The 435,854-nt window shown below is 55.1% G+C and overlaps 3 protein-coding genes across 6 annotated transcripts; 2 read left to right on the top strand and 1 right to left on the bottom strand.

Moving 5' to 3' along the window:
• Positions 1-16,102: 16,102 nt before the first annotated feature.
• NAV1 (neuron navigator 1) lies at positions 16,103-314,759 on the bottom strand. Of its 2 annotated transcripts, XM_084611036.1 has the most exons (32): positions 314,585-314,759; positions 225,474-226,291; positions 222,107-222,210; positions 200,582-201,331; positions 119,787-119,889; positions 111,112-111,477; positions 52,276-52,414; positions 51,257-51,557; positions 49,234-49,927; positions 47,926-48,369; positions 47,459-47,500; positions 46,523-46,671; positions 45,324-45,494; positions 44,208-44,260; positions 43,894-43,917; positions 43,703-43,780; positions 42,204-42,287; positions 41,377-41,488; positions 39,960-40,081; positions 34,251-34,447; positions 33,539-33,704; positions 32,960-33,134; positions 32,376-32,467; positions 32,150-32,245; positions 31,320-31,479; positions 30,614-30,849; positions 29,409-29,563; positions 28,437-28,508; positions 27,677-27,873; positions 26,057-26,175; positions 25,473-25,670; positions 16,103-24,417 (listed from the first exon to the last, which is right to left on the bottom strand). In XM_084611036.1, the coding sequence occupies exons 2-32, from the start codon at positions 226,271-226,273 to the stop codon at positions 24,322-24,324; spliced, it is 6,495 nt and encodes a 2,164-aa protein (XP_084467162.1). In that variant the 5' UTR covers positions 226,274-226,291; positions 314,585-314,759; the 3' UTR covers positions 16,103-24,321. The 2 variants fall into 2 exon arrangements, with proteins under 2 accessions (XP_084467162.1, XP_084467163.1); XM_084611037.1 differs by lacking the exon at positions 200,582-201,331 and having other exon boundaries at positions 46,523-46,674; positions 314,585-314,755.
• Positions 314,760-327,645: 12,886 nt separating this feature from the next.
• Positions 327,646-350,368, top strand: RNPEP (arginyl aminopeptidase). 2 transcript variants are annotated; one of them, XM_084611035.1, is made up of 11 exons: positions 327,646-328,084; positions 331,759-331,899; positions 335,403-335,554; positions 338,165-338,281; positions 338,441-338,676; positions 340,378-340,491; positions 341,914-342,026; positions 345,984-346,092; positions 347,573-347,797; positions 348,965-349,107; positions 350,003-350,368. In XM_084611035.1, the coding sequence occupies exons 1-11, from the start codon at positions 327,713-327,715 to the stop codon at positions 350,165-350,167; spliced, it is 1,887 nt and encodes a 628-aa protein (XP_084467161.1). In that variant the 5' UTR covers positions 327,646-327,712; the 3' UTR covers positions 350,168-350,368. The 2 variants fall into 2 exon arrangements, with proteins under 2 accessions (XP_084467161.1, XP_084467160.1); XM_084611034.1 differs by lacking the exon at positions 331,759-331,899 and adding an exon at positions 331,948-332,088 and having other exon boundaries at positions 327,649-328,084.
• Positions 350,369-360,689: 10,321 nt separating this feature from the next.
• ELF3 (E74 like ETS transcription factor 3) lies at positions 360,690-367,869 on the top strand. 2 transcript variants are annotated; one of them, XM_084610925.1, is made up of 9 exons: positions 360,690-360,786; positions 361,996-362,145; positions 363,013-363,234; positions 363,590-363,682; positions 363,792-363,917; positions 364,256-364,348; positions 365,282-365,398; positions 366,146-366,341; positions 366,626-367,869. In XM_084610925.1, the coding sequence occupies exons 2-9, from the start codon at positions 362,004-362,006 to the stop codon at positions 366,735-366,737; spliced, it is 1,101 nt and encodes a 366-aa protein (XP_084467051.1). In that variant the 5' UTR covers positions 360,690-360,786; positions 361,996-362,003; the 3' UTR covers positions 366,738-367,869. The 2 variants fall into 2 exon arrangements, with proteins under 2 accessions (XP_084467051.1, XP_084467050.1); XM_084610924.1 differs by lacking the exon at positions 360,690-360,786 and adding an exon at positions 360,801-360,928.
• The last annotated feature ends 67,985 nt before the right edge of the window (positions 367,870-435,854 follow it).

Raw genomic sequence — 435,854 nt, 5'->3', positions numbered from 1 at the left:
CTGCCATGTAGCGTCAGCTCGAGCCCCAGCTCTACACGGCCCTGCTGGAATTTAAGTGAGTGCACTAGGAATCTCCATCCTCTTTTGAAATCTGGCCCCAGGCACTCAGCCATAACAGGGATCAGGGCCATAGAAGCACCAAGATGGATGGAGAGCCAAGGGAAGAGAGCGAATCTCCTTTTCACAGTACATTCTCAGCTGTGTGCCCTAATAAACACAGGCGTCTTTGAAATGTTAATTGAATTAATATATTTTGTAGTGACTTGTTACAAGCCGCTTGGCCTTCAGGTTTTTTAACGCCGATTAAATGAGCGGCTCAGCCAGGTTCTGCAGTCCCATTTATTGTTTTATGAGCTAATGGGGTTGTCAAAGGATTGCAGTAAAAAGAGCCACTGTTATAAATACAGAACAATGGAGTGTTTTACAGCTGTGTTCAATTACAATGAGCAGGCAGCCCCTCTCCCCAGAGGCCTCTTTCACCCCAGACTCCAGGCAGGTTTGTAATGGCTCGGGCGTTCTGGACCTAGAAAACTCACCACATCCCTGGGAAAACAAGCATGATCTTTCCTGGGCTGAATGACTGCAGTGCTAAGGAGCCGGTAATGTCTCTTCACCAGGGTGCAATGGGGAGATCACAGATTAACCCTTACGAGCTCACTCCATTAGCTGCACTCGGCTGGAAGGCAGGGCCCCGCTGCAATGGCATTGCGTCCCTCTCTCTTGGAGCCAGGGCACAGGGGACTCGGTCCCTCGTCTCCTCCAACCAAGTACCCTCTCTGAGGTGGCTAATACAGGCATGGCCACTAGCTTCCCCCACCCCCCAAGTGGTGTCCAGTTCTCAAAGCACCAGGGTGAAAGGGGCTCCCTGACCCCGCTCCCCACCCAGGGCTGGATAGAAGGGGGGGACCAGCACCCATGGGGGCAGCACCCAAGAAACAGCCACTGCAGTTTGATCTCTGGGTTATCTGAGTGCATGGCACAGAGACACCCCCCCCGGTCCAGCGCCTAGGATCCAGGTCATAGCTCCCATTGGTGCAGAGTGGCTTGCATCTCTGGGAGAGATTAACAGGGGTTCCCAGCCCCATTGCTATAGGCCCAGCTCAGCCCACATATTGCCATCTCTCCTCCTCCCCCTACACTAGCAGTGAGTTTGGCTCCTGTCTGGCCAGAGCTATGCAGCTGTTTAGCAATCCCCTCCCCAATGCACCCGGCCCCAGCAGGCTCCCATGACCGGGGGTCTCCAAACACTGGTGCAGAGGACGCAGGTTTCCTCAGAACAGGCACATGTAAAGCACACCTGTCTCAGATCCATGCGCACTTTGATATAGAGGAGGCAAGCGAAGCTGGTACCGCACTGCAAGAACCCATAGAAAAGGGACATAGCGACACAGAGACACCCCCCCCCCACGCCATTGGCTTTCCCTAGTGATGAATTCAGCCCTTAATGAGGCTTAAATTACTGCAGTCTCGGGGTAGCCTGAGCTGTGGAAGAGACCCAGCGCCGCCCAGCTACCAGTGAACAGGGAGTTCGGATGAACTCCAGCTACAAAACCCCGGCCAGCACCTACATTAGGGCTGAGCCATCTGGGGTCAGGGAGCGACAGCCTGTTCTAGACAGAGTCTGAGGGGTTGATTAATTTCCCTCTAGGCCCTGCCCTTGCAGACAGCCAGGGTGGAGGTCTGCCCCTGCTGTAATGAAATGGGTGCCGTCCCATTATTGAAATTGAAACACAGATTCATTACTCCCTTGGCGGCTGCTGCTGCAACGGAGCCAAGGGACTTTTCCACCGCCCAACTGAGGGTCCTTCAGCTCAAGCCAACGGCGAGCGATAAACAACCCTGATCTAGCCACCAGGCAAAGGGAGACAGGGCTGGTTTTTTTCCCCGTGCAGCCTGGAGTGAAAGGACCTAGCTGAGAGAGACAGTGATTGGGCCTTTTCTGTCCCCAGTCTTCCACTGCCCTGCGCTTTGGAGCTGTACCTAGCTCTGCAGCAGACTCAGCTTCCCCAAGGAGGAAGTCAGAGAACTGGCTTTGTCTTTGGGTGAGACGACAATCTGCTTGTGTTCATGCCACGATCACAAGGAAAGGGGTGATAACCTTGTATAGCAGCTCCCAATATCCCTCCAGCGCTTTCATCCAGACACTACATTCAGCTGAGCCTCTTGACTTCTGTTACTTCCAAGTGATACAGTGCGCTGTTAAACATGTCCTGTTCCTCCCCAGAGGCAGCTGCATTTCAGCGGTTCCCCCCGGTGCTTGTCCATGACCTTGTCAAGTGTTTTGGCAACCTGCTGACTGAACAGTGCTCTGTGATCGAGGATGAGCTGATATTGTAACTGACTGCTCAGGGAGTCTCTGCGGGTGTAGATATATCAGGAATTCCTTTCCATGATGGCACAGTCCGGACCCACCTGCAAGCCTCTTCCTTTTTGATCTGGTCACAGGTTCCGTCTGCCTTGCTCGGGGACTCTAACACAAACACAGGGAGCTGCTCTTTCTGCATGTGACCCGCCATGGGCCTGAGCCCTCTCCCATTCGAATCCGTGGAAAGTCTCGGCTGAACTGGATCAGAGCCCAAGTCCTTCAGAAGACTTACCACCTGGCAATGCCACTGTCTTGGTTAAATCCTACCATGCTAAGGCAGTTCTCATTGCCCAGACACTTGCTTAAATTAATCTTCCTACTGCCAAGCATGGACATTTTCCAGCAAATCCCTTAGGGCCAACTGGACCATGGACAGATTGGGAATGAATTTTGCCAACTGACTGGATCACCCCGGATCTGGTCTCCATTGTGGAGTGGCCATTCCAGCCGCTGTTTCAATCATACCTGACTCAGCAGTTACATCATCTCTGCTCAGCCCTGTGAAGAGGACATGCCCGAAGCCCTGAGCTCTCCAGTGTTAGGGGCGGGGTGGGCTGGTTCCTTTTTCAGCTGGTGCAGGCTCTGTTCCACCCTGTGCTCGGATGAGAGCGAGTCAAGGCTCATCAAAGTAACCCTTAACTTAGGGGAAAGATCACAGGGCTGGGAGCCAGGAGTTGGAGTTGAAAGCCCAGCTCTTCCGTTCACTGCTGCTTTTATGTCTGTGCATGGCACAGCCCTTATTACTGAGCCAGACCTCAGACCCCCAGACTCGGCAGCAGGGCAGTATCTGCTTTGTCTCCAGTTTTACAGATACGTTAATGTAGGGGTTACATACAGTCACTTCAGGGCGAGTATGGAACAGTCCCAGTCTCATCCTCTCAGACAGAGGGCCTCTGGGGACTAACCCACTATGGGCTTGGCTAACCTGGCTGTAACAGGCTATTCTTGCTCCTAGAACCCAAATCAGCAAAACCTACCGCTGTCTAGCAAACCTTGTGTCCCCCCACTGGCGAAGCACCCATCACAGACTGCTCTAGTGGCTAGCACAGAGAGGGCCTAGCAGCTGCTCTTGAGCCCCAGGAGCAGAGCTCTGTGCTGGAGACAGGAGGGACCAGCGTTCAAATCCTGTTGCTGACCCCTGCTAATGGCACGATATAAAACAAAACCGCCATGCTCCACATTGCTCACACAGATTGCTTGTCACACACTGGCAGGTTTGACCATTAAGGGTATGGCAAGGCCTAAGCACCACCTGAGGCTTCAAAATAAGACTTAAATATTGCCTCGTTCTTGTGCCGCATGGGAGTGAATGTTCCCCGCTGTGTCCCTTTCAGAGAGTTTCTTGGAGACGAACTTTTGACTTGTGTCTAGAGGCAACCTTGCAAAGGCAAAGCAAATGGGCTTTGTGGCCTGATCTGTTTCTTTAGGATGAATCACAAAGGACTGGGTGGGTGGTTTTGTTATTTTTACTATAGAAATTCAGGCCTGGCCGATCCAGTTTTTTGGGGAAGACTCTGCGGCTGCCTGGAGAACTGCTAAAACGATGACATCCCAGTGAAAGCTGCCAGACTGAAATAGGAGGGGATTTCTATTAAAATATTTTAAAGCTCTTGGTTTGTTGTTAACTCTCATTTAACTCAAATGTCTAATAAACACATGGGGGAAAAATCCTCTTTTGCTAAACATTCACCATTCTTGGTCAGTGGCACAGAACAGTCTAGTTTCCTGAGGGCTGTAATACTTTGGTCTCATGTTGGTTGCTAGGTGATCTTTGATATGTAGGAGGTCAGACTAGCTGATCAGGTGGTGGTCCCTTCTGACCTTAAATTCTATGACTAAGCCCTATGGTCCCAAGGGGCACCCACTGCACTGAGGTCTTCTGAAAACTCTGCACTTCATGTCTGTAATTTCCAGTCCAGGCTGATGTTCCTGCACTGCTTTGATCGGATAAGTCCAGCTCCAGCATAGATGAACCTTAGTCAGGTGCCTAAACGGGAGCTGAGGTCTTTACAAAATCTGCCTTTTAGGGGTCTGAGTGGGAGTTTAGCAGGGCCTAGACCTGGTGCTGGGGGCCCATTGCACAGAAGTCAATTTTTACCACATTAGCAATGTCACCAGCACCAACCATTAAAAACAAAACAAACAAAAACCACATACACACCACACCATGAGTCAGACATCTCCAAAGCATGAGATCAGCTTTTAAGACTCTCAGGATTTAAAAATCATCCCTGTTGGTTTCTGTTTTTGTTTTTTGCATTCTGCTTTCTGAGCCTTTGGGTCACATTTTACAGCTTTTGTCTGCAATCCCTAAGGCTGGACATTTGCTTTTCTGTTAAAATGCAAGCTGAGCTTTTGACTCAGTCACCTGACTCCAGGAGCTGGGACTTTAGGAAAAAACACCAAGTACATTGAGATTCCCTAGTTGGCAACACTATAGCAGAGGTTGGGCTTCGGATACTAAGGCATTACGAGGCAGCTGCAGCAGAGCACGAGTGGTCTTGCACAAGTCCCCTTTAATAGGCTGGATGTGCTTTAGGATCAGTAAAAAGAAAAGGAGTACTTGTGGCAATTTAGAGACTAACCAATTTATTTGAGCATGAGCTTTCGTGAGCTACAGCTCACTTCATCGGATGCATACCATGGAAACTGCAGAAGACATTATATACACACAGAGACCATGAAACAATACCTCCTCCCACCCCACTCTCCTGCTGGCAATAGCTTATCTAAAGTGATCATCAAGTTGGGCCATTTCCAGCACAAATCCAGGTTTTCTCACCCTCCGCGCCCCCCCCCCCCCACAAACTCACTCTACTGCTGCTAATAGCCCATCCAAAGTGACCACTCTCTTCACAATGTGTATGATAATCAAGGTGGGCCATTTCCTGCACAAATCCAGGTTCTCTCACCCCCTCACCCCCCTCCAAAAACCACACACACAAACTCACTCTCCTGCTGGTAATAGCTTATCCAAAGTGACCACTCTCCCTACAATGTGCATGATAATCAAGGTGGGCCATTTCCAGCACAAATCCAGGTTTTCTCACCCCCCCACCCCCATACACACACAAACTCACTCTCCTGCTGTAATGGCCCATCCAAAGTGACAACTCTCTTCACAATAAGAAAAGGAGGACTTGTGGCACCTTAGAGACTAACCAATTTATTTGAGCATGAGCTTTCGTGAGCTACAGCTCACTTCATCGGATGCATGCCGTGGAAACTGCAGCAGACTTTATTTATACACAGAGAATATGAAAAAATACCTCCTCCCACCCCACTGTCCTGCTGGTAATAGCTTATCTAAAGTGATCATCAGGTGGGCCATTTCCAGCACAAATCCAGGTTTTCTCACCCTCCACCCCCCCACACAAATTCACTCTCCTGCTGGTGATAGCCCATCCAAAGTGACAACTCTTTACACAATGTGCATGATAATAAAGTTGGGCCATTTCCTGCACAAATCCAGGTTCTCTCACCCCCTCACCCCCCTCCCAAAAACCACACACACAAACTCACTATCCTGCTGGTAATAGCTCATCCAAAGTGACCATTCTCCCTACAATGTGCATAATTAAGGTGGGCCATTTCCAGCACAAATCCAGGTTTTCTCACATCCCCCCCACCCCCATACACACACAAACTTACTCTCCTGCTGGTAATAGCTCATCCAAACTGACCACTCTCCAAGTTTAAATCCAAGTTAAACCAGAACATCTGGGGGGGGGGTAGGAAAAAACAAGAGGAAATAGGCTACCTTGCATAATGACTTAGCCACTCCCAGTCTCTATTTAAGCCTAAATTAATAGTATCCAATTTGCAAATGAATTCCAATTCAGCAGTTTCTCGCTGGAGTCTGGATTTGAAGTTTTTTTGTTTTAAGATAGCGACCTTCATGTCTGTGATTGCGTGACCAGAGAGATTGAAGTGTTCTCCGACTGGTTTATGAATGTTATAATTCTTGACATCTGATTTGTGTCCATTTATTCTTTTACGTAGAGACTGTCCAGTTTGACCAATGTACATGGCAGAGGGGCATTGCTGGCACATGATGGCATATATCACATTGGTGGATGTGCAGGTATACGAGCCTCTGATAGTGTGGCTGATGTTATTAGGCCCTGTGATGGTGTCCCCTGAATAGATATGTGGGCACAATTGGCAACGGGCTTTGTTGCAAGGATAAGTTCCTGGGTTAGTGGTTCTGTTGTGTGGTATGTGGTTGTTGGTGAGTATTTGCTTCAGGTTGCGGGGCTGTCTGTAGGCAAGGACTGGCCTGTCTCCCAAGATTTGTGAGAGTGTTGGGTCATCCTTCAGGATAGGTTGTAGATCCTTAATAATGCGTTGGAGGGGTTTTAGTTGGGGGCTGAAGGTGACGGCTAGTGGCGTTCTGTTATTTTCTTTGTTAGGCCTGTCCTGTAGTAGGTAACTTCTGGGAACTCTTCTGGCTCTATCAATCTGTTTCTTTACTTCAGCAGGTGGGTATTGTAGTTGTAAGAAAGCTTGACAGAGATCTTGTAGGTGTTTGTCTCTGTCTGAGGGGTTGGAGCAAATGCGGTTGTATCGCAGAGCTTGGCTGTAGACGATGGATCGTGTGGTGTGGTCAGGGTGAAAGCTGGAGGCATGCAGGTAGGAATAGCGGTCAGTAGGTTTCCGGTATTTAAAAACTTCAAATCCAGACTCCAGCGAGAAACTGCTGAATTGGAATTCATTTGCAAATTGGATACTATTAATTTAGGCTTAAATAGAGACTGGGAGTGGCTAAGTCATTATGCAAGGTAGCCTATTTCCTCTTGTTTTTTCCTACCCCCCCCCCAGATGTTCTGGTTTAACTTGGATTTAAACTTGGAGAGTGGTCAGTTTGGATGAGCTATTACCAGCAGGAGAGTGAGTTTGTGTGTGTGGTTTTTGGGAGGGGGGTGAGGGGGTGAGAGAACCTGGATTTGTGCAGGAAATGGCCCAACTTTATTATCATGCACATTGTGTAAAGAGTTGTCACTTTGGATGGGCTATTACCAGCAGGAGAGTGAATTTGTGTGGGGGGGTGGAGGGTGAGAAAACCTGGATTTGTGCTGGAAATGGCCCACCTGATGATCACTTTAGATAAGCTATTACCAGCAGGACAGTGGGGTGGGAGGAGGTATTTTTTCATATTCTCTGTGTATAAATAAAGTCTGCTGCAGTTTCCACGGCATGCATCGGATGAAGTGAGCTGTAGCTCACGAAAGCTCATGCTCAAATAAATTGGTTAGTCTCTAAGGTGCCACAAGGCCTCCTTTTCTTTTTGCGAATACAGACTAACACGGCTGTTACTCTGAAACCTCTCTTCACAATGTGCATGATAATCAAGGTGGGCCATTTCCTGCACAAATCCAGGTTCTCTCACCCCCTCACCCCCCCCCCCAAAAACCACACACACACACACACACACACACACACGGTCTCCTTCTAGACTAGCTCAACCACAAGCTGTGGGCTGAATGCAGGAACTGCTGGGGGTGGCGGGCGGGTGGGTGTTCTTAGGCCAGTGCCTAAGGATCCCTTCTGGCCTTCAGCCTCTAGCAATCTATAAATGTTCGTTTCACGTCACCAAGCCTGAGAGTCCGGACGGGGAAGAAATGACCAAGGAGGACTTAAGATGTGACATTAAAGCAAGGACACTTGACTGCAAGGGCAGGACATTTCCTAACTTCGCAGCACTGGGACATGCTGTCGTTTGAACAGCACTTTCCATCCCTTGCAAAGAATCGTTGGGAAGGTTGAAACAGGGGGGCTTAGAAGCTGGACGGTTTCCAAATGCGCGTGGCTAGGGAGCCATCTGCTGGCGGAAAGTTGCAGCGTGTCCTGACGAGCCCAGACTTGGGGCACTGGGTGTGGAGTTCAAAGGTGGGACCGTCGAAAGCTTGTCTCTGTCACCAACAGAAGTTGGTCCAATAAAGGATAAAGACACCCACCCGCATACACTGTCCTGGGCACAAGGGGATCAGCTGGAGATGCTGTGGGGACCCATGGGGGGAGGGATAGCTCAGTGGTTTGAGCATTGGCCTGCTAAACCCAGGGTTGTGAGTTCAATCCTTGAGGGGGCCATTTGGGATCAGGGCAAAAATTGGGGATTGGTCCTGCTCTGAGCAGGGGGTTGGACTAGATGGCCTCCTGAGGTCCCTTCCAACCCTGGTATTCTATGTCTCAGGTTTTCTGGCAATGTCATTTCCAGGTTTGAGACTGGGGTATGGCTGATTCCTACGAGCAGGCCTGCGTGGCAGAGGGGGGTTCATGGCAATGCAGCCCTTTGGATGGGGAGCAGGGGAAGTAGCAGACACTTGGCTGAAGACAGCTGACCAGCAGGGAGGAGGGCAAGGTGAAAGTGACATGGAAAAAATGCCCACCAAATTTCCTGTGGCCCGTAAAGATCATCCTGGACTTGCCTTGGAGCAAAGCCCCGAGGAGTCTCCATAGTAGTGGCACACAACAGATGCAGCCAGAGCGTGGTGGTGCCAGGAAAGGATTAGCGAGTAACTCCCTTACCTGGGCAAAGCCAACAGCATTGGTCACCCTGGGAAGGGGTGGGAGGAGGTGCCTAGGCTGGCAAATAAATGTGCCTATCGTGTGAGCACTGAGGAGCTGACTCTGCACTGGAGCACGCCAAGGGGCTGGCAACAGCAGGCTGTCTTCAGCTAACGCCCCCCTGTTGGCAGTTGCTCCGGCCCTGCGGTGATCTGCTTCTTCTGGTGACTCGGCCCTCCAGCCAGGTCACCCCTCCAGACACACAGCCCAGTGCATAGCAGCCCAGCATCCTCACAAGACCACTTCGACCCCAGCTCTGGGTTCAGTGGTCCTCACCCCCTTCTCTCTGGGCGTTAAGTCATCCTTACCCCCTTACATCAGGGCTTCACGCCACCTTCCCAGGGGCTGGAAGAGGAACCCAAGCCTACCCTCTGCACTGGGTTCCAGTCGAGGGACCCTGGGACGAGCACCCACGGTCTGCTACAACAGACACCTCCTCACTCCTCCTCTAGCCTTCCTGCAGTCCTTTCCCCAGCCCCTTCCTGGGCCCTTTGTAACAACCTGCACCTCCTAGGGCTTCTCCTGTGCATCAGGGCAGCCACAGCAGCTCGCTCCAATCCTGCATCTCCCAAGTATTTCCCCTCCCTGCCACGTTCAGGCTTCCTCTTTGTCCTGCAGGAGCTTTCTTGTTCTCCACAGGTCTCCCCACTCTCGCCCACCCCAGGAGGGGCTGCGGAGTTCTTCTCTCTCTCCCTGCAGACCACCGAACATCAGTCCAGCCCCTAGGCTTTCTTGTCACTGTCTCTTTGGCTTCGCTGCCTGACTGTCTGCAGCTTCCCCCTGGCTCAGGACTGCTCACCTCTGGCCCCAGACACCCCCAGCCTCCCTCCTAGATCAGGACTGGGGCTCTGGCTCCAGGCCTCCTGCTGCCTTTGGCCCAAGAGCAGAAACTCCCAGCTGCCTCTACCCCTCTCTCTCTCTCTCCTAGGTCACTTCCCTGGCCTCCTTCTCACTGCCCTGTGCCCTTCCTTTCTGAAGACCCAGCTCCTCCCCAGCTGGGGTTGGTCACCAGTTGTGCCCAGCACCCCCTTCAGGTGCCACCCAGTGGCCTAATTGGGCTATTAACTCCTGGTTAACCAGTGCAGGGTTTACACATGGGGCTGGATTAGCTCTCCTGATTTCAGGGGCTGGTTGGGAAGTGAAGGAAGAAGGCACAGTGGAGACTTTTCGTTCTTTCTGGGGCCAGAGGGACTGGATCCGTCTGGGGAGAGGCACTAAGGGAAGGGGCTTTCCCCCTCCAGGCTGCTGGTTTGCATACAGGCTGGGTCAGTAGCCCCTGAACGCTGCCCCTGTGTCAGGAGGTGAGTCAGTGGCCAAGGGGAAATGTGGGGCCGTTAATACACTGCGGGTTCCCAACGCACAGAGGGCTGTGCCGCAGTGCAGCCCGGGCACGGCATCTGGCAGGGAGCAGCAATGCCCACAGGGGCTGAATGCGACTGGCGTTTGCGGATCTTGGTGGGAAAGTTCCCAGCGTGCAGCTGCGGACGGGAGTGTGTACGGCCATGCGTGACTGTGTGTCTGTGGGTGGATGAGTGCGTGTGACTTGGGTGGAGCTGGCGCTGGGAGGGCAGGAAGGCGCCACTGGGAGGGCAGGAAGGCGGCACTGGCTGGCCTGTAGGAAGTAGTGGAACAAGCTCCTCCACCCACACACACTCTGCCCTCCCTCAGCGATAGCCCTGACCCATGTGCCCACGGCTAGGGGTGACCCAGGTGTTTGGCAGCCATGCCTGGGCACTGCCCCAAACGTTGCCCGTTGTGACACCGGCCTGCTATGAAATGTGCTCAGAGCCACCAGCTCTGTTCCCCAGAGGTCAGTGTGTAGCTGTCCTGTGGCAACACCATCCATGGCAACAACCATCACCATCAGCCCTCTGAGCCACCCAAAGACCTTCCCCGCGGAGCTGGTCCTGGGACGGCCTGGAGCACTGGGGCAGAGGAGTGCCCAGGAAAGCTGGACCCCCCCGCCCCTTCCCACGGCCAGTCAGCCCTGCCCGACCTCCCCCTGGCTCTGGGCTCGGCTGGCCACCTGGCCTGGGCAGCTTGTCACTGCTCCTGGAAACGCCCGGTCAGATCTCCGGGGGCAGGCGACAAAGAGCCGGGGCAGAGCGCGCTCCCCAGAGAATGGAGCGGGACTGATGGGGAGAGAGAAGTGCCCCTACGCGGCTCTCTTGGCAGAGCGCTCGCTCACGGCGCAGGCAGACAATGGGGCACGTCAGGCTGGTGCCAGCTCATGGTAGATCTAGGCCTGCTCCCCAGCACATCCACATGCTGGATTCCTGCTCCCCATCACATCCACATGCTGGGGGAGGACAAGGGTGCTGCTGCCATTCAAAGCCTGGATTCCTTCCCCCCCGGGCAGTCAGTCTTCAGAGCTTGGCACTCAGCCACTGTGCCCTCTAGCTCGGGGCCGGGCCATCACTCATGCAAGCAGGGGTGAAATCTGAGTCACTTGGACTGCAGCAGTCTCAGCGTCTGGCCAACGCCCGACGGTGCCAGTGGGACTGGAGCAGCTTGGCACGGCCGTGCAAGAAACTTTGCAGCCGCTGGAGTTGGGCGAGAACTGAAGCATTAGCTCGGATCACCTGAGGGGCTGTGTGACGAGCTGGCTGCCTGGGACAGTGCCCGGCGCCAGAGAGCTGGATAGCCATAGGGCAGCAAGGCAGGATTGCACCTCCAGGGGTCCATCCGCTCGGGGCAGGAGGATGGGAAAGCTGGGAGGGCGGGTGCCCGGTGTAGTGGCACAAACTGCTCCCTGGCAGAAGTTCCTATCTACGTTGTACTGATAGGGGCTGGGTCTGCGGGACACCAGGGCAGAAACAGGGGGGTCTGCGGGACATGGGGACTGGGCTGTGGGACACTGGGGTAGGGACAGGGGGGTCTGTGGGACCCTGGGGTAGGGTCTGAGGGGTCTGCGGGACACCAGGGTCGGGGCCAAGGTCTGTGGAATACTGGGATGGGACTGCGGGGGCTGCGGGACACCAAGGTGGGGGATGGGGTCTTCAGGACACGGGGATAGGGTCTGTGGTCTGTGGGAGACTGGGATGGGGGCCGGGGTCTGCGGGACACTGGGACAGGGGCAGGGGGGGTCTGCAGGATACTGGGATGGGGCAGAGGGGATCTGTGGGACACCGGGACAGGGGCCAGGATCTGCGGGGCACCGGGACAGGGGCAGGGGGGCATCTGCTGGACACCAGGATGGCAGCCTGGGGGTCTGTGGGACACCAGGATGTGGGTCCAGGTATCTGCGGGACACCAAGATAGGGGCCAGAATCTGTGGGACACCAGGATGGGGTCTGGGGTCTGTGGGACACTGGGATGGGGGGCCAGGGTCTGCAGGATAACGGGGTAGGGGGTCTTCAGGACACCAGGATGGGGGGGTCTGTGAGACACTAGGACGGGGGGGTCTGCGGGACACTGGGGTGAGGGCCGGCTCTGCGTGATGATGGGTCCTTGGGCTCCCTGAGCTCAGCAAGTGCCTGGAGAGTCCCTGTATCTTTGCACCTGGCTCACTAGGCTCTGTGCCTGGGGACACGGAGGCCCCAGCCCCGAGTCACTGCTGGGTGTCCAGCCCTGGGTGTCCCTTAGAGAGCAGGGACCCCCCGGGGAAAGCATGCCTCGCCCCAGCACATTGCTCCGGGGGCTGATCCTGTGGGAGGCGGGGGACCCTGTTCGCTCCTCCCCCACCAGTGGCATGGTAGCAGCTGCACCGTGGCCCGCCGAGAGCTGTGCCGGTAGGGCCTGGCGTGGGGTTTGCTAGGAGAACGTGGAGGCAGCTGGCAGAGGGACAAGGGAGCAGAAGGCGGAGCAGAGACAAGCGGGTCCGGCTGAGAGCACTTTGCAGTCGTGTACCAGTGTCTGGCTGCTGCAGTGGGGGCCGGGGAGCCAGCTGAGTGGATACACAGGCAGCCGCAAGACGCAAACCACCCCTGGGTGTAGACGCAGAGTGAAGCCCTGTCCCTCCAGGGGCAGCTGTGTTCTGCATGGGCTGTGAGCTGCGGCTTTTAGCACCTGCGTCCCTCGGGGAAGGCTGTAGGGGGTGCTGCCTCTCCAAGTCCCTCCCCGGGGCATGGGGGAGCTCGGCCCCGCAGATGCTGGTCTGAGCAGCTGTCGCTTGTATGGTCACAGCCCCAGTTCCCGCAGTAGCTGCACCGCTCACAATCTTTACCCCACTTACCCTCACATACGCCTGGGAGGCAAGGCCATGCTGTTAGCCCCATTGCACAGAGCGGGGACACTGAGGCACAGAGAGGCTAAATGACTTGCCCAAGGTCACGCAGGGAGTCTGACAGAGCAGGGACTTGCACTTGGCTCTCCCAAGTCAGTGCCCTAACCAGGGGGCCCAGCTTCCCCTTTCCCTCCGTCCCTGCTAGGCTGTGGGAGCTCTAGAGGTAGGTGCTTGAGCGGAGTGGGGGAGAACGCCCAGTGCCTGCCCCTGCCAGCGTGTGACGCCAGCCAGGGGCGTGTGGGCGTGGGAGGGGTGCGTGACACAGGAGTTCAGTTGCGTGTTGCACCATAATTGAGCTGTTTGCTTGGGCTCTAACTGGGGATCCTGCCTGCAGGACTGCGTCCTCACAGGGTCTATGAGATAAACCAGGTCTTTACCAAAGGGCACGGGAGAGACAACTGCCATCCTGTGCAGCCGAATCACCCCTCCAGCCTGCATCTGGGCGGGGTGTGCCCCACCACAGGCCTCTCCCGCTCACCCAGCTGGCCTGCAGCAGCTCCCCGTCGGGGCGTGGCACGCACTGAGGGTGGGGCTCGCCGCTGTTTGCAGGTGGCCTGGGTTGCCAACACTGATGAAACTACCATGCCGGGCGGGGACTGCTTGTGATCATGGGACCGGCCACAGGCAGTTCAGGGACTGGACTCACACTTCCAACTGCAGTGTAGACGCACCCTGAGTGTGCCTCTGCTGAACGTGGGGCAGGGCTGCTGCAGGGGGGATATAATTAGTGGGGGTTGGTCCTGCTTTGAGCAGGGGGTTGGACTAGATGACCTCCTGAGGACCCTTCCAACCCTGATCTTCCATGATTCTATGATAACACTCAGATTCTGCTCACCTGGGAGCACTTTTCACTTTTGTTGTCCTGGCTCAACTGGAGTTTGAGGAACTCCATTCCTGCTTCCTACTTTCCCCTGCCGTTTTCATTGGCTACAATGGTAAGTCCCATCGGTCTGCCACCATCTCTGTGGGCGCTTGATCTTGGCACGTTTCCTCTCTCCCCGTGCAGCAAAGGAGCAGAGATTGATTTCTGTACGAATCCAAAATATATTGCCTGACAAGATGAATACTGACTGGTGAGAAACCAAAGTCAGCGTGTAGCTCGGGGTGAGATCTCCACAGTCACTGACAGCAGGACAGAGCTGGCTGGGTTAGTTACCTAATGAATAGGCCAGTAATTTGCTCCTTCCTGGAGGGCTGTTGGTGGTGGTGTTTGGCCTGCTCGGCCAGAGAGCACGAACACACCCAGCGGGGCTGGAAACCCTGTCTCCCAACCCCCTTGGAAACCGAGATTCCCAATGGGAGGGCTGCAAATGACCATGCATGATGAGACTCCTGTGTGGCACACCAAGAGGCGCGTGGAGGCAGCTGAGCTCTCCCTGGTTAACACCATCCCGGGCTGCATTCTCACTGAGCTCTGAGCTTGGAAGCAATAGAATCCGACCGACTGTTCAGCCAGATCACGTGCAAAAGTTCCTGGGTACGTGGGGTTTCACAGGGCTGTTTACCTGCCTCTGGGACAGGGGGGCCGGCACTATGAATGTTTGCAAGGGGCTTTGAGGGCCTCAGAGGAAAGGGTACCTAGATACAGGCAGCTCTACATGAGCGCGATCAATGGTGGCATCCCAGTCATTAAGCAAGGGTGGGCCAAGTTGATCATATGGGCTCTTGGGCTTACCCAACATCATTTTGGAAGAGCCCGTAAGGCATGTGTCACATGACTGGACGAACAGCTGCAGAATTGAACCAAAAGCAATTACCAGTGTCTGCCTCCAGAGTGCCCCTGGCAGCACCCTGCAGCACCAAGCGCAGGAATGAGCCATGACCACGCATCATCATGTAGGCCACAGATCACGGCTCTCCTGTCTCGCTGGTAGGATTCAAACCCAGGACACGGGGGGTGGAACGCATGGGGAATCTCCCTTAGCCTGAGCAGTGCTGGGGCTTATAACTCTGGTGGCTGCCTTTAGCCACGGGGGGGCAACCTAGCCCCCAAAAGAGCAGTCAGCTGGTCACGTAGCTCTACTTCCATTCACATACACACCCTCCTCTGGTGGAAAAATACACCAATGGACACAAACAGGAGTGGAAATGGCGAATATTAAAAAATAGGCTGTCAGGGGATATTGCCAAGCGTGGCCTTTATCCCTACAGCAGTGCTGCTAGCTTCAACCTGCGGCCCAGGGAACGCTTGGTGAGCCCACAATGACAAATGGGTTGAGAACCACTGATCTAATCTGACCTCCTGCATAACACAGGCTGGAGAGTGGCCCCACAATCGTTCCCAGAGCAGATCTTTTAGACAAACGTCCCATCTTGATTTAAAAATTGTCAGTGGTACACAATCCACCACAACCCTTGGCAAATTGTTCCAGGGCTTAATTACTCCGTTACAAAAATGACACCTTATTTCCAGTCTGAATTTGTCTAGTTTTAACCTCCAGCCATTGGATCATGTTAGACCTTCCTCTGCTAGACTGAAGAGCCCATGATTGAACATTTGTTCACCCTGTAGATATAGCCTGTAATCAAGTCACCCCTTAACCTTTGTTTGTTTACTAAATCAATTCAATCTATCACTCTCAGGCAGGTTTTCCAATTATTCCCAGGGCTCTTCTCTGACCCCTCTCCAATTTGTCAACCTCCTTCTTGAATTGTGGGCACCAGAACTGGGCACAGGATCCCAGCAGCGGTCGCACCAGTGCCAAACACAGAGATAAAATAACCTCCCTGCTCCGACTCGAGATTCCTGTTTATGCCTCCCAGCTTGATGAACAGCTCTCATTCTATGCAGTACAGGGCAGTGCTCGCTGGCCTAATTCCCTTCCCCATTACAATAGGACAGTAATTACCGAGGGAGTCAGAATCCACCTTCTAGATCAAGGGGTGGGGTGGGGCGGGGCTTAGAAGCAGGGCGCCCGGGATAAATAGGACCAAGAGACAGACAGTACAGGAGATAAATTTATTGAACTTCCAAGGTGTTAGACAGATGACCCCAGAGGAGACATGCCCTTTGGTGTGACCGGCTGGGGCAGCAAGAGATGAGTTGGTGGCAGGTTGTATTTTGCTCTATGTCTTTATTATTATTATTATTTTAAAAGCCTATTTCTGGCTTTGTCTTCTTCTTCTTCAAATTTTTAAACTTAAGTAAAAACGATTCATCTTGGAAACAGTCCAGCTCGTGTTGGTGTCCCATGATTGTTTCCGCAGCTATGTACAATGTCTGACTTGCGGTTTTTTGTCATGTCTACATCAGGTATAAAATGGAGCAAGTCTACAAAGAATCTCTTCAAGAAGGAAAGGGGAAAGCAAAGAAAGACAGGAGAGAGAGAGAGAGCAGTAGAAATTTGGACCAAAATCTTAAGAGAAATTTAAAAAGTGCTATAAAACCCCCTCCGCACGAATACCATGCAGTTCAGAAACACAGAACCTCAGCAATTACACAGCTCATCTAAAACAGGAATTCATCCATTTCAGGGTTTTTTTTTTTAATTCAATAAAAAAAAGGTTTGTTTGTTTTTAATAGAAAAAAGCTAACCTCGTAAGGTTTAGGCCACCCGTCAGCAGTCGCTAATGGGCCAAGGAGACACAAGACTTTGGAGGAATCCTAAATTCAGCCCTGGATGTAGTGCAGCCCAGGCTCGGGCTCATAGCGGGGAGAGCAGAAGGAAAGGTTAATCAATGTCTTTGGCAGGGGAGGTGGGGAAGGGAGGTCAGGTTGGCCAATGGTTGGATGAATTAGTGCAATTGTCAGCTTTCCCAACAGCCTCACTCCGGCCTTCCGCAGGCATCAATGCCCTGGGTATCAATGCCCGGAGGAACCAGCCACCCTCTCCCTTTGGCTTCCTCATGGACTGATGGGTGGAATTCCCACAATCTCCCCCCCTCATATTGTTTTTTGCAAAGCAGGGGCTGAAGTTAGGACAGCGTCAAAGGCTGGCCCCACATTCCCACCGCTCTGTCCCCTGCAGGCTAAAGGAGGCAGCCAGCACTGACCCCCTCTCTGCAGGGCTGGAGCATCATGCCCTGGGGTGTGTTTGCTCTCCCGGGTGTCCTCTCTCCCCTGCTGCGCCCATATGCAGGGCCAGATCCTCAGCTGGTGTAAATGAGCAGCGCTCCACTGAAGTCCACGTCTGCTGACCTGCACCGGCTGAGGAGCTGGCCAGTAAAATGTAATTAGCACTTTGGCATCTCCAACCTGGCATTGCTCCTTGCTGAGGCTAGTCTTATATACCATAGCCCTGCGGGCCCAGTTCCCCTCTCACCCACCCCATTGTATTTCAGGAGTAACCCCGCTGGGCCCAATTCCCCTCTCGCTCACTCTGGTGTAAATCAGGAGTAATGCCATTAAAATCAACCCCCTCTCCTCCCGGTAAAAGTGAGGACTTGAGCCTGTTTCTTTAAAATCCTCCCTTGAGAGGGTCAGCTCGGGCCTTCGGGCCTTGCCCAGCAGGCGTGAGTGGACAGCACGCCATTGCTCTCACTACATTGAGCGCTGAGCTCCCTTGATTATGGGGTGCCTGGCAGGGGTGGGGGGAAGGCAGGGGAGCCTAACTTGAATTTGGAATGGAAACCATAGCTTGCGGGGGGGCAGGGGCAGAGGAAACAGTTGGTTCCAACTCTGGGTGGGTCTTTATTCCACCCACAACCCTCTGCCTGTCCCTAGCACCTGGCTACTTCCTAGCGATGGCCTGGAAAGCTCCATGGTGGATGAACAAGGGCTGCTCCTAGGGACGGAGCTGGACTACGGGCAACAGCCAAGAGTCTCTGGGAGTGAGGCACCCAGATGCAGTTGAAGGGGAGCTGGGGTCTCATACCCTTAGGCTCCTTTTAAACACCCACCCGTAGCCTGTCAGAAATGGACCTCTCTCCCCACGAGCTCTCAGCATCAGGCCCCTGAAGCCCTCCTGTCCCCTGTGTTGCCCCCTCTAGCACCGCTGTTCCTGCAGCCCATGCAAGGGGGCAGGTGGGGGGCAGTCCCAGTCTGATGGGGCAGGGCTCGTGTCCCCCCGCCCCGGCCTTGCTACTGCCCTATAGCGATTGCTGGGCAGGTGTCTCATACAATCAGAAACATGAGTTGGCACAGCACAGTTAGTCACACATAGTACAAAAAGGGACAGACAGGCGGGGCCGGGCCCCGTCCAACTCACTCGGGGCCTCCGGGTACAGTGCTATTTACAGCGTGTCCTTATCCTACAGAGTGAACAGAAAAGGCAAACGAGAGAAAACCCCAGTGTTGAGTCCAGCGTGCGGCAGGTAAATCACTGTGCAAAGCACCCGGCTCATACGGACACAGAGCGGACAGACAAGGACCAGGGCTTATCCCGTAGAGACGCATTGGCAGAGAAGCTGCCCGTGCCATGCAGCTGCTGCTTGGTGGCTTGGCTGGTTTAATACGCTACCTCTTGGCTCTTCCTTCCTCGCCAGGAATGGGAGCATGCCACCTGCTGGCTGGCACAAAGCTGGATGCCAGCGCTAGGTGCCAAGGGTTGATTCAAACCCTACAGAATGCGGCTAGGTCCCTGCCACCCAACTGGGCCATACCCAACCCAGCGCTGGTGCACTGACAGGGACGCCTGGCCACGGTGAGGAGGGTGAAATACTGCGTGTGGTTGGGCAAGAAATTAAGGGCTAGGGCCCCGATCCTCAAAAGGGATTCAAGTGCCTCATGCCCACTGAAATGAAATGGGGACGAGGTGCCTACGCACCTGGGAGAGTCTTGGCCTAGGCAAGTGTCCCCCCAAGAGTGACAGCTGCTGAGCGCCTTCAAACCCAGGTCTCCAAAACAGAAGCCACAAAGAGTGTAAAATATCAGGGGGGAGCCGTGTTAGTCTGTACCCACAAAAACAAGGAGGAGTCCGGTGGCACCTTAAAGACTGACAGATTTATTTGAGCAGAAGCTTTCATGGGTAAAAACCATGCATCTGAAGAAGTGGGGTTTTTACCCAGGGAAGCTTATGCTCAAATAAATCTGTTAGTCTTTAAGGTGCCACCAGACTCCTCGTTGAAAGAGTGTAAAAGAAACCTCTGGGGGGGGGGGGGTCACTGGATTCCAGGGGGGATTTAATTACCCAGCCACCTGTGCTGCCAAACACCGGAAAGCACGCCGGGTCAGAGGGGCATCTACGTCCCGACACGGGGCAGCCTGGGCCCAGAATACGGCACCTCCCTGTGAGACAGGGCCCAGCTGCCCAGTGCAGCTCCTCCAGCGCTGAATCCAAACGTGTGTGGTTGGGGGGGGGGGTTGATCTTGGGTTCTGCATTAGGCAGAAAGATGCCAACAATTTTTCTTCAACCATGGCCCAGAAACCAACGGGAGTCAGGCACCGAAATACCTTTGACGCTCTTGACCTCGGTCTTGCTGAGAGTTTATACAAGTGCCACAAGCCCCAGCCCCGAATGGCTCTCTGGCTGCTCCTAGAACGTCGGTGTTAATAGCAAAGCAAGGGGATTGAGAGAAGAGCAACCCCGGTGAGAATGCAGCGGGAGAGATGAACAGCAGGGGAAGAATGAAGAGAACCCAGTCTTAATAGCTTTGTTAAGTGGTGGCGAAGACCCAGCGAGGCCCTTCCAATTGCCTGAGACGCCTGGAAAGGCGCCGAGCCCACGGAAGAGGGGGAATCATGTGGGTTGGGACTGTGGGAGCTTTGAGCAACAGCAAATTTCTCAGCAGCAAGAGGGATCAGTGTGGAACGGTCGCCCTGGGGCAGAGGTGGCTAGGCCATGGCTTGAGTCTTTTAAGATCACGGAACAAAACTCTGGAGCACAGGGCCTGCGGGACAGACTAGATGAGACACCCCAGGCCTTTCCCCATCTCTGTCCACACTGATTCTACCACCATGGTTAAGAGCCACGGACATCATCTGTGCCCGTGTCGCTTCACCCCTGCCACTGGACCCTTGGCTGGCGCAAAGTGCCGTAGCAATGCTCCAATGCGGCTGGACCGATTTCCATCGGTCGAGGGGCTGGCCCCTAACATCAGGGGACCCGGGTGAGGTAAAGCTCATAGCCAAGAGTACCAAAAACCAGCGCCCAAGACAATCACCAGGGGGATTGTGCACATTAAACCAGCCAATGGAACCTTCTGCTCCAGCCAAACCTATCCCTTCAGCCCCCAGAGTTCCCACATATTGGGTTACATTGACAGGGTGTACGTGTCCACGATCACAAACACAGGGAGTGAAGCAAGCACCTTAGATTTGCACACAACACTGCTGCAAATCCCTGGCAGCACCGGTCCAAGGGTCTGCCCTTGGGAGGGTCACAGATTTCAACAGGAACGCCCCCCGCGCCTACACACATGGCGTCTGGTGGGGGGCGGGGAATTGCACCAGCCCAGATTTTCCTTAGATTGAAAGGCCTCTTGGGTTGGTTTTAAGCCCCTGGAGAGCATTAGGGACAGAGAGATTCTGTGCACAGGCCTGGGCCATACCCAGCGGGCGCCGTGTGCCAGACTGCCCAAGCCCTGCACCCGGAGATAGCATGCGACTGAGAAAGGCAGGTCGGGTGTTGTTTTGTGTCGTCTCCGAGCAAAAGCAAACCGGAAAGATAGTAGCACCTGCCTCCTGCCAGAGACACCCTTTGGGAAGGCAGGGCAGTAGGGCCAGAGCCCTTTTCAGAACCGTGGACACAGTTGCATCTGCCCCTCCAGGCCGAAGGCACGGCAGCTGATTGCACTCTGCCTGTGACACGTTACTGCGCGCGGCCAACCGCCAGCAGCACCGAAGTTCGCCCTTGCTCCCCGCTGCGGGGCTGCCCATTGAGCCAGGAACCCACTGCCCTGCCCTCCCCACCAAGATGCCAGGCTGCTGCATCTGGCCAGATCCACAGGGGCTCCAGTAACCACCAGCACTAGGCACTGGTTTCCCTACTCCACACCTCCACCCTCCATCACCCCATCAGGGTGAATTCAACACAACAGGCTGCAGGATGGGGAGAGCGGAGCGACTGCTCTCCTCCACTTGTGCATTGTTCACCAGCGCGAACCCATAGCCACCTCCCCAGCACAGGCCACAATCTGCATGGGACAGCGTAGGCAGCTGGGCAGGGCTGGCCCATGGGATTAGACCTGTCAAGAGACAAGGCTGGTGCAGCAGCTCTGGCTGTGGGTGGCACCAGGTGGACCGCGATAGGGCCAGGAGTTTGCCTAGAGGATGTATTTGTAGGTCATGTCCACGGTCACATAGGGACGGGGTGGATTTTCTGTCACTTGGAGCCTTGAAATCGTGACTGGGTGTCTTTCTACATGATCTGCTTGATCCCAACCATGAGCTTTGGCCAGCAGCAGGAATCCCTGGGTGAGGGTCTCTGGACCCCCAGAAGCGTAAGCAGGGTCCTGGGCTCCAACAGTCTCCTGGAGGCTGAGACCTGATCCAGAACTGCCTGGTTACGGACACTCACGAGACCCGGCTCACGGCTAGCAACGACGTCAAACCCGAGCACAGTGGGCAGAGGCCAAGGATGCATCTCTGTTAGCAGCAGGCACCCCCCCAAGTCATGGAGCCAGACAGGGATCGATCTAGCCCAGCCCATGGGGAGCTGGGGTGAGAGCTAGCCAGAGCCCAGCACTCCACAGCAGGGAGTGCGGTGGGGCTAGGACCGAGCTCCCAGTTCAGCTTTCCTCCCTGCTCGCCGGGGAGCAGTGCAGGCCTTGGCAGTCCCTAAACGTCCATCAGTGGAACATTTAGGCAGGACAGGAGCACCGCAGGCACCAGCAGAGAAGTGGGGTTAAACATGCCCACCCTCCCTTCCCCTGGTCACACACATTGACTCAGTTTGGCGCTCCTGGGCTGGGGCCCAGTCACGTACCCAATGCTTTGGCCAACACGTGCCCTTGCCTCATACACTCCAGGCTGCTCTGTCCGCCCCCGCACCAGAGATAATAAGGCAGCATTGCAGCACCATGGTTGCCCCCCCTTCCACAGCCACCTCTTCTGGCTGTGCAGTTGCATATTTCTTTTGCAGGTCTTGGCTCAGATCTTCACAGCTTGCAGGGACAGCAGCGCAGATTCAGTCCGCAGCACGAGGCGGGGCAGCTTCCCAGATGGGGGCTTCTGCTCCCTGTGTGGTTCTGGGCGAGGGAAGGGACATGCCTTCGCCTGCGGCTCAGCTTGAGTGGCTCAGGCTGAATTCCAAGCAAGCCCACAGGCCGCTTGCCGGAGACTCAACCCGAGGTGCTAGTCTGTCTCGATTGCTAGGAAACAGCACCCGCTGGGCTAAGGTTATCCCTCGGGCCAGGAGTTACTGGGCTCCTGGGCTGAGTATATGAATGGCCCTGGGGGCGTAGTTACATAGAGGATGTGTCTGCACATCAGCAAGTCCCAGGGTCACCTAGGGCCAGGGTACGTTCTCCAGACCTTGGAGCCTTTAAATCAAGACTGGGTGTCTCCTTCTAAGCCATCACACACAAGCTGAGAGCTGGATGCAACAAGTGGTGGGGGGGGGGAAGAGGGAGTCCTCTAGCCTGTGCTAGGTAAGTGCTGAGCAGAGATGAGAACGGTTCCCTCTGGCCTGAATGGCTAGAGATGCTATCTCGGGCTATTTCATGGCCTTCTGATGTCCAGAAAGCTATTGATGACAGATGCGGGATGATGCCGAGACGAGAGACCCCTGCAATGCACTGCACCACCAGCGGTACTGAACCCACCCCATGGATGAGCCTAAGCCAACGCTCCCAGCCTGTCCTGGAGCCTGAGGGAAACAAGGAAGGGCTTTCCAAGGGTGTTGGCTGGGGGAGTCGAAGGGGGCTCTTTCACTCGTTCCTCCACTGCCCTGCATGGAGGAGGGAGGCCCATCTGCTGCCTGCCCCTTGTCTAGATGTCTCCTAAGGGCTACTGAGATCTCTGTGCTGGACATGGAGACGTGAAGTGAGATCTCTGCCTGCGCGAACCACACATGGAGACATGGCACAGGCAGGGCCTCCTCTGCCAGCCCCCTCGCCTCAGTATCCCGTCACCCTCTACCCTAGCCAGGCGAGAACGGTCATGGGGGACTGACGCTACCAGCTCTGCTGGCTTGGTGGGAGATTGTCACCATCTCTGGCTACTGCCTCGCACTTGAGTCGCCAGGGGCTGCAGCAACCCTGTCCCTCAGCTCCCCCTGCCAGGGTCTGGCTCCCAGCTACGGGCATCTTGTGCTTATAGAAGATGGGTGTCACAAAGTGGGGGGTGAGGAGAGGAACCCCCCCAGCCAGTTGTGCTTCTTTGTGAGCATCGTGCTGCCGACTGAAGCCACGCTGAGCCTGCCAGGAGCTGCGAGGGGGGAATCAGTTACTGGAGAGCATCCAGTCAGCACCAGGTTCATCACCGAGAAGAAACCGACAGCTACAAAAATAAATGAGTCAAACGGAAATGAAAACAAGGAATCGACTCAACGCAAGGCTGCCCGCTCCTCCTCGGGCCGCAGCAATGGGGAGAAAAGAACCAGACCCAAAGAGGAACAAAGGAAGAGCTGAACTCTGTCCAAATCAAATAGGAGGGTGGGGGGGGGCGGGGGGAAAGAATATAACCAAAGCAGGGTTTATTGGGAAGTCCTGGTTTAAATGACGGTCATGCAGATTAAATAAGGGATGTACAAAGACAGAGCTGAGAGTCCACCTCCTTCTCCCAGGCCTTCGCTTGCACTGGAGTTTGTGGGGCGGCTGGCGCGGGAGACAGCGAAACCCGGTGCCCGGCAAGTCCCTGGCAGCACGACTCAGACACTTCCATCAGGGATTTGTTCTTCTCTTTGCCCCACAGATTGTTTCGTTAAAAAAAAAAAATCCTCTTGTTCTGGGGCTGCATGCTCCTCCCTGCCCCCGAGCTGCACCCTGGGAGGGGTTCCGCGGGGTCCCCGCCCCACGCAGGGGCCTGCCCGTGGGTGCCGGGGACTCTGCATTGGCTGCATTTGGCCCCCAGCCCCCAGGAGTTTGCGACAGAGACAGAAAAACCAAGAAGAGAAACCAGGATTCTCCTACCGCCAGTCAGGCTGGGAGGCGGGTGCCTTGCGCTCTCTCGTGGGCCGAGCCCCGCTGCCCCCATGCCCCAAGGGGACGTGCCAGAGCCCCGCGTCCCCGCCGCTTTCCAGCCCTGGCCGCGCACTCCCAGGAGACCAAACAAAAAGCAAAACCAGTTGGCGGGGATGCTGGCAGCCGAGGGCGGCGAGCTCCCCTCTCCGGTGCGGTGCGGCCTCACGGCGTCGGCTGCAGGTTGGGATCCACCAGGGTCTCTCGGTCTGGAGACTCTATGTAGTTGGCTGCTTCCTGGAGCTTCAGCAACATGGCCATCTGCGCAGGAAGCAAGGGCACTGAGAGCAGCTCAGCCAGGCGCGTCCGCAGCGGGGCACAGCCAGAGCCCCCCACACCTGACCCACAGTTCCCCTCGCCCTTGACTGTCAGCCAGTCCAGTCCAGCTCTGCGGATGGCCCGCCAATCCTGCCCCATGGCTACTCCACTTCTGCCCCAGCTCTCCCAGAGGCCCCCCATTCCTGACCTGCAGAGTCCCCACTCCACGTTCCCATCCTTCAGCTGGAGCTCTGTGTGACCCAGGGACCTCTCGGTGCCAACCGGCACAGGGCTACACAGATGTTCATAGGGATCCCCTGGGTCAAGTTGACACATATTAGTTCACCAAAGGGTGGCAACGTGAAATCACTACTGAGAGCCAGTAGTCTGCTGCTCCTCGTAAGCGTTGCAAAATATGAGTAAGGCGAAGACCGAAGAAGTTACGTGTCTACACTGAAAATTACGGTCGGAAGGTAAGGCCGGTCAGCCCAGGAGTGGTGCTAGGCGGGTGGGTTCTTTCCTGGCAGGGGGTAACAGACGCTTCTCTCTTGGTCTGATGGTGTGTGTATTGCAGGGCTTACGAGGGATGCCTGTTTGCAGACCACGCCAGATACCAGCCTGCTTCTACTGGGCCCCCCCATCTGCCATGCGTTTCGGCTTGTTCCCCGCAGCACCCGTTTTACGGAGCGGCCCTGCTATCAATAGCGTGCTCAATGGAATCTGTCTCTGGGACTGAGACACCCCTTGGGGTGGGGGTGGTGGCCCTCTGTGACAGTATACAGACAGTCACCTGGGGAGGATGCCCATCCTCCCCCACCAACCCTCCCCATTGTAACCCGCTTCCCCTCCAGGACCCTCTACCCAGCCATTACTACACACTGCCCTGCCCCCGCTGCCTCTGTGACCTCCCCACCCAGACACACACTGCCCTGCCCCCGTGACCCCCCACCCCAACACACACTGCCCTGCCCCCGCTGCCTCTGTGACCCCCCCCCGTATCTTGTGGGCTCTGATCCCCCACATGCCTGCTTGCACCCCCTACTGGAAGCGGCCCATACCAGGGGGTCGGAGTCCATGGAGCTGGGCGTGGTGTCTTTGACAGTCCGCTCCTCTGGGGGGGAGGCTGTGGTGTGGGGCCCCACGCTGGGTGGGGGCAGGTGGTACAGCTTCGATTGGTCCTGCTGTGCTGACGGCCAGGGCAGGGTGTCCCGGACCCACTCCACGGGGTCTTCCCAGGCTGCCTTCTGGCCATGGACCTGAAAGGGGGGACAGAGACTGGGTGAAGGAACAGTGGGGAAGGGGTGCAAGACTCAATGCTCACTGCAACGTGGGCCCTACTCCCGCACGGAGGCCGTTGCGGCTCAGTCCCACTGACAGAGAGTGGGGCTCAGGACAGGGAAGGCCTGGAAGGTCAGGGTTAGCGCAGGCAGAGACTGGGCAACCTTCTAACACCCAGCTCCGCTGGTGACCCTCAATCCCGCCCCGCAGCTGCCCAGTCCTCCTCATCTCCTGCCAGCTCTGTTGTGGGTCATTCTCCTGGCTGTGGGGCAGGGCAGCTCAGGGCCATTCCTCTGATTGGATGCCCCGCATGAGGGTGGGGGTGTTAGAGCCCTGGGTCAGTTCAGAGATTTCGGCGGGGTACCTTGATCCCGTCCTTCGCCCCCTCCTGCAGGTAGGGGATGATGGAGTTATTCCACAGGTCGATGAACCAGGTCCGGAAATCCTCAATCCCGATGGGACAGGACAGGAAGAAGCAGGGGCCTGCAGGAGGGGAGGGGACAAGGAGAGGCCAGTGAGCCGAGCAGACACAAGCCCCCGCATCCGCCTTGGCCTCTAGGACCTGCCGTGCACCTCCCCAGCCTTGGCTACCAGGTCACGGCTCCTCCCAGCCTGCACAAGCACAAGGGAACCATGATCCCAAAAGGTGCCTCAACCCTGCCCCCTAGTCGGTTCTCAACCCGGAACACCTGTCCCCTCCCCAGAGGAGGCCGCGCTCCCAACAAGGACTTGGACCGTGATCCCAGCCCAGCTGTGATGGAAAACACAATGTTGGCACCTGGGCAGAGGTTGCTTCTGACCCTCGCCTGGAGCTGAGCGCCCCGGCCAAGTGGCCAATTTGTCCCCTGCAAAGGCTGCAGTGGATGTAACCACCCCAAGCTGTTTGCCACAGCTATCTCTGGGGCGGGAGCCATGGGGGACGGAGCAGGACGGCGGCACTGGGAATGCTCTCTGGTACTGCTGGGCAGCGGCTCCCTCAAAACATCCCCCCGGAATCTGGATCTTACACCCTAAGGGCTTTACAAACCAGACAGACGTGCACTGAAATGCAGCCACCTCTGGGATGGCACACTGGTGGAGGAGAGGCTATTAGGGACGCGGGGCCGGGGACCAGACCCCCCTCTGCAGGAAGCACCCTGGCAGGTTGGCTGTATAACAGAGTGAAAGCTCCTGAGTGGAGCTGGGGGAAACAGGGCAAAAATAACCCCCCCCACCCCCGCCCGCCAAGAGTGGCTGGATTGTGCCGGGATCGAAAGGGAGCTGCTTTCCCAGAGCTTGTGGAGTTTTTTTTAATCCAGATGTTTATCAAAATCCTGATTGAAAAATGGCCCTTGGGACCTTCGGTCACCCCAGACACTTGGTTTCAGTTGATGGTAATTTTAATACTGGGTTTTGGTGACAATCTCGATGGAAAATTCCATACGAAACGTCACCGGCCAAGAAAAGGTCAAAAATTAAACACTTTTGCCAAAAATGTTTGTTTTGGGGAGGAAAAGGCAACTTCCAAGGGAAAACCAGCCTGGAAGTTCAAAAAAAACAGGTGTCTCCACTACCTTAGCACTCAGACTAGCTGGACTCCAAAGCCCTACCCACCTCACTGGGGGGGGGGAGGGGGACGGACGGACCTACGGACCTCCTGCCTTCTGACTCCGCCGTGTGACTCTCAGAAGTCCTGCCTTCTGAAGGCGGGACTTCCTGCTGTGCTGCGGGACCCTGGCCAACGACTCGGGCGAGTGCAGGGGGCTGGCTTTGGCTCGTTTTCGGGTCAGTGGTGGGTTTGCCAAAGACTCAGTAGGCAGCCAATGGAAGCTGATCGTTGCCTAGAAGGGGCAAAGCGTTTAGCTCTGCCCGCTCCTGCAGGCTCCCCCCCCCGCGGGAAGGCCAGTGGCAGAGAAACTGCCAGCTGGGGGAGCTGCAGAGCCAGTCCCTGGGCTGCTCCACGGCCTGTCTCCGCCCCGGCCCTGCTGGCTCCCACCCCACTCACCGATGAGGAAGTCCGAGGTGCTGTGCTTCTCCAGGAAGGTGTGCAGGTGGTACCAGAGCTTGGGCACCCAGTCCAGGACCCGCAGCAGCTCCACCCTGTTGGCGTTGATGTCGCTGTCCGACTCGAGCAGCTTTCGGCGCAGGTAGCGGACCAAGAAGCCGTTGGCCGGCTCCACGTTGTTCGAGAAAGTCAGCAGCCTGGGGGACAGGGAGGGCTCGGCGCTGCACGTCTGGACAGAACCATCACCCCCACTGCCACCTTGCCCCCCACGCTCCCCGGGGCCCCGGCCACCATACCCCTGGTATCAGCTCCAGCGTCCCCAGTGCACTGTACCCCCAAGCAGCAGCCCCAGGGCCCCCTGCACCCCTCAGGGCGCTGTACCCCCTGGAGCCCTGTCATGTGCTACAACCCCAGCAGTGCCCACCCGAAAGGCTCCGGAAAGGCTGCCTCCCAACGCACGCCTCGCAGGCTCTCCAGAGCCTCCCACTGGGGTTGCTGGGGAGATCGGTTTCCCTGGCCAGCAGGAGCAGGACCAGGCCTGGGCCACATCCCCAACAGGTCATGGCTCCCCCCCCAGGGTGGGACCCCCTTGATCCCAGGCTGGGCAGGCACAGAAGCAGCATCCTCAGGTGATGGAGGGGTCAGGCCCAGGGCCCTGCTCAGCCTGGGCCTCCAGGACAGACAGCGGAGGAGGGACCAGCTGCCATGCAGGCACCCACAGGGTGGCTCTGCCCCCCACAGGCCCTGAGGTCCCCGGTACCTGAAGCTGAGGTGCAGGCCATGGTTCGGGCTCATCTTCACGGGCTGGTTAGTCGTCCCGATGATGTAGGGGCTGGGGAGAGACAGACAGACAGGGCCCCATGAAACTCTGCACAGCTGCCCCCTGCTTTGGGGTTAATGTCACCATCCACTGGGGCTGGCATGGGGGAGAGGAAGGGGCAGCAATCCCACTGTCTCCCCCTTCAGGCAGGAGGAGAGATTGGCCTGCTGCCCCCCATCTTGTGGGAGAGAGGCCCAGAAAACAGTTCCCAGCCTCCTCCCTACCACCCAGGAGACCCCCCCAGGGGACTCTGGTGGGATGCTGGCCCTGGGCTTGTCCTCTGGCCAGGGCAGGAGGCTCCCCAGCTCAGATCCTTCTGGGCTGCGCTCTCAGGATTATAGCTGGGGGCTCTGGGAGTGCCATGCCCTTTGCTAGGGGAGCTACTTGGGCCTCACTGCTGTCCCCCAGGCTTCTGCGGAGAGAGGGAGAGGGGCCAGGCCAAGGGGACCCACAGCTGGTGCACCTGGGAGGGCGCAGGGAGCCCCCCCCGGCCCAGCCCATGTCATGGGGCAGCCGGCCTAATGTACGGGGTGGAGTCCAAGGGGGTGGGGCTGGCCAGAGACCAAGGGAAGCGCCAAGGGGGGTCTGCAACCATGGAGCATAAGTGTCGTCCCCCAACGATGGGCAGGCTGGGATCCCGATGCTCCATTCCCCCCCGATGTCCCCAGTGAGAGCAGGGCTGGGTTTTCACCACAGAGCGAGGGGTGTGGGGGTTAGGGAGTGGGGCTGGGGGGCCCAGGGGCTGTTGATCCCCAGGGAGCTGGAGTCGAACAGCCCCATCCCTGCCGGAGCAGTGCCAGGTGCTGGGCACAGGGCGCTACCCGGGGGCGCAGCAGGGTCCGAGGCTTGGATGCCATTGGTGGGCACCAAGCAGGGGGCGGGGCCTGCATGCAGGGGGCGGGGCTGCCTTACCATTTGTGGTATTTGCAGGTGAGCGCGCCATTGACAAGCTCGCTGATGGAGCAGGCCTCGCTGAGGTCATCGAGGAGGATGACCAATGGCACGTCCCCGATGCCGGTCTCCCGGTCGATCTGATTGGCCAGGTTGGAGAGGTACAGCTGTAGGTCCTGGAATGGAACGGCGGCACTGAACCACCCCCCACAGCAGAGAGCGAGGGGTTTCAGCAGCACGAGGTGTCAACAGAGCAGTGTGCGGGGAGCCCAGGGCGGGGACAGTGGGGGGCTCCGGGTTGGGATTGAGGGGCACCGGCAGGGCTGCGGGGGATCCCGGGGCTGGGACAGCAAAGGGCTGTGGGTCGGGACTGTGGGGCACCGGAAGAACTTGGGGGGGATCCCGGGGCGGGGACGGCAAAGGGCTGTGGGTCGGGACTGGGGGGCACTGGCCGAGCTGGGGGGGATCCCGGGGCGGGGACGGCAGGGGGCTGCAGGTCGGGACTGGGGGGGGGGCACCGGCCGAGCTGGGGGGGATCCCGGGGCGGGGACGGCAGGGGGCTGCGGGTCGGGACTGGGGGGGGGGCACCGGCCGAGCTGGGGGGGATCCCGGGGCGGGGACGGCAGGGGGCTGCGGGTCGGGACTGGGGGGCACCGGCCGAGCTGGGGGGGATCCCGGAGCAGGAACGGCAGGGGGCTGCGGGTCGGGACTGGGGGGCACCGGCCGAGCTGGGGGGGATCCCGGAGCAGGAACGGCAGGGGGCTGCGGGTCGGGACTGGGGGGCACCGGCCGAGCTGGGGGGGATCCCGGGGCGGGGACGGCAGGGGGCTGCGGGTCGGGACTGGGGGGCACCGGCCGAGCTGGGGGGGGGGATCCCGGGGCTGGGACGGCAGGGGGCTGCGGGTCGGGACTGGGGGGCACCGGCCGAGCTGGGGGGGATCCCGGGGCTGGGACGGTAGGGGACTGTGGGTTGGGACTGGGGGGCAGCCCAGGGCTGGGACAGCAAAGGGCTGTGGATCGGGACTGGGGGGCACCGGCCGAGCTGGGGGGCGGATCCCAGGGCTGGGACGGCAGGGGGCTGCGTGTCGGGACTGGGGGGCACCGGCCGAGCTGGGGGGGGGATGGGATCCCGGGGCGGGGACGGCAGTGTCTGGAGCTCCCAGGCTCTCCTGGGGTTAGTGAGGAGGGGGATCCGGGTCCCAGCCAGCCCTCACGGAGCCCTTCACCTTGCACGACTGCTGGTGCATGTTGAAGGTGTTCACGATGCCCTCGGTGGCCTCCCGGCCCGAGCGCTCCACCAGGTACTCGGCCAGCCGGTTGGTCAGGTAGGTCTTGCCCGTGCCGCTGGGCCCCGAGAGGATGAGGCGGCGGTGTTTGAGCAGGAGGCCGATGTAGTGCTGCATCATGGGCTTGGGGATGAGGGTCTCGAACACCAGGCTGTCCACACACTTCTCCTTCAGGCCTGTCGGGGGGCAGGGGGCGTTAGAGCGACCCCTCGCGCTGGGGCCCACCCCCAGCTCCACCTGAGCTGGACTCTGCCCCCCAAGAACCGGGGAGGAGGGGGCTGCCTGAGTGAGACTCCAGGGCCCCCTCCCCTTCAGGGCACAGCCTGCAGGGCCCCCTTCCCCTGGCAGATCCCCTAGCTGCCTCCCGTCCACGCTGGAAGCAGCCCTGATGTGGGCCAGGCCAGCCCTCCTCCACCCGGCTTCTTGTGCCCGACCCACGGTAGTGGCAGGGCCTGCTACTGGGGGAAGGCGGTGGGGGAGGAGATGGGGCCCAGTGCCCCAGCCCAGTGCCCTCCTCCCTTCCCCAGATCCTTAGCCGTGGCCCCTGAAGCTGAGGGGGTGGGAAGCACTGGAGAAACTGTGCCCCACAGGGCTAACGCCAGACCCTGTCTCGAGGGGGTGCCAGCTCTCCCGGCCCAGTACTGGCCTTTGAGCACCACGGCGATGCTGGTCACGCCCCTCCGGCAGGGGGGCAGCTCCGGGGGTTCCGTGTCCAGGACCCTCTTCACGTGGCTGATGCTGTAGCCGTGGACAGACTCGGTGCTCAGCCCCAGCGTGGAGGCGGGGTCCATCTTGGCGACGTAGTCCTGGGCAGAGAGGGGAAGTGCTGGTGCTTAGCTTCCCTGGCTCCTGGCTGGTGCCCGTCAATCCTGACCCGCCGCCCCCTGCCATCCCAGCCCTGCGCTCCTCCCCAGCCCAGCCAGACATGCTTCCTCCCGCTGGTGCCCCCCCGCAGCACTAGGAGACCGCACCAGACCAGCGGGAGACTCCCCGTCGGGCCCTGGACAGGTCCCACCAAGGGGAATGAGGCGCAGGGCTGCTGGTGGGCCTGTGCTGGCCTCATGCAGCTCTCGCAATAAGCTGGGTGCCACTGGCCAGGGCTTAGCTAGGAGACACGGAGGAGCCGGGGCACCAGCAGGGCCAGGGAGGGCGCCTTGCAACATCGGCTGAGAATGCCACTCGAGAGCGAGGTCCATGCTGACTGGACGGGCAGAACCGTCCCTTCTGGGCCGGACATCTTGGAATCCCCATGGGAGGTGATGCATGCAAAGGGCCAACACCTGCCGAGATTGGCTCCCCTTCTCCCTGCTTCCACCCATCCAGCGTGGGCATTTAAAGGCCCCTTAGCCAAGTGTCTCCCCTCTTTTCTGGCTAAGAGCAGCGAGAGCAGAGCCGTGCCCCGCTCCGAAGCAGGGCAGGGCTCAAAGCCCAGTTCCCTAGCACCCCAGATCCCTGGGAGTTTGTTAGCATCTGTACCTTGAACACCTGGCAGACGGCTTCATCCAGCGTCTTCCAATCCACCTTCCCGCTCACCTTGCTGCAGCCCAGGAAGAATTCCTGCTGCTTTAAATCCTGAAAGCCGAAGGCAAAGGCATGAGCATGGCTGGAACGTCCCACCTGGCACGCCCTGCTGCGAGCCGTCCACGTGCCCCAACTGGGTTGTGTGCTCGCCCTGGCCCGGCTGCGCCCCCAGGGTCCTTACCCCTTTGATGATGTGCTGGGGCGGCATGCGCACTACTATCCGCAGCGTCACCTCGTCCTTCTGGGCCCCCACGGCGTCCATCGGCGACAGGTCTGGGGAGGGAGCAGCAGAGTCAGCCCCGCTCGCTGCTGGAAGCCACACTCCCCAGCAGGCGACAGTCATCCCCTGACAGCCCTCGTGACTGACGCAGCTCCTGCAAGCCAGGGCCTGACCCATAGCCTGCTACGGCTCCCAGTGTCTGCAACGAGGAGGGCTCAGGCCCCTTGCCCCAGCTCCCTGGCGCCCAGCAGCAGGCTGGGGTGGACCCTTGGATCTGGCACCAAGGGCAGGAGGTTCCCAGCTCCTTTGGAGCTGCCAGGGATCAGGATTTCCCTGCATATCTGGCCTGCACCTGCCCCTGCATCCACTGTGTGGCTCCTCCAGGCTCTGTGGGGCCCAGGCTGACCCCAGCCTGCAGCAGAGCCCGTGGTAGAGAGGCAGCCAGACCCCTGCCCAGGAGCGGGTTGCTGCTCTGTCCTGTGGTCAGCGGTGCACACTCGCTGCACAGAGGTCCCATCCCTGATGCATCCCGCTCTCCCTGGTACCTGTATCTGCCAAGCCGGGGCTGAAGGACTGAGCGAGGGCAAGGCCCAGTGAGCGCCGTGGGGACGAGGAGGCAGACGTGCTCCTGATGTGCCCGGGGATGGAGCCCGGCACTGACGAAGGCCCTGGGACCACCTTGAGCCGATCGTTCTCGGCCTTCAAGAGATCCACCTCCAGCTGTGGAGAAGGCAGGGGTTACAGAGCAGAGCCCATGGCCACGGACCCAGATCAGGAACCCTCCAGCTCCCTGAGCACTCCCAGCACAAGGAAAACAGACCCTCTGGTCCGGCAGAGCTCTCAGCCCACCCCCTCTCCCGTGCCGTGGAGCCACTGACCCCCAATGCCACGAGACCTGGGGTGCTACTGGACAGAGTGCAGCCCCACCATCATCAAAGGCTACGGGCTGGACCATGTGCTCAAAGCGCACGCCCCCAGAGGAGAGCAGGGGTGGTGTTTGGCCCCACCAGGGAGAGGGCTGGAAATGGCTGGGAGAGGCAGGCCAGGGGAGTGGCCCAGGGTCGGTGAGCCAGGCCCACTCTGCGGTGGGTCCGTGGCTCCCCACGCAAGGACGGGGCCCTCACCTGCATGTTGTGCATGGTCTCACGGAGCTGGTCCAGCTGGTGGGCTGAGTTCAGAGCCTCCAGCCGGATGTCGGTCAGTTTCATCTCCTTCTCCCACAGCTCGGAGCGCAGTTCCGACACCTCCTTCTTCTCCGGCTCTTCCTCCTCCTCGTTGGCCTGGAAGAGCCTGCGCCGGGAAAAAGACACCCATAGGGTGGCCGGTCACAACGTGCTCTGCTAGGGGGTGCTGAAGCGAGGTGTGACCCCGAGTTCCACCCAGAGGCCACCGTCGGGTCTGAGCAATGCTTTCAGAGGAGGCTGAGCAGCAGCCAGATGGGAGGTGGGGGGGGGGGTCACAGGGCCCAGCCGATGCCCCAGTGCCTTCCTGTGCCCACGCGGCGGCAGGACCAGCGAGGGCTAGGGACGCAAACATGCCAGCCAAGCTGCCTCGTCCACCCCCATCCACAGCGATCTCGCCAGAGCAGCCGTGCTGAGGACAATGAATGCACCAGGCCAGGGGTCCATGCTGGGTGCGAGACATGCTGCACCCAGGAAGGGAGAAGGGGCTGGGTGCCCCACACCGTGGCCTGGGGCCTGAGCAGCTGGCACGGGAATCCAAGTCTATGGGCCAGGCTCCCAGCTGGAATCCATGCAGTGTCACTGGGTCACACCAGCGGGGGATCTGGCCCCGTGCATGGCCCCGGGCCAGCTGCAGGGCAAGGGCTGCCCTTACTCAGTGGCGTCGATGCCCACGGAGGAGGAGTTGGAGGACTTGATGGAAGGCGAGGCAGTCTCAGTGGAGCCGTGCTGCAGCTTGGGAGAGGACGGGGCTGAGGAGTCGGGGGTGGCGATTTCCTCGATGTCCGAGTAGGAGGAGGCCGACTTGGGGCCCTTCTTGATGCTGAAGGCCTTGTTGAACGAGCTCCGGAGCTGCAGAAGACAAGGAGGATGTCCAGAAAAGGTTAAACCACAGATCACCCCAGCCGTGACACCAGACACTTCCCCCGCTGGCTCCAGCCATCTCCCATCCTGACCCCAGCTCTGGCCAGCAGGCGACAAACTCCAGGGTCGCTCGGCAGGGAGAGCTTTATCTTGGGTTCCTCCCGGGAGATTCCATCTCCCCCAGCCCTTCCGCTGCTGCACTGGCCCCGCAGGGGCACCCCACAGGAGGGTGGGCGGATCTTCCATGATCACGAATGCACGCGCCCTGTGTGTCCCCCCCTCCCTGCTTGCGAGAGCAGCATCCTGTCAGAGGAGCCGGCCCTGGGGGAGACCGACCGGGATGTTTGGTGCATCCCCTTGCCTGGGTAGAAGGAAAGAGCTGGTCGACCTTGCACATCACCCAGCCCCAGCCAGGGGTCAGAGCCTCTTACATCCTGCCTGTGGCTACTCAGCCATCCACAGGGGAGAGGGATACTACCAAAAAAAAGGGGCCAATTGTGAACATCGGTGTCCCTCCAGACCGAAGTGGGGATGCCATGGGGTCCCTGCATGCCTGAGTGCCCCTACCCTCCGACCTCCATCCCTGTTGCTGTTCATACCCCTGCCCCCACTTGCTGCCCAATGCTTAGGGCCCAGATCCTCAAATCCCAGACCCACTAAAATCAGTGGGAGTTAGCAGCCTGAACAGCTGTGATGATCTGGGTCTAGGTGCCCCATGCCCCTCCGTGGGGCTGTTGGCAGAGGGCAGTGTGGGACGAAGCCGTAACCCTGGGGGCTTCAGCACAGTCGGAGGGACCCAGCTGCGTAAGTTCCAGGCCTATCGGCATTCCGCTGGGCCCTGGGTCAGCCCAGCCCTCCTGGGAAGGAGAAACGGCCTCCCTGAATGAGCCCTCCAGTGCTGACGGAGGACAGCCAGGAACCCCCACCCCCATGGGCAGGTCCCACCGTGCCCGCAGCTATCAGACACGCTTCCCCTTTCCGGAATGCAGAGGTGCACCTGAGCAAGCAGCCGCAGAGGCAAGCGTGGGCGCGCTCCGAGCCTGGCTGAGCCAGCATGGCCGTGCCCAGTGCTGAGGCACGTCCGCGTTACGCTCCAGGGACAAAATCCCACAGGGCCATGGGCGGGTCCCATCACCGCCCCCTGGCGGCACACACAGAATATGTCCCCCGTGGGGCGGCTCCCGGGCATCCACACACAACCCCTTGGCACCCCAGGCCAGCGTGACAGCGGCAGGGCCACTCATGCCATGCCAGCTCCACTCCAGCAGGAGGCACCCTGGGGCACATCCAGCCCTGCCAGGACTCTGCAGGGCTCAGAGGAGTCTGACCAGGGAAGACCTTGGCCTGCTGCCGTCCATCCCTTGCTTGAAACAACCCTGAAAGGGGACTGCAATATGAGGGAGCCGTGTGATCCAAGACCACTTCAGGGGCCCCCTCCCTGCTTTGCCAGGGGAGCATGGGATAGTGGGGAGAGCGGCAGCTTGAGTGACAGCACTCGGGGTTTCTCTTTCCAGCTGTGGGGGGCTGGTTCCACCCTTCAGCCCTACCGGAGGGCACAACGGGACTGTTACCACGCCGGCTGCTCTGTCTGGGTCTGGACTGGCTCAGCTCAAAGCAGCTGTAACTGGCTGCCCTGCGCGGGACTCCTGGGACGGGAACTGCCAACACCCAGGGGTGCAGAAGGCAGAGATCAGCCTCGGGTCTCTGATGCGGGGTACCCAATCCCAGTGTTCTCTGGGAAACTCATTACCGCCGCTCCCAGCCAATCACCATGCCTGATTCTACGGCCGCAGAAGAGGATTGGCTGGCGAGGGATTCTATTCGAATGGGGTGGCATCGGGTGAACACTCGACCGCACGCCGCTAGGGGACAGCCTTTCAGAGGAACACCCCGTTCTAGTGGACGTGGGACATCCCATTCCCCTAAAGCCCAGCTTGGCGGTGCCACGAAAGGCAGCGGGCGTGAGGCGGGGAGAGCACAGTCCCTGTCTCTGGGGGCTTGAGTCTGTTCTGTCAAGCCAGGCAAGGCTGGTGGGAAGCTCCAGCATGGGGGAAAGCATCACAGATGCCAAATCACGGGGCTAGCGCGTGGTGGCCGGGGGCCCATGTGGTGCTACAGAACATCTCTGTGGCTCTGATCACGGGGGAGCCTGGCTCAGGAGGGAAAAGGCCAAGCCCACACAGCCCTGGGCTCTGGTGTCCAATGCCGCCATTCTGCAAGGCTCATGCCCGCCCCACTGAACTCAACGGAGCTGCTCCTGCCAGTGCAAGGAACCCAACCCAAGGACTTGGAATCCAGCCCCAAAAGGCTCACCGGACTCTGAGGACTCGGAGAGGGGATGCTGCTCGTGCCCAGCCCTGCTTGAGCCTCCCCAGCAAGGAGGACGACGGGGTTGCTAACACATGACGGGCCCGGCGGCCCAGACTCCTGCTTAATCCGCATCCCAGATGGAGCATGCAGCATGCATACACGCACACACCGGGGGCACAGAACAGAGACACCGACTGAAAGGACGGCTCAGGGGGCCAGACGCTGTGATGGGCGGAGGGGACTCTGAAATGGGGGTGTCGCCGGCCTCATTCGCGGTCCCACACCAACCCTGGATCTCTCAAGGAGGCTGCTCCCCTTTAGCGCTTTCACAACGACTGCAGGATACCAACCAGCCCCTGTGGATTGCCGGGTGCGTCACCAGATGGCATGTCACAGGGCTGGCAATCAGTGCATTGCTCTTTCATTACCCTGGCCTTGCAGCATGCCTGACAGACCCGTACGGACCAGACCTTCCTGGGAAGTTAAGGCCCTGTTCTGCTCCCAATGGAGCCAATGCACAGCTCGGTTCAAAGGGGGCAGGACTGGGTCTTGGGGATGGGCATCAGCCTGTCAGCCAGTGGACTAGGCCTGGTGGGCAGAGAGGGCTGGACAATGTGGTCGGGAAGGAGGGCTCCTTACTGAAAATGCTGCATTTTCAGTGGGGAAAAAAACCAAAAAACCCCCAAACCATCAGAAGTCCGGAACCGAAATATTTTGATTCTGAACTGCTGCCAGGGTGCTACATGGGAGATGCAGTTCAGTTGCCTCGTGCTCCCGTCCTCCTTCATGGGCTAGGATCCCCAGTCAGACTACAACTCCCATGATGCACCGTCTCGTCGCTTGGCCAGGACAGGCTGTGCCTTATGGCAACCCAGTGCATCATGGGAGATGTAGTTCGATGGGGGGAGGGGGGCAATGTTCCTGAAATTCAGTTCCTGAAATACAATGGGGTCCTTCCCAGGATTGGGGGGTTGGCCTTTGCAAACAGATTTTCATATTAAAATATATCTGGTCACGTTGTGTATTTCAGAGGGGAAGGAGGGCGACCCAACTCCCTCCAAGGATGGACACCGCCCTCTCTGGAGCCAGTCAGCCCATTGAGAGGGACTGGGGTGCCTTGAGGGGCCCTGTTTTACCTTAGGGCCTGAGCCTGCAACCTCCATAAATCTGTGCCTATGGGGCTGAAGGACATTCGGCCACCATCTACTCCAAACACGTGGCAATGCCGGGCACCATCACCAGAGAGGGGCAGTGACCTGCCCACAGCCCCACGTGGTGGGTGGCCGAGTCAGATTAGACCCACATCTCCGGACTCTCAAATTCTCCCCCTCCTAGCACCAGAGGATGCGGCCCTTGGAATTGAGTAAACGAAGGAGCTTGGAGAACTTTGCCCTCTCGTCCCATTTGGTTTCAGCAGATTCGGGATGGGAGTGGGGATGCCGGCGACCCAGGAACAAGGCTGAGGAAGGGGTCTCAACCGGCTTGGCTGAAAACACTGATGAGAACTTTGGGTGAGAGAAACTTCTTTAGCCAGGAGGGTCAGTTTAGCCTCTAGAAAGCATCTGATGATTTTGTTTTCAACTTAACCTTCTTTCCAGCATCCTCACTCCTCATGACTTGACTCTCTAGTCTCTGACGATAAACATATTCTCGTGTTTGCTATAAATATATCTTAGCTGGGGTGCTATGCAGAGGGCTGATCCTCTGATATGTGCAGTTCCTTCAGGAACAGCGGGCTGGATAATTTGGTGAGTGCTCAATGCATCCGGGGCTGGACACGCAGGGAATGCGCCGAGGGCTCGGGACTGGCCTCTACCTGTTGCTACCAGCACAGACCGAGCGAGGCCCGCAGAGGCCTGGAAGGCAGGGCAGAGGCATCATCACAGCCCTGGGGTGTTCCCAGTCTGGCCAACGGCAGCAGAAGGATCCCATGAGCGCCCACCCAGCCTGCTGTCGCAGCCCCAAAAGGTTCAGAAAGTTCAGGCTCTGGGGCTCTCTAGGTATTCGCTCCTCACCCGGAGGAGGAGGTCCAAAGCACGGCCTGTCTGATCAGCAGTGACTAGCCAGCTGGGGTACCCAGCTCCATAGGTTTTTAGGTTCTGATTAATCAGTCTGACCTCCTGCACCGCCCAGGCCAGAGATCCTGGCCCAGCCACTGCTGCCCTGAGCCCCAGGCCTTGTGGCTGAGACAGAGCATTGCTCCAAAGACCCACTAAGGCGTTTCCGGTACCAAAACTCAAGGGCACCCAACAGCCCGAGCCCCCTCTGACAATTCAGACCCAGGAGCCCAACTTCCCTTGGCCAGAGCTTAATGGGGAGATGGGGGCCGAGGAGCTAGCTTCAAAGCTAAAACAAGCCCGTAAGCCAGCAACGCTCGGCAAGCCCGGTGGATGGACCATGCTCCACGGGTGGTCAGCGCCAGTGGAATGGATGGAATGGTTAGTTTCATGAGTGCTGTCCCACTGGAAATGAGCGATCGCCCTGGACGGGGGGCAAAACACGGGGAACCAGGGGGGTGGGAAAAGGTGTCAGACTTACCTCGTACACCTGGAAAAAAAGGGTTGGGGTCAGCATTGGGGGAGAGAAAACAAAACAAAGCAAGACTTAATCACACACTCAGCTCAGAGCCCTGCCTGTACCGAGCTGCTGGAGTCAGTGCACAGCTAGGGAGCCCTGGAGACCTGGGCAGCCTCCCCTAGCTTGCTGCAGCCGGCCCGTCCCCTCTACCTGAGCTGGGACCTGGAAAGAAGGGGTGACTGACCCCCATGGGGAATCCTGGCATGGGAGGGCGACTGGGCTGGTCCCTGCTCTGTCCAACTGCACCGCTCCAGGCTGCATTGCGGGAGCCAGCAGTTCCAGTGTGGGATATGGGGGGAGGGAGATCAGTCTGGAATGGTGCACACGTACTGGAACTGGGCTGGGGAACTTTCCCGGGTGGGCTGAAAACCCTGCCCAGCCAGCGACTCAGCCCTCAGTCCCAGAGTTGGCAAAGCACTTCCGAGAGGAAGTCCCAGCCTGCGGCGTCCCCCTAAGGCAGACAGCAGCATGCTAATCCGGGGCACCAAGGGTCCAGCCCCATGCCACCGGGATGCCTTGTGTGCTAAGAACACAACGTGGAGAGCCCGTTCCTGGGGCAGATCCTTCCACAATTTCCCCCCACGCCTCCTCCCCGCCAGCTCCCCTGACCTACCCAGCTCTTCTTCTTCTTCTTCTTGGCATCAGCATCCTTGCTGCTGCCAATGCTGGAGTGGCTGGTGATGCTGTTGAGGCTGGAGATGCTGTCAGAGGAGTTCTGCCTCTTGATGCGCAGCTCTGGGGTCCCAGGGAGGGAAGACAGAGAGAGAGGCTGAGAATCTACGTGTTGGCAAAGAGCCCTCCCCACTGGGGCCAGTCTCACACCCCATCTATACTGCTCTGCTCCCCTGGCTCAGCCAGCATCTTCCCCACCCCGGGCTTAGCCCCAGCTCCTGCGCCCTGCAGCGGCTTCCCTGGATTTCTCTGCACTTCGCTTCTTGCCCGTCCAGCACCATGGGGATCCTTATCTTCCCTTATGGGATGAGTGTGCTGTCTTCAAGAAATCTGTTCTTATGGGAGCTTTGAGACATTTTGCCACCATCTAATAATGGTTCTTTGTCCTCCTAGAGCACCCTGCTAATTTGGCAGGCAAGAGGGAAGGATCAGAACCCCCTGGTGGCAAATAAGGGCAGTACACAACTCTCAGCGATTGGTTCAGGCTCTCTCCAGACTCAGGCAGACATTTCTGCATCAGTTACATTTGGAGCAGGCTTTCAAAGCACCAGAAAATCTAGAAACAAGTGTGTGGAATGAAAGCGGGGATTCCCACAGTCCTGCAGCAAAGGGGCTGGGTTCTCCCGTAAATTCTGTGACGGGGCTCTGTGCAGGGTGGGTTTGCACAGACTGTAAGAATTAGACACAGATTTTCAAATGCTCTGCACCCAGAACCAGAGTGAGATTTCCAAAGGTGTTTCGGTGCCAAGAGCTTGAGACCTCTGAGGATCTGCGCCCCAGTGCCCTGTGATCGGCTGGTTGTAATTAACAAGCCGCGCTTACTACAACAGCGGGGGGCATACACAGCGGCAGCTTGCTCCCATTGGGATGTGCTGACAGACCACGCTGGGTTCTCTCTCATCACCGGCCAATGTTATTCTGTTTCAATGAGATTCCAGACTCTCTCTTCTACCTGGACTTCAAAGAGACGCTCATACATATTGCATCAAATACACAAGGACCAGGCGAGAGTGACACGGATCAGACACGTGCCACGGGCTCCCAATGGCTGCTGAGAGACGGGAGACACTGATGCAGGATGGTCTTTGCTGGGCGTTACAGGGGGTGGGGTGGTAGAGCAGACACCCCATCTCTCCTGGGGGAGAACGCAAGACATTGCACTTGGGGGCGTTTTAAACCTCCCAGCTTCTTGTGAATGAGCAGAATCCCATTGTCCCCCTTTCCTCCCCGTCCTGACGAGGATCTGGATCCCCTGCCTTGGTGAGGACATGACCGGGGGGGTCTAGATCACAGGCCTGGCGCTGGCCGCACAGCAGCAAGAAGCAGGGGTGGCAGCATTGCCACGGTGCCTGGCTCACCTTTGGGCGTGACGTCAGTCCCATTCAGAGCTCCTTGGATCACGGCTTGAGCCTCCGAGTTCTTCTTCTTCAAGAAGTCGATGGTCTCCCGCAGGTCCAGCAGCTCCGTGTCCTGGCAGAAGCACAGGGAAGATACCCTGTAGTCCCTGGTTGGGTGGAGATGCTCGGGACATCGCTAACCCATGCCCACAGCAAGCACCTCTCCCCCCAGCCAGGACACATGCCAGCTGCTTGCTCAGGGTGCTGGGCACAGCGGGCTACCAGCCTCCAGGGCTAATAGCCAGAGTCCTCCAGGGAAGCCCAAGAGAAAAGGAGGGTCTGGGCCGGAGGCTGGGTGGCTGGTCCCAGCCACTCCAGGGCAGCCCACTGCACCAGCCGGCACAGACCCTGGACGCAGGAGAAGCTCAGGCCCAGCAGGGATGAGCATGGGCGCTACGTGTGGGGGTAGGTGCAATCTCCAGTCAGCCCCCTGGGGGACAGCTGCCCCAGGGATCAGCCCGAGGCACGGCTAACCCCCTGCAAGGACGTGGCAGGCTCTGCTCCTTCTCTGGGAAGAGGCTTCCCCATCGCCCAGCGGGCTGGCTGGGGCCCTCTCCTGGACGGAGGTGCCGGCCTGCCCATGGGTTGGGCACCCCTTCGCAGATGAAGCCCTGAGGGGACTCACAGGGAGCTGACAGTGCCAAGTTCTATCCCCCAGGCCCTGCAGCTTCGCTGAGCCCAGTGGCAGCCAACAGGAGACCCCGGGGGATCGGGGGGCGGGGAGGGGAGACCTGCTCCCTGGCACAGAGACCCCGGTGCCCCACCAGCTCTCCCTGTGCAGCACCCACCTTCTCTTCCGCGGTCTCTGCCAGCTGGCGCAGACGGGACGTCATGTTCACCAGGCTCTGCTCGAAGGCCGCCACCAGGTTAGCCTGAAAGGCAGTGGGAGAGGGCGTCACGCTCAGCCAGGGAAGTCCCCAGCCGGCCCCTCTGCTCGGACCACTGGCCGCTGCGTGGTGAGCGCCCTGGGTTGGGGAGGTAAGTGTGCGGCATCCCCCCCATCACCTCCCAGCATCACTGTTCCCTCTAAGCTGTGTGCGTCCACCGATCCTAAACCCCACGCACACAGATCCTAAACCCCGCGCACACAAAAATTTACACAGAAGAAATTTTTTGGGCACGCGGCCTGTCAAAAATTAGAGGGAACATTGCCCAGCACGCTGCTCTATTGCCTGTCCTGTCCCGGAGGGACCCAGGCTCACGAGCCCCACAGCCCTGTCCGTACTATTGCCATGGTCTCTCGGAACAACGGCGGAGAAGAGCCCTGATCTCTCGCCCCCTGGGGAAGAGACTCTCTCCCAAGGAAGGGGGGGTGGGAGCCAGGGGGAAGGTGCCGGAGGTGGGGATGGACACCTGGAGTCTAGGGTGTGGAGGGATGGTGCCTGAGCGAAGGGGGCCTGGGATAGGAGCAGGTGGATAGGTGTGGCCCTTGCGGGAGGGTTCCCCCAGGGCTGAGAGTGCCTGGGAGGGTTCACAGTTCGGTGCTCGCTCCGGGTCTTGCCGCTCCGACCCCTCTGGTCCTGGGGCCAATCGTGCCGAGACCACAGACCAGAGCAGCCACGCTCATGCCACGCCACAGGGCGTGTGCAGTCTCTCCCACTGGGACGCAGCAGGCCATCTCCCAGGGCCACGCCTCCCCCGCGCAGCGGCAGGCTTGCCCGGCGTGCCAGGGGCCCTGCGCACCGTGGGGACGCTGCGTGGCTCCGGGGTGGCACTCCTGCCCTGCAGAGAGCAGCCATGTGGGGGGGATGATCTCAGTGGGGAGGTGACCCCACCCCACAACGTAGATCTGGGAGTGCTGTCAAAACGGGCATCTTCCTGCAAACGGCCAGTTGAGGGTGCCAGGCACAGGGGATGCACTGGCCCCAGCCACCCGAGGACACTCCACTGCCAGCCGCTCCTCTGACCCATCACCCATCATCTACTCTGACCAGCTCCTGTCCCAGGGAGAGCTGCACAGGCTGGAGTGCCTCTGCTGGGCACTGGCCTCTGCATCTCTGCCCTGCCCGCCCTTCGATGCCAGCTCTGCCCCTCGTGTCCGCCACGCGGTGAGCCTTCCCCTCCTTGCTCCTGGCAGGGTCAGAAATGTCCCCATCTGCTCGCCGGAGCAGGGTGCGTCCAATCCCCGCCTTGTCCCCAGTGTGATGGTCCCACGTGCCCCATCACTCCTCCCCCCATCTTTAAGGGATTTCCACAGTTGCGCGTTATAGAGGGTCGAGAGACCTCTGATGATGCCCCCCACTCCGGACAAGCACTAGGCCTGGCCCGGAGCTGCGGCTGGACTCACATTGGCTGACAGCTGAGACGTCAGGGTCGCCACCTTCTCCTGGGACGACTCCAGCTCCCGGCGCAGCTTGCGGATTTGCTGGAGGGGAGAGAAGGCAAAGTGGGAAGGGTCAGGGAGGAGTGGGCCGCTCCCCCCCTCGGGGGCTGGGAGCGAGCCGTCAGGGCGGGTGGAGAAGTGGGGTCTCACCGTACCTCGGATTGCATCCTCTCCTCCGCCTGGCAGAGCACAGCGCAGCAGGAAGGAGAGACAGAGAGGCCAGCGTTAGGACAGAGGGGGGAAGTGAGGCGCAGACAGGCAGAGACTTGGGGGGCAGAGCCATGCATAGAACTGAACCCCACCCGCAGCCACCGTGGGGCTCCTCCCACAAAGCCATCCAGACAGCAGCTGGCTGCAGCCACCCCCGCAAGGCCCCATCGGCGTGGCCGGCCCGTGGCCCCCCGCCCCCGGACATGCAGGGAACGGGAGCGCCCCGGCGCGGGCGGGGGACCGCGGGGGCAGCTCTTACCGAGGAGTAGGTGGAGGAAGCGCTGGAGGCCAGGGACAGCACCGATCCATGAACTGCAACAGAACAAACACGTCTGAGTCACGGAGCCCTCCACCGCGCCCTGGCTCAGAGCGCGGGAGTTCAGGGGGCGAGTGCCGGCTTTCCCAGAGGGGTCTGCGGGGCGCCACAGCAGGGGATCAGTGGGGAGGCAGGGGCAGGAGAGGTACTGCAGAGGGACAGGTTACAGGCAGGGGCCACATTCAGCTGGGCAGCCTGCCCTGGCAAGCCTGCCCTTGCCATGCGGCACCACCCAGCCAAGGAGCTCACGTTGCTGTGGGGACGCCATTGAGCAGAGCCTGACCACGCCCAGGCCCCTCCTCATCCCTCTGAAGAGCCGGGTCAGCATCACCATCCCCATTATACAGATGGGGAAACTGAGGCACCAGGGTGGGGAAATGGGGGCCTTGCCCCAGGTAACACGGTGAGGCACAGCCAGGAATAGTCCGACTCCCAGCCCTGCGCCTTGCCCATGGTGGCTCAGTCTCCCTCCAGGCCCAGCTGCAACCCCAGCTGCCCAAATCCTCCTTTCCTGGCCCTAAAGCCAACCCATCCCCAGCACCCACTAGGCTGCCAAACCTGTCACAACGTGCCAGGTGGGCACCTGGAGCCCCCGTGTCCATCCGCTCATCTACCCTCAGGGACTTGTGGGCCCAGAGCCAGGTTCCCAGCCCAGCTTTGCACGTGCAGCCCCTGACACCTCCAGGGGCACCTCTGAGGTCAACCCCCCTATCTCCCAATAGGACTGTGCAGGTTCCTTCCCCCAGAGGAGCCACGGAGCCAGCACTCTGGGGCAGGGAGCAGACAGAGCCATGGGCCCTGCCACTGCTCTCACGCTCCATAGGGAAGCTGGTTTGACCCTTCCTGCTGCCCTGGGACTGACGGGATTCCCCACTTGCTCGCCAGCAGGATTAACCCTCTCTTGTCCCCCACAGTAGCAGTGCTCCGGATTGTGAGCACTGCCGCCGCCATCTACGGGTACCAAAAGGGATGCCCGGGGCAGGGGACCACGGAGCCATGCTATCCCCGGGTAACAGGGAGGAAGAGCCCGTCGCTCCGGCCGGAGCACGAGTGTCTCACCGTCATCCGCGGGGTCCCGGAAGGAGCCCGAGCGGATCATGCCCTTGGGTCTGTCTGCCAGGGAGAGGGTGCTGCCCATCTGGGAGGTGCTGTAGAGCTCGAAGGCGGAGTCGTGGGTGGGGATGCTGTTGGAACGGGTGATCCGCGGAGTGGTGGCAGCGGTGGGACTCACTGCATGGAGAAGGCAGGGGAGGGAGAAGAGAAGAGGCGGGCTCAGAAACGCATCTGGCCCAGAGGAGCGGAGCAGCAGGGAGTGTGGGGTGAGGAGGGGCCGGAGCCCTGAGGAGCCAGGGACGCGGGAGGGTGGGGGAGGACGCCACACAAGGTCACGCTCGGGGCCAGAGCCTTAGCTCAGGCAGGAAGGGGGGACACGAGCGAAGCCAGTACGCTAGGCTGAGGAATACCTGCTTGGGGCTGGCCCACGCGCTCTCCCAGGTGGTGCATCCTGGGAACAGCGTGTTCATGCCCAAAGCCGGTGTCAATCAGGAGTAATCCCATTGGGCCCCGATATCCCGCTCACTCACTTCGGTGTCAATCAGGAGTAACCCCACTGGGCCCCAATCCCTCCCCGCACTCACTCCAGTGTAAAACAGGAGTAATGCTGGGCCGGCTGACTCGCTTCGGTTTCAAACAGGAGTAACCCCACTGGGCCTGAACCTTCACGTTGGTGTAAATCAGGAAAATCCCACTGAAGCCAGTTCCTCTGGCACAAGCGAGAGAAGTGGGCCCCACACCTGTGAGGGACTCTCCTACCCGACAGTTTGCCTCCCACTCACTTTCACTGGGGGCGCTTTCAAGGGGAGCCCCCCACTTGCCCTCCCCGCCCCAGCTGGGCTATGTCAGAGCACGGCCCTTTGTGCAGCGGCTGCCCAGAGAGGAAGCAGAGGGCAGGCGCCAGAGGCCACCGGCTTAGCAGAGTCCTTGCCTGTCCTGGGGCTGGGCAGAGGGCCTGGGGGTGTGTTAGGCACTTTGTGGGGCTTCTCTGCCTCTGGTTTCTATGGGCAAGGCCCTCTGGACAAGCCAGCTCCGCCCTCTGCAGCACACAGGCCTTGCTGTGATCCTCGTGTGTGGCACAAACACCAGGGCCAGCTCCTCAGCGGCCGTAAACTGGCAGAGCTCCAGGGACGCTGCTCTCGATGGCGCTGCGCTGATTTACACCCGCCGGGGATTTGGCCCCGACCCAGCCACGGGAAACTGACCGATGTTCGTGAGCGGGCTTTTCCCGGCCAAGGACACGGAGAGGGCGGGAGGCGAGGGCAGCTCCGATGGGTCGTCCGACTCCGGGAGCCCTCCGATCGTGTGGGAGTGGCGCCTCTCCTTGGTCTCCTCTTGGGATTGGAGCTGGTACCTGCTGGGGCCGAGGGAGAGATCAGCGAGGCGACGCTGCCGTGGGTCCCACCGGCCCATTTTCCCCGCCAGGGTCGAGTGGCCAAAGGGCTTTGGAATGGCCACGGCTCTCACCAAAGAGCTCAGAGTAAAGCCGTGTGGTGACCCAGCCCGGACCCTGTCACTGGATCCCCCGGGCAGATCCTTGCGCCCACTGGGACGCTGTGGGGGCAGTTCTAGGGGCTCAGTCCTCCTCTCGCTCCGCACGGATCTAACAAACCCAATGGCGAGGGGGAAGGCTTGGCCTCTCTCTGGAGTATCAGGCGTACCAAGGAGGTGCAGGGCTGGGCTCAGTTCTCTGGCCAAGATGTCCCCCTCAGCCCTGAGGCATTTCCCGCTGCCCGGGACAGCACAGGGGAGGCCGAGACACCAGCCGCAGCACTGGGAAGCCAGGCTAGGGGGCGTGGGCTCGACACGACAGCAGGATCTCTGGCATCCATGAAGGGCTGGTCTCCCGCTGCTCCGGGGTGATATTTTGCCCTTGCTCTGAGTGACCTGCAGTGCCCTGGGCAGCAAAGCTGTGCTTTTGGTGCAAGAGGGAGAGGGGCAGGGAGGATGGCCCAGAGTTTAGAGCACTAGCCTAGCAAACCCAGGGTCAGTTCCTTGCTCTGCCACAGTGACCTTGGGCAAGTCCCTTAGCCTCTCGGAGCCTCAGGACCCAGCACTAATGGAGGGCTAGTACCTCACTCCCTGTGGCTGAGAGGCCCCTGAGTGACCGTGAGGGGGCCACACAGGCGTTGAGATTTTACCTCAGCCCCTTCTTGGGCAGTGTGTTCCGGTCGCGGTTGGTGCTGGGGAGGAAGAGAAACACGAGTCATGGTCGGCTCCATGGGCTGAGAGAGGGAGGGCAGTTGCCAGGGCCAGGCTAGGGGCAATGCCCAGCTGGGGGCCATGCCAGTTTGGTGGTGGGTGCAGTCTGCTGGCTTCACTGGGAGCGGGTATAGAAGGGGTGGGTGGGACCGGAGCCAGCGTTTCCAGGGTGCAGAGGGGATTCCGGCCCGATGCTTGTGCCTCACAAAGCTGTCCATCCCTAGAGCTGCCAGGTGCCCCAAGGGGCGAGGCAGCCCTCCCCAGGGGACCATGGTGGGAGTTGGGGTTCTGTGCCCCCCAGAGCATAGCAGGGAGGCTCTGGAACCCCCCTACCCCGATAGCCGAGCCCTAGCACATCTGGGAGGTGGCCCTCCTCCTGCCCACCCTCCCCGTCCTCCGGCGGCACCTGTCCAGATGTGCAGCTCTGGGGCTGCCGGTCCAGCCCTGCTCACTGGTCTCCTCCTCTGTGCTGATGGGAGGGGTGGCAGCAGGGGCAGGGGTGGTGGTGCTGCCCCCGGAAAAGGCACTGGGCAGGCTGATTGGCATCTGCAGAGACTCCATGCTGCGGTGCAGGCCCGAGAGCTTGGGGTACATCCTGCCCTCCTTGGGGACACTGAAGCCGCTCATGAGCTCCAGGCCCTGGGAGAAGCTGGCCGAGTTGATGTTGAGGATGGGGGCAGGGCTGGGGGCGAAGCAAGGCGTGAGGTGCCCGGCCGCCTGGTGCCCGTCCTGCCGCTTGCTGGCGTGGGGCTGGGGCAGGTCACTGGAGGACGGCAGGTCCAGGCTGTTGGAGTTGACCTTGTCCAAGTTGGCCAGGGAAGGGGGCTTCACGTAGCTCTTGGCGGGCGCTCTGTGGGAACACAGTACCGGGTTGCAGACGGGCAGCGGAGACGCCGGGCCTGAGGCTGAGCCCAGATGGGGGAGGAAGCTCACCTAGCAGCCTGAGAGCGTGGCGGGGCCCGGCCCGGTTCGGCACGGGAGAGCGGGACGGGGCCTGGCCCGGCGGGGCTCACACCCTGCACTCGCCGAGTACGGGGCCCAGCCTTACTGCTGAGGCCTGACCCACTTTTGGGGAGAGGGTTTAAAAACAAAAGGCACCTGTACAATCTGTTGGCGCCCCTAATTCTGGCCATTTCTCTAGTTTCACACGCCACCCACCCCGCACCACCTTGGCTCTCTGCCTGACCGAGGTCTACATCCAGATGCCATGGTGACAGGCAACCATACAAAACCCCAAGGCTGATCGACAGCCACACCACGATGCCTCATGACACCACAATGCCTCATGGGAGCTGTAGTTCGACTGCCTCATATTCCCATTCTCCTTGATTTGCCAGACTCCCTAGTTGGACTACATATCCCATGATGCACCCCAGTCTCAGCTCTTGGAAAGGGAAGACGACATGCATCCTGAGAGACCCTAGCTGTGATGCATTATGGGAGATGAAGTCCAGCTGAGGAGCCCAGCCCATACGGAAGAATGGGGACAGGAGGTAACTGAACCACAACTTCCAAGAGACACTGTGGCAAATACTGAAATATTTGGGGTTTCAGGTGTTTGATTTCCTAGCTGAAAACCCAATTTTCCATCAAAAGCCAGTTTGGATGGAAAATGTCTGACCAGCCCTCATGGCAAGCCTGCGGGAGGAGCCCTGGCTCAGGCTGGCTGCCTATGGCAGTGGGGCTGATGCTGGGAGGTTTCCCTGGCTCCTACCTGAGCGGCGTTGGGGGCAGCTCGGCCCCTTTGGAGGCAGGCGGGTGGTTGGCTTGGGCCTTGGGGGTGCTTTCAGGAGAGCCGATGCTCTTCAGCGAGACGCACTCGGAGTCCAGGGCCACGGCCTTGGCTTTGGCTTTCTCCTTCTCACGGTCCGTCTGGTTCACCGGGGCCGGCGTGCTCCGGCTCGTGCCGATCTTGGAGGGCTCCTTGAGCCGTGACACCGAGATGCTCCCTTGCTTGGTGCTTAGGAGGCTGGGGTCGATGCTGCTGCTCACGGGCCGGTTCCCGCCACGCCCGCCCGTCACGCTCATGGAGCTGGATTTGGCCGGCCGCGGCAGGCTCCGGTACTGGATGTTGGAGCGAGCCCCAGGGGCCAGAAAGCCAGGCTCCCCGGCATTGGAGACATCCAGGCTGGTTTTCCTCCCATTGACAGGCTTGACGGGGATGCCGGAGCTCTTCTGGATCTTGCCGAGCGTGGCCGAGCCACCCGCCTGCATCACCGTAGCTGTGCCGGTGGCAGGAGGTGGCTTCTTGTATCCAAAGGAGCCGGAGGTAGAGGGCCGGGCGAGCCCTGAGGGAGGCTTCTTGGCATCCCCAATCCGATCCCGGCCAGCATCGGAGGAAGAGCGCTGCAGGCCCGCGTTCTTCACAGACAGCTTGCTCTTGTCAGTGGCTTTAGCTTCAGGTTTGCCTGGGGGAGCGGAGCGAGATGGAGAAGGTCACAAGCAATACAGAAGCGTACCCCAGCCCCCTGGCCCTCCTGGGATTGGACTCCTCTGGCACAACATAGGCTCCTGTGGCTAAGAAACTTCACCCCATCCAGGGAGCTTCTGTTCTGCAAACAGCCTTGCTTTCACCTACCTTGAAAGAGCCAGTTCCCAAGAAGCAGGTGTGATGAGAGTAATTTAACAAGCCCTGGTTCTTACATAGCACTTCTCAGCCATAGATGCCAAAGCGTTTTACCAAGGAGGCCAGGATCATCATCCCTACTGGGCAGATGGGGAAACTGAGGCACAGAGGGGGCAGTGACTCACCCAGCGACACAGTCAGGAATAGAACCCAGATCTCCTGAGTCTCGGTCCAGTGCCCTCTCCACTAGGCCACACTGGAGCAGGGAACCAAGCCTTTCAACATGGAAATCTGTGCATGGTTTCCATGCAAAAAATCAGCCTCATTTCAAGGCTGAACCGAACCGAACGTGAAGGGCACCAACTTCCCCACGGTAGGGGGCACGACCACCGGATCATGTCAAAGATTGACACTCAACTTTTGCACAAGAGCTGGCACGTGCCCTGCTCTGTTCTGTAGTACTTGCCGACTGGAGGGACAGCTGCCAAGCCTGGGATGGGCCGAGCCCCCGGGACGGGGAATACACTGCGGGGAGCAGTCCAGCATGGGCCCCTGGGATGATGGGACTGACAGGCTCTTGGATGCCTGCTGTCACAGCAGGCTGTGATGTGACACCTGCAGGGAAAGCACCTCTCGGGCCCCTGGGGAATCAGAGTGATGATGCCAGCGGGGTGGGTCTGGCACCAAAGGCAGCACGAGTCGGAGGTCACCAGCTGCCCACACTGCCCAGTGTTGGGGCAGCTGCAGGCCCATGGCCTGGGCGAGGCCTCGGTGAATTGTACCCACCATACGCTCTCCCCCAGGGAGGGGTGTGCGACCCCTGTAAGGCCCCCTAGAGCGTTCCCCAGGAGGACGCAGTAGTCCCCTCTCATAGCCTCCCTGGGGAGATTCCCAGCCGATCCCTAGGATGAATCCCGAGCATGCAGCCGCTTCAGCCAGCCATGGGGATCGAACCCCTGCCTGGGAGCTAAGGGAGCAGCTGGCTGGCGTGATCCCTGCGCCTGCCACTCGGGGGAGCCCTGAATCCACAGACCGGGCCTGTCCGCGGCACATGGCACTCCTGAGGCTGGCCTGCCCCATAGCCTGGAGGGGCTGCACACCCATTGGCCGAAGCCCCAGAAGGCGTGGGAAGGTGGGAGCACCCGACGCCCTCCCCCTGCTGCAGTCTCACCTGCCACTTTGAGGGTGCTCTGGGCTGTGTGGGTGATGGGCGAGGTCACTGCCACCGGTGGCATCTTGCCCTTCTTCAGGGGCCCCGGTGGGCCCAGGCTGACGGGCTTCTTCAGCTCCCCCGCCTTGGCGGGGGCCTCGTCGCAGCTCTCGGCCCGCTCCCGCCGCCACTTGGAGGCGCCGTGCTCCATCTTGAGGCTGCCGCTGTCGTAGTCCAGCTTCTTTGGGCCCTTCTCCTCCGCCTCGCTGTACCAGCTCAGCCCGCTCTCGGCCAGCGAGCGCTTCTCCGAGTCCGTGCGCAGCTGTGCGGGGCGGGGACAGAGGGGTGAGGGGGGCCGCTCCCAGCCAAGCCCACCCGCTGCCCGCCCAGGAGACGCCGCCCCTTGGGGAGGAGAATGTAGGGGCCTTCCCCTCTAGATCACAGGCCTCTCACCCTTGAGGACGGTCCAAGGGGCTGGGGTCCTGGTTCTCTTCCCAGCTCCACCACTGACCCACTGCGCACCACTGCCCCATTCAGTGCCTCAGTTTCCCTCTCTGCAGAGTGCCCGAGGCCATGCAGGGTCAGTACCGGAGCCAGGAAGAGACCCAAGATCCTGACTCACACCCCAGTGCCATCGCCATAAAGGCTCATTCTGCTTTGGCACCAGGGCTGGAGGCTAACTCTTTAGATGCGGCATTACTGTTGCGGAAACGGGACAGCCCCACACTCTGATGGCCTAGACTCCTCTATAACCCAGAGCAGGCTCTGGGGCCAGCCCCTCTGCGGGCAGGTTGGGGCAGCCTGGCTGAAGTCTATGGAGCTATGCTGACTGGTCTGGCTCTGATGGGCAGAGACACTGTCCTTGCCCGTCGCTGCCCCACGTGTGGTGAGATGGCGGGCCGCAGTCGCGTTCTCAGCCACCAGGCGCCCACGTCACCGGTGCATCCCTCTCCCACCGGCGCTCTCACTGGAACACGGGCCGCCCCTCTCCAGGTCTGCCCTCCCCACCCCTTTCACTCCCCGTAGCAGTCAGCACGTACCGCTATAGCCGAGTTCCGCCGGGAAGCCGTGGGGCTGGACGGGAGGGAGTTGAGGGAGGAGCTGGCGTTGAACTCTTCCGAGCTGAGGTTGTCAGAGGCATCGCTGAGGCCACTGCTGATGGAGCTGCTCTCATCCCAGCTGGAGCAGGAGAGAGAGAGAGTTCCCTCCACTGAGCTGTGTGTCACCGGGGGAGAGCAGGGCTGCAGCTCCTACCCCCAGGGCTCCCAGAGAAAGAACAGCCAGCCCCCCTGCCCCTATCCAAAGGGCTTTCCGTGCCAGCATCACCCACCACAGCACCCACGGGAACCCCAGATCCAAACAGCCCCGAAGCCGCGGGAGCTCACAACCAGGATCCAGGTTTTGCAGCTCAGGCCCATCCCTCATACCAAGGAGCGGGGAGGAAGTTCGGAGAAGAGCAAACAAATTCGATGGAAGCTGCCTGGCCGGCGGATTCCCCAGGAGGGGAAGCATTACTCCGCAAGCCTCAGGAAGAGCAGCCAGTAACACATCCTCCCACATGGGTTATGGCTGCGGGGGGCTGGAGAGCTGCTCTTTCCCATACGGGCTGTGGGCCGGGATTTGGAGAAGAACAGGAGGGGGTGGGATGTTCTTCCAAAGGCTTCATCTCCACTATTGTGACATGCTTTAACCCAGCTGGAGCGCCCACAGGGACTGGGTGGGTAGCAGGGCCCGGCTGGCTACAGCCCAGTTTGAAGCATGCTTAAGCCCAGTTTTTAAAATCATCCATGAGATCATGGGACACAAAGACCTGGGGCTCGGGCCAGCAGCGGTGACACAGCAGGGGGCTGTGCGAGTCACGTCTGATCAGTCCCGTGCAGGAGGGGCCGAACTAGGTTATAACCTGTTACCCAAGCCGGCCTGTCACCCAAACATGGTTTGATCCGATTCAAACATGATCTCGCATCGTGGTCCAAACCACCGGCGAGCCTTCCCAGAGGGAGGGCACCATGCCAATCCCTCCTAGCCACAGGGCCAGCCCCACCGTGGGAGCTAGCCGTGAGCCAGTGTGAGCTCTGGTGTGTTCACAAGGGACCTGATCCTGCCCCCGTTCGAGTCACTGGCAAGACGTTCACTGACTTCAGTGCGAGAACAGGCTGGGGGTGGGGGGTGCTCCTCAGTCCCCTTGAGGGCACCAGCAGGACAGCACAAGGCACATCCACCAGCATGGACGGGGCAGGAGGCAGACAGCTGCTCATCCAGCCCCTAAGAAGCACACTTCACGCAGCCTGTGAAGAAAGCACAGGATGGGTGTGTGTAGGGGTAGTCCAGGGCTGGAGGCTAACTAGTCCTAGCGATCGGTTTGCTTGTGCCTGGTGTTCCTAGGATCCTCCAGAGCCTGAGTGTCCTGCAGGACTGTCAGGGCAGAGACTGGGTCCTTGTTGTGTCCAGATTGTACAAGCACCAATGATCCCACTTGGAGCAGTGCTCCGGGGCCCCAGACACATTAACACAGCCCAGAGCAGAGCAGAGCAACCAGCTCTCCAGCGGCCCAAGGATTAATACGGATCCTATTGTCTCTTTGACCTAACTAACCCTATATGGCGCTGACCACTCCACTGGGGCTCAGGGGTGGGTGGGGTGTGGCCGAGGGTAGACGTGACCCTTTTATCTTTGTCAGGGACTGAAGATGGGCTGGACGCAAAACCCCGCATTCCCAAGCCCCACAGGGCCCAAATGCTTCAAACCGCTCCCCACTGTGGGGCCTGAGCTCACTTCTAGCAGCCACTGATCCAGATAGATTAGTAGACACGGAGCTGCTCGATCTAGAGTCACCCCGCTGACACCAGGTAGCTAAGAGACACTGCACCTTGAAGCAGGTCACCCAACACAGGTTTGTCTTTAACCACCGCCCACAGGGAAGGATACAACATGGACACCACTGGGATTTCTAGAGCAGTTTTTACATTTCAAACTGACTCCGGCCCCCTGCCCCAGCACCCCTGTCTGGTGGACTCTAATTCAGCCCCACCTCCCTCTGCTCATGGGTGGAGGGGATTCACTTTACAGAGGGGACAGATTCCTGGTTCCAGTAGTGATTCTGGTTCAACTTCAGCACCCCAGCACGTGTGAGGTGCTCCCTGGGCCAGTTTGCAGAGCCCTGAAATCACCTATCACAGCGCCACCCTTCCCACAATGGCAGGGACCCCACAATAACCCAGCCCCACTGCTAGGAGCCAGCCAGGACCCCAAAGCTGGGCATGCCACAAGAGGGACTCCATATCTACAAGTTATCTGTGCCCACCATCACACAGTAGTTAGGAAAAGGACCCAGGAGTTCTGGTGCCCAGCCCATCAGACCATGCTCTCTCCCTCCAACGGCCGAAGGGAGAACACTGGATCGAATCATTCCCAGAGAGCCCAGCACTCGTCTGTGGCCGAGTCTCCCGCTCCAGGGTGGAATCCCACATTCCCTCTGCAGCCGAGCAGAGCCGTGCTGGAGCAGGAGCTGAGGACGGAAGGGAGGGCGAGGCTGCTCTGACCCAAGACTGATACAGATGCGATGGTTAGTTTTTAGAGACTGGCTGGAACCACCTGCTCTCCCCCTAGATCCTGCCCGGCCTGGCTTTGGGGACCTTTGGGACCAGATCCAGAGTCAAGGTTGGCAAGCGGCTCCCAGCTCCGTAACAAGCTGAACCAAACTCCCGGGTCCGAATACTCCCGGCTCTGGGCTATTCAAATCCAGGGCCCGCTCGGCAGGGGGTGGCACAAGCCCATCTCTGTGGATGTTGGCGCCTGCCTGAGCTGGGTGAAGGAGGGGATAAGTGCGATCCAGGCCCACAACCGCCCTGAAATGGCCCTGCTGACTCATCCCTCACCGGGGAGCCCCCCCATGCACACAGTCACCGACCCTGCATCCCCTTCCGGGAGCAGACCTTTCCCCAGCTGGGACTGGCATGTTCCCCCGGATCAGCCCGACAGTGATCGCCCCCTAGTGGCTGCACCCTGCTGCTTGCATTCCCAACACGCCATGGGGTACCTTGGTGTACACACCGCACTGGGCGCTCCCTCCACCCTTGGCTCTGCCAGCCAGCCTCAGCAAAGCCCGGGCCCGATCCTGCAGCCAGCGGTCCCAGGGAGTTCCCCAGCCCTGCTCACCCCAGAAAGGGCTAGCCGCATGGGGTCTGCAAGGGCAGGATCCCCGGGGACAGTCCACCCCGGGCTGGTCTCCTCCGCTCACACAGGTGTTGAGCTCATGGGCGGTGGATGGAGCCCCACTTCGGGGAGGCTAGCCCCAAGCTCCACCCCTTCCGCCCATGCCCATCACCTACTGAGGGGCTGGAAGTAGGGGGGCTGCCACACCCCCGGCCTGAACTGGATTCCACCGTACCCAGGGTTTACAGTTTGGTTCAATGGCTCTCAGCACTCCCACTGTACAAATGGATCCAGCACTCCTGACCACCTACACCCTGGTCTCCCCCGTCCTCACTCCCAGCCGAATGGTCTTTTCTCCCATGCTCCCCCAGCTCAGTCCCAGTCCCCACCCCAGGACCCTTAAGACAGGCTGCACATCCGATTTGAGAGCAGGCATTTGTGGTCTCTCCCACACACCTCTTTTCCACCCACTGGAGTTTTACTAATTTTAACATCAGCAAGAAACCCTCCCCTCCCCGCTCCCAACAGAGAGAGGAAGAGGCTTTGTCATGGAGCTCAGGGGGGCCAGGATGAATGCACACGCATCCGGGGAATACACACACACACACGGAACGTACAAACACACCATGCATCCATGCAGGGAACGCGCACACACACAACACATGCTGGTGCATCCACCCAGCGGGAAATCCCCCTTCCCAGCCAGCCAGCCCCACTATACCAAAAATCCCCCACTGAAGTCACCGGCTGGAGCTCGAGGGCTGGGGCATGGGCACCTTCCGCACGGCTCCTGTGGCACGGAGGATTCGGGCACACAGAGGTGTGGTTGAGGCTATCAGTGTCCCAAGGAGAGCAGAGATCTTGGGTGAGCGGCCCCAAGTAGACTAGGGTCATTGGAGACAGATGCCCCCCCGGCCCCTCATCCTCTTACCGCCGGGCTGTCCAATGCTCCTCCTCCCGGCTGGCGCCTATGCAAACATGGGCCTCCAGCCCTCTCTGTCCTGCCGGGCCGGGGCAGCAACAGTGGGAAGGCAGGTCTGTGGTTCACGGGTACCCCGACAGCAAGACACTGTCCCGACCCGGCTGCTGGGCCCCTGCCCGGCAGAACTCCCTCTGGAGCAATGGGCTGCTTGCCGGGGTAGCTGGGAAGGAGGCAGCAGGCCCCGGGGGGATAGGGGCCGATCTTGCAGACAGTGCCCCCACGCAGGCTCAGCAGACCGTGTGGAAAAGCCCATCTCCCAGGCTGTCAATCAGCCCTCAGCTGGAGTGAGGAAGGGCTGCTCCGGACTGCGGTGGCAGCTGCCATTTCTCCCAAAGGCCCATCCAGCTCATGACGGGGGGGAGCCGTATGCCCGCAGGGCTTCCCCGCCACAGAGGGGCCCAGATGAGCATGGCCTCCTTTCAGGTCAGTGGCTGAGTAGGTCAGCAAGGCCCCCGCAGGCCGGTCGAAGGAGTCTAGCTGTGGACAACGGAAAGGGCAAGCATTGGCGATGGGACGTGGGGGAGGCCCCTGTGCCCCAGCTCCGGCCCCGCAGCACTGGGGTGCATCTGGATACAAACAGGACAATGCATCGGAGATGCCTGTTCACAGCCAGCTTGGGCCACAGGGAGCATTGTGCTCAGTCTAGGCCTCCTGTGGACATCAGCCCACATTACATAGCCCCATGCTGCCGACCCTGACCCGTTATCCCAGCCTGGGGCTCCCCCCCTTGATCCTGACCTGCAGCCTCCTGCTATGCCTGCTCCTGGTCTGCTGGACCAAACACCTTTGGGGATCTAGACCTCAGAGAGGGGAGGGGGAACAGGGAGCTTGCCCGAGGGTGGAGGGGTCTGTGCCTCCCAGAGGTTGGGCCGCAATGCAGAGGGGCTGAAGGGAGGAGGGCGCTAATCATCAGGATGCTACAGGCCCTTTGGCTCTTGGTTGTCGGCTCAGTTCCAGCCTAGGTCAGTGATCAAGTAAAGCCTTTCCTGTGACTTGTCAGCACAATGGTCTGTGTGCCGCGAGTTGGTGGGTTCTCAGCCCAGCTACTAGGGAACCCCACCGCTCCATTGCAACCCTCACCATGCCGTGTTGGCAGCTAGGCCAGAGCGGCTGAGGACTTGGGTTTGCCCGTGGTCCAGGACCACCCCCTGTGGGTCTGCGTGGAGGTGCTGCGGCCAGGGCTGCCAGTGCCGCGGCTGTGCTTTGCAAACCTAGATAAACAGAGGACTCCAGGCACCACGGGGGTCCATGTGGCTGCACTGACTGTGGGGGGGCTGGAACCCTGCACCCGGAGAACCTTGTTAGGAGGGAGCTCGGGGGAGATGGTACAAGGGCTCAGTCGAGCTGGGAACGCCCATCTGCACATGCCCAAAGGGGAATGGGGTGGAATCCCAGGGGCAGGGACACCCGAAGGAGGGCACAGAGAGCTGAGCCAGCTCCCATGAGAGGGCCTGGGGACGCAATGCTGCATGGGCCAAGGGGACCAGAAGGGGCCATTTCTAGTTTCTATAACGGAAGGACACTGCAGGGATGGACACGGAGCATTCAGCCTCCTGCTGAGGGACTGCTGCCTGCACCTTGGCAAAGGCTAATTACCCCACAGCCCATGCCCCTTGTGGGGCAGGGCTGAGCAGGCGGTCAGCTGGCCAGCAGCGAGATTCCTTTGTTCTCCCACACGGAGCAACTCGCTGTCAGCGGTCCCCCCTCCCCAAGGACCAGGTAATGCCCCAGCGTCTGGTGCTTTCACAGCCCCTCCGGCATGCTGGGCTGCTAGGCTCTGCAGCCGGGGTTTCCCGGGTCATGCAGAAGGAGGGGAGGTGGTTTCACTTCTCCAGCAGCTGGCTCCTTAATTAGTTAATGCCTCCAGCAGGCCCTGAAAGGCTCTGTGAGGTGCTAGAGAGGGGTGGGGTGTCCTTGTGAGCCTTCCCACAGCCGGGGGTGGGCAGCGGGAGACCCCGCCGCACTGATGGCAGAACATGCCCCAGCCAGCCCTGGAGATGCCAGCAGCAGGAGCAGTCCTGGCCCATTCGGGGGGCAGGGATAGTTCAGTGGTTTGAGCACTGGCCTGCTAAACCCAGGGTTGTGAGTTCAATCCCTGAGGGGGCCATTTAGGGATTGGCCCTTCTTTGAGCAGGGGGTTGGACTAGATACCTCCTGAGGTTGCTTCCAACCCTGAGATTCTAGATTCTGTTCCCTGGGCTGCAGATGGGTACAGCACTCCTTCCCATGATCCTGGCACCTTCCCCAGGAACATCTGGCTGAGGGCACTTAAAGCCAGGCACCAAAATCCATGCATAGGCATGTGACTGCAAGGGGCCAGCCCATCACTGCCCCATGGCCCATCAGAGCCAGGGTGACTCTGCCCCTCCATAAACCAGCCCCCCTTTATGCAGACACTGACCACTGGGTTAGCTATCTGGGTATTTCTCTGCCCCCCCCCTTACCACAGTATCTAAGCACCTCACAACCTTTACCGTATTAACCCCTGTGAAGCTGGGCAGTGCAGTTATCCCTATTGTACAGATGGGAAACTGAGGCACACAGAGGCTAAGTCACTTGCCCAAGGGAACCAGTTGACCCCAGGGCTCCTGAGTCCCAGTCCAGTGCCTCTAACAACTAGCCCACTCCTTCCGACCCATACAGCACCTGAGGATCTCAAAGCACTTTACAAAGCCCCCATCTCACTGTCAGGGAAACCGAGCCATCAAAAAGGGAAAAGTCTTGCTCAGTCTCTCACATTAAGTCAGCGACAGGGCCAGGAACAGATTTCAGCTCTCTTAGGTCCCGGCGCGACACCGCCCCACCGCATGCCTGTCTATGCAATCTTCACGCACACGAGGCGGGCCTGCTGGGACGCCCTGGGCAGCTAGTCCCTCTGGCAGTGAGCAGCACCGAACCCATGCCAGCCACGCAGGGCCACCTGCTTTAGCGCACAGAGCAGCACCCCCAATTTGCTGTAATCAGATTGCAGCAGAGGCAGGTCTGCATGCAAAAGGCAATTAAGGGAGCATGAGCCTGTATGTGAGTAAACACCTAGGTGATTAGGCTTGGGCACCAGCCAGAGCCACAACACACACCCCCTTGAAGGATGGGTAACCATGTTGTAAGGACAGATCCAGAGCCCTGATATTAAACCTCCTGCTGCAGGCCTTAAGCCAATCCCTAGCTATTAGGGATAAGACCTACCCGGGGATAGGTTGTTCCACCTCTGCCCGCTGGGCAGTTCTTACCCCTGCCTCTGAAGCAGCTGGTACTGGCCGCTGTCAGAGACAGGAGACTGGGTACCGGATTCCAGCTCCGATCCAGCCGCGCCCATGTTCCAAGGATTTGTTTCCTCATTTCTGTGGCATCCCTTGCCTTGGCAACAGGGCCCCTCTGTGACAGGGATCACAACATAAAAGCACCAGGGGACCTTGGATGACCTCAAGCAAATCTTCACCCAAAGCCGGCCCTGAATCGGGAAGGCCGCTCGCTAATCTCTCTGTGCTGTAACTACTGACTCACAGAACCAACCACTTCTCCCTGGGAAAGTTATACCCTGTGTGGAAGCTCCTCCTTCCCCTGACCCGGGGCAGCTCCTGTGGTCTCTGGCTCCCACTTCCCCACTGAGCCTCTTTGCACTTTCCAGCACGGGATCCAAACACTAAACCCGAAACTGAGCTTGTTCCTTGTTTGACAAGGAAAGAAACCACCCGGCTCGCTCGCCCAGAGCTAACGCGAAGCCCCAAGAGTAAAGTCCCGGTGAAGTCTCCGGGCTTCTCACAGCCTTGCGCTAGGAAACTTCACCGCCCTGATCCAGCAGCAGGAACTTGCTCTCTTTGGGATGGCACCCCCACCTCCCACGACCTCCAGCAGCGCCCTGTGAGTGAGGCAGCCTCTAATGCACTGGGGGTGTGAGTACTCAGAGCCCCCCTGCCCCACCCACAGTGATGACCTCTTGCTCCATTAAGGTGACAGTGTAAAGGGGGCTGTGGTTTGGTCATGGTTGGGGTGGGGCCTGTGAGCTCTTTAGGGCAGAGATGGTCTCTTGGTTCTGTGTCTGTACAGCATCGAGCACAATGTGGTCCGGGGCCACGCCGGGGGCTCCTGGGCGCTACGCCTAATACAGAATAATAAGCTGCCAGCCTGAATCCAGGGCAGCAATCAGGCCTGAAAATGGTTCCATTTTGCCATGTTTGGCGGCTCCTGCCAGATGACTGAATCGGTGACGTGCACACGCTTCCTACAGGAGCCAGGGTCCACCTCCCCAAAACCACCCCACGGCAGAAAGCGCAGGAGTGACCGGCCCTCTAGGTGGATGCCCCCATGCAGGGATGAGAACGCTAGAGCTCGGCTGCTGTAGCAAAACACGCTTTGGGGTGGTTATGCCCCCGGGGCAGCCCCCCGTGCTAGTGTAAAACTAGGGTCTGGTGCACCAGTGCAGTGAATCCAGTGCAACCACACCCACGTAACTGCGCCGGGACTGATTGCTCCCGTCTAAAGGCAGCTTCACTGGCCGCATGGGGAAGAGCTTGTGCCAGAGTCGACCTGCAGAGTCCAGAGCAGAGGGGTGACCCTGGTGCTTCCTTCAAAGCTCCTAGAGCTGGGCCGAACATTTTGGACGGAAACGTTTTCCCACCAGAAATGCTCTTTTGTCTAAATCAAAGCGGTTTGCGGGACTTTGATGAAACCAGTACCAGAAAAATGTCAAAGAGAATCACCTTGAATGCAGCATTTCAATTCATGTAGACTTTGCTAGGCTAGTAAAATATTACCTTGAATATTCCCTTATGTTTGCATACAGAATTTATATTTCATATTCTATTATCATGTTTTGACTTTATCAAAAAAACCCAAAAAACCCAGTTTTGCCTTGCCGGAAAGATACACTTCAGCGTTATCCGAATGAAACTGTTCGGTGTTCCCAAGCTGAAATATTCCAGAATTTCTATCTCACTGGGAATTTCCACTTCTTGAGATTGGAATGAAAACCAACGTTGAAACATCGGAATATTCATGGAACGGAAATTTTATCTTCCATCCAGCTCTACAAATTAGCATTCTTGCATCCAGCAGTGAATATTCCAAGCTCCGCTCTACTTTGATATTATTTGACACCATCATTCATACTCCCTTTGCTCTGTTTTCTTTTCCCGAACAAGGAGGAAAGGGGGAAGGATTTTTTTCCCTTTAAAACTGAAGGTGGAAGGATACTATCCAGGAGGTGATGCACACGAGACCTGGAAACATCCCCAAGGCACTGCTGCGTTATCCCTACACAGCAGGTGGGGGATTGTGTTTGTACAGCTCCTAACACAATGGGATCCCTGTGCTGAGCAAGGTCTGGAGGCACAACATTATCATCAACAAAAGGCCTATAAGGGAGACAGGGACAGTCGTTTATGGGATCCTTAAGTTCAGTCCATAATTTTAAGCCCCAAATGCTGTTCGGGTTCAAGTGGCACAGGTTCTAGCCCTGACGCCTCTCTGTGAGCTCTGGACCCCCCCGGACTGATCTTATTCTGAATGGACGGAAAAGGTTTACCCAGCCCCTTACCGGGACAGGGAGGATCTGCCACTGAAGGATCTTGACTGTACAAGGTCCTCAAGCCAAATCAAAGCCCCCCCTCTCCTGAGGCAACACCTCATGCCTCCTGCAGTCAAGCAAGGCACAGACGCACGATGCCCTTTGTAAGGGGAGCCGAAGAGCAGCTCTCATACCTACATGCCCCAGGCCAGAACTGGTGTCAGGCAGGGAATATGCATCCTCAGCCACCTTATACCATGACCGCCGCTTTGCAACAAGCCTGTGGCCCCTAGTTCCTTCCAGTGGTCAGTACAGTGCAGGTCACAGCCATGGGTAACACTGTGGCAAGAACGTAGCTCCTCCCGCTCCCAAAGCCCAGGCCCTGTCACTTGACCTACAGGAGAATCTCCTTTAGCTGTTAGCAGCATGGGGCCTATGACACACAGTGCAGCAGTTCAGATCCCATCCAGTAGAGGGCATCAATACTCACATTAACCCACTCAATAACCTCATCTGCACGCCTATCAGGCTATGCTGTTATGTTGTCGGCTCTGCCAAGCTAAGCAGCGCTCAGCTGTGTCAGTCTTGGATGGGGGCCCTGAACGGACTAGGCAATTCAGAGGCAGGCACTCTCCCACCTGCGTCAGTAGGGGGCACAGTGGGGCTGCTAGAGAGACACTTGAGGCCCCATTTAGGGTCCCTAAAGACTCCTGCAGAAATGGCAGTAATGACCCCATTAGCACAGGGGCGGGGGGGGGGGAGGAGGGGTATGTACAAGGCACCTGGAGGACAAAGGGGTGCTACTTGCATGTTAAGCATGATCACTAGGGTCCAGATTACTAAAGAGTTAAGCTCCTGACTCCCATTAAAATCAACGTCAGTCCGGCAGCTAAGCCCCTTTGAGAATCTGGGTGCAGATAACTCAAGCGCGCCCCCCACTGTGGAGCATGCTGTTGCAACAGGGGGTGAGCAATCCATTGTGGGGGGAGCAGAGCTCACCTCTGCACTGCTCTGACAGGCAAGCACTGTCCTGCGAAGGGAATGGCTCGGCTCTGGAGCAATCGCACCCCGGCCGGGCGCATTCGACCCATAACAGACTAGCTCCTGCCGAATGCCAGGTTCAGTGGCTGGAGGGCTCTTCAAGGTCGTTCGGGCTGCAAGGCGAGGCCAGCGCTGGGCGGAGAGTCACCATCTCCTGCTCCGATCCATCATATACAGACCACCCCCCCAGCCCCGCGCCCTGTCTCCGCCGGCGGATGAAAAGAGGGACTGTCAAAGCAGCCAGCTCCGCTGTGGCTCCTGGAACACTGCACTGTTTGTATCTGCCCTGACAACTGCTGGAGCACATGGAGAGGGAAGAGCACCAACACCGACAATTGGCTCCCAGCCCAGCCACTCCCTTCTCTGCTTGGTGGGAGGAACGAGACAGATGGATGGGGTGAGAGGGGAAAGGGGCGAGAGACAAGGAGCGCAGTGTCACCCGGGTGAGAACCAAGCCAGACGGGCGTAAAGAGGCAGAGGGGGGCTGGAGAGATTTGCAAGCTACCCTGGGAGGTGCGGAGAGCCCCCCCTCCCGCCCCGTTTCCGCTGCAGAACCGGAGATATTCAGCAATCTGCATGATCGGGCCCTTTAAAGCCCATCCACGCTGGTGGAACGTGAACGGGCACATGCTCGCAGTGTGCAATATTCCCCTCTAGGGGCTGGGGCCCCAAAGGATAACAGCCTACTACACTCAACAGGGAACAGAGTTACTCCTGTGCCTTGAGTGGCAGAGGTGGTGCCAAGGGTCACACTGTGCTGCTGAGCCAGCCGGGGGGCCACCCCAGAGCCAACTCGGAGCACACCCACTCCCCCAACGGGCAGGAGAGCACGGTGTGTTTGAACAGCGCACCCTCCGTCCCCAGCACAGCCATCCCTAAAGGGCACTCACCCAGGCTGGCATGAGTGCAGCGTAGCTTGTCTGCCCTTCCTTACACAACGGCAGCGAGCAAAGTCCAGCAGCAGCCGTTCTCGAGGGCTGGTTTATGAGGAGTCTCCCAGCCCTGCCCCGTTCTCCGCCCCAGGGAAGGGCTGGGGAGCGGACACCCGACGCCTAGCGGTTAGAGGGCAGCAAATGCATGGGGCCCCTGGGGAGCTCTTGGCAAACCCTCTGGGAATGGCATCTGCCCCCCAGTCTGTCAACCCTCCGCCATCCATGCTGGGCACAGCTTCCCAGCCCTTCCCTGCTTTGGGTCATGCCCTGCTCTGTTCTGTGCAGGCCTGCCAACTGGGAGTCTGCCCCAGCCCTCTGCCTGCCTTGGGCTCAGCTCTCCAGCCAGGACCCAGCTGCTGTGGGCTGCCTTTCTTGCAAGCCAACCCTGCACGGGTGTAGCCAGTGGGGCTAATGGAACAGAACTGATTGGCCCAAGGCTTCTGCTCCCTCCCCCTCCACATTAACAGTCCAGGGCGCAGCGCCCCCAGTTGGCCAACAAGCCCTGCAGTAATGAGCCGGAAGGGGGAAAATACCCTAACTAAGGAAAGTGGCAGACATGACTCCAATGCAGCTTCTCTGGTCGGGTTATTGAGAACAGCTAAACGAGTCTGCTTCCAGCGACAGCCTTCGCCACCGCAGTAGGGAAAAGCAGGTGGCATGTGCTGGAGTCACACAGGGCAGATGCCCCCGCGTATCCTGCTGGCAGGGTATTGACTCGTAGCACTGATACAGGCTTTCAGCCACAGACATCAGAGCCGTTCCCAAGGGAAGCCAACATCTCACGCGGAAGTCAGCATCATGGTACAGATGGGGAAACTGAGGCACATGGGAATGACTTGCCCAAAGCTGGTCAATGGCACAGCTGGGAATAGAACCCAGGTCTCCTGATCCAGTGGCCCTGAGCTCCCTCCTCCCCCGGTTGGCATACCGCCCTGATTGCAGTGAGGCACGCAGCTGCATCCCTGCCCCCCCGCTAGTCAGGTGACCAGGGGCCACAGGCACATATGGTTCAAGTGCATTTGGAGGTTTGCAGTTTCCCCGGCGCTGCCTGTCTCCTCCTGCTTCAAGACAAGGGCTGGGGGCAGTCGACATCCTCAGTGCCTCCCTGGCATACCAGGCCCATGAGTGGATGCATGCCCATGCCCCTCCTCCATCTGGGGCAGCCTGCTGTACGGAGGTCCCTTGGCACTGGGAGGAGGGATACAGCTGTGACCCAGATGTTACTGTGTGGTCAGTTGGCCTGGGCTCAGCCCAGATGCCAGGCTGCCCAGTGCAGACACCCTGTGGAATATCAAGGAAGGCGACAAGGATTTAGGGCACTCCGAGGGGTCTAACTAGTGTGGCTGGGATGCAACAGAGAAAGGGAAGCCATAGGCTGCCTAGCAGTCTGAGCTCTCCAGGACTATGGGATACTTTCCTGGTGGGAGCCCCATTGCTGGGGGCACTTCAGCCTAGATGGGTGAGACACTGGAGAACACAGGAGAGGAAATAAGCTTGCATTAGTGGCAGATGGCTTAGAGCTGTTCGGGAAGGCAGCATGGCCTAGTGGCTAGAACCCCAGACTGTAATTCAGGAAACATAGGTTCTATTCCTGGCTCTGCTGGAGACCTTGGGCAAGTCTCTGTACCTCAGTTTCCCCCTCTGTGAAGCGGGGATGATGATACTGATTGGCTTTGGGATGAACAGCACTAGATATCAGGATCACCCCATGGCGGCAGAAGCCGAGTACCTAGTGACCCCAGGTCTGTCCCACCACCCTGCCTTTATGCCCTATGGACAGAATACGCTCTCCGTTCCTGGTCAGCTCTGTCCCTTGATCAGACTCCGAACGCTCCCTCGGGGGCTGGTCTCAAATCCAAGGGGAGGCACCAAATGCCCTGCATTAGCTGCTCTTCCGTGCTGGCATCGTAACACGACCGTGTCCGAGACACGACGCAGCTCAGCGGGGGTTCAGGCCCTGTGCCTCTAGCGTTAACTTCCCGATTCAGCCCCCTTTAGCCCAGGCAACCCTCCATCCCTTTCGGGGCTGCTGCAGCAGCGAGGAGAGGTGACACCCTCGTGTCTTCCTCCGGCAGCTGGAAACACGGGACGTGTCGGCCACGAGAGCACGGCAGTAGCTTTGCTGGCCCCAGGCCATCAATAGCTGTGGCTGGGTTTAAACTCTGGCTAAACCTTCGTTTTGATGCCCCAAACACGGCAGCGTTGTTTTAAGCCCCTAGCAGCAAGTGCTGCGCTGAGCCCCTGGCAATGCAGATGATGTTCCGCGGGGATGCGGGGGAGCCAGCGGTAGGGATGGGAAGGGAGAGATCTGGACCATGTGTGCAGGACAGACATTCCTCTTGGATTTAATATTCCTCCCCCAAACACACAAACTTCCCTGCTCCCATCCTTCCCCTCGACCTCAGAGCAACTCCAGTGAGGGAAGGCCGCTGTCTGCCTCATCACGTGACTGTGGTTTGGAACGGCTCAGCGTGAGCGGGGCTGCTGTGCTCAGCCAGCCGGCGGCAGGGGAACAAGCTGAACCCTATGGAAAGAAGAATTTGCGGCAGAGGAGACAGGCTGCATTGCTGAGCCGTGAGTTTGCTGGGAATTAATTGGTGGGGGCAGGGGCAGATTGGTTGAGAAACAACGAAGGCTGGTGGGGGCTGGGGAGCGGACACCCGACGCCTAGCGGTTAGAGGGCAGCAAATGCATGGGGCCCCTGGGGAGCTCTCGGCAAACCCTCTGGGAATGGCATCTGACCCCAGGGAGCAGGGCTGCGCTGGGACATGGGGTCACCATCCTTAAGTGCCTCTGGCACGCGGAGGACGGGTTGCCACGGTATTTGGTGGGTGAAAGTCCTCAGGGTCATATTAATCCTGGGGGAAGCAGTGGGGCATAAGAGGGGTCCCTTCTGCACGGTGGGGAACCGTCACCCCGGGCACGCCTTAGTCAGCATAGCCCGGGCAGGGCGCAGTGATGTTAGATACTCTCAAAGGCAATGAGGGAAGCTTTCTGGATGGCTGAACCTTTCCCATACAGACTCCTAGTTCAGCGGGGGTAGGAGCCGTAGCAGGAAATCCAATCTCACCCTGCAGGCTCGGCCAGCAGGAGCCAGCCAGGTGGCACAACAGCCCATTTGCTGGCATTTATGGAAACGGAAATGGCACAGTCGCTTCGCTGCGATTGGTGGGTGCCTCCCTGTCCTCAAGCAGTCCCATGAAAAGTCGACCACCAGCCCCAGCTCTCATCCAGCCTTCTTCATCACCACCTGTCATGTCTTGATCCTCACACACCCCTGGGAGGCAGGGATAGGGCTACTAGCCTCATTGGGCAGATGGGAAACTGAGGCACAGAGCAATTAAGTGACTCTCCCAAGGTCACACAGGAAGGCTGCAGAGCAGGGAATTCAACGCAGGTCTCCTAAGTCATAGGGTAGGGCCCTAACCACCAGACCATCCTCCTGAGCCCTGAAACTATCACAAATCTGAGCCATATGATTTGTGGAAAGAGTGTTCCTTGATATTTATTATTCTCAGCAGACCTGGGTCCTATTCCCAGCTCTGCCACTGGCCTGCTGGGGATTTTGTCATCATTCCCCCTCCCTGTGCCTCAGTTTCCCCATCTGTAAAATGGGGATATTGATTCTGACCTCCTTTGCGGAGCACTCTGAGAACTACTGATGAAAGTGCTAAGTAAGAGCTAGGGGTTATTATACTCCACCTAGTTACAAACTGTCAGCCACCCAGACAGGAAACAGAAATGATCCCAGTGTGACTGAGGGGGCCAGTCTGACAACAATAAGGAGGACGATTCTAAACCCTTGGTGAAGAACCCACAGAAATTTGCCGCAACTATTCAGCCTAATCTTTGACAAACAGAATTGGCAGAAAATCCAGTGAATTCACAACTGCTCCCCTGCCCAGAAGTGAAAACAGCTTCATAATGAATACGGAGCAGCTCCTCCTCCTGCACAACGCCTTCCTATTTCTAAAGGAAACAACAAATATTTGACGTGCCTAGACGTGTATGCACAGCACCTATCACAATGGGGCTCAAGTCTACAACTGGGGCTCCTTGATGCTACCACAATACACCTAATGGATAACGTACAGCGCCCATCGCAAAGGGGTCTTGGTCCAGGACAAACCTGGATAAATGGTCTCCTTTGAAAATCCACAAGCAATCGATATGTTATCAAGATCTGGTTTGAGGAGCACGTGCCAGCATTCAAACCGGTGTGTTACGACCACCGCAGGCAGAGCTCAGTTCTCCTGCCTGAGGTAAAGGAGAATTTCCATTTGCAATGCAATCTTCTGCACTGACTTAAAAGTAACCTGCAAAAGGGGGTGATGGGGAACAGGTCTGTCCCCGTTTCACTTCTTTATGGTTGCTCAGAAATTCAGGGCTTGTCTACCCTGGAAGGCTCTCTGCTGACTGATGTGAATGGGAGTGATATACAGAGAGATGAACGCATTGGTGGGCGCCTCCCTGTCCTCAAGCAGTCCCATGAAAAGTCGACCACCAGCCCCAGCTCTCATCCAGCCCTCTTCATCACCACCTGTCATGTCTTGATCCTCACACACCCCTGGGAGGCAGGGGTAGGGCTACTAGCCTCATTGGGCAGATGGGAAACTGAGGCACAGAGCAATTAAGTGACTCTCCACGCATTCTCTGCAGGATAGGAGTCCGATGGCCAGTCCAGCACACAGGGCGTGGGTTGGCTTCCTAGTAATCTACCAGTCTCTGACTCATTCCAACAGGAGAGTGGCATGGGCAGGTCAGGTGCATCCAAACAGCCACTTCCCGGGTAGCGAAACGTCCCCTGAGCAGGCAGTGTTAAAACAACTCCGCAGACTCCCCCCCGGGCCTGTGCGTGAGGGAGAGACCAGGCCCGGCCGTCAGACAGTAGGACTTGTGCTCAGCTCCTCTAGCTCCCATCCGATCACCATCAGCAAGCCCAAGAGGAGGTCGTTCCGACAGAGGACATGCATGTCATTGAGTGCAGACTCCCTGTCACTGGAGCTCCCAGCAATGGCCAGCCCAGCCGCACAGGCCGCTTGGAGATACGTCCTGGCACACACCATCAGCCTGTGGAACTCCCTGCAATCGGATCTCCATCAGCTCTCGAAATGGACTATAGTCATACACCTTCGTCTGCAGCAACGGGGCTGAGTGGACGTGAACCCCCCTTCCCATTCCCATTGATAGGATAAGAAAAATCTCAGCCTAAGAGCCCACGGGACGAGTCCTGCCCCGGCCCCCAAGTCAAAGAGCTGCACAGGCCATAGGCAGAGGGAGACCCCAGGCCTTTGCGATCGGGGGGTGAGAGGCTAGACGCTGTGCGAACTGGCAGGGGGAGCTGCTGCTGCTCTGGCCCTTACATACTAACTAGGGGCCCAACCTGGCATAGTGCCTGGCACCCATGTACCCCAGTGAAAGCTTCTCTAGCACCTCGCAGAAGGCACCAGGGTGGAGGCAACCAGGATCTGGAGGTGGGGGTGGCATCTAATGGTCAGAGCAGGGCACTCGGCTCAGCCCCTTCCCTGGTACTGTGAGCCTGTGGTTGCCTTCGCCATCGGGCAGGAGCAGTCCCTCCTCCCAGACCAGGAAGCCCTTAGCTAGAAGGTGCTCAAGAGTCGCAGGGCATTAGACCACCACCCACAGCGCCCAGCACATGGTACCTCTCGAGCCCGGGGTCTACTCCAGGGCAGAGCCGGATTATCATCCACGACCAAGGGACTGTCCTGAGGGCACAGTGAGTGGGTTAGGTCCTGGATGAGGCCCTCACGGTTCTGGGCGCTGCACAGACCCAGAACAGAACCCAGGTCTCCTAAGCCTGGGTGCAGTGACCCAGCCATGGGACCATCCCGTCGCTCACCTGAACAGCAGCTTAGCTCCCCCCCGCAACAACCCAGCCCACAGCCCAAGTCCCGCAGCACCCCAGTGGCTCCTGCTCCGTTTCCCATCCAAATTCCCGGAGACTCCCGGGTTCTATTCCTGGCATTGCCACGTACTCATCACTTTGGGCAAGTCACATCCCCCCTCTGTACCTCAGTTTCCCTCCCACCTTAAATAGGGGGATGAGAATAACAATGCCCCCCCCGATCTCTTCTGTCAGAGCAGTGTCTGAGGTGCTGGGTGCTCTGGGTACCCAGCACATCCCAGGATTGCTCCTATACTGCAGGCGTCAGACCGGCCTGGGAGCAGAGGCAGGCTCTCCTCCCAGGGGTCAGACCCTCAGGGGTTGGCTGGCAGCACACAGCCACTGCCATGCTCCCTGCCGAGCCGCAGGCCTCCTCTGCCCACCTGTCCGATCCGCGTTGCCTCACCTGTGCATGGGTTCCTGTCTCCCAACGCACGCCCCCTTCTCTGCTGAGGCCGTCAGCCTGACACGTCCCCTCTTCACACCCGCACCTGTGCCAACCCCCAGCACCGGGTCCTGCCGTCTCTCAAAGTATGCCATGGCCATACATGCCTGCAGACCCTGCCCCCGGCTGCAGTCCACCTCCCCCCACGGCATGACAATGTCAGACTGAGATGGGGGGGTGGGATGAAAGCGCCTCGCCTGGCTCCCAGCATGGCTCTCCAGGCAGGGACCGTGCCGATGTCTGTGTCTCATGCAGCACCAAGCACGTGACGGCTACTCAGGAAATCCAGGCGGGCACACCGGCCTGGCAGCTCCTGGGGGTTCTCCTTCCCCTGCCCCCACCCACAGTGCTCTGGCGGGGGAGTGCCATCCGGTGGTACAAGAATGAGACAGCTTTCAGGTGCGGACTAGAACAACCCCACCCTGTCAGACTCCCCTTAGCAGGATGGCGGGTGGCCAAGTTACCAAACCTCCCGACGGGGCTGAGGCGGAGCGAGCATCCACGCCCCAGCTGCGCGCCTTTTGGCTCCTTCCCCGCATGCCCACATCTGTCTCTGCTAGGGAAGACTAGACATAGCAGATCAGGATGGGCAGGTTGCTTGGAGGCAAACAGTAGAACCCGGTGCAGCGAGCAGGCCCAGGGCGAGGAAAAGAGAAGGGGTGCAGGCAGATCAGGACTGAGGGGAACTGGCAGAGCTGTGCGTGTGGGGAGCCCAGGGCTAGGATAGCAGGGGGACTGCGGGTAAGTACCGGGAGAGCACAGGTGAACGGTGGCGGTTGTTCCGAGGAGATTCCCATGTGTGCTGCAGGCCAGGGTCTGCGTGCACCGTCAGGGCACTGGGAAGGAACCTGCCCAGCTAGCCCGGCTCTCACAGGAGTATCAGACATCGAACTTCACCCAATTAAAGGGAAAACCCAGGGCTTCAAGACAGGGACGGCCAACTGCAGACCTCATCCTGCCTGTCCAGAGGGTTACCCCCGCACGGTCTAACGAGGAGCCATTCAGCTACGCTGCAGCCGCTGCCTCCGACTTGTTGAGACTGTAATTGCCGTCGGACGTGGGCCAAGCAAAGCAGCTCTGGAGAGGGGAGAACAGGAAGACTGCGCTGCCAGAGGGCTGCACGCACACAGCCCCCAGCCGGAGTGAACTGACAAGGTCACAGACCCCCAAGTAGCTGAGTCACCCCAGCTGGGGGTCTCTGGGCACGTGCTTGGGGCAGGAGCAGCCCGACTCTCAGCATAGGGCGGGTATGGAGTTAAATCAGAACCCAGCGCAGGATCTTTGTCTTCTACTAACTCACGTTCCCAAGGAGCCATGAGGCTGACCCACGTGTAGCTCCATCCAGAAACAGTTTGGCGCCACTTAACCTCACACCTCAAGAGTGTCCTTATCCCCACGTCACAGTGGGGGAAACTGAGGCACGGGGAAGGGCTCTGACATAGCCCAGGGAGTCTGTGGCAGAGCAGAGACGGCAGGCTGGGAGCGCCAGTCTGCAGCAGGGACATTCAGCAAGGCTGGCCATTGCAGGTGTCAACATTCCTGTGTGAGAGAGGGTGCTGCGTAGTGGGTAGAGCAGGGCCCCTCCATGGCCAGGAGGCCAGGGCTCTGTTCCTAGCTCTGGTCAAGTCACTCGGTTTTTATGGGCCTCAGTCTTCCTCTGCTGTAAAAGGGGGATAGCAACATGAGCCTCCCCCATGGGACGGTCTGATGGTGGGGGTCAGACAAGGGACCCATTGTTATTTGTTATTATTAGACACACAAAACCCTATCCTGTTTCCGGGAGCAACACAACTAGTGGCTAGTCTATATATGTGTCTACTACTAGCTAGAGGAGTTACTCCTTCAACTCAAGGGCTAGAAGCTTGTGCTGTTAGTGCTGAAAAACCTGGGTTCAAACCTCTCTGGTGACCTTTGGGGGTGCAACACAAGGTTCCCTGAGACCACATCCTTGTCCTACTGAAGTAAGCGGGAACGCTGCTCGTGGCTCCAATGGGACCAGGCACTGGCCATCAGGGAGGTGGCTAGGAAGAGGGACATGGGCCAACTGCTTGTCTCTAGGTCTTGGCTGGTGAAGGGAACTCCAGCCCCAAGGACCCAGCTAGGTCGGAGGCTGAGAGCTCTTTGGCCTGAGTACAGAATGATGAGCTGCTTGAGCTGTAGTCGACCACACCTGGATCTGCCCATGGCTCTGTCGACCACACTACCAGCAATTTCAAATGCAGCCCTCCTGCCATTAGCCTCGCTGTCCAGTAAAAGGGGTCAGGAGCACTGGAGAGAGAGCTCAGAACCGGAGTGCTGGCTCCTAGCCGGGGAGGGCAGAGCAGGGGGTCTGTCTGTTAGACTTACCCCAATCCTGATGATGTAGGACAATTCCTTCACTGCCAAAGAGCAATCCCACCTGCTCCTAGTGTCCAAGGAAGCACGCCTCTGGGGAGAGGAACTTAACCTCCCTGCCTTCCAGAAACAGAGCTACAGCCCTGGGGGAACCCGGGCCTGCAGAGCTAACCAGGACCCCTTGCTCAAACCGAACCCTTGGAGGCTGGGAAGGAGAATTCCCCTGTGTGCATGGGCGGCCACTTCCCCATCCAGGTGCCCACTTCCTCCCTTCAGAGGCTGCCTCAAAGGGCAAATATTTAACCACCTGCCAGGTCAGGCTGCAGAGAAGTGTTTCATGTTACGCTGCCCCTCAGCGGGGGTGGGGGTTGCTGCAGTTCGCAGTGGGAATCCCTGCTGCCAGGAGGCGGGCTCCAAGGCCAGTGACCTCCAGATGTGAGAGGCACCATTCGCAGGCCATTAGCACTTGGTTCAAAGCCCCTCCCCATCTCCTGGAGAATTAGCTGGGATCAGCACTCTCACTTCCTTAGCCCCTTGTCGAGAGGCTCAGTGCAGGGCCTGCTGCACCCTCGGCAAGGGGGCGCGGGGAGGCAGAAAGGACCCCTCTGAGCAGTGCAAGGGCCCAGTGACTGCTGGGTGGGAGCTGGTGATTGGCAGGAAGTTAGTGGCCAGCTGGTTAAAGGATACAGGTGTGCAGTCAGGGCTGTCAAGTGCCCCCCTGCTCCCTGCACAGCACAGGTTAGCACCTGCGTCCGCTGCGGACTCCTGCAGGATCTGGGGTTTGGATTTTAGGTACGGGCACACCCACAGATTGGGAAGCGGGTGGGAGGTGGGCGAGGCATGTGGCAGGCTCACCGCCTGCGGGCCCAGAACAAACCTGCCCAGGGAGCCGGTCCAGCTCCGCTCAGGGCAGTCTCACACAGAGGGAGCGTGCAGGGACTGGGCCTGGGTATGATCTCCTGCGGCCACCGCTGCCAGGCGCGAGCCTTCACCCCACCACAAACCACTGGTCCCTGACTGACATCCCAAGCCAAAACAGGCCAGTGCCTGGCTTCTGACCCAGGCTCTAGCCTCGAGCTGCCAGCCCCGGGTTCTCACCACGGCACCGAACTGCCAGCCCCAGGTTCTAATCCCAGCAGAGGGGTGTGGTGCCCATTAATTTCCACTTGGGAAGCACTGGGTGACGCTCTCTGGCAAGGAGGCAAAGTCTAACTCCTGAATTCAAACTAGTCTAGACAAAGCCCTGCAGGGCTCGATTCTGCCCCAGCCCTGGAGGGACGGATTAGGTGGGACCTCGGGGCCATGTGATTCAGCCCAACCCTCCCAGCCCCCTTCGCAGGCAGGGGCCGGAAGCAGACTGCCAGGGCTTTTCGGGGTGCAGGGTTTGGTGGCCTGTCAATTGCAGCTTTGTTTGCAAAGCCACGCGGATCCCGGGCAACCGCCGCTGAGCCCGGCCCGGCCCCCTGCCCCGGAGACGGATCAGGGAGCGACCCCTCAGCAAGATCGGATTGCCAGGTCGCCGGAAAGCTCTCCCGGGAGCGATTCGGAGCAATTCCCTGCCCAGTGCACCCGGCTCCTTCTCTCCCCCTAGTGCCTCTCCATTGGCAGTTTAAAACCCGCAGCTCTCACACCCTCTCTGCAGGGGCTTTCCCAACCTCCCCGCCCGGCCCAGCTGGCTGGGGCAGCTCTGCCTGCAGAACATGCATGCAGCAACGCAGCTCGCCCCCCCCCCCGGTTTGCAACGCCGGGCTGCCTGCATTCGCGCTGCTCGCTCGCCGCACGCCAGGGGCTCTGCCTGCCCGTTCAAATCCGCCCCCCGCCAGCACCTTTGCCGTGCAAGTTGCTGAGCTCTTGCATTTCGCAGGAAGCACGGGGAAGAAAGCACCGCTTACGTGCCGGACCCAAACACGCTCCCAGGGAAGGGAAGCATCGAGCCCGCTGCATAAAACAGGCAGAGAGGCTGCCTAGACCCCGGAGTCCACGGCTGCAATGATGGGGGGGCGGGGGCGTGCAATGATGGGTGCGTGCATCTCTGCAGATTTTGCAAAGAAAATATTTGCAACTTCCTCCCCGGTGAGGGTTTTTTTTTTTTGCTTGTTTCCCGACACGCCTGGTTTCAAACGAGGCCAAAACCACCGGGTGAATATTTCCGCCCGGCTGAATATAAAATTAATTCATCAGAAAGGAAGAAAAACTTGGGGAAATGCGGCCGTTTCCCCACAAAACGGGACGCGCCCCCAGGGGCCACTGCCCGGCTTCCAGCTCAGCAACGAGCCACGGTTTCAACCAGAATAGTGAACAGGGCCATGGGGGGGGGGCACCAACCCCGCCTGCCGAGCACAGCTGCAAACACCTCGCATGCCCCCCCCAGCGCCGCGACCCCCGGAGCGCACACATGGGGGGGCTGTCATAGTAACCCCCCCCGCCCTGCTAGAGCTCAGCCCGACGCTGCCACCCCCCGTCCCTTGTCACCCCGCACGACCCCGAATTGGCGGACGGGCCCCCCCCCTCCTCCTGCAGTGGCCGGGCGCAGCGGGATGCGCAGGGGGCGCGGAGCCCCGCAGCCCCAGCCCGGCTCCCCCGTTACCTGCTGGCCAAATGCCCCGTCCTGAGCGCCCGGCCCGAGCCCTGCAGCGGGACATGCAGCATCGCCGCCCCTGCCCGGCGCCGCAGCGAGCCCGCCTGGGAGCCGGCGCCCCGCGCCTCGCTCGGGCTCCCGGGGAGCAGCCCCATCCATGCAGCCAGCCAGCCAGGGCCAGGCCCCTGCCCGCGGTCCCTCCTCCTTCCCCCGCCGGCCCCCCTCGCTCTCCGCGGCTGGCTCCTTAAAGCCGCAGCGCCCCTTTCCCGCCCCGGAGCGGCCCCTTTCACACCCGGCGCCGGTACGGCAGACAAAGGGCCGCCGCCGAGGCAAAGCCCCCGCCGCGGCACCGGGCACCCGGCCGGCGGCTCCCACCGCGAGCAGCCCGCGGGAGCCCGGGCTGCACCCTGGCTGAAGAGTCTCCTGCCTTGGGGCGCAGGGCACCCAAGGAAAGAGCCGGAACGCCTCGGGGGGCCCGCGCCGGGAAAGTCGGGAATGTCCCGGGGCAGCTGGTCTCTGGGTGCCCGGGGAGCCAGGGGGCTTTGTTCTTCGCTCGGCCTTTCCTTAGCTGGCTGCAGCACAATCCAGCACCCCCCCACACACACCCCCGCGCGGCCGGGTTGCGGGCACAGGGGTGGCGGGGATCGCCCTGGGGGTACCCCTGTCACCCTGCCGCCCCCCTCCCACAGACTGGATTCTGCAAGAACGCTCCCGGCTTTAAATCACGCCAAACGCCTCCATTGCCGACGCCCGGGCTGGCCGACTCAGAAAGGAGGGCTCAACACCCATGAAATCCCCCAGCTCCGTGGAGTGCTATCGTTTGTACCCCGCGTCTGACCCACTGGCAGGCTGCTGCGGCTCTGCCATCCTGCCCCCCGGCCAGGTCTGCCTTCCTCACTATTCAAGGGTGGAATAGCTCCCTGGTTTGAGCCTTGGCCTGCTGAACCCAGGGTTGGGAGTTCAATCTTTGAGGGGGCCATTTAGGGATCTGGGGCAAAAATTGGGGAGTGGGGCTACTTTGAGCAGGGGGTTGGACTAGATGACCTCCTGAGGTCCCTTCCAATCCTGATATTCTATGATTCTATGAATGGCCAGGCTCGGATCATTGCCTCTCTACCTAGGTACTGATCTGCCCCTTATTACCACAGTATGGGAGCACCCCCCCACATCCTTATTGCATTGATCCTCCCGCACCTCTGCGAGGCAGAGCAGTGCTAGGATCCCCACTTAAGTCAATGGGGAACCAAGGCACAGAGAGGTTAAGCAACCAGAGGTGCATGGCAGATCAGAGGATTGAACCCAGGCCTCCCACAGCCTAGGCTAGTACCCAACTGGCTGGGTCTCCACCTTTCCCTTGGCACTGTGTCTCGCTGCATAATGTGGCCACGAGCCGGATGCATGCAGCCTGGCAGGTGGAATCCTTCCCTTGCCTCCAGGGAGCCAGTTTGGAGGGTGACATGGTCCTGAAAGGGTTAAATCCAGCCAGCCTCCCACTTCTGATAACGCTAACGCTCCCGTCTTCAACGCCTTCGCAGCGCCCCCCAAAGCGTTTGCACCTCCGACAAACAGTGCCCAGAGCAGCCCACTGCTCACTCTGACCCAGGCCAGCCAGGACTGTCTGAAAATCTCTGAAAATCATTGATACAGTGCCTATAGCCGCACAGTCGGAGGTCCCATGTACACAAGGATTTGGGGCCATGCACTGGATCTGTGTCCTCAAAGCTAGGCTACCACCTTGGGATGCTCAGGGCTTTGAACTGGTCCCAGTGAGGTCACCGTTACACTACAACTTCTGAAAGCGCTGTAAACAAGTCTCCCTGACCCGGCCAGGGCTGTAGCCTAGACAGGGCCTAAGGGAGACAGACACAAGGGGAGACATGTCAGGGAACCATAAGCAAGGAGGAATCCTTGGTGTGAAGAAGGAGAGATGGACAGAGGATGTCTGCTATCCTGGGTCTGTGAAGATAAAAACCCATGTGGACCACCAGTGTGTACAATATTGTTGCCATTGAATTATATCAGAAACTGGGGCCTCCCAGGCCTCTGCTCCCTGGGGAGAGCCATTTGTGAGCACGGGGGCGCAGGGAGTTAGGCATCTGAAGGGCCCGCCAGCCCCTTCCATAGCCCCCACTGCTGAACTGCACTGACTGGAGCCCCCCTCCAGAAGATGCCCCAGGAAGCATGTTTCAAATAAGCCCCCTTTTGACAACCCCCCACTGCCCAACTGCCCCCAACCCTGTATCTCCAAAGTGGGGCGCACAGGTGATGGTGGGAGGGCGTACACAGCTCCTGTTCACACCAATGGGAACAGCTGTGTGGAGATTTGTGAGTGTGTGTAGTGGGGGGACTTGGATGTACTTTCCTCCTCCCAACTGGAAGGGATCCCAGGTGCTTCCCGGCCTGGGGAGAGGCAGAGAGCTGGGGGCAGATTCTGGACCTGGGATGGGACAGTGGGGGTAGCTACTGCCCTTGGCTCCAGTGGCTCTGCCTGGCCTTACAGAGGCCCAATCCAGCTCCTATTAACAGTGGCGAATTAGCCACTGGGCCAGTGGGATCCTGGCCAATTGGGGCCCCGGAAAAATGGGCACCCCGACCCTCTCCGCCTGCCTGGAGTTGGGGTGCTGGGGCTTGCCCTGCTCTGCCCGCCTACCCAGTGCTGCTGCTGGGGAGCGGAGGACACCTCTGTGCCCCAACCCAGCTCCCCGGCAGGAGCGCTGGGGGTGGGGGGACTGCAGGCAGAAGGGGTGGAGAAGGGCCCCCACTTGCTCTGGCCCAGGGCCCCACAAACCCCTAATCCGCCTCTGCCTATTAACATCCATGAAAAGGCTCCCACTGAGCGGGATCATGCCCTTATGGAGCAGAAAGGCACCCTTGATCTCCAGGCTGTGTCCTTTGCAGGGGTGTGCACGCTCATCTGTTGCCTGGGGGAGGTGTTTATGGGGGAGGTTGAGCTCGCAGCAGGGTGGAGGGGGTTAATTGCAGCACTAGCAGAGACGTTGCTGCGAGCCCTGCAGAACTGGTCCCTCTGGGCTAGGAAATAAGTAATTCCTTCCTCCGTTTTCCTCTGCCTAAGCAGCGGCTCTCTGCTCCTTGGTAAATGGGTCTCTGCTTTGTTTATTCCTGGGCCTGGTGAAGCAGTAAAGTAAGAAGGGCCAGGCCAGGGCTCCTGCTGTCAGCTCAGAGAGGCAGCGTGTTCTTATTTGCCAGCAGCATGCTAGTGCATCAAGCATGCAGGTATGTGCAGTCTCAAGTGGGTCAGGGGCTCAGCCCAGGAACCCACTCTAGTGAATGAATTCAGACACCTTTTGACACAGATTTGCCCAAAGGGAAGTGCAATTTCCTTTATGTGATGTGGCCCTGCTATCCCTCCGAGGGGCGGCTGGCCATGCGGAAAGGATGCAGCTCCTGAAAATTCTCCACACAGTGGCACACGAAGTGTTAAGGCAGCTCTTAATCATAATCCCTAGCTCATCCCAGTAGATCTCAAAGCACTTTACAAAGAAGGGCAGGATCACCATCCCCATTTTACAGATGGGGGCACGGGGTCGAGAAGTGACTTGCCCAGGGTCACCAAGCAGGCCAATGGCAGAGCTGGGAATAGGACCTGTTGCCTGGGTCCCAGTGCAGTGCTGTGTCCACTAGGCCACACTGTCTTCTCTAAATGAAGGAGGTCATAGAGGTGGGAAAAAAAACACCAGGTCCCATCCAGGCAACTCCCTTGAAGCGCAGGCAGGATGGTCTATTTCCCAGGGCTTTATCCATCAGTCTCTTAATTCTAATGGCCTCCTACAGCACCTTTCATGCCAAAGGGTCACCCAAATCTCTCATGCATTTAATTCTCCCCAAGAGCTAGTACTTAGGGAAGAAAGAATCACATAGCAGTTGTTACACAGGGCAGCAGCCCAGAATTCCTTTTCCCCCCTAGTAAAATGCAGCCATCTCTGGGGAGGAAGGTGGAAGCCATTTCATAGCACACAATAACGTGGCGTTACAATGATTCAAATGATGGGGCTTCTGCCATTTCCCACGGGAGGCTTCTCCACCGCTTGACCCTGTTCAAGGACATTCCCCCCCGGTATGCAGCCTATCTCCAGACGTTTCACTGTATGCAACAACCACCAGATCAGTGAACTATATGGCTGTTTACAGCATGCACCACCCAGCCACTATATATGCCAGACACGCAAGGCCTGGAGCCAGTCAAGCACAGACTTCCCAGAGATTACTCTGTACAAGGGCTGCATCCCTTCACATTCTCCCGGAGCTGTGTCTCTCTCCCTGCCATAACATATGGCTCCTCCACCACCACCTCCCCTCCCACCGGCAGGCTGCCCCATTCCCCCCCTCACCCCCCACAACGGCTAGCACATGAGGGGCAGAGCTAAAATGACAACGTAGGCTGTCAGAACCTTAGAGACAGTCTCAGAGCCAGGAGTTCGACATGGGGCATTGGCAGGCCCGGATCTGCTGGGACCAGGTGCCCCGTTAGCAGCCCACAGGGCTCGCAGAGTTCTCCAGCAGTTTCTAATGTGATGGGCGGCTGGGTGTCAAGGAGACCCGGACACCCACCTACCCTGGACTGTCACTCACTCACGTGCCTGACATGGTGATGAGAACTGATTGCTGCCTCCGAAAACCGAACAGCTGGTCTCAATGGGTACATCTACATGGCAAAAGAAAGATCTGAGTCTCAGAGCCTTCCTCGCCGGGTTTCCGAGCCTGGGCTCTAGCCCTAATGTCTACACTGCTATTTTTAGCCCAGCAGAGCAAACCCCGGGGCCTGAGTCAGTTGACCGAGGCTCTGACATGTGGTACTGCGGGTTTTTTCTTTTGCTGTGTAGACAAACTCAGTGACTCCCCAGAGCTGAATTTCTGAATCGGCCTTGTGCTCATTTAGAGTGGCACTATTTTAATTTCACACCACTTTCAAAGCCAGGTCAGTTAAACTGGGGCACACGCCTGTGTAGATGCTCTTAGTTCTGTTGTTATTGATTTGGCGTGGCAGGTCCTCAGATACCATGGTGACTGGCTGTAATTTTCCCACCCCTGCCTTAGTCCTTGACCTGTCTTTGCCGCAGTTTCCCCATGTGTAACACAGGAGGCTTTGTTAGTCCAACACAACCCAGTGCATTGATTTGTATAATTTATATGATGATAACAGTCCAGCTGAGATCAGGGCCCCACTGTGCAGGTACTGCACAAACAGAGACAGCCAGCCCCTGCCCCAAACAGCTTACAGGCTAAACAGACCAGAGGAGACTAAGGCATAGAGAAAGGAAGTGACGTGTTGAAGGTCCCACAGGAGGCGAGTAACAAGAGCTGGTCCTGGCATGCAGGACTCCTGGGTCCCAGGCCTGTCTCCTGGACTGCACTGCCTCTCCCCATGCTAAGAAACCCCCTCATTGTTAGCGGCACGAGGATAAGGAAGGAGAATGGGAGCCCCTGGCCTGGCAGCTCCTTTGCCAAAGTTCGGAGCAATGGCAGTCCTGAGGTGGGAGGGGTGAGCCAATGCAGCTTGTGCCAAAGGACTCCCGAGCCACGGTGCAGTTATTCATTCTGCCCACATGCCACTCTGCTCCAGTGTGAGGAGCTGAGCCCATTGTCTGCCTTGTAAATCAGCCAGCTCCATCGATCTTGCTCCTTCCAAAGTCTGGGCCTGCTGCGATCTCCTCCGGCATGTGGGGGAGTTGCAGGGAAATCAGAAAATGAGCCGTGATCTGCTGACAGCAGCCCCCATCCAAAGGCTGTCCGTTACTCCTAGGGGTACTGCTAATGGTGTGCCATGCATCCCCTCCCGCACAAGGAGCTGCCACTCCTCTGGATCTCAGCTGGGGGCGTTGGTGAGGCTGGCATGGGAGCCCCCAGGGACACCCCTCTGCTATATTTGGAGTCGCAGGGAAAAGAGGATTGGATTCTAGAGAAAGGAAGGCGGCTCAGTCTCTGGCCTGCACTGCAGCTTCGCGAGAAGAGAGCACCGCAGCTCAGAGGCTTGCAGCTTCCAGCCTGGCTGATTCTGCTGCAGGACCTGGGCTGATGCACCTCTGCTCTTCGGAAAGAGAATCTGCGAGCGAGAGCAGGGTCTAGACATCAAGATTCACACCAGCGCAACTGGGAACAGAATCCAGGCCCTTTGGTTCCAACACACACACTCCCCCGAACAGATCCTGCATTGGAACAACCTCCGCGTTCCAGGCCGCCTGAATGCAGCTCCCTGAGAAGCCTAGACAGGCCATAGTGGGCACTGCAGTGCACTGGGGGCAGAAACCCTCCTCCCCTTGGGTCCTTCTCCCTGTAACCTCAGTTGCAATCAAGGCAGAGGCAGGACAAATCTCTGGGCTAGAAACATGGGCTGGCAAGGGTGTGTGCACCCCATCTGCCCCTGAGACCTGGGATTTTTCTGGGCAGAACCATGCCCCTTCCCCCAGGATCTGGCACAGAGATAGGAGCCTGAACTGGCTGGGGGGCCGGAAGCCAGGGTGGATTTCCAAAGCCTCCTTGCTGCCAGGCAAGTATGTGACAGCTGGGGCACATGGCATGTGCTGTCGGGGACACCTGTTCAGCATGGACCTGAGATGAAGAGCCTTTGCGGAGAACTCTGCCTGACACTCATATTGTGTGTGTGTTTGTGCCTTTATAGAGATACACACACAAACACGCCTTGAAATGCTGAGCCTGCTGGAATGCAGCCAATGCTACACAAACATCTCACGCAGCCCAGAGCACTATCAAAAATGGCAAATCGGGGAATGCCCCACATGCCGAGGATCGTTGTGCATCGGGCAGTGCAGACCCCTCCGCAGCCCTCACAGGTGCAACGGCCTCAGACTGGACCACATGGCCCCTATGACTGGTACAGGAAGATGAGCCCCCCTCCCTGTCTAGAGTCTCTGTCTGTCTCTGAAAAGCATCAAACCCCGCCCCCAATTAAAGGAGCCCTCACACACTCTGGAGTGTCTCAAACCGGACACCCAAACATCTGAGCTGCCAAAATCAGAAACTTCCAAAGCGTCTCAAGTCATTAAGGACACAGGCAAAGAAAGACGTGTGTTTGCAAGGCAGGGAATTTCCAAGAGCACACGTCCCAGTGCGAGTCAGCGGGCCTCGCACTTCAAAATACCTTCAGTGCTTTTGAAAAGCTGCCCGAGTAGAGTAGCCCCTAGAAAGCCCATTGTGCTAGGGGCTGGCCAGACATATAGCGAGAGACAATCCCTGTAGACAGACAAGGGGAAACTGAGGTACAGAGTGGGGAAGTGGCTTGCCCAAGGTCCCACATCAGGTCAGTGGCAGAGCTAGAATTAGAACTGGGGTCTCCTGACTCCCACTCCAATCACCCATCCGCTGGGTACCACGGCCTCTTGGCACAGTCCTTGAGTGGTCCAGTTCTTCTCCATGTGGTGCGCAGGGTCCCCACGTGGCAGCGGCACCCAGGGGTTCAATGCTCCCTGCAGCAAACACACGGCTTGAGGTGGGCTCGGGGACTCAGGAAGCGAAAGGGTTAATAAAGTCTTGTTTGCATTCAAAAATCCTGCCAGGCGGGGAAGGGGCTGGAGAGATGTACGGAGGGGAGGGGGGGAGCAGGCTTGCTCTGTGCCTGCCTGTTACTGGTTAGGGGGGCTGTGGCCTGAGGGAAGGGCGGGGGGGGGTCATTAGTCCCTGTCTCTGGCCATTGGCTGAGAGGGAGCCAACCAGATTCAAACCCCCAGCTCAGCTGGCCAAGTGGAATTGTTAGTGCTTTGGGGAAGGAGGGGTGATCACTGATGCTCCCCAGGGAGGGGATTTGGCTCTTTCTGTCCTAGCTCCATTGCAAACTGCTGTGAAATCCCCAAGCAGCCCCCAGGGCAGTGGGGGGAGGTGCAGAAATTCCTCTGCTCTGGGTTGGTGCCTTTTTGGAAACATGGCGGGGCTGATCCTAAAGCTCTGATTCCGGCAGGCTCTGTGCAGCGCTATCCTAGAAAACGTAGCAGATCCAGATCCACCCCGGACCGAACAGCAACACCAGAATTGAACTCAGATCCGCCTGCTCCCAAACCACTGACAAATCGAGGAGAATCTCCGTTAGCTGGTGCGTGTATTGGGTGTCTGACACATGGCTGAGCAGCTCGCACTCCATCCCCTAGCTGCATTATCCACCCCCCCCCCCTCCCATTTCCTTGCAGTACCACAACGATGGGCTAATCCTGAACAGGACTAGTCAGGAATTTTCTGAACAAATATGTTGATTTGTCAAAACCAAAACTGTCTGCAAAACATTGCTGGGTTTGATGAGACACCCAACTTGCAAAATATTTGGCTGAAAAAGTTTTGATATTGTCAAAATGCCCCACTTTGATGTTTTCAAACTGAAAAGTTTCACAGGTTTTGAGTGAAACTTTTGGTTTTTGTTTGGAAATGTTGGTAAATTTTCTTTACAAAGAGGTAAAAAAAGGTCAATATCAAAATGAACCATTTTGAAATTACCCAAATGAAATGTTTCCGTGGACCCAAACCAATCTTTCCCCTCTGGATTTTTGTTTCACGAAATTTTCTGAGATTTCGATTTTTCAGCCCAATTTGGGCTGGGAAATTTTTTTGAAATGTCAAATACCCTCATAGGATGGGGAAACCGTCTGCTGCCCAGCCCTGATGCTAAGTGTCGAGGCAGATTTCTTAGTGTATTGTTGGCACTGCTCTCTGAGTGTAGTGGGCCCTGACCCAGTCTGGCCTGCTATATAAACCTTAGCACAACCTTGTGTGGGCCAAACAGATTCTACATATTTTAATAAGATTGAAAGTCCCCTGTGCTGATTTATATTTTCAGTTCAGCTTGTTTCGTAGGTATTGAGATAGGTGGTTTCTATGTACAGTACTGTCTGTTTATACCCTTGTGTAAACTAAAATGATGCAAACGTGACAACAAAATGCTAATGAATTGGCTGTTAGTATAATGTATTGAAGCAGGCTGCGGGCCTTATGAAATGCTCAGGTGGGCTGTGTACGGCCCGGGGGCCATAGGTTGGGCATCCCTGTGTTAGGACATAGCAGCTGTTGTCCTTGCCTGCCACAAAGCTCCTCCCCCGGGGAGATGTTTTGATGGGTGGGTCCCACTGGGACACAGAGCTGGAACTGGGCCATGGCATAGGCGCTGACTCCATGGGTGCTCCAGGGCTGGAGCACCCATGGTGAAAAATTAGTGGGTGCTCTGCACCTACTGGCAGCCAAGCTCCCTTCCCCTACCCCACCTCCTCCTCCTCTTCCCCTTCCCCTGAGCGTGCTGCGTCCCCACTCCTCTGCCTACCTCCCAGTGCTTCCCACCCTGCCGTTGCCAAACAGCTGTTTGGCAGCATTAGCATGCTCCAGGAGGGAGGGGGAGGAGTGGAAACATAGCGCGCTCAGAGGAGGAGGCGGGGAAGAGGTGGAGCTGGGGCGGGAATTTGGGGAAGGAGTTGGAATAGGGGCAGGGCAGGGGTGAAAAGAGGTGGTGCAGGGGCGGGGACAGAACGGGGGGTCGAGTACCCACAGGGAAGAGGGGAAGTTGATGCCTATGGGCCATGGTACTGGATAGCATCGCAGCCAGGCATGAGCAAAGGGGTCCTTCATCACTGTCCCCACTGTGTATGTTCCTGTGCCCCACAGGGAACATCAGGATATCAGTTCTCCTGCAATCGGTGATGAAACTGGGAGTGGCCGGAGAACAGCACGACTACCCCACTCATGGCACTCAGGAGAGGATCTCTCCTCCACCTCGCCCCCCGGCGGGGATCTGTCCCCAGGAGTGAGGAGGATTGTGCACTCGCACACAAGCCCTGCACGTCTCGTCCCTTGGCAATCCCTGCAAAGAGGGGGGCAGGCACCTGCTGGGGAGGCTTAGCTCCACCTCCTCACCCTGCCACGGGAGGAGCGGACAAGTTGCCCACTGGCTAAGTGTCTCCCTCTAGTGGCTGCCCCTAGCGAGTTCATGCACCTTCTGCCGGGGGCGATGCATTACTCCCTTAGCCCACGGGAGAAAGGCCGGGACTGAATGTCTCAGCTCAGTGAGGTCACTGGTGGCCCGTGGAGAGGCGTCCTGGTCCTGTCCCAGGCCAGCAGGCCTTCCAGGACCCCTGTTTTTAGGGTTGACGGGGGAGATCATTTGTGCCACTCGCCAGGGAATTCTGCTCCTCTCCCCGATGTGACTGCACCAGGCTCTGAAGGCCCTGCTTGGGAAGCAAAGAGCGGAAAGGAAAACTTCCTGGGGGCAGCAGCTCCTGCCCGGGACAGGACCCCGGCAGCTGTGCGTGGTGCGTCTCTCAGCCACCTGGGCTCGTTCCTCTCTTCCCATTTACTTGCACTTAACTGGGTAGCAAAACAGTGTCATAAATCAATATTTGTGTTGGGGGGGTGGAGCTCTGGGAAAGGGGGAGAGAGTCTGGTTGTCAGAGCTCATGAACCTGCCACTTTGTTTCCGCCCAGCCCTCAAAGCCAATTAGAGAATCGTTCTGGGGACGAGCTCTGCCAGAACCCCAGGTTTCCTTCCGTGGGAAGGAGGAAAAACAAACACACCCGCGTTCTCCAGCCCCAGCCCCAACGAGGGCCTGATCCCACGGCTAGGGCTGGCCTTTTTCCCCCATCAGCCGCTCGTTAGAGGTCTTTGTTAACGGCATCACATCCGCAACGCAACCTCAAACGCTCAGCAGCCGGCGCTGCCCTCCCAGCTCTGAGACAGCCAGTCCCTCTCGCGTGGAGAAGAGCTGGACTCCCCGCTCGGGCTGCTGTGGTTTGTCCTGTGTCCACCAAAGAACAGTGGCAGGCCCTGCCGTGTGCCAGGGACAGAATGCTTTGTTTCCCTGACTGTGGCCTAGGTCTGGGGCTAAGCACCACAGAGCAGCCAGTCCCAGCTGTCCTGTGCGTCAGCCCCTGTGACACAAGCTAAGCTCTCGGCATGCCTGTTGTCTTTGCGTGGTGCTTAGCTGTTCCTGGATCTCATGCAGCGACCCTGGCCATGCCTGCTTCTCCCATGGCGGCCTTGGCCCCTTCTGCCCCACTGCCGCCTACAGCAAAATGCCTGCTTATCGGCAAGTCTATCATCATCTCCTCCAGAGCCACTTCTGCTACCAGGCCTGCACGTGAGTAAGGGTAGGAGGGAACGGCATGCAGGGACTGTCACCTTGCAGGGTGAGCTCTGTGGGGCAGAGACTCTGCAGAGGGCCCAGCACAATAATACCACCCAGCTCCTAGACAGCACTCTTTCTCAGGAGATCGCAAAGTGCTTCACAAAGGAGGCCAGTCCCACTATCCCCACTTTATAGATGGGGAAACTGAGGCAAAAAGTGGTGACATGATTGTCCCAGCAGGCTAGTGGTAAATCTGGGAATAGAACCCAGGCCTCCTGAATCCCTGTCCAGCACTCTGTCTGTTAGGCCACCTTAGTCTGAGGAAGCCTCCAGGCCCTGCCACAGTTGCCATTATCACTGCTGTCATAACTCTAACACATGGTCTCTGAGTCAGGCCTGGCCATGCCCCAGTGGGATCTCCAGTCCCAGACCTCAGCTCTCATCCCTGCCCTGCCTGGGCCCCTATCCCTGCCCCAGCTGGTGTCAACCTCACTAGCTCTCTCGCCCCAACATCCCAGACCCCAGGCCTACTTGAGGGAATCCTCTGTTCCATCCCCACTGGATCCCACATGCCACCTGGATCCTAGATCCCAACCAGCTGCTAGCGCTGACAGGGTGCTGCTGGATCCCACCCCCAGCCTGTGGGCTCACGACTGTTCCCACAGAGACGCTGGCCGGTGGTTATGTGTAGCCCACCACCTTGGAGCGTATCATCCCTGTCTTTCCAGAGAGGACATGCAGGCCTGGTCAACACCGCCCTGGGGATCTGCCTTCCCCTGCTCCAGAGCAAAATCCCCACTCTCCTAGGAGCACTCCTGTCCCAGGAAGCTGCTCCAGCCTGCGCTAGCCTGTCTCTCAGTGCTGAGCAGTCCAAACTCACACGGCATCTGGGAAGGCAGCATCTTCTCCCTTCCCCCTGCCCCGCTCCAGCTCCCCGCTGAGGACTGCAGTAATAGCGGGGTCTGATTTCCATGGGGAGAGCTCTGGCGGAGAGGGGAGGCCCAGACGATCCCGGTGCTTACCCACTTGTGGCAATGACGTCAGCGGCAAATCTGAACCATGTGCCCTGGCTGTAATGCCACACAGAACTGCTGAGGTCAGCGGAGAGCCAGCACCCAGGAGAGCAGGAGCCTGGGTATCCTGCAGAGCCACGCCGCCCGGGGCCCATCCCCCATTGAGTGTAGCGATGCCCTCTCCAGCCAGGGATCTCAATGTGCTTTGCAAACCGTAACCAATCAACCCTCCCAGCACACTGCTACGACTCCCATCTGCAGACAGGGAAACTAAGGCACACGAGGGGAGGTGTCCAGCCCAAGGTCACACAACAAATTAGCAGCAGATCCAGGACTAGAATCCACCTTTCTCTCCTCTGCTCTTCCCAGGAACCCTTGCTTCCTCCACTCTCACCCTAGGCCTGCTGGCTCTCTGCATTGGGTGTGCATTGCCAGCGTCCGGAGTCTTTCTAGCAGCATGTGTGCTTTCATCCCAGTGCCGCAGCAGCATTGCCCCATGATGCCTCCTTAGCTCAGAGGGACAGTGCAGTGAGGGTCCTGTCCCGGGAGCACCGTTTGCAGAGCCCAGCCAAGGCCCACTCCCCACAAAGCTCAGGGCTGAGCAGCTCCAGGGGTTTAGCTTGTTCAGTTATAAGAAGGGGCTGGTTGTGAAATCCAGATCTCCCCACTTTCCCCGCTGTCTGGAGCAAAGCTTTTGTCTCAGACTCCTCTCTGCACACAGTGGTCTGGCTCTGCACTGTTACTGTCACAATGACACTTCCCACCCACAGAACTCAAAGCACGTTAGACGGGGAAACCGAGGCACAGAGACTTGCATCGTGTCATCCAGAGGCAAAGCGAGGACCAGGCTCCAGGACTCCTGACTCCCACTCCAGTGGTCTGTCCACTTGATTAAGCTGCCTCCCCTCTAGCAGGCCCCGGACTGAAAGCACAGACCTTTACGAATCAGACAAGCCAGCTGTTGTGCTCTGGGACAGAGCTTTCAAGGCAGGGGGACAGATCGTGTTATGGGAGAGGGGGGCTGTCCCTGGACTGTTCCCCATTAGGTGGAAGACTCCCAGAGGAGGATCTCAGGGCTGCGATTTTCCATCTGCACATCAAAGTGCTCCAGCAGCCCTGGAGGGGGGCTCTCCTGATTCGCCGAGCAGCTGGGCGTCAAAACCAGCGGGGCGGGCTTCCCAAATCACTTCCAGCCTTCACACTGCCATGAAATGCTAGCCCAGGCCTCCCCGCTGCCCGCTCCCTCCCCTCAGCCATGCCCGCTGTTTATATTGGAAGAGGCTGCCTGACAAAGCCACTTCTAGGAACTCTAGGACATAAGCGGGGTCCAAACCTCTGGCTCCTCCGCCGAGAGCGAGCTGACAATGCCGGCATTTAGCAAAGTGCGGCACGCGCCATCCGGGCGCTGCCTGCTGCCAGGGCAGTGTAGCCAGGACCGACTCTACCTCACACACACAAGGACTCCCTGGAAACCAGGCTCTGCTAGGAGCCAGGGGCCCGACGCTGTCCCCAGGGAAGGGGCTCTGTGTTCCCAGAGGGCAGGTGGCCAGCTGCTCCCCGCAGTGGATGGATCTAGCACCCATCCCCCTTTAGACACTCACTGATGTCGGGGAGCCAGGACATGCTTTTTGGGCTCAGGACAATCTCCAGCTGGACCAACCTCCATGCAGGAAGTAGATGCTACATAGGTGTCCCATCCCGCGTGCCTGAGTGTGCTGGCCTGCAACACCCCCTGCTGCTTAACCACCAGAGCGTGCGCTGGCTTAGTGCCTTCGGACAGATGTCCAGGGCTGGACAGACAGAACGGCCACATTCCTCTCACTACAGACCGCAGGGAGGGGCTGGGGGCCCGCAGCAAAGAGCTCATACAGGAGCCTCATGCACCCTCCTGTGGACATCCGCACTATGCCACTCCCACACCTCCCCGCTACGCAACCCGCACACACCCACACACAACACTCCCACAGTCACCCACGTCCTCCAGGTGCCCAGACACCCAGCTGACCACGGGACACCCGCAGAGCAACTGCAGCCCTTCCACACACATCCTGACACACACACCTCTTCGCACGCACAGACACGCAGCCCCTGAGCCCCACATCGGCTCCTTGTGCCCTATATTTAGCAGCTGTCCATGGGGCAGAGGGATCCCTCCCACGTGATCTTTGATTTCCCCCTCCGTGGTGAGGCCGGGATCCGGTAACCTGAGAGCCACTCCTTGACCCCTCACTCCGTGAAGGCGTCAAATCCTGGGCAGGGCGACGGGTGCCGGTGACACGGCTGGTGAGCTGAGCTGCTCCCAGCTTCCTTTGCTGCGACCCAGACAGATTGCTCCGCGTGGGAGGTGGGGGGGAAGGGGCCAGCTGGCCCTGGGCCAGTGCAGCTGGCCACAGCTGTTCTCTCAGGGCCCAAGTCACAGAAAGAAGAGTATGTTTTGCCTTGGGAACCAGGGAGGGGCTGGACCAATGCCTCAAGCTAGCTGCTGCCCTTCATGCAGAGCTGCATGCTCAGAAGAGGGGCCTATTTACCCTGGGGTCACACAGCAGGGACAGTAACCTGCCTATCCAAGTCCTCCTCTTCCCCTCGCTTACCCTGGGGTCACACCATTGTCTGGAAGCAGGATTACTGCTGAATTACACCAGGGTGAGTGAGGGGGAAGACAGCACATGCCGTGTGACGAGGGGCCTGGAGGTTCCTACAACAATCACAATTATTATCAGCGATCCTATGCACTTATCCAGCACCTTTCACTGGAGGATCTCAAAGCACTTTCCCAAAGCCGGTATTTCTGCTGCTGGTTTATAGATGGGGAAACTGAGGCCCAGGGTGGCTAGCGACCAAGGTCACCTGGTGAGTCAACGGCAGAGCAGAGAATAAAGTCCAGCTCTCCGGACTCCCAATCACCTGCTGTGACCTCTAGGCTGCACGCCCCAAGAGCACACATTTTATCTGGAGCTCTCTGTTCTGCGGGATGGATGTGCAGTGCACACGAAAGGAGTGAGGAATATGCACTGAAGCAGGGGGCACAAAGAATTAAATACCCCCCTTAGAGGGGCAGTTCCTCCTGCACTGATCTGCCCCATCCCTGCTCTCTGCATCCTACGTTGCCCCACTCCTCCCCCAGCCCACGGAGTCACAGCACGGACTGTGAAGTGCTGGGACAGCTGGGATGCAGAGGGACTAGGGCTCCCAGGAATCCCTGCTGCTCAGGACAGCGTGGTAAATATTTATACAATAGCAAACCATCCCTGGACGTCCTTCCCCCCACGAGCGGCAGCCTGCACAGCTGCCTGCGAGACATGGCCAGCACACCAACACACACACATCTCCACAGACAAACGCACAGGCGCACACAGAGACAGACAGACGCATGTGCAGGGCCACAGCTCGCTGGCCAAGTGCTCTCTCCCCCAGGGCCCTCTCAGCTTCAGAGGAGTGAGCCAGATGCTGCCGTGGTGGCAATGACTTCATGGGCTCTTCCGGTGGGAGCCTCCGTGTGTGGACTCAGCCCTTTCAGGGCCTGAGGCTGGAGATGGCGCCCGGCCAGCCAGTGTCAGACTCGGGGGGGAATCAGCAGGAGAGCAGACAGCAGCTCCAGCACCAGTCCTGCCCCAGACAGGATGATGCTGGGGAAAGGCAGCGAGGACTCCCACCTCCTGCAGCTCACAGAGCAGCTCAGCCAAACAGCTGCTCTGACCTCCAGGCTGTGTTATGCTACAACAAGGCTGCTGAGAATAGCAAGCCAGGCTAGCTGTGGGCGGGCTGCTGGGCACCGTGCCTGCCCCAACCCAGAGCTCAACGGGGGGCCCCGTGTTAAAGGAGCACTACTTCCTTCCGAGCCTCACTCCCATAATCACCACACTGAATGGCGGGGAGGGGGGGCATCACCACCACAAACCCTCACATGGGAGCAACAAAAAAAGTGTCTCTGCCTACAAGTCACCCTGATCCCTGCAGGAGCTTCCAAATCCCAGCCCAGCCTGACTGGAAGGTTTTCATGTCTTTGAACTATACGCAATCACAAACCTTGTTAGGACTGATAGGTGCACTATGCACCCTTCTTTCAGGCTAGATGGTGGGAGCAATTAAATATCCCTTTATGTAGTGATAGCTGGACACAATAGAAGCCACTGCCCAAGGTAATGGTCATATGACAAGGCCTGGTCAACAGTTAAGCCATGTGGGCTGAGTGGTTCCCCAGGCACTGATTGCAAACACAGGGGCTGGGGGATTGTTTGGCAAACCATGGGTGTTAGAAGGATAAAGCCACAGCAAGAGAAGCAGTGGTGAACATGGCCCACACAGACAGGCTTGGAAATGGTGAGCAAGGAAACCGCCTGCTGCAAATTATTCCTACTGTGTACAGCAGGACGGGACTCTGTGTGCATTCTTTACAAATAAACAGGAATGGCTCCAAAGAATATCCCTGACTCATATAATCAATTTCTCCTCCTAATGGAAACAACCCAGCAAGGCCTCCAATATTGACTAACTGCTCCAGCCAAACAGGCAATAATATCACCCCACCCTCTCTAAATACGTGCCTCCCCAAATCCCTGCCCTGTGTGTGGATCCCCCCAAATAACTCCACCCCTGAGTTCTCTTCCTAAATACTATCTCACCGTGCTGCATCCCAGGGCATCATCACCCCTTAATCCCCTTCCCGCCCCGCACAGTAACATTTCTGGGGGAGTCATCCAGCCTCAGCCAATCTGAAGCCACCAGATTGTACCTAGAATCCCCACACCTCCTCCCCAGTCCTCACTCTCCCAAGGCCTCCTAGAGTCTCAAGCCACCCTGCTGGGTGCCAGCTATCAGGAGCAGACAATGCCCAGGGGCACCGTGTCTCTGCTGTGGTTGGCATCACTCCTTCCATGTGCCCCAGGGTGAGCGCTTGCTGGGCTGAGGCCGCATGGGGCTCTCTGCATTACCGATGCCACCAGTGGGGAATAATCCCCCGCACAGGAATGATCCCTGGTTCCCAGCTCAAGCAGCAGCCAAGGGGCAGCCTTTGGTGCCCACAGCTCCTTTGCAACACAGAGGCGTGACCCATGGAGACTACAAGGCCCAGCATGCAATGCTGTGTCTGACCTCCCACGACCTCGGCTGAGAGCACGGGATGCTGGGGACTGTAGTCTCCATGGGCTGCACCTTCCTATTGAACAAGAGGGCTCCGTTTCATGCCAGGGACAGTGCGGCGGCCCATGGCCTGGTGGTACACTGCTGGCGACTGCCTCCTGCCCTGGCTATTGGGCTAGAAGGGTTGCGGAGGGTGTGTGGGCGGTAATCTTTATGTCCCGGATTCCTTTCCTTTTAATGGTGAATCAGACAAATGGGGGCCCAGGAGGACACCCCAGATCAGCGCTGGGCTTCGCATAGCAATACCGTGACTCCCACCCCACCCATGTCCCCACACATGAGACTGCTTAACTTGTGTCGCAGATGAGCCCAGCTCAGCACCAAGAGTCTCATGACTAAAGCTGCTCTAGCCCATCCTTTTATCCTGGCCTTTGTGCCACAACTCTGGAAAGCCGCCCTCCCCACCGCTGCGCCTGGCTGGTGTGTACCCTTCCCCTCCTCCCGCCACGACGTGCGTGCACGCAGACCCCCCCCCCCGGTGTATCCCAGTCTGCTGGTGACTCATAAAGCCAGCAAGCACGGCCTCATAAACCACAATGAGGGAGGACGCAGTTATCGTGATACTCGCCAGCCTGACGGAATTAGCTGTGAGGCTCGGCAGGCATCTGCATTAACACGCTGTCTTCTGCAAACCTGCCGAAGCTAAGCCAACTGCGGGCACTGCTCCTCCCGTTTTACCCAGCACAGAGAGCATAAATGACTCAGCCACAGTCACATAGTGAGGCACCGACAGAGCCAGCAAGAGAGCCCAGGCGTCCTGAGTGTGGGGCCCGAGCAGGGTCGTGACCTGCCAAGGTCACCCAGAAAGTCAGCAGCAGAGTTTGAAATTGAACCCAAGTCTCAAAAAACCCCAGCCTGACGCCTTTCCCACTCGACCCCATCGCCTTCCCAAGCCAGGTGCGGACCCCTGGTGATTCCACAGTTGCGAGCCCAGCCCCTGGAGCACTGCCATGTGAGCAGCAGCTTTATGGAACAGCGAGGCCAGACACTGAAGCATTTCTAACGAGGGTGGGGGATAGGCTTAGGGGACAGATCGGTCCCTCTCTGCCCTGGTCCGTCCCCAGTAGTTTAGGCCTTCAGGAAAGGCAAAGACAAAGAGAATAACAAGGCTGCCCCAAATGGAAAACCCCGACCCCTCTCAGTGTCTGCCAAGAAGCCAAGAAAGGAAGTGCTCCTGGGCACCCCATGGGCCCTACCTCCATCCTCTGAGAAATACCTTGCACTAGGCCTCGTAGCGAGGAGCCTGCACCAATGGCTGGCAGCACGGGGGGAGGGGCAGGAGGGGGGCACCTGGGCTCCTTTCAGGCTGACGGATACCCTGCAGCAGGGCGTGAGTCTCCCCTCCTAGTGCCAGCGGCACTGGGGGCCCCTCTATACAGTCTGACCTGGAGGATGGGGCTTGTCATGAATTTCTGGGGATGAGCTATGCTGGGTGCAGAGCATATGCCAGCTTCATCAGGCAGGATGTAAGCTAGCTGGGTTTACAACAGATGGGCGGGGAGTTTCTCTGTGCCACCATCTACCACCTCTACTGAGGGACTGGAGGGAAACCCACCCCTCTGAGCGATGAAGTTATACCAATGCTATGTCGACAGGACAGCTTCTCCCGTCGACACAGCTCCCGCCTCTCGGGGAGGGGGAGTATCTACGCTCTCTCGTTGGTGCAGACAGAAGCACTGCGGCTGCAGCAGTGAAAGCATAGACAAGCCCATAGCCTCTCCGCTAGTCCATTCAGCAGGGGCCAGGGCAGGATCTAGCTCTGGCCAGTCTAGCTTTCAATGCCTGAAGAATGAGGCTTCTGCCCCCCTCCCCTTGCGCTTGTACCTTGTGTGATGTCACACTCCATATGCTTTATGGAAATATGCTGATGAATATGACATAATTGGAATATGCTTTCTGCTCAATACCCTTTCTAGGGTGTCATTAGAAAGCTTGTAATCTACTAAGTGTGTTCATTCTATTTCTGTAGCTGGAGTTAGGAGAGTATGATATAAACTTGTATCACTGATGTAAACATATTAAGTGGAGGCCATTAAGGGTGCTCCAGAAACAATCAGTTGTAAATGGCTATAGTTACTTGGAAGCCTGCCTGTGTACCTGTGGGCCAGCCTATGGGGAATGGAGATCAGGGGTCTTACAGTGACATATGATCATGTCACCTGATAATGAAATCCATTTTAAATCTGGTACTTTTCCATTTAGAAGGAGGGATGGGGATCCAGAGAAACAAAAGATTCCCGCCTTGTGCCAAAGCTATAAAAGGGGGTGGAGCAGGACAAAAGAGGTAGCCAGTCATGAGAAAACCTCTGCTTACCACCTGAGATGTCTGTTGGAACTAACAAGGACTGTACCAGGGGAAAGGATTGGGCCCAGACTAGGAAGGAGTCTAGTCTGTGAAAGAAACTTATTGGAACATCTCTGAGGGTGAGATATTAATCAGTTTCTTAATGTATTAGGCTTAGACTTGCATGTTTTTGCTTTATTTTGCTTGGTGACTTACTTTGTTCTGTCTGTTATTACTTGAAATCACTTAAATCCTCTTTTTATACTTAATAAAATCATTTTTGTTTATTAATAAACACAGAGTAAATGATTACTCTGGAGGAGCAAACAGTTGCGCATATCTCTCTATCAGTGTTATAAAGGGCGGACAATTTACGAATTTACCCTGTATAAGCTTTATATAGCGTAAAATGGATTTATTTGGGGTTCAGGCTCCCAGAAAGGCTGAACACTGGGCTCTGGAAAAGTCCCTGTTAACTGAGAAGCCCCTGAGCTGAGTGAATCTCAGTTTCAGTGAACTGCAGAGCGTCATGGCCCAACCTCTGGGTCTGTGTTGGAGCTGACTGGGGTGTCTAACTCAGCAAGACAGGAGTGGAGGGGCGCCTGTTCTGCCAGGAGGGTTGTTCTCAGTGGTATCCCAGCTCATCGAGTGACAGTCTCGAGAGGAGTCTCTGTGATCGAACCTGTCACACCTTGTTCAATGTATAAAGAAGCCATGTATGGCTAATGATCATCCGTTTTTTCCAGGTCTAGCCTGCAGGTCTCTATGGCTGACCAGAAAGCTGGGAGGGGCGTGGCATTAGAATTCCCAAGAAAGTGAATCTGAGGGGGGAAGGGAAACTATTTTCATTCCAACTCTTCATTTGCTGTGTGCTCCCATTAATGCCTGTTTAACCCTCCTTGGGAGAAAAGCAAGCCATGCAGAACTCTGCCCCAGGGGACAAAGTAGCGCTGCAAAAATCTTGACATCAGTTAGGCAGCTGGTGTGCCGGAAGATGCCAGGATCAAGCCCTAGGATGCCACCAGCAAGAGCTGTGGCTTTGCATCCAGGTTACAGCAAATTGTCCACCGTATTCTTCCTATGAGAGAATGGGGAATCTCCCCGTGGATCCGACCAGCTGCGTGAGTCCCGAGCCCTGGCTTCTGCTACTCTGGAGGGAGGGGGGTGAGCATCTGCAGCACAAGACTCGCACCAATAGCAAGCGCAGGTTTGAATCCCACCAGACCAAACCCAACCCTTCCTCCTGCAGGGACGGGAACAATCAGATTGGCTAGGAGCCAGTCACTGTGCAGGGATCAAGGTCCTGCTGCTTGTGTGACACTAACTCGCTACCCTTTGCCCCCGGAAGCCATGGCCTTGGGGTGCACCCCGAGGCCCAGCATGCCTTTTGGGGGTGCCTGAGTGCCCACACTTTGGCTCTCAGTCAAGCTGCCAGCGGCCCTCCCTATCCTCCCCTTCCCCCCCAGCTGGAACACTTGGTAGTGCAGCTGCTCACGGTTGAATGGACGGCATGACGATATTGGCGAGGGCGGCTCAGGCGGCTCGGGCAGCTCGGGCAGGCACCGAGACACCCCGCATGAATTTTAAGGCATCAGAGCAGCCAGTTCATGTGGAAGCAGCCGGTCTCGCCTGGGATCGGCTTGACGTGGAACAGGGTGATTGTGCTACACCTACGATTATGGAGCTCATGCAACGAGCCAGAGAGACACCCGCCCCTGCCAGAACCCACTGCCTCCCCCACGCGCGGCCCTTGCAGCTCCTAGCCAAGGGGAACCAACCAGGGATTTGTTCTGATCTGTTAGGTTCAGGGTTCAGGCAGCCTCCGCATGGCTCCTACAGGCCCCTTGGGTTGCCCTAGGAATAGCGACAGGCTCCGGAGCTGGGGCTATCTTTTCATGGCGTGTGTACGGCACAACCCGGCCTGAGCCTTCTAGGTGCTGCTGCAATAAAAACCAACGCACTCATGGTTCCTTTCATCCGGGAATCTCAGAGCACTTTACGAGCTCGCAGCTTCCCTGGGAAGCAGTTACAAGGACTGTGTGTGCACTGCTATGGGATTGTGTGTGCACCACACTGGGTACACTACAGTTGAACCGCGGCAAACGCTTGTCTGACAACAGGGAGGTGGCAGTCAGGAAGCTGGTCACCTCCGGAAAGATCAGTGATGGGGAGGTTTGGCAGAACGTCAGTGAATCGAACCGCACAGGCAGCTGCTGCCTCCTGATTGGCTGCAGCTGATTCCTCTGAAAAGGCACATTCACTTCTAATGAGCCAATCCGATGGTGCATGCAAATCTCTGCTCCCTGACTGGCTCCGAGATTAACGACAGCTCTTTTCCCAGCCATCTACGTTCACTTCTCCTTTGGAATGTCATTGTCAGAGGGAAGAAGTGTCACCAACCAGAAAGCCACAGTCATCATGGAGCGACTTCTCCGACGTACCCGTCCTGACTCCACGCCGCCAGCTACAGCTTTCAGGTTTCAACTAACATGATTTATGCGCCTGAAATATCCATACTTTGACTTAGCGTTCACCTCAACGGAAACCAATATCTGCTCCCTGCTTGTGTTTAGATGGGGAAACGAGAGGCCAGCAAGACTAAGAGCAATGTTTTAAAAACGGCAGGGTCTCACATTGGCCACCCAGAACCCGAGGGACCCACAATCAGCAGCCGCTGTGGAACTGTACCTGAAAGTGACTAGCCCAACCCCTCCAAGCGAGCCAGTGGCAGAGGTGGGCATAGAACCCAGGAGTCCTGGTGGCTGGTCCCTGAGTTCAACCTTTCGAACACACTCCCCCTACAGCTATGGCTCTGCCCCAAAACTGTGCACAAGGACACCAGCGTCTGTCCCTCTCTGCCACTGGGGAATGCTATGATGGAGACACATCCCCCATCCCTGGCTCAGAGGGTGGATTGTAGGTGAGTTTAACACCTGGGGGAGCAGATGTGGGCTCTTGTCCAGGGGAGGGGTAGGCTGGGAGGGCAGAAGGGGTATGGAACTGGATGTTGCAGTTAGACGGGTCAGGTCCAGGGCTGGGCGCTGTGAGTGGGTTTGAGGAGGAAGCTCCGGAAGATTTGGGCCAATGGGGAATTGCAGCAGTTGGGCCTTGCTCAGAAATGGGGGTCGGTTCTTCCCCATGGAAATTCTTGGAAACCACAAGTTATGCTTGGGTGTGATGCGGTGCATTCCCAGAGCAAAGGGCTGCACAGAAGCCAAGGACGAAAGGCACCAAGGAGCAGAGAGGGGGTGACCCCCACCAAAGGCAGGGAAATCTCCCCTCCTACTCGAACACTGAACCCCTCAGTGGCAGCACAGTTCAAGGCTACCCGAATTCACAGGCTGTCACCACATCAGCAAATCCACGGCACGTTTGGCAACGGAAACGAAAGCCCATTGCTGACTGGCAAGTTCCTGGAACATCCTTAGCGCACTTGCCACGGAATGGGCCCCGTCTGGCCATGTTGCCATGGAAATGTGCCTGTACCCTCACCCCCCGCCCCGCCCCACACAAGCATCTGTTACACAATCGCAGCTGCTCCTTGCCATGCAGGCAGATGGAACAGCGCGGCCGGGGCCTCGCTCCCAGATTTCCCCAGTATGGCAGGTACATGCCTGCAGGGCTAGCAGGAGAAGGAGACATGGGCCTGGGTTTCTAGTGTCACAAAGCCCCAGCTGGATTCAGAGCTTACAGAAACAGCAGGTGCTAGAATCTAGCGGGGTTGGGGGTGTTGAATCCATGGGTCTGGGCTTGACCAGCCTCTGGAAGCCAGAATGTTGCAGCTGGACCTGACCAGGACAAAGGCTGTCCCTGTCCAGCTGGCTGCTTGGCAGTGCATTACAGAGCCATCAGATGCGTCCAGCCTCCCACAGCCAGGCCTCTGGCCAGAGCCCAGCAGAGCGCGGAGACACTATCTTTTCCATTCCCAGCACCTTCTGCTGTGCCACCACCTGCCGGCGCTGGCCTGGTGAGACAGGCGCTGTCCAGTCGCCCTCTCCACCAGGGGCGCAGCAAGAAAAGCAAAAATGCTCTGTTAGTGTCAGAAAAGGAAAAGGGGGTCACCTCAGGGGAGAGCTGGCAGCTGATCTCTGCAGGGCTTCAGTCCCTCATCATCATGCAGCCCCCAGAACCAACGTGTGGGCAGCCCGGCAAATCCTGCCCAGGGTCCCCTCCCGTACGGACCCGCCCCGCCCAATGGCAGGTGAATACAGAGCTGGGGGGATGGGATCTCCCTGATGCCATGTGACCATGAGGGGACCCTTAGGGAATAACTAGCTGCTGTGGAGAAAGAGAGACCTGTTATAAAAGTCCCCAAGGGGCGCCTCTGTCTCCGGGCCCATTCAGTTGCAAATGCACAGGTAATTGCTGTCTGTAAGTCATCCCTGGGCTGGGGGCTATTGATGGCAGCGCAGGGCCCGCGCACAGGATGCTTGGTCCTGGCACCTGCCTCAGCCAAGTAGCCTGGCTGCAGGACACGCAGAAACCCCAGCGCCGCTGCCCATGTGGGGACAGTCCAGTCCAGCCACAGCTTTCCACTCTGCGGAGCTGGGCATGGCTGGGACTGACGATGCAGCTGGGAGCTGTGCCTTCCGCCGGGAGAGTGGCGCCTATGAATCCAGATCACTCCTCCCTGGGCAGAGGAGTCAGCACAAAGTCTAGGCACCATGGCTCCAGCCTATGCAGCACTTAAGTTTTGCTTCGGCCCAGCTTAAGTGGGGCACAGGCCTTAGACAGGCCCCTTCACAAAGGGCTGTGTCTGCCCAGGTGTTCCCTGCACAAGCAGCAGCCGTCCCTGCAGAGGCAGGCCTGGGAGCGAGGATGAGTATGTCCTGGGCAGGAGGAAGAAGTGGTTTGGACCAGAGCCATCCAGCTGGGGCAAATCAAGTGGGGAGTTTGGGGGGCAGGGAGCTGAACCAGCACAGCTAAGGAGATCGGGGGCAGGGGGAATGGGGTGAACCCCTTTGAGCTCACCTGGTACCAGTGCAGGCCAAGAAACACCTCAGGACCCCTGATTTAATGGCACCCCAGTGCCTGGCCGCTGCCTGGCAGACTTGTCTCTCAGGTGTGCAGGGGATGGGTGCGGGCAGGGGCAGGGCCTGAGGAAGAACGGCTGCTGAGAGTGAGCTGTCTTTGGGAAGTGGACACACACAGTTTCGTGGCCCATCAGTTCTGCGGTGGTGCAGTTCGTGGCGACATGCAGCCAGGTCGTTACTGATTCCTGGCTCCGTAAAAAATCAAGACCACAAGGGACGCCGCACAGTCTGCTTTGCAAATGCCATCTGAAATGTACGAGGCTCCCGGGAGAGCTGAATTCCCCACCCCTGCACACACACACACGCTCACTCACCCACACGGAGACACACGGAGTGCAGGCACACAGAGCAACGCAATCACATCTGCACAGTCGCCTGAGGCCACCCTCCCACCCTCAGTCTCCTGAGGTTTAAACTGCAGCAGGCAGCGATCACTCCCGTCTCCTGCGGCCAGCGCCACTCTCCAGGTGCGGGGCAGAGGTTAATTAACCCAGCGAGTGCTGAGCCTTACAATGATCAGTGGGATTGGGGGCACCTTTCCAAGGCCTCAGCGAGGGATGCCAGCGGAGGCGGGAGAATTAAGGGTTAATCTGAGAGCCCCTGACTCTGCACTAGTATCTGCACTGTGTGGTGACCTACTGCCCTACAAAATCTCGCTTTGGCATCACATCCATTTCCAAAGGGATGTCTCCCTGCAACATATTAGCAGTTCAGTCTCAAGGTGGCTAATGGCCCCATTTCAAGTACTCTGCTGCTGCCTGGTGCATTAATGCCAATGGGAGACATGGGGCACAGCTGGGGCAGACACAGCATCTTACTGATTCTAGGTCACAGTCAGCTGGGGAGATATTAAAGGCAGGATCCTGAACTGGACTGGGGGCCTGGAGTGCTCCAGGACGGTACAGCACCAGCAGGGCAGCTCCCCCCATCTCCCGCCCACCAACATGCCAGAGCTGGAAGGATCAGCTGGAGGGGTGAGAGAGAAGTTTGGCTTCCATGGCCCTGTGCCCACCCTGCAGGCTTCGATGACAAGGTCTGTGGGGCAGGGAGGGCGTCTCTTCCATCTTCTGTACAGCACCCTGCACGCGCCCATCCCCGGCCTCTCTGCTGAGGTGCCAGCAAAGGCTCTGCTCGTGATGGCAGGTTTCCATCAATCCCCCAGGATCTGGACTGGGTTCATGCACCCATGTCACCGAGGCCGGGCATCACAGGAAACGACTGCCAGTCACTACCAGCCTGGGCTGCATTGGGAGCAGTCACCTTGGGCATGAACGTAGGACCGTCTCCACTCTGGCTCTCATATGCCCCAGAGAGACGCCACTGTCATACCTAGACGACCAGCAGGTCCTCCAGGTCTCTGGCCTGAGCATGCAGTACTGCTGACCCGAATTATACTGCACCTGGCCTGTCTGAACCCTGAGCTTCTACTGCTGCTAATGGCACAGCCCCGTGGTCACAGATCTGACCTGCTCAAAGTTCAGTTCAGCACTCACCTGTTTGGATGCTCCTCCGAGCCTCTCATGGAACGAGGCTCCAGATCTGGCAATGGGATCCTGCAGATCTGGGATTCCTGCAAGGAAACCCTTCAGCACCTCTGCTCCCGATTCCATCCAGAGCCAGGGAGGAGAGAGCCCTGGGAACCTAGGGTCACTAGGCTGAACCCAGGAAGCTCGAGGTTCCACCACTGAGTGGGAGCGCTCACCGACCTGCTCCGGGGCTGGGTGGGGAAAGGGGAAGGGAAGCACGGCTAGCTCATGGACCCTGGGTTTCTGCACCCGAAGCAAAGCAGCTGATCCGCAGGGCCGGATTGTCAGTGGCAAAGAGAAGAATCTCGACGCACGGGGCAGAGCATGCTCCCCCCAACACAGCTCGTGTCACTCAGACTGGGTCCCTGGAGAGAGCGATGTCCCAGTACAGGAGAGGGGTCGTTTGCCTCAGACTATTTATGGACCCAGTGAGGGGCCTGTGGTTAAAAGGTACGGCTGTATCAGGAAGAACTGCTAGAGAGTCATGGTTTAATCTGCAAACTGGCTTTGTCATTGCCTGGCTCTGTTTTAGCACTGATTGTTTTGGAGGATGGGGGCGGGGTTATTCAATAGCTGAGCAGCACACACGTTTCACAGGACCAGATAATCACCATATGAGAACAGCCCCCTAGCGCTTTTCGTTGCTAGATCTTCAAGTGCTTTACAAAGGTGACGGGGAAACTGAGGCACAGAGCAGTGAAGTGACTCACCCAAGGCGATGCAGTGGGTCAGTGGCAGTGCCTGGTGAGGAACTTGGGTCACCCGATTCATTGTCCCAGGCCTTGTCCACTGGACTTCTCTGCCTCCCAGCTACGTAGTTCTGAGCTGGACCCTGCCTCTGGTGTTCGCAAACGCTATTGACAGAACCCCAAGAAGGCTCGGATGCCGGGGATTTGGGTGGGATGGTTAGACTCCCTCCTGGCTTCAGTGAAAGGAGCGAGTTGCATCAGAACACAGCACTGCAGCGAGACATGGACCGTCAAGCCAATGCTGAGAGCAAAGCCCTCCCCATCTCGCCAGAGCGCTCTCTAAGGCAGCATGCAGTTACCCAGGTCTGCCGGGCCCTAGGCCCCAAACCGTCCGATTCCAGCAGTACAGGGGGTCTCAGAGCCTCAGCAAGGCTGGGCTTAAGGCGGCTTTCTCCCGACAGCTGGGCACTTGAAAGGAGAAGGAGAAAATTAATCCCATCTGTGTGCGGAGCTTTAAACAAAGGAGGGAAACCCACGGGTGAGCAAAGCAGCAAAGCAAAGCAGTGCAAGGTAGCAGGAAGTGACCCTGGGCATGGGAACCACAATGAGCAGGGGCAGCTTTTCTCACTCGGTGCAAAGGCAGCTGTAAAGGTGCTGTCTGTTGGATGCACCTATCCGCTCGGTCTATCTAAGCAGCTTACGGGACTGTCCATGCTCCCACTGACGGCTCAGCATCAAGCTGCTATGAGGTGTCACCTACACAGAGGGCTTGGGCTTGGCTCCTCTCTGCACATTGGCTTCCAGCCAGCCAGCCCCATGAATCTCTGCACACCAAGATTGCAAGGAGTGAGTCCCTCCCCTTCGGTGTTACCTGACTCCGTGCGCAGCCCTGCGCTAACTGGGCTTCTGCATCTGTCACATCATGGCATTTGAGCTTGTGTTTCCACATGACGATCTGAGACAAAACAAAGCCAGATCTCACGGCATCCACCATCCAGGAGCAAAGGTGCCACAAAGAGACCAGAGCTCCTCCTATTTTGGCCTCACAAATGGCTCCATGAGCCATGAAACTAGCCCGTAGGAAGCACCACAATACCAGGGCCAGATTCATAACTAGGGCAGACATAAAATGATGTGGCCCCATCACCAAAGGGCTTACAACCTAGTACGGACCGGAGGGCGGCCATATGGATCAGCAGGGAAGAAAGAGAGATTGTTACTATTACTTACAGTTTTCAGTACTTATTCAAACATTCAAGAATTAACAGGTCAAATGGAGTTACTCCTGATTTACACAGGGGTGAGTGAGGGGGGAATTGGCCACAGAAATTACTCCTGATTTACACGGGGACGAGTGAGGGGGGAATCGGGCACAGGAGTTACTCCTGATTTACACGGGGACAAGTGGGGGGGAATCGGGCACAGGAGTTACTCCTGATTTACACGGGGACGAGTGAGGGGGGAATCGGGCACAGGAGTTACTCCTGATTTACACGGGGACGAGTGAGGGGGGAATCGGGCACAGGAGTTACTCCTGATTTACACGGGGCGAGTGAGGGGGGAATCGGGCACAGGAGTTACTCCTGATTTACACGGGGACGAGTGAGGGGGGAATCGGGCACAGGAGTTACTCCTGATTTACACGGGGACGAGTGAGGGGGGAATCGGGCACAGGAGTTACTCCTGATTTACACGGGGACGAGTGAGGGGGGAATCGGGCACAGGAGTTACTCCTGATTTACACGGGGACGAGTGAGGGGGGAATCGGGCACAGGAGTTACTCCTGATTTACACGGGGACGAGTGAGGGGGGAATCGGGCACAGGAGTTACTCCTGATTTACACGGGGACGAGTGAGGGGGGAATCGGGCACAGGAGTTACTCCTGATTTACACGGGGACGAGTGAGGGGGGAATCGGGCACAGGAGTTACTCCTGATTTACACGGGGACGAGTGAGGGGGGAATCGGGCACAGGAGTTACTCCTGATTTACACGGGGACGAGTGAGGGGGGAATCGGGCACAGGAGTTACTCCTGATTTACACGGGGACGAGTGAGGGGGGAATCGGGCACAGGAGTTACTCCTGATTTACACGGGGACGAGTGAGGGGGGAATCGGGCACAGGAGTTACTCCTGATTTACACGGGGACGAGTGAGGGGGGAATCGGGCACAGGAGTTACTCCTGATTTACACGGGGACGAGTGAGGGGGGAATCGGGCACAGGAGTTACTCCTGATTTACACGGGGACGAGTGAGGGGGGAATCGGGCACAGGAGTTACTCCTGATTTACACGGGGACGAGTGAGGGGGGAATCGGGCACAGGAGTTACTCCTGATTTACACGGGGACGAGTGAGGGGGGAATCGGGCACAGGAGTTACTCCTGATTTACACGGGGACGAGTGAGGGGGGAATCGGGCACAGGAGTTACTCCTGATTTACACGGGGACGAGTGAGGGGGGAATCGGGCACAGGAGTTACTCCTGATTTACACGGGGACGAGTGAGGGGGGAATCGGGCACAGGAGTTACTCCTGATTTACACGGGGACGAGTGAGGGGGGAATCGGGCACAGGAGTTACTCCTGATTTACACGGGGACGAGTGAGGGGGGAATCGGGCACAGGAGTTACTCCTGATTTACACGGGGACGAGTGAGGGGGGAATCGGGCACAGGAGTTACTCCTGATTTACACGGGGACGAGTGAGGGGGGAATCGGGCACAGGAGTTACTCCTGATTTACACGGGGACGAGTGAGGGGGGAATCGGGCACAGGAGTTACTCCTGATTTATGCCAGACCCCACCCCCCACATAATGAAGATGTTGGGGTGCTGATACAGCCCCCTAAATGTGTCCTATATTTAGCTGGATTCACCTGCACAGGGAACCAATTATGTTTCATTCCGCAGGCAGGAGTGTGGGGGGCAATCCTTGAGCCAATCACTAGGGCGGTAATTAGAACCCTGCCAATAGGGACACGTGCCACTTTAACAGAGCTCTCTGCAAACCCATGTGCTTTGCCTTTCACTCGGCCCCAGGGCCAATAATAAACTGGCAGCTGCTGCCGGGGCTTCATGCCTGCGCACAGAGCACTGAACGGCACTGGAAGCAGCTGCCCGGATTACCGTCCGTCATTCCCCCGTGGCGGGACTGGGGCTCCAGGTAGTGAGCAGCCGCAGAACTGGTACCGCAGGAGAGCTCCCCTCTCAGTGCCCCATGCCTGATCCACGTCCCCCAGCTATGTTGAAAGGTGCCAAAGGCGGCCACAATGCGAGTGGGGTGGGGGATTTTGATCCAAAGACCAGCACTGACCTTGGGTACTAACCAGGCTTTTTTTAGGCTCAATGGGAGCAATGAAGCCTAAAGGCAGATGCAGACAACGTGGGAGACCGCCCAAAGCAACAGGCCACGTGGCAGTCACAGCTAATCCATGTGGGCTGAGGGGTTTCCCTGCTTGCAAATGCAGGAGCTGGGAAGTTGCGGGCTGTGTGTGTTGGAGGCAGAGAGCCAGGAGAAGGAGCTGTGAGCCTGATCTTGAGAGGAAGAGTCAAGCATAGAGAGGGAGCTTCCTGGGCACAGAGCTCGCTGGAGGGGCAGGCGTGGGGATTTCTGAGCGATGAACCTGCCTGCTGCTCCTAGTTTCTGCGGCGTTCAGAGGGACGTGCCTGTGTGCACATTCTTTGTAAATAAATCAGATCCCACCAACAACCGACCTGAGTCGCAGCATCGAGTTCTCCTCTTGACAGAAACAACCCTGCAAGACCCTGGATATGGCTGCCACTCGGGCCAAAGGGGCAACATCCATCTCTAGGGCAGATCAAGGAGGTCAGTTGCTCTGGCCCATTTTCAGCCTTTACCCACAGTAAAGAAGGTCACTTAGTACCCTATGATGTGTTCACATGGCCACAACCTGTACAGAGACCCACCACCGCTGCATCGCCAAAGGCCACTGAGCAGCCACCTGTAGGCAGTAATGCATCATCATCACCACTCCAGATAGGATCTGAACCCGTGACCTAGAACTAAAAGCCAGTAACCCCCATGCCCGTAGCCAGCCAGCCTTTGCTACCAGCCTTAAGCCCTACATCATCACACTTTCCAAAGTCATCACACTTTCCAAAAAAGAAGCTCAGGGCCCCAACTCTTCCGGCTCCTATCGTCCCAAGAGCAGAAGCCCCGTTGCTGAGCGCAGAGGGAACTGGCAGGCTTTGTCTCAGGAAGACTCCCCTGGATGTTGATGGGCTGTAGGTCAGATCCCAAACTGGCTCTGTCTCTCCCAGGGCAGCCTCAGAGCTCTGCCCGGCTTCTGCTCTAGGCTCCTACCGAACCTCCCAAAGGGCGCAGCAGCAAACTATCCTTGATCAGCATACCAAGCCCACTCCACATCCATACAGTACGGACACTATGGGCTCTAAGGGTCTGTCAACACTGCAGTTAAGACACCCACGGCTGGCCCAGGCCAGCTGATTCAGGCTCAGGGGCTCAGGCTAAGCTACTGTTTAATTGTGGTGCAGACATTCCAGCTTGGGATGCAGCCTGAGCTCTGGGACCCACCCATCTCGCAGGGTCCTAGAACCCAGGCTCCAGCCTGAGTGTCTACAACACAATTAAACAGCCCCTTAGCCCGAGCCCCTTAGCCCAAGTCAGCTGGCAGAGGCCAGCTGTGGTTTTTTAATGGCAGTGTAGACATGCCCTAAAGGGGGAATGCAGAGACCCAATCCCCATTACTTGTCTCTGGGAGCAGTCACTTTCCCGGATCCAAGGTGACCTGCGCTAAGTCGGCATATGTGGCTATCACAGCCGCCCCCCTCTCCTCAACCCACCCCCTCACAGCTGCCTTTGTTGCTCACCCACATTGGCCAAAAAGAAAGGGACTGAGTGTGTTAAGGGACACGGCTCCTTGAACAGATTTGGGATCAGGGGAAACAGACAGGGTTACAGGACTCATCATGTGTCAGAGGGTCCCCAAGACACCCACCAGAGCTGCGGGCTCTCACCGCACACCACAAGCAGCTGGCACGACTAGGAGCTCTAAGCAGTGTAGTAGGCCAAATACCGCCCCATTCTCTGGGACAAATCAAATACCAGGATTATTTATTTTCTCATGCGTTGAAACAGGAAACCTCCAATGTGTTGAAATTCTGGCCTTGAGTCAGAGGTGGGGGCAGGGAAGAGACGGGGACTGGTTTTTTGTTCAACACACAACCCCCCAGGCAGTATCTCAAGAGCTCCATGGGATCAGCATGGGGAGGGCTGTGTTTCAAAAGAAAACAACACATGCTTTAAATCCAAAAAGTCCCACCCATCTGTCCCCTTCTAACAGTCACTTTCACAGCCTTACTTGGCATCAGAAACCTCTCCCGGGCAAGAGTGGAAGAGAACTCAAATGGGCTGGGGAGACTGGACACAGCTCTTTGCAGGGATTGGCTGGCTGATGACTCCCGCTAGCCTCAGGGTCTGATCCTGCCAGGTGCTGAGCAGCCTTACCTTCTAGTGGGGGACCCGCAAGAGGCGGAGTGCTGCTGTGGGGTGCTGAATGACCCAGCACCCTCTGGGGACTGAACGAGCTCTCCAATACAGATTTCCCCCCTGCTCCTGTGCATCAGGGACTTGGATCCATCTGCCCCTTCACTTGAACGCCCACTGATGGTAACAGCCAGGAGGTTTGGCAGAGTCACTGGACTCAGGGCTCGTTGGTTACACATCTGCAGCCCAGAGCTGTGAAATTAACAAGGACTTGTACAGAGCTCTCCATGCCGCATGGGTATTTTTAGGACCAAGGTGATGCCCCATCCCTTGAAGGATGTTTGGGCTATTTTTTCCCCCTCTTTATACTTCCAGGGATAAATGGAAAACTCATGACATTGTATCTCTCCCTATAAGTTTCCATTTCTGATATGCAGCGAGGAACAGACAAGGCCAAATGCTCTTCTTCCCCAGCCAGAGCTGGGCTGTATCAAATGAGATCCCCTCCATGTCCACTGACATCAATGGTGAATGGACAGAGCTGAGCACAACCCAGGATCGGGGCCCCCATCTCTGCCCACATGGAGCATGTGTAAGGGCCAGCTGGGCTGCATGCGGGAAGGACGCCAGGGAGGTGTTGTTTCTGGGCATCCTGCCTTGGAGGGTTGGTCAGGAATTGTTGGTTGACCCCCTTCCCGGCTGCTTTTATCCACTGCTGGGGTCCCAGCAGACCTAGGGTGAGCTGTCTTGGAGCCGTGCTCTCCTTCGTCTCCCTGGGATGGCTCAGCAAACATTCCAGCAGCACAGGGGCAGTCAGCTGGGGTTTTTCCTCTGGGGGTAGGGGGTATCGTCTCTAACTAGGGATCACACACACATGGCCATCAACCAAAGGTAGGCGGCACAAAGAACATCCCAGCCTGGGGTTAACCCAGTCCTGTCACCCTGGCTATGGAGACTGACCTTCCCTAAGATGCTTTCTCCCATCCAGTCCATTTGTAGCCTTTCCCTGATGTGGGGGTGGGGGTGGGGAAGAGAAGTTGAGCTGAGTTTAACCCCATGTGCACCAGGGACCAGTTAGTACCCTCTCCCACCGATCCCAGGTTGGTACTCAAGAAAAATCTGAAGAGCCCCAAAAGCATCTTTGCTGGTTCTAGCCCTATCAGGTCCTGAGACGTTAAAATCACATCCTTCTGATTACAGTCATGCTTTTCCCTCTCCCCCACCAACGGCCCTTCTGGTTAGGCAGCTGATCTCTCCCAAACCACTAAAGGATCATATTCTCAATGGGTGTAAATCAACACAGAACTACTGAAGTCAATGGGGCTACACTGTTTTACACCAGCTGAGGATCTGGCCCTTTGCAGAAGTGCACGGCAGATGCTCTTGCACGTTAATTTCTCACCCTAGTTGCTGTGGAAGGAGAAACCACTAAAGCCAGATCGCAGACCAAGTGGCAAATACAGCCAGATGATCACTGGAACATGAAGCCCCAGATCCTCATTATCTTCATTAATGATCTGGAGGATCGTGTGGATTGCACCCTCAGCAAGTTTGCAGATGACACTAAACTGGGAGGAGAGGTAGATATGCTGGAGGGTAGGGATAGGATACAGAGGGACCTAGACAAATTAGAGGATTGGGCCAAAAGAAATCTGATGAGTTCAACAAGGACAAGTGCAGAGTCCTGCACTTAGGACGGAAGAATCCCATGCACCGCTACAGACTAGGGGCCGAATGGCTGGGCAGCAGTTCTGCAGAAAAGGACCTAGGGGTTACAGTGGACGAGAAGCTGGATATGAGTCAACAGTGTGCCCTTGTTGCCAAGAAGGCCAATGGCATTTTGGGCTGTATAAGTAGGGGCATTGCCAGCAGATCGAGGGACGTGATCGTTCCCCTCTATTCGACATTGGTGAGGCCTCATCTGGAGTACTGTGTCCAGTTTTGGGCCCCACTCTACAAGAAGGATGTGGAAAAATTGGAAAGAGTCCAGTGGAGGATGACAAAAATGATTAGGGGGCTGGGACACATGACTTATGAAGAGAGGCTGAGGGAACTGGGATTGTTTAGTCTGCGGAAGAGAAGAATGAGGGAGGATTTGATAGCTGCTTTCAACTACCTGAAAGGGGGTTCCAAAGAGGATGGATCTAGACTGTTCTCAGTTGTAGCTGATGACAGAACGAGGAGTAATGGTCTCAGGTTGCAGTGGGGGAGGTTTAGGTTGGATATTAGGAAAAACTTTTTCACTAGGAGGGTGGTGAAGCACTGCAATGCGTTACCTAGGGAGGTGGTGGAATCTCCTTCCTTTGAGGTTTTTAAGGCCTGGCTTGACAAAGCCCTGGCTGGGATGATTTAGTTGGGGATTGGTCCTGCTTTGAGCAGGGGGTTGTACTAGATGACCTCCTGAGGTCCCTTCCAACCCTGATATTCTATGATTCTCTGATTCTCTGATCCGAGGAGCTGAGCGAGGAGTGAATGGCTCACATTGTGGAACAGCTCAGAAGCCCACCAGCTTCCTCGTGGTTATTCAGCACTCCTTCCCAGCCCCCTGGAACACTGCACCTGAGCACTGTCATGTGGTCCCCCAGGAGCCATCCGCAGAGCAGCTGGGAGGTGCTTCCCAGCAGGGGCCAAGAATGACACATGCTAGCCCTGCTTGAGTTAGTACGCTACAAACAGAGGTGCGGCACGGGCAATGGCCACCCAACCCTGCTGGAACGTACTCCGGAGACTAGCCTGATCTGCTGTGGCCACGCTGCCCCTTGTGCTTTGAGCACAGCATGTGCGTCTACCTGAGCTGGGACGCTCCCTCCCAGCTGCAGTGCAGACAAACCCTCGGCCTAGCAGGGCTGTTTCGGCACCAGGCCTGGCTCTCAACCCAGCGTCATTGCCATTAACTTTGCTGATCCCCAAATGCTGCTTACATCAGATAAAAGATACTTCCAGAGCTGCCCCAGGCAGCCTGTAATCCTCTCAAACACGCCCCCATGCCCGGGACAAGAGCACCGTACAGGATGCTGGCCCGCTGGCCTGGCACAAGGTGCACCATCCCTGCAGGCCACCTGATCCCAATTTCACCCGCCACCAAGCAGAGAACCCACCAGAAACATAGTGGGTGGGGGAAGGACACTGCAATGTATCTAATTATCCATCCACCCCCTGACATGCTTCTATCCATCCGTCCCTCTAAGCACCCCTTTATCTATCCATCCATCCATCCACCCTCCATGCATCTATCCATCCATCCCTCTGTGCACCCATCTATCTATCCAGCCATCCACCCCCATCCATCTATCCATCCATCCCTCTATGCACCCATCTATCGATCCATCCATCCATCCCCATCCATCTATCCATCCATCCCTCTATGCACCCATCTATTGATCCATCCATCCACCCCCATCCATCTATCCATCCATCCCTATATGCACCCATCTATCGATCCATCCATCCACGCCCATCCATCTATCCATCCATCCCTATATGCACCCATCTATCGATCCATCCATCCATCTGCTCTTTCTGTCTCTCTCTCTCTGCATCTCGTAGACTCAGATTCCAAGGCTGAAGGGACCATTGTGATCATCTAGTCTGATCTCCTGTATAATGCAGGGCAGAGAACTTCCCCACAATAATCCCTAGAGCAGGTCATTTAGAGAAGAATCCAATCTTTGGATCCCCCACAGTCCTTGTTAGTTGTTCCAGTGTCAATGACTCTCACGGGCAAAAACGTACACCTCATTTCCAGTCGGAATCTGTCTAGGGCCAGCAGCGGCACTCACCCCGTGGTGATGTCGTCGTCCTCCGTCAGGGTCTTCCCCATCAGGTCACTGTCGCTCATGTACCCAGACTTCAGATCCACGTCGTCGGCATCCAGGGACTCGACGAGCTCCAGCCGGGAGATGTGGCTCAGCTTGCTGGGGCTGCGCATAGGCATGGTGTGGGAATAGTGCGCACGCTCGCCGTGCATGTACCAGCTGGGGGTGCCTTCCGACCGGCAACTCCCACCCACCGAGGGAGCGTCCCCGGCCTGCAGCCGGGGGCTGGATTGCCCGTAGCGCCAGGACAGCGGGGAGGAGCGGTTGGACAGGCTGGACACGCTCCTGGGGTTGGCTTCATCGCTGTCGTAGCAGGTCATCTCCAAAGAGCTGCAAGGAAGGAGCAGAGAGCAAAGCTTTAGGGACGAGCGTGCCCTGGGGCAGCGAGCGCAAAGCAAGCAGCCCTGGTCCTAGGGGAGAGGTGGAGTCCTGGGCTCCATCCTGCTATCGGACCTGCAGGTGCTCAGCACCTCTGGAAATTAGGGCATGTTCTTAGCCACCCAGCTTTGACACTTCGGGTTCAAGGATGGGGTGGAACCAGGATGGGAACCCAGGAGTCCACAGTGCTAGGCCACTGTCTTAACCGCAATCCTCTCCTTCTTCCCAGCTGCCCCCGATCCCTATTCTCATGATCTCAGCTGCCCCTATGCTCCCCTCATTTATGTCCCTTCCGGCTCCAAATGGCTCTGCACTGCTCCTGGGCCCTTCCCAAGTCTCCCAGGTCCCAGGCTGGCACCAAGCCACCAGGCCATCCTCCCTCTCTGAGCCTAATGGTACCGAGGAGTTGAGTTCTGCAGTGGCCTTGCCTCTAGCCCTCCAGCGTGGCAGGAAAGCAATGGCAGCCGTGGAAGTAGCAAGAGATCCTGGAAAGCGCATAAATGGCTCCAAGATTAATCTAGGGGACGGCGTCCCGTTCCCTCCTTGTGCCTTGATTTGACAGGCAGCAGAGACAGGCGCGGGCTCCCCACTCCAGTGAGGGCCCCCTTTCGTTTTGATTCCATAAAGCGGGTATTGGATGCTAAATACAAAGTGATGATTAAAAACAAATCGACAGTGGATTAACAGCTCTGGAGAACCGCCCAGAAGAGCTGGTTCCAATCATTTGGTTGACGCACAAGCGTTGTCCTATTAAATCTAAATTAAGTGGATGTTTTGGAGCCTGTAAACTGAGGGACAAAGCTGCCAACATCTTGCTTCGCGCAAGCTGCTGCACCATGCTGGAAGGGACTTGCAGGGGCTCTCTGGGTGCAAGCACCGGGAAATGCATTTCCCCATAAAGATTTCAATGAGGCCTGGATAGTATTGCGTCCCCTGCTGACAGACGCACCTAGAGTATGGCAGGCCCCAGAGCAGAGAGTCTGCAAACTCACTTCCATCTGCCTGTAATGGGGAGGAACTTCACACAGACAACTCGGCTGCCATAAATGCTCCCCCCACCCCAACACTGGGATCCTGCCCCTGGCTGTGAATCAGCCACTCTAGCCAGATGGGGAGCAGGTTCTGAATCCATAGAAAGCAACTGATCTCTGGAATCTAGCAGAGACAAGAGCCAGGGGGAGTGCCATGGGGACTGAGGGGCACCGGCAGAGCTGAGTAAGAGGAGTCCAGGGCTTGGATAGCAGAGGGAGTTGTACGGCTAGATGGAGGCGCATGGGCCTCTGAGAGCTGTGGCATGAAGCAGCAGAGGAAGCCCTAGGCTGGAAAAGCAGAGGGGGCCGGGGGTGCAAGTCAGGATTGAAGGGCATCAGCAGAGCGCTGGGGTGGGGGCAGCCCAAGGCTGGAAGAGCAGTGCGGGGAGCAGGTCAGATTGAGGGGCATCAGCAGAGTGGTGGGTGGAGGAAGCTCGCACAGCCCCTGCCATGCACTCAAACCAGCCTTTTACTTCCTTATTTTTGTATCAGCCAAATTCCCCAGCCCCTCCAATCTGTACCGCACTGCACACACACTGCACTTCCTTCTGCTACCCAGAGCCCGCCTCCTTCAGACCGGGGAGTCTCCACGGAGATGCCTCCAGAGGCTCGGGACGCCTGCAGGCGTGGTAGGCAGCGGATGGAGAGACTTCGCTGACTCGGCCCTGGCTAAACCAGGGATTGTCCCCATGGTCTGTTTCGCTGGCCCATCAGGCAGCGCAAGGCCATGACCAAAGGGAAACTGGCCTGAAATCCAAGGGCATTTGCAAAGGCACAGAGCAGACACAACCTCGCCCATTGCCCTGCCCTGCTGGGATGTAGGGGGACGGGGAGTCCCGTCCCTGCAGTTACTCAGTGCTTAGCTGCTTCAGCTGAGAAGCTGAGTGAGTCAAGTCCGAGCTGCATGGTGGGGTGATGGCCGCTTTGGGACATAATCCCATCGCGCCACCAGAGCAGAAGAGGCCAGGGTGCGAGGGGGGGAGAACTGCTGGCTAAGTTGCAGGAGTTGGCACTCCCCTGTGGGGTTTTGGGGGAACCCCCAAACCTTAGCTGCAGACCCAGGCAGCGAGCAAAGGGCTTTCACCACAACTCCTCGGTGCGCATCCACATTCCCCACTGATGGGTGCGCAACCGGGAGCGGACTCAGCGATCCCAGGGCATGGGGCACCCATGGAGAAGCAGGGTTGGGAGCAGCCGCGTTGGAGGCTGGGAGAGGCGCTAGACATTGATCGGCGACGGAAGAAAAGCCTAGGAGCCCTGCCCCAAACCTTGCACCAACGTTTTCCACAGTCTGCGGTACGGCTGGCAATTTGCACACTTGTCTCCTGCAGTGTGGCTCACGCGCACGGCGCTCTTAGCTCATGATCTCAGAGTGCCCAGCCCACATGCAGGGCGCTCGGCAAACACTCATGTGCAGGCCGTTCTCTCACACGGCGTCTGTTGCACTCAGTGTGCAGGTTTGACTCCCTGTGCACTGATCTTGTTGTGCCCATTCTGGCCGGTGCACGAGCCTTGTTCCAGCAGGAGGCTCTCAGGGCTAACACGGACCTTGTTCCCTTGACTCGTGCCTGCGTTCTCCGCTTGGGCCCTTGGCCACTGGCTCAGATTTCCCGCACATCCAGCGCGCCTGGCTCGTATTGCCTGTGTGTTCTGGTCCTGGCCCCCGATGGCGATTTCAGTGCACTTGGCTCTTGTGATGGACTCTTGCACCCTGGTGATTTTCAAATGCTCAGCTCCTGCACCGTGGTGTGTGTGCGTTTGCGGGTCCGGCTTGCTCACGGACAACGGTATACTCTGCTCGTGCACATGGCTCACAGTTTCTGTGCAGTTGGCACGTGCCCCCCTGGCTTGTGCTGGGGGTCCCCAGTGCAGGCACGTTGCATTCTTCGAGGGCTTGGCTAGTGTACACCTGTCTCCTCTTCTCTGTGCAGACCCCTGGATGTGTTCTAGTCTGGGCCCGACTGGCTGGTGTTTCCGGAGCTCTCAGCTCCCGTGCATCTGGCTTGTGATGGCTGCATGCTTGGCCTGTGCTTGCTGCATAGAAATGCAGGGCTGGAAGGGTTCTCAAGAGTTCATCTAGTCCATTCCCCTGTGCTGAGGCAGGGTTAAGTATCTTAGACCATCCCTGACAGGTGTTTGTCTAACCTGTTAGCAAAAACTTCCAACGAGGGGAATTCCGTAACCTCTCAAGGTAACCCGTTCCTGAGCTTAGCCACCCGTAGACAGGTTTCCCTAACATCTAACCTGAATCTCTCTTGCTGCAAACTCAGACAATTCCTTTCGCCCAACCTCGGTGGACAGGGAGAACAACTGATCACCGTCCTCTTTATAACATTATTTAGCTATCTGAAGACTTCTCAGGTCCCGTCTCAGCCTTCTCTTCTCTAGATTAAACGTGCCCAATTCTTTCAATCTTTCCTTGCAGGTCAGATTTTCTAAACCTCTGATCGTTTTTGTCCATATGTGGCAAAACGTTTTTGTCCATTCAGTGGCTGGGCCCCCCTTTGGCCTCTCTCCATATGTCCACATCTTTCTCAGGGTGTGGTACCCACAGCTGGACACAGTTCTCCATCTGAGGCCCAACCACTGCTGCGCAATCCCTGCCTCTTGCTCACAGTCAGCTCATGGTTTCTGCAGGTTTGGCTCCTGACCCTCAGCTCCTGCTTTCGGGGCTGCTGTTTTTTCTGGGCTCGCCTCAGGGGCTGGTGCAAGAGCAGGGCAAGAGTTCTCTGTCTGCTCCCCTTGTGCGGCCTTGGTGCTCAGCCCGTGAGCTCCGCAGCTCGTGCACAGATGGCTCCTTTCAGGTAGGTCTAGCTCACCCCACTCCGGGCACCAGTGTCTCTGTGCACACGGTGCCCAAGGGAATAAAGGTGCACGGAGCTGGGCCAGGCTCCTGCTTGCAGGAAGCGGTTGCTAGTGAGCTGCCAGCTAAACATTAAGCAAAGCAGATGGGTTGGAGCCCTGCCCTCCTCCCCTTCTGCCCTGACTCATCTCGGGTGGAGCTCAGCAGGCAGCTCTCCCTCTCCCCAGTGCCCTCACAGTGATCCAGCGTGAGGCTCTGGTTACGCAAGATGGGAAGGCACAGCCACCGGATAGCAGGAGAACGGAGGGGTGGAGCCTTCCCTCCGACTCCTCACCCCGAGCACCCATAGACAGAGGCCTGGCGTTCCCAGGGATGGGTGCGATGGTTGATTGATTTGTTTTGATTCATGGACAAATGAAGAAAAGAGTCTCTCCAGGGCTCTAACACCTCTCCGTGGCATTGCCCTCCGGTTGGCACAGCAGCTGGAAAATGGAAGGGTTTGCCAGCTTGCTCTGTCTTCAGCTCCCCGAGGTGGAGATAGGGGCCACCCTCACCGTACATCTCCCCGCCCCTCCCGCCGGGGCAGGGAGGGTCCCACGGCCCTGACAGGTCTCAGCTCAGATAGTGACACCATGCTGTGCAGAGATCTGACAGTGGGCACCTGGCTGGGAGCAGTCGCTCACGTCCCAGGCCTCCAGGCAGCCGCAGAAGGGATCTGGCCAGGAGCCTCCCTGTCTCTCAGCCCTGTCCCCGGCTCCTTGCTCGCTGCAATCCAGCTGGCTGCCTTGACCCCTCTCATTCCCATCACTGGCCTCTCTGCCGTTATCACTTGGCCGCTGATTCCATGGACTCAGCAGGGAGCTAACCCTGCCCGCGCTCCCTCCCGCCGGCCACCCCTCGCCAGGGCACGGCCTTTTCCTGCTCCGGTAGCTCAGTCTCATCACCTCCAAGTGAGACTCCCCCCCCGAGCCCAGATCCCTGGAGAAGCTGCTGTCTCTGCATTAGCTCATCTGGGCTACAGAGCCAGGGAGGGGAAAAAACTTACTCAAGTCGGACAGGGCTGCCAGCTCCAAGCTCCGAGGGAAAGGAGTGTGACAAGGCAGCTCCCCCGGAGCTGTGCTGCAATAGGGCCGGAGCTCTGCCCTAGGGGCCAACTAGCCCAGCCCTCCCGGCTACAGGCCATGCTGGCTAACGGAGCCCCCCAACCCAGCAGGAGCTGAGCCTGCAGCCATTGTTTGGAGCAAGGGGGGCCCAGGCCTTCGTGGGATTGGGCCCAGCATTTCTCAGCAAAGGCCCATGCCCCAATCCCAGCTAGCCAGTGGCAGGAGCTTGGAGGGAACCTGGGGGCGGGGAGATGTGCCTGGCCACTCAGGGGAGAGCTCAGGGTATCATGTTTATTATGAGGGGCATGGTTCTGGGTGACCCAGGAAACTCCATCCCTACCCCTATGTTAGCAACTGGTCCAAGAAAGATCCCATTGGAGCGGAAATGATGCCCCCCCTTGTACAGCCAAGTGCTGCCACACGTAGCCAGCACGGCTCCCTCCTGCCGGCTGTGAATGGGTCGGAAGGGGAGCTGGGTTGGAGCCAGGGGCCCAGTTTCAGCCCAAGCTGCTGCTGCGCAGGGCCTAGGGAAGGCAGCCCTATGGGGCACGATGCAGGCAGGCCAGGCCATGCATCTCCAGGACGGGGCCCTGGTGCCTAGCACTCAGGGGATGGGTGCGGTCGGCCTCTGATCCATGAGGAGTCTCCTTCCTTCAGCACCAGGACAGCGTGCTGGGTTGGCACAGGGAAAGCCCTGTGCATCTCTGGATGGGAGGCAGGAGCTGAGGACCTGGGGGAATCAGCCCTGCCCGCTGGGTGGTGTTGGGCAGCGGGATGGCACGTTCCCGTGTCTCGCTAGGGGACCTCCCCCCGCCTCCTGGGGGGGCTGCGGGGCTCTCTGAAGGCTCCCGACTTTCTGACTGACTCACTGCATTACCCGGGACAAGTCACTGCCCTGCTCTGTGCCTCAGTTTCCCCCCTGTAAAAGGGGGTAATAATGATATGGAGCCAGCCATGGCAGAATGCTTTGAGACCCTCCATTGAGAGGCACAGCTTGGCCTTTGCTCTGTGGTGTGGGAAAGGGGATGCAGAGAGCTGCCCTGGTCAGAGGTGGATTCCACCCAGGACCTTCTGCACCAAACGGTTGTTGTAGTTGCTGGGGGCAGCCCCTAGGGGGAGCGGTGACCACGGGACTCCTCACCAAAGCACTTCAATCTCCCACAGCCCTTCTGCTTTCCCTGCTGCTTGTGCTGCCCCCTCCTGGCCACCGCAGGGGCGGCGGGGCTAGTGAGAGCTGTTCGCTGGGCTCCCCGATGAAACACCCTGTTGGCTGAGCCCCTGTTCCCGTGGGAGCCGGAGCGGGGGGAGGGAGGCTTCAAATGGACACAGACCCCTGGGGGTTCCCCTGCTGCCATAACCCCCGAGGTAGCTGAGCTCACCCCTGCTGCTCTGTACTTAACAGCTGGAGTCAAACTAGCTTCCCTGTGTCTCTCTCCTTCTCCACCTGGCCCGACGCCACCCTCTAGTGGCTGCAGCCCCCATTGCAGGCCGAAATGGGTCGTTTCCCGTGCCCGGCTCTGGAGGAATTTGAAGCATATCCTTTCCCTGCTCACTTCTCTCCTCCAAGCCAGATGGGGATTTGGTGGTGTCCTTAAGGAATCATGAGCCCAGTCAAACTTGTGTCTCCAGCACCCTGCCCGGGCGAGCCTGGGGAAACCCGTGATTTGGCTCGGGCAAGCAGCTCTGCTTCCACGGTTGGGGAAACACATGGGCTTGCCGTGCCACGGCCTGCAGATTCCATCAGCAACTCATTCCAGTATCCTGGTATCAGCACTGCCCTCAGCTACAGTGCTACTGCACAGGAGAAGGTCTCAACACAGAGGGGGCTGGACTCCCATTTGGGCTGCTGCTGTAAAAATATGAATGTAGAGGCAGTGTGTCCTAGGAGTTAGAGCACAGGGCTAAGACTCAGCAGACTTGAGTTCTAGTCCCTATTATGTGATCTTGGGCAAGTCATGGCCCCCTCCCACTAGGTCTGTGTAAACCATAAGCTCTTCAGCGCTAGGGCAATCTCTTAAAACTCTTCCATATTGAAATTTGCACAGATTTAACATACACTTTTTCAAGTCTAGTTATCCCCCTTCATCTCAGCCCCTGTCAACATGACAGGGAGAAGCCATGTTGTCAATTTACAGCAAGAGTTAAACTGGCACAAGCCGCCGGGGGATGCACTGATTCTAAAACAAGCTGCTCTCAAACTGGTACAGATTAAATCAGCTGGGAACAGGTTTAAATGACGCTGAAATAAGTGACCCTTATCCCCAAAGAAGAGGGTTCACGCAGGGTTTTTTTAAACTGGTTTGATCGATTTAACTCAACTAATTGAATTAAACTGCTGCATGCCTGTGTGCAGCCAGGGTCTCCAAGCATCTCCATGACGTTTGCACCAGGACTAAGGGCTTGTCTACATTTAAAACGCTGCACCACTGTAATGCGTCAGTGAAGACACTGCCTACTCTGATGAGGGGGGAGTTCTCCCATCGGCGTAGGTACATCACGTCCACAAGGGGCAGTGGGAGGCTGAAGGGAGAATTCTCCTGCCGACCGAGCGTAGGGTTGGGTCAGTTTAACTGCACTGCTCAGAGGCGTGGATTTTTCACACCCCTGAGTGATAATTATACTGACCAAATTTTCTAGTGTTGACTAGGCCTAAATTGACTACATTGCTCAAAAGAGCAGCGGAGACATCCCTGCTCACACTGGAGCTCGGGCTCAGAGACCCAGCCCTCTCGGCAGCATTCGCTGCCAGAGTGGGAACACCAACACGGCTATTTCTGGCCCCGGAGAACTAGCCCTGCAAGCCTGAGTCAGTTGACCCAGGCTCTGAGACTCGTGGCCGCAGGGCTTTTGGGCCCGGCAGATGTACCCTCTGTGGCTGTTGCAGCCCCTGGCACAATGGGTCCTTGATCTCAGCTGGTGCCTCGGAGTGCCACTGAAATACACCTGCTAACGAGGCGTGACTCAGTGTGAGTGGTGCCCCAGAGAGACTAGCTGGAGGGATCAGCGAGTGGGGCAGTGAGACTCATCCCTGAGTCAGAGGCTGGCAGCTCTCCGCACTGGGACAGAGGCCTCAGTGACACAGGGGGGCAGTCAGAGTCTTTCCCCGGGGGCGGGGGAACAGCCCCCCCCCCGGGCTGGAGATACTACCGCAGGACGGAGCACAGCCACGTCACTAGCCCCCTGCCCCGCCGGGGTGCCCACCCCCAAGAAAGGGCTCGGCTTTGGGGATCAGACCCAGCAAGGAGCCAGGCTGGAGGAGGAGAGGGAAGGGAGGGGTCAGGTGAGAGAGAGGGGGAGGGGCTACAGTGGGCATCATGGCCTCACCTGTGAGACACCTGGGAGCCTCTCAGGCTGGACATGGTCTCCTCCAGATTCTGCCGAAGGTCCAGCACGTTCTGCACTGTCCTCTTCCTCTGGGACTCGGGGTCTGTAGTGACATGGAGAGCAAAGGCTTTTATAGCCATGGCTGTAGGGAGAGGAGGGCGACACGTGCCCCCTCCATAGCCCCACCCACCCACACACCCCACTCCTGTTCCAGGTGTCCCCACGACGCTCCCCGTGCCATGTGCCCCCTCCCCACTCAGCTGCCCACGTGTCCCTTCCCAGCCCTCCCCACCACCTGTGCGAGCTCCACTCTGCTGCTTTGGCATCACAGAGCCACTGGCCCCCTGCCTGCCACATTCTGTGACAGCTGGAGCCCTCGGCGAGCTATGAGCACAGCCCATCTTCCAGCCAGGCCTGGGTCACCGGACCCGCACCTCGGGGTGGAGGTACCGCACCCTGCCCAGGTCTTGCCAAGGTCCCCAAGGCTGCTTTAGCAGGGAAAGCTTACCTGCCTCTGCCCAAGGCCAGCGCTCAGGAGAGGGAGTGTCTGCCTCCCGGCTCCACCCGGCTTTGCTCCGAGATGGGCCGCAGGGAGAGCACAGGACCAGAACTTCCTAGATTCCAAGGCCAGAAGGGATCGACCACTGGGACACTGCCCAGCACAGGCCAGAGAACTGCCCACAACTTAATCCCTAGAGCAGATCTGAGAAAAGACCTCCCATCTGCATTTAAAAATGGCCAGAGATGGGAGAATCCGCCATGACTCCTGGTCAATTGTTCCAGCGGTGAATTACCCTCCCTGTTAAAATGTGACCCTTCTTTCCAGGCTGAATTTGTCTAGCTTCAGCCTCAAGCCATTGGATTCCATTAGAGCCATCTCTGCTAGACAGAAAAGTCCATTATCAAATTTGTTCCCCACAGAGGATACTCGCAGACAGTAATTAAGTCACCCCTCAACCTTCTCTGTGTTAAGCTAACTAGACTCAAAGAGCTCAGTCTCTCACTCTAAGGCAGGTTTTCTAATCCTTTAATCATTCCCCAGGCTCTTCTCTGACCCCTCTCCAATTTATCAACCTCCTCCTTGAATTGTGAGCACCAGAGCTGGACACAGGATCCCAGCAGCGGTCACACCACTGCCAAATACAGAGATGAAAACGCCTCTCTGCTCCTGTCTATGCAGCCAAGGATTGCATTAGCAAGCAGCACAAATCTCAATTGCATTCTAAAGTCAGTCCCAGCAGAGCCACCCTGTGATGATGTGACTCAGCAGGGAGGGGGGAGTGTTGACCTGGGAATGTGCCCTGGGGATGGGAGACCTGAGAGCCTGTCACCTGAGCCAGGAGGGGGAGGGGGAGGTGACACCTCTGCCCAGGAATGTGAACAGAGGCTGCAGCAGGGAACCTGCTGGGTGGGTTTAGTTTTCAGTTTGGGGCTGGGTGGAGGAACACAGGGAACCCCAGGGCTGGGGTCTAAGCTCCCTGCTCCCCCAGAAGGACGTGATTGAGGGGTCCTGGTTGTACCCACAAGCTCTGTTGTGGACTGTGTTCCTGTTGTCCAATAAACCTTCTGTTTTACTGGCTGGCTGAGAGTCTCAGTGGATCCCAGGAAGAGGGGTGCAGGGCCTGGACTCCCCCACACTCCGTGACAAATTGCATTCTAAAGTCAGTCCCAGCAGAGCCACCTCCCCAGCCAGGCACTGGCAGCTTCTGACCCCAGCCCCACGGGTGTAGCAGCCCCCCTCCCCAGCCAGCCAGCACCGGAGGGGAGCTCTGCAGGGCAGGCGCTTTCCACAAGCCCAGCTCACCCTCCTACTCTGCTTTGGCTGAAGCCTTTGCATCATTAGTACTTAGTGTCAGCACTACAGCCCGCCCAGGGAGCAGGGGGAGTGGAGGGAACAGGCACATGGGCTTAAGGAACAAACAGGAGCCAGCAAGGAAATGATGGGGCAGGCTGCCAGCCAACTGAAGGCAGAACGAGTGGCAACAGCTGGCATGCTCCTTCCAAGGGATCTGAGCTGCTGCCCCAGGAACTAGAGCCTGCCATCACCTGCAGGAATCCTGAGCAAACTGGGCTCCGCCTGCAGCCTGCATACCCAGGGGAGGGGGGCTACCTGGCTGGGTCTCCCTGGGATTGCAAGGCTGGCAATGTCCCTTTGGATGACACATTGCCTCCAGGGAAATGCCTCAGCAGGCCTGCAAACCTACCCTGGCAGCCTGCTGCAGCGGGGTGTGACATCCCTAGACCATTGCCCCGAGCCTGGAGGAAAGGGAGCTCTTAGTGCTCAAGCCACAATCCAGGGCCCATCTCAGTCAGCAGCCCGCTGCTATGTAGATATCTATTTGTGCAGTAGATCAGTAGACAGACAGATGAACTGTACATGTTCATTTTGGAGGACAGATGGGCAAACAGATCCGTATACTAACATCTAGGAGCGTGGGTGGAGAGACAGACAGACAGATCTGTACACTACCCTCTAGGAAAGACTGTCATTATGTTAGGGTTGGATGGCTGGATTACCATCAAGAAGGATAGTTAGACAGATGGATTATGTAGATTAGGAACAAATGGTTTGCACATGGCCTGGTTACAATCAGATTTGTCCTCTCTCCAAATATAGCTACTACACTGTTCCACCTGGTAGTGTAGACAAGACCCTGCTCGTTACCGACAGATAGGTTTGGAAAAAACACAAGAACCTCTCCTGCAGCCCGAACCTTCACCCCTTATTGGAATCAAATCCAAAGGTCCATTTGCCCTGGGGGACTATGATACTGTGAGTCTGGCGGGACATTTGCACTGGCCACGGGACAGCACCTTCTCAGGAGATTCCTGAGCCCCATGGGCAGGCCAAAGTAGGGAGAGGTTGTAAGGGGCACTCCCGCCCCTTTTGGGGCACTGCAGGGCCATGCTGTGCTTTACTCCCAGACCAGAGTACTTAGGCCAAGACTTCCCCCTCGTGGGGCTCAGATTAACTCTTGTACAGAACACAGATTCCCCAGCCCCTCGAGCCCACCCCTCTTCGGCAAGACTTGGTGCTAGGCCAGGCAGGCCTCCTCCCCTCACTTCAGGAGTTACCCTGTGCGGCCCCTGCTCCCGCCTGACACAAGGGCGACTGGGATTGCGGGCCCTGCGCGGCCCCTGCTCCCGCCTGACACGACGGCGACTGGGATCGTGGGCCCCGCGCGGCCCCTGCTCCCGCCTGACACGACGGTGCCTGGGATCGCGGGCCCCGCGCGGCCCCTGCTCCCGCCTGACACGAGGGCGACTGGGATCGCGGGCCCCGCGCGGCCCCTGCTCCCGCCTGACACGAGGGCGACTGGGATCGCGGGCCCCGCGCGGCCCCTGCTCCCGCCTGACACGACGGCGACTGAGATCGCGGGCCACGCGCGGCCCCTGCTCCCGCCTGACACGAGGGCGACTGAGATCGCGGGCCCCGCGCGGCCCCTGCTCCCGCCTGACACGAGGGCGACTGGGATCGCGGGCCCCGCGCGGCCCCTGCTCCCGCCTGACACGACGGCGACTGAGATCGCGGGCCCCGCGCGGCCCCTGCTCCCGCCTGACACGAGGGCGACTGAGATCGCGGGCCCCACGCGGCCCCTGCTCCCGCCCTGACACGACGGCGACTGGGATCGCGGGCCCTGCGCGGCCCCTGCTCCCTCCTGACACGAGGGCAACTGGGATCGCGGGCCCCGCGCGGCCCCTGCTCCCGCCTGACATGACGGTGCCTGGGATCGCGGGCCCCACGCGGCCCCTGCTCCCTCCTGACACGAGGGCGACTGGGATCGCGGGCCCCGCGCGGCCCCTGCTCCTGCCTGACACGAGGGCGACTGGGATCGCGGGCCCCGCGCGGCCCCTGCTCCCGCCTGACACGAGGGCGACTGAGATCGCGGGCCCCGCGCGGCCCCTGCTCCCGCCTGACACAAGGGCGACTGGGATCGCGGGCCCCGCGCGGCCCCTGCTCCCGCCTGACACGAGGGCGACTGAGATCGCGGGCCCCGCGCGGCCCCTGCTCTCGCCCTGACACGACGGCGACTGGGATCGCGGGCCCCGCGCGGCCCCTGCTCCCACGTGACACGACGGCGACTGGGATTGCGGGCCCTGCTTGGCCCCTGCTCCCGCCCTGACACGACGGCGACTGGGATCGCGGGCCCTGCGCGGCCCCTGCTCCCGTGTTGGTGAGAGTCATGCAGCATCTTATTGGCTGCCTTTCCTCCCCGCCCGCTGAGCCAGATTCTTAGCTCCCCTGGATTGCCCCACGTCGGCTTGGAGGAGTGTGCTGCCGGATTGAGTGCGGGAGCGGTGCATGTTTCACGCTGGCTGGGTCAAGCAGGGTTTAACCGAGTATAAAAATGGCCATTTGATTGCCACTGTCTGCCTGGACGAATGACTTCACTGCCCGATCGATGGCACCATTGATTTCCAGATGGCGGAGCCCCAGCATGCCAGGGGCTTGGTGCGGGCTGTGAAGCCAGAGAGGTGAAGCTGGGCAGAAGGGAGGGGATCCGTGGGTCCTGTCCTTATGTTGGAACAGGGCGTTATATTCACGATCTACGACCTCACCTTGCAGGGTTGCTGCTGTTCCTGTTCAGCAAAGCCATGGTCCTACGGGGAAGCTCTCTGGCCCTGCGCTTAACCCCACCAGAAAGCAGCATGGCCAGGGGCCCCCTGTAACCCCCCTGTCAATCATTATATACCGTTGCCCTTCCACCCGCCAAGGTGATCCGGGTAAGTGCACTGGAGTCTTGCCAAAGCTCCCAGCCCTCCCAGATCCCAAGAGACCGGCCCTTAGAGTCACTGCTCTGATTCCTGGCTTGTGCCTCACAACAGAGCTCCGGTACGAAACTGTAGAAAAACCTGAGTGTCTCTGGATTAAGTTTAGAAGTGTGAGCAACAAGAGTGATGTAGTGGTGGGAGTCTGCTATAGACCACCGGACCAGGGGGATGAGGTAGATGAGGCTTTCTTCCGGCAGCTCACGGAAGCTACTAGATCGCATGCCCTGATTCTCATGGGTGACTTTAATTTTCCTGATATCTGCTGGGAGAGCAATACAGCGGTGCATAGACAATCCAGGAAGTTTTTGGAAAGCGTAGGGGACAATTTCCTGGCGCAAGTGCTAGAGGAGCCAACTGTGGGGGCGCTTTTCTTGACCTCCTGCTCACAAACCGGGTAGAATTAGTGGGGGAAGCAAAAGTGGATGGGAATCTGGGAGGCAGTGACCATGAGTTGGTTGAGTTCAGGATCCTGACGCAGGGAAGAAAGGTAAGCAGCAGGATACGGACCCTGGACTTCAGGAAAGCAGACTTCGACTCCCTCAGGGAACGGATGGCCAGGATCCCCTGGGGGACTAACATGAAGGGGAAAGGAGTCCAGGAGAGCTGGCTGTATTTCAAGGAATCCCTGTTGAGGTTACAGGGACAAACCATCCCGATGAGTCGAAAGAATAGTAAATATGGCAGGCAACCAGCTTGGCTTAATGGTGAAATCCTAGCGGATCTTAAACATAAAAAAGAAGCTTACAAGAAGTGGAAGGTTGGACATATGACCAGGGAAGAGTATAAAAATATTGCTCGGGCATGTAGGAATGATATCAGGAGGGCCAAATCACAACTGGAGCTGCAGCTAGCAAGAGATGTCAAGAGTAACAAGAAGGGTTTCTTCAGGTATGTTGGCAACAAGAAGAAAGCCAAGGAAAGTGTGGGCCCCTTACTGAATGAGGGAGGCAACCTAGTGACAGAGGATGTGGAAAAAGCTAATGTACTCAATGATTTTTTTGCCTCCGTCTTCACGAACAAGGTCAGCTCCCAGACTGCTGCGCTGGGCATCACAAAATGGGGAAGAGATGGCCAGCCCTCTGTGGAGATAGAGGTGGTTAGGGACTATTTAGAAAAGCTGGACATGCACAAGTCCATGGGGCCGGAAGAGTTGCATCTGAGAGTGCTGAAGGAATTGGCGGCTGTGATTGCAGAGCCATTGGCCATTATCTTTGAAAACTCGTGGCGAACCGGGGAAGTCCCGGATGACTGGAAAAAGGCTAATGTAGTGCCAATCTTTAAAAAAGGGAAGAAGGAGGATCCTGGGAACTACAGGCCAGTCAGCCTCATCTCAGTCCCTGGAAAAATCATGGAGCAGGTCCTCAAAGAATCAATCCTGAAGCACTTGCATGAGAGGAAAGTGATCAGGAACAGCCAGCATGGATTCACCAAGGGAAGGTCATGCCTGACTAATCTAATCGCCTTTTATGATGAGATTACTGGTTCTGTGGATGAAGGGAAAGCAGTGGATGTATTGTTTCTTGACTTTAGCAAAGCTTTTGACACGGTCTCCCACAGTATTCTTGTCAGCAAGTTAAGGAAGTATGGGCTGGATGAATGCACTATAAGGTGGGTAGAAAGCTGGCTAGATTGTCGGGCTCAACGGGTAGTGATCAATGGCTCCATGTCTAGTTGGCAGCCGGTGTCAAGTGGAGTGCCCCAGGGGTCGGTCCTGGGGCCGGTTTTGTTCAATATCTTCATAAATGATCTGGAGGATGGTGTAGATTGCACTCTCAGCAAATTTGCGGATGATACTAAACTGGGAGGAGTGGTACATACGCTGGAGGGGAGGGATAGGATAAAGAAGGACCTAGACAAATTGGAGGATTGGGCCAAAAGAAATCTGATGAGGTTCAATAAGGATAAGTGCAGGGTCCTGCACTTAGGACGGAAGAATCCAATGCACCGCTACAGACTAGGGGCCGAATGGCTAGGCAGCAGTTCTGCGGAAAAGGACCTAGGGGTGACAGTGGATGAGAAGCTGGATAAGAGCCAGCAGTGTGCCCTTGTTGCCAAGAAGGCCGATGGCATTTTGGGATGTATAAGTAGGGGCATAGCGAGCAGATCGAGGGACGTGATCGTTCCCCTCTATTCGACATTGGTGAGGCCTCATCTGGAGTACTGTGTCCAGTTTTGGGCCCCACACTACAAGAAGGATGTGGATAAATTGGAGAGAGTCCAGCGAAGGGCAACAAAAATGATTAGGGGTCTAGAACACATGACTTATGAGGAAAGGCTGAGGGAGCTGGGATTGTTTAGTCTGCAGAAGAGAAGAATGAGGGGGGATTTGATAGCTGCTTTCAACTACCTGAAAGGGGGTTCCAAAGAGGATGGCTCTAGACTGTTCTCAATGGTAGCAGATGACAGAACGAGGAGTAATGGTCTCAAGTTGCAGTGGGGGAGGTTTAGATTGGATATTAGGAAAAGCTTTTTCACTATGAGGGTGGTGAAACACTGGAATGCGTTACCTAGGGAGGTGGTAGAATCTCCTTCCTTAGAGGTTTTTAAGGTCAGGCTTGACAAAGCCCTGGCTGGGATGATTTAACTGGGAATTGGTCCTGCTTCGAGCAGGGGGTTGGACTAGATGACCTTCTGGGGTCCCTTCCAACCCTGATATTCTATGATTCTATGAACACATACACGCCAATTCTGAGCTGACTTGAACTGCTGCTATCTGGAGCTCAGCTACCGCTAATCACTCCTGCGCTATACCGCCAGGCAGCCTGCAATCCCAGCAGCTTTCATGTGTAACCGTTTCCCTGTCACCACTCCTGGGGTCTAGCAGTGGGGCTGCTCGGGGATTCAGTAGGGAAAGTCTGGCTCTACAGACCACTGGGATTTTCCATCCCCTGCACGGGGCTGACTTGCTACCAGGCCTTTCTTCCTCCTCGCCCCAGGAAGATTCCCACACCTCCTCCCCTATCTCGCACCCTAGGTGCGGCTGTAGCCTCTGGCTAGGACGTGTTATGTATGTGGCTGTTACAGGCCAAGTGCAGAGATTGAGGCTCGATAGGTTGCCAGTTCAAAACCCGCTGTGTCGGCCAAGGTGGGGCTGTTGGAAATTTACCAGGACGAGCTCCAGAAGAGGTTGCTGGTCTGATTCGGAGAGAGGGCGAGTGTGTGAGGGAATGGGATGCCAGGGCAGATGGGGGGATGCAGTCAATGCCGACCCTTTTCTGGGGGGAAACAGGCAGAAACAACCCAGAAAATGACTTCTGTCCCCTCCGGGCAGAAGGGACTAAGGAGGGGAAGGTGTCAGTGACACCAGCTTAGCCACCTATGGGCAGGTACAGGCCAAAGCCCCCCACAGATCAGGGAGCAGGGTGTGGCTGGGGAACCCCTTCACCTGGTGCTGGGCATTTGGGTATAACTCACCCCAGGCTGGCCTCAGCATCAGCAGACCATACGAGTGGCTTGAAGACCCTCTGGCTTTGCACTGAGCACAGGCTGGCCGGAGCGGAAGGTCGGGTGTCTCCATCTCTGAATGAGGATCATCCTCTGCAGGCCGAATCCTGCCCCCTTCCCCTTGGCTCAGTCCGAGTCCGTGCCAAGCCGGATCCAATTCAGCAGGGCTCCTGTGCTGGCTCTGGGCAGAGACCCGCAGGGATGTGTGGAAAGCCTGGGGAGCAGGTGCTTGGCACAGTGGGAGGTGGGACCTGCATTAAGTCTCCCCCTTAAAGCAATCACAAGGCAGACCCTCTCCCCCATGCCAGCTGTTAACGGCCGTGACGCCAGTGATTTGATCCACAATTTCCAGCCCTTTCAGTCGGGGCTGGTTTTTTTCTCATTCAAAAGTACTGACAATTTAGTTGACAGGCAGGTCGGTGGTGGTGGTGGGGGGGGGCGATAATTATGGCTTCTTTTAATGTAATGTGGCAACCAATACTTTTGCAATTGCCATGGTAACGCAGAGAAGCTACATGTAAACAACAGCTAAGTACCCAGCATGCAACGGAACATCTGCATTGGGAGGCGGAGGTGGGGGGAGGGCTTGCCCACTCTGTATAAATAATACAGGGAGTATTGTGCTTTGTCAGGAGGCGACATGAGCGATAGCAAAACATACACACACTGTTATACACGTGTATTACACGCACCCCCATACGAAACACAGGCAGGGTAATATACACACAGTAACACTCTCCCACACAAAATCATCCAGCCAGCCAACCAAGGATCTCTTAGCCACAGCATCGCAGTGGGAACTCATGTTCATTTGCTTCCTGCCATGACCCCAGAACCCTTTTCCGACTCACTGCTTCCCCCACCTTACATGGGTGACCTATAGTCTTGGTTCCTAGACGCATGACCCTGGATTTGGCTATCTGAAAATACACATTGCTCAGGTGAGCCTAGTTCACTGGGCAGCACTGAACTGTCCTTACCACTGTTTACCATGTCATGCCACTTCTACCCCTGTTCAAAGACATGTTTAATCCACCGAGTCGCTGTCTGAGGTCAAGACACCCAGTTCCCTTGAGGAACCTTGATATCACCTCCAGGTTGCGTATTAGCTGGCAAGACCAAGCTTCAAATGTAGCCAGTGCCTATCTTGTGATGGATCCAACAGTCCAGCCCCCTGGTTTTGATCGTTCACACCACCAGATGTGTTGCTAATGGCCACACTTCATTTTGGCTGCTATGTAGGGCACATACTGGCAGGGTGCATCCATTGGCGAGGGCTGTCTGGCTCCTTCATGGACTTGCAGAATGCCCTTCCCTCCACTCCGGCGTGGGTAAGACACTTAGATGAACACACTTGACTTGACCATCTATATAAATGCAATCACAACATATATATTGCGACAGGGTCAGGCCAGATGGCTATAGGAGAGTAATAGAAGGCAGATATATTAGCCCCAGGTTAAGTAGGTCCCTTTTCCCTGGATAAGGTAACAGGGAAGGTTCCAGAACAATCAGGAATTTTCTGGAAATAATTAAGGCAAACAGGCTGATTAGAACACCTGCAGCCAATCAAGAAGCTGCTAGAATCAATTAAGCCAGACTAATCAGGGCACCTGGGTTTTTAAAGGAGCTCACAAAAGTTTGTGGTGTGTGTGCGAGGAGCTGGGAGCAAGAGGCGCAAGAAGCTGAGAGTGAGAAGGTGTACTACTGGAAGACTGAGAAGTACAAGCATTATCAGACATCAGGAGGAAGGTTCTGTGGTAAGAATAAAGAAGGTGTTGGGAGAAGGCCATGGGGAAGTAGCCCAGGGAGTTGTAGCTGTCACGCAGCTGTTACAGGAGCCAGGAGTGGGGTTGGGAGAGCTGACACCTTTGCCTGGGAAACTGGACAAAGGCTAGAGGAGGAGCTGGGGGAAGGGGGAGAGAGCCCCCACCGTGTCCTTGAGCAAAAAGTTGCTACCCTGAGAGCAGAACTACACGGCCATCGAGAAGGAATGCCTGGCCATGGTGTGGGCCATTAAGAACCTAGAGCCATATCTCTTCGGGCGACACTTCACCGTGTACACCGACCACTCTCCCCTGACCTGGCTACACCAGATGAAAGGAGCCAATGCCAAGCTCCAGAGGTGAAAGGACTTGCCAGCATGATAGCGGATGTGTTGTCCCAGAGAGGGGGACCTGAACTTCCCCAGGTCACTGGTCACAGTGACCCCACTCAGTTCAGTCTCAAAGAGGGGAGTCAGGGCCCTGCACTCCTCTTCCTGGGATTAACCGTGATTCTCAGCCAGCAAGTAAAACAGAAGGTTTATTGGACAACAGGAACACAGTCCCAAACAGAGCTTGTAGGTACAACCAGGACCCCTCAGTCAAGTCCTTCTTGGGGGCAGCTTAGACCCCAGCCTTGGGGTTCCCTGCATTTCACCACCCCACTCTAAACTGAAACCAAAAACCCCTCCAGCAGGCTCTCCCCCTTCCCCCAGCTCCTCCTCTAGCCTTTGTCCAGTTTCCCAGGCAAAGGTGTCAGCTCTCCCAACCCCCCTCCTGGCTCATGTTACAGCCTCAGGTATCTTCCTTCAGGGGAAGTCTCCCATCCCCAATGCCCACAGTCCCAGTGAACCTCCCCAGCAACACTCCCAGGTCAAATCTGCCCCACTCCCTGCTGCGTCACATCTCTCCCACTTCGAGACTGTGACCAGTGACCTGGGGAAGTTCAGGTCCCCCTCTCCAGGACAACGCATCTGCTATCATGTTGGCACTTCCCTTCACATGGACCACGTCCAGGTCGTAATCCTGCAGGAGCAGGCTCCACCTCAGGAGCTTGGCATTGGCTCCTTTCATCTTTCAAAGGACCAGGGGAGAGCGGTCGGTGTACACGGTGAAGTGTCGCCCGAAGAGATATGGCTCTAGTTTCTTAAGGGCCCACACCATGGCCAGGCATTCCTTCTCAATGGCCACGTAATTCTGCTCTCGGGGTAGCAACTTCTTGCTCAAGTACACGATGGGGTGTCTCTCCCCCTTTTCATCCTCCTGCATTAACACCGCGCCCAACCCCGTGTTTGAGGCATTGGTGAACACCATAAAGTGCTTGTCAAAGTCCGGGTTTGCCAGAACCGGTCCCCTGACCAGAGCCTCTTTCAGCGCACAGAGAGTCCTTTGGCACTCCTTGGTCCAGACCACCTTGTCTGGTTTCCCCTTCTTGCATAGCTCAGTGATGGGGCTGGCTATGGCGCTAAAGTGGGGCACAAACCTTTGACAGTATCCCGCCATCCCAATAAAGGCTTGGACCTGCTTTTTGGTTTGGGGGTGAGGGCCAGTCTCTAATCACCTCCACCTTAGCTGGTTCTGGCTTTAGGCAGCTGCTCCCCACCCGGTGGCCCAGGTAAGATATTTCAGCCGTCCCCACCTTGCACTTCTCCACTTTTATAGTCAGCCCAGCTCCCTGGAGTCGGTCCAGCACTTGTCTAACCTGGGACACGTGGTCCTCCCAGGTCTGGCTAAAGACACAGATGTCATCAATATACGCCACGGCAAAACTCTCCATCCCCCTCAGTAGCTGATCCACCAGGCGCTGGAAGGTGGCTGGCGCTCCCTTGAGGCTGAACGGCAGGGTCAGGAACTCATAGAGCCCCAGAGGGGTGATAAAGGCCGATTTCAGCCGGTCATCTGCATCCAGTGGCACTTGCCAGTAGCCCTTTGTAAGATCCATAGTGGTAAGGTAACGAGCTCCTCCCAGCTTGTCTAGGAGCTCAACAGGCCTGGGCATGGAGTAGGCATCAGATACAGTGATGGCTCTGGGCTTCCGATAGTCTACACAGAACCAGATCGACCTGTCCTTTTTGGGGATCAGCACCACTGGCGAGGCCCAAGGGCTGGCAGATGGCTGGATCACCCCCAAAGCCAGCATGTCCCAGACCTCTCTTTCCAGATCGTGAGCCGTTTTCCCTGTGACTCGGAAGGGAGAAAATCACATGGGGGGTGTGTGTGTGCAATTCTGTCTGCATCCGGTGGACAGTCAGATTGGTGAGTCCAGGTGGAAAACAGCTGTTGGTATAAATGCAGCACCCCTCTGATCTCAGCTTGCTGGGCAGGGGTTAGCCGATCCGAGATAGGAATTGTTTCCAGGGGGAGCCAGACCCAGTCTTAGGAAATATATTTACCAAAGGGTTGACTCCCTGCTCCTCCCAATGTCCACACACGGCCAACACCACAGTCCCCCTGTCGGTGGTGTGCCCGGTGCGACAGGTCCACCACATAGTTTACCTCATTTAATTGCTTGACGACCTTAGAAGGGCCCTCCCAGGCGGCCTGTAGTTTGTTCTTTCTCACGGGGATGAGAACCATCACCTGATCTCCGGTGGCGTAGGCACGGGCCCGCACCGTGCAGTCATACCAGACCTTCTGGTTCCTCTGGGCTCTGGCCAGATTCTCCCTGGCCAGGCCCATGAGTTCAGCAAGTCTCTCCCGGAAGGTGAGGACATACTCCACCACTGATTCTCCATTGGGAGCGGCCTTCCCCTCCCATTCGTCTCTCATCAAGTCCAGGGGCCCCCTTACCCTCCTTCCATATAACCGTTCGAAAGGCGAGAACCCGGTAGATTCCTGGGGCACCTCCCTGTACGCGAACAGCAGGTGAGGTAAGTACTTGTCCTAATCCTGCGGGTGCTGGTTCATAAAGGTTTTCAGCATCACCTTGAGCGTCCCATTGAACCTCTCCACCAGCCCGTTGGACTGGGGGTGATATGCTGAGGCCCAGCTGTGCTTGGCCCCACATTTCTCCCACAAGCACCGGAGCAGGGCCGACAGGGAAGGGCAGACCCTTGGTCTGCCAAGACTTCCTTGGGGAACCCCACTCGGCTGAAAATGGTCAGCAGCGCACCTGCCACAGTGTCTGCTTGAAGATAAGGGCACTGCCTCGGGGTAGCGGGTGGCGAAATCTACCCTCACCAGAATGCATTTCTTCCCCGTCCGGGTTGCCTTGCTGAGAGGTCCTATTATGTCCATAGCCACCTTCTGGAAAGGCTCCTCTATGATGGGCAAAGGCCTCAAAGCCGCTTTCGCCTTGTCCCGGGCCTTCCCCACCCTCTGACAGGGGTCACAGGATCGGCAATACTGCCGGACCGTGGTAAAGACCCCGGGCCAGTAAAAGTTCTGTAGCAACCTCTGCCGGGTGCGCCAGATTCCCTGGTGTCCTGAGAGGGGGATGTCATGGGCCAGGTACAGTAGCTTGCGGCGGTACTTCTGGGGGACGACCAGCTGCCTCCTGATCCTCCATGACTCCATTTCTCCCGGATGTCAAGAATTATAACATTCATAAACCAGTCAGAGAACACTTCAATCTCTCTGGTCACGCAATCACAGACATGAAGGTCGCTATCTTAAAACAAAAAAACTTCAAATCCAGACTCCAGCGAGAAACTGCTGAATTGGAATTCATTTGCAAATTGGATACCATTAATTTAGGCTTAAATAGAGACTGGGAGTGGCTAAGTCATTATGCAAGGTAGCCTATTTCCCCTTGTTTTTTCCTCCCCCCTTCTCCCCCCCCAGATGTTCTGATTTAACTTGGATTTAAACTTGGAGAGTGGTCAGTTTGGATGAGCTATTACCAGCAGGAGAGTGAGTTTGTGTGTGTATGGGGGTGGGGGGGTGAGAAAACCTGGATTTGTGCTGGACATGGCCCACCTTGATTACCATGCACATTGTAGGGAGAGTGGTCACTTTGGATGAGCTATTACCAGCAGGAGAGTGAGTTTGTGTGTGTGGTTTTTGGGAGGGGGTGAGAGAACCTGGATTTGTGCAGGAAATGGCCCAACTTGATTATCATGCATATTGTGTAGAGAGTGGTCACTTTGGATGGGCTATCACCAGCAGGAGAGTGAATTTGTGTGGGGGGGTGGAGGGTGAGAAAACCTGGATTTGTGCTGGAAATGGCCCAACCTGATGATCACTTTAGATAAGCTATTACCAGCAGGACAGTGGGGTGGGAGGAGGTATTGTTTCATATTCTCTGTGTGTATATAAAGTCTGCTGGAGTTTCCACGGTATGCATCCGATGAAGTGAGCTGTAGCTCACGAAAGCTCATGCTCAAATAAATTGGTTAGTCTCTAAGGTGCCACAAGTACTCCTTTTCATTCTTGGTATAGTAATCCCTTCTCCCACAGGAACCTCTCCTGGCAGCCTCTACCCATGGTCCATAACTCACTGAGGTTGGCCAGGTCCCTAAGCTTCCACAAGGAGGGATCTCTCTGTAATTTGGCCTGGAACTCAGCAGCTGGGGAAGGAATGATACCTGAGGCTGTAACATGAGTCAGGAGCGGGGTTGGGAGAGCTGACACCTTTGCCTAGGAAACTGGACAATGGTGTCAGCTCTCCCAACCCCCCTCCTGGCTCACGTTACAGCCTCAGGTATCTTCCTTCAGGGGAAGTCTCTCATCCCCAATGCCGAGGAGGGTCCCAGTGAACCTTCCCTGCAACACTCCCAGGTCAAATCCACCCCACTCCCTGCTGCGTCACACAGGCTGGATGCTAGGCTACAACTTGACCTGCTAGAATGGAGCGAAATGTGCTTTGTCTAGGTATTTTCCACTGAATGCATCCGATGAAGTGGGCTGTAGCTCACGAAAGCTTATGCTCAAATAAATTTGTTAGGCTTTAAGGTGCCACAAGTCCTCCTGTTCTTTTTGCGAATACAGACTGACACGGCTGCTCCTCTGAAATTTGTCTAGACTGGTATTCAAGGAGTGACGTTAACAGGTCTTAGCTGACGTGTGTTGACAGCCCAGTGTAGACAAGGCAGTGTGCCTTCAATATGTGTTAATCTGGTCAAATTAAAACCTAGTCTAGAAAACGCTTACAATTGAGCTAATGATTCTGCACAAGCCCTGAGTATCCCATTCCTAGTTCTCTGAGCCTCCCAGCTTTTTAAACAAACACCCTTTGATAACGAGGAACACGCCCAGGGAAGAACAATTCAAAGGTAAAGGATTCATTGGCACGGGTTGGGTATCAATGTCTGTGCATCTATTACATACCTGCCAGCCTTCCATAAATACAGTTTAATAATTAACTGGTAATTAAACCCCAGGCAATAACTGTCTTACTAAATCTTAATGACAACCCATGCATATTTAAGGACCTTAATCAAAAGTGTTGCCAAGCAGAGAGGGGTCTAATCCATGGTAGCCCCAGAGATCCTTTCAAGAGGGAAGAGGACGGGGTCATCATTTAGAACCTGGGTTGGCTCAATGGGATAATCTCGGTTCAAAAAAAACCCTGCTCATAATCTGTAGCAGGGCAGAGGGTTGAAACTGGAATTGTGGTCAGATGCTCAGTCCCTTGGCACCAGGGACGCTGCTGTTTGCATTTCCCTAGGTTTGGAGATTGCAATGAGATGTGTCAGTTTCTCTTCCAGCAGCTCAGTGCCCCAGGCTGCAGGGCAGAGCTTAAAACTATTTTATATTCCTAGGAGGCGCTGTTACGTCCCTTGACACCTCCCTTCCTTTTCCCCCAAACAAACCCGACATTTAGTCCTAAACGAAAGTGTCAGTGTCCATCTATCGGTCTGTCTGGTGCGTCTCACTACGGCTCAGGACTGAGATGGGTTGAAAAAGGGATGAGGAGGGGACTGGAATAGCAGAGGGGCTGTGGCTTGGGGCGAAGGGGCATTGGCAGTGCGATGGGGAGGTGCTCACAGCTGGGATAGTAGGGGGCTGCGAGCTGGGTGTCACCATAACTGCCTGCTGGGTGGAGTAACAGGGGCCTGCGGGTGGGGACTGAGGGGCACCAGCAGATCTGTGGGGAAGCAGCTTGTATTGCACTGACTGCACTTGGCCTGACTCATGGAGAAAAGCGGTTCCCAAGGTGAAAGGACGGGAGGTCCCTGAAGCCAAAACCAGTCCCTTGGGCTGGTGGATTGGCTGGTAAAGCGACTAGCCCCAGCCCTGAGTTTTGCACCTCCCCCAGCCAGTTCCCCTCCCTTCCCCCAGCCCTCTCCCACCCCCCAGCACAGACAAACCTGCCTTTCTTCCACCTCCACCATTGCTAGATCCAGCCACAAGATGGTGCTGACAGACCTCGGCCAGCAAAAAGGCAGCCACCAATCCGGCACGGGCGTAGCTGCAGCACTGAGCAGCTGCCCGTCCAAGCACGGGGTATCTCGCAGGCATTGGACCCAGCCTGGAGGCTCAGGAACCAGGCGGGGACCTGGTTAGGTTAGTGTTTCACTGGGGGCACTGGGGAGCACCTGCTGCAGCCCCCACATCCAACTCAGCTGACCCCTCCCCTGGGCCTGCAAATCTGTTCTACATTCAAGTTCCCTGCACATTGAAGATCCTGCATCTCACTCTACTCTGCACCCTCCCTGTTTCCTCTTGTCCTTCCCCACCTTCCAGCACCCACGGCCCCTTTGCTCTGACCAGCTGAGCCAGGTACACTGCCCACAGCTCTGTGCAGCCATTAGCCACCTGCCCCTCCAGCTACAGGCCTGGGCTTTGGGGTCTGAGTCCCTCAGCACAGATCACCCTGGGTTACACTGCTCTATGCATCCCACCTGAGCTGCACCTGCCCAGGACCAAGGAAGTCTGCTCTCCGCTCTCCAGCCCGGCCACGCAGCCGGGAATCCGTGCCTCAAAGGGTTCCTCCAACAAGGTTATGACACGAGAAGACATTCGCCTCTCGCCCTGTGGGAAGATGCTGCCAGGGGCTCGGCTGGCCCAAAGGGCTAGAGATTTATTCGAGTCTGAGCAAAGAGAGCCAAGAGCAGCCTCTACCCTCCCTGGTCCCATCTCCTGCTCCGGCACAGCCCGACCGGGAGCCCCAGAAACTCGGCGCTGTGCCGGAGGCTGCATGGAGCTGCACAGGTGCTCCCCCGTTAGGAGGGGCAGCACACTCCCTGCTCTGCAACCAGCCACATCTGCCAGCCAGGGTGGAAGGAGGTGAGGCCAAACCCTGCCGCTCCCTTTCCTTGCCCCTCTGGAGTAGTGACATGAACAGGGATTGGGACACAGCAGCCCCTGGCTGGCAGAAGGTTCTTTGCAGCCCCTCCAATGGACTTGAACAAAGCCAGTCCCAGTCTGGCCCATGGCTCCAGGAACCTTGTGGGAGCCAACCCCTCACCCCCGATTTTTACTGATTGAGCCCTAACCCCAGTGCAGGCGCAGGTGAACCTGCCAGGCTCTCCCCCATGCGAGCGGGGGTGATGCTATGAGTGTCTGTGGGACCCCCTGTGCTGAGGCCAGGTCTGCAAAGAGCCACACGCCCCTGCCTAGATACTTATAAGTGGCAATGGGCACTGGCCACCGCGGCCTGGTGCCAGATTGATGGAAGGTGTTTGGATGGGAGCCAGCCCAGGGCCCCTACTCGACACACCCTGGTGTGGCTTGCACCAAGCGGATCGGTCTCCCCAGGAGGCTTGTGGGGAGCTGGAGGCTGTTTTGGGGTGAGCAATGCTGCCCCCTGCTAGGCATTCGCTCGGTGGTGGGGATTTACGTGCGCACCAGGATCCAGTTGTTAGGAATCATGGCCGGCAGCGGAGCCAGTCACTGGGCAATGTAATGAGCACTGCAGGTCAGTAGCAGGCTGGCTCTAAAGCCCAGCAGCAGCAGCAGGTTGGGGGAGGGGTAGTTCAGTGGTTTGAGCCTTGGCCTGCTAAACCCAGGGTTGTGAGTTCAATCCTTGAGGGGGCCATTTAGGGATCGGGGGCAAAAATTGGGGATGGGTCCTGCTTTGAGCAGGGGGTGGGACTAGATGACCTCCTGAGGTCCCTTCCACCCCTGATATTCTATGATTCAGGGTGGTGGCTGCTCAAAGCATTTGCTCACAGCTGTGAAAGCTCCTGTACCTGCTGGTTCCCAGCCCCGCTCCTGCCTTGCCTGGCTCCAGATACCCTGGCCCTGACCCACGGATCTGATTTCTGCCTTCAGCTTTGACTCTCAGCTCTGATTCCTGGCTACAGACTCCTGCTCTATACGCTGGGCACCACTGCCCGGATCCCTGATGCCGACCCTACAATTCCACTGTTGCCAGCTCCTGTGATTTGATCGCACATCTTCTATATTTGATGTAAAGCTCCCAGCTCCAGGAGTCACGTGAATACACCAGACTCACTTTAAAATGGCCAGTTTCTGCCTCTCTTGGCTGCGGGGAAAAGCGTAAACCCGTGACCGTTAAAGATTCAGTCGCCAGGAGGTGAGGACGAAGAGTCCACAGCTAGGATTGTTTTTACATCTCAGGAGCGTTAAGCCAGTCTCAAGATTTTCTGGGGATCTGACTCGTGATCTCTTGACTGCTTGAGCCAGGTACCCACTGACCACGTCTCTGCGGCTGCTCCTGCAGCGTGTGGCGGCAGCGAGAGGAAAGAGGACCCTGATCCTGCAAGGGGCCAGGTACATGCAGCTCATCTGGTGCTTAGGGGCAGCTCAGCCCCTGGTGGCATCAGCGCTGCCTGCCACAAGCTGCCCTTCTCCTGGCCCGTCCTGGGGCCCGACCCCACAGCAGCTCCAGAGCCTTGCGACCAGATGTTGCCCCTTTGGGAGCCCGAATGCCCAGTGGCAGCGGCTTGTCTCTGCCTTGGGACCCGGATCGCAGCAGCCTGGCTCCGCGCACCTGCCACCTCGATGGTATTTGGCTCCCAAACGCGGCTCGCTCCAGCTCATGACCCAGATTCTTCCCCCCCACCATGGTTTATTTAAAGATGTTTCCATTAGGGACAATGCCCTGGCACTTCCCGTTGACACCTCCTGGGTTGCCACAGCAACCTCACTTACAGATGAGAGCAGTGGGGGGCTGGGGGGGGGTCAGCTGTGCTGTGCAGCTGTGCAGCTTCCCAGCCGCTGGCAGGTCCCACGGCAGGATCCCGAACACCTCAGTGACTAGCAGAGGCTGGCTGGCTCTGTCCGCACAAACCTGACCCCGGAGCTAATGAGGGGCTCCCTGGCACTTAGGTAAGAAATGAGGACGACTGATCCAGAGAAACGTGAATTTGGGCAGTTCAGTGCTTAAGACTCTCACGGCTCTGCTGGAACAAGCCGGCACATTTCACCCAGGCTGCTTCTAAGCAGCTTTGCCAGTGCCCTTCAGCCACAGAGCCACAGGGGCCATCAGGGCCTTCTAGTCTGACCCCTGCCCGGATGCAGGATTTCCTCAGCTCCAGCCCTTTGGCCCCTACTAGCTCGGTGTGTGCCCACCAACTCGGTGACGCCGCGCCTGGGTCCGTCTTTACCGGCTCTGCCGATGGAACGCTCCTCGCGACTCTAGTCTCTGGTGCTGCCCCTCAGTCCTGACCAGCTGTCCTGCTGCTATCCCAGTCTTGGGCTCCTGCACATGCATACCCCCCGTCTGCTGTCGCCCCTCAATCACCCAGCCGGTATCCCGCCGCTGGGCCACACACACTCAGCTCTGCCCATGCCTGTCAGCCCTGATCGCTCTCAGCCCAGCTGGACCTGGAACTGCCCCCCCACAATGTGTAGTAATGGAAGGACATGGACACCGGAGGCTAGGCAGGGAGAGCTGCGAGCCTTGTTTGACATGGTACAAGCCCTTCTCCAAGGTGGGTGGCACACACTGGACTGTCCCTTTGAAAGTGCAGTGGGAACAGAGCCCCTCCACAGCGGGAAGATCTTGTGGAGCATATATCATCAGCAGGGTTCAAACTCAGGCCCTGCAGCTCAGACCTTTACTGCTAAGCTAAGGGAGTCACTCAGTGAGCAGGTGGCAGTAGTAGGCTTTTATCCTCTGTGGGCATGGTTTCACTGCAGAGTTAACCCAGGCTCTTACCTGGGTGTTGCCCCTAATATCCCTCCCGTCCACACACAAAACTCTGGTTTCAGAGTAACAGCCGTGTTAGTCTGTATTTGCAAAAAGAAAAGGAGGACTTGTGGCACCTTAGAGACTAACCAATTTATTTGAGCATGAGCTTTTGTGAGCTACAGCTCACTTCATCGGATGCATACTGTGGAAACTGCAGAAGACATTATATACACAGAGACCATGAAACAATACCTCCTCCCACCCCACTTTCCTGCTGGTAATAGCCCATTCAAAGTGACCACTCTCCTTACAATGTGTATGAAAATCAAGGTGGGCCATTTCCAGCACAAATCCAGGTTTTCTCACCCACCCCACCCCCCACACACAAACTCACTCTCCTGCTGGTAACAGCTCATCCAAATTGACCACTCTCCTTACAATGTGTATGAAAATCAAGGTGGGCCATTTCCAGCACAAATCCAGGTTTTCTCACCCCCCCCCCACACACAAACTCACTCTCCTGCTGATAATAGCTCATCCAAATTGACCACTCTCCTTACAATGTGTATAATAATCAAGGTGGGCCATTTCCAGCATAAATCCAAGTTTAACCAGAATGTCGGGGGGGGGGGGGGGGGGAACAAGGGGAAATAGGCTACCTTGCATAATGACTTAGCCACTCCCAGTCTCTATTTAAGCCTAAATTAATAGTATCCAATTTGCAAATGAATTCCAATTCAGCAGTTTCTCGCTGGAGTCTGGATTTGAAGTTTTTTTGTTTTAAGATAGCGACCTTCATGTCTATAATTGCGTGACCAGAGAGATTGAAGTGTTCTCCGACTGGTTTATGAATGTTATAATTCTTGACATCTGATTTGTGTCCATTTATTCTTTTACGTAGAGACTGTCCAGTTTGGCCAATGTACATGGCAGAGGGGCATTGCTGGCACATGATGGCATATATCACATTGGTGGATGTGTGCAGGTGAACGAGCCTCTGATAGTGTGACTGATGTTATTAGGCCCTGTGATGGTGTCCCCTGAATAGATATGTGGGCACAGTTGGCAACGGGCTTTGTTGCAAGGATAAGTTCCTGGGTTAGTGGTTCTGTTGTGTGGTATGTGGTTGTTGGTGAGTATTTGCTTCAGGTTGTGGGGCTGTCTGTAGGCAAGGACTGGCCTGTCTCCCAAGATTTGTGAGAGTGTTGGGTCATCCTTCAGGATAGGTTGTAGATCCTTAATAATGCGTTGGAGGGGTTTTAGTTGAGGGCTGAAGGTGACGCCTAGTGGCGTTCTGGTATTTTCTTTGTTAGGCCTGTCCTGTAGTAGGTGACTTCTGGGAACTCTTCTGGCTCTATCGATCTGTTTCTTCACTTCTGCAGGTGGGTATTGTAATTGTAAGAATGCTTGATAGAGATCTTGTAGGTGTTTGTCTCTGTCTGAGGGGTTGGAGCAAATGCGGCTGTATCGCAGAGCAGGGAGTGGCTAAGTCATTATGCAAGGTAGCCTATTTCCCCTTGTTTTTTCCTACCCCCCCCCCAGGCCTTCTGGTTAAACTTGGATTTATGCTGGAAATGGCCCACCTTGATTATCATACACATTGTAAGGAGAGTGGTCACTTTGGATAAGCTATTAGCAGCAGGAGAGTGAGTTTGTGTGTGTGGTTTTTGGAAAAAAGGGGGGGGGGTGAGAAAACCTGGATTTGTGCTGGACATGGCCCACCTTGATTACCATGCACATTGTAAAGAGAGTGGTCACTTTGGATGGGCTATTACCAGCAGGAGAGTGAGTTTGTGTGTGTGTGTGTGGGGGGGGGGGGGGCGGAGGGTGAGAAAACCTGGATTTGTGCTGGAAATGGCCCAACTTGATTATCATACACATTGTAAGGAGAGTGATCACTTTAGATAAGCTATCACCAGCAGGAGAGTGGGGTGGGAGGAGGTATTGTTTCATGGTCTCTGTGTATATAATGTCTTCTGCAGTTTCCACGGTATGCATCCGATGAAGTGAGCTGTAGCTCACGAAAGCTCATGCTCAAATAAATTGGTTGGTCTCTAAGGTGCCACAAGTACACAAAACTCTGGCCTGGGTATGGTGGTGCTTTCAAAGCAGGCCAGCTGGCCTGCCTGGGGGGTGGGTGGGCTAGAGCCAGGGTACTACTTTCACTGCGGCTGGAGACCCACCCACTCTGTAGGGAAGATGCAAGCGAAATCCCTCGAACACTGACAGTCCTCCCTCCTGTGCCTTCCCACAGTTCCCTCTGCCTGTCCTTCTGGGCACACAAGTTCTCCCACAATTCCCTGAATCACTGAGCGACTCAGCTCCCTGAACTGAGATCCCCCCTAGAAGTCCTAGCAACTCTCAGGGCGAACAGCACCAGTGAGGAGCCAGTAACTCAGACAGGGCTGTGCAGTGTGGCTGCTCACACCTGGGCTGACAGCTGGAGGAGTAGCCATACACGCGCTAGTGTGCTGAAAGCAGTGTAGCCACAGCTGCACGGGTGGCGGGTCAGGCTCGCTGCATGAGTACAATGGCTTAAATGGCCACAGCACCCTGCAGGGCAAAGGATCTTTGCCAGTAGGAATCACTGCACCCACTGCAGACATGCAGCCACCTCTGGAGTGGAATGCAGCAGCTCTCTAACCACATCCAGCAACACAACAGCTTAGGACAATGGGTCAGGGGTAGGGGATATGTGAGGCACTAATGCCCATGCTCAAAAGGAAAGGCAGGCTGTGTTTGGGGCTGTGACCGTCCCAGTAACTGAGTAGGGGGCGCTCTTCCTTCTTACTGTGCATCTGCTGAACAAATGGCCCAGCCTGAGGATAAGGGGGTGCTGTGCTGTGCACTCTGGTGAGAGGCGCCTCCTACAGGAGAAAGGTGCATTTTTCAAACGAAGCACAAAGCCCACGGGCTGATGGCTTATGGCCCGGGCTTTCCTAAGTGCAGGGACGTTATCTCCGGCATCCTGGCCAATTCCAGGGCCTATAATCCCATCCGGTCTCTCTGAAACCTGCCGCGCTTTGGAGTGGGTAGAGGGGTCGTCTTCATTTTCTGCCCTAGACTGCTGTGTCGTGGAGCTGCAGCTTCAGACGGGCCAGGCTCCCTCCCAGGGGTGGCTGCATTTCAGTGCTGAGTCACAGAGTTTAAGGCCAGAGGGGAGCACAGACACTCCAGTCTGACCCACTGACTAGCAAAGGCCACCAACCCCACCAAGCCCCACAGCCAGAATGAGACCAAAGCATTACAGCCCTCAGGGGACTAAGCGACTGTGTGCCACAGGCAGAGAACAGGCGGGACCGAGGGGTGCCAATGCCCGGGGATTAAGTGAGACCTAATCTTACCACGTGACCCATGCCCCACACTGCAGAGGAAGGTGAACCAGCCCCCAGGTCCCCTTAGTGCCCAGAGAGACACCTCGCTAAAGCACCTCTGAATTGAAGAAAGCAACAGCAGTGGCTGCCCTGAGCTCTCAGCACACACGAGGGGAGGCTGCTCTCATTCAGGAAGGATGGGCTTGGGAAGAAGGCACCCGGCTGGCAGCCGAAAGAGCTTCATTCAGTTCCTAGTTCTGCTACAGACTCCCTGTGTGACCTTGGACACATCACTGAATCTACCCCGTGACTCAGTTTCCCATCTGTAAAATAAAATGGTAATCCTGCTGTTGTCTGTTGAGAGTGCTGGCAATTTGGGGCAGGGAGTGTCTCTCACTATCTGTTGTACAGCACCTAGCACACTGGGGTCCGGATTGTGATGGTGTTCCTGACATACAGCTCATAATAATCAAACCCTTCTCTGCTGGAGGATGGCACCATTGTGCCAGGACTAGGTGGCCCTGCAGTGGTCTCACGTCATCACAGGACAGGGGGTAATGCCGGGCGGGGGAGGCAGGCTGGCACGCTGCTTGGATAAATTCCAGCTGTGTAGTCTGCCATGGGGATTGAGAATCCCGGGCTGGCATCTGTGGGGGGCGGGGCAGTTTTCACAGAGTGGATGATCCTTGGGAGCTGGTGTATGTCCGCGAACACTGCGGAAACCGGATCTGCTGGGAAAGACCAGAGTGTGGGAACAGCCGGAGAGCGCTGGATCCTGGCTCAGATCAATTAGCGAGCCGCTGCTGCCCTGCCATGTGTTCCACAGCTGTTCGGGTGCTGCGGAGAGCTGAGATCCCCAGCTCTCAGTGACAGTGTGTGCACTGGGCCTGACCCCTGCAGCCCCTCGGGCTGGGCCTGATCCCCGCGGCCCCTCGGACATGCTGCCTGCAATGTGGGTTCAGACCCCACCTGCTGCCTGGGGCTGGACTCTGCATTCCTCATAGAAATAGTGATGGGCAAGTTGCCCCCTGTGCACCCAATGCGGGGGGGGAACGCTCTACCCCCCACCTCACTGTGCCCACACCCACACGGCCTGGGGGCCCCAGGACTATTGCAGCACTGGCCTAGAGAGCTGAGCGCCCCCCACCCTGATGTGCTGACTGCAGAGCCCATGCTCTGCTTTACGAAGTGCTGGGTCGCAGACCCGTCACCACGGCAGCGTCTCTGCACCAAGGCTGCTGGCAAGAACGGTACCATGTGGGGGCCTGGCATTCACTCACACTCAGAGAGGGACCACTTCCCCCAGCCCCAGGCTTTATTCAGCTGTGGGGAAACGGTCGCTGGCCCCACCAAACGACACGGCTGTCACGTCACTCAGAGCTTCGTGGCAGCAGCGGGCACAGAACCCAGATCCTCCCGCGCCCACCCACAGGCCCCTGCCGCTGGAGCCAGCGGACAGCCCCTCACAGCACGAATGGCACCAGGGTCTGTGAAGCATGGCTAAGCTGTTCTCCACCCTGTCAGCAGGGGGCAGCAGTAGACAGATACCCAGCCAGTACATCCTGCATACACAGCAACTTTCAGCCATAGGTTTACACATCAGCACTAGCATGCAGCCACCTCTGGCGGGGAGGAGTGCAGATAGCCATAAGGGAAGGCGAAATACCAGCCAAGGACACCCTCTCCTTTGGAAAAGGGCTACACCAAGCAGACAGGGCCTTGGGTTTCTAAGGCCTCTGACACCCCAAACTGCTTGGGACCAACCTCACAGAGGAGGATGGCTGTGCTGCCCCGGGCAGGGCTCAGACCTGTGGCTTAGGTCCGACTGGGTGCTGTACAGCTGATGCTCAACCTGTGAAACCTCCTCTCCCACCAGGATGGAGCAGGCTCCCCTCCCGAGGCTGAGAGGTCTTTGATCTACGCTGGTCCCCGTTGTCGTGTGGGGTGCTAAGAGCTGCACAGCGTGGAGCAGGAAGCAAGCTCCATTCATGGGCTCCCGTCCCTGCAGAGGCACCAAGATTGCGGGGTGCAGCTGGGGCCGGGCCGGTGTGGGTTGCCCCCGCATCACACTCGCTTGGTAAGCCATGCAGCAGGGTCTCCAGGACCTGCAGAGCTGGCAGGGTTGTGATTCCGACTCATTCCAAGGGGAAATCTCTCTGTCATCACCACAGCACTGCCCGCAGAGGTCCACAAGGGTCGTTTGCACACACCCTGGCACTAATGCACAGGGTCTCACAGCGTGGGCTCACAGCAGTCCCTGTGCACAGGACTCCGGGGCTCTCTGTAAATCTTTACTTCCAGAACTGCACAGTTCAGATCCAGGTTCAAATCCCAGCAAACTCTCCACAAACCCTGGAGGCGCTCGAGTCCGTCTCTGTGTATAACGCACTGAGGGTGCAATCAGAGTGCGAGAATCTGTGTGTCCTCGCTTCAGGACCCTGCCAGCGGGGACCATTTCCTGGGCACCACCTGGGTTCAATACCCCATCTTGGTAGCTCTTGGGGACAGATCTGCTTCTGGGACCCGGCCTGGTTATCCAGTTATCCGGCCTGAGAGTAGCTCCCAGACTGGGCTCTTCACCCCATCTCTTCCGTTCTGACGCAGTTTGTGTTTCCATTAGTGCCCAGACTCCTGGGCCATGGAAAACGCCGCCCTCACCAGCTGCTAATGGCCCATTGCTTTCTTTTGCCTGCCCTGATTTACATCACATCCACGCTGAGAGCATCTATGCTGCTGCCTCCTCCAGCCCCTGTCTACATCTCCAAGAGAGAGCACAACCCACCCATGATTCACCAATCCTGAGACATGGCAGCCAGTCACTGAGCTCTACATGGAGGGGCCAGAAGAGACTGGTTGGGCCAGTCATCGTTCCTGCTGTACTATGCATTGTTCATGCCAGGGCTGGCTCTAGCCTGCTCTGGATCCCTGCACTGGTATCCATCCATCCATCACAAAACCAAAATGGGGTTCAAGAAAGAATTAGATAAGTTCCTGGAGGATGGGTCCATCAACGGCTATTAGCCGGGATGGTCAGGGATGCAACCCCATGCTCTGGGTGTCCCTAAGCCTCCAACTGCCAGAAGCCAGGAGTGGACGACAGGGGATGGATCACTTGACTGCCCTGTTCTATCCATTCCTTCGGAAGCACCTGGCCACTGTAGGAAGACAGGATACTGGACTAGATGGACCATTAGTCTGACCCAGTATGGCTGTTCTTATGTTCATCCCATACACACCCCTCTATCCATCCATCCATCCTTCTCTATACACTTCCCTCTATCCATCCATCCACCTCTGTACACCTCCCTCTATCCATCCATCCATCCACCTCTGTACACCTCCCTCTATCCACCCATCCAGATCTGTATGGCCCAGCACCATGGCATAGCACCACCATCCAGAATCCAGGAGAGGCCAGTGTCACCCAGCTTGGTTCTGTTGCTTTCGACGGAGCTGCACCGATTTACACCAGCTGAGGAGCTGGGCCTGAGCCCCTCATCCCCATACCTAGCATTAACTAAGCCCATCAAAGTTTCAAGGCAGAGCAGGAGGGATCAGGGTGGGTGTGGGGATGTCAGTTTCTTTCCTTACAATCAGGGAATTCCCTTTTTAAAAATGCAATAAACAGACCTCAGTCAACGTGACACTTAAATTAGGTCCTATGAATAAACAACATGCAAACCGCTGGGTAGCAAACCAGGAGACCAGTGCTGGGTTCCAGGGTGGGACCTCAAGGGAGTGCTGTAGAGGGCTCTTGGTTCTGTAATTATCCAGGATGCCATTACTTGTCCCTCTGATTTAGTTTGTAGCCTCCCAGGAAAAGATGGTTTCCACCCCTCCCCCAGTGCAGCCCGTAAGGTAGGAGAGGTGAGTGGTACCCCTAGGCTTTGAGGGTCTTGAGTGAATGCTTTTTCCTTCTTTTCATCCCAGGGTCTCAAAGCCTCTGTGCAACTGAGACACAGAGAAAGGAAGATGGGACTTGCTCAAGTATAGGGGGAGAGCCAGGAATAGAACCCAGGAGTCCTGCAACCTGACCCCAGACAACATTCCCTCCCCGCTAGAAGATCCAGTGGGTTGCTTGGCTGCTGGGATTTTACAGTGGGAATGGACGGAGTTAATTAAATGAACCAGCAAGCCGCTTGACAGTACAGAGTCCTGATTGCTTTGCTGTGATTTCTTGGCTTCCACGGTAGAACATCGACATCGCTCTCCACTGCTCCCCGAGCTGGCGGGATCCATGTCCCCTGCTGCCTTCCCCTATTGCCCCTGCCTGACTCCCACATCGCCATGGCAATGCTGCGGTACCTTGGCGGAAGACATGGCAAGGAAGTCAGGGAAGCATCAGTGAAAGTGAGATGCCGAGGGACTGGGGCATGGATTGTTCCCCAAGGGACAGCGGGGTCAGAGCATGGCCCAGCTCTCTGGGGGTCACAGCCCAGCTCCCCCCACTGAGATCGATGGGAGACCTTCCACTGACTTCAACTGGCTTTGGATCAGGCCCTGGTCTTCCTGCATACAGAATGGGATGGTTTCCGAGCAGGGATGGATGAGGCAGATAGCTCAGGGCTGGGCACAGCTGAAGTCGGTAAATGCTTCAGAATACTAATACGAGGAATAATAAAATCATAACAAACTCAGCACAGCTCATCACACCTCATTTCAAAGGCTCACACTCCTGCCAACACTTGTAATGGCAAGACAGATCCAGGGCATGCACCACGGAGGGCATGTGTGAGCACGCATGCGGGCTTGCACACATGTGTTTCCAGTGTCTGTTTGCATCATGTATGCAGGCATATTTGTGACGATGGCGCATGTGCATGGATGGGCAGCAGCAACCCTAAAACGTGCGAACACACGGAAAAGTGTGTGAGTGAGAGACAGAGAGAGATAATGGCCTTTGCACGAGCACGTGTGCTTGCACGCATCATGCGTGTGATGGTGGCAGTTGGACGCATGTTGCGTGTGGCTGCACGGGCGTGTGCGAACATGGGCATTGTGACAGTGAGCGCGTGTGCAAGTGTGCATGGGATTTGGCTGCATGCAGGTGGGAGGGTGCGCAATGAGATTGGTGTCTGTTTGCCTGGGCACGTTTGTGTGAAGATGGTGCCTGGGCATGGATGTGAGGGTGTGCACAGCAGTGAAGCTAAAATATGTGCGTCTTGTTTGTGGCACTTGCATCCACGTGGGAGGGTGTAATTGTGGCCTTAGCATATGGTGCTTGTTTTTTTAACCCCCTCTCCAGAGTCTCCCCAGGCACCCTCCTGTTTCAGACACAAATCAGGTTTGGGAACAGCTCCCAGTAAAGCCTTCAACTGGTGAACAGGAATTGACTATAAAAGGCCTTGCTGTATTTCTGAGCCATTACAGAGAGGCCCTGTTATACGCAAGCAGTAATGAATCTCCCCAGACAGTGAAATGTTTTTAAATGGTTGCTTGATCCCTTCCAGCGCTTGGAAGAAATATTAATAAACTCTGCAATAAAAGGCAATATCCCAGGGTAACAAAACTTCTCGTGGCCCAGTGCAGGATCCTCAGCTCTATAAATCCTCTAAGAGACACGTCCATCCTCGTACGCCGCTGGCTCGCCCGGCTATCACAGCCGCATTTATGAATGAACCAGGGCCATATTTCAAAGCGCCAGGAGAGGGAACGAGCAGTGAGGTAGAGCGCTGCAGGAGGGAATTCCCCACCAGACACCCACCAACGCTCCAGACACATCAGGCTGAACCCATGCCAGGAGTAACTCCGCCAAGTAACCACCATGAGGTCTGGCTGCTGTTAGCCTGGGTCACCCGGTTCCTTCCTCCCTCACGTTTTATTATTTTCAAGCCTGTTTGCCCAAAACAGGATCTGAAACGGCTTCCCTCCCCCTCCGGCCATGCTGTCTCCAAAGCTGCCATAATGGCATCGCCGAAACCGCCAGCTGGGGGACAGGAAAATCTACCCCCCTCGCCTGCCCATATGGCAGGAGCCCAGCCAGAGGTGGGGGCGTCAATAAAGCCACGTCAGAGAATCAGGTGGCCAGATCACGATGTCCTTACTCAGGCAAAACCCCCATTGATCTCAATGGACAGCGCTGGTGGAAACGGACTCTCAATGTAGTTTGATGGGGCAGAGACTTCAGGATTTGGCCAATAGAATTCAGGGATGGAAATAACCCATGCTACCTGGTCCTGGCTAGTTCAAAATGTCCTAGGTAGAGGGTGTTGGCCCCTGCTATGGAGACTGCATGACCCCTTCCTCCCTGACTCCCTGATGGCTGATCTCAGTTTTCAGCCCATGCAAAGTGTCTAAGTCCAGTTGCTCCCAGTTGCGCCACCCTGACCCCTCCTCTCCTTTCCCCATCGCACCCTCTGGATAGCGGCTCGCTCTTATCTTGTCCCCACTGAGCTGGGTTCAGAGGCGGAGAGCCTTTCTGCGGCCCTCAGAGGTGGATTAAGATTGATTGGAGCCCTGGGCACAAAGAACATTTGGGTCCCCCACATCCTGGGGACCAGGGGTGCCAGAACTGGGGAGGGGCAGGGGAGCCATGCCCACCCCACTGTTATCATGAGCGGAGTAGCCTTGGGCAGGTGCAGAGTGGCGGCAGCATGGGCATAGTTTGGGGGGGCAGGAAGGGCACTCCCCCCCCCCAAACCGCAAGCTTCGGCCAAAGCATCCGATAGGCCTGATGAGAGACTCCCAGAGCCATGCCACCCTCTATAGGATTGGTTCAAATTGGTTAGTCTCTAAGGTGCCACAAGTACTCCTTTTTGTTGTACGGAGAGTGCACCCAGTTCCTCCTGGTGTGAACCAACGAATCTCCCCTGAAGTCCAAGTAACCCAGCTGAGGACCTGGCTCAGCGAAGATTTCAAGGCCAGAAGGCACCATCCGGTCTGCCCCCCCGTACAGCCCAAGCCGGGAATCCACCCAGGGATTCCTGCACCCAGCCCAGAGCTTGTGGTTGAGATCTCTGTTAACCGAGTGAGAGGAGATGCTGTCGGCAGGCAGGGGACCCTAGCAATTAGAAAGAGGGGGAGAGAAAGATGGGGAATCAATGGGGCGGCGACAGGCCTGTCTCTTAGCAGAACTTGCCAGCAGGAGACTCGCAGTCCTGCAAAAAGCTCCCTCCTGTAGCCCCGGCGGATTTGTTTGTGTTGGCAAGAGGCGGGTCATTAACAGGGACTGTGCTCATGAACAGCTGAGGAAAGCTGCACTTCCCAGAGGGCTTTAACCAGGGCTATAAACCAACCACAGCGTCCAAGGGAAAGTTTTTGTACCGGCTCGTAAACCCGCCAGCCTCACTGCTCCCGGCCCTGGCGCTCCAGGCATGGCAGGAGAAGGATCCCAGTATGGAAATCTCCTCTGCCCATGATCTTGGCACTGCTCCTTCCACGGGAATGCAGCTCACTATGCAAAGCGCTTCACCCTCCCGTCTCCTGAAAAGGATTCGCAGAGACCGGGGTGATCCCCAGAGGCAATTACACACAGAGGAGAAGCCAGCCATGGCTGCATTAAAGACCAAACCACCCACCCCTTAGGGCCTTCAGCAAACCTGCAGCCGGCACAGGGTCTGCCACAGCACATCAGACCACGGGACTGATGCCTTCTCCTGCAGCAGCCGATGCTGGATGCTTGGGAGGAAAGGGAAACCTGCTTGTGCGATGCTGTGCGTGGCAGAAAACCAGTCCTTCCTGACCCCTGCCTTCGCCTGGAGCATGTGGTTTAATTCCCATCCTCTTAGCATTCCAAACACAGAGCCTCTCCAAACACAATGAAACCACTTCATCTTGCTGCAGGGGTGGGAAATAAACCCACCACCGAACCGCAGCCCTGCGCGCCTGGCTTGGGGATGGTAGCGACTTGCGAATGCCGTCCCTGTGGTTTCATTAATTCCCCCCCTCCCCTCCGACAGCGACCAAGCGCGCACCAGCAATGGGCTAGCGAAAGTCAGTTTCAATGGCTGCTGCGTGTTTGCTTAAAACGACGGCGTTGAATCCTCAGGCTCCAAGCCCATTGAAGCCAAGCGCAGGCCAGAGCCACAGGCTGCTGCTCTGTGTGCTTGTGACGGACACCGGGGTGGACATGTGGGTGTGCCCCATGCTGAGGTTTGACGTTGCACTCCTGCAACCACTTGGGGCCCCTCCTGGGAGATGTCATAGACTCTCAGGGTTGGAAGGGACCTCAGGAGGTATCTAGTCCAACCCCCTGCTCAGAGCAGGACCAATCCCCAATTTTTGCCCCAGATTCCAAACGGCCCCCTCAAGGATTGAACTCACAACCCTGGGTTTAGCAGGCCAGTGCTCAAACCACTGAGCTATCCCTCCCCCCACATGGGTTGGATCACCCCCGAATGAGCCGCCCCTAAGCTCTGATCTGGCTGAGCCTCGCCACACTGCACGGAACACATTGCTTGAGCTAGAGTCCCTTCCCCACTGGCAAAGAGGGCCTGGCGGTGGGGCAGGAGATTTGCTCCAGGGACATCAGCCTGGGTTTCTTTTGATAGTGCTGCAGGAGCCCAAAGAGGCTATGGCAAGAACTTGTTGATTCAGCACCTCCGCTGGGGGCCCCAGCCACGCCCCTTCTCTGCCGCTTTTCAGGCCGTGCTGGCCCCCCGGGGCTGGACTGCGCTTAGCCCTTGGTCGCCAAAGCCACGTCTCAGGCCGAGCTCTTGCTGGCGTCGGGGCTGGAGAGCTGTGACCCCTGCCAATTGTGCTGTGTCGGTAGAAGCCCCTAATGTGGGGGCAGCTCTTCCGGCAAACCGGCGCTTTGCTGGGATAGCTGGGTTCACTCGGGGGCCGGGAATAAGCGATGCTGGCAGAAGGCTGCTCTGTCTACCCCCGGGCTTTTGCCAGCACCGTTATGTTGGTCAGGGGCCATGTGGTTTTTTCCCACAGAGCTACACCGGCAACACCTTCTAGCATAGATGAGGCCGAGGAGCGGGGCCAGGCTGCGAGGACAGAGCCGGTCAACACGGAGTCACCTCCTCCGCTGAAGGAGCGAGCTGCAGCGGTGCACGGCTGCGCCTTGGCCTTCCGATCTCTGGAGCAGGGAGTCCCTCGCAGGTGCAGTCCGTGCATAAGGAGCACACGAGGGATGGCAGGGCATGGCTCCAGATACACATGCATGATCTGTATTGATTGCTGGCTACCAGGTGTGCATGGGGAGAGACGCCCTGGACCCTGGCAGCGTCTCAGCATGGAGAGCTTCACCAGAGCCCCCAGCAGGAGTCCGGGGATCCCATCCTCTCGCTTCGTCCAGCTGAAAGTAGCACAAAGGTGATGCTTGGGTGCGAGGCAGCTGTCGTATCTTCTGTTCCCCCCTGTGGCAGCCCGGAGGACACTGCAGTGTCCAGGGAGGAGGGATGGACACCCTCTATGTGCTGCTCAGGGCTATTTCTAGCCACGTTTGCAAATCAGTGCCCTCTCTGCAAGTCTACACCAAGCATTCTAGATTGTGGCTCACTCCCCCGATCTGCCGAGGAACTCCAGGTGTCTCTTCCACAGTGATCCCTCCTGCCAGGGAACGAGCTCCAGGGGGAAGCCCATCAGTTTTTGGCGTCATCTCTCAAAGCCAGGCTACCTTCTGACTGGTGTCCTTTTCACAGGCTGCCATCGCAAGCAGCTACAGAGTGGAGTGCTGTCTGAACCTTCTCCATATTCCCAGACAGTATCCACTTTGGTGGGACTTTTAATGGCTTCATGCCTCTGCTCAGGGTATATTCTTAGATCCTCGTTACTCCTGGTCCCGTTTGGGGTTCAGGGATCGCTCCTCACTGAAGGGTTCAGGGATCGCTCCCCCTTAGGGCCTTCAGCAAACCTGAAGCACAGGAACTTAAGGTGCTTGCAAAAGCTCGGCTTTATTCTGTGGTGGTTCCACCTGGCTGTCCGTAAAACCAAGAGCTTCCTAGCCCCCCACCCTGACTCTGTCTGGGAAGTTCAGCCCTTAAAGGCACAGTCCCCAGTACCACACCTTCTGTGACTGCCTTTGGGATGCATCAGAGCCCAGTGAGGCATGGAGATTGGCACACAGCAGCATTCTGAACTGCAGCCCTCAGAGAGACTGGATGGCTCGGTGCGTTGGGAATGGGGTACCAAGCCTTTCAGCCACATGGCACCAGCTACAGGGCTGGGATGCTCAGAGGTCATTACTCTCTGTTGGCCCAAGTAATCCGAGTTGATGCAGGGAGTTCAGTTTATGGATCGATGCCGTGAGTCAGTGTCTAGGAATTGCGTAGTGTCCCTTTAAACAGTTGGCGAGCCCTCTGGTGGTGCACACTGTCTTCTTCAGCAGCAGTGTTAGCCCCAGTGACCCTGGTTATTTGGGACCCAGCTGCATCCAGGTGGTTTCCTCATATACTTAATGGTGCGTTGGGAGCAAAGACCCAACGCCCAGCAACTGACCTACTAAGCAACCACCCTGGCATGAAAACATTTCCGAGTCAATTCCTGCCTCCTCTCGGGTGCTAAATGATCCAAATCCAAATCCTCTTGAGCCAGGGTCCTAGGCAAATCTTGCTTTTGTGTCTACCTACAGCCTGCCCTGCGGATTGAAATGGGGGCTCGGGGAGTGGGGCTGTGTCTGAGCACCCAAAGCCACGGGAAGCCCACGCTGTCAGCTTGGTTGTAAGGCCAGGTTCCACCCAGGCTACCTTGGACCCGGGTTCCCTGCCTTGATTAGTTACAGCTGTAGATGGGGGTTGAGACTCATGGAACCCGCTGCCCCAGGAGGGCGTTTTCCAGGGCCCTGCCACGCTTCGCAGGCACTTCCCCTCCATCTCCCTGGCCCTTTGCCTGTTCAGGAGGTGGCGGATTCATTCCCACTCCCGCCCTCCCTTTGGTTTCATTGCCTCAAGCTCCACCAATCTGCTGGCAGCTTTTGTGCGCCCTTCAATCTGCTGCAGTTTGTTCGCTGGTCACCACATGTCACTGACCTTTGTCCTTCCCCGGCAGCCCCCCGCCAGCGGGTCTTGCTTCCCCAGACGGGCACAGATGGGGAGGGGTGGGGCTGTTAGCCCCCAGGGGGATCCGAAAGGGTATTACTGATGCTCACCATGTTAACTCTTTGCTGCCTGGCTGCTCACGTCTCACCAGCGGCACTGAGGACCTGGAACTGGATCGACACAGCTACTGCGGAATAAGAGTGTCCACACAGGGCCCAGCCTGAAAAAATGATTCTAAAATAGCTATTTCGGTAAATTTCTGACCGTAGGGGAGTGCTCCATGATCTGCCTTAGGTTAATGCTGGCACATACTGTAATGACACACAGACACCTTAGAAACACCGTAGAGCAGATCAACCAACAGCCCCGGGCCGACGGTCGAGAGACAGACAGACGACAGTCAGACGATGTTTAAAGGCGATGCATGGGCTGGGAGTCTGGAGTCTGAACCCCACTTACCAAAAGGAACTGACGGCATCTGACACGGTCAGGTAAACAGGAGTTCACATATGAGGGTGTATGTGGTTAACTGAGAGCAGATCTCTTCGCCCCTCATTTACTGCCGACCCACACAAACTAGGCACTGGCTCCCTGCTATCACTGTCAGTTAACTGACTTACGTTACAAGCAAATCCTCAGCTGGGGCACATAACGTAGCATTACTGACATCAATGCTCTGTCCCCTATGCTGGAGGAAGGAATCCCACACCATTTCGAGCTCCCTGCCAAATACCTACCTGGGGAACAAACCATCCATACTGGCCTCTTCAGTCTAGCAGACAAAGGCATAACCTGATCCAGTGGCTGGGAGTTGAAGCCAGACACGGTGTACATTTTTTTAAAGCGAGGGTAATTAACCTCTGCACCAATTTACCAAGGGTCGTGGTGGATTCTCCATCACTAGCAATTTTTAAATGAAGACGGGAGGTTTTTCTAAAAGATCTCTTACTTTGCTGCTGTTTTGCATCTGGGTCTTTGTCACCCTACTCTGTCCAATCCCATATTCCCAAACTCTCCTGGACTTCGAGGGGAGCCTGGTTTGGAGAAGGAGAATGGGACCAGATTCATCATGTCCAGCGTTTGTGCCTGGGCAGGACGGCAGGTTGTGAGCAATGGCCAGGCAGTTCAGTTAAAAGGCAGTCAGGTGAATGAGATTATAGCGAGGAGGAGACAGCCCCTAAAACTAGCAGGGAGAGAGCTCAGAGTTAACAGCACCCCTTTTCAAGCAAAGACAAAAAGCCAGGACTCAAGGGAAATAATCAACTTCAGTTCCATTCCCCTCTCCCACCAGAAAGAGAGTGATGAACTGGTAGGTCCCATATTTCGTCTTTGCTTTGTTCATCCCTGCTTTGGCAGTGCCAGACCCTGGCTCCAGGCCGGCATTGGCTGCTGGGGTGGATCCTTTAGCTGCAAACACAAGTCTCCATGAGAACCCATAAAACTGGCCACTGTTGAGAACAGAACCGCGGGCTCATCTTCCTGCAGCCTTTTCCATGGGAATGCCACTGCCGGCACCGTGCGCCAGCCAGCCGGGGAGCAGTCTCGCTGGGAGTGCTTGGTCAACCCTGAAGAATCTATTCAGAGCTCCGGGGTCTGGTGGGCCTGGAGAGGCTTTAATTCATCGGCCGAGAAGGGAAGGCTGGGGACTGAACAATGCTGAAATAGCTACTGGGCAGCGACAGCGCTTCAGCCACATCAGCACTTCCTGGGCAGCTACTGCCACTAAGTCACGTGAATCTCTCTTAATAATAGGGAAGAGCCGAGAGACCTGGAACGTAAACCCATTTTGGGGTAAAACAAGTGAGCCAAGCTTTTAAAAGGGATCTGAACTTTCTCAGGCTAAAGTATCTATAAATCTAGTTAGCTGGGTTTTACACACACACACACACGATCCCCCTCTGAGCCGCACAGAGATGCTAGATGGAACCTGGCTTTGGCAGTCCTTTGGGATTCTCTCACCCTTGGTCAGGAACAAAGCCGTCCTGCATGTGCTATTCTCAGCTCCAGGACACTCCAGTTGGGCACCCAAAAATCACCAGTCGCTTTTAAACACGCTGGCCTGAACCTCCCATGGTGGCTTTAGGCCAGTCTTGGTCCTGATCTGTGCCTCAGTTTACCATTTTGTTTCACTGGGTGGTACATCCCAGAGCTGGCGGGAAGTCGTTAATATTGGAGAGCTCTGGATGTAGAGCTGCCCAAAACTCAGGATTTCCGGTTCACGGTTCAATATTTCAAAACTTGGTTTCACCCCCAAACTGGAACGAAACTCACGTTTTTCAAAACTTCTCACAAACCGAAATCTCAAACCCTTTGTTATTTTGGAACCATCGACACATGGTGTGTCTGAAACAAAATATGGACCCCACCAACTACTGACTGAAAGGGTATGTCTGCATTGCTGCTGGCATGGGCCGCCAGACTAAGAATAGTGGTGTGAACTGTGGGCATGGGTGGTGGTTCGGGTCAGCCACTCAACTTCACATCCACAGGGTCGGGTTCTTGCCACTTTCACCGCTGCTAAGAGTGCAGCAGGGCTACCTGGGCGCCTGGCAGGCGGGGCACCCCAGCAGGCGAACAGGCTGGGAAGCCAGTTTTCTGCGGAAGCCCTGCCTGTGATACCGCAAAAGTTTGTCAAACCCCATCACATTTTCGAAACTCTGTTTTGTCGGAAAATTTCCAACCTGCTGGACGTGGAGGAATGCTGCTACAGCACAAGGGTAAAGCTCATCTGTGCAAGGGCTGGTCTGAGATGGTGAAACAAACTTTTCCAGGATCTATGAACCATCACAACCCTTCCCACCCTGCCTTCCTCTCCTAGTGCCAGCTGCATATCTCTGACTGGCCTCCTCTAGCATCAGCATAGAGCAGCGGGGACATATTTATTACCACCCCCCCAGCAAAACACTCTCCTGCACCCACAAGTCTCACACTGGGGAGATGATGAAAGGACGAACCACATGGGACAGACCTCTGTAATGTCTCTGAATGCAATAATGGAAGGTGCCCAGGCACTAGGGTGATGAGGGTGATACAAGAACCTATAGAGAATGGAACAGGGATCATGTATATAAATGTACGATCCTATTAATTATCATAGGACACGAATGAGCTAATCTATGTATTCTCATCCATAAAGGAGGCAGTGTTGTCTAGTGGCTAATGTAGTGACCTGGGAATCAGGACACCTGGGTTCCGTTCCCAGCTTTGATACAAATATGTACATATGCTCTTACGTCTCCAGCTGCCCCACATCACTCCCACAGGTTCAGAGTGGAAATCTACAGTCAGAGACAGAAAACCAAAAGGACGAAGAAAGAAAAAAAGAAAAGCCAGAATTCAAGGGTAACTACACCTTGAATTCTGGCTCTAGAAAGGCTCTAGCATGTCTGGGGCTGTGTTCTAGAACTGCAGGTTGTCCGTTCCCTGGTCACAAAGACATATAGAGGTTGGATGCCGTGGAAATTCAAAATTCCAGATGGCCTTTCTTGTATATTTTTGGGTTTCGGTCTCGTTTCCAAGGCAACAAGACTCGCTGCCATCCACTAGTTGCCATAGCAATTTCACCTGCTTCTGGTTCAGCAGAACAGGGGAAGATAAAGCCAGCCCGAGCTCTCGGCTGCCGTGGCGTTGCCGGCTGTGTGCATTCAGAGCTACTGGGGAAAGCAGAACTCAGGGGGACTTTCTACGACACAGCAATGGGCTGATTTGAAGGATCAAAGCAGGGGGCTGAAGGTTCCTGCAGCACAAACCGTCCCTTCGGTTAATTGCTTCAGCTCCCTCCAGATGTGTCGTGTACACATGGCCGATCAGCCTGCCCTCTGCTTCCAGGAGCTTTCTGGCAGGGAGGAGGAGAGTTCAATCCAGCATCTTGTGCTCTCGGTGCTGGATTTACCCCTCGACCTGGCCTCTCTCTGCATTTCAAGGGACAAGTGCCCAAGCTGAGTCTCTGTGAGCAGAGGCAGGGTGGATGCAAAGTCCTTTCCCTCTTGGCTGCTGGCTGGAGTGTGAGTGAAGTCAGCTGTGAGTGCAAGATGGGTTGGCCCCGATGGCAGGGGAGGTGATCCTCAGCTTGGCTTCCCATGGGCGGGTGGGAACATCACCGAAAAGGTCATTGCAGCTGGCACTACCTGCCCCCCTCTGGTACTATCATCATCATTTACACAGCGGTAAGGCCTGGAGGGCTCTGTTGCACTAGGCGCTTTACAGATGTAGAAAAAAAAAATCCCGGCTCTGAAGAGCTCATAAGCCAGCCAAAGGATGGGATCCAGTGCCCAGGCAGCTGGCAGTCTCAACAGACAGGCCAAGGATTAGTGGCCAAGGAAGAGTAAATGCCCATCTTAGTCCCAGAGGTGACCTTTCAAGGCAATGCGGAGGACCACTGACCATGTCCACTGCCTCTCTGTACCTGTGCTGGGTCACTATTTACGGTGCTTATTTGGCCTCCGTCACCACAGCATCTAGGCACCTCTCAGCCTGTAATATATTTCTCTTCATAACCCTCCAGTGAGGCAGGGCAGTGCTGCTATCCCCATTGTACAGATGGGAAGCTGAGGCACAGAGAGGCCAAGTGACTTGCCCAGGGCCACACAGGAAGTCTGTGGTGGAGCAGGGAAGTGAACCCAGGTTTAGTGTTCTAACCACTGGACCATCCTTCCTCACTGCAGGGCTGATTGCCCAGGTGCACTGAAAATACTCCAAGGGTCTGGTAGGGAGATGGCGGGGCAGCTGCTCAGGCTCAGTGAAACTGTCTCATAATCCAAGGCTGGCTCTTGAGAGTTCAGACCTGTCTTTGGGGTCTGGTCCCAGGACAGGTCTCATGTGCCCCGGTGGATCCAGCAAAGCTCTCCGGGCAGTGCTCACTCTGCTGCGGGCACGCTGGGCAACAGCCCCTCATGCTGAACCGCCGGTGACTCTCCAGGACGGGCCGGAGAGGTGAGGAGCGGGCGAGGCAAAGATGGAAACGGGAAGCTCTTAGAGCTGTCAGCATGCAGAGCCGAGTCCACGCCAGCTGTTACGGGGTGACGACAGAGCCAATCAGCAGTGGCAGGAGGGAGCCATGGGTCTGCAGTGCAGTTGCAGACCGTGAGCCGGGAGGCTGAACTTTCTCCAGTGTGTCCGTCGCTTTCACCCTTTCGAGCGCATGTGAGTGCAGCTGGGTGGGTGGCCTGCGGTGTGAGGGGGATGGGTGTGCGGGTGGGTGGGTGGGGGGGTGCTGCAGGGGATGGGTGTATGTGTGGTCTGACTGTGTGGGCAGTGAGCTCTGTAAAGCAAAGGGAACCCTGGCTAATCTCGCTACAGAGCCAGTGCAGTCCCATGGCCCGGCTGGGGCATTGCCCTGGACACCCGTGCAGCGGCTGGACCTGCTGCGGGCACATCCTGCTCCACACCACAGCTGGGAGCTCCAGCAGGACCCTCCTGAGCTGCAGCCCAATGGCAGGACACACCCAAGCTCTCCCCAGCTGCACCAGTGTAAGCTGGGCTGAGCCTGGCTTTCTGTGATGGTGCACTCTCTCTCTCTCTCTCTCTCACTCTGATGGTGCCCTCGCAGGGCCACTCAGGGTTCAAAATGTGTCTGTTCCAGCCACTCCAGAGGGACAGGGGAGCTCCTCCTATCTCAGAGTGAGTGGGTGACAAAGACCCTCCAACTCCCTTGCTGGGGTAGGGGCTTGTCATGTGCCCAGATGGGTTGGATTCAGAGGCAGCTTTGCTGCCCCCGCCCAGGACAACCGAGTCATGGAAGAGATACTGAGCGGGCGTGCTCAGAAAGGGGAAGGGGACAAGCCGAGGGGAGCGCCCTCCTGCTCAATGCCTGCCCCTTGCCTTTGGAGTGAAGGCTCTCCAGGGCCTCATTTCCAAACACGCCCTAAGAAAAATCCCCCCTGGCCCCAGTCAGCCGCAAGCCCGGACCAGTGAAGCTCCAGTCTCATGCCTTCTGCTCCGTCCCTGCTGCCAGGCGGCTAATGCCATTCGGCAGAAAGGCAAGCCTCTCCCCAGCAACGCACCCCAGCTGCTGGGCAGTGCCGGGGCCAGGCAGACAGCATCTCTGCTCTCACCTGTCCCACTGCTGGCTTCCGGGGGGAATGTAACTCTTCTTCGGGTGGCCCTCTTGCGAGTGAGCGAGCAAGCGAGCTGGGGTGAACGGGAGGAGCCGCTGGCTCTCTCCCGCCTAATGGAGGCCCGGGCAGCTCTGACACCGGGTGTAATGTGTGATGGATCTGTTTGGAGTTTCCCTGTTCCTCCTATGGCTGCAGGGCCCTAGCCTGGCGTTTCTGCCAGGATGCTCCCCTGGGGCAGTGGCCCCCATGTCCCTCCAGCCCCGCACGCTCAGGCAGTGCTGATATGATTTGCAAGCGGGTGAGGCTTGCAAAGAAAATAGATGAGGCTGCTTTGGAGCCACCCCAGGAACCTAGTGCTGGACCTAGTGCTGGGCTCCCGAGGAAACCACTAATCTCTGCTTTCTTCACCTTCTCCGCCCCGTCCCCTCCCTGCACTTATCGCACGCAGGGCTGTAGCAGCGCCATGCCTCAGACTAGGCTGTAGGCTCTGTGCAATGGGGGCTGTCTCGGACTCGAGGTGTGTACAGTCCCGAATGCCAGGCTGCCCCAATCCCGAAGTGGGCTGCTAGGGACTGCCCCGCTACAAAGGATAGCGAACAGTCATGATCCCACGCCATACTCCAACCTGTCCCATCCAGGCTTTATAGAGATTTCATCCCCCCAAACGGCGGTGTGTGTGCATTAAGGTTGCAAAGTCAAACACTAAGAAGATAGCAAATGCCAGAATTGAAGGTTGCCTGTGCCGATGCATTATGGATTCCCTTACACTATCTGATAAATTCAAACAAGGTCATAGATCGATGCCTCCTTATTTCTCTTATCAGAAGCCACTTCAGGCAGGAAACGCTGCCAGATAAAGAGACAGACATGCCCGTATACTAAGATCAAGGAAGATGGATCGATAGATAAGGAACCCTACTGGGTCTGCTCCATCCATCCACTCCGTATGGTTCTCACCTTTACTCCTTCCCAGAAACTCATGTCCCATAATTCCCACATCAGGTTTAGGTAGGAATACAGAGCACATGATTCTACTCTACAATGTGACCGTGACAGGCCACAGACACTGTGTCTGTCTGACCCTGTACCAGAGTAGGTGATTCTATAAGGTGGATAGAAAGCTGGCTAGATTGTCGGGCTCAACGGCTAGTGATCAATGGCTCCATGTCTAGTTGGCAGCCGGTATCAAGTGGAGTGCCCCAAGAGTTGGTCCTGGGGCCTGTTTTGTTCAATATCTTCATGAATGATCTGGAGGATGGCATGGATTGCACCCTCAGCAAGTTTGCAGATGACACTAAACTGGGAGGAGAGGTAGATACGCTGGAGGGTAGGGATCGGATACAGAGGAACCTAGACATATTGGAGGATTGGGCCAAAAGAAATCTGATGAGGTTCAACAAGGACAAATGCAGAGTCCTGCACTTAGGATGGAAGAATCCCATGCACCGCTACAGACTAGGGACCAAATGGCTCGGCAGCAGTTCTGCAGAAAAGTGGACGAGAAGCTGGATATAAGTTAACAGTGTGCCCTTGTTTACAAGAAGGCCAATGGCATTTTGGGCTGCATAAGAAGGGACATTGCCAGCAGATTGAGGGACGTGATTGTTCCCCTCTATACGACATTGGTGAGGCCTCATCTGGAGCACTGTGTCCAGTTTTGGGTCCCACACTACAAGAAAGATGTGGAAAAACTGGAAAGCGTCCAGCGGAGGGCAACAAAAATTATTAGGGGGCTGGAACACATGACTTATGAGGAGAGGCTGAGGGAACTGGGATCGTTTAGTCTGCGGAAAAGAAGAATGAGGGAGGATTTGATAGCTGCTTTCAACTACCTGAAAGGGGGTTCCAAAGAGGATGGATCTAGACTGTTCTCAGTGGTACCAGATGACAGAATGAGGAGTAATGGTCTCAAGTTGCAGTAGGTTGGATATTAGGAAAAACTTTTTCACTAGGAGCACTGGAATGCGTTACCTAGGGAGGTGGTGGAATCTTCCTCCTTTCAGGTTTTTAAGGTCAGGCTTGACAAAGCCCTGGCTGGGATGATTTAGTTGGGGTTGGTCCTGCTTTGAGCAGGGGGTTGGACTAGATGACCTCCTGAGGTCCCTTCCAACCCTGATATTCTATGATTCTATGATACTCCACAATGTGACCGTGACAGGCCATAGACACTGTGTCTGTCTGATCCTGTACCAGAGGTGCTCAGCTTGCGAGCAAACCAATGGCTTCTCTAGCCCGGAGCTGCGCTCCCTGAGACACAAGGCCCCAGAATTCGGCGTGCCAGGGTAGAACCGTGCTTTACTTTGTGGTCTGTGTTGCGAAAAGCTCCCTTGGGAGATGGAGAATGCTCCCCCTGACATGAGGCAGGCAGGGACACAGGCAGGGTGACCAGAGGGCAAATGTGAAAAATTGGGACGGGGGTGGGAGGTAACAGGTGCCTATATAAGAAAAAGCCCCCAAAATTGGGACTGTCCCTATAAAATTGGGACATCTGGTCACCCTAGACACAGGGCCAGATTTAAGGCTGTCCGTGGAGCCAGAGCTCCGCATATCTTAGCTTGCACATGTCGTAAATGGGGTTCAAATGATAGGCACCGTTCCGTCTAGAGCTGAGCGGACTGTGCTACAAAGAATATTTGTTAAGAATTGAGCCCCTTTCGGGGAAGTCACTCATCTGAGCGGCTGCCCTCTCAATGCCCTCATTATTCCAACGCATTCTCCAAATAGCTGATATGAACAAATTTCAGCCTAGCGGGTGTCCACGTTCTGTTCACTTCGGCTGCTCACTGGCCACAACCCATGCTCTGCGATGGTTTGTCCCATGACCCGATCATTCACTGCTTGGAGGGTTGAAACTTTTAAAGAGAAGAACAGAACCTGGGGTGTGCCCAGCTTGACAAAGGTATTTAGGTGCCGGTGAATGGGTTTTACAAAAAGCCTATGTTGAGTTAGGTGCCTAACTCCCATTGGCATATTGCCACTGGAGGTGTGACTGCAGCTTGGGTCGGCTTTAATCAAGCTTGTGTGGGTAACAGCAGCAGTGACAAACCCCAGAAAAGTCTTCCTGGGACCCAGAGTATGCACGCTGACTGCTTGCCCGGCCACTGCTATTTTTAGCTGTGCTAGCTAAATGCTGTTAGCCTTCTTGGCAACAAGGGCACACTGCTGACACATATCCAGCTTCTCGTCCACTGTAACCCCTAGGGCCTTTTCTGCAGAACTTACCTATGGAGTCCAGACAGGCTTGGACTCGAGGTGGCTAGACCCTCCCACTGCTCCCCAGGTTATCCGTGCAAAAACTCAACACTGTGGGGATTCACAACCATTTGCAGTGATGCTAGGCAGCCACCTGAATACTCAGAAGTCATGAATAAAGTGATCCAAGAAATCCCTGAGATTTGAAATCAGTTCTTTTACTTGCAGGGATATGCACAAATCCAGCGTTTTCCCAGGATTCAGCCAGCTCCGTTTGCAAACAGAACTGGTTTTCTTTTGCTTTTTGCTCTGTGTACTGGCCTCCATGCTTCGTTAGCGGCCCAAGCTTAAGGAATCACTTTTCACAGACTATTTCCCACCACAAAACCAGAGTTTTAGAGCCAGCCGTTAGCTGAGTCTCCTTGTACTGCTGTCCCGATGGCATGATGTGTGGGAAGGAAACAGAGCTTTGCTAACAACGCCAGCTTTGTAGACTGGCCCAGAGGGGAGGTTGCACCCAAGCAATTTCTCCTACGTGAATCTTTCAGCATCTACTCTGCCTTTCATGCATTGTCCCCATGCCAGCTTGGCAGCGAAGGCAGGGGCTGACATTTGTGCTCCTGCCCCGTGTTTGCTTTGGAAGAGGCAGCCAGGGCTAGCAGCTAGAGCAGAGAACTGGGCATCAGGAGAGCTGGAATCTATTCCCAGCTCTGCCACTGACTTGGTGGGGGATCCCAGCCAAGCCGCCATGCCCCAGTGTCCCCAACTGTAAAATGGGGACAATGCTACTTCCCCTCCAGGTGGTTCACCGATGCTGATAGCGTGCTGGTAGGCTCTTGGACTGCAAGTTCAGACCCTTGATCCAGGGCATTTCCATGTGCGGGGCCCCTAGAGCAGAAGAGTGAGTCAGGGGATGGGACTGACTAGGCCAAATTTTCAAGCGTGCTTCCTTCACTCGGACATTTGTTTCCCTTCCCCTCTCCCACATGTAGCCAGTTCAGTGGGGCTGATACTCTCTCCCAAAGTCCTGTGGCTCCTGGTTGCCTCTGCTCTTCCTGAGGGTCAGGCTTGGGGGGATTACACTGCCAGCTCCGTGGGACAGCAGGGGGGAGGACACTGCTGCTCCCCTGTCCCAGCCTTGTTAGCCCAGAAAGCTCAAATCCTCCTGCTTTTCTCTCAGCCCTGGACCATGTATCTGCAGAACACAGCGTGACTGCAGCCGGGCGCCTTCCTCCCTCTCCGCTACCAACGTGTGGCTGCCCTCAGCCCGAGCCCGAGCGCTCTCTGCGGCAGAGGGGAGGCCAGTCTTCATAGCTCTGTCACTCCATGGCCTCTGCCCAGACTCCCAGCTAGGGAACCAACCGTTACTGTCCCAGGAACAGCGGGGTATGGATAAATGGACTGAGACCCACCAAACTCATTCCACACAAGCCGCCCTACCACCATCCCCTGGGAACCACTGTCATCGTCTGTGAACCTGGGCTTGATTTATCCTAGAGGGTACATTTAGTCTGCTGAAGAGAAAAATGAGGGGGGATTTGTTAGCTGCTTTCAACTACCTGAAAGGGGGTTTCAAAGAGGATGGATCTAGACTGTTCTCAGTGGTGGCAGATGACAGAACGAGGAGCCATGGTCTCAAGTGGCAGTGGGGAAGGTCTAGGTTGGATATTAGGAAAAACTTTTTCACTAGCAGGGTGGTGAAGCACTGGAATGCGTTACCTAAGGAGGTGGTGGAATCTCCTTCCTTAGAAGTTTTTAAGGTCAGGCTTGAGAAAACCCTGGCTGGGATGATGTAGTTGGAGATTGGGCCTGCTTTGAGCATGGGGTGGGACTAGATGACCTCCTGAGGTCCCTTCCAACCCTGATAGTCTATGATTCTAGGATTCTATGATCTACCCGGCAGCTGGGAGTGGGCCTCCCTGCCCCGGGAGACAGATGCTCTAGCTCTGCAGGATGGACACTGGGGCTTGTGCTGTGGTGGGGGCTACCCTGCCTGAGCTCGGACCCTGGGGCTTGGTGGGCTTGGACTCCAGCGGCTAGCCTGAGCCCCCACTCGTGCCACAGCGGCCTCCTTGAGCTTTTTAGCCTGGTAGCCTGAGTGGAGCTAGAGTGAGTCTGTTTACTTAGGCTGAGAGACCCTCTCCCAGCTGCACTGTAGACAGACCTAGAGGGTCCATATGCCCGTAGTAATCTCCAGCCACTCCTTTCCCCAGCCCCGGGCACCAGGTCAGAGCTTGCATACTTGAGGCCGATCAGAGGCACAGCCCGGGCGTCGCTTTGCATATATTCCCTCGGTTTTGCCAGGAGCGCAGCTCCAAAGCAAGAACTGGATTGTCAGCAGAGCCAACCACGTGCTCCCGGGCAGAATACAGACATGCTCGGGGAAGCTTTATATTCATACGGAGAGACAAACAACTTGCATTTACTTTTTAACTGTTGGACTTGCACCTAGCGGGATGAAGTGAACAAGGAGCCTTTTGTCAGGCTCTCCTAGTGACCAGGAGCTTGGTGTAGAGAAATGCGTTACAAACACAATTTTCCGCAGCCTCAGCTGGACTCCGTGGCTCTGATATACACTCGGTCTGCCTGTCCGTCAGTAGAGCTGCCAGAGAGCCCTTTGCATTTCCAGCGAGACGGCAAAATGTCCTCCCGCTCCCCTCCCCAGTCATCCAACAGGCCGAGTTTCCATTCATACAACTCCTTTCATCCCCCCGCGCTTTACAAACAAACCTGAAATGCAGCCACCTCTGAGGTGGAATGGCAGCCATTCAACAGCTGAGAGCGACGATTTAGGACAGGAAGGTGAAACCGCTGAGGGAATTTAGGGACGCAGAATTGAATTACTCAGCTTGGGTTTGGGCCAGAAACCAGGATTAAGAGCCTGCTTTGGTGAATTGAATCTTCCTGACCACAGCTTTGAAGACCTCAGTTAGTTTCATGTCTCAGCCACTAGGCCAGCGTCTCAGACAGCAAAGTGGACATCAGCACCACACAGGGGCCTTCAGTCCAAGAGTGACTCAAAGACACAAGCATTACACGCTCAGATCTCTTGTGGCATTTCTTGGAGTTCCCCAGGGTGATTCCTCCCCGTGCCCAGCTTGGCTGAGCTCACCAGAGCTGACAGAAACGCTTGTCAAGCTGGCCTAGCTATGGCCGACCCCCTCCAGAAAGGACGCTAACCCACGCCAATTGCGAGAGCGTATTTCCGGATGGGGACACCTGTCAATGAGGAGCTGGGTGAGCTCCAACAAACTCATGACACTCAAGCAAAAAGCGAACCCATTCCTGTAGGCTGATGTGTTTGTCAGTCGAGCACTTGCCCTCTGCATTTTATCAGTTCCAGGTCATGGAGACCAGAATTTTCAGATGGGCCCAGTATCCACATTCAGAGCCAGCCTTCCGGCATGGCTCGACTCCCATTTAGACCCCCCAGTAAGCACTCCGGTTTCCAGACCAGCTCGGCGTGTTAGGTGCTGAGCTGCTCAGAGCATCCCGTCATGGTGTGCGAGAGCACATGGAAATCTGGTTGGGGGCTCTTTGGAAAGTCAGAGTGAAATCCTGGCCCCACTGATGTCAGTGGGAGTTTTGGCACTGACCCCAGTGAAGCCAGGATTTCACCCTCTCTAAAGATACGTCTCTTCTGCAAACACGGGGTGTGACTGCACCTTGGGGATCCGCAGCCGAGCTCGGCTCAATCTAGCTAGCTCGGGTCCTGAGAGAGCAGCGGGGGCTTTGGGGCAGGCTAGCCGCGTGAGCAATTACCCTCGGTTCCAGGTACACTTGTACAGCACGCACTGCCGCAGCTCCAGTACCCGAGCTAGCTAGAGGGATCAAAGTTCGCTCGTACACGTCTGCACCAGCTGCACTCACAGCCCGTACCTGCCGTATAAACACACCCTAACAGAGCCGCCAGTGGTAGCTACTCCACTCCTGGAATGCTACGTTACCTTTCTCCACCCTGACCCTGCACCTGGATCCACGTGGGTCCCGGGGTCTGTCTATACTGACTGGATGGCCAGCTCAGAGCCTTAGCCAGCCCGCCTGCCATTACCCCTTTGGTGCTGGGGAATAATCCCTGGTTTGATTAATGTAAAACCAATCTGGGGATTCTGCTGCAGACACCGCCTATTGCTGGGGAGGGGAGGAGGAATAAATGAGGCTATTTTTATTTCCATCTGGGAAATCTTTTTTCTCCGACGTGTATTACAACTATGCTAATTCTCGGGCTGTGGGATTAATTGATGTCAGTCTCGTTATTGCCCTGATGGGCTCACCCAGGACCGAGGGAACATGTTTTGACACACGTTGTTAGAGCTGCATGGAACTGATGTTCCAGCAATGCAGGGATGATCAGAGTTATTAACGTCAAAGGCACTAGAAACGGGGTCGGGGGAAGGGGAGGTCTGGGCACAGCCCCAACACCCTTCACTTTACAGATTTTACTGACCAGCCCCTTTACATTTTGCCCCAGTTTTATCCCCGCTGACAAAATGTTTCTTGCACAAATGAATACAGGGAAGCAAGTCTCATGCTTCAGGGTGACAGGTGATCAGCTGCAGATGGGGGTCAGGAAGGGGACCCGTGCTCCTCCACCACACTGTAGGGATTTTTGCCTTCCTCTGAAGCAGCAGACACCAGATATTGGCTGCCGTGGAAGGTCCAGGTATCACCCTACAGGGACCTGCTCTGCAGCAATGCAAGAGGCAGCTCCTCAACCTCTCCCTGCCTAGCAAACAAAATCCACCTGAGGCTTTCTGCTGGGATCCATCCAGATCCCACAGTTCTCTAGTGTCTTCCCCTCTCTTTTGGGACTGAGGCTGTGCTGAGTAAGGGGTGTGCGGGCCAGGGGTGAGAAGAACTGCAGTGGGGTTGGGGGTGCAGCCATGGCAGCAGCAGCGAGCGGAAGTGGAACAGAACTCCCCTTCCCCCACTCCCCCTGGATCCGAGTGTCCATGGGATTGTGCTGCTAGCCCATGGGGCATGGCCCAACAGGTACCCCCTAGTTACCCACCTTAGGGGCTGAGAAACATGGGACTAGACGGACCCTTGGTCTGATCTGTTATGGCCGGCGCTTGGACCCACTGTCTGATCCATGAGGGCAATTCCTGGGACCATTTGTAGGATGGGGGCCCAGTAAGTACCTGGGGGCATAGCCAGAGTCACTCCCTGTCCGCCAGACCCAGGCAATTGGAATGGTGGAGAAGGTCGGCTGTGTGCACAGAGCTCCCAGGGAGCAGTGGGAACCGCTGGTGCCCAAATCTAGATACAGAGTCCGATCTTTAGCCATAGGTCCTGCTGTGGATGAGCACGCAACTCTGGCCTGGGCTCTCCCCCCACTGCCTGGGCAATTCATTCGGAGGCAACAAAGAGGCTGGCTCTAGGGGTAAGGTGAGGATTCTACTCAGCTGGAGGATGCTAATGCAAATCTGTTTCCCTATTGGCCAGGGACTGCCTCAGATAACCCCCAGGTCGGAGCTTGCTGCAGCCCTGCGTGGAATTCTCGCTGTCCTGGCAGCCCTTAGGAGCCACCTTTTGAAAGAAACAGGCCCCCATCTGAAAGAAACCCCCCCCCCCCCGGCCCCTGGGTCTGCAACCCCAGCTCCAACCCCCAGGCTCATCCTCCAGAGCACCCCTGGGTTAGATCACTGACATGATCGCTCCCCTCCCCATGCACCCAGATAGCACAAGTCACTGTCAGCAAGACCCGTGGCGTGGCCACTCCAGGGAGCCCGACACCACATCTAAGAGCCGCAGGGCAGCTGCAGGGTGGATTCCTGTAACAGGATGGATCTGAGCAATACTGTGTCCCACAGACGCCCCTATACCAGGCTGCCTGTTTCCCCCGACACCAGGGAGCTCATGATCCCTGACACCAGATGCCTGCTCACTGACCTTGTGGATTTGCCCCTTCTGTGATACGACATCAGACGCTATCCTCCTGCCCAGACATCCCTTGTGCCCCCAGCCTGCTCCCTACTTTGATATACGTCACTATTATCTCTGCTGGGCATGGTTTCCCTTCCGTGAACCTGTCCTCACTCTCTTCAACTGAATTGCAACCTTCCAAGCATGCCCCTAGCCTGCCTCTGATAAATGTTTCCATTTCCAGGGTCCTCTATGCTGCCAGAGCGGTGCCTGCAGAACCGCAATAGCCTTCCCCAATAATGCCTCCGATACCCATGCTCCAGGGCCCTGGCATCTCCAGCCCCATCCCCTTTCACAGCCTGCCTCCATTGCCTCTGGAATTCCAGGGATGGCGCCCAGCTGGCTCGGGAGTTCTGATGGGGTCCAGACTGCCTTCAATACACTCTTCTGCTTCCCCTGGGGAGTGTCTGTTTCTAGCTATTCCCACTATGGGCTGGATCCCCAGCTGGCATCAATCCACAGTGGCTCAGTTCACTTCAGTGGAGCTGCTCCACCTTAGCTTGGAGGGGGATCGTATCTTTGCTGGAGCGGCCAGTGGCGTCTGGAACTCCTCCTCGCTAACACCCATTTCCATCCATCTGTTGTCACTTCTGAGGGTCCGCCCAAAATACTTTCCCCTCTTAATCTCAAGTGTGTCGAGTGTTGATCTGTTAAGTCTATTACGGTGATTGTATTTTAATTGCTATGCAGTGCCTCAAGCACCCTTAACAAGGGAAGGGATGCCTAGGAATAAATTGTCTGGTATAAGTGTTGCTGTTTTCCCATTGGGAACAGAGGCAAAGACTCAGCTGCATTTCTCAGCAGCGTCTCGTCTTTTACTTTGTCAGTGCATTGCCCATCCTCTCAGTGAAGCCTCTTCCTCACTCCTCTTTGCTGTCCTGTTGTTACTCATGTGTTAGCAAAAGGTTGCCTTTAGGGCTGGCAGAAACTTTCCGATCACAGCTGTTTTTCAAAAAAAAAAAAAATTGGGTTTTTGACTAAACAAAAAGTTTTGTGGGAAATATCTGTTTTCTATAGGGAAAAAAATCAAACTGTAATTGAAAAAACAACGGCTCGGAAACAGGAATATCTCAGTGTGGGTGTCCCACTCATCAATGAGCATGTGCTCATTCTCCTCTGTGAGCCAGGTTCCCCATCCAGACTATGTAGCTCATGGTCTGCCACGGCCAAGGACTCCCATGATGCAGCTGCCATGAAGGGAGACTGCGGTGCATCATGGGAAATGTAGTCAGACCAGGGAGCCAGACCTACAGAGGAGAAGGGGAGCATGAGGCACCCAAACTACAAGGCCCATGAGGCCCTAGTGCAGCATTTCATAATTGAATGATTTTGGGGTTGATTTTTTGCTGAAAAGTTTAAATTTTCTGCTGGGGAGTAAAAGCCCATTTCCCAAACAGCTCTACTTTTAGTATTAGCTTCAGACAAGGGCGTGAATTGCTCCCATGCTCCACACTCGCCTTTGGTCACCAAACTCATTCCCACTTTCAGCTCTGGAGAGTTCCAGCTGGGGGAGTATATATGGAAGGAGGCTGGGACTGTGAGTCGGGAGCAAAGTGCGCGGGCCAAGCTGCGTGTGCAGAGCGCACCAGGAACACAAGGCTAGCGATGACGTGCCTTAGCAGAAGCTTGTGCCGCACTTCCCCAGGTGTGCTGGGAGGGAAGCAGCGTGGCTGAGTGGCCAAGCACTGGCCTAGAACTCAGGACAGCTAGGTTCTAGTCCTGGAGCTGGCCTGTAGTGTGACCTTGGGGCAGTTGCTTCACTTTCCTCTGTGTTGATTTCCCCATCTGTAAAATGGGGACAATGGGTGACTTCCTTGGTAAAGCCGATGGGGCTCCATCCCTTCTATGAACACCCGATTCAGTGGTGGTGTCACCTCCCCAAATCCGAACAGAATAAGAAGCCCTGGGAGAGGGAATGGATTCCCATTGTAACTCACAGCGACCTGCTCCTGCCCTACCCACAGAGCTTGGTGCCTGAGCATGCCACACCTTGCTCGTGTGCTGGCAGCTCACAGGACTCTCCCGTTCACAATTCAGTGACCCATTGGACAGAGACTGGTTTTGCTTGGAATTTACACAGCGGGCGGATATGATCACCACAGAGACAGTGCCGCATGAATGTCCCCGCTCCAGCAAGGCCGTACATTTTATGGCATTCTCGCATGGCAGAACAGGGCTGTTTTTATTCACCTTCGTGACTCAGCCTGATTCGACCCCTCTGGCTTGATGCTGCCCTCCAAGGGAGGAACTCTGCTAGAAGCTGGCGCATGGGGTTGCAACGTCACTCACTGAAATTCAGCCTGGCTGCCCTCCTGCCACCAGCCAGGCCAAACCTGAGCAGCGCTGCGACCCTGGGCACCAGGTCACAACAGCTGGAGCGGGGAGTCGGGCCCAGCCCCCGGGGAACAGGACCCGCTGCTGAGAGGTGAGTGTGGGATGGGCTTGGTCGGCAACACCTACCACCCCAGGGCCTTCTAATTCCCAGGAGCAGGAATACACACCCACCCACAAACACACGGAGGGAGGCTTGGGGAGGAGGAAATGGACAAAATGAAATAAGAAATTCCCCTCAAATAAAACAAAAGTGTATAAAAGCCAAAAAGAATTTCACGGGGCTCTAACCATCCTCTCAACAGTTAGTCTCTCCAGAGGCTGTGCTCCTCATCATGGCAAAGAGAAGCCAAGTGTCTTTTCATGATCATTATCAAAGACCAACAATACCTGACTGAGTTGAGAGGGGTTTGCTCGTCATGATCTGTGTGTGCATAATAATAAAGCTGCACTCCCATAGCACCTTTCACCAGAGGATCTCAAAGCCTTATGACACTTGTTTCACAGATGGTGAAACTGAGGCACGGAGTGGCAAGACGATTTGCCCAAGGTAGTTTAATGACAGCGCTGGACTTAGAGCCCAGACTTCCCGACTCAGCCCTGGGCTTTTAGCTTGAGCCGTTCAGAAAAATCAGAATTGTTTCTGGTGAAAATTCCCCCTAAAAATTCAACCCATTTTTGTGAATGAAATTCAACAAAATTCTTCATCAGACTTTTGAACTTCAGAAAATGCTGAGCCGCTCTATAAACAGGGTCCAGTTTTTGTGACCCTTTGGGGAGAAATGGAACGTCTGTGGCCACGAAGTCTTTCAAGAAATCATTGTGCACTTGGCAGTGATGGCCTGGCCTGGCCTGGAATTCTGCCGTGGAGCTGTTTATAGGAGTGATCGTCGCCTATCACACAGCCCCGCATGAGCTCCTGGTGCAGCCAGCCCTGAAAACATGCTCGCAGCCTTGGAATGGAATGTCCTTTTGACGCACACTGACAGGCCCGTGGCCGTACAGCCCCCAGGACACATCAGCTGGGGGAAGGGAACGTCAGATTTCCCAAGCATTCATACATTAAGCAAGGCAATTGCCCCAGTCCTGGAAACACCACGTAATGACAGGCTACCACCCTTCAGTTCAGCGGGAAAGGCCTCACAGGCCCCAGGGGATTGCAAGAGCCGTTTAAGTGTGTCAAAAACTGGCTGAGTGACATGCCTCCATTTCAACATCTTGAGATTGCAGAGCAACAGGCAATGCTGGCTCCCTGTTGTGTGGAGAAAGCCGAGTTCGTAGCTTTTCTGGAATCACAGCCTGTCCGTCTGTTTCCCTGCATTTAGGACATGATCCTCCCAAGTCAGTTGGATGTATTTGCATCCTTGACTTTAACAGGAGTTGGACTGGATTTTACTAATTAGAAACCGTATTGAGTGCCTACACACAGGAGCACGTGTCTTGACCTATATGTGATGGTAGACGCACAACCAGGAACCCATCAGGCAAGGTTGCTTTTCAGTGGGAAACACACCATTGTAATGTGTCTGAGATCCACTAACCCAGCTTGCTGGAGGGGCTTATTGTCCATACGATAGTGAAGCACAGAGGTCAAATAGCATGCAGCCACTCAAACAAGAAAGTGGATTGTCTTTGTCTGGATTCACTTTCCGTTAGAAAAATGAGCAAAGTGGCAGGAATGTTCATGTGGCTACTAGGGAAATTTCAAGACAAGCAATTTCTGAACCAGTAAATCACCTGATTCATCCAAACAGGGAACAGAAAAAATACAACATGACCTATGAGTCCAATGAGCACTAGCCAACGCAGCCTCAACTTTGAATCTGAAATACTCCCACTGGACCGCGCACAAGCATACTCCGAGTACTGAATATCTTCATGAACACTGTCAACCGCTTGCAGACAATTCAGCAGGAGAAAATTCTGAAGTACTTGTAAAAATTACTCGTTACAAATTATTTTTATACCAGCTCTGGTATCAATTATAAATAGGTCCGCTGGGAAATCTCTATTCCTGACTAAATGCTAAGGCAATGCATTTAGAACAACTATAAGGGAAGAGATTTTTTACACAGAACAGAATTAGCCCGTGGAACTCATTGCTACCGGATATCACTCAGGCCACAAACTTCACAGGATGAGAGGCTTATATGAATAATTAGATCAACATTTCACTTATACTTGTGACCCTACCTAAACCCTCCAGCTTCAGAGCACAAACCAACCTCTGAGTGCTGGGGATTAGCAAGAAACTTTCCTCTCAGGCATGAAATTGTCTGGTTTGTCCATGATTACTAATGTCTTTGTATTATGATTGCACCTAGAGACCTCATTGTGATGAGCACCATACCAACACATAGTGAGAGAGTTTCTCTCCCAAAGAGCTTACACTCTACAGCAGACTAAGGATTGGGAAGGGAAACTGAGGCACAGAGAAGGGGAGTGATTTTCCCAAGCAGGTCAGAGGAAGGAAAAGAACCCATGTCTCCTGATTCCTAGGCCAGTCCATAGCCCACTATACCACATTGCTTTCCTTCTGGATGCTAACAGATGCTTCAAAGCAGTCAGTGCTAGCCACTGTCAGAGACAGGAGACTGGACTGGATGGGCTGCTGGTGTGATCTCCGCTTCAGTGACTAACTCCAACCCTCTCTCTAGAAGCTGGTGCAGAAGGACCATCCGCCCGAAGGTCTGGCTCAGCTTTAGAGTTAAACATGGGCTTTAAGCACAACATTCAGACCTGAAACTGAATCTGGATCGTCCAAATTCCGGGGAGGTCTGCACTTTGGGTCTTTATGAAAAGGGGGCTAGCCACAAAAATTGGAGCCTGCTCAGAAATTCCCCGAAGTCAAGAGAGTTATTTGGATCCTGGCTTTGGTTTAGGATCCATCTCCACTGGCGACGTCCTTTGTGAATCTTGCTGCTAGCTCCTAGTGAAAATCGAATATTGTGAGCTCTTAAAAACATCCAATGACCATGGCTTTGGGCCTGCAGTCTCTCTGCAGTCCCACAGGAGCACCTGGAGGTAGGGTGGATGGGAAGATATAGATGAAATATTTTGATGTTATCGCCCAGCTGCTGGGCTAGGTTTCATAGCCTGTATTTGGCTGCCTCGAGGCACTTTGTGAGTCAGGAATAAGAGAAATGTTATTACCAAGCAAAGTCCATGCGTGTAACATCAGCTATAAATTCTGCTAACAAAACAGGGCGAGCCGCTCGTGATCAATGGGAACTTGGCAGCCTCATTTGAAAACGGAGCTCACCGCTAACATTCAAAGGCACTGGGCCTAATTAGCTATAGCAATTCACTCACCTCCTTCCGTCCTATTTACCTCTCTCTTTCTAGGTATTTCTTTCCTCCTCATTTCAGAGCAGTGTCTCAGAGGAGGTGGATCTGGGATAACTTCACGCTCATTTCATACCCAAATGCATGCCAAGGTTCTGTCCACACACCATGTCAAAGCAATGGGTTATAACACAATTGTGTCCCCACCATGCTATCATGTGGATTGGTCTAATCTAGGACCAAACCATCATAGGGACCCATATGAAGGCCCAGGGGACCCGTTCTGCTCTGTGTTACCCCAGTGCAAATCCAGAGTGACTCCATTGTGTCAACAGAGTTAGTCTGGATTTACACTGGAGTGAGAACAGATTTCAGTTCCTCTGAGAGGCAGAAAGATACATAGATTTCTCTCCCCAACCCAAACAGAAAGATGGATCGATGCTGCAGATGGATGTATTGTCTCTCCTTTCTTTCTCCCTCTAGAGAGAATATCTATACATTTCCCCTCTGTCCTCATACAACTTGTGCTTAACCACTAGAGCCAGGGGAAACTTTTCGACCCAAAACTATTCCCTCCAGAAAAGGAGGTTTTGTCACAAATGACATTTTTTTGCTATGATCGCTTGGGAACCTTTCTGGGATAGAAGCAGATTTCTGTAACTCGGTTACAATCCACTTTGCTCCCATCCACTCCGGCAAGGTCACAGCCCCAGTGTGTTGGAACATGGGGCTCTACCCTCATGCTAAACCCTCTCCAAAAGGCAAGTGACCGGCACTGGCCACCAGTCATGGCTGCTGCTGACATCTGGATGGCATTTGCAGCACAAATCAACAACTTTATTGACACTGTTACGTAACAAGGTTCCACAGTGTTGCCAGCTCTTGTGACTTTATTGGGAGCCTTAAGAAAGCTGGCGAGTGTGTGTGTGTATCCCATATGTTATGCTGCCATTTGACTTAATGCTGTGATCCTGTCACCTCTCATGAGCTAAGTAAGACCAGGCAGGTCCAGAGGAATGACTAGAATGACTAGAAGAGAATGCTTTTGTTGATTCAGTAGACATTCTTCTACAGGTTAACTAAGGGAAGGTCAGCAGGAGACTTGATCGCTGTCTATAAGGCCCTACAAATATTGGATAATGGGCTCTGCAGTCTAGCAGACAAAGATCTAACAAGATCCAATGGCGCGGAGTTGAATCTAGACAAATTCAGACTGGCAATAAGGCACACATTTCTAACAGCGAGGGTAATTTAACCATTAGAACAATTGACCAAGGGTCATGGTGGATTCTCCATCATTGGCAACTTTTAAATCAAGACTGGATGTCATCCTAAGAGATCTGCACTAGTACAAACAGGAATGATTTCGAGGAAGTTCTCTGGCCCCAGCATGACGTGAGGGGGTGCAGTGTTGCTGAACATGCTGTCCTTTGGTCGAGACATAGACTAGAGGTCCTGCTACTTGTGGGCATTCAAGATCCAGTAGTTCCAGGGTGCTGTCTGCAAGAGTTGTAGATGTTACCGTCGGAGTCCTGGCAACATACCTTGTGGGTGATTCAATTCTGCCTGCTTAAAATTCCCCCACACTTTCAGTGGGAAAAGGTATTTACTCCTGCCCAGAGCTGTTCATATTGTTCTACACTGGGAAGAGCTGCTGCATTCTTCCCTAAAAGTGGCTGCATTTCAGCAGCAGACTCGATGATGCCTGCGTATAGCTTATTCATCAATTGATTATGTTTGAAAATGCTGGAATGTGATGAAAGGCATAGATGGAAATGCAAGATCGTTATCATTATCTCCCTGGAAACACAGTATCAGACCCAGTATCCCCACCCCCTCCTTTTTTCTTTTTCTTTTTTTGCAAATGTACAAATTCTGGCACCGGATGCAGCTCCTGGCTTTCGTCTCTGCAATGTGGTTCCAAAAACGCTGGCATCTGATTTCTAAAGCCATTGTCTGGATTGTACTATTGAGCTGCAGAACATGGTGGATTTAGGATGCAAAATGTGAATCTCTCGTGGTACAAAAGGAAGCTGCTGATCTGTCTTTGAGGCTGCAGAGCAGCTAAACCAAATGGAACTGGCTTTATTCCACGCAAAGGGAGCTGGGGTCTTAGCAACAAACCAAAAATCAACCTTGCAGTTCCCCAGAATGTAATGACTAGTAAATTTTGAACAAATAAAAGGAAATGCTGCTCCGACAATATGTCACTGACCTGTGGAACTCACCGCTGTAAGAGATCATGAAGTGGCTGGATTTTAAAATCAGCTAGATGATTTTAAGATCACTAATACTGTTGGTGGATAAACACACTAAGGTGGTGAGCAGAACAGTGGAAAAGCTGATTTACAAATTTTGTTTTGAATCTGAGCCCTGAGTTTCATTCACTGCCATCCATGGGCTTTCACTTTTTGTGAGTGTTCAGACATCTTGTGGCCATGCAGGAACATTTTTCAAGACTCCCAGGTTTCACCAGTTTTAGTGTCAACAATTACTTGACTGGAAATTCATAATGGAAAGTTGATTGTTTACTCTTCGCTGTTCTCTTCGAATAGTGTCAGTCATCCAATTGGGGAGCAGATTTATGTGACCAATTATACAGCATGAGTAATGAACAGTGAATAGCTGAAGTGTGCCGTCTGTGAACTCCCCATAAGCTGAAAAATGGGTCATATTCTCTGTTTTGCCTAAAATGATTTAGCATATCCTGTCTGTTCACTCACTTGTCGGGGTGTTAACATGTGACTGCCAAAGTGCAGGAAAAGCGGTGTTATCCGGCCCTGTACCAGCCGGAAAACTCTATAAACCGGCATTTTTCATCTTCATAGGAAGACCGGTCAATAGTCCGGTTGGCGTGGGGCTAGCAGGCTTCCGACCTGGCTCCATGTGGCTCCCTGGAAGCAGCAACATGTCCCTACTGCTCCTAGGCTGAGGAATGGCCACAGGGTCTCCGTGCGCTATCCTCACCCCACTCCGAGCGCTGGCTCTGCAGCTCCCATTGGCCGTGGTTCCCAAACACGAAACACCCTCCTGCGCTCAAACTCCCTCCCAGAGCCAGCGCCGCACACCTCCTCGCATGCCCCAACCCCCTGTCCTGAGCCCCCTCTCGCACCCTTCCCTCTTAGTTAACCAGAATTTTTAATTTACTAGCACCCTCAATTCCTCCAACATGCTGGATAACAAAGCTTTTACTGTATTTGGCAAAAATCAAATCAATTAACAGGAAATCAGGATCCATTTTAAAATGAGCTACTAACCCAAAAAAGAATGTAACTTCTTAACAGGAGTTATTTGGAACCATATCGCTCGACTGTCAAACCTGCCATTGTGTGCAAGAGACACCAGAGACAGAAATGTATGACAAATGTGGAACCCCTGGGTTTTGCTGTACAAATTCTAACAGCTTTCAACTAGAAAACCTGCTTTAAACTATGTTTGCCCCATCTCAAAAAAGATATATTAGAATTGGAAAAGATTCAGAAAAGGGCTACAGAAATGATTAGGGGTATGGAACAGCTTCCATAGGAGGAGAGATTAATGAGACTGGGACTTTTCAGCTTAGAAAAGAGACGACTCGGGGCGGGGGGGGGAATATGATAGAGGTCTATAAAATCATGACTGGTGTGGAGAAAGTAAATAAGGAAGTGTTATTTACTCCTCATAACACAAGAGCCAGGGGTCATCCAATTAAATTAATAGGCAGCAGGTTTAAAACAAACAAAAGGAAGTATTTCTTCACACAACACAGAGTCAACCTGTGGAAGTCCTTGCCAGCAGGGCTTTGGAGCGGAGCCCGGAGCTGGAGCGCGGAGCAGCTCCGGAGCAGTGGAGCTGCAAGTATTTGCCTGGAGCTGGAGCGGAGCCAGAACACAGCTCCAAAGCCCTGCTTGCCAGAGGACGTTGTGACGGCCAAGACTATAACAGGGGTCAAAAAAGAACTAGATAAGTTCATGGAGGACAGGTCCATCAGTGGCTATGAGCCAGGATGGGCAGGGATGGTGTCCCTAGCCTCTGTTTGCCAGAAGCTGGGAATAGGTGACAGGGGATGGATCACTTGATGATTCCCTGCTCTGTTCACTCCCTCTGGGGCACCTGGCACTGGCCACTGTCAGAAGACAGGATACTGGACTAGACAGACCATTGGTGTGACCCAGTAGGGCTGTTCTTATGTTCTACATTGCTCAGTGGGTGAAATAAATAAACCGGGTTTTAAAAAAGAAAACTCGACAAATTCTGTAACACGTAACCCCAAAGGTGGGACCTCTGCCCTTTAGATCCCCAGCACAGCTCTCTACTTCTTAAACTAAATGACAGATGCTGACCCTTTATGTGAGCCAACTACTCGAGGAGGGTTAGACACACACTTTGCCAATACAGTGCACGACTATTAACTAGCTATGTTAGAATATCGGTGATCAGAGTCCCGGCTCTGGGAGGACAGTGTGGTGCAGTGGTGGGGTAAGAAAAGAACATACATTTGGGATGTGCAGCCTGACAGATAGTGTGGCTGAGATTTCAGTCTGCCATATTAGAGAACTGGGTTCCTATACTGTAGCCTGTTGGCTTACAGGTCGGGGCTGTTCCTGGGTGACTGGCTTCTAGGGTTGGGGGTGAAGCCTGGGTCGGTAAGAAGGGCTGTGAAGGACAGAGAAATATAAAAACATGAGTCAGCAGAGGTGAGATTTCATTCTCGCTCCTAGTTTGGTATGCCTTCTCCTACACTGACAGGGTATTTAACGGGAAGATCTCTCCCCAGTGCAGGCGGCCTGAATCACAGCATTGCGTGTACTTCAGTTCGTAGCTGTCTGGAATAGCGATTTTAACCAGATCCCACACTCCAGGCAGAAGCAAGCGGCCTACGGCTGTCAAGAAGTAATCCTCTCTCCCCATCTATCACACCACAAACTTGGAGAGGTGCATTGCAGGGGAGAGGCGTTCCCCTTTCCCTGAAGAGATTGGCCAGCGGAGCATCACCAAGGGCAGGAAACAGAAATGGAGCAGCCAAGGAGCTGCACTGGCCACACAACAGTTCATAGTCGGGACCTGCCTTGATCCAGGGTCTCAAAGCACTGGGATATAGATATAGAGCAGGGGAGGGCTGCCATTTTCGCCCGGGGTAGGATTTCAATCTCGGATCGAGCCTGTGTGCATGTTGCTTATGAGAAAAAAGCAAGGGAAATAAAACAATTCTTGGCTACGCTACGTGTGTGCTGCCCACTGAGCTACCAACACAACCTCATGCGTGCAGGGCGGCTACTGACCTCCCCCCGGGACAAGTCAGGCTCTTAGGAAACGTGGTTTTATTGGTACTTTTTAAAAAGAAGCCGTGACTTGTAAAAGGCTCAGAACCGGAGCCCCCAGATGTGCCCCGAAGGCCACCTCGGAGTGAAGCAGCCTGCACGGGAAAACTTAGCAGGGCTCTGAAACGCTGGCTGCTGGAAGGCACCCAGAGGAGCCCAGCTCGATACTGTTTGTCTTCTGCAGCCGAGGCCTTGCTCTCCGCTTCACAAGAGTGCAATCAGAGACAAAGGCAGGAAACCAACGTTAAATGCTAACAGGGCAGGATCCAATTAACTCTGAATTTTCAGTTTGCAGCCGGAACTCCAGCTCTGCAGCTAGGATCTCTTCAGGAACTGGCGTCAGACCTTTCCCAACTAACGCAGGGTAACAATATGGGTTCCCCAAAACAATTTTTCTCTCTTTCTTTGGTGGGAGAGGGGAAAGGGACTGGGAGCTGATTATTTCCCTTAAGTCCTGGCTTTCTGCCTTTGCTTTGCAAGGGGTGCTGTTAATTCTGAGCTCTCTTCCTGCAAGTTTTGGGGCTAGCTATTGTCTCCTGCTCACTATAATCCCATTTATGGGGCCTTCTTTGAACTGATCTGCTCAGCCATTCCCCTCAACCAACCAAGGCACAAACACAGGACTTGAGGCATCTGATCCCATCCAGAGGACCGAGATGGGTCACTCAAGGTCAGTGTCTAACAAGGCCAATTAAGAAGTCCTAACCAAAGCCCTCTAGGCGAAAGGTCTTGGCAAGTTCAACCTTGACTGGGAGAGTCCCTTGCTCTCTCTGTCCTGTTTCCACCTGCCAGTACTGGACAGGCCTGGTGGCCAAACCCTTCGGTGTTGCTGAAGAGACCTTCTGCTGGGCCGTGTACTGAGAGGGATGGACAGAAGCACCAGCATGAGTGGCCTTTGCCCAGCAATGGCACTGGACCAGCTGATACAGATGGATGGGTGGGAAGCCGCATCAGAGGCATTTCCCCCTGGTTCTTCTCGTCTTCTCTTCCCTCTTTTACAGACTTCCCTGGTGACTATTTTTAACGCCACTGAGGTCGGGCAGAATCAGAGCTGCTCCTTTGGAATTGCAGGTAGGACAGTGGAGAGGAGAGGCCTCCTGGGATGGCCCCTGCCGTACCTTGCTTGAGCCTCAGCTGCTTTGCTAAAGGCAAGACACAATCATCCTATTTCAAGGGCAAAACCTTCCTGTTCCCCTTGATACCCAGAGTGATGGAATCTGCCGTGATGTCAGACCGGGAGAGCGCTCCCATCTGGGCTCCTGAATGATCCGAGCGGGGGTCTCTGACCCCATAAAATGGCCTGTGGAGAACGTCCCCTGCCCTGCTTCCATAGCAAACAGGGGAGAAGCTGCTGGAATCCCCAAACCATGTACGTCCACATGAGTTAGCTGTTCTCCATCTTCCCACATGCCCAAGCAAGCCCTGGGAAAGTAATGCCAGTTAGAGATGAAATGAACTAGAAATGCCATGACAGCTCCCAACGCTTCCCGCCTGAGGGGTTTGTGAAAGGGATGGGTTTCAGTGCTGCGTGTCCCAGAGTCTGTACTGTGGGCTCCTTCACCTTGATTCACAAAGCGGAATAAACGGGCAAGTGGCCTGCTGTCAATCACAGACACGTCGCATTGCCCACTGGGCTGGGGGGAGGGAATCTGGGCTTCGACTCCTGTTCAGCCCCACCAAAATCCTGGGAAGAAGAGGCAGACGATATCAGAGCAGCCAGAGCAACCTTTCCTCAGCCAGTGCCTGGCTGTTCCCTACCATGTCCCAACGGGTTTCACACGACTAGGAGCTTCCATCTCTTCCGTCCCACTGGATCTATTCAAGTGCAGCGTCACCAAGTGGTGGGACACACCGTCACAATGCAATAGCAACCCGGTGACTAGCAAACAAGCCCTTTTCATTGGGGGGCGTCATGTTGGAGATTGAAAGGAGCTTCATCCAAATCATCATCACAATCATTGTTCCAACTTCCCAGTGAGAGCCGAGAATTTCCCTCCAGTCAAAAGACACGGGAGGCGGCAGGCTAGCCCTGCCCATCCAGGACCTTGGATATATACTCAAGCGGCAGCTGCCTACCAGCTGTAGCCTCACTTCTATTGTTATTTGCTGTAGCTAGATCGGAGCTAGCTCGGGTACGGCTGCAGTTACACCTCTGATTGCAGAGCAGGCATACTACACAATGTACTGGTAGCCGTAAATGGGTCAACGGAAGCATTATGGTGCAACTTCTGCTCGTGGGGAGCTGGGCTTCCCTGAGGGCAAAACAGGCCGTGCAGCCATTGTGCCGGAGGTCTGAGAACATCACGAGGTGCACAGGCAAGCGGCATCGGATTGTGAGAACTGCCTAATCAGAGAGCTATTCTCAGCCTTCAGATACGGCGAATGCTTACACGTTTATAAATAGCCAGCAATGGAGCCGTACCTGCATCTCGGCTGTAAGCGTGATTCAGAACCACTGTGTGAGTCAGGAACCTCAGGCCGCTTAGAGAAGAGATTTAGAAGATCGTGTCGGGACTTTTCAGTCCCATACAAAAAGCTTAAAGGCTGGATTTCCAGAAGTGCTCGTCGTCAGCCTCGGGGCTGGTTTACACTGAAAAGTTACATGGGCACAGCTACATTGCTCAGGGGAGGGAAAAATTCACACCCCCCTCCCCGAGACATGCAGCTAAGCCGACATAACCCCCAGTGTAGACAGCGCTAGGTCGACAGACAAATGCTTCCCTTGAGCCAGCTACCGCCTCTTGGCGACGGGAGAGCCCTGCCGTGCTCTTTCTGCAGTCAACAGCCATTGATTGAGTGGGGGCACAGTTAGGTCAGCGCTGCGCACTCAGCAAAATCCCACTCTAAATGACCTCGTTGAGGACTGTGTTGCCCTAGGGCGGAGTGGCTGGTAGAGCAGACTGTTCCTGTGCCCAGTGGATTGGCAATCACAGCAAAGCCTGGCACTGGCAGAGGAAGCATCGTTCGCTGTTTCATTGCAGCATCTCACATTTGGCTTTGTCGCAGGTCGTGATGAAACCACCTCACATCGTTACTGCAAAGGACCTAGGGATAGGAAGAGCTGGAATTTGGATCTTCATTCAGATCCAAACCTGAACTTCTCTGAAGCTTGGAAGTGTCTGGATTTGGTGCTCAAGTTTGGGCTCAACATAGACATAGGCCAGAGCCATGAAATTTGCAGCTAAATCCCGATCTGCTTGTATCCTTCTGTGAATACACTCGTAATTGGGGTACCACTGTCTCCAGAGAGATCTCATCTCCGAAGGCCAGAGTGGTCTGCTCAAGGCCTCATCTCTAGTGATGAACGCATCTCAGGGCTTGTCTGCACGGTGGTGGTATGTGCATTATGTGGGGTGATTTCTAAAATGCACTCATGTTGCACATTAATTGGTCTGGGTAGACCTTGCTTGTGTGCTCTGATGTAGCGCTGTTTGAAACAGTGCTACGTTAAAGCACACTAGGGAGCCTTTAGTGAGCACCAGCAGGGTCTGCACAGACCAATTAACGTGCAACACATCAGCACTCTTTAGAAATCACATCCCCGTGAGGCGCATTACCCCAGTGTGGAGACAGCCCTGAGAAAGTTTGGAAGCTCGGTTCTGAGTAGCACTCAGACAATAGTTGCATAACTGAACCTCTCGGGCCTACAAACTCCTGTTAATTTTGTGTGCATTGGCTCACTAATGATTTCCAACTTTCTTATGGAAACCTGGCATTGTCCCTTTTGGTCCAAGATGGAACCAGGCTGCATGCTGCCACAAAAGGAAAATTAGGAGTTGGGAGGGGAGTTCTCTAAATGTTTTCCAACCTCTAGGTTTGGGTGTAAGGTCAGGTCAGTCCTTATTTTATAGAACCTGGTTCCCTTGTTCCTAATGGAACCTAACTTGTAACTGCATGGAAACTCCTCTGGATACAATATCAACTATGCAAGTGGGAGTAAAGCCACCCCCATCTCTGGATCACGGTGCAATTACCGTGTGTCACTGCTCTAGGTCACGCACTGGGGCATCTGTACTCAAACTGCTGCTCTCAGCATTTCCCCGCTGCGCCCAAGAATGATTGCCAGCCTCGGCAGCTGCACCGAGCCGGAGATATTTTACAATGAACCACAGAGGCAGATGACCTCTGCAGGTGCGGACAGCGCTTCCCACCATGCTGAGCAGGAGAGCAGGCTTCCATCCTGCCGGCCAATATAGCCAACAGGCCAGTGATCTATGGGGACTTGGCTACCAGCCTGGCCCACAAACTGCTTCACCGGCAGCTGGAAGAAGAGCTTGCACCTACTGAGGAAGAAGTGTAGTTTAATGATCTCTACGTGGACCAGGAAATCCTGAGCTCTGCTCCTGGCTGCGAAGTTAACTCTTTCTGTGACCTGGGGTAAGTCATGTCCCGGTTCTGTGCCTCAGTTTCCCCTTCTGTGAAATGGAATAAACCTTACTTATCTGCATTGTCGTGAGGATTGATTAGATAGTCATAGAAATGTCTGGCTGGAAGGGACCTTGAGAGGTCATCTAGTCCGGCCCCCCACGTTGAGGCAGGACCAAGTAAACCGAGACCATCCCTGATGCGTGTTTGTCCAACCTGGTCTTATAGACCCCCAATGATGGGGATTCCGCAACCTGCCTTGGAAGCCTGCTCCAGAGGGTAACTCCCCTTATGGTTAGAAAGTTTTCCCTAATAGCTACCCTACATCTCCCTTGCTGCAGATTAAGCCCATTGCTTCTTATCCTCCCCTGGTAGGGCATGGAGAACAATCAATCAGTCACCGCCCTCTTTATAACAGCCCTTCCGATACGCTCTGTAGGGCAGGTGGAAAATGACAGTGAGGAAGGATGGTACAGAGGTCAGGGCACTGGCCTGAGACCAAGGTTCAAATCTTGGCTCTGCCCCAGACTTGCAGTGTGACCTTGGGGAAGACACCTGGGGCCAAGTTTCTAAAGCTGCAGGTTGGTGCCTAGTGAGCTCTTCCTAAGCCCCTAACTCCCATTGGTCTCAGCTCTCAGGTGCGACGCCGATAAGGGCCGAAGACAGATGAAAAAGGCTGTAAGTGGGATGTGTGATTATCACTGCACGAGTATCCCAGGGTTGGAAGGGAGACCACGGCGGCCAGCGTCTAATCCTGGGAGGCGTCTGTGTGCATGGGTGGCTTTGTCGCAGGACAGCATCTGGGCACGAACGTGTGTCCATCTCTGCGAAGGTGTGGGTGAGTCTCGGAACACATGGGGACGGAGAGGCGTGCACGGCGGGTCTCTGTGGTACAAGGCGCGTTATGTGTTTAAAATGTTTGCTGTGTGTGTATGTCGATGGGCGTGCCCTGGCCTGGGCCCTCCCAAACATCTGGCACGCTGCACTATCCCCGTGCTGCTGCAGCTCAGGCCTCTCCAGCTCTTTCCCCTGTGGGCGCTGACAGTTGCTAGGCTGTACTCTGCCACCGTGGCAAAACATCCTATCCCCTGACTGCGCGAGGAGAAGCCTTGCAACAAGCGAGTGCCCCGAGCTCCCAAGAGACAGCCTCTGGCACTTCCTTCCAACAGGAGACGAGTCTCAGCCCTGCTGGAGAAGCAATAAACACCACATTACTGTCTCCCGTGGACAAGGCAAGAAGGAAAGCCGCGATGGGACGGAGGGAAACACAACGTGAAGGAACAGATTAGAAGGCAGCCAAGTTAATGCGAGGAGGGTCTGATCAGCGCAGCTCTGCAGTGTCACTCCTGCTTTGCCGCTTTTGCACAGCTCCCCAGCTCCGAGCTGCAATGCAGCATCCCCTGCTCCCCTCCGGGCTCCACTCTCCAGCTCCGAGCTGCAATGCAGCCTGGCGGGGATGCTCCTGTCTACCCCCCACCGCCTGGGCTCCACTCCCCTGCTCAGCCCTGCCCTGTGGCATCATCAAGACTCCCCTGCTCCCCGGCGCAGACCTGCTTGGCATTCCTGCAGCACACAAGCTTTATGCTGGGCAGCAAGTAGAGATCGTCACCAGCCCAGTGCACCAAACCGCCCCCCAGGGGAACCACTTCACCCCACTGAGAGAAGGCGTTGCACAGCAAAGGGGTGCGGGAGTCTGGTTTGATTTTCCATGTCCAGGGCTACCACAGCTCTGGGGACAGTGTGCTTGAGACCCGTGGGCTGGAAAAGCCAAGGGACTGGCTTACCCCACATACTACAGATGAGAGCCACCCCCACTTTGCTCAATGCAGCCTCATGTACAGCCAGGGGCAAACTCGGCCCCCGATGAATAAACGCTGTCCTCTGGAAGTTGTGTGCTGGGGGTGAACCGTTGCTTCAGTGGCCACCCTGCTGGAAAGGCGGCTGGCTTGTGACACAGACAGGACTGGTGCCCAGCATCAGAGATCCTAAACCACCACCCAGCCAACTTCTTTGCACTTGTCACAGCTATGCCACACACACTCAGCACTGCTGTAGCATGACCACCTACACAAACACACACACATTCAGCACCACTGTACCATCACACACACGTGGCACTGCTGTACATCACACACACAACGTTGCTGTATCACCACAAAAGCACCGCTGTACAGCCACACACACAAACACGTCCCTGGAGTACTACCGTATACTCACACACATGGCATTGTGGTACCACTGACAGACACACACAGCATTGTGGGGACACAAACCGGGACTAACCACTCCAGATCAAGGAGGGTCTCCATCTGACAAAATAGAATCTGGGCTTGTATCCCAGCTGGGCTCCGGCCACTACGTACACTTCAACTGGCCTCACACAGTCATGAACTTGCTAAACACATGCAGGCCTCAGGATTTGAACTCGAGCCCTTTGTTCTTCAAGGAACAGCTCTTGCCCCTCGCTATGTTGAAGGAGCTGCTCTGCCAGCTGCTAGCAGCTAGAGATGGAAGCACTTGTCACAGGAGATGGCCTGTCACCAATGGTTGGCATCATTAAAAGGTTGCGCACCTTAAAGGATGTTATCTGCAGCTCTGCACTGACCTGGAACGAATTCCCCAAGGTAAAGCCGGCACAAATGCCGGCTGAGTGCTTCCCCCGGAGGTTTTAATCAGATCGAGAGTGAAGGAGACACAGAGGTGAATAACTATCCTGCACCATGAAGCATGAAGCTGATTGGGAAATCAAGGAAGTGGTAACTCAACTGGACATGACAGGGGTGGGGGTGCTGGAAACCAACAGAGGCCATGGTGGGAAAGGGGACTCATGCTGGAAATAATGCTCCAGTGGAGGCTGCTGCAGCAGGGGAAAACACAAAGCAAAGCCCAGGACACAATGCACAGTGATCACAAACTGAGAGCTGGGCAGCGCCAAGGGGCCTACTGAGTGTTCTGGCATCTGTCACCAGAGCCAGAGGCCCTGGGAACTGCATCACTCATGGGGCACGGGCTGCTAAGCATGCATCACGCAGCCCTGGAGCGTCTCGGAGTTGCATCACCCAGAGCAAAAATTCTTGAGTTGCATCACCCAGGAGCGGGTTGGCGAGGAGGTCAGGACCTGGATGGGATAATCCCTCAGGCAGGGCAACACGAACACCGAGTGATGCTCAGGTCTCAACCTCCCAGCCCCCGAGCTTTCATTTCCTGAGCTGACAGCCCAGCTGTGGAGTTGTCCTCTTGCTGGTTTCCCTGCCCATGTCTGCTTGGAGATGGGCACGCTGGCTCTCCGGACAGACTCATGCTGGTGAGGGGGCTCAGGCCAAATTTTTCAAAATGGTTTTTTTGGACAAAAAATGAATTTTAATCAAAATGGACCTTTGACGGTTTCAGCAACATTTTCAAATTTTCAGTGAAGAAACTGAAATGCAAAATATTTCCAGTTTTAGGCAACCAAAGCCACATATTTTTGTCAAAAGAAGAAGAAGAAGAAGATCAGGTTTGGGGGGTTTCACTTTTTTACTGAAAACTTTGGAAGAAAATGTTTTGATGTTCGCCCCCCCCCCCCCAATTCAAAGGTTCTTGCAAGAACACAGAACCTTTCCCAACCCACTGGCTTGATGATGTCAGCACACCCGCCATGCCCGTCCCATGCTAACCAAAGGGGAAATTACTAGCTTGTAACAGGGCTTCTGCTTTCTGCTCCTAAAGGCCACGACAGCCATCTCTTCTGGAGACACGGTCTTTCAAGAAAGGAGCCTGGCAGTGGTCACTTGAAGGATCTAGATGAAGCCCAGGGACCAGAGGGTGACAGGAAAGTAGGATCCTTCCTTCCTCTTCTATCCCATGTCCCAATTTCAGGAGCTTTACTCCAGATTTTACAGCTGGCATGAAAGAAATCTGTCTCCCTACTGACCATCTCTCTTGAGCAGCGGTGCACTGGGCAGAACACTATTAGCATAACGGTGCTCTGAGCACCACGGTGTGGCTTTACGCGGCAACGATCCGCCGCTGAGGCAGGAGCGCTACTCGGCCTCTGGCTTCCTTGGGGCCGGGTTATTGCCTCGTAAAGCAGCATCGGCAGCCCTATTATCGCTTAACTAAACAGAGCAGCAACAACGGAGGGGAGGGGAGGGAGGCGTGCGGCCCCGTGGCCAGCAGGCAGGTGAGATGGGCAGCCGGCCAGGGGAGCAGAGCACGCACAGCTGCTTTGGGAAGCATCACCTCATCTGCAAGTGGGGCTGCCTCTTAGTGGGACTTGTCATGTGCCAGCCAACCCACTTCCCTGCAGCTGTGAATGACAGGGGTTTTTTAGTCAATCAGTGAAGGAATTAGGTGGCAAGGTGCTGCCCTCTGAGTTGGCCATTGTGCCCAGGAGCTTTTGGAAGACTGTGAGCGGCTTGGCTCCTTTTCTCCCCATCCTCCCAGCTCCCTCTCTGAGGGCCTGGCTCTTCTCAAACAGGCAGCCTTTTGCCTCTCCAGCCCCCAGCCAACCCTGTTAGGAAGGGAACATTCTTGAACAGGAAGCCTGGCCTAGTGGGCAGAGCACATTCCTGGGTTCCACTCTGACCTGCTGGGTGACCTTGAGCCACTCACTTCCCCTTTGTGTTCCCCAGAGTTGATGATACTGGACACACCGGGTGAACTGTGACTCAGGACAGCCCCAGCCAGAGCACTGCTGAGCCACATGCCTCCCACGTCCCCAGGAGACCTGCACCCACCGCTCCAGTGGTCAAGGAGGAGTGGCACGCTCCCTCCTCGGCAGCGCGGGAAGAGCTCCGTGGAAGCCATCCCGACCGTCCGGGGCCAGCCAGCACGAGCACGGACTTCTGTCATACCTGGCCATGGCATGGGGTGCAAGGAGACGGAAGCGCCTGGTGTCCTGCCCCCATGCACATCCATGCAGCAATCACGCACTGCCTGGCCCCTGCCCACACGCGCACCCCTGCATACAGCGGCTGCCATTTAAGAGTCATCCTCTACAGTAGGCACTGCCCAGAGCCAGCTGCATTATTGCCAAACCTAGAACAGAAAGCAGCTGTGGGATTTCAGACACCACTCCTAGGGATCTCCCGGCAAGTGCTGACCTTTTCGTGGCAAACCGCTGTACGTACTCACGCATGCCTCCACCCCATTCATCCCCCCCGCCACACTCAGCGCACCCTCTACTGCAAATAGGGCCATGTGCCGACACACACACCCTACGCGCCCACCCGTGTGCCACACAGAGCACGCCCAGAGAGCACACACCCCTGCAAATACAACATGGACTGACACAGCCTATGCACCCTCGCACCAACACAAACACGCACGCAGACCCAGAGAGAGCACACACACCCTGCACCTACAGCATGTACTAGGGCACACTCATCATATGCTCTCTTGTGTACACACACACACAGAAAAGCAGCTTCACGATATTCTAAACTGGGTTCTCCCACCGCATTGCCCGCATGGTCTCTATGCCCCCTCACGCCGGGGACTGCTGCCAGCGGAGTTAGCAATCCCAGCTCCCGTCAAGCTTTGATGAGAAACCTCTGTCTCCAGACGACATGGAAGGTATAATTTGATGTTAGAAATAGTCTCTGTAAAACACATGTGGTTGATGGGGCCAATGACCTCTCCCAGCTGGTGAAGGCTGCTCCTGGTTTATGGAAGTGGCTTTGTTTGTGCAGTCCTTTCTAAGATTTAGGTGGTTTTACATGGGTGACACCCCACAGCAATGAGATGTTAAGAGGCTGCAAATATCCTACATCTTGGCCAGCGCTGCATGAAGGCAAAGGCCTGTGTGTCCTTCTGGCATACGGACCATGCGGCAAAGATGAGAAGTCAGGAAGTAGTGAGCAAAGCGCATAAACCGCCAGGCAAGGGGGAGTGGATGGCTCTGGACTGACAGCGGGAGGCAGAGGCTTTCACGCAGAGGCCACCGGTTCGCAGCCAACTACTTCCGCAGTGATGGAAAGCTGGTACGATTCGATATCTGCCTGTTGCATTTCAGGTGAGTTGGTGGGTCTTGCAAAAAACACCTCATGTGTGTACCAACTGGCCATCACCACAGACAGGCCAAGGACCGAATGCAAAGATGGAGTTCGCCTCTAACTCGGGCAGATGCCTCATTCTGAAGCACATCTCTGGAGTGGGGAGGGCGGAAGTGGGGAACCGGCGCTTCTGCTGTCCATGCTGCTCTGGAGATGAAGAAAGAGCTTTGCTTCCCACGGCTCTCCACCCAGTCCCTTTTCCCTACGTGCACTGCGAACACAATCTCCTTGTCTAGTTCGATCAAACAGGATCCGGTACTGGTCTGGATTTGTTCCACGCTCTATGGTCATTGCCCCCTGCAGGGAAGTTACCCAGCTGATGCCCGACCTCTGGATGCCCAACTACATGCTGCACATGGATGAACTATGTTGCTACGGGGATGAGATTTAGATGCCTGAATGCCTGTGTCCATTCATGGGTCATGTGCTTCTGGTGGGTATTCTGCCATTGGTAAATATGGGGAAATAATACAAGAATAGACTCAGCTTGTCTATTGTGCCTTACGTCTGTAACTCTCCAAGAGGTACCAGTATCCTCATTTTACAGATGGGGAAACTGAGGCATGGGGAAGGGACTTGCCCAAGGTCACCAAGTGACTCAGTGAAGAGAACCCAGCTCTCTTGACTTCCAGTGGTGTATCCCAGCCATGGGGCCAGGCTGCACTTAAGTTCTCCTCAGAGCAACTCCTGCCTCCCAGGACTGAATCCTGACCTCACTGAAGTCCAGGGCCCAGCTCCTACAGATTGAGCAGAACCAGGACTTAGCCTGTAACAATCTGAAACTAAAGCTAAAAGTTTACGCTCTTGAGTCTGTCCAGTCTTCTCCTGTCAGAGCTTCCATCTCAGCTGGTTCATTGCACCAGTCCAGTGTCCTGGCCACCAGGGACATACTCCAGAAAGTAGAATCAGCGGCTTTCCACGATTTAAGGATGGCTCCCAGAAAAACCATGGGAGATAACAGAGGGTGGTCAGCCGGAGCATGAGACAGATCCTGGTGGACGCATCCCCCACAGGCCACACGAGCAGAGGGTATTTCCACAGCACGGAGACTGAAGAGCTCAGAGATGCTCCAGACCTCTAGTCCAGTGACACTCAGACCTCAGTGGTTAAGGGGCCAAATTAGCGATCAACATTACCCAAAGGAGCCCATGTGAATTCATTGTTTCATTTACATATATATATTATTCTCACAGCAAAATGACTGACCAAGTGTTCTACAATTGGTTAATACCATAGTAAAAGCATCCCGATTGGTTAATAACTGAGATTGAGTGATTGAATTATTAACCAATGTTTTAATATCATGTTCTGCAAAGAGCCGCCGGAGACACATTAAAGAGCTGTTTGTGGCTCGCGAGCCTAAGTCTGAGTCTCGCTGCTTTAGCAGATACCATCATGAGAATCTACTTCTGTCTTCCAGAGGCCAGCTCCATGCGAGGGCTTCTTCTCCATAGCCCCAGGGCGGATGCACCCGCTCCACAGCCGCAGCTGGAGTTCGAGGTTTCACTGAACAGTCCAGCAGCCAAAGCAGAGGATGGACGGGCATCTCTGCCAAGCTTGGGTGAGTTCACTGCCTGGAGTGTGGGATTCTCGCAATGGTCAGACTGGGATCCATCACATCTGCTGGTCCTGTCTGCCATGCCGCCCAATGACCAGTTGAAGGTGCAAGAATGCCCCTAGTGGGCAATGAGGGACTAGCCCTCCACCCCCCAGAGGGCATTCAGGCGAGGACACGCCCTGCAGCAGGAGTGCTGAGCTCCGCCATGTTAATCCTGGCCAGCGTCATTGCGGGTGATCATTTTATTATTCCTATACGTGTCTAATCCTTTAGGAAGCCTGCTAAGCTCTTTGCTTCAGTGGCATCTTGTGATAGGTCGGTATCAGCGTAACCCAGCCCCATCACTGTGCGGGACGTCATATCCCAAATACACCCTCGGGGCTGACATCAAGAGCAGTGGGAATTACGGCACCCCCGGCCCTATGCGCACAGTCCTGCGGGCTCCATAGGCTGGGGCTAGCGCAGGGTGACGTGGGCACATGCAGGCGTAGCCTGTCTCTATGATGGGGCTCACCCTCATCTGGCTCCCATTGTTGTTCATCTCTCTGTTCTAGACCATCTCACCCTCAGCACCTCTGTTCTCACACAGCCCCGTCTCTCTCCCAGGGTTCAGATGGGAAACCCGCAGAGAGTGTCCATAGTGCGGTGCATGAAAGGCAGCTCCCGGCGTTCCGGGGAAACCTTTGGCGGAGGGAGCGGATTCCTGACACAATTGTGCATGGCAAGGAGAGGAAGGGTAGCCAGGCTCCACAGCCCATCAAAGCAAATCCTCACTCCCCATAGACTCAACACGATGCTCGTAGAGATTGGACGTTCCTGAGCCCAGCGTGTTAGGGATACACCGCTGTGGACTGTCTGCTCTCTTGCGCTGGTGTACGGCCTTGTGGGTGCCCTGAAGCAGGGGCTGCAACGGGTCGATTATACGCCAGTGAAGAAACTCGTCGGCCCTGGAAGTGGACCCAGCGAACCAAGCTCTCCTTTTGCGAGGTCCTCACTTGGGAGCGTATTCTGCACTTGCTCTGCCTACGCAAGCTTCTCCTGCAGTCCCTACTAGATACGGCATTCTTCCCCACTGGATCGCTGCTGGGCACTGCCACCCAGCTGCTGCATTCCACCCCAGAGCTGGCTGCATATTGCTGGAAGTTGAAGTGGTTCCTACACATATGGCCAGATCCTGCCCTGGCCAGCACCACAAGGGGCGGCATGGTGGTGGCAGATGCATCTCTTGCTCCAGGACTCCAGCTGGCAGGGACCAAAGATTAGGAAAGGGGCAGTGTGTTCCCGGAGGTACAGCATGGTGCATTCATGATGGGCAGCTTGTGGGGTGGGTGGATTGCAGACATGGCCCTTTGCTGGCCAACCACTGCCCCTTGGGGATGTGCACCGTAAGCCATCCTCTGTCCTTCAGCTCACACAAGGGAGGGAACAGTCCCCCACCCCATGCAGCCTTCTGGGCCTGAAGGGTGCTGAGCCGCTCCAGGCTCCCTGTGCTGGAGGAATGTCACTGGAGTGGGCCTCCCTGCAGGGACGCAATTTCCGGTCATAAAGCTGCAGTCACTTTCCGCTCTTGGACTCAGAGGGACGCCTATGGAGCAACCCCCATGGGGAAGCGGCCCATCCTCTCAGCACATCACCAGCTTAAAACCAAATCGCCAAAGAACCAGAGACGCGTCTGCCAGCTGGGGGGGGCTGGCTCAGCAGTACGGGAGCACGGTCACTATCAGCAAAAGCTTTTCCTGGGGCGAGGCGGGCAGCCAGAGATCAGGCCCCATTACTGTGAGCTGAAGGGAATAAGTGACAGGGAATGCCCTGCCCCAGACCACCAGCTCCAGCCCTGCCCCTCAGACTTATCCTGTCCTGTCTCACCCCACCCTACAGCCTCACCCTGCCCGACCCCATCCATCCTGTCCGACCCCACCCCACCCAGCCTCACTCCGCCACACCCCACTTAGTGAAGAGCTCATCCTCCCCAAAGGCACTCTCCCCCCTCTGACGCCCAGTAGATAGCCCTCCCCCGATAATCTGTACCAGGGAAGGGGGAGCAGAGGTTAACCCCGTGTTCAGCAGGGGGTAGGTATTGCTCCTGCCTTGTCACACCTTCCCTCCCAGCCCAGCTTCAACTCCAGTGGAGTCCATCACAGCCCTCCTCAATCCTCTCTCAGGCCCACTCTGCCCTCTCCCCACCCCATGGAAAAGAGAGGTGTCCTGCAGCACATCCCACCCGCCATCTGATCTGGGCTCCGGAGAACCCAAGTGGGAAGCCATTTCCAGGGACCCCTGTCCCTGAGTGTTTCCTGCTGCCACCCCATCCCAGACACACGTGGGAAGAACCGAGTATGACTCCACACCCTGCTATCCCCAGGCTCCTAATGACTTTATGGGAATTGAGGGAGCTCAGCACCTCCCAGGATCAGGCCCACAAAGCAGGCCTAACAAAAGTCTAGCTAGGTGATGCTTGGCCCTTACTGGAGATGGGCTTCTGCCTCTGTAACTGACCCTAATGGAAACCCAAGAGCCAGACACCCCTGAGCTCTGACTCAGATCCTTCTTAAGTGCACGTGTCAGCCGGGGGGACTCAGATTCATTTACCAAAAGTGGAAACAGGCCCAGAGATCAGACCTGAGAGGAGTCTGGGACCCCAACACCTTTGCTACCTTAGCCGAAGCCTGGCGCACCATGGTGCAGAGAAGAACCAGAACTGCGCTGTTGCATTTATTTACTGCTCTGGATTGAAAGATCAAGCACATCAGACTGTCAGGACGTGCTCCGCTTTCCAAGGACATTCCACCCCTCTGGGCTAAAACTGCGGGTGTAAATAGTGAAGTGGTGGTCCCGGAAGAACAGAGAAGCAAGCAGGCCCTGCTGTAGCAGGGCCTCTTATCTACAGCCCAATGCCAGATTGCACGCAGTGATCCTGTGCTTGCACGAGCAACATAAGGGCACTCTTACATAAACCACCACCACATGTCACCCCCAGGTCAGTCCAGCAGCTTGGCTGGGAAGGGGGAGCTCTGATCACAGGGATGGAGCAAGGCCAAGCTGGCTGGAAGGAGAAATATCGGCATTCCTCAGTCTGATTTAGAAGCAAGACAGTGCCTGAAAACACAAATTTGGGAGGAAAGAATCAAAGCAGAACCTGAAATTCCCCTGAGCAGCAAGGCCGGAAACGACGTGAATCTCCATCCTGCTGACCTAGTGCTGTGAGCTCCCTGGCTTGGCCCTTCCCTTCCCCCTTTGGGGAGGAAGCTGGGGACATTCTAACTAATGGTGCAGAAACGCTGAAAAATAACCCACAATAGTTTCCCTTCCTCCCACCTCCACCCACCCAATGCCTGTATATGTGCATGTCACCCAAGAAGCACAAAGCCGGGAATGTTCGACAGATAGGCAGAGAGGCAGGATAGGCTAGTGGTTAAGGCCCTAGCCTGTGCACCAAAGACCTGGTTCAGTTCCCTGTGTTCCTGCAGAATCCCCGCGTGACTTTGAGCTGGTCACTTTGGGTACGTCTACCCTGCACACTAAGCCTGGGTCTGGGGGATTTGGACTTGTGGGCTCAGGGTTTCCAAGCCCGTGCTGGAGTGTCCACTGCATTGTAAACTGGGCTTGCAGTGGCTGGGCCCAGGTCTCACAGCTGTGCTAAAGCATCCATACCGCGCTGTGCTCACCTTCTGACTCAGGTCTACAGCTTGAGCTGAACCCAACTGACAGGGTGTGGAGCCGAGTCAGCAGAGCATGGGCTCCACCCTCCGCCCCCCAGCAGGGTCCTAGGACCCAGGTGCTGAGCACTTGCTGACCCGAGTCTGACTGATTGGTGTGTGGACGGAAGGGGGCATTGGGCTCAAACCTGAGACAGAGCCCAGGGTTAGTGTGCAATGAAGACATAACCATGCGGCCTGATTTTCAAAGGGGTTTAGGTGCCTACTGGGATTTTTCATACGTGCCTAACTCCCTCTGGTTTAAAAAAATCTCACTAGGTGTCTATCTGCATCTTTAGGTGCCTGATTGCCCTTGAAAACCCGACCCGTAATCTCTCTAGGGCTGTGTCTACTCTGCAAACCCACAGCAGCAAGTCCCAGAGCTCAGGTCAACTGATTTCGGCTGGCAATATGGTGCTAAAAAGAGCCGTGTAGACGTTCCCGCTCAGACTCTGAGACCCACCCCCTCCCCAGGTTTCAGACCCTGAGCAGGAATAAGTCTACACTGCTGCTTTTAGCCCCTTGCGAGTCCTGCAAGCCCGAGCTGACCAGGGCCCTGCGATTCACTGGTGCAGGGTTCCTTTTGCAATGTAGAGGCACTCTCTGCATCTCAGTTCTCCACCTGTAAAATGGAGATAGGACCACAGCCCTACCTCAGGGTAAATACAGCCAGGTACTCAGGCCCTGGGGTGCTGGAGGCCAGACAGCACCTAAGATTGTTGGATGCAGTGGCTCTTATCACCTATAGTTCTCGAGGGAGTGTGTCATTATCCCTGCTTCACAGATGAGTCTCAGAGAGGAGAGCGGGGACGTTCCCAAGGTCACGCAGTTTGCTGTTTGCAGCTATGAATAGAGGCCTATGCTGAGTCCCCGCCGGATGCCTCATCCACTGGACCACCTGCCTCTCGAGTGGAAAGGGAAGTCACAGCTGCTTTCCCCTGCCACCTCTTGGCAGATGTTCCTCCACCAGGTCTGTGCTGCTGGGTTAGACACGGGGGTGAATCTGGGCTCTTCCTCATGAGCTCAAGTCAGAGTCGAGCATCCACAGTGGCAGAGGGTCTTTGAGCCTGGCCTGACCCCTCTCTCAGAGTCCACACTGAACTCGCTACCACTCCAGGAAGGGGGAAGAGTCCTGGGACTGTTTGCTAATGACCAAAGACATCTGTGTTTAAAGGAAGACCTTGGCTCCCGCCCAGCCCCACTTCCTTCCCTACACAACCAGGCCATGCGCTGGGCTTAGCCATGGAGGAACCAGTGCAGAAAAAATAACAGGGGTCCCAGACCCTTCCCTGATCTGTAGGACTAAGCACACGCCGCATCTTTTCAGGATGACCCTTTCCTTACTGCGTGGAAGGGCCAGGAGAACTGGATTCCCCCACTCCAGTTCTGCAGTCTAAGCAGGTCTGCTGATCAGGGGCAAATCCAGCACCTGGACTGCCACTTGCCAGATGGGATCCAGACTCCAAACCCTCACCGTAAAGCTGGATGTGTGAGACTACGGCTTGCCATCAGCAGAGTATGCTATGGGTCTGAAGAGGGAGTGGGTTTAGTGGTTAGAGCAAGAGACTGGGAAGCAGGAGTCCTGGGTTCTATTACTATTGGGCTCCTTGGAAATTCTATTCTATTTGGGCTCCTTGGAAACAAAGTGCTAAGGCACGGTTATGTCTGGAGAAGGATGCACTGGGCTGGAAGGAAATCCATGCGCAGACATGGTACAATATATAAATCACGGGCCAGAACCCCCACTGGTGGAAGTCGATTGAAGCCAACGGAGCTCTGATGAGCTACAGCAGCTGCAGATTTGGCCCAGTCTTTCCTCCAGGGTGCCTCTGGTAGATATCCCATGACCTTCTCTCCCTGCCCCAAGGCTGGATAGTGGCGTTACCATGCCCAGACCCGCTTTGCCTGTAGCACGTGTTCAGGTAACTCCTGCGGATGTGCCAGGAAACTACACACACGGGGGCCGATAATATTTTTTCCAGAGCCAGGCTCTAATCCTGCCTTTTGCAAGGTGACTGGGCTCTGGGGCGTGGTGCTGGCAGAGCATCTGCGGCCCAGCTGAGTGGGGCAGGGGGCTCCCAGTGGGAGGGGGGGGAAGGGGATCGGGTTTCGCGGCTGCCTTTTCCTTTCATTTGGGTCTAGGCCTGTGTGTCTGACAAACCTTCTAGCGTCAGGATTTACACTCCCCTCTCGTACTGGGAGCGGGCGGATTCTCAGCCAAGACGGGGAAGTGGAAAGCTTTCCAGGGCTGCAAGGAAATGGGATATTCTGTGTGTTTAGCCTTGAAACCCAAGCCAGCCATGGAGCCTCCCACCCTTTCCCCAGCCCACGCTGAGCCTCGCCGAGGCCCTGGTCCTTTAATATTTCACCCTTTGTGAAATGTGTGTGAATATCATAAGCACTTGAAAGCTGGGGCTTGGCTGCTCGTTCGAGCTGGGAAAAGAGCAGCCAGATGCTGTGCAACTTTCCCCCTGTGCAGCTTTGCAGATTCATCTTGCTCCTGAAGCGCAGAACCTCCTGCTATGTCCATCCTCTGCCTCGCCAGCTTTGCCAGGCACCGCAAACTGACCAAATCTATAGTCTCCTCCCCTACTATTCCAGCCCTGGGCTCCCCCTCCGCAGCTGTGCCAACGTACTCCAGTCCCGCTCTGCAGACCCTCCTGCTATTCCTGTGCTGGACCCCCCCACTCCCCCACCCACAGCTCTGCCAATGCCCCTCAGTCCTGACCCACTGCTCTCCTGCTATTCCAGCCCTGAGCAGTGGCTGCCAATCAAACTCCAGGGGGTGGTAATTTGTGTGATATGAACAAATACATGTCTGCAGTGTCACAGATGAAGGCTGCAAAGCTTATCTCCGTTATTATCCACAGCCTGCTGCTAGCCCAAACCTCCAGAAGCAAAAGCTCACCCAGTCTGCCCCTCCCACCCCAAGTTCTCCAAAGCGTCGTTTGCGGGCAGCACTGTCCCCGCACACAGCTCCGGCCAATTATCATCTGGTTTCCGGAGGGGGGGGGGGGTGTGTGTGTTGATCATGGGGGGCGGTTGCATGGAAACAGGCTCTTCTGTGCTTAGAGCAGAACAGCTGCTGATGATTCCCCAGCTCAGATCATACCCCTTGGTCAGTGCCCCCCCCCCCCCCCCGAAGAGCCCGTTCGTGGAAGGGTTACAGAGAGTCCAAGGCTCCAGACGGGGACTAGAACTGCTGCAGATCCAGGCTGGAGCATGAACGCTGCTGTTGTCCCTAGGAATACGGGGGGGGGGGGCAGGGGGAGAGAATGGCCATAGGAACAGAGGGGATGGTCAGAGCAGAGCTGATACCTGGTGTCCCTTCATCAGATGACTCTCTGTCTCTCACCAGGAGGCATCAGTGCATCTTTTGGCCCAGTAGCCCTCTTCTCACGCTTGCCTTGCAGCTGTCCCACAAACAAGGGACTAGAACAGACCCTGGTAAGCGGCCACTCCCCCTTCTCCCACAGATCACTCCATGTCTGCCTGCCATGGGCACTCAGCAGCTCTGCTAAGAGCAGGCATCTCCCTCCCGCCACGCACGCCCGTGAAACCGTTCCGCAGAGCCAGGGGTCAACGGCACGCAACATTTCAGGGCACTGCTGTATTTACTGCGCGGATGTCACCTCGGACAGCCCATGTTCGGTGCTCCCGGTGCCTCCCTTCTGCCTGGAGACCCCCGCCCCCCCCCCCCAGAGATCTGCCCTTCCACCACTCCGATCATCACAGCTGCAAATACGAAAGTTGATCCATTTCCAGCGGCCTCTCGCTCGGGTGCGAGGCACAATCTGTCATCCATTTTCCTCGTGAGTGTCACATTCCAGCTCCCCCCCCCCAGCGCCCTGACACAGATGCACACTCTGACACACACACACACCAGCCTGGCTTGTGGTCCCTGGCTGATGTCTGACATCTCTCAGCTCTCTCTTCCCCACCTCAGTCATATCATGACATGCACATCACTCCCCCCCCCCCCCCCACACACACCAGCCTGGCTTGTGGTCTCTGGCTGATGTCTGACACCTCACACCTATCCCTTCCCCATATCAATGACACAGCTGAGATAATCAAGACATGCACACCCTTACACACACCCCCCCCCCCCCCCAGCCCAGCTTGCAGCCTCCGGCTGATGTCTGTAGCTCACACCTCCCCCTTCCCCTTGTCAGTTCCACCAGCCAAGACAATCACAAGGATGCCCAGGAAAACGGTGCTTGTCTATCCCCCACATCTCTGTTCCTTGGGGGGGGGGGTTGCTCTCTCCTCCCTTGCCCCTTCCCCCGCTCCCTGTTCTAGCTCGCAGGGCCTCGCCAAGCCAGGGGATTTCTCTCGGGCTAGGAAAGGCTCGCTTTGCCAAAGCAAGCATTGTTCTCCGGAGACAAAGTGAGTGTGTGTGTGGGGGGGGGGGGGGAGGGGGGGCTTTTTAAGGTAGAACCTCAAGGAAACACTGACAAATACCCAGGGGGGAAAAGCCACGTAAAGAGCCCCAGTGTGCCGGCGCCTTGCAGAATAAAGGAAGGAGAAACCCAGGAGAAGAGAGTAGCTCCTCCGGGACGCAGCATTTGCTCTAGGCACTGTTCACTCCTTACCCTCCGCCAGTCCCTTTGATCGCAGCCTAAACGGGACCCAAATGCCGATACCAAGCCCCCCTCCAGATAAGAGAGGATGTTCCCCCCAAACTCGCCTTCGCTTTCAACCGCGGGCCCCTGGATTCAAGGGGGGCAGGGGGCCGGGTTTCTGCCCCCTCCCCCGGCCCTATTCATTCATTCCCTCCTGGCACAGCGGATCCGGCGCCGGAGTTGACTCGCCGCCGGTAACGGGTGGGGGGCGCGGGGACGGGACTCACCCAGCATCTGGCTGAAGAGCAGCTGCTCCAGGTCCCCCAGCACCGTCACCACGAGCTCCGGGTCCACCTTCAGGTAGGCTCGCTCCTCCTGCCCCTTCCCCGCCGGGCCGGGCGCCGGCGCCGGCTGCTGCTGCGGCTTCTCCCGGCCCTTGGCTTTGCTGGAGAGGATCTCGTCGTCGGATTTGCTGTCCTCCACCCCGCCGGCCTCGGGCGCCGTGCTCAGGGGCTTCACCTCCGCGTAGGGCCCGCGGGGGATGCGGCTGGGCTTGCAGAGGCTGGACGGGAGCGGGGCCAGCGGCGGCTTGGCCAGGCCGGGGGCGAGCCTGGCTTGGAAGAGGGAGTGCTCCGACTTGGAGAGGCTCTTGGACATGAGCGGGGCTTCCTTGGCTTTCAGCCCCCCGCGCCCGCCCCCCTTGGCCGCCTTGGCCATGTCGTCGCTCCAGCGGGGCTCGTAGAGCTGCATCTTCTTCTCGGCGTCGGTGAGGAAGGCCAGGTTGGTGAGGGACTTCTGCTTGCGCAGGCTGGGGCCGGGCGGCAGCCGGCTCTCCACGCTGCCCGACTTGAAGACCCGCAGCTCGTGCGCCCCGGGCGCTTTGGGCCGCTTGGGCATCATGCCGCCGCCGCCGCCCTTGCCCTCGGCCCCTTTCCGGTAGCCCTTCAGCTCCTCCGGCCCCTCGCCGCTGAGCTCCAGGCTTTTGAGGTTGGTGCCAAGCATCCCGCCTGCGCTGAAACCATTTAACACGCCGGCTGCTGCGAGGGGGAGAGGGGAGCACGGAGCGGGGAGAGAAGAGAGAGAGAGAGGCGGTGAGACCACGGGGCTGCCCAGCCCAGCCCAGCGCGCTCCGCTGCAGCCCCTCCGCGCTGCGCCGCGCCGCCGGCAGACTGAGACCCGGCGGAAGGTCCGGGCCCGCAAGAAGGGCCCTCCCCCTCCGCCGCCTGCCCGCGATGCTCAGCCAGCCAGGGGAGGGGAGGCGGGCAGGGCCGCCTTCTATTTCCAGCGCTCGGGGAGGGGAGGCTGCGCGCCCGGGTGTGCGCAGGGGCTGGCGGGGGGTGGGGGACGGACGCGGGCTGGTTCCCTAAAGAGCCCAGGAGGAGCCAGCGCCCCGCCTCGCCCCTCTCCCCGCAAAAGCGAGGCGTGGCTTCAACCCACACACCCCGCCCGACAGCCCTGCGCGGTCCCTGCCCTGGGTCGCCTGCGTTCCCACGGGCAGCCGGAGCGCACGGCCGGCTTGCAAAGGATCTGCTGCACCCAGGGGCGGCCTCCGGCCCCATCGCCTCGGGAGCCTGACCCCACGTGCGCCTCTGCCACCCCCTGTCCAGGGCACTGTGCTCCCCAGTGGGATGCGCTCGGAAGGAAGCGAGGGGCCAACCCTGAGCCCCGCTCCGTCGGGCCCCGGGCGTGTCCCGGCTCCCCCAGCGGTTCCAAGGCTTTCGCTCCACGTGTGAGTGGGGGGCGCAGCTGGGGCTCGGGGGTGGCGTGGGCCGGCCACTCCCAGATCCACAGAAGGCAGCCAGGAAAAAGCCTTCTTCCAGACCCCTTCTTGGGGGGCTGCTCGCCCCACCCCTGGGTCTCAAAGGAGCAGGGCCGGGAAACAGGGTTCAAAAGCAGCAGCCTGACTGTGTTCTCTCAAAGCGCTCAGTAGCCCTGTGAGGCAGGGCGCATCATTATCCCCGTCCGGGGGGGGGGGGAACTGAGTCACAAAGCTATTCCGTGACTTTCCCCCTGTGGCTCCACAGTGTGTCAGAGGCCGGGATGGAGTCCTGACCCCAGTGCCCCTTTACCAGGATGTCCTGGCACACAGGGCTTGAAGCCGGCACCCCCCTAAAGAGCGGGGTTTGGAATTTCTGTGCCCTTGGTGCCGGGGGCTGGGAGCAGAGATGCTGCTGAAGGGGCTGAGGAAAGGGCAGCACCAGGGTGAGGGTGGCAAATAGGCAATGGGGTGGGAAGCGTCTGCTCAGGCTGCCCGCACAGAAATGTCCAGGCCCTGTCACTAGGGCTAGCTCAGGACTGTATAAAGAAAAGCCGGACTCAGTGGACAGGAAGGGGATGCCGCATGGGTGCTGAGGGGAAGCAGAGCTGTCCATGGGTGCTCCAGAGAGGCAGAGCTGAGGGGAAGAGGAGACTCCTGCATGGGCTGAGGAGAAGCCAAGCCACCAAGCAATGATGAGGAGAAGTGGCCACCCGTGGGTGCTGAGAACCGGAGCCACCCGTGGTTGCTGAGGAGAAGCAGAGCCACGCGTGGGCAGTGAGGAGAAGCAAAGCCGCCCGTGGGTGCTGAGGAGAAGCAGAGCCACCCATGGGTGATGAGAAGAAGCAGAGCCACCCGTGGGTGCTGAGGAGAAGCAGAGACACCCATGGGTGCTGAGGAGAAGCAGAGATACCTGTGGGCAGTGAGAAGCTGGGACTCCCATGGGTACTGAGGAGAAGCAGAGCCACCCATGGGTGCTGAGGGGAAGCAGAACCACCCATGCATGCTGAGGGGAAGCAGAGCCACCCATGGGTACTGAGAAGCAGAGACACCCGTGGGCAGTGAGAAGCCGGGACTCCCATGGGTACTGAGGAGAAGCAGAGACACCCATGGGTGCTGAGGGGAAGCAGAGACACCCATGGGTGCTGAGGGGAAGCAGAGACACCCGTGGGCAGTGAGGAGAAGCAGAGACATCCATGGGTGCTGAGGGGAAGCAGAGACACCCATGGGCAGTGAGGAGAAGCAGAGACACCCATGGGTGCCGAGGGGAAGGCAGAGGCCCAGCCCAGGAACACTAAGCAAAGGCTGTGAGGACTGAGGCCCTCTGGAAGTCAGCAGACATCCCAAGAGCAAACGCCTATTGGAGGAAGTTACCTCTCGGCTCTGCTCCTGACTCATTGCGGGGCTGGGTTGTGGCCAGCCAAGCCTGCTCCAAACCCAGCCAAGATAACACGGAGCAGGCCTGTTCATTTCACAGACAATGACTTGGAGCCTCCCCATGGTCCACCCCACCCTCCAATGTCTGGCCCACTTAGTCACAGCAATGACCCTGCAGAGGCTCTGTACTGAGGTCCCTGCTCCTGTAGGTTTGGGAAAGTTTGGAGGGAATGTCCAACCAGAAGCCTGAGGGGCCCAGAGACCTTCCCTGTGCCCAGGCCCGGTTGCTGCAGGATCATGGAGTGGTTTGTCCTTGCAGCAGTCTAGGACGCCCGGAAAGCAAGGCTACTCTGGCATGTCCACATGTGTGGAGCTGGATGGTGCAAGGTGCTAATCATCCTCTGTTCCCTGGGGGTCAGCGGGAAGGAAGGAGGGGGCCCAGCCCTCAGCACTGGGTTGAACCGAACCCATAGCACACCTTACAGCTGTCCTGCCGGCACAGTCAGTGTCTCCTATCCCACAATGCGGGGACCAGGGGCTCTGGGGCAGTTCCTACATGCCAAGCCCCGCACTGCGGGATGGAGTTCAGGAGACAGGCTGGATCGGCGCAGCGTGCTCATAATTTCCATCTGTTTTTATACAGCGCCTGTCCCTGTGGTATCTGCTCCACTTTATCACCCCGGCTCTCCATCCTCAGCGCTGCCCAATCTGCCTGACCCTGTAGGTACGCCCCATGAGGGGCAGGCTCATCTCCCCAGGGGCCATGGTTAGTGCCTGCCTGTCACCCTCTCTGCACTGGTCCTCAGGAGTCCCCCAGCAGCTCTCTCCAGGTCTCAGAGTCCTGACCCCACTCTCTGGAAGGTGGGGATTGTTAAACCCATTTTGTGGCCTGGGGGAAAGGAGGTGACACAACTTGCTCCAACTTACACAGTTAGAGTAGGTGGAAGAGTCAGAAAGAGAACCCAGGAGTCCTGCCTGCCCAGTCTCCCGCGCTAGCTGCAATACCATGTGTTTGAGAGTGACTCAGCTGGCCTCAGAGCTCCAGACAGCACGTCCAGCTCCCCCGCCCCCACATGGCTACCTGTGGGCACCTGCTCAGGGGACGTGAAAGCAGTGAGCCAGCTGAAGACGGGCACCTCCGATCAGAGCCAAAGCGCATTGAAGTCAATGGAACGACTCCAGCTGGATCAGATCCCTATCACTGCAATGCCACGCTGGGCCCTGAGAGCTGCGGGTGCAGGTGTGGCACCTCTGGGATCGAAGGCAAAATCCTGGCAGCAGGCAGGCCAAAGCAAGGAGCCAGACTCACAAGACTCCAGCAGCCTCTGACACCCCTGTGGAAGGTGGGTCTGCGTGAATCTGTCTGCCCATCTCTAATATTCCAAGGGAATTAAGGGCAAAGGGGGAAGTGGGTTCTGGTTATCATCATTTTTTGTTAATTACCCTTCCCTTAGGAGGGGGGAATTAATTCTATGTGGTGACCTCACACAGGATTCCATGGCAACCAACGAAATATATTGCATTAGGGCACATTACTATGCTATAGAGATAAGGGAGAGGGAGGAGACTTGGAAAAGCAGAGAAAACTCCTGCAGACAGACCAAAGCTCCTTGGGACCCAATTCTGCAGTCCCTTCTTAGGCAAAACTCCCTGTGACGGGAAGATCAGGCCCTTAGACACTGGGAATCACAGGAAACAGGGACTGAGACAAGTTGGGGAGCAGATCTCCTTGGGGAAGCAATGTCTCCTAGGGATTGGAGCACAGGCCTGGGAGTCAGGACCTGAGTTCTCATCCTGGCACTGGCTCACTGGGTGGCGTTGGGCAAGTCTCTTCCATCTCCCTTAGCTGCCCATCCGAGGAAGTTACTTTAATGAGTGAGGCCAAGAGGATCTGGGCTGTGCTTCAGCCTTATTCCTAGTTTCTGGGTTGGCTCTGTCCCAGGCATCTGGTCTGGCTCATAGATTCTAAGGGCAGAAGGGACCACTGTGATCATCCAGGCTGACCTCCTGTATGACACAGGCCACAGAACTTCCCCAGAATCATTCCTAGAGAAGAGCTTTTAGAAAACACATCTTGTTTTGATTTAAAAATTGCCAGTGATGGAGAATCCACCACGACCCTTGGTAAATTGTTCCAGTGGTTAATTACCCTCCCTGTTAACAATTTACACCTTATTTCCAGTCTGAATTTGTCTTGCTTCAACTTCCAGCCATTGGATAGTGGTAGACCGTCCTCTGTTAGACTGAGAAGCCCATTATTGAATATTTGCTCCCCATGTAGATACTTATAAACTGTGATCAAGTCACCCCTTTGCATTCTCTTAGTTATGCTAAATAGATTGAGCTCCTGGAGTCTATCACTAAAAGGCAGGTTTTCTAATTCTTTAATCATTGTCATGGCTCTCTCTGAACCTTCTCCACTTTATCAACATCCTCCTTGAATTGTGGGCACCAGAAATGGACACAGCCTTCCAGCAATGGGCACACCAGTGCCAAATAGGTAAAATAACTTCTCTGTTCCTACTTGAGATTCCTGTGCATCCCAGGGTGGCATTTGATCTTTTGGTCACAGCATCATACTGGGAGCTCCTGTTCAGCTGATTATCCACCATCATCCCCAAATCTGTTTCTGAGTCACTGCTTCCCAGGGTAGAGTCCCCCATCCTGAAAGTACGGCCTGCGTTCTTTGGTCCTAGAGGTATACATTGACATTTGGCCATAATAAAACATATATTGCTTGTTTGCACCCAATTTACCAAGCGATCCAGATCACTCTGAATCAGTGACCTGTCCTCTTCATTATTTAACACTCCCCCAATTTTTGTGTCATCTGCAAACTTTATAAATAATGATTTTATGTTTTCTTCCAGGTCATCGATAAAGATGTTAAATAGCAAAGGGCCAAGAACTGACCCCTGCAGGACCCCACTGGAAACACATCTACTTGATGATGAGTCCCCATTTCCAGTTACAAGTTGAAACCTACCCATTACCCAGTTTTTAATCCATTTAATGTTATATTGTTCTACCTTTTTAATCAAAATGTTGTGCACTACCAAGTCATAGACCTTACAGAAATCTAAGCATATTACATCAACACTATTAGCTTTATCAACCAAACTTGTAATCTCATCAAAAAAGATATCAAGTTACTTTGACATGATCTGTTTTTCATAAACTCACGTTGATTTGCATTAATTATATTATCCTCCTTTAGTTCATTATTAATTGAGTCCCACATTAACCACTCCATTATCTTGCCCTGGATCGATGTCGGGCTGACAGAACTACTATTACCCGGGTCATCCCATCTACCCTTTTAAAAATTAGAACAAAATTAAATTTCTTTCAGTCTTCTGGAACTTCTCCAGTGCTGCAAGACTTACTGAAAATCAACATTAACTGTCCAATGAGTTCCTCAGCCAACTCTTTTTAAACTCTTGGATGCAAATTATCTGGATCTGCTAATTTTAAAATGTCTGTCTTCAGTAGCTTCTGTTTAACATCCTCCAGAGATACTAGTGGAATGGAAGGAGTGTTATCATCACATGATGAGACCACATTACCTGTTTTTCCCCAAACAGAACAGAAATATTTATTGAACACCCTTTCTGCACTATTATTGATCATTCTACCATTTAGTAATCATTTACCATCTAGTAATGGACCAATAACACTGTCAGGATTCTTTTTGTTCTCAACACTGCTGTCCATAGATTTTGCCTTGTGCCCCCTGGCTTCCCTTATCAATTTTCTACAATTCCTAACTTCTGATTTATATTAATTACTGTCAACTTCACTCTTCTTCCATTTGTTATATATATATATATATATATATATATATATATCTGCTTTCAATTCCCCTCTAAACCAACCAAGTTGTTTTTTTTAACGAGCACAGCCTGCTTCCTAGGTTATGGGATTAATCCTATGGGCACAATTGTGGGCTTTTTGGGGCATCTAGTTTTGAAATGAGTCCCAATGATCATTCACATTCTTCTGGTTATATTCTTCCTTTTAGCTGATTTGACTCATAATTGTTTTCAGCTCTGTGAAATTGTCCCTATTAAAGCACCGGGTGTATATATATATCTATAGATAGATAGATAGATTACCAGTCTGGACTTTATTCTGCTTGCACATGATAAATGTGATCAAGTCATGATCACTTGTAACTAAGCTACCATTAAAAAGAAAAGGAGGACTTGTGGCATCTTAGAGACTAACCAATTTATTTGAGCATGAGCTTTCGTGAGCTACAGCTCACTTCATCGGATGCATGCAGTGGAAAATACAGTGGGGAGATTTATATACACAGAGAACATGAAACAATGGGTGTTACCATACACACCGTAACGAGAGTGATCAGGTAAGGTGAGCTATTACTAGCAGGAGAGCGGGTGGTGGGGGGGGACGGACCCTTTTGTAGTGATAATCAAGGTGGGCCATTTCCAGCAGTTGACAAGAAAGTGTGAGGAACAGTGGGGGGGAGGGGGAATAAACATGGGAGAAAAATAATAAAGACTGGGAGTGGATGGGTCATTACACAAAGTAAAACTATTTCCCCATGTTTATTCCTCCCCACCCCCGTTCCTCACGTTCTTGTCAACTGCTGGAAATGGCCCACCTTGATTATCACTACAAAAGGTCCCCCTCCTCCCCCCCCCGCTCTCCTGCTGGTAATAGCTCACCTTACCTGATCACTCTCCTTACGGTGTGTATGGTAACACCCATTGTTTCATGTTCTCTGTGTATATAAATCCTCCCACTGTATTTTCCACGGCATGCATCCGATGAAGTGAGCTGTAGCTCATGAAAGCTGATGCTCAAATAAATGTGTTAGTCTCTAAGGTGCCACAAGTCCTCCTGTTCTTTCTGCGGATACAGACTGACACGGCTGCTCCTCTGAAACCTGAGCTACCATTAACGTTTAGGTCTGTGATGAGCCCCTCTTTATCTGTCAGGACAAGGTCTAAGACAGAATTTCCCCCCATTAGCTGCAACACTTTTTGGTTGACTCTTTAGGATGAGACTGTCAGATGCCTAGGGGATTTGGATGCCCAATTCCCATTAATTTGGGGCGCCCATATCCCTTAATTAGCAGCTTCACACAGCCAGGCACTTTATCTGTATTGATTGTCTGTGGCAGCCGCTGTATCAATGGGCTAGACACAAACTAACAATCAGCTGCTGGGATGGGGTACCCAACCCTGCACCAAGCCGGCGAGGGTGACGAAGCTGCTGTGGCTGACTCAGCCCCTCCCCGCTACACCTGCACTCTCTGTCAGATAATGGAGGGCCAGATCAGTTGTTGGCTGACCCAGAGGAGAACAGACTGCCTATTCTTTGCTCCCTGAATAGGGATAGCCCAGGACTTTTGCAGACTGTCAGAGCCCTGCTGAAGGAGTAGGCCTAACCCAGGACTAGTGCATTTGTTTTGGGACTATTTTTTTGTTGGATAACTAGAAAAGGATGATTGACCCAGGCTGGGCTGCTTGTGATTCCCAGAGTCATAGAATTTAGGACAAAAGGCACTGCCTAAGGGGCTTGCTGAGACTGTTTTAGGGACCCCCCTGCCCAGGGCGCTTATGGGGAAACTAGTAAAACGCTATGGACCTTTTGCACCCGAGCCGAGCCTGCCCTATGCCGCCATAATTGTCAAAGAATCAGAATAGAAAGCAAAAAGTTGATGCCAGAAATCCAGCACCTGAGCTGTCTCTTCCTCGGCTGACAGCCCCAAATCCAGCTGTGCAGACTTGAATCCCAGAGCAGGGTCTAGCAGGCTCATTTGCACCTTGCTAATCCGCTCCCCCTATAACTCGCACACCCAAAACCCAGCAGCCCCGCCTCATTGCTCAGCACAGCAGTGACGGTCCAGCAGGGTGGTCTCCCTAGCTGGAAAGTTTATTACTTTTGCAAACCGTACTGCAGGATACGTACTGGCAGAGCATCCAAGAGGAGCATCAGTAGTTCACACCAGGCTAAGGCAAATAAGCCACGGCCAGTCTGTGAGGCCCGCTCCTTGCTTTCACCATGTTTGCATGCTCACCTGCTAATTTGCTACCAATAGGTCTCAAGTCAATCATTTGCAAATGGGCCATCATCACTTTAGCTGATTTTGTACATCTCCCTTTTCGGGGGGGCCCAACCTGCGGCACCCCAAAACTGAGGCTCCCAAAAATCAGAGGCCCGCTTTGAAAATGTGGCTGCATGGGCTGAGTCCATGTCAGACAGGCACCTGTGACCCCTGACGCCCTGTAATATGAACACTGTCCAGACCAGCTCGCCGAAGGGACCTGTCGTGCCTCAAAAACGAGAGGTCTGTAATAGGACTTCCATTGGGACTTAGACTGAGTTCTGTCCCTTTAAAGAACCATTTCAACTAGAGAAGTTTCAGACGCTCCCTAAATGAACCTCTCCCTTTTCTCTTCTCTCCCTTTCTTTTTATATTCTCTGCACATCCCCGGAGTATCCCACCATCCTCCACGGCAGAGCCATCTCCTTGCTGCCGTGGCAACAGCCATCCCAGTATCGGTCAATAAAATAACAACCCAGAGAGATCTGGAGCATTTGTAAGACCAATTTGCAAAGGGATTTTTTTTTGGGGGGGGGGTCTGATTATTCCTCTAAGAAATGAGGTAACTAGATTTCCCTCCCTCTCCCCCCTCCAACCTCTCACTGTATCCCTGGCAGCACAGAGCCTGCAAAATACAATGAGCTGGAATAAATGTCTGTGAATGGTTCATTGAAGAATGACTTTGTAAACGTGGAATCAACCATCAGATTGGAAGGGGCCGAAGATGCCAAGCAAATATTGCACACAGTGGCTTCTGCATGGAGGAGATTAATTCAGCAGTGATTTTCTCCTAGTGACCCTCAACCCGGATATAATGCTGTACGGGGAGCCCATTGGCTGTGTCTTGCTTGCAACATTACATTCTCTGCTCTGTCTCTGCATCCTTCTAGCAATGGGTCATTCCTGGAGCTCAAAGAAAAACTGAAAGGAGGGGAAGACAGAGGAGAAACCGAGCGGTGCCCAGTGCTTGAGCATGTATAATAGATTGTTGGAATCCAATCAAGTCATTAGAGGAGGAAAGAGACAATGTTGCTGTATTCTTCTTTCCATTTAACAGCAAAGGGGCTGGCAAGGGGAGTTTAATCTTGGCTGCAGCAGGATGTGACTTGCTAAGGGGCTTTATCATCTCCCAACAAAGCACTGGGATCAGCATAGCCAATGGGATTTAGACACTGAACTTGCTTAGAGGCTTTTGAAAATCTTTGCCTCTCCAGGCATCTGGATCCCTTTGGAAATGAGTCATTTAGGCACTTCTGAAAATTTGACCCTAAATCTCCTTATTTTGTGGAGGGCCAGAGTGCGGGAGGTGGTGGGTATGAGGTGGGGAGGCTGACGGGACATGGAGATGGTTGGGGATGGCCTACAGGACATCATCACTGGTCTCGCCTGCACTGATTGCCTTTTGAAGATTGTTAAATGGAGCCGCTCGGAAGGGGTGGGAAACGCTGAGTTGTCCAAACTGAACCTTTTCACAGAAATGTCTCCAATTCGATGAAAGTTTCCTCAGATCCAGGATGGAATTTCTGGTCAAAGCCAGAGAGAGACAGACCCACCACAGTATAGCCAAAAGCCCAGCGGTGAGAGCACTCACCAAGACCCAGGTTCAAATCCTGGCGGTGCCAGGTTCAGACTAGGCACTTGAACCTGGGTCTCCCACGTGAGTGCCCTAACCACTAGGCTAGAGCATCAGTGTCTCTGTAAGCCACTGAATAGATTTAATTATTTATAGCAAGTAGAACAGCTTCAAAAGCTTAGTGGTTAGATAATTTGGCGGACCCAAGTGCAAGCCCCTACTCTGAGTCAGGCAAAGCAGGGGTATAGGTCTCCCATATCCCAGTTGAGCACCCTCACCACTTGGCCATGCTGGAATGGGTTTGTAACCTCCCCCCCCTCCCATGCAATGGCCCAGCAACTGTGCTAAATCAGAGCAAGGAGAAGTTTACCTGTGGGGAGAGCTTGTGATGGGAAAGAAACGGCCCCACATCACCCCGGCAAGATAAATCCCCTCCCCCAGCAGGAGCCCCAGGATCTGCGGGGTCTATTTTTCACTCTAAGCACCACAGCTGAGTGCGGTTCTAATGGACATTGCCGAATCCCAGCTCAGAAGGGCTGCTGACCTGCAGAGATCTAAGGGCGTTAGGTGCTTGAGCATGGGACTGGAGTGACAGCCCTGGCGAGCCAGGGGTCTGCTGATCCCCTGGGGGCAGAGAGCCCTGCTGTCAATGCCGGAGCTGCTCCAGCATTGCGAGCCTGTGTCCCTTCGTTCGGTTCCCATGCCACCGCTGCCTCCTGAGCAGGCCCCATGACAAATCTGCGCTCTCAGCCCGAACTCAGAGCTCCGCCAGGCCGGATAGCATTACACCCATGAGGCTGAGGGGCCAGGAGGAGCCGTTCCCAGAAAGAGGCTGTCATTTTCACACGGGCTCGGTGAATTAAACACCCTCCCTAGCACCTGGAGATGGGCTGCAGCTGGAAGAGAGGGGTTTCTATTTTCCCAGGCAGGCTGAGGGCTGGGAACAGCTGGGCCCTGCTGGCTCTGGGATTTGCCCACAATGGGCTCCCAGCCTCACGTGGCCATAAGGACCGAGAGACAGCAGAAAGGCAGGGACAGGACCAGAGCCCATTGGGCCAGACCCTGCAGAGACACAGAACCTGCCCCAAAGAGCTTACAGTCTAAATGGGCAAGGGAGGTGAAGGGAAGGGGAAACTGAGGCACAGAGAGGCTCTTTAAGCCAACACCTTAAAAACCCATGCTCTCTCTGTGCAGAAGTAGCTGGATGAAATTCTCTGGCCTGTGCTATACAGGAGGTCAGACTGGATGATCAGAATGGTCCCTTCTGGCCTTAAAAGCCATGATTCTGTCAGGCACGGCCCTTAAAGGCTCCATGTCCCTTAAAGGCCTCTCACCGCCCCACAAGTGCAGTGGTGAGTCAGTTGTAGCCTTGCCACCAATCTCAGCGATGTCCATGGGGCAGGACCAGATGCCCAGATTCTAAAGCACTTTGACTGAGAGGGAGTATCTGGGATTCTTCTGGAGGAGCTGCAGAATTGAGGGCTGGAGGGGGGCAATGGGGACCAATCCTTAACTTTTACATGGGGCTTCCCAGCTGTAGATCATAAAGCGGGGTGTCATGTTACAAATGGGGAAAGTGAGGCTCGCAGAAGGAACTCAACTTGCTCAAAGTCACAGACCCAGTCAGTGGCAGAGACAGGATCAGAACTCAGGGCACTCCCAGTCCTTGGAGAAATCAGACTGGAGACCGAGGCTAAGCTGATGACCTGTTAGAAGTCTATGCCTTGCCACACAACTCCCTTAGTTACTTTAGCCCCGTTGCCTCATTGGCTGGATGTTGGTGACCTAATCATTGTGGGCAGGGGAGGATCCCCCGAGCCAAGCAGCCATTTCTGGAACAGAGGGTCAGACGGGCGAGGGCAGGAAAGTGGCACATAATGCACCAGAAGTGAATGGCCAGGTAGAGGTGGGTTTTCCAGAGGCAGAACCACATGCCAGGCACCTCAAAGGCACCCATGTGACCCAAGGGGATGTGTTCATCCTGGGTGTCCCTGTGACTGAGCTGCAGCGGATGGGAATTGTTACAGCATAGAGCAAAAGAGTGGTAACAGCTCAAGACTTTAGCTCTAGGGGTCTCTGGTTCAGTCCCTGGGGTGGTGGCCGTCACACGCATTCAAGGCCCTCCAACCTTGGTCGGACTAAGGAAGTGACGGAGCTGACATGTCCTAGCTCACAGCTGGTCAGTGACCCAGCAACAGTAAGGAGTGAGGCAGGGATGGGGCAGGCCAGGTGCTTCATGCGGAACAAGCTTCCCGCAGCTTGGCGATTGCAGAGACTCGCAGCAGAGAGAAGCCACAGAACCGGGAGGGAAACAGAGTCACAACCAGCCCAGCTGCTCCTTGATGAGGGAGCAGCAACTTTAGCAGTGCCGGGGTTTTCCTTAAAGTGCACCCCCTGCTGGCAGGCACCATTCCTGTAGGTGCTTGGCCATTTAAGTCCCAAGGTTATGGCTTCTGCTCCCTGATTGGCTGAGCAACACTTTTTTAAACAGGAGAATAACAAATGCTGATGAGCACAGAGTGGGGGCCCTTGGGGCCACGGGGAGGGGCACCCAAACAGCAGTCGGCTCTTCGACACGCAGCCATACAAAACCCACCTGGCACAGCTGTTTGCGGACAGCAAAGAGGGAAGGGGCACGGCCCTGTCTGCACTGAACAGCTGATTAGAACTTGAATGCCCAGTTGTGCACATGGGCTTTGCAGGATTTGACCAGCTGTGTTGCTGAGTAATAAGATACCACAAATCCATGGCAATCCGACGCCTTGTCATTCTCTCTCACAAATCCACACCCCCTGATTCTTGCATTCCCTCCCAGGCCTTACTGGGCTAAGCCCCATGGAAGTCAGTGAGAGTTTGACCTGGATGACAGCCTCAGGATTTGCCCATAGAGCCAGACATGGGGCATGAGCTTCTTAGGGCCAGCTTAGGGGAAACGTACCCGTATGTAAACAAAAGTAATTCTCTGTATTTAATCTCCACTGCAGCGGTGTCTGGGCTGCATCCACTGAGCCAATCACTATCCCCCATTCGCTTCATGGCCATGCAGGCAAATTAGGGCAGAATCCCCTAATGGGGCTTTAATCCTCTTACACTGTGTGAGTTGGCCCCTCTTTCTCTAGGCTCTGATGTGGATTCATGTGCTTGGCCCAGCTGTGGCTAATTCCGGCACTGAATGGCACCTTCTTTCCAGGAGTTCCCTTCACTGCTGCTCCTCGGCCCATTCTGCATGCTAGCGGGACTGGACATTCCTTAATCCCACCAGCCTGGCCGTTCACCCCACCCATGTTGGCTTGGCTATAGGCTAGTGTATGTGCATGGTGTGGTGGGGAGGGATAGAGCACACAGCACTCTGGTGCTCTGCATCAGCCCAGTGCTCTCTGGGGCAGCCAGCAGAATTTAGAGCAGCCCTTAGGTTGCTCTAGTTTCTGTTCTTGTTGCTGGCCAGCTTAGAGCTACTTTCCCTCCCATCACTCTCCCCATCTGAGAATCCAACCGTCAGCGTCCAGGGATGGAAGAAACCTGTCTCCAAGTGACCAGCTACTGGGCAGGTGCTGTGTAGCCTGGCAGGGGAATGCCCGTGCTTGCAATGACCTGGCTGGCCAAGCCGCCGCTGGGGGCTCAGTTGTTAGCCCGGGATTGAAGAGATGTTGTGGGGCCCTAGCCTGAATCTTGGCACGCTCATGGCAGGGTATATGGCTCTTCCCCACTGCAATAGGGAAGAGCACAAGCTCTCCTCTGACTTCCAAGGGGATGTCTACAGTGCAGCTGGTCCCAGTGCAGGCAGGCACTCAAAGTAGCCGTGCGGACATCGCAGCGCGGGTGGTGGTATAGGCTCGTTGCCCGAGTGGCGAGGATGATGATGGAGTCTCACGTCTCTCATGCATCAGACCAGTGCGAGAACCGCCAGCGCGGTTACACGTGGGCCAGGCCTGTTCATCCACCACCATCGCAGGCTGCGCTTTCCTGGCTTTGCACGGTTCACGTTCTTCACACCAAGCGGTAAGGCGCCTTGCTTCAAAGCGGGCCAGGGCCACGTGACAAATCTGCCCCCACCTTGCTGCGTTGTGGGCTGGCGCTTCCCAGTCGCTCGGGTGAACCTGAGAGGCTTTCAAGTTTGACTTCAGCGTGTCTCTATATTGTACATAGGGGCCACCATGAGAATGGTTGCCTTGCTTTAGCTGGCCACAAGATGTGGCCTTGCCTATTCTCCAGCCGTCCATATGAATGAGATGCCCAGACCAACCCAGCTAGCTTGAGCACACCCGACACCAGCTTTTCCTCCTGGTGTTAAGCACTCAGAGCTCTGGGCTACTGAAGCAGATCAGTGCAACACTAGAGCCCACTTGCCAGAACCCCCACTGCCTAGTGCTATCTCTGACCCGGCTCCTCTCCAAATGTTTCCTTTGGGGTTTCCAGAACTGAAACGGCCAGCCTGACCCTCGCCCTCTCTTCTCCCTGCTCCCAGTGCATGCTGAGCCCAAGGACCTCACAGAGATTTACAGAGGGATCAGTATCACGGGCTCCCATGTGACAGCTGGGGAAACAGAGGCAGGAAGAGGGAAAGGTCACACGTTGCTCAAGGTCACACGTTGAATCAGCTGGGGAGTCAGGAACAGAGCCCTGCTCTCTGCCTGCCAAGGAGCAGCACCTGTCCAGCTTTGCTTGGAGCTGCAGAGTTCTCCTCTGAAACACCCTGGACCACCTTTCCAAGAGGGGTAAGGTTCAGCCAATCCCATTGTCCCTCGTTGCATTGGAGCTGGAAGCAGGGTTATGGGACTGACTGGACACTGTCCAATCCATCCAGCTGATAACCAGGCACCAAGCTCAGTATAAGGGCTCGATCCTGGCAGCTGCACAGCACCCTCCTCTCCAGGCATGCAGGAGTGAAATCAGGAAGGCCAAATCACACCTGGAGTTGCAGCTAGCAAGAGATGTTAAGAGTAACAAGAAGGGTTTCTTCAGGTATTTAGCAACAAGAAGAAAGTCAAGGAAAGTGTGGGCCCCTTACTGAATGGGGGAGGCAACCTAGTGACAGAGGATGTGGAAAAAGCTAAGGTACTCAATGCTTTTTTTGCCTCTGTCTTCACGAACAAGGTCAGCTCCCAGACTGCTGCACTGGGCAGCACAGCATGGGGAGGAGGCGACCAGCCCTCTGTGGAGAAAGAAGTGGTTCGGGACTATTTAGAAAAGCTGGAAGAGAACAAGTCCATAGGGACGGATGCGTTGCATCCGAGAGTGCTAAAGGAGTTGGTGGATGTGATTGCAGAGCCATTGGCTGTTATCTTTGAAAACTCATGGCGATCGGGGGAGGTCCCGGACGACTGGAAAAAGGCTAATGTAGTGCCCATCTTTAAAAAAGGGAAGGAGGAGGATCCTGGGAACTACAGGCCAGTCAGCCTCACCTCAGTCCCTGGAAAAATCGTGGAGCAGGTCCTCAAGGAATCAATTCTGAAGCACTTAGAGGAGAGGAAAGTGATCAGGAACAGTCAGCATGGATTCATCAAGGGCAAGTCATGCCTGACTAATCTAATTGCCTTCTATGATGAGACAACTGGCTCTGTGGATGAAGGGAAAGTGGTGGATGTGTTGTTCCTTGACTTTAGCAAAGTTTCTGATACGGTCTCCCACAGTATTCTTGCCAGCAAGTTAAAGAAGTATGGGCTGGATGAATGGACTATAAGGTGGATAGAAAGCTGGCTAGATCATCGGGCTCAATGGGTAGTGATCAAAGGCTCCATGTCTAGTTGGCAGCCGGTATCAAGTGGAGTGCCCCAAGGGTCGGTCCTGGGGCCGGTTTTGTTCAATATAAATTGGTTAGTCTCTAAGGTGCCACAAGTACTCCTTTTCTTTTTGCAAAGACAGACTAACACGGCTGTTACTCTGAAACCTTCATGAATGATCTGGAGGATGGTGTGGATTGCACCCTCAGCAAGTTTGCAGATGACACTAAACTGGGAGGAGAGGTAGATACGCTGGAGGGGTAGGGATAGGATACAGATGGCCCTAGACAAATTGGAGGATTGGGCCAAAAGAAATCTGATGAGGTTCAACAAGGACAAGTGCAGAGTCCTTCACTTAGGATGGAAGAATCCCATGCACCGCTACAGACTAGGGACCGAATGGCTAGGCAGCAGTTCTGCAAAAAAGGACCTAGGGGTTACAGTGGACGAGAAGCTGGATATGAGTCAACAGTGTGCCCTTGTTGCCAAGAAGGCTAACGGCACTTGGGCTGCATAAGTAGGGGCATTGCCAGCAGATTGAGGGACGTGATCATTCCCCTCTATTCGGCATTGGTGAGGCCTCATCTGGAGTACTGTGTCCAGTTTTGGGCCCCACACTACAAGAAGGATGTGGAAAAATTGGAAAGCGTCCAGTGGAGGGCAACAAAAATGATTAGGGGACTGGAACACATGAGTTATGAGGAGAGGCTGAGGGAACTGGGTTATTTAGTCTGCGGAAGAGAAGAATGAGGGGGGATTTGATAGTTGTTTTCAACTACCTGAAAGGGGGTTCCAAAGAGGATGGATCTCGACTGTTCTCAGTGGTAGCAGATGACAGAACGAGGAGTAATGATCTCAAGTTGCAGTGGGGGAGGTTTAGGTTGGATATTAGGAAAATCTTTTTCACTAGGATGGTGGTGAAGCACTGGAATGCGTTACCTAGGGAGGTGCTGGAATCTCCTTCCTTTGAGGTTTTTAAGGTCAGACTTGACAAAGCCCTGGCTGGGATGATTTAGTTGGGGTTGGTCCGGCTTTGAGCAGGGGGTTGGACTGAGGTCCCTTCCAACGCTGATATTGTATGATTCTATGATTGGCTTCGTTGGATGTGGAGGTCATTCAGCACCTTGCAGGAGTCTCTTGGAACCAAGCACAGTCAGGGCTGCTGAAACATTAACCCCCCACTCCCCTTCATTCCTGGGGCTAGGGCATCCCAAGGCAGCATCTCCAGGAAATCAGCCACACCTGGGGAGAGAGACTGGAGCCATGCTAGTGGGAGGTACCTTGTTAACAGAGCCAGTCTCAGGGAGCAGGGTGAGTTTGGGCACAAACCCAGAGTAGGCGGATTCTGTCCGAAGGCCCCATTCACAGTCCCTTTAGCCAAAGAGCCACACTCCTTACCAGGCTCCTAGAGAGATACAAGGAGTTTCCCAGAACTGATGGTATAATGGAGGCCAGTTCCTATCATGAAAGCAAACAAGGTCACAGATCAATGCCTCCACCCTGTACATTTCTATGCAGAGGCCACTTCAGTCAGGTAACCCTGCCGGATAGCTGGGAAGACCAGTATACTAAGATCTACGAGGACAGACAGGCAGAGAACGGCAGACAAACAAAGACGATACTAATAGCTAGCAGGACAGGCAGACAGACAGATATGTAGCCAAGGAGCTAGGAAAATAGAGAGATAAGGGAGTGAGTTAATACGTTTTATTGGACCAACTTCCCTTGGTGAAAGAGATGAGTTTCCAAGTTTACACAGAGCTCGGTGTGACTCGAAAGCGTCTCTTTCACCGACAGAAGTTGGTCCAATAAAACTTATTACCTCACCCACCTCGTCTCTCTAATATCCTGGGCCCAACACAGCTACAGCAACACTGCAAACAACAGAGGAGCACAGACAAAGTATGCTGAGCGGTGGGCGGGTGGGTGGATGGACGGATATTCTCAGCGGACCGTTGGTAGAAATATCATGGCTATTTAACACGTTGGGTAGATAACACTGCAGAGTGCTGGATGCTGCTGCTCTGCTCTGGGCACATTTACAAGATTCAGCCAGGCATTATAAATGTCAGCACCATTGTCCATTGCGCATGTAGGGTCAGACTGCCAAGCGCTCACCTCCTGCAACCAGGCCCTCATTTTTAGACTCCCTCAGTGCCCGTTTAGGCACCCAGTTAAAGGCCAGAATCAAACCCTGTGGAGTTACTCCTGATTTACACCTGATTGGCTAGATTTTCACCAGCACTCAGCACCCAGGGCTCGCAGCCCCTCTGAAAAGCTGGCCACTTCTTTCTGTGCCCGACTGGGAGTAGAGTCTATCGAATATCTGCTCCATAATAACCTGCCTCTCCCTCCATTGGCGGCTTATAGCTGCCCACCAATGCACTCCTCCAAAGCTCCATGCCTAGCCACTCCTTCCCCACGTGCCTCAGGAAAATGAAGCACCTTCCAGCACATCTGGATGGCTTGCAAAAGAGGACGTGAGGGGCAGAGTTAAGGGGCTCTCACAAACAGCCTGCCAGCTTCCCCTTTCTGTTTAAATCAAGAGGGATTCCAGGTTGAGGGCCTCTTCTGCTTGCACTGCAGCTGCAGTGCTAGGAGGAGATGGGGTCTCAGATCACTGCGGGCTTTATACTACCCCACACATACCCCTGCAAGGTTGGTCTTGTTTGTTCCTTCTCTTGGTACTGTCTAAATCCTGCATTGTGAGCTCCCTGGGGCAGCGGCTGCCTGTGTACTATTTGTTTGTACAGTGCTCTGCACCATGGTGCCTCAGTTGGGGTCCTTAGAAATAATAAATAATAGAAATTATTAATTAGAAATAATAATATCAGGGCCTCTTTCTGACATCACTATCCCGCTCTCACCCCAGTGTCACTCCTCAGCTGAGCAGTGGGCAGTGTTCTGGGGCCCCACAGGTCAGCTTCCCAGTAGAGGAGAGATCAGTGATGCAGAGTCTGAGTATCTCCTAAGTGTGACTTGCTTTATTCACACAAACACCAGTCCTGGAACAGAGGGGGTCAAACAGCACGGAGAGCAATCCCTTCTTCCAGGAATCTCAGCCCAGCACTAATGACCAGTTCCCAAGGAGCCTCACGAATTGACTCCAAACAGAGCCCATGACAGAGAGAAAAGTTTCCTGCCACTCACGTAGCCCCCTGTACGCAGAACCTTGACCAACCTAAAAGTAATAACACTAGCATTTCTTCCAACACTAAAAACTTACTCGCACATTCAGAAAAATTACTTGGAGGATATGTGTAATAGTGCCACCTTTGCTAATGCCTGCCATAGTCCCATATTCTGCAAAAGGGTAAACAGAGGCACAGAGAGGAGCTGTGACTTGTTCAAGGTCACACAATGGTCAGTGACAGAACTGGGATTAGAAGTCCTGCAGTTTCCAGCCATGAGTTCAGTCCCGTACATCACATGGCTTCTGAGATCAGACCAGTGGGGGAGCCCAACTCAGAAGCATGACTCTGATTTCTGATTAGATTCTCCCAAGGGATGGGCACCCAGAGATAAAAGCATGCTTATATTCAGGGCCCAAACCTGGGTCGGAGGCAGCATCTCCTCAATTCCTATTCCCTCCTTCTGGGAGATAAGGCCGCTCCACCCTAATGTTCAAACACTCTACGCCAGCAGGGTTGGACCTTTCCGCCCCAAATGGTTCAGGTCAGGGCAGGGCCCCAGGGTTCTGATCCTTTTCTGAACATGCCCAAACCCCTTTGGTCTTGAGATCGGGCCACATATCTGACGAGTTCAGGTTTACCCAGAAATCCAGCACTGCCGGCTCAAACGGGCTGGCAAGCGAGCGGTCATTTCACAGCTGTCACTGGCTGAAACCCAGAAGCCTTGAGCCCCTGCACCATTATTGAAAAAATGAATCAAACTCTCCTGTTCAGACTGGGTGGGGTCCAAGTCTGGGGTAGATTTCAACCAGTGCAAACCATCTTTCCTACCCCCACGATCAAAGGACGTGGTAAATACACCGCCTGGCCTGGGGTGGCTGGGCAGACCTCCTCCCCACCGACAAACGGTCTGGCAGCCACCTCAGGCCGCGTGGTGATAACTCAGGGCGGGAGTGAAATGGACGTGAGCAAAAGGCAGAGGAGGTAGCTAGCTCCGGAGGGGCTGATCAGTTCCCTGACCATGAGCGGAACTGATGTGACACACTGGATTTGCAGGGCCAGATTCCTGTCCGGCTTTACACCAGAGTAAATCCAGCGTCACTCTGTTAAAATAAAAAAAAGAGTCCCCGAGTATAGGTGAGAGCAGCGTCTGCTCCTTCTCCCTCCACAAGACCCGTCCATGTGCCAAAGCGATGCCAAGCTGACAGGCAAGAGAGATACAGCCGCGTTGTCATCGTGTGCCTTCCAGAGCACCGGTGGCACTGTGGGGAGCGCAGAGGGGCACGGACCAGCAGCAATCACAGGAGCCTTTCCCCAGTATGAGACAGAAGCAGGCAGCATGGCTCTAGGTGACGTTCCAACTCCCACTGAGGCCAGCACAAGTTTTGTCGTTGACAGCTATGGCGGCAGGGTCAGACCTAGCTTGCACGTCTTCCCCCAGCCGCTAGCAGGTGCTGAAGAGGCAAGGGACGTGGATATGGCCCTGCGGAGCGCCTACTGGTGCTAACGCTCCCTGCCCCTGGCATTCAGGACTGTGGGCATTGGTCATACCAGCTGCCCTGCTGGCTTGGCAGCGTTTTACGTTCATTCTGCACTGGTGGAGGATCAGGCCCTGGAGCCTGGCTGCAGCCCATCCTGGTCACAAAGGCCCAGCAGGGCTCCCTGCAGCCTCTCCCCCCGTGGCAGACCTAGACCCCAGGCCCCTGTAGAAACCCCACTGACATCTGGACCCGGTTCAGAAAAACCACTTAGCACAACCGGTGTGAGTACATGAGCTCTGCTGTCGCATCCCCAGGCAACGACGAGCGCTCCCCACCACGGCCTGCAGCCAGCGCTCCTTGAGCGCCCCAGCAGACCCGGCACGCGGCCGCAGGCAATGGCGTGCTGACGGCCTGCCTCCTTTTGAGCTAATTACCCGGTGTCTCTCATTACGCCACAAGAGCAGACCAGCCGCATCCTGCTGCCCCTGGCCACCGAGTGCAGCAACCTCAGTGTTCAACCAGGCCTTGCCGAGGGCCAGATTCGGCCGAGCCAGCTATTAGTCAGTCCGTTACCCTGAAATACAGCTGCTGGCTCCTTCCTTCCCAGCCCCCTCGCCCGGTGACGGAGCTGTTTGCTCAGGTCCCACGTGCTGCCCCCGACCCCAATCCCCAGAGGAGTGAATCCTAGCTTGACTCACCCAAGCCTGGGAAGCCCAGCTCAGGCCCGTCTGCAGGGCTGATCGGTTCCTCACACACGCGCTCCTCCTGGGAGAATTCACTCTTCTCCCTGTCTCCCTGCAGCCTGGAGACGGAGAAAGGAGTTAGGGTCAGGGCATGTGTGACCCCCAGTGAATGTGTTAGAGGTCCCCCTCTCCACAGGGGATGAATCTGTTACAGCCCTCAAGCAGGACGTCTGGGCTGTTTAGCTCAAGCTGTGACAGCTGCTACTTTTAGCTCTGGAGATCCCTGGTTCAAAGCGTTGGCCAAGAGGTCTACTGTCACGCATGCATGAAAAGCAGGGCCCTGGAGATGCAGCGTAGTCCCTTGGGGTAGGGGTTCGTTCCCCAGCCATTTGGGGACTGAAAGCTCGTTGGGCTGCTGGGCCGCAGACTCAACCGGCCCCACTTCCAGTAGCAGTGACAGGGGAAGCCAGAAGATCCGGGCCCCACAGCCGGAGGGGACCATGACAGAAAGGGTGAGTCAAGGAGGCAGCAGAGAGCACAGCTGGTTGCCAGGCTGCCTCTCCTGGCTGGGGGGAGAGATAGCTCAGAGGTTTGAGCATTGGCCTGCTAAACCCAGGGTTGTGAGTTCAATCCTTGAGGGGGCTATTTAGGGATCTGGGGCAAAAATTGGGGGATTGGTCCTGCTTTGAGCAGGGGGTTGGACTAGATGACCTCCTGAGGTCCTTCCAACCCTGATATTCTATGATTCTATGATCTGATGCCAGCAGGGAGCTCATCTGGCCCTCCTCATGGCCTTTGGATTTCGAAATGGGCCTGGGACTCACTAAGGATTCATAGAATCCTAGAAGATCAGGGTTGGAAGGGACCTCAGGAGGTATTTAGTCCAACCCCAACTAAATCATCCCAGCCAGGGCTTTGTCAAGCCTGACCTTAGAAACCTCTAAGGAAGGAGATTCCACCACCTCCCTAGGGAACCCATCCCAGTGGTTTGGGGGTGTTTAAACACGTGTCGGATCCTCGTTCCTTCCATGAGGTCAGTGATGTGATGCTTATGGGTCTAAAGAGATCAGGGCTTGGGTCGGGTGCTTCTCTTACTGAGACCAGTGTAACTGCCACTAGCTCCACAGGGGTTACTCCTGATTTACACCAGAGTGAGTGAGAGAGGAATCAAACCCTGTGGAGTTACTCCTGATTTACACCCGGTTGGATGGGTAGATCGCTCAGGGGTTTGCTCCAAGTTGCTCCACACTTCCTACCCCAGTGTCTTGTTCAGCCACTCAGCCCGGGCAGGCTTTTCCCAGGGGAATTCTCTGTTCCACAGGGGATCGTGGTGTTCCCAGACAGCTGTCCATGGCACCACCCTGGGGCCTCGCCCCGCAGTTTGGCTTGGCAGTGGCAGGGAGCCCTCTCCCCTCCCAGTGCTGCACTCTTGCTTTCCCCACACAGAGCCCCAAGCTTGCGTGGAAGCTGGTGGAGCCCAGGGAGTTCACACCGTTTGGAGATGCCTGCTGCGGTTCACAGCCCGCAGAGCCATTGGCTCAGGCTCCCTGCAGACTCTGGCATTGCTGTCAGGGTCACTGGCAGGCCACATTATCAACCTTTTCTCTGCATCCACAGAGGCTAGACACATCAGCATGGGCCTCCGGTGCTTAGGGGCTAGGTCTGACTGCACCGGCTAAGGGGGCAGGGAGTATCGAATGGGGAGCTGAAACGATGTGGGCCGCTGGGAAGCGTGGGAAGGATCCAGCTGTTTAACCACACAGGACAGACCCAGCCGCAAAGACTCATCCGAGCTCCTCTGATGCTGCCCAGCTGGACGCCGCCCCCCTCCCCACCCCCAGGAGCCTGTGGGACCGTCCCTCGGGTGCAGCTGTTATGGGATAGAGTTCGGTGCATGGCTCCTGCGAGCGTGGCTGGGATCGACACCACGGCGGGGGGTGGGGGAGGGATGCTTCCGGGAGCGCAGCTCTCTCCCCTCCAGCAGGGCAGGACAGAGCTCCCCCTGCTTTCAGACCTGCTCCCCCCTGCTTTCAACCACCAAGACTTGAGGCACGATTGTGGCAGGCAGAGCGTGAGAATGACAGGGGTGACCAGCAGGAGCAGCCCCCCAGGGCCCCTCACTGTCCGTGCCCAGCCCAACCCCCCCACGACTGTACATGCCCAACCCCCACCCTGCCCACTCACTGTGTGCACCCAACCCCCACCCCACCTCCAATCCCCACCACGACTCTGGGCCCCCCTAGGGTTGCCAACCCTCCTGGATTGGTCGGGAGTCTCCCAGAATGGGCCTCGATCTACCGGTGGCTACAGAAGCCAAACTGGGAGATTTTAGGTCCCTAAACGTCTGGTTGGCAGCACAACGGGGCTAAGGCAGGCTCCCTGCCTGCCCTGGCTCTGCGCAGCTCCTGGAAGGGGTCGGCACATCTGTCTAGCTCCTAGGCACAGGGACAGCCAGGGAGCCTCTGCGTGCCATCCCTGCCCTGGGCACTGACTCCACAGCTCCCACTGGCCAGGAACTTCGACCAATGGCAGTTGCAGGGGCGGTGCCTGCAGGCAGGGGCAGGGTGCAGAGCCGCCTGGCTGCCCCTGAGCCTAGGAGCTGGACATGCCGGTCGCTTTCAGGAGTTGCCTGAGGTAAGCGCTGCCCGGCTGGAGCCCACAACCCAAACTCCCTCCTACACCCAACCCCCTGCCCCAGCCCTGAGCCCCCCTCACCCAAACTCCATTCCAGAGTCTGCACCTCTCACCTCCTCCTGCACCCTAGCCCCCTGCCCCAGCCCTGAGCCCCCTCCCACATTCAAACTCCCTCCCAGAGCCTGTACCCGCTCTCGCACTCCAACCCCCTGCCCCAGCCCTGAGCCCCCTCCCGCAACCAAACTCTCTCCCAGATCCCGCACCCCCTTCCGCACCCCAACCCTCTGCCTCAGCCTGGTAAAAGTGAGTGAGGGTGGGGGACAGCGAGTGACAGATGGAGGGGGGATGGAGTGAGGGGGTGGGACCTCAGGCAAGGGGCGTGGCAGGGCAGAGCAAGGATGTTTGGGTTTGTGCAATTAGACAGTTAGCAACCCCAGCCCCCCCCTCTGTATTTGCCCAACCCCTCACCCTGTTTGCCTCCCCCCACAACCGCTCACTGAGTGTGCCCAGCCCCCACCCCGTGCACGGACTGAGCCCCACATTCCTCATGTTGATCTCTGAAAGCCACCCCCAAGCTCCATGGTGTTAGCCTACCCTACCCCCGCAAATGCTCCCAGTGCCAATGAGGGGCACGGGAAGATGGCCCCGTGGTTTGTGTGGGGTGGGAAGAGTCAGGGGAGGGGAAGATGAGATGCCCCTGCCCGCAGAGGAGCCCCGTGCCCCGCACACTGTTGGGCAGGGAACTCACCGGTAGTGGAAGGGTGCCACGGTGGCAGTGGCCGGGTGACTTTGCTGCGGGACTGAGGAGAAGCTGATGGCCGGCTCCTTATTCTGCATGGGGCTGCTGGTGCCCAGTGAGATCCCCGGGGACTTGTCCTCACCCCTGGCTGCCTTGGGCACCCCGCTGCCTTTCCAGAGGGCTTCCGACACCCACTGGCCTTTCACCGGGCAGCTCTGGGGCCTCTTGGCACTGGATCCTTCTGGGACGCTGGCCAGCCCAGACTCACTGCACAGGCTGAAGCGAGACGGGCTCTTCCCCTGCAGGTGAGGGGTCTTGGCCAGCTCGGCAGCGCCACTCGGCTTCCCTGAGCCCTTCTTGGTGCCGTGGCTGCTGTAGGCCTCTCCGGGCTTCGGACTCTCCTTCTCTCTCTCTGTCCCTTGAACCAGAGCCTTCTTCGGAGCCCCCGTCGCTCGAGGTGTCGCCTTTGGCCCCCCCCGGGGGCTGCTGCCTGGAGTCCTAGTGCTCTGGCTGAGCCCAGACTCCACCCCGTCAGCCCTTTTGCACTCCGATGCCTCTGCTGTCTCCGGCCCAGGCCCGGCCTCCACGGGGGCTTTAGAAAGGCTCTTGGGCTTGGAGCCTTTGGCTGCCGGACTGCCAATGCAGCCTGGCGCCTTCCCCGGCCGTGGTGATGCCGCCCGCTGGGAAGGGGGGGCCCCCAAGCTGCTCTGCCTCGGGGGCAGCTTGCTCTGGGACATGGTGCGGGGCACTGGGATAGCAGACGCATAATGGCTCCGGCCAGTCACGTTCACGTTGGCCGTCCCATTCATCGTCAGAGGGTCTGCGGGCTGGGGAGGGAAGAGAAAAGCAGAGCAGATTAAGGCTGGGCTTGGGGGCAAATGGGGGAGATGCTCCTAGACGGGGTGCAAGAGGGGCCCCTCAGGCAGCGTGGTGCTCAGACTAGGGGGAACAGAGGAACTGCTGGGGTTTGGACTAATGAGGAGACCCGTGACCTTGCCCATTGGCAACAGTATCCTTTCCTTGGCCTCAGGATCCCTTAAAGATCTGCATAATAGGCTCCCCCTCTCCAGCCCACCCTGCTGGAGGGGATGGGGTCCCTGTCAGCCCCAGCCATTTACCCCGGATCCTTTACCCCGGGACTGTATTTTTGGAGCTCTGCTTGGACCTTGGGGAACTGACTGCAGAATCCAGGCAACGGAGAGGCTGTAGTTTCTGCCTGGCTATAGCCCGGAGAGAGCATGATCACAGACAGGGCACCGCTCCTTGGGGACCCTGAGCTGGCCCAGCCGAGGGGAGCTGGCTCAGGGGCCCTGCTTCTCTCATGAGCACAGGGGTGTCCTCCGGCACACAGGACCCTGCAGTCAACTTGCCAGGACCCCCAGTGCTGCCCTCTGGATCCGATCTCATGGCAGTGACAGCATCGCTCATCAGCCCTGCCTACCCCATCCCCGCAAGGATAGACCACTGGCCCTGGTCTAAAAGCCCATCCCAATCAACTGCAAGAGGGGCTGTACCTGGGATGCTTCTGGTTTAGACAGAAGCAGGAAACATCAGCAGGAAGCACTAAAAAGAGGGTTACTTCATTCAGAAACATTGAAGATCCATTCTTATAGGTGATTTCCACCAAACCTTTGGAGCAGAGATAGCATAGATCATGTCTCTGGCCTATGGCATCACAGTCTTTCTTAAACTGGTATCCTAGCTACAACTACAGACACAAACAATCTTCCACACAGCTTGAGCTCCAGCTTTGTTGTGCTCATTCACCATGGACCATACCCTCTCTGGACACTACACAGCACAGAGACACCTAGAGGTTTGGTAATATATTGCAAGCAAACATGGCATCACATGCACCAACCCTCTCCCAGATCCAAACCCACCTAAAACTTTGGAGACGTCCAACTCCAGATTCACAACTTGCAGCTGGCCCCCGTCTTGTGGATGGGTCTGAACAAAGCTCCCTTTGTCATCCACACCCCACAGACCTCCAGGAAAGCTGGGATCCAGGTCTGTTGCCTGGAGCTGGGTCCCAGTGCTGTTTTTGAGGTTCCCCTTGTCACAGTGCTGTGGGGGCGGGGGGGGAGGACCCCAGTACAGTGGCCAGAACGCAATGGCCATTTCCCTGATTATCCATTTCTACATGATTCCTCTCCATCTCCTCACTTGAGCCACATTTCAGGGAGATTCTCACCTGCCCCCTATGGTGCCTTGCCCCTGAAAGCAGGGGATGAGGCCCAGCCACACAGAACAGGTCACCGTCTGAGCCCTCGAGTGGCCGAGAGGAATTCCTTTCATATGCTGGAGAAAAACGGGCAGATGAAACGATTGCAAGAATTCAGTTTCCATTAAGAAGCCGCCCGGAGTCCATATCGCTCCCCCCAGCACTTTAGTCAGATTACAGGAAATTGAGGTCACGACCCGGTTTGGGGTTCAAAGCAACAACAGATCTGAAGAGCCCTAAGTGCAAAGCACTCTCTCACTCTCTGTGAAATCAGCTGTAAACACTCAGCCAGAGCAGGTGAATGCTACCAGGATCTAGTGCTCTGCTCAGCTTCCAAGCTCCCTGTGTCTCCTGCCAGGACCCAGGCTTGCTCTGCTCAGCTAGTGCCAGCCTCTTCCCTGACGGGGTGCAAGAGCATTCTCCACTGCAGCATTGCACCTCCCCAGAGCTCCTGCGCTGGCCATCTCTGTCTAAATCTCATCTGAACACCCAGCTCTTCTCCCTGGTCTCTGCCTCCGAGGCTCTCTCCTCTTTCCCGTATTTATCACTGAACTCTACGAAGTGTCCCGGGATGCGTAACAGCCTCTACCCACCATAAACTAGCGTATTAAAGCACACCTGGGTGGGCACTGCCAGCTGGCTAACTGCAGGCAACAGAGAAACTCTCAGCTGGGCCTATCAGACTGAAGAGAGAGGCTGGTATCACACTGCGTGGGTTCTCCAAGGGCTTCCGGGAGACAGGATTTGCGACCGTTCTGGGGATCTCGCGTGCTGCACGTCCCAAGTTGCCTGCACGCACTGAACCAGACCTGGTGCAGGCGGGTCCGACCCCAGCAGCATCAGACTGGCCTCTGATCCGCCCGCAAGCTCAGACATAGCAGAGAGAGGCAGCTGCCCGAGGCTGACTGAGATCTCTGATTCAGGGCCACCCGGCCCCAGCGGCAGGAGACTCCCGCTGTACCTGGCACAGGGTCCAGCAGAGGTTGGGTTTAGCACAGCTCAGCTCTGACGCAGGCCTGATGGGCCCCCAGAGACCTGGGTTCCAATCGAGGCAAATCACTTCACCTACCCTGTGCAGCAGTTCCATGGCTGTGAAACCAGCTTCATAGATTCCAAAGCCCGAAGGGACCAGTGTGATCATCTAGTCTGACCCCTGTATAGCGCAGGCCAGAGAACTGCCCCACAATAATCCCTAGAGCATAACTCCCCTACCTCCTGGGACATGTGAGTGTTAAGCCATTGATGGTGAGCTGCTCGGATCCTACAACGACAGAGCAAATATCTACATAGACAGAAATCAGGCCTCTTATTTAGGGGTCTAACAAGAAGTGCCCAAATAGGAAACTTGGCCTTAACCAGGCTGGGGGCACAGACGCAGAACAAAAACAGGGGATAGCCTTTCCGCCTCCCAGCACCTGCTCTGCTTCAGGGATCCAATAAAACTCCTAGTGACGTTATTATTTTGTATCTTAATCTGAATTGTGGTTTGCCCCTGGGGCCATGATCCCAGAGCAGGCAGCCTCCACCGAGCACAGGCCAGGGAACAGATCTCCTCTTGATTTCCTTCACGCAGGCAGGTTTGCAAGACAGCTGTCAATCACTCTGTGCCGTAATTCACCTAAAAAGAGGACGGCTGACCCTAAACTCCATCGCTGTTTAGCCCCTGGAGTCCTTATATGCTGCCCTGAAGAGGAGCTGACTGCCTTGTGCCCTGAACACCTAGCTCGGCAGAGAATTAAGCAGAGCAAGAGCTGATTTATTGCAAACAGATTAACCTATATCACTGCCACCCCCAGACTGGTCCACTCCACTGGGTTCTATCAGACATGCTCCCATTGGTAGGAAAGGCCACCTGCTTACTTGGGGGCCTTGCACACATGGAAGCAGGTCTGCAGAAGAGCTCAGCCCCCAGCATGCCGAGCTCATTGGAAAACCTGCCCCGTATGGTCTATTTCACCCGTGACCCATAGCACCACCCTCCGGAGAACGAGGCCAGCAGCGCCTGGGGCAATGCAAGGTTAGCGCTGTGGATGCTAATGGTGTATTAACCAGGTGGCATGGGGACACCCACTGTGTCCTGAGCCAGCCATGAGCAGCTTCAAGTACAGCAGACAGAGACAGGGCCTACGAGTGTGTATGTGATAAATGGAGGTGGGGAGCGTAGCAGAGGAAGCAGCTAACAGAAGGGAGTAAGTGAATGCAGGTTCCACCCCCGCCCCCCCGTAAAGCATGTGATGGCCTGGTGGGGCTGGGTGAAACTGGAGAGTGTAGAGTGTAGCCTGCGGGATAAAATTCAAGTACAGAAGGGGGCTTCAAACCAAAACGCAGGCAGGTCAGCACCCAAAAACAAAGGTAAGGCACACCTGAGTGGGCTCAGCAACTGGCACGATGCAGGTGGAGGGTTTTGGCTGGAGGTGGGGGTATGTGGGAGAGAGAAGGGGAGACACACTGAAGAAGGAAGGAGAAGGCAGCAAGGAAGTTTCAGACACAACCTAAACAAGCCCTGGGAGTGTGACCCTGAGAAAAGCCTAGAGGGAGAGCTTTTAGGCTGAGTATTGGCTGAAAGGGGGCTGGAAATGTGAGCAAAGAAACTAACTCCTAGAGTTTGAGTCCTGCTGTGTTCAGGGAAACAGGACTTTATGTACGTTCTTGTAAATCAACATCACTGCGCCAAGGATACCCGATAGGGTTGCCAACTCTGACTGAAGCTATTCCGGGAAATTCCCACCCCCCCCCCCCCACCACCCAACATGACTTAATGTCATTTTCTTAAAATATCCAATTAAAATCTCCCGGATTGCTTTCAACAGTCACTAGGAGATCAACGCCAATTCCAGGAGACTCCAGGCCAATCCTGGGAGGTTGTCAACCATAATACCCGACTCCACCATCACTTTCTCCTCCTAGCGAAAACAACCTGCCGGACCCCACAAACTTTGGCCAACTGCACGGGTGAAAAGGGGTAACAGCAGCATGCTCTGCCTTCATGGTATGCCAGCTGCCAGCCTCGCCGTTGGTAAGTGGGAGTGCACTGGCCCATCGGAGTCCTAGGGAGGGTCAGTTAGTATGAAAGGCTGCGTTGGGCCCTCAGCGTTGGGGGGTCAGAACTGACGGCAGAATGGGGACCGAGGAGTCCAACTCACTCCACACATCAGCTTGGAACTGGCCCACCACAAGCTGGCGGTTTACATTAACCCTTGCTCCTGGGGTCAGCTTACATGCTTGAGATGAAAGCAATTCAAGACGTGCAGGGTGGCGAAAGGGTGTTCTCAGGGCAGCAGGGGGTGTTGGGAGATTGCAGATCATGTTTGGAGATCCCCACATTCACATGGCATCGAGTCGCATCAATGAGCAGGATCCAGTTAGTAAAGGAGCATTTCTGAGCAGAGGGGCAGACGGCTTTGCTAACTCGCCGCATGCCGTGGGGAGGGTGCCTATGGCAGGCTCTTCTCTCATTATCTTTTGGAGCCCTGCTGCTCTTATTGCTCCTGCTATTCAGCCTGGCTGCACTTCCTTTGCGGCCTGTTCAATCGATTTCACACTCGTTCTCGTCAAGCCCGGAGGAGGCATCTGGGTGAATCTCCCCCTTCAGTGCGGAACCAGGATGGGCTCGGCACGCTTTGCACGATTATACCAGCACGTGGCATGCACGAGGAAGGGGGCTGGCACCTGTTGGTCTGGGAGAACTGGTGCACGTGTGAACGTAACGGGGCCAGGAGAAGAGCCTGATGGTCTCTGTACGTCTCTGGAACAACTGCAGCACATATCAGTGCGAGCTTCCCGCATGCTATGCTGGAGGGACGACGTCTAGGGCCAAGAGGGCCTGGGGGTCTGCCTGGCTCGGTCCCCCCTTGGTCTCTCGGCGGAGACGCCCTCTAAGGCACCCAATTAGCAGTGACTGTGATGTGGTCTGAAACCTGACAGCTCATTTCACAGGGGCTGTGTCTGGTGCGTTAACCACATCTAAAGCGGGGAACAACTTTCCACCCCTGATGTGGGCTGCTTTGGAGCCGATTCCCTGGAGGCTACAGGCCTGTCACCAGCCGCTGCAGCCAGAGATTCACAGTGTTGAAGGCCAGAAGGGACCATTAGCTCACGTTGTCTGACCTCCTGCCAGGAAATTTCCCCCAGTTGCCCCTGTGCTGAGCTCAACAGAAAGGTGTCCTGGCCGGATCTAAAGACATCGAGAGATGGAGACTCCACCGCTTCCCTGGGGAGTTTGTTCCAATGACTCACGGTTAAATACTGGTACTTTGTCTGGCTTCAGCTTCCAGCCACTGACTCTCCTTCTGCCTTTCTCTGCTTGATGGCAGAGCCCCGTAATCCTGTTGTGTTCTCCCCGGGAAGGTATTTACACTCAGCACCACTCACTCTTCTTTTTGATCATCTAAACAGCCTGAGCACAGCAAGTCTGTTGTTGTCCAGCATTTTCTCCAGCCCTTGAATCATTTTGGTGGCTCTTTTCTGCGCCCGCTCCCATTTTGCAGCGTCCTTTCAAAAACCGTGGGCCCCACAACTGGACGCAGCGTTTCAGTGTTGGTCTCCCCAGAGCCGCACACAGAGGTAAAGTCGCCTTCCTGCTCCTGCTCACCGCTCCCGTTGAAACGCTCAGATATCGCAGTCGTGCTCTTGGCCACAGCGTCTCGCTGGGCACTCGTGTTCCATTGCTGGTCCACTCTGGCCCCACTAAAGATTGTCTGAGTCCCTGCTTTCCAGGACACAACCCCCCCAGTCTGTAGGTCTGGCCTGCATGTCTTCCTTCTCGATGGAGGACCTTGCACTGGACAGCCCTGTCCTACATCTGGCCTTCCTCCTGTGCGTGAGCGCTGGGAGTCTCCCCTGTCCTAGTGACCCCCGGGAGATGCTGTTAGCTGGGACCTGCTGCTTGCTGACACTGCCTGTTCCAGCCTTCTAGCTCTCGCTGCGCTGGAGGAGGGGCAGGCAGGCGGAGCTGTTCGCTCTCCCTGAGCCTGGCCCGGGTGTCTGTCTCATCGCATCCCTGTAGTTTCCTAGCCTGAGCATCATCAGGCAGGGCCTGCAGGGGCTGGAATAATGCACTCCCCAGCACAGGCTGGTGGGGAAACTTTCCCCTGCTTAAGAGCCTCTTTCTTGTCCTGTCCAAGCACCGCCCAGGACAGATGTGCAGGGAAGCCCTCTGCCGGTCCTGGGAATGCGCTCAGATTACAGGCCTTGCGGAGCACAGCTGGGAAGCCTGCCAGCCACAGCTGGCCTGCAGTAATGCTTCCCGTCCCTGAAACCTTGGCTGCCCATTTCCCCCGCCTCTGCTGGGGGACAAAGGGCAGGTGGTGAGGTGGATACAAGCAGCTCACGGGCACCCTGTTCTTGCATTCCCAGCCAGCCTCTGACCCACTCCAATGCAAAGCAGGTGGTCTCTCCTGCTTGGATGCTGATCTCTTGGAGTTGCAGCTGAGGATGTCGCATGCAAAGCACCAGGCTGTTAGGGCAGCTTGATTCTCCACTGCCTTGCACCTTAGCATTATTTCTATTCCAGTAGCACCTAATGATCCCACAGGAGACCAGAGCCACAAGGTTGTGGCCCTAAATCCAGTGCTCTATCGGTTAGGCCAATGTGCAATGACTATAGCCTTGTGTAACAGGAGCCAGGCCAGCATCCTCATCCCACAGCACACTGCACCTGCCTGGTGCCTTTTCTGCATGAGGGTAAATAACCCACAGAGGGGCAGGGCAGGAGCTAAGGAAATTCCTCCGCCAACATGGCGGAACACACAGGCCCGGATGTGCCGCGCAGCTATCCTCAGCACTTGTGCAGCACCTTCTGCAGAGTGCAGGTGGGAATCGCCCCCTCTGAGAAGCGAGCTCGGGGCCCCTGACTTCCACTCAGATGCTCTCCCCACTGGAGCACGGCCCCTCTGCCACAGCCAGCCTCAGAGCCAACGAGGGCGAGGATAAGGTGCCACGGCTCTTGATGGCCTAGCCAGTAGCATCCACCCGCACACAGACTCCTCCACCACTGGGTGACACTAGAATAGCTACATGGAACATACAGGTTCCCCCTACTCCTACCTGACCCTCTTGGCACAACCCTCCTAACCCAGGTGCGAGGCCAGCAAGAGGCCATGCAACTGCAGTTAGGAATGGTGGTGGGGGAGGGGAAACAGGGGGAAGAGTTAAGGTTAAGGCTGGGGAGGGGAAACAGGGGTCAGAGTTAAGGTTAATACTGGAAGCTTTGCTGAGCATGTCCAGACATTCTGATAATGCTGTGGAAGAATGATCTAGTTACCCCCTTGAGTGCATGCTAAAGGAGGTGTTATTGTACTCAGGGGTGATAGCACAGGTGGGGAGAGGGGAATGGGAGGGTTAGCATCTCCGCAATGGAAATACTGCAGGGACTCACACATGCCTGGGGGGAGGGCAGAGATGACAGGGGGACCTGGAGGAGCTGGTGCAGTTGCCGTGGTGCCCAGGATCGAGCCAGGGAGCAGGGAGTGGGACCCAGAGGGGCTAGAATGGGCCCAGACAGGGCTGAAAAGGGAGTGGGGATGGGGGACAATTGTATCAGGGCCCTGAGCTGAGATGTGCCCCCGAAACTGCTGTAACGTCTGTGTAAATGAAGTGCAGGAGCAAGGGGAGATGCCCCAGCAAACAGGATGTGCTGGGCCCCCAGATTTCTCTCTATGGGCCTGGGAGCGGCAGGTCTGAACCCCCAACCCTCCACCTCTCCACGCCTAGTCCCAATACCTCCCTTTGCTCCCCCACCCTGATTCGCAGGGAGCTTCCGCCCCTGCCCCCTCAAACCAGCCCATTGTCCAGTCTCACACCCACACCATCAGCGCTGGGTTATAAGGCTCTGCGTCCCATGCGAACTGGAGTTTCACTGTCCAACTCCGAGCTGGAAACCTGACCAAGGCTGGAGCGCAGTGACCCCGTCTACGCAAGCGGGGCTCACAGCTCACGAACCATTCTAGACACGCGGCGTGCTCAAAAAGCCTGCTGGGGGCTGACATGCAAATGAGCCGTACCCAGCCCCTCCCTTTGCTTCAGCTTTCCCCTGGGCCTACACACAGGTCGTAGCTTTGAGAGGCTGAGCCAGGCTGGCCCAGATCCACCCTTTGCTTTCCTAGCTCATGGTTAGTTTGCGCAGCTTGGCCAGGGGCTGGGCTATGCAAACGAAAAGAAGCGAAAGGAAATATGACCATGCAGGTGGGCACAGGCCTGTCCTGCGCCTCGACCCCCAGCCGGTGGAAGGAGCAGCGTTCTGCCATGCGACAGAGCAGAAGGATAGGCCTGTGGAGAAGGCGTTGGACTAGAACTTAGGATCTGTTCCTGGTTCTGTGGGCAAGTCCGTGCCTCAGTTTCCCCATCTGTAAAATGGGGGAAACACTTCCCAGCCTCCCGGCGCCACTCATGACTGCTCAGATACTACACGCACAAATGCTGTAAAGGAGAGGAAACAAGAGAAAGAAAGAATAAACCACCACGGGGGGTCACTTTCTTCTTAATCCCACTGTCCACTTCTCAAGCTTTCATGTTACAGCCCGCTGCCCCGCTAGCAAATGCAATGGTGCTCCCAGGACCGCAGCCCATTGCAGCAGCCCATTACTTCCACTTGCACAGGGCCGCCTGCATTGCAGCCACTTTCCACTGCACTGCAGCCTCCCGGGAGGGAGCTCCCCGCCTGAGCACGGCAGCTCCCTGCAGCCAGGCTCCTTCTAGCCAAACATCCTGAGTTGCAGCCCGGGGCTAAGTGCAACCCGCCTGCATTCGGGAGGCACAGTGCATCGGAGAATGAGAAAGGGGGTTTGACTCACCAGAGCCCTGGGCTAAGCGGCCTCCGCTCACACGCTCCCCGTAGGCCGTATGCAGAGGAATGCAAAATCTGAGAACGCAAATCCCATTTCTCACCAGATGTTCGTTGACCGAAACATCCCTCCCCAGCACACTGGCTCCAGCTTTGCAAGCCGGGCAGGGAGTCGGAGGCTCTCAGTGCTGCTAAGATAAGTCACTTGCTAACCTGTCTGAAGCAGCATTACCAGCCCCTTGGATGATCCGTCGGTTTCTTCAAGAGCTCACTACAAATGGGGCTTCTTTGGGTTTGGGTTTTTAATTCCCCCCCTTATGACTATTTCCCCTAGTTTAATTCCCTTCCCTCCACCCGTTCTCCCAGCTGCCGTCTTGGCTTTCAGTGCTGGCTCCATCTGGGAGGGCGGGGAGAGCTAGTTACTCAGGAGGAAGCCAGCGGGAACGCGCCGAGTCCCTGGCAGTCGAAGAATGCTGCTCTTCATAGAATCATAGAATATCAGGGTTGGAAGGGACCTCAGGAGGTCATCTAGTCCAACCCCCTGCTCAAAGCAGGACCAATCCCCAATTTTTGCCCCAGATCCCTAAATGGCCCCCTCAACTCACAACCCTGGGTTTAGCAGTCCAGTGCTCAAAGCACTGAGCTATCCCTCCCCTTGCTAGTTCACTTCCCCAGCTGCGCTTGCTTCACGAGGGCAGACCCAGAAAGTCTCCATGGAGGGAGAATGGGTCTAGAGGTGCGAGCAGGGGCTTCCGCGTTCTGCTCCCAGCACTGGCTTCCTGCATGGCCACAGCCAAGTCACTTAAGTGCCTCATGACTCGGTTTCCCCCCCTGCAACGATAACAAATCCAGGTGCTACAGATACTCTCAGCGGGTAAATCACAGGCATGTGCAAAGCTGGGGCTAGAACCCTGCTCCTGCACAGGAAACAAAGGCCTTCACCACTTGTGATACTGGCGATTTCCCTTAGGCGGTAGGAGTAGTAGGTCTCTTATCCTCTTACTGGGCCCAGCCAGTGAGGAAACCATCACTGAAAGACAAAGCTGGAGCACTGCACAGGAGACTAGCTGGGCAATGATGTGGGAGAGCGTCATGAGTAATAAGGAGCATTGAAAGGGAGCAAAAGACTTGTCGTTTGGGAGCTTCCCCAGAGGGTCAGAGCCTCTGCCAGGCTGAGCGTGCAGCCACATGGCTCTGTCTAGTCAGAGCTCGTGGCTCCAAAATTCAGGCTGCGGTTTCCCTGGAGATTCCAGAGCTGCAGGCTGGGAGCGCAGGCCTCTGCAGTATCTGGGCTCTCTGACTGCTGGTCCCAAACGGGACACAGACTGGCTGGAGCAGCTGCAAAAATTGCATTTAAAAAAGTGACAGCAAATTTTCCAAACCTCCCTCAAGGTTCCACTCGGCCCTGAGTCCTGGGAGCAGGTCTGGGTCGGTTCTGATTTTCTGGGGACCGGTTTTCCAGTCCCTAGTTTTGAAGGGTGTTCCCCTCTAACACTTAGGGCCCAGTCCCCTCTCTGGGGGCGACTCCCCTGGCGGAGAGGGTAGCACCAGGCTTAGAAACACACTTAGGCCCCAGTCAAAGCTGGCTTTGATGACTTAAGTGGTGCCCATACCTTGGGCAAATCTCATGCCTTGTGCTCGGTTCGGCGTCTAAGCCCCAAGTGCCCTCAAACATGCCCCCAACCAATGCCTCTGGGATGGCTTCAGCCCTCCGGAACTGGGGAGCCTAGGTGGAGGCGCACCCAGCGGAGAACAGCCCAGGGCAGGACGGCCACCTTAGCAGGGCCACGGCCCATGCTGGGGCCAGTTAGCCCCGTGGGAGGACTGAACCTCAGGGACTTTCCAGCTGCCAAGCTTGCATGGGAGGGGGGCACTGAGATGGGTGATGAGCCAGCCCAATCAACACTTGGGCCAGGCTGTTATTCCCACACACCTGCAGTCCTAAAAGTTCCCCACAGGCTGCTCCCCACGCCAGGCTGTATAGTGCGATGTGATCAGAGCACAGCCTGTGAGTGCAGCAAGGCGCTCTGTGAGCCACCGTGCAATCAGCCATGGCCCCGTGCAGAGCTCCCTCCTGGAGGGACCAGCTGTCTGCTGCAGGGCCCACGTGCGGGCTGCTGCAAGCGAGGGCCTCCGTTCCGCGTTCTTCTCTTTGCCTCCCGTCCGGCGACCACGCCTTGCCCCTGCAGGGCTCTGTCACGGCTTGGTGATCCTCATGCCAAGTGCCCTTGCCCCTGCCCCAGGGTGAGCAGTGCTTGGTGCCCCCACGCTGGCACACAGGCCGATAGGTGTAAACTGAAGCTGCCTAGAGAAATCCTTGCGTGGATTTCAAGCAAGCCTATGCGGGAGGGGAGAGACATACGGCTCAAGCCACGCCCTTTGTGCGTGCACCCCTCGCACCATGCTACCGGCTCCACTCTGCGCCTTCTGCCCACTATTGACCCCCTTCTGACAACAAAAATGACTACAGGACTCTAGGAGGGGGGACTGAAGCCTGTGCCCGCCTGAGCCCTGCCACCCTGGGCCGGGGGGCGAAGCTGAAGCCTGAGCCCTGTCGCCCCGGGCTGAAGCCTTTGAGCTTTGGCCCCGGGCCCCAGCAAATCTAACGCCAGCCCTGGTGACCCCATTAAAACAGGCTCACGACCCACAATGTGAGAACTGCTGCCTTAGCAAACTCTGAGTCAGCTGGAGGTAGCAGGCAGAGCGCCGTGGAGCGCGGCAGGGGGGTGAAGCCAGCTGGAAATGTTATTATAAAATTCTTGGTGGACTTGGCCTATTGGAGCCCTCCGGCACCAGGAAAGTTTGGATTTCTCCCCTGCTGCCAAAGCATCCCTACTCTCGTGCACGTGGTTCATGTGAGGTTGGGAACTGGGGACGCTCTCTGTATCCGCTGCTGTCTGGGCTGTGCACAGGGTCGTCTGGAGAGCTGGGTCCGTTCCTGAACCAGCTAAAGTGAACAGCTTGGAAACCGCAATGAGCAACGTTGCCAGGACACTGTGACTGGGGCTGTTTACAGCCGTCCCTTCCCAAGGGGGATTGGAAGACTGTGAAGACAGAGAAAAGGAAAGCAGGAAGGTGGAGGGAAGATTGGAGGAATCTCTGCCGTGATGTTCTCCAACCTCCTCTACTTCTACGATCTCAGTTTGCCAGCTAAAGCCAACCGAGAGTCGTCTGCCGCAAAAAGGTGGGCTCAGGCCCGTTTTGGAATCTCTCCAGCCTGTGTGAGAACTGAAATATATGTCATGCTTTCAGGGTGCATCAGGGGCCTACAGCTCAGAGATTGCAAAAAAACCGTCTGAAAGGACATCTGTAATCCATCAGAGGAATCAGACTGGCAGTGTATTTAATCTTTAAAAAGCACAGCAGGCTAAGGGAATGCAAATCCCAGCCTGCACGTCCTGCGACGTCCACGGGCTTTTCATTTCATCAGGCTGCATTCAGCTAAATTAACATGAAATCTAGTTTTCAATGGCCCTTGAGGGCGAAATCATACGACTGGCAGGGCTTTCGGAGGGACTCCGGGTAACACACTGAGTCACAGAAAGAAAGGTCTTATTTATCAGACAAGATCTAAGTGTTCCCATGCATTAGTAGCAATGACTTCATGGGGAGCTATGAGCTACAAAAGTTTTAATTAGAGGCAAGGGGGAACCAGTTCAAATAAACCTTGCCTTTCTCTGACCCGAGGGCTCTGAGATGTTCGGGTAACCTCTCTTTCCTCCCATTAACTTTCATTTGCAGAGCTGCCTCTGTGTTTTGGGCTCAGGTTGGGATCTGGCCCAGCAGCTCCAGGATGCTATGATCCCCTCGGTATCTGTACTCCAAACAGAAGCAGGAGTTAGCAGGGATCTCATGGAAGAGCCTGTTGCCAGGAGAGCTAGAGCAGATGTGCCGGTGTATGAGGCCGGGGCAGGTCAGCCGAGGGCTGCATGGGCATTTGGAGTTCTGGGTGCCTAGCTAGACAGAGACCCAATTCTGAACCATTTGGGGAACCTCAACTCTGAACCCTACTGAATCAGGGGGCAACTCAGATTCAAATCCCGGAATCCAAACCCACAGTGAGGGCTTTGGCTCTGGGTCAGACTGAACAGGGCCTGTGCAGGATGGCGGAGTTGGCCAGGCCAGCAAACGAGACCCAAATCCAACCCCTGAGTCAGCTTTTAAGCCAAATCCCAAACCCAGCTGAAGCCCGACCAGGTCCAACCCCCCTGCCCCTTTCCAGCATTAGCACAGACCTGTGCTGGGCTCTGCGGAGACCCGTGCATGGGAGCTCCCCATTCCTGCACAATGAACTGGAGGAACTCGGAGACTGGCAGCTACTTCTGGACTCTTGCGCCATGGGCCAGTGAGAAGTTGGGAATGTCGGGGAGGAGCGTGAGACGCGAGAGCAATCTGCTGAGTCCGAGACGGGGCGGCACGTACGACAGTGGGGATTGGGGACCCATGGCGATGGGTCCAAGAAAAATGGCAATCTTCAAAACCCAGTTTTCTTTCGATCTGGGTCCTGATCCTTCCCCTCTTGCCCTCACATTTTAGAAACATGAATGGATTTAACTTGCATTTACCCTTGGACAGGAGAGGAGCTGGGGCCCACATTTCCAAAGGCCGTCGGCACCCAGCAGCTCCCACTGGGACACTCAAGCTCAGATTCACCCAGCACCCAACACATGCAGCTCTCGCAAAAGCCAGTCTGCATATTGCGGCTGCTCAGCCCTCCTGAAATGGCTGCTTAAGGGGCTTGCCTGAGGTTACACACCGAGTCTGTAGCAGAGCCAGGAACTGTCCCCGGACTTCCCAAGTTTGAGGCTAGGGCCCCAATTGCTAGGCCGTCCTTCCCTTGCTTTGGCATTACCCTTCTCAATTGCTATTAGCAAAAAGCAAGAGATGTTCGTGACTGGCAGCAGATTGGACGTGAGTCTGACTAAGGAGGCAGCTGAGAGCTGGATGGGGGCTTAGTCAAGATCTCACTGAAGGGGAATACGGCGTTAGTGGCAGCTGCAGAGAAGCACAGTCAGGAAACCAGGTGCGGCTGCAGGCTACATGGAAGGAGTGGCCATGCAGGAAGAGACGGAGTCAGAACTCGGCATGTGCAAACCATGGGAGCTGGACCAAGGGCTGGATGAAGAGGAAGCCAGTTGAGGAACAGGCGTTTTGGATCATGTTACTTCTGAGGAAGGGTCAGGATCAAGTCCTACAACAGAGTCTGGAGCAGGACAGGAAGCCAGGAACATCATCTGGCAGCCATAGCCCAGGTAGGCCAGCAGCATGGCTCAGTGGTTAGGGAGCTAGCCCGGGACTCAGGAGACCTGTGTTCAATCCCACCACAGACTCCCTGTGTGACCTTGGGCCAGGCCTGTAGGCCCAGCTCCTCAAAGGAAATTAGGCACCTAAATCCCTTTGAGGATCTGGGCCTTAGGGTCTCTGGGCCTGAGCTCCACTTCTGTACAACATGGGCAACAGCGTTGCTGCCTGTCCCAGAGGGGTGTGAGGGGAAATAGGTGAAAGACCGCATGATGCTCCTATCTCATGGGAATGGGGGTCTTGACCTGCAGGGGCTGTGGGGCCAGAATGAAACACAAGCAAAGGAAGCGGATGTCTGGCCCTGTGATCCAGGGCAGGTCCTGCCAGCCAGGCACCAGCCAGAGCTGGCCAGATGGGAGAAAGCTCAGCAGCAGACCCAGCTTTGGGAGTTGTAGGGGCAGGCAGCCCCCACCCTGGTCAGTAAGTCCTCTCCCTTCGGCAATGGGACTGCTCATTCCACAGGGGCTCTGCGAGACCCGGACATGGATGGAGAGCAGCTGGCTCAAGCATACTCCAGAGAGAACTGAAGTGAGGATGAGGGAAGAATTTCAAGGACTCGGCCAGAACTTTGATCTCTTCTGCCACTGAGGCCATGTGCCCTCTGATTGCTAGAATGCCGTTTCAGGGCTGTGCCTGTCTCCATCTGGTTAGGAGACTACACCGGGATTCATGCCTCCATCACCTCCAGGTTAGACCACTGCAAGGTGCTCTGTATGAGCCCGTGGCAAAGGCCCCGTGGAATCACCCGTTGCCCCTCACAGACAGATAAGTGCCTGTCACGTCATGCTTCCTACTGGCTCCATCTCCAATATCAGATCCACTGCCAGATCCTCATCCTTTGGAGGCTGCGGTTTTCAAGAGTGATTTTGCGTACCTCGAAGATGCCTGATTCCCAGAGGCTAGGTGCTGGGCACTTTGCAGAAACTGACCAGCCCAAATCACTAGTCACTTTTGAAGATCCCTTCCACAAGTGGGACCCAACTGTCACGGACAGGCAAGCCGTCATGCCCGCTACAGTTAGCAGGGACCACCCAAGCTGACAGCCCAGGGTTCGCCGCTCAGCTTTTGGCTGTGGAACTCCCTGCCACTGGAGATCAGGATGTGTCCAGACTGCAACATGCTCAGCCTGTGCCAGCCCTCTCACACTGACTTTAACTAGGGAACGGCCAGGAGTCCTTCCCCCGGCAAGGAGCAATTGAAAACAAAAATCCCTGCTTAGAAAGGGCTGCAAGCAGCAGCAGAGGAGCAGGAAGGCTGAGCCTGCTGGATGAAAGTAGCTTTTACAATTGTCTATTTGGCGCCTAGATAGCATGGTGATGGGCACACCGTAAATGCATTGAGAAATGGATGAGATTCTGTCATGACGGGTGCTCTGCTAACCTCATGGGACGGGGACTGAAGTCGGTGGGAAAGTAGGGAACGTTGCTGTATGACAGGAGGCAGTGTCACCTAGTGGATAACGCAGGGCCATGAATGAGCAGTTCAGGCTGCACACACGAGAGGGCAGAGGTGTGCTCACACTAAGATTATTACAAGCATTTTGCACTTACAATTACAACACAATGAATTTTATTTTGTGCCACTTCGTACGGAATGAAATTGTGTGTTGACGGGACTAAATAATAAATAACAGCAGATGGAGAGGGGGAGGCAGAGACAAGGGCAGGCAAGAGAGAGAGAGAGATCGTTCCTGCTAAGATGGGAAGAGAGCTGGAGACTCAACGAGATGGACACACAGGGAGTGTCGGGTTAACACAAAAGTGTTCTTAGCCGTCTCTTTACAGGGGCCTCTGACAAAATGGAGTCCAGTCTCAACGCTCCTGCCAGGCTTCTGATTAAAACACACTGGGGATGGGGAGTGAGGATAAAGGGATGAAATCAGAGAGACACAGGCAGGCAGGTCTCCGAGCTGGATCCTGAGGGACCCATAGAGCACTCGTTTTGTTCAGTGTCTTTACAGTGCCTAGCACAATGGAGCCTGGAGCATGACAAGGACTCGTAGGCACTACCATGGCACAGATACATAACAGCTGCACCCATCAGCCGGTGCTCAGCACCTCGCAGGATGAAGTCTTTACTCCCAGCCCCCTCTCCGCATCTCTCATATATATGCCTGCTTCCCACCATATTTGTCCCTCTCCATGCTGAGCCCCACTTCTATGCCAACCTGTTGGTGCCAGCATGGCAACCTGGTTTCTAAGCCAATTATGGCAGAAGAAGCCGAGACAGCCAATGACTGGCCCGAGTCAGCCTCAGGAAATGTAATTCTGCTGGTCGTTGCTAGCGGCGTAGTTGGCTGATGATGACCCCGCTATGGATGGCAAGTGCCTCCAGAAGTGACTAGTGAGGGGGGCCCCAACATGCGAGCCCTGAATAGGGCCTGGCTTTCAGGAAGTGCTGGGTACCCAGCCCCTGAAAAGCAGGCCTGTGTGAGGTGTCCCAGGTTGGGCCCCCAACACCACCAATTACTTTGGAAAACAGCAGATGATGGGGGTAGAGCATAGCCCAGCACCCCTGACTTGAAGGAGCCAGGGGCTTAGCCTGGGCTATCACAGGCCAGATTTAATTTTACTGGGATGCCCCTTTTAAAGTGAAAGATTTTCCAAACCACGAGGCATTGGCTTAACTTTGCCCCCCTTGAGGTCACTGCGAATCCTCCTAGTTGGGAACAAAGTCTGGCCAGTGCTGAGTGTTCTTGGAAAGCCCACGCTAGCATCCTACCAAGAGAGTGTCTGATTTCTGACAGCTACTGGAGGGAACTAACCCCAAACAGAGCCAGGAGAATAGCACGTCTCCAGCTTGTTCGCACTTCTCCCCAGTTACAGGGGCATTGCTCTGGTGAGAGTTCCCAGGCATCCTTAGCAGGGGATGTCCATGGGGATTTCTTTTTATAGCAAAGCCACCTTGAGAAAGGTGATTCTTGCTTTTGCTTTCTGGCTCTACTTCAAGGGGTTGCCCCAAGCTACTGGGGTTCCTGCTTTGCTGTATCTTCTGCGTTTTCTCTGCATGAGGCAGTTCCATGCAAATACTGAAAAGGCAAATTGACATAAAGAAGCAAATGCCCATCAGAAGGCCAAGGGGGAGATGGTCACCAGCACATATGGGAGTTAGCACACAATGCCCACTGACTTTCAGATGCCTACCTGTCTCTTGGGCCTGTGAATGCCTCCACCCAAATACGCGGGATAGGTACAATCAGGAGGGACTGTCGGGAAATGAAGAGGTAACAGCTACTTGCAGCTGGAAAGAGCTAATAGTGATAAACCTGGAGTAACCTAGAGAGACCCCAGGTGGGGAGGTTTTTAACATTTCAGTGGAGGGTACAGCTGCTACCTGACATCACAGAAAGTGGGCTGGGGAAGGAGAGGCTGTCTAGGTAGTTAGGTAGCTCCCACTATTAACAGACAGTATCTAAGCTGCTCCAAGCTTTTAAAAACAGAAGTGACAACAGCAATCTCACCTGCCTCTTTCCTCCCCAGTCAGAGTTGTGGCTTGATAGAGTGTGTATGTCCGTGAGTGCACAAGTGTGCGTGTGTGATTGTGTCTGTTTGCGCATGCAAACCTGTGTTGTGTGTGCATGCACACACGTGTGCAGAACTTACTGAGCACAAGCTACATCAGAGATGACGTTCTCCGAGAGATGCGAACGCCCCTGGATCCCAGCCCTGGTGGTGCTACCAGGGTCTATCGCTCGTGGTGCTGAAAGGACAGCTCCTAGGGGCATTGTCCAGATCTAAATGAGGGCTGAGGTTTCCAGAGCCGCCGAGGGGATTCGGGTGCCTGATTGCCAGTCAGTTTAGAACTCCACCTGTATTTTAAGCCAGGCCCAGCCCTATGCCACTAGCAGCATCCAGGACAATGAAAGGCAAATGCATTTTTCTAAAAATCCATTTCATTTTCCCCACCGATGCCAGGGCTTTGGCACTGTGTTCTCCACTTGCTGGGACAGGGATTTAGCTAGTCTCTAAGGTGCCACAAGTCCTCCTTTTCTTTTTGCGAATACAGACTAACACGGCTGTTACTCTGAAACCTGTTTCAAGTCAGTTTCACTTCCCTGAGCCTAGCTCAAGGATTGCTAATGCTGCTGAGGAAGAAAATGTCTATTAAAGAAAATTAAAGCGACATTGTCAGGAATTCTAAGGTTTGTAAATCATCCCTTTCCCTCCCCTCCGAACCAGCTTTTATTTAACAACCAGAATTAAGGATGTCACACTGTGTGCTCTTCTGACAAGAGTTCATTAGAAAGCTTGGTGACGGTGAGTTTTAACATTAATGATCATTTGCTTGATCCTGCTGCCTTTGCTCGGGCGAGTATAGCCACTGATTTCCATGGAGATACTCCCAGGTGTGAGGGCTCCCAGGCTGGCTCTGCGATTCGCGTGCTTACTGGGCAACACACTGAGAAACCGGCAGTCTCTGATTGGGATGGAGTGGAAGTCGATCTGCAGGTGGCGTTTTAAAGCTAAGAAAAAGCGTGTGAAATTAACGGAGAACAACAGGGATGGCCGTGCATGCAGCTGCCTCTGTCTCAGTCACTCTGAATCCCAAGCATGAAAACTAGGAACGAATGCCTGAGCAGGAGATGTCGTAGTCTCCACCGTGTGTATTGGGGCCCTATCCATCTCCTTTGACCTCTACGGCAAAACTCACATTGACTTATGAGGCGCATCCCCCCGCTGCGCCATGGAATCAGCATGCGGCGTCTGCTGTCCTTCAGGGGATCCATGGAGGGTTGGTTTCGCTGGTCTTAATTCATGCTTTTGTCCGCTGTTCCTCTCTCTCTCCCACCATCCCATGAAGAGTGGGAGCAGAGCAAAGTGCCAGGACTGGTCTGAGCTGTACTAAGGAGAATGGCCCATCAAGGGCTGTGGCCCTCCGCACTGTGCAGTGGCCAGAGAGCACAAGGACTTGGCGTGGAAATGAATGTGTTCTAGCCACCAAGACTGTGTCACATGGATGCTAGATGCAGCAAGCCTGTGGCCTGGCAGGCTGCATCCCCCAGTGGTTAGAGCAGGGGACTGAGACTCAGGAGAAGGGCTGAGTGGGCAACTGATTCTTCATTTCAGTGTCCAAAAAAAATTCCTCTTGGGTCACCCTGAAATGTTCCATTCAACTGGCCGTGATTTTTTGTGTGGGGGGAGGTGCATTTTGTTTGTTGGAAATAAATCTAGATACATGTCTCAACAAAATGCTTGGAGTTCTTTTTTAAAAAACGTTTGGCCAAAACTATCTGCTGAATTCGACTCGAATTTATGAATAAATTTGGTTGACTCGAAACAGCGTTTTTCAGCAAATCATGGTTCACCCAGCTGTAGCCATAGAGTTTAAAACCAGAAGGGGCCACCAGATCATCTCGTGGGACTCGAGGTGTATCCCAGGCTACCAGCACCACCCACTAACCCCAACAACCACCAGGAGATCTCTCTATGCCTGCGTAGCTGAGGACAATACTTGGCCATGGCTCTTTGGAAAGCAAAGTATCACTATGATTAGGAAGCCAGGGAAAGGAGGGGACAGGGATAGCTCAGTGGTTTGAGCATTGGCCTGCTAAACCCAAGGTTTTGAGTTCAATCCTTGAGGGGGCCATTTAGGGATCTGGGGCAAAAATTGGGGATTGGTCCTGCTTTGAGCAGGGGGTTGGACTATTCTGTGATTCTGTGAAATCTCTCCCTTTCTGCCCATGACTGCAGCCAGCTGGAGATGCTGCATTAGCACACACCACGTCCCCAACAGTAGCTCTGGAAGGTGGACACATGTCAGCACTCTTGCGGAGCTCCCAGGCCCCCAGGATGGAACCTTGATGTCCAGCTGCTGCGATGCCTCAGGGACGGGCATGGTGGAGATCACCAGAACTAATGGGATCTGACCAGCCTTGGTCCCATGTGCCCATGTGGACTCTGCCAGGCTTCCCACGTCACTCCTGGATGGGAGTGCTGGGGGCTTCCAGCAGTGACCTGGGAGCACAAGAGAGACAGGCTTACTAGCCCCTCAGATCACTGCAAGGCTGCAAACGCCATGGGAAGCATGGGAGGGTGACTGAGATGCATGTACCAGTTTACATGACATTGCCTGTCCCTACCCAATAAACCCTGCTGCATGCATTCTGGATCCTTCACCTCCCACATAGCAACAGAGCAAGTGGATCCAGGTTCATTGTTCTCCGCAGAGTGGACAGGACACAGCGATTGTTCCCACGGCACTGTCCTGTGTCCTCTCACTGATCGCTGTTATGATCAATTACACTGTAACCCACCAGTGCTCATCCCAGGTACATCCTCACCAAGGGAAATAGATACAAAACCAGAGAAAAATATGGGCCTGATTCCTCACTCCCTCACTCCAGTGTAAATCAGGAGTAACCCCATTGGGCCCAATTCCCCCCTCGCTCACCCCATGTAAATTAGGAGTAACCCCACTGAAGTGAAGGGAGTTATGTTGCTAAATTGACTTGAGACTGACTCAGGAAAGGCCGGGACCAGCCCTTCTCGACAGTCTGGGATGTGTCTGGTGCAGCATGGGTAATGCCAAGACCAAATAATAATGTGACTGAAATGTAGATGTCACCATCTGCCCCAGTGGGCGCCCCTGTGCAGGGGAGCCGAATTCCGGGGTCACGGGTGCACTTGGGAAGCAACCTACGCAGTCCCCATAAAGGTGCAAACCCCTCCCATGCCCCAGGGGATACAAATAGCACAGATCATTGTTGCAACACTAGGGGTACTAGCTCTGGTGTTCTAGCCAGCGTCTGTCATCCTGCCTTTCTAACCCTGCCAGCTATCTCAGCTCCGTACGTTTAGCGAGCGAGCGTTCTACATTTCTCTAGAGCCTCTCACCCCAAATTCCTGCCCAGGCCAGGCGCTGATCCAAGGCTGCTCACTCTGGGGAAACTGAACCCACTGTAAATGCAGGACCAGTGATGTGCGGTCACTTCTAGGGGAGATAGCAGCAGCCAGGTCGGTGGCCAGTTCACTGCACTTGTGGGGTAGGAGGCAAACATTATCCTAGGACACACCCTGGGGCAAATGTCTCCTCTTACAAGAAGTGCCCCTTGGACCCTCATGTCCATGCAGAAGCGGCAGGACATGAGCGTCTAGGACCTCCTATCCTAGACTGTTGTGTAACCTTGCAAATGGCAGCTGCATCCCAGTAGCACTGCCAGATGAACGAGAATCCAGCTTGGGAGGCGGGGGGAATGGGCGACAGGGCTTCCAGCTGCGTGATGTTAAACAGCTGCCACCTCTCATCCCAGAGGTGGCTGCCCTGCAGTGGTGGGGGAAGAGTATATAGTTTGTTTTTTACACAATGTAGTCTGTACAGCAATCGGGGGCCCTTTGTAATGAAATTAAACAGAAGATAGAACAGTAGCAGTTCATGGAGGCCAGAGATAATACTGGAAACTTTTACCCTCTGCTAAGTGTAGGGAGATAGGTACAGGGAACAGTTTTCATCTAGGCCAGCCCAAGCAGGGACCCAAAGAAGCTGCAAAAGGCAAAGAGCTTATGCTGTCTCAGCATGTGGAAAGGAACAATAGACATGGCGATTTTTGAGCCTCCCGTGCGCTAAAGCAGCAGCTTTTGACTGGGTCCTGATTCTGCAGTTGTGCTGGTGATTTCGAGTTGAGGGGCGGTCACACAAGGGATTATTTATCAGACGCTGCCCAGCTGCGGGATCCGGTGCCATGTCTGGCTCTCCGCCAGTGCAGTGAGGTCACAAAAGAATCTGCAGCTGCAGTGCTGGGATTGACGAAGAACCGGGCAGATACTTCCCTGCTCTTCTCTAGCCCCAGGCTGCAGGAGATCCCAGTGCCTTTGTCTCACCATTCTCCTGGGATGTAAGGAAACACCAGACTAATTTTTTCATATGGGAAACTGAAGCAGAGAGGTTAAGGGACTTGCCACAGGTCCCCCAGGGTGACAGTGGCAGAGCAGGGCAGCAGCAAGCTGTGAAAGGGCTGGGACAGATGGGGCTCATTGCAGTGTTGCCGGGGGGCCTCCTATCTCTTCTGGGCACCAGCCCGTCTGGACACTGCCAGAAAAGTTGTGAAGTGAGGGGCTTTCAGTGAATTAATAAAGTTAATTCATTACTGGTCGCTGTTTTCTCTCACTCTAACGCAAAAATGAGTCTATCCATCCTATAAACAGTTAATCCTCATTATTGTATTAGTCAGCACAAATTAAGAACACTCCTAGGACAATCGGCAAATTCCCACATTGAGCAAAGAATTAATTCAATTCAAAGTTTTCTGCTAAATCAAACAATTCCATTAATAGACATTTTTAGACCCTAGTGACTGTGTGTTTTCTAAGGGGTGCACTCCATAGCAAAGTGACTGGAGCTAGTGAACCGATTGCCACCAGGCCAGCCAGGCATAGAAGAGCTGTGTTCCTTGCTGTTTAAAGGGGCGTGTGTGTCCCATATGCTGTGTCATGCTTTGCTACGTGAGTGAAAGCTGGGTCACCAAGCTAAGCAGGATTCAGATTTGACCTAGATAATCGGCCCTGGCCTCCTCGCTCAGTGGGTTCTTTTTCAATTAGCTAAAAAGGGAAGTGATTTAGCACTAATGAAAATAAATTAACTGTCCCACAAATCGCAAGGGGGCCCAGGCTGCGTCAGTGCTGGCTGGAGACATGGGACAGCAGGGAGGTGAAACGGACGCGTCAGTGGGCCTGACTCAAAGCCCGCCTGACCTGGGAGAGAGGCTGCTATAAATACTTGGAGCCTGATTCCCCATTGCCTCAGACCTACTGGGCCACTGCAGCAGCGCAAATGGAGTAAGATGCCACCGCACCAGAATAGGAGCATTTCGCACCCCCGCTGCACTGGTGTCAATGACAACAACACAAGGCGCGGAGCAACAGGGAACCAGGCCTTTGGCATGGAGACAAACGGCAAAGACAGCTTTGAGTTAGGAGGAATCTGCCCTAATTGGGACTTGAACCAGGGACCCTGGGGGAGCAGAGCTGCAGCTGGAGCCCCTGAGCTAAAGGAAAGTCACCATTAGCTTGGCCCAATGCTAATGACCTGCCCCGCCAGCTTCTAGCTAGTGCCCTATTCTCTGCTGCTGTAGCTCATACCCTGCAGCAGTGAGCAGGACTACGTAGGCGTCTGATACTGGTCTCATCCCCATACTCACATCAGCAAGGGACAAGCGAACCTACAGCTCTTTCGAGTCCATTCCTGCCCCTGTCTGCCGGAAGAGAACGGCTCCAAAACCAAACAAATCCCAGCGCTTCCGCACTCAGGATTATTTCCATTCTAGCAAAACAGCTCAATAGATGCAGCTGTTTCGTGAACACCCGAACGCTGTGCAGTGCTGGCATGGCCAGAGCTGGCAAGTCCATGCCGTAGCGCCCGAGGACACCCTGCCCGGGACAGGCATCGTAGCAGAATTGCTCCGTTGCTTAGAGAAACCGAGGACCCCGCCACCCATAGTGGGCTGGAAAGCAGAATTCACACAGGCAGATTCCAAAGGCTAACTCTGCCCCACCTCCAAGCAGCCCAAATCTAGGCAGATTTCCTCTCCAAAAGCCTGATTTCTTAAAAAAACACGGTCAAGGCTGGGGGATCGAAGCTGCCACCTTCCATTCTGCCCATACCTCCTTGCTAGGCCCACAGGGAAGTGTTTAGTCCCCAAGGTAGAGCAAGCCACAGTTCTTGTAGCTGAGGAAATGCCTGCTGCAGCCCTGGGTCAGTCACAGACTTGCACACCCAAAGCAACCAGTGAAATCTGTGCGGTTCAGCGGGGGAAAAGCCACAGGGGATCAGGTGGTTGGTGCAAGTCTTGGCAACACTCCATGCCTCGGTTTCCCTATCTGTCAGTCACCAGAATAGAAAGATTTACTGCAGGTTTTAATTGGCTTTACTTTTGAGCAGCCCTGCAATAACTACTCCCACCACAATAACAAGCCAGTGTGCGGTCTGGCCCTAAAGAGCAAGCCTACGACAACAGATTCTCCCCAGTAACAGACCAGCCTCCAGGAACAGGCCTACGAGAACAAATTAGTGCACCCAATCCCCAGGTAGACCCTCCAGGAACAAACCCACCACCACAACAAACAGGGCCACATGTGAGCAACAGCCTGTGTAGGGGAGGGAGGGAAATCTAGCCAGGCAGCGGATCTGATCTTCCAGCTTCCAAGGGTTTATTAGAAACACAAGTGAGCTGACCAGAAATACTCAGCGAGAGAATAAGAAATAGCACCATATAGCTTGGGGGGTGGCACCTTCTTCAACCAATCGCTGATGCCACAGGAGCCAGGAGAAGCCAGGCAGTAGAGACTGCCCTTCGCAGTTTATGCCCAGTGGAAACTGCAGCCCCGTGTGTCTGAAAAGCCCTTTGCCTTAGCAGCTGTGCAGAACCCTCCATGGTCCTGGGGTGTCACTGGGGCATGGGACCATTGCTATTCATCCTAATGAATGGGGGCCTCACTAGGATTCAGAGTTGATCCCCCAAACCATAGCAGACTTTGCCCCCCTCTTCCCTTGCCCCCACTGGGCGCCTTCCAATGAACCAGGAAGGGAAATGACTTAGTGCTAACACAAATCAGTGGGTTAAAGGTTAAAGCATCCACGAATCATAGCGGGTCCGAAGCCAGGTCTGTAAACAGGTGTCCTGGGAATACAGCCCATCACCGAGCCTGCACCCTGTATAAAAGCGCCCACAGCCTTCCACTCTGGGTGACAAAGGACAACAGCTGGACAAGAACAAAGGGCAGGCAAGTCTTTGTGAGAGAAGAGCACAGCAACAGGCTGCATCTGAACCGGACACAGCAGCTGCCTCCAGGAGACGCCTAGAAACCCAAAGGCTTGGAGACAGCTCCACAGGGAGCTGCTGCCCCAGCCCTGCCCAGCTTTGGCCCAGTTGGCTGCTCCGCTGTGGGGAGCTGGGCTGATGCCAGGCACTGTCGGGTGGATGGATGCCAAGAGGCTTCTGCAGCTTCGAATCACTTTCCCAAGGGGTTTGCAAGGGCAGGATCCACCTCCCATGAACAGAGCAGCCAGTATGTGCCGTTAATCAGGGGCTTTCTATAGCCTGCAGCAGCCCGGGGGACATGCTGAGACATGGTCCAACGGGAACCTGCCAGAGGGACCTGGGGACAGGTCCAAAGAGACAAGGCTGGGGAAGTGGGTAAAGATCTGGGGACAGCACTCAGCAGGGAGCATGCAGGGGGTGGGGGCCATATGGGGGACACACTCTGCAGGAATTGTGCCAGAGGAAGAATCCAGGCTCAGGATCTGAAAGGAGCATACCAGGGGAGGTGGGAGGATGTGGGATTACAGTCTGAAGGGAGTTTGCTGAGCTGAAGCCCCGCTGCAAACCTCTTCTACTGGGAAAAGGCGATCAAGCTCTTGACATTCCTGTACCCAGGCCCTGAGCTCCAGAGCAGCCCCTCTCCTGAGTTATCTGTACACAAACAGCACCTGGGAGCCTAGCAGCATTGCCAACCCCTTGCATTCAAACATCAAGAGTTGGGCCCCCCCAAAATAACAAGACCGCCTTCCAAATCATGAGATTTGAACAATAACCCATCTCGGACTCTGTTTATTCCCCTTCTGGAGCCAGAGACACGAACAGGTCACATTTCCCAGCTTTTTTCCACAACCAGGAGGGTGGGGGACTGGCCTGTTTTTTAATAGAAGAAAAGATTTCCACATAGTCCCCTGACTCCTGGAGCTGGGGCTTTCAGAAAAGCCCCAAGCAATGTAAGAATGGTGGTAAAACTGAGAGCAGGAGATGCCGAGTTCTGGCTACATTCTAGAAGGGAACCTCTCTTCTCCACCCTCCCATGAATCCCGGGCTTACTGGTGCAAGGTTCACCAAGCCCAGCTCCTGGGAAAAAAGGCACTGAGGAAAGGAGGCTGGGGAGCTGAGGTGCAGATGCAGAACTAACCTCCTCCGAGTGGTATGCGCTCAGCAGCCTGGCACATCTGCAGTCAAACACCGCCTCGCTCCTTGATTTCCTGCTAAAACGCTCTGGGGAGTTTCATTCTGGAACATCCTATCTAGCCGGTCCCTTCTCGGGTAGCAGAGTCCCAGCATCTGGGTTCCAAACAACAACCCCCACAACCGGGTCTTTGGCCCCTCTTTCCTAGGCTTGGGTCCTTCAAAACCTGACTAAATCAGCTGCATCAACTCCAGCATCTTCTGACCCAGCAGGCTCAAAACCTTAGTGCCCCCTGGCTTCTGATTTCATCCTCACAACAAGAAGCTCCTCTCCTGATGTTGTTAGTTCCTTGCTCCTCCCTAGGACCTGCTGCGGGGGCTGTCTTCCCTCTGCAGCCTTACTCTTGCTTCTTGAGTCCCCGCCGGCCTCTGCAACAGAGAGGAAACCCCTGGGTATGCGGTGTCCCTCTCCAGCTACTCTGGGTCCCCTTCGAATAACTTCACCTTACCTGACACACCCCATCCAGGGCCTAGCTACTCCCTTTAGCCCCTTCCTAAGTCCACCCCTTCCTTCCCAGGCCTCCCCTGGGGGGTGAACAGTCACAGGGGGCTGGACCAGCCCCATCTCTTCAAAGGGCAAGCCGCCCCTTGACAGTGAGGGAGATTTTCAAAGACCCAGGCCTGAATGGGTTTTTTCTGTTTGTCGTTAAAAAGCTTAGGATGGATGGTGCTTGCCCTCCCTGGTTTTGCTGGAGGTCTCTTTGGAGAACTAGAGAAGCAGACTGGGGATCTAAGACCTTACCTGTGACTCTCTGGGTCAGGTTTCTCAGTTACAGCAATAGATGTTAACAGAAAACAATGGGGCTTCTGTTCTTATGCTGTTCACATGTTCAGTTCTGTTCTCAGGTACATCCTGTTGGTATCAGTGGGACTGCGCCCACATGAGCAAATTCTTTGAATATGGGTGTGTCTAGATGAGGGACATTTGCACCAGGGCCAACTCTAGTTCAGACACACTGTGTGGGTGCAAAGCAGCTCTGACATTGGTCTATTTTCCGAGGTGACACTGGTGCAGATTGCATATTCTAGACAAGTCATGATGAAATTTCCCTTCTAGACAAGACTTAGTTCTCCCATGAGTGCAGGGGACTGGACTAGCTGACCTCTCGCGGTCCCTTCCACTCCTGCGATTCTATGATTCCCTCCCTGCTCGGTGCCTGTGTTGTGAACATCTCACCAGTTCTCCAGTCAGCCAAAGAGTCTGCCAGGAAATCCAGAGCAGAAAAAGCCTGCATTTGTAACATAAAACACAAGCTGATTAAAAGTAAACCAAACTTCTCTGGAACTTTCAGCTCGGGTAATGCACCATAAAGGAACAAATCAGGGTGGGCCCCCATGCTCAGGGCCCTTTCATGGGTCACCTTTAAGGTGAGGTCAGCCAAAGCCAAGCTCGGAAGCAGGGGGTTGATCTCAGAGGGGATGGATCTGACCTGGGGTAACCCTGCTGGCTTGGCCAGGATCTCCACTTGGCATTGCCAGGCTGCCCAAGCGAAAGGAACAAACAGCGTTTATAAAACCCATACACACAAAAAGAAATGATGTCTAAGGAGTTTGCTTCCCTTCTCAGTTCCAGCACATTAATATGAGACTCACATCAAGGCCAAGAGACTGAACCCTGGCAGGGGATCAAACCTCAGCTCCCAACCGCCTGGGGACAGATCCTCATTGTCACTACATCAGTGTCAATCTGGAGTAACCCCCTGGAAGCCGATGCAGCTACATCAGTGGACCCGAGATCAGAATCCAGCCCTGAGCTGGAGTTGGGCAAGGCTGTGCGTGTAATGCACCCACTCTGTCCTCCCCCTCCCCCAGCCCCTCAGGAAGGGCAACAAAGAAAGAGCTGTTGTTACGCAAGAGACATAAAACTTTTCTAAAAGAAACAGATCCAAGCAGGGAGAGAAAGGAGCCTTGAGAGGGGAACAATCTTCCAATTCAGGCCGAGCCCAGGCAGCTCCTCTGTTAATAATATTAACAGCCCTCCAGACCTCACCTCATGCCCCCACTACGCCCACCCTCGGGCCTAGATCCGGATGTCGGCGGAGCTGGACGGCGGAGCAGCAACACAGGATGCTGGGTGCAAAGGGAGAGGCTGCTCTGGCCCCGGCAAACAATGCTTTTCCAGCCCACTCCTTCATTCAAGCACTGTAGCCACTGGACGGTTGAAATCCTGGCTCCCAGGCCAGATACACAAAGGGACAGTCCATGATGCAGGTGCTTGGTAAACAGCCTCCCGACAGCTGGGTCAGGGGTGGGGAAAGGACTGAGCCAACGAAAGCCTGGAGACGAATGGAACTCCCCCCCTACCCCCCGCCCCAGACTTGGACACCTCCTGCCAGTCTGCCCATTGCCTGCAAGCACTAGATCTGCAGCACCAAGGAATGAAGGGCCAAGGTTTGCCCGTCTCGCAGCTCAGTGGTGACATTATAAATGAAGGTGCCAAAAGGCCCATCCCGCTTATTGTCGGGTCAGTAATGTACATGTCAAAACGCACCCGGCAGGAGGGCAAGGACAGATGCTTACAGAGGGCTTTGATTCCCGTATTCCATTATGTATCTTTATAACTAGAGATGGATGCCACCCTGCCCCTAGATCCTGACACCACCCTCCCTGCTCAGGGACCATTCAGATATGGATCAGACCTACAGGGCAGGGACCTGTCCCTGGTTATTCGCCTGCTGCAGCCTGACCCCTGTTTCCTCAGCACTGTGTTCCTTCCCAGCGCTGCTCACACGCCCCCATGATCGCACTGGGCAAGGGGTATATGTGGGGCATGCACATGGGTGTTGGACCAGGGGGCATGCATGGGATCCTGGACTATGGGTGGGGTGCTGGATCCAGGAGGCACCTGCAGAGCCTTGGAATAATGGGTGGGCTTGCCGGGCCCTGCGGGAGCACACAGCAATGCAGGGCCCACAATTCCCACAACCGCCAGCTGGAAAAAGAAATGGAAGGAGGGTGAGTTACAGTTATATTCCCCCTGCCGCCCTTCAATCCGAACACTGCTCATGTTGCCTATTGTAGGGCTGGTCATGGGAGAACTAGGACCAGTACCCCTGACTCTTGTCATTTTTGATTGAAAGGAATAAAGTGAATGGCAAGGCTTTTAATAGACAGATAATCAAGTAAGTGGGGTCACATGTATGGGGCCCGCCCAGGCTGTCTGGGGGTTAATAGCTCTGTAGGACACTGACTCCACTGTAGGATCACTCGTGACTCCACTGAATCCTCATGTCGTTTACTAATCAGCTGCTGATCACATGCACGAACCATCCTGGAGAACCTCAGCCTGTGGCCATAGCAAGATCATCACTAATGTATTTTTCATGGCAATGAACAGTGTCAACTGGAGCCACAGTGCCATGCCCCTTCGGGTCGGGGGGAACAGGACACTGGCCCCTTTAAGTGAAAAATCGCAGCGATAAAAAGTGATCTGTGAGTGGCTGGGGAGGTCAGTTTCCCTGTCTTCTCTCCCCCAGGCACATACTGCTAAAAGCTGAATCTCCCTCTCCTGCTCCACCCCTGTTAACAGCAGGCCTGGGGGAGGTGCTGATGGGATAGGGATTCAGCAGATCTCCCCATCAGTTCCAGGCCAGCTTCACTCCCTCCTCCCAGCCTGAGTCACAAGCCCTGAGATGTGGCTTCCACTAGCCCGCCTGTCTGAGGCCAAGGGGGAGGTCTCTTCTCACCTACCCAGCCCTCTGGGCAATGAGTCTTCACACTGTCATCCACCCCCTCAGTCCTGGCGCAGCACAGCAGAGAAGGGCAGTATCCCTTCCCAAAGGGATTGCAAAGGATCCAGAGGTGAGCCACAAAGATGATCAAAGGGGTGGAATGCAAGCCCTATGAGCAAAGGCTGCAGGAACTGGGTACATTTAGTTTGGAAAAGAGGAGATTGAGCAGGGACATGAGAGTGGTCTTCAAATACTGGAAAGGCTGCCAAGCTGGGGAAAAGTTGTCCTCTCTTGCTGCCGAGAGCGGGACAAGAGGCAATGGGGTCAAACCACAGCAGAGCAGATTTAGATTAAATCTCCAGAAAAGCTGCCTGTCAGAATAGCAGGACAATGGGACAGACACCTCGGGAGTGAGTGGAAGCTCCTTCACTGGAGGGTTTCAAAAGGAGGCTGGAGCCCTCTGTCTGGGGTGGGTTAGACACAACAACTCCTGCATCTTGGCAGGCGTTAGACTTGCGGCCCCTCCTAACCCCGTGGTTCTACGATTCTATTGTTTGTGAGCCCTTGAGTGGCGCTCACTATGTTCTAGATTTGAGGGTGAGAGCCGCTGAGCCTGGCCTGGTTCCGTGCAGTTAGTAAACAAGCCGTGCCTTGACACGGCCAGCGGGTCAGCCCCCAGGAGGGAGAGCATGGAGGGCGCATGGAGCGATTGGCACTTCTAGGTGGGTCAACGTTCATGTGAGTGGTTGCCAAAATGAAGAAGGAATGATCACACATGATCACAGCACTATATGCCTTCCTAGGACCTCTGAGCCCACAATCCAGCTCACTGCCATCCGCCACACGGCCAGTAAATGGCATTATCCCCATTAGGAGGGGGAAACTGAGGCACCAGGCAAATCATGAGCTGCAGGACATAGGTACAAGCCCAGTGAAATCAATGGACCTGCCTACACCCAGGCTACTGTAGGTTGTTATTTTTATTACAGTAGGGCCTACATGCTCCTACAAAGACTGGGCCCCGTTATGCTGGATGGTGTGCGGACACATCACAGGAGACAGGCCTTGCCTCCAAGCGCTTACGCTCGAAATAGACAAGACAAAGGATGGGAGGAGGAACTGAAGTCTTGCACAGAGACAAAATGGGAGAACAGGGGACCGAACTCAGGAGTCCTGACTCCTACTGACGCGCCCTAATGACCAGACACCACTCCTTTCCCTGAGCGGGGATTGGAAGCCAGGAGTCGAGAAGCCCCTCCACTGCTCTAACCCTTCGACGGCGCTCCCATGCCGCACAGCCCTCAGAAATCCTGGGTGGGCTCACACAAATGCTGCCTCCTGCTAAAACACACACATCCAGCCAGGCTAACAGAGCCAGATACAGTGGACAGCACCCTGGGTGATCACCCTGGGGCCCCTCCTAGGCCTCAGGGTGCACAGGGTGGGGCATTTGTATTGGAGCAGGGAGTCAGCACCCCACTCTGCCTGGATTTACTAAACCCAACACTAGAGCCAAGTACCCCTCGTCTTCTCTCCTACCTGGCAACACAACGCCACCCTAGGCTTTGGATAGGCCAGGCCATAGAAGACAATGCGAGCAGGGGAGCGGAGAGGTGATGTTTGGCGTGGGAACAGCGGGGAAGTCCTGGAGGAGATTTAGCCAAGCTGCTGGAGGCGTAGTGGGATTGCCAGAGCCAGGGGGTCTGCTAGGAGCAAATCGATGATTGTTACAGCAGAGGGCTTGGTCCCCAGCCCAGAGACACCTTCCAGGCAGGGGGGATTCGGAGTCAGGGTGGAAGAGGGTTGGAATTCCAGATAGGGAGGCACTGGGACAGCCCTTTGGGGAGGGGATTGCGAAGCTTGGGGAAAGAAACAATGTTTGGATGCAGACAGCAGGTTGGATTATCATCATCGATTACGTATATTATGGTAGCACCAAGGAGCTCCAGTCATGGATCAGGATCACAATGTGCTAGGTGCTGTACATTATTTACTAGGTGTATTACTAGGGGAGCATGTAGAAGGGCCAGGTATGGGTCAGGTCCCCATTGTACTAGGTGCTGTACAGACCCAGAACACAATGAGAGTCCCTGCCCTAAGGAGCTTGCAGTTGAAGTAATCCAGTCCCATCCTCGTTGCTCTGCTACTTAAGTCTCTTTACTGCCACCATGGCAAGGAGCCTGATTGACACCCTTGGAAATTGCATCTCTCCAAGCTCAGAGCAGGCACAGCCCAGACTGTCTTCCCCATACACTGACCAGCCACTGTGTTTGACCTGGAATGGCTCCTCCTAGGAGCGAGGAGGATTAAGTCTCCGTGAGCTACTTGATGGGTGGTTTCTCTGCTAAGCAACAAGGCCAGTTACGAGGCACCATGAAGTGGACAGAACATTTCTTCCTGTCCCCAGCCAGTAACCAACTGTTGCCCTGAAGCATGTGGGTTAATTGGCAGCCACAGTTATCTTTACCTTAATTAATTATTACTCACTTAAAATTTGTACAGTGCTTGGAAAACGCAAACACCATAAACCAGATGCTGCACTCAGTTACACTAGTGTAACTCCATAATCATCATCATCCCTACCTCCTACATAGCACTTTCCATGCATAGATTTCAAAGGCGTTATCATTATCCCCATTTTACAGAGGAGGAAACTGAGGCAGAGAGTGGTGCCAGGACTTGCCCAAGGTCACCAGCAGGCCAGTGGCAGAGCCAGGAATAGAAGCCAGGGTTCAACACCACCGAGTCTGCTGCTTTACTCCTGCTTTACTCTTGTGTAAGTGATGGCAGGCGCTAGCCCCGTAAGTACCACGGCCCAGCTCCTCAAACACATTTAAGTGCCTAACTCTCATTGATTTCAATGGGAGCTAAGTGCCTAAATCTCTTGGAAGAACTCTTGGGTCCTACTGTGATTCTGTACTCCTCTGATGTAACTTCAGGTGCTGTCCTTACCCTTCGGAGTGTCTAATCTTTCAACTCAGCAACATTCTGCAGCAGGGAATAGCACAGGTGAACGGTCTGACAGAATGTCTTTGTTGCCTACGATGTTGGAGACCAGTTTGTGTGTGGCAGATCCGTCCTGTCCAGGCTTGAACCAATGGAACCAAAAGCTTAAAGAGCTTAAAGAGGTCCTGGTATTAGCTGCCTATTGTCGTCCTACAATGGGCCGTGACTAGTAGTAGGAGAAAGCTACAGTGGGTACAAGGCTCAGTTAAGTTAAATGGCAATCAGTAACCAACAGGAGCTCTCAGTAATCACAGCATTAATATTCTCTTTCCTGGCCATTGGCCACTACACAGGGACCCTGTTATGTTCTGAACCCACTTTCAAAACATCTTGCTTCATGGGTTGATTCAGCTCACGGAGAAAGTGGTGTCAGCCTGTGGGAGCTGGGGCCGAGGCCATGTAATAAAGGCACCAAGAGCGCTCCCGGGGAGCCAGGCTCCAAGGGAGAGCGGGGCTGGAACAGCCAGGCAGGGAAGTAGGCACACTCACAGCACTGTATTGGGGCCCAAGCTGAAAGAGCAGGAGGCTGTGGGGAGTGGGTGTTGTAGGTCAGGATTGAGGGGCATGGGGAGACATGTGTGAGGCCCAACATTGGAAAATTAGGGGGAACCGCAGGCCTGCACTGAAGGGCATTAGCAAAGACATATTGGAAGGCTCAGGTCTGGAAAAACAGGGCGGCTGTGGGTCAGGACTGAGGGGCACCAGGAGATCTGAGTGTTGGGGAGGAGCCCAGGGCTGGAATAACCTGGGGTCTTCACGTTGGCATTAGCAGGACATCTGCAGAGCTGGGTGGAATCCAGGCATGGAACAGCAGAGGGGCGTTGTGGGTTAAGACTGAGGGGCATCAGCACAGGTGTGAGAAGACACTCACAATGCCTGCTTCTAGCTAGTGATCTGTACCCCGCAAGCCATTCTCACCCATGCTTGGGGTCCATGCAGAATGTGACTGTGTGGTGTGTAAGTAACCACATAGAATCATAGAAGCATCATAGAATATCAGGGTTGGAAGGGACCCCAGAAGGTCATCTAGTCCAACCCCCTGCTCGAAGCAGGACCAATTCCCAGTTAAATCATCCCAGCCAGGGCTTTGTCAAGCCTGACCTTAAAAACCTCTAAGGAAGGAGATTCTACCACCTCCCTAGGTAACGCATTCCAGTGTTTCACCACCCTCTTAGTGAAAAAGTTTTTCCTAATATCCAATCTAAACCTCCCCCACTGCAACTTGAGACCATTACTCCTCGTTCTGTCATCTGCTACCATTGAGAACAGTCTAGAGCCATCCTCTTTGGAACCCCCTTTCAGGTAGTTGAAAGCAGCTATCAAATCCCCCCTCATTCTTCTCTTCTGCAGGCTAAACAATCCCAGCTCCCTCAGCCTCTCCTCATAACTCATGTGTTCCAGACCCCTAATCATTTTTGTTGCCCTTCGCTGGACTCTCTCCAATTTATCCACATCCTTCTTGAAGTGTGGGGCCCAAAACTGGACACAGTACTCCAGATGAGGCCTCACCAATGTCAAATAGAGGGGAACGATCACGTCCCTCGATCTGCTCGCTATACCCCTACTTATACATCCCAAAATGCCATTGGCCTTCTTGGCAACAAGGGCACACTGCTGACTCATATCCAGCTTCTCGTCCACTGTCACCCCTAGGTCCTTTTCCGCAGAACTGCTGCCTAGCCATTCGGTCCCTAGTCTGTAGCTGTGCATTGGGTTCTTCCGTCCTAAGTGCAGGACCCTGCACTTATCCTTATTGAACCTCATAAGATTTCTTTTGGCCCAATCCTCCAATTTGTCTAGGTCCTTCTGTATCCTATCCCTCCCCTCCAGCGTATCTACCACTCCTCCCAGTTTAGTATCATCCGCAAATTTGCTGAGAGTGCAATCCACACCATCCTCCAGATCATTTATGAAGATATTGAACAAAACCAGCCCCAGGACCGATCCTTGGGGCACTCCACTTGATACCGGCTGCCAACTAGACATGGAGCCATTGATCACTACCCGTTGAGCCCGACAATCTAGCCAGCTTTCTACCCACCTTATAGTGCATTCATCCAGCCCATACTTCCTTAACTTGCTGACAAGAATACTGTGGGAGACCGTGTCAAAAGCTTTGCTAAAGTCAAGAAACAATACATCCACTGCTTTCCCTTTATCCACAGAACCAGTAATCTCATCATAAAAGGCGATTAGATTAGTCAGGCATGACCTTCCCTTGGTGAATCCATGCTGGCTGTTCCTGATCACTTTCCTCTCATGCAAGTGCTTCAGGATTGATTCTTTGAGGACCTGCTCCATGATTTTTCCAGGGACTGAGGTGAGGCTGACTGGCCTGTAGTTCCCAGGATCCTCCTTCTTCCCTTTTTTAAAGATTGGCACTACATTAGCCTTTTTCCAGTCATCCGGGACTTCCCCGGTTCGCCACGAGTTTTCAAAGATAATGGCCAATGGCTCTGCAATCACAGCCGCCAATTCCTTCAGCACTCTCGGATGCAACTCGTCCGGCCCCATGGACTTGTGCACGTCCAGCTTTTCTAAATAGTCCCTAACCACCTCTATCTCCACAGAGGGCTGGCCATCTCTTCCCCATTTTGTGATGCCCAGCGCAGCAGTCTGGGAGCTGACCTTGCTAGTGAAAACAGGCAAAAAAAGCATTGAGTACCTTAGCTTTTTCCACATCCTCTGTCACTAGGTTGCCTCCCTCATTCAGTAAGGGGCCCACACTTTCCTTGGCTTTCTTCTTGTTGCCAACATACCTGAAGAAACCCTTCTTGTTACTCTTGCAATCTCTGGCTAGCTGCAGCTCCAGGTGCGATTTGGCCCTCCTGATATCATTCCTACATGCCCGAGCAATATTTTTTTACTCTTCCCTGGTCATATGTCCAACCTTCCACTTCTTGTAAGCTTCTTTTTTATGTTTAAGATCCGCTAGGATTTCACCATTAAGCCAAGCTGGTTGCCTGCCATATTTACTATTCTTTCGACTCATCGGGATGGTTTGTCCCTGTAACCTCAACAGGGATTCCTTGAAATATGAAACATGAAAAATGAAACATGCTGTATCATTCCTGGGAGCCTGCTGCACAGGATTATGCTAGGCAATCTCAGCTTTCATTCTGAACCCCAACCAGCCAACCAACCGTAAGGCTTCAAAATGTGACTGGAGGGCAACCAGTGGTGCGATGCCTGCTGAGTCTGCAGCCAGCATGGGACAATGAGTGAGCTGTCCAGATGCGCCCAGGAAAATCAATAGGAAGATCTCACCAGTAACCCAGAGGAATGAACTGGCTTGTTCAAATCAGCGGGTGTTGATTCTGAAATGTAATGATGTTAATGCAAATGTCACCATCAGTAATTATTTCACTGCTGTTATTTTAGCAGAAACATCCAACTAATGACCATCTCCAGCCCTGTGGGTTGCAGAGGCAGATATGGGGGTTGTATGGGGTATGGAGTAAAGTAGGGCAGCTAGTTTCTGACGTGGGTTGCTGGAGGTGAGATATGAGGAATACAAGGCCCAGCACCATTTTAAGTCACCTCCACCCCTGCCAGAAGGTGGTCCAAAACGGGGAGGCACTATCATGGGAGAGATGCAGGGACAGGCTAGAGATGATGGTGGCCTCACATGGTACATTTCCAAAGTGCCTTTCATAGCACAGAATCCCAAAGCTTTTTATAGTCTATTTATCCAATGGAATGCAGCTATGTCTGGGGTGAAGCAACAGCCAACTAACACATGGCCCATCAGTGGGAGAAGGGAAAAATTTAACAAATACAGGGCAAACACCTGCCAAGGGCCTTATCCTGGACTGCCATGGGATTTTTAATTTTAATAACTCAGCATTTCTATAGAGAGTGCCTTCCACTGTGATTATTTATTTCTCTGGCAAAAGAGCTTAGAAGAGATGCATAGTGAGAGACAGCGGCTGTCCTAGAACTCTTAACAGTCTGAGGATTTCAAAATAGCTACATCCAGCAATACCACTGTGAGGTCAGTAAGGGATATATAGTACTCAGAGCACCCACCTCTAGAGGGAAACACAGCAGCTGTTTAGGACAGGAAGTGGAGAATACCAGACCTAGTGGAAACTGCAGGGGAAATTTCATGAGGCAGGCTGCCATTTCCTGAGTTGGAGATACTAGCTCTTCTAAAGATGCCATGATTGATCACAGGACCCCCCCCCCCAGTTTTATATCTCATCTGAAGACAGCACCCGACTACCAGCTCAATACTGAGCCAGCAGAAGCATCAACTCCCAGAGGTCCCCCCTTCAAATACTGAACGAGCCCAGGTCTGTTTGGATTGATTAGCCATGATCACAGCTTCCCTTCCAGATACAGTGGAAAGATGCAGAAAGCAGCTCTGACAAAATATGATCAGGGAGAGAGGCCAGGTCGAGGCTGGAGGACCCAGCTGGTCTTTTCCTACCTCCACGGTCTGTCATTCCAACATCTATGGCAAACTTCTGCAGAAATACTCCCCCTTTATTGTGTAGATAGGGTGGAAGGGTTATATTTGTACCAGTAAATGTTGGTAACCATCCATTTCACCAGACACGCACAAACCAATGGGGAAAAAAACCCCATTTCCATCCACAATAATTGCAATTTACAGACAGGCAAAATAAAAAAAAGGCTGCTTGAGAACTTATTCGAGTTTGATTTAAGGATATTTACTTTGTCTATTTTGACCTGTGGTGTGGCTATTTGTGTTTTCATCATCATAAAGCTTTTACTTTTTGAACCTCAATGTCGACCGTCAATAAATAATTATCTGACCCCCACAATTTTCTCCACAACTTGTGAAAATTTAAACTGATACAAAAATTAAAAAGCTTCAAAATACATTGATATTATCCATCAAAATGATAAAACCAACAGAAATCAAATTCTGCTATGCCTATGCAGAGAGCACCTCTGTATATTTAACATCATGGAAGATTAGGGTTGGAAGGGACCTCAGGAGGTATCTAGTCCAATCCCCTGCTCAAAGCAGGACCAATCCCCAACTGAATCATCCCAGCCAGGGCTTTGTCAAGCCAGGCCTTAAACACCTCTAAGGATGGAGGTTCCACCACCTCCCTAGGTAATGCATTCCAGTGTTTCACCGCCCTCCTACTGAAAAAGTTTTTCCTAATATCCAACCTAGACCTCCCCCACTGCAACTTGAGACCACGGCTCCTTGTTCTGTCATCTGCCACCACTGAGAACAGCCGAGCTCCATCCCCTTTGGACCCCCCTTCAGGTAGTTGAAGGCTGCTATCAAATCCCCCCTCACTCTTCTCTTATGCAGACTACATAATCGGTGTCCTAACATCTTGAAAAGAACCTCTAGGTTTTTTTTAAAAAGGATCCCCTCACATCCCAGCCTAGAAGTAGCCAGATTCAGGTGCTGGATGACATGACACAGTGACATAAAAGAACAGTTGCCTCCCCAAAGGTGGAGGCTAACTGACCAGAAATAACCACCAAACCAAACAACGCCTGACAAGGCCCCGTACATCCTAGTCCCTCGCATGCCCCTGGGCAGAAGGTCGATAGACCCAGGCTATTTCAGACCCAGGTGGGCAGGGATGGGAAAGCCCGGGGCTGCCTAGGGAGAGCCCTGCCAGTAATTTTGTCAGCGTGACTTGCACCCCAGAGGGTGAACTGCTCGGCCCTGCCAGCTTCCCCCGAAGTCAACAGGGATTGACAGACACTCAGCACCTTGCACAGTCGGGCTCCTACACATTGGGCAACAGGCTGACAGCGCTGCGGGGCACTGGGTCAGCAGGTGTGGGCTGAGGTGACATAGGGCTCTGCCTGTGCCCAGCCCTCAGCTGCCCCCTTTAACAGGGTCCTCGCCCCACTCGGGCACGCAGGCGGGGCAAGGGCTTATCTGCACGGGTGGTCACCACCAGGCCAGCTTCAGGCTGGCTTGGCTTAGGGGGGTTTGCCGCCACCCACCACAGGCCTCCTGCTCAGCCTCCCACCAGGGCCCCTGCACAGGTGCCTGGCAGCCATTCACCGGCTGCACCAAAGGAAGCTGCACCCTAGGCCTCCGGGGGAGATTCAGCGGCAAGCCGCAGAGCCAGGGCTCTTGGACAATGGCTCCCCCGTCGCCAGCCACCAGTGCTGGCAGCAGGGGCCGGCCACGGGGAGGCAGATGGCGTCCAGGTGGATCAGGGTCTCTCCCTCCTGTCACTTTAAAGCAGCGGTCAGAGGCGGGCGAAGAACTCCGGCTCCCCTGAAGGATTCGGGGCGGTGGCAGCGGGGCCGGGTGTCACAGACCTGCGGGGGGCCGGAGGGAAGAGGCGGACCCCGGCAGTGGGGTGGGGATGGGGCGAGTCTGGCCCCTCCCGGCACCGGGTGGACACCGCTCGGGAGGCAGGTGCCGGGCGCTGCCCCCGGGGAAGCTCCCGGTTCCGCTCTGCCGGCCACGTCCCGGCCGGGGCGCAGGAGCAAAGCGCGGAGCGCAGCGGGGACCGGCCCGGCGCCCCTGCCCCTGCCCGCGCCGGGCTCCGGCCAGCCCCGCTGCAGCGCGCCCGGGCGGGGCTGGCTGCGGGGGGCTCGGGGCCGGGGCTCGGGGCCGGGGCAGCCCGGGGGGGGGTCGCGGCTTTGCAGCCGCGGGAGGGACAGAGGCGGGGCGCAGCGGAGCGTGGCCAGGGACCGGAGCGTGGCCCGCGGGGTCGCTCTCACCTCGGCCCGGGCCCGGCCGGCTGCCGGGCGGGGGAATCCGAGGCCTTCGGCTGTCGGCTCCCAGCCTCCGGCCAGCCCCGCCGCCGAGCGCCCGCGGCGTGTGACCGCACCCGGGGGGGGGAGGTGTGGGGCGGGGGGAGGGGAAGGGGGTGTGTGTGTGTGGAGAGGTGTATGTGGGGGGAGGGATGTACAGAGGTGGGGGAGGGTTTGTGCAGAGGTGTATGTGGGGGAGGGGAAGGGGTGTGTGGGGGGTGTACGTGGGTGGGGGGAAGGGGAAGGGGTGTGTGCAGAGGTGTGGGGGGTGTACAGAGGTGTGGGGGGAGGGGAAGGGGGTGTGCAGAGGTGTATGTGGGGGAGGGGAAGGGGTGTGTGCAGAGGTGTGGGGGGTGTACAGAGGTGTGGGGGGAGGGGAAGGGGGTGTGCAGAGGTGTATGTGGGGGAGGGGAAGGGGTGTGTGCAGAGGTGTGGGGGGTGTACAGAGGTGTGGGGGGAGGGGAAGGGGGTGTGCAGAGGTGTATGTGGGGGGAGGGGAAGGGGTGTGTGCAGAGGTGTGGGGGGTGTACAGAGGTGTGGGGGGAGGGGAAGGGGGTGTGCAGAGGTGTATGTGGGGGAGGGGAAGGGGTGTGTGCAGAGGTGTGGGGGGTGTACAGAGGTGTGGGGGGAGGGGAAGGGGGTGTGCAGAGGTGTATGTGGGGGAGGGGAAGGGGTGTGTGCAGAGGTGTGGGGGGTGTACAGAGGTGTGGGGGGAGGGGAAGGGGGTGTGCAGAGGTGTATGTGGTGGAGGGGAAGGGGTGTGTGCAGAGGTGTGGGGGTGTACAGAGGTGTGGGGGGAGGGGAAGGGGGTGTGCAGAGGTGTATGTGGGGGGAGGGGAAGGGGTGTGTGCAGAGGTGTATGTGGGGGGAGGGGTGCCTGTTGCTCTTAGCAGCTTCATCAGGGACAGGGCTAACATCCGCAGCAGCCGGGCATGCCCTGCCTTACAGCCCCGACCCCCGCCAGCCAGCGTGGTAAGGCAGCCCACAGGGAGGGCTGGGCATACAGCAGGGGGTGGCTTTGCGCATGCAGAGCACAGGGGGGGGGGGGATTTACGGCCACCTGCCGGGGTAAATTCCTCTGGACAGTGACATGTTGTCTACGCTCCGTTCCTTGTCCCTACCCCCAGGTTTGGACACCCGAGCGCAGGAATGCACGCCTGCCCTGTGCGCTAATGGCCACGCGGCTCGCAGACACGGCTAGGGCAACACCCAGTGGCACTAGCCTCCTCAGTGGGTGTAGCCTTGACACACTTCCCCCTCCGCATACACCATGGTACCTTTGTTTGCCTGGATGGAGCCCAGTGAGACCTGCAGGGGCCGTGTACAGAGGCTGGTAGCTACTCAGGACACTCCAGGCACAGGTGAGCTGAGACCTGATGGCCAAGCTAGCTGGACCGGCCTTTCCAGCCATAGACCACGGCCTGCGAGGGGCTGGCCTTCCTCTGGGCACCTCTTGCTGATTGCTGTTCGAGAGCAGGAGTGGTAGCAATCACCAGGGATACATGTACAGCGTCGTGCCCATGCGGCAGTCTTCCTTGCAAGAGGCTCAGGACTTTGCCAGACTATCACCTTGCTGTGTGGGCTTAGGCGAGTCCTGGCCTTTGTCTGTGCCTCGGTTTCTCCATCTGTAACATGGGGATCATGCTGACGGTGCTCCCAGCTTTTTCATGGGAATGAATTAGTTATAGCCTGATTTTAAGAGATGCTGCCTCCCGTGGGGGTCTGTGGGAGCTACCGCTGCCCAGCGCTGCTCAGGACAAGTGCTCTGTGCTGCTGCGTGGAAGACGGATCTTCTCAGTTGGCTCAAAGTGCCAGAAAATTCACCCAGACCAAGATTCTTCTCAGTTCAGACAGCATCCAAGCAACTCAAGGCTCTGATAAGGGGCCTCTCCTGGCCTGTATATGCAGCAGTGTTGATGAGCAAGGAATTATGCTAATTGGGAGGGATAACTCAGGGTTGTGAGTTCAATCCTTGAGGGGGCCATTTAGAGATCTGGGGTAAAAATTGGGGATTGGTCCTGCTTTGAGCAGGGGGTTGGACTTGATGACCTCCTGAGGTCCCTTCTAACCCTGATAGTCTATGATTCTCATGCTCAAATAAATTGGTTAGTCTCTAAGGTGCCACAAGTACTCCTTTTCTTTTTGCGAATACAGACTAACATGGCTGTTACTCTGAAACCTATGATATGATTCTATGCCCTCTTTGTCTCTGCCCAGGGTGGGCCTGAGAGGTAAGTGGGTCAGGGAATGTCCCTGTGACAGGTTCGCTGCTTGAGGCTGGAACAATTCCCAGCTGGTGACAGAGGTCTGAGGACACGCTAGTATGGGTGGTAGTGATTACAGGTGCTTTTGGCTAGCCTTGAGGGCACTTTAACAGCATTACAACCACACAGCTCAAAATCCTATCATCCCCCACTGAAATGCAGCCACCTCTGGGGCAAGATGTGACAGCTGTTTAACAAGGCACAGCACCACTGAACAACACTTGGAAGTAAGACGTGAAGGCAAATACTGCATTTAGCTGACACTGCAGGGGCAGTTTGGGGAGGGAGAATGCCATGACCAGAGCTGGGGTTTGGCCCAGACAACTCTGGCTCCGGGGAGAGGCCATGGGACATTTGTTGGCTGGATGCTCCTGCCTTATCTTTTTGTGTCCTCTGAAAACCAGAGAGACACTCTGCCCTAGGAGCTGACTCAGTGGGAAGAGCCCCTCCTATGGAGCCACTGCTTGCTACAGCCCTCAACTATCCCTTTTAAAACTAGAGTGGACATGGCCCTAAAAAAGGGGCTAGAGAGGACAATCCTGGATTACCAGCAAGATGCTCTAATTGCATTTGGTCACCTCTAACTTCTAGCAAGGCTGGCCTTCCCTCCAAGCACTGATCCAGCCTAAGCCATGGAAAGCTTTCATGAGCTAGTAGGTTGGGGATTCGAATGCACACTCTTGCTCTAAGGCAAAGTGCCCTGGGATCTGAGGACCATGTGGTCAGGACCTGGTCTCTCCCAAAAGCTGGCTGCTGCCTGAATGGTCCAGGGAAAAAGCCCTCAACTCCTGCCAACCCATGCAACGCTACACCCAGAACCTTGGGCTAAGGCAAGAGAAGAAAATCCCACTTCACAGCAGCCAAGCCAGCTGCCGGCACCAACCTCCCTTCTGATCTTACAAACTCAGTGGAGGAATAGCCTCCCCAGGTTCTGCTCAAGAAGTAAAAATGATCCCCTACAATATGGAGAAAGGACAGACCATGATTCTTATTGGGAAGTGTTTATCTACACACACAAGCCCCGTAAGAGAAGCAACTGGCACTTGGCATGTTGGGGTAGTGGTTGCCAGCCATCCCCCTTCCTTCATCCAGGCCCCAGCATCACATAGGGCTTTGATCTTGCATCTGCTGGCAGGCCTGCAGCAGCCAGATTGTGGGATGGCTGCCTAGCGGAAGAGAATGATCCCCTGAGGCTAAGCCCCCTGTACAACAGGCTCAAACCCTGAGGCAGAGCCACCGCTTCCTCTACCTCCAACTCAATCCCTGGCCCTGGCTCTTTCTCCAGCTCTGGGGGTTATTGTGGGTGCCTCAGAGGCAGGTAACAGCAGAATGAAGGCACTCCCAGGAGCTGGCGGTCAGTCTGGTTTAGCCAGACTTACCCAAGAGTTTGGGAATATATGTGCCAGCTGGCACATGGTGGATGCGTGTGTGTGTAAATGGGAGGCGGTATCACCTGGATTGAGGGTGAGGAAGGAATGTGTGAGGGGTGGGGGAGTGTGCAAAGGGATGCATGACTAGTATAGGGGGACACTTGCGGTGGAGTCATGTCTGGGAGGGTGAGCAGAGAAGCACAAGTGAGTGACTGAGGGGTGTGTGCCAGGGATGAGCAAGATGGGGTACCAAGGTGTGGCAGGGGAATATGAGCATACAAGAGAGCATATGGGCGTGTGGTTGGGTGGAGGGAAGGCATGTGGGAGGGAGCGAGTCCCATAATCGGGTTCCTCAGTTCTAGCTAATAACTACCCAGTATCAAACCTCTCATTCCTGAGCAAGCTCCGAGACTCTAGCCAAAGGTTAGCTTCAATTAGATGAGCTTGTAGTTAACATCTAGACCCAGCAATACCTCTGTTCATGCCACTTTAATGGCATTGATGGATGATCTGTCAGTGGATGGAGGGTAGACAGACATCCATTCTCATCCTCTTGGACCTCTCTGCAGCATTCAGTGCTGTCGACCGTGGGATATGGCTGTCTGAGCTGAGAGAAGTGGGAGGGGTCATGGGGAATTGTGCTAAGATGCCTTAAGTCCTTCCTGGATGAACACACCTAGTGAACGGTGATGGGACACTGCACCTCACCCCTAGACCTCTCCCTTGTGCACTCCCACAAGGATCAAGCCCAGTCCAGTGCTTGTCATAGTCTACCCGCAGCTCCAGGCGAGCTAGTCAGATGACATGGACTCAAATGCCAGCAATATGCAGACGACGCACAGCTCCACTTATCTGTCACCGCCTATGATCATGCCACTCCCAGTGTTTGGATGAGATCAGCTCAAGGACGAAGAGATCAAGCTGAACCCGAGCAAGCCGGAGGGGACGCTGGTGGGCAGAGGAGAGCATTTTGAGGAGTTTGCAGCCATGGTGCCATCTCCTTTGGATGAAGGGTTACGTCAACAGCTGGCCAGTTCGTTCCATAGTTAGGCATATGCTTGGATTCTTTGCTGATGCTAAGCTCTCAGACACCAGCCTCCACAAGAAATTCTGTCTCTCATCTACGGCTGGCTAGGAGGCTTCATCCCACCCTGACCGAAGAGGAGCAGTCGTCAGTCTACTCTCACTTTTGTCACGTCTCAGCCAGACTACAGCGTGATACACCTGGGCATGAAGCCGTCGGCGCTTGGGAAACTCCCAACTCGTACAGAATGCTGCAGTGCATCTCCTCAGCGGCACAGGCTAACCGTGGGCACATCACACCCGTCCTCCACTGGCTTCCCACAGATCTTCTAGTCACATTCAAGGTCTCAGTCCTTACCTTCAGGACACACAATAGCCTGGGCCCAGAGGATCTATAGGAGCCCTAAAGCTCCAGGACAAACACTGGTCAACAGCTTTGCTCCTCTGACCCAATGAAATGATCTACCATAAGGGTAACACTTGTCCATGCAGAAGACAGAACTTTCTCAGGGGCTGACCCAGACTGTAGAAGGAATGCCCCTGGGAACTGAGGGCCACCGCAAACCTCACCACTTTCCCCTCAAGTGCAAGGTGCATTTCTTTGACCTTGCCTTATACAACATAAATACAGAGCAACAGGTGTATTTAAAGACACCCTACCACAACAAGGCACTCCCCTGCACCTGATCCCTGAAGTAGGTGAGGACACAAACATCACGTGACTGATGTTAATCATGTTGCTTAATGCGTGACTGTGGGGTGGTCAGATACTGTGGGGATGAGCACAGGATAAGAACCTACCTAGAACAGAGATAGTTAGGGAGACAATAAACACCTTACCATACTTCATGGATCAAGGGGTCCCCAGCTAGAAAGAGGAGGGACTCTGCAAAGCTCTGCCTGGACTGGGGGCTCCAGTGAGATCTTTAACTGCCCCAAAAGCACGGGTTGTGCTTCTGTTGCCCACCGGGAGAGCTGTGCTGGATTGAGGGCAGCTGGCTCCTGGGAACACGCCTATGCTTGTAGCACAGGGACCAGTCTGGGAATGGCACAGAGATGGGGCAAGCAGAGTTATCCTGGGAAGCAGATGGTGCTAAGGCCTCTGGCAGTTCATGAGATTTCTGCTTATACCACAATCACTCAGAGACCTTTCCTGAGAGCTGCCAAGGCTTTGTCACAGGACACAGGGATTTGGCAGTGACATATAACACACACTCATCTCGCAAGTCGATCTCCAGAATCTGCCCTCTGGTTTCACTGGGTCCATCCAGTGTCTGAAGAGAAGGAACAGCCCAAGGACTCACCGTTTCCCCAGGTGGGATAAGCACAGATCTCATGGCTGCTTTTCAGGAGGCTCCTTTGCTGGACAGTTCCCCAGTGACAGAGCAGAAACAGAAGACTCAAACTCATCCCTAACTCTCTGAGCTGGAGAGGTACTTCGAGGATGGGCAAGACCCATTAAATCTCTCTCACACCTCTGCTATGATTATCCCCACTCCCATCATACAGAAGGGTAAACTGAGGCATGGAGTGGGAGAGTGACTTGCCACAAGACCCCAAGGAAGGAAACCCAAATCTCCACAGTCCCAGGTCTCTGATAGTCACAAAAGCCCCATTCCTCTCCAATGAATCTTGATGATTTCTTCAAAAATTGTTTGGTGGACCAGGATTAGGGGACATAGAGTTAAATGCAGAGGGCCTATGGGTTTGATCCCAAGCTCACTGAAGTGAATGCAAAGATTCACATTGATTGCAGCAGGCTTTGGATCGGGCCCTGTGTGTACACAAGGAAACAAAATGGTTGTTATACAGAGATGCTGATTAGTTGGTTGGGGTTGGGGAGCCAAGCAACAAGCACATGGAGAGCACAAACTGGACCCCTATATGACTTGCAATAACTTAAAGAGGGTTTAGTCAGTTTCTATGTTTGGGGAGGGATTGCCCACTGAAAATGCTATTTAGTTTAATTTTATTCTAGTCTGGCATGGAGCTGGGAGAGCTCCTGATTCCTCTAGCATAAAAAAAAGGAAAAGAAAATTAAAAACTTTAAATATATATATATGGGAGCCGACACTCTGCTGCCATAATGCTTGGGATTCTCAAGGAAGCCTAAATGAGTTAGGGTGCCCAAATCCCACTGGAATCAATAGGAGTTGGGTGCTGTCATAAATATAAAGGGAAACCTTTCTGTATACAGTGCTATAAAACCCCGCCTGGCCAGAAGCAACATCTGGTTACCTGTAAAGGGTTAAGAAGCTCAGCTAACCTGGCTGGCACCTGACCCAAAGGACCAATAAGAGAACAAGATACTTTCAAATCTTGTGGGGGGTGGGGGGGAAAGGCTTTTGTTTTGTGCTCTTTGTTTACGTGTTTGTTCTCTCCTGGGACTGAGAGAGGCCAGACAGAAATCCATCTTCTCCAACCCATCCTGATCCAAGTCTCCAAAATTGCAACCAGGATAGGTAAGCCAGGCAAGGTGGATTCGTTTATCTTTTGTTTTACGTGAATTTTCCCTGTGTTAAGAGGGAGGTTTATTCCTGTTTTCTGTAACTTTAAGGTTTTGCCCAGAGGGGGGATCCTCTGTGTTTTGAATCTGAATACCCTGTAAAGTATTTTCCATCCTGATATTACAGAGGTGATTTTTTCCTTTTTTTTTTTTTTTAAATAAAATCATTCTTTTAAGAACCTGATTGATTTTTCCATTGTTCCAAGATCCAGGGGTTTGGGTCTTTGATGATTTTGTAACCAATTGGTTAGGATATTATTCTCAAGCCTCCCCAGGAAAGGTGGGGCGTAGGGCTTGGGGGGATATTTGATGGGGAAGACGTCTCCAGGTGGTCTCTTTCCCTGTTCTTTGTTTAAAACACTTGGTGGTGGCAGTGTACCATTCAAGGACAAGGCAAAGTTTGTACCTTGGGGAAGATTTTAACCTAAGCTGGTAAGAATAAGCTTAGGGGGTCTTTCATGTGGGTCCCCACTTCTGTACCCTATAGTTCAGAGTGGGAAAGGAACCCTGACAGGTTCCTAAATCCTATGGCAGCCTTAGAAAAATCCTGGCTGAGGAGCCCCAGCCTCCCTCTAACCCTGCATTGTTATACAGCTGTATTGATCTGAAATGGAGCAGCATTGTTATCCTCATTCTCCACAAGAGGAAACTGAGGCACATGGAGCAGAAGTGACTGGCCCAGTCACTGAGCAAAAGGGCAGGTCTCTGCTCCCCCACCCCTGCTCTAGCCCTTGTGCTGTAGGAGATTTCAGCAATGGACTCACCGCAGGAGAGCGAGTTCTGTGTTGCAAAGGAAACGTGTGACAACTGGCCATGAGGAGTTTGCCTTGGGTAGTCTGCATCCCTGCTGGACTGTGCGTATTTTCCAAACACACAGGGAGCAGCTCAGATTTACCATTATTGAACCGAGGAGGCAAGGACAAGGAGCTCAATCTCTGGCCTCTGTTCAGATTGCCCCAAAGGGGCAGCTATGGATAGGCATCTGCATCCCTCTGGGCTGTCCCAAGACCCCCAAACTCATTCCACTGAGGCTAGCAAGCAGGCCTCAGAAGGGAATAATGGTCACCACTGGCATGGGCTGGATTCAGAGCAGGGACTCACAGGAGATCAGCTCCAAACTTCTTCTCACATTGGTCATAGAAGCAAACCCAAGAACTTCTCAGCTGCACTGTGAAACCCATCTCAGGCCCAGTGGACAGGGAGGAATATTCACTAGATCACAGGCCAATGTTCACACCACCCTTCCAGGCAACAGAAGACATGATCCCTCCCCAGAACACTGACACGAGCAGGGGCCCTGGGTTCTGTTCCCAGCTCGGCCGCCAACTCCCTGGGTGACCTTGGGCCCTCCGTTTTCAAGAATCTCATCCGATTTTGAGCGCTTTGATTTTTAAGTGCTCAGTTAAGGCAAGCTAGGCCTGATTTTCAGAGGCACCGTGCCCCCGTTGACTTCAGTGAGGGATCTAGCTAGCTCCTGGTGGAAGGGCCTTATCTGAACAGCACTTTAGGATCCGCCGTGCAGAGCACAGAGCCGCTTATGGCTCCTGTTTCTGAAAAATGCCACCCGGCGGGCGCCTCCCCCCTTTCCCCAGCTTCTCTGAGCCTGCAGAGCTGCTCAGATATCCGCAGTAAGGGAGACAGAGCCTATTTAAATCCTCCCTCCTCTGCTGGGGATGAACTTAGAGTCCCGCTCAGACCCCTTTTCTCGCTTGTGAACAGACAAAGCAATCCATCTGGAGCTCTCCGTGTGAGCCTGGTCTGTTCTGCTCTGCATGGCTCCAGCCCGAAGTGCTCCTGGCTCTCAGGGAATCTTGCTCGTGAGGGCCCCTGCCTCTGAAGTGAGCCCAGGGCCATTGCTAACCCTCAGTCAACAGCTCTGCCTTAGAAGCAAAGGGCAGATTTAGCAACACAGTTCTTTCAGCTACAGCCTGACACTGGGAACGCTGGGAAGTATGGGAGCCCAGGGCTGAAATGCCGCAGTCTGAATAGGTGTCCTTGCCCCGAAGGAGTGAATTCTTCCACGTCCAACCGCTGCACTCCACAGTGGTATTATTTTCCCTGGTCAACCCTCCTGCCTGGCGGGGAAATGCCTGTTCTCTGTGTTGCTGCTGGCTTGAGGGACCCTGTCAACTGCTTTCATGCTACTGTCAGGTCTTTCCTCAAAAGGCCGCTGAACACTACTGATCTTGGTGATTCCTAGCCACCTCTAAGTCTCTCTTTCCGGGAAAGTTCACGGAGAAGGTGCTGATGAGCCAACTCCAGCAGCCTCTGACACACTCCATATCTTCCCTACCCTACCAACTGGTCAGGTTTAAGATTAGGATATGGCCCAGCACTTGCATTAGTGTCAACCTTTGCTGATCTCCCCAAGGTAACAGCTGGAGGTCAGCTGTCCAGGCGGATACTACTGGGTGTAAAGGGGCCTTCAGCCATCAGGAAGTACGGCTAGCTTCACTGTGGGATCAGCAGGGTGGGGGGAATGGCTGCAATGTGGGGCAGTGGCCTCATATGGGAGAGAACAGGCGGTAGGTGGAGTCGATACACAAAGGAGTCTTGATTGAGGCTGCTGGACACGGACAGAGCCAGGGAGTCTCTCTAGCTGCTGAACTGGCCAACACAGCCTGTGGGGTCAGATTTTTTTTTTAAAGGAATTTAGGCAACTAAAGGTGCAAATGAAAATCCCAGTAGGTGCCTACCTGCACCTTTAGGCACCTAAATCCCTTTAGAAACAGGGCCCGGGCTGCTTAGAATCACTGCCTAAGCCGGGCCTGCACTCAGCAGCCATGGAAGAGATTGCCAACTGCGCCACAAGAGAGTGACTCTCCTCGTTCCTTTCTGGAGGATCCAAGCTTAATGCGCCAGGCAGCTGCTCTTCCTCTCGGGGATCTCAGCTGCTGAATCCCACAGGTGCCCTCCTCTCCTATCTTGTTCAACACACACACACGAAGGCACTGGGGACAGCATGAGGCTCTGCAGGATACCATGTGCTGAAGAAGCCCAGCTCTGGGTCTTCCCTGTGAAGCTGGATGGGACCTTTTCTCTGGATTCCCGGTGTCCAGTGAAGGGGAGAGGGCTAGGATCCAGAAGACGCTGGGTTGGCAGGAGGAAGCAAGAGCAAGATCCATGGATGCCCAGACCCCTCACTGCTCCTGGATTCCCAGACATAGGCAGTGTCCAGAAACCCCTTCCATTAGCTTTGTCTCACCAAGCAATTGCCCCCTTTCCTCTGGCAGGCAGCCCCCACTAGGACCAGCCTTCCCTTCATCACCTCCAGGTGAGGTCACTGCAACACTCTCCAGCTGGAGCTACCCTTCAAGACCTCTTGGAAGAGTGAGCTATTGCGGACGGTGGCTGCCTTCCTCAGGGCAAAGTAATGAGAGCATAGCATTGGCTGCCATGTTGTTTCTGGGGAGGGGAGCATTCAATACACTGGTTATTCTGTTGTGTCCTAAGCATAGACACCTAATGGGATATTATGTGATGTTCTGTTGATCCTCTCTGCACTGAACAGGTATCTGCACTGCACCAGCTGAACCCCCCAAGTCCTGCCCCAGCATGCACTGGGCTCAGTGTAAAACCTCAGATGGATTCGCTACGGAACGAAAGGTCTAGAGTTGCAATCAGGTGCATGGAGGGGTCCCCCCAGAGCATTATACTATCTATAGAGTCCTGAGTGGTCTAGTGTTCAGTTATCTCAGAAACGGATTGTGCCCCAGCTAGCTCCCCCAAAACATGCAACTTGCAGTGGCCAGGAGTGATCACACTTGTAAGCCACCCCCTCTGGAATTCAATCCTGAACCACTTCCACAGCTACACATAAACATCTTTGACCAGGATTTCCACCCAATGCAGACCTTCGAACCTGCTGACTTTTAGTCTGCGTGGCATTGCATCTCCACCTAGGACACCTCACGGCCTCATCAAGACGGAGGAGAACATTCCGTCTGGTGCCCACACAAAATCAGGAGCCAGTTATGTTTCCCAGTGACCATGCAGTGAATCTTTCCAACCAGTCTCCATGCCAAACCAGCATGGGTGAGTCTGCCCAGTGATCACACTAGGCCAGAGTGAATTATCCCACCCTGGCAAGCTAGAACCAGTCCCAGTTACTCTTGCTGGTCAGAAAGATGAGAGACATCTTTGTGAATTTATTTTCCATTGAAATTTTGTTTCCCTAGTCATTTTCCAACCAGCTGTGCTGTCAACATGCCATCCACAACCCAAAGTCACCGTGCACCAGTCCTTTCAACAGAACACAAGGATACACAATACATGTTGGGGGAGGGAGGGAGGGGAGGTGTTGGAGAAATCACTTGGTTGCTCTCTAAGGGCCTGATCCAAGGAATACTTAATCAATCAATGGAAAGACTCCCATTGACTTCAATGGACTTTGGATCAGGCTCTGGGACTTTGTTTTCAAGCATCGGTCATGCCATTATCCAGGTCCAAGAGCTGCTGCTTTGAAAAGATCCCAGAGGCAGGAAACAAACCTAATCTGGAAAATTTGGCTTGTCGGGTGACATTTGGATAAACTTTTGTTCAGGACAAGATCTCAGAAGCCCACTGAGTCATTTGTTTATTCCCTTCCTCCTGCCATATTGCACAACCCCCGTGTCCGGCCAGGGAACGCTGGCTCAGCCCCGCAAAGGAAAAGTAAACACCACGAAGTTCTTTGCTTCAGAGCATTTGAGGAATAGCAGATGTCTCAATTTATGGGCTTGGATTAGTCTCCCCAGTGTGGAAATAGACCTCCCAGTCCTACAACTTCAGATCTCAGGATGTGGAATGGCCAACTGTCTGATGTGCGCTTTTGGCTTTGGCAAATGTAAAGCCGGTACAGACGGATGCAGTCTGGAGGGCTGGTAAATGCAGTCCTTCAACAGATGCATGTTTGTGTATACGCGTGGAGTGGAGATGGTCAAGTGGCGGATTGCAGTACATACTTATTACTTGCATTAGGGCAGCATCTAGGAGCCGCAGTCCTGGCCACGCCCACAGTCACATGGGGCGCTGTACAAACAGAACAAAGAAGCAGTCCCTGCCCCAGAGAGCTTCCACTCGATTTGCTTTTAATGAACGTTGGCTCACCTCACCTGCTCTTGGTCCATTGCGGAGAGGATTTAGTCTAATGTTCCAAGCCTATGGAGCAATATTGCCTTCTTTCTCATCCAAATGCAGACGCAGCCCTGCCCACCAACCCCACCCCTGCTTGGCAGGGGGATGGGCATTAAAAAGAAGAGATTCCAAGCCTTTCAGTGCGATGCACAACACTTGCTTCCAGCTCCTGAAATATCAGACTTTAAAGTCACAGTATTACGATGCTGTCACGGAGTCCCTGGGCGATGCTCTGGAACTGCTCCCCATGAAGCCAGTCAGGACTCTGGGGCAGTCGCCTTTCTGTGAGCGGCCTGTCTTCAGGACACACAGCTCACACAGCTTCCACCTTCCTGGGTCTGACCTCGGAGCATTCAGCATCGTCTGCCCCTCCGTACGCTTCCCCCCAGCGAGTCCGCCCAGGCGGGGCTCCTGGGGAAGCCAGAGGGTCCTGCACCCCAACTTCGCAGTCAGACGTGACTCTCAGCCAGCCAGTAAAACAGAGGTTTATTAGATAACAGGAACATGGTCTAAAACAGAGCTTGCAGGTGCAGAGAACGGGACCCCTCAGCTGGGTCCATTTTGGGGGGCAGTGAGCCAGACAACCACATCTGCACTTCACTCCATGTCCCCAGCCAGCCCCAAACTGACTGACTCTCCAGCCCCTCCTCCTCTGGGCTTTGTTCCTTTCCCGGGCCAGGTGGTCACCTGATTCCTTTGTTCTCCAACCCTTCAGCTCTCACCTTGCAGGGGGGGGAGGGCCCAGGCCATCAGTTGCCAGGAAACAGGGTGTCGGCCATTCTCTGTGTCCAGACTCCTGCACACACATGCCCACTAGGGCTCTGCAATGATCATACACCCTTACTCCACCCCCTAGATACTTAAGAACTGCCTAGGGGAAACTGAGGCACCCCCACACTATTCAGAGGAAACATTAAGAACAGTCCCACTTCGTCACATCTCTCCCCCCTTCGAGACCGAACTGAGCGGGGTCACTTTAGCCGGTGACCTGGGGAAGTTCGAAGCCACCAACGTTCCCATGGATGCCCCAGCATCTCTCCCGTTCCTTGGTGGGAGTTACACCAGGCCCTTCCAGTTTCACGCCCTCCCTTAGGTCAGGGGTGGTCGATAGCACTCGCAGGCCGCATGTGGGAAGGTTTATGCAGCCCATGCCCTTTGGCCACCCCAAGAATGTCTCCCCATTGACCATCACCTTCTGCTCCCACTGGAGATCCGAGGGGCCTGGCCCCAGGGAACTCCACACAGACATATAGGTTGGGGTCAGGAGTGGGAGCCTGTCCACATCCCCACCCATCTGGCTGACGGAGTCTATGGCCTTGGGACCCAGCAAGGGAGCTAGACACCGGGGCTTTTCCGCAAGGTCCCCCTGGTTCAAATCGCCAGCCTGCTCAAAGGCAGTGAGGTGGCATCCACACCCGCCCCCCCTCCTTAACCAGGGGCAGCAATTTAGTCTCGAGGTTCCCTGCGGAACTGGCCCCCCGGGATCTATCCCCCTCACCCCGGGGAGGTCCCCTAGGCCTCTCCGCTCCCCCACCGCCAGTTCATGCTGCTGCTACTTCTGCAGCTCTTTCTCGGGCTCTCGCTGTCTCCCACAGTCCTCTTGCTCCCTCGGACTCAGCTCCAATCCCGTCCGTCTCCGATCCCCCGATGGGGAACCTGATCGTGAAGACCCCCGTCTGGTCGGGGACAGGAGTCTTGGGGATGCCTGGCTCCCACTCCAGCTGCTCCCAGATCCTGCTATAGCCCCCGTTGGGGTCAGGAATCCGTTCCTTAGAGCAGTCATCCTCCTCCAGCTGCACAATGAACTCTGCTTTGGTGAACGCAATGCGCAACCCTCTCTTTCTGCACAGGGTTACAATGTCCTTCTTAAGGAGACGGTGACAGGCCATCACTCCGCTCCTCCCAAGTTGTTGTGGACTCACAGGCCCGTGTGTTCTCAGCTCCCCACGGTTTCCAGGGAGAACCCCTCGTGTGCCAGCCCTTCTCGAGGTCACCACCTCTTTGCCAGGGTCGAGCTGCAGACTCCTCCGCCCCTTGGACTGCTCACTGCAATCCCCAGGGGACACTGTTACTGCAAAAGTCCTTCTCTCTCCCCGGGCCAAGCTGCAGGCTCCTCCGCCCCTGAGACTGCTCACTGCAGTCCCCAGGGGGACCCCATTACTGCACAGTCCTTCTCGCTGGTCACACACTCCCAGGGGTAAACCGCCCCCCGAAATCGCTCCTCTCTGAGCCTTCAGCAGGCCTGGTCCTCGGCAATCCCCCTTCGTGTTACTGCTCCCCAGTCACTTACTGCAGGAAGCGCCATCCACGTGGTGCAGTACATCCCACCGCTGCCACCAGTTGTCACAGAGTCCCTGGGCGATGCTCTGGAACTGCTCCCCATGAAGCCAGTCAGGACTCTGGGGCAGTCGCCTTTCTGTGAGCGGCCTGTCTTCAGGACACACAGCTTCCACCTTCCTGGGTCTGACCTCGGAGCATTCAGCATCCTCTGCCCCTCCGTGCCCTTCCCCCCAGCGAGTCCGCTCAGGCGGGGCTCCTGGGGAAACCAGAGGGTCCTGCACCCCAACTTCGCAGTCAGACGTGACTCTCAGCCAGCCAGTAAAACAGAAGGTTTATTAGATGACAGGAACATGGTCTAAAACAGAGCTTGCAGGTGCAGAGAACGGGACCCCTCAGCTGGGTCCATTTTGGGGGGCAGTGAGCCAGACAACCACATCTGCACTTCACTCCATGTCCCCAGCCAGCCCCAAACTGACTGACTCTCCAGCCCCTCCTCCTCTGGGCTTTGTTCCTTTCCCGGGCCAGGTGGTCACCTGATTCCTTTGTTCTCCAACCCTTCAGCTCTCACCTTGCGGGGGGGCCCAGGCCATCAGTTGCCAGGAAACAGGGTGTTGGCCATTCTCTGTGTCCAGACTCCTGCACACACATGCCCTCTAGGGCTCTGCAATGATCATACACCCTTACTCCACCCCCTAGATACTTAAGAACTGCCTAGGGGAAACTGAGGCACCCCCACACTATTCAGAGGAAACATTAAGAACAGTCCCACTTCGTCACAGATGCACAGAAAATTGCAAGAGGCATTTTTCTTTAGAGGTTGCTCAAATTTGTTGGGTTACAATTTTCACCTCTGAGGTCTCTATGGATGGACTCATAGGTGCCTGTGATGGGTATATACCTAGCCTGCTGGTCCCTACCGGAGGCCCAGTGATCCTGCCACACCCTTGCCCCAGAAAGCAGTGAGGTGGAAGGAATGGAGCAGTGAAGGTGGGTCCTCCAAGCCTGTCTAGAGAGGTCTCTCTGGAGAAGTCATCTTGAAAACGACAGAGATGTGGTCCTCCAAGGGCTAGCGACAGCCAATTGTAGGCCACCAGACTCAGACAAAAGGCACTGGGCACAGGGGCAGTCCCTGGCTGGAACCAGAAGAGCAGGGACGTCCGAGGATTAGCTGGGATTTCTCTCTGGCTGCACTTGCCTACCTGGGTTTGCAGGGAGAGAGGAGCCTGAGAGCTTTGGCCCTGAGCTGAGGGTGAAGATAAGGGGCCAGAGGGAAGAGGCCCAGGGAGGGAGCAGCAATTAACTGAGTTGAACTGAGTATGTGGCTGCCGCGTAGCAGGTCCCTGGGTTGGAATCCAGAGTAGTGGCCCTCATCGGCCAATGGTGAAGTGGCATAAACCCCGAGAAACCCTAACCTAAGCCTCAAGAAGGGAGCCCCAAGCAAAGGACTGAATTTAAAAAGGCCAGAGCCAGGTCTGAAGATCTCGGTGAGGTCAGACGGACTGTTTTATTTGTTGGACAGTGGAAGGGGTTCATTTTGACTGTGTGTTCCGACCCGAGGGCACTGAAGACCTGCCAAACGAGGTAGACAACCTACTGGGGATCAGGAGCAGGAAAAGGACTGTACTGCCACCCCCAGCCACAAGGAGGTGCTCAAGAGGTGACTTTCCCCTTACAGCACGTAAATAACGTTGAGGATCAAGGCTGTCCGGGCAGAGGGAGGTGGGCAGTAGCACCCATAAAGCATTTTAAAACATTGCTGAAAATAGCTTTTCTGGGAGACTCTGCCTAGCTGGATATAGGATGGTTTAAAGGGTTTCTTGCTGCTCCTCTGGACTGAGCTATAACTCCCAGGTAATGAAACCTAGCCTGCAGAAGAGAAGAATGAGGGGGGATTTGATAGCTGCTTTCAACTACCTGAAAGGGGGTTCCAAAGAGGATGGCTCTAGACTGTTCTCAATGGTAGCAGATGACAGAACGAGGAGTAATGGTCTCAAGTTGCAGTGGGGGAGGTTTAGATTGGATATTAGGAAAAACTTTTTCACTAAGAGGGTGGTGAAACACTGGAATGCGTTACCTAGGGAGGTGGTAGAATCTCCTTCCTTAGAGGTTTTTAAGGTCAGGCTTGACAAAGCCCTGGCTGGGATGATTTAACTGGGAATTGGTCCTGCTTCGAGCAGGGGGTTGGACTAGATGACCTTCTGGGGTCCCTTCCAACCCTGATATTCTATGATTCTATGAACCCCCCAGTCCATGATGTGGCCATCACAAATGGGTACTAATGAAGGCTTTGTGCCATGTATTCCTCTCTCTCTAGCAAGCGCAACACAAAGAAACTCAAAAGTTGCAGAATAAGCCCAGAGATCAGGACAGGTTAGCATGAAGCAGCTCATGGAACCCAAGCGCCGCCTGCACACGCAGATGCATCCCACCATTCAGTGATTGCTTGATGGGGAAAGACGGTCACGTGACAAAGTTGCTGGGCTGGGACTTGGGGAATACAGACTCAGGGGAACAGTGGGAGCTGAGGCCCAGAAAGACTCCCTCTGACATAGGCCGTGCCATTGTCCCTGTGTCTGTCTGGTCTATTTAGATCATAAGTTCTTTGGGGCAGGGACTGTCTCCAGCTATAGGTACAGCTCCCAGCACACTGGGGCCCTGATCTCAAATGGAGCCAAATCCTGAAGCTGCCAGATACCTCTGACTTAAAGGGCAACTGTAGATTTTCAACATCTCTTGGGATTTGGTTCTTACAGTTTTAGGCGCCGATCCTGCAGTTAGGTCTACGTGGATTTTCCTCCTGCAATTCTGGAGTGTTGCAAGCTGGGCTATTTCCCTCTCTCCCCAATTTGCCTGGATAGCCCCAGTCGGACTCTCTCACCCTTCGGGGACAGCGAGGCCCACCATCAGGGCCCGGCTATGCTGATCCAGTTGCAAGATAAGGCCTTATCTAGCAAGTTCTCTTCTCTGCAAGGTCTGTTTTTTTACTAACCTCAGCTCCCATATTTGCACAGAGGAGATTTTCTTTTGCAGACACCCCTCTGGCTAGCAGCCAGCCTAGAAGCAGGTCCTCAGCGAACTATCCAGACAGGAGTTGTATTAACATATTTTATGGCTTTTTGTTTGCCAACATCGATTATGTAGCAGTGTAACTATTCTGTATTGCTCCCATGATTCGCCTCACACGTCTCAGTAAAAATTCTGTTACTTTTGCTGAGTGATAGATCGATTTTTTTAAATTTCAGTACCGTTTAGTGCATGGGAATGCGCGTCATTCGTTCCCTACTGATACGAACCTTCTCAAGCTCGCGGTATTAGGACAAGTACAATTGCCTGTAGATTTTTTTTACCCGTATAATAAATATTACCATGAATGATTACCACTTTTCCATCACTTTCAGCCAAAGATCTTGGTCACACCTGGTTACTACTGAGCCACTTGCTAAAATTAGGCTCCCTGTTAAGAGGCAGCCGTTACCATACACAATCATCATGCTGAATTCATTTCCTGGGGGCCTCATTCCTTATAAACAGCTGCAGAACGGGGATCCCGGCGGAGCAGTGCATCTGTTTATGTCACGACTACTGTATCTTCGCCACGGAAGGGAAAAGGCCCTTGTTTTTCTTAAATGAGCACACAGAATTCTGCAGAGTCCTGGAGAATGCAGCAAAAGTACCTGCAGGGACCCTAACGCTGCAAGATGCGTGACTTTAATTTTTTTCCCTTTTGCACCTAACGTCTTCTCTTGTCTCTAGATCATCAGGAATGAAATCTTGGCTCTACTGAGGTCAGTGGGTTTCACCCCGAGTTTCTGTACTGCAGTAGCCACAATGGCAACTAATGCAGAGGGAGGGGAATTGGGCAATGAGACAATTACAACTTCCCTGGTGCAAACAGTCCTGGCGATTTTCACGGCTTCCATGCAACTCTGCGGCATAGACACGAGCTGGCTTGAGGGAGCTGGCCAGCAGAGGGCAGTGACACACATACACACCAATCTTGGCTTGCCCCAATGAGCCCCACTGCAGGGTCTTGGGACAATAGAAGCCTGCGGCTGCTACCCCATTACACACAGTTCGGTCCTTGTCCCAGTGGAAAGGATTCCCCTGGCCTGTGTGGCGTAGCCCTAACCCTCACTTTGCTCCTGCAATTCTGGAGTATCCAGGCTGCGTGGATGCAGCCTCATCTCTCCCCCCCACCCCCCAATCGGCCCTTATTTTCCTGTGTAGCCACAGTTGGGCTCCTGCACCCTTCAGAGACAGCTGGGTCCATGCCAGGCTTGTCAGCTGCTGGCACCATCCTCAATGGTTCGGAAGCATTGGTGCTAACTGAGCGTCACTCTGTCCCGCACCATCTTTCCTCCTCCGCTCGGCTCTTTCTCCCTCCAGCCTCCTTCCTGCTCCATACCCAGCTTCTCGCCTTGGTTCACAAGGAGTGACTAACCTACAAGCCATTCGTTCCAAGCCCCATGTCTGGAGACATGCCTACAACAGCAGAGATGCTCTCCCTAGTCCGAACGCCTTTTCCTCCCTGGGATTAGCCACTTGGCCTCCAGCCCCATACCACAGCCCCCCGTGAGCCCAGGACTTGGCCAGGTGCCCGGGAGGGAGCAGGACAGCACATTGTGGGTCGCAGACAGACAGACTGCATGGTGCAATGACCTCACGGAGGAAGTCTTGCATCTGTTATGCAGGCGTCTTGGAAAGCGAAGGGAGCCGACCCCTCACCTCGGAGCCATCAATTCTGCTGGGTGGCTGGCTCCCCTGCTCCCAAAACTGCCACGATTCTGAGACCCCCTGTAAGAACGGACCTGCACAGTCTGAACTCCGGGGGCCATGGAGGGGGAGGGGCTGGAGAGAGAAGGGGAGAGTATGAATTATTGCTTATCCCTGAGTAGAGAGAGGTTTCAGCTGTCGGAAAACATCCCTTTCGACATCTCAGCAGCCTCCATCTAGGTCTTGCAAAGCTCTGGGGAGGTCTGATTGCGGAAGGGCCGGGCACGGGTTGGAGAGGGAAGTCAGGAGCAGGTTAGCACATCAGCCAAAATACTCAGGTCTGAAACACAGGAGTGGATACGACTCCACTAACTCCCCCGCTCCCCCCAGCCTCATCCATGACTCTCCGTTCCGTCTTGGCTCAGACACTAGACAAACCCCTCCGGGACTGAGCCCTAACCAGGGACACACACAGGCTGCAGGAGGGAGCAGGGAGAAGTCATTTTTCACATTGCTTTTCCAGACCCGACCCGCAGCCTCGTCGCCAGCACGCCACGGTGCCACTTTTGCAAAGACATTGAAGCACAGAGCAAGTATCCCTCGGTCTCACCAGCAGGGATCCAGCCTGAGTGAGCAGGGAACGGAAGCCGTTGCAACCAGACATCTCAGCGCAGTGCGAAGAGGCTCAGTGGGCATGACCAGGCACCCTCAGGGATGCTCTGAACAGAGAGACCAAGGACTCAACAGGCCACAACAACAATGATCTCTAGCATAGCATCATCGGGAGAGGGGGGGAAACTGAATGAAGGGAAGGGACTTGGTCAAGGTCTCAGGAGAATTGGGACTAGAATTCACACGCCTTGACTTCTCATCGAGTGCTCCTTGGTGCACCAGACAGGACTGAGACACGTCGGCAAGTCAGCGTAGGGGGGAGTTTGTAATGCAGCTGCCCATGCTGAGCAGTGAATGCTTTCAGTTCAGCCCCTTGCATCACAGGAATTCTGGAAAACTATTAGAAGCTTAAAGAATAAACCATAACAAAAAAACCACACACAACAGGGGAGAGATCACCCAAAACACTTGGCTGCATTTACACGATGCTTGGACAGAGGAATGGCAGGCGGAGGTACTGCACAGCACTGGTGAGCCCATTACTGGAGACAGAAAACTTGGAAAGAGTTCAGAGAAGAGCCACAAGACCGATTGGTGGGAGGGAAAGCCGCCTCCCAATGAGAGCCTAAAAGAGCTCAAGCTAGGTCATTTATCAGCGAGAAGGTTCCCTTAAGTAGTAACATACAAGTAGCTACCCAGGGAGATGATAGCCGATCCTCTATGGCTCTTTAATCTGAGAGACAAAAGCAGAGCAAGATCCAGGGGTGGGAAGTCGAAGTCAGCAAAGTTCAAACTGGAAATAAGGTGCACATTTTTAGCAGGGAGGGTAATTAACCCTTGAAGAGCTCCCCAAGGGCAGTGGCAGATTGGCCACTACTTCAAGTGCTTAACATTTGGACCAGTTACTTTCTACAAGATGTTCTCCAGCTCAGCCACAGCTGGATGCAAGACTCACCTGGGGAGATTCTGGGGTCTGTGCTATGCAGGAGATCAGGCTAGATTAGTAGCCCTCAACCTTTTCCATACCAAGGCTCCTTCCCTTTGAGCAAGGATCTCACTTCAAGGTAGCAACATTGGAAGGTGAGGGTGATCATTACCATCCGACACCCGTTTGCAGTCCCCCAGGTCCAGACCCCGTAGGGTAGATTATTGGAATGGCCTTAAAATTCACAAATGAAACGACAGGTATAGATGTCCATGACCAGTGTCCCCAGCTTCTGGGGTGAGAGGTTGTCACGGAGTCCCCGGGCGATGCTCTGGAACTGCTCCCCATGAAGCCAGTCAGGACTCTGGGGGAGCCTCCTCTCTGTGAGCAGACTGTCTTCAGGGCAAGAAGCTCACACAACTTCCACCTTCCTGGGTCTGACCTCGGAGCATTCAGCATCCTCTGCCCCTCTGTGCGCTGCCCAGGTGGGGTCCTGGGGAAGCCAGAGGGTCCTGCACCCCAACTCCGCAGTCAGACGTGACTCTCAGCCAGCCAGTAAAACAGAGGTTTATTATTTGACAGGAACATGGTCTAAAACAGAGCTTGTAGGTACAGAGAACAGGACCCCTCAGCTGGGTCCATTTTGGGGGGCAGTGAGCCAGACAACCACGTCTGCATTTCACTCTTCGTCCCCAGCCAGCCCCAAACTGAAACTCTCTCCAGCCCCTCCTCCTCTGGGCTTTGTCCCTTTCCTGGGCCAGGAGGGCACCTGTTTCCTTTGTTCTCCAACCTTTTAACTCTCACCTTGCAGGGGGGAAGAACCCAGGCCATCAGATGTTAGGAAACAGGGTGTTGGCCATTCTCTGTGTCCAGACCCCTGCACACACCTGCCCTCTAGGGCTCTGCAATGATCACACACCCTTATCCCACCACCTAGATACTTAAGAACTGCTTTGTCACAGAGGTACCCTCACAATATGCATTTGCTCCCAATTCTTGCCTCAGGCTTCTTTGAGCCCACTTATACCAGCTCCTTCAGTAGCCCTTGGGAAGAAACTCCCCCAAATTCCCTTAAATTACCCAGGATCCAAGTGACCACTCCACGAAGGGCCCTTAGGGGAGCGGTTCTTCCCACACAATGCCTTCCTGAGGATATTTCCACCATGGAGGAGATCCAGCCCTGTCTGAGCTTCGGGCAGTGCCCTCGTGTAACAGCACCTCCTCGCCCCTCTGGTCGCAGCATTGCACAGGGTGCAGCCCAACTGGGCTCTCCCTGGGACGGGCAATGGCCTCTCTCAGCCTGCATCGTCTCCCGACCCCCGCTCTGGGGGCTTGGCCCTCTGGCTGAGTCACACAAGAGGCTAACCCCTGCCTGGCATAGCATGAACAAGTCCAAACAGATCTTCAGACTAGCAGCCTTTCTGCCCCTCCCAGACCCCACTGTCGTCCCCTCAGGGCTTCCCCTGCAGGGGTCCTGTCGTGTCCTTCCTCCACAGTATCCTGCTTGTTAAATCCTGTCCCAGGCCTGTTTCCCGCTCTGAGCTTCCTCAGGCCTAGATCCGCCTCCTCTGGCCAGGAGGCAGTCACTGAGCATGTTCTGTCCCTCGTCTTGCACGCAATGTGGGTAAGCCCCATCGCACCTGGTGTAGTGCAGGGCTGGTTCAGAGAGCTGTGTGCCATGTCCCCTCTGAGCTCCCAGCTGGCCTGAGTGTCCCACAGCGAGGTCCCCTCTCCATCAGCTGTTTGCCAAGGAATGTACAACGTTGTCACGCCTGTCAGAAGGGCCCAGATCCCTGGGGCTCGGGGCATTCTCCCCAGCCTTTCCTCTCTCGCTTGCCTTACTAGCCTCTTCAACTATGTGGGCAACCAGGGCTGCAGCCGCACTGAACATGTCCCTCCTGATCAGCCTCCCTCCAGCCGGCCAAAATATTCACCTTCCAATGGAGGTCCCACGCTGCTCTGCCTGCATTCAAAATCCCAGCTGTTTGCATGCCATGCCCCCAGCGCACTTCGTCCTCAAAGCCCTCTGAAACAGTGGCTATCCACACCCATCCTGGGGAGCAGCCTTCTCGAATCTAAATTAAATGTGCAGTGGAAACCTTCACTGAAAGCATCATTTGCTTTTCCTTAGGATCTGAAGCCCAGATGATTTTAATGGTAATTGCTTCTGTGGGTGAATGATCTGAAGGCAGAACTGTGGATTCGTTTCTCACCAGATGTTCCTCCATGCACGATAAGAATCAGTCTTAGGCCTGACCTCCTCCTTTTGAGTCTGGGTCACCCCTCCCTAGTGATGCCCAAACATCCAAGTCCTCCCTTATTCCACTGGCTCAGCGCTTCCAGCATCTGTCCCGCTGCCCTGAAACAGACAGCAGGCCCGAATGCCCTGCGCCTTGTCCGGTCATGTACACCCGTACAGCGTGAGGAACAGGAATCCAAGTGGCAACACGCACAGCTGCTTTGCACAGGTAAAGATTTCTAGACCAGTGGTTCTCAACCAGGGATACGTGAACTCCTGGGGGTAGGCAGAGGTTTTCCAGGGGGTTCATCACAATACACTGAAATGTAAGTACCATATTTATATTCCGATTGATTGATTTTGTCATTAGATGGTAACAATGAGAAAGTCAGCCATTGTTCAGTAATCGCGTGCTGGGACACTTTTGTATTTTTATGTCTGAGTAAACAAGTAGTTTTTAAGCAAGGTGAAACTGGAGTGCACAAGACAAAACTCAGACTCCCGGAAGGGGGGACAGTAGTCTGGAAAGGTTGAGAGCCACTGGACTAGACAAAGGGGCAGGACAAGAGGGAAACCAGACCCCTGTTTCAAAAGGGCTTCCCAGGACCATAATAGTTGAAGCAATGCATCCTGGCCTGTCTCCTAAATGGAGGATTTTACTAGTTAGGAGGAACAATAATCATTTTAAGGCACCATAGGCCAGATTCTGATCTCTTTTACAGCTGGAGGACTCTGTTGACTCCACTAACTTACACCGAAGATCAGAACCAGGCCTGATACCTCATGGACCCCCAGAGTCCGAAAATAATGGGACCTCAGCTTTCCAAAGATGCAGGCTCTAGGGATCTGAAGCCAGATCCTTGAAGGTCTTTAGGCATTGAATTTTCATTAATTTCAATGGGAGTTAGGCACCTAAATACTGTGAGGATCTTGGCCCAAGACCTACAATCACAGAATTCTGATTACCTTCTTGCCTTTTAGACCATCACTTGAATTCAGACCTGATTTTAGGGGCCACTATCTCCAGAACCATTAGAGTTGGAAGCCAGGGCTGGACAGCAGAGATCTTATAATCCCAGCTTTCAAATGGTCACAGGATTTTTCTCAACAGCAACCCCAGCTCTACCAGCCACCTGCATCTGGCCCCAACCACCAGCACTCAAACCCATTAACACCAGCACCCACCTGTGTGACGAAGCGGGACTGTTCTTAATGTTTCCTCTGAATAGTGTGGGGGTGCCTCAGTTTCCCCTATGCAGTTCTTAAGTATCTAGGTGGTGGGATAAGGGTGTATGATCGTTGCAGAGCCCTAGAGGGCAGGTGTGTGCAGGGGTCTGGACACAGAGAATGGCCAACACCCTGTTTCCTGGCAACTGATGGCCTGGCCCTTCCCCCCTGCAAGGTGAGAGCTAAAGGGTTGGAAAACAAAGGAATCCGGTGACCTCCTGGCCCATGAAAGGGACAAAGCCCAGAGGAGGAGGGGCAGGAGACAGTCAGTTTTGGGGCTGGCTGGGGACATGGAGTGAAGTGCAGACGTGGTTGTCTGGCTCACTGCTCCCCAGAATGGACCCAGCTCAGGGGTCCTGTTCTCTGCACCTAAAAGCTCTGTTTTAGACCATGTTCCTGTCTTCTAATAAACCTTCTGTTTTCCTGGCTGGCTGAGAGTCATGTCTGACTGCGGAGTTGGGGTGCAGGACCCTCTGGCTTCCCCAGGACCCTGCCTGGGCGGACTCGCTGGGGGAAGCACACGGAGGGGTAGAGGATGCTGAATGCTCCGAGGTCAGACCCAGGAAGGTGGAAGCTGTGTGAGCTGTGTGTCCTGTAGACAGTCTGCTCACAGAAAGGAGACTTCCCCAGAGTCCTGACTGGTTTCGTAGGGAGCAGTTCCAGAGCATCACCCGGGGATGCCGTGACAACCTGGAAGTAGCAGGGATTCAACCCAGGTCCACCTCCTTTAAAAACACAACCCCTGGATAAAATATACAGGAGACTCCCCATTAGCTGCCAGCAGTACAGGGCTTATGACACATAGTACCACTGGATGGAATCAGAATTGTACATCTATCTACACAATACATGAACCACTTAATTACAATCTGGCACAATGGAACCATGTGTGTACAGAGACCCCAGAACTCAGATATACCCCACCAGCAGAGAAGTGTTAATCCAAAACCTCAGTCTACTAGAGGAGAGAGATGTAAAACATCCCTCCAGCTGCTTGAGAGTTAAATGGCAGCACAAGAGATCACACACTTTCCATTTCCAAACAATCCTCGCTTGTTTGAGGCCTCACACAATTAACACAGCTGGGTCCACACACTGCTTTTCTGGCCTGGGCGGAACACAAAACCTGCTGTCTCTTCCCTTGTGAATGGCCCACGCTCAGCGAGAATGAAGCCCTTGAGCACAGCAGCGAAGCCTCAAGTACCCAAAGACAGGAAAAACAAACAGAGAGAACAACCCCAGTGTTAAACGAACAAGGCTCTCGGGCACGTGCTTGTGGGCTGGCACGCTCAGCCGGCTGCCTCTGGGGATGACGCCTGGGTTACTGGTGGGCACAGTGCTGCTCGTTAAGCCTGGGTGGCGAAACAGGTCAATATTATCTTGCATCTTTGGCACAGGACCGAGGCCACTGGCCTGGTTAGCTCAGGTTCCTGTTTCCAGTGGCAGAGGTGCTAGGAACCTCACCCAAACAACCCGGCCTGCTCTACCTCCCCTCTGACCTCGAGGCAGACCCAAAGCCAACCCTGGATGGCAGCAGCCCCACTCCTTGGGAACAATAGGGCTAGAGCATCACAACTCGGCCCCTGGTTAATGCAGACAGCCCCACTCTGGGACGATTCCCTGCAGCCGAGACAGGGCCCACCTGTTCCAACGAGTGGTCCAGGCGGCATAACAAACATCCCAGTACAAGCCCGTTTCCTGGGCCCTGCTTCGCATTTTGCCCTGCCTTCTGGCTCCATCCGCTCCAGGCTGAGGCTGCTGTGTGCCAAACACAGGCAATCAAGCCACGCAGGGGACGCTAACCCAGTTCGCTGCCCTACGCCCATCCTTGGCAGGAATAACACAGCCAGCAAATTGCTGCTAGGGAGGGGACTGGATTATACAACAGGCCTAGATGGATTTAGCTTTGTACCCTGCTTGGCCTTCCTGGCGCTGCCCTCCACAGCACTGGGATTTCCCACCTTCGTATCCAGCACCCTGCACTGCGATGCGACGCACCCGCCAGTCCCCGCATGGGCTCAGCCCCGGACGACCGGCACACAGGAGTGAATGGGGGCAGCAGCAGAGAAGGGCAGAAGAAATACTGCTGAGTCCAGAGATCCCACCACTACCAGGAGCCCACACTCACTGGGCACCGCCCCCTCCAGTGAAGGCTCCCACACAGAGGCGGATGAGCCTGCCATGGTCTGGGCTAGCAGAGGTGGCTCTTTTTGCTCAAGCTGTAGATGTGTTTGCAGATCCCGAGGTCACAGGTTCAATGCCCGCCGCTGAACACACACTTTGGGGTACATGCAATGTTGAGCAATGGGAAACAACTGGGGTTGCTTGTGCCCAGCCACGTCCCTCCCCATCACACCACTTTCCTCTGTCCAAAACGGACGTGTACATTCCGTGCTTTAGAAACAACTCAGAGAAGTTAGGTGAGCCAGGATGGCTCACGGCAGCCAGCCAGAGCCCTCTGCGGATTGGCCCTTCAGCGTCGCTTCATGGCTGTGGCACGGGGAGCCACGGCTCCTCTGACCCCCACGGCGGAGCCCGAGATGCCAGAGTCAGGCCCGAATCCCTCTCCAATGCGGAGACTCAGGCCCAGCGCCTGAGGCGAGGCAGGTATGGTGGCCAGATGTTTGGAACTTGGAGCAGGGGGACATCTGCAATAGTTCTGGCTGGACTTCAAAGGAGCCACAAGCACGGACAGCTCAGATGGCGGCTGGGAGGGTCGGCAGTAAATTACTTCGGGTTGCTGAACTGTACACAGGATTAACCTCCCCGTCCTTCTGCGCCACCATGCCCGCTCCTCGGCTCCCCAGGCTCCTGTTCTGCGCTGTTCTGCGGGGAAGCGCTGTTCTGCGCTGTTCTGTGGGGCTAGATGTCCCCTCCCAGGGAGGGATAGGCAAGCAGCAGCCAGGAGGAGGAGGAAGAAAAGGCTGATTTAACTGGATGGGACAGGAAGGCCAAAGCACAGATGGTGGGAAAGAGGAAACCCAAGAGGGTGCGGAAGATGGTAGCATTGATGGGCAGAGTCAGCCCGAGCGACAGTCATGTTTCCAGCCAGCTGGGAAGTGACCACAGCCACACGCGCGCACACAGTCCAGGGCCCCGGGCCCTGTTAGCACCCAGGGAGAGGAGGAACATTCGTCTCTGCCTCGCGACCTCTCTGGGGAAGCCTCTCTGCTGGCTGGTAAGACATCCACCCTGAGCAGAAACGCAGCCCGACCATGGCTTTGTGGCTGTGCAAACACCATTACCTCGAGTGACTCTGGGCCCACAGCCAGGACAAGGGCCCCAGAAAAGGCCCCTCACCTTTAGCTCAAGAGGGAAGGACCTGTGTATCTGGGGATAGCTCTACCTCCCCACGAGACTGATCTGTCCAGCAATTGTCTTGTCTGCAGGAACGTGGATTCCTCACAGCTACAGTTCACTTCATCGGATGGCTTATGCTCAAATAAATTGGTTAGTCTCTAAGGTGCCACAAGTCCTCCTTTTCTTTTTGCGAATACAGACTAACACGGCTGCTACTCTGAATCCTTACAGTGTGTGCAGGAAGCGGGACTGCCATCACATGCCCCAAGGGCACACCTGATGCAATCACTGAACTGCGGAGAGGAGGGGGAGCCGTGGAGCAGCCCACCAAGCAATTCAACTGCACATGCAGACAAGCCGCTGCGCTGGGTTTTGTAGCCACCGGTGCTTGGAACTATACCCCCGGCCCCTCTCCCTGCCCATTTGCGGGGCAGATGGGCTCTGGGTCACTGAGCTCACAGCTCTTCACAAAGGAACATTATTCGTCCCTCTTTGCAGAAGAGGAAATGGAGGCTCAGGGAGAGGAAGGGCCTGGCCTAGGATCGCGTAGTAATTCAGCAGGAGATCCGAGGATCTCAGGCATCCTCCCTCCCAGTCTGGTGCAGGCTGGCAAAGCGCTTTTGCTAGCTGAGCTCTGTCATTACCCCGGTAAAGAATCTGGCCCATTAACAGCATTACCTAATACCCCCTCGCTGCCTTCAATGTCAGATTGCTTGTTAAATCCCCACCTCTGCAAAAGCAGCGTTTCCATCAGCCCTTCGCCTTCCCCTCGCTCAAAGTCAGCACCCCTTCTCGCACGTTATTTATCAGCGCCCACAGATGAAGACAAGCGCGATGGAGACAGACTACCTTGGCATCCGTTCCAAATTTAGTTTGCTTGTGAGATGGTTGAATGTAGGTCTCTATGAATAGCGATGTGGTGTCTGAACGCGTGTTTAATAATTAAAGGGGCGACGGGGAAAGCACAGTGAGCGTTACTGTATGTTTGTTTGGTAGAACTTACATGTAATAAAAAGAAAAATGTATTTGGTCACCATGGGTCAGTCTTGTACCTTAAACATTCCCTATTAAACACATGCCAAAGAGCAAACCAAAGAAACTATTTTGTGCAAAACTCATCTACTCCAGAGCTATTGCACCTGCGCTGAACAACGAGGGCACTGCAGGAGATCATGATCGTCAATTGCAGATACGGTGCACAATATTTAGATGCACAATTAGGTACCCAAGGATGATGAAAATGTCATGTACACCAATGTGCTGCTGGCTGTGTGACCTGAGGCTCATAAGAGTTTTTTTGTGATGACCCAAGGGAGTGGGGAGGGGTCAGTGCTGAAGGGCCAGGGGTTTAAGACATAGAATCATAGAAGATTAGAGCTGGAAGAGACCTCAGGAGGTCATCTAGTCCAACCCCCTGCTCAAAGCAGGACCAATCCCCAATTAATCATCTCAGCCAGGGCTTTGTCAAGCTGGGCCTTAAAAACCTCTAAGGATGGAGATTCCACCACCTCCCTAGGGAACCCATTCCAGTGCTTCACCACCCTCCTACTGAAAAAGTTTTTCCTAATATCCAACCTAAACCTCCCCCACTGCAACTTGAGTCCATTACTCCTCGTTCTGTCATCTGCTACCACTGAGAACAGCCGAGCTCCCTCCTCTTCAGAACCCCCCTTCAGGTAGTTGAAGGCTGCTATCAAATCCCCCCTCATTCTTCTCTACTGCAGACTAAATAAGCCCAGTTCCCCCAGCCTTCCCTCATAAGTCATGTGCCCCAGCCCCCTGATCATTTTCGTTGCTCTCCGCTGGACTTTCTCCAATTTGTCCTTTCTGTAGTTGCGGGGGTGGGGAGGAGGGAAGGGCGCAAAACTGGACACAATACGCTAGATGTGGCCTCACCAGTGCCGAATAGAGGGGAAGAATCACTTCCCTCGATCTGCTGGCAATGCTCCTACTAATGCAGCCCAAAATGCCATTAGCCTTCTTGGCAACAAGGGCACACTGCTGACTCATATCCAGCTTCTCGTACACTGTAACCCCAAGGTCCTTTTCTGCAGAAATGCTGCTTAGCCAGTCTGTCCCCAGCCTGTTGCGGTGCATGGGATTCTTCCGTCCTAAGTGCAGGACTCTGCACTTGTCCTTGTTGAACCTCAGACTTCTTTTGGCCCAATCCTACAATTTGTCTAGGTCACTCTGGACCCTATCCCTACCCTCCAGCATATCTATCTCTCCCCCCAGCTTAGTGTCATCCGCAAACTTGCTGAGGGTGAAATCCATCCCATCATGAACCTCTGCCTCTTCAGAACAGAGTATACTTCCATCAGCTGCCAGCTATAGTAGCCTATTATCTTCTTCTGTGTTCTATTGTTTCCTTATTCTAAGAGCTGCTGCCACCCACCAGGATGTGGTGGCACATACAAGAACTCCTCAGTGTTCAGTAAGGGGTGAAACCACCGGCATCTCTCCACTCCTGTCTGTGCCAAATGAGCCATCATCCAGGCCGCCTTGGTCAGTAGTTTGTCCAATTGCAAAGCCTGGAATCCGTTGTTGATAGAACAGCCAGTTTCCTTCTGTATGCAAGCACCGCCTGGGTTTGCTGCGGCGAGACGAGCCCGTTTGCTTCTGTGTTTCCAGCTCCAACATGCTGGTGGCAGACAAACAAAGCTGCACGTATCCCTCCTGCCGTGCCAAATTCCTGCTCATAAATCTGTCCCTGACCCACTGGCTTTGTTGTGGCATTTTCCAATAAAGCGCTTTCTACATCTGGAAGCAACCAGAGCAAAGGGCCTGCCAGCTGAATGCTCTTCTGGCACAGAGGGACGGATTAAATTATTCCTCCTCGTGCACGGGTAGCGATGACAGCCCCTCTACCTGGGCACTTCAAAGAGCTGCCATTCCCCTTTCCGCCAGCATCCGCCATCCCACGTGGCCCCCTTTCAAGGGCAAGGACAGGAGCACACTCAATATAAGCAGTTTACGAAGGGCCCCTGTCACGGAGTCCCCGGGGGATGCTCTGGAACTGCTCCCCATGAAGCCAGTCAGGACTCTGGGGCAGTTGCCTTTCTGAGAGCAGCCTGTCTTCAGGACACAAAGCTCACACAGCTTCCACCTTCCTGGGTCTGACCTCGGAGCATTCAGCATCCTCTGCCCCTCCGTGTGCTTCCCCCAGCGAGTCCGCTCAGGCGGGGCTCCTGGGGAAGCCAGAGGGTCCTGCACCCCAACTTCGCAGTCAGACATGACTCTCAGCCAGACAGTAAAACAGAGGTTTATTAGACGACAGGAACATGGTCTAACACAGAGCTTGTAGGTGCAGAGATCGGGACCCCTCAGCTGGGTCCATTTTGGGGGGCAGTGAGCCAGACAACCACGTCTGCCCTTCACTCCATGTCCCAGCCAGCCCCAAACTGACTCCCCTCCAGCCCCTCCTCCTCTGGGCTTTGTTCCTTTTCCGGGCCAAGAGGTCACCTGATTCCTTTGTTCTCCAACCCTTTAGCTCTCACCTTGCAGGGGGGAAGGGCCCAGGCCATCAGTGGCCAGGAAACAGGGTGTCGGCCATCCTTTGTGTCCAGACTCTTGCGCACACCTGCCCTCTAGGGCTCTGCAACGATCATACACCCTTATCCCACCACCTAGATACTTAAGAACTGCATAGGGGAAACTGAGGCACCCCCACACTATTCAGAGGAAACATTAAGAACAGTCCCACTTCGTCACAGCCCCATTACCAGGTAGTGCATCCAACTGCCTGCACCGCAATTTCCTTGACAAGTCAGCTTTTTAAATGGGGGGAGGGGAGAAAGAGGCCTTTTCCCCAAAGCCTCTAAACAAGCCGTAAAATAGATTGAGCATTAAACCCGGCCATCCTGCCAGGAATCAGGGCGAAGAGGCAGGGACAGCACGTTGCAACGGAGATGCTAGCAGAAGCCTTGGGATAGCTGCATGCATTGAGTCAGTGAATGTTTTCTCAGGAGATTGGGGGCGGATGAGGACTGGCCCAACAGAGGGCAAGGTTGGGTGGAAAATGGTCTCAGCCTTGTACATGGGCCATCTGGCATTTTCCCCTCCCTAGAAAGATAGTCACACCCTGGGATGGCACGTCCCTTCGACCAGGTTCACATCCCCTCCTACTTCACTCAGTCATCCCGGGGATTGGACCTCCTGAGGTCCCTTCCAACCCTAATCGTCTATGATTCTATGATCCCCAGAGGAGAAACACTCACTCTTCCCCATCTCTGAAAGCTGCCGGCCCGGTAGAGCCCATCATGAGAGAAGACGGCTCCGCTCCTTGGGGCCGAGAGAGAACAGGCTGCAGTGGAAATAGCCAACCTATTTCGGGGTATACTGACATGCGGGGAGCAGAGGCTGGGCTGGAAGACCTGGGGGTGCTGTCAGGCAGGAAATGAGGACCTCGCAGGCTGCAGGTCAGGTTTGAAGGAGAAGGGAGCCCAGGACAGGAATGGCGGGGTGGCACGGGGGAGGGGAGGGAAATTGGGCATAGGCAGAGCTAGGCGTGTGGTTGGGGAGTCCCGGCCTGGAGTAGCAGGGAGTGCAGAGTGATGCCAATTGGTAGAACCCCCTGCAGAGGAAGCCTCCACAGACCCTGCCCCGGTCAGCCTCAAATACAAAACCCACACAAAGCAGCAGTTGTTTTAAAGCAAGTTATCTCCCCAGACTCCAGCTGCAGCCCCAACTCCCCTCATAGTCCCGATACCCTAGATCTGCCTTGAGCTCCCACCTGCTGCCTCACTCCACTGAGGGGAGCAGAATTACTCTGGATTCCCCCGGTGTAAGAGAGAGCAGGGTCCAGCTCAGTCCCCACCCCAAGCTGGAGTTCCCACTGGGGTGCGATATCATTTCCCGCGTCTATTGCGCCAGGGCCCTACACAGACATTGCTCTTCCCACTCGGGTGCTCAGCACGGGCATTGTGCTTGGGTTTTGCACCTTGCTGTGCTCAGCAGGGGAGAGAAGCTGCTGCTGACCCTGGGATCCTTCTGCCAACACCCGCTGGGTTGTACCCTGCTGGTCAGGGGCCTGGCTACGTTAAGGTCCTTACCATAAACACGGAGGGGAGGCACCTTAATGAAGCTGAATGACTGCTAAAGCTTTTCCGGGGTGGGAGCTTGCTGCAGTGGCTCAGAGACGGCCCCTCAGTTGGACTGATTGGATTGCACTGCTACGGCCTCCTATTCCCTGCAAGGAGTGCCCCAGACGTGGGGTATTGGCATCGCCCCTACAAAGGGTTAATTAACACCACCTCACCCTCAGGGCAGGGTCAACCCATTGGAGTTGGTTCTCATGAGGACGTTGTCACTCGCACTCCTGGCCCGGGGGTTGTCACTCGCACTCCTGGCCCGGGGAGCTCTTACAGAAAGCTCAGTGGTTATTTTCTCTGCCCCCCTACAGCCTCTCTACTGCTGCAGACACACGGCTCTGAGGCTAGCCCACCCCCTGCTATTCCTATGCCACTCACAGGGCCACACGAGAGGGCTCCCTAGGGCAAGGCAGCACACAAGGAGAGCATGCCTGCAGCCTCACCCCCTAGCAGTGAGCACTGGCCAGCCAGGCAGGAGGAAATCCATGGCCCCAAGGAACAGTTCACTCAGTCTGGGGGTCCTCCTCCCACCTCTGTCCTGCCTGGGCTTTGTCCCTAGACCCCTGCGCCAAGCCAGGTGCCACCCGAGTGGTGAGCGCTTCCCTGTCTGGGAAAAGCCTCCTGTAGCCAAGGCAGGGTGGGTGCAATGAAGGGACCCTGGGGGGTGGTGAGCAGAGCACAGAAACGCCTTTTCCAGACCTTGGCTCAGTTTGGGTGAAGAGCCGGGCTGCTCCTGATTCGATCCCAAGCCATTGGCGAAGAACCAACCCCACTAGGGCTCTGCGCCCTCCTGGAATGAAATTAAAACCCCAACAGGATTTCGGTGCCATCCCAGCATAGCCTCGGCTGCCTGCGTCTCAGGGACAGCCCCCAGGAAAGGAACCGGGGGAAGCATTGGCAGTCAGTGCCTGAACCGTGCCTCAACGTGGCAGCTCCTTGATAAGCTGTCAAGGCCTATTTCTGAGCCGGGATCACCCCATTGCTGGAAGCCCCCACCCATCACCCACACAAAGCTGCACACTGGCTGGATTCATCACGGTGCAGGTCAGAGAAATAGACTAAATTGGGCACACTCACATGTACCTCCCCTTCCCGCCCCCCCCCCCGTGTGTGAGCCTCTTTGGATCTCCTAGCACCGGGCCAGGGTCACATTCACCTCCCCTGGCTGTCAGGCTGGGCCCAGGCTGTCATGGGAGGTGGAGGTTTATTTCCTGGGTCTGGTGAGAAAGATCAGGCCCAGAACCACCTACAGGGCCTGTCTCCACTACTCCAGCTGGTACCTGATTTCTAACAACCGTTCACACTTGCTAGCCACTGCAGACAGGCCTCAGGAGTCAAGTGAACCTGCTTGGGACCCGGGCTTCCTTTGCCCATCTGGCAGGAGAACTAGACTGTCTGGAGGTGCCAAAATGCTACTGATTGTTTCCAAGCTGCCTGAAATTAGCAGCCGAGCTTCCCGGGGGAGGAGGAGATGTCAGAGAGAGACTGACTCTCTTTGAAGCCGATCTTGATGTTTCTCTCCCTGACAAACGTAATGTATCAGCGCAGAACCACCGCTTTCCAGAGATGCTCCCTGTGTTCAGCAGCCAAGCAGCGATATTGCAACGCACAGTGCGCGCATGCGGAAGTGATGTTCCCCCCCGGCCCAGCCACAGAGAAGGAGAAGGGCTCTACTGCCAGGAGCAGCTAGATGAACCGATAGAGACCTTCTCCGGTAGCAGGCTGAGGTTTTTAGAGCGGAAGGAACAGGCCTCCACTCCCAGTGCCCCGAGCAGACCTGCGTTCCAGACCTGCCGGCCACTGCAGCGCCCAGCTCTGTTACGATGTTCTTGCATGGCAGGAACACCCTCCTTCCCGCAGTTTGAGTACGGGTGGGCCTGAGAGCTGCAGGAGCCCTGTCAGATGATCTAGTGGTGCCTTCTGGCCTTCAGAAATCGCTGAAAATGTCTCCTACCCAGTCATTGACCCCGCCTGAGCCTGCTTAGCTTGGGAGAGCTAATGGGCTCTAACCAACAGGCAGCTAACACCCTTCCCCCCAGTAAAACAGCCCATTTCCTCCCCTCTCCTCCAGCAGGGCCGGTGCCCTCCGCTCACGTGCCATGGCCACAGGAGTGAGAGGTTGAGTCAGTAGCCCAGGATTGCAGAGCACAACCTGCAGGGCCGCTCCCAGCCACGGGCACGGCTCGTTGGGAGGCAAACTCTCTCACGAGCACCACTCCCTGCAGAAGGTGGCTGGTGGAATGCACAGCACCAGACGCCGTGGCCTGGGCCACTGGAGGCCTGGGGCAGGGTCTCGGCTGCTCACCCGGAACGGGTGAGTCTAGTTTATTTCTGACACAGAGCCTCACTGCACAGGGACGGAGGGCGCCCCACTGCACGGGGCTATCTACGATTGGTCATCTTGTGCTGTCCAGCTTGCATCTGTCTCTCTCTAATCCAGAGTCACAATGATTCATGGCGATAATGAATCTACAGCGACATATTTAGAATGCGTCCGTATGAACACACCTTGGGCTGAAGAGGATTGAGGACTGAGGAGTCGAAGCAGCATGTGGGTCATCAGCTGGTGGGCTAACTCCTGGCTTCCTTACGCCACTCAGACTCATGCAGAACTGTCCCTGAAATCAACGGGAGTTTTGCCAGAGTAAAACCTGACTAAGAACTTCAGGCGTTTGCCCAACAATGAAGCCTATATTTCCAAGCATCTCTCATTCGAAAGCATTAATGGCACATGCGGCTTGGCCCAGTGTGATGGGCAAGGATTGTTTTCCCCAATTACAGAGGGGGAAACTGAGGCACAGAGATGCACCATTACTTACCTCAGGTCCCTTGACTTAATGTGCAAGCTGGGAAGAGAACCCATATAGCTCTAGGAAGCTCCATTAGCTGAAAAGTGCTGGGTCCCCAGGGAAGGATTCCAGAGGAGGGTGTGGAGGGGATTTTGCGATGTACAGGTTTTATCTTACTCATTAACTAAATGGCCAGTGTGCGTGTTTATTTCGACAGATAAATGAACCTCTCCACAGCTCTAGGCACAGACCAATACTGACAGGGATAGTTAATAAACCCAGTGGTCCAAAACAAGACTCCCAAACCCTTCAAAATGTGTTTCTCCCTTCCCCTCTGCACTGCCTTATTCAACCCCCCCACAGAGAAACCTTGAAGCCTTGAAACAGATCCTGAACGTCACCAGACCCAAACTCTGCAAACCTAGGGGCGGGGCTGGCCACCACAACCTGCCCTTTTAACCCGTTTGGGCCCCAGCCGATGTCCCAGGATCGCCTGCAGAGTGAGGTGGGCCAGCTAGGACAGGGTTGGGTGGAGCCCTGCACCGTACGAATTCCTCCAGCCTGCACACCCCCGATACGCTCCAGGCAGTGCCAATGATGGAATGAGCCGCTAGCAGGCAGCTCGCTCTCCAGGAGCCAGCTCGACAGCTGCTGCAAGGCAGCAGGGCTCCATCGATGCTGTGCTGGTTTATGCCAGCTGAGGCCCCTAACGTGGTAGGGCTCCAGCCGCCACTTCTGCTGCCACCCCAACCATAGCTTTGGAGGGTTCTGGGGGAGTCCGAAGGGCCCTGAGTTTGCGTGTGGCTTGGGAAGGCTTCCCCCAACCTCTCGAGCCCTCCACCTGGCTGGAAACAGCCTAAGAACAGCCCTTCCTGGGGTACCTCAGTGTTCTGGGTCGGTGCAAGCAAGCCGCTCGACCCAGCCCCGGCATCACAGGCTGCTCGGCGTCAGCTCAGCCATAGAAACGGGCACCCCCTTAGGGGCTGTCTCTTACTTCTCCTAAGCTGGTCTTGTCGAGCCCGGGCAGGGCAGATGCCTGGGCCTCCCTCACCCCTGGACTCTGCCTCCATCACTAAGAGTAGCACACGACAGAGTACATGCAGCAGCCGTGTGTACGGACATGCATGTTGCTCTACTGCCACCTAGGGACACGTGGAGTAATGGCCAGGGGTGGGGAGAAGCATAGGCTAGTGGTCCAAAGGGCCGAGATGAGGATTGGGTCCTATTCCCAGCCCTTCCAGTGATGCCACACTGTGCCTCAGTTTCCCTGTTTAATGGGGATCATGACACTGATCTACATCACAAGGCGTATGAGGTTTAGTTCATTAACCTATGCAATGGGCTTCGAGAGCCTTGGCTGGAAGGTACCCCTGCTAGGCCATGAGCCACAGATAGGAATTCCAGCTGTTGTAACTAAGCATGGGTCTGGGACCTTAAGCTACTGGCCTCCTTGTGCCCGACACCTGGCCTGGAGCTGTCAACTCTAGGCAGGGAACAGGGAAAACTCAGTCTCCATGGGGCACCTCGGCTGAGCTGCCAGCAACAGGATCACTCACCCCACTTAGTCTTGGTCTGAGACCCACCAACTCATCTCACACAGTCCCTGACCAGCCATCAGCTGGTAACAGCTTCCAGTCACTAGCCCCAGGGGCTGCATTTCAGCTGAGCTGCCGGTTCCCACTTTCTTTACTGGGTCCTAAGGGCACCCACGGGTGTTCACAGAGCACCAGCAGGGCACACACCTGAGCTACATCTAGGCTACAATGTCACCAATTCTCACCATGCTAGTGCAAGTCTCAGGATAGCAGGTGCTTTTTCTCTCATTGGAGCCTGTTTTTGAAGTTTTTTTGTTGAAGAAGAATTGCCACTTTTAGGTCTGTAGTCGAGTGACCAGAGAGACTGAAGTGTTCTCCAACTGTTTTTTTCAGAGTAACAGCCGTGTTAGTCTGTATTCGCAAAAAGAAAAGGAGTATGCTCAAATAAATTGGTTAGTCTCTAAGGTGCCACAAGTACTCCTTTTCTTTTTGCAACTGGTTTTTGAATGTTATAATTCTTGACGTCTGATTTGTGTCCATTTATTCTTTTACGTAGAGACTGTCCAGTTTGAGCAATGTACATGGCAGAGGGGCAGTCTCTACGTAAAAGAATAAATGGACACAAATCAGACGTCAAGAATTATAACATTCAAAAACCAGTCGGAGAACACTTCAATCTCTCTGGTCACTCAATTACAGACCTAACACTGGCAATTCTTCTTCCACAAAAAAACTTCAAAAACAGACTCCAACGAGAGACTGCTGAATTGGAATTAATTTGCAAACTGGACACAATTAACTTAGGCTTGAATAGAAGCTGGGAGTGGATGGGTCATTACACAAAGTAAAACTATTTCCCCATGTTTATCTCCCCCTCACCCCCCATTGTTCCTCAGACATTCTGGTCAACTGCTGGAAATGGCCCACCTTGATTATCACTCCAAAAGGGTCCCCCGTGTCCCCCCAGCCGCTCTCCTGCTGGTAATAGCTCACCTTAAGTGATCACTCTCATTACAGTCTGTATGGTAACACCCATTGTTTCATGTTCTCTGTGTATATAAATCTCCCCACTGTATTTTCCACTGAATGCAACTGATGAAGTGAGCTGTAGCCCACGAAAGCTGATGCTCAAATAAATTGGTTAGTCTCTAAGGTGCCACAAGTCCTCCTGTTCTTTTTGCAGATATAGACGGACACGGCTGCTACTCTGAAACCTGAAAATAAGCTGTTCTCTTCATTATGTGATCAGGCCTATGAATCAAGGGACCCCAAACACACACCCTTCCCTGGAGAGTGCTTTCCACTCTTGATTGCGTTTCCACCTGCCCAGGGCAGGAAGGGGAAGGGCTGCTGGAAGGGTGGGACAGGCAGCACTATCCTAGCAGCCACTTGGTAACAGATCCTAATCGGGCTTCCCCCGGACTCCTCTGTGGAGGGGTGTGATCTCACACAGCACTAAGGGCCAGATGCCGTGACTGGGCCTCACAGTCTCTCATGTCAGCCTGTGTCAGGCAGTGAGAGCGGGCCTAGGGCCCAGATCCTCAAGGATGTGTAGGTGCCTAACTCCCAGCGAGCCCGCCTAAGTGTCCACACAGAGTTCACAGGAGCCCTCAGCCCCAGTGGGTTAGCATCACCCCAGGTAGATGCTGGTTCCTGCTGGTGTATGGCAGGGAGCAGGGACCTCGGTGGCAGGAAGCCTTGCTGGGATGCAAAGCTTCCCCTCTGCCAGGGAGCTACGGAGGCCAGCAAGCCTGAGAGCCATTCCCGGCGGCCGGCTTGCAGCCTGATTCCTCAGGGGCAGGCGAATAGCAGGGTTTCAGTAAAAGCACCGCCTCGTCCGAGAGAACTGCTCCAGCTGGACCCAACAGCCACCCAAGAGCTGAGTAAGGGATGAGTCGCGGTAGCAGCGATTGTGATCGCTATTCACCCATCCCCACCCAACAGCACCTCCCCACGCCGGCCAGTGACTACCTAGAGCATCTATTCCCCCTCCCAGAGTCCGTCTCCAAATAGAACTAAATAAAACATGAACCGACACAGGTCCTAGTCACAGACTCAGCCCCGGCCCCTCCTTGTCCCCTTCGCTCTCTTTTTTGTAGTCTAAATTCTTGATGCCTCCTCACTCCCCGCTTTGGGGCCCAATTTTGTCCCTTTAAAATCACTGGCACAATGCACATTGGCTCCGGGGGAGCGACATCAGGCCTTTGTCCACAATCAGAGGAGTCCAGTATCCTCCAGGACAGAGCCTCTGCCTGTGGGATTTTCAGCCTATCCAAAGCACGAAGTGCTGGAAATCTGGCCGGAATGCCTAATCACCATGCAGAATCTTTGGGACCTAACATTTCAGATCAGTGTCCTGACTTCTGGACGTGTAACTGTTACATGGGTGGGAGTGCACAGGGGGTGCCATTAGATGGTCTCGCTCTGTCTGTTTTTCTAAACGCAAGTTAGATCTTGAAGAAATGCTTATTGCTAGATGCGGTGCAGTTTTTTTTAGAAGAGGCTGAGCAGATCCCAGTGTTTTAGAAGAGGCTGAGCAGATCCCAGATCTCCAGCCAAGTCTGTTCTGCCTCAATCTCTGACTGAGAAGCATCCTTTGCCATAGCTGCTGCCCACAGGTTTTCCCCACGTAAACCAGGCAACACTGTCGGGTGCCAAAACTTTACAGGGTGCCACAGGATGATCTTCAGCTTCGAGAATATAGGCCTCTCTGCTCCTTGTTCCATTAGGCTGGGTCCACTAGATGCTCCCTGGGGTCACCCAGACTTGACCTCAACTGGTCTCTGAGAGACTCCAGCTGCAAGCCCCTGGCTCTTTTGACAGTTTTCTAGTATTGATCAGAATAAAAGCATTTGGTCATGTACCAGGGAAATCAAATTCAGATAGTCCCCTGGAATGGCCCATCGAACCCGTACAGGATCCCATCGATGCTCCGGGGAAGTCAAGGACCAGTCTATAATGCTCCCAGCCAATTACAAACTGGTGTTTGAGGGGGGAGGGGAATGCTCATTAACAGGCCACAGGTGAGAGGACACTGGCCAGGAAGGGGTTGTTGAGGCACTTGGCCCTTTCATCCTGGCTGCCAGGTGGCCTCTGGTGCCAGAGACAGGAGTTCTGGGGCCAGCTGCAGGGGCAGTAGCTGCACCCGTGTCCAGCTGGCAGGGTGCCCTGTGTGGTCACCATCCCTGTGTTTGTTCCGTGGGGCAGAGAGCCACAAGGCAACACTGAGTCCCCACAGAAACGGCCATCTGGACCACGCAGGCTGCATCCTCAAGTCCTGCCACACAACATCGTCCCCGGCTGGCCAGGACACAGGGCAGACCATGGAGTTCGGGGCTGCCCCGCCAGTCTGGGGGTGGGTGGCAATCACAGGCCACTGCTCCTCACTCCCACGTCTGCTCTATGTCCTATGGAAGTGCGAGGGAGACGTCATCCCGGCACCTCGGAGAGCTGGGATCAGCTCCCAGCCAGGCCACAATCTCTCGGGCTCCAATACAGGAACCTGGCTGGATAGACACAGGTGGGGAAAGTGGGCTCCAGGTTTAATTACCCCGCTGCTGCTGCTTCCCCTTCTGGCTAGCCTGGCCCAGGACAGCTACCGAGCAAATCCACAACTGAACACCCTGCGCCGCTCCTGCTCTCTGGACCGAGTCGCACCCCAGCAGGAGGAGCGGGCAGCGGGCAGCCTGGCTTCCAAGCCCTTCAGCGCACTGTTTAATTCCTCCAAGGCAGAGGGAATTGACCTGCAGCTGGCTCCATCACTCCCCAGCCCAAGCTTTGCGGACACACCGGGCTCTGTGGGCACGGGGCTGTAACTGAAGGGGAAGGGCCAGCCTGGAGTTTCAGTGAGATACCAGCTCCTTCTACCGAGCGAGCCAGAAACTGCACCCAAAATACAAAGGCCTGGCTGGTTCTGATTCCCTCCTTAATATCCCTACCTAATGAATGCAAATAAACAGCGGGAGCAGCCATTTCACAGGCCACCCTGCTGGCACCATTCCCTCCGATGCCTCTTCAGTGCAGCTAGCCAGGTTTCTGCCCCCTGGCATTGATTCCCCACGTGGGTCCCTGCTGCTCTGGTGGGAGATGCGTGGCCGGATAGACACAATACACCCAGCCCCGCGCACCGCTGAGAGAGATGGAGTCCAACCCTAGGAGGTTTCATTCATCAATTTCTGATCAGTGCCCGGCTGGACTTCCCAGCCCCTTGGGCCTGGGTGTGGGAACTCCAGAGCCTGCTTCTAATTTTTTATACCAGTTTATACCCCGACTCCTGGGTCCAGGCACCGTAAATCCCATACTTGGCTTCTCCCCGAAACAGAGCTCAGAGGTTGTGGCTCCATTACGATCTGGCCAAGCTTCCGAGACAATGAGATCCATGTGGCCACTGAACAGCCTTCCCGAGGGAAGGGGTGGGAGCCCATAACTGGGGCTATGTTAAACCAGACACCGCCAAGCACTAGGAAACTCCCCTGCCCTGGGGGATGGCCAGGCTGGGAACTTACAGGCCCTTTCCACCACTAACCTCTCTGGAAAATACCAGAGCATTGACCAGTCCTGGTTCAGAGCACAGAGCCATTGGCACTCGTCTCTTACTGTGCAACGCTCTAGGATTTTTAATCAGGGCAATTCCTGTTGCAACCCCCTGGAAGGGGATTCCCTTCTGGTGCGCTGAGGCCCCTGTCCTGCCCATGGCATTCTGAGATGCCGGCTGGCTTTTATGTTACGTTCTTATGTTACAGAGAGCAAATCAGCAGGGAGGTTGCGTTTCCTTCTGCTAATGCAGGATCCATTAGCTATTTAAATGCTGGCTGCAGTGCTCTCTGGGAAATCTCCCACTGCTACCAGCACTGGTTTGACCCTACCGGTGGTCTCAGCGGTAGTGCAGACAGGGCTCAGGGAGCGGCTGGATTTGTTACTGGACCACCCTCCACGCCTGCTGTGCAACTGAAGGCTTTTGCTCCAGGGGCTGTTAGCACTGCAAACCACCTCCCATCCTTGAGGCTTGCTCCCTGGGCAATGCAGAGGCAGGGTGCTTTAGCCCCTGGTAGGGGAGAAGCAAGCCTATTGCTGTGACGTCCATCTCTGCAGCTCCGATGTCCCTGTCTGGGTCTCCTGTACTGTACCCAGGGCTTAATTTGTAATGAAAGAGGTGCTGGGGCTCAAGCCAGTTTTTTACATTCATAACCAATGCAGCAATGAACTGCCAGGCCTAGATGTGCCGGGGCTCAGCTCTGGCACAAAGTAAGGACTGCCTGTACCCCAAAGATCCCATGGAGCAGCTCAAGTTTAGGACAGCGTGCATCCAGCTGCAGGGCTAGTGGGGAGTCGGCACCCCACAGCGGACATAGCGCTGTGGCTGTGGGGAATGCATGCAGCCCCGTGACAGGCTGGTGGACAATCCACAGGAGTGCTGGCGGGAGCTGCAGGGAAACTACACAGCTCCTTTGATCTGTGAACCAAAGCGCCGGCATCTCCCACCCAAGACCGGTGATGCAGCACCCGCCGAGAGAGGTTCCGTGTGACTGACACGCCGCTCGGGAACAAATCACAGCGCGGACCCAGCACCCCCTGTCCCGAGGCCCCGCGGTGGGACTGGGAGAATGGCACAGGCTGAGCGAGGGGTGGGTAAGATCTGTCTGGTTCCAGCCCTTCACGACCCCACCTTCCCCAGGGGATGGTCCAACAAGCTGTTCCTCCGGCTTTTAAAGAGCCCTCCCCAGAGCAGGTGAGGATCGTATGTCACCCACTCCCCACTTTCTCTCTCGATGGGTGACATCTGGCCTGGCGCTCGCAGCCTCAAACCGTGGCCGGAAACACCTTTTTCCTGTCCGCTGGGCTGCAGCGCAGGGCTGAAGCAGGAAAATTCTTGCATCTCAGCAAGTTATTTATAACCCATCTCTCAGCTATGGGGGCCTGCTCCTCTGACACTGACGGGCCAGAATTAGACACGCTGACCCATCTAAACGCTGCTTTTGTCCCAGGCCGTTGGAGTTCCCGGGCCAGGCCCAGTTACCCAGGCACAGCGGCTCCCTGACACAGAGCACCGAGACCCGCAGGGTCCAGAAATCACCGGCGTGTGCAGCAACAGGGTAACAGAAGGCATCTAACGTGCAGTCATACGCCCACGGGCCCCATTCACCCCTGGGAATGCCGGGGATTTCAGCAGGGTCACACCAGGGACAGATTGACCGCTGTGCTGGGGCTCCTCCTCCTCCATTTCCAGGTATTCCTTCTGCTCTGGTCCCCCTGCCCCCTTCCTTGATTTCTCCACCCCTTCTCTGCTCCGATCCCCTGCCCCCCGTGTCCTGTCTTGATCCCCTGGCCCCTCTCTGCTCTGATCCCCAGTCCCTCTGCATCCTGATCCCCTTCCTCCCTGCCTCAATCCTACCCCCCGCCCCCGGCTCTGGTGCCCTTTGCCCTGGCCTGGCAGGTGCAGCCAGCGGCAGCGCCTGGGGGGCTAGACCCACACAGAGATGCTGTTTGCCCGCAGGGGCCTGCCTGGCTCATGGGAACCCCGTTTCCCCTCCAAGACAGGCTGAATGCCACGTCCCCCTTCCTGTTCCCAGGCCAGTGGAACCCTGCGGCTCCCACGCCCTGCTTTGGCTGGACTGTTTCTGGAGGCTTATGAGGCTGCTGCTGAGCCCCTGGGCCTATCCCTAGGCTCAAGCTCTCGAGGCTTATGCTTTGCGCTCCAGAGGTCCCAAGTTCAATCCCCGAGACGGCTCAGCCAGGCACCCTTGTAGCTTTGCTACAGCCCTGGGATGGGCCAGCCACCATAACGGACCCTGCACTGCCTGCAGCCTTGAACCCCAAAGGCGGCTCTCCTCCAGCATCCCTCTCCTCACCCCCATTACAGCCCCCCGAGCTTTGCAAGCTCCCACGTCGCCAGACCACCCCACCCCCGGCAGCCCATGCGAGATCCCACCACATCCTGCTTCTTGTTTCTGCCCATGTTGCCTCCAGCACGTCCTTTTCCAATCCCCCTCTGCACCCCAATCCCTACCCGATACCCTCCCCCACCGTCACACCCTGTCTTCCAGGGGCCTGAGCAATTCTGGCCATTTCTCAGGAACAGAGCCAGCTCCCAAATGACCACGTGATCAGTGCGCCTCTGTCCTCGTCCTGCCCCATCGCCTCCCCCACCTCCTGTCGTTTTCGTGGCCTGTAAGCTCTCTGGGGCAGGGACTCCATGGGGCCGTGCACCTCTGCAGCACTACATAGGGAGCAATAGCAGTGCTGTGTCCTATGGCGGCATCTGCCGCCCAATTTATGCAAGGAAATATTTATTTTACACGGTGCATAACTGGCCTGTGGAACTCACTGCCACTGGATACCACTGAGGCCAAGGGCCCTGGAGGAGTCAAAGAGGGATTGGTAATGAGAACAGCCCCAGCTACATTATGGGTTAAAAAATAAGGCTATAATCCTCCTGCTTCAGAGCCTGAGCCATCCTCTAACTGATGGGATCAGGAAGAAACTCCTCTCTGAGCAGGTTGTTCCATAATTGTCCAGGGTAGGTGGGGGCGTTGGGGGTGTTCTTGCACCTTCCTCTGAATCAGCTGGTGCCAGGCACTGTCAGAGCCAGGATACTGGCTTAGGTGGCCCCTGGTCTGATCTAGGCTGGCCAGGCCTGTGTCTGGGTCTGCTCTGCTAGTAAAATGACAGGTTTCAGAGTAGCAGCCGGGTTAGTCTGTATTCGCAGAAAGAAAAGGAGGACGTGTGGCACCTTAGAGACTAACCCATTTATTGGAGCATGAGCTTTCGTGAGCTACAGCTCACTTGTGCTCAAATAAATGGGTTAGTCTCTAAGGTGCCACATGTCCTCCTGTTCTTTCTGCTAGTAAAGTTTCCAGAGAACCAGGCCTGAAAATAAGGGCCTGGATCAACCAAGGAAAGTCTCCAGCTCATACAGGACGTTTGGCACCAGAACATGGCCCACTGCGTTCCGGGGCACCAGCCCAGAACAGAATCCGCCCTTGCCCTGCCACACGCCCAGCTCTCCTGCCCCCCAACACGCTGTGCTACGCCCACTCGTGGGTAGCCCCGCGGTGGTGAGACGCTGCTGGAATGCACCGCAGGCCCCAGCCAGACGGGGCGGGAGGAGCCAAGCAGCCGGCTCAGCCCAGAGCTCTTCTGGCCGAGTCCCGAGGGGAGGCTGGAGGCCTCCCAGGGCTTAGAGTCAGCTCTGCAGGAAGCAGGACAGACCCCTGCCCTCTGGGCACCTTGGCACCTGTATGGCAGTGCCGATCCTGGCAGCTGAGAGGCCTGCTCCTTCACCCAGCAATCAGGGCAAGGGTCTGTCCCCCTGGCCCTGCTCAGCTGGGTCTCTGGGGGCGGGATCTGAGGCACCTTGTAGCTTACAATCACCTTGGGTGTTCCCTTCCTTTGCCGAGACTTGGTGGCCGGCCTCCTGCCCCCCTCTACTCTTGCTGCCCAGCGTGTCTGCCAGGCGGGCGGCCAACACATCAGCTGCACAGCTGGAAGGGGAGCCCAGGTCTCTGCCTCCTTGGCTCAAGCCACTGGCCCAGGGCGCTGCACGGGTGGAAGCTGGTCTCTGCAGATCTTGGAAACACACAACCACCCCATGGTGCTCCTGCGGATCCAGAGCCTGGGCCTGACTCCGGGGGGCTGAGGGATGTCAGGGCAGGAGGAGGGGGCCAACAAGCTCTCTACTCCTTGAGAGGCTCTGTGGTCCTCTGGCTCCGGTGTCATCCCCTACAGGGTATCCAGTTACTCAGCATTCTGGTAAATGACAGCCCAGCAGAGCGCTGTAACCTGAGAGAGCCAGTCCCACCGTCCCCCAGAAACAGCAGCTCCCCACCAGCCAGCATCCCTGAGATCACCCAGAGTGACACATCGATAGCAGCTGGGATTCCATGGGGGGAGGGGGGAATGATTTCTGGCCTCAGTTTCCCCAGATGTAAGATGGGGTGATAATATGGGCCGCACCCCAGCACGGAGGGAGGGGGGCGTATGGGTGAACGTGAGTGGCAGGGAGGTGGCATAAAGAGTGTCCTTCTGGCGTGGATGGCGTCCTGTTAACCTAGGCATCAGCCAGCAGCAGGAGGGAGGATGGGCTCACAGGCGAGGCACTAGGGAGGTCTGGGTTAATTCCCAGCTCTGACTGAGCCCATGCTATGGGGATGGAGCCATGCAAGGACCTGGGCAGAGAGTATCAGTGCAGAGGCATTACAGGGCAGGAAATGACATTGGATGGGTGATGTGGTTCGGGCATTTGCAGGGGTGGTGGTCTCAGGGTATTGTCTAGCTCTGACCTGGACAGTGCAAGGGAGGTGCAATTCCCACTGACATGCTCGCCCTGACTCGGCTGAGGTCTGTGGTGTGCCAGGAGCTCCCTTGATTTAACACCAGATGGCATTAAAGGAAGCTAAAGTCCACGTGCCCCTTTCCTGCTTAGCCACATGCAATCACCGAGGCTGCCCCGGGGTGAATGGAAGGGGGAGGCAGACAGCATCCAGACAATCTCTGTGTTCAAATGAGGTCCGCACTATGAGAGGGTGTGAGCACCCCTGGAGCCCCACGTCTGTCCTGTCAGGCATGCCAGGGTGTTAATAATCCCACGTCTGGAACTTACAGGGCATTTGGCCCGCAGGCCCCGCCTGGAGACTCAGGGGTGGAGCATGGTGCGGACTAGACCTCCAGATCCAAATGCCCCAGAGGTACTGGAAATACGTTTCCAGAGCAAACATCCGAATGAAGCTCCTCGCCTTGGTAAGCACAGGGGGGACAAACAGTATCAAGCCGATGGGAATGTCCCCAGCCGTTAACATCTGCAGACACGTGATGAGCAAACCACTGCAGCAGCGATACGGATCGCGTGCCGGATGGGCAGCAAAGGGCCCCCCCCGCAGGCCGAGCAGAGCGGGTGCCCGCCCATGGGCTGGCGCTCAGTGTGCAGGAACAGCTTGTGCCCTGGCAGAACTTTTCACCCGAGACCTCCACGTGCTTTGCAAACACGCGGGCGTTGAACCTCCTGACCCCTTCTGGCAGGAGGGCACGCCCCATAGCAGTGCCTGCATTTTACAGATGGGGAATTGGGCACAGAAAGGCTTGGGCCAACATCTTTAGAAGTGGCCAGTGATTTTGGGGGCCTCTATTTCTGCATGGCCAACCCAAACACCTGCGGAGTGGCTAGGGTACTGGACTGGGAGTTGGAAGAGCTGGGATCTTTACTGTTGTGCCTCCTCTGTGCCTCAGTTTCCCCCGGCCTATCTTATCTATTTGGATTGTGAGCTCTTTGAGGCAGAGGCCCACTCTCCCTCAGGGCAGCGCCCAGCACAATGAGGCCCTGATACCTGCCTTAGGATGTGAGTCTAAGACAAATAATGAATAATAATTGAAAATTTTTGCCTAAGAAACTTGACCAAGGTCACAGAGCAGGTGAGTGGCAGAACTCAGGCGTCCTGCCTCTCCCAGTCTCCTGCTGTAGCACGCTGCCTCCCCGGTGATCATGACTAGCCCTGCTCTCCTATCTGCCTCAGCTTCCGCCAGACTAAGAACGCCACTTACTGAGTCCAGTTCTCACTTCCTCCAGTGAAAATCCCCTTCCCTGCCTGCTAGGCTTACTCCCCAGCACATCACTGCCCGTCGCGAGTTATCCCCCGTGGCGTACCAGGGGCATGGCCAGCCCAGTCAGGAACAGACACTGCAGAGTCCCATAGTGACACCGGGAATCTCCACAGTGAGCCAGGCTGTGGGACTGCCTCCCCCCGCCACACCCTGCCAGCCAGAGCCCGGGAAACGCCCTGCCTGGAGAGATGCCTCCCCAGCACTGGGCTGGGAGCCGCAGGGCTTGGGAAGTTTCTCACTGCTCGCTTCCCGCCGTGCGTTCACCCTGCGGATCCCCACGTCCCAGACACAGCACGTGCCTCGGGCCAGGTTGCCCCCCCATGCCCTGCCAGGGAAGGCACACAGGAGGGGCCAGATCATAGTGGGGAGCAGAGAGCTGCGTGGGCATGAGGGCCTGCTCCGCCCTGGGGCAGGGGGCTTCCCACCTGGTGACAGGACCACGCGGCTGGCTCTGCGTCAGGGCACACGGGGGCTCTCGGTAGGGCTGGGCAGTCACTCAGGAAGACTCTACCCCCACTGAGACCTGGGCACACCCAATGGCGCTCTGCCGGATTCATACCACAGCCCCTGTGAACGGGTTGGCCCCTGGCCTTTTGCCACCAGGGTCCTGTGCTCCCCTCTGGGCCAACCCGCCTGCCAGAGGGGCAAGGGGTGGGCAAGGGGTGGCCCAGAGGGCAGTGTCATCAGGAATGTGCCGTACGGCACAGAGCTCCTCCCCTGTCACCTCCGGGCAGATGTAAACCCAGGCGGCAGGGGCTTCCCCCGACCCTCCCAACCTCGCATCGGGACCTCCCTGCCCCGGCTTGCCCCCTGGCTGCCAGCGCCGCCAGACCAGCAGCGGAAAATCAAACCCAGGCAACCTCCTGGCTTCGAGGGGCCGCCAGCGCCCCGGCACTCACCGTGCGATGCCCCGGTCACCACCTCATCCTCACGCTGACCGGAGACGGCCGTTCATCATCGGTTCCCCCCGAAAGCTCCTCCCGGGGCTTCCCGTCTCGCTGCCAGACCCGCAGCATAGAAGCCGTGGGGAGGGAGCCCCACACGCCGCTCACGGCCTCTCAGCTCCAGCTGGTGACTAAGGAAACTGCCGGCTTTGGCTTCCACTTCACAATGGGAACAACAGCAGCATCCTGAACAAAGTGTCTGTCCCCCCGGGACCGTCGGCGGGGAGGGGGAGTCACGTGGGCCTGTGCCCCTCAGGCACGCGCCAGCTCTTTATGCTGCTGGCTGAGGGGAGGGTGCCAGGTGGCTGTTGTGACGCCACACACTCACACTCACACACACTCACACACACACTCAGGATTTTTGATGCTGCTTGCTCGGTGCCAGCTTACCCCACACGTGGGTGTGGGCGGACGCGTCCGGTGCATTGCCAGACTCTCTCATTGCGGAGCTCTCCGCCAGCGCTCGCTAACCCTTTCCTTCCCAGGCCTGGCTCCTGAGAGAGCCATTGCAGATGCTGATCCTGCCAAGCCTTGCTCCCGGCTCTGTCCAGAGCAGGCAGGAAACCACCCCAGTTGTTCGCTTCCTTCAGTTAAGGGCGACCCCGCCAATTGTCTTTCAGCACAGGGTGTGTGGCCCGGGGCCTGGGGCCCGAGCGGCCAGGATGTCCTGGGTTCTGGGGCACTCTCTGAGAGGGAAGCGTGACCTCGTGCTTAGCGCAGGGCTCTGGGAAGGGAGTGTTTAGAAGAGGGGGGTGGGAAGCAGGACTCCTGGGTTCTGTTCCTGGCTCTGCCATTGACTCACTCAGTTGCCTTTGTCGAGTCACTTCTCCTGGTATTGCCAGCTGCAAACAGTAAAAAAAAAAAAAAAAAAATCAAGAGTTAAACAGCCCAGATAATCATGAGATTTGTTTGGAAAGATCACATCGTCTTTAGCAACTGCCTGCTGATTTTGCACCACCCCATCCCCGTGCCTCTCCAACGTGCGTGCGACAGTCATGTGAACCTGACTTACCTCCCCACTGTGGGGGTGACAATCACAGCTTCACTGGCTCTCACAAATCCATCGGGAGAGGGGATTTTGTGTCCCCCCCCCCACTACAGGAGCACTCCCTAGTGAGCCCAATTGAGATCAGGACCCTAGTGTGTTTGGTGCTGTACGAACACAGAGCAGGAGAAAGGGCCTACCCCGGAGAGCTAACAGCCTACTGAAAACCTGGCAGTGGGCTTGGGACAAGGAAGCTGGAACTGAGACCCACCAAACTCATCCCATCTAGGAGCCTCCAAAGATCCATGAGTCAGAAACAGTTTTCGTCCCTGCAGCACTGGACGAGATTCACCCAAGTGCCCTGCATCCAAGGGCTCTGCAGCTCGCTAGTGATGCCCTGGGGCGACCAGTCCCCATCAGTGCCAAGACGACACCGATGCCTGTTTTATTAAATCCAGTCCTGCCCTTCTTGTAGCTGGCAGAGGTAGGGGTAACCCTCTCTGCTCTCTCAAACGGTCTCTCTCGTAGGCACTCCCTGTTCTTAAAGGGCCAGCTCCCAGTAACTGAACACCCACAGTAGAAATGCAGCTATAATGGAAATAGTGGCACCAGACCCCAATTCACTAGAAAATAATCTGCACCCTGGAACCATTGCAACGACGGCCCCCGGGCCCATATGCCAACCGGGCCTCAGGCTCAATTCAGGGGCACGTCTCGGTTTGTCTGTAACACGGTCGATTTGGAACGCTGCATGCGATTGGCTCCCGATTTCCAGGGCATGTTCGGGGTGCCGATGGGCAGAACCCTATCGATTCTGGCGCCCATCGGAAAATGCGAAACGCCGGATCCTCGCCAAAGTGGCCCCGGCAGGCGGAGCGATTGCTCTGATGCCCCCTGCTGCTCCCCTTCCTCTCGTCGCACGTACGGCTCCGCTTGCATATGCATCCCCGTGGGCACCATTGCCCACCCTTGAATTTCTCCCCCAGCGACGGGGTTTTTGGCCCCTCTGGCTGGCTGCTTTCCCCACTGCCCCACCCACCAAAGCAGAGCAGCCAATCAGAGCACTCCCCCCCCCCCAGCTCCTCCAGGAGCCAACACAATTCTCACAATAGGCTGGTTTCTCTGCTCATCCCCCTCCCTCCCTGCAACATCCAGCCTGGGTGGGGGGCGGAGGAGACCCCCCCCCCGCTGCCCTCCCAGGCTGGGAGAGGGGGGTGAAGAGCCCCAGGAGGAGCAGAGGTGAGGCTGGAAGAGGTGGGGGAAGAACAGACGGAGAGGCACCACTGATGGGGGGCTGAATTAACTGCTGGGCAGGGGGCCAGGGAGGTGTGGGGATGAGAGCTCCTCAACAGGACCCAGAGGTCACCTTACTGAATTTGGGAGTGATGGCAACACCAATTGTCATCCCTGCACACTCAAGGGGGGGGGGGTTCAAAAACCACAAGACAGACCCAACCCCCCAACATAATCTTTAAAAAAACCTCTCCTGATGTTTGGGCCACTCTCCTGATTTGGGGGGTCTGACGCCCGCGTTTTGAACCCCTGGGGTTGGCAATGCTGTGCGCATATCGCACACAGCCAGCTGCCGGCAGAAAACACGGAGGTTGCAAAGTCAAGCCCTGGGAAGCTAGGACGTGCCCGAATGAAATCTGTGCCGGTGCATTATGATACAGTCTTCAATGACGTCATCACGGACGCGTTTCCCCCCAGACCTGCCCTCATTCAGTGCAGAGGATGGACGCGGTGCTCGGGGAAAGCATCAAGCGGGCCAAGGAACCAGTTGTCTGTAGGGACCCCTTCTCTCCAACTTGATCCCCTCGCCCCAGATCCCACCCTCGGAGAGAGCAGTGACCATCTCCTCCCCTCCCTGCGAAGAGGACCCCCTCCGGGGTCAACAACGCCACTCCGGGAAGGGTTTGTCCCGCAGCACGCCCAGTCCCGAGCAGCCGGGGACCAAGCCCAGCTCTGAATGCCAATCTGCTCCGGGGCAGCTGGCAGATCTCTGCCTCTGTTAGTTGCCACACGGTCGATTTCCCAGAGCTCCTGCCATTGGAGTAGCTGGCCAGAGGGTTTGCCTGGACCAGGATCCCAGGCATACTGTTAGCCGCCCGGGACCATCCAGCTAGCAGCCCTGGACCTGCAGCATCGATAAGCCATGCTGGCCTCCAGCCTGTGCTGCCTGCTCCAGGTGGCCCCGGGGTCCCTGCTCAGCCGTACTCCCAAGACACATCCCAGATGGCTCAGCAGCTGCTGCAGGAGCTGGGGTACTCAGGCAATGGGGGAGGAACACTGCCCCAGCACGCAGGCCGGGAGACACACCTAGCGGTCGCTAGCCCAGATTGTAGGGCTCCCCGTGATGGGAAACTGGCCACCTCCAGGAGCAGGTCTCTGCCCAGCCCACAATCATTGCCATGACACTGGCTGGGCAAATCTCGCCTACCTGCCCAGACATGTCCTTGCTTTCTGTGCAAGACATAGTCAGATCTCCCCCCGGCCCTCCAGCCCTGCTGCTAACAGGGTAGGAGTTTCAAGGGGCAGCGGGACAGTGCTGGGGCAGGACAGAGTGGGCTTGGCAATGATGGCGGCAGTGATGGAGAAGCAGGAGGAAAATGGGGGGGAACCCAGGAAGCCCTGGAGAGAGTCCCCCATAAAGCACAGGCTTTGCCAGCAGGCTTCTGGGTTGGGAGTGGGGTGTGTGTATGGGGACGTGTTTGCATTTCGGAATGGGTGCATATGTATCTCTGTATGGGTGTGTTTAAATGTGTGTGCAGGTGTGTCTGTGTGCTCGCCTGAGCTGTGTGCTTGCATACATGTGAGTCTGCATATTTGTGTGTGTGCTTATACGTGCCTACGTCTCTGTGTGTGTCCCATGGCTCTGAGCATCCCCATTGCCATCAGCCAGGCCAGAGCGTGGGGCTGCGGGTGCTGGGTCTGGGCCTGCTGAGTCATGAAGCGATGGTGACTCATGGAAAGAGTGAGGCCAGTGCTGGGCCAGACAGCCCTTGGCAGGAGACGGGGGAGTGCCTGCCAGTGACCGCTCCTCCCTATCTGGCTATTAACCCCCGCCCCTCCTCTTCCAAGCCACCCCATGGAGCCCTGTCAGCCAGGGGAGCAAAGCCCCATGCTCCTGCCCAGTTGGCTGCAGGATTTGGGGGGATCTCAGTGGAGCTTCCCATCTCCCCCCAAAACCTCCCGCTCTGGGGAGGGATTTATAGGGCTGGCCTGAACCTGGGGGATCTGAGGGCTATCATCAGATCCCTCATTCTGGGGTCACTCCAGCCAGGCAGCAGCAACCTTGACAAACAGATGCACAAAACTACCTGTGACAAAGTGGGAATGTTCTTAATGTTTTCTCTGAATACTGTGTGGGTGCCTCAGTTTCCCCCATGCAGTTCTTAAGTATCCAGGTTGTGGGATAAGGGGGTGTGACTGTGGCAGAGCCCTAGGGGGCCAGTGTGATGGTGTTTGCACAAAGAATGGCCGACACCCTGTCTCCTGGCAACTGATGGCCTCCTCTGCAAAGGTGCCAACTGAAGGTGTTGGAGAACAAACAGATCAGGTGGCCTCCTGGCCCAGAAAAGAGACAGAGGAGAGGAGGGGCTGGAGAGTTTCAGTTTGGAGCTGGCTGGGGAAATGGGGGGAGGCTCAGATGGGGCTCTGGCCTCCCTGCCCCCCAAGATCGACCTGACTGAAGGGTCCTGTTCTCTGTACCTACAAGCTCGGTTTTAGACCATGTTCCTGTCGTCTAATAAACCTTCTGTTTTACTGGCTGGCTGAGAGTCACATCTGACTGCGGAATTGGGGTGCAGGACCCACTGGCTTCCCCAGGAGCCCCGCCTGTGTGGACTCGCTGTGGGAAGCGCACGGTGTGGACGGGGATGCTGAATGCTCCGAGGCCAGCCCCAGGAAGGTCTAAGTTGTGTAAGCTTCTTGCCCTGAGGAGAGGAGGCTTCTCCAGAGTCCTGACTGGCTTCGTATAGAGTAGTTCCAGGGCATCGCCCAGTGACTCTGTGACAACACCCCTGCCAGGGGACTGGCTGAGCACCTGCACCCCAGAGACACAGCCGGCGTTCCGGGCATCGCTGGGCTTTGACATCCATTTCCCTCCTCTGGGAAAGCTTGTGACTGTGAAAATAAAACAGATGGGGGCCCTATGACAGGAGCCCCTATGCAAACTTCCAAAGACCCCCCCTCTCGGCCCCACCATCGCCCCTCCATCCTATGTCCCCGCTATTTTAGTCCTGAGCTTCCCTCCCACACAGCTCTGCTCCTGCACCTCCGTCCCCACTCACAGCATCCTGCTAATCTAGCCTTGTCCTCCCTGCACCAGCTCCCCTGATGCCCCTCAATCCTGACCTTTAACCTCCCTGCTATTCTTGCCCTGAGCTCCCCACCCACCCCAGCTCTGCTGACGCCCCTCAGTCCTGGCTGCAGCTCCCCCCACCACTACCTTCATCCTGATCCCCTTTGCTGGTACCCATGTGCCAATGGGAGCTGTGTGGCATGGCCAGCTGGCCATAGGGAGCTAGGGGCGGTACCCGCAAACTCATATCTAGTGTGTGACGCCACCCAGATTCTCTTTCCCCCAAGATTTCCAGGGGTCCAGGGCTGCAACCTGACCCCACCCAGCCATTGCTAGTCCGAATACCCTGGGCTCAGCCATTCTCCTGCCTTCCAGCTCCAGGGAAGGGCCTGAGTGACACCTTCCCATGCTCCATCTCTGAGCTCACATGTCACGGATCACCTGACAGCGTTTAAAGGAAGAGCTCTCCCCGTCATGCCTGCCCGCAGAGGCTCAGCGAAGGGGAAGTGGATGCCGGATATGGAAGCCCCGTCTTAGGGAGCGAGGCTGCACAGTGTCAGCCGAGGGACTGGCAACATCTCAGCGGGGCTATGTGCAGCCTCCCTTTTGCCCTGGGAAATGTCCTCAGATCCCCCGGGTCTTGCAAAAAGGAAGCCCTTAAAAGGCAAATCAAAAGCCCAGCACCCCTTGAAGGACCCTGTTTCCTCTTGGGAAGCTGAGACCCGTGGCAGTGCTCTGGAAGGCTATTCACGTCCCGAGCGGGGCCCAGAGCTGACCTTTCACCCCCTGCACTGGAAGTACAATGGCCCCTTTGTGTGAAAGTGCCAGGCGCCCATATGGGCCCCTTTGTGCAACTCAAATGCTCGGACGTGGCGACCTGTGGCTCATCTGGCTTGCCCACCATCAAGCATGGCTGCTGCGGGGCCAGCGCTCAGAGAGTTAAAGCCCCCCGGAGCAGAACCCTGCAGATAGATCTAAAGGAGCCGAGTTTCCTGGGAACCCCAGGGGTGCAGCCAGAATCCGTCCTAAAGATTCCAGTCCAGGACTTACCTGCTTGTGTCACCCCACCGCCTGGGTGAGCTGGTGCCCATGTGAGGCGGGCGGGGAGTGCTCTGTGCCCAGGCCCATGAGGGAGTGGCTGTTTGGGGTCGCCCCTCCCAGAGCTGTGCCAGGCCATGGGGCGAGCGGCTGAAAAGCCAGGTGAACCATTTAACAAACCGTTGGCATTTCCCACTTTGCATGGTTGGAACTGGGCCCATTTGTTGTTTCCCACCATTTCGTAATTGAATTGTTCACCAAAAGCTTTTAATTTTCACGTTCCCCAGACCCCGGTTTTCAGTAGGAAAACGAAACGGTGGGGTGGCAGCTTCGGGAAAGAGGGCAGGGCAGGGCAGTACCACACGCTGTGGGCAATTCCAATAAACGTCAGCAACTTTAGGGGCCAATTTTTTGAAAGAACAGCCCCCCTTTTCCCCCAGGAAAACCCCTTTTTGTGTGAACATCTCTGAGCAGCTGCAAATGGGGCATTCGGCAAACAGGGAGCTGCCCCATGGACTCTCTGCCGAGACCCCTGGCCCAGCCGCACGGCCCCTGGGCCCTCCCGGTGGACATGGACACTAGCACAGAGCTGGAGAGAGCCTGAAGATCTCAGCAGCCAGGTCGGGTCAGATGGGATCAGGCTCACAGGTGGGGATTTGATGTTTCACCCTCAGCACGACTCTCCTTTTGCTTCAGGGGCAGGGAAAGAGGGCAGAGTCCTTAATCCAGCCAGAACTGATGGGCATAGAGCGTGTGGGTTGAGGGAGGAGGGAAAGGTACTTGTCACCTCGCTCAGGCACAGGTAGGGGACCCAAGACAAAGACAGCTCAAGAAACTTAAAGCATACCAGGACATGGTTCTTCAGCATCAACTATGCCCTCTGCATAAGATATATTCCCTCCATGGAGACCCAAACACATCACAGGCACAGGTGAGTTCAGCCAAGTAAGCTCTGTGAAATAAGAAGGGACCATCACGCTGATTCTACAGATGGGGAAACTGAGGCATGGGGCAACGTAACTTGCCCAAGCCCAAGGTCCCACAGCAAGTCAATGCAAGAGCTGGGAAGAGACCCCCCAGGAGTCCTTATTCTCATTCCTTTGCTCTGGCCACTAGACCCACTCCCCTCCCAGAGCCGGGGTTTTACAGCCTGAGCAGGGTCAGATTGGCTAGTCAGTGTGATGGGGAAGTCATGGCTTTATAGCACTGACGGCCTGCTCCCTCCTCCCATTAGCTAGGGGTGAGCCCAGGCTCCTCCCAAGAAGCAGCTGCTCCCCCAGAGAAAGCAGGCGGCTGTCAAGAGGTGGGGTTGCAGCACCACCTGCTGGATGCCTCTGCCGCTGCAACAGCTGCATGACTGGCATAGCGTGGAAATAGGGACAGGAAAGAGCTGGGGAAACATGAGCTCGGTCTATGCTCAGTGCAGGAGCATCTCTGCAGGGACAGACTAGGAGGCTGCTATCTGAAACTGAGAGAGGCCAAGGGGGCTAGGATCAGCAGGCCCAGTGGGGTACGGATGAGGTCATCCTTGTAGCCGACCTGCCTGGCCCCCCATGGCTCTGTGCCTGAATTGGCCAGGAATGCGCTCACCCCATGTCACGGAGTCCCCGAGGGATGCTCTGGAACTGCTCCCTACGAAGCCAGGCAAGACTCTGGGGAAGTCTCCTCTCTGGGAGCAGCCTGTCTGCAGGACACACAGCTCACCCAGTTTCCACCTTCCTGGGTCTGACCTCGGAGCATTCAGCATCCTCTACCCCTCCGTGCGCTTCCCCCAGTGAGTCCGCTCAGGCGGGGTCCTGGGGAAGCCAGAGGGTCCTGCCCCCCAACTCCGCAGTCAGACGTGACTCTCAGCGAGCCAGTAAAACAGAGGTTTATTAGACGACAGGGACATGGTCTAACACAGAGCTTGCAGGTGCAGAGAACTGGACTCCTCAGCTGGGTCCATTTTGGGGAGCAGTGAGCCAGAAAACCACATCTGTACTTCACTCCATGTCCCAGCCAGCCCCAAACTGAAACTCCCTCCAGCCCCACCCCCCCGGGCTTTGTCCCTTTCCCAGGCCAGGAGGTCACCTCATTCCTTTGTTCTCCAACCCTTTAGCTCTCACCTTGCAGGGGGGAAGGGCCCAGGCCATCAGTTGCCAGGAAACAGGGTGTCGGCCATTCTCTGTGTCCAGACTCCTGCACACACCTGCCCTCTAGGGCTCTGCAATGATCATACACCCTTACTCCACCCCTTAGATACTTAAGAACTGCCTAGGGGAAACTGAGGCACCCCCACACTATTCAGAGGAAACATTAAGAACAGTCCCACTTCGTCACATCTCTCCCCCCTTCGAGACCGAACTGAGCGGGGTCACTTCAGCCGGTGACCTGGGGAAGTTCGAAGCCACCAATGTTTCCATGGATGCCCCAGCATCTCTCCCGTTCCTTGGTGGGAGTTGCACCAGGCCCTTCCAGTTTCACACCCTCCCTTAGGTCGGGGTGGTCGATAGCACTCGCATGCCGCATGTGGGAAGGTTTATGCGGCCCATGCCCTTTTGCCACCCCAAAACCCCCGGGGGTCAAACTGGGATTGGGTCTTCTCCAAGCGCTCCAGTCTGGAGGGCTGCAATTTGGGCTCTCTTGGTTAAGAGCCCTCATCTTGACCTGGGCCACATACTGTTCACTTACAGAACTAGCATGGAGACATCCCTTTCTCAACAACCTTGTCTCCCCAACAAGCTGGCCAAACACAGCCACTTGGTTATAGCACTGTTTAACTTTCTTAACAGCTTTCACTCCATCTGAGACCTTCTCAAAGCTGGATCTTTCAACAGGAAAGTCAGTGGCTTCATTCACAACAGAAAATTTCTGGCTGTTAGGAACTGAAACTTTCTTGATTAAATCACTTTCACACCCTTCAGTTGCAAAGTAAACTGCTTGCAAAGACTCCAGGAGGATTCCTTTCCCTAGGGCTTCTCTATGCAACAATTCACCCTTCACAGAAATTCTGCCCTTACCCTCTTCACCCAGGGCTTGCTCTAGAGGAACACTTTCCTGAGCAACAACAGACTCTTTCTGGGTCTCACTTACATCCAGAATTACCTCTGGCCCATCAGGCAGATTCCTACACAATCCCCTTTCAAGCAAACTCACAAACTTCCTAGATGAAAGGTTAGAAGCTTTCTCCTTCCCTTTGCCACACACAAGTTCAGGAATCTTTTCCTTCTTGCTACAGGTTTCCACACCCTCAGTAGGTAACACAATCAAATCACCTTTCTGCTCTCCTTGTGCCCTGGCTAGGATCTCACCCTGATTAGACAGAGTTGCTGCACCCTTTCCCAACCACACACTAGCAACAGGCAAAATATAAGCACCAGAATTGTCTGGGCTCTGGGATTTTGCATAGACACTAACTGGATGCAACTTAGTTACAGTGCCATTCTCCCGAGCAGACACAAACTTAGGACCCTTCCCTTCCTGGGCTTTAGCTGAATCCAGAACCAACTCTGAGACAACTGCACAACCCTCAACCGTCACAGGCTGAGAGGCCCCTTCTGTCTGCTCCACAGACAAAGAAGAGCCGGACACACTTTCTCCTTTCCCAGACACCCAGCTTGGGATCTCATTCCCCTTGTGCCAGCACACAAGACTGGTCACAGACAACTGCTTGAAGACCAGGGTAGCTCCCTCCATAGGCAAGTCAATACCCCTGACAGACACGGGCACGTTTCCTTCACTGTCCCAATTCTCCACCCAGCTAACAGGTAAGGTCCAGAGAATCTCATCTTCCACTCTCCTCGCCTTCCCACCCTGCTGACTAGACACAGCCATCAGCTCACAAGGCTGCCTAGGCTCAAACTTTCTTTACCAAGCACCTTGCCACTCCCCACAGATCCCCTGCCCTGCCTGTGTCTCCCCCGACTCAGCTGGGGTCTCAGCTCCCACTGTGCTCAGCGCTGCCCTTGCTGTCCCAGTGGGGGTAGGCAGCGAGCTCGCTGCTTTCCTCACTGCATCAGAGCCAGCGTGAGCCCCCACTCCGGTGTGCAAGGGGGCGGGGAGCATCTCTCTGTCCCACCCAGCCCCAGGGGTCTGGTTAGAGCCAGGCAGGTAGCCTAAGCCTAGCAGCTCCTCCCCAGTGCCAGCCAGGTCATCTGCCTTTTCACTGACCATTTCCCTCTCCACCGATTGGTTCCCTGGATTCAAATTCAAACCCTTGGACATTACAGGAGCAGGGCCTGGATCCTGTCCCAAAGAGACACAGTCACTCCCCAATAGGGTCTCACAATTGGTATCCTGGAGAACCCCAACGACCAGCCAGCCCGACCCCTCCTGTGTCTGCACAGGGATCTGGGCCATAGGCAGGGTGAGGGGCTTCATCCCTGGGGCAGCCCCTCACCACCCGGGGCCTGACAACAGTCTTCTCTGTCCCAGGATCTTGTCACCCCAGGAATGTCTCCCCATTGACCATCACCTTCTATGACGAAGTGGGACTGTTTTTTAATGTTTCCTCTGAATAGTGTGGGGGTGCCTCAGTTTAACTCCATCAGCCAAACGGGTGGACAGGCTCCCACTCCTGACCCCAACCTATATGTCTGTGTGGAGTTTCCTGGGGTCAGGCCCCTCGGACCTCCAGTGGGAGCGGAAGGTGTCACGGAGTCCCCGGGTGATGCTCTGGAACTGCTCCCTACGAAGCCAGGCAGGACTCTGGGGAAGTCTCCTCTCTGGGAGCAGCCTGTCTGCAGGACACAAAGCTCACACAACTTCCACCTTCCTGGGTCTGACCTCGGAGTATTCAGCATCCTCTGCCCCTCCATCCGCTTCCCACAGCGAGCCCGCCCAGGCAGAGTCCTGGGGAAGCCAGAGGGTCCTGCCCCCGCAACTCCACAGTCAGACGTGACTCTCAGCCAGCCAGTAAAACAGACGTTTATTAGATGACAGAAACATGGTCTAAAACAGAGCTTGTAGGTGGAGAGAACAGGACCCCTCAGCTGGGTCCATTTTGGGGGGCAGTGAGCCAGACAACCACGTCTGCACTTCACTCCATGTCCCCAGCCAGCCCCAAACTGACTGACTCTCCAGCCCCTCCTCCTCTGGGCTTTGTCCCTTTCCCAGGCCAGGAGGTCACCTGATTCCTTTGTTCTCCAACCCTTTAGCTCTCACCTTGCAGGGGGGAAGGGCCAGGCCATCAGTTGCCAGGAAACAGGGTGTCGGCCATTCTCTGTGTCCAGACCCCTGCACACACCTGCCCTCTAGGGCTCTGCAATGATCATACACCCTTACCCCACCACCTAGATACTTAAGAACTGCATAGGGGAAACTGAGGCACCCCCACACTATTCAGAGGAAACATTAAGAACAGTCCCGCTTCGTCACACCCCACATCAGCGACTGGGCCTCGAGTTGCAGAAGGGACTCGGCACCCATCTGTGGAGAACTCCACTGTCTTCCCCCACTGAGAACAACAGGGAGAACAGCAGGAGGGAGCCTGCTGCAGGGAGGGTGGGGGTTAGTTTCAGTTTGCTGCTGGGTGGAGGAACACAGGGAATCCCAGGGCTGGGGTCTAAGCTCGCTGCTCCCCCAGAAGGACTTGACTGAGGGGTCCTGGTTGTACCCACAAGCTCTGTTTGAGACTGTGTTCTTGTTGTCCAATAAACCTTCTGTTTTACTGGCTGCCTAAGAGTCTCCATGAAGGCGAGGTGGGATAAAGGATGGGGGTTCCCCAGGGAGGGGAGACCCAGCTCTGTGGGGGTACTGCCAGGGGAGCACCCTGGCGTGAAAGGGGCACCAGGGTCCAGGAGGGACTCGGGGCCCAGCGACAAGCAGGACACTGGCCTGCAGAGGGCACTCTGGAGGCTGGAAATGCTAATTCCCTGGACGACCAGCAGGAGGTGCTGCAGGGGTGAGACCTGTCCCATTACATTGCCCCATATCCCGTCCCCTAGCCTCACTCACTGCTCCCCAGGGCCCTATCCCTGCCGCATACCCCACCCCCTAGCCTCATCCACTGCTCCACCCATACTGTCCTCCCTTATCCTCCCAGACCACTCCCCCAGTGCCCACCCACTGTTCCCCCATCCCCACCCCATAGCCCCAACTTCCGCCCACTGCTCCCCAGTGCCCTATCCTGGGCCCATACCCCACCCCCTAGCCTCATCCACTGCTCCACCCATACTGTCCTCCCTTATCCTCCCCCACGGCACCCCCAGTCCCCACCCACTGTCCCCCTTATCCCCACCCCATAGCCCCAACTTCCGCCCAGTGCCCTATCCCTATCCCTGCCCCATGCCCCACCCCCTAGCCTCATCCACTGCTCCACCCATACTGTCCTCCCTTATCCTCCCCCACCGTGCCCCCAGTCCCCACCCACTGTCCCCCCCTATCCCCACCCCATAGCCCCAACTTCCGCCTACTTCTCCCCAGTGCCCTATCCCTGACCCATACCCCACCCCCTAGCCTCATCCACTGCTCCACCCATACTGTCCTCCCTTATCCTCCCCCACCGTGCCCCCAGTCCCCACCCACTGTCCCCCCCTATCCCCACCCCATAGCCCCAACTTCCGCCTACTTCTCCCCAGTGCCCTATCCCTGCCCCATACCCCACCCCCTAGCCTCATCCACTGCTCCACCCATACTGTCCTCCCTTATCCTCCCCCACCGCGCCCCAACCCTCCCCCTCTTCGTAGCCATTTCTACGCTCCGCCCGGCTCTGCCCCACGTGCGAGGGGCCGGGGCTCCAGCCCCGCGGTCCCGCCCCTCCCCGGGCCGCCCAGCAGCGATGGCGGCGGGGCGGCGGGTGCGGGACGTGGCCTCCGCCTGCAGCGCCGAGAGCTTCGAGCTGCGGCACCTGCACCTGGCGCTGCGCGTGGCCTTCGGGCCGCCGGGCCCCGGGCGGCTGGAGGGCTCGGCCCGGCTGGAGCTGCGCTGCCTCCGCGACGGCGCGGCCGAGCTGAGCCTGGACTCGCACCCGAGCCTGGCCGTGCGCGGCGTGGGGCTGGCGGCGCCGGGCGGGGAGCCGCGGCCGCTGCGCGCCGAGAGCCGCCCCTTCGCCCGCTACGGCTCGGCGCTGCATGTCTTCCTGCCCGAGCCGCTGCGCGCCGGGGAGTGCCTGGCGCTGGACATCGCCTACCGCACGGGCGAGGGGCCGGGGGTGAGCGGGCTGCGGGGGGCTGCCCCCGGGCTGCGCCCCCCTCCCCGAGTCCCCGGGCTGCCCCCTCGCCGGGCCCCGGGGTCGCTGCCCCCACCCCCACCCCCCGAGTCCCCGGGCTGCCCCCTCGCCGGGCCCCGGGGTCGCTGCCCCCACCCCCACCCCCCGAGTCCCCGGGCTGCCCCCTCGCCGGGCCCCGGGGTCGCTGCCCCCACCCCCACCCCCCGAGTCCCCGGGCTGCCCCCTCGCCGGGCCCCGGGGTCGCTGCCCCCACCCCCACCCCCCGAGTCCCCGGGCTGCCCCCTCGCCGGGCCCCGGGGTCGCTGCCCCCACCCCCACCCCCCGAGTCCCCGGGCTGCCCCCTCGCCGGGCCCCGGGGTCGCTGCCCCCACCCCCCGAGTCCCCGGGCTGCCCCCTCGCCGGGCCCCGGGGTCGCTGCCCCCACCCCCACCCCCCGAGTCCCCGGGCTGCCCCCTGCCTCCTTGCTGACCTGCACCGTGAGGCTCCTGATCCCCCAGTCTTCCTGCTGCCTCTGCACCGTGGTCCCTTGCTGCCTCTCTGGGTCTTTTTGCTACCTTAGTTCCCTTGCTTCCCGTGCGCCCTATCCTCTAATCCACTTGCTGCCCTGCACCCTGACTCTGGGCACCTCCATCCTAATTCCTCAGCATCACCTGCTGCCTCCCCATCTCCCTCTCTGCCCTGCCTTTCCTCCCTGGGGCAAGATCTCCAATCAGTGAGTCTCCCCAGTCCCTAATGTGCTATCCCCCCTTTTTGTCTGAAACATTCTTGCTGCGTTTGAGGCTACTGGTTACCCACCCCCATCAGCTCCTGGTTTGCGGCTTGCAAGTGGCAGGCGCTTCCCAGGGGATAATTCCTGCACTGCCAGCAGCCGGCCCGCGGCAGAGCAGAGAGGATGTAGATACCAAGGGCTGAATTCAAACCTCCCTGCACCGAGCGTCCCTGTTTACAGCAGTGCAAAGTGGGTGCAAAACACGTCCCAGGCAGGGTGGCAGTGTTTGGCACGCAGTTTGCACTGGCGTGTGAGGCAGTGACCAGTCTAGGTTGAAAGAGGAGTAGAGGGGGGATCTGGAGCAAGTCTACAGTGTAATTTAGCCCGGCTCCTAAATCAGCCAGGGGAATATGGGTCATTGGAGGATAGAGATCTGGAAAGCAGGGAGCAGCAGTGAGAAAAGGGCGTGATGGTGGCCTGAAGGAAGCCATATTTATAGGTGTGACTTGCAAACACATGGCTGAAAGGTCAGGGTGACTGCGAGATGATGTCAAGTGGCAAGTGGCGGGTAGGTGGGAGATAAGGAGTTGTGTGTAAGGGGGGAGGTGCGCCCTTTCTCCAATGTAGCCTCCTTGGACATATTTAGCTGCAGTGTGGTAAGTTTGCAGGAGCATGGCCAGGCAGGAAGGTGGAAGTTCGGTATTATCCGAGGTTGAAGCTGGAGATCAGAGAAAGCAAAGCAGGGGAGGAGGAAATTACCCTTTCCCATCTCCTTGTGCTCTTCTCAGGTCCCCAGCTTGGGCTCCAGTGACGCTAATCCTGATTACAGCTAATCACCTACTTTTGGTAAATCTAGGCAGCGGCAGGTTCTCAAAGAATGGAGTGTGGATGAGTTCCAGCCCATGAACTTGATCCCCTGCTAGGAAGCACTAATTGATAGTAACCCTCAGCAAAAACTTAAATTTTGGTTTCTCTTGAGCTTCTGATTCCTCCTGGGACCAGGCCCAAACTGGTCCCAGCTGAAGGGTCCTGTTTCTTTCTGTGCATTGGCGGTCTGGGATCACTGACACGCTTTCTGGTTCCAGCCTTGTCTAACGAGTTTCATTTCTCTGTGGCAATCTCATACCCGCTTTTCCAAACCCCACCCCATCCTGGGGCAGGAAGAGAGGGGGGGTGTTCTCTGCCTCCAAAAGGCTGAGTCTGCTCAGAGAAAAGTGGTGCTATGATTTGCCTGTTAGAAAATAGGAAAAGGGCCAGAATATTGCAAAGTGAAAGTGTCTCTGTCCCTGCAAAGAACAGTATTCGGGTTATTTTGCTGGCTTATTTATCCCAGACCCGCCCAGCACCCTGGCTCCTTTCAGCAGTTAAATGAAGGCCTTCAAGCTCTTCATGAGAGAAGAGCTAATACAAATGGATGAGCTGTAGCAATTCTGAATTATAAATGCTGAGCATAAAAACTTCACGGCTAGGAACGGGCAGCCCAGCTGGAACAAGAGAGGAGCAGATCCAGACCTGTGCTTATGCTTGGAGGACCAGCAGTCACTGTTGATTTATTTGCTTTTTTGTGTCTCTTTGCCACTTCCTGGCCAAAACTAGGAAGTCAATGCTACGGCAGTGCGTGTGAGCCCAAGGCTAACTGCCTGTTTCCAGCTTGGTCAAAAGCAAGAGGGTTTGCAAATGTTGCACGTCTGCCGTAGTGGCCAGAGTTCATAGAATCATAGAATATCAGGGTTGGAAGGGACCTCAGGAAGTCATCTAGTCCAACCCCCTGCTCAAAGCAGGACCAATCCCCAATTAGAGTTCAGAGAAGCAACTGGTTTCTTAGGACTCTTAGCCAAATTTTTTAGATTTTTCCCTTCAGTCGTCTAATTTCTGCCCATCTAGATTCAACGGGGGATTTCAGACTCATTGAAGCAGGCTCTTGATCACACCAGCCTAAATTTGGAGGAACCTCACTGACTTCAGTAGAGTTATTCTAGGTTTACACAAGAGTAAATGAAATCAGAAATCGGCCCAGAATAACACCCCTTACTAAGCTTAGTTCTTGTTTTCTGTTTTAAAGCTTTTCGTGCACCTGAGTGGTACTTAGGCTTTGTCTGCGCTAGACAGGGTTTGCTGGTATAGCAAGCTGGCTACCTGCCCTAGGGGAGATGTACCTTAAGCCTATTCCCCAAACAAAATAAGTATACAGGAAAAAGGATTCTTTTGCTAATGTAACTTGTGCCTACCTTAGGGCTTTTGCCGGTAGAGCTGTCATTTGGGAGGGGATGATATTTTTGCCCACTCCTGCCGGTAAAACTTTCTAGTGTAGATCAGGCCTAGCTCCTCCCTGGGAAAATCACTGATGTGCCGAAGTCCTTTTGCTGGTATAGCTGCTTTCATTTGGGGAACTGAGAGAAGCTAAACCAACAAAAGAACTATGAGGTGTCTCCCAACTAGGGGAGTTTGCCAGTGTGGCTGTACATGAGTTTAGCAGCACAAACATACTTTCTAGTGGCGACAAGGCCTGGGTGTGGGCTGTACATCCGGGGGAGAGCTTGGTCAATTTACAGCTGCCTTTAAACTACTTCGTGGGGTTTGGCGACACAGGGAAATAGAGTCTGATTGTATGGCTGTAGTGATGCTGGTAGAATTCCTTGCACAAACACTCTGTTCCAGCGTAGTTACTTCACTTTGTGGTTATCAAACCAGCCGATCTACAAACTGCTCCTGGAATAGGCCAAGGGGGCGGATCTGGGTTTGCCACGTCCAGTTGTGTGCGCATTTCTCCACCTGAATGCAGCACATTGCTTTTGCGTCAGTGATGCTGATTAAGATTTGTTAGGATCCCAGGGCAGCTCATAGACTTAGTCAAGCCTTGAAGTTTTGCGTGAGTCTGACTTGAATCTGACTGTCTTGTTTGATTTTTTACTGACTTTCCCTCTCCTTGTTCTGCTTGCTGCTCCAGGTGTCCTGGCTAGACTCTTTCCAAACAGCCCAGAAGGAGAGGCCGTTCCCTTATACCTCTGGCTTTCCTGTGCTCAACAGGTCCTTTTCCCCCGGCTTTCACACTCCAGCAATAAAAAGCACCTATTCTCTAAAAATCCAGGAGAAGTCTCCCATCCCTCACAGGAAGCTGTCTCTTGTCTCTCATCAGGTTTGTTGGCTCACTCCAGAGCAGACGGCAGGGAAACAGAAGCCTTATATGTACACTCAAGGCCAGGCTGTCCTCAACAGAAGTTTTTTCCCTGGCTTTGACACCCCTTCAGTTAAAAGTACATATTCAGCCACTATAAAGGTAAGCAGAAAAGGCATAAGAGTGCAAATTGGATCATTTGTTCAAACTTCTGTTTAGGGTAGAAAATTCATTTGTCAAGAGGGCATCCATTTCTAGGCCTTGGAAGGAGAAATCTTCGTACGCGGTCTCTCCGGACCACTAACCTTATTAAAACAGAACATTGGGAAGTGCTGTGAACATTTGTCACCCATGTCTGAGATTCAGGACAGCCGGAAGGCCCTGATCCTCATGCAGAGTTCATTAGTCAGAGTCCTCCATATGGACTCTCTCATGTCCTGCTGCTCCTGCTCCTTGTTTGCCAAGCGTAACACAGTTACTTTCAGATCCCTCCTTAAAAGTGACCTGCAAAGGGCACTTGAATAAAACTATTGTACTTTGAGTCTCTCTCTCTCTTTTTAAATGATGAATAAGGAAGGCCTGAAAGGGCTCTTTTTTGGTCTTTTCTGGGGGCGGAGGCAGTGTTTTGACTCTTAAGTTTAGAAATAACCAGCATGTCAAGTCTGGTCTCCCTTGGTTTTGCTAGAGCACCTCTGGCAGGGAGTGGGTTTGGAGTCAGCATATTGCAAGCTCTTACATCTTAAAGAGGTGAGGGTGCTGAATGTTTTAGACAGAGGTACTCGATCCACAATATTTATTGGCAAGTGCAATTAAAGTAGTGTTAACAAATCTCTTGTTGGCCCTTCGAGATAGGACAAGCGCCTTCCAAATACTTAAAAAATAGAAACAGCAAGCTGGCTTCCTCCCAGCACATAGAGAAGTAGCTTGATTGGTTTATTTGGGACTTTGAGCTTTGCTCTTGTGTGTTATTGAGGGAAAGTGAATTCAGAGTGCTGAAGCCTATGCGTTGTTCGTGGGGCACAGCTGTTATGGGTGGTCATGATTGATGTGAGAGATGGTTCCCTCTGGTACCCAGGGCTGATCTTGCAGAAGTATTGGAATACCAGGGCAGTGTCCTGTGTCCAGGGAGGAGCCAGACTGGAGTGTGTTTGAGGGGCAGGGATGGTATGATATTTACCAGAGGTGGCTTTTACCCAGTAAAATGTTTTTTACTAACCTGGGAAGAACTAGTTATTTTAAAAGCTGTTTCATAAATGCACACCATCATACTTGGAACCAGAATTTGAATATACAAATTAAAACTATCAGGCAGTAGGTTCGGAGATTAATTCAGGGTTGTACATGTAATTATAATACTGAATGTTGGAATGGCTCTGTATATTTTGGTTTGGTATTTTCTCAGTGAAGTTATGCATGTCATGACTCATATTTCAGTTTTCACTGTTATGCAGACAATAGTCAAAAACATTCAATTACATAAGAACAACAATAATGCAGAGTTGGCTTGAAACATTAAGCAATCAGAAGCATGCAGAATTGCTGATGACCAGTCCTGGTCCATTTGGCCACGCAGCAGTCTGCCGCAGAAGACCAACTTCAGTGCAGTGGGTCGACCGAGCCTATTCCTCCGTTCTGAATGGATGTATCCAAAGCTGGAAAAAATTTGTTCTGTGCTTGTTTAACTTGCTGGACACGGATGCAATTGCCCCACCAGTTCTACGAATTCAAATGGGATATCGGCATTCTTTAGATTTTTTTTTTTTTTTTCCCACTGTGTTAGAGGAAACTTGTTCCTTGATAGCGTCTGAAAACATTGATTTTTGGATAAGGAGTTTTTACTTAAATATAAGTAAATATGGCAGAAATTTGGGATTTTTGGTGTGCAACCACTGCCTTGCAATTTTTTTTGTTCAGCTGACAATTTCTTTGGATGAAGGAGGTTGGCCAATGTGTACATGAGTAAGTGCCTCCTGAAATCTTTGTGCACCACACAAAGCAGAAAAACAAATATTCATTTTTCTGTAGATCCACCATATTTCACATGCAGCATCAATTGTTAATGTGTCCCTTTGGAGTGTGACAAGTGCCCCAGCAGCTGGATTCAACTGACCGATCAAGTTCTTTGCTTCTCAGTGAATCTCTTGATGATTAATTATATTGACGACTCAGTCTTCGGGTTCTGCATCAAGATCACTTGCAATCCTGAGATGTGACTGATTTTTAAGATGTTTCTATCTTTGTTGGTTGACTGTTCCATTGTACGTCCGCAGGGATTTGGGGTTTTACAGATCCTTGGCATTCTTTTAACCAGGCTGATGGTGATTACGAAAGTACTTTGCCTAAATCCACTTCAACAAGACCGTAAACCACATGCTCTGACACATGTTGCAGATTTACAAATGTCCTAACATCCAAACGTAACCAAGGTGTCATCTTTTTCCAGATCACGTCTCATACTTTTACATCTTTTTCTCATTGTCAGGCAGCTCTTACCACCACCACCGTACAGTTCACTTGTAAATGCCTTGGCTTCTCTGGCCAGCGTAGCACAGTGCTTTCCAGTTTTCTCATTGTTTCCAGTGTGAACTGCTGATACATAGCCAGTTTTCCCTATCTGCATCCAGTTAGCTATCACTGGATCACTGTGCACGTTACTCCATCCAGCGTGTATTAATGTAACTGCTTCTCCATGTAATTCGTTATGTGCTTTCACCTTCAAGTCAGCATCAGTAACTGTGTCTAACAGGTCACCTGCTGCCTGCTTTTGACTGGGTGCTTTGTAGCCTGGCCTTCCCTAGTTCGCTGGAAAAGTTGGATGCTTAGTAACAGAAAGGGGAATACAACAGCCATAAAAACTTGTGCAATCTTCAAGGCTATTTTTTGTTTCAGTTTTGGAGTTGTTTTTGTAACAAACGCACATCCCTTCGCGGCTAAAACCTGATACTTTCCTCCTCTTTGCCCGACCTGGAGCTGGCTTTCTTTTGTTGTACTTGGCAATGGTAATGCCGTATTGTCCGTACCTTTATCCTCCAAGTGTGATTCTAATAACCTCTCAGCTACCATCTTTCACTAACAAAAACCCAGGAATCACAGACTTTGGTTAAACGTGTGAGAGTAACTAGGGATGCAAAGTGATTGTTTCCAATAACTCAGCCAGCATTGCTAATATATCAAGATAGAGGTTAACGCCTCAGCCTCAATACAGCATTTAGCACACACCAGGATACTGGGCTGGATGGACCTTTGGTCTGACCCAGTATGGCCATTTTTATGTTCTTATAATGCTTTCCCCTGCCTCGAAAGGGGTAGTGGGGTTTGAGATCCAGGTGGTAGGAGCATTGTTAGCTGGAGCTTGACTCTGGGAATGCTCATCATGGTCACAGAGCAGTCAGGATCGCTCAACTCCACCCCAAACGTGTGCAGTGTGATGCTCCCCTCTCCTGATGGAGGCTGTTTACAGGTGTCTCCATTGCTAGGTCCCTGAAGGCTTCACAGCTGTGATGAGCGCCACAACCTGGGAGAAGCAGGAGAAGGACAACACGTTCACCTTCAAGATGTCCCAGCCAATCCCGTCCTATCTGATTGCCTTGGCTGTTGGCGACATAGTTTCTGCTGAAGTCGGACCTCGGTAAGGGGCTCCCCTCTTATTCACAGGAGGAAGATCGTGCATTCAGTTATAACAAAGCCTGTGGCCTTGGTTGTAGCTTAGTTCTGAAGGGTTTGCTCCCTAACGAGCATATCTACTATCCCTCCCCTTGTTTGAGGGAGCTCCCCCCCCCCCCCCCAGCTCAACTCTTCGTGTGAAAATTGGGTAAAACTTGTCATTCTAGGCTCCTATGCGCTATGGTGTTCCCCTGATAGCTGCCTTTTCCACACTATTTGTCTTGCAGCATGTCCGCGCTCTGTCCTGCCAGCCAGTCGTAAGCCGAGGGGGTCTTGCATGGGACTAGAATTAACCGTGGGTTATTTGTTACTATAAATCCGGGTCAAAACCAACCCAGTCATCTAAAACTTGTTTGCAGCTCTGCCAGTCGTTAGTGGGTTATCAATTCTTATGCTCAGCAGGAGACTTCATAACCCCTAAAATCAAATGACAGTAGCAAATTATACCCCTCCTGTCTGAATAGTGCATCGGTGGCTTTCAATATGCCCCAGATTATCTGGTTATGGATCACATCTCATTCCTGGTCCTGGGCAAGTTTTTTTTTTTTTTTTCCCTTCCCCCCCCTCTTTCTGGGCAGAGGGGAATGCAGCTTCAAAGTGGTGCTGTGGAGTTGCACTCCTGAGCCCTGTGGTCCAGCTCTGTACCTTGCTTTGAATGTGTTCCCCAAAGTCACATAAGCAGAGGGCTCTTAAAACATACTTACTGTTGGGTCCTGGGCACACGGGAGTCTGGCCACTCTTGCTTATCGGGAATAACTCCCCCTTTTTTTTCCAGCTTCTTTAATTCATAGATTCATGGATCTTTTAGGGCCAGAAAAGATAATTGAGTGTGACTTCAAACCTTGCTTGATCCTTGTTAAGGACTAAAGATTAAATTAACAACACATGCAGTAAATGTCTCATTAGCCTTTTTTATGGCCAGACCTTTATTCTTTGGTTTGAAGTCCATTAACTGTTCCCCGTTCTACACGCTCTTCACTTTTGTTGTAGCAAATGGCCACTCTCCATCCTCCAGATTCCCCTCCTGCATGCGGAGATAGTAGCCACTAGCCCACACAGGCGTGCAGAAGAGAGGGATGTTCAGGACTGCATACTGGAGAAGATGATGACTCTGTGCATCATTGTGTAGGAAGTGATGGGGCCATGCCTAGTCAGGCATTTTTTCAAATGAAATTTGGAAAGGTATCCTTCACATGTGAGGAAGTTAGAAGGCAAGCTGCTGAAAATCACCGGAGTCCGAGCGTGTCATCTAAGGCTTCTGAAGGAAAGAAAGTACCGAGCTAGCTTAAGCTTTGACAAAGCTGTGCTACGAATCCCCAGATTGGCTACTCACTGAGAAAAGAGCCATGCTAATGGGGGGTGGGGGGGGTGTGTCCTCCTTTTAAAAAAAACCCAAAGCTGCTGGCGATGCTGGTGGCTAGGCTGGTGAGTCTAAACTGGGTTCCCAGGCAAAGGAGCATAAACAGATTTGAACAATGCACTGGGATAAGTCAAACCAGCAGCCATGCCACTGTCCCCCATCGGAGCCCTATGAGTCAGTGACAGAGTAGATCAAAATAACTTGCTTGCATTTTCCAAAAGGTCCTTTGTTAGGCTGGGAAAACAAATGACCAGAGGGTGTGGCAGCGGAGATTTTGTGATGGTATAACTCTGTCAGTTAGGGCATGATTTTACTGATACAGCTTATTTCCCTTCCGGTCCAGGAATAAGCTACCCCAGGATAAACACTTAACATTGGTATGACTACCCACACGAGGGGAGATTGTACCGAAGTAACTAGATCAGTGTAGAGAAAGCTGGACATCTTGTGGGCAAGGACAAGGCCTTGGAATGGGGCAAGTTCTCCAGGTGGGGATTATTACATCTATTAATGACCTGGAGGAGGTAGTGGGCAGGGAGATAAGGACAGAGCTGTTCTGGTTATTGAGGGATTGAGTCCCCTGGGGCTTTGAGGAGCTTGACAGCAAGTGAAATGTCTTTAAAACATAGCTTTGATTTTTCTTTTTCTTCCCCATCCTTTCCCTACCATGCATCACGTCTGTCCTAAGTAGCTAAAGACCTGTGGCCAATATGGAGCCTGCAGGAAGCCATATGAATTCTAATAACCATCTCCCATAACAGCATGAAGCCTGCAAGCTTCAGACCCAGGAGGATGGTCAACTTGAATGTCCTGCTTCCATCCAGAAGCCATGTGCTTTGGGTCGGGAGATTGCGGGCAGCTTGGAGGGAACGTGTTTCCTCGTGTTAGGTTTTTCCTTTCCCCTTTGTATTCAGCAGCATGTTGTGTGGAGTCCGTTTTCCAAGCTGGAGATCTCCCTGCAGAAAAGGGTCCCTAGCAGCAGCAGGGGTGGAACTGAGCAGGCAGAAGTGTGCAGACATCGGGGGCTGGGGGGTGAGGAGGAGGAGGAGTGGGCCTGAGCCAGTTCCAAGGCAGGATTTGGGGTGCCAGCCTTCCACACAGGTTAGAACCATACCGGCTCTCCTAACTAAGGCACCGTGCATCACACTTCATGAGAACAAGGCTCAGTCTGCCCTGTGTTTGTTGCAATCAGGACTGTTTCTTCGCTCTCCCTAGGAGTCACGTGTGGGCTGAGCCCTGTCTGATTGAGGCAGCCAAGAAGGAGTACGATGGCGTGATCGAAGAGTTCCTGGCAGTTGGGGAGAAGCTCTTTGGACCATATGTTTGGGACAGGTATGGCTCACCTGGATGGAAGTCTCTGGGGTGCTCTGGACAGCTTTGGTTCCTTCAGGTGCCTCGCTCGGCCTTCACATGTTAGGGCTGGGGAAGGAGAGTCCCCAGGCGGATGGGGAGAGGCGGTTCCATACTGACCGCTCTGCCTGCCTTTCCCAGATATGACGTTCTCTTCATGCCGCCCTCTTTCCCCTTCGGCGGGATGGAGAACCCCTGCATCACCTTCGTGACCCCCTGCCTGCTGGCTGGAGACCGCTCTCTGGTGGACGTCATCATCCACGAGATCTCCCATAGCTGGTTTGGCAATCTGGTCACCAACGCCAACTGGGGCGAGTTCTGGCTGAACGAGGGCTTCACCATGTACGCGCAGAGGAGGATCTCCACCGTCGTCTATGGTGAGAGCCTGGCATCTGCTGCCAGGACCTAGTCCTGCCATCCAACCTCTGTAGGCAGAGCTGGGCCCTGGCTGGAGGCCCATCGATATTGCTCGTGCTCAGTGCTGATATCCGGGTCCAGCTGCACAGATCAGAGGGCTGGGAACTACGTTCTGCAGCTTGACACGTTTTCTGGCAGCATCTGGGGATCTGCACTAGCTCCTAAAATGTCTGAGACGCGATTGGGTCGTGTTGGGGGTGACTGGGGGAGGAAAGGGGTTGGACTGTCTGTTGCCTTTTTTTTTTTTTAAAGAGGCTTTTTCTGCCTTTTTATAGATTAGAAATTCCAGTCTTGTCTGCTGTGGGCTGCTGAAGCATGGTGTGAGATAGCCAGACATGAAGGAAGTAAAACCTGGCCGAGATGGGGTGTGACTTTTATTCAGATTCTTGAGTCTTTAGTTAACACCTGTTTAACTCAAATGCTATGGAAATTGGCAGAAGAAAAGATTGCCACATTTGGGGTCAGGAAGGAATTTTCCCCTGGGTCAGATTGGCAGAGACCCTGGGGGGTTTTCACCGTCCTCTGCAGCATAGGGCACTTGCAGGTTTAAACTAGTGTCAGTGGTGGGTTCTCTGTAACTTGAAGTTTTTAAACTACAATTTGAGGAGTTGGGTAACTCAGCCAGAGATTAGGGGTCTGTTACAGGAGTGGCTGGGTGAGGTTCCATGGCCTGCAATGTGCAGGAGGTTGGATGGTCCCTTCTGGCCTTAAAGTCTGATTCTGTCTAATAAAGATTCAACTCCTTTCAGCTGTGCACTCTGTGAGCCAAGACCCCCAACAAGTCCCCCACCAAAATTAGGTCAGACCAGAGACTTCAGGTTCCCAGTATTTCTGAGATAGAAAAATGAGTAAAAAGAGCTTGAAAAATGAGGCCCTCCTTTGTTTTTCCTACCCTGAGATCGACTGATGAAAACGCTACTTAAGAGCTAGGTGATATTTTTATTTATGCATCAAAAAGACCTAAACCACTTTTGCACAAACACACTTTTTCCTGGTCACATTGTAAGAGATTAGACCTTCTAACTTGAGATGTTTCCATAATTCCGTCAGGTGGCAGCTGTAAACTTAACGCGTGATGGGGGCACACTTGCTTTTCCAAACGTTTGTTTCAGAATGCTTCATTTGCAGCATAAGGAAATTCTTTCTGCTGGGTTTACTCTGTCTTTGCCATCAGTAAAACACATGTCTGAAGATTCTACAGGTCAGCATTTTGGTGTAGTTCAGTGACTTTTAAAAGTAGCTTTCAAACAGGTGGAAGCTGGCCTTGTGGCTGAGTCTTGGGAAGGCCAGGGCTCAAGAGATTCTCTGAGAAGGACTCGCTCCTGGGTCTTCACTCCAAAGCACAAGGCTGGCAGGCAGAACTCCTCTAGTTTGTAAGGTTGCTTTTGACCCGGGCAGGAAGTCGTAGCGGGCAGCCCATAAGTTTTGTCCTGAAAAGCTATGGTACACCCCCTACCTGCATTGATTTCTTCTTCCTCTAGTCTCTCTCTTTCTGAATTAGCTATGCTTCTGCTCCAGGAGCAGTGACTGCTTTGCCCTCTTACTGGCCTTTGAAGTAGGGGCGGTCCCAAAGGAACCTTAAAGGGCAGTTTGCCTTCCTCCCCAGCTCTGATGGGAAAGTGCAGTGTCTCAATGCCAAGTCCCTGTCTCCTTCTCATCAGGTGCTGCTTACACCTGCCTTGAAGCAGCCACGGGAAGGGCTCTGCTGCGCCAGCATATGGACACCACGGGAGAAGATCACCCTCTAAACAAACTCAGAGTGAAAATCGAGCCAGGTCTGTGCTATTTCCAATAACCCGCCGCAGAGTACCTGCGGGGGGTACGGGTCTCTGGGGCCGTCCGCGATAGTCTTATTGCCAGTGCGTTTAACCCAGTAATGGCCTGGAATAAAACTGCATCTACAGTAGTCATGCTTGAAGATTGCAATAATTAGGGTATGTTGAGAATAGACCATAAAGCCGCATATGGATTGCGTACAGGGCAGCTATCAGACGTGCATCAGTGTAGTCCAATCTTGTTACCGCTTAACACGAAGGCTACTTATTAGTAAACAGTGTTATTTTTAGAGTACTGTAGGTGTGATTAAAGTCCCAAGCCTAAGTCGTTACTTTATATACTAAGGCAAGTTTAAAGGAACAGGCTAGAGAGGGACCAGAACTTACACAGTGGATGCCTCAGTTTAGGCATGTAAGAAGGGCTCTGGGTTTTCTGAAGGCCCTGAAAACCCTCAGCTCCCATTGACTCCCGTCACAGCTGTGGGCGCTCAGCGATTCTGAAAATTAGGCCACTCTTACACAGGTGCCTTAAACATGGGTTAAGCACCCGGGTTTGTATGCTGTGCCTTTACTCTTGTTTTAGAGAAAAGCTTTGAGTAGCCCTGGCATTTGTAGTACTAAATGATGGAGTGTTTCATGACAGGCAGCTGTTGATAGAAGAACATGCAGTTAGCAAAACAACCTCAATATTTTTACCTTCCCTTTGCAAGCCGATGTGCTAGTTCTCATGAAGTTAAAGCGTCATGAAAACTTAAATGAATGTCCATAAAGCCTGAGGTTTTGGAGCTCAGCCACTTCAGAGTTCCAGATAAACAAACAAGACGCTCTTGTTAAAATTTGAAACCAGGGCAAATTTTTATTCCGTGCTCAGAACCAGTGTGATCAATTTTCTTCAAACTTTATCCTCCCCGCCCCCCCCAAAAAAAAAGAAAAAGAAAAAAAAGAAAAAAATCTCAGCTGGCTTGAGAGTGACCTGCCAGTCTCCAGGCCAAGAAGAGGTTTCTGGCCAGGGCCTGAAGAGCACATTTATAATAGCAGTCTGGCTGCACCCTCAGCTTTCTCCATAATCACAAGTGACTGAGTAAATTGCTGTGTCCTCTTGGATTGCATCCCTAGAGCAAAGAAGGTGGATGGTCTATAGGAGGAATGTGGCTGGGTGAGAGGCAGTGGATGAGCTGCTGGAAAAGTCCACTGTGCATAGCATTCCCTGTATGTCTCCATGAATTACACAGGGTGGTTTGGATCTGAGCGAGGGTGGTGCTGGGCGGAGGGGCATAGGCCACTGCCCTTTTGGCCTTCATGTTGAGGTGGGGGCAGCTTCTGGTGTTGAAGAATGGGAATCTAAGGAAGTTGGAACAGTTTATTTTAAACGGTGGCTTCTTTCGTAAAGCTCAGGCCCTTGTTATGTGTTTGACCCACTAGGCGTTGATCCTGATGACACATACAATGAGACCCCCTATGAGAAGGGCTACTGTTTCGTATCCTACCTGGCACACCTTGTGGGAGACCAGAGCAAGTTTGATGCTTTCTTGCAGGTAAGGGGTGTGGGTTCGCTGGCTTCTGACTGGGGAGCTCTGTGTGCAGAGGTCCTGGAGGCAGGGAAATTTACTCCTTCTAGCATGTTTGCTGGCAAGGTTTCTTCCCTGCCTGTTGGTACATACGTGACAGCATCGCAGGTTCTTGGTACTTTCTGAGCTTGCAAATAATGCCACCATCCCCAAGAACAAAGCTGTCCCTTCTGCCTCTGGCTGGGATTCTCCTGGGGTACCCAAAGCCCTGAATAGATCAGAACTGCAGCCTGCAAACCTAGCAATGTTCAGTTTGAGAACCCAAGCGCTTGAAGTGAGGAAACTTAGTTAAGACTGAAGGCCAGTTTAGGTTTTAATGCCTTGACTTACTGAGTCTCTTAATACCTTCCACATTATACTACCTTATACAGTAAGCAGCACTTAAGTGTGGGTTGATTAGAACTTGAGGAGATGTACAAAGCAAGCCAAGCTTGAAGAAAATTCCTTTAGTACCGTTTGAAGTTGTGGGTGCTTATAGCTGAGCAGTCTGGAGCAGGAGGGTCTCCAGTCCAGGACTTTTCCCTGTGTTAAATGCTCTTATCCCTCCAGAAACACACCCTAGCCTGCAATCTATCTGGAAAACTGAATGAGAGCTTCAGCTGGCGGCTCTTAATATTCAGAGAATGAAAACCCAGGCCTTGTGCAGCACAGGCCAGCCAGTAATGGGACTAATGCCACTGGGCAACTGAGTCAGCACCTCTCCTGAGCAGTCAGTGCAGCCTCTGGCTCAGTAGTACAGGGCTCTATAGCATCTCTCACCTTAGGATTTTGACAGGTTTCCAGGCTCTCTGCGTTGTGTCCTGTGTCATTTTTGGACATGTACACTTTTGCTGTGGCAGCCATTTCAGTTTTTTAAAAACATTTTAGGGGGAGTATTAGGATTGCGTCTGTGTGTGTGTGTGTGTTTCACATTTAGAGCCATTTAAAAAGTTGTAAGCCTGGAGGGGAAAAAAGAGAAGTCTCTTCAGAACAAAATAGGCTTTACACACATTAAGGCCCTTTTGCATAAAGTTTAGTAAATAGGAATACAGTGTTAAGACAAATATGTTAACAGGCCTTTTAGGAGAAAAACATTTGTATGCATTTAGGTTATTTTGAAATAGTCTGAATGCCAGATTTTTTAGAGGAAAAATAATTGTAAGACATGTTAAATATTAGTCATAGAACGTGGTTTTAGAGAAATTGGGAGGGGGGGAACAAGACACAAAGTGAGAGAAGCTGTAGAACAGCCAAGAAAAGCAAAAACCTTTCAGCTGGTTACAGAAAGAGTGAGAAGCTGCAGAGAGAGAGCCTGTGTCACTGACCCAGTGGCAGAGAGAAGCCTGCAATGCCAGTAATTCCAGGACAGTCGGCCTTGAACAAGCCCCACCTCTTGGCTGTGCCAATCAGAAGCTATTCTTTAGACAGGTCATAGAATTGCATTTTCCTGAACCAATCATAATGCGCCAAGAGGCGTGGCTAATGACCATTCGTCTGTTTCAAAAATGTATCTCTTTAAGCAAATAAAAGAAAAGACAGGTGCTGTACATAACTCATGTTTTTGTAGCAATACACAAACGTTTTTTAAAAAAAGTGTTTTTTTTAAAGTTTTGCCTAATGGAAAACTGCTCTAAAAACTTATTACTTACAAACTGTAAAGAGAGCTTTAGATTTACACGCTTTATATAAACCACAGGCTGACAAATGAAAAACTAGCTTATGGAAAGCAGGCGATGATACTTTTAGCAGAGCTAAAAATGCTATTTCTCTGCTACTTCCTTTTCCTTTAACTTATTTAAAAATCTAAATGCTGTAAAACCAAGTAAAATTTTAGTACGTAAACTTTTTAAACACCAGTCAAAAGGAGCATGCATGTATAAGTCTTTATTTACAAAATGTATGTAAATTTAGCAGATGTCCTTCTTTGTTTAGTTTTGTACCAAGATTAAGTTACCTCTTTTTACATAAAGCCTTTAACGTTTGTGTCACGGGGTCCCCGGGTGATGCTGTGGAAATGCTCCCTGCGAAGCCAGTCAAGACTCTGGGGAAGTCTCCTTTCTGTGAGCAGCCTGTCTTCAGGACACACAGCTCACACAACTTCCACGTTCCTGGGTCTGACCTCGGAGCGTTCAGCATCCTCTACCCCTCCGTGCGCTTCCCACAGCGAGTCCGCTCAGGTGGGGCTCATGGGGAAGCCAGAGGGTCCTGCCCCCCAACTCCGCAGTCAGACGTGACTCTCAGCCAACCAGTAAAACAGAGGTTTATTAGATGACAGGAACATGGTCTAAAACAGAGCTTGTAGGTGCAGAGAACGGGACCCCTCAGCTGGGTCTATTTTGGGGGGCAGTGAGTCAGACAACCACGTCTGCCCTTCACTCCATGTCCCAGCCAGCCCCAAACTGAAACTCCCTCCAGCCCCTCCTCCTCTGGGCTTTGTCCCTTTCCCGGGCCAGGAAGTCACCTGATTCCTTTGTTCTCCGACCCTTTAGCTCTCACCTTGCATGGGGGAAGGGCCCAGGCCATCAGTTGCCAGGAAGCAGGGTGTCGGCCATTCTGTGTCCAGACCCCTGCACACACCTGCTCTCTAGGGCTCTGCAATGAGCATACACCCTTATCCCACCCCATAGGTACTTAAGAACTGCCTAGGGGAAACTGAGGCACCCCCACACTATTCAGAGGAAACATTAAGAACAGTCCCACTTCGTCACAGTTTGTCTTGAAAAATGGTAGAAAGACCTTCATGAAAGTTGTGTGCAAAGTTGGTTCAGGAAAATGCCATTCTGAAACTCACACCCAAGCAGTCCTAATGCTCCCCATAAAAACAATAACAAAAAAAAATTCAAAATGGCACCATGGCAAATGTGAACACGTCCAACAATGAGACCAGAAGGTGGGACATAAAGCAGAAAGGGGTGTGTGGAAACCTGTCAAAATTGTATGGTGATGAATACTATAGAGTCCTTTACTACTGGTCTCAAAGTCCATTCAGGGCATGGGGAAGCATGTTCTTCTGGGCTAAGTATGGGGCAGTGCAGGGCAGAGAGTATAGGGCAGCTGTATTCTAATTCCAGCTCCTGTGTCATGTCTTGTTTCCCTCCCGTACAATGTGGATAAAAGGCCATCCCCACACATGGGGCTTAGGGGCCTGGTGAGATGATGTCTGGGAAGCACTCTAAGGTTAGTGAGCAGGATTTAGAGAGGAGGGGAAGAACTCAGCAAGAGATTGGGATACAGGAGGGAGCAAAGGGGACAGAACAGAATGGGAGTCAGTGGCCAAGCACGGGGGGGAGGGAAGGGGAGGGATGAGGGGGCAGGTACTTGAGAAAAGACTGGATGGCGGGGGAGATGAGAACGCTGGAAGGAAGAGGAGGGGGAACAAGATGACAATTGTTAATGAATGTGCCTTACTGCACTCTGCCAGTCAGCATCCGTCTGCAGCTTGGGAGCAAGAGCTGGCTGAGTTGCTGATCACTCTGGCTTCTGTAGCTCTGGAGACAGAGAATCTAGAACTAGCTTTGCCACCCACAACCCTCCAGTGCTGGGAGCTGAGGGGCACCGCATCCCCAGCTGGGTGTCTTTCACCTGTAATTAACAACACGGTGTGCATGTGGTCGTGGGGAGCAGGCTTCCATGCCAAACAGCTGGCCCCATTGCTTCCAGCACAGGGGGCTGCTGGTGAGCTTCACCCCACAAAACAAAAAGAATTGACCAAGGTTGGGATATGGGAATCGGAGAACAGTGTCACGGAGCTTCCCTCATGCCTGCTTGCGCCAGGGCCGTCAGAATGGGCAGGAATTGGCTAAACGTGAGCGGGAGAGAGGCTGGGGATCCAGTTAACAACTGGAAGTGGAAGCAGAATTGTTTAAAGTAGTTTGACATAAGCCCTGTGGGTCTGTGCTGGTCCTGCCTGTGTGGAGCATAAGTATGAGCACCCTGCCCCCGCAGGCCTACGTGAACCAGTTCAAGTTCCAGAGCATCATGGCCGACGAGGCCCTGGAGTTCTTTCTGGAGTACTTCCCGGAGCTGAAGAAAAAAGGCGTGGCCACCATTCCAGGTCAGTATTGCTGTCGAGTCTCAGATCTCCTTCCAAGCACTCAGGAGCCTCTGCCTCCTTGTCCCACGTGCCAGGGACTCCCCAAAACCAGAGAGAAACCTTCATACAGGACTCGGTAGTAACCAGCAACTGCAGCTTGTCCCTTCTCCAGGGCTAGAATTGGGCCGGGTCAGTGACCCAGCACTGCTTGAGGCTGCCCCCACCTTCTCCAGAGTCTCCGCTTTTCTTTTCTTTTTTCTTTTCTTTTCTTTTCTTTTTTTAAAGTTAGTTTCTTGTCTAGCACCTGTAGCTGTATCTCTGGCTATGGATTTCAGCCCCTTTTCCTTATCTGTATTCCCTCACCCTACTAACATTGGGGTGCCCTTCACCCATAGGTTACTGGGACTTTTGCCTCATGTACAACAGTTAGTTACCATGGCATTCTTGTGATTGGACATCTGCGGATGTTCCTAACTTAGATAATTTAAGGCTGGTATAAACTGGCATCTTGTGGTTACCTGTCAGCAGCACGTATTTATAACACCACTCTATCTTGTGATATGGGGTCATTTTGGGTTACTTATGTCCCATCTTTAGGCCATGGGCCCTAGTTTGTTTGGCTAAGCTATTGTCTTTACAGGCTTGAAACATGTAGGCTTTTGCATTAGTGCCTTAAATCCACACCTATACCTTATTTAGCGTATGCCCATATATCTTTAGCAGCATAGCTGGCTACAAACCCATGGTGCCAAAGAAAACCTTAAAAATGGAAATGGTGTGTAGCCAAAGCAGAAATGCCTGCCTGAGTTTGTTTCAGGCTCTCTGCAATCAAACCGACATGCCCATTACTTTTCCCTCTCCTTAAAGTTGAGCCCTGCTTCTCTGGCCATACTGGTCAGTCTGTTACTCTGTTTCTTTGCATGCTAACTGCTGTGTACTCTTCCATTTATTTGCCATATGCTAATGCACTGCCTCAGCTTTTCCCCACAGAGGGCTGATTCCAGGGCTAAGTCCACATGCTCCCTGCCCTTCCGATTAAAACTGGGGTAATAAAACGTCATCCACAGAACTAATAACTAACTAGGTTTCAGTAATGCCTGTGGCATATCCCCCTAAAAGCAATGGGAATGCACAGGTGACAGAGGATAGAACCTGTTACATGGGATGATGCATTAGATGAAAAGAACCCAGCTTTACTCTCAGATCCCAGGCTGTTAACACGATCACTTGTAGGCTCAGCACAGTTGAGTCAATGAGAGACAATGACTGTGGAGCCCCCATGATGCAGTTTTGCTAAGGGATGGAGCTTAGAAACCAGTCTCTCCATTCTCAGCTTCTCCTGTTTGCTATTGCTCGTGCGACCTCTTGGGTGCACTGGCATGCAGCAGAATCTGGCTCCGCTGCCAGTCCTGCCTGCTCTGAGCATGCTTATTCTGGGAGGTGGCTCCAGTGATGTCCAGAGAACGCAACCCAACTTCTTCTCTCTTCTTCTCCGCTGCAGGCTTTGAGTTTGATCGATGGCTGAACACGCCCGGCTGGCCCCCTTACCTGCCTGACCTTTCCCCGGGAGAGACGCTCATGAAGCCAGCAGAGGGGCTGGCAGAGCTCTGGGCAGCCAGCAGTTTGAACATGGAGGCAATCAAAGCTGTGGACATCACCGCCTGGAAAACCTACCAACTTGTCTTCTTCCTTGATAAGATATTGCAGAAATCCCCTTTGCCAGATGGTAAGGACCAGTAACCTCCTCTGGGCAGGGGGTGAGTTGGGTACAAACCGGTGGGCCTTGTAAAGCAGTGAAGCCTTAATGCAAATCCTACCATGGTGTAGAGGCACGCTGGTTACTAGCCCAAGCTGGATGCTCACCAGCGACTTCCAGTACAACCAGATAGGTGGGGAGACGTGTGCCAGGCAACGTACCTCCAACCTCACTCTATCCAGGGGTGCATGCATGAAGGGTCCATTCAGCTGACTGGGAGTTCAGTGGCTGGGCTTTCGTTTTTGCTTTTGGGGAGAAGCCTCCATCTCTCCAATAACCGAGTAGGGAGGGAAGAGCAGGGGTGTGTATTGAGGCCTCGTCGCCTGCCTAGGGTCAGAGAGAGAAATGACTGATTGCGAGTCAGGATAGCAGAACTCCATGCCCAAGCAAGCACCCTGCGTTCACTGCCGTGCACTGGTCCCTTTCCCAGTCCAGCTGGGAGGGCTGATGTCAAGGGTGGCGAATTCCATAGTGATTCCACCAGTAGCTGCCCAAGTCTTGAACCCTTTTTCCTAGAGCAGCCTCGTGTGATGTGCTCTGCAGCCGTTCTCCCCAGTATTCTAGCGGCAGGAAGTTGTAACATGCCGCAGAGCTCAACGGTGATCTCAGCGGTACGGCCACCTGCTCCTCGGTAACCAAAAGCTCCCCACGTGCTGGAGCCCTTTGCTGAGTAATGTCTCCATCTCTCTAGAGGTCTGGTCCCTCTGGCTGGCGTAAAGTGGGTGCAGTCGTGGCTTCCTGGTTGGCTTTTCTTGTGAATCTTTCCCCCACCCCGGGTGCTGAGTCTAGACACCTGATGTAGCCTGCTGAGTGCCTTCGCTTTGGCTGAGCGATGATTCCACCAGGCCCGCTGGCTGCAAGGTGCTCGAGAATGATGTCTCTGGGGTGTGGAGGAAAGCTGTCCGATGACTCATTAGTGGCATGCCGTGCCTCTGTGCCGTGGGCGTGTGGTCCGTTAAACGGCCGCCATCTCCTTGAAGGCACAAGGCGCCTGGGCCACGTATACGCGGCTTTGCTAAGTTGCAGCCCGCGGCATTTTCAGCTTGTTCTCGCTGACCCCACCCAAGTACATACCAACGCTGCTCGTTTCCGTGTCTGAGCCCGGCTGGGCTGACGCACCTGCTCCTCGCTTCCCAGGGACCGTGGCGAAGCTGAGCGAGACGTACCCGAAGATCTCCAGAGCGCAGAACGCCGAGCTGGGCCTCCGCTGGTGCCAGATCGTCCTCAAGAACAGCCACGAGCCCGAGTTTGGCAAAGTCAAGGAGTTCCTCCACAGCCAGGTTTGTGGGTAACGCCGTTGCCAGCTCCACGGGGCTGGGAGTGCGTCAGCCGAAGGCCAGGCCCAGCTGCAGGGAACGCCGTTGCACGTTCTCTGGTTTTTCGGCATACGTTTAAGGCCACAAGCACGTCCCTAAATCCCTTTGCTGTCAGCGGGATTTAAGCACGTGCTTAAAGCTCGGCACATGCCTGTTGCCGGCCTCCGTTCAGCCAAAAAATTAGGCATCTATTAGAGAGCGCATCGAAGAAGAGGGAGCAGCAGTAGACAATGGACAAGTGCCACTGGAACTGCATCTTCCTGACTCCAGGGCTTATGTGCAACCAGGTTTTTTTAAGTGAAGGAAGGGGAGAGCGGGTCAGAGAATTTCATGCAGTTTAGGAACTGCCTGAGGACGGGGGGCTGCAGGTTCTTGTGCAGACAGGTGCTGCCCTCTCTATCTGCTCTCGCTCTTCTAACCTGTTGGCAAGCCGTGCAAAGGCGCTGGTCCTGCACAAGGACTGTCCAGCTCACTTGCTCTTGTAATCCTGCCATTTTCTCCGTTACCCATTTTTAGAAGTGGGTGAGTTAGTTTCTGTGAAATGGGGGAAAGTTGATGCTGCATGAGCACACCCATGTGTGTTTGCACACCCACGTGCACGCTTTCTTGACGTTCGGTACCTGGATTTGGCTAACGTTCTCTGCGTGCAGCGTCTTTGGCTGAGGCCAAGCGTGAGCGATCCGCACTGGAAGGGGGACTGTCTCAGGGAGCTGTGGGTGAGTTAACACAGAGTTTCTATGGGAAACTCTTCTCCAGCCTTAGTGACAGTGGCCCCTGGGCAGAGCCCTGTAATTCGTGGGTCCAGTCCTATCTTCTAGAGCCTAACCTCCTCGTGGCCTTTGCGATTTGTGCCTTGCAGGGGAAGCAGAAATACACCCTCCCCCTCTACCGGGCCATGTGGAGTGGCTCCGAGTCCGCCCGAGCGCTGGCCGTGGAGACTTTCTCGGCCACGGCCTCTAAGCTGCACGTCAATGTCCAGAACTACGTCAAGAAGATCCTGGCTTCGGAGCCAGTGGGGACCTAGTGGCTCATCCCAGAGAGAGGCAGACACCAGGGCCTCAGCTCTGCTGCATCCACCCCAAGTGTCCCAGGGGGCCTCTCCCCATTGGAGCCATGCTTCCGGGCCTGCCTGAGGCTCCATCCCCCGGCTGGTGTGAACCCCCGGGGCCCCCTCACTCGCTGGCACACACGGGGTTTTATTAAACGTTTCGTCATTTGTATTCTCCCTGGTGGTGCTCGGCGGAGGCTTCTTGAGGGACTCGGGGTCTGTGTTAAAAGCAACCCCCCCTCACCCCCGAGTCCTGCTAAGAGCCCATGTGCTGGCTGATGGCAGGGGAGGGGATTCACCCCTTGAAACCTGGCTCTTTTCTTTCAGTTCTGGGGGGAATAAATAGTGATGCATCCTGCACAAGGGGGGCTCCTCTGACTCCTCGCCCACCAGATTGGGTCCCATCTTCCTCATTACCCCCAGCCCTGCTGCATCCTTCCAGCACAGGGCTCCTGACTGGGCTCTGGCCCAGGGTCCCCTCCTCTCCAACTCACTGATGGGTCTAATCCCCTCCATACCCTTCCACTGCCCAGCCTTTGCCCAGGAAAGCCAGGCCTGTGATCTGGTTGGGGACAAGCTCCCATATGGGGGGTCTGAACAGCCCCAGGCCTTAGGCCCCCTGTTTGAGAAGTGGCAGCAGATCTGCTGAAGCTGGACACTTTGCTCCCACCCTGTTCTCACAAGAAGGAGGCAGAGTTATTTCTCTGGGGTCTCTGCTGTCTCCTTGCAGACAGTGGCTGTTCCCTCCCTGTTCTGGGTGGCTGCGTTTGCTAGAGGCCAGCAAAGCCCATCAGAGTTGCTCTTTTTATTGTAGCTGGTGATCAGGCTCTGAGGTTCGAGGCGCTTGCGTCAGGGGAAGAAGTCCTAGGCTGATAGGCCCAAGGGCAGCCGGTGCGTTCTGGTTTAAATGCAGCTGAGGAGAAGAGTCAGGGCAATTTCAGGTGGGGGAAATGCTGGGGATGTGCTGAGCTTCCAGCATGACACAGGACTCAGCGGTAGGGGATAGGGATTCAGACCATCTGCCCGTTTACTGTTAGTGCGGCTAGCAGGAACGATCACTGATTTCTGGCAGTGTTACAGCAGGGAGACCCTCCCCACAAACACTCAGCGAGGGGGTGCAGGACCTCTGTTACTGTGGTCCCGGCCCAGCATGCTAGCTGGCGCGCCTAGAGAAGCCAGGCTCCCTCTTTGCCTTGCGGTTTCATGGCTGATAGACTGGGGGGCTGTGCAGCAGAGATGGGCTGTGCCCTGCGTGCAGCTGCCAGAGCTCAGCCTAGCAAACGAGCAAGCCCACCTGCCCCCATACAGCAGGAATGCTCCCACTGCACCAGGCCTAGTTAATGAGCCTGGTGCAAAGCGGAGGGGAGGTCAGGCAGGGACGGATGGGACCTCAGCAGCCCTGGCTCATTAAACTGGCCTGGCTGCCAAGCTGTTTGCTCTCCACTGAGCCGTTCCAAGGCCACCTGAGGAATTCGCCCACCTCTTCCCTAAAGGCTTTTGGGCTGTGTGTGCGGGAGCGGCTCCCACCTCCCTCCCTGCCTGGCTCCGGGAAGGCCGACCAGGCTCCTGAGGCAAAAGGGCCAAAGCTGTGGCCAGTAACCGAGCCCAGCCTGCATGGTGGTGATGCCCAGGGTGGGAGGAGAGCGCCCCACACCTGGGGCACCTGCTCTGGGACTGTGACCCCAGCGGGGTGTGGCAGCCTGCCCAGCACGGGCCTGGCTCTGAGCAGGGTGAGCTGTGGTGCTCGGCATCTTTGCTCTCCCCAGGGCATTTGGGCCTGTCTGTACCAGAGTGGGTGCCCCTCGCCCAGTGCCAGGCAGGTGAAAGCACAGTGCCCTGGGCTCCATGCCCTGCTAGCGTTCCCCAGCGAGCCTGGGGCCGGCGGGGCCTGGCATAGCCAGCTTGCCATGCCCGTGCCCACGTGTGCGCAGCCGCATAGGTTATTGCTGAGCTCTCTTGTGGCCAGCAGATGGTGCCCATGGACCAGCATGATGTGTCCATGGGCCCAGCCCAGCTGCCAGTGCCTGCTCTCTGGGCGCTGAGCAGATGTGGGCAGTGGCTTTCCCGGGGGTCGGGCTAAGCCTCCAGCTGGATCTTTCATTAGTGTCTTCTCTCACAGGCATGAGGCCTGCGTGGAGGGAGAGGACAGTGGCAGAGAGCCGTGGCCTGGCACTAACTGTTCCCAGGGGCAATTGGGTTGCTACCTCTGAGGCACAGAGAAACCAGCCACTGGCTGTGCCCCCCTGCTCTAGCCTGACCCTCCTCTCTCTCCCCCCACCATTAGCCTGACCCCTTGCCATGTGTGCCTATGCCTGAGCCCTTGAGGGAGCCCCCTACCATCCCTCCCAGGAGCCCCTGCCTTCCCCACCTCGCTCCTTACCATCCCCTCCCTGCTGGGGAGCTTTGTGATGGGTCTGTCCTGCTTCCTGGCCAGTCCCTGGTGCTGGGAGACGCCACATGGCTTCTGCAGCTGGCACGCTGTCCCTATGCAGAGTGGGACCCGGGTGCCAGCCAGGCCGCGACGGGCTCCCAGCCGCGACGGCACAGCCGCTGGTTAAGATCACTGCACGTGCAGCCGAGTGCACAACGTGAAAAGCCGTGCGCGTTGCATCTTGTGACCAGCAAGGCAGTAGAAAAACTGGCCGGGGGAACCCCTAAGAAGCTGCCATAAATCCCCCTCTGCCCCCTTCTGACTCTGGGGTCTTCAGTGCCATGGGCTGGGGGGAGCTGGAGTGGTTGGGCTGGGTGGTTAGTTATGGTGGCTGGTTTATTAAGGGAAACGGAGGTGTCTGGGGGCCCTGGCATTGATTTCCTAGTCCCCAGCCCTCAGCAGCATGGGGCACTGGAATGGGAGTTAGGACGCCTGGGTTCTTCTTGGCTCTGCAATGGACGTACTGGGCAAGTCACTGCCTCTCTTAGCCTCAGTTTGCCCACCTGTAACCTAGTCCAGTGCTATTAATCCTGACAGAACTGCCGCCAGCGACATCTAACCTGTCCCCTTTGTGCCGGGGAGCCCCGTCGAGTTCTGCCCAAGGCTGTGCTCTCGCTCGCTGGCCGGCCAGCTGGAAGGACTCGGCTGAGCTAAGCAGCCCTGCAGGGAGGTAGTTGCAGATTCATAAACCTCTCTACGTGCTGCAGTCACTAGGGGGTGCCAGAGAGCCATGGTGTGTTCGTGTGGGTTGCACAAGCACATAATTTGGCATGCTCCTTCTGAAAGGCGGCATGGCTGAGGTTTGGCTGCCTTAGATCAGGTCTCTGGGTTCTGTCCCAAGCTCTGAGTCATCTATAAAGGGGATGAGAGGGAGTTGCCTCCACTAGGGTGGCAGTATGTGGCCTTGGTTAATGTGAAGGGCTCAGAGCGGTTTGCAGAAGAGCTCCCTTGGAAGTCGGTAGCTCAGGGCATCGTGCAGAGGAGGTGCCCTCTTTCCACCCCAAATTGCGTGAAGCACGTTGCTCATGGTGCTCTGACAGGCACTCCTGCAGCAGGGGCTGGTGAGAGCTGGCAGGATTGCATCAGCACCCTGGGCCAAGGCCCAGCCATCTGCCTAAGCAGATTTCAGTGGATCACTGTCCATATTAACCACCTCACTGAACTCGAGCCCCTGCCATTGCCCATCCAGCAGAGACTCCCTGCAGCAGCCTCGTACCAGGAATGTGTCCCCAGCCTCGAGCGAAGCTGGAGAGCCCCAGACCCCAGGCCAGGAGCTATTCCAGTCACCTCTGCCATAGCAAGGGTAGGGCAAAGGCAAGGGCCAGCAGAGGTGGCCTTGGGACACCTTTAAAAGTGCAGGGCAGGCAGCACTGGTATCCCTACTGAACGCTGCCCCTGCTCCGCTGGGTACTGTGCTGAAAGGGCTGCGAGCAGCACCAGCCTGCCCCTTGGAGGCTAGCGAAGGGCAGCCAAGTGACCCCTGCTTTGAGCCTCCACCGGCCCGTGCCCCCAGGCCTGTCCCTGGTGCCCTGGCAGAGGCCTGGGGTGAGGGACAGGGGCCACATGGCAGGTGGTGGCTGACACAGCCCCCGCTGTGAGCGAAGGTTTGTTTGGATCCAGGCATGAGAAGATTCATTTGCCCCACTGGACGTCCCCCACCCTGAGCTGTACCACGAGCGAGAAGCATCTGTACACAGCGCGCCCATCCCCCCTATCCCTGGGCACCGTCCGGCCTGGCCCCTCAGCTTGCTGCACTGTGGGCAGCAGCAGGACCTGCCTCCTTGCAGGGCCGTGTCCAGGTCCCGTCCCCAAGCAGCTGCCCCTGGTGCACCCAATGCTGGGCCTCCACGCTGGGAATGTCTGCAGGGAGCTGTGTGGGCGAGGGGTGTGCAGCCTGGCTCTGCATCCACCTGGTCAGTTTCAGTGCCATGGTTATTTCAGACCTTAGCCTTTGCTCAGGGACTGGGGCTCCCTGGCCCCGGGGTTGGGGATGGGCTCAGATTGTCTGCAGAGCTCCTGTGGGGCTGGGCTGGCCTCTTTCCAGTGCTGACAGCCTGAATCCCAGCTGAGCTGCTCCATAGGCCTAAATCTCCCCTGGGAAAGGCCTTCCGGTGTGCAGCACCCATGGGGCCCACTGCCATGGGGACAGGGGATGGGAACTGCAGATCGATCAACGATCTCAAAGCATATGCCATGCAGTGCGTTAAGCAGCTTTCCAAGCCGCAGCAAAATAGGTGATACTGATGGGGAAACTGAGGCATGGAGAAGGGAAGGGCCTCTTGACACCCCATCACCCGCTCTAAGCACATGCCATCCCAAGGGGGCTGCTGGAAGATGGGGCCCTAGTGATGGGAGGGGCATGGTGCCAAACAATGGAATAAGTAGCACCACCCTCTGAGCTGCACCAGGTTAACCCAGAGAAGGGCATTTCCTCAGGTAGCGCCATCAGGAAGGGAGAAGGGCAGGGGCCGCCATGGGCAGCTTGTGCTGCGCTGAGTTCCCCAGCAGCCGCAGGACCGCCTGACCCTGGGCCACTGAAACCTCTGCTCAACCAGTTACACCCCGGTCTGGGCTCGTCCCAGCGGGTGGTAAGTCACACCGTGGTACTCAACCGATTTATCATTGTGCCTGCGGCCTACAATGTGTTACCTGGACTGCAGGTTGAGAACCACAGCGCCCCCCCCCCGACCCTATGCCCAGCGCCTCCCGCCCAGAGACCCCTTCACAGAGTGGGGCCAAGAGCAGAGCCTTGGGTGGGGCGCCAGGCAGCAGGGACCTTGGACTCAGCCATGTGGGACTGGGTGGCAGGGTGGCAGCCCCGACCCTAGACCCCCGCTGCGCGGCCCAGCTGTGTGTGGATTGGGCTGCCGGCAGCTCACGAACTGGGAACCGCTGCCCAGAGGCTACATGTTTTGGGTGTCGGATTCAGGGTGCATTTCCTCCTGGGAATAGCCTGCCCTCTTCCCAGCAGCAGGTTGTTTGGGAGGGCAGGGGCAGTTCCCAGCGCTGGCGTGCAACTTAGCTGGTTAGGGAGGAGCCGTGAGCAGGCTCAGGGCGGGTGCATGGAGCACCCTGGGGCGTGGGGCTGGTTCTCCTGCATTCCAGGGAGCCAGCGGCTCTGCAGAGGGGGTGTGGCTGGTCTCCCCAGCACGGAAATTCCCACTCAGCCCTGGGCGCAGCTGGGCCCGCGAGCAGTGCAGCAGGGGTTGCTCCCTAGGCCCACTCTGCCTGGAGCAGGTTAGCAGCAGCCAACGAGCCAGAATCAGCATCTGTAACAGACCACCTCTGCACATACATGGGCCCCACAGGCCCCAGCAGGACTCGAACCCTGGCCCTTCAGGACCTAACCCACAGGCCTCCCCTCGCGAGCTAGAGAGGAGCTTGCCGGGGTGCGCCTGAGTGAGCAGCCGGCGGTGCTAGTCGCTGGGACCAGCCATTAGACAGACGGACGGACAACGAGCTGGGTGTGATGCCCACACACCCGCAGAATCCTGAGCTGACTGGTCCTGCGACATTCTCCAGCCCCTGCGCCCATCTTGCCTGCCCATGGCTGCACCCACATTGATACCAGCACAGCCTCGGCTGTGCCCAGCCTGCAGTGGCTCTAGTCAGCATGCCTGGTCTCAGCCACGCCGAAGGCTGGGGGCAGAGAGGGCACTTTCCGCTGAGCCTGTCCCCATGCCCAGGAGCCCGGTGCCCACCGAGGGCAATGTCTGCCAGTGCTGTGACATCCAGCTCATGGACCGCCTGGCTTCTCTCTCCCAATCTTGGTTGGTGACCAGCCTGTGGAACTCACTGACACAAGCTGTTATGGGGGAGGAGAGCTCAGCGGGATTTGGGATTGAGTGAACTGAGGGACACGCCGGCGTCACATGGGCCTCCTGAGTGCCAGCCCCGATGGCAGAGCCAACCCATGCCTTAGAAAGCCTGGCGGGTCCTGCTTTGAGCCGCTGCCAGGTCCGTGCACAGGCTCCATGATTACCCTGCGAGAGTGGCACACGGGATAGACGGGCCAGCCGGAGCGAGAGCCGACAGCTCCATTGGCTGGCAGGAGGTGGGAAGCCCAGGAAAGCTGCTAGCCCAGAGAGCTCCCAGGAGAGAGGGGCCGGGACGCTCCGTCACCACAATGGTGCACTGGGAGTGACGGGCGGCCTGCAGCACGGCCCAGCGACAGCCCATAGCTCAGGGACAAGGCTTCCCGGCAGCGTGTACAGTCCACTGCCCTCACCGGCCGCCCAGGAGAACAATTAGCACCAGCCTCGCACAGGCCACTGCGGGATGTTCTCGAGGACAAAGTGCCGGAGGCCATGACATCGGTCTCCCTCGCACACAAACACACACACACGCCCCTCTGGGTCGCACACACCTGCTCTGTCAGGTCAAACACGTATACAACCGCCTTCCTGCATCACACACACAAACACACACAACTGCGTTGCTGCGTCACATATACCCCTCCAGGTGACACACACACATACACACCCTCACCAGATCTCTTGCTCTCTCTCACACACACACACACACACGCTGTCAGGTCTCACGCACAGCGCTGCTCTTAGCAGCCTTGCAGCTGGAGCCGTCCTGTCGGCACCAAGCTCAGCCCAGCGAGGCGGGAACACGAAATGTTCCCAATGAACCTGCCAATCGATCAGCTCGTCCTGGGCACCCCCCTGTCTCCCCACCCCCACATCTCACCCGCTCCTCCCCTTCCCCCACCCTCTGCCAATAAACCCCAGCTATGCTAAAAGCCTGGAGTTGGCATGCAGATCTTGCACTGCGGCGACCTTGCTCTGACAGACTGCAGGTAGCAGTACGCTGCAGAGTTGGGGAACATTGCCTGGGAGGGCTCAGTGATCACCCCCCAAGTTTGGGGAGAGCGAGAGCAGTCCGGCCTTGCTTTTTATCGTGAGCCTTGTGCTATTTGGGGGGTGGGAGTCCTTCAAGGCCCAGCTCCCGGAGTCCTGTGATTTCATGAGACTCTCAGCTTGCATTTTTAAAATAAAAGTCCCATTTCTAGCCCTCGTGGTTACCGGGAAAAGCTTGAAAATGCAGGCCCAGCGCCTCCTAATGGTCCTCTGCAGCAAACTGCCATGAGCGGGGGAAAGGTGTGGGAACAGGGCCCTGCTCCTACCAGGGATCCTAGGGACTGGGAACCTAACTCTGTGCAGGGAGGAGCTTAGTGCTGTGGCTAAACGTTCAATTACACACAGGCCAGTTGGAGCTAGAACTCCAGAGCAAGATCTTGAACCCAGGGCTACCCCAGCAGCGCCCTCACCACCCGGCTCTGGCCGCGTACCCCTCTCCCCCGGCGCGATTCCTCGGAGAGCTTTTGTTGTTGTTCCCGTGCAGACTGAAAACACATTTCGAAACCCGCTGACAGGCATCGGTGTCCTCCGGCTCGAACACACACTCAGCAGCCTCTGCAAGCTGGCCCCAGCCTGCACAAACAGCCCTTCGCAGCGGCCACGCCTCTGGGGGTGTTTGGCTCCTTAGCCAGGGGCACGTTTTCCACACTGTACAAACCGCCCCCCTGTAAGTCCAGGCTGCTGCTGAGTGTACCCCCAAAAGGACGCTACCCCAGACATGGCCACCAGAGGGCAGTGAGGCCCAGGGCTTGTGTGGCAGACGCACCTGTTGTCCTGCAGGTGCACAGGTGTGAGTGGGACAGAGATCAGCATGGGCAGAATCCGCCCGTCTGGCCACTGCTGCTCCCCGAGTCTCCCCCAGGGGAACTTGGGAGCTCAGCCCGGCTCTGCGGCTGCTCAGTTCTTGGGCAGGCTCCAGGCTATGCTGGGGGCAAAAGTGACTTCTCCAGCTCGGACCTGTGGGGCAAGTTGGATTTTGGGCAGAGGAGTGCAGGGATTATATAGTGGGGCATGTTTCCCACCGGGACGCATCCTGAGAACAGGGCTGTGAGAAAGCCCTGCTATTTCAACGGCCTGCCCTGTGCTGCGTGGGGTGGCCACGCACCATGAAACAGCTGCCACGTTCCGCCCCGAGGGGGCTGCATTTCAACAGCAGGTGGGAGTGATCTCAGTGGGGGGGGGCGCTTTATAAGCTAGTTTTGGACTCTCGGGTGAAAGGGTCGGAAGGATGGTCTAGGAACTAGTTACTGGGTTGGCTGAGCCTCAGTTGCTAGAGAGGGATACTGAGGGTTGCAGTGGGGGAGGTTTAGATTGGATATTAGGAAAAACTTTTTCACTAAGAGGGTGGTGAAACACTGGAATGCGTTACCTAGGGAGGTGGTAGAATCTCCTACCTTAGCGGTTTTTAAGGTCAGGCTTGACAAAGCCCTGGCTGGGATGATTTAACTGGGAATTGGTCCTGCTTCGAGCAGGGGGTTGGACTAGATGACCTTCTGGGGTCCCTTCCAACCCTGAGATTCTATGATTCTATGAGGGTCCTGCTTTGCGCAGGGGGTGGGACTAGATATCTCCGGAGGTCCCTCCCAACCCTGATCTTCTCTGATACAGGGGCTGGGGCGGTTAAAGTGCCACTGAAGAGGGATAACATCTCACCCCGATTGTGCCACTAGGCTCCTCAGTCAAAACTGGCTCGCTTTCAGACGCAGGCAACAGTGCGAACCTCCAGGAGCGGCGTGGGGGAGGGGGCGCAATGGCTGCTGGTCCCCACGCACGGCGGGAGTCTCCGTGCGTTAAGGCGTAGTGCCCAGAAAGCGAAGGCTGGGTGGTGTCCCGGTCACACACAACGCACTAATGACTGTCCTGAAGAACAATGAAATTAGCCTGCGTCGTTAGCCAGCTTGCCCTGCTGTCACTTGGATGACATCACAGGCCCGGGTAACTCCGAGGCCGTGGCAACCTTCCCAGAAGTGGGGTAACTGGGTGTGACGTCACTGGGCGGAGGCGTGAGACGCCCTGTGACCGGAGTGGCTGGTTAGGTGGGCTGTTCACAGCCGCAGCGGGGGCTAAACTCGGGCCACCCGGAAGCACGGACTTTGCAGGGTCACAAATGGTGCAGCGCTCGGCCCTGAAGGCGCTCCGCTCGTCCGTGCGAGAGCGCTGTCGTGCATGCTTGTGAATGTGTGTGTGCACACACTGTGCGGCCTCTGGGTGTGCCCGTATGCATTGTCGCACACTCAGCCGTCCCTTCCAGGCCAGGATGCAGCCCGCGCGTGGCGACACCCGGCAGTGCAGCCTGGGAGCTGGACAGCTGGCGAGAACCACGGGATCCATCCGAACCCGCAGCCGCTGTAACGAATCCCCCGCCCACCCATTCCAGCCCAGTCGTGTGCACGCATGCGTGTGTGTGAGTGTGAGCGAGATGCCACTGACTGGCAGGGCTGGGACAAACAGCCCTCTCCAGCGCCTGGGAAGTGGAGGGACGGGAATGGGCAGGAGGGACCCCAGCCCAGCCGGAGCTGGTCAGAAATAAACCCCTGCATACATTGGAAGCAGCAGAATAAGGAAAATCCTCTCTTCCCATCACCGGATTTACACCATTCTCTGGTCAAATCAGCTGCCCCCCAGGGCCCAGCCCAGCTCCGGGCCTGGCTGGGGGAGGCTTAGGGCCTGTCTTGCCCAGTGGTGCTGTCCTGGCTCCGGAGGCTCTGTCCCCGCATCAGGCTGGCCAAGTGGCAAACAGGCCCCTCCTCTAATGGCCCAGCGTGGTTACACTCCAGACGGTGCAGTGCCCATTTTAGAGGGATCATTTACGAGGGCCGGGCTGAACCCGAACTCCAGACTTTTGGGGGATCCGGAGCTGCCGCTAAGGTTCTTAGCTCAGCCAATGGGAGCCACAACTTGTTGGTGGGGGCCGAGCACAGGTTTGTCTGGTCACAGCTGCCCCCTTCCCCCCATGCTGGACTCCTGGCAGGGAGAGGCCCGGCTGGCACGCCAGCCCCTTACATGGCTGCCATTCCTGGCAGGGAGGAGGCAGCCGATTAGCCTGCTTTTGTGAGCAAACAAACACGTGAGATTAGAAAGAGAGAAAAACACGGTGAGGGGTGAGACGCTGGCACAGGCCGGGCGAGGGCTTTGACAATCATTAAACTGGCCAGCCCTGATTTCCCGGCAAGAAAGCACTGGCAAGGGGCCAGTGGCACCCATTATGCAAATCCGATGAAGCTTGGAGCTTGAATGCTTGGGCTAGGAATTCCCCTAGAGCCCTGAGATCATGTTACCGAAGATACATGCTATATAAGGTGAGATACCCGGGAGGGGCCGCCTATAGGGGTAGGTGCTAAGGCACAGATGAGTAGTGGTTAGAAGCCAGCGGTGCACCTGGAGTATTTACACCCTCCCTTCGCTGCCTGTGGATTAACTGCTGCTGCTGGGGGCACTGTGGTAGGTACCAACGCCTTTGTGCGCCGTGCTCGATAGGGTCTGTTACACGTCCCCCAGGGCAGAGGAATTTGTGCGCCCCCCGCTAGCTGCTCCTTATTCGCCAGCCACCTGTTGGTCAAACAAGCCCTTTGGGCATTAGGGGTAGAAAGCACCTGCACAGACCTCCGCCGCCCTGGGCTGAGCCAGGTGAGTGTCGGCAATCCTGCTCGCCGGCTCTCATGCCCGGGCAGGTGTGTCGATGGTGGGACGGTCACTGCTCTGGGTCATTTAAGGCTGGGTTCGAGGACTGGGCTGAGGACACTGGCATCCAGGGAGCCGGTGGGAGGGAGCGAGTGTGGCTGGCCGGGCACCCCTGGCTGCGCGGGGGCTGGGGCGCTTTGGGAGATGGGGCCATGGGGTGAGTGGTGACGACCGATTTTGCACATGGCCTCTTTCCCGGCGGAGCAGCCAGACCACAGCTCTCTGCGGATGGCAGCGCGATGAGCCTGCTAAGCAGGAGACTCCGAGTGCCATCCACCCTGGCCCCCCTGCGCAGCCCCGTCCTCCTGGCCAGGTGCTACCAGACTTACACCCTGGATGGAAGGAGGCCTTGGAACGAATGACAGCGGCTTGTTCTCATCCTTGTGCTCTGTCAGCGGCTGGCTGACAGCATTAAACTGTTTGGGACGCAGCCTCCAGCCCTGGGGGAGCCTGTCTCTGTTCCCTTTTACAGCGAAGGGCAGCAAAGGGCCCGGAGTACACAGGGTGCTTTCCAATGGTCCAGTGAGGGCTTGAGCCTTTTTGATGTGGTGACGATTCACCCCGGCTTGAAATCTGCAGGCTGAGCTCGGATCCCGGCTGCCCCGGATCGCGGCGGACCCTGGGCCTGAGGCACCAGAAGGGGCAAGGGAAGCAGGGAGACGCACAGACTGCTGGCTGCGACCCTGTCCCCTCCGTGGGGCGGGGCGGGGCGGGCTCCGTGCTCCCAGGCTGTACCCTGCCCGGGGTTCAAGTGCCAGCTTGGCAAGGTCTGTATCTCGCAGGCGGCGCTGGCTGGAGTCATGCTGACAGGTGCAATCTCTTGGCAGAGAGCTCTATGGCGGGATCCTGTGACATCAGCAACATCTTCTCGAACTACATCAGCGCCATGTACCAGCCGGAGGAGGCTCAGCCCCCCATGGAACTGCTGGCCCACCTGGGGAAGGAGGACAACCTCGCGCTGCCTGCGGAGACCACAGGTGGGGCTGGAGCCTGCGTGCCATGGGGCAGAGCCAGGCAGGAGACCTGCAGTGACAATGAGTCAGGGCATAAGCTAATCACCAGATGGAATCCCGCCCCTGGAATAGAAGGGAGATAGGGTTGCCTAGTAGTTAGCACACAGGACTGGGATTTAGGACACCTGGGTTCTATTCCCACCTCTGCTACTGGGTGACCTGGGGAAGTCCCTGCTCCTCTCCGTGCCTCAGTTTCCCTCTCTAAATGCTACTTTCAATAGCTCCCCTAGAGGGTTGCCTGCCAGGTTTATCCTATTAACATGTGGATCACATGGGAGGCTGGATGGAAGATGTTTTGAAGGTGCAAAGTGTTATTGTTATTGTTTGTTTGCCCCATTGCCCAGGTATGAGGGCAGGTTGGGAGTTCAGCTTCCTTCCTCTGCAGCATCAGGGTTTAGTCTGCTGCCAGAGACAGGGGACTGGGTCGGATGGGCCACCGGCCAGCTGGGGCTCGTGGAAGGGGGAAGATCACTCTTGGGCGTTGGGATTGGGGTGGGGTCCCCCATACCCTCTGGTGGGTCTGCAGTGCCCTTTGGGGAAGGACTGGGCTGGGAGCTGAGAAGCTGCCCTCGGCCATTCCCTCGGACCCTGCCGTCAGGCAGGATCCGAGATAAAGGAGCAGGCGACAGGGGCACATGACAATGCCACAACGGTGACTAAGCAAGATAACCTCGCCCCCCGCCGCCCATCTGACTCTCTGTGCCCAGCAGAGCCAACTCCATCCCTTGTGATGTGGGCTCATCGAGAGCCCTGCCCAGCCAGCCAGAGCCAGGGCCGGGTGCCCCATGGGGTGAGCAGCGCCTCTGAGCCCTGCTCCTTTCTCCCCAACAGAGAAGCCGGCGTGGTTCAGCGAGCTCCCGTACTTCTGGAGCAAGGCGCAGGTGCTGGAGTGGATCAGCTACCACGTGGAGAAGAACAAGTACGATGCCAGTGCCATCAACTTCTCCTGCTGCAACATGGACGGCTACATGCTCTGCCACTGCACGCCGGAGCAGCTGCGGCTCGTTTTCGGGCCACTCGGGGACGAGCTCTACGCCCGCCTCCATGAGATCGGTGAGTGCCAGTGACCCAGCACAGATCTTCCTCCGCCGCATGCCAGCAGGGCCCACAGTGAGCTAGCCCTGCCTAGCCAGCCAGAGCTGGGGACGGGCACCTCCTTGGGGCTTCCAAACTGGCATGTCCCCAGTCCCTGCTGCCCTATAACCCGGGGCAAGGCCCATTCCTTTCCTGAGACTCCGGTTAGAAGGGAGGTTTGGGTGGCACATTGGGGAGTGTAGAAGGGCTTGTACCAGAAGAGCAGGGGAACAGCTGGAACCCATGAAGGGGCCCACGGGATGAGCATGGGGAGGTGCCTTTGCCCTTTGGACTGGTCAAATAAAATTAATTCCTATCTGCCCCCCTCCTGCAGTCTCGGTCTCCGATGAGCTGACCTGGATCATTGACCTGCTAGAGAAAGAGGACATGTCTTCCCAAGAGATCTTCCAGGACTCCAGTGCCTCAGGTAAGAGAAGCACCCTGGCCACACCTTGTCCCTTGAGGCCCCTGCCGTGTGCATGTCCGTTACCTGGATGGGGCTCACCCTTTCCTGCTCTCTCCTCCACTGTTTCTAGAGCTGGGAAACTCGTACACGAAGGAATCCCTGGAGGAGATGAAATCCACAAACCCTTTCTTCCAGGCAGACTTCAGCTACATTTCCGGTGCCTTGTCTCCAGGCAGCTCTGACATCTCTGCCTCAGGTAAAGTCCTCGTCGCTCACGTTCGGCGTCAGGGCATCCTTGGCCATGGCGCAGGCCCGGGCTCTCCCATCAGTAGGCTCTCCCATCAGTCCTGGATGGCCCTGTGTCTGCTCCCGTCTCGTGTGTGGTTCTCTGGGATGGGGACACAGCCCTACATCTGGGTTCTAGTTGGAGACCCTGCCCTGTTTCATGCAAGAGTTCCCCAAAAACTCATTCCAGGGCAGACCACCTGCTGGGGAGCATTTGGTGTGTCTGGCCGGGAGAACTGCTTTCTGCTGATTAGAAGTGTTTCTGGAGGGGAATAACTGGAAATCCAACCTATCCGCTTTGCCCTCCAGGGACCGGGATGTCCCACAGCCCCAACTCCCAAGACTCCGGTGGAAGTGACATAGATCCCGACCCGACAGAAGTGAAGTTGTTCTCCTCTGATGGTGAGTCGCCTCCTTCCCAACTGGTGGGGAGAGAGATGAGCTTGGGGCAGGGCAAGGCTGGAAAAAAAACAGGGTCAGGGAGGGAAAGGAAAGGCCCCTTCCCACTGGAGAGAGCTTGGTTGGTTCCCCTCGGCTGAGGAGGAGGCACTGAGAACTGACCCCTGCTAAAGGTGGCCTGCCTTAGCTTTCTGCCTCGGAAACTTCTCAGGTGCTCATTGCCATGGTATCCAGGCAGGATGGGTCAAACCCAGGAGCTTTTATCTGGATCTCCCGCACTCTGGTGGGCTGAACGAAATGGAACCTGGACAGGAAGTAGACCTGGCTTTGGCTCTGGGTTTTGCCTGGGCTCCTTCCTCTGCCCCTGCTTTGTGCCTAGGGAGGGGATGCGATTTGCCTTTGAGACCCTCTGCCCCAGCAGCTGGCAGAACCTTGGTGCCATGGCGACCCGGAAAGGGATGGGCAATGGGACGGATGCCAGCAGCGCCGTGGGCTGGGATGAGGGTGGGGGACTTGGCCAAGGTGTGCCATGCTGCCGTAGGCAGCGGTCAGAAACCCCCTGGTGTGGGGAGCTTTGACTGCATCCCTGTGCCATGCTCAGCGTAACAGGGCAGGATACAGTCCATAGCGACCATTCGAACCAGTGTCCAGGCCTTCTCCCCAGGGCCTACCAGGGAACCCGAGGTGTAGGAGATGGGGGAAGGGGCCCTGTTGCTGGGTGGCTAAACAGGGACCGCCGGTTAGGTCGGGCAGGCTGGCAGTTTCCTGAGCCTGCAGAGGGGACCTGTCCCTAGGGAATTACAATGGTCATCTCGCCTTGTATTTCTAAAGAAGGAGGAGCCAGGAGCTGAGGCTGCTCAGACCCCCCCGGGGCAGGGTGGGCCCGCTATAAAACCCAGACAGGCCCAGTAACGTCTCCCACCTCCTCCCGCACAGATGGCTTTGCCGACTATGACAAAGGGGACGTCAAGCATGGGAAGCGGAAAAGGGGCAGGCCCCGGAAATTCAGCAAGGAGAACAGAGACTGCCTGGAGACCAAGAAGAGCAAACACTGTACGTGAGAGGCCAGGGGGGCTCCTGTGGGCTAGGGTGACTATGCCCTGGCTCGTCCGGGTGCTGAAGTTAATGGCCAGCCCTGGAATTGACCAGGACAGTTGTCTCGGCCGTGTTTGGGGAGGGGAGGTGGGAGGAGGGATGGGGGCTCCTAGCCCATAGTACGTTGAGGGCCAGCCCCTTGCACAGTGCAGCCTTTAGGCACTGATCCTCAAAGGGATTTGGGTGCTTAACTGCCATTGATTTCAAGGGAATCGGAGCCCCCAGTGCTTTCCGATTGGTGCTGATGGTCCGGTGATTCCTAAGGTCCAATCCCTGGTCCCAGTGCATGGCCCCAGTAGGTGGGCTGGGTGCAAGGGAGTGCCACCACGAGGCTGGGGGCGTGGGGGAGATGGACTGGACTTCCGGATCTGTGTAACTGCACCACCCACAGAGTCTCCTCTGGGGGCTGGGGCCCATGTGCCTCAGTGGGGCACAGCTGCCTAGCCCGTCTGGGCTGCAGCCCCCTGAGTGAGCTCCCATGTGGAGGAACAACACTGGCTCTGCTGCCTATTGGACCTTCTGCAGCCCCGTTGGATGCAGGGCTGATTTGTTCCCAGGGTGCAGGGAGCTGCCGCTGTTATCATGGAGCTCCCAGCCCTGGCCAGCACTTTCTGCAGAGCCTCCTCCAGCCTGCTGGGTTTGTGGGGTCCTGGCTCTGCAGAGCCCCCACATTGAACTGGACCGTCCCTCCTCTCTCTGTTCCAGCCCCGAGAGGGACTCACCTGTGGGAGTTTATCCGGGACATCCTGCTCCACCCCGAGCTGAACGAGGGGCTGATGAAGTGGGAGGACCGACGCGAGGGCGTCTTCAAGTTCCTCCGCTCCGAGGCGGTGGCTCAGCTCTGGGGGCAGAAGAAGAAGAACAGCAGCATGACCTACGAGAAGCTGAGCCGGGCCATGAGGTGGGTTTCAGGGGATTGCCCCCGTCCCGCCCAAGAGAGGCAGGAGCCCCAGCCTGTCTCCAAGGCTCCAGGGCCTACCTCCATCCAAAGCTCCATGCTTTGCCTCCTCTGCTTCCCTACCCTACCCTGACAGCTCCTCTCCCAGCCTCCCCGTAATGGGGCCCTCTCTCAGCCTCCGTCTCTCAGCGTCCTCGGCCTCAGGCTCTTCCCTTTCCAGATGGCCTCCACACCCGCTCCCTAGGCTGCCTTGCATCCAGTGCTGATGTCCCCTCCTTCCCTTCCAGGTACTACTACAAGCGGGAAATCCTGGAGCGGGTTGACGGGAGGCGGCTGGTCTACAAGTTTGGGAAGAACTCCAGTGGCTGGAAGGAGGAGGAAGTATTGAACCGAAAGTAAGGAGCCGGGGGAGCCCTACAAGGACTCGGGCTCTGGCCGTCTGGCCCAGGGGCGAGACCCAAGGCATAATGCACTGAACCGTGCTCCCTAGACAAGAGTTTTTGTCACACGTTGGAGCCCAAAGCTGCTGTCCCGGGCTGTGTGTTAGTCTCCAGCACCTTCCTAGGGGCACAAGTGTATGTGCTGGTTACCCGCCGGCACCTAGGTAACTACAGCTGATATTTTGGCTCAAGTAGGTTATTGTAAACCATTATTTCTATTGTTGCATTGCTGGACTCTTCTTTCCAAGTGGAATTACAGTGACTCTGGCTGTTCTCAAAGCCTGGAAGAGTGGAAGCGACGTGCTCTGTTCTTCACAATCGAATTCGGGGGACTTCAAATGTCCAAGCAGAGCAGGCGGTCCTGGCTACTGCTGCGGTCAGCCACGGTCTGGGAAGTGGGATGCACCGGTGTGCCAGCTACAGGGGCACTGGCCGCCCCGTGCCATAGATGGAATGAAGAGAACGGGCACTGAGCGCTGTGTCTTTGCCAAGCATGCCCTCTCTGCGCTGCCCGCCGTGGGGTTGCTGCCAGCCATGCGGGCTGTGCGCTGGCATGAGTAGCCTGCTGCTCTGTGAATGGCCCAAGCAGATGCTTCGTGAATTTCGAGCGGCGCTGGCCCAAGGGGAGTAGGAGAGAACTGTGAATTTCGGATGGCTCTGGAGGGACCGTGACAGTAGCCGGGGCATCAGGCAGAGTTTCCCCTCTTTGTTCCTGGGGCATTCGCCTCCTTGCCCCCCAAATCCTATCCCCTCAGTGTGATAACATCCCCTTTCCCCATGAGGCGCTCTCCTCCTGCTTCTAATTTATATAACATAAACAGAGGGTATATAATGTATATAGAGATCTATTTTTTCATAAATAAGCTTGTTCTTGCGTGATTGTGAGTGTCCTGGAAGCACTTGGCCTCTTCGAACCAGTGACTGTTCTCAGTATTCAGCTGGACTGAAATAAGGTTCTTCTGGCCTTTGACGGTCTCTGTACAGAATGTGGCATTAGTGCGTCCTGACGCTGAGGGGTCTGGCGGACACACAAGGTCTTTTCCTGGTTTGATAATGAGTATATCAGAAATAAATTGTTGCTTTTTTTACAAGCGGCGTGTATGCCTCCTCCTTGGGGCTTCTATAACGACTGGGGGTAAAGTGGGTCCAGGCTGCTCACTGGAGGGGGGGTAGGGGGGGTGTCACAGATTCCATGGTTGCAAGGGACTGTAGTCACCCTCACTAGTCTGACCTCCTCCATTAACCCAATGGTTAATTAACTGAACTGGAGCACAGACTTTTGGGAAACATTTGGCTCGATTTAAAGATGGCCAGTGTGGGAGAACCCACTGCTGCCCTGGGTAAAGTTGTTCCAGGGGTTAATTACCCTCACTTAAAAATTTACGCTGTATTTCCAGCCGGAATTTGTCTAGCTTCAACTTCCAGCTATTGGGTCGTGTCAGACCTTTGTCTGCTAGACTGAAGAGCCTCTTGGCAAAGATTTGTTCCCCATGTAGGTATTTATGGGCTTTGATCAAGTCACCCCTCAACCTTCTGTTGGTTAAGCTAAATAGATTGAGGGCCTTGAGTCTGTTCCTGATGGACCCATGTCTGTCCCCCCATATTTGCTCTGGGGCCATCTGTCCCTGCCTGAAGTCCAGAGCTCCTTGGTTCTACTGGGGAAGGCTTCCTCGGGACTTAGATGCTGCAGGGAGGGGGCCGTGGAAGGGCTTAGGTAGGCAGGATAGGCAGACCCTGCAGCCCGCACGGACGCACACACAGGGTCCCTGCCGTTGCTGGGGCTGGGTGTTGAAAGCACCTGCCACGTTCTCTTCTTTTCAGGTTCTTCCATCCCTGTAGTATCTGAGATTAAGCAACATGGCCCTGTCTGTCACCCTGGCTGTCTTTGCCCCTTGTTCCCTGGCTGGGGGAGCTGTAGTCTGGCTCTAGCTTGCTGCTCCGAGGCTATGGGTATGGATGGGCTGGGGGACCATGCTCCAGGCTACATCCCTTTGATCAGAGCCCTCCTGGGAGCCTGACCCAGTCTGGAGAAGCCTGTGCGGTGCTGCAGCCACCAAAATGAGCTCTCCGTGTGGGGACTGAACAGACTCTAGCTACTGTTAAAGTGTACGGTGGCTGACCAAAGGATGGTTCCCCTGTGGTCTCTATAAGGGACATCCTGGGGAATCTCACCCACCCTGCTGAGCTAATGCCCTCTAGGTCGTTGTGTCCCAAAGGTGTCGCGTTGGCTTGGGGCCTTAGGGACCTGGGTCCCCCCACAGGCTTTGCTTCGTGCAAAGTCCAACAGATGAGCCTGTCATACCCAACCCGACACTCATGCAACCACCAGTCCCACAGAGCAGCTCACTCACCCCAGACTGCTTCAGCCTCCACCAGCTCTCTGCAAAGCAGAGGCCTGAAGGCCAGGAAGGGTCTGTAAAAGAAAAGCCACAGTGCAGCCCTTGCCCGCTTATGCCTCTGTGTTGCACCCAGGCTGCTTGTGTTCAGGGCTGACCTCCCCAGGTGGCCGCTCCTGGGCAGGGTCAGTGGGTGGTAACCACACAGAGAGCAGAACTGGGCCAGATGTGCACGATGGCCTTACGCTACCCCAGATTGGCTTTGGGGGAGGTGGGAGATTGGTGGGTTTGGGATGGCACTAACATCCTTCCATTGCAGGGGGACTGGCCCCTTTAAGAGGGAACGGGGTCCAGTGCACCTGTGACTGCCCAGCTGCTTCCCAACTGGGCTTACTGGGCCAGATATAGGAGGTGAGGAAGGGGCAGATGAGGCTGTCTGAGACCAGAGGGGAAGTGGACGGACGGAGCAGCAGAGTGGCTGGAGGGGAAGCGCTGCAGGAGAGCAGCAGCTGGGCGCTGCTGGCGAGGAGCTCTGGGGAGAGCTTTCGGGGGGACTGGCTCAAGCAGGGGGGGCCTGCCGAGTGTCAGGAAGGTTTGTCCACAGGCCCCTATGACTGGGGGGAAGAAGCATCTTGGTGAGTGCAAGCCAGGCCCAGGTACGAGGGGTTGACTCTGGCAGGAGGTTTCCCGGGAGCACCAAGGGTTTGAATTTGCTGCTGAAAGAGGCAATGTTCCTTCACAGGGATGGATGAAGGGGAAACTGAGGCAGATCTGTGCTGCTGAGGGCCTCTGCAGGAAGGTGCCTGTGTCAGGTTTTCCCTGTACCCTCTCCCTTCTAAGAGCTGGCACATGCCCCTCTACTCCTGCCCCCAAAGCACCAGCCCCTGTTGCAAATAAATATAACACGAGCTTGGAAGAGGGTAGTTTCTTTTTTTTATTACCTCAGAGGGAGCAGTTGGAATGTGGGGTTCAGGTGCTGGGGTAGCAGCCTGGGGCTCCTCGTGTATCTGGGTATTTCTTGCTGCGTTAAAGAGCCTGGACCTTCTCCTGCTGTGTAACTGCCTTGGCAAAGCATCTCTGTGGCTCAGCCCTGAATGCCGATCCTCCGTCCCCGGCAGAGCACTCCACTTCCATTCAGGAGGGTTGAGATCAGTATGGAGAGCCCCATCTGCACATGGCCAAAGGGTCCCGAGGAAGCCCCTAGAATTTCTCAACAGCAGCTAGATCCTAGGATGTAGAATCCTCCCATCTTAGCAGGGCAGACTTTCCCATGCTCCAGGCAGCGTAGGGGAGAGAGACCCAGGAGCACATCCCCGCATAGGCCTCTCCCACTCAGGGGGTGGGTGTAATTGCTACTGCAAGAATGGAGGAATTTTCACAGTGGCTCACCTTGCACAGATCAGGGGGAGAATGCACTGGGACCACGCTGCTCCCACGCTGGAGCATTGCATGTGTGTCCTCCACCGGCTGTGCCTTAAAAGCCAGGCTCCCCAAACCCAGGACACTGTAAAGAAATAATCCATGTGGGCGTCTGTTCTTTGCCTTAGGGCAGGGTGGGCAAACTTTTTGGCCTGAGGGCCACATCTGGGTGGGGAAATTGCATGCAGGGCCATGAATGTAGGGCTGGGGCAGGGGGTTGGGGTGCGGGAGGTAGTGCGAGGTGTGGGAGGGCGTGCGGTGTGCAGGAAGGGGCTATGGGCGAGGGGTGCGGGGTGTACGAGGGGGCTCAGGGCAGGGGGTTGGGGTGTGGCTGGGGGTTGGGATGCTGAGTGCAGGAGGGGTTCGGGGTGTGGGCTCTGGCCTGGCGCCGCTTACCTTGAGCGGCTCCAGGGTGGTAGCAGCACGTGGTGGGGCTAAGGCAGGCTCCCTGCCTGCCCTGGCCCTGCGCCACTCCTGGAAGCAGCCGGCACCACGTCCCTGCAGCCCCTGGGGGAGGGGTGGGGCAGGGCAGGGGGCTCCGTATGCTGCCCTTGCCTGTGGGTACCTCCCCGAAGCTCCCATTGGCTGCGGTTTCCCGTTCCCCACCAATGGGAGCTGCGGGAGGCGGTGCCTGCAGGCAAGGGCAGTGCACTGCGCCTTCTGCCCCCCACCTCCCCCAGGGACTGCAAGGACGTGGTGCCGGCCAGTTCCGGGAGTGGCGCAGGGCCCACGGCGCCACGGAGGTGGCAATCCCACGGGCCAGATCCAAAGCCCTGACAGGCTGGATGTGGACCGCGGGCCATAGTTTTCCCACCCCTGCTTAGGTTCTCACCCAGGCCACATTGTCCATCTTTTCTCTATAGCCATGAGGGCTAGAAATGTCTTTTTTTTTTTTTTTTGCAAGCTGCGATTTTTCACATGATCACTTGACTCCTGGAGCTGGGGCTTGAAAAAAAACACCACCTAGCACCAGACTGGCCTTCGGGTGCCTGAGAAGCTGTCACTGTAGCTCTTGGCTGGGTGAAGCGTGTGTGCCCCTGCTCTGTTACAATGTGTCTTGGGCCCAGTGAGGGGGGCGTGCAGGGAGTCATGCCAGGGTTCGGTCCAGCAATTCGCCGGCCTGTCACTGGTGCAGACTTGGTCGGGACTGTGTGTCCCAGCCAGAGTTTCTTGGCTTTGGGGAACGGGTCCTGCTTCACTGACCTCCTCCGGCTGGTAAAAGAGAGCTACTGAAAGAAGCAGAGAAGGGAGATGCTGCGTTCCTCCGCCCCACCGCTGCCTGGCTGCCTGGAGCCCAGACGCCATCGCCAGGACCCAGGGGAGCAGGTAACATTCTCCGGGTTGGCTTGTGAAAGTCAGCGTGCCAGGAAGCCCTGGCCACACAGCTACCACCCTTCTGTGGTGGGTGGGGTAGGTACTCTCTCTCTGGTGCCAACATGGGGTCCATACAGCCAGGCCCTGCACCAAGGGAGGGTAAGTCACAGCGTGGGTCTGGCACCAGGCCCCTCTCTTTTTCTTGCTACATAGCTGGAGCATGAGGTAAAGGAGCCCATGGGTGTCGAATGGCGCGCAGGAGCCCTGGGGCAGCACGGAGTGGGTGAGGTGTTTATCCTCAGTCAATAGATAACCCCAGCAGATTGGCAGGCAGGGAATAGCGGCTTGTCACGCATTCGGCCGCCCTGGCAAGTGCACCTTGTTTACCGAGGCAGTTTCATTTCTCCGCTGCTGCTGCGGATTGTGTTACCTAACCGGCCCGAGCCAATGTTTAACCACCTGGGGCAGCGGCCGCAACCAAGCTGTCTGTCTCGCCTGGCCTCACCCCGAATGTTCCCACCACGGAGCCAGGCAGCGTGACCCGCCGGGCATCAGGGGAGCCGGGGTGAGAGCTGTTGAGGGGGCTTTCTCCTTGCAGTCAGTTCCCCCAGCAGACAGGAGGCGGAGGAGAGCACCCTGCAGCGGTGAGGCTGGGCAGAAGAACAAGGGATGAGAAAGGCCCCCCCCTGCAGAGTCCCACGAGGTTCAGCCGCTCCCCAGGGTGTCCCACAGTGATATGGAGCCGTGGGAGAGCTGGCGAGAGGCTGCAGGGTGCCCGTCACACAGCACGGGCAGCTCCATCTGCCAGCTGGTCCCAGCGCCAGGCTCCAGCTGAACCCACGCTGAGGCGACGGCCGTGGTGGTGGGAGGACGGAAGCCCTCAGGAGAACTCTCCTTCTCTGTAGCAGCCCTCGCTGTCAAAGGCACCTTCCCTGCAGATTGCCCAGGTGGTCACAGCCCCAGGGCCCTTTCAGATTCCTGCCGGTGCCCCAGAGGTGCCCCCTCCTGCCTGCCAGGAGATTCGGCCTCACCCTATCCGACGTAGCCCTGATGGCGACCCAGTCATGGCCTGCAGGCTCAGTTCCTGTGGCTTATCCTGCCTCCGAAGGGAGTCACCACACACGCACAGCATTAATTAGGGGGAGGAATAGCTCAGTGGTTTGAGTGTTGGCCTGCTACACCCAGGGTTGTGAGTTCTAATCCTTGAGGGGGCCATTTAGGGATCTGGAGCAAAAATTGGGGATTGGTCCTGCTTTGAGTTGGACTAGATGATCTCCTGATGTCCCTTCCAACCCTGATATTCTAGTCTATAATGCTGGGACCAAACACAGCAGCCCCTCTGCTCTGCAACACACAGCCTCTGGGTCACAGGCTTTCTACCCACTACTGAGCCCAGAGCTAGGTCATGACACTTGGCTGATTGCGAGACAGCCTCCTATGACAGCTCTGATCCACAGGGACAACAAAACTATGGCCTGAGATGGGGCGATTTGTGGGTACGGGAAACAGAATCTTCGAAGTCAGGCCTGGACTGTGGAACTCTACTGTGGGCCTCGCCATGAGCTAAAAGCACCAAGACTTATTTATGCCACGTTTGGTTCCTCACCATAAATACTCCTCATACTGAAACTAACATGCCACACAAGCACAAACAGTCTTATCAAATTACTTACTCTCGGTGCACCAGAAAGGAGGGAGATATTGGTATTGTCGGTTACTTTTAATCCCTGGGAGACAGCAAGATAGTAGGGTGATGGGTGTCATAAAAATCTGGGGAGATAGGGAAAAGAGGCCTTATTTTCTTTTCTTGTCAGCAGAGAGAATAGACAAACCCCATCCGCAGACTGTGGTTACATCTCCTAGCTCTGCAGCCAACATGAACTTCATTGATCCTCAGTTGTCAGGCAGCCGTGAATGTTCTGGCACAGGGATTCCATGGAAACAGCTCGACTGTGTTTTGACTTTATTTACGAAGTTAGATTCTCAGATTTTTATCTTTTTTCTGCATAAAACCCTCGACAGACAGCCAGCCCTTGAGGCAACTAGCTGATCCTGGATAGAATTTCTGGGGCAGGGCAAGGAGGAGAAAGCTCTCTGGCGACGGGTCTGCTCCCGAACTGGTCCCCTGCTGCAGACCCCGACTCAGAAGCTGGAATCATGCCGTGCCATGCACTCACCATTTCCTCTCCACCATTTAACCTTGAGCCACCACAGAGTTTCCCAAACTAAAATCCCAATGCTGCCAGTGCCTGGGGCTCGCCCTTCTTTCAAACCCCCAAATCTTGTTTCCAGAATCAGTTCTGGTTGCTCCGCAATGGCTAAGCTGGTGCATTGCTGATGAAACCCACACACTTAAAGACGGGGAGATGAGGAGTGAAGGGTATCATAAACCAGCCCCTGACCGTGTGCTAAGCACATGGGGAGCCAGCTCCCAGACTGCAAGGGGGGCGCAGTCAGGCCCACTCTGGGTCCCAGTGGCTTTTAAAACTCAACCATGAGAAAGGCAGGGCACCTCTTGCACTGTCTTCTCCTACTCTCCCTCTCTGCATTGGGAAGGGTCACTTGCTTTGTGTCAGCCCTCGCTAGGGAGAGGTTAGCACCTCCCAATAATTCATGGCAGTTAAGGTCAGAAGGGACCATTAGATCCCCTGGATAACACAGGCCATTACATTCCCCACAATTACCCCTGTATTAAGCCCAATAACTTGTTTAGCTAGAGCATCTCATCCAGAAAGGCATCCATCCATTCTTGATCTGAGGACTGCCACATCCCTTGATAGTTACCCTCACCATTAAAATGTCTGTCCCTTATTTCCAATTTGAGTTTGCTTGGCTTCAGTTTCCCCCACCCACGAACCCCACCTTTGCACACAAAAAAGGACAATGTCTAGGACGGGGTGTCATGTCCCCCCCACCCCATCCCCGCTTAACTCGGTTTTTCACTGTCCACTTGCCACTTTGTAACCTTCCAAATAATTGAAGACATTTGGAGGCAATCACTGAGTTTCATTTTCCTTTTGCTGCTCTGGAATGTTTCCAAAGTTGGAGGTGCTTTGAAAAGTTACAGAGTGGAAAAAAGGAAAGATGAATAACAGAAAAAGAGGAAAAAGCATTAATCCCTTCCCTCCTCACCAGAAAACCCCAGCCATGATTCATGTTTGTGCATTCAATGGCAAAAAGAAAATAAGAGGGAGAAAGTGGGGGGTGGGGCATTCAAAATTTCAAATATTCTTCAGGTTTGGAGAACCACATTGAAAAGAAAAATGTCCCTGTCAATCAAACTGAAACAAAAATTTCAAGCTGCTAAGAATCAAAAAAAACATTTTGCTTTTAGTTCTGTTTTGAAATTTTGCAGCCAGAAAAAATAGAAAAATTTTGAACAAAAAATGGCACATGAAAATAATTGTGTTTGAATTATTTTGTAGAGAAAAGACTGGAATTGTCAACTAGTTCCCCGCCCTGGCCCATCCCAGAAATCTCCAACTGGCAGGCGAACTGGCCAGAAAAAGAGAGGCGAATGGACTCCCTGAAAGTTTCCCCGCCCGGCTGCTCTGAACAGAGCTCTGGCACAGCGCTCAGTCGGGGCCATGGCAGTTTTGCTGGATTCCAGGACCTTGCGTTTGGCTGACTCAGATTTTCTGAGCCGGCATGCAGTGTCGAGCGCACCGTGGGGCTGGTAATGTACATGAAAACCGGCTGCTTAATTCTGCCTGCAAACCGGCCCAAACTTGTTTAAGGTACCTGAGCTTCGCCAAGGAAAAACAAAACAAGTGCCATGTCAAGGCCAGGCTGTTTCAGTGACAATGAGCCCAAAAATATTTAGGCCCACGTCCAAGATGTGAGGACTCCTCGAGTCGGATTTAGATTCATCCACAGGTGCCGACGCTGTGAGTGCTCCTACGGGAAAAAGACAGGGGGTGCTCAGCACCCACTGGCGAGCCCTGCCGATCAGCTCCTCCCCAGCGCCTCCCACCCAGCACAGATCAGCTGTTCAGTGGTGTGCAGAAAGTGCGGAGGGGAGGGGCCGAAATGGGGTGGGAAGAGGCGGGGTGGGGCCTGGGGTAAGGGGTGGAGGGGGGGTGAGGCCTGGGGCAGAGCGGGGGTCGAGCCCTCGGGGAAATGAGAAAGTCAGCACCTGTGGATTCATCAATATTGGGGCAAAGGGGAGGAGGGGGAGGAAGCCTCCATCCTGATGGAACGGCGCTGGGCAATGATGAAGAGGACCCCAGAGTGGTGACATGTCACCCCATGTGCCCAGGTATTACGGAGTGCATCAGCCCCCCACCTTCCCCAATTACCTGATCAGAGGCTCCGGGACTTGCAGGACAGTTCTGTGCTGGGCTGAGATGCCGCCTGAGAATTCACAGGGGGCTGCCCTGGGATTTGCCGTGGGACGGGGGTACATGTGCAGGGGACAGTGCCAGACTAGCTGGGAACAAGCTGGAAGCCCAAAAATATCTCTTTGTATGGTTTTAAGAACACATTTTTCTCTGTAGGGGCCAACAGATTGGCCTTGAGATACCTGATTTAGGCACTTAAGTGCTGAATTAGGCACCTGTTCACTTCTCAGGCCTGATGCCCAGGGGAAGTGAGCACCCAGAGCTTCCACTGACTTTTTGTGGAGTGGAGGGTCCTCAGCGCTTTGGATAGCCAGACCCCTAAGGATTTCAGGATCTTGCTTGACTCACCTGTGTTAGAAATATCTCCTAGTGATGGAGAAGGAGCCAGCCAAATCCCAAGATAGAGCACGGAGATCCACCACATCCTGGTGCCCCCCGATTCAGGGATGGGAATTGTGTTATACAGGGCAGGAATTAGCACCACTGGGGATTGTGTTTTGTCCCTTGTTTAGGGCAGGGGTTAGTAGGGTGACCACCCACCCCTTATTTTAAAGGGCATCCATTGATTCTCTGATTTCATTGATTTGTCTCCTGGGAAGGGAAGGCTGAATCAAACCTTGCAGAGCAGGACCAAGCAATGTAATTGTTGATTAAACTGGATTTTCAGTGTATAATTCAGCCTGAAGAAACTTCTCCATTTGCGTTGTCCGAGGACTGCACTCCTGAAATAAAAACCATGGATGTGGCTTCTTGCCTGAGATGTTGCCAGTTAAATATCCAGAAATGTCTCCACTGCAGACCTCTAGTTTTGCACTTGTAACACAGGCAAGGAAATGATAGGAAGATATTTTTGAACATTTCTAGAAAGGGCAAGGTTCATTAATGGTTGAGTGAACAGCAAATTCTTGCCACATATGGGCACTAGTATGCTTTATTGCCAAGAAGGTTCAGTGAATACAGTACTTTCGGCTGGGAAGGGACGGGGTTTTGAAATATGGTAGCCAATTTGGTAAAACTCATGGAATTTATGATGTCAATTTGCTACCTGAAATGCAGCAGTGAAAGGCATATTTCCTTGTGTAAACAGAAGCAGACCCATTGCAGAAACTGGCTCAATATTGATTTGTTAAGGCTGTGCTTCAAATTCAAGTTAATTTCAATTGCACATGTAAAGAGTGTTACGAACTGAGGTGAGGAAGCAAAGATGTACTGCAACACGAAAACTGATCATAAGTACAATTTGAAATGTTAAATTGAAGCTTATAATTGCACTGTATACCTTTCAGAGAAACAGCCGTGTTAGTTTGTATTCGCAAAAAGAAAAGGAGGACTTGTGGCACCTTAGAGACTAACCAATTTATTTGAGCATAAGCTTTCGTGAGCTACAGCTCACTTCATCGGATGCATACCGTGGAAAGTGTAGAAGATCTTATTATATACACACAAAGCATGAAAAAATACCTCCCCCCACCCCACTCTCCTGCTGGTGATAGCTTATCCAAAGCGATAACTCTCCTTACAATGTGTATGATAATCAAGGTGGGCCATTTCCAGCACAAATCCAGGTTTTCTCTCTCCCCCCCCCCACACACAAACCCACTCTCCTGTTGGTAATAGCTTATCTAAAGTGACCACTCTCCTTACAATGTGTATGATAATCAAGGTGGGCCATTTCCAGCACAAACCCTGGATTTGTGCTGGAAATGGCCCACCTTGATTATCATACACATTGTAAGGAGAGTCATCACTTTAGATAAGCTATTACCAACAGGAGAGTGGGTTTGTGTGTGTGTGTGTGTGTGTGGGCGGGGGGGGGGGTTAGAGAAAACCTGGATTTGTGCTGGAAATGGCCCAACTTGATTATCATACACATTATAAGGAGAGTGATCACTTTAGATAAGCTATCACCAGCAGGAGAGTGGGGTGGGAGGAGGTATTTTTTCATGCTTTGTGTGTATATAATAAGATCTTCTACACTTTCCACGGCATGCATCCGATGAAGTGAGCTGTAGCTCACGAAAGCTTATGCTCAAATAAATTGGTTAGTCTCTAAGGTGCCACAAGTCCTCCTTTTCTTTTTACTGTATACCTTGAGGGCACAAGAAATGTGCACTTGAGAGAAAAACACATGCTCTGCTGAGGGATATGGGGTTCCCCTAAAATGTCTCTTAAAATAAAGCAATGTCCCTTATTTCCATCCAACTAAGATAGTCACCCTAGGGGATAGCCCAGGTAGGGGCTGCGTCATGCAGGGGCAGGATCAGCAGTAGCGCTGCTGAGGGTTGTGTTATGCAGCTGGATTGTGGTCATGCAAAGCTCACGGGCTGGGTTGTTTTGTACGGGGGCCAGTCACCAACTTTGCTCACCCCCTCCATGTGCCCTCCACCCAGCGCTCACCAATGCTGAGCATGCTGGGAAATGCTAGCTCAGGAGTGAGCCGCCGATGGGGCCATTTCCCCCGCTGGCGAGAGTCACCACGGCTGCCTCAGTAACCGAGAAATGCCAAGCTGTGCCTAACAAACCGGCCTCCTCTTTGCTAATTACACCGGCAACATAACAAACCTGAGGCGGGGGGGTCTTTTCTCTAAGAGCCCTGCCCAGCGCCGGGACTTTGTCTGTTATAACCTCGAGCTGTTTAGTTGTTAAACAAGTCTGCAGATATTTACTCCATTCAAGAGGGGAAACCATGGTGATGGAACATGGCGTGCTTTCCGAGCATCCCAGAGACAGAGCACGTGGGTTTAGACAGGAGAGCACGCTTGGGGCTTCTTGCCCTGTGGCCATTTGGCACTCGTTGGCTAGTCTCGCTCAGCGGCAGGTCTCTACCTGCTGTGGGGCCATTCTCCGCCCTCCTTCCCCAGGGTTAGGCTCTGTTTATCCTCCTCTCTTGTCAATGGCAGCCTTTTGTCCGGGCTGAGTGTTTGGGCCCACGGCTTGGTGCACGCCCCGTGTCATACCGTTGCAGCGGAAAGAGCCTGCCCGTCTGCCGGGGTGGAGGTGGGATTTCCAGCGTGGATCGCCTTCCCTTCATTAGCACTGATGGAGCGAGCATGCTAGAAGTGACGGCGTGAGCAGATGGATGGGCTTCTACGCCCCCAGGATGGGCCTTGGGCAGCGGTTCTCCGCCCGAGGGCCACTTGCAGCCCAATCAGCACACAGCTGCGGCCCACGTGAGATCCTCAGGGCCATAGAGGTAGTATATAGATTGTGTGGATGCAGCCCACATAACACACAGAGAGCTGCATATGCAGCCCACAATGGTAAATAGGTCGAGAACCACTGACCTAGGGGCATAGGCTGGAGCACCCATGGGGGAAAAAGTGGCCCCATGGACCAGCTCCTCCCCCACCCCCCCAGGGCCTCCCGCCCACCAGTGGCCTCGCCAATCAGCACCTCCCCCTCCCTCCCAGTGCTTCCCGCCCAGCATGAATCAGCTGTTTAGAGGCATGCAGGGGGTGCTGGGGGGAAGGAGCGGAGCCAGGGCGCACAACGGGAAGGGGATGAAACGGGGTGGGACGAGGCAGGAAGGGGTGGGGGCTTGGGCAAGGGGTGGAGGGGGGATGGGGCCTGGGACAAAGCAGAAGCCGAGCCCCCCCCAGGAAAGGGAAAAGTCGGTGCATGTACCTTGGTTGGACTCAGGGCAGCGAGGCCGCCCTGCCCCCGCAGCTCCAAGTCTGGATTTAGTGCACTGGCTCGATCAGAACGGGCATGGGTGGCACCTCCCGCAGCTCTGGCATGCTGGTCCCACGACCATGCTGCTCTGAGTTTGCAAGGTGCTGAATCCAGGAAGCATTCCTATTTGCCACAGCACTTAAACTCCTGCTTCGTTTCTAGACGTCCCAATGAAATCAGGGGGCTTTAAGCATATGTTTAAAGTTAAGCACTTTCTTACGTGTTTTCCTGTACTAGGGGCCTAGTGCTCTAAGCTCCTCCCTGCCAAGGGGGGGCCAATGCAGAAGCACCATCTGCTCTCCCCAGCTGTATTCTCCAGCAGAGAAGCATCCGTTCACAGGCTGACTTCATGGGAAACTCTGTACTGTATTTAACCCGAAGGTAGAGTAAGCCTCTTTTCATCTTTTAACTGCATTCAAGAGTTCCCTCCATAAGTAAGCAGGGCGCAAACCCAAAGCCCCTCTGCCCAGTGGAGCTCATGCACGACTTGTACCCCTACTTTAAAAGCTTTCAGGGGCGTTGAGTTGTACCAGGGCCTCTCCAGAGGGGGGAATTTCACCTTTTGATCCAATGCCTTCTTCCTCTGTCTGTGGTAACAGGTGAGACTAACACAGCCATCCCTGAGGGTGTATGCCTGGCTAGGATGTTCTCCGACAGGCAGTGCAGAGCTCCCCAATCAGATGGATCGTGGCTGGCGACTCTTTATCACCTTTGATAAAGAGCCTGGTGTGTGGGAGTCAGGGAGGATAGGCCAGATGTTCTGGGAAATTCAGAGGTGGGTGAAAGAAGTGTTTGGAGTTTGTAAAGATTACGGTTGACCTCACTGGCAAAATCATGAAAGCCGGGGGCAGAATCAGTGGTTGGATGGCTGACCTGATGACAATAAGACAAGACATTTGAATCCATCAGTTCCAGACTTTATCAGAGAAGATGGTCGATCCTAAAACCCCCAAGCCCTCTGTATTTTATATTCAGTAGGGCTTCTCGAAGGCTGTGATCGTAAAATACTGACCTTCTTGGAAAAGCTGTTGGAGCTGATGCGTTGGCAGAAACCTGTCTCTTCTGTGGTACCAGTGGCCGTTTGGAGATGGATGAAATCTTAGTTCTAATGTTACCATTTCTCTACGCTACCATTGCACATCTGCAAAGAAACATTTCGACTTCTGCGAAACCTTCCTTTCTCCACCAGTCAGGCTCCGCTGCAAAAACCTTCCCTTGAGGGATTCCTGCCTCGTGATGGTCCTGCATTATTACATTGGTACAAAAGATGCCAGTTAAAGATCAGATAGAAGAATCTAATCCCATCCAGAGGGTCTGCTGATGTTCAAATGCCCCAGCTCCAGCCAATGAGATCCCTCAAAAGTTAGCTACCTTGCTCAACTGGAGCCCACAGCAGGAGAAGGAAGCTCAAAGCACCAGGGATGACGTGCATGTGTTGAATTCAGGTTTCTCAAATATTCCTCACCCTGGAATGCCTACAAAGAATGTCACATTGAGATGGAGGTGTTGCTTAGAGTTCGGTTCACATAAGCACCCTGGACTTGTGTGTATACTGCTCCATAGCATCTAAGCAACACCCCCCCCCCCCCCGCTCATTAAGGGATCATGACGCAAGGTGGACTAATTGACTTGCTGAAGGTCACACTGGGAATTTGCTGTTGAGCTGAGAATCAAACCCAGGCTCTGCAATACCTCATCCAGTGCCCTGTCCACATACCCACGCTTCTCCCGAGACTTGGCCTGAAATCTTGCGAGCATGCTCTCTCTTTCGTAGATACTCTGTCTGCTTCTGGCCCGCCAAGAAATCCCTTATGAACTGGCTTTGCTGATATTTGGGCATTTTGACCTCGGGGGCCTGATTCAGCCCCATTTTACTCCATTGGCATGACACAGGCTGGGGACCAACTGGCTAAGCAGCAGTTCTGCAGAAAAGGACCTAGGGATTACAGTGGATTGGAAGCTGGATATGAGACAACAGTGTGCCTTGTTGCCAAGAAGGCTAACGGCTTATTGGGCTGCATTAGTAGGAGCATTGCCAGCAGATTGAGGGAAGTGATTATTCCCCTCTATTCGGCACTGGTGAGGCCTCATCTGGAGTACTGTGTCCAGTTTTGGTCCCCCCTCCCCCACGACAGAAGGGATGTGGACAAATTGGAGAGAGTCCAGCGAAGGGCAACAAAAATGATTAGGGGACTGGAACACATGACTTATGAGGAGAGGCTGAGGGAACTGGGATTGTTTAGTCTGCGGAAGAGAAGAATGAGGGGGGATTTGATAGCTGCTTTCAACTACCTGAAAGGGGGTTCCAAAGAGGATGGATCTAGACTGTTCTCAGTAGTGGCAGATGACAGAACAAGGAGTAATGGTCTCAAGTTGCAGTGGGGGAGGTCTAGGTTGGATATTAGGAAACACTGTTTCACTAGGAGGGTGGTGAAGCACTGGAATGCGTTACCTAGGAAGGTGGTGGAATCTCCATCCTTAGAGGTTTTTAAGGTCAGGCTTGACAAAGCCCTGGCTGGGATGATTTAGCTGGTGTTGGTCCTGCTTTGAGCAGGGGGTTGGACTAGATGACCTCCTGAGGTCTCTTCCAACCCTGATAGTCTATGATTCTATGACTCCGATTGTGGTCCTGGTCCTCAGTCTCAATGCTGCTCCACTGCCATAAGGCTGGAATAGTGCAGCTGGGATTCAGGTCCTTTGTTTTGCTGAATCAGGGAGCTCAGAGGCGTGGAAGAAGTTTTCCCAAAGATCAGTAAAAGTTCCTTTCAGGTTAGGGCTAGGCCTCTGTCTAGTTTTTACCATAGGGCCTGCAGGCAGACACCTCTGAGCTCCGGCTTGCCCTGTCCTGACCCTGCAGGAGGGTTAGGGGTGTGTCCCAGAGAAGGCTCTCACTGCTCCAGGCCTTTCTAAAGTGGCTGAATCACTTAGCAGGCATCACCAGAACTGCGGCAGTTATATAGTAAACATCTCTCTTCTAAAGGGGAAAACAGGTTGAATCGGCATTGCCCGGTAACCCCACACACAAAATGTAAATGTCGCCCTAGCCCTGAACCACTGTCAGGTGCCTCTGGGGTTGCAGAACAGTGACACTGTGTTACGTTACTGCGTGATGCGTGGGTCTGAGTGCCGGCAGGCTCAGAGGGGAGAGCTGCTTCTCACAGGCTCTGGGCTCTGCCCCCGCCACTTCATCAAACTCACTGGGGTGCAGAATCTTAGCTCTGTTGCAGGTGCTCATCTGCCCCTCATTTCCATAGTGTCTGAGCATCTCGCAATGACCACGTTTGCCCTCACACATCCCGGGAGGCAGGGCAGTGCTAGGATCCCCACTGTGCAGAGGGGAAACTGAGGCACAGAGCGAGAGTAAGTGACTTGCCCAGGGCATCCATGGTAGAGCCAGGACTGAACGTGGGTCTCCCCAGTCCTGTGCTAATGCCCTAAGCACCGGGGCAGATGTGGCCTCTTTGCAGCACCCCCTTTTCCCGTCTCTCTTATCTGGTTCAATCAGTTCCTGCTGGGGTGGGGGCCACCGGTACTCAAACTGATCCGGACGCCCCAGAGGAGCTCCCAGGCAGCCGGGCCTCCCTCGCGTCCTTCAGGCAGCGGAACTCGCCAGGCCATGCTCAAGCCATGGCATTTCGCAGGTGCCAGGTACCGCTCACAGTGCCAGGGCAGCGAGTGTCGGTGGCACTGCTCCCTTTGCCTCCCCCAGCCGTGGCTCTGGCCTGCCATCTCCCGGCGTCCCACTCTCCCTTCGTGCTGCCCTGCCACCGGAGGCAGGCCGGAAGCGGTTTCTTGCTCAGGGTAGTGCAGGGCTTTAGCCATGGGACGGGAGTAGGAGAGGGTGCTCCAGGTTCGGTCTGAAGCACGCTAGGTGGAACGGGCAGGAGTGGGATAGCAGGGGGTCGATGGGACCAGGACAGGTGAGGACCGAGGTGCACTGGGGGCTCTGTGAGGGGTGAAGAAATGGAACAGCGGAGATCCCTGCAGGTTGGGGGTAAGGAGCATGTGTATTGCGGGAGGCCAATTCTGCTTCTCTTCCTTCCCGGAGGACAACCCGCCCTTGGCAAAGGGCGCAGGGCCGGGCAGTCAGCCTCCTCTCCTAGCACTCCCTTCCTCCCCGGGACAACGCTAGCGGGGCTGGACAGGTGAGGACGAGGTGCACGGGGGGATCGGTGCGGGGTGCGGGGGAGAGCTGACAGCTGTAACCACAGCCTAGCTTAGCGGAGGGTTCATGTGCCATTTTCGTAGCTGATCATATCTCAGCTTAATGCAGCAGCTCAGCGGTGCCTGGCAATGCCTTTCCCCCGGTCCCAGAGATGTCCGCTAAGGCAGTAGTGCAGGGTATGCTGGGGCGGGGGGGGAGCGATGGATGGGGGGCGGTTGGTTGGGATGGTGGCACATTAGAACGGGGGTCCCTGTGCGGAGGAGAGGCTGGGTCTGTGGGGAAATGGAGCGTGGGTCCCTGGGGTGGGGAAGCTGGGTCTGTGGAACACTGGCGCGTGGGCCCTTGGGGGCAGGCTGGGTCTGTGGGGCACTGGAGCTCACTCATCCTGCAGGCTACACACCGAATGCCTAAAGTCCTGCCTAAAGTCCTGTAGGAAGGAGCTTTTCTTGGGGCTTGGGGGCTGTCAAAAGCCAGGCTGAGCACAGACACGGCCTAATTGCCTTCGCTGTGGGCCGCCCAGCCCTGCCGGGTGAGCGGTGAGACCTGGGTATTTACCACTTCCCTCCAATTTGCAAATACACAACCCCTGCGCTTCACCCAGCTTCTCCGTGGGACAAGTGGCAGCCTCAGAGTGTCCTGGGGGGAAGTCTGGATGACGGCCAACGACATATTGGGTTGTATTAGTAGGAGCATTGCCAGCAGATTGAGGGAAGTGATTCTTCCCCTCTATTCGGCGTTGGGGAGGCCACATCTGGAGTATTGTGTCCAGTTTTGGTCCCCTCACTACAGAAGGGATGTGGACAAATTGGAGAGAGTCCAGCAGAGGCCAATGAAAACGATCAGGGATGTGGGGCACATGACTTATGAGGAGAGGCTGAGGGAACTGGGATTGTTTAGTCTGCAGAAGAGGAGAATGAGGGGGGATTTGATAGCAGCCTTCAACTACCTGAAGGGGGGTTCCAAAGAGGATGGAGCTCGGCTGTTCTCAGTGGTGGCAAATGACAGAACAAGGAGCCATGGTCTCAAGTTGCAGTGGGGGAGGTCTAGGTTGGATATTAGGAAACACTATTTCAGTAGGAGGGTGGTGAAGCACTGGAATGGGTTCCCTAGGGAGGTGGTGGAATCTCCATCCTTAGAGGTTTTTAAGGCCCAGCTTGACAAAGCCCTGGCTGGGATGATTTAGTTGGGGTTGGTCCTGCTTTGAGCAGGGGGTTGGACTAGATGACCTCCTGAGGTCTCTTCCAACCCTGATAGTCTATGATTCTATGAGCTATGTGTCAGCTGAGGGCCCCAGAGGCTGTGTGGGAGCCGGGGGCCAGCCCCCCATGGGCCACATGGGAGCTGATGGCCAGAGCCCCATTGGCTGTGTGGGAGCTGGACGTCAGACCCCCCCCGCCCCCCCTCCACCCTGCACACACACACATGGGCTGCATATGTGCCCGAGGGCCAGTGTCACACGCCCTCATCTGCAGCTGTTCTGGGCATTGCTGACTGAGAAGCACAACAGTTGACTGCAGGGCCTGTGAGTGTCTCTTTAAAGTCCAGGCAAAAACAAAAAGTTCAGTGAACCTGTGCCATGAATTCCTGCTGCCATTGTTTGTGGCCACTGTGACCCAGCCCATTCTCCTCTGCTCACACCCTCCCTTACTGTAAATGGCTGAAGAGACAGGGCCCGCTGGCGGCTGCCCAGGAACACCTGTCTGACAGGTAGAGTGGAGGCACTGGGCTGGATTCAGCACAAACAAGTGGCCAAGTCCTGCAAGAAGCTGCAGTGCAGGAGCTGGCTTGTCCAAGCAGGGCAGCAATTGACACAGGGAGCACCTATTGCCAACATTGGCACGGCCTCTATCTGCTCCCGGAGGGCAGGGCTAATGAATGCCTAGTGAGCGCGGGGCTACCCAAAGGCAGCGCATGCATGATGGGGAAGATTTCACCTCCTGGGCCCAAGGTTGGAGCAATCATCCACCACTGGGGCACCTGAGGGGGCGATTGGCAAAGGCACAAAAGCACTTAGGTGCCCCGTTCCCAGTAGGAGTTGGGTGCTAAGTTCCCTCTAAGCTGCATGGCCGTGTGGCTGCATAGCAGGTGATCAAGAGCCGTGCAAGCCCACAGCCATAGGGGCCTGGAGAGGAAAGAGTTATGGGGTGGGCAGGGAACAAGTTGGGGCCTGCAGAGCTGTGGCGGGGAAAGACACCTCTCCCCTGGCCCTGGGCATCCCCAGCCGGAGCGCTCACCCCCCGCACCCCAAACCTGTGCCCCAACCCTGAGCCCCAACCCTCACCCTGAACCCCTCATCCGTGGCCCCACCCCGGAGCTCTCAGCCCAAGCTTGAGCCCTCACCCCCTGCACCCTAACCATCTGCCCCAGCCCTGAGCCCCTCCTGCACCCCAAACCCCTCACCCCCCACACCCTAACCCTGTGCCCCAGCCCTGAGCCCCTCCTGCACCCATAACCCCTCATCCCTAGCCAATGACAGGAGAAGTGTTAACAGGCCACTTCACCTTGAATGGTCCCTTGAAATATATGTTAACTACTTATGCTAAACAATCTGTCCCACCTTGTATTTAGCTGTGACACTGAGTACCTTTTCCCAGACTCGAAGAAGAGCTCTGTGCTGCTCCAAAGCTTGACTCTCTCACCAACAGTTGGTCCAATAAAAGATATTACCCCACCCACCTGGTCTCTCAGATAGATCCATAGACAGATAGATCAATATACTAAGATGCAGGAGGATAAATAGATAGACGGAGGGGTGTATGGGGATAGATAGATAGATAGATAGATAGATAGATGTGTGGGGATAGATAGATGGAGGGGTGTATGGGGATAGATAAATAGATAGATTAGATAGATTAGATGTGTGGGGACAGATAGATAGGTAGATAGATAGATGATGGATGTGTGGGGATAGATAGATAGATAGATAGATAGATAGATAGATAGAGGGAGTGGATGGGGATAGATAGATAGATAGATAGATTAGATTAGATATGCATTGAGACCTCATAGGCTTTAAAGCCACAAAGGACCATCATGACCATCTAGTCTGACCTCCTGCACATTGCAGGCCACAGAACCTCCCCCACCCACTCCTGTAACAGACCCCTAACCTCTATTTACATTAAAAAGACCTTGTAAGGTAGCAGGTTGCATAAAGCACTTTTGGCTCCAGACAGAACAGAACTGATTTTTTGTTTCATTTGTGCACAGACACCTCCCACTCGCTGACCTGTGCGGTACCTGCAGATACAGGCAAAGCGGGTATATTACGGGGGCGGCGAGTTACATACACTCGTGGTGCCCGGGCGCCAGCAATATTCAGGGCCCGGGGGCCCGGCTCCACCGATGTTTGGGGCCAGGTCTCTCCCCCAGCCCCCACTCACCTCCCCCAAATGTCGCCCAGCCCCCACTTGCTGACCCCACTCACCTCCCCAGGCCCTGGAGCATGCAGCTCACCCTCCTGCCGGCTCCCCACATCAACTGGTGCCACAGGGTCCTAGTGCCCCCCATTCTGTAATGGCAGGGCAGGCTGCCCTTACCCTGCCCTTCCGCCCTAGCCCTGAGCCTCTCCAACGCCCCAGAGCCCTCCTCCCCCCGCACCCTAATCCGCTGCCCCAGCCCTGAGCCCCCTCCCACACCCCAAATCTCTCATCCTCAGCCCCACAGCCCTCACCCCTGCACCTCCTCCTATCCCCAAACTCCCTCCCAGAGCCTGCACCCCTTGTCCCCTCCTGCACCCCCACCCCCTGCCCCAGCCCAGAGCCTACACCCAGCACCCAACTCTATCCCAGAACCTGCACCCCAGACCCCCTCCCCCACCCAAACTCCCTTCCAGAGCCTGCATTCCTCACCCCCTCCTGCACCCCCACCCCTTGCCCCAGCCCAGAGCCTACACCCAAACTCTGTCCCAGAGCCTGCACCCCTCGTCCCCTCCTGCACCCCCACCCCCTGCCCCAGCCCAGAGCCTACACCCAGCATCCAAACTCTATACCAGAACCTGCACCCCAGACCCCCTCCCCCACCCAAACTCCCTTCCAGAGCCTGCATCCCTCACCCCCTCCTGCACCCCCACCCCTTGCCCCAGCCCAGAGCCTACACCCAGCATCCAAACTCCATCCCAGAACCTGCACCCCAGACCTCCTCCCCCAACCCAAACTCCCTCCCAGAGCTTTAGGCAGGTAGGGGGCGGAGTTTGGGGCGGGCGGGTTCTGGGCACCGCCAAAAGTTCTACAGACCTGCCACCCCTGTATATTACAATCGTAATCTCTCAGATAGCAGCAGCATCTGGCTCTGTGGTAGGGCGGTGAGGGGACGAGAGGACCTGGCCAGGTTTCAAGGCGAATGGCGGAACATGGGCATTGTGGGGCGGCTCAAGGGGAACAAGGGCAAGAACTGGCACAGAGAGTCTCAGGCACTTTAGAGACATGAGGGCCACATTTTTGCTCCCAGTTTCACTTGGGAAAACTTGGCCTGACCGTCAGTTTCAGAAGAGTCACGCTGGGTGTAAAGAGCAGCACAGTCTGGCCCTAGATGAGAAAGCCTCGCAACCTGGCGAAACAGCTATCACCCCCGTTTTGTTGATGGGGAAACTGAGGCACACAGGAGTGGTGTGGAAGGCGCACCGGCTGGAGAGGGAGCGATGGAGGGCATGGCAGTAGACGGCACCTCTTTTCATAGCACTGCTCCCCAGTGACCCTGTGTCCCTTTGCTGCTGGGGCTGTGATGAGCTCACTTTGCTATGGTAACCCTTCAAGGTGACTGCCAGGTGTTCAGTCATTCGGGGATAAAGGCAGAGGAGACGGAACAGGTTGTTCAAGATCTGCTTGGCCCAGGGCAAAAGCAGGAGAGCAGGTGACTGGCTCAGCACAGCCCAAGGGAGGCGGTGAGATTGGGGAGGTGGAAGGAGGGGGCTGCCCCGTCTGGTCTCCCTGGGCCAAGCTGGGGCTAGCAGAGGTTCTCAGGACTCGCTGCTGGGACACGCCGGCCTTGCTGGGCAAGTCGTGAGCGTGCTGGCCAGCTCAAGGACAGTTGGGGGGCACTGGCTGAGTACCAAGGCTGTGGGGCTACCAAGGGAAGCGGGATTCACAGTTCTCCAGGCCGACTCTGGGGCCCCTGGGTTGGCAGCTCTGGTCCCTGCTCACACCTGAGCCAGGCAGCGGAGAAGTCGGTGTTTCTCCCTTTCTCATGAGGATGGTGAGCATGGGAAGAGGGTCTAATGCATTGTGGGCTCTGTCCCTGTCTCCCATCACCCTCACAGCCTGAGCGAATGCCAGAAAGAGCCAGAGCCGCCTCCTCTCACCCCTTGGGGACGTCCACCGCCCCTCATGCTCTGATCCAGCTGCAGACGGGAGAAGGCAGCCCGAGCTGGCAGCCTCCTGCCTGCATCACAGTGGGCACTAAGTGGGCAGCTCGCTAGACAGACCACCCCCCAGAGACGGTGGGTGGGTGGAGGGAATGGCAGAGGGTTGCGTGAGGGATACTGGCACAGCTGTATGAGCGTGGCCTCTGCCTGCATTTGGCTTGGCTACAGCCAGGGTCTCAGGAGAAGTAACTACACCTCGGTCTGTCTCTGGCTGTCCGGAGAATCAGGCTCATCCCCTCCTGTTCCCCACTGAGATTGCTGGGGGGAGCGGGTGGATTTAGGCTTGGGGTCAGATTTGAAGGCCCCGGCAGCCCTGGGGCCTCAGGTGGGAGCTGTGCTGGCTGGAGCTGCCCAGGGCGCCAGGGGAGAGCACGCTGCTGTACTGGGGGGCTGGAGCATCTGACTAGATGCGCTGTGTTTCTGCCCCGTCTACCTCACCCACTCCAAGGATGCCGGTGACTTGGGCCTGGCCCCTGTACCAGGCACAGGGCTCCTTGTGCCGCACCAACCCACACACAGACACACACACACAGACACACACGCTCCCTGTTATACACACACCCCAGACACAAACCCCACCTCCATCACATCCCAGACCCAAACCTCACCCCATCACATACATGTATCCACCCCCCCAACCCATATCCACACACACACTCCCTGTCATAGACACACCCATCCACAAATCCCACTCCATCACACACACGCACCCTTACACACCTATGTACACACACTGGGGCCAGGCACTGCCCCTGATTGTGTCCAGCCCTCACTCCATTCCAGCATCAGCCATTTGCCATTTGGGGCTCTCAAGGGGAGCTCCCTGGATCCAGGGGTCCTGTTAGCTGCCCTCTCCTGTCCTTTGGTGGTGGGGCAGGGATGTGGCTGGGCCTTTGTGGGCGGGGAGCTGTGCCTGCAGGTTTTGTCAAGCCCAAGGCAATTACCTGAACACAAAGCCCTGTAGAAGGCAGGTGGGGGTGGGGTAAGGGGCCCTGTGCCACTCTGCCCCGGGCACGGCATGGGATCCGACACCGGACACAATAACCCCACTGGCTGTACCCAATGCAGCCAGCCCTCTGCTCTGGGCCATGACGGGGGAGCTTGCCAGCCAGGGGGCTGCCCCACAGCAGGGGTCATCGTATCAGGGGTAGGCAGGTTGGGTGCCCACTAGATGCTGCACTCCCCATGAAATCTGGCACTACGCCCTGCCTGTGAGGAGGCTTGCCTCAAGCCAGGCCCTGGTGGAGATGCAGTCCCAGCTGGCCAAGGGGACCTCTGACTGGACCTGTCCTACTAGCCTACAGCTGGTCTTTCCAGGCCAGGGGTGGCATTGCAGGGCGTGGGGGAGGCGACACCGCCCATACTGCTCCCGGTCTGGGCATTCGCAGAGGGCAGCTCTCCCCAGGGCTGCACATCCGGCCCCGGCACCAGTCAGCCATGGCCTTCAACTGCCCAAACCCCCATCTCTGGAAGGCCGGCCCTCCGCTAGCCTGGCCCCTGCCCCTAATCCTTCTTCCCCAGCCCACTTCCCACCCCAAACCTCCCCTCCAGTCCCCCACCCCAATCTCAGGACCACCCTTTGTCTGGCAGTGAGGAGAAGGGCTCTGGGACCATGGGGCAAAGCAGTTCTGGGCCCATGCCCCTGTATTGAGCAGCGCTGGGGGGAGGGCTGTTCTGTCCTGCACCCCTATGTACAGAGGTGCAAGAAGGGGGCTGGGTTGGTCTCCAGCAATGTGGAGGGCTCCCAGGACACCCTTATCCAAGGTTTACTTAGCTTGTTGTACTGAGTGATGGGAAAGCAAAGCCGGCTAAAGGTGCCAGCACACTGAGCTCGGGGCTTCTCCATCTCTGCCCCATCCGCCATCATTCACCCCCCTGAGGCTAGGCCCAGATGTCGCAGACACGAGGGGATGCTGGCCAGATGGGCAGAATTCAGGGTGAGCCCCTGCAGTGCCAGAGACAAAAAGAGGGATGGGCAGCCACTGCACCGTGGACCCACTGCTGCACCGCGGCACCTCCTGCCCGTTGTGGAGGGAGCGTCAGGCATGTCCCGAGCATTGACACCAGACAGCGATGGCATGGCACGCCCCCAGCCATGTCGTCTAGCTTCCATGCTCCTGCTGGCTCCTCCCTCCCTGTCTGAGCTGGCTAGAGGTGGGGTCCATCTGCCGGCTGCAGCTTCCAGAGAGTCAAGTGTAACCTGAGCTGTGTGTGTGAGAGTTTACACGTGTGTGTGTTTACACGTGTGTGAGAGTTTACATGTGTGCACGTGTGTGTGAGAGAGAGTTGACGTGTGTGTGTTTACATATGTGTGTGAGTTTACACATGTGTGTGAGAGTTTATGTGTGTGAGAGAGTTTATGTGTGTGTGTGTTTACACATGTGTGTGAGAGTTTATGTGTGTGAGAGAGAGTTTATGTGTGTGTGTTTACACATGTGTGTGAGAGTTTATGTGTGTGAGAGAGAGTTTACGTGTGTGTGTTTACATGTGTGTGTGAGAGTTTATGTGTGTGAGAGAGAGTTTATGTGTGTGGGGGGGGGCGGGCTTGAGCCCAGCGCACGGAGCTGAGCTGAAGACGTCACAGCAGGGCGTGTCAGCCCTGGCTTTACAAACAGACTTTGGGTCATGAACTAAATGAATTGCATCCGGGAGTTGCTTCAGCTTCTGGCTGTGTAAATAACGCCTGCTTTATCTGGGCCATCTAAGGGGAGCAGAGACAGTGGAGTGAAGGGCCCCCACCACTTGGCTGCCGCCCCACGGCCCAGCCCTTCTCAAGTTTGGTTTGACTCCCCCAGCCAGCAGGCTCTGGTGCTAACCTCAGGCAACGTAGCCAAACTGTGTTGTAAACACAAGATCTATGGCGCTGCCGATCCCCACCATGAACCCCCAGGAGAGACAGGGCTTGTGGGAAAGAAATGGGGGCAGGGGGCTGGAATAGTCTAAATGCAAGAGGACAAGGCTGGCTCTGCAACCTGGGCAGTCTCGGCTCTGGGCCAGCCCTCTGCACAGGAAGGATTTTAAGCCATGGGGCTGTGCCTTGAGGTTCTAAATGGGCAGGTAGAAGGCGAGGCCAGGAGCCGCTGACTCACGCTCTGACTTTGGGCAGGTCACCCAACCTCCTTGTGTCATTGAACATGGTGTGAAAGGAGCAGGATCCCCTGAACGCTGTCCAGGAGCAGCATTTCCCTAGGGAACATGAACCCACTCCTCCCTTCCCCAGAGCCCACGCAGCTCCAGGAGCCCCACTGCAAAGCTGCCACATCGGGCTGGGTGCTAATGCCAGGGGCCCTGGCCAGGCAGAACCCTGCAGGCCAGTGCAACGAGGAGAGTCTGGCAGCAGGGAAAGAGGATGCTGGGTTCATTATTATTGTAGGGTTGTGGGTGAATGAAAATTATTATTTATTTCGGGCCCCCTAGGTTAAACTGTACTGATTTTGAAAGAGATATTTGGCACCAGGGACCTTGCGGGCAGAGGCTCCTCATCCTTCCCCTGGGATTCAGCGAGCCAGCCCCTGCCACTGCATTGGAGCAGGGCCCTGCCTTTCCCCATCCATCTCCCTGGCTCTTAGAATCATAGAAGATTAGGGTTGGAAGGGACCTCAGGAGGTCATCTAGCCTAACCCCCTGCTCAAAGCAGGACCAACACCAACTAAATCATCCCAGCCAGGGCTTTGTCAAGCTGGGCCTTAAAAACCTCTAAGGATGGAGATTCCACCACCTCCCTAGGGAACCCATTCCAGTGCTTCACCACCCTCCTCGTGAAATCGTTTTTCCTAATATCCAACCTAGACCTCCCCCACTGCAACTTGAAACCATTGTTCCTTGTTCTGTCATCTGCCACCACTGAGAACAGCCGAGCTCCATCCTCTTTGGAACCTCCCTTCAGGTAGTTGAAGGCTGCTATCAAATCCCCCCTCACTCTTCTCTGTAGCAGTACATGGGATTCTTCCTTCCTAAGTGCAGGACTCTGCACTTGTCTTTGTTGAACCTCATCAGATTTCTTTTGGCCCAATCCTCCAATTTGTCTAGGTCACTCTGGATCCTATCCCTACCCTCCAGCATATCTTCCTCTTCCCCCAGCTTAGTGGCATCAGTGAACTTGCTGAGGGTGCAACCCATCCCATCATTCAGATCATTAATAAAGATGTTGAACAAAACTGGCCCCAGGACCGACCCCTGCAGCTCACCTCTTAGCCCAGCAGCTCAGTCCCCTGCCCCAGTCAGTCCCCTCTAGGCCGGATCTGAAGCAGTGACCTTCAGCACTGGAGTAGAACTCATGGCCAGCACCACAGCCCAGCCCCCATCCCCTGAGCCAGCCAGCGCCTGGGGCCCTCCCTCACAGCAGGTCAAAGCGAAGCGTGGAGAATGCCCCAGGAGGAGAATGTGTCCTTGGAGGCTCCCTAGTCTGGGTAGCTCCCAAGTGTCCATACAGCCCTTGGCCAGCACCCCACCGCCGGGGGCACCCACCGGGTTCACGCCGTTGCTCCGCTATTCATTGTGTACGTGAGACAGCAGCAGCCCAGGCTGGACCATGACAGCTCCAACCTGCCCGTGACACGCCATACTGTTGAGCAGTGCCCTGGCCTGCGACTTGGGGGAGCAGGAGGGGGAAGGTGGCTGTGAGTCGACCAAAGTCAGGGGAGCTGGCCTCAGAGCTGGGGTGTGCTGCAGAACTGGCTGTGCTTTGTTTGGGCCTACGATGGGGTGCCTGCCCCACACGGATGGGGAAAGAGTGAACATGGGCCTGGGAGGCCAGTTAACTCGCCCTGTTGCAGCTGAGGTGAGCCAGGCCTAATTAATGATGGAACCCAGCTGGGGAGGGTCTGGGTGGTGCTGTAAAGTGGAGGAAGTTTGCAGTTGAAGGGAGCTGCAGTCTCTCCCGCAGTAGGGAGTGATGAGAGTGCTGGGGACAAGAAGACTCTGGCTGGGTAAGTAGAAGGTCCAAGGAAAGGGTTGGTAGGAAGAAGTCTGGGGCTGATCCTTGACCACCTGCCCTAGGGTCCCTGGACTGGAACCTAGGGTAGCAGGTGGGCCTGGGGTCCCTGACCAGACATTGGGGAGGTGACGTGAAGCCCTGAGAAGGAGCTATGGACTCCTGGATGCCCTGAGGAAAAGGTGTACGGACCCCCTGGGCTCAGAACTGAGGGCAGGAGAGCGGCTGGAGAGACTGGATGTTTGGTTTTGTTGGACTTTCCCCCCAACCCTTGGCTCCTGTGCCGTCCCTGCCTCGCTAGTCGTCCAGACTCCTTCAGCCTTGACGAGACCTGGAATTTTCTTGCCAAAAAACAAGAAGGCCAAACGAAGCTTTCTAAAGAGGCTCTGTCAGCCTTCCCCCTCCATAACGGGCACACACCCCAGTTCACTTTGTCAGTAGATCACCGTAGAATATCCGCTTCTCCTGACTTTCCCTGATGTTTGCTCAGAGACGGGTCCAATGCTAAAGCAAATAGTGACCGCATCGTGGCATCACTTTGCCACCCATCGTGTTGGCAGAAGAGCAAACATGGGTAAGCTGGGCCTGACGAGCCACTGCAGCCTACTCCCAGCATGGGAATGACACACATGGAGACGTTCTCAGGGCTCTCCACGTCCACAGCGCCCCCCTCTCCAGAAAGGAGACACCATGCACAGGTGAGGGCTGCCAAGGACACTGAGTGACCCTCTGGTTTCCCTGCTTGCACAGGGCCACAGCCACATGGGGCATCCCTAAATCCAGGCTTGGGTTCAGCAGTCATTGAATTGACAGGTGCCTACACTGGGGTATATGTACTTTACTTATCTGGCTCCCCGTTACCATAGTATCTGAGCATCTCCCAATCTTTAATTATCTATCTATCTATACAGAAAAAAAACAACAAAACAAACTATACGTAAACTTCTTAGAATAGACCAGGGGTTGGCAACCTTCGGCATGCGGCCCATCAGGGTAATCCGCTGGCGGGCTGCAAGATACTTTGTTACGTTGATCATCCGTAGGCACGGCCCCGCACAGCTCCCAGTGGCTGCAGTAGAGATGGGGAGGGAAGGAAATGGGTACAGAGGACAGGGAAGCAGGGAAAGCATCCCATATCTCTGAGAATTTTTCCTGGGCATTTGTTACAGAGTACAATTCTTTCCATGGTGACCAAGCTTATGCTGTCTATGTGCCACTCTTCAAATGTTGTTCCATTTTTGCAGTATTAGCCTTTTAGCCATAATTAATGCTCTGCTGAGCCAAAGATTTTCAGCTATATTCCGCTCCAAATTTCCATCCCGTAAGTTTAAAATGACACATGTAGCTTGAAACACAACTTTCTCTGATAGGGTTAATTCGGTTCTGCCCAGAACATAAATGTGTAGGAGCATCGCAGAGCATACGGGTTCAGTTGGCACCTCCAGAATCACAGCACCAGCACTTGTCTGACGTAGTGGTACGTGTCTGGAACAGCCAGCAAGGGCTCCAATGCATCCTATATGATTTTCTGCTGGATTCATCTTAAGTAGAGGTCCAAGGAACAGTTGGGAGCCCGGGTTTATCCTTGCACACCCCTGTGAGGCAGGGTAGTGCTGCTGTCCCCATCCCACAGAGGGGAAACAAGCCCACACAGGCGAAGGGCAGTTCCCCGGGCCCCGTCGTGGCTCTGTGTGTTGGGGTGGATTTCACACAGTGCGGTGGTGGGGCTATTCCTACCTCAGGTCTCTTTGGAAGCCTCGGTCACTTTCCGTTGCCTCCCTGCCACCGTCAACCTGGTGCCTGCCAAGGACTGAGCAATGGACTCTGCACCCTGCTTGAGAGGTGATACCTCTGGTCTGGGCTGAGGGAGGTTGGCAGCTGCCTGGGCTATGTGTGTTCTGTGACTTGGGTCCCTGAGTGGCTAGCTTGGCCCCAGATCCATTTAATTAACAAACATCCCCCCATGTCATTAGCTCAGAGAGAAATCGCTGGGCAAACAGCATTTCCGAGGCAGCTGTAAATAATGAGCTGCTGCTCTCCAGTAATGTCAGCTAATAAGGGCGTTGCTGCCAGACAAACAGTCCCTGTCAGCTGACCTCTCTCTCTGCAAACTCACAGCATGGTTCCCATCCGTGCCTTGGATGCTGGCACGTCTCTGGCAGATTTGCAGCAAGTCGTGGACTCTTGACGTCACCAGTTGCGCTGCCCCCCCTCCCCTTTGCAAATATTGTCACTTCCCCAGGAGTTTGGCTGCATGTGGTGGGCAAGGAGCCAACACAATGAATTGTCAGGGGACAGGGTGTACCTTGGCCCTGGAGATGGCAGTGCATTCAGACTAGAGTACCTTCCAAGTCAGGAAAGATGGGAAGCCCAGTGCAGATCGAATCAGAACCAGCGTGGACTTTTACTCCGAACTGGCACTGAGATGTGGATTTGTACGAAAAGGTTGGGTTCCCTCTGGCTTTGGAAATTGTTGATCATTTTCAGTGCTGCTAGATTCCATTGTGGGCTGCAGACCCCATCCCACGAGGCAGGTTCTTCTCCTGGGATTGTTGCCCAGTTCTGCAGGCCCAAGTGCTTCACAAAGGGATTTCCCAAGGGAGTTAGGTGCCCAACTCCCCATGGCATTTCAATTTTACCTTTGAAAACCCAGCCCCAAACAGCTGAGAGCTGATCTGAACGGAACCAGGGAGTCATCCCTAGAAACCGCACCTGTCGCACACAATTATAGGAACACACTTCACGGGGAAAGTGCAGCTGGAGGAATTTCAGCCAACTCATCGTAGACCCAAATATTAGCACAAGTGTAAGCAGTGTCAGGATGAGCTCCACCCTGACATCTAGTGGTGAGGTGTGGCAACTTGTGGAAAAGAACTTCAGGGGCCGATCTCATTTGCATAGGCACACCCACCCCGCCTAGAATGAGGCCATAGCTGCCCAAATGGTCACTTTGGCTGCTGTGGGATCCCCAGTGTCTCTGTTATTGGGGCAGGAAGAATAAATTGTTATTACCCTGATTATGGGAACTGTGCTGGGAACTGTACCTGGCCTTTTGTTATGATGGAGGGACTCACCATCAACTAAGTAGCACTCGCTAGGCAAGGGTCATGGGTTCCAAAACTCTGTGAATGGAGAGAGGCTGGGGATAAGTATTAATACTTGGTGGCATGGGCCCCTGGGTGATGACCTTACATGCTAATTGCACTTCCTCCTCTCTCCACTGTGGAATAACAGAGCTAATTTTGATTCTATTAGGAGTTTAGTTACAGGCTGCTGAGCTCAGTTTGGGCTAATGATGCACCACCACTGAGACTCCCCTACTACAAGCTGAATTCACCAAAGAGCTGAACTGACTAAGAGCTGAAATCACTGAGCGTTGTGTTAAGTAGGGGGGGAGCCTGGAGATCTATTGTGGAGCAGTTTGCGGGACGGCGGGAGCTGCTTGTTGGACATGGAGCGGAGCAGTTCGTGGGACGGTGGGAGCTGCTGGTGGGCAGCGGAGCCGAGCGAAGCAGTTTGTGGGGCGGCTGGCGGAGTGGAGCGAAGGCCTATGGAGCTGTGGGGCGGTCAGCTTCAGATCATGTAAGGTGCCCCTTACCTCTCTTCCCCCCCCCCGCCATCTCCACCCAGGTTGGGAAGTAAAGCTCTGCAGATAAACTTTCGAACTCTGGGGCTCCCCTGACCAGGGAAACAGACTTTTGGGTCATTGGACTTTTGGGACTTTGGGTGATTTGGGGTTGCTGGACTCAAGAACCAAAGGGAAAGAGCATGCCCCAATTTGCTTGGGGTGGGTTTTTGCTCATGGGTTGTGTTACGAATCCTGTTGGTGGTGTTTCCCCAACATAATGCCACATTGTTTCTCTCTGTTATTAAAAGGCTTTTGCTACACTCAGACTCTGTGCTTGCGAGAGGGGAAGTATTGCCTCTTGGAGGCGCCCAGCGGGGGTGGTATAGATTTGTCCCAGGTCACTGGGTGGGGGCTCGAGCTGGTTTGCATTGTGTTATTGGAATGAATCCCCTAGATATTGAACCCGGCCCTTGTTGCTGCCAACTCTGACGGGCAGAAGGGTTACACAAGCAACTAGTTACTTGAATTGTGTGGGGGTGTATCAGGACATCTCCATTCAGGTGTTAAATATTTCTGTGTGGAATCAATTGTGGATACCTAGCGACCCAGGGATTGTCCAAAGTGACAAGTGATTCTGAGTGACCAATGTGAGATGCCTTAAATGGACCTGATTTTCAAAAAGTGCTGGGCTCTCCTCTCTGGGAATTGGGCCCCTTTGTGGTCTCTGCTTGGGCCCCCTAAAATCACTCCTCGCTTTGGAAAAATCTTTGGAATCACATTTATTCATTTTATTCATTTATTACAGTGCTTAATGTAAAGAGACAACTGAAGGAACTACAGCTCAGGGTCCCAGCCATGGGGTGGCTACAGTCCACCCAATCACATTTCCCAGCCCTGCATTCACCCCTTGGCATTGATGCTGTTTTCACTTCTTGTGAGCTGCACGTGTTAAAGTGGCCCTCCTCAGGTCAGTGACCTTGTGACCGGAAGAGTGACATATGAGTCCGCGTGGACCTGTATAAATAACCAAATATTGCTTTAATCGGAGCACAGGGTAAGCCCCAGTATCTGTGTTATTTTCCAGGTTAATTTCCACGTGTCTCCCACCAGGTGACGGTTGGCATGTGGGAGACAGGGTCAATTGTCCTTGTAGCTGAAATGGCTCAGAGATTCTCTGCCACGGAAGTGAAAATGATCAATGGAAATTTGCAGAAGGGCCGTTCTGCTATCCTGTGTGCTGGTGGCAAATTAGTGCCTGGAACATTTGAACATTGTCGGAAACAGCTAAAGCTGTCCTCCTTGCCCACCAGTTGAGAAGCCTGAACGTTGAGATCTATGCTTTTGCTGAAGTGCGTGGGCCAGGGAGCGGGGGAGAGAAAGTTGAGGACTGTGTTTGCGTTCTCAGGCCCTCCTGATGGGTTGCTGCTGCAAAGGGCAGCCGTTGTACTCTCATGCAATGCCCAACGGGCACTGCCGGTTTGGCAGGTGATTAATGAACAATTTAGCAGCAGCAGCAGCCAATTCTGTATTGGCTGTGGGTGTTTTACCATCATTGTAAATGGTTCCACCAACACTGAGGCCAACCATGTGGTTGCGGACAATTTTTACCAGCAACTGCAGTCAATCCTTAATGAAACTCCAAGAAGATATGTCAGTGTGATCCTGGGTGACTTTAATACACAGCTAGGAAAGGATAACACCCAGGCAAGTATGGTCAGGGTGTGTGGGATCAGGCAGAGGAACAGGAATGGGAAGTGACTGCTGGAACTTGTGGCTGCCAATTACATGGTGATCTCTGATTTGCCCATCTGTCACCTAGAGATTAATGAGCAGAACTGGTACAGCCCAGATGGTTTCGCCAGGACTGTTACTGACCACGTCCTCATCAATAACTGTTGGCGGTCACAGAGGTGCCCAACTTGACACTGATTGTCGGCTTTTGCTGACAGAAGTGCGCCTCTGACTTCACCGCCAGCCAGTTAATGGGCAAGAATTAGTCCGATTCAACCAAAAGCTCGTATTCCAGCCAAGCTATTGGGCGGCTTTCTGTTCTGAACGGCGTAAGGCCATTGAAACATTAGAGACTGAAGTCTCACTCCGTCTGTCATCTGATGCATTGAGGGGAAGCTCATTTCAAGAGGCTCCTCAATTGTCCATTGCCTATAGTCCCTCTTCCATTTGAAGAGAGGGCAGGAAGTTCTGGTAGATCCACCTTCCTGCAACCAACAGGAGATCTGGATCGCAATCTGTAAGCTGAAATCTGGGAAGGAACCAAGGGTTTGTAACATCACCCCTACATAGCTGAAGTCAGGTGAGAGTATTGTTGTTCCATGGCTGTGTAGGCTCCTTCAGACCATGTGATACACTAATACCATCCCCAATGACTGGAAGAAGGGGGTTTTTCTCCCTCTGTTCAAAAAAGAATGATGAGGCCAACTATAGAAACTATAGCAGTATTATGCTGTTGTCGGTCCCAGGGAAAGTCTTTGCTTCCATGTTAATGTCTCGAATCAATGATGTACCATGTAGCAAAGGCCGGGATGCTCATTGTAACTTTAGACCTGGTCATTCCACTGGTGACCAGATCTTTACCTTGAAGCAGCTCCTTGAGAAGATGGCTGCATTTAATAAGCCATGCACCACACTTCTTCTAGACTTCTGTCAGGTCTTTGATCCCATGCATCGAGCAAGTTTGTGGGATCTCATGGGGCATCCCAGCATCCCTGGGAAGGCAGTGTCATTGAGAGAAGAGTTCCGTAATGGAACGGAAGGCTGTGTCCAAGTTGATGACAAAGACATGGCCTGGTTTTCTGTCGCCACGGGAGTTCGACGAGGCTGTGTACTGTCACCACTCATGCTGCAGCATTGATTGGTTGATAGATAAGCTTGAGGAGGCAGCTGGTGGTGGCATCAAGCCAAATACCATTCTGCTTGGAGAGCTGGAGTACAACAACGACACTGTCTTGTTGGCTCAGTTTGGTGAATCATGGCAGCTACTGGCCGATCAGGTTGTGCAAGTAGCAGCCACACTGGTCTGGTTATTAATCCGGATAAAATGAAGTCCCTGGCCATTACCATCAAACAGCCTCCAGCTCCACATTACAACCAGCTAGGTATTAACCTGTCCAGGCAGGACATTGAGCGGTGGCAGCGGTCAGATATTTGGGAAGAATCACAGACAGTGATGGAGGATGCTTGAAGGATGTGGATGCTCGTATAGCAGCTGCTGTGGCCATGTTTCGGGCCTGTCAGTAGCCCATAGCAACATCAGGCTTGCTATGAAGCTGTGGATTTACAGAAGCCCAGTTATACCAGATCTGCTGCATGGAAGTGAAACGTGGGCACGAAGAACACTGGGTTGATGATTGTGATTCTCAGCTGCTCTGTCAGCAGCTCCATAACAAGGGGAGGACAAGATCAGAAACAAAGATAATCAAAGCCGAACCCAGCAGCCACTTCCATCAGCCCTGGCTCAGTTTTGGCGACTTTCTTGGACATGTAAAAATGGAAGACCAATTAATTCAGAAGCGTGTGTATCAAGGAATGCCACTGTGATGGATATAAACTGAATATTCAATCTGACCACTTTAAGCACCTCACCAGAGATCAATCCGGGTGGTACTTGATTTGCACAGAGGCCATGTCCCTTTGGTATTTGCCATGATGATGATGAGGAGGACCATATGACAAGCCTACTGTCAGAGCTAGTGGGCTTTATTCTTAACACCTGATAACTCTGGGGGGCTAAGAGAACACCTAGCTAGTCTGCTAGCACTAGCAGGCCCTGCTCTGTAACCGACTGGCAGATGCCAACGGGCAAAAGGCACATGGCCCCAAAGCACCTTGAGTCTGAATTCCGTGACCCTCCATCAGTGGGAATGAAATGCTCTGATCCTGCCCTGGGGGCTGTGGTTAGATGTTGATAGATGTTTGGCTGTGTGTGTGTGTGTGTGTTTCCTCTGTGTGCTGCCCCAACCCTGCACAGACAGCTGGCACAGCAGACCTTGAGCAAACTGCCCAATGACCACAAGATCTGTTAAGTGAACCCAGACAGGTTTATTGTCAATGAAGCACAGTACTAGTATTCTACAGACTCTACCAGACCACTAATACATGTATGCCCATAACAATGGGCCAGCTCAGTGAACAGTGGGACTTTTCCATTCCTCCCTAGGCCAGACAAAGATACTTCCTCTGAGATACATTTTATACCCCGATACAAACAAGTTAGTACTGCCCCTTTGACATAGTTAATTACTGCCTCCTGACGTAGCTACTTATGAGCAAGTTAAGGAAGTATGGGCTGGATGAATGCACTATAAGGTGGATAGAAAGCTGGCTAGATTGTCGGGCTCAACGGGTAGTGATCAATGGCTCCATGTCTAGTTGGCAGCCGGTATCAAGTGGAGTGCCCCAAGGGTCGGTCCTGGGGCCGGTTTTATTCAATATCTTCATAAATGATCTGGAGGATGGTGTGGATTGCACTCTCAGCAAATTTGCGGATGATACTAAACTGGGAGGAGTGGTAGATACGCTGGAGGGGAGGGATAGGATACAGAAGGACCTAGACCAATTGGAAGATTGGGCCAAAAGGAATCTGATGAGGTTCAATAAGGATAAGTGCAGGGTCCTGCACTTAGGACGGAAGAACCCAATGCACAGCTACAGACTAGGGACCAAATGGCTAGGCAGCAGTTCTGCGGAAAAGGACCTAGGGGTGACAGTGGACGAGAAGCTGGATATGAATCAGCAGTGTGCCCTTGTTGCCAAGAAGGCCAATGGCATTTTGGGATGTATAAGTAGGGGCATAGCGAGCAGATCGAGGGACGTGATCGTTCCCCTCTATTCGACATTGGTGAGGCCTCATCTGGAGTACTGTGTCCAGTTTTGGGCCCCACACTTCAAGAAGGATGTGGATAAATTGGAGAGAGTCCAGCGAAGGGCAACAAAAATGATTAGGGGACTGGAACACATGAGTTATGAGGAGAGGCTGAGGGAGCTGGGATTGTTTAGCCTGCAGAAGAGAAGAATGAGGGGGGATTTGATAGCTGCTTTCAACTACCTGAAAGGGGGTTCCAAAGAGGATGGCTCTAGACTGTTCTCAATGGTAGCAGATGACAGAACGAGGAGTAATGGTCTCAAGTTGCAGTGGGGGAGGTTTAGATTGGATATTAGGAAAAACTTTTTCACTAAGAGGGTGGTGAAACACTGGAATGCGTTACCTAGGGAGGTGGTAGAATCTCCTTCCTTAGAGGTTTTTAAGGTCAGGCTTGACAAAGCCCTGGCTGGGATGATTTAACTGGGAATTGGTCCTGCTTCGAGCAGGGGGTTGGACTAGATGACCTTCTGGGGTCCCTTCCAACCCTGATATTCTATGATTCTATGACCCATCACCTTGTATATATTGGTTCGATCAAAACATTTTTATTACGTACTGTTATCCTGACCTTATCTTTTAGGAGAGGTCAGTGTGTTCCTGTATCCTTGGGGAATGTTTGTGTACCATCCTTGATATTGGGATTGTGAAGGGTTGGATCACAGAAACCCCTTTGGAAACTGCCACCTGATATGCCTAGACTACCTCTAAGCCCATTTTCCCTGGCAGCTTGGGACTTCAGTGCCCTTCCTGGTTTGAACCAGGCACGCTAGTCTGCTACAACCCCAGACCCAGGTCTGAACCACGTCCCTCAAAAGCTGCAGGCTTAACTGAAAACAGCTTAAGAAGTGTTCCTGTCTCCAACACGCAGATGCCCAGCTCCCAATGGGTTCCAAACCCCAAATAAATCCGTTTTACCCTGTATAAAGCTTATACAGGATAAACTCATAAACTGTTCGCCCTCTATAACACTGATAGAGAGATATGCACAGCTGTTTGCCCTCCCTCTCTCCTACCAGGTATTAATACATACTCTGGGTTAATTAATAAGTAAAAAGTGATTTTATTAAATATAAAAAGTAGGATTTAAGTGGTTCCAAGTAATAACAGACAGAACAAAGTGAATTAACAAGCAAAATAAAATATTACACGCAAGTCTAAACCTAATACAGTAAGAAAGTGATTACAGAAGAAATCTCACCCTCAGAGATGTTCCAGTAAGCTTCTTTTACAGACTAGTCTAGTCTCCTTCTAGTCTGGGTCCAGCAATCACTCACACCTGTAGCTATTGTCCTTTGTTCCAGTTTCTTTCAGGCTTCTCTTGGGCAGTGTTTTCCCCAAGAATTGAACATGGGGGGGGTGTTCGAATTTATGGGGCGGGGGGGTCAGGGCCGATGAGGGGTGAGACCATCAGGGTGAAGGTGGGCTGTATGGCACCATAGTAAAAACTGAAAAATGTTTCATGACCATTTTATTAGATTTAACTCATGTTTTAAAACCATCACACAAATTAAAGTTGGCTACTCAAGCCTTCTATGAAGCACTACGTCTACATCCTTCTTGGTTTCTTGTTATAATTTTGCACAACTCTGTTAATGAACTTATTAAATGCAGTGCGTTCATCTTTGGTGGCTTCTCATGTGTCTGGTACTTCCATTCCTTCAACTGATATGCTCATTAGTTCATTCACATGATCAGGCAGAAGGTGACTTCTTTCAGAACACAAAATTCTATTCAATGAGGCAAAAGAATGCTCAACTGTAGCTGTTGTGACTGGGAGTAGCAAGAGATGAATTCCTACTTCTTTCATCCCAGGAAACATAGCACAAAGATCGGGTCGAGCCACTAGTAATGATAAAAAAGAAGTTGAAGTCAAATCTTCATTCATTCGTCGTATGATATTCCACTCTGTGTTCAAATTCTCTATTCTGTCCTGAGCACATGGCAGCCCCATTGCTGGCAGTGCCTCACTCCACTCAACTGTGGGGGTTTTATAGGACATGGATCTGTAAAAGCTACGTGGAGGTTGAGTAGAATCTAGAAGTTGCTGTTGTCGATTTTTAAGAATCATGTCTGTGTTTAAGAATCAAGTTTTTCAGTTGTCTTAACAAACGCTTCTTGTCCTCTTCACTTAAGGATTCAATATAAATGCCTTCATTAGTCAACTTCTGGACTGAAGTCTTTGCTTCTTCCAGTATTTTTCAATGGATAGCTCTCTGACTGATCCAAATGTAGCTTCTATTGCTGGACAAAGATATACTTCTGTTGTAGCAGATGCCTGTATGGCATTGTTTAATGACCCAAGTGGTTTCAACAGTAGACTTACAAGTGAGAGAATGGCAGTAGTCTTCTCTGAATGTAGTAGCAAAAATAATCCACCAGCCTCACTACTTAGATCCATCCCTTCTTGGTAGCTACTTTCCAAAGCCAGTAATAATGTCTGGAGTAATTTTAAGACAACAGCCAAGGATCGCTCATGAGAAAACCAGAGGGTTTTCCCAGGTTGGACTAATTTGAACTTCCGTCCCAGTGTATCGTCTATATTTTCCAAGATATTCAGTCTTTTTGGACTCTTGCTGAAAAAAGAATATAATGAAGGCATTAAATTTATAGCTTTTTTAATGTCTTTTGAAGAGTCTGCAGCTCGTATTAGTGCTAGCTGGAGTAGATGGCCTCTACAGTGTGTATAGGAGAGATTAGGGTTACACTTTTCTCTGAGCAAAGTTTGTGCTCCACCATGTCTTCCAGAGAAGTTTGCAGCTCCATCAAATGCACAAGCAGCCATCTCTTTGGGGTCCAATTGATAAGCATTTAACTGTTCTAAGATGTGGGTTGTCACAGATACAGCCGATGTGTCTTCTGTAACTTGAACATCTAGAAATGCATCTACTGGCTGACCACTGACATCAAGATAACGTACACAATGGCTTAATAGTTGATGCCCATTTGCATCAGTGCATTCATCAGCCATGTATGCAAACTTTTGAATGTGGTGAGAGAGTTCTTCACTTTTTCAACTGTTGAGTCTTTCACTGTTGCATCACGTGCTTCTAGCCAGTCAGTTGAGTTTCTTGCAGCAAGACAGTGAGCATTTGCTGGTCTTGTTCAGAACCAGCGTTCAACTTCAGGATGAACAAGTGACCATGCACTTAACACTGGCCTCCAGTTTGCAGTGTGTGGTATCTCTTGCTTAAATAGAAAGTAGGATGCCACAGCCATGTTGGTTCGCATGAACTGTGTTGTGTCTCCAGTGTTCTTAACAGCCTCATTAACACTGTTGTCCTTGGTCAGTGGAGACTCAGAGTTCAGAGGTGCTTTCGCATGAGTTCACGTCCCACATAGGGGGCAAGAAGGCACCTTGCTCTTTCCTCCAGCTGCTCACTGTTCAGTCTGGCCACTATTGTTCATTGTGCCACCGTTCGCTCCATCGCTCCGTTGCCAATGGCCCTGCGCCGTCACCTTCTGCTGCCACCTGCCACTGTGACCTCTGCGAGTGGGTCTCTGGAGGTTCCACCCAGCTCTCCGTGATTTCAGCCGAGCTCTCAGTGGGGAACCTCGCTGCTAGTGCAGACTGGGCCGTGTCTTCCACAGAAACCCTGTCCCACAGCAGGACTAAGCACTTAGTCCTGATTATCAGAGATTTCAGCTGTAGTGGTCACTTAACAGAACAAAAGACTCGCTATGGAGCTTAATCAGCTCTGTCTTTAAACCATGGAGAGGGGCAGGTCAAATAGTACTTGTGACCCAGGCAGCCCATCAAGCTAAACACCTGTCCCCACCCTCTCTCTCGATGCCCTCAGTCAGCACAGGCTAAGGACAGTTCTACTGCCCTTTACTCAGACAATAAGAATAACAACATTTCATCCCCCCAGCCGCGCATTCAAGTGATTTGTAACCCAACCCCAGCCAAAATCTATCACTTGGGCAAGGCAGCTCTGTTTGCTGGATACCTGGGTAGATTAGGTGTGAATGTAAATACAATCTGGTCCTAAAGCCTTTCGCCCCAGCTCATCACCAGCTGTCAGGGAGAGCTCATTTAGACTTTGCTTACAAATTATAATTTGAAATTATTAGGTTGGCCAACATCACCGAAATTGTAATAAAAAACAACAGCTGTATAAGGAAGCTAGTCTGTGTTCATACTTTTCAAATCTATTCTAGTTTTTCAGATACACATCTTTTATCATACACTGTATATGCTTTTAAAGTGTGTATTAATGTTTCAATTTAAATTCAAATTTCAAAACAATCACTAAATTGGCAACACTGCATGTAACTAGTTCACAAAACTGGGGGGGGGGTGTTGGGGAAATTTGGGGGGGTGTAGGGAAATCCCTGCTCTTGGGGGTGGAGAGTCTTCCTCTTGAGCCAGCTGAAGACAAAATGGAGGGGTCTCCCAGGGACTTAAATAGACTTTCTCTTGTGGGTGGAGATCCCCTCCTCTCTCCTATGCAGAATCCAGCTCCAAGATGGAGTTCTGGAGTCACATGGGCAAGTCACATGTCCATGCATGACTGAGTTCCTTACCAGCCAGGCCACATTCCCAGGAAAGCTCAGATGTGGATTGGCATTTCCAAGTTCATTGTTAGCTTAAGTGTTTCTTGATTGGGAACTTACTGAGTTTAGTCTTTTCTCAGAAAACTGACCATCTGCTTCACTGAGGCTACTTAAAATTGAACAAGTACATAGCCAATATTCATAACTTCGAATATAAAAATGATACATGCATACAAATAGGATGAATATATCCAGTAGATCATAACCTTTGCAGAGAGATGTTACATGGCATATCTAGCATAAAACATATTCCAGTTATGTCATATTTACTTTCATAAGCATATTTCCATAAAGCCTTATGGGGTGCAACATCACAGGGATGTTCTGATGCCACTTGATATTCGGATGTGTTTGCGTGAGCACTCTGTGACTAGCACTTCTTAGGCATGTATATTTTTGCAATATCAGCCCTGTTCTTGCCAGATTTCTTGAGCAGGCCCTGCCTTGTACCAGGCCTCTAATACAAGGGCTCATGTTTCAGTCTCTCTTCCTACTGCATTGACATGTTCCATCCCCTCTGCTGTTGCGTTGCACAGCTTTAAGCCACTGCTCAAGTGGCGAATCAATGTCCTTGTTGTCAGTGGAGCTATGCAAATTTGTACCAGCCGGAGAGGTGTCCCTTGAGCACGTGGCTGGAGAGAAGGGTGCCTGAAAGCCCCCAGGCGCTGGTATTTGCAATGCCACAGGAAAGGGACCAGAGCTTGACAAGATCAGAGACATACAGTGTTCTCCTGCTGATATTTGTGCATAGCTGGGTGTGCCTGGAGCTAATGACATTGCGGTTTGAAGTCCGAGGAGATAAGCACTGGAATGGAAAGTTGCGGCTAGGATGAATCTCCAACCATCTGCAAAGGGTGTGAGGCTGACTCCAGATGGGAGAAGCTCAGAGCAGTTTGGTTCCCAGGGCAGGTCTCAACTGGTTTTAGCTGCACAGGACTGGGAAGGGGGATCTCTGTCGGCCACACATTATTGTTGGATCCAAAGCCTGCCCACTGTGGGTGTGTGGTCACCAGAGGCAGCTGGTGTAGGAATTGGAAATTGGACTGAAATAGACCAGCTGGTGGGTGTTGTCCTCATTTGCGGAGAAACAGACTAACTGTTAAGCATTCACCCTTAGTGCCCCCAGGGGGATCCAGCGAGGCTGAAAGAATCAGGGCAAAATCCTCCATATGCGCAGGGGCCAGCCCCACTGATGCTCCACAGGAGCCTTCAGGCCAGAATGGTTGAGAGCACTCCGCACCTTGAGCCCTTGGGAGAATCGGGCCCTCATTGTCATGCTGGGAGCTGCTAGATGCAAAGCTTGGGTGGTGTTTGTGCTGGCCTCTGCAGAAAGATAGACCCCAGCCTGATCCCACTGAGGTCAACAGTCCAGTGACGTATCTGGATCAGGCCATAGTGCCCCGTCTCACCACAGGGTGACTCCCTGTAGGGCATTCACAAACAACACAACTGTATTTGTTAGCATTCTGTGTTCCAAGGGGAAACTGACCTGATGGCCGTATTCTAATGCCCATTTGTTCACAGCACAAAACCGGAAGCCTGCTCAAAAGAGCTCCAGGGCTGGAACGACAGGGGGCTGTGGGTCAGGACTGAGGGGCAGCGGCAGAGCTGTAGGTTGGGGGGCCCAGGACTGGAAGGGTAGAGGGGCAGCAGGCCAGGACTGAGGGACAGTGGCTGGGGAGCAGGCTGGAATAGGAGAAGGTTGTGAAGCAAGAGAGAAACCGTTGCTTTGATTCATATATTGTCTGGACTGAAGATGCTCAGGACAGCAAGTTTGGGACACTGGCCTATCTCTAGTTTTGCACCCAGAGAAACAGCTTCCTGACCCTGACTGGGGCCTCGGTGTGGCTCCTTTATAGAAATGTCACTCACCAATGGCAGGAGAATGGCGTAAGTGGGGCTAGAAGTACGAGCAGAACTCTGGGCGAACTAGCTGTCTGATCTTCATGTACCCTAAATTTGCCAGGGCTCGAGAAGCTGGAGGAATAAGGGTGACTCTTTGCCTGGGGGAGATTTTGTGTCTTGTTGTATAGTGACCCCCAAGGTGTGAAAGTGCCGGGCAGGTTTCCAGCCCTCTCAGAGACAGAGGGGTCAGACTGAGCCAGATACATGCAGTGTCATGGAAACTCTCTCTTTTCCAAGCACTCTATCAGGTGCCCTCCCTCCCATCTCCCGCACACCCCACTAATACAGTGTCTCTTTGTCACCATCACAATGGTGCTGATCACCTCTAACCTGCTGCCCTATCCCCCAAATTAGCATGAAGCTCATTTTCCCCCAAAGGGGTCTTGGAGGACAAGATTATGGGGATAATTATAGGGTGTTGCCTTTTATTACAGGCCTTTAGAAAGGGATCTCAGACCCAGGGCCCTGGGAGGCCTTTGATCTCAGCCTTTGAAACCCTATAGCCCTGGTTAAGGAGACAGTTTCCATGTCGATCGTTTCCATGTGGGAACAATAGGCCCTTTATGCAGCCAGCCTGGGCTGGAGCGTCAGTCTACCCCCCCCCCCCCCCCCCGGCCTGTGTGTGCCGGCTGGGGAAAGGGACGGGCTCTGGATCAGAGTTCAAGTCAACATCTATAAACAGTATTCTTTCTCTGGGAGCAGTGTGCATGGGAAGGCCTGATCCGTCACGTGCAAATTGCATGAGGGTGGGAGGAGGGGAGATGCAGCTTGCACAGACAGGCAAGGTGGAGCTATATGCGGGAGGGCACTGGTGGCTCCTGCATCTGGGGGGGGGGGGCAGCCACCATTTGTATGTGCTCCCCCTGGAGGCCACTAGTGCTTTGGGTAGGGTGGGGACATGGCCAGGACCCTCCCCGCCTCTTTCCCAGTGGGTGGCTCCTGGAAGGGGAGCGTGTGCTGCAACCTGCCAAAGCTATAGGTAGGCCTGGCTCCTGGAGACACCACAGCTGCCCCGATGTCCCATGGCTCCGGCCCTGGCACAGTGCAACCTCTTCCCCTCCGAACCACAGAGCCCTCCGTCGGAGACGGACGTGCCACTTTCCTGTGCCCATGGTGGGGGTCAGGGGTGGGCACTGACCACCTGGCCATCAACAGACTCAACGTCGCAGAAGGGAATGGCCCCAGCGCTGTCAGGTCTAGTGGGGGAATTTCCCAGTTACTTTCAGGAAATGTCACACAACTGGATCATTTCTACCAGTGCACAGTGGGTGACACTGGGGATGGGCCCACGTGGGTTAATTTAGCCTGCAGGAGAGTTTGATCGCTCCGAGCACTGAATTCCTTTCTAGATCCCCAGCTCAGGAATGGCACAGAGTCACAGAAATGCGGGGCTGCAAGGGACCTCAAGAAGTCCTCAAGTCCAGCCCCTGCGCGGAGGCAGGACCAAGTAACCCTAGACCAGCCCTGCCCAGTGTGTGTCCAACCTGACTTCAAAAACTTCCAATGAGGAGGATTCCATCACCTCCCTTGGGAGCTTGTTCCAGAGCTTAACTCAGAGTTAGAAAGTTTTCCCTAATCTCTAACCTAAATCTCCTTTACTGCAGATTAAGCCCATTACGGCTTGTCCTACCTTCAGTGGACATGGAGAACAGTTGATCACCATCCGCTTAATATGAGCTTTTCGCATATTTGCCAACTGTTCTCAGGTCCCCCCTCTGACGTCTTTTCTCCAGACTAAACATGCCCAGGGTTTTTTTAACCTTTCCTCATCGGTCAGGGTTTCTAAACCTCATTTTGGTTGCTCTCCTCTGGACTCTCTCCGATTTATCCACATCTCCTGTAAAGCACAGTTCCCAGAACCAGACACAGACTCCAGCTGAGGCCTCTCCACGCCAAGTAGAGGGGACAGTTACCTCCCTTGTTGTGTCTTACATACAGTCATCACCAGAACCAGCTCCACCCTCCAGCAACACCTGCATAAGAACCCTGGTGTAGATAGGTGGCTGCTGCTGGTGGACCTCGGGGGTCAATAGGGTGCTGGTGGAAGACCTGAGCAAGCACTAGCAATTTGGGGGTGTTTTTGCAAACCTCCTTAGGGTAGAGAAAGGTTTGGGAAGGGAGCTGGTTCCATGGCCAGGTCAGCCCTTGGCCCCTCTACTGAGGCCTGGTCTGCAGTGTGGAGAAAGGCGTCATGTTAGAGAGCATGATAACTCAGTGGAGCATTGTCACAGTGTTAAGGACAGCAGGGTTAGCTGGATGGTGGCTAGCACTGTGCTCCCCTACTAAGAACATTTGCTAACATGATGCTTTTCCGCTCTATACATACAGAGGAGGCGCGAGTTTCCTACCCACATGTCAGTTGTGATGGTGTTTTGTGTGACGTGGGTGTCTTTCTGTTAGGACCTTTCTGTTAGGAAGTGCTCTTCCCAGGTTCATGCTGGGACTGTGTGCAGAGGGTGAAACATTCACAACACCACCCTGGCAAAAAAGGAATTGTGTGGGTTGTCTTGGCAAAGCGCGCAGCCATCCCAAATTCCCCAGCTCTGACCTGCGGGGTGTAAAGCCAGCTCTGGCCCGTGGAAGTTGGGAACCGCAGTGCCAGGTGCAATGGGCTCCAGTTTTCATTGATCCATCAGTTCCAAGGCCAGAAGGGACCACGGTGATTATCTGGTCTGACCTCCTGGATAACACAGGCCTGCGCTGAGTTAATTCCTCTCTGAACTAGAGCAGATCTTCTAGAAAAACATCAGGTCTTGATTTTAAAATAGCCAGTGAAGGAGAATCCGACCTTGAGCCCTTGGGAAGTTGTTCCAATGGCTAATTATCCTCACTGTTAAAAATGTGCACCTTTTTTCCAGTCTGAATTTGTCTAGCTTCAACTCCCAGCCATTGTATCTTATTAGACATTCGTCTGCTGGACAGAAGAGCCCATTATCAAAGTTTTGTGCTCCATGAAGGTACTTACAGACTGTGATCAAGTCACCCCTTAACCTTCTCTCAGTTAAACTAACCCAGTTAAGCTCCTGGGATCTCTCGCTATAGGGAAAGTTTTCCAGTCCTGCAATCATTTTCATGGCTCTTCTCTGCACCCTCTCCAATTTATCAACACCTTCTGGAATTGTGGGCACCAGAACTGGACATAGGATTCCAGCAGCAGTTGCACTAGTGCAAAATACAGAGAGAAAATAACCGGTCTACTCGTATTTGAGATTCCCCTGTTTATACATCCAAGGATTGCATTGGCCTTTTCAGCCACAGTATCACACTGGGATTCTGCTGATTATCCACCATGACCCCCAAATCTCTTTCGTAGTCTCTGCTTCCCAAGATAATATCCCCCATTCTGTATGTGTGGCCTGCATTCTTTGTTCCTAGATGTGTAGCTTTACATTTGCCCCGATTGAAACACGTATTTTTTGCTTGTGTCCAGTTTACCAAGTGATCCCAGATCACTCTGTGTCAGTGACCTGTCCTCTTCTGTCTTTACCCCTCCCCCAATTTTGGTGTCATCTGTAAACTTTATCAGTGATGATTTTATACTTTTATCCAGGTCATTGATAAAAATGTTAAATAGCGTGAAGCCAAGAACCAGTCCCCATGGGAGCCCACTTGAATCACCCCCACTCGGTGATGGTTCCCCATTTACAGTTATATTTGGGGCCCTATCAATTAGCCAGTACTGAATCCATTTAATGTGAGCTGTGTTAATTTTATTTCATTTTAGTTTCTTAATCAAAACATGTAATCTTATCAAATATGGCAACCAGTTAATGTGATCTAGTTTCCCATGTTGATTGGCATTGATTATACCTCATTTTGTGTTAATCAAATCCCATATCAACTGCTCCATTGTTCTGATTAATGGAAGGCTGGACTGGTCTTCAGATGGACAAACTAGTGAGAGGCCACTCTGCCTGCTCAGTTCTCAACAGATTTCAGAGTAACAGCCGTGTTAGTCTGTATTCGCAAAAAGAAAAGGAATACTTGTGGCAGTTTAGAGACTAACCAATTTATTTGAGCATAAGCTTTCGTGAGCTACAGCTCACTTCATCGGATGCATACTGTGGAAACTGCAGAAGACATTATATACAACAGAGATATTCTGCGGTGGGGTTAGCCATCACAGAGAGAGGGGTGTGTATGGGGATGGATAACTAGAGAGAGCTAGAGGGAGGGATGTATGTGGGGACAGAGAGATAGAAAGCAAGCTAGATAAAGGAGTGCATATGGGGATAGATAGAGGAGCGTATATGGGGATGGACGGATAGAAAGAGGAGGACCTCCCCTGCATTCCCGGCTGATGTGACAGTACTTGAGTGTGGTGTGTTGGAAATATAGATGCAACACTCTACAAGTTTCTGTCTGAATTGGGAAGAATCCAAAGACTGGGAATGGCACAGAACAGCAGGTTTCCTTGTAGCTTGAGGATTTCACTGATGTCTGCTCTTGTTCATCTAGGACCCAATAGCTAGGGTTGCAGACCTGCTTCCCATCCACTGCTTGCTCTCTCTGTAGATCCAGGGAGAGGGGGGACACTGCCAAGTGTCTCAGCTGCTGACTCTCTCAGATGGCCTGGAACACCAAACACCTGTGATTGTTCTGGCCAAGCACTCAGGTGGTTCACTAGCTGAGCTTATCCACCTGTTTTTGTTACAGATAGAGGAGTGGGTTTTTTGTTCCCTCCATTGCTTTGTTACTGCTTCTACTTGAGCATTCCCTGGCAGGGGCCGGGAATGACGGCGTAGAAATCAGAATGCCAGATCGCTTTGTAGATCTGATTAACAACATACTGAGTTCTCTCTCCAGGTGACCCACTGAAACTCCTTTCTGGCTACCAGCGTTAGCCAGGTTAGCTAGGTATCGGTTTCTGCACGGCAGGGTTATAAATAGCAGAGGCTGCAAAATGCTTCAATGGGGCTGAATCCTGCAGTAAGGAAGTTGCTTCAAGTGGCCATTTACTTCCAAACAAAATTCCACTGGAACCCTTGAGGATGCTTTAAAGACCACCGTGGTATGTGGTCACTTGTGACAGGTTCACCCCTTAATGTGTAGTAAGCCCCAAATTGGCCTGCTTTAAATTCAAGTGTTGAGACGTGTCCAGGGAATTCTCGGACCCAGGTTTTCAGAACTTCGTGCTGAGAGTGAACATCCAGTTTGCATGAACGGTTTCCGCCCAGCTGCAGACCAGTGCGGTATTTGCGTGGGCAAATGGCCAGTTAAATGCATAACTAGCTACGTGAATGCACAGTGATGGTGGCACATTTACATTTTGCATGTGACTAGTCATTTGTATTGCAATCGTGCCTGTCATGGGTTGGGGCCGCTTCATGCCAGGCACAGTAACCCCGTGTGTACACAGATACTACAATGATAAGCACTGTAGACAGTCATGAGAGAGATTTAAATCTGGCTTTAAATATTTGAACACTCCCTCCTTGTGCTGTGCATGCATGGGTAGAAATACAAAGGAGCCACCCAAGTTAACTGGGCGCAAGGAAACAATATGAATTTTTATATGGCTAAATGAAAATGTATGCATCTGGGAACAAAGAATGCAGGCCACGCCGACAGGATGGGGGGCTCGCTCCTGGGAAGCAGGGACTCTGAAAAAGATTTGGGGGTCATGGTGGATAATCAGCTGAACAGGAGCTCCCAGTGTGATGCTGTGACCAAAAGAGCTAATGCACAGACAGGGGAATCTGGAGTAAGAGCAGAGAGGTTATTTTACCTCTACCTGGCACTGGTGTGACTGCAGCTGGAATCCTGTGTCCAGGTCTGATATCCAAAATTCAGGAAGGAGGTTGATAAATTGGAGAGGGGTCAGAGAAGAGCCCCGAGAATGATGAAAGGATTAGAAAACCTGCCTTAGGGTGAGAGACTCAAAGAGCTCAACAAAGAGAAGGTTAAGGGGTGTCTTGATTACAGTCTATAACAGCGGTGGGCAAACTATGACCCGTGGGCCACATCTGGCACACCAGCCCATTTAATCCAGCCCTTGAGCTCCTGCTGGGGAGCAGGGTCTGGGGCCGCTCTGTGTGCTTGTGCTCCGGCTTGGCATGTTATCGGAAGCAGCGGCATGTTCCTCCTCCGGCTCCTAGGTTTAGGGGCAGCCAGGGGACTCTGCGCGCTGCCCCCACCCCAATCACTGCCCCCTCAACTCCCATTGGCCAGGAACTGCGGCCAATGGGGAGCTGCAGGGGTGGTGCCTGCGGACGGGGCAGCGTGCAGAGGCGCCTGGTTGTGCCTCTGTGTAGTGTAAGAGCTGGAGAGGGGACATGCTGCTGCTTCCAGGAGTTGCTTGAGGTAAGCACTGCCCGGAGCCTGCACCCCTGAGCCCCTCCAGTGCCTCAACCCCCAGGCCTGATTCCCCTTCCCACCCTCTGAACCCCTCGATACCAGCCCGGAGCACCCTCCGGCACCCCAAACACCTCATTCCCAGCCCGACCCCAGAGCCTGCATCTCCAGCCGGAGCCCTCACCCCCAGCACCCCAACCTTCTGCCCCAGCACAAAGCCCCTCCCACACCTGAACTCCTCATTTCTGGCCCCACTCCAGAACCCTCCTCCCCTTGTGAGCATTCAGGGCCCGCCATACAATTTCCATATCCAGATGTGGCCCTCGGGCCAAAAAGTTTGCCCACCCCTGGTAAATAAGTACCTGCAGGGGGAACAAAGATTGAACAGTGGGCTCTTCAATCTATCAGAGAAAGATCTAACAGATGGGATTCACCCAACAGTTCTGGAGGCACTTAAATATGAAATTGAAGAACTACTTAACTGTCCTATGTAAGCTATCACTTAAATCAGCCAGATGGCAGGAGGGTAGCTAATATAATGCTGATTTTTAAAAAAGGCTCCAGGGGCAATCCTGGCAACAGGATCCGTAAGCCTAACTTCAGTACCAGGCAAATTGGTTGAAACCATAGTAAAGAACAGAATTACCGGACATATAGATGAACACGATATGTTGGGGAAGAGTCTGCATGGAGTTCGTAAAGGCAAATCATGCCTCACCAATCTATTAGAATTATTTGAAGGTGTCAACAAGCATGTGGACAAGGGGGACCCAGTGGATATAGTGTACTTAGATATTCAGAAAGCCTTCAACAAAGTCCCTCACCAAAGGCTCTTAAGCAAAGTAAGGAGCCCGGGGATAAGAGGGAAGGTCCTCTCATGGATCAGTAACTGGTTAAAAGATAGGGAACAAAGGGTAGGAATAAACGGTCAATTTTCTCAGTGGAGAGAGGTAAATAGTGGGGTCCCCCAGTTCTATTCAACATATTCACAAATGATCTGGAAAAAGGAGTAACCGGTGAGGTGGCAAATTGTGCAGACGATATAAACGAGGGTTGTGTATTTGGGTTGGAGATGGGGGGGGCGGATGGACAGAATGAACTGGACAGTCTCACTCTGAACAGCAGCCTCAGTGAACCCTCCGTGTTTGAATTCTGTGTGTGCTTCCCCTGCCCTCTGCTCTTGCCTCCTCTCCGATACCTTTGGCTTTTGCAAATCAAATAAGTATGGGGCGGCCATCACGCAACTGAGTAGCTAAGGCCTGGGGGGGGAACAGAACGCAGGGCCCCTCATTTGCCAGTTAAATTCCTGAAGGAGAGGGAGCCGCGCCCACGCCCTGAGTTTTTAACAGAGCTAAAAGAATCCTGCCCAAAGCGTACCTGCAAACGTGCGTTTGAATTTTTAAACACCTTCCCCTGGCCAATGGGCTAGGTTGGGTCAGCCGGTGCTGGGCCTCCTCCCAAGCGTGGCAAGCGCCCCTCGCTCAGGAGTCGTCATGATCCAGCCGAGCGGCGTGAGAAGGGCGCCCAGCAGAACACCCACTGCCGGGTCAGCTCTCCAGGGCAGCGGGGGCCTAGCCTCGGCCACCTGCCCCGCTCTGGCTCATTCCACACAAGCAGCGTGGTTACCTGAGCTAACCAGGGCAGGGGGAAGCCTCCTCCTTTGGCCAAGCCCAGCGAGTCGGTGCCTGCCCGTACCTGGCCTAGCTCCCCCAGGCATGCCGGCAAAGCTAGCCCTTCACTGTGGCTGGGAGCCTGGCCATCTGCCACCATGGGTGCTGACCCAATGACCTGGCCCCGGTTCCTCAGAGAGTCTGGCCTGGCAAAGATGCCTGGGAGTTGGCTAACCGGCAGGGAGGCCCTGTGCAGGGAAGGGGAAAGCCCTCGCCCGCTCAGACAGGGAAGCTGGCTCTGCTGCCAGCTGGTGGAGAGCAGGCGTCAGGAGCAGGGATGGCATCCTTCCTACACCTGTGCTGGGGCAGCGAACACTGTGGAGAGCTCATGAGAATGGCCCCCAGCCAATACTGGGCTTACAATGGCACCAGCTGGGCCCATGCTCAGAAGGGACCCCAGCCTGCTCTGCTTGCCCTGCGCCCCAACACCCCACTCCTCCCCGCATCTACCACTTGCTCCTCTCGGCCTGCCTGCCGGACTCCTCTCCACCCCATGGCCCCACCAGCCAGCTTCGCTCTGCCCCCTGGCCGGACCCCAGTGCACCTCCGGCTCCAGGCCTGTGGGGTCCCACCTGTCTCCCCGGAGCTGAGCCACCTGGGACTGATGCAGAAGCCTGGCCACTCTCGGCCAGTTGGGGGGTGGGCAGGTGGGGGGCTTGTTTGGGCCCCTCCAGGCAAATGGGTCTTGATGGAGCCCGGCAGGGGCAGGCTCTGGCCTGGCTGATTGCACCACTCCCGAGGGGCTGGAGCGATTCCCAGCCCTGGGACCAGCCCTGGCTGCACTGGTATTTCAGCCCGGCAGACACAGTCGCCTCCCAGCAGGGCCGGTGAGTGGGGCCGGCAGGCAGGGCGTGGGGGAGGGGGTCTCTGGGAAGTCTCGGGGGGTGCTGGGCTGTGAGCGGGGGGCGGGAAGATCTGTGTGTTGGGGCACTAGGGAGTGGGGATTCTGTGTGGGGTGCTGGGCAGCTGTGGTAGGGCCTGGGGGGGGGGGGCACTGGGCATAGCAGGTCAGGGGGGCTTTGGTCATAGGGAATGGGGGGCATTCTGGTGTTGGGCAGGAGGGTTGTGTGGCATGGCATGGGCGCACCCCTGAGGGGAAGGGGCATGCTGGCAGCACAGGGCTGGGCGGGCCATTGTGAGTCTGGCAACTGCCAGTTTGTAAATAGTGCCCTCGTGCTGGGCGGAGCGGGGCCGCCCCTACCTTGCCACATTGCCCCTGACTGGCCCCTCACTCTGGGAACTGTGCCCTCCACGCCATGCTCCATTGCCTCCATGGGGGGCCCACAAATATGTTTGGGGCTGGACCCACAAAAGGTGAATCCGGCTCTGATTCCTAGCTCACACAGCACACTGCAAGTAGCTCCTCTGCCTCGGCACACAGCTGGATATCTACTTTGCCAACCAGGGGATACGCCCAGTGAGATCGCTCCCAGCTTTCCCTACAACCCATTTAAATCCCCTGGCCCATACCCAGCCACACCCCATTAACAGACCCACTGCATATTCCTTTAGCAGCCCTGTATGCAGGGACAACACTGCGGAGGGGGTGGGTAGTTCCCCAGCAGGGCAGGCCCAGGTGCAGGGAAGCTGTAGTGTAGACAGGGCCCAGGCGTGGCGTCTACCGGCTCACAGTGCCCAGAGGATGGCACCTCTAAATTTGACTCAGAGAGGCAGCGGGGATGACAGGTCAGGGCTGCAGAGGTGGCAGGGAGGATGGGGGTTAGCGGATGCCATGGGAGTGAAGGGGGTCACTGTCCAGCGAAGGAGATGGAGGGGCGAGCCCTGGGCATGCTGACGGACGTGAGGGCAGGGGGAGGAACCCCAGGAGGTCCTGCAGAAGCCATCAATCGGGAGTGAGTACAGAGCCCCCCGAGGAGCAGGCTGTGGGGGAGGGAGCAAACAAAGGCAAAGCAAGATCGGGTCCTAACCGCGCGTGTATGCGTGAGCCTGCGTGTGCACAGGCATATCCGTGTATCATGTGAGTGTGTGCACATGTGTGGTTGTGTTTCCCAAAGTGACAGGGAGGTGGAAAAGCAGAGCCACTCAGAGCAAAGCCCCAGAGCTCTCCTGGGACCTCCTGCGCTGAGCTTGGGGAGGGGTGGGGGGCTGCTGCCCCTGGAGAAAGCAAACAAGGTATCGGATTATATCAGCTAAGGGGGCACGGGGCCTGGCCCATGGAGGAGGTGGAGTGCAGAGCTTGGGCACTGCCCGGTGCTACCTGCAGAACCAGTCAGTGATGCAGGGGAAGGCTGCAGGGTGCTGGGCCAGGTGCTGGGCCCCCTCCCAAGGCACACGGCTCGCTTAGCACGCACGGGGTTAAGGCAGAGCTATATTTCTGGGCCTGTCTCCTGATGACTGTGTTTCGGAGCCGCCCCGTGTTCCGTAACATGATAACGTTAGAGTCAGCCACAGTGCGACGGGCTGGATGGTTTTGTGTTCCCAGCGCACCACCTCTCCCACGCAGGGTCTGTCTGTTGATAAAATCAGAGAGAACCCTTAATGCTTTGGTGGGGAAACTGAGACACAGAGCGTTTTAGGGCCCTGGCTGAGGGCATGCAACCAGCAGCAGAGCCAGGCCTGGAACCCAGGAGTCCTGACTCCTCACCACCTTCACTATCCGCGGAATCTCTGTTCCCCAGTGCCCTGGCATCTGAGTGCCTCACAGTCTTAGCTGTCTTTGTCCTCACACATCACTGTGCGGTACAGCAGGGCTATTATCCACATGACACAGAGGGGAATCTGAGGCACAGAGGGACTAAAGCACATGCCCAAGGTCCGACAGGCAGTCTGTGGCAGAACATGGTCTCCAGTGAACCCTGAGCCCCACAGCTGCCCAAAGCCAGGAATAGAAGGGCTCTTTCTTGGGAGGAAGGATGGGCTCATGGATTGGTCCCTGTCTGGCCCCTCAGGAGATCTTGGATCAATTCCTGGCTCTTCCGAAGACTCCCTGGGGGCTCCTGGGCCAGTCACATGGGCCCAGATCATCACAGGCATTTAGGCTTCTAACTTCCATTGATATCAATGAAGATCTGGGCCTTAGCCGCTCTATGCCTCAGGTTCCCATCTGGACACCGGAGATAGCAGCGCTGCTTGCCCCAGTGGGATTGGTGACAGTGCGTATGGAGGAGCTGAGATGGGATAATGTTGGGGCCAGCTGAAACCCAGGAGTCCTGACTCCCTGCTTGAGCCACAAGACCCCACTCCCAGAGAGTGACCGCTAGGACCACCCGAGTTTCACCAAGTGTCAATGCAGCAAGCAAGAGCTGCCCCCTGCCCATACTGTGGCTGGCTGAGCCCTTGTGGCTGCTTTGCAGGTGACTAAAGGTGAGCAAATAGGCATTGGGCCTGGCGCACGTCCCAGCAGGTGGGCGTGGGCAGGCCCAGGGAGGTGCCACCAATGGGAGTTGCAGAGAGTGGGAGGATGAATCAGGCAGAAACTGCTGCCCTGGCACTATGTGGTCGTATGGGCCACAAACAGGAACCTGTCTCGCCCCGAGAGCTTCAGATAGGAGTACCCAGAGAACTACCCAGCAAAGACCCCCCACCCCAGCTTGCTATGCCCCAAACCCTCTAGGGACATTCCCACCCACCACGGAAAGTCCCTGTTCCTAGGAAGTGACTGTACCTGCATATACACTGTCCCCTAAGGCAGGCCCCATCCACGACAGGGGGAGACCCCAGCCCACAGGAGACAGTGCATCCCCACCACCCAGAGCAGCAGGACACAGACCCGTCCCCAAACCTGATCCCCCCTAGGCAGACCATCCATCCTGAGCCCCCATCCCCAGGACAGAACCCTCCTGGGAAGAGACTCCCCTGCCCCACCCACCCACACACAGGAGGGACCCTTACCCTCAAGCAATGTTGTCATGTTGCATCCTGAGTCTCACAGTCATTGCTGCTTTGCCTTAAAGCCCCAGCTCCCGGAGTCAGGTGATGACAGGAGACTCTCAGTTTTGTAGTCAACGTCTGGCCCTGGGGGCTGGGGTGGAAATGTGTTCCCTACAGGCTCCAGGAGGTGAATAAAGAACCTACCATAAGTACCTGTGACAACCTCAGAATCCTGATTTTGGAGCCCTTGGGGTTAGTGGCACTGCTCCAGAGATCCCATCACCTAGGCAGGGCCCCGTCTCCCTCACTACACGCTCCCCCAAGGAGCCCAGGCAGTCGCCAGTCAGTCCATCCCACTCTGCCCAGTCCCAGGGGGCTGGATCTAGGGCAGAGGCACAGGCCTGCTCCATGGGAGCATCCCTTTCGCCTGTCCTGTGCAGCTGGGGATGCTGCTGCAGTGAGCATCTCCCCCCTGCTCTGTGGGTATTACGGGTCCCACCCCCTTCTGACCAGTGAGACGGGTAGGTTACAGCCCCGGGTTCAGAGCCTGGCTCTGCAGCTCAAGCTTTCACAGTTGCTGCTCTCAGCTCGGGAGGGCCCCCCTTGGGTCCCTGACGGTGGGCACCCCAGACACGTGTATGGCTGACAGTGACACAGTAAGAGGCCCTGTTCAGGGAGCTCTGCAGCGCTGGGAGGCTTCCCCCCGAGGGGAGCCAGGCAGGTCACGTTGCTTCCACAGGGTGAGGAGGGGGTGCGGGCAGAGCGAGGGGCCTGGTTTCGGAGGAAGTACGTTTCCCCCCCTTTGTTCCGGTGCAACCAGGGTGTGTTTCATTCAGTAACGACCCAGAGCCTGGCAGGGACCAAAGCCTGATGTTTGTCACTCGGCAGCCGCTTGCTTGCCCAAGTTGTTGTGTGAGGCGCTCTTCGAGAGCTCCTGGAATGGGGTCAAGCTAGGAGCTGGGACCCAAGCCCCACCATGGATTCCCCCGATGGCACATCGCTTCCCCTCTACCTACCATCCTGAGAGAACAGGACGATCGCAGGCACGAGGGCTGTGCCAACTAGCAGGATGACATTGCAGATTTATAGCTTTTAGAGAGCCCCACTCAAGGTTGCAGTCCCAATGTGCTAGACATGGTACAAACATACAGGGAGAGGCAGCCCCTGCTCCGAAGCACTTACAGTCTTAACAGAGAAGGGGAAACTGAGGCACAGAGCGGAGAATTGACTTGCCGCGGGTCAGGCAAGTGGCTGAGCCGGGGGAGAACCCACTAGCCCTCGCTGCCTGCTCTGTGACAGGCTTTGCAGGTGTAACAAGCTACATATACTGCAGCGTTACTCAGGACATGACTTGGCTCCCAGCTGCCGAGTGGGAACCTGATCCAGGGGCTGGGTCAGCACCAGGTCACTGCTCTCGTGTCTCTTCGGAAAGGTGCTGGGCGGGGCCCTGTTCCGCCCGATCTCCCCGTCTATTCTGTCCTCTGTTTCCTGCCACCTGGTAAATCTCCCTGTGCTTGCTCCCCGGCCCACGCAGGTCTGCCGGAGACACCCGGCGTGGAGAATGCGGCTCTTATACAACCTGCCGGGAGCAGCAGCCCCTGAGTGGCTGGTCGGGGGCAGGGAGTCCTCCCCACGGACCAGCAGTGCCAGTGGGTCTTGCAGCTGAGGAGACATATAATCAGGCCCTAGAGAGCAGGGGAGCTTTCCCAGTTAGTCCCCACTGGATTTCCTCATGTTTATTACTGGGTGAACTGGGACAGTGGAACCAAGAGGCCGAAAAGGGGCCTGGAAAGCAGCACAAGACATGAGGGACTGAACTGACGAGTCCCTGGGTGCTCTGGACATGAATGCATGGGCCACCCCCGCCGCGCAGACTCGGTCACCACAGTCCATCCCTCCAGCAGGGTGAGGGAGCTGACTGGCTGGGAACTCCTGCCCGCCCCGCCCAGCCGACATGGATATTACTGGGCTGACGAGCCTTCCCCCTCTCTGACAGATCACTCCTGGGACTGACACGACCTGAGTCATCCTTGTTCCACCCCTGGAGGTAGCTGAGTGTTGTCATCTGCTTGCTAGAGCTAGGGAAACTGAGGTTGCGGAGGGGCTGTGGCTTGTCCGAGACTACAGGGTGAGCTCCAGGACTAAAACACATGCATTCCTGGGGCCCAGGCCTGTGCTCAGACCACCCCCCCTCCCGGGGATGCACTGCCTAGGTGCTCTTCACCTGGTGGGGCTTGGGGCACTTGTTCACATTCGTTGTGGCCTGGGACCAGAGAAACTGGCAGCCCGTGAGGCCGAGCCGGGCTGGCTGCCCCTGGGGCCCTCTGTGACCCTGGGAGCAAGAGAACGGCAGAGGTGACTCCGCCCCTGGGGCCGGGGGCGAGGCCGAGGCCATGCCAAGTGCAGCTTTTCATGCCTGTGTATTGGGAAGGGGCCCATGCAGCAGGTATCTGGGTACTGCGTGGCAGCCAGAGCCAGCCCAGCCTTTGCAGTGCCTTCGCCCACGTGCCAGCTAGGGGGGCCGGTGGCCCATGCAGTGGACTGGGAGGCAGTGACCTGGGTTCTATTCCCGGCTCGGTCAGTGAGTCACCGCCCCTCTGTTTGCCATCCTTTCTCCATCTCGAAAAGGCTATTGAACAGTAACACCTGCAGACCGCTCCTGAGATCAGGGCTTGCGGGGAGCTGAGACATGGCATGTCCAAGGGCCAGCGCTCTGCGGGAAAATCTGCTTTCCAGTCGGAGAGCTAAAGTCAGCTGAAAAGGTGGCCGCAAAGCTCAGGGGGAGACTGTGGCAGAGTCCAAAATTGGTACCTTGGGCACCTCACAATCTTTCACATACTCACAGGTAGGGCAGGGCTTTTGTTCCCATTGTACAGGCCCTGGCAGCATAAGGGACTGCCCCAAGGAGTCTGTAGCAGATGAGGGTCTCGAACCCAGGTCTTCAAGGCCTAGGTCTATGTCCTAACCACTAGGCAAGCCTTCCTCTTTAGAGACAGCCTCACCCAGATAGTACACTATTTTCAAAGCTCTGGATTTAACGCTCTGTATACATGCATCCAATGAAGTGAGCTGTAGCTCACGAAATAAATATTATGCTCAATAAATAAATATGCTCAAATAAATTGGTTAGTCTCTAAGGTGCCACAAGTCCTCCTGTTCTTTCTGCGGATACAGACGAACGCGGCTGCTACTCTGAAACCTGTATAAATAGTTATTACTACTGTTTCCCCTGTAGCTAGCGACCCCATCCTTGCCAATATTAATGAGCTCGGTGCCAGGCCAGGCCAGGTTCCCGCGCATGTACCCTGACCTGCCGTGGAGCTGCGGGCTGCTCCATGCCCCAGAGGCGCTTGCTCCCAGGGGGCCAGAGCATAGAAGTTCTGTTTCATGAAGGATTCTGAGCTTTCAAAATCTGGTTTCTGAATTGGAGCAAAAACCTGAACATTTTGAAATTATCCAAGAAGGAAAATTTGAGAAGAAAAAAGTGCATTTGCAGTCACTCGAAACATTTGAGTGAGATTTTGGACTTTTAATTTTGTTTTGTGTTATGCTGTAACAGCAGATTTAAAAATTGTATTAAAGTTAATGTACAAAATCCAATTTACACAAGTTACGAGGGAAAGTTCTGTACATCTGGGATCAGGCTTGGGTTATGGGGGATTGTGAGTATTGGTTACAAGGTTCACGAGGTATATACATATTACATAACCAGCATAGATCCAGAGTGGGGTGTGGGAGTTTTTAAAGCGTCAATGGACAAGTGGGCGCAGGTGTGCCACCCATGGAATGTATTAAGAGTCCAAGTCAGTATTGGTGTAGAGGATAAGTACGTGGGTGGGGTGTGTCACTCGGTTCGTCAGGGAAGAAAGTGGGTTATTTCCCTGGTCGGTTCTCGGTTACTTGACCTGGTACTGGCGGTGTCCCGTGATGTGTTCCATGTAGATGTCTCTGGACCACCTGATGGTGTCAGACACCATGAGCTGTCTCATGAGCCGGGTGTAGCATTGTAATATAACGCACGATTATGCAAACGGGAGGTTTTTGACATTGTTGGAACCTTTCCCCCCCTTTTTTATTCCCCAAGCGAAATTCTGGTAAAATCGACCCAGGTTTTGTGAAGTGGTTCAGTTTCAACAGAATCATAGAATCATAGAATATCAGGGTTGGAAGGGACCTCAGGAGGTCATCTAGTCCAACCCCCTGCTCAAAGCAGGACCAATTCCCAGTTAAATCATCCCAGCCAGGGCTTTGTCAAGCCTGACCTTAAAAACCTCTAAGGAAGGAGATTCTACCACCTCCCTAGGTAACGCATTCCAGTGTTTCACCACCCTCTTAGTGAAAAAGTTTTTCCTAATATCCAATCTAAACCTCCCCCACTGCAACTTGAGACCATTACTCCTCGTTCTGTCATCTGCTACCATTGAGAACAGCCTAGAGCCATCCTCTTGGAGCCATCCTCATGGGGCCGGACGAGTTGCATCCGAGAGTGCTGAAGGAATTGGCAGCTGTGATTGCAGAGCCACTGGCCATTATCTTTGAAAACTCGTGGCGAACCGGGGAAGTCCCGGATGACTGGAAAAAGGCTAATGTAGTGCCAATCTTTAAAAAAGGGAAGAAGGAAGATCCTGGGAACTACAGGCCAGTCAGCCTCACCTCAGTCCCTGGAAAAATCATGGAGCAGGTCCTCAAAGAATCAATCCTGAAGCACTTGCATGAGAGGAAAGTGATCAGGAACAGCCAGCATGGATTCACCAAGGGAAGGTCATGCCTGACTAATCTAATCGCCTTTTATGATGAGATTACTGGTTCTGTGGATGAAGGGAAAGCAGTGGATGTATTGTTTCTTGACTTTAGCAAAGCTTTTGACACGGTCTCCCATAGTATTCTTGTCAGCAAGTTAAGGAAGTATGGGCTGGATGAATGCACTATAAGGTGGGTAGAAAGCTGGCTAAATTGTCGGGCTCAACGGGTAGTGATCAATGGCTCCATGTCTAGTTGGCAGCCGGTATCAAGTGGAGTGCCCCAAGGGTCGGTCCTGGGGCCGGTTTTATTCAATATCTTCATAAATGATCTGGAGGATGGTGTGGATTGCACTCTCAGCAAATTTGCGGATGATACTAAACTGGGAGGAGTGGTAGATACGCTGGAGGGGAGGGATAGGATACAGAAGGACCTAGACCAATTGGAAGATTGGGCCAAAAGGAATCTGATGAGGTTCAATAAGGATAAGTGCAGGGTCCTGCACTTAGGACGGAAGAACCCAATGCACAGCTACAGACTAGGGACCGAATGGCTAGGCAGCAGTTCTGCAGAAAAGGACCTAGGGGTGACAGTGGACGAGAAGCTGGATATGAGTCAGCAGTGTGCCCTTGTTGCCAAGAAGGCCAATGGCATTTTGGGATGTATAAGTAGGGGTATAGCGAGCAGATCGAGGGACGTGATCGTTCCCCTCTATTTGACATTGGTGAGGCCTCATCTGGAGTACTGTGTCCAGTTTTGGGCCCCACACTTCAAGAAGGATGTGGATAAATTGGAGAGAGTCCAGCGAAGGGCAACAAAAATGATTAGGGGACTGGAACACATGAGTTATGAGGAGAGGCTGAGGGAGCTGGGATTGTTTAGCCTGCAGAAGAGAAGAATGAGGGGGGATTTGATAGCTGCTTTCAACTACCTGAAAGGGGGTTCCAAAGAGGATGGCTCTAGACTGTTCTCAATGGTAGCAGATGACAGAACGAGGAGTAATGGTCTCAAGTTGCAGTGGGGGAGGTTTAGATTGGATATTAGGAAAAACTTTTTCACTAAGAGGGTGGTGAAACACTGGAATGCGTTACCTAGGGAGGTGGTAGAATCTCCTTCCTTAGAGGTTTTTAAGGTCAGGCTTGACAAAGCCCTGGCTGGGATGATTTAACTGGGAATTGGTCCTGCTTTGAGCAGGGGGTTGGACTAGATGACCTTCTGGGGTCCCTTCCAACCCTGATATTCTATGATTCTATGATTCTATGATTCTTTGGAACCCCCTTTCAGGTAGTTGAAAGCAGCTATCAAATCCCCCCCTCATTCTTCTCTTCTGCAGGCTAAACAATCCCAGCTCCCTCAGCCTCTCCTCATAACTCATGTGTTCCAGTCCCCTAATCATTTTTGTTGCCCTTCGCTGGACTCTCTCCAATTTATCCACATCCTTCTTGAAGTGTGGGGCCCAAAACTGGACACAGTACTCCAGATGAGGCCTCACCAATGTCGAATAGAGGGGAATGATCACGTCCCTCGATCTGCTCGCTATGCCCCTACTTATACATCCCAAAATGCCATTGGCCTTCTTGGCAACAAGGGCACACTGCTGACTCATATCCAGCTTCTCGTCCACTGTCACCCCTAGGTCCTTTTCCGCAGAACTGCTGCCTAGCCATTCGGTCCCTAGTCTGTAGCTGTGCATTGGGTTCTTCCGTCCTAAGTGCAGGACCCTGCACTTATCCTTATTGAACCTCATCAGATTTCTTTTGGCCCAATCCTCCAATTTGTCTAGGTCTTTCTGTATCCTATCCCTCCCCTCCAGCATATCTACCACTCCTCCCAGTTTAGTATCATCCGCAAATTTGCTGAGAGTGCAATCCACACCATCCTCCAGATCATTTATGAAGATATTGAACAAAACCGGCCCCAGGACCGACCCTTGGGGTACTCCACTTGATACCGGCTGCCAACTAGATATGGAGCCATTGATCACTACCCGTTGAGCCCGACAATCTAGCCAGCTTTCTACCCACCTTGTAGTGCATTCATCCAGCCCATACTTCCTTAACTTGCTGACAAGAATACTGTGGGAGACCATGTCAAAAGCTTTGCTAAAGTCAAGAAACAAGCACGTATTCAGAAGCACGTATTCAGCTGGAATGTGGGTCTACTGAAGCTTCTCTGCCAGTTCTAGTGAGGAGCACCCCGGCTCTTTCCTGCACTTGAAGATGAACTGTGAGCTGGCAATGGCCATATGCTGGGCCCAGGCAGGGACAGGGCTTAGGGCCCATTACTAGCAAAGGAAAGTGGTGGCCACAGAGACTAGCAGGCAAGAGTGGGACAGCTTGTCTAGCAGCAAGGGCTGGCGGTAGCAGTGCTGGGATGGGCAGCCAGTGCTGAACAGATCCCCCGAAGCTGGGCCAGAATTTTCCAATGGAACATTTTTCCATCCAAAAAAGTCATTTGGTCAAAATTGAAACTTTCCGCGGGGATGTGTCCCTTTCAAGGACATTGCTTTTAAAAACAAAATCAAACCAAGCATTTTGGTGCTGTCATTTCGACGGGATTGGATTGGCACCTTCCATTTTTTTAGATTAGAAGCGACTTTTCATTTTGAATTTGATAATATCATATCATAATTCCAATCAATCAAAAGCCAAAACTGAAAGAAAACATTTACTGAGACCCAGAACCCAGGTTGTTGTTGTTTTAGGTTTCGTACTGAGGGAAATTTTGAAATTCTTTCTTTGTCCCAATTTGGAACAAATCCAGATTTTGAAATCACAAATTGCACCAGAAAATGGCAATTCCAGCTCCCCCCACCTCTCTCCAAAGCCATGTGATTAGGACTTTCCAGCAGGCACACGGATGTGCCCTGGCTTTATGCAGCCCGCTTTATTGTCAGCTCTCTGCATGATTCATGCATGGCCCCTGTGCCAGCTGGTGGGAAGGGCCCGGTTTCATGTTATGGGGCCTTACATTTTTATTGCCAGCCGGCTTGATTACAAAACTAGATCTGTGCCATTGCCCTCCGGATCAGGTGAGAACTCACGTTACAGGCTGGAGCTACTGTCATTGCTCCCCTGGGGAAGGTCAGTGGGCAGGGCTGCAGGTCTGCAATGTAACCCATTGGGAGAGAAGGCACCTTGCTCCCTGGGTGCCTTCTGCTAGGGAGACGAAGTGTCTGTTTTCCCCAGCTCCCGCCGGAGAACAGCGAGGCAGCCGGGCCAGCCCCATCAGTAAGAGCTGGTTGGAGCAGCTGACCAGCGTCTCTTGGGTGGGTGACACTTGGAGAAGCAGAGCAGCAAAACTGATCTGGTCTGTACCAAGCTCTATACCGGCCCTAATGCCTTCAGCTCATACAGGTTGGCAGCTGTAGGTGAAAAACAGCCTTGCCTTGCAAATTGCTTCCCACAATCAGGTGGTGAGAGCTACGGGTTCAATGAGGAGGAACAGGAGATAATGCAGACAGACAGTGCTGCCCGGAAACTGCTGCGGAAGTTGCATCTAGGCCAGGCCTTGATTTTTATCACTTGTGTTTGTTTTGCAGTAGTGTCTAGGAGCCCCTGTCATGGAGCAGGACCCCCCCCCGTGCTAGGCACCGGGCCTTCTGTGCCAGGCTTGTTATGGTAGCACGGACCAGGCGGCAGACAGACACAGACCAGACCGACGGCCTCTCTCCCAAAGCGGTTTTCATTGAGCCTGGGCAACCTTTGCATCCTGTTCACTTGAGAGAAGTGCCCGGCATCCTGGAGTGCTCTTGCATCCATAGGGCAGATCCACAGCTGGAGTAAATCAGCATAGCCCCAGTGGAGTTTTACTGGCTTACACCAGTGGAGGAGCTGGCCTGATATTGTTTGCCATGTTCACCGAAGTATGTCAACCCCTGCTTGGATTTCCATGCAGCCAGGTCCTCAGCCTGCGTGGCTAGGGGCCCAGTTGGAGAGGCCAGTCAGTGTTTCTTGACAGCTTCAGCCTTCAGAAATGTTAACTGCTCTGAAAGCCAAAAGACAGAGCAGAATCGGATGGCACCTCACCAGCTTCCAGGGGCTGCGCTTCCTAACAGCTTAGCTTTGGCACCAGCTTGAGCCTAGAGCCACAGCTACCATAGGGTTGCCAGATGTCCAGTTTTCGACCGGAACACCCGGTCAAAAAGGGACCCTGGCAGCTCCAGTCAGCCCCGCCGACCGGGCCGTTAAAAGTCTGGCTGGCAGTGCAGCGGGGCTGGCAGGCTCCCTGGCAGTGGGGCTGGCAGGCTCAGGGCAGGGGCAGCGTGAGCTCAGGGGAGGCCATGGGGGCTCTGCATGCTGCCCCTGCCCTGAGTCCTGGCTCTGCAGCTCCCATTGGCCAGAAACCGCGGCCAACGGGAGCTGTGGGAGTGGTGCATGCGGGCACGGGCAGCACGTGGAGCCCCCTGGCTGCCCCTGAGCCGGAGGGACAAGCCGGCCACTTCCCAGGCGCTCACACCCCTCCCGGAGCCCTCACCCCCTCCTGCACCGCAACCCCCTGCCGCAGCCCAGAGCCTCCTCCCACACTCTGAACCCCTCAGCCCCAGCCCCCTCCTGTACCCCAAACCCCTCATCCCTCGCCCCACTGCAGAGCCCACCCCCCCAGCCAGAGCCCTCACCCCCTCCTGCACCCCAAACCCCTGCCCCAGCCTCGTGAAAATGAGCAAGTGAGCAAGGCTGGGGGACAGTGAGTGGCAGAGGGAGGGGGGATGGAGTGAGCGGAAGGCGGGGCCTCAGATAAGGCAGGGGGTGGGGCAAGAGTATTCGGTTTTCTGCAGTTAGAAAGTCGGTCGGCAACCCTAAGCTGCTATGGGGTGCTGAGTTTCAGGGGCTGAGCTCCTGGAGGGAGGCTCTCTATCCCATAGCCACGCATCGTGGACACCCCTTGGGGGGAGAAACACAGCAGATCTCTCCAAGAGCCATGCCTGCTGGTCTGTGCGATGCCATTTCCACAGGTCCCTGCTGAGCACTCCGGGACCCTGCCGGCTCGGTGGGCACGACAGCTATTTGTGGATTTACATCGACGTGACTGTTTCTGCCCAGTGGGAACAAAGGTGCATCCTAGAAACAAATCCAGCCTCAGGCCTGGGGAACCAGATGCTACCGGTGCTAATCCTGTGGTTTGCATGGTGATCTTGAAAGCTGGAGCTAACCCCTGAGAATAATCCTCTACACACATGTTGAAATCACCTGAGACACTTGACCTCAGCAGACCAGGCCAGCTCAGCAAGGAGCCAGACCCTGGGCCCGTTGAAGCTAGGAGTACAAATCCCATTGATTTCAAGGGCCCTGAGAGGAGATCCACAAATAAACCGCCTTTCCACTCAGTGATCCTTGCCTGGGGCTAGCCCTCTCACTGGGTTTTCAGCACCTCCCCATCTCCTCACCATCTAGCCAAATGTGTCTCAACCTGTCTAGCACTAATCCCCTCCAGCTTGGCTGGTGCTGGACGGTTTCTGAGCTACGTAGCCTCCTCCTGTAATAAACACATTCCTTCAGCAGGTTCATTCCAGTATCGGGGATTTGGGACAAAGTTTCACTTTGCCTACTCCACCTGTACTGCTGAGAGTACACAGCTGCCCGGGAGAAACAATGATGAGTTACTATGGAATCGGGGGTGGTGAATTGCCTATACCACATCTATCTATCTATCTATCTATCTATCTATCTATCTATCTATCTATCTATCTATCTATCTATCCCCATACGCTGCGTCTATCTATCTATCTATCTATCTATCTATCTATCTATCTATCTATCTATCTATCTATCTATCTATCTACCCCATACACCCCCACTCTATCTATCTATCTATCTATCTATCTATCCCCATACGCTGCGTCTATCTATTTGTCTATCTGAAAGGACCATTTTTGGCCTGAAATAGTTCTGTTGTGGGGAGCAGGCCCTTGTCACTGCAGGGCATTGCCAATAATGATATTAAGCCTTTGCTCTTCTGGACAATAACTCCCTGCATCTGATGGTCTCAAAATGCTTTACAAAAATGGAGAAGTATCATTACCCCCATCTCACAGATGGGAAAACTGAGGCACAGAGGCTTGTGTGGGTGGCAGAACCTGCCCTATTCTAGGGTCCACTCCATATATAAATCCTCCCTGCACAGCCCCAGGAAAGCTATTCCCCTGGTGAAGCTTCCCTGTGCATTCATGAGAGCTATAATAGACTATGTGTCCTGCCATTGCACTATGAACATAAGGCCCAGCGGGTCTGGAACACAGGCATGCAGAGCTACCAGGTGGCAAACACCTCCACACGGCCACCCAGCAGCAGCCATAAGCTACTCCTGCTCCATTGCCCATGACCTGCTACAGACACAGACCATAGGAAGTCCCGCCTCATGGGGTCTGACAAGCAGTAGCCTCATGGCTCCTGATTGACTCTCCACCCTATATAATGGGACTTTCCAGGAAGCGTCCAGGCTTTGAGCAGGGGGTTGGACTAGATGACCTCCTGAGGTCCCTTCCAACCCTGCTATTCTATGATTCTAATAGTGTTTCTGCTCTTGAACTCCTGGCTTCACTCTCGGCTTGATTCGGCCATCATGTTCTGACCTAGACCCTGAAACCTGACTCAGCTTCTGATCCTTGGTATTGACCCTGGCCCAGAACTTGGTTACGAACTCCACCGTGTGACTCTCAGCCTCAGGTGTGACCCTGCTCTGACCCTTGGTCCTGGCTGCCCTTATCAGGATCCTGACAGTGAATCAGTGATGTAGGTGTCCATGCCTCTGGCCAGTGGTCCCAGGGAAAGATCTCAGGTAGGAAACCATCTTCAGCCTGAAATTTGCATGTGATCTTTCACAGTGCCCCTGCTGAAAATGAGGCACTGATTGTTACCTTCATGGGGGCTCATCCCCAGCTGACACAAGGAGTGAGAGGGGGCTGACCCAAAGAACATTAACCACCAGGTCAGTAGGGCAGATTTACTCAGTTCATGGGAAAGATTCAGTTTTCAACTTGAAAAACTTTTGGGGGCAAAAAAGTTTAGAAATTGTCTAAACATTTTGTTTCCACATTTTCAAAATGAAAGCTCCCATTGTCTGGTTCAAAATGACTCTTCATTTCAAAATTTAAGAGTAAAATGAATGTAAGAAAATAAAATAAGAAATGGCCAGAATTGAAATGCAAGGCTTCAAAATGATCGAAATGAAACTTTTCAATTGATCCAAATCCAATTTTTGAGGGGGGAGGGGAAGGGAGTTTGGGGGGTTTGTGAAAATTTTCAACTCTTTGTTCCAATTTGGGATGGGAAAAATTTTTCATTATCTCAAAACAATTTGTGGATTGGGCAATATATTTCTCACCCATACCTAGCTCTGACAGCTGGCATCACGACCTGTCCTGCAGGAAGAGCTGAGATCAGTGCCTAGTTTTTACATTCAGACTCTCCTGTGCTCATCTCCTAAGAGCTATTGTATCTTTCACCCTTCCAGGAAGCCTCCCTCAGACAGTCCTGGTGCTGGATGGCTGAGCCTCCTTTGCTAACAAAGGGCTTTTGGTGGATTTGTTTCAATTTCAGCCAATCAGCTGCTAATTTTTACATTTCAAAAGGTGTATTTTGAATACAAAGCCTCATGTTATGATTGTTTGCTTCTGATTGGCTTAAACTCAGGACACATCTGCTCTCTGGGCCAATCAGAAAGCAGCTTTATTTCAATGGCTGTGAAAAGGGGTCGCTCCCATGCCTTTATTGTCAGAAATTAGGCTGCTCAGGTCTCCCCCGGGGTCCTTGTCACCTTAGGACAACACTTCTCGTAAGACCTGTACTGGGCCCTTAAAGTTCGTCAGCCAAAAACAAGGGCAGCTGTGTGTCCCCTTTCCCAAACGCCGATCCAGCTAGAGTGTGCTTTGCGGACCCACTCTATAGAAACCGCTCTGTCGCCGTTCACTCAGCCTCCTTGGGGGATGGTCTGAATTAGCTCTGTGCACAAAGCAAGCAAGTGCCTGACCCCTCTGGAGTGCGCTTCGTCATGTGGGATTCAGGGACGGGTTTCTGGAATGGCAGCCTTTAGCGTTACTGCAGAGCGCCTCTTCTGAGCCTGGGAAGACACAAGGCCCGATTCTGTACCATGCTGATCACTTCTTTGATGGGATACGGGTAATACACTGGCGTAGCGCATGTGAGCCTCTCCCTCTAGTGGCTGACCCCACTAATTTAAATAGCTGCTACTTACTCCCAAGTGAAAGAGTTCTCCTGTAGGTCAAAGAGTAGGCGTGCTTTGTGGGCTAAAGCTCGTAGATGCAAACTCCACTAGTGACTGGGGCAGGTGCATTATGCTCTGCATCCTCTGCTCCTGACTGAGTTCAGCGTCTTACAGAATCAGGCAACCAAGGAGTTTCCTTACTTACGAGGTAAGTGGTGAGTAAGTTAAGCCATCCGTCACTCAGACAGCGCTCACAGGACCAGTTTTTAAGAAATCTGCACCTTGACTCTCCTGACCTAACCTCTGGCCTCTGAGCAAACACAAGATCCTGCGAGAACAAAAAGCCAAGCAGGTGGAAAATTATATCTGACCGCAGCCTCAAGGTTCTTAGACAATATCTGGATTTCCTAAGAGCTGGTGCAATGGAGCAACACATGCGTGCAACACCAGGCTGGCTGGGTCGGAAAGCACTTGGGGAGGCGTGTATTCTGCACAGGGGAGAACAAAGTTCGGGGTAAACACAAACTGCACAGGAGCCTTGGGGAAATTACTGCCTGACGTCATCCACATGCCGATTTTGCAACTTGGTCTATTGTACATTGCAGCTTTGTGTGTGTAGCCGAGTCAGTTGCCCTGTACAGCCCACGATAATGGCAAGGGATTGTTTCTCCCCTCAGGTACATGTGGGCCCTCATTGCTACACGGCCTGGAAATCCATTCCCCAGGCTGCTCTGTTGAAAGGGAATGGGACTTTTTGCATCAGAAATCTCTGGGCCAACTGAAATAAACCCAGTCATTGACTATCCTGGGCCCCAGTGCCACAAGCTTAGTAATGTAAAGATAGTTTAGTGATGCTCCCAACATCTGGAGGTGGGACACGTCTCCATGGCTGGAGATGGGACACTGGACGGGGTGGGCCAGTGCTCTGAAGCAGTACAAAGAACTCTTCCTCCGATGCTTGGTTGGCTGGTTCTTCCCCCGCATGCTCAAGGTCTAACTGATCGCCATCCATGGGGTCAGGAAGGAGTTTTCTCCCAGCTCAGATTGGCAATGACCTTGGGGAGGTTCTGCCTCCCTCCCCAGGATGCGGCACTGGTCCCTGGCTGGGGTCATCAATCAGTTCCCTGCCCTCAGGGCAGGCTCCAGGCACCAGCTTTCCAAGCAGGTGCTTGGGGCAGCCTTTAGAATGGGGCGGCCGTCCCTGTCCCACGGTGGCAAGTCGGCGGCAGCTTCGCCGCTCTTCCGGGTGTGGCAGCAATTCGGCGGCGACCGCTTGGGGCGGCAAAATTTGTAGAGTCGCCCCTGCCTGCCATTTGGAGATAATGGTCCAGAATCCTGAAAGGGCTCTTGCCAAGGGCTCACATAAATCCTTTGCTCCCCCGACTGACTACCTTAGCATGTCTCTTTATTTCTAAATGGAGTTTTTATCTGAATTTAGTGCTGGTGTCAGGTGCTGGCCTGTTTGCATTCTGGGCAGGTGGTGAATGGCATGCCCTGTGGACAGAACAGGTGCATTGTGGGAACAACCAGTCAACCATGCACGCTCTCACACACTCTCACTCTCACACACACACAGACATACACACACACCCCAGCCTCAGTCCAGGTAAACCACCAAACAGCCACCAGTCTCACACAGGAGCTCCTGGTCAGTGCTTAATCAGGCTTGGCTCCCACTAGTGACCTATCATCACTATTCTTCCTACTATATATTATGATTCTGCTAATGCCCTAAATCACCCATCAGGATCGGGGCCTCCATTGTGTTAGGTACTGTGCAAATACGGAGAACAACATGGTCCCTGCCTTGATGGTCTTTTGTATGTGGCACATCTGACCTGTGGAACTCATTGACACAGGACACCATTGATACATACATTACGTTGATGAGCAGTGAAAGCATAATTGTCCACTGGAGAGTGTTTCTTGCA

The sequence above is a fragment of the Lepidochelys olivacea genome, assembly GCF_965140295.1.
Source record: "Lepidochelys olivacea isolate rLepOli2 genome assembly, chromosome: 21".
NCBI classification, from domain to species: Eukaryota; Metazoa; Chordata; order Testudines; family Cheloniidae; genus Lepidochelys; species Lepidochelys olivacea.
The sequence above is the reverse complement of the archived record's forward strand: the minus strand, read 5'-3'. Positions and strand labels throughout refer to the sequence as shown.

Bases quoted from the DNA above. Each gene is read 5' to 3' on its own strand.
- RNPEP (XM_084611035.1), top strand. From the start codon at position 327,713: ATGGCGGCGGGGCGGCGGGTGCGGGACGTGGCCTCCGCCTGCAGCGCC. The intron at 328,085-331,758 runs GTGAGCGGGCTG...TTGCTGCTCCAG, and splicing joins GCACGGGCGAGGGGCCGGGG to GTGTCCTGGCTAGACTCTTT. The intron at 340,492-341,913 runs GTCTGTGCTATT...TTGACCCACTAG, and splicing joins CAGAGTGAAAATCGAGCCAG to GCGTTGATCCTGATGACACA.
- NAV1 (XM_084611036.1), bottom strand. From the start codon at position 226,273: ATGAATGGGACGGCCAACGTGAACGTGACTGGCCGGAGCCATTATGCG. The intron at 201,332-222,106 runs GTGAGTCAAGCT...TCCCCCTCGCAG, and splicing joins GCTGGGCTTCCCAGGCTTGG to CAGCCGGCGTGTTAAATGGT. The intron at 27,874-28,436 runs GTACCGGGGACC...CCTGTCCCCCAG, and splicing joins GGCCTGCACCTCAGCTTCAG to GCTGCTGACTTTCTCGAACA.
- ELF3 (XM_084610925.1), top strand. From the start codon at position 362,004: ATGGCGGGATCCTGTGACATCAGCAACATCTTCTCGAACTACATCAGC. The intron at 363,918-364,255 runs GTAAAGTCCTCG...TTTGCCCTCCAG, and splicing joins CTCTGACATCTCTGCCTCAG to GGACCGGGATGTCCCACAGC. The intron at 364,349-365,281 runs GTGAGTCGCCTC...CCTCCCGCACAG, and splicing joins GAAGTTGTTCTCCTCTGATG to ATGGCTTTGCCGACTATGAC.